The sequence below is a fragment of the Capra hircus genome, chromosome 9, assembly GCF_001704415.2.
Source record: "Capra hircus breed San Clemente chromosome 9, ASM170441v1, whole genome shotgun sequence".
In the NCBI taxonomy this organism is placed as follows: domain Eukaryota; kingdom Metazoa; phylum Chordata; class Mammalia; order Artiodactyla; family Bovidae; genus Capra; species Capra hircus.
The window spans coordinates 83,661,803-84,116,346 of NC_030816.1; the positions used below are offsets into that span (position 1 = coordinate 83,661,803).

A 454,544-nucleotide genomic window follows, 5' to 3' on the forward strand; every position below is an offset into this window, starting at 1 on the left:
CATTTTGGACTCTTTTCTTGACCATGATGGCTACTCCATTTCTTCTGGGGGATTCCTGCCCTCAGTAGTAGATATAATGGTCATCTGAGTTAAATTCACCCATTCCAGTCCATTTTAGTTTGCTGATTCCTAGAATGTCGACGTTCACCCTTGCCATCTCTTGTTTGGCCACTTCCAATTTGCCTTGATTCATGGACCTGACACTCCAGGTTCCTATGCAATATTGCTCTTTACAGCATTGGACCTTGCTTCTATCACCAGTCACATCCACAACTGGGTATTGTTTTTGCTTTGGCTCCAACCCTTCATTCTTTCTGGAGTTATTTCTCCACTGATCTGCAGTAGCATATTGGGCACCTAATGACCTGGGCAGTTCCTCTTTTGGTATCCTATCATTTTGCCTTTTCCTACTGTTCATGCGGTTCTCAAGGCAAGAATACTGAAGTGGCTTGCCGTTTCCTTCTCCAGTGGACCACATTCTGTCAGGCCTCTCCACCATGACCTGCCCGTCTTGGGTTGTCCCACAGGCATGGCTAGTTTCATTGAGTTAGACAAGGCTGTGTCCTAGTGTGATTCGATTGCAGCCACCGCTCCTCGGGTTGCTCCTCCCGGCCACCGGCCCTGGCCTCAGGCTCGGGGTGGCTCCTCAGGGTCACCGCCCCTGGCCTTGTGGGAGAAGTGGCTTCTCCTGGCTGCCCCTGACCTCAGACGCGGGGTGTCTCCTCCTGGCCGCCACTGGCCTCGGACACGGGGTAGCTTCTCCCGGCCGCTGCCCTGACCTCGGACACAGTGTAGCTCCTCTCAGCTGTTCCTGCGCCGTCACAGCCGGGCACTCTAGGCCGCTGCCGCTGACCTCGGACGTGGGGTAGCTCCTCTCGGCTGCGCTTAGTGCACCAGCTCGCCGCCGCCGCCTGTGCTTAGCGTGTGGTAGTTTGAGCATTCTTTGGCATTGCTTTTCTCTGGGATTGGAATGAAAACTGACCTTTTCCAGTCCTGTGGCCACTGCTGAGTTTTCCAAATTTGCTGACACATTGAGTGCAGCATTTTCACAGCATCATCTTTCAGGATTCGAAATAGCTCAACTGGAATTCCATCACCTCCACTAGCTTTGTTCATAGTGGTGCTTCCTAAGACCCGCTTGACTTCACACTTCAGAATGCCTCGCTCTAGGTGAGTGATCACATCATCATGGTTATCTGGGTCATTGAGATCTTTTTGGTACAGTTCTTTTGTGTATTCTGCCACCTCTTCTTAATATCGTCTGCTTCTGTTAGGTCCATAATGTTTCTGTCCTTTATTGTGCTCATCTTTGCATGAAATGTTCCGTTGGTATCTCTAATTTTCTTGAAGAGATCTCTAGTCTTTCCCAGTCTATTATTTTTCCTCTATTTCTTTGCACTGATCACTTGCAAAGCAAATACATAGTTTCATTAACATGGCTTAAGAAAAACATTTCCATAAGAAAACTGCACTGATTAGCTCAAGGTTTGAGAAAAGTTAAGTTCAGGTGGAACCAGGTGTCATCTTGGCAACACAGGAATAAGAGAAAAGAAGAAAGAGATGCCTGCCAGTTGCAGTTCATTTCCTCGTGCCGCCTGGGGAGCCCTAGCCTTCCTGACTGTTAACCTTCTCAGTAGCATATCTTTTCTCTTATTATTTATTTTTAAATATTTGCTTTATTAACTTTTGCTGTGCTGGGTCTTCATTGCTGCTCTTGGGCTTTCTCTCGCTGCGGCGAGAAGTGGGCTTCTCATTTCGGTGGTTTCTGTTGTTGCGGAGCTTGGGCTCTAGGTTCGGGGGCTTCAGCAGTTGTGACACTCGGGCTTAGTTGCTACTTAGCATGTGGAATCTTCACAGATCGGGGATCAAATTCATGTCCCCTCCGTTGACAGGTGGACTGTTAACCACTGGATCACCAGAACAGTCCAGTTTGATAGTTTTAAATCGAGACCTGTTGGTCATCCAGAAGTAAACTCATCTGAAAGTGAAAGTGTTAGTCGCTCAGCCGTATCCGAAACTTTGTGACTGCATGGACTGTGGCTGGCCAGGCTCCTCCATCCATGGACACCAGGCGAGAGTACTGGAGTGGGTTGCCATTCCCTTCTCCAGGGGATCTTCCCAACTCAGGGATCAAACCCAGGGCTCCCGCAGTGCAGGCAGAATCTTTACCGTCTGAGCCACCAGGAAGCCCCAAAAATCAGGGCAGGTGACCCCCAAACCCTTCCTTTGCCAGTGAATATCCCACCCCTTCATTTGTAGCCCCTCGGAACCAGCTTGCTGAAGAAACCCGGGGCAGCAGCTCCTCACCTGCTCGCCGCTCTCCCTCTCAGAGCATATTCTTGCTGAAATAAAGTCTCACTTAACTTTCTTAACCTCCCTGCTTCCTTTCTGAGTTCCTTCATGATGAAGAAAGAACCTTACAATTCACCAGAAGCAGCTTCAGGCTTCCCCTGAGTCCCACAGACAGCAGAGGAGTGCTTTGCTCAGGATGGAATGGGGGTGGGGGTGGGGGGTCCTGGGAGTGTGGAAAGAGGAAGAGGGGCAGGGAGCCCTCCCCTCACGGCAAAGGTGTGGCGACGCCCAGAGTTATTGGGTCAAGACAGAGACCTTCCATTTCAATTACACCAAAGGTACCTCTCGAGTAGGGAGGCAGCCCATTTTTTACCCATTTTGGTAAAAAAAAATTCTATATGTGAAAAATTCCCCTCCATCCCAAACCCCTAAAAGGCCAGAGGCCAACTCCAAGACACAAACTGAGGATTCTATGCCTAAGTGTTACTATTCCTAATATACAAAAGGCTCTTACCTGTTAATAAGGAAAAGCAGACGATTTCGAAGAGAAAATGGGCAAAGGGCAAAAATAGTCACGTCACAGCAAAAAGAAAATTGCCAAGAAATTTGAAAACATGTTCAACCTCACTGCTCAAAGAAGCACAGGTGAAACAGCCTTGAGGTGTGATCTTTGGCGGATCCACTCGGCAAGACTGCGTGCCAGTGGTGAGTGCGTGTGCGGGTGTGAGTGAGTGAGTGAGAGAGAAGCTGTGGGTGGGGATGACGGCATGGAAAAGCAGGCTCTCCTGTGGTGTGTCAGTGCGTTAATTTCTAACACCTTCGGAAGGACAATTCGATAGTTGCAGCAGAAGGCTTTAAATGTGCACCGCATAGCTAGTAAACGGAGCAATCCGTCTCAATCTAGGTCAGCCCTTACCCACTCTGCCTCTCGCCTCAGCAGTTGCAGAAGCAAAGTAGCAGCAGTAAAGACAAGTCAGACCTCTCTCTCAAGGCCCTCCTCACTTCTCTCTGACGCTGTCTTCCCTCTTCATCTTCTGCTGTCTATTCACCTTCGCCTAGTTTGATCTATTGGAGAACCCTGTTTAATCGGTTTCATGGGACTTCCTTTCATTCCGGACATTTGCTCTTAATGAATCCCCCCTTCTCTGGATGCTTTAGAAAGAATGGCTCACTAGTTGAACTTGGCCAAGTTCTCTGGAGCCACATTTGGAAGAAGGGAGAGGGACTCTCTTCTTTAGACTTCCCCCTTTGTCCTCTCGTTACCTTAATTACCACGCCCACCGCACTTAGCAGTCTCTTGCCTTTGGAAGAGAGAAAACGGTGATTTTAAGATGTGTTTGAGCTGAGACAGTGATGCGTCAGTGTCTGACCCTGGACGGTCACTTCCAACAGACAGCCAGGCATGGCTTTGGAGGAGTCCCTGGACAGCACCAGGGGCTGCTCTCCTTTAAAGACCCAGGAATAGATGTTTTCCTGGCCTCCCAACTCAGCATGTCTCGGAGAAGAAAACAACCCATGTTGTCGGCTGTGGGAAAACATTGCTGTGCCGTTTGTGTGATAAGGGGGTTAAACAGAGCCTGAGAGAGGGGGTGGAGCTTTGGGACTTTCTCCCGGTTGAAGGTCCCACCAGGAGATAGGAAGCCTGGGGCAGGCATACGGGGATGTGTGGAACAGCCTCTCAGATCAGAGTTGGCCAACACGCTAGTTATCTGTGACGGCTGAGGCTCAGAGTCTAAATGGTCCTTCAGGATAGGGAATTAGAAAAAGAACTGCAAAATAAACCCAAAGTAAGAAAAATGAAGATGAAGATAGTAATAAAAATATAAAAATAAGATGAAAGAAGAGACTGAAATTAACTGTATTTCAGTAACATTTTAAAAATATACATTAAAAAAGTTGATACTGCTAAAATAAGACCACAGGCCCCAAAAGGATTCACTTGTACTACATCAGGCTACCAAACCAGGGCTGAATACCTAACTTAACTGAAGCTTCAGACTCCCCCAGAAATACAGCCTTAACCTGTTGGTCAGATACTTTCCTGTCAGCACCTTCTCCATGCCCCAAAGGAAGGTGAGGCAGTGCACCTGAAAGACCCCTTTTCCACTGAAGAAAGATGATCTGAATCTGAAACAGTTTTGTTTCCATGTTTACGACTTCCTTGTCCTGCCTTTGGGGCTTCCGAGGGGGCTCAGTGATAAAGAATCCACCTGCCAATGCAGGAGACGTGGGTTCTACCGCTGGGTCGGGAAGATCCCCTGGAGAAGGAAATGGCAACTTACTCCAGTACTGTTGCCTGGAGAATCTCATGGATACAGGAGCCTGGCGGGCTACAGTCCATGAGTTTGCAAAAGAGCTGTACACCACTTAGCCAATGAGCACACACGAGCTCCCTCATATCCATCCTGTCTTCAGCAAATTTCTCTTCTGTCACCCTTTGAAGCTTCTTTCCACACAATGTGTGGGATGCTGCCTGATGCCTGAATTGTTAATAAAGTCAATTAGATCTTTAAAATGTATTCAGTGGAATTTTTGTTTTGTTAACAGGATGCATACACACATTTGTGTGTGTGTGTGTCTGTGTGTGTGTTGCACATTCAAAACAAGGAAATCAGAGAGACAAAATCTGGAATAGTTGTTACCTTTGGTGTGATGGAGGCTAGATCAGGAATGAATTCAGAAAGGAAATCTTTATCGGTGACCCATCAATCACGTTTATTTTTATAGGCACCATATCCTGCCTAACACTTTTTTTTTTTTAAGTACATGCATTGCAGTTTTGAGGAAGTGCCAAAGTTATGAAGAAGAAAATGTAAAACTACCTTCCTCTCAGTGTTAATGTTATTTCTCTTTGAACCATTTAAAGTGTTTCTAAAATGTCTTTTATTTTTCCTTTCTTTCTGAAAGAGTACTTGAGAATACTTGAACCTGTTTTTGTGATTTCTGGTTGCTTTGTGGACAAAAATTCCTGCGTGATGCTCAGGCACTGATGGCCTCAGGACCTCTGAACATGCTCCCGGAAGTGTCCCCAGGCTGTCGAGCTTGTGCAGTTAGTGTCTAGTGTGTTCGTTATGGGATAAATCTCATTGCTATGCTCTTCTTAAATGCCCCTTTAGCCTCTGGCTCCGCAGCTAATAGTCATCCTTTTTCTTTTCTCCCTAAATCTCTCTCATCTGTCCGCTTCTCTTGGCTCCGTGCCTCCTGCTGCCCATCCCATCTCTCCCTGCCCAGCTCTCTGCCCACAAGGTCAAGGTTGGGCACCCCTGGCCACTCTGCCTGCCTCTCCCGCTCCTGCCCATGCTTATCTTCAGCCTCTCGGGGTATTGTCCCCAAACCCCAAATTGTCCTCCAAGTATTCTCCTTTGTCTGTGAACTCCTAGAACTGTACTATCGGCTCCCCAGGGAGACTTGTCCCCGCTCAAGAAGCAAGACCAGCTTGATTTTGGGAATCTGGGCACTTCCCCCTTGGTCCTCAGGCTAGCTCCACACTGTGCTGCCATCACTAGGGTATTTCCCTCATCCACCTGCGGCGTCAAAGCCCATACCCATCTTGTTCATCTTGTCCTGGTAAACAGCATTCCCGAGTAGAGGAGACCCCCGCACTTTGTGCCGTGATTAGTGGTCTGAGGCTGTTTCTCTAGTGATGAGGGACACCCCAGACAGGGTCCTGCTTACAGCACCCATATGTTGTGTTTGAACTGGGCCCCTGCGGGGTTGTGAGCTCTGGGGGCTCAGGCACTGGGTGGCCTCTACCGCCTCTGTGGTTTCTGAACCTAGTCTTTCTGCCTGACGGGAAAATCATCACTGAACATCTGTTCTGGGGGTAAAATATCTGTAACATTCCACGAGGTTTCCTGGGGATGACAGATGGCTTAGAAAATGTGCAAGAAAGATATGAATATGGACCTCTACAGAGTTCTTCCTCTTTTCAAAATCTGAAGATGATAAACATTTTTGTCACTGGCAGTAAAATCTCAATGAGAAATGCTGGTTACCAGAACCCTCATGCTAAGCAGCTTCAGTTGCGTCTGACTCTGCGACCCTATGGACTGTAGCCCCGCCAGGCTCCTCTGTCCATGGGATTCCCCAGGCAAGAACACCGGAGTGGGTTGCCACGCCCTCCTCCAGGGGATCTTCCCGACCCAGGGTTCCAACGGGCATCTCTTATGTCTCCTGCATTGGCAGGCAGGTTCTTTATCACTAGCGCCACCTGGGAGGCCCACAGAAACCCTCAGCGTGTCTAAATAGAGATGTCTGGAGCTGGGAAGAGTGTTCTGGGCTGGAGTCTCGGACCTGGGAATCCAAGCCAGCACTAGTGTTCTGAGTCATTGTTTTTAGGAGTTTCTGGGCATCTAAGCACTGAAATGATTGAACGCTGGGATAGAGACTGCTAGTTCCCACAACCCAGCAGAACTGGTTTCCAGAATTAACACCCTCTGCCCCACAGGTCACTCCCCAGCTGATCCCTAAGATTCTGGGGCATGGAGCAGGTCTTTTTTGATGAGGGGCCAGAGGGGAGATTGGCTTGCTCAGTTGTATCCAGCTTTTTTGTGATCCCATGGATTGTAGCCCTCTAGGCTGCTCTGTCCATGGAATTTTTCAGGCAAGACTACTGGAGTGGGTTGCTATTTCTTCCTCCAGAGATCTTCCTGATCCAGGGATCGACCCTGTGTCTCCTGGATTGCAGGCAGATTCTTTACCTGCTGAGCCATTGGTGTCAAAGGGCCCTGGTGTGGCCAGGGAGGGTGGGTGTGGGGAGGAGGAGAGGCAGGGAACCTGGAACACGGACGCCTCAATTTTGCCAGGCCCAGTAGTGATCGAGGTGGCATCCTTGGGTGCTTTATGCTTGAGGGCAAGCACTCCTGGGGCAAGATGCGCTGGGCTCTCGGCAGGGAAATGCAGATTGAGGGCACATGGAAATCACACAGACCCCCAAATTACAGCAGCCAGAGAGTGACGGACGTGGTCCCCTCTCACTCCACATCTTCCTGCCTTAGGCAAATCGTTGCTGGAGACATCTGAACGTGAACCTGAGCCCGAGACCCGCTTGCCGGATGGTGTAAGCGTAGAGTCAGACTGTTTGGGGAGAGAAGTCTTTGCCAAGTTAGTTTTGATTTCAGAACTTTTATGGGGGTCACCCAAGTTCACAGCTTCAGAGTTCTAGTTAACCGAGGATACTGTGCTAAGACCTGCCAAACAGGGAAAAGGGAAGACAGCTTTACTCTTGGGGTTTGATCAGGGTCCTAGTGTTTTAGACGTATTGTCCTATTTGTCAAACTTGCATGAGAGAAACAAGGGGAGTTCTATGTTTTGTTTAACATAGCGGCATTGGGCTTAGAAGGAGCTCTTGAGACCAGCCTCCAGTGAACTGGTTTACAGAGCGACACCCCCCACCCCGCCCCGTGAACGTGAATTCTGTATCCCGATGAAGCAGGATGCCTGAGTGTGTCTGTGAGGGTGTTTCAGGATGAGATCGGCATTGGAAGTGGTGGACTCAGCAAAAGTGGATGCCCCCTGCCACCAACAACCTGGGTGGGCATCGTCCAGTCCGTGGACTGAGCAGAAGGAGGAGAGGCGGGCGTGTTGTCCTTGGCTGCCACCCTCCCTTCCTGCTGCGGAGAGCGGCATCTGTCTTCTGCCCTGGGACTGGGAGTTACGGCATCGGCTCCCTGGGTCTTTACAGCTGGCTTTCCCGGGTCTCTGGCTTACAGATCGTGGGACTTCTCAGCCCTCACAATCGTGTAAGCCAGTTTCCTTTCACGTATGTGTATATATCATGTGTTGGTTCTGTTTCCTCTGGGGAACCCCGATGGGCACACCTTCTGTCTGTGAAACTGTAACAGATCAGAACCCGGTGGGACCTCCCTGGGGCAGACCCCTCCCCCCTATCCTCTGCTGTAGCTCCTCCCTGAAGCACAGATCACGGTATTTCATGCTTATTTCCTGAGTTTGTCAGATGCTACCACCAAAGGGAAGAAATTAACTGCTTGATGGTACTGAGCACTGTAACCCCCAGATCTAATGGAGCCTAAGGATTGCTCAGGGTTACCCCTGTGACACTGCCATGTTACCTTCCCATCAGCCAGTCAGAAACGACACAGGAACTGATCACAAACCCTGCCATCCCTCCCACCCCCGTCTTTAAAAATGCTTTGCTGGACTCTTTCAGGGAGTTGATGGGTTTTGGGGGCAAGAGACACGCATTCTCCTCGCATGATTCTGGGGTTTGCAGTAAACCTTTCTCGGCTCCAAACTCTAACATTCAGGTTTATTTGGCCTCGCTGTGTGTCGGGCACACAGACTTGCGTGGGTAGCAAAACCAGCTGGAGAGCCCTCAGCTCGGCTAGGTGGCCACATTCTAATGTGACCGCCCATCTGTGTCTCTTAGCTGAGTTACAGGAGGACCAGGGATCAATTAGATTTGCTCCTAAATCTGTTTTTTTCCTTTGTACTCGATACTGTGATTACCTAATTTGATGACATCATGTAATCTGATGAAATAGAAAGGTAAAAATGCATTTTTAATGCCCAATTCTATTAAAGTAAGTTAAATCAACAGTCCCCTACATTTGGGCACCAGTGACTGGTTTCATGGAAGACAATATTGCCACTGGCCTGGGTGGGGTTATAGTTTTCATTTTGCCTGCCCAATGCTCACCTCCTGTTGTTCATCCCAGTTTCTAACAGGCTACAGTCTGTGGCCTGGGGGTTGGGGACACCTGAATTAAATGCTTTCTCGATATTCAATAGAGTGAGTCACTAAAAATGTCATGTAAACGTGGACAAGTCAAATATTAAAGAAAAAAAGTATGGTAAAAATCTGGAATTTCGGATCCAGGTTGTTTCAAAGTGTTTTGAGTTTTGGTTCTACTTTAAAGAGACTCAAATTGCAAATGATCAACAATGCATTAGGAACGTGGCTTACTCCAGAAAAAGCCAAAGAACTCCTAACAGGAGACATATTCTTAGAGAAAAGACGTTCCTCCTTCATTGAAGAAATAAAAATACATTCTTTTTGTTTTAGGTTAAATGAAAATAATAGTCTTTGATGAGTGGGACTTTTTAGATAACTGGGCTTCTACTGAGCACATCTTACAACGTGGATAGAGTGGTCCCTGACTCTTCCCCTCCCAAGTCGCCCCTCCCAGCTTACACGGCCCCCCCAATCTGCATGGCCCACCTAGTTCTTTTCCTCAAGAGTGCTGGGGCTTTCGGGAATCACCACACCCAGAACACGCCCCAAGGCCACTGGGCAGCCCAACCCACCTCAGGGCACAGGGAGGGAAGCCACAAGGGGCCCTGTGCACAAGCGTGCTGGCGTAATGTGAGCTCTTCTTTCCAAACTGCCACCTTCTTACCTGACTTCTTGCCTGTTCACTTACACAACTGGTGTTGTATTCCAGGCACACAGAAGAAGGAACGCAGACTTTAGAATGTTAATAGTATTGCCTTTTCTGTGGTTTTATTGCTTTTTTAAATTTCAACATTTCTTTCACTTTACAGAGGTGGGATTCTATCCAGAGGTCAGCAAACTTTTCCCATAAAGGGCTGCTGTGCTGTGCTTAATCACTCAGTCATGTCTGACTCTTTGCAACCCTATGAACTGTTGCCCACCAGGCTTCTCTGTCCAGGGGGATTCTCCAGGCAAGAATACTAGAGTGGGTTGCCATGCCCTCCTCCAGGGAATCTTCTCAACCCAGGGATTGAACCCAGGTCTCCCGCATTGCAGACGGATTCTTTACCACCTGAGCCACCAGGAAAGCCCATGAATACTGATGTGGGCAGCCTATCCCTTCTCCAAGGGATCTTCCAGGAATTGAACTGGGGTCTTCTACACTGCAGGTGGATTCTTTACCAGCTGAGCTATCAGGTAAACCCCATAAAGGGCTAGATAGAAATATTTTGAGGTTTGTGCATCAAAGAATCTTTGCAGCAGCCACTCACTCTGCTGCAGTGGCTGCAAAGTTGCCTTAGGCAATGTAGAAGTCAATGGGTATGGCTGTGTGTCAATAAAACTTTATTTAAAATCAGGCAGCATGCTGGATTTGGTTTATGGACTGAAACTTGTGTCAACAGCAAGAGTTCTTAACTGAGTGAGGGATTGGTAAAAGCCTGTGAAAGTATATGCAAATTTTGGGTATGCAGTTTTCTGGACAGAGGAACCATAGTTTCCCTTGGATGTCAAAGACATTTTGAACATTAACTTTAAGAAACATTGTTACAGAGAAGTGGCCTCTTCTGGGTCCCCATAGCATTTCATTTAAAAATTTTTTAATTTAAATATTAAAAAACTTTTTAATCTTTTATCTTGAAATAACTAGATTCATGGGAATTTACAAAGGTTATCCAAAGAGATTCTGGGTCCCCTTCACCTGGTGTTCCCCAATGGTTCCATCTCACACAATTATAGAAAGTATCAAAACCTGACATTGGTGCTCTGTGTGAATATAGACCCATGTCACTTTATCACACGTGTGGATTTATGTAACCACTACCGTAATTAACTACTGATCTGTTTTCCATCTCAGTAGTTTTTCCTTTCATGAGTGACCTTTGGAGACTGGCCTTTATCAGTCAGCCTAGCACCCTTGAGATCCATTCAAGTTGTGTGTGTCTTGTTGCTTTGTTCCTTTTTCTTGCTGAGGAGTGTTCCTTGGTATGAGGGACATTTTGATTATTTCCAGATTTTGTTTAACTAGAGACAAAAACTGCCATGAGCAATTGTGTATGGCATTTTGTGTGGATGTATGTTTTCCTTTCTCTGGGATAAATACCCAGGAGGGCAATTGCTGAGTGATATTGTAAGCACATGTTTAGTTTCTAAAGAAACCATCAAACTATTTCCCAGTTGATCATTAATTTTTTAAACCAGCATGAGCATGCCACAGATCAGCACATGGAAAAGTAAAAATGCAAGAATTTCAGAAAAAGTAAAATCTTTCTAGTCATTCTTGTGCACTGCAGTCCCATGCTCCCCCCAGATCATTAGTTAGATGCACATCCTATTATTTCTACATGCTGCTGCTAAGTCACTTCAGTCGTGTCTGACTGTGTGACACCATAGACAGCAGCACACCAGGCTCCCCCGTCCCTGGGATTCTCCAGGCAAGAACACTGGAGTGGGTTGCCATTTCCTTCTCCAATGCTTGAAAGTGAAAAGTGAAAGTGAAGTCGCTCAGTCATGTCCGACCCTCAGCGACCCCATGGACTGCAGCCTTCCAGGCTCCTCTGCCCACGGGATTTTCCAAGGCAAGAGTACTGGAGTGGGGTGCCATTGCCTTCTACATCCTTATTCTACATCCTTATTCCAAAACTCACCTTAGCCCTTCACCATGAAGGTCTTTATATGGAGTAGCTATATATCATTTTCACTCTTTTTCAACTGATGAGTTGATATACCATAGTTTATTTAAGCATTCCTCACATACAAGGACTTTGGTTATTTCCAATTTTTGCTCTCATCAAAAAATGATGCAATGAATACCTCCAAGATGAATCTGTATACACTTTAGTGTTTCTCAAAAATAGATACCTAGTGGTGAAATTGTTGGGTCCAGACGTGCACATTTCTAATATGAGCACAGACACTGCCAAGCTGCTTTTTAAAGACTAAACCAATCCACTCACGCATGCCAGCAATGCAGAAAGTTCTTTCATATCCTCATCCATACTTGATATTTTCAATTTTATTTTTATTAATTTTATTAGTTAATCTGAAGAGTGAAAATATTTCATTATTATTTCCGTAACAGTGAGGATATACACCTTTATATATATATAAAACCTAACCATTTTTTTTTATTTTTTAAATTTTAAAGTCTTTAATTCTTACATGCGTTAAACCTAACCATTTTTAAAAGCTATTTCTATAAATAACTTTGTATTCTTGAACCATTTTTTTCTATGTTCTGTCTAAAGGATTATCATTTCTTTATTGACTTTTAGTAGCTTTTTATTTATTTTGGATATTAGCCCTTTAATATTTTATATGTGGCAAATATTTCCCCGAATCTGTCACTCATCCATTAAATTTACTTTTGGGGTGTGTTAAACAGCTAGCCTCGTTTAATTTAGCCTTGTTTTGTGTAGTCACATCAATCAATCAGTCATCCACTTTATGTCTCTTGGATTATGCTTTTGCCTAATAAGTCCTCCTTATTTCAAATTGTGGAAATAAATTTTTTCTGCTAACTGTTGGAGTTGATGCTAGATGCTCCAGCCAGCACATTAAGTCTAGAACCTTGGGTAAGAGCACGCATATCAGTAAATCTTACCTGACTCATTATTATGTTTCATCCTCCTGGGCCTTGTATCTTTACAATTCATTCCTAAACTTGTAGCCAGATCTGCTGATTTAAATGATAAAATCTTGACATTCTTTTTATGTGTAAGCTATTTCTTTCCTAGACAGACTTTTTGTTTCTCCCTTGAGATATTCTAGAACCTACTCTGGAAATATCTGGTCCAGAGGAGTACTGGCATCCCCTCTTAAGGTACCTATGTAAGATGAGGTCGTCGGAAGTGTTCAAGCAAGTGAAGACTGCAGGACCTCATCCTAGAGGCAGCTTTTCATACAGCAGTACGACAGACTCCATTTGGTTACAGATCAAGGTTAATAGTGTCCAAACAGAAGTAAGGTTGACATGTATAGGCTTTGTGGGGAGAGCAGAAATCTCTGATTCTTGCCTTGTTATCGTCAAAGCAAACTAGAGCAGCTCTCTCTTCTTAATTTAGTGGAGTGTCTAGTTTCTTGACTTCAATGTAAATCATCTTTTCTTTGTTTGTTCCTGACCTGCAATAATAAAACAAAAAAGGAGAGAGGAGAAAGAGATTATGAGGAACTGAAAATCAAGATAAAGTGGATAATGGAAAAATAGAGCAACAAATGAGTATAAGCTTTGTCCAGGATCAGTCTTGCCAAGTGTTCCTTGTGGTGATGCTCAAAAAGAAAACGGACAGAGCATTGTGAGCAGCTAATGTGGATGGAGTCTTTCCTAAAATGCTCTCTTAGGAGTGGGACTGGCCCACATTCTTTATTCAAGGTGTTTCTCTCCTCTCTGTAATAGAGAACATAGTAAATATCTAAATTTGATTTTCTATCACTTAGATGAATGCAAAATATAGACACTGTTATCATCTGTTCTGCAAATAGGACTTGAGAAACCATTTTACCAAAGATTATTGCTTTTCAGTAAAAGTAAGGAGCAAATAAAAATTAATTCAGAAATTTTTTCAAATTGCAACTTTTCTCAGTCATCTTGTCTTTGTGAATATGAGGATCTTGCTGACATTGATGTAAAAATGCTGCTTTCTTCACTCTGCTGTTCCCAGCCACACCCTCTTGGCATGTTTGTGTTTATAATACTGAAATCCAGGTTGGGGCTGCTCCTGGGTCCCCCAACTCCTCATAGAATGCCCCCCACCTGGGGGGGCTTAGTCTTGCCTCAGTCTCTGGATCCATCTGAGCTACAGAGAGGCACAGAAGCTCGCCTGAATTCAGGTGGCTCTGGAGTCCTGTCAGACTCCAGATGCAGGGGCCCAAGCTCAACAACCAAGCTCCAAGGGCCTCCTTGTCAACAGTGGCAACAACAAAAATGATAGTTGCAGCAGCAACAGAAGCAACAGCAGCAACAACAGCAACAGAAGCAGCAACAACAGCAACAGCAGCAGCAGTAACAACAGGAACAACAGCAGCAACAACAGCAGTAACAACAACAGCAGCAACAAACGCATCAGCAATAGCAGCAACAGCAACAGCAGCAACAACAGCAGCAGCACCACCACCAACAGCAGCAACAGCAATAGCAGCAGCAGCAACAACAGCAGTAGCAGCAACAACAGCAGCAGCATCAAAAGCAACAGCAGCAACAGCAAAAACAGCAACAGCAGCAACAACAGCAGCAGCATCAACAGCAACAGCAGCAACAACAGCAGCAGCAACGTCAGCAGCAACAAAAACAGCAGCAGCAACAACAGCAACAGCAGCAACAACAGCAACAGTGACAACAACAGCAGGAGAAACAACAGCAACAGCACCAACATCAGCAGCAGTAACAGCAACAACAGCAGCAACAGCATCAACAGCAGTAACAACAGCAACAGTAACAGAAACAACAGCAAGAATAGCAATAGCAGCAACATCAACAGCAGCAGCAATAGCAGCAACAACAGCAGCAGTAGCAGAAACAGAAGCAACAACAGCAACTACAGCAACAGCAGTAACAACAGAAACAACAGCAACAACAGAAATAACAGCAACAGCAAGAGCAACAGCAGTAATAGTAACAACAGCAGCAGTAACAGCAGCAGAAACAGTAACAGCAACAACAGCAGCAGCAAAAACTATTGTTGCTGCAACAACAATAGCAGCAAAGCAGCAACAACAATCACAGGAGCAGCAGCAGCAGGAACAGCCAGGGTGCTGGTTACTGAAGGCAGCCCTGCACAGGGCACCTTGCACACTTCATCCCTCTCGTGAACTCAGCCCTCTGGGGTGAGGTGTGTCCATGAACCTTGGCCTTGGGCTGCCAGGATTAAAACCTTGGCTTTGTTGCTTACTGACTTTGGGCAAATCTCTCTTTTTTATTCTGTTGTCAAATGGGGTTAATAATACTACCTACTGCCTACGGTTGTTGCAAGGATTAAATGAGGTGATACAGGAGAAGGGCTTGCAAAGCACTAGATGAAAGCTCTCAGGACATGTAAGCTATTGCAGCTCAATTTTACAGGAAAGGAAACAGGCTGAAGGGGTGAAATAGGTGTATGTTAGTAAGTCAGAAGGCTCTCTGTACCTAGGATGGGCTCAGGGACTGAATAACTTGAGTGGTGGTGGGGTTCCTGTCCTCCCTGGTCTTGCCCATGCTCACTCAGTGCCTGGGACACTCTATCTGGGTCGGCTCTCCACACCTAGTGAGAAGCGTGCCTGACCCCAGGTGCCAACTACAGTTGCCCCCTCTCCTGGGTGCCTCTACCTCCGGCCAGCTGGCCCCTCCTCATCTTTCTCTGCATGGGAGCCCCCACCCAATTCGGCTTCAGTCTCCATCTTCTCACATGCTCCTCCTGTCACGCTCTGAACCCTACTCATCTCTCTTCTGTCTTTGAAAGGTGAACTGGGTTACACAATGGAGAGGATAGAAAAGTGCAAATCTTCATAGATGTATTTGCAGATGGCACAGTTAGCAAGAATATAAAATAACAATAGGAATAATATTGCAAAATATCTCTTTAGCCTACTTTGAACCAGTCTGATGAAAACGGAAAATTCTTTCAAGTACAGGCATATGGGTGTATCACTGAGCTTCACTTCCCTGTCTCAAAACCATTCAGCATATATTTAAAAATTTGATTTCCAATAAACCATCTGAGTACCTATTTTATTGTTTTGTAAAACAGCTGTGAAAACTTCTATGAATAGTCTTGGTGGTTATTGAACATTTACTAACAGCCAGCCAGGCACTTTACATGCGTTATCCGCCCACCAGGCTCCTCTGTCCATGTGATTTCCCAGGCAAGAATACTGAAGTGGGTTGCCATTTCCTTCTCCAAGGGATCTTCCCGCCTCAGGGATCAAACCCACATCTTCTGTGTTGCACGTGGATTTTTTTTACCTGCTGAGCCATCAGGGAAGTCCCATTTAATCATTACAAAAATTCAATGAATAGGAACTCTTGTCCCATTGACAGATGAAAAATTGAGCCCTAGTGGAGAGAAGATAACATGATAGGAAATATGAGGAACCATAGCCCAGCAGGACCCTATGAAGCCTTTCCAGAAGATAACATGATAGGAAATATGAGGACCCATAGCCCAGCAGGACCCTATGAAGCCTTTCCCACCCATGACCTCCACTTGCCTTTGTCTGTAGAAAAACTTTAATCAAAGAATAAATTTAATCAGAGAAGTGAGAAAATGCAGAAAAAAAGGAAAACAGCCAAGCAAGACAAAATAATACTTTAACCATTAAATAAAGTCAAGGGCTATAGATAATATTCTGAGCCATGTCCTTTGAGCTGTTTTGCAGATACTGAAACCCTACCAGAAGGAAGAAACTACCTATGCTGCCCATAAACTCTAGACCCCAGACTGGTTGGAACCAGAAGGTTGATGATGCTGACTCCCAAGTACCTCACCACCAACCAATCAGAAGAATATCCATGAGATGGTCACACACCCCATAACTCCCTTCCCTCACCTTGTTTTATAAACGTTTCCTTGAAAATCTTCAGGAAGGTTGGGTCTTTTAAGCACTAGCTGCCCTGGACTCTTTGCTTGGCACCTGCAAAAAAAGCTGTTCTTTTCTACTTTACCCCAAAACTCTGTCTCTGAGATTCAGTTGAATCAGTGCACAGAGGCTGGGTTCTGGCATCAGCCCTGGCCTGTTCCTCACCATCACATGTTGCTGCCTTGCTGATACTGGAACAGGCAAGGGAAAACCTAGGGGCGCCCTACATAGGGGTGCTGTAGAAGGAGCTCTGCATTTATTTCACAAATATTTGGAGAGCACCTGCTCTCTGTGTGCAGGGACTATGCTTAGCTCTAGGGACATGACCATAACCGATGTAGAATTTCTGTCCTCCAGGAGAGGCACTCACGTGCACGGTAAGATGCATTGGACAAGATCTGTGGGGGTTGGTTGATCAAGATCAAGGCTCTCAAACTTAAAGGTCCACACTCACCAGATGGAAAACAGAAGTGTTCTAGGCACCAAGCATAGGGAAGGCAGGCCTGTGGCTGGCTCCCCAGGCATGCCCTTCAAAGAGCGGAGCTGTCACCGCTCAGCTCCTCCAAACTGTCAACAGGAGGAAACTGCCTGCTCAGTGTTTCCCAATTCTCTGATTTAAAACAATGAAACAGATTCTGGAAATTCAGTTTATGTGGAATTTCCCACTTAAAAAAATTACGTGGGCCAGGCAAGGCTCTTGAGAGCCCGGTGTCCCATCAACTGCTAGGGTATGACCTCTGGCTGAATTCAAAGCCTCTTCCAAGTTCTAGGAAAAGCCTCAGACCACTGTGACTCTTCTGCTATGACCTTTGCCCAAGTACTGAATATGTGAAATGTGAAGGGTTTGTAGCATGGGTACAATTCAGCTCAGTTCATGGCATCAGTGGGCTGAAAATGGACTATGGATAAAACAAACAGTTATAGCTAAGCATGTCACAGAAACAGATTCATGGGGGAGTGTGTCACATATGTTTCTCTGTATGTAGATTTTAAAAAATTGTTTTATCTATTCATTTTTGATTGCACTGGGTCTTTGTTGCTGTGCTTGGGCTTTCTCCACTTGTGGCCAGCGATGGCAGCTCTCTAGCTGCAGTCCGTGGGGCTTCTCACTGAGGCGGCTTCTCTTGCTGTGGAGCACAGGCTCTAGGCCCATGGGCTTCAGTAGTTGCTCCATGCAGGCTTCGGTGGCCGCAGTCTCCTGGCTCTCGGGCGTGGGGGCTTCCGTAGCTGTGGTACACGGGCTCCGTAGTTGTGGCTCATTGGCCCTAGAGGGTGCATCTTCGGTAGTTGCGGCCCACAGGCTTAGTTGCTCTGTGGCAAGTGGAATCCTCCTGGACCAGGGATTGAACCTGTGTCCCTTGCATTGGCAGGCGGATTCTTATCCACTGTACCAACCAAAAGGGAAGTCTCTGTTTTTGATTTTTTAAGGTTACTTTTAAAATAGAATTGTATGTGTTCAGAAAGTGCAAAAAGTATGCACTGAAGAGTCTCCCTTCCACTTATATCACATAGCCATCTAATTCCATAGACGATCAATGTTACGCATGTGCTTCCAGAGATAAAGTCAATTGCATATATAATTTATATTTATATTTAATATATATTTAAGTTTCACATACCATGTATTTTGCTGTTTGTACCCAAATGATTATATACCTTTCTATGTTTTGCTTTTTTTCCCCATTAATAATACATCTGGGAAAATTTCCTTATCAGTGTATATATATCAAGGTGCCTCGTTCTTTTTAATAACCATGGAGAATTTTACTGAGTGACATACCATAATTTACCTAACTGGTCTCCCAGTCGATTGATGTTTATGTTGTACTCACTCTTTTGATACATAAAAATTGCTTTAATGAATAATCTTGTACAAACACCATTTTACACACATAAGTTTCTACAAGTATGGAATTGCTGTATACGAAAGTAAACACATATGCAATTTTGATACTATTGTCATACTGCCCATCAAAAAGATTTTAAGGACACTGCCGGTCTATCCACATCTTTTACCAACACAGTACAGTTGATCCTTAAACACACAAGTTTGAACTGCATGTGCCCACTTACATGTGGATTTTTTTCTATAAAAGAAGTTGTAAATTTTTTGGCAGTTCGTGACAATTTGAAAAACTCTCAGATGAAACATGTAGCCTAGAAATTTTGAAAAAACTAAGAAAAAGTTAAGTACATCATGGATGCATAAAGTATATGCAGGCATTAGTCTGGGCTTCCCTGGTGGCTCAGTAGTAAAGAATCCATCTACAGGGCAGGAGGCGCTGGTTCGATCCCTAGGTCAGGAAGATGCCCTGGAGGAGGGCATGGCAACCCACTCCAGTATTCCTGCCTGGAGAATCCCATGGACAGAGGAGCCTGGAGAAATACAGTGTTGCAAGGAGTCACACATGACTGAGGCAACTGAGCATGCATGCACGCACAGACTTTAATCTATCCCTACATAGGCATAAGGTGAGTGATATTTAATACAAAATTAATTAATAATGTATTCATTTTCTTATTGTTTTATAATTTTGCTTTCAAAGAATTACATTATCTTACATTATGCCTCTCTTGATCATACTGGAGAACCTGCCTATCATCACAGGTAAGTGGTTTTTTTTTTTAAATGTAACAAATGTTTCCAATACTGTATTATGAAATATGACTGTAATACCGTATGGCACGAATGTTTCATATTAATGCATCCATTCGTGTATAGGCTAGGCTGCTGTGAGCAGCGGAGGGCAATAGCATCAGTCGATTACAGTAGGCAGCCATAAAGCAACCACATAGATACCGCTTCGGTATCAGTGCGTGAATCACTGCATGGCGGCCCAGATTCAGTCACTAAGTCATGTCTAACTCACAACCCTGCCAGGCTCCTCTGTCATAGGAATTCCCTGGCAAGAATACTGGAGTGAGTTGCCATTTCCTCCTCCAGGGGATCTTCCCGACCCAGGGATCACAGCTGTGTCTCCTGCATTGGCAGGTGGATTTTTTTTTTTTCTTTTTTACCACTGAGCCACCTGGGAAGCCCGTGAATCATTATATCTATAAATAAATATGGGTTTCTTTTTTACATTATCTTTTCATTTTTGTGGAGAAGGCAATGGCACCCCACTCCAGTACGCTTGCCTGGAAAATCCCATGGACGGAGGAGCCTGGTAGGCTGCAGTCCATGGGGTCGCCAAGAGTCGGACACGACTGAGTGACTTCACTTTCCCTTTTCACTTTCATACATTGGAGAAGGAAATGGCAGCCCACTCCAGTGTTCTTGCTTGGAGAATCCCAGGGATGGGGGAGCCTGGTGGGCTGCCGTCTATGGGGTCGCACAGAGTCAGACACGACTGAAGTGACTTAGCAGCAGTTTCATTTTTGATGTCACTTGTTATTAATACACATAAAATCTAGTGTTTTCTTTTTAATTTTATTTAGTTAGTTTTGGCTGTGCTGGGTCTTCCTTGCTGCGAGGGCTTTTCTCTAGCTTTGGAGCGCAGGGACTGCTCTCCTTTGTGGTGCGCGGGCTTCTCATTGCGGTGACTTCTCTCGTTGGGGAGCATGGGCTCTAGGGCGTGCAGGCTTCAGGATCTGTGGCACGTGGGCTCAGAAGTCGTGGTCCCCAGGCTCTAGAGCACAGGCTCAATAGTTGTGGTGCATGGGCTTGGTGGCCTGTGGCCTGTGGCATCTTCCCGGATCAGGGATTGAACCCACGTCTCCTGCATCGGCAGGCCACTTCTTTACCACTGAGCCATCAGGGAAGTCCTACAGTGTTTCGTATCATATAGGAAAGTGTTCATGTAGGTGCTGATAGATGATTTGGCTTATAAACAGATGATGTAAATTTATAAATTTACAGAATCGATAAACAAGGTGGGTGCTAAGCTGCTTCAGTCGTGTCTGAGTCTGTGCGACCCTATAGACTGCAGCCTGTCAGGCTCCTCTGTCCATGGGATTCTCCAGGCAAGCATATTGGAGCGGGCTGCCATGCCCTCCTCCAGGGGATCTCCCAGACCCGGGGATCGGACCTGCATCTCTCACGTCTCCTGCATTGGCAGGCATGTTCTTTACCACTAATGCCACCCGAGAAGCCTGAAAACACGGCATAGCACTGTAAATGTATTTTATTTTCCTTATGATTTTCTTAATAACATTTTCTTTTCTATAGATTCCTGTAGGAACACAGTATATGATACATACAACATACGAGATATGTCTGAACTGCCCTATGTGATTCATAAGCTTCTGATTATTAGTGGTTGGGGCTTCCCTCATAGCTCAGTCGGTAAAGAATCTGCCTGCAGTGCAGGAAACCTGGGTTCGATTCCTGGGTCGGGAAGATCCTCTGGAGAAGGAAATGGCAACCCACTCCAGTATTCTTGCCTGGAAAATCTCATGGACAGAGGAGCCTGGTGGACGGCAGTCCATGGGGTCGCAAAGAGTTGGGCACGACTGGGTGACTAACACTTACGTACTTATTAGCAGTTAAGTTTTGGGGGAATCGAAAGTAAGTGGATTTTGATTGCATAGGAGGTTGACACCCTTCACTCCTGTGCCGTTCAAGGGTCCACTGGATGTTTTCAAGCAATTGGATCTTTGACAATCCCAGGGAATTATAATGCAGGGTAACTTTGCAATTCTCTTACTATGAAGGAGATTGGGCATATTAATATATTTTAGAGCTGTTTTTTTTCTTCTTTTCACTAAATTATGTATTTAAGTCCTTTGTCCATTTTCTCCTACTGAGTGATTTTTCGTATGAATTTGTTAGTACTCTTTATACATGAGGAAAATTAGCCCTTTTTGGAGGAGTAAACATTTTCTCTAAGTTTGCTTATCTTTTTTTAGCTTATGGAAGTTTTTCAACACAGTTTTGAATTTTTTTGAAGGTGAACTTTTTTTCCTAATGGGTCCTGGATATTTTTGGTCAGATTTTAAAAGTCTTCCTCACTATGAAAGGGTAAAGGTCTTCTCTTATAATATCTTCATTCTCTTTTACTGTTTCTTTGTTGGTACATTTTGATCTTTGATTTCATTTGAATTGATCTCCGTGTACAGTGTGAGGGATAGATTCAACCTCATCTTTGTTTCCAGCCAGCTACAGAGTTTTCCCCAAACATGTATGGAATAGTTCATGAAGAAATCTCAACTCCCTACCTCTTCATGTTCTCAACTTCCTCAATGGTCTCAGGCAAAGTCCTCCCTTTGGTTTCTGGGAGCAACAGCACCAGTCCTCCAGCAATCAGGCCAACCACAGCTGAAAGCCAAACAGGCAAAGATCACATTCAGGGTTGATGCATGCCCTTTCTGTAATTAGAGCTCCCCTTGTTTCTTAAAAAAAATTTTTTGATGACTTCCTATACTTACAGATTCCTTTGCCATCTCAGACTGCCCTGTTCCCCATCATAAATATTTCGCCGGTTCCAAACTCCGCTGAATTACAATTCCTTATAGGGAAATGAAATACTTCGCATTTTGAGTCAAAGTTATTCTAGGCTAGAGGACATTGCCATGATATTAAGATAGTTTAGAGTTAGAAAATAACTCTGAAAAAAAAAACAATGCTAAGAAAAGAAAGAATATAGCCCTGCCAACATAAAGCACTTAGTAATGAAAATGAGTTAGAAACTTGGATTGTTACTAGCAAATAAAAGTAATGAATCACATATTACTTCATAACAGCATTAAATGGTATAGCCAGGCTTTTTATTTTATTTATTGTTGCTTTTTATTTTTTTATTTTACTGAAGTATAGTTGATCTACAACGTTGTGTTAATTTCAGGCATACAGCAAAGTGATTCATATAGATATATATTCTTTTTAATATATATAGCTTTTTTAATGTATACATTTATATATAGTCTTTTTATGTATATATATAGTATCTTTATGTATATATGCATGTATGTTTTTACGTATATCTATATATAGACTTTAAATGTATATAGATGTATATATGTGTGTATATACATAAAAATACCATATATATACATATATATACTTAAATATACATAAAAGAATATATATACACACACAAATACATATATATACACAGAATATATATATACACATGCGTACACACACACACACACGTGCTATGCTGTGCTTAGTCAGTCAGTTGTGTCCAACTCTTTGTGATCCCATGGACTATAGCCCACCAGGCTCTTCTGGCCACCGGATTCTCCAGGCAAGAATCCTGGAGTGGGTGGCCATGCCCTCCTCCAGGGGCTCTTCCAAAACCAGGGTTGAACCCAGGTCTCCCACATTGCAGGCAGATTCTTTACGATCTGAGCCCCCAGGGAAGCCCATGAATACTGGTGTGGGCAGCCTATCCCTCCTCCAGGGGTTCTTCCTGACCCAGCAATCGAACCAGGGTACATCTTTATATATTTTCTATCATAGAATGCAAGAAGTAGGATGTGGGTTTTTCACTATTTGGGGGTTTCAAAAAAATGCCTGCTGGACTCCATTTTCTGCAGCCTTAAAACTGAAATAGAAATACAGGCCTCCAGTGCACCGGTTCAGGGCACTGTCTGTAGCTCTGGGCACCAGGGAGCTGACACCCCGGGTGCTGACTCCCCGAGCACTGGTCTTAGAGCCCCGAGAAGTTGCATGATCTCCCAATACTCCAGGCACCTTTGCAGAGCGTGGAATGGTGTCTCCACCTCAAATGCTTGTTATGAGGCTGAAATGAGTTCATATTTGTTAGGTGCTTAGAAAAGTGCCTGGCCCATGGCATGAACTTTTCCAATGTCTTTGTGTGTTGGTTTTCAAGCTTCTAGATGACCATTTCCGGTTATTACTAGAGCACAATTTGCACACCATTATTGTGTGAAAAGAGAAAGAAAAAGTGTAAAGCTGCTCACTTTGCTTCCTGCTAGCTATTAAAAGCTGGGGAGAGAAGGAAACTACCAGCAATATAAAATTGGGAATTGTCTCCTTCCCAGGTGGTTCTAGCAGTAAAGAACATGCCTGCCAATGCAGGAGACACAAGAGACATGGGTTCGATCCCTGGGTCAGGAAGATGCCCTGGAGAAAGGGATGGCTACCCACTCCAGTAGTCTCACCTGGAGAATCCCCTGGACAGAGCAGCCTGGCGGGCTATATATAGTTCATGGGGTCACAACGAGTTGGACACGACTGAGCCACTAACACTTTGCTTACTTCAAATTTGAAATGCAGTTAAAATCCTTTATCTTTTTGATTGACAGGCAGGGCCCAAAGGAGGGTCTAGGTCTGGGGAGTTCCTCTGGGTCTGGACTTTGCATATGTTTGTTGTTGTTAAGTGGTACTAACAGAAACAAAATAGATAATAAGGAGTATCTATTTTCTACCCAGAAATATCCCACAGATCCGTGGACCACTCATTGCCAACCTAGGGGAGTGGCCGAGGTTGGAGTGTAAGGAAGAGACCAGAACATGCTCCCCAAATGGAAAGGGGGTCCTGGGGTCAGGCCCCTCAGCCAGTGCTGGGGGAGGAAGGAGTCTGGGCCCAGGGCTCCCAGCCACTCTGCCTACCTCGGGATAGAGAGCTCATGTTCTATCAACTTGGCCATCTTATTGTTATTAAGTTGGAACATGGAAACATTCGTCAGGTCTCTTTCGAGGGTGAGTTCTCTCAATGCTTTGGAGTTTTTGCTGATAAATCTACAACAGTGGAAGCTTCTGCCCTCACAAGTCCCTCGAGCAGAAGGAATGAGCAGAGACACATGGGTGTGACAACATGCAGGATTGGGGGAAAGCCATTTGCTGTCCCCCTGCTGTCGTCTGAGACAGTCTACCCTTCCTCCCCCAGACTGTCTTGTATGCCTGTGGGGAAAGAGTTCCATTTCTGTCAAATTAAAACAAAGACTCATAAGGAGTCTTAAAGAAGACAGGAGTGGGTGCATGGAGACCCGGGGGGCTGACACACTGAGAGGGTGAAATTACGTGTGTGGGTCTGGAGCCGTGTCTGCCGGGATGCCCAGGAGGGCACCTGTCCCTCTGTCTGCCGCTGGGGGAAAAGGCAGTGGATACTGGGTGAATGGAACCTCCCAGGATCCCAGCCCTTCTCAGTCTGCAGACTTAGGGTTCCGGACGTGGTGATGATTAGGTTAATCGCTCCCATTCTCTCCTGCAGCTGGTCTGGGAAGGGTGGACTCAGCACCCATACCTCCTTCAGGGTCGGCCGGCAGGACTGCCCTAGCTCCTTCAATCTAATCGCTGAGGAACCTGAGGACGGGGCACCAGCACCCCCACAGGCGTTCCTGTCATGCTAACGCGTTTTCTTTCTTAAAAAATGCATTTATTTGGCTGCACTGGGCCTTCATTGCAGCATGCAGGATCTTACAGTTGCAACGTGTGGGATCTAGTTCCCTGATCGGGGATCAAAGCTGGGGCCCCTGGAGTCGAGCGCGGAGTCTTAGCCACTGGGCCGCCAGGGAATTCTGCTTTTCCCAGTCTTGGTCTTTATTCCCCGGGTGTTGAAATTGCCCTCCACAAAATTTTAACTGCTTCTTTTGAAGTGAGGAAGTAAAAAGAGTTTAGATTTTCCAATGTCTGGGCCTAGAGGAGATAGAAAGATTGAGTTCCTGGACAAGGAGGCAGATATCAGTGAGGGGAGAGGGTCTTTTTCAAGGAAACCCCCACCTCACTCGCCCTGGACTTGGCGTCTCTACGGGCGTGAGTCCTCGTGGGTTCCCAGGCTTGAGTGTTAGCGGCTGTAATGCTGTTAGTAACACTAGGGGTTGCCACACTGACAGTAGTACCAATGACTAGTCACATTTAGTAGTTACTTGCAAGAAGAGCACTAGTTTGGAGGTAGAAACATGGAGACCCCTAAAAGACAGGTTTTCCTTCGGACATCTCCGAGGGTTTCTTACCGAAAACCACCAGGGGGAGCTCGTGCCAGATGTCGGTGAGCCTGTAGACCAGGAAGGGGGTGAGGATGCCCCCGACGTCACACATGGAGGAGCAGACGAGGACCCCGAGGTTCCTGAAACGCGGGACACCGTGTTTCCTTCTGCTTATCACAGGGCCGTAGTTATCTCCCACCCCCAGCCTTAAATACCTCCCCCAGTCATTAAACAAGGTGCAAGCTGAAAGTCTTCAGGGAAATGATACATAATTCCATTCGTGTTCTGCTGAACTTGTTTTACATTAACTTTCTCGAAGATGTCTCACCGGGGGCGGGGGCAGTTTTGGATTTGTACTTTCATCACCGTCTGCCCTCGCTCTGCTCTGCCACCCTGCGTGGGCTGTTCTCCCGCCTGTGGCCATCCGTCATCCCTCGCCATGCAATGGCTGCCGTTCTCCCCACGTGGTTCCTCTGTTTTACCCCAGCCCGGGAGTGTGAGGTGTGACCTGCCTACTGCCTTGACATGCTCCCATCCTCTGGAAAAGGCAGGTGCCTTCCCTAGAGACACCAAGTGCAGGAGGTCAGAAAGAGAAAGACAAATACCGTATGACGTCACCTATATGTGGAATCTAAAATGTGATACAAATGAGCTTATCTGCAAAACAGAAGCAGACTCACAGACACAGATGCCAGACTTGCGGGTGCCAAGGAGCAAGGGAAGGCGTGAGAGCGCTGGACTGGGGCTTTGGGGTTAGCAGAGACGAAACTATTCTATACAGGATGGATCAACCACAAGGTCCTACTGTATAGCACAGGGAACTGGACTCAACATCCTGTGATAAATTGTAGTGGAGAAGACTACGTAAAAGAATGTATATATGCATGTATAACCGAATCATTTTGCTGTACTGTAGAAACTGACACACCGCTGTAAATCAACTGTACCTCAATAAAATAAATTTCTTAAAAAAGGTGAGTTGTCCTCTGTTGGCACCTGCGGTCATTCTCACCAGTAAACAGATGTCCCAGCTGCCCTCCTCGCGCTGAGGGGGACGCACGCACCTGATGAACGTGGGGTACAGTTCTGCGTTGACCAGGCAGACCATCTCATAGGCCATTGTGATCCCCATCCGACCCAGGCAAGCAGCCGTAACTCTCAGCCAGTGTAGATCTGAGGGGAAAACACATGGCTGACGCGTGCTGCGCAGGCTCCAGGGTCGCCCAGCGGGGCTCGGGGGCAGAGGGCAGGGGCAAAGAGACGGTGCATCCGCTAGAACGGGACAAGAGTGCGCCATCGGTGCTTCTGCAGACTCAGGGCGGCTCTGCAAAATCTGCGGCGTCTGCTCGTGTTAGCCTCGCGGTTCTAACACACTCCTCACTTTAGACCTCAGTTGTTAATGACACCCGAATGACACTCGCTTCCAAAGTTCCACCAACTTTCGTCTATAGAGGGGACCCAGAAGAAAGAGCCTGCTCTCTGTGCTGGCCCAGCTGGATGGCCTGCGGCGTGGGTCCTCCTAGCCTCTCTTGTATTACGTCAGAGAACCGACTCTTTGCAACCCCATGGACTGTAGCCTATCAGGCTCCTCCGTCCATAGGATTTTCCAGGCAAGAGGACTGGAGTGGGTTGCTACGTCCTTCTCCAGGGGAACTTCCCAACCCAGGGATCGAACCCAGGTCTCCTGCATCACAGGCAGATGCTTTACCATCTGAGCCACCAGGGAAGCCCAACTCAGAGAACCAGTGGCTGTGATTATATCGCATCAGGCCATCAGGGGGCGCCGTGGCTCTTATAGGCAGAGTTGCCATATGCGTTCACTCAGGAAAGTCCCAGATATTTCATTCATTCTTTCCAAATAGATTTCCATGCTGAAAAACATGGTCTTCCTATCAAAGGGCTATGCTTACCGCTTCCTCCCCTTGCCCCCGTCCCTGGCCCCTTCTTAGGGCCTTGGCAGATAAGACCCCAGCTTGGCCGGGCACTTACCCTCAGGGATGAAAACCGAGGCTAGACAGGCTGCCCCCGCCACCATATTTGATATGGCCCATGGATAACGGCGACCTATGCGGTCAATGGTGAGGATGATGAGGAAGGCGGCAGGGAACTCGACCAGGGCAGAGTAGAAGAAGTCCAGGTAGATGTTGCTCCCCGCCAGGCCCATGTGCATGATGAGGCCCTGGTAGAGAACAGAGCTCGTGAACCTGAGCAAAGAGGAGAGCTCAGATCAAGACAAGCACCGAGAGCAAGCCACCGAAAGCTTGACTGTGGGACCCCTTTCTTTGTCATCTCATTATTGCTTTTCCCTCCATTCCACTGCTTTTACACCATCTGACCCATTATGGTGACTGGCTGTAACCGCAGAGTCTAGAAAGGGCAAGAATTAGGCTAACATTCCCTGGCCAAACTGAAAGGCAAGAAGCAATGTCTCAGTGGAAGGATTTATTTAGTAAAACTGTTTCAGGTTATTAGTGGTTGTTAATCTTTTCTCTTTCTGGTCTTCTGAAGTGAAGTGAAGTGTAGTCGCTCAGTCGTGTCTGACTCTTTGTGACCCCATAGACTGTAGCCTATCAGGCTCCTCCATCCATGGGATTTTCCAGGCAAGAGTGCTGGAGTGGATTGCCATTTCCTTCTCCATTCTGGTCTTCTAATGACTACTTAATCCAAACATAAGGAACACAGGAGACCAAGTGGGAACCAAATTCCTAAATGGATACAGCCCCACTTTTGATGATTTATCTTCTGACATGATACAGACATTTTTAAAATTAATTAATTTTTAAGATTGAAATATAGTTGATTTACAATGTGTGCCAGTCTCTGCTGTACAGCAAAGTGGCTCAGTTATATAAATATGCTTTCATTTTTATATTCTTTTCCATTATGGTTGACCATAGGATACCGAATCTCGTTCTCTGAGCTATATGGAAGGTCCCTGTTGTTTATCCATTCACAAACAAGACTTAGATGATGTTTTTGGTTTTGTTGACCAAAAGTGTTGAATGTCTGCAATGGAAAATATGAGGATAATAAGGCCAGGTTTCCCGATGCATTTCGCATGCAATATTGTGAAGGCTGCTAAATTAACTCCTGGTAAGCTTTGCTTTTGTCAGTGACTCTGGATAGTCTTTTATTGTTTAGCTGTCCCATGTGGCATGCAGGACATTCAGGATCTTAGTTCCCCGACCAGGGATCGATCTTGTGCTCCCTGCAGTGGGAGCGTGGACCACCAGGGGCGTCCCCTTCTGTCAGTGACTGTGAAGCATCATTTGGCTGCTCTGTGTCATCCCAGTGATGTCACTCAGTGAAGGGAAAGCGTGCTGCGTGGTGCAGAGGGTGGTGCGGAGCCCGCGGCCCAGCGCTCTGGAGCAGCCTGCAGGCAGTGAGGATGCTCAGACTTGCTACTGGATGTGGAGTCAGCGGTTATACCTGTCGGGTAGTCTTGTTTGAGAAGTTTATTTATTTACATTTTCTCCAGGTGGAAAAGAAAAGGCCTTGCAGTAGAGATCTACACTCATGTCAATTAATCTACGCAACAAGGACCTACTGTACAGCACCGGGGACTCTATCAGTATTTAGTAACAACCTGCCAGCGCTTCCCTGGTGACTCAGACGGTAAAGAATCTGATCTATCTGCTGATGCAGGAGACCCAGGTTCAGTCCCTGGGTCAGGAAGATCCCCTGGAGAAGGGAATGGCGGCCCACTTCAGTATTCTTGCCTGGAGAATTCTCATGGACTCCTCTCCTTCTCATGGACTCCTGCCAGAGGAGCCTGGCAGGCTGCAGTCCATGGGATCACAAAGAGTCAGACACAACTGAGTGGCTAACACTTCTATCACTTCTATAAGGGAAGAGAATTTGAAGCATATATACATATATATGAATCGCTGTGCTGTATAACTGAAACTAACATATTGTAAATCAATTACACTTCAATTTTTAAAAAATCTATACCAATTGTCTCAGTTTGACATTAGAATCACTTGGAAGATTTTTAAAGTATTGGTTCCTGGTTCCTTGCCTTGACAATTAAATCCATGTCTTTGTGGGAGAGGAGTCTGGCCTTGGTATTTTATAAACTCCCAGGTGATTCTTAAGGTAAAGCCAAGGTTGAGACTGTAGTGGTCTATGTGTTGGGTCTGTAAGCTGATTTCAACATCTGCCTGACAAAAATATAAATGAGCCCACTTGCAATCCACCACTGATGCTGACTGGACCTAGGCTACGTTTTGAAGGTACTCTTGGTCCCTCCCTCTATGTGGATGATGGAGATTAAAAGAATTTGGAGAGATTTTAAAGTGGAGAATAATCCTTACCAGTTGTACATCAAGATCAAGGTGTGTTTCCTTATTTGAGGGGTTCTGACCAAGTCAAGGAATGAAGGATTCAACTTCTCGCCAACTTCCTCATCCGGTCTGAGGCTCTGAGAATATAAACAATAGCAATAGTTTCGTATATTTCATGACAGCGTCCCGGGGTCACCCCGGGAACATAATACCTTAGACTTGCTAATTGCTTTTAATGTGCCCAGAGCTAGCTAAGCCCTTCACACACATTAACTCGTTTAATCAATATAAGCACCCTACAAGTTAGATTTTATGTTTTTCACTATGTCTCACAGAAGAGGATACTGGGCTACAGAGAAGTGGGGTAATTCATGCATATATATTATGGGATGCTGTTGGTAAAGTGTGGTGGGGTAAAACTGAGGTCCTCCAGTGACCCTGAGGGCTGAGGGCATTGACACAACCTCTCTGCACACCCAGACCTGAGTGAGGCCCAATAGGAGACTGCTCGAGGACCTTGGCACTCAGACCAGCGTTGGCATCACCTGGGGCTTGTTAGAATGAAAGGTCTCTGGGGACTTCTCTAGTGGTTCAGTGGCTAAGACTTCAGTGCAGGAGGCCTGGGTTTGATCCCTGGTCAGGGAACCAGGTCCTGCATGCCAAATCTCATATGCTGCAATGAAGATCGAAGATCCTGCATGTCTCAACTAAGACCTGGTGCAGCCAAACAAATAAATAAAATAAAATATTAAAATAATAAAGAGCAAAATATCTCTGGCCCCAGCCCAGCCAGAGGGAAATGCATGTTCACAGGTTCCCCTGGTGAATTGAGAAGCCCACTCTAGAAGGACACAATCGATGATGGACCGGTCAAGCTGGTGTTGGAAGAAGCCTCCAGGGAACCAGCAATGACCGGACTTAGCGTCCTCACATGAACTCTGACCGTGGGGGAAGACAGTGACCCACGTGTGCTTTATCCCCTGGCCAGTGTCCAAGAGGATCTGACTTCTAAGAATCAGTGCTATGCCAGTTGTTCATGCAGAAAACACAATAGGTACTCTAACCACCCAGAGAGGAAGTGAAGGGAAAAGGCCTCTGAGTCTCTCACTGTGAATGTCAGGTCAATCTCAGATTTGTACAGGTCACCCATTTCAGAGCCTCATCAAAAATGACTTGCTATTATGTCAATACAAATTCCTAGTAAGCTTGATTTTCTCTTTACCAGGTCCTGTCAGGCGAAAAGTTTTAAACTAAAGGTGATGAGGTCTACTAAAGGCGAAATGCTAAGTGCACGGAAAATGGACACGTTGATTTGTTCTATTCAGGAAGGCAGGGGGTTGTTTAAAATATTTTGGGATAATTTTTTATCTAAAATTTTAAAAATTCTAAGGAATTATTGGTGTTTGAAGATTCTTCCCTCTGTACTGGGGCTGAGGGCCAACACAGTCAAGAGATGAACAAGATTGAAGCTCCTCATTTGACTTTCAAATGACTTTTGGTTTCCTTTGATGTTTCCCATCTGCTTAAAATATTCTACTGGGAACCACAAATCTTAGTACAACAGGAATATCCTGCTGTGCACGGGAGGTGGGCCCCTTCTGCAGCTCCCCATGGAGACAGTGCATGCTTTTTCCTCCTTTTCACAGTTCCCTGCTTTGCTACTTCAGCCGCTGGCTCACCTGAAGAGATCCGGGCAAGGGTTTTCCATTTTTCTTTGCAATATGCTTAATGATCTTCATGGCTTTTGCATTTTTGTTCTGGGAGATCAGCCATCGAGGAGACTCAGGTACACACCTGGGGCACAGAAAAAGTGTCATCAGTGCTGTTAAGTAGAGGGGAAAATCCTACTTGGCCCTCCACCTGCTCAGCGGTCACAAGCCAATTTTTGGGAGGGGCCTCACATAAAGAGGTTTGGTTGTATCTACAGAGGAAGTAAAATTGTGTGGAGACTTCACAGTAAAGGAAACCATCAACAAAATGAACAGACAGCCTACTGAACGGGAGAGAATACTTGCTAGCTATATATCGAATAAGGGGTTGATATCCAAAATATATAAAGAGCTCATTCAACCTGATAGCTAAAATCCAAACAATTTGATTTAAAAATGAGCAGAGTGGGACTTCCCTGATGGCCCCAGGGGTTAAGAATCCGCCTGCCAATGCAGGGGACAAGGGTTTGATCCCTGGTCTGGGAAGATCCCACATGCTTTGGAGCAAGCATGTGTACCACAACGACTGAGGCTGCACTGTAGAGCCCGTGCTGTGTAACAGGAGAAGCTGCCACTGCGATGAGAAGCCCGTGTATGCTCACTAGAGAGTGGCTTCCACTCACTGCAACTAGAGAAGCCCACGCACGGCCTCAAAGATGCAGCACAGCCAAATCTTTTTTTAATTTTAAAAATAAACAAAAATGAACAGAGCATTGGAACAGACATTTTTCCAAAGAAGATATACAGACGGCCACTAAGGACATGAAAAGATGCTCAACATCACTAATCACCAGGGAAAAGCAAATCAAAACTACAGTTGAGATATCACCTCAATATGTCAGAGTGGCTGTTATCAAAAAGACAAGAAATAGCAAGTACTGGCGAGGATATGGAGAAAAGGGAATCCTGGTGAACGGTTGGTGGGGATGTATACATTGGTGCAGCCACCAGGGAGAAAGGTATGGAATAATATTAGAAATAGAACCACTGTGTTGTCCAGAAATCCCACTTCTGAATATTTATCTGAAGAAACAAAACAGCCCAAACACCTGTTTTCTACTCTTCATCTTGAGTGATCTTTTGCAAAAGCAGCTCTATTGTGGGGCTTGTGAAATTGTAAGAAAACTCAATATGACTCAGTTGAGTAAAAGTGGCAAGAACTGCTTCAGAGATGGTCAGAACTTGGATAATACCTGGCCCTTTCCTGTCATGCTAAAGCATCACGTCATTCTGAGGAGAATAAGACTATTGAAAAATATTTAAGGCACAGAGTAAGGAGGTAGACCTGGATTTTTTCAATGCAATGCGAAGCATGGACTAGAGGATAGGAAAGCTGACGCCAAACAGACCAGTTATGAATCTGTCCAGAAAGCCAGGCAATAAATAATGAGCTCCTAATGAGAACAGGAAAAAACAAGGGGGTGGATTCCGAGATAGAAAGGGGGTAGAAAGGATAGAGGGAAGGAGCTAAGAATCACCCTCAGAATATTACTGGCTTTTGGAGAAGAAACAGGCTTCCTGGAAAGGGTTTAGATGTTAAATCCTTAGACAAGGCACGTATGGGAAGAATAGGTAGCTATGTCCAGGAAGTAAATAAGTGGGTTTTTGCAAAGAAGATTTGGTTGATAATCCATCACCCTTTTTATTGTATCTCAGATAACCTCATATTAGGAGCTTTTGAGAATTTCTGCTATTTCCATGTTTCCCTTGGGCAGGAATGACTGACATTTCGCTTGCTCTGTTAACTCTGATTGATTGGTATGGTCTGACTGGGGTGCCACATTGGCCTAATCTGGGATAAAAACTGCTGTGATTGATTGGGGATGTCTGCTTCGGACCTGGCGGTGCAAGTGTTAACAACAGAGTCACCCTTCACCTTCTCAATCTTGGAGTTTCTTCTGAGGAGAGGCAGAATAAGAACGGTAATATTCTCAGTCTCTTCAAATGGTATTACCGCCACTAGAAGCTAATTTTTAAAACCACATAAATAATGTGAAAATGTGAGATCCAAGTCATAAAGCTCTTTGTTCAAAGTGAAAGAACATTTGGTTTCCAGAAGGGGAGACAGGTGGAAACTTGTAATTTTCAGCCCTGAAACACGGACCTGGGTTTTCCGTGAAACAGAAGAGTGAAGGACAGCTTAGGCTGGATGGATGGTGTGCATTGGGGGAAGATAGCCTTTTTAGTTAAATGTAATATTTCAGTTTCTTTCCTTTTTGTTCCACGTGGACTTACCAGTAATAGAGCAAGAAGCAGAAGTTGGGCAGAGTCACGGTGAGCTGAAGCCACCTCCAGTGCGGAAGCGCATAGGCCACCCCAGCAAGCACAAGGAGTCCAACCGTGAAGGCCACTTGGTAGACAATCCCCACTGTCCTCCGGTATCTCAGCCCGACAAATTCTGTAACTGTGGAGAGAACCCAAAGGGCCAGCACCGGTCAGCACGCCAGTAAGCTGGTGATCCAATGAAAGGGCAACTAGAATGCCAACCTCGAAAATGCGGTCCAACCTCCAGAATTTTCTATACAGCTCTTAGAGAACATTTAAGTGTCCTCTGGGACCTATTCTGTTATGATTATTGCTATTGTGTTAACATAAAGTCTCATAATCCCACATTACATGGAATAAGCATTGAATTTAGAGCATAGATGATTTTCACGTAAATGAATAGCTCAGTATAATAGCTCATGTCCTTTTACATGAGTTAAATTTTTTCTTGGCCATCCTGTTAATGTGTGCAAATGGCTTGAAAACCTAAGGGGTGCATTTCCAAGTTGACTGAAGTCAGCTAGTATTGGCTGGCAAGAACTAATTTTTAAAATTTTAGGAATTTTGCAAGCTGATTTTTAACCCATTGTATCTTAAAATCAGTCGTGATGTGAGTATTCACAACTTAGAAATTGGAAAACACTATGAATCAGGTTTTTTATTCTCCAAGAACTGGTTTAAAGGCGTAACACTACACGTGGTATAATTATTGCCTTATCCTACGCCATACACCTGACAGCTATATGAAGCCCATGGTACATGGCTTTAGGCAATAGTCATTTTTATGTCACAGACATTCTAAAATTGACGTGCCAGATATTCCATGAACCACAGAATTTTGCTTGAAATGTTTGGTTATCATGTTAAAGATTTCAGCTATTTGTAAACCAAACAGAAATGTTCTCTGAAATTATTTCTATGAAGTACTGTGAACTATCCAAAAGTACTTACAAAGACAGATGAAATTGTGTGCATAATAAACGGAAACATCTGTCTTTCAAAGTGGTTGGGGTCACGGATGAGGTCTTGGGGTAGCAAGTAGAAAAGCAGAAAAAGGGCGCATGGCAAGGGCACCATAAGGGCACCGTAAGGACACTAGAGGAGACAGTACCGAGAGGAGGCTGAAATCTACATCCAAAAGTTACGTATTTCGATGTCATGTCTTCAGAGGCCACGTTCCTCATCAAATAACTACAGGCATTCATCTCTTTTTTGTCCTCACATAGATCAGGGGACTACCGTGACAGGCACTGAAAAGTATTAAAGGCGCCATTTCCTCCTCATCTCATAGAATCCCCCAAATGTACTGGCCCCTCTCCTGGGCCAGTTTTCAAGCACAGATATTCTAGTTCTCTCGTGTGAAATGAGAGATGTATTATTATTATTTAAATTTCAGAGTCCATTTCCCTTTGTGTGGATGCTACTTGAATGTACCCAAAAGAAAATGAAGTGATTTCCCCAAATCTAAGTGTGGTGGTAATTCTCCTTAATATCACTTTAAAGATGCTCTGCTGTTATAATGTAAATATTTGCCTATAATCCATGGAGCTTAAGCATAGCTCTGGCTCCTAATGAGTAGGATGTAAATGATATTCCTGGTCCTACGAATGGCTTGCTGAGGACCCGAGATTGACCACAGTACTTGTATCCTCAGTTTCCTTGCATATAATTTGAGGATAACTGTGGTTTGCTAGAGTGGATGTACTCAAACTAATGAAGTCTCTTATAAATCTAGCATGTTTCTCATTGAATGTTCTCTCTGTATAGCCTGGTACTAAATTTCATTGCGTTCAAACCAGTCAGTCCTAAAGGAAATCAACTCTGAATATCCATTGGAAGGACCGAAGCAAAAGCTCTAATTGTTTAGCCACCTGATTTGAAGAGCCAACTTGATGGAAAAGACCCTGATGCTGGGGAAGATTGAGGACAAGAGGAGACAGGGACGACAGAGGATGAGATGGTTGGATGGCATCACCGACTCAATGGACACGAGTTTGAGCAAACTCTAGGAGACAGTGAAGGACAGGGAAGCCTGGTGTGCTGCAGCCCATGGGGTCGCAGAGTCAGACATGACTTAGTGGCAGAACAACAATCAGAAGAGCCTGGTAGGCTAGACTTTCTCTCTATGGAACACACTAGGGTACAGAAAGCAAAAATTCCTAAAGCGTTGTATAAGAATTTGGATGGCACACTGTTTACCCTCAATCCTGTTCCATTGCTTTCTTTCTAGGAGGAATGTAGAATGAGTCTAGTGAAAAGATTTTAGAAATTCTCTTGATACAGAAAGAAAAATCTTTCAACGTTGTCTTGAAGCTGAGTCCAGTTTTCTGTGTAGCTTCCCCCACCAGACTGACTGTGTTTTGCCAGCCAACCTTTGTTCCCACAGCTACAATCACAAGTGTTCTTACTCAGGATGTAGCCTATTAACCAGCCTGCTTTGCTGACCAGTCCTTGAATCAAGCGAAAAATTAGCATCCATGTGTAGTTTGGGGAGATGGCCATGAGCACTCCAGATGAAGCGTTTATGAGGATTGTAATCAAGAGACAGAGCTTACGGCCAAACCTGTGAAGAGAAAACGAAGAGAGGGAATGGCATCAGATTAGATTCACGAAAGTTGTAGAAAATTCACACAAGCTATGGAACTCTAACTAAAGTGGGGGTCAACTCTGAAGGATGGAAATTCAAGAGGTACAGATTGACTCCCTCCAAGAGAATCCCTGACTTTGGGTCTGTTCCGTTGGCACGATGTGTAAACAGCGAGACCCTTTCTGGGCTGCAGAATCTCTCAGCCTCACACTGTGGAGGGTACTCAGGGAGGGGAGATTCTTCGAGCTCCCCAGTCCTGAATGCCCCAAGGGCCTATCTAAGCCTTCCATCATCACATGAGCTGGGCCTCTCCACGAACAGACTCAACTGCCCACCCAGGAGCTTTTGCTTTAGAAAAAACAAAACTCAGAGTTCGGTGAATTTCCCTATCCATTTCAACACTGCCTTTGGGCTTCATGGTATTTGTGTGTCTCCATGGAAACGGTTGTTTGTGCCCTCACCTCGTGTGTTCCCCTTCCTTAGGCCTTTGTCGTGCAGTCCCCTAGCAGGAGAGCTCCTGTATATTTTATTATGGGGACTTGGGTTTCATCAGTTCAAGGACCTGGGAGTGTCTCAGTACGCAGAGTAGAGGAAAATGTGGGAACCTGGGCTTAACCTTGTCTTTACGGAAACAGAACAGGACCGTATGCTTCCTGCCCCCACCCCACACCACCATGCCCTCTGCCTGCCTTCTGTCTGCAGAAAACTTTGGTCAAAGAATGAGTTTAATCAGAGAAGTGAGAAATGTGGAAACAAAGGGCAGCAGTCAAAGGAGACTAAATAATAACAGTGTCATCAAGCACAGTCAAGACCCTTAGTTCTTTCTCAAGGGCTTTAGATAATATCCTGAGCCTTATCCTGTGAGCTGTCTTTAGGATATCATTAATGCTTTAAGTCTGAAATTTAAAGACCAAGCAGTCCCATTGGGAATCGATGTAAATTGCCAAACTTCTTAAAACTCTGTGTTGACTACATCATTTGTGAATTCTCAGTCAACTATTCCCCACTGTAAACGTATACCCCCTTAGCCTTTTATCCACAGCCTTCCAAAGTCACAACTCGACACAACGTTTTAGCCTTTCTTTCCATGTTCTCCTACCCAACACCCTTCACTTATCCTCAAAGAATTTATAAGCAAGCGTTCAAATGAGATTTCAACTTCCGAAGTTGACTCGGGTGACCGCAAAGCACCGCAATCGTGCTCCCCTAGGTGACAAAATCCCACGGCTGATGAGAGGGGGCATTCACCGTTTGAAACTCAGAGCGTGGGAACCTTCAGAAACTCGAATCTACGAATGCAGCTCACTAGGGGACAATTTCACAGATGGACACAAGGCGATTAAAACAGTAAGGCAGGGCTGGAAGAAATTCTGGAGGTTCGGGAGACTGGTTTGAGACATCCCTACCTTCCTGCCCTCCTACAACAGAACCACTTGAGTGGTTAAATGAAAGAAAGAGAGAAAATCAAAGAGAGTGGGTGGACTCCTGCACCACTGGCTTCATAAATCCTTTAGCTACTTGCCACTCCGACTGTGGCCTGGGGATATGAGTATTGCCAGCGGGTGGTTTGAAAGGCAGATCCTCAGGCCCACTCCAGACCCAATGGATCAGAATCGTAATTCTAACAACCCCCCCAGGTGGTTGACATGCATGTTAACATTTGGGAACCACTGCTTTCATTTCACTGAGCCTCAGTCTCCCCCTGTGCAAACTGTGGATGATAACTTTCCTCTTCAAGGCTGTTAGGATCCTAGTGAGATATAACACACCATGATGTCCAGTACAATGACTGGCACATAGTAGGTAGGGGACAGCTTGTTTTGGAAGATTCCACAGAGTTGGGTAAGCCTGACTGCAACCCACTGGGACTTTGATTCTGTTTGGATCTGGTTCCATTATGACATCTGAACAGCGTGGTGGTGACTCTCAAGAACTGACTGATAGACTTTCAGAAAATTTGTGAGCTGAGTGTGAAATGGACCGTTATGAAAAATGAATGTATACGCTTACTCTAAAGTAAATTGCGTTAAAAGCTAGTGTAATAAATATGCAAAACATCTCTTCCTGATTATTTTGCAGTGTTTGAGTATTTATCTATGCTCATGAGGTTTTTACATCTTTTTGTTACATTTATGTGGTGGAAATGCCATAGGATGGTGCGTATTTCTCCAACTCTGTGTTCATGACCTCACTTTGGTAGCTTGAAATGGACCTCTATGGGAGCATCAACAGCATGGAGATCAGCAAACTCTACAAGTCAGGGCTTTCTCCTTTAGAGAGTCAGTTAAACATTCATAAGCCTGATGGGACTTCTCTGATAATCCAACGGTTAAGACTCTGCCTTCCAAAGCAAGAGGCATGGGTTGACCCCTGGTCAGGGGACTAAGATCCCATGGTCAAAATAAAATAAAATAAAACATTTACAAGCCTGACATTGAATTACTGATCATTGGAGTAAAAAGCCTGGAGTCGCTGATCGATTACTTTTTTGTGTCAGATGATTCTCACAATCGTTCTTTAGGCGGTCTGGATGATGAAACAAATGAGACATCTTATAAAAGGCTTATTTCCAAATTTTCTAGCATGTATCTTCCCTCCCTCCCACCTGACGGTTGCAAAGCTGACCCTCAGAAGTCTGGCTTGGTGTTCCTGGCTTTCTTCTAAAAGGCACTTCAGCTCTTAAAAGACTCCTCACCCCTTCAGCTGTTAGGTCATATTTTGAAAATTCCTTATAGCAATCTATTTTGTTTAATCTGTAGCATCAAATGGGTTCCCATGAGATTCTTGTCCCATTCTTGTCCCAACCTGAGAGTTGTTCAGAAACAGCTGTTGAGTGTGCAAAAGATTAGTCATCTTATTCCATACCCTTATCTGCACACAGCAGAGGAGAAAGGGGGTAATAACCAACCAGACTTCAGACAGTTTAAGAAAAAGAAATAGAGGAATGTGCACAGCTTGCGGGGGGAAAGAATGATGACTCATCAGCTTTACACAGGAGATTTCAACAAAGGGGACAAAATGATGAGGTCATTTCAGAAGGTGGATAATCGCCCGGGGATTGTAAGTCAGGAATGCACCGTCAGGAGAGAATTATAACCCGTTTCCTACTCTCTGAGTGGGATGGGAATAATTAACTCATTTATTTAACCAACTGTGAAGCTCGGTCACCTATTTGTTCACTTCCGTGCTGGCAGAGTTGAGTGTTAGTCTGCTCTTTCCAGCGCGGGTGGGAGTGGAGAGGGAGCCAGGGGCCAGGGGCCCGAGCAGCCACATGCTGGAGCAGGGTGGACTCTGGACCGCCCTTGTTAGGGTGCTTCTTCCTTCTTAAAGGATCATCTCCAAACCACTGCCCTCAGTTCGGTAGCAATACTAGCGGAAGCAAACGCCCTCCCCTTGCACCTCACCAGCCTCTTCGCCACACAGAGTCCCAAGAGGAGCCTCTGAAAGAAGGTGCACAGGCGGTTACAGAAGAGGCACGAGGCCCAGGGCTGCCTCAGACCTAGCGCCCCCTCTGCCACTCCCCTCCTGCCTGCTGCCGCAGGGAGTCCCGGCTGTGCACGTTCAGATGCCCCTGAGGTGTGACCGACTCAGCCAGCCTTATTCGTCTTTAACATATTTGCCGGGTTTAATCCAGACAGACCACGCAGTATCATCAGACCAAATGTTCTACCTGCGTTTCATATTAAGCTCACAGGTGTGGGTTTATCTGTACCAAAGATAGAGTTGGAGAAGGCAGCAGGCATATTTACCATTTATTTCAGAATTAAACATGCGTAGTTTATAACAAGTTACGAGACTATATATTCATTGCTCAGTCATGCAGCACCATCTCACTAGGTGACTAACAGTTTAAGAGGATGATACTGTTCAAAATGTTGCTCACTCTGCCTGGCATAGAAAACACACCCAGTAAACAGTTGGTATGATAGCTCTGATGGCCAAATTAGCTAAGGTGCTTGCCAAGTACAGAGCTGATTTTTCTATTCCTCTCCCTTTTTTAGTCACTCAGTAATGTTCAACTCTTTGTGACCCCATAGACTGTAGCCCCCCAGGCTCCTGTGTCCATGGGATTCTCCAGGCAAGAATACTAGAGTGAGTTGCCATGTCCTTCTCCAGGGGATCTTCCTGACCCAGGGATCGAACCTGGGTCTCCTACATTGCAGGTAGATTCTCTACTGCCTGAGCCACCAGGGAAGCCCTCCTTTCCCTGTCTCTTTAGGGGACTCCTAATAATGTCTAATTGATCATTGATCAATCAGATCAATGAGTAAAGATGCACATTATGAGGAACTTTCAGCACAGTGAATGTGGGATTACAAAACGATGGATAAATAAGAGACCCAGGAAGAGCTGGATTGGTACGAGCCACTGAAAACAAGCTCCTGAAGATGCAGACCCAAGTGAGAAGACCACCGGCCATGCGTCCCACCTGGAGAAATCTCCCTTCATTTATCTCTTGGGACGTGACATTATGGAATCGAATATTTACCTCTGTCAGTGTGGAGACCCTGCTTCCCTTTCCCCGTTATACTGTACCTTCCACACATATGTTGGGTTAACCAAAAGTTTCATTCAAAGTTTTCTGTAAGATCATAAGGGAAAACACAAAGGAACTTTCTGGCCAACTCAACAATTACATCTGGCTCTGGGGCCCCGATTCAGGAATCCTGCACACCCTTAGGCTCACGTAAGAACACTAGTGAGATTCTACCCGGCTCTGGGACTTGAGAGGGAAGAGCGAAGAGGCCCCGAATGTGGATGACGGGGGGGATGGCAGGAAGCCAAATGAAGAATCAGGATTACGAAAGGGATCCAGTCATCTTTCATCTGTCATCTCTCCCGTCTCACCCTCAGCTTCTGGACAACCCACAAGGAAACACTGCTACCCGATGCTGAAACACCCCTCGATGAGCCCCAAGAATGAGAAAGCACAGACAGAGCGGGGAGAAGTCCAAGACTGTCGCGGCCACCCAGGGAAGTGCGGCCGGCGTGCTGTGGGGCAGGAGGGCATTCAGGCAGGGGCTGGTGCTCTCCTTGGACGGTTTCAATCCCACCACTTCTGCGGCACACCTACCTGTCTGCTATGTAGCCGATACTCATAGAACCGATAAAGAATCCTACATTCACCGCCGACTGAAACAGGTCCAGCATCCAGGAGTCAGCACACACTAGGTTAAACTGCGAGGGGCCGCAGGGGTCCCGAGTTGGGCGAGAAAGAAAACAAAGTCCTGTTAGACACAACTCAGCCCAGGGGACACGGGAGGCACTCCTTGTACTGCACTGAGTAGCTGGATGACAATAACCCAACTTTCTCCTTGCTTGTGTTAATTTTCTTTACACAGTCTGAAGATTTGACCCGCAGCCTGTTTAGCATTCTACCTGGTGGTATGTCATCAGGCTAAACTCTATTTTGGCTAAATCAGCTGAAATTAGGTAATTACTTGTGCACGAACCATTCCTCTTTCTAATTTCAATGCACAGAGGCAAATAGGTGTGTGGACATGTTACAAGTGCTGCCTCAAGGAAGCTGGGAAGTTTGGCGTCTCTTTAAATTAGGGGAATTAGCATCTTGCGCATGGCTGTGGCCTTTGCTCTCATTTGGAACAAGAGGCAGTGTTGTAGGAGTCGCCGGTGCCGGCCTGGAGTTTGGGAGATCCGGTTTCTAGGGCGTAGAACTAAGTTTCTCTCTGTGCGTGCACTGTGTGCTCAGTGGCTTGGTCGCGTCCAGCTCTTTGCAACCTTATGGACTGTAGCCTGCCAGGCTCTTCTGTCCATGGGATTTCCCAGGCAAGAATACTGGAGTGGGTTGCCATTCCCTCCTCTAGGGGATCTTCCTTACCCAGGGATTGAACCCATATCCCTTGTATCTTCTGCATTGGGAGGCACAGTCTTTACCACTGAGCCACTTGGGAAGGCCTTCTCACTGTCTGGGGTAAAATTTTTCTCTGCCCTGGACCTCAGTTTCCTCATCTCTGTATGAATGAGTGAGATGAGCCAAGTTGTAAGGCCTCTTAAAAATTGTATGGTGTTAAATCTTCAATCCTTCACGTTTCATGTGACTGTCAGACCACTTTAGATCCTTAGAAAAAAAGGCTCTTCTACCTAAATGTCTGTTCAGACAGAGTATCTTCACATCGTCCAAGTGGTCCTTTTAAGTTAAGCCAAGCACCTGGCTTTCTTTGTAGGATAATCTTGTCCCCCTCTTTTGCTTTGCCTCCAATAAAATCGTGTCTCACTATTGTATATAAAATAGATAACTAGCAGGGACCTACTATAGAGCACAGGAACTCTACTCATTATTATGCAATAGTCTATGTAGAAAAAAATCTAAAGAGTGAGTGTATAAATATGTATGAGTGATTTACTTTGCTGCACACTAGAAACTGACACAATATTGTAAATTGGCTCTATTCCAATAAAAAATTTTTTAAACAGCAAGCCTCCATTGTTTTCCTTTTTATGGAAAAGAGGCCTCACAATCGGATGTATGTCAACTGTGTGTGTTGATGTTGCTCATTCGTGTCCAACTTTTTGCGACTCCATGGACTATAGCCTGCCAGTCTCCTCTGTCCGTGGAATTCTCTAAGCAAGAATACTGGAGTAGGTTGTTGTCTCCTTCTCCAGGGGATCTTCCCAAACCAGGGCTCGAACCCAGGTTTCCTGTACTTCAGGCAGATTCTTTACCCTCTGAGCCACCAGGGACGGACAAGTGTAGGAATGTCAAGTGTGGTTATTAATAAACTAATAGTACCATAGCAAAAGCTCCAACCCCAAATAGTTTGACATATATACTTTGAGCAAACTAAAGAGAAGAAAGTTAACCATTGAGAGAACAGTACATTGCATCACAGTAAGGCACCAGTCAGGTGAGTTCTAGGAGCTGTTGGCCGTCTGTCCATTCATATGACGGCAGGTGGAGGATACAGCTTCCAGAAATTCAGCCTGAGGCTTGGAAATTTCCCCTTTCCTGGCATTATTTCCAGGAATTCTGATATGTTTTTGTTTATTTCTTATACTGAGACTTGCATACACTAAAATCATTATGGCAATAATTTGAAGTTTCAACTAACTCACACTCCAGACAAGTAAGAGGCGGTATGTTTTGGTTGGAAACGAGGATTTTATGAGATCCTCTGACTCCACGTCTGGGCTTCCCCGGGTTCTTCCTTAAGGAAAGCTGCACTGTTTATCTCTTCTAAGTCCCATGGTCACCTACCTCGGTCACGATGGAGGAGCCGGACGTGTCGTACACCCAGCCCTGCACGCAGGGGCCCAGGGGCAGGGCGCTGCCATTGGCGGCCAGGCCTGCCAGCGGGTCCAGGCAGCTAAGGGCGCTCTGGTTCCAGTCCACCTTGTAGCGGAGGCACTGGCCCTCGGGCCCCGGGCCCGGCACCGTGTAGTTGAGCTCCTCCGCCAGGCTCCAGCCGCATCGCCGGCTCAGCTCCGCCACCCCCGGGCTCCGGCAGCGGTGGTCCGGGGTGAAGCCCAGGAAGACGATGCCCACATAGATGGGGGTGAAGGCGGCCGAGAGCAGACAGAGGAGGAAGAACGTTTGTTTCTGGAAAAAGTTGAATTCCCCGATGTGCTCTAGGATGTCGTCCACCGTCGGCATGATTCCGGGCAGAGATCCGAGGTTCTTTCCTGCGCTGCTCCGCTGTCGCTGAGCGAGGCTGCAGCCAGCTCAGCAAAGCCCCGACCAAAAGTCAAAGGGTGAGTGTACTTTAGAAGGGGGACCAGCCTCTGGTCCAGACCTCTGCTGGTGGGACCAACTCCCAGCCAGGCGCTTCCCTGGCCCCTGAACCCTGCTGCTCCCCGGAAGAATCCCAGGGTGAGATGCTGTGTTTACTATCGCATCCCTCCCGTGTGTGTGGGTCGCTCCCTCACCCAGCCCCACAAACGATCCTTCCTATGTCCCCCAAGGGGAGAAATCCGAGAGCTTTCACGTATCACAGCCCTGTTAATCTTTCTCTTAGTAAACCGAGCGTCCAGAAAATTAATACATTCATATCTCACCCACACAGCCGACCTTTTCACTAAGGTGTTGCAGGGAAACGAACTGGATTTTGGCCATGCTCCCCGGGTGCCGTGTGAATCACAGTCTCCGGCCAGAGTTCTTGTCTGGATTTGGGAGGTTCACGAACTGGATCGCTGGACTCCCACTACCAACCACAGCCCGTGACTTGGCACCTGCTGGGGCTGCCTTGTGTTGATTCCCCACTCTGCTCTTTCAAGAAGGACAATTTGACATTCCTGCCTTTGAATCCTGAAACTGCTTGACCCAATTGTGAGGAAAGAATAATATGTCCTCTCCACATGTAGGTCAAGTGGAGACGCAGGCGGGGCGGTCTTGTTCAGCTGCCTTTTTGTCTTATTTGTTATTTCTGCCTGTGATTGGTGCGGAGGGTACTCTTTAGGATGGCATTGGCCGCATCCAAGGGCAAGGGAAGCAGGCAGACATCTTTCTTGGGTGAGGGTGGAAGGATCCTCACCGAGGTGGGCAGCTGCCACTTTAGGAAGGTGGCTTCTTCATATATCTGCCTGTGAGAACACCAGAAATCTAATCTTGTTTACTTTCTTCTTTTTCTGTTAGGGTCTGTTTTCCTGTGGCTAGAGCAGCATGTGTCTAAAAGTTAGTGACTCATAGAAGTCCTTCTCCTCAAAGCAGCTGCAAACATCTTCTTTTTTTTTTTTTTAAACAAAGCAAGAAGCCGGGTGCCTGTGGGGTCCCTGTCTGCCTCCTCTGGGTCCTGCTGGGCTCCTGGAGGGGCTCTGCTTGATGGTGACAGGCTGGGGGTGGGGCTCCTGCCATCACTGACCCCCGTTTGAGTGAGTGGATTCAGACTCTAGAACCAAGAACTGGTGCAGTATTTCTGGCACAAAATTGTAGCACAAAGCTCATCCATGCAGCTCTACCCACTGACTATTTGATGTGCTCAGTCACTCAATCTTGTCCAACTCTTTTGCGACCCCATGGACTGTAGCCTGCTAGCCTCCTCTGTCCATGGACTTTTCCAGGCAAGAGTACTGGAGTGGGCTGTCACTTCCTCCTCCAGGGGATTTTCCTGACCCAGGGATGGAACCCATGTCCCTGCACTGGCAGGTGGATTCTTTATCACTGAGCCACCGGGGAAGCCCATTCAAAGGAGAAAAGAGAACAGAAGCAGTGAGACTTGAATTGAGCTGCTGGCTGTACCCTAAGTGGCCAAGGCCAAGACTGGACCATGCTGAGCAGGGGTCTCGGCTTCTGAGGGAATAAGCTGTCATGACCTAAAAGCGCCAGCCCCTCAAGGCCGAGGCTCGATCTGCATCCGTCTTGGATAATAGGTGACAGGAAGGATTTCCAGGGAGAGGAGGCCACAGCCAGTTGCCTGAATTTGGATATGAGTTCCAGCTCTTTGCTCAGGAGATCTCTAGAGGCAAAGAGATTTTTCAAATAAAGATGAGAAAACCATGAATAACATAAACAGCAGAAAAATAATGTCAACTAACAAAAAGATAAGGTGATATTGGGCAAGAAAAACATGGCTTGAACTTCCATGTCCAAGAAAATGCAGTAGATGGCCTTTTTCTTCCCACTGAGCACAACAAAAACCCGTGGACAATGTATACAAAACAATCACCAGGAGTCGCTGTACCCTGGAGAGGAGGCAGACCCGGAGGGCACCTCTGGGCCCAGAAAGTGACATGGCCCCAGACCGGGTGCTGGAGAAGCAACAAGCCAGAAATACCAGTTGTCCCAACCCAGCACCATGTGAAGTCCCAACACAGGCCTGCTCTCTCTAGATTCCTGGGAGTAAGTTGGAGCTTTATCATGACCGAAGTGGACATCTCCTATATATAGGAGATCACATTGTCTCTTAAGCAATCCCAGAACTCCGTAAGATGAAGCACCGCTTTAAGAGTTGCAGTCTGTAGTTCTGCGGTGTGATCTTGTCCTCTGAACAAGGATGCTGAGCACCCTGGACGTGGTTCCCCGGCTGAGAACAATTAGCAGGGACCAGCGATTGCCTCCTCTCACCACTGTTAAACTTGTGGATCTCTCAACAGGATCCTCAACGCACAGCCAGTGGACCTTGGAAGCTGCCACCTTCACGGCCCGACACTCGCTACTGAAGGGCAGAGCCATCTTCACCATGCCTGTCCACATGTTCTCTACCTACTAGCCTGGTTCTCGCCTCCAGAACTACCAGAACAAGACTCCTCTTCCTTGAGGGGACCTCTCCATCCTACAGTCGAAGTTTGTGCATTGCTGAGAGTGACTCAGGGAGACCAGAGAGGCCTAGCAGGTGCCCAGCAGGGCCAGCTGGGGCTTTGGTCTTGCTACTCCACATCCAGCCTCTTCTCTCACCCCAGGTGCCAATGGCGGAAACCAGGGGAGGACCGTCAGGTGGCAGAGAGTGTGTTGGGGAGGAAGGGAGGAGAGAAGGACACTCGGGTCTGCTGAGCGTGTGCTCTGCTCCAGGCAGCCTCTGAGGAGCCGAGTCTTTCCTGTAATAAGGAGATCGTTTCCACAGGGTGGACGTGAGTGTCCCTGATTTACAGAAGAAGACACTGAGGGTCAGAGCAGTTTACAGGCTTCTTAAATGTCAGCCAGTCAATTAAGGATGAATCAGACCCAAGGCAAGGATGTCCCCAAATCTCCCCTGCCTTCTGTCATTTGCTGGAAGTGACATAAAGTGAAGTGAAGTGATAGTCAGTCACTCAGTCATGTCCAACTCTTTGCAATCCCATGGACTATACAGCCATGGAATTCTCCAGGCCAGAATACTCGAGTGGGTAGCCTTTCCCTTCTCCAGGGGATCTTCCCAAACCAGGGATCGAACCCAGGTCTCCCACATTGCAGGCGGATTCTTTACCAGCTGAGCCACAAGGGAAGCCCAGTGACATGAGAATGGGTGAATTCAAAAGTGAGCAAGGTCCTAAAACTCGACTCCACCCCCAGAGACCCAGAGGTGGTTCTGACTGCCTGTTACAAACCCCTGCACCCTGGATTTGACTGTTTGACACAGTCCACTTCAAGAAACCAGATCTTTATGCCATGAGCCAGAGGGCACCAGGTGAGAGGCCAGAAGAACGTTGCTTGCTTCGGAGAAAAGATGTTGAAACTCGCTGTGAATTACTTACAGTACGTGACCAGATAAGGAGAAGGCAGGACCTCAGATCACTTACAGCTTGGCCACGTGACACTTTTCCATTGAAGGACTGGCACAGGAGCAAAGCCCACAGCATGGCCACCGTAAAATCCATCCTCTAGGGTGACAGACGGACCTACAGCAAAGCCACACGGGCCCTGAGCAGGAGAGCCACGACGCGGGAGGGAACAGGGCGATGGGGTAACTCCCCGCTTACTGCCTGAGTCTCTTGGGCCCCCACCACTTCCTTTCTGGGGGTGCCTACCCACCCAGGAGTGGGGCATGAGGCTAATGTGATCCCATGCTGAAGGATCACTTAATCCATATAATCGGAGGAGTCATTGTATTGAGTCGGAAGTATTTCTCGATATTTTATCAGGCTCTTTTGAAATGTAAATAAACACTGTTCCCAGATGCTGTCTTCTGACAGCACCCAGGAAGGCCAGGTGCGCCCAGGCTGACTTCTGAGCTCTCCTCACCAGAGCACAGGTGGGCACCTGGAGGTGTGAGTTATATCCAGGGACAAGCCAGCATGTAGGCAGTAGACCCCTGGCAGACAGAAATAGGGCGATGTGGCCTCCGGCCAGGGGTACCCCATAGGTAAGTTGGAGCCCACCTGAGACCAGGAAGATTGGAGGCAGGGCGTCTCGGGGTGATGAGGGCTGTGTGTTCGCCAGGCGGGTCAGAGGGGTAATGACAGCACCAGACCAGGCAGGACCGGGAGGGGTGTCCACACTTCCAGACCGTGCCCATCCTTGCCCTCGAGCACCCGTGTCTCTGGGTTGGTTCCTAACTTGTAGGCTGGTGACTATGCCTGAGTCAGACAGCTCATGTACAGGACCACTCGGGACCCCCAGTCCCATGGCCTCTGCCATCAGCCTCACCCACAAGATGTGCTTCACCCCTCCCTTCCGCCTTCCCCCTCCCCACCATCCCCTCCCCGTCCTGAACACGCCTCGCCCTTCTTCACTGCCTGGCTGCCCACCTGCAGACATGGGCCATAGCGGTAGGAGACCAATCTTGATCCAGGGGGCTTCCCTGGTGGCTCAGCCAATACAGAATCCACCTGCAATTCAGGAGACCTGGATTCAATCCCTGGGTCTGGAAAATCCCCTGGAGAAGGGAACAGCTACCCATTCCCGTATTCTTGCCTGGAGAATCCCATGGACAGAGGAGCCCTGGCGGGCTACAGTCTATTAGTTGCAAAGAGTCAGACACGACTGAGTGACTAACACTTTCCCTTTCAGGCCCTCTGGAAAGAAGGACCTGAGAGGACGTCGGAACAGCACTGTCTGATTCGTCGGTTCCTCAGAAATGTTTGTCCTGCCTGGGTCCCTTCATGTACAGGTGACCCCACCGCGCGTTTGGGCCTTAACAACTGCCGGAAAGATCTTTCTTCTCCAGCATCAGGAGTCATTTTCCAGAATCTTCCACATGCTTGGACATTGTTCTTTCCTTTGGGGTCAGATAGGTTAGGTTAAAACTTTCTTATGCAGAACTTCCCGTATTGGAAGAAGGCTTTCTTTGACCTCAGAATATTCTCTTTTCCAGAGTAAACATCCCCAATCCCTGGTGGCAGGGGGTCTATTCTCCTTACTACCGGGAAAGGCCCTAGCATAGCTCTAGTTTCTCTCTTCCCTTAACTTGCAGAGTCCAGGGCCTGGCACACCACTCTGAGTAGGGTCCCTGGGGTGCTGGAGAGCTGGGTGCTGCCTGCTCAAGCAGGGGTGGGCTGACCCCAGCAGGCGGGCAACTCCTCCGCCAACCCTCATGTCAAGAGAGGGCTGACGGGTCCTTTCCTTGGGCTTCCTGCGTTGAGGAAATCTCTGATTTTGTTTATCTTTATTGGGTCTGTTTCCCCCACAAAATGATGCTCTGTGCTTATTCCCTTCAACTCTAGGAAGGTGGGTTCAGACTGGCCATCAGATCAGGGTGCCTTCTTAGGAGGGGCAGAAACGAGGAGGTGACTGAGGTTTCGGGGGTCCCTCCTGCCTACAGCACCTTCTCTTTCCTCTTAGTTCAGTTTCCACACCTAGGATCGGGTGGAGGGGGGTGGGTGCAGCTCTGGGGGGCTACACACAGCCTGGACCTTGAGTGTTAAACTGCAAGACACCTGCCTGACAGCAAACCGCAGGGCAGCCTGGCTGACTTCTCGGGCTTCCTTTAAAGAGCTGCAGGGAAACGTCATTTTTAAAACACCGGACAGTTAATCTCCCAGTCTTTCTCAGGGACACCACTTGTTTTCAAAGCTGTACTATTTGTTATGTAAATAGTGCAGAAAATTCGGTTTTGGCCTTTGGCTTCTGTGTCAGGCTGAACCTGAGGCTCAGACAGGCCTGATCAGAGAGTGATTGGGCAGCTCAGCCTTCGCAAGGTATTGTTTGCCAAAACACATGCCTTACTAATGTCCAGGTAATATCAAACTTTCGTGGGCGCTTAACTAAACCCCCGGAATGAGTCAGCTAAGAATGGACTGCTGTCTTCAAAGAGAGCGTGAGTCTGGTCTGGCCAGAAAGGATACCCTTTGATGTTACCTGGGTGCCCCTGGAGAATGAGAAGAGAGGAATCGTTAAGATTTTTGTTTCCATTATTCTCAGCTTTCACTTTTTTTTTCTTAAGGGTTGGATTAGTGATCAATTTCCTCCTCATCCCACCAAGTTATTATTTCTTCAGACTGTTTATCCAGAGCACTGAGGACAAGGCTGCCTGTTAATTCCCTTCATCTGATTCTTAGGCAGGGATTTCTACACAGATGTGTGTGCCAGGCTCAGAGGGAATAAACCATGCGAATATCAATTAATCCCAAGCCAATTAAAAAAAAAAAGGTATCAGAAATAGAGCTTGTGGTTCACAGCAAAGCTAAACTTTGCTGCTGAAAGTGTCATGCCCGAGGTTCAAAGAGTTCTGGTTAAAGAGAAAGGGCCAGGACATCTTAACTTTTCTGGGACTTCGGCTCAGGGCAGGGGTGCAGCATTTCAAAGGGAGGGGCGACTCCTTGGGAGAAAGATCACTGATTTCAGATCAGGGGGAGTAAATTCAGATGAGGCACCGGGACATCCTGCCAGGTCAGAAAGTACAGAGTGCTGGTCATGCTGAAAGGGCAAAGAGGCCCCCAAAGGTGCTCCCATATTGGCCTAAAACAGGACAATTTGGGCACCAAAAAGAATAATAACTGAAATGGATTGAAATGTGTGTGTCTTAAGAAATCATTACTTTATAATGATTTTTTGAATCTGGGCATTAATCTTCAACAGACACTAAATTTATTAGGTGCAATGGTGATAAGGAGTTTTACACTGGTTCAGTGGGTGAGGAGAGGGGACGTCAGGCTGCCACCACCTAGACGTCCCCATCTATAGCTGCTGCTGCTGCTGCTAAGTCGCTTCAGTCGTGTCTGACTCTGTGCGACCCCATAGATGGCAGCCCACCAGGCTTCCCCGTCCGTGGGATTCTCCAGGCAAGAACATTGGAATGGGTTGCCATTTCCTTCTCTAATGCATGAAAGTGAAAAGTGAAAGTGAAGTCGCTCAGTCATGTCTGACTCTTCCCGATCCCGTGGACTACAGCCTACCAGGCTCCATCCATGGGATTTTTCAGGCAAGAGTACTGGAGTGGGGTGCCATTGCCTTCTCCTCCCATCTATAGGGAGCAGACTAAACCTTTAGGGAGTTCTGGGTGTTCTTTGGAAGGAATGATGCTAAAGCTGAAACTCCAGTACTTTGGCCACCTCATGCGAAGAGTTGACACATTGGAAAAGACTCTGATGCTGGGAGGAGTTGGGGGCAGGAGGAGAAGGGGGCAACTGAGGATGAGATGGCTGGATGGCATCACTGACTCGACAGATATGAGTCTGAGTGAACTCCGGGAGTTGGTGATGGACAGGGAGGCCTGCTGCTGCTGCTAAGTCACTTCAGTCATGTCCGACTCTGTGCAACCCCATCGATGGCAGCCCACCAGGCTCCTGGCCTGTCGTGCTGCAATTCATGGGATTGCAAAGAGTTGGACATGACTGTGCAACTGAACTGAACTGAACTGAACGTCATAGTTTAAGGACTCAGTGATTTGCTAGTGGTATATCCCTCATAATGCTTAGCGTGCTATTAATACAGCTGTATCATCACAGTGCTTTGTTTTTGTTCAGTCGCTAAGTCTTGTCCTACTCTGTGTGACCCCGTGGACTGTAGGACCCCAGGCTCCACTGTCCTTCACTATCTCCCAGAGTTTGCTCAAGTTCACGTCCATTGAGTCGGTGATGCTGTCTAACCATCTCATCCTCTTCTGCCCACCTCTCCTTTTGCCTTCAATCTCTCCCAGCATCAGGGTATTTTCCAACGAGTCACGGCAAAAATACATATAAACTCTCCTGCCTTTCTCTCAGACTTCCACTTTAATACAGGTAGAGCCAAGCTGGGCTGTGTGAGGTGTGTGGTTCCTGGGTCAGCTACTAGCTTTTCATCTCTTTGTATTACCACTCTCATTTAATAAAGAGAAAAAGTGTCGAGTATATGACCAACAAAATTAATTCCTCTAAAATTTCTTCACCTTCCCAGAAAGACAACTTCATTTGGAAGTTGAAGGAAAGGCCTGTCGACTTCTGGTTGAAACGAGAGATGATGGCAAGTGATCAAGATGCCTTGTTTATAGATGAGATTTCCTTAAGACAGAGTCTCAGAATTTAGGTTTCTCTGATTCAGGAATAAAAATAACAAGCAGGTCATGGTTCTCATAGGACTAGAAGTAAGTTGGTGGACCTACAAGCCAAATTTATGTACCCAGGGCAAGCAAGAAAAGAATGCAGTGTGAAGAAAATTGTCTATAACCAAGAATTAAATTTTAAAATTTACATATTTTCTTCATATTAATTTTAGAGGGTGAAATAATTCAGTTTTAGAGGGAAATAATTCATTTTTTTAGAAGCTAAAATAAGCAATATGGAAATGAACAAAATGATGCAATTGAGGACAAGTGTATGTGTGTGGTCAGTCGCTCAGTCCTGTCCAAATCTTTGCAACCCCCTGGACTGTAGCCTTCCAGGCTCCTCAGTCCATGGGATTTCCCAGGCAAGAATGCTGGAGTGGGTTGCCATTTCCTCCTTCAGGGAATCTTGCCAACCCAGGGATCAAACCCACATCTCCTGCATCGGCAGGCGGATTCTTTACCAGTGCAACCCCTGGGAAGCCCAGGTGAGGACAAGCAAAGGCTCTCTATTCAGAGCTTGCTGTAGCAACGGAGTCAGCCCTACCACCTGCCTTCTGGCAGAGACTCCAGGGTAGGCAGAAGAGTGCTGGGGGGCTTCTTTGTGGAGAAAGGCATGGCTCCAGGTGTGTCCTGACAGAGGCTGGGGGCGTGGGGAAGCTGGAGGCGGCTGAACGGAAGCAGAGCATCCTGTGACTGGTTTGGGGTGCATATTTTGTTTTCTATAGAAGTGAAAGTTGCTCAGTCATGTCCAACTCTTAGCAACCCCATGGACTATAGTCCATGGAATTCTCTAGGCCAGAATACTGGAGTGGGTAGCTTTTCCCTTCTCCAGGGGATCTTCCCAACCCAGGGATCGAACCCAGGTTTCCCACATTGCAGGTGATTCTTTATCAGCTGAGCCACAAGGGAAACCCCTTGTTTTCTATGGTGGATCCTAAATTAGAAGCCAGGGCAAAAATTAGAGATGCTGTCACTTATTAATCAAGTCCTGGCCATTTTGGCTCAATTGTTGATGTTTAGTCGCTCAGTTATGTCCAACTCTTTGAAACCCCGTGGACTGCAGCACACCAGACTTCCCCGTCCTTCACCATCTGCCAGAGTTTGCTCAAACTCATGTCCAGTGAGTTGATGATGCCATCCAACCATCTCATCCTCTGTCATCCCCTTCTCTTTCTGCCTTCAATCTTTGCCAGCATCAGGGTCTTTTCAAGTGAGTCAACTCGTCACATCAGGTGGCCAAAGTATTGGAGCACCAGCTTCAGCATCAGTCCTTCTAATGAATATTCAGGGTTGATTTCCTTTAGAATTGATTTGTTTGATCTCTTTGCTGTCCAAGGGACTCTTAAGAGTCTTCCTCAGCTTCACAATTCGAAAATGTGAATTCTTTGGCCCTCAGGCTTCTTTATGGTCCACCTCTCACATCCATACATGATTACTGGAAAAACCATAGCTTTGAATATATGGACCTTTGTTGGCAAAATGATTGCTGAAGGCTATTGTTTGGCTTTCTGGACTGATGGCTGCAGAAGTTCTATCTTTATACCCAACCTGGTCATTACTGTTTGTAAGTTCCATCTCTCATAAGCTAGTGATTTGTTAGAAAAAGCTTGAACTACTCTCTGAAAAGAAACCAAACCAGATATGATTAGAAACATAGCAATGTGATGGGATGATAAGACATGATTTCATGTTTGGGAGTGTAGTCTCAAGAGCAGAATTTGCCTGTGGGAAACTCTTCTGGAATCTCCCAGACTGGGTCTCTGAGATAGCAGTAACAGTGACATCAGCAATCAGGCTTACCTGGCGGATCAGAGAGCAACAGTTCTGTCAATGTGAGGTGAGATGTCTGGTAGGAATTCTTCTAGAAAGTTCTCTATTTTTCCTTCAAATATATTTCTAGTCCATTCTCTTGACTCTCTCTCAAGTGGAATTCTCATAAAGAAGCTGGGGTTTTTCATTCCTTTATTTCAGCCTCTGCCTATTTTCCATCTCTCTCTTTCTCTGTGTTGAGGCTTACGTTATATTCCCATATGCATTGGTCCTCTGCTTACTTCCCTGGTGGCTCAGATGGTAAAAGCGTCTGCCTGAAATGCGGGAGACCATTTGATCCCTGGATTGGGAAGATCTCCTGGTGAAGTAAGTGGCAACCCACTCCAGTACTCTTGCCTGGAAAATCCTATGGACAGAGAAGCCTGGTAGGCTATGGTCCATGGGGCCGCAAAGAGTCGGACACGACTGAGCAACTTCACTTTCACTTTTCACTTTTATGCACTGGAGAAGGAAATGGCAACCCACTCCAGTGTTCTTGCTTGGAGAATCCCAGGGATGGGGGAGTCTGGTGGGCTGCCATCTATGGGGTTGCACAGAGTTGGACACAACTGAAGGGACTTAGCAGTAAGAAATACAAGCAATTCAAGGATTAATTCAAGGATTGTACAGTAATTGAGAAATCTGGAGATGTGTTTATCCTCAGAGACAAAGTGGCCTAGTAATAAGAGTGTTCAAATGTGGATGACTTCAGGAATAGACTCTAGGTCTCAGACTAGATAGCTTGTTTCTTCCCCCTTCTTGCAAGGTTCTTCTTGCTTCTGCCACAGAAGTTACACAAAGGTGAGGAGGAATCCTTTCCTCTATCGATCTTATTCTTTCTCTTGTATTCTGTATTTATAATAGATACCATCATTCTTTCAATCAAGTTAGAAACGCTGAGGTCATGGGAGATGACTCCTTCCTACTTCACTCTTTCAAACAAGTAATTTTTTTCATAGATTCTAATATATACATTTTTCCTCTATTTTAACCCCTGGTATCAGGGTGTATCTTATAATCAATGGCATCTAGCAAGTGACAGCAATTTGTCGATAGTATTTTACTTTAATGGCTAAATTTCTATTTGGTGCTTTTTCAGTCTCCTTGTTTGTTTATTTTTTCCTTAATGTAATTTTGTATTCTTACACCACACATTCAAATACTTCCTTGCCATACTTCAAACTCTTAAAACCTACTCATTTTAAAATATCTTTTAAATGGATATATGTATATATGCATATGTGCTGCTGATGCTGCTGCTATTGCTATGTCACTTCAGTCGTATCCAATCTGTGCAACCCCATAGACGGCAGCCCACCGGGCTCCCCTGTCCCTGGGATTCTCCAGGCAAGAACACTGGAGTGGGTTGCCATTTCCTTCTCCAATGCATGAAAGTGAAAAGTGAAAGTGAAGTCGCTCAGCCCTGTAGGACTCTTTGCAACCCCATGGACTGCAGCCTGTATAACTAATTCACTTTGCTATAAACCTAAAATTAACACAACATTGTAAAGCAACTATACTTCAATTAAAAAGAAGGTTAAAAGTAAATAAATAAAAATATCTTTTGGATTTCTTTTTTGTGTATGTGTTTCTGGAAGTCAGTTTTCTAACCCTTAGCTTGATTTGAGGAATTCAGTGTTAGCTGCTCATCACCTACAGGGCTTGAATCCATGACTTCTGTGCTTCTTTAGTGTTAGACTGCAGCGCCGAGGGATTTATGGCCCTCTCTTTGCAACTCATGTCGAAACTCAAGAACGACCTCTCTGATTTCGAGTTTCTTCTATGACGCTAGCCTCTAGGGAAATCCTTCTTTTGCTCTCGAGCTTGGCTCTCCGTCCAACAACGTTTCTCTCCAGCATTTTCCCATGTGAAGAGCATGGCAGACGAGATCTGTAAGTCTGCCATGTTGACCAGCATCAACTAATACTTATGATGTGCCTACTGTATACACGACTAGGTGCTGAGGATGAGAAATGAACAAGACTCAGACCTTTACTTCAGGGAACTTAGAGTCCAGAAGGCCAGACAGACAAATGAAACATTTATATTAAAATACAAGAAGTTCAATGCTGCATAGAATTCTATAGAAGCACCAAGTTGGGGGCATCTGACTCTGGCTTTAAGGGGAGGGTGAGGGTCAGCGAAGAAAATGCATGTTCTTCTAAACAAAGACTGTATTGGAAAAGATGGATGTAATAGAGCACTTTCTGGGGAAAAGGTTTTTGGCTTTATTTTATTTTAAAAAGCTACTCATGGACCCAGCAATCACAATCACACATGGAAGTCCGTGCCTCGCTAGTTCCCACAGTCTAGGACTTTCACAAGCTTTATTTTTCTTTCAACACCAAAGACATTGTTTGATGAATCATTTATTCAGCAAACATCATCCAAACAGCTACTAAGGCAGTTTCTCAAAAGATTAATTTTACTACTGGGATATAGATTATACCCCAGAAGACTTGGAATCACTGCCAACTGCCATCATAAATATTTGTTAAGAGGCTGTTTCCAATGATTTAGGTGGCTTTATTCTATTTTTTTTAATTAAAAGGTACTATTAATCCACATATTGCTTGTAACATATGAAAATTATTGCTTATATTGAAGATAACTAATCTGGGGCAATTTGAAAATAAGGGATCTGAAATGGAAAAAAAAGCGGATGCTTGAGCTGTGTATTGTTGTTTAGTCACTAAGTCGTGTCTGACGTCTCTTTGCAACCCCATGGACTGCAGCCCGCCAGGCTCCTCTCCACGGGATTCTCCAGGCAAGAATACTGGAGTGGGTTGCCGTGCCCTCCTCTAGGGGTCTTCCTGACCCAGGCATCCAATCCGAGTCTTCTGCAATTGCAGATGGCGAATGGCGGATTCTTTACCACTAAGTCACCAGGGAATCCTTGAACTGTATATTACCTTGTTGGAAATCTAGTCTGATCTAGCTGAAACCAGGTTTCCCAGTTGGCAGCATCCCTGGTCTCTACTCACTAGATGCCACTAACTCAACCCCTGCTCCAAGGCATGACCAAATGACCCAGATGTTGCTAAATGTCCTGGATGAGAACTCGTGGTCCACATCCTTTCTATCAGAGATGAGGGGTGGAGGCCCAGAGAATGAACCATGTCACCCGACACAGGTAATTAGAGGCCGTTCCTGCAAGAGCATCCCTGGTCTTCTGCCACCTCTTCTCAGGCACTTTCCCCAGAAACTGCAATACAGCCTCCAGGCTAGTATTAGTTAACTGCTCAGTCTGAATTGCAGCAGAGGCCTGGGCTCAGACCCTCAACATAATGTAGCTTCTATTGACAAACTTGGGCTTGGCAAGCTTGTACTCTTCGAGTTGTCTCCAACATAGTACTTCAGTACCAAGATTTTTGTGAAATTTCAATGATACTCATTGAATTCGCTCTCAGTAACCAAAAAGTTCCTTCCAAGCTCACATTTTCTATTTTTTGAGAAAGTATCGGTTTCTCTCTCCATCTCCTTCACTTGTGAAAAAATCAATGCCTCGAGCCAGGCCCAGGGGATTGTGCCCTTGGTTCTTTTCCACGGTGCCAATTATTGGGTGGCGGAACGCTTGCCAAACGGTGAATAAATCCGTCCACAGCTTTTGTTCATCTGATAACTGGGTGTGATATATGCAAAGTTAAGGCTTACTCCATGAAAACATCCGGTTTTATCTGGTATCTCTCCTTCTGGTCAGTATATTCTAACACCTGGAGGAAAAAACCTGATAACTCACAGTCTGAAACCCTGCGGTCCTGTTGTTGGCCTTTTACTCACCATGCTGACATTTAAGTAAGAGAGACGGTGGAGGGTGGGAGAAACCAGGCCGCAGAGTGCCCTTCCTGGGGGCTGTCCCACCGTGGCCCTGCCCTTCCTGGTTTGTGAGATGCTCCCTTGCTCACAGGTTGCTCGGGGTCACTGGGCATCTAGTAACACAGGCCTGACTTAGATTCTGACCCTGCAGAGCTGTTGTCTTTGAAGTCTAGCAGCCTGCGGTTGGAAAAGACCACCCGAGCCAGCAAATGGCCAGTGACAAGCAAGCCCAAATCCAATTTATGTCAGTGTGCCGGTGACGAAATTCATTGCTGGCCATCTGATGGGGCAAATCCTTGCCGACAGCCGGTGCCAGCGGCCACAGCAGGTGCTGCTTCGTGCTCGTTGTTGAAATGCCCGCAGCTCTGAGAGATGGCTCAGGAATGCTGCTGACGCCACCCAAGCGCTCAGCACCCCTACCTGCTTACGCTACCACCCTGCCAGTCAGGGCAGGCAGCTGTGTTTCCGTATTGGGACCAGATGACGTCATGGTACCAGATGACGAATTTTAACCTGGCTTTGTGCAGAACCCAGTCAAATTGGAAACTGGGGGTGGGGAGAAAAATCAGGTCAGTTCTGCAGGGTCAGGACGTCTGGAGGCCCCGCAGACCACTGATCTCTTTCCCCTGAATTACTGTTAACACATCTGTGTTGTAAACTCAGCCACGCTATAATTAAGTCCAGGTGGGCAAGGACCCTATCCTCGTCCCTATTCAAACACAGCACAGCGTCAGATGTGGCAGTACATCATAGCCAGAAGAGCACTGGCCAAGGCGGGTCTCAAGATCTGGAGTCCATTCATCCCCTGACAGTTTGATAAGTTCGGGTAAGTAGCTCATGGGCTTCCTTGGTGGCTGAGTGGTGAAGAATCCGCCTGCCAGCGCAGGAGACCCGGGTTCCATCCCAGGATCAGAAGATCCCCTGGAGAAGGAAATGGCAACCCACTCCAGAATTCTTGCCTGGGAAATCCCATGGACAGAGGAGCCTGGCGGTCCCTGGGGTTGCAAAGAGTCGGAAAGGACTTGGCGACTAAACAACAACAGCAACAAGTAGCTTGGGAGCTGGGGGTGGGGCAGGCGGACAGCAAAGCTCTTCATCTCTTTTGCACTCTTGACCGGCACAGTTTGCGCCCGTACCTTTTTCCCTTCCACACCTTACAGAGAGCCCCCTCCAGCTCTGCCTACATGGAGATCAGCAGCTCTGTAGCCCCTGACCAAGCTCTCTGCTGCTTAGACAGCTTCTCCCTCGAAGGCTGCTCGCTCACCCTGACGCTGCCTCTCTTAGCTACTCTTGTGAGGACCAGAGATGGCCCAGCTTATTCTTCCCTATTGCTCTGCTTATCAGTTTCACATGGGCAGCAGAAGCCGTGAGTGCACTAACATGAAATTATACAAACGCAGATCTCCTCCAAGTATATTCCCTGGAAAGCAATGTTTTTGCCCAAACTGGATCCATTTTAGCTGCAGCTAAGGCCAGACTCTCCCTGTTATTAATCAGAAAAAAGATGCTTGTTTTCAAATTTTTTCTCTAGCAATTTTTTCCCTTAGATTTCTTTATTGTTGCTTAGTCACTAAGTTGTGTCTGACTCTTTGTGATCCCATGGACTGCAGCACGCCAGGGTTCCCGGTCCTTCACTATCTCCCTGAGTTTGCTCTAGCTCATGTCCATTGAGTCAGTGATGCCATCCAACCATCTCATCTCCTGTCCTTCCCTTCTCTTGCCCTCCATCTTTCCCAGCATCAGGGTCTTTTCCAATGAGTTGTATCAGGTGGCCAAAGTATTGGAGCTTCAGCATCTGTCTTTCCAATAAATATTCAGGGTTGATTTCCCTTAGGATTGACTGGTTTAATCTCTTTGCTGTCCAAGGGACTCTCGTGAGTCTTCTCCACAGTTCAAAAGCATCAATTCTTCAGTGCTTAGCCTTCTTTATGGTCCAACTCTCACATCCGTATATGACTACTGGAAAACCTATAGCTTTGATGATACAGATCTTTGTTGGCAAAGTGATGTCTCTGCTTTTTAATATGCTGTCTAGGTTTGTCATGGCCTTTCTTCCAAGGAGCAAGCATCTTTTAATTTCATGGGGGCATTTAACATCTAAAGTGATTTTGGAGCCCAAGAAAATGAAATCTGTCACCATTTCCACTGTTTCCCCATCTATTTGACATGAACTGATGGGACTGGATGCCATGACCTTAGTTTTTGAATGTTGAGTTTTAAGCCAACTTTTTCACTCTCCTCTTTCACCTTCATCAAGAGGCTCTTTAGTTCCTCTTCACTTCCTGCCTTTAGTGTGGTATCATCTGCATATCTGAGGTTGCTGGTATTTCTCCAGACAATCTTGACTCTAGCTTGTGCTTCACCCAGCCTGGCATTTCACATGATGTACTTTGCATATGAATTAAATAAGCAGGGTGACAATGTACTGCCTTGGCGTACTCCTTTCCTAATTTGGAACCAGACTGTTGTTCCACGTCCAGTTCTAACTGTTGCTTCCTGACCGGCATTCAGTTTTCTCAGGAGGCAGGTCAGGTGGTCTGGTATTCCCATCTCTTTAAGAATTTTCAAGTTTGTTGTGATCCACACACTCAAAGGCTTTAGTGTAGTCAATGAAGCAGAAGTAAATTTTTTTTTTTTTAATTCTCTTGCCTTTTCTATGATCCAGTGTACGTTGGCAATTTGATCTCTAGTTCCTCTGCTTTTTCTAAATCCAACTTGTACATCTGGAAGTTCTAGGTTCACGTATTGTTGAAGCCTAGTTTGAAGGACTTTGAGCATTACTTTGCTAGCATGTGAAATGAGCGCAATTGTGCGGTAGTTTGAACATTCTTTGGGATTGGAACGAAAATTGACCTTTTCTAGTTTTGTGGCTGGAGAAGGCAATGGCACCCCACTCCAGTCCTCTTGCCTGGAGAATCCCATGGACGGAGGAGCCTGGTGGGCTGCAGTCCATGGAGTCGCTAAGAGTCGGACACAACTGAGCGACTTCACTTTCACTTTTCACTTTCATGCATTGGAGAAGGAAATGGCAACCCACTCCAGCGTTCTTGCCTGGAGAATCCCAGGGATGGGGGAGCCTGGTGGGCTGCCGTCTCTGGGGTCGCACAGAGTCGGACACGACTGAAGCGACTTAGCAGCAGCAGCAGCAGCAGCAGTTGTATGGCTACTGCTGAGTTTTCCAAATTTGCTGGCATATTGAGCGCAGCACTTTCACAGCATCATCTTACATACAGTCCATGGGGTCGCAAAGAGTTGGACACGACTAAGCAACCATCACTTTCACTTTTTAGATTATTTACATTTAATGTGATAATTTATATGACTATAGTTATCTAGCATCTTGCTGTTTATCTCATTGGCTTTTTGTTCCATTTTCCCTCTGTTCACCCTTCTTTTCCATTAATTATTTGTTATTATTCCATCAAGTCCCTTTTATTGACTTATTAGCTAAAAATTTTGTTTTGCTATTTAGTGCGAAATCTGTTATTATCCTTATCTTTGTTCCTCTCTCTCTGTGTCTTTTTTTCCTCAGCTGTTTTTCTGATTTTTTTCTTAGTCAGTGGCTTGTGAAATTTAATGACCAAGTGTGACTGAACTGAACTGAATTTGGTGTGATCCTTTTGAGCTCAGGGTTAGATAAACATTTTGGATATATGGGTTTATGTTGTTGCTGTTATTCAGTTGCTAAGTCATGTCTGTCTCTTTGCAACCGCATGGACGGCAGCACGCCAGGCTTCCCTGTCCTTCACCACCTCCCAGAGTTTGCTCAGACTCATGTCCATTGAGTCAGCGATGCTCTCTAACTGTTTCATCCTCTGCCACCCCCATGAGTTTGTATTCTTCACCAAATTTGGAAATTTTTCATTATTTCTTTTTTACAAATTTTTTTAAGTTTATTGCTGGCTGTGCTGAGTCTTCGTGGCTGCGTAGCTTTTCTCCAGCTGCAGTGAGCTGGGGACACTCTCCAGTATCGGTGCGTGGGCTTGTCACTGTAGCGGCTTTTCTTGCTGAAGACCACAGGCTCTAGGGCACGTGGGCTCCGGTGCTTGTGGCACAAGAGCTTAGCTGCTCTGCAGCACGTGGGATCTTCCCAGACCAGGGATCGAACCTGTGTCCCCTGCATTGGCAGGTGGATTCTTCACCACTGAGCCACCAGGCAAGCCCCCATTATTTCTTTAAATAGTTTTCCTGATGTATCCCTCTAAGTTTTTCTTCAGGGACTCTAAATACGACTATATTAGGTCATTTGAAGTTGTCCAAAAGTTTGCTGATGATTTTGTCATCTTTTTAAGTTCTTTTTTTTTTTTAATATATTTTATTTTGGATAGTTTTTATTGCTCTATTTTCAAAGTCACTATCTTTTATTCTGCAATGTCTTACTTGTTTTTAATCACATCCAGTGTATTTTTATCTATAGTTCAGTTCAGTCCAGTCACTCAGTCGTATCCAACTCTTTGTGACCCCTTGGACTGCAGCACTCCAGGCTTCCCAGTCCATCACCAACTCCCGGAGCTTGCTCAGTCTCATGTCCATGGAGTTAGTGATGCCATCCAACCATCTCATTCTCTGTTGTCCCCTTCTCCTCCTGCCTTCAGTCTTTCCCAGCATTGGGGTCTTTTCAAATGAGTCAGTTCTTCAGATCAGGTGGCCAAAATATTGGAGTTTCAGCTTCAGCATCAGTCCTTCCAATGAACACTCAGGACTGATCTCCTTTAGGAGTGATTGGTTGGATCTCCTTGGAGTCCCAGGGACTCTCAAGAGTCTTCTCCAACATCACAGTTCAAAAGCATCAATTCTTTGGTGCTCAGCTTTCTTTATAGAAACTCTCCATAGTTAAAAATAGATTTTTCTCTGCAGTTAAAATTTTTTATCTGAAATTTGTAGTTTTCATCTCTAAATGTCTGATTTGGACATCTAGGACACAGTTATACAGTTATGATGCTTCTTGAACGTCTAGAATACAGTTGTACAGTTATAACTGTTTTATGTCCTTATTTGCTAATTCTAACATTTAATCGGTTCTGTGCTGGTTTTGAATAGTTGATTTTTCTCCTTATAATTGTTTTGTTGCTTCTTTCTGGCTTGGTGAATTTTACTTTGGTGCTGAATATTTTTCTACTTCTAAATATTCTTGAGCTTTGTTTTGGGATGCAGTTAAATTACTCGGAAAAAGTTTGATTGCATTGGGTCTTGCTTTTAAGAATTTGGTTGAAACAGAGCTGCATTTAGTCTCAGGTGAATTATTCCACATTATGAACAAAACATGCCTTTGAGTGCTCTACCCAATGACCCACACATTATGATGTCTTGCTCTGGGGACAGTCACTTTCCCTGGCCCTGTGTGAGTAGCTCACCCTCTCAGGCAGGTCTTCACCCAGCCTCACAGGTTCCTCACATGCATCTGCCGCAGTTGATGTTGTTTAGTCTCTAAGTTGTGTTCAGTTCTTTGGGACTCCACGGACAGCAGCCCACCAGGCTCCTCTGTCCATGGGATTTCCCAGGCAAGAGTACTAAAGTAGGTTCCTTCTCCAGGGGATCTTCCCGACCCAGGGATCAGACCCTCCTCTCCTGCTTGGCAGGCGGATTCTATACCACTGAGCCATCAGGGAAGCCTGTGCCTAGCAGTACTCTGCTGAATTCTTGAGGGAGCCCCTCCATAGATCTAAGGAACTCTCTCTCCTTGCAACTTTCCTCTCTGGTCTTTAATTCTGCAAACTCTAGGCACCCCATTCACCCACATTCTCAGCTCTATTAATTCAATAGTGCTCTGTTGACTATGGAGGTCCACTGGGTACCACCTGGATTCACAGTCTCCAAACCATGGCCTGGAAACTCTCTCATGGAAGTAAGCTGGGGTCATTACAAAGCTCACTTTGTCTATTCCCAAGCCCTTAGGTGTACTGTTCCCCATTACCTGATGTCCAGTGCCTTGAAAACAGCTGTTTGATACATTTCATTGAGTTTTTACAATTGTTTTGGGCAGGAGGGTAAGTGTGGTTTCTGTTACTCCATCTTGATCAGAAGCAGAGGTTGCAAATTAACTAGATTTATTTCCTCCTAACAAGTATGTATGCATGTGGCTATGATTTTATTAATATATTGCACACATCTAATAAATATTTGCTGTAAGTAAAATTGATCCTAGTTTTATATTGGAGCTGAATAGATGAATAATAATAGATTTTGTTTGCTAGGTAAACCATACCTGCCAGGTACTAATGAAGTTAGAGAATCCTGCCCTCACTTGTCTTCCTATCACTAACATGCATTCAGGGACTTCTTCTCAATCAATGGAGTCATATCCCTCCCCAGTGAAGCTCTTTGCTCCCATCAAGTATCCACTGGAAATTTGGGGAAGTTCACTCCCTCAAATTCCAGTTTTTGCCTTTCTGAGAATTTTATGAACAGATTTCTCTTAATGGGGCTGTCACTTTTCCAGCTTTAAAATCGAAATCTGAAGTAAAGCCCTTCCAAGAATATACTTCTGACAATGAGTTTCTTAAGCATGGAAATATTTAGATATTTTCCATAGATGTTCAGAAAGTAAGTGGTGGAATTTCCACACAAGGTGCTCTCATGTCTCTGATGGATGGATGGGAGTCTTCAAAGCAGGAATTAGAACAGGACAACCCACACCAACACAGAAATAGCCTGTTCTCTCTTGGAATGGAGAGCCAAGGTTAAGCCAGTACATTTTAAGAAGCTGGACATTTGTGCCAACAATTCTTTCCCAGCTTATTTTTGGTCTTTTTATTTTAAAGAGTTTTAACCTTACAAAGGTGTTCAAAATTTACATTTTTTTCTTTTACTTCTTCCACTACTTTTATACCTTTACTTGCATTATGAGAGGGCATAAAGTTTTAACATGTTATTTTATGGGGTTATTTCCCCTGTATCATTATTTAATTCCTATGAAATTTATTAGGGATGTGAGAGAAGAAGCCAAACATTTTTCCCCAAATGTCGAAAAATTTTGCCAGTGCTATTACTTTAAAAAATACCCATCACCATTTATTTGTGATTCCATATGTATAAAATATATGGTTGTTATGGGTACTGAGATTTGTTGATGGATTCTTAGTTCTCTTGTGCTTATTTTTCCGTTTGTACTTCTATAATGCTACTCTGAATCATAGACAGGGTCTTCTGTAGATACGACCCACACTATTCCTGTTCACTGAATGTTCTTTTTTTATTCAATCCATGTTCCAGATAAGCTTTATGCCAACTTTTTCAAGTTCAGAAAAACCATTAAAAATTTCTTTGAGATCAAATAGAACATATCAATTCTTTGGGAGAAGAACTGCTGTTTTGATAATACTTCAATCTCCTTAATCTTATCCATCAGAACTATTTTCTCTGTCAATTTATGCAACTCAATTATGTCACTTGGTAAATATGTAAATATTTAGTAAGATAGACATATATTCCCTGTGTATTTTAAATAAGATTCCCCTCATTGTTTCCTTTTGTTATTATTGCTATTGTGGGTGGGAACACTGGACTTTATAACCGATTTTTGCTGGTTGATAGAAAAGGTATTGATATCTCTGCATTTTCCATTGGTCTCCTTTAAATATATCCTGTAGTTTTCAGTGGGTTTTGCATTTTTTTGAATCAATGGGTCACTTGAAACTCGTAATATTCTCTTGATTATAATTCTATTTAATGAATACCAGGAAGCTCTATGAAATGCTGAGTTGGAGAGGAGAGAATACTAACCCTAGACTTATAGAATATCCTCACTATGTGATGTCTTTTGTTATAAAATTCTGGAAATCCTTAGAGATGAGTAAATCTTCAGGTATAATCAGTCTAATTCTTTCACTTACAGAGAATAAAACAGTGTCTGCTCTGTCGCTGTTGCGATGTTAGATACTGGCAGAGAGGGGAAAGAAACGTTAGTGACCATATTATAAAGAGCAACCATCAGTTTCAGTATTCTGGTAACGCGACACTTTTATTACCTGTAATTTTCCTCATAAAGGCTATCAGCATTGCCCCCTTTTGTGTAAAATGGCACATTTTGTATCAGAACAGAGGCAGAAAAGAAGGTTCCACCTACTCCCCCAGGCTGTTTTTCGAAGCTGGTTTCTAAGCACACAGCAAGCGGTGGGGAGAGCCCTGGTACTGGCCCCATTGCAGGAGGTCTAAATGGACAATACAAACAAACCATGAACCTCCAAGAGGTAACCTGCTGCTCTAGAGCCCGTGTGTGCAGGGGACGCAGTGGGTGCCTGGAACTCAGAGCAGCTCCATGGAGATGGACCCTGGTGGGAACGTGTATGCTTAAAGCCACCGAAAAATGCTTTAAAGAACTCTGCAAGCACATCCCATTTATTTGCCTTGGAAGATGGGCCCTTATCCAAATCTCCTGGAGGAGCCAGCCTTGCAAAGTGGCTAAAGCAAACCCTGAGATCAGAGACAGATAACACAGACCTTTCTCATCATTTGCCACCAGCCTGGAATAATCCTGCCCCTCTTCTTGCCATCTTTGCTCTTGTCATGGCTCAAAAGCCCCCTGAGAGCAATTCCTGGGTGAGGAAGAAATGAGCCTGACACCAAGGTCAAGTGCAGCCAAGTTCCCAAGACGGCTGAGGACAACCCATTTATTTTGCAGCATCATCTCCAAAGCTCACATAAAAGGGAATGGGGACCATATCTTCACCTTCACAGAAAACACTCATGAACTTATTCAACAAATGCAGAGTGAGTCAGTTGTGTGTCCAAGACTTCGAGTTACGAAGGTTGCAGAAGGTCTGAGCTTCAGGGTTGGGGGGGGGGCGGAGGCGTTCATCATCTAAGTGTGGACAGCAGGTTGGGAGAGACTCACTTCAATGACAGCCTTTGCTATTTTCACTCGCAAGCATCAAGCACTGTGCTGGATATGAAGTACGTAGAGTAGTTTGAGAGGAGTATATTATAATGCGTATAGTAGCCTTTGTATATATCATGAAGTTATAAAGAGGCAAAAAATAATGGGATATATCAAAACACCAAGAATGGGATATTCCAGAACATCTGGAATCTCTGTTCTTGCCACTCACATGATTTTGAACACTCATAACACATGTAAACCAGGTGCGTGTATGCCACAAGGCCCTGATGGGTTACACAAGTACAATGACCCAGGGAGACTTCCTGGAAGAAGTGGTTGTTGGCATAGCCGAAAGGGGACAGAGACAGTAGGAACCCTGAGACATAGACTCTTACCAGGAGCCTTTCAGTCTCCTTTTTGGGTAGCAGAGTAAGCCCTCGGCACTCCAAGGTGGAGCTGGTGTCCTGGTAATGGATTTCATACATAGGCATCAAACATATAGATGCCCCATAAAGTTACACAGATGTGTGGTCTCCTGTGCCATCACTGGCTTCAACTGTAGAATGGGGGAGAGGGGAATACTTTCCCATAAGAAAAAAAATGAAGTTGAAGTGTGATTTTTTGTCACAATCAATATTCAGCCCTTCTACCCACAAGTTTTAATGTTTCAGTAATTTGTCTCATGGATTATCAGAAACCTTGGACTCAAGGAATCAAGGTCAAGGATCAACTCCTCATTTAGGTCCATTGGAATGGATTATTCTATAGCTACACTTTGTAACCTCTAATTTTTTTTAATGAATAGGTCGATATTTCATACTAAGAGGGAGGGGTATGCAAAGTGTGATCTTATATTCACACAGCAATCAAGTACGTATTCAGGGCCTTGCCTTCTGTGTGCTCACCTCTCATTAGACCGTGGATACCCTGAGGGCAAGGCTGGTGTCTTATTTGCAGCTCAGGCCCCAGCGCTGCTCTGGGAAGAGGAGAGTGAGTGAGTGAGTGAAGAGGAAAGGTCTCAGTCAAAGTCTGAATGACTGAATGAGCGACTCCCCAGCATGAGAAGGACACTGAGGAAATTCACGGCTCCTGCCCTGTCCCCTGGGAGCTGGTGAAGACAGTGCCCTGCTGGCTACCGTAGCTTTGCACCCTTGGATCGGCGCTGATGGGCTGGTGGGACAGGGCGCCCTGCCCCTGCTTTCTCGAGTGTGCTGGAGCGAGAGAATCACACTTGGCAGGGAGATGGCACTCAGCTCGGGGGCAGAGCTCTGGAGCGAGCCTCTCTCTGAGGGAGACTGAGGCGTGGACTCCACCTGGTGGTGTCTGCAGAGACCTCACCTACCTGATCAAAGCCAGGAGAAGCCAGTGCCCGTGGCTGGCCCCTCGGGATCTCATGAGGAGGAAGACTCCCAAAGAGAGGCTGGGGGCTGGGTGACTCCCGGGAGAATCAGTGGGCTCCAAAACTCCCAGGGGAGGTAGGCTCTGCTCCCCTGATCCCACCCCAGAGAGCAGCATCCCCAGGGAGACCGATGTCTTACTCCCTGAAACATAGTAATAAAGCATTCTGGGAAAATTCTGTCCACATGCCCCTGAATGGTCCAGCTGTGACTAGCCAGCTGTGGGGTTGGCTCTTGGACCTCTGTTTTCCCAGTGGGTGATCCGAGGGAATGTGCAGAGGGAACTTTCGAGGGAGACATCTTATCCTGGTCTCCCACCTCCCAGCTAACCTCCCATCTCTGCTATGCCCACGCTGCCTCGTAGCTTCCGTGTACACGGGGCTCTACCACTTAAGGGGCACACTCTTGTGTGAACTGGAACCTAGCTGGCATCCAGTGAGGACAGATGAGTGCCCTTGTCCATGGGAAGGCAGGCAGTGGGAGGGCAGACAGGTGAGTTCTCCCCGGCAGTGACCAGTGGAGTGGGACCAGCCCAAGGCAGTGTGAGCTGCACCCTCAACAGAGGCTAAACTCTCAGAATCCATCATCCCTGCTGTCTTGTAACCTCAGTGTTTGATTTGAGGACTGATGTACGCATGTAACTGGGGCTTCCCAGGTGGTGCTGATGATAAAGAACTTGCCTGCCAAGGCAAGAGACATGAGACATGAGTTTGGTCCCTGGGTCAGGAAGATCCCCTGGAGAAGGAAATGGCAGCCCACTGCAGTATTCTTGCCTGGGAAATCCCATGGACAGAGGAGCCTGGTGGGCTACAGTCCTTGGGGGTGGCAAAGAGTCAGACACGACTTAGTCACTAAATAACAACAATGACAACACGTAACTGGTACAGCTTGCTCCGTCTAGCAGGCCATGCAGGGCCACTTCATGGTTTGGCAGCTTATTTAGAGCGATTAGAAAAAGAAGAGATCTGAAGGCTTATTTGAGGCATTTCTAGAGCAAGCAAAACACTTCCCACATCTCTGTGGGCCTGACCACACAGGAATTGAGAAGCCGCAGCAGCAAATGTGCAAAGCATGTTCCAAAGAAAACACACACTCTTCTTTTTCTAAAATCAGGCATTGGAGCTGGTGTGTCTTTCCTTTCTTGAGGTCGTGTTGGACTGTCCATTCGATATGAGTATCTGGGACTTTCTTTTATGGGAGAAGACAATTCCAAATGCACAGACTGAATTACCTGAAACCAAAAAGCATAGGGGAAAGAAAATTAAGCTGGGGAGAGGGGAACGAAATGTCTTGACAAAGCCACAGAGAGCCATATAAGATAAACCATAGGAGCAACTGTAGACACTTTCTGAGAAGTGGAGCTGTCATGAGAAGCCAGTTTGATCTCTGATCATTTGACCCCTAGTGGAAGAGGACTGTATATAATGTTTCATCAACATCCTGTTATCAGAGAGGATTACCCGAACCCACGTCATTTCCCCAAACTGGGTTAACCTAAAATGAAGCAACAGAATTGCTGTTGCTTTGGGAGTTAAGAGAACTCAGGAAACACAATCCTATAAAAATATTTTTTTAAAGAGCAAAAGTCACCAAAAGTCCTTCAGCAAGAAGGGCAGAACAAGTCACAGTGGATGCTTGCTACAATTGGGACGACACGGGATGATCAGTCAAGGCTTTTACACTTACATCCACAAGCATTTACGCATACATATACATACACATACGTATGGGTACACACATATATCCACGCTCATACAGGCTGGATCATGTCCCTCCCAGTTCCTAACCCTTAGTCCCTCAGAATGTGACTGTGTTTAGAGATGGAGCCTGTAGAGAAGGAATTAAGCTAAAACGAGGCTGTTTGGGTGGTCCCTGATCCAGTGTGAGCAGAGAAGAGGAAATTTGGACAAAGAGGCTCCAGGGATACGCACGTGTGTGCACTGAGGGAAGACCACCGAGGGAGGGCCCACGGAGAAGGTTAGTTCAGTTGCTCAGCCGTGTCTGACTCTCTGCAACGCCATGGACTGCAGCATGCCAGGCCTCCCTGTCCTTCACCAACTCCCAGAGCTTGCTCAAACTCATGTCCATCGAGTCAGTGAGACCATCCAACCATCTTGTTCTCTGTCACCCCCTTCTCCTCCTGCCTTCAATCTTTCCCAACATCAGGGTCTTTTCCAATGAGTCAGCTCTTCGCATCAGGTGGCCGAAGTATTGGAGCTTCAGCTTCAAGCATCAGTCCTTCCAATGACTATTCAGGACTGATTCCCTTTACGATTGACTGGTTTCATCTCTTTCTAGTCCAAGGAACTCTCAAGAGTCTTCTCCAACACCACAGTTCCATCAGAGTGAAACTGACCCTGCCCATGCCTTGATCTTGGCCTTCTAAATTGGACCCCCAGAAGTGAAGGGACTCATCACTATGGGGGACACGGCTCCCAGTTAGTAGAGTTAGAGATTATTTAGATATATGAAAAGTGAATGTGTTAGTCACTCAGTTGTGTCCAACTCTTTGGATAGCACGGACTATAGCCCGCCAGGCTCCTCTATGCGTGGAATTCTCCAGGCAAGAGCACTGGCGTGGGTAGCCACTCCCTTCTGCAGATCTTCCCAACCCAGGGATCGAACCCAGGTCTCCAGCACTGCAGGCATATTCTGTATCAACTGAAGCACCAGAGAAGTCCATATAGACATACACATATATCTGTCTATATACTCACACATGCACACACATATATATTTATATACACCTGCGTAGGTGGTACGGTGGTAAAGAATCCACTTACCAATGCAGAGATGCAAGAGACACTTCCCTGGGTCGGGAAGATCCCCTGGAGTAGGAAATGGCAACCCACTCCAGGATTCTTGCCTGGAAAATTCCATGGAGAGAGGAGCCAGGCCACGGGGTTGCAAAGAGTGGAATGCAACTGAGTGACTGAACACACACACACACATTCACACACATGTACACATGCATCTATGCATCACACATCTGAATTATACTTCTCAGGTTTACTGAAAACCATGAATTCGCACCCATACCCCCGCTTCCATTTAACGCCACAGGGTTTACTCAAGTTTGAATGGTCCTTATCAGAACCTCCAGTCTCTGACAGTGAGCCGCCTGGGCTGATCCCAGGGCAGAGTTCCCTTCAGTCTTTGGGGCTCTGAGCCCAAAGCCAGGGCCCCTTGACGGATCCTCCTTTCCACAGGGCCTCCAACACCCCTTGTCGGGCAGCCCCCGTAAGCGACCCCTCTTCACTCCCCCAGGCCTTGTGCCTCCCCTAGGCTTCCTCTTACGCCTCACCATCCACTCTCTGCTCGGAACCTGACTTGGCCAGCAAGGCCCCCCCTCATCTTGACCAGCCCTGGCAGCCTGGGTATGGCTGCCTGCCCTGCACACGAAGTTGTTCTGGAAAGGAAGAGAATGGGCGAGGGAAGGGAGGACCACCTCTGCTACCCTCACGCGCAGGACCCCCGGCAAATCACTCACGTCTGTTCGTGGAGGGAGGCATTCTGCCTTGCACCATGCATGTGTTATATCAGCCCACGGGCCCCTTACTGGTGTCTGTCTGTTTCAATTTTTTAAAATTTACCTTTATTTATTTTTGATTCTTTTATTTTTTTGTTGAAGGATAATTGCTTTACAGAATTTTGTTGTTTTCTGTCAAAGCTCAACATGAATCAGCCGTAGGTATACATATATCCCCTCCCGTTTGAACCCTCCTCCCATCTCCCGCCCCATTCCACTCCTCTAGGTTGATACAGAGCCCCTGTATGAGTTCTCTGAGCCATACAGCAAATACCTTTATTTATTTTTAATTGGAGTCCTGTTTGAGTTTCCTGAGCCATAGAGCAAAAACCTTTATTTATTTTAAATTTTAATAATTTAATTTTTAATATAATGTGATGTTGACGTCTGCCGTACAGCGTGAATCAGCCATGCGAGTACATCTATCCCCCTCCCTTTGGAGCCTCCTCACCTCTCCCCACCATCCCACCCCTCTGTGCTGTCACCGAGCACCAGGCTGGCCCCCGGGGCTGTACAGCAGCTTCCCACGAGCTTCTGTTTCACATGTGGCCGTGTGTACCTCTCTCAACTCGTCCCACTCTCTCTGTCCCCCGATGTGTCACAAGTCTGTTTTCCATGTCTGTGTCTCTATTCCTGCCTTACAAATAGACTAGTCCATACCATTTTTCTAGATTCCATGTATATGCACCTAGATTTCATATATATGTGTTAATATACAGTGTTTTTCTCTTTGTGACTTACTTCACTCCATGTTACAGTTTCTAGGTTCATCCACCTCAGTTCAGTTGACTCAATTGCATCCCTCTTTAGGGCTAAGTGATAGTCCACTGTGCATTTGCACCCTATCTTCTTTATCCACTCATCTGTGGATGGCCGTGTTCTGGCAGTTGTGAACAGTGCTGCAGTGAACATCAGCGTCCGTGTGTCTTTTCAAATGATGGTTTTCTCAGGGCATATGCTTAGTTGCTCAGCTGTGTCCAGCTCTTTGTGACCCCACGGACTGTAGCCGGCCAGGCTCTTCTGTCCATGGGATTTTCCAGGCAAGAATGCTGGAGTGGCTGCCATGGCCCTCTCTGATATTCTGCTACCACCAACAAAGCTGCAGTAAACATCCTTGCGTATACACTGGGTTTTACTTTTATTTCCATGGGACAGATTCCCAAGGGTGGGATTACTGGGTCAAAGGTAAAGGTTTTAATTATATCTGACTTTTTTTTTTTTGTATTTCAAAAACAAATTTTATTAAGCAGTTTTACACAATCAGCTGTTCACAGTCTGCAGTTAAAACATTGTGTATATTCAGTTCAGTTCAGTTCAGTCGCTCAGTCGTGTCCAACTCTTTGCGACCCCACGAATCACAGCACGCCAGGCCTCCCTGTCCATCACCGTCTCCCGGAGTTCACTCAAACTCACATCCATCAAGTCGGTGATGCCATCCAGCCATCTCATTCTCAGTCATCCCCTTTTCCTCCTGCCCCCAATCCCTCCCAGCATCAGAGTCTTTTCCAATGAGTCAACTCTTCGCATGAGTACTGGAGTTTCAGCTTTAGCATCATTCCTTCCAAAGAACACCCAGGACCAATCTCCTTTAGGATGGACTGGTTAGATCTCCTTGAAGTCCAAGGGACTCTCAAGAGTCTTCTCCAACACCACAGTTCTAAAGCATCAATTCTTTGGCGCTCAGCTTTCTTCACAGTCCAACTCTCACATCCATACATGACCACTGGAAAAACCATAGCCTTGACTGGATGGACCTTTGTTGGCAAAGTAATGCCTCTGCTTTTGAATATGCTATCTAGGTTGGTCATAACTTTCCTTCCAAGGAGTAAGCATCTTTCAATTTCATGGCTGCAATCACCATCTGCAGTGATTTTGGAGCCCCCAAAAATAAAGTCTGACACTGTTTCCCCATCTATTTCCCATGAAGTGATGGGACCAGATGACATGATCTTCGTTTTCTGAATGTTGAGCTTTAAACCAACTTTGTCACTCTCCTCTTTCACTTTCATCAAGAGGCTTTTAAGTTCCTCTTCACTGTCTGTGTGTATTCACTGCTGCTCAATTACAAAATCTTCAGACAGCAGTGAAAAACATATCAAATAACTCAAGGGAAAAAACAGTACTATGGTTCATTAAAGAATAAAATATTAGGTGATGTCACTTGAGATAGGAAATGAGGGATTTTTTTTTTAAATACACATTTTCTGTACTTCATTTAGGTAGGCTTTTTCCCTTGTTTGCTTATAGCACAAGTTTAAGTGCCCAGAAACTAAAGTAATAATGTACTATGTACCATTTCAGCTTAAAATATTTTGCATTTATCACTTGACACATACTGTTCTTTAAACATTTTAATACATAAACAGTTGAATTTATTAAATTTATTAATAATCTTTAATGTATTAAATAATCTACTAAATAATTTTAAATTTATTAAATAAATTTATTAATTTTAATTATACATAATCATATATTAAGTAATTGAAATTTAATTGTCTAATTGTGGCTGAGAGGCTGAGTGTTAGTTTCTTCACGTGGTATCTGGCATCTCTGGTAGCCCTTGTTGGCCTGCCTGCGGTTGCATAAGCGGGGAGACGATGTCATGTTCTCCAGTAGCCGTGCCAGCCAAGAAACTCCCTTTCAATCCTCTGGATCCATCAGGGGTCGAGTGAACCCCCATCCCCTCAGCTGCCAGACTGCCCGCACCCTTCCCTCCTCACCCAGCTCCACGTTCTGCGGACTTGAAAGCTGACTCTCTGCTGGACACTGGGGCACAGCCTGGCTCTGCTGGCTGTGCATGGGGGAGGTTGACCAGAAAGCCAGTCCTTGTCACCCCCTGAACTGGGGGCCCTGGTGACACGGGACAGGCAGCTCAGATGCAGAGGAGGTCAAGGGGGGCGGTGAGGGTTTCCCAGGGGAGTGACCCTAGTCTTGGAGATCAGGCAGGTGCCAGCCGGGCAGAGGAGAGCCAGGGTGTGTCCCACGAAGGAAACAGGTGACCAGGAGTGTGCCCAGAGTACACCCTCTCCACTGGGGATCCAGGGCCCCCACCTCCTCCTGTAGCTCATCCTGCCGGCCCAGTTCCTCCCAGCTCCCCCAAATACAGCAGATTCTTCCCTGCCTGTGCTCTCTCCCCTGCGGAAAAGCCACCTTTCGAAGAGCGGCTTCTGCCTGCGGTGTGAGTGAAGCCTTCCCCAGCTGCCACGGCCACACTTATCGCCTGCCCTCGGAACAACAAGCCAGGTGCCTGGCACCTCGTGTTTGTCAAGTCCCTGCAGCTCTTAGTGCCAGAAACCTATCACACGTCTCAGCAAATGATCTCAGGCTGGGAAGAGGGCTTGGGGTTTCCTGCTGTTCCTACCAGATGGCGGCTCCCTAGGGGTCAGACCACACTGTTCATGGATGGAGCCCAGCTGGTGGGTGCAGAGGAGGAGCGGCTTTGTTCCATTGTTTTTGGACATCACAAGGGCCTCATCTCCTGGAACTCCTTCACACCATCCTGGGGCTCCTCAGGGAATGTGAGTGCTCAAGCAAAATCCTCCTCCTAATTTTGGTATTTGCAAAGTCATCCAATAAAGCTTTCCCATCACGTGGGTGGGGTGAGCAATATTGCGCCCTTGGGAAGAGGGGAGGAGGGTTCCTTTGTGTTTTCTCTTCCCGTCAAGGCACAAGGTGACTAAATGTTGGTCAGCTGAGTAGCCCCCATGTCTTCTGGGCTCCTAAGGATTTAGCTGGGCTTCCCAGGTGGCTCAGTACGTAAAGACTCTGACTGCAATGCAGGAGACCCAGGCACAGGCGAGTTCGATCCCCAGGTTGGGAAGATTCTCTGGAGGAGGGCATGGCAACCCACTCCAGTATTCTTGCCTGGAGAATCCCATGGACAGAGCAGCCTGGTGAGCTACAGTCCATAGGGTTGGACACGACTGAAGTGACTAAGCACTCACACAAGGATTTAACTTAAAAGTTTGACTCAGCAAGCTCTCTAGTGGGGGTGGAGCACCTGATGAACAGGGCTGGTGGAAACGCACAGAGGCTGGACTTGTGACTGGGGGAAAAAGGGTCACGAGCAACCTCCTGGCTGGGTTCCTAGCTTCCCTGTGCTGTGGGGATGGTAGCTGAGTTCCCAGCATCTGACCAGCTGCTGACCACACCCTTCCAACAGTAGATGAGGACAGCTGGGCCCCACTCACCCTGCTGAGACCCACCCACCCTGCTGAGATCCACCCACCCTGCTGAGACCCACCCACCCTGCTGAGACCCACTCACCCTGCTGAGACCCACCCACCCTGCTGAGAACCACTCACCCTGCTGAGACCCACTCACCCTGCTGAGACCCACCCACCCTGCTGAGACCCACCCACCCTGCTGAGACCCTCTCACCCTGCTGAGACCCACTCACCCTGCTGAGACCGGTTCTTTCGGGCATATTTGAGGGTTCCCCTTTGAAAGAGTTACTAAATTCAGCATTAAAGCTGATATCTATTGGGGAAAAAAAAAGTTTGACAACCACCACCACCAAAAAAAAAAATCTCTAAAAGCCATTTTTTAGGGCATCAGTATTTTACAGTCTAAATAAAGTTGCACTTTACCTTAAATTGAACTAACTGATAAAATCCATGTTTGGTGGGGAAGTCAGAGTGTATTAAAGAATAAGATGTTTACAGTGAGAATTATGTGCACTGTGGTTTAAAGTAACTGTGCTCAAATGGATTAATGTCATTTCTGAAGTTACTAGTTGGCAAAGTTCTATTCTGTCTATAAGGCAGGCCATTAGCAGCCGTGACATTGGGAGAATGGTGATTTCAAGGTTCCAGCCAAGAATCTGCCTTAGAAATGGCTGGCTCAGAGAGAGTTGATTAATTCTGGGTGGAATGACTTCTAAGAAATTGCTATACTTGGTAGCCAGTCTCTAAGAGTACTCTTATCTGAGTGCTAAGCATCTCCTGGCTAGATTCTGAAGTCAGCAAGAAGGATTAAGTTGGTATTAAAGCCAGTGGAGGTTCTCCCAGGAATGTGTGTGGACAGTGCATTGGCCAATGTCAGCAACCCTGGTAGGAAGAAGCAGGAGGCTGTTCTTCCTGGAACCAGTTCTGTGACCTTGAGCAAGTCCCTTACTTCTCCAGGTCCTGTTGTTGTTTAGTCACTAAGTCATGTCTGACTCTTTGTGACCCTAGGGACACACCAGGCCTCCCATCCTTCCCCATCTCCCGGAGTTTGCTCAAACTCGTGTCCATTGAGTCAGTGATGCCATCCAACCATCTCATCCTCTGCCGTCCCCTTCTCCTCCTGCCAACAATCTGTCCCAGCATCAGGGTCTTTTCCAATGAGTCAGGTCTTTGCATCAGGTGGCCAAATTATTGGAGCTTCAGCTTTGGCTTCAATTCTTCCAGTCAATATTCAGGACTGATTTCCTTTACGATTGACTGGTTTGAACTCCTTGCAATCCAAGGGACTCTCAAGAGTCTTCTCCAGCTCCAGTTGAAAAGTACCAATTCTTTCAAGGCACTCAGCATTCTTTATGGTCCAACTCTCACATCTGTAACTTTGACTAGATGGACCTTTGAGAGCTAAGTGATGTCTCTGCTTTTTAATATGCTGTCTAGTTTTGTCATAACTTTTCTTCCAAGGAACATTTCAGTCCTAAATGCTCTGATGTATTAACCTTGGGAAGGTAGTTACGAGTATTAAGTAGGAGAGGTTTTTCTGATGAGAAAAATAAAAACACGTATTCAACAGTCTAGACTTTCTAACATGCAGTTGAATTATTTCTCTGCATTCATGCTATCAGACTGTAATCACTTAGATTACGGCGACTGGAACAGAGTGGAGTGATTCAGGAAAGGTTTGTGAAATAGGCAAGTTCCTGAACTTAGGGGGAAGGGAGGAGCCTGACCTGAAATGGGAGGGGTTTTCCAGGCAGGGATTAGCTCATCTGGCGCCTTGGAGGAGCAGTGAGTGGGAGGAAGAGTGGGCGCTGAGGTTTGGGGGACAAGAGAAAGACAGAAGCTAAGGCCATGGTAAAAATGCTTCTCTTGCTAAAATAGATACACACAGACATTTTGAAAATAAGAACGGTGGACTTGAGCAAGAAATCTGCCGGTCTGTCAGTTCCAGTTGATTGTACATCACAAAACAGGAAAATAAAATTCAGAACTACGAAGACTGGCATAGTGTAGCCAGCAAGATGCTCAAAAGCCAAAAAAACAAAAACAAAAAAAAAACAAAGAAACAAGAATAAAATAATCTTCTATTAGTCTGACTTGTAAAAGGAAGAGGTGGCTACCAGAAATTGTTGGAATCATCTCAGGATTTAGACATAGAACATAGGTAGCTTTTAAAAGTGTGGTACATATACACAATGGAGTATTACTCAGCCGTTAAAAAGAATTCATTTGAATCAGTTCTGATGAGATGGGTGAAACTGGAGCCAATTATACAGAGTGAAGTAAGCCAGAAAGAAAAACACCAATACAGTATACTAACACATATATATGGAATTTAGGAAGATGGCAATGACGACCCTGTATGCAAGACAGGAAAAAAGACACAGATGTGTATAACGGACTTTTGGACTCAGAGGGAGAGGGAGAGGGTGGGATGATTTGGGAGAATGGGAATTATAACATGTATACTGTCATGTAAGAATTGAATCGCCAGTCCATGTCTGACATAGGGTGCAGCTTGCTTGGGGCTGGTGCATGGGGATGACCCAGAGAGATGTTGTGGGGAGGGAGGTGGGAGGGGGGTTCAAGTTTGGGAACGCATGTAAGAATTAAAGATTTTAAAATTTAAAAAAAAATAAAAAATTAAAATTAAAAAAATAAAAATAAAAATAAAAAGATTCTAAAAAAATAAATAAATAAAAAAAAAAATAAGTTGAATGGCATTTCCTCACATCCCTTCCGCATTTTGACACAAATCAGCAAAAGCTGTCATGGACCAGCACCGTGATTTAACTGACCCACTTACAGACAGAGAAGCTGAACTCTAGGACTAATCACAGCATATGTTAATTTCCATGAGTTCTTCAGTTAACAGATCACTTTAGCAAGATCTCTGAAAATAAAAAGGATGTGTGTGTAAGCAGAGATGGTAGGGGATCTGTGGAGAAAGGGAACCAAGTGTGGCTTTCTTGATATAGCCATTTTTGACCCAAGCCATTTTGGGGTCTAAGCATGGCGATAACGCTTGTACTTGAACAGGTCTCGGTGATTAGTGATCTTCAGGGAAGACAAGAATGTAGAAAAATACAATTGTCATCAAGCAGGAGAAACAACAATAGCAAAGACAATAAATCTGTTGTAAAGTTTCCCAGCTCTGTTCCAATAATGAAGAGTAACCTGAAGTGCTCAGCCACCAGGTCAACTGGAACCCTGTGGATGAAGATGCTGACCTTTTCTGATGCTCGTGACTTCCGTTAACTGAAGCTTTGTCAACCACCTAAGACAATTTATGGATATGCACATACCCTTAGCTTAAAACTTTCCCACTTTTGCTGTTCAGAGAGACACTGCTTTGGGAAAGATCTTGCTGTTCTCCTTCCTTGCTACAGGTAATGAATCCTTCTTTCTGTTCTTTAGCTTGGTTGTGTCTTGGCTTTGATGCTAAAAGCTTGACTTCTGTGCACAAGTGCAGGGCCTAATCAAATCTCAGAGGCAGAGTTTTGGGTAGTTTTGGGTGAAGTAGAAAAGAATAGCCTTATAGGTTTGCCAGGCAATGGGGGACACAGAGGGATCCTGCTCTTTAAAAATGATGTGTCCCAACCCAGGAGGATCTGATGAGGAGCTTTATAGCAACGGTGCAGGGGTGGGATTGCTGAAAAGATTAGTGTGTGTGCAGGGCCTGTGCGTATGTACTTAGTTGCTCTGTATTACACACTTAGTTGACTCTTTGCAGACTTTCTTGTGTCTGACTCCTTGCAACCACTGGGCTGTCACCCACCAGGCTCCTTTGCCCATGGGGATGCTCCAGGTCAGAATACTGGAGAGAGTTGCATGCCCTTCTCCAAGGGATCTTCCCAACCCAGGAATGGAACCCAGGTCTCCCGCATTGCAGGTGGGTTCTTTACCATCTGAGTTATCAGGGAAGCCCATGAATATTGGAGTGGGTAACCCATCCCTTCTCCAGAGGATCTTCCTGACCCAGGAATCAAACCTGGGTCTTCTGTACTGCAGGCATATTCTTGACTAGCTGAGCTACCTCTAATCTGGTCCCAGGTAACTTTGATGAGCTTCTCTGGTTCCTTGAATATTGCCTCAAGTGGTCTTTCTCTTGTATGAAGAATGCTGACATCTTGAAGAACTTAAAGACATTGTTATGTGTATCCATTGAGGTGGAACTAGGACCCTGCCCCAAGGCTGCACACTCGTTTCCTTACGGGAAAGAATATGACCAGGACTCGTGGAGTGGGGTCAACAGGGTCAATGATCCTCCAAATATATTTTTAGTTTGTTTGAGATAAACTCACCATCATAACGATGTTCAAGTCTGCAATTCGGTGGCTTTAAGTGCATTCAAAATGTTGTGCAACCATCACCATTGGCCAATTCCGGAATATTGCCCTCATCCTCTAAAGAAACCGTGTGTACCTCCCAATTCCCTCATCCTCCCATGCCCTGGAAGCCACTAATTTACTTTCTGCCTCTACAGATGTGCCTGTTCTGAACATTTCATATATTTGGAATCTTACAAAATGTGGCTTTTGTATCCGGCTTCTGTCACTTAGCATAAAGTTTTACAGGTTCATCCATGTCAGGTCACCTATGTGCCAGGGCACTAAGAATTACACCTATGTTTCTTCTGAGAAATGTATAGCCTAGCTCTCATGTTTAGGTCTTTGATTCATTTTGAGTTAATTTTGTATATGATATGAAATAGGGATCCAAAGTTAGGTTATACTTTTGCAAGTAACCATTCAGTTGTTCCAGCATCATCTGTTGAAAGGCTATTCTTTTCTCCACTGAATGGTCTTGGCACCCTTGACAAAAATCCATTATCCATAGATGATATCACCCATGTCTGCACTCCAGACAGCAAGAAGAAGAAAAGAAGAAAGAAAGGCACATCAAATCTCTTTCGAGGAGACTTCCTGAGACTTCCTACCCAATCAACTAGCATCTCCTTGGACAGAACTGGGTCCACGGCTGTACATTTCTGCAGAGGAGACTGGGGGATGTGGTCATTACTCCAATTGTTAGAACTCACTGCAAATTTTACTTTTTCATTCATATACTGCATATATTAGGAGCCATTGATAGATTCATATAAATTTATAACTTCAATAAACTTAAAAGAAAGATATTAATTAAATATAAAACAGGCATGTAATAGAGACAATCAGCCTCGCTAAAACAAATTCTTTCAAGACTCTAATAAGTGTTAGTCACTCAGTTGTGTCTAACTCTTTACAACCCCATGGACTGTAGCTCGCCAGACTCCTCTGTCCATGGAATTCTCCAGGCAAGAGTACTGAAGTGTGGTGCTGTTCCCTTCTCCAGGGGATCTTCCTGATCCAGGGATTGAACCCAGGTCTCCTGCATTGCAGGCAGACTCTTTACTGTCTGAGCCATCAGGGAAGCAAAGTGTTCAAAACTTTAGTTAGATTAATGAAGAAAAATAGAGTTGATGAAAAGGGGGCCAGAATGACAGACGCTGGGGTGGAATTTCCTCCTGCCTTGGAGATGCAGTCTCTCTGCTTTCTGTTAAACTACCCGTTAAACTCCTAACATCAGCCATACGTGTGCCCTCCCCTCTGCCCACAGCCCGCTTTGCCTGGGTCTTCATTATCGCATCTGAGCTGTTGCCTTGCCCCGACCTGCCCAGCCCTCCTCCATCCCGCCTCCACTGTGCTTTTCACGTGCTGCTGGCCTGCAAGAGGTCTTCCACCACGACCCTGTCCCAAGACCTTCTTGCTCTGAAACCGATTATTTCTTTTCACCTCAGTTTTCTCTACATCCATTAAAATACTCTCCATTCTCCAAATTCATCCCAGAGATTTCCAGCCTCCACAATTTTGCTGATGCTTCTCCCTCCAGTTTTCTTCTCAGAGAACCCAAATGTCACCCAGCAAAACCGCACTATTTCTATCAAGTCTTCAACTTGAAAATTAGACTTCTTTCACTTGATACTTACAGTAATTTTGTGTCTGTTTTATTTTGATACAATCTCAGACATACAGAAAAGTTGTAAGAATAACAAACAAGTCTGTGTACCATTTCTCAGATTTACCAGTTATTTATACTTTGCCTTATTTTCTCTCCCTCCCCACACACACTCTTTATGAACCATTTGAAAAGAAGTTGGAGACATGCTGCCTCCTGTCCCTTAAATACTTCTGCATGTATTTCCTATGAACAAGGACATTTTCTTATATATAACCCTGGTGCAATTATCCAAGTCAGAACGTTCAACACTGATGCTATACTACTATCTAACCCAAAGTCTTTATTCCAGCATCACCAGTTGTTGCGATGATGTCCTCCATAGCTATTTTTCCAGTCCAGGACCATGCCCTGCCCTTAGTTATTGCATTTCTGGTCTCCTTTACTCTAGATTAGTTCTTTTGTTTGTCTTCCTGCTAGGGCTGTGACCAAACGTGTCACACAGAACTTAACAACTTCGCTCTCATACAATGGTTATTTGTACACATTCCTTACTTCCTCTTCCAACCTTTGTGCTCCTTCACGGGGTTATCAATGTGTCACACAACTTTTAAGCTTGCCCGGCACTTACCAAAGTACCCAACACTCAGTAGATTTATTATGAACAGAATGACCGCTGTTTCTGTGCTTGGAGGATTTAACTTGTAGGAAGACTTCCTGGCTCTACAGGATCTCCCACGATTAACGAGGCACTTGGAAATCAAAGATTGGTCCCTAAATAGAGAAGGTGGTAGGCTGAGGCAGAAAAAGAAGATTTTCCTAATATTCCCATGAAATTAAGGCTCTCCCAACTCTGAGTCCTTCTGTGCCATGGATTCCAGCCTCTCTAGTCCTCTTAGGAACTGTCAACCCACCTTCCTTCTTTTCTAGGTTTAGTTTATGTTCAGTCTTTTCCTTGAACTATATCTTTTCTCTTAACATTAAACACGTTCGATAGTCTCATCTTAAAATAAAGCTCTCTGCCGCTCAGTCTTACTTCTTTCTATCTCTCTATCAATAGCTGTATCACCCACTCTGATGGACAGTTTCCAGACCTTGTCTTATGTGACCTTTCAGCACTTCCGAACATTCTTGAGCAATTTTTTCTTCTGAAAACACTGTCTTATTTTGGATTCTCAGACACTACCCTCCTGGGTTTCATCCTTCATTTACCGGTTTCTTTTGAGGCTCTTTCCTCTCCACCCAGACATTACGCATGGGAGTTCCTCAATTCGAGGCTCTTTCTCTTTGCACTTTGCACTTAACACTTTCCTCCTTGTAATCTCATCATTGTCTGTGACTTCAGTTGGCGTCTGTAAGTAAACGCCTCAAACTTCTCCAGCCTGACCTTTGACTTAGAGCTCCAGACCACCTTGACTGCCTATTTCACATCTCCAGTAAGATGTCTTGAAGGCACCTCAACACAACATGTCTATATCGGTCAGCTACAGCTGCTAAAACAAACTGCCACAGACTGCATGGTTTAAACAAATTTATTTTCTCATAGTTGGACCATAAACAAGGCTGAATGCCAAAGAATTAATGCTTTTGAACTGTGGTGTTGGAAAAGACTTTTGAGAGTTCCTTGGACTGCAAGGAGATTAAACCAGTCAATCCTAAAGGAAATCAACCTTGAATAGTCACTGGAAGGACTGATGCTGAAGCTGAAACTCCAATACTTTGGCCACCTGATGTGAAGAGCTGGCTCATTGGCAAAGACCTTGATGCTGGGAAAGCTTGAAGGCAGGAGGAGAGGGTGAAGCCAAAGGATGAGATGGCTGGATGGCATCACTGATTCAATGGACATGAGTTTACGCTCTGGGAGATGGTGAAGGATAGGGAAGCCTGATGTGCTGTCCATTGGGTCACAAAGAGTCAGACACAACTGAGCGACTGAACAACAACAAGACATCTGAGATGAGAGTGTTGGCAGGAATGGTTTCTTTTGAGACCTCTCTCCTTAGTATGTGGACGGGTGCCTTCTCTGTGTTCTCACTTGGTCCTTCCTCTGTGTATGTCTGTGTCCTAATCTCCTCCTCTTATAAGGACACGAGTTATGCTGGATTAGGGTCCACTTATATGATCTCATTTTAACTTATTTCCCTCTTTAAAGGACCCGTCTCCAAACACAATCACCCTCTGAGGTGCTGGAAGTTGGGGCTTCAACATATGAATTAGGAGACACAGTCTACCCCACAGTGTCTAACACCAGGTTTATTGTCTTTCCCTACAAATTTCCCATCTCAGTTAATAGCATCACCCTGCACCTAGTTCCACAAACCAGAAGCCCAGGAACCATCTTTATGCCTTCCTCTCTTTCCTTAAGTCACCTACCAGCACTGGCTAACTGTTTATTGTAGTATCCCTGGGGTCATCTATTTTGTCCATATCCATCTCTAAGACTCTCCAGGTAGAACACCTGTCTCACCAGGATTCTTGAAATAACCTCCTAATCGTTTTTCCTTCTTCCATAATCGGCCCTCTCCAGTCCATGCAGTAATAGTAGCTGCTGTGATCTTTTCCAAATGAAAACTGGATCTTCTTACTCCTCCAGTTAAAAGCACTGGATGGTTCCCCATTGTCTTTAAGGCAAAAGCCAAAATCCTGAACCTGGCTCCAAAGCCTGGGGTGGTCCCTACAGTCCCACTGCCTCTACAGTCTCATCCTGAACCATGAAAGCTCCCCTTCTGCTCCAGAGTCCAGCCTCACCGACTCCTTCCAACTCCCACGAGCCTGTGTGTCCCGGTGGGAGACTCATCATTCAACTTCCCCCCCAGGAAGCACACTTGTCCCACCCCCTCCCCTACCCCAACTGCTCATCCTTCCCCTGACCTCTCAGCTCTCAGGGCATTTCCTCCTGAGTTCTTTCCTGTCCTGTCTACTTAGGCAGGATTTCATTATTATACCAGTGAAGAGATGGCTTTGCCTTCCTCTCTCTCGTCATTCCGAAGCCTGGCACCTAGTACATTTTAAAACAAGAGAAGGGTGGGACTTTCCTGGTGGTTCAGTGGCTAAGACGCCCCTCTCCCAATGCAGGGGGCCCAGGTTTGATACCTGGTCAGGAAATTGGATCCCACATGCTGCAACTAAGAGTTCACGCGCCTCAGTTAAAGATCCCGCAAGACGCAGTGAAGACTAAAGGTTCCCTGTGCTGCAATGAAGACCCAGTGCAGCCAAATAAATACGTTTTTTTTTTAAGAATTTTTTTGAAATTCCAGGTCAGAAGGAGATGGACAATGTTTGCACCTGGTAAAGTAGAGATGTGCTGATGGCAAGCTGACCTCCACAGCTCTGGGGATCCGACTGGTTTGCAGATGCTTTAGTCAGTAAAGAATCCGCCTGCAATGCAGGAGACACAGGTTTGATCCCTGGGTCGGGAAGATCCCTTGAAGAAGGAAATGGCAACTCACTGTAGTATTCCTGCCTGGGGAATCCCATGAAGAGAGGAGCCTGGTGGCTACAGCCCATGGAGTCAGACACGACTGAGCCGCTAAACCACCACCACTCCTGGAGATGGAGCCGTGGTTGGGGGTGTTTCCTCCTCCGTCTCAGCCTCAGGGGTCTGCACCTCACACCCCTCTCCAGCAGCAGAGTCGAATGGAGAGAGAACAAGTGTCCACCCACACAGGAGGCCACACAAAAAGAGGGGAGGCCTTGGGGACCAGGAAAGAATGAAGTGATGTAAAGATCCAAGGGGGCTGGGGAAAGAAGGCGGAAGAGGGAAGGTCCTCGCAGATCCAGAATTAAGACATCTCTCGCTTCACGGGCTGTCTGCAAGCTCAGGGAAAGTGCAGAGAATGGTGTGTTGTGTAGAGAAAGTGAAACTGAAGTCGCTCAGTCGTGTCTGACTTTTTGCGACCTGTGGACTATAGCCCACCAAGCTCCTCCGTCCATGGAATTCTCCAGGCAAGAATACTGGAGTGGGTTGCCATTTCCTTTTCCAGGGCATCTTCCTGACCCGGGGATCAAACCCAGGTCTCTCATATTGCTTTAACCTCTGTACCACCAGGGAAGCTGTTAACTATAAGAATCCATTCTCTCAGAAAACCTCCTATAGAGACACAGAACTTCAGATCCAAGTACTAACATCAGAGATTTCAAGGGAGGAAAGGAAGCCAGGTTGAAAGAAGAAGGGGAGGAGGCAGGAGGTGGGGTGCGAAAGGGGTGGCCTTACAGACGTCTCCTGCCACCTACAGATACCCAGGCATTATGGGACTTTTCCCTGGGCCTCCAGAGAGGAGAGGACTGGAACTCGGCCCTACCAGAAATCAGACCAGACCAGAACCAAAATTCGAGTTCTCTGCCAAGAGGAGGTGATCAGTCTCCAATCCTCAGCTCAGGCTGAGGGCCTTTCGACCAGATTCCTGCGTCCAGGACCGGGGGACTAGAAAAACAGGGAAGGATAGGAAAGGTTAAGGAGAGGAAAGAGAGAGGGAAGGGGAGAGTTGTGTAGAGAAAGCAGTCCCAAGTTTCCATAATTGCCTCTGAGCCAACATGACAGGCCTTGTTACACTCCGCAAACATGGCTTGGCCCCAGGCAGCTGCACACACTTTGGCCTTCCTGCAGAGGATGACGGGGATTAAAGAATGCAGCCAATCGGGAGCATGCTTTTATTGCTGATCCCACCACCTTCCTTCTTGTGTTACGGGTCACATACATCCTCTTGCTGCCCTGCCCACTTAACCACAGATAACTGAACCAGGTATGGATACCCGACTAATGACTCACAGATTCTCTTTTCTGTGAATTCAAAATTAGAACTCAGAGATATCAAACTTTCTTTGATTTCTCGTTTTACTAGGCCTTAGAGATTAGGAGAAGGAAATGGCAACCCACTCCAGTGTTCTTGCCTGGAGAATCCCAGGGACAGGGGAGCCTGGTGGGCTGCTGTCTATGGGGTTGCACAGAGTCGGACACGACTGAAGAGACTTAGCAGCAGCCGCAGCAGCAGAGATTAGGCAGATGCATTTGCTCCGCAGATCAAGAAGCGAACAAAGCAGGTCTGTGAAAAGTGAGAGAAGGTTGGGCAGACATACAATGATTAAGCAGTAACTGCATCTTCGAGAAAGAGAGAGAGAATGAATAGATGCTCTGCTGGCTGATAGCTTACAGCGTCCAGTTCCAGGCTTTACAGTTCTCGGTTCTAATCTTGCATTCGGCTCCAGTATTTTACCTGCCCTAGGTCTCTATCTCCATGAGCTGTTCCTCTTTTTTCTGATAAAATCTCCTTTCAGCTCCAGCTAATTTCAGTGAATTTCTGTTTTTATAAACAAAATAATCTGTTACGTAGACCAGTAATCTCTGAGTTGGTTTCCATTACTTAGCACCAGTAATAATCTGAGGTTTGTAGCCAACAATTTTATGATGTATTGTTGTTGTTCAGTCACTCAGTTTTGTCTGACTCTTTGCGACCCCATGGACTGCAGCATGCCAGGCTTCCCTGTCCTTCACCATCTCCTGGAGCTTGCTCAAACTCAAGTCCGTTGAGTCTGTGATGCCATCTTTCAAAGTATCAGGATCTTTTCTAACGAGTCAGCTCTTTGCATCAGGTGGCCTAAGTGTTGGAGCTTCAGCTTCAGTATTCTTCAGTATCCTTCCAATGAATATTCAGGACCGATTTCCTTTAGGATTGACTGGTTTGCTCTCCTTTCAGTCCAAGGGACTAAGAGTCTTCTCCAACACCATGGTTCAATAGCATCAATTCTTCAGCGTTCAGCCCTCCTTGTGGTCCAGTTCTCACAACCATACATGACTATTGGAAAAAGCATAGCTTTGACTATATGGATCTTTGTTGGCAAAGTAATGTCTCTGCTTTTTAATATGCTGTATAGCTTGGTCATAGCTTTTCTTCCAAGGAGCAAGTGTCTTTTAATTTCATGGCTGTAGTCACCATCTGCAGTGATTTTGGAGCCCCAGAAAATAAAGTCTGCCACTGTTTCTCCATCTATTTCCCATGAAGTGATGGGACCAGATGCCATGATCTTAGTTTTCTGAATGTTGAGTTTTAAGCCAACTTTTTCACTCTCTTCTTTCACTTTCATCAAGAGGTTCTCTATTCCTCTTCACTTTCTGCCATAAGGGTGGTGTCATCTGCACATCTGAGGTTATTGATATTTCTGCCGGCAAACTTGATTCCTGCTTGTGTTTCATCCAGGTGTACAAGATGTACTCTGCATATAAGATAAATAAGCAAAGTGACAACATACAGCCTTGACATACTGCTCTCCCAATTTGGAACTAGTCTGTTGTTCCATGTCCGGTTCTAACTGTTGCTTCTTGACCCGCATACAAGTTTCTCAGGCAGGTAAAGTATTTCCATCTCTTGAAGAATTTCCCACAGTTTCTTGTGATCCACACAGTCAAAGGCTTTAGCATAGTCAATGAAGCAGAAGTAGATATTTTTTTGGAATTCTCTTGCTTTTTCTGTGATCCAACAGATGTTGGCAATTTGATCTCTAATTCCTCTGCCTTTTCCAAATAGAAAAAAGGTTTAAATTTAATTAATTTAATTTTAATTCCTTGTAACCCATCAAAACCAGCAAACAAAACAATGAACCCAGGTGGTGTGATTAAGACAGAGCTGTAAGGTTGCTGTGCCAGAAATCCAGGAAGTCTTCAGGTTCAGTGTTGCTATGGTATGGATGCCCGAAGCTTTCTACCCCCTGGATGTTTAATCTGATACTAATCTAGATAAGGATTTTGAAAGGACTTTGCAGGTGCAATGAAGTTTAGGAATCACTTGACTTTTAGATAAGATTACCCTGCATTACCATTTGGGCCCAGTACAATCACATGAGTCCTTTAGAAGCAGCAGAAGGCAGAAGGGGAAGGAAGAGACATTCCAAGCAGAAGAAGGAGTCAAGGCACGATTTCTGGCTTTGAAGATGGAAGGGCCCCGAGCCCAGAAATGTGGGTAGCCTCAGGAAGCTGAGAACGACTCTCAGCTGACAGTCAGCGAGGAGACAGGGATCTCAGTCCTACAACCCCAGGGGACTGAATTTGGCCAACAACCCAGATGAACCCAGAAGTGAATTCTCCAGATAAGACCCCAGGCCAGCCAACTCCTTGACATTCACCTATGACACCCTAAGCAGAGAAGTCAATTGAATCACACTGTGCCCAGATTTCTGGCCCACAGACACTGTGACCTAATAGGTGGGTCTTTAGTCATTCTGTTCTTGGTATATATTACTGCAGCAATTGAAAACTAATATGACTATTGTGTCGGGTACATCTGTACCACCTCGGGAATCCAATCCACTCCAAGGCCTGAGGCTATCCTTTCTACCATTTGGTTCATGTCTATTGATTGCATAGGAAACAGAGAAAGAGAAAAAGAAAAGGAAAAACAGAACCTTAGGGCAAGCATTCCAGTCTCTCCTTGGGAACTCTTTATGTATGTATAGACTGTATATGCACATTAATGAGGTTTTTAATTTCATTATTTTTTTTGGTCCGGAGAATATTTTTTTTAACTGGAGCTTAATTACTTTACAATATTGCGGTGGTTTTTGCCATACATTGAGATGAATCAGCCATGGGCGTACATGTGTCCCCCATCCTGAACCCCCCTCCCACCTCCCTCTCCATCCCATCCCTCAGGGTCATCCCAGTGCACCAGCCCTGAGCACCCTGTCTCATGCATTGAACCTGGACTGGCGATCTGTTTCACATATGAAATTTTATTTATTTGACTGTGCTGAGCCTGAGTTGCTGCATGAGGAAACTCTCTTTGTTGTAACATGGGAGAGTTTTCAGTTGTGGCTTGTGGGATCTAGTCTCCTGAGCAGGGAAGGAATACAGGCCCCCTACATTGGAAGCACAGCATCTTCCCACTGGACCACCAGGGAAGTCTTTAATGAGGTTTTTAAAAGTTACAATAAATGATAAAGCAACTGATATCCTTAACTGAAGGTCATCACCTGGGCCTAGGAATCCCCAATTATGGAATTTATAATTAACCCTCTTCCCATGCAGGTTGGTAATACTGCAAAAACAAATCTTTCTCAGGGTATTTTGGGAATTATATTCCCAGTGAGAAATGAGAAATGCGGGCCCACATGGAACCGGGAACGCTATCAGGAGAAAACAACCCACTAATCTTCCTGGAGCTGGAAAGGGAGAAAGAGGAAACGATCTCAGGCTTAACATTTTTAAAAACAGGGAGAAGGGCTCTGGGGAGTCGTTTAGGTCCTTGACTCGGGATCCCAGGTGTGGTTGGGAGGCAGGGCACGGAGCTCCCAATCCTCAATAGGGCAAGAGGGCCCAGCAGAGCCCAGAAGGGGTTTCTACTTGTGGAGTTTATGGGGCTCCTGTGGATGGATTGTGAGAGTGTTTTAGTGACTCCTAAAGGGGCAGGAGGTCAGTTGGTAATGAATCTGCCTACAATGCAGGAGACCAGGTTTGATTCCTGGGTCGGGAAGATCCCCTGGAGAAGGAAATGGCTACCCACTCCAGTATTGTTGCCTGGAGAATCCCATGGACAGAGGAGCCTGGTGGGCTACAGTCCATGGGTTCGCAAGAGTTGATCAAGACTTAGGGAACAAACCACCACCAAAGGGGCAGGAAGAAGTGCCCAACACCAGGGTTATGGATGGAGCCCTGAGATTTGGAGCCCCAGGAAGATGGAGCAGAGCAAAGGCTAAAGGAACCCCACTTGGAAAAACTCAGAAACTCTGAGCAGAAACCTTGTGGTCCAGAGCACCCAGAGCGACTCAGAGGCCAGGCTCGCCCTCTCTCCACCCTAGAGCCCAGGACCAGCTGCCTGCTCCTAGAGCAGAGTGGGCAGCAAGAGGGTGAGTGGAGGCCTCTGCTCACGGGGGTGCCAGCAGGGGTGATGGGGGGACGCCCGCTGAGCCAGAGCAGGCTCTGTTCTGAGGGTGAGGCTGAGCCTCGGGTTGGCGGAAGCCTCTGGGATGGGCGAGGTGGCACTGGGGGCCTGACTTAGCAGGTAGGCTACATGGCCTGAGAGCCCTCAGTTTAGCTGGAAATGCCAAATGATATCATTTGCTTCCAAAGGTTGGTGAGGCCTTCAGTCTGAGCCCTCATGCCAAAAGCAGTGTGTGGGCTCGTTTAAGAGACTCTGCCAAGATGGAAGACAATTTTCATTAAAAAAAAAAAAAAAAAAAGCAACATCAGAAACAGGATATATCTCAAAGGACTTCCCTGGTGGTTCAGTGGTAAAGAATCCTCCTGCCAATGCAGGAAACGCGGGTTTGATCTGTGATCCCACATACTCCAGAGCACCTGAGCGCACATGCCGCAACTGCTACGCCTGTGCTTTAGAGCCTGGGAGCTGCCTCTACTTAGCCTGCGGGCCCCAGAGCCTGTGCTCTCCTACAAGAGAAGCCGCCACAGTGCACCGCAGCTGGAAAGTAGCCCCTGCTCGCCACAACTAGAGAAAAGCCTCAACAGCAACAAACAACCAGCACAGTCAAAAGGAAACAAAAATTAAAAAAAAAAAAAATAGACCTCAAATGAAACCCGTGTCAAGGCGTTGCTTTGGAGTTTCTTTTAATCAGCTCTCCCTCTGGCCCATGCAAATCCTTCAAGAATCTCCCCCAGGTCCAAAAAAGCAGAATTCCATGAGGCCATTCTCCATGCCCACAGCTTCCTTCCAAGCCTCAACCTCAAAAAATTTTCTAAACACAGAAAATCAAGAACAATGGCTCAGCTGAGCCCTGGTTTGGGCAAGAAAACTTGAGTTTGCCACGAGAAGGTAAAGTTCCCTGGCCTATTTTTAGAGAACAAAGGAGGGGGAAGGATGCTCTCTTCATTTTTATATCAAAACTTGTTTTTCTAGGTACAGTGTAGTGGGTTGAATCATCATCCTATCGCCAAAAGATGTGTCCTAAGCCCTGGAAGTTGTGAATGTGATTGTATTCAGAATAAAGGCCTTTACAGATGTAATTTAAGAAAAGAATCTTGAACTGTGATCATCCTGGTTTATCTGGATGGTCCCTAAATCCGATGGATGACAAGTGTCCTTACAAGAGACATGTGGAAGACAGACGGAGCGGAGGAGACAGAGAGGTCAGAGTGATGTGGCCACAAGCCAAGGGATGCCCGAGGGTGGAAGACGGAAGACAGAAGACGGAAGGAGCAAATTCTCCCCTAGAGCCTCAGGAGAGAGCACAGCCCTGCCCACAACCGGATTTTGGACTTCTGGGCTCCAGAACCACCAGAGAATAAATTCCTGTTGTTTTGGACCACTCAATTTGTGGTAATTTGTCACAGTAGCTGGGCTTCCCAGCTGGCACTAGTAGTAAGGAACATGCCTGCCAACGCAGGAGACATACGAGATGCAGGTTCCATCCCTGGGTCAGGAAGATCCCCTGGAGGAGGGCATGGCAGCCTACTCCAGTGTTCTTGCCTAGAGAATCCCATGGACAGAGAAGCCTGGAGGACTACAGTCAGAGGGTTGCAAGAGTCAGACATGACTGAAGCGACTTAGCACACACGCACATCACTCTAGCCGCAGGAAATGGATACACATGGTTACAGGAACTGGATCAGTACAGTTTAGCCTATACTCTCCACTCCTTTGCCAACTACCGATTGGCCCTTGCCACCTTTTACGAGGATTAAATCATGTGCTGCTGCACCTGCTGGCTTCCAATACCTTCCTGAAAGGAGTTCAGGGTGGAGAGCAGAAATGAGGCACTCCATGCTCTGGGAAAACTGGCAGGACAGGTCTTCAGATAGATATTTTTGGGAGTCGATTTCATGAGCCTGATCCTTGTATCTCTTTATATCTAGAAAAGCATGAAAATCCTTGATGGTGATGACTGCTCCTTGTGACTCGCAGAAATCTTCTGTAAAAAATACGTGCTTGATTGCATGTAGTCTCCCTTCACCAAAATCACATTTATACCGACCACCCACAGCCCTTACTTCTTTGGAGCAGTCTCTCAGAGCTATACGAAATGCTGTCTCCCAGGCTATAGTCCTCATTTGGCCTCAAATAAAATTTGACTCTCAACTTCCGTGTTGTGCATTTTTTTAAGTCCACATCTTCCTTTTATGTCACTTTCAGTTCTGGTCAGGAGGCAGCTAAGAACTTTCTGATGTTTAGCTGATGACTGTGCCTCAAAAAGAATCAGTACAAAAGTTGAACATTGAAATAACAATAACTGAAGGTATGTGGTGGAGAAGGCAATGGCACCCCACTCCGGTAGTCTTGCCTGGGAAATCCCATGGACGGAGGAGCCTCATAGGCTACAGTCCATGGGGTCGCTAAGAGTCGGACACGACTGAGCGACTTAACTTTCATTTTTCACTTTCATGCATTGGAGAAGGAAATGGCAACCCACTCCAGTGTTCTTGCCTGGAGAATCCCAGGGACAGAGGAGCCTGGTGGGCTTCCGTCTATGGGGTCGCACAGAGTCGGACATGACTGACGTGACTTAGTGGTAGCGGAAGGTATGTGGTATAATGTGAGCGTTCTCACTATTTTGAATGCTATCAGCCAACACTAGGAAGACTTGATTAACAATGAACTTTGAGGAGGGGATGCCAGGTTTCCAAGGAATTTAGTACATGACTTAGGAAAGATCATTTTCAATGTCAGCATCCTGGAGGTCTTATCAACTTTGATAAAGGGAAGTAAAAAGCGTGGAAAGTGAAGGATGAAGCTTGCCAGGATTCTTATATGGTTGAGTCAGGAGATACTTTTTAAGGTTTTAGAATAAGAAACGAAGGATTAATAGCTTCATTTTTAAAAAGAAGAACTAAAATTTGTTCTATCATCATAAAATATGTAGAGGATTATGGGAAGCTCTTTGGCCAACTGATGCGAAGAGCCGACTCATTGGAAAAGACCCTGATGCTAGGGAAGATTGATGGCAGGAGGAGAAGGGGACGACAGAGGATGAGATGGTTGGATGGCATCACCAATTCAATGGACATGAGTTTGAGCAAACTCTGGAAGATGGTGTAGGACCGGGAAGCCTGGTGTATTGGTGTCCATGGAGTCACAAGAGCCTGACATGGCTTGGCAACTGAGCAACAACAACAAAGAGGGAAAGGCATGCTTATTTTTGTAGAAGAGTCAGTAGATCCTATTAAGAATTGCTAAATGAGCAGTGGAGGGATTTGCTCGGTGGTCCGGTTTGAGACTCCACGCTTTCACTGTCACGGCCCAGGTTCAACCTCTACTCAGACAACTGAGATACCCTAAAGTGCGCAGCACGGCCAACAACTCAAAAGGCAGTTGAAAAAAAAAAAAAAGAAAGAAAGGAATGGAAGTAATATCCCTTAAGACTGAAAATGGAAATCATTAAACAACAGTCAGCTCCGGGAGGTCCTGAGGATGGAAATCATTAAAAATCTACCAGCTCTGGGAAGTGGCCCCAGGGACATGGGAGGTTCATAGGGAGATTGCTGTTTGCCCACATGCCCTCTGTATCTTTTTTTTTCACGTGCATATATTATTTTTAATTTTTGAAAAATTAATTAATTTATCTTAATTAGAGGCTAATTGCTTTACAGTATTGTAGTGGTTTTATCATACATTGACATGAATCAGCCATAGGTGTACAAGTGTTCCCCATCCTGAACTCCCTTCCCACCTCCCTCCTCATCCCATCCCTCAGGGTCATCCAACAGGGAAGTGTATTTTGAGGTAGAAATTGGGGTCAGTGAGGAGGGACGACAGAGAGGGTAGGACAGCCAGGTGAGTCCCTGTGACCCTTTCTCCAGCCCAGGGTACCAGGTGCCTGAGAAAGCACCACTTATCTTGAGTTCCAGAGTTCTCGGAAGGTTGCAGTGTCAGACACCCTGATTTTATGTACTTAGACGTGAGGGTCCTCATTTCATAAAGTCACCTTTGGGAGTACCAGGGTGCCTCTGTGCCATGCCTGGGCTGGAGTCACAAATCTGTGGAGACAGGGAAGAGCAGGGTAATTAAAAGATGGGAGAGAGCAGCTCTGAACTCACCCGAGATGCCTTTTCTCCGGGAACCGCTTTGCTGGTGATGTATCACTGCCCCGATGTCACCTGGAAGGTACCAGGAGCTTTAATATCTGTGGCAAGTAGCAGCGCGTGTCGCCAGCACTCATGGAAAATTCTGGGTCATCTTGAAGCTGGTGGGGGGTGGGGGGAATGATTTTACATTTATTTAGCAAAGGGTCAGAGTAAAGGAGTCGGTTCCATGCAGTTTTCTCTTCCTCTCTCCCACCTCCATTTAGAATTCATTTCAAAGGTGGATTTTGGAGATAGTTTTGATTATTTCAGGACTTGGAGGCTGTGCTTATCACAGACAGAAATCAGTGAGCCTTTTCACTAGGTACTGGAGAAGCCTGTGCTCAGATATTCAAGGGGGTAATCCATCATCCAACACTTCTGGGGTGGAAATTCCATTTTTTATGTCCTTGACCATATTGATTCAAGATTCCTGGCAGTTCTGCTTGTAATAGCCTAATCAGGAAGGCTGTTTCCATGACAAGCTTGTGAGCGAGGACCCGGGGGGCACCAGGGATTTCACTTTGGCTCTGTGCCTCCTCCTCGCCCCCAGTGCGGACCTGCTGCCTCCTCCACATCCCTCGCATCCATCAGGCCCTTCCGTCCCCACCATTCCTCCTTATGGAGCTGCTCCCTTTTTCTCCTGTGAGAAAGGGGAGAGAAAACACCTCCCGAACAGCTACGTTGCCTCTAGTCTCCAATCTTTGAAGCATCTTTCCTCCATTATGCAACGTCGCCTTCAGAGGAATTCTTTTAATTCTGTAGAAGTTTTGCAGCTTTTGAACAGTGACATGTGGCTTCCTTGTCTTGACCTCCATACACTCACCCTCCTCACTCTGCAATGCCCTTTGTTTCTGTCTGACTCTCAGACAGAACTTGTGTCTCCAACGTTTCAGCCTGACACCTCTGACGTGTTTTCATAGTCTCTCCCTAGACAGCAAGCTCCTTAAAGGTGGGGACAGTGTTCTATTAATCTCTGCACTTCTGGGACCTGGTGCCATCGCAGGGACTGAATGAATAATGCATGCTTGAACGACAGGACTCAATGCTACTTCGTGGAACTGCTTCCTCATTACACTTTTTTGGTTCAGTCCTCCAACTCATAGCAAACCACCAAATCACATCATCCGTGTCCAGGCCACCCCACTCCTCTCATTTACCCACAGGATACTTCGCAGACTCATACAGTGCTTTGGTGACTTGCCTGTTTCCCAGAATAGGACACCAGGAAATGCCAGTATTTCAAGATGTTCTGGCAGAAAAGGATTTCAAGGTCACAGTAAGTTCTGGACGCAGTGCAAACCATTCTCCTTTGGGGAATATACCATGCAGCTTAAGGACTTTGAGAAGTTTAACAGAAAAACATTTAATTTGGTTGTCAAGGATTCCCAAACTTATTTGAACCCTTTCTCTCCTCAAGTGACACTTGGAAGCTTTCGCATTTCTTAAAGTTGGCCTATGCAGTCTTTCGATTTACCCGCAGTGAGATTATTTTAGTAATGAATGATGCTGGAATCCTATTTGGTTTCTAGGCAGTGACTTTTGGGAGACTTCCCTGGTGACCCAGATGGAAAAGAAGCCACCTGCAATGAAGGGGACCTGGGATTTGATCCCTGGGTTGGGAAGATTTCCTGGAGAAGGGCATGGCAACCCACTTCAGTATTGTTGACTGGAGAATCCCGTGGACGAAGGAGCCCACAAAGCTGGGCTACAGCATATGAGGTCGCAGTCACACATGACTGAGCAACTAAGCACGTGAAGTGACTTTTGGGGCCATCTTTTGCAGACAAAGTGGCATTTTTGGCCACAAACAAACAAAGTGTAGTTTTTGCAACATCTGTTTTCCAAATAAGCAATCATTCTGAGTTGATGACATGTTTTAGAAATTAATGATTTTCCCTTAATTAAGAAAATCTCTGACTATCTGAAATATTCTATCTATCTTATGAGATTTTGTGTGTGTGTTTTTTTAAGAAATATTTTTGTTCTTCCTAGCCAGAATATAGACATACAAAAGTTACAATTTTGATTTCTTATTTGAAATGTAAGTGAGTTACAGTCGGGTCTTGCTTCCTTTCAGGCTTCACTCCAGGCTCCTTAAGGGAAAAAGCAATACTAATTTCCAACATGATCTGGATGGTGAGCTTCCAACCTGAAGATTTTGTGATTTTCACAGAAACTTTGGGTGTACCTCTACCTACATCTTAAAGTCCAAACTTCTTGTTTAAAAGTGAAAAGATACTTCATCATGAAAAGAAACCTATCTGCCTAGTTGACTTCTGTACCTGGGCTTGTACAGAGTGAAATGATATTTCTTTCTCTGATAGCACTTTGACAAGTTTAAGGGTCTGCAGTGTAAGTACAGAGCTCCAGCCCGCAGTTCATCCACGTGACATCTGAAACTGTTTCTACTACTCATGTTCAGTAGAGTTGCTTTTCCCGAAAGGATAATAGTAATCTCAAATCCTATTGCAGAGCTGGTATTTACAAGCTCAATTTCACATTTTTTCCAAGCCAAATTCCCTAAATATCTGGATTAATTAGTACTCTGAAAAGGGACTTGCCATCTGAAAACAAAAACAGTGCCTAGAAACGATGATCCTCGGGTATTTGCCTCATTTCATGTTCGGGTGAGGATTATCTAATAGCTTCGGACATCACATCTGCAAAGCATTGTTTGATGTTCCTAATGAAGATTGCACAGTCCTGAGATAGCCGAGTGGAAAGAACTGGTTTGTCTCTCACTGTATCTGGTAAATAAAATGGAATAAGTGTTTCCCAACAACATGCCCTGAGGGTCTTTTAGATTGTGTCTATATAATACCTGCAAGGGCAAGAAGGCGTAAGTTACCCCTTGTCCTGCCAAGTTTCCTTTGTAAACTTGTTGTGTTGGCATCACCAGCTCCTGACAAGTACATCAGAAGCACATCAGAAAACGTCAGTGGAGCAATAATTAGCAACTGCGTCATGCGCCTGGGCCCATTTTGATAAGGTGAGCTCATGGCTTTCTTGCTCTTGGATGAGCAGGAAAGAACAGTTTCTGGAAGCCTCAGAGCACCTAAATAATTTTTTCCACTTGTATGTGGGGGAAGGTATCTTTACACCAAAGCATTAAGAAAAAAGAGGCTCAGAAGATATGAATATTTAACATTGATCACCAGATGAGTCACTGAGCTTTCCTAAAATGACTCAGAGAGCCGAAGGATATTGTAGATGACCTAGAAAAATTACGCTGAGAAATACACATGAAATACCCGGTGCAGTCCTGGTTGGCAGTAAGAAGGCTAAGAAGACGATAATAACTTGTATGACACAACTGGAAAAGAGCATCTCCTGCTAAGTGGGGTGTTATTGAGCGCAAAGTGATTTGACACGAGTTAAGAGAAACAAGGAGAGTTTGGGAAAGAGGCAGGAGCAGGGATGGAATGCCACTTGGAAGGAATTCTGAAAATAGTTAACACTGATCACGGCTTCCCTGGTAAAGAACCCGCCTGTCAGTGCAGGAGACGTGGGTTTGATTCCTGGCTCAGGAAGGTCCCCTGGAGGAGGAAATGGCAACCCACTCCAGTATTCTTGCCTGGAGAATCCCATGGACAGAGGACCCTGGCCGGCTAGAGTCCATGGGGTCACAAAGAATTGAACACGACTTGGTAACTAAACCAGCACCACCAACATTGATGGAATTCTTCTTTTCGTCCAATGCTATGCTAGGCAATCAACTTACAGTGTCTCATTTATTTTCCCATACAATCCTGTGGGTTTAATACTGCTATTTATCCTCATTTTCCTAATGAGGACACTGAGACTCAGCAGGGGTTAGTGATGTGTCTAAGCCACACAGCAAATCAGTGACAGAGGTGGAAATACAGAGCAGCTGGCAGGCCACTTACCACCTTGCTCCAAAGCTCGCTCTGCTGTCATAGAAGACATGGGGATAGATAGGAATCTGAATATAAATGTACACGTAGGTATTAGGCGTGTTGGAAGCAGAAGATAGCTGTATGAGATAGCATGTCAGTGTGAGAAGACAGTTAAGTATGAGAGTAGGAACTGGCATGGATTCGAGGGGGTCGATGAAGATAACTGGAAAGAGGAGCTTAACTTGGGAGGGGGTAAGAGACAGGGAGATGGGTCATGGGAGAGCCCAGAGGGTGGGTCATGGTTAGCATGTACCAGGCAGGCTGGCTGGTCTGGAGCTGAGATTCAGGTGAGGACTGACTGGCCAAATACTGACCACCGTACTTTGCCTCTGTGCTTTGGACACAGAGAAAAATTATTTAGAGACTAATGCTCAGGCATGTCTTCTGATGTGACTGTAGCCCAAGAGCCCTGTGGGAAAGAGCTTGAACCCTGACTGCATTTAGGGGTCAGACACACGCAGACCCGAAGGTGCAGAGCAATGGAATCTTGAGGACTGAGGGTGAAGGCAAGCTGCGTCCAGCCCCCTTTCCCCTCCACTCAGCTGACACAGGCCCCTGGGAGGGTGACTTGCTCTTCACCACCATCAGCAAGCCTCCCGTGTGCACAGCACCATTCTCATCAAACAGTTTCCAACAAGATGCTCCTCCAGTGCATGCCCATCACTTCATCCGGTCTCTGCCCAGAGAAACCACAATCCATTCTGGTCCTGGACCACTGAGAAGACTTGTGAGTGAGATTTTGGGGCCATATCCTCTTTGCTCTGTGGGCTGATTGAGAACTTAGCCATTGAATAAGATGGGGTTCCCCAATGCATGTAAGACCTGCCTGCCCCCCATCTCCGCCCTGGCCCCCAACCATCATCCTAGAGATTCCTGGAAGGTATAAGGAGAAAGGCTGACAACTGTCCAAATGGCAAGTGAGCACCCCTAATAGGCAGTCCTGCACACTCGCAGAAAGGCTCGGGTGGGAGAAGCCTGCAAGGGACAGGGCGCAGCGCGAGTGTGGGGCTGTGGATAGACGCACAGGGGGGGTCTTGAAGCGGCCGCCTTTGTGAGCACAGGCTGGTGACGTGCAGAGGGCCAGTTCTTATCAACTGTCCCGGCGAGTCTTCAGGTGTGCTATGGAGTGGTCTCAGGTGTGTTAGGGAGTGTCTTTAGGTGTGTTACAGAGTGTCTTTAGGTGTATTATGGAGTGTTTATGGTGTGCTATGGGGTGTCCTTGGAGAAGGCAATGGCACCCCACTCCAGTACTCTTGCTTGGAGAATCCCATGGACAGAAGAGCTTGGTAGGCTGCAGTCCATGGGGTCACTAAGAGTCAGACACGAGTGAGCGACTTCACTTTCACTTTCCACTTTCATGCATTGGAGAAGGAAATGGCAACCCACTCCAGTGTTCTTGCCTGGAGAATCCCAGGGACGGGGGAGGCTGGTGGGCTGCCGTCTATGGGGTTGCATAGAGTCGGACATGACTGAAGTGACTTAGCAGCAGCAGCATGGAGTGTCCTAGGTGTGTTATGGAGTGTCCTAGGTGTGTTATGGCGTGTCCTAGGTGTGTTATGGAGTCTCCTAGGTGTGCCATGGAGTGTCCTTAGGTGTGTTATGGCGTGTCTTTAGGTGTGTTATGGAGTGTACACACAAAACCCCATGGGCCATGGGTATGTCTTAAGCAAAGAAAGCAGGTATTTTGAAGTAAGATCACTAACCCCAGTGACCAAAGTATCAGAGAGCAGAAGAAACACAAATCCTACTGTGAAGAAGGTCATAGCTTTCTCATCAGATTTTGGTGAAATAGGATCGATCACTGTATTAGCAAAAACTTCTCTTTTTTTGGCCCATCGAAAGAGAAATGCTTATTTTGAGGCAGATGAATTCCACAGCCCGGGGCTTCAGTTTCACTTGTCCTCAGTACTAAACCCAAGGACACCCTCAAACAGCAGGCACACAATCTCCAGTTTATAAGTGGGGGTGGGGGGTGGGCTGCAGGAGGACTCTTGTAAATTGGTTCCCTGGATCCCAGGAGTGTGTCCGCATCGACTCTCAGCCCAGCCGTAAAGCTCTCCCGAACGAACCCCCTGAGTTCTAAAGCTGGTTCCAAGAGCCGCCTCAGTGCAACTGCGAGGCTCAGGATGGCCGCTGGGCCAGGGGGCGGGGCTGGGCTTGGAGTGCGCGGACTATCTTGCCCTTGAAGGGAGGAGCTCAAGGTCATGGTCTTTGGGGCACGCACTTTCCAGAGCTGGTTGTCATAGCAATCAATACGCCATTACTTTTGCTTCTTAAATAATTTTTTTGGAAACAGTTCAAGACTCACAAGAAGTTGAAAAATAGTACAGATTCTATGTATCCTTCACCCAGTTTCACCAAGTTTCCTTAATAATTATCTCCTACATAATCATGGTATATTTTCCAAACCTGAACACTGGCATTGGCAAGATACTCTTAACTCAGAGGGCTCACATGAGTTTGACCAGTTATCTCCCACCTCCCAAACAAGCTTAATGCTTTAGAATTAGTAGATCATTTTATTCTTCCAGTGCTAACAAAGCTAAAAGAAAAAAAACACCACCTCAGTTTTTGCAACACAATCTCCCTTCCATTCTTTACTATAAAATACTGAACTGATATTGTTATTTGACTGAAGACTGCGTAGGTTTTATATTTACAGAAATCCCTTTAATTTTGATATCAAAAGGTAAAGATTTTCTTTTAAATTTCTAGGCTATACAATACTTGTAGCCAAAAGAATAATATATAAAATGACAACTTTAAAAATTAATCTGAGTCAGTGTGTAATAACAGTGTTTCAGCCTGGCTCCTGGGCCTACTGGTGGTGTAAACTGAGTGAACTCATTTTTGATGAGTTACTTGATCTCCTTGGTTCTTACATCCTTGACTGCAAAATAAGGGAATTAGACTATATGACTTCTGAAATTTTTTTAGTTAAAAAACAACTATGGGATCCCTATGTCGAAAGAGAGATTGTCATAGAAAGCATAAGATGGTTTTATTAAAAACAGACAAAACAAAAACCAAACCCTAGCACAAAAAGGAGACGTATCTTGCACTCACAGAAAAGTCATGGGAAGAGGACAAAAGAAAACTCAAGGACAGCATCCCTGTGGAGGACGAGGACTCATGCCTGCAGATGGTCCGGAAGAGGAGACATGCTCTGAATTTCCCACAAACCACTTAAACTTGTGGGGTGTTTGGACGAGCGATGTTAACCGTCCCAAGTCTCTGTTTTCCAATCTGAAAAGGACAATGGATCCCGTTAGCGTGGTTCTGAGGAGTAAAAGGGGTATAACAGGAAAACACGCAGTGCAGTCCTGTTCTGTGAATGTTGACAGAGACCCCGGGTGTCAGGGGTGAGCATGGAGCGGATGTAGAGTTACACGGTGTGACTGGAATGAGGGATCTGCAGGCCTCCCAGGAGCTTCAGTAGGGAGCTTCCGCTTCCGGAGGAGGAGGCGTTACCGGGCTTAGGTGTGGTTGTCATCACCCTAGGCTCTTGAGAACCGAGAAAGGTGACGGGGTTGCCCCTGTGGACACATAGAGAGACCCCCGTTCTCAGTAGGGGGATGTGAACTGCTAGAAATGGGGAACTCTAGCGCATTCTATTTTGTTTTTAGGAAAAATATATAAGTCTCGCATACTTGTATCTCACTGTAAATTTGGGATTAGAATTTAGACTTTGAATTCCACAGTCTAGGACATCTAAATATGAAAATGGAACACAGAGTTAATATTCTCTCCCCATTTTACTGCTTGTATTCATTTCTTATCTACAAACGCCTTCTCTTCTGCCTGGCCTTTTCTGCTACTATTTATAGCATGTCTAAAATATAGCCTTCCAAACACAGTACTCAAGATAAATCGTAAAATCATCTAGACCACAATTAATGCAATAAAAAAGACAGAAAATTAATTAATGAGAATGCAAATGTTTCTATGTGCTCCTGTCTCAGTTCAGTTCAGTCACTTAGTCGTGTCCAACTCTGTGACCCCATGAATCGCAGCACACCAGGTCTCCCTGTCCATCACTAACTCCCAGAGTTCACTCAGACTCACGTCCATCGAGTCCGTCATGCCATCCAGCCATCTCATCCTCTGTCGTCCCCTTCTCCTCCTGCCCCCAATCCCTCCTAGCATCAGAGTCTTTTCCAATGAGTCAACTCTTCGCAGGAGGTGGCCAAAGCACTGGAGCTTCAGCTTTAGCATCATTCCTTCCAAAGAAATCCCAGGACTGATCTCCTTCAGAATGGACTGGCTGGATCTCCTTGCAGTCCAAGGGACTCTCAAGAGTCTTCTCCAACACCACAGTTCAAAAGCATCAATTCTTCGGCACTCAGCTTTCTTCACAGTCCTACTCTCACATCCATATATGGCCACTGGAAAAATCATAGCCTTGACTAGATGGACCTTTGTTGGCAAAGTAATGTCTCTGCTTTTGAATATGCTATCTAGGTTGGTCATAACTTTTCTTCCAAGGAGTAAGCGTCTTTTAATTTCATGACCGCAATCACCATCTGCAGTGATTTTGGAGCCCAAAAAATAAAGTCTGACACTGTTTCCACTGTTTCCCCATCTATTTGCCATGAAGTAGTGGGACTAGATGCCATGAGGAGTTTTAGGCCAACTTTTTCACTCTCCTCTTTCATTTTCATCAAGAGGCTTTTTAGTTTCTCTTCACTTTCTGCCATAAGGGTGGTGTCATCTGCATATCTGAGGTTATTGATATTTCTCCCAGCAATCTTGATTCCAGCTTGTGCTTCTTCCAGTCCAGCGTTTCTCATGATGTACTCTGCATATAAGTTAAATAAGCAGGGTGACAATATACAGCCTTGATGTACTCCTTTTCCTATTTGGAACCAGTCTGTTGTTCCATGTCCAATTCTAACTGTTGCTTCCTGACCTGCATACAGATTTCTCAAGAGGCAGGTCAGGTGTTCTGGTATTCCCATCTCTTTCAGAATTTTCCACAGTTTATTGTGATCCACACAGTCAAAGGCTTTGGCATAGTCAATAAAGCAGAAATAGATGTTTTTTCTGGAACTCTCTTGCTTTTTTGATGATCCAGCAGATGTTGGCAATTTGATCTCTGGTTCCTCTGCCTTTTCTAAAACCAGCTTGACCATCTGGAAGTTCATGGTTCATGTATTGCTAAAGCCTGGTTTGGAGAATTTTGAGCATTACTTTACTAGCATGTGAGATGAGTGCAATTGTGCAGTAGTTTCAGCATTCTTTGGCATTGCCTTCTTTTGGGATTGGAATGAAAACTGACCTTTTCCAGTCCTGTGGCCACTGCTGAGATTTCCAAATTTGCTGGCATATTGAGTGCAGCATTTTCACAGCATCATCTTCCAGGATTTGAAATAGCTCAACTGGAATTCCATCACCTCCACTAGCTTTGTTTGTAGTGATGCTTTCTAAGGCCCACTTGACTTCACATTCCAGGATGTCTGGCTCTAGATGAGTGATCACACCATCGTGATTATCTGGGTCGTGAAGATCTTTTTGGTACAGTTCTTCTGTGTATTCCTGCCACCTCTTCTTAATATCTTCTGCTTCTGTTAGGTCCATACCATTTCTGTCCTTTATCGAGCCCATCTTTGCATGAAATGTTCCCTTAGTATCTCTAATTTTCTTGAAGAGATCTCTAGTCTTTCCCATTCTGTTGTTTTCCTCTATTTCTTTGCATTGATCACTGAAGAAGGCTTTCTTATCTCTCCTTGTTATTCTTTGGAACTCTGCATTCAGATGCTTATATCTTTCCTTTTCTCCTTTGCTTTTCACTTCTCTTCTTTTCACAGCTATTTGTAAGCCCTCCTCAGACAGACATTTTGCTTTTTTGCATTTCTTTTCCATGAGATGGTCTTGATCCCTGTCTCCTGTACAATGTCATGAACCTCATTCCATAGTTCATCAGGCACTCTATCTATCAGATCTAGGCCCTTAAATCTATTTCTCATTTCCACTGTATAATAATAAGGGATTTGATTTAGGTCATACGTGAATGGTCTAGTGGTTTTCCCTACTTTTTTCAATTTGAGTCTGAATTTGGCAATAAGGAGTTCATGATCTGAGCCACAGTCAGCTCCTGGTCTTGTTTTTTGTTGACTGTATAGAGCTTCTCCATTTTTGGCTGCAAAGAATATAATCAATCTGATTTCGGTGTTGACCATCTGGGGATGTCCATGTGTAGAGTCTTCTCTTGTGTTGTTGGAAGCGGGTGTTTGCTATGATCAGTGCATTTTCTTGGCAAAACTCTATTAGTCTTTGCCCTGCTTCATTCTGCATTCCCAAATTTGCCTGTTACTCCAGGTGTTTCTTGACTTCCTACTTTTGCATTCCAGTCCCCTATAATGAAAAGGACATCTTTTTTGGGTGTTAGTTCTAAAAGGTCTTGTAGGTCTTCATAGAACCATTCAACTTCAGCTTCTTCAGCATTATTGGTTGGGGCATAGACTTGGATTACTGTGATATTGAGTGGTTTGCCTTGGAAACGAACAGATCATTCTGTCATTTTTGAGACTGCATCCAAGAACTGCATTTCGGACTCTTTTGTTGACCATGATGGCTACTCCATTTCTTCTAAGGGATTCTTGCCCGCAGTAGTAGATATAATGGTCATCTGAGTTAAATTCACCCATTCCAGTCCATTTTAGTTCACTAATTCTTAAAATGTTGATGTTTACTCTTGCCATCTCCTGTTTGACCACTTCCAATTTGCCTTGATTCATGGGCCTGACATTGCAGGTTCCTATGCAATATTGCTCTTTACAGCATCGGACCTTGCTTCTATCACCAGTCATATCCACAACTGGGTATTGTTTTGCTTTGGCTCCATCCCTTCATTCTTTCTGGAGTTATTTCTCCACTGACCTCCAGTAGCATACTGGTCACCTACCGGCATGGGGAGTCCCTCTCTCAGTATCCTATCATTTTGCCTTTTCCTACTGTTCATGGGGTTCTCAAGGCAAGAATACTGAAGTGGTTTGCCATTCCCTTCTCCAGTGGACCACATTCTGTCAAACCTCTCTACCATGCCCGCCCATCTTGGGTGGCCCCACAGGGCATGGCTTAGTTTCATTGAGTTAGACAAGGCTGTGGTCCTAGTGTGATTAGATTGACTAGTTTTCTGTGATTATGTTTTCAGTGTGTCTGCCCTCTGATGCCCTCTTGCAATACCTACCGTCTTACTTGGGTTTCTCTTACCTTAGACGTGGGGTATCTCTTCACGGCTGCTCCAGCAAAGCACAGCCACTGCTCCTTACCTTGGACGAGGGGTATCTCCTCACTGCCGCTCCTCCTGACCTTGAAAGCGGAGTAGCTCCTCTCGGCCCTCGTGCACCTGCGCAGCCACTGCTCCTTGGACATGGGGTTGCTCCTCCTGGCTGCCGCCCCTGGCCTCGGGTGGGCGGTAGCTCCTCTTGGCTGCTCCTGCACTCTCACAGCCTGGCACTCTTGGCTCCTGTCCAGCAGTCCATATAACATTGCTATTTACATCAACATTTCCTAGTAGGTATTCGTGTTCTCTTTATACTATTCCTTTGAGCCCCATTTAGAAAGTGTCCATTTTGAATTTTTCAAGGAGCTTCCACCTTTTCACGTTTAAGACATAGTTTTAAAATCTCATGACAATGAATATTCTGTCTCCCAGCATTCTATAACTTGCATTAGAAAACCAATGTGTACCCACTGCAGTATTCTTGCCTGGAGAATTCCATGGACAGAGGAGTCTATAGATAAGAGTCTGTCTGTGATTTAATAGTAATAAATAATTTAAGCAGGCCATTAAAAAAAAAGAAAACCAGTGTACATATATACATATATATGGCTTCCCTGGTAATCAGTGGTAAAGAACCAGCCTGTCAGTGCAAGAGATGTAAGGGACATGAGTTCAATCCCTGGGTCGCGTAGATCCCCTGGAGAAGGGCATGGCACCCCACTCCAATATTCTTGCCTGGAGAATCCCATGGACAGAGGAGGCTGGTGGGCTACAGGCCATGGGTCACACAGAGCTGGACACGACTGAAGCAGCTTAGCATGCACACACATGTGTACATTTATATGGCTTCCCGGGTGGCTCAGTGGTAAGGAACCCACCTGCTAATGCAAGGGATGGGAGTTCAGTCCCTGGGTCAGGAAGATACCTTGGAGAATGAAATGGCAACCCACTCCATTATTCCTGCCTGGGGAAGCCCATGGACAGCGGAGCCTGGTGAGCTATAGTCCATGGGGTTGCAAAAGAGTCAGACGTGACTTAGCAAATAAATGCCAACAACAACACATATATATATATGTTAAATTGTACTAAATATGACCTGGATTACTGTATTTTATTTTTGTATTTAAAGGAAAAGAGAGCTTAACTCATTGTATTTTACAGCCAGGAAATAGTCTAATTATCTTAATTTTATTGTACTTTTAGAAATGAATTATTTATTGGCCCAACCAGAACTCTTTGACTCCAGTATAGGGAAAGTAGACATCTGTAACTTGAAAAATACAAACAAAAAGTGATTCCAAAAGGAAAGGAACCCACACATAGAAAACCGCTCAGACACAAAACCAGAGAAGCACTCAGAGCCCCTTTCTGAGACTCTGCTAACACAGAGCTCATGTCTCCAGACCGTCTTTCAAGCCTAGACTCTGGAAATCGTTCATTGCCTGCAGTGTTACAGCATCTGTTTGTGCTTGGGATACAATAAGGAATTCTTCTGGAGATCTACATTATTGTACAGAATATAGGACTGCACAGAATGCACTGTTAAAGCTGGTATGTGAATTGTTGTCCCCCGCCTGCAATCTGATAAATGCAAAAATTGGAAGTAAGCATTTGGAAACTTTTCTATCAATCTGGCATCACCATGACATCCAATGTGTGAATGATGGACAGGTCTCCTTGAACGGGATGTAGACCAGATATTGTTGAATTCACTTTGAGGGTGTCCGTGTCTTGAGAAGCAGACGATTCATGCCCAGTAAGACCACACATTGGTCTGCAGTAAATCAGAAACAGGTTGACAAACAAATAAACAGGCCTCCTTTACCATTTATGGGAGGCACTGATATCAAATGCAGTCTTTGAAAGCTGTTTCTTTTACAGAACATGTGAGCATCACTGCATTTCAGTAACTATGTCAATATAATATCATTTTCAGTGAATGTGTTATTCTCCAGTTTCTAAATTCAATTGTGTGTGTATGCGTTTGCGCGTGCACTTAGTCATTCAGTCCTGTCTGAGTCTTTGCAATCCCTCCAGGCTCCTCCATCCATGGGGTTTCTCCAGGCAAGAATACTGGAGTGGGTTGCCATTCTCTTCTCCAGGGGATCTTCCTAACCCAGGGTTTGAACCCAGGTCTCCCGCAGTACAGGTGAATTATTTACCGTCTGAGCCACCAGGGACATTTAAGTTCAATTTAAATTAAATGTCACTCAGATTTTAATTGGTGCCTGCGAATCTCCTGAAACTGCCTTCTCCCAAGTGACGACGGCATTACTGTGATTTGTGGACAGTGGTACTGGGTCGGAAACGGTGGATGGCTTCTGAGTGCTGTGCCCAGGGGAACTACCACCACACGGTTGAAGGGTCTTTCAGTTGAACTGAAAGACAGTTTCATCCAGAATGAGGTCCAATTGCAGAAACTTCTGGGCAATATTTTAGCACTTAATAGCACAGTGGCCAAATCCCCAGAGTAATAGATGTCCTAAGAGTTCTGGAGACCCACGGAGAATATCATATCAGCCTGGCACTTCCCGAGCTACACGGACGACAGAAGCTGACCTATCTTTTGCCCTCAAGCTCGTTTCCCCTTTCCTCTACCTCTGTTCCTAATCAGTCATGATCTGACCTCCTCCCCACCTCAGAGGCACCCTCAACATGGTGCTCTGGATGGCTCCTGCCCAGTGACAGGCGTGGGACAGAAAAAAACCCACTTACCATTCCTGGCCTAAACCATGTGTGATGGAAAGGATTTCAAGAGAGAGAACATGCTTCACCTTGAGCTTGTTAAAATGACACAAAACAAGTGTTGGAAGGAACGGGGCAAAAGACTTGCTTTTGTATCTATTTGGAGAGTAAGTATGAACTCTCCAATCTCTTAGGCTAGATCGGGTTTTTCTACCTTGCCAAAATTCAACTCTGGAATATTTTTAGCTCTACTTAGCATTTTCTTCATGGCTACCATCTTCTCCAAAGATGGCTTTGGAGAAGTCCAAGATCCTAGATACTTCAAGTACAGAAAGGATCTATTGCTAAAGAATAATAGTATCTGTGATACTGTCTCCCAAACCAGAAGCTTTCCTCTAGGGAAGTCCAAGTTATAGTCAACTAGTGAGAGAATGGGCCAGCGAAAGAAATGAGTATTGGTCAGTCTAAATCAACATTAGGCTCCAGTATTCTGCCATATAACAAGGGAAGTGCCCTGTGGTTTTTACTACATTCACACACTAAAGTAACAAATAGCCCTGTATGTGTGTGTGTGCGTGTGTGTATGTGTGTGTGTGTGTGCACGTGCACACGCGCTTAGTCGCTCAGTTGCGTCTGACTCTTTGCAACCCCATGGACTGTAGCCCGCCAGGCTCTTTTGGCCATGGAATTTTCCAGGCAAGAATAATGGAGTGGACATTGTATTTAATTGCATTGAGCAATTCAGCTACATGCAACAAATTCCGGTAAATTCTCTTCTCATTTTTATTCTACAGTCAATATTTCTTATTTTCCCTGTTATGGTTTTTTAGAAACATTCATCACTTAAAAGTGAACATTTAATTTTCAAATACATGGGATATTGTTTAAAGTATCTTTAATATTAATTTATCATTTCGATTCTTTCTAATTTAAATGCTTTCTCATCTGCAATCACCCGCTCTGTTTTTTTCAGTTTTCTGACTTTGTTGAGGCTTTCGATGGCTAAGATCTCTCTTGGTAAATATCACATTACATTTGGAAAGATGTGGGCTATTTTAAAATATCTTTTGATATTGATTTCTAACATAATTCCACAGTGATAAGAGAACAGACTGCACGATTTCAATGACTTTAGTCCATGAAATTTTTGCACCTTGTTTGATGTTCCTGGGTATGTTCCACTGTCTCCTAGTTTATAGTCTATGGGAACTTGAATAGAATTTGTATCCTGCTGTTGTGTGAAAATTATATAAATTTTAATCATGTTGAATTGGTTCACAGTGCTTTCCAGGTCCACTTTATTCTTATACCTCTCTGTATATTCATTCTATTAATTTTTGAGAGTTTGATATTGAAAGTCCAACTAAAAATTCTTAATTGATCTACCTAAAAAAACAATTGTAATATATAGTGGAACTATATGTACCTTTGTTCTGTATTTTCCAAATCTTCTGTATATGTGTTATCATACTTTCATAATCTAAAAAAATAAAAATTAAAAAAAAAGAATATTGGAGTGGGTTGCCATTTCCTATTCCACGGGATTTTCCCCACCCAGGGATCAAACTCATGTCTCTTGCATCTCCTGCGTTAGCAGGAGGATTTTTTACCACCATGCCACCTGGGAAGCCCAACAAATAGCAACTCCATTCCAAATAAGGGAAGACTGAGAGTGTTTTAAATATTCATACCCATTTGTTAAAAAACAAAACGAAACCATGACTTCTCGTTTTTCCCCTTGAGGCTGGAGCATGTGCCCCAAGTCACTTGCCAAAGTTTCTGTCAGTGGATTGTTTTCAAAAGTTTTATTTCAAGATTTATTGCAACATTCCCAAGGAAACTAATCTTTTTTTGTGCTCTACAAAAAGCACAAATGTCATTATGATGTATTTTGGTAATTCAATATGTGGTGAATAAATACTAATAATCTGGTATATCCATTCCTAAACATGATTTTAAAAATACCAACTATAAAATTTTAGGTAAAAAAACCCCAACAATTACCTTATCAAAAAGAGTCAAAGTCTGTACGTTCAACAGAAGCTGAGAGCTGTGGGCCAATAGATTGTTATTGATCCTATTCAGCAAGCACTTACAGGTCACTATGTCTGGAACAGGCTTCCCAGGCGGCCCTAGAACCCGTCTGCCAATGCAGGAGAATGAAGAGGTGCTGGGTCGATCCCTGGGTTGGGAAGATCCCCTGGAGAAGGACATGGCAACCCACTCCAGTATTCTTGCCTGGAGAATCCCACGGACAGAGGAGCCTGGTGGGCTGCAGTCCAAAGGGTCGAAAAAAGTCCGACACAACCGAAGCCACTTAGCATGCATGCACATGTCTGGACCAGCTCTGTCCAACAGAACTTTCTGTGTTGCTGGAAATGTTCTTCATCATAGTCCAATATGGCAGTCGCCAATCGTGCATGGGTTTATCAAGTACTTGAACTGTGACTCGCTAAGAACAGAGCCTTTCATTTCACTTAATTTTAATTTAAATGCAAATGGCCACATATGGCTAATGGTACCTTATTGGACAGTGCAGATATGAAACAGATATCACTGTTTAAAGAGAGAAAGAGAAACATGATTTGGCTTTTCTCTAAAAAATCTACAGAGCAATGGGAGAAATAAAATGCACACATAATTTTACATCAAAATCCCAGTTGAATTTCTATGGAACTTAATAAAGGATAAAATTTATACAGAAGAAAAAGAAAATCCCAAATTGCCGAGATGACTCTGAAAAGGAACAAAGTAAGGGGAGAGAAGGGATGAGACTTGTCCTCCCAAATACTAAGAATTGTTACAGAATTATTGTGGTTAATAGTAAAATATTGTCCCGGAAATAGACATGTAGAGCGGCAAAAGAGAACAAAGAGCCCAGAAACCCTTCCATGCATTTAATTTTTTCTTTTTGGAAGATGCAAAAAGCAGAAGCTATAAAACAAATTGACACATGGTACTACATCAGAATTTAAACTTGTGGTCACCAAGACACTACAAACAGAGTGAAAGGACAAGCCACAATCCAAGAGGGAGGGGATATATTTATACATATAGCTGATTCACTCATCGTACGGCAGAACCTAACACAAAAAGTGTAGGGCAATTATTTGTTGTTCAGTCGCTAAGTCATGTCTGATGCTTTGCAACCCCATGATGGCAGCATGCCAGGCTTCCCTGTCCTTCACTGTCTCCCAGAGCTTGCTCAAACTCATGTCCATTGAGTCAGTGATGCCATCCAACCACCTCATCCTGTCATCCCCTTCTCCTCCTGCCCTCAATCTTTCCCAGCATCAGGGTCATTTCCAATGAGTTGGTTCATCACAACAGGTGGTCAAAGTAATGGAGTTTCAGCTTCAGCATCAGTCCTTCCAATGAATATTCTGGATTAATTTTCTTTAGAATGGACTGGTTTGATTTCGCTGCAGTCTAAAACTCTCAAGAGTTTTCTCCAGCACCACGATTCAAAACCATCCGTCCTTCGGCACTCAGCCTTGTTTATGGTCCAAATCTCACATCTATACATGAGTACTGGGAAAAAAAAAAAATGTCTACAGGGCCCTTTGTGAGCAAAGTGATGTCTCTGCTTTTTATTTGCTGTCTAGGTTTGTCATAGCTTTTCTTCCAATTATACCAATTTAAACAAAAAAGACAAGCCACAGATTGAAGAGATAGAACATACATAGCTGACAAAGCAAAGTAAACAAATAAACAAGTAATTTTCAAAAACTTCAGTAGGAAAAAAACAAGTAACAAAGAGAACACAGACAGAGGATATGAGGAGTGACTCGTGGAAGACAAACCTAAATGATGAACGTTAAGAGCTAAGTCACTTTCCGTCCTGTGCGACTCTGCAACCCCATGGACTGCATCCACCAGGCTCCTCTGTCCATGGGATTCGATGCAAACGTGCTCAGTCTGACCAAATCAGTAGTGTGTAAATCAGAACAATGGCACTGCGTTTCAAACCCATAGTGTCTGCTACTGCACTTGAGGGTAACAAGCACATGTGTTAGTGTGGATGGGGATGATCTCACAGGTTGCTGATGAGACATGAATTGGGGCCACCTACTGAAAGCAATTTGGCGACATCTGGTGAAGCTCAAAATAGGTACATACTATGGTCCTGACGCAACAGTTAGAGCTGGACATGGAACAACGGTCTGGTTCCAAATCGGGAAAGGAGTACGCCTAGGCTGTACCTTGTCACCCTGCTTATTTAACTTATATGCAGAGTACATCATGCTAAATGCTGAGCTGGATAAAGTACAAGCTGGAATCAAGATTGCCAGGAGAAATATCAATAACCTCAGATACGCAGATGATACCACCCTTATGGCAGAAATTGAAGAAGAACTAAAACGCCTCTTGATGAAAGTGAAAGAGGAGAGTGAAAAAGTTGGCTTAAAAGTCAACATTCAGAAAACTAAGATCATGGCATCTGGTCCCATCACTTCATGGCATAGATGGGGAAACAATGGAAACAGGGAAAGAATTTATTTTTTTTGGGGGGGGGGCTCCAAAATCACTGCAGATGGTGACTACAGCCATGAAATTAAAACATGTTTGCTCCTTGGAAGAAAAGCTATAACCAACCTAGACAGAATATTAAAAAGCAGAGACATTACTTTGCCAACAAAGATCCATATGGTCAAAGCTATAGTTTTTCCAGTAGTCACGTATGGATGTGAGAGTTGGATTATAATGAAAGCTGAGTGCCGAAGAATTGATGCTTTTGAACTGTGGTGTTGGAGAAGACTCTTGAGAGTCCCTTGGACTGCAAGGAGATCCAACCAGTCCATCCTACAGGAGATCAGTCCCGACTAATTATTGGAAGGACTGATGTTGAAGCTGAAACTCCAATATTTGGCAACCTGTTGCGAAGAACTGACTCATTTGAAAAGACCCCGATGCTGGCAAAGACTGAAGGCAGGAGGAGAAGGGGACAACAGAGGATGAGATGGTTGGATGGCATCACTGACACCATGGACATGAGTTTGAGTGAACTCCAGGAGCTGGTGATGGACAGGGAGGCCTGGAGTGCTGTAGTCCATGGGGTTGCAAAGAGTCGGACATGACTGAGTGACTGAACTGAACTGATGGTCCTGACAGTCTATTTATAGGCATTTACTTTAGATCAGTTCTTGCCAAGGGAACGTGCACTACAGTTTCACTGCCATGTCACTTATAATTATGAAAAATTGAAAATGAGCTGAATATCTCTGGAATAAATTGTAGTCTAGCCATGCAGTTGAATGATACCTAGCAGTAAATGAGCGAGATCCACATTTATCAAGACTTACAGGTCTCAAAAATATAATGTGGAGTGAAAAAGGAAGTGACAGAAAAATACAGAATATGGTACCATTTGTGTAAATTTCAAAGCACCCCAAGTACTATGCAGGTTCCCCCCATTCTCCGAAAGTAGAGCTTTCCGATGAAACCTCTCCTAAGCTGAAATGTGGAAAAGCAAAGAAGCAGTCGCCTTAGGACACACCTTGCTAACAGATGCAGAAAATAAACAGAGATGAAGCACAGATGCTCATGGGCAATTCAAACCTATGCCGCCTTGAAGGTGAGATGATCCAGGTAGCTTCTGGGGTAGGCGCTGCTAGGCAGGGCCACTCTCCCTGCTGGGGTGCACACTGCTTCTTGAACGACTCGCTGCAAAACAAACGCCGAACGCTATTTTCAATTTTCATCTTTCATTATAAAAGTGAAAATCCTCTTTGATCCCTTTTGGTTAGGAAAAAAACCAGGTGCTGATGTCATTCTTTCATAAAAGCAAAGTGTCATAAAACAAACTTTTGAAGAGCAAGGGACCCCTGTGTAGTTGTTTGTAGTACTTAGGTATAACAAGGGTTAAAATATGGATGATATGAGTAACATCTTCATAACAGCTGTACCTGGACAAGGAAGGGCCTAAGCCTTTACCAAAGGGGGCCACACTCTGGCCTTCCTCTCCCCTAGGGCCAAACGGGTGTACCCACCTGAAGTCCATCCCCCTTGCCATCTTCCTGCCCCTCACCTCCCACCCTCCTCATCCCCAACCCACACTGGGACCTGAGATCCCAGGATTCCCTGCCAGTGGTCCTGAGCCCTCTTCTTGGGCCTGCACGACTCTCCCCCAGGCCCACCTTCCAGAGACAGGGCCTGGTAGCTGCCCTGGGAGAACGCAGGACTTGAAGGCACATGCCAAAGACTTCATCTGTGTCTAGGAGTCATAGTTCTTCGTAGCCGCACATCTAAGATATAACAAAAGAAGGCAGAAGGCCAAACAATTGATGCAGTCGAATTATGGTGCTGGAGAAGAAAGTCCCTTGAACTGCAAGGTGATCAAACTGGTCAGTCTTAAAGGAGATCAACTCTGACTATTCACTGGAAGGACTGTCGCTGAAGCTCCAGTATTTTGGTCATCTGATGTGAACAAATGGCTCATTAGAAAAGACTCATTAGTGGCCGAGGTAGCTGCAGAGGACTCAGCAGAGGGGGTGCTGACATTCCGCCCAGGCCTTGCTGGGCCGTAGCTGTGAGGATGGGAGGGCAAAATGCCGGGAAGGAGAAACGTCGTGTGGACAGGCTCGGATTTAGGGAAGTTAAGGAAGGATTTGAGGATTAGCAAGTCGTGTTGTGTTTGGCTGTCACATGGGGGGACAGCTTGGTGAGGGATATAGGTTGGGATCTTGAAAGGGAGGGTGAGAAATGAGTGTTCAGTTTGGAAACAAGGCAAGCCCTTCAAGGAAGCACCTCCGAGCTGCTCTGTGGGAAGGCAGTGAGGAGGGCGGGCTGGCCCCCAGAAAAGCTGCTGTCTGGACAAAGACAGTGGTGAAGTAGAAGAGAAGAAGCCACACGTGTGTGTGTGTGTGTGTGTGTGTAAGCCGTGGTGTCAGGAAGCATCCATTTATTCCACAAATGTTTACAGAGTGACTATTATGAACAAAGCAATGATCTAGGGGGTCGCAAGATAGAAATGAACAAAGCAGAACTTTCTGCCCTCTTGAAACCTGCATCCTAGGCAGGGGACACCAGAAAAACAAGTAAAAACGGCAGGACTTCCTTGGTGGTCCAGGGATTAAGAATCTGCCCGCCAACACAAGAGACACAGGTTCAATCCCTGGTCCAGGAAGATTCCACCTGCCCTGGGGCAACTGAGTCCGTATGCAAGGACTGCTGAGCCCACGAGCCGCACCGCCTGAAGCTCTCGCACCCTAGAGCCGGGCTCCGGAACAAGAGACGCCACTGCGACTAGAGAGCAGCTCCCCTCTCTCTCTGCAACTGGAGAAAGCCTGCATGCAGCAAGGAAGACACAGCCAAAAGTAAATAAATAAAGCAAAGGAATGAAAAGATGCATCTGTTAGACGGTGATAAGCACTTTGGAGACAGATGAAGCAGGGAAGGGAGCTGCGGGCTTGTCTGTATACGTGCACAAGTGTGTGTAAGGGCAGAGGGGTGGCAAGCAGGGATGAGGGGAAGGCACACTGGAGTAAAGGCCTGGGGAGTGAGGGGTGTTGAGATGATATCTAGGAGTCTAGGACAGGGTTACGGTTACACCAATAGGCAAGCTGGGAGGTGGAGCTGGGTAGGAGGAGGAGAGACTGAGTCTGGGGTCCTGGGGGTGGGGGCAGTCAATAGGAGGACTACACCCTCGAGCGTGAGACACGCACGCACAGAAGTCACTGCTAACTTACTGAGAGACCTGCTTCAGCAGCTGGGAACAAGGATGCGAGAACGATCAAGACAGTGAGAGCAAGCATTCACTCAGCCCCGACTATGTGCCCCTACCTAGCGTTTTATCCTTCCCAGTACCAGGAAGCCTTAGGGCATCCCTGAGCCATGGACTGGATTAACTCTGCAACAAAGAACAATGGGATTAAGAGCTAACTTGTGAAAGGGTACAGTAGGGGTCCGGCACTTTTTTGGCGCTTCATATGTAATAATTTGTTTAACTGTCACAGCAACCCCGGGAGGGGATGTCTCATTTGGCATGAGAAGTCTGGACTGGCCAAGCAAGGTGACCAAGGTCACAAGCTGGTGAACCAGACAGCCTGGCTCCCGTCCTGGCTCTGGATTAAAAAAAGAAAAAAATAAATAAAAACAACTGTCAGCCTGCACTCTACCAGCTTCTCCGCCCTCCGAGTAAAGAAACCTAAGGGTAGAAGCTTTTTGGACAGCTGGGGTGGGGGTCTGGGGAGAGAGCTGGAAAATTCTCAAGAAGGGGGAGGCTAGGCCAGGCCAGGCCGGGGGCTGCTAACAGTGCAGTGTGGTCCGCATACGTGAAGGCTGCAGCCTAGAAGGGGCTTTTCACCCGGCCAGAGGAGGCATCAGAGCGAGGACACGGACACAGCAGCTTGGGCGCCTAGCAGAGGCCGGGACCCCAGACTGGACGCAGCTCTGCCAACCTTTACAAGAAAAAGTCAGGAAGCTAAAAACAGCCATTCAAAGCAGTCAGCAAGCACGCTTTCCAGGCGGTTTCAGGCAAAGAGGCCTTGGCTAAAGCAACCTGTAAGCGTCTGAGATCCCTTCTCACTTGGAACTCCAGGACTCTGCACAAGGCGCTCAGCCGCTGTGGGCTGCCCAGCTGCTCCATTTGAAAGTTGGACAATATCTGAGATGTCGCCAAAAATCTAACCTCGCGGAGTCCAAGTTCTGCAGTCGGTCCACTGTTCTGGGACCTGGCTGCCCGGCCTCGGGGGCGGGCGGGGCGGCTCTGCACCGAGGTGACGAGGCCCGGGGGGTGGGGGTCTCCCCGGGGCACAGGAGTGGGACCCGGAGCGCGGGCGTCCTCGGTCCCCCCACAAGGTTGCCGCCGGGACCCTCGAGAAACCGAGTTCCAGGAGCCCGGGAGTCGTTAGGAGGCCCTGGAACTTTCTTGTCTGGAAGCCCGACCCAGACCCGCCCGCGGACCGGGCTGCTGGAAGGGACCGAATGGAGCCGCGCGCCAGCCCGGGAAGGCTGTGCGCGTCACTCGCAGTCCTGGGCCGGGTCCCCGGCGCGCGGTGGCGCTCTGCCAGGCCGCGCCACCCGGGCCCCGCCGCGCGCCCACCCCGGCCCCGCGGCGGCGCCCCCCGGGAGAGCGCGGCCCGGACCTCCGCGGACGCCCCCCTACTCTCCACGCCCCCGGGGCGGGAGGCGGGGGCCCCGGGGCCCGAGGAGCGCCGTCCGCTGGCGCGGCGCCCAGGGGCGTGAGGCGGGGAGCGAGGGGGAGGCGGCCGGGGCGGAGGAGGCGGCCGGCCGGCCGGCGGGTCACTCGGCAGCCCCGGGCGGCGGGCGGCAGACGCGCTGGGGGACGCGGGCGGGCGCACCATGCCGTCCTTCGACGAGGCGCTGCAGCGGGCCGGCGAGTTCGGGCGCTTCCAGCGGCGCGTGTTCCTGCTGCTGTGCCTGACGGGCGTCACCTTCGCCTTCCTCTTCGTCGGCGTGGTCTTCCTGGGCAGCCGGCCCGACCACTACTGGTGCCGCGGGCCGAGCGCCGCCGCGCTGGCCGAGCGCTGCGGCTGGAGCCCCGAGGAGGAGTGGAACCGCACGGCGCCCGCGCCCCCCGGCCCCGCGCCCCCCGAGGGCCGCGGCGACGGCCGCTGCCAGCGCTACCTCCTGGAGGCGGCCAACGCCAGCGCCGCCCCCGGCGCGCTCAGCTGCGCCGACCCCCTCGCAGCCTTCCCCAACCGCTCCGCGCCGCTCGTGCAGTGCCGGGACGGCTGGCGGTACGCCCAGGCCCACTCGACCATCGTCAGCGAGGTAAGGGGCCCGGCGGCGGCGGGCGGCGCGCGGATTCCCGCGGAGGCCGGGAGCCCAGCAAGCCGGCCACCGGGACGGTGCGCGGAGGCTGGGACCAGTCGGTTACCTCTGGGCCCCCGTCAGCTTCATCCTGCACTTGGAAGGGCTGCGTCGCAACTGCCCGCCCCGGGGTTGTGGCTTTTCTTTTTCCCCCTCTCTGCTAGGGAGTTAACGAGGCTTCTCTTGTGGTTCAGCAGGTAAAGAATCCGCCTGCAATGTGGGACACCTGGGTTCGATCCCTGAGTTGGGAAGATCCCCTGGAGAAGGGAAAGGTACCCCCTCCAGTATTCTGGCCTGGAGAATTCCGTGTTAATGGAGAGGTGCTTTGGTTGCAGGGGTGAATGAAAACTGCCCTAGAAGCTGAGGGCTAAGATACTTAGCGCACGCCTTCTTGGGGATCCGAGCATCCAATGGGATGCGCGTTATCTCAGCTGTGTGTGAGCAAGTAGTCCGAAGTGACGGGTGGACGCGGGTAGAGAGAACCACCGCAGAATCCCGGGCGAGCGACACGCAACAGGTCCGCGCCGGCTGGTGGTCTCCAAGCGGCAAAAAAAGAAAGGCGAAATCTAAGTTTGAAGGCAGAGCCACCCACGTGATTATCTGAAATGCAGAAGGGCAAAGGTTGAGGCTATCCTGGGAGCAAGATTTTGGTAAAACTCCTTTGGGGCAAAGGGCAACATTTGAGAGAAGTTGGGAAAGCTGAGGTTTTGAATTTAAAGAAAAAAAAAATCCCCTCTCCAAAGCATGCAGGGTGAACACCCCACTTACTGTGGGTGGCTGCTGGGAGCCGGGTGGGGGCACTCCTCACGGTTGGGGTAGCTGGAGCAGGCAGTCCCCATGGGCTTTTTGGCTACGTCTGGGTCGCAAAGAGTTGGACATGACTGAGCGACTTCACTTTCGCAAGGAAGCAGGGCATTGCAGGTTAGGTGCCCTCTCCCTTGGCGGCAGGACTGTCTTGATCGGCTCTAACCTCAGAGACCCACTGAGCTCAGGTGGATGGGATAAGCAGTTTTACTGAACTGTGCCTGCAATCCCAGATCAATTGAATTTCCAACAAATGATTGAATGTGCCCAGGCAACTGGGGTCGGGTGGGAATGTCTTTAATTGATTGTCACAAGGAGTGTTTAAGGACCACCTTGAATAATGAGGGAAAGCACTGGCTTCAGGGTTTGCAGTGCCTCTTCTGCCTGTAAACAGTGTTCTTTGATCTGGTGACCACATCTCTCTGGTGCTGGGGTGGTCGATCTTTGAGGTTACGCATGCTCTGTGTGTGAACACACTGTGTAAGGTCCTCTGCTAAGAGCTCTAGAGATCAAACCCCGGTCAGGCCATAGCAGTGTGTGTCTGGGGTACTTTAATTTCTACCTAATTTGTGGGTCACCATCAGGACTTGCTTTATAGACTGGTGGTGTTAGGGATTTCACTCTTGAAATGAATGGGCGTGGGAAAGGGTATTATCACCAGTACTTCCTTCGAGTTGCATCTAAGGTGGCTGCTTCTATTCCATCCAGCATGACTGCTTAAGGCTACTTTCCAAGCAAACCAGCAGATGCCCCTTGGAGAGTAGACACCTGATTTTTGAAGACGTGAATCTCAAATGAAGAATGAAAGGAGCCTTAAAAGCAGAAGGCACACACACTGCAGGCGGGTTTCCCTGAAGGCATGACCCATGCACATCAGAGGAGAGAGACGCTGTGATATCTAACCTCAGATGCCTTATTCTGGACTTCCAGACTTGTTTCAAGCCTTCCAGGGTTATTTCAAAAGAGGGATGTTTATGAAGTCTTACGATGCTCAAAAAGGCACTGTGGAAGATGAGTGCACCGCACATCAGGACCTGGGACTGCCTCCAGGTGGCTGTGTGGCTTGGGTGGATTGCTTGACCACTCTGGGCTTAGCATTCTCATCTGTAGTATCAGGGTTTGGATTCAGCCCTTTGTAGTCCTACCAGCGCCATCAGTGACATCACTGGATGGCTATTCTCAGTGTAATCAGCACAATGACAAAAATCTTCAAGGAAAACTAAAATGTTATCCAGAATCCTCTCTTAAGGCCTCTGACAAGTTTAGGAAATATGTTAGAGATTATTTTTTCCTCTCTCTCTCTTTTTTTTTTTTTGGTCCAAAACTGTTTGCTTCTTCTAGTTTTTTTTTTAATGTTTTGATTCTTGAGAGGAAGCCCTCTGTCTGTTCAGGAGGTTCAGCATCTAGAACAATTCCTTCCCTCTTAGAGTTCTTCACTGCTAATACACAGCTGTCTTTGGTTTTGCATGCGGTCCAATTAGGGTTTATTTTTCATATTCTATCAGAGTGATGAAAGGAACTATAGTTCTATCTCTGACTCACACCATGTACACAGAGTGTTTTCAAGGACTTAAAAATCTATTGTATTAATCACGGAAAGGGAGGGTGAATCGGGAGAGCTCAGAAGGTGGAAGGGGAGCCCAGATTCCATCATGACCCCCTATGGCTGTCATATTTAATCCTTGCGCGAATGCAGGAAAGAGAGCATTGTCCCAGCTTTGCAGAAGGGGAGCCTGAGGCAAGAGAATGTGAAGAGACCTACCAGTGTCCCAGATGTTCCACAAATCAAGTTGGGTCTGGATCCAGGGGGTCTTGATTGTGAATTGGTCTCCTTTGGGCCAGGCAGCGCTCAGGGTCCTTGGAACAGGTCCACACAACACGATACCGGATCGCTCACACTTCAGAACCTGCAAGAAATCTTGTTGAACCTCCCTGTTTACTTAGTTACTATCCTGGTCTCCACTGACCAGCGTGTCATTTTGTTTCGTTTCACGGTGTCAGGAACATGATATGATGCAGATGGGGCGGCTGTCTTCCCTGTCGTGGGAAGGGCTGTGCTCCCGGTGCGATTGCTGCAGAATGGGCACTTCAACCTCAGCCACCCCTTTTTTCATCTTCCAAAGTGAAACAAGCACCAAGGAGTTAAGTCAGAAGTCAGTGCCAAGTGCAGGGCTGTTTTAGTCCAGCTCTCTGTCCTGTTTATCCTGCTCTAGGCAGTGCAGTGGATTTTTCACCTATGTGGAAGGTCCTCAACACAGACTTTTCTAATGTCTGAATCTCAGCCTTATCTGGTTGCCAGACATTGGGCAGAAGAAAGCATGATGTGTTGTGGACAAGTCCAGGCCCTCGCCACCCAAATATTTCAGTTTCTTCCCCAGGGAGTGAGTCTTTGAAACTGATATTGAGACTTTGAAATACTTGCTTGGTGGAGGATGGAGAGGGGCGCTCCTCTAGCACTAGGAACCAGGCTTCAGAGCACCATTAAAAATAGATTGAATTGCCCTTTCTAGATTATTCTTTCTCCCACACATAAAACATGAAAGTGCATTTGAGGGAAGTGGCTGTCCCACTGAAGAAAGCAGAGCCTGCTTTGACCTTGAGGGCTGCCCTGGTGTTTCTCTGTCTCTGCTCTGCCTCTTGCACATCCATCCCAGGACAGGCGCCCAACCTCAGAGATCAGAGCCATGAGGGTCTGGTCCTTGCTGTCCCACCAGTGTGGAGACATACTGCTGTGAATACTGGAGAGTGGAGGTTAGCCAGGCTCCCCGTTTATTCTGAGCTGAGTTTCTGATTTGCTCTGGGCCCTTGGGAAAGATCTTACTTTTCTATTGTTTTAATTTTCAACATGACGTGTGCCTTCCCTGTTTTTTTTTGCTGATCAACCTCACCAGAGCATCTGTTTTGTTATTACTTCAAAGGATCAACTGTGGCACTGTTCATTTTCTATTTCTCCTCTTTTATTTCTTTTTAGTTTCATTATATTTTTAATATAAATAAAAAGTTATTTTATTGGTGTATACTTAATTTACAATGAATTTCTACTGTACAGCAAAGTGATTCAGTTGTACCTGTGAAGTGAAATGAAGTCACTCAGTCGTGTCTGACTCTTTGCGACCCCATGGACTGTAGCCTTGTAACCTATCAGGCTCCTCCGTCCATGGGATTTTCCAGGCAAGAGTGCTGGAGTGGATTGCCATTGCCTTCTCCAGGGGATCTTCCCAACCCAGGGATCGAACCTGGGTCTCCCACCTTGCAGGCAGACGCTTTACTATCTGAGCCACCAGGGAAGCACTTAAATTCTTTTTCATATTATCACAGGATATTGAATATGGTTCCCTATGCTGTACAGTAGGTCCTTGTTGTAGAATTTAGACTCTTCATTTCAATTCTTTCAGTGGTTACCCCTGAAATTCTACCAGGTTTACTTAACTGAGTCTAAATTGAATACACAACCTTCTCCTAAACAATCTAGGATCTTAAACACTTTGATTCAATCACTCCTGTATCACAGGCATTAGTAGCCAATATTCTAGGTTTGTTCTTTCATTGTTAATTTATGGATTTTGTGCAAATCATGTGTGTTTGGTTCACATTTGCCCTTCATCTAATCATCCATGCTGTTTCACTTTCCCTGCTTCTTTTTTTATGTACATCTTTAAAACGTTTCTATTTAGTTTGTATCTCTTGATGGTGAATGGTCTCCACTTTTGTTTCTGTGGAAGTGACATTTCACCATTATTCTTGAAAGACAGTTCTGCCAGGTGAATAGTTTTATTTTGCCAGTTATTTTTCCTTAGCCCTTTCAGGCAGAGAAGGCAATGGCACCCCACTCCAATACTCTTGCCTGGAAAATCCCATGGAGAGGAGCCTGGTGGGTGGCTGTCCATGGGGTCGTGAAGAGTCGGACACGACTGAGCGACTTGACTTTCACTTTTCACTTTCATGCACTGGAGAAGGAAATGGCAACCCACTCCAGTGTTCTTGCCTGGAGAATCCCAGGGACAGGGGAGCCTGGTGGGCTGCCGTCTATGGGGTCACACAGAGTCGGACACGACTGAAGTGACTTAGCAGCAGCAGCAGCAGCCCTTTCAGGATGTGAGCTCTGCCTCTAGCTCTCATTTTGCTTTTGAAAAGCCTGTTGTTAGTCTAATTGTCCTTTTCTCTTGGGTTGTGTCTAGGTGGGTATTTTTTGTGTTTATCCAATTTAGTATGCATTGCTTCTAAAAGGTCCCTGGCGTATAGTAGGCATTCAGTAAATAGCTGTTGAACGAACCAATTGTATTTTCTTTAGCTTTTCAGACCTATCTTCCACATCACAATGTTTCTATTTAGCACTATCAAATCTGCTGTTTAAATGAGTTCATTGAAGTTTTTTTATTTCAGCCCTTATCTTTTTCATTTCTCATTTTTTATCTTTCAAATATCCCTGGTCGTGTATTGCTAGTCTCTTACTGTTTGCTCACTTTTGTGTTTCCATTTTTCGGTTTTTTAAATGTTTTACATATGACTAGAATACTGGAGTGGGTACCCATTCCCTTCTCCAGGGGATCTTCCTGACCCAGGGATCAAACCTGGGTCTCCTACATGGGCAGGCAGATTCTTTACCATCTAAGCCACCAAGGAACCCTAGCTCTATATTTTATATCTGGTAGTTACACTCCCCGAAGCCTTTGATGTTCCAAACGTCTCACTTGTTGTTTGTTATGTGTTTGGCATTTGTGTGTGTGTTGGTCGAGGTGAATGAGTAAGCAGTCATCCCGGTCTGTGTCTGCAGCTTGGTGTCGGCCGCAGAATGGCCGAGCAGGTCCATGCAGTGATGTGTGTATGAACCCAGAGCCAAAAGAGATGAGAACACAAAACCGCATCTCCTGCTTTCTTCTGGCTACTTATTTACTATGTTACCAATGGCAGCTCCATTGAAATTTATTTAGCATTTACTATATGCTGGGCGGGCCTCCCTGGTGGCACAGTGGTAAAGAACCCACCTTGGCAGTGCAGGAGACATAGTAGACACAGGTTCAATTCCTGAGTTGGGAAGATCCCCTGGAGGAGAAAAAGGCACCCCACTCCAGTATTCTTGCCTGGAGAATCCCATGGACAGAGGAGCCTGGAGAGCTGCAGTCCATGGAGGTCACAAAAGAGTCGGACATGACTTAGCAACTAAACGACATATGCTAAGCGTTGAGCCAGGCTGGTGTATGAAGATGGCTAAGTCTTCCTCCCATGAGCTCAGGGCCTGGCAGAGAGACTTGCCCTGAGATAGCAAAAGGCTGCAAGTGGTGACAGGTGTGGTGAAGGGATGCCTTCTTCTGATTAACTGGGGCTGAATCAGAGCATACTGAGCACTGACCTTGACTGCAGCCTCGGGGGACAAGGAGGAGCCCAGGAAGAATATATGAGGAGAAAAATGTTGCCTGTGCACATGCTCTCATCTTCATCCTTATTTATTCGTAGCCATTCAAATGTCCCCGGAGCAGTGACTGATGGATATTCCTGGGACCCACCCACAGACTTGGACTCAAAAGATAGGAGTGGTGTTCGGGAATCCTCATTGTTCACACACGTGTAAAGCCCGTGCAGGTGGCCCCAAGACCACATGAGGACCGTGACAAGATCCTCGTGGGGTGGAACAGCCTATGTGTGGTTGAAGCGAGTGCCAGCTCCCCCAGACACTCTGCAGACCTTGGGGCAGAAGTGTTGGCCCTTTCCTCAACCGGGAGTCCCACGCTTTATCTGATAAAGTGCTGCGGTGTACTTGCAGAAAGCTTGGGGGTCTCCAGAGACGGGCAGCTGACAGTAAAACCCTATAATTGATTGGAACGAGGTGCCCACAGCTGCACCACACTCCCTGGGAATCTTGGCGCACCATGGGGTGGGGCTTTGGGCACAGGCAGGAGCGCAACCACAGGGGATGTCCAACAGATAAGGCATGGATGTCTGTACTTTTTTATGTATGGGTTAAAGACCCTTGGCATCAGGCAGTTTTCTGTAACATCGTATGGAGAAACCCAAGTGAACTTTTTGGCCACCCTGATATAATGGAAAGAACATCCCTGTCCTTTGGGGTCAGAGAGATCTCAGCCTAAAGCCCAGCTGCTCCATGTTTCCACTTTAAGGACAAGTCGCAGAACCTACCTGAGCCTCGGTTTCCTCAGCTCTAGAATGGACGTAATTAGGAATTCCCTTGCAGTCCAGTGGTTAGAACCTGGTGCTTTCACTGCCTTAGCCCAGCTTCAGTCCCTGGTTGGGGAATTAATATCCCGTAAGCTGCCCAGTGCCACACACGCACACACACACACACACACACACACACACACACAAGAAATTTCCTTGTAGCTCAGATGGTAAGGAATCTGCCTGCAATGGAAGAGACCTGGGTTCAATCCCTGGATCAGGAAGATCCCCTGGAGAAGGAAATGGCAACCCACTCCAGTATTCTTGCCTGGAGAATTCCATGGACAGAGGAGCCTGGTGGGTTACAGTCTTTCGGGTCACAAAGAGTGGGACACGACTAAGCAACTAACACAGATACACACATAATAACACTTTCCTTAGTGATTGCGCCACCATATGCATGTAGAGTGCCTATCACCATGCCTGGCCCTAAGGGATGCTCAAAAAACTGGATCCTGTTAACATATAAAGTCTTGAGCTGGATGGGGGTGTGGGAGGGAGAGAGGAGATAGACGCTGGTTCAGACTTGACCCTGGAGCTGTAGCTTGCTGGCCTCTGGTCAAGTGCAATACATCACTAATAAACTTACCTTCTATGTTAACAGGCACTGATTTCCACTGAGGCCAAGAGTACCGTGTCCTTTTCCGCTGAGACGCACAGCGAGGCTGTATTTCCCAGCTCCCCTTGCAACTCAGGGTGGGGGTGGTCCCGTGATGGAGTTCTGGTCAGTGATATTGAGAGAAACACACACCTGGAGGCAGGAAAACCTTCCTCCTCGCAGTCTCTCCTCTTCCTTCCTTCCCTCATCTACGTGCAGAGAATCCCGGGGCCCCCAGAGAGGGCCAGGTCCTTAACAGGATGGGGTGCAGATCTTGAAGTCTGCAGGAAGGGGAGCCCCTATCTTCCTCCCCTTTATTTCCTCTTCGCGAGACTGTGGAATATACACTGTCTTATGTGAAGCCACCGAGATTCGGGGGGTGGTTTGAGCCTCCCCTGACAAATACACATTTTGTTGTGTTTCTTAGAGGCTGCCGGCACCTGGTGCAATGGTAGGGAAGCTGGTTCCTTCGAGACTGTCCCCGCCTTGGTCTGTATACAAGGTCACCATGACCTTGTCCAAGGGCCCTGCAGGCCCCCTCCTCTGCAGGCTTCCCTCCTGCTGCCCCTGCAGCACATGCCTGGTTGTCCTCCCTGGGCTGTGAGCATGCTGCTTCCTTTCCTCCAAATACCTTTCCTCTTTCTTTTTGAGGCCAGTCCATTTTTTTTTTTTTTTTAATGTAAAGACGCAGCTGTGCTGTGTGTGTTCAGTCGTGTCCGACTCTTTGCGACCCCATGGACCGTAGCCCTCCAGTTTCCTCTGTCCATGGGATTCTCCATCAAGAATACTGGGATGGGTTGCTATGCCCTCCTCCAGGGGATCTTCCGAACCCAGGGATTGAACCTGCACCTGTTCCGTCTCCTGCATTGGCAGGCAGATTCTTTACTGTCTGAGCCACCTGGAAGCCCAAAGATGCAGCGAAGAGTTACCTGTCCCAGAAATATACCTCCTTCCCCCTCCCCTCCTCCCCCCTCCCCTCCTCCCCCTGCCCAACCCTGCGGGTCTGGTCCCCTTCCTCTGCCCAACCACCCTCTCTGTTTGCTGAATCAGACTGCAGCTTTCTTGAGGGTGGAGACTATTTAATAAACACTTGTAATGAAATCACAAATGGCATTTAATAAAACCTTGGTTAAGGTAAGAATTAAACGAGGAAGGGATTGAGTGACAAATGTGCCCCCTTTTAGAACTTTGGCTCAGCCAGCCCTGAACTTGACCTTCATAGATTATAATGAGCTCTTTCCTGCAACAGTGTTGCTTCACTTTTGCATTAATCCTGCATATTAATTTAGAGAAGAACAGACATTTTAACTGTTTTTCCTTTTGAACATGGTATATTTGGTGTCATTTGAATGTGGTGTGTTGCTGCACTTTCTTAGGTGTGATTGAACATCTCTCACGATGTTTTGTACCTTTCAGTAGGAAGCTCTTACACAAATTCCCTGGATTTATTCCTAGGTCCTTGCTTTATTAATAATTAATAATTAAGTACAGTGCTGCTGCTTCGCAGCTTAACCCTCCAGGGCTTGTGTCTCCCTCTCCCTCACGTCCACGGGATCTGGTGAATCACGGGGTGGCTGGGATCCTGTAGGAAGCCCCCCCCCCAGCTTCCTGGAGCAGGGGGACAGCAGCCCCACCGCTGACCCCCATCTGCCAGGGTCTCTGTCATCCTCAGAGTCTTCACTGGGGGATGCAGCAGGAGGAGGACCGCTGGCTCTCGGGGGCCATAATTTTAGGCGCTGACGTCCATTGTGCAGAGTAGGCTTTGCTCAGCTGTCCTGGCGCTTTCAGGCCCGTCTGTGTCATCAGCCGAGCCGGGCACAGGTGCAGAGTGCAGGTCAGCGGGGGGCGCCTGAGGCCGGCTCCCAGCAGTTCAAGGGCGCAGAGCTGAGCCCTCCAAGGCCTTCGAGGGTGGGGTGCGGGAACACTGCCCACCTGTCAGAACAAAATAAAACCCCTTCCACTTTTCCTCTTTTTTTTTTTTTGTCTTAGACTATAACCAAGAAAGGAAACTTACTTCTCTTCTGTAAGGAAAAAGTCAAGTTTCTTAAGGTTCCTGGTATAGCCCTCTAGAAGGACGATAACATGAGCACAGTAAATGATGGCTGGCATGACTTTTTATCCGAGTGAGAGTTCAGTAACATGGCTTTTGAAGGATTACTGCGCTCTGACTGTTCTGTGCTTGTAATAAACCAAATCTTAATAATTTTGTGGGTGAATGCTTGTATAATACTAGAGAATAACAATGAGGGATGCAGTTGAGGGACCCATACAAAGGTGAATCAATAAATGTGATTTTTTTTTTCCAAAAAATCTTGCATTTCAATGGTATGACTAGTATAGGCCTCACCAAGTACATCCCTCAAAGTGCACGACTGATTCAGAAGTTATCTTGAAAAACTATGATCAGGAAAATGAAAAATAAAAGTCCTCAGATGAGTGTGGTGGCTCCTGTAGAATATTTTCTACAAGCTTGAATCCTAGTCTCTGATTAGATCAGTGAAGCGGGTGTTGTTGTACAAAGGGTACTGATCCCAGACGTGGGGACCCTGACACAGGTTACTGGGAGTAGCCTTCTTTTATGAGTTTTGTTGTTAACTTGTGTTGTATTTATTTGTAATAAAACCCGAAAATAAGTGTGACAGACTGTGTTTTCTTATTTCTTAGAAAATGGTTCAGGGACGAAATTTGGAGACTTCAAATAAAGTGAGGAGTGAGAGACAGGACTCTGGCTGGGCGTTTTCGGTTCCTATACAGGAAACAGCAAACCACCCACCTTCTCCTCCTCCTCCAAAGGATGGGGGACATTTTCATCTTAGGTTGGTGTCAGCTACATCGTCTCGGTTGTTCAGTTGCTCAGTCGTGTCCAACTCTTTTGTGACCCCACAGACTGCAGCACGCCAGGCTCCTCTGTCCACGGAACTCTCCAGGCAAGGATACTGGAGTGGGTTGCATTTTAGCAGTTATCAAAATAGAATAGTTTGATTTTTCTTGTAAGACAAGTTAGTAGTATATCGTAGTATAGACAGCGATTTTATTTTTTATGAAGTGAAAAGCTTATTTTATGACTGCTTGTGTAACACAGAGACAGATTTGGTTAAATGGCAGTTTTCAGTGAAAAGCCATTAGCTCAGTGGTATCCAGCGTGAGAGACCCAAGTAGTGAAAGTGAAAGTCGCTCAGTCGTATCCAACTCTCTGTGACCCCATGGACTATATAGTCCATGGAATTCTCCAGACCAGAATACTGGAGTGGGTAGCCTTTCCCTTCTCCAGGGGATATTCCCAACTCAGGGACTGAACCCAGGTCTCCTGCATTGCAGGCGGATTCTTTATCAGCCGAACCACAAGGGAAGCCCAAGAATACTGGAGTGGGTAGCCTATCCCTTCTCCAGTGGTCTTCCTGGCCCAGGGATCAAATCAGGGTCTCCTGCTTTGCAGGCAGATTCTTTGCCAACTAATCTACCAGGGAAGCCCACGTAAAGACTTAGATGGAGCCAGGGCCTCGGCAGGTCCTGCTGCCCAGAGGGAAGAATGTTGTCCTGATTCTTAGGACAGGGGGACCCATGAAAAAGTTTGGTATTGGTGACTCCTGAGCTCTTTGAAAGCTTTTGCAGTTCATGTTATGAAGATTCTGGAGTTAGAGCCCACCTCCTCGGGAGCCTGAGGGTACCACTCCCCGCCCCCCTAACCCTGGAGGTACCAGAGCATCCATTGTCTGGATGGTGCTCATGTGAAGTCGGTGGGCCCGCTCCCAGTTGCGATCATGGCTCCCCACCTTGAGCACAGTGCACGCCCTCTCATCACTCTCTCTGCTCGAGAGCGTCATGTCTCGGCCGCCTTTCCCAGTGGTGGCGTATGCCCCTCGGACGCACAGGGTGGATCTGATGTCACGGGGCTTCTGCCAGCTGGACCCGGCATGTGGCCGACAGCACAAGATGAAAGACAACATGTGTGTCTCTTGCTCCCGGGACGGATGCTGTAAGCTGATGCCTCTCAGACACCAGCAGAAAGGCCAGGCCCCAGAACCTCTTGAGATCAATGGTAGCACATTTATGAGAGTTCTAGGATCACGGAGAAGACAGTGTGTGCTTTTAATATGGCTAGTTCTTTATTAAGAGAAATGTTTTGGAGACACTTATTGAGAAACGATTGCCCTTACATTGTCCTCCAGCGAGGATTTCAAAGCAAACCCTCATGGGGAAGTCACGGTGGATAGTTAATTAAATTGTATTAAATATCCAGGGGAGAGGAGAATGCTAAAATGGAAAGTAATTGCATTTAATTTGGCATCAATTTTTAAAAAATCAAATAGAGAAGTTTTAGAGGTTCTGGAGTATAAAGGAAATTGTTCAAGAACCATTCCCGCAGAGAACCTTGCTCTTTCTGTGTCTGTCTCAACTACTTGGTAATAATGGTAGTAACACATTCACCTGCGGCGCCTACTGTCCACCAGCCCGCGTTGCCACAGGATGACTGTGATGCCCTGTCCAGCATGTATGTATACAGGGCTCTTCCCCCTGGAGAAGGAAATGGCTACCCACGCCAGTGTTCTTGCCTGGAGAATCCCATGGACAGAGGAGCCTGGCAGGCTATAGCCCATGGGGTTGCAAAGAGTTGGACATGACTGAGCAACTGAACCACCACAAAAAGGGCACTTCCAGAAGAATTTTTATTTTTAAACCAAACCAAGTGCATTACAAAATGAAATAAAACTACCTTTGTATTTATCAGCTGTAGAAAATTAGCTAATGACCATTTATTGTTGAAAAACTGTGAATAAATGATCAACTTTTAGACCAGAACTGGTTCAGTGTAGCCTCTCTCTAAGGCAAGTGAGTGGCTAAGGACACAGGCTCGCTAGGTGTGTGAGCACGGGCGGATTTCCTAGTTTGAGACTTTTCCGAGCTTGGGTTCTCACAAAAAAAGGGAATGATTGCATTTATGGAGTTCTGATGGGAGGTTGTGCACGGAACACAGGCATATCCATTGTCTGCCCCTCGCTGGTTACAGATGTTGAGCGTGCAGAGAGGCAGCTTTGGCCTGGGAACGCCCGAGGGAAGACTTTGGTGGGCAGAACAGTGAGATTCCAGCCCCAAGGGATCTACTCCCTGGAGCTGGTATAGCTGGAGCTCAGTTATAAAGACTAAGACACGACCCACAGTAGACTCCTTGGAGCTACACGCGTTGGCAGGACATCTGAGCCTCCACGGCTTCAGCTCCCTTGGGCCCGTGTGGGTCTGGCTGGGTTATGGTCCCCTGACACTCCCTGGCAGAGCCACAGCTTGCCCACTGCCTCTTCTCCAGCCCCAGCTTGTGTGAGAGATATGGAAAAGAACCACAGCACCATTCTAATATGAAACTCTCTCCATCGCGTGTTTTCTTCACAAGTACCAGAAATCTTTCAATAAACCTGGATAGAAAACACCTGCCTAAAAAGGCTCCGGGTAGAAGGCCGCCAGTGGGGCTCGTGCTTCTGTTCTGTTGGGTCAAGGAGACAAATTTGCTCCGTATTTGGGACAGTTTGCAGTGGAAGGCGATGGCACCCCACTCCAGTACTCTTGCCTGGAGAATCCCATGGGCGGAGGAGCCCGGTGGGCTGCAGTCCATGGGATCCCGAAGAGTCGGACATGACTGAGTGACTTAACTTTCACTTTTCACTTTCATGCACTGGAGAAGGAAATGGCAACCCACTCCAGTGTTCTTGCCTGGAGAATCCCAGGGACAGGGGAGCCTGGTGGGCTGCTGTCTATGGGGCCGCACAGAGTCGGACACGACTGAAGTGACTTAGCAGCAGCAGCATCCTGTCACAGTTTGCTTGTCATGTCATGAGAACTCGGCCTCAGAGAAAAGACCAAATGACTCCCCTTGGTCCCTGAAACCTATGAAATGAGAGCAGAGCCATGATGGTGGGTCAAGAATTGTGACTAGTGAGGTTCAGACTGGGGTTGAGGTAAATTTGTGCTAAGTTGCTCCATAAATGAAGCAACCCAGTTCTCTTGACATTGAATAGACACTAAAATGTAAAGCATGAATGTAACTTAACATCCAGGAAGGACAAAAAGTCATACTGTCATGTACTACATGGGCTTCCCAGGTGGCCCAGATGGTAAAGAATCTGCCTGCAATGCGGGAGACTCAGGTTGGATCCCTGGATCAGGAAGACCGCCTGGAGGAGGAAATGGCAACCCACTCCAGTATTCTTGCCTGGAGAATCCCATGGACAGAGGAGGCTGGTGGGCTACAGTCCATGGGATCCCCAAGAGCTGGACATGACTGAGCGACTAACAATGTACTATGTATAACCATAGAGTTATCGACACAACTTTCCTGCTTAGAAACTTTCTTCTAAGAAGAAAATGACCAGATGACATTAAAATACAGTCAGCTCATTTAATCCTCGCACATACCATCAGGCATGGCTTGTTATCCCTGTTTTGTAGAGAGGGGAAGGCAGGTGAAGAGAGATTAAGTAACTCACCCCCAGTCATAAGCTGCAGGATGAGAGAGCTGGAAAAGATATTTTTGATGTCTGAACCAGCAAGAGTTTTTATTTTCTCTTTTTGGCTGTTCCGGGTCTTAGTTCCCTGAATAGGGATCGAACCCATGTCCCCTGCATTTCAAGGCAGATTCTTAACCACTGGACCACCAGGGAAGCCCCTAAAAGAACTTTATTGATGATCTCTTACCTAAAGTTGCTTTGCTAGTTGCATCCGTGAATGGAAAGACTCTCAGAAAATAAGGGGGCTTTGTTCAGAGAAGACAGTCTGGGGGGGTGGTGGGGATAAAAACCTCAGGCATCACATGCACCCAGCCTGGAAACTGTCTTCCCATAAAAGGACTTTGCTTCACCCAGCGCAGGGTCAGAACACAAAGAGGTGAAATGGATATGGGAAACCTATAATTGCCTTCCTTGATCTGAATCATCAAAAAGGCGATTGCTCCATTTACAGGAACTAAGATTTCATCTGACCTAGCTTTTAATAGCTAGAGTCTGTTAACGTGTCTAGTAACCACATTATATTTTGCATCATCCAGGTTATATTGTTTAATATTAGTGATTTTTTTAAGAAACTATGTGACAAGGTACACTGGGGCTTCCCAGGTAGCACTAGTGGTAAACAGCCCACCTGCCAATGCAGGAGACCCGAGACACAGGTTTGACCCCTGGAGAGGGAAGATCCCCTAGAGGAGGGCTCGGCAACCCACTCCAGTATTCTCACCTGGAGAATCCTGTGGACAGGGGAGTCTGGCGGGCCATAGAGTCGCAAAGAGTTGGACACGACTGAAGCGACTTAGCACACAAGATACCTGATTCATGAACCATTAATTTTTTATGTGCTATTGGGGACTATTTTGAATACCAAATTTATGTTCAGTGATAAAATCCTAGTAGTTTATGTATGTATTCCAAGCCCTTTAAATATATTACAATTAGCATCAAAATAGCCTTATAAGGGAAGCAGTTATTTTCCCATTTTTCCCAGGAGGGAGCTGAGGCTGGGAACATTTGTGTGCCCTGCCGAAGACAAGACTGTGTGAGAGCTGGTTTTGTCTTGAGGCCAGCCTCACCCCAAACCAGTGTCCTGTCTCTGCCATCCGCCTCCAGCCCAGCGGCTCTCAAAGGGTTGTGAGACTTCAGATGGCTGGGCCCCATCCAGTGTTTTAGAATCAGTAGGTGTGGGGTCAGGCCTGAGAAAGAACTTCTCCAGGTCCCGGGACCCTACCCTGAGAACCGCCTGGTCTAGAAGAAGAGTCCCTTTAGCTAATGATTTTTCCACTGGGATGATGACTGACTGGCCTCCCATTGAAGGGAAAACCTGGCCCTCTTCAGGTCGAGTTCACGGGATGTTGGATTATTCTCGAAACTGCGCTGCTGCTCACTGGCGATGTTTCTCTGGCAGCCAGCCGTGTTTCCCCTTCCCGTCTGGCCTGCGCAACTCGAGGGGGGGGTCTTAGGGACACGTCATGCTGGTCACAGCACTTTCTATTTAGGAAGCCATCGAGACTCTTGCAAATGAGACACAGTTCAGGTACCTCCATCCCGCGTCAATCTCATGTCCCTGGGGGACGTTCGAATGAGTTGGAAGCTTCCTTCCTCTGCTGGCACCAGGCTCCTCTGCCTGCCAGGCCGCCGCTCCCCGTACCTCACCCGCCAGTCCTCCTGGAAGCCACACCGTCACCTGGGATGCCCACTCCTGCCTTCAGGATGCGGTGTCTGCAGAGCGGCCCGTGTGCAGAGTCCCCCCCTTCCAGGAGGTGGGGATCCCTCCTCCCGCTCCTCCAGCTCCCTCCCTCTGCAGCCCCCACCCCCGCCCCGCGCCCCCTCTACGGACCCCCCTTCCTGTCCTCTGGATTCGATTCCAGGTCCAGTTCTGCCGCCAGGGCCGTGGGGGGCCCGCACTGTACATCTCGGGGTTCCACCCTGCTCGCCCTCAGGCCTCATCTCCTTCTGGCCAGCCAGCCGGACCCTCCGCGTCCCTCACCCCGTTTCTCTGTTCCCCTCGAACTGCCAGCCTGCCCCTCCGCGCCCCCACCCTGGCCGCTCACGCTCGGCCAAGACCCTCGGGTTACATGTCCCGGAAGCGGAAGTCTTCATTCCGTGCGCTGCCACCAGAATAAGGAAGGCATCCTCGTCGGCTCCCACCCTTTCTTCCTGATGACGCATCACGACGGAGTCACAGCATCCCTTCCGGAAGAAGGCGTCTCGCTCTGCCTTGTGCAGAGTCCTGCCCCCCTCCCAGGCCATTGCTACCCTCCACTCCCACCCTGTCCCTCCCCGAGCCTGGCTGCCTGCGCTTAAATACCCTGCAGGACTCCCCAGGTGGCTCAGTGCTGAAGAATCCGCCTGCCAGTGCCAGAGACGCCAGAGAGGCAGGTTCGATCCCGGGGTGGGGAAGATGCCCTGGAGGAGGGCATAGCAACCCACTCCAATATTCTTGCCTAGAGAATCCCATGGACAGAGGAGCCTGGCGAGCTACAGTCCGTGGGGTCACAAAGAGTTGACCATGGCTGAGCACACGCACACGCACACGTGCACAAATACGCTGCAGTGTGTCTGGCCTACACAGCACCCTCCCGGTGCGTGTTAGCTCGCCCAGCTGAGGACTCACATTCCCCCACGTCAGTACACTTCTTCGCAGGGTTGTCGGTCCGATGGCCTCCAGGTTCTCAGCTTTCACCCTCCCCGCCGCCCGTCCCCTCTGTCCCCGCCGCGGCCTCTGGAGACCCCAGGCCGCTGCTCACCCCCACCTCGCTCCTGCTCTCGCTTGGAGCCCGGAGTGCCACCTGTGCTCCCGGGGGGGAGCAGGGCTCACCCTCCTTAGGGACCTGCTGCCAGAGTCTCCAGTTCACATTTCACCCTTCTGCTCACTTTGTGCGTCCCAATCCGTCTCCCGTTTCACTCCGGCTGTTCCGTCCAACGTGTACAGAAGCCAAGCACATTTAAACGGATGGGCACCGCTGGGCTCCTGCACGCTTCCAGGAACCCTGGATCCGGAATCGAGAAGGTCTGCGGCAGGTCTTCTATTTAGTGAAATGCTGAAGCAACTGAACTGTCAGGTCATTTGTTATCCCCACCATTGCTCTGATTACCAAGTGCCCACTTGGAAAGCGGATGCTCTCAGGAGATGTCCAGCCTGAAGACTTCATCTTGCCTTGCTTCTTGACTTTGGCAGGCATGACTCCATCCATTAACCACCCAGCCCTCAAAGCCTGATAAACCGTCCCTGAATGCCTATGTTTACTTGTTAAACCTTCCCAATCAGGTCAGAATCCATAAATGCCTCAAAGCATCATGTGAATAATGCATGCTACTGTTTTCCAGACTATTATGAAACAATGTAACCCGTAAGAACACACGCACCTTGGAGACAATGTGGGTTCAGTTCTAGACCACCAAAATTAATCAAATATTGCCGTCAAGTCAGAAATACAGGTTTTTCGGTTTTGCAGTTGCATATAAAAATTCTGTTTACACTACACTGTAGTTTATTAAGTGTACAATAGCATTATGTCTAAAAAACAGTATACATACATTAATAAATGATGCTGTTGGAAAAATAGTGCCGACAGAGTTGCTTGATACAAGTTTATCACAGACCTTCGATTTGTTAAAAAACACAGTGTCTGCAAAATGCAACATGACAAGGTGTATCTGTAATGGAAAACAGGACGAAACTTTACTACCTTGTCAGCTCACTGTCAGAGCGATTCCCATGATGTGCTGGTGATGTTCATTGGCTGGTTGTTGTTCAGTCACTAAGTCGTGTCCATCTCTTTGTGACCCCATGGACTGCAGCACGCCAGGCTTCCCTGTCCTTCACCATCTCCTGGAGTTTGCTCAAACTCATGTCCATTGAGTTGGTGACGCCATCCAATCATCTCATCCTCTGTAACCTCCTTCTCCTCCTGCCCTTAGTCTTTCCCAGCATCAGGGTCTTTTCCAGTGAGTCATCTCTTCACAACAGGTGGCCAAAGTATCAGAGCTTCAGCTTTAGCGTCAGTCCTTCCAGTGAATACTCAGGGTTGATTTCCTTTAGGATTGACTAGTTTGATCTCCTTGCAGTCCAAGACTCTCAAAAGTCTTCTCCAGTGCCACAGTTTGAAGCATCAGTTCTTTGGTGCTCAGCCTTCTTTATGGTCCCACTCTCACATCTGTACATGACTACTGGAAAAACCATAGCTTTGACTATATGAACTTTGTCAGCAAAGCTATGTCTCTGCTTTTTCATTGGTTACTTTTATAGTATTTTCACCAACCTCTTTGAATCCTTAAATAAATTTAGTAAAATAGAATGGCTTTCCCGGTGAGTCCTTTGAAATGCTTTCTTTCTCTTCTTTTTAACATCAGCACTTAGAGATTTACTGGAAATGTCAACAGTGTGTTTTATATTAGAAATACAAATGGATTTCATGTAAAGTTTTAAATGAAAAAAGTAATTTTTTCAAAGAAAAATGTAACAAATACTCACATTCCCACCACCCAAATGAACAAATGTTACCATTTTGTCCTAGTTCCTTTAAATTATCTTTTAAAAAAGAAGGAAGCCATTGTGGGTCAAGTGGAAATTCCACTTACTATTGCTGTGGAAGAAATTACACCAAAACTTAATGACTTTAAACCAGCACTTTTGTGTTATAAAGATTAAGAAGGGAAAGCTGCAGCTTGTGTGCTAAGTGGCTTCAGTTGTGTCCAACTCTTTGTGACCCTATGGACTATAGCCCGCCAGGCTCCTCTGTCCATGGGATTTCCCCAAAAATACTGGAGTGGGTAGCCATGCCCTTCTCCAGAGGATCTTCCTGACCCAGGGATCAAACCCGGGTCTCCAGCATTGCAGGCAGATTCTTTACTGCTACTGTCACCTGGGAAGCCCACATCTGCAGCTTACCTATAAATAACCCTCAGCATGACTTATTAAAATTAGAGTTGCAATGATGTGTTAGTTTCAGGTGTACAGCAAAATGATTCAGTTGTATATGTTTCTATTTTTATTTTTCAATTCTTTTGGTTATAGTTTATTACAAGATATTTAATATAGCTTTTTGTGCCATACAGTAAATCCTTGCTGTTTATTTTTAAAAACCCTTTTTTATGCTTGCAGATTCCGTGAGTCAGGGAGCCAGAGCAGACACAGCGGGGAATGGTTATCCTTGCTCCACGGCACATGGCCTCCAAGTGGGAGGCTCCACGGCTTCCTAGTCTATTCTTCACAGTTGACCTATATCTGGACATCCATGTGAATGTCCCCTTTTTCCCCTATCTTTCTAAAACCTAATCACAGGAAGCCGTGCAGATGCAGCCTTAGGACGAAGTGTTGTCAGTGTTCTCATTAGTATTCATCAAGCTGGGTTAGAATGGAGCCGGCATTAATAAAGCAGCATGTACACTCCATTTAGCTATACTACACTCTCTAATACTTTCTTATCATTAGTAATAAGTGCGTGCTATGTCCCTCAGTTGTGTGCGACTCTTTGCACACCTATGGACTGTAGCCTGCCAGACTCCTCTGTCCGTGGGATTCTCCAGGCAAGAATACTAGAGTGGATTGCCATTTCCTCCTCCAGAGTATCTTCCCAACCCAGGGATCAAACCTAATAAGTACTTATATACTACTTAATATCACAGTGTTTAAACTATATTCACATTTATTCCCTGAGGTGCAACTTCATGAAAATAAAACCTGATAAGAACCTCAAGACTCACCTTCATATTTTGTATGAATCAAATAGAGTACTCAATGATAAAATGCTTTAGAAGCCGTAGAGAGCTATTAAGATACCCATTGCTATTGAGACCCACGGTCCGATTTCTCAGTGAGCTCGTTTTGTATTGCAACCCTGCCCCACGCTTCATCCTATATCTCTTTGGTGACCCTGCTTTTGCTTCCGCCTCGTCTCTGTGTGTCCAAGTACAACCAGATCTTTAAGGCCCGGCTCCAGCCCTGCCTCGGCCAAAACCCCGGGCTGGCACGTACCCCAGCCCGGACCACTTCTCTCCCGGCTCTGTGCTTGCATCGCGCTCTGTGCTTCTCTTGTGGAATTTCAACACATTCCACCTTGTATTCTGTTTCACATGCTGCATCACCAGTGCTCAGCTGGAAGCTTCAAGCAAACCGGAGCCCAAGCCCTGCTCCCTTCTCACTTGCAAGACGGCACTCCTGGCACCAGCAGCCTCCTGGACAAAACTTCTCACCGTGCTTGGGCGGCTCTCAGGCTGCCAGAGTCCAGGCTCTGGCCATGCCTTCAGTGTGGCCGTATCTGGCAGGACAGGGGACTGTCCCCCGGTTTGTCCAAAGTTACCCTCAGTCCCCCGGTTCAGCAAGAAGATGCTGGCTTCTGAGAAGGGTGTTGCCTGGGACTCTCCCCATCCTGGGACCATGGGGCTCATCCGTAGGGGGTTGCACTTTCCAGTCTGGAGCAGCTGTGGATCAAGAAGAGACACAAGGAAGAGGAAAGACTTGGCAGAAGCAGGGCCATTCAGGGCTTTTCCGGGATGGGTGCCAGCCTCCGGTTTAAGCGTGAGGTAATTAAAATATATGAAAGGGTGTCTTGTCTCCAGCTTCACTTGAAAACTCTGCAGTGACAGTGATGGGAACATCGATGGCTCCCGGGGGCACCAGAAGAGACAGGCCGAGCGGGTGCACACTGTTTTCTGAGTGGCTCCCGTTGGAAGCCTGGTACCTACCGCAGTTCCAAGTGGGTAGGTGGAAGGCATCTTGAGAAGCCCGCGTGGTCGCCTTACACTTGGCGGCAGTGTCTCTCTCCGGAAACTGATCAGACCAGACCTGGACCTTTGACATGGCGTGAAGCAGGGATTCCCAAGCAACCAGACCCACGTTAGAGCTGCCAACCAGCACACAGCCCCTTGGAAATGCCCTGTCATTTCAACAGAAGAAGTGCAATCCTAGCAAGGGTCTATTTTCCTGTGATTTGGCCTAGTCTGAGCCAATACAAAGACATAAACTGTCACGGTGACACTCTAGAACCTTCCTTCCTTTGTAAAACAATAAGAAAAGAAAACAAGTGAAGTCGCTCAGTCGTGTCCTACTCTTTGCGACCTCATGGACTGTAGCCTACCAGGCTCCTCCGTCCAGGGGATTTTCCAGGCAAGGGTACTGGAGTGGATTACCATTTCCTTCTCCAGGGGATCTTCCCAACCCAGGGACTGAACCCAGGTCTTCTGCCTTGCAGGCATATGCTTTACTGTCTGAAATTGTAAAACCAAGATGCATAGCTCTTGTACTCAACAGCTTGTGCTCCCTGCCCCCCTTCCCACTGCGAAGCAATTCGTTCTAAGAGCAGTATGAAACTGCTAGAGTAATGCTTGAAGAGGAAAAAAAGAGTAATGTTATTCCAGTAGCAGAAAATTTTACTGCAAGCATGAGGCAATTTTCAGTTGGTAAAACTGTGATGGAAATTGCTCTCTTACTGAAGAGAGATAGCTTAATGAAGTCTTATTGTTGTTTAGTCCCTAAATCATGTCTGACTCTTTGCGACCCCACAGACTGTAGCCCACCAGGCTCCTCTGTTCATGAAATTTCCCAGGCAAGACTATCTGACACTTGGCAGCTCTGGGCATCTTAAAGACTGGAAAATACACGGTTGTATGTGTGTATTTCCCAAAATAGTGTGTGCATACACACACTAGAAATACTGTTCAGAGTAGTACAGATTACAAAATTTGTTCTGTGCTCGGGTCAAATAATTACAAACTCTGCAGTCACAACAGAGTAACACTTGCAAAGCAGTGTTCTCCAGGTGGAGTTTAATGAATAATCCTATTGTTTTCCAACTTGCCTGAAGTGCTCTACCAAAAATCCTGGCTCAGACTCTCCTGACATGAAAGTTTTCTCAAGCCTCTTTTCCTGATTCTCAACAATTGGAAATGTTATGAAAATAAACCTATTGTCAAATCCCACTGATTCTTGATCTCAAATATAAACCACCAAGAGAACAAAAAAACAAAACAAAACAAACAAAGCTAGCACAAGACACTGGTGGAGGAAGAAGCCATCTGCAGATGCTGCTGAGAAAGCTTAGTTTTGGTGCAAAGATACTTTTTCAAATTTTACTGAAGTATAGTTGATTGATGAAGTTGTGCTTAATTTCTGCTGTACAGCAAAGTGACTCGGTTATCCATATCCACATTATTTTCCTATTCTTTGCCATTACGGTTTGTTACAGAATGTTGACTGTAATTCCTTGTGCTGTGCAGTGGGACCTTGCTGTTTATCCATTCTGAATGTGTGTTTGCGTCTGCTAACCCCCAACTCCCAGTCCTTCCCTCCTCCTCTTCTGGCAACCACACATCTGTTCTCTGTATCTGTCTGTTTGTTTCTATTTCACAGATATGTTCATTTGTGTCTGCTTTCATAGATTCCGTATGATATGAATGATATCATATGGTATTTTTCTGTCTCACATACTTCACTTAGTGTGTAAGTGTGCTAATCTTAGTATGCTAATCTAATCCTAGCTAATCTCTAGGCCCACCCATGTTGCTGCACATGGCCTTGTTTTGTTTTTATGGCTAATATTCTATTACACACACCCACCCACACACCCACACCCCACACCTTCTTTAGCCATTTATCTGTTGATGGATATTTAGGTTGTGTCCATGTCTTGGCTACTGTAAATAGTATTACTATGAACATAGGGGTGCAGGTATCTTTTTGAATTAGAGTTTTCAACTAGATATATCCCAGGAGTGGGGTTGCTGGGTCATATGATAGCTCTATTTTTACTTTTTTGAGGAACCTCCATACTGTTCTCCACAGTGGCTGCACCCATCTATGTTCTTACCAACAACGTAGGAGGGTTCCCTTTGATCCACACCCTCTCCAGCATTTGTTATTTGTAGGCTTTTTAATGATGGCCAGCCTGACCGATGTGAGGTGGTACCTCATTATAGTTTTGATTTGTGTTTTTCAATACTTAGCAATGATGAGCATCTTTTCATGTGCCTATTGGCCATCTGTCTGCTTTCTTTGGAGAAATGTCTATTTAGATCTTGTGCCTATTTTTCGATTGGGTTGTTTGGGTTTTTTTTTATTGAATTGTAAGAGCTGTTTGCATATTTTGGAAAGTAATCCCTTACCTGTTGCATCATTTGCAAATATTTTATCCCAGGCTATACATAAGATGTCTTTTCATTTTGCTTATGGTTTCCTTTGATGTGCAAACCTTTAATGTTTGAACAGGCTCCATTTGTTTACTTTTGCTATTATTTCTATTGCCTTGGGAGACTGACCTAGGAAAGCACTGGTATGATTTATGTCAGAGAAAGTTTGCGTATATTCTCTTCTAGGAGTTTTATGGTGTCTTATCTTACACTTAAGTCTTTAAGCCATTTCAAGTTTGTTTCTGTGTGCGCTGTGAGGATGTGTTATAGCTTCCATGATTTACATGTAGCTGTCCAACTTTCCCAATACCACCTGCTGAAGAGACTGCCTTTCCCCCATTGTATATTCTTTGACACAAAGCTTTTTTGTTTGTTTGAGTCAATTTACCATTTTTATTTTATTTATTTTATTTTTATTTTACTTTACAATATTGTATTGGTTTTGCCATACATCAGCAAAATCCGCCATGGTTGTACACGTGTTCCCAGTCCTGAAACCCCCCTCCCACCTCCCTCCCCATACCATCCCTCTGGGTCATCCCAGTGCACCAGCCCCAAGCATCCTGTATCCTGCATCGAACCTAGACTGGCGATTCGTTTTTTATATGACATTATACATGTTTCAATGCCATTTTTAAACTTTGTGGTCGTTTATTGACTTTTGCTAACAGTAACTTCTGCTTTTCGTGTTGATTTATATAATGTTCTGTTTCTCCTCTAAAGTTTCTCACTGTACGTTGTGTCTTTTCTAATCTAATAGGAATTACTTTGCTGTTATGAGTCACCTGGTGTTTCTGACACTCATTCCGTGTTCACAGGACAGAAATATCAGAACAGGGAAGCACAGACCTTCCAAACTATCTGTTCAGTGTCCTGGGTTTTGATGTGAGCACAAAACTAAGGTTCCAAAAATTCTAGAATGATGTGTCAAAGTCAAAAAGAAGTGATAGGATTAGAACATGGTTTTTATTTATTTATTTTTTATTGAAGGATAATTGCTTTACAGAGAACATGGCTTTTTAATATTCATAGCAAAATCAATGATTTTTTAGAAGATTGAAAAAGATAAGCATTAAAGTGGGAAAATACCAAAGGCCAGTTTTTATATTCTGGGGAGGTAGATTTTTATGCGGCACTATTGCTGGTGTTTCTTTAGCTTGGCGGCCTGTGTCATAAGAGTGAGTTCTATTAGAAAGTATGGGCTTTGGCAGGTTTTAAAAGGTGTGTGTGGCACTCCATGTTCTGACCAGAATGAAAATCTTTGGTAATGGTGGTTTCCAAAAGGAGAAACAGTGTTTGAAACACACAACCTGAAATCTCATAAGATGTGATGGGTCTTCTTGATCCTAGAATTCCTCTTCAAGGCATGCCTGATGGACTGTAATATATATCAGGAAGTCCTTGACATCTCAAAACGGCAGATTTTGAAAATGTCTTTGTCAAACCCTCACATGGGAGGTGGGAGCAGGGGAGTCTGTCTTTCTCTGCAAAGGACAGAGAAGGTCATGTGTTTATTTTCCTATAAGGGATGGTTAAACTCATTGTGGGACTTATTATTGTTATTATTTTTAGTAGTTTTCCTCTATCTGTTTCACCCAGACTGCAATCAGATGGCTTATAAATCCTTCCTGTAGGTTCCATAACGTCCTACAGTCCAGAAAACTGCCAAATGTCTTTGTCTGTATTTAAGGACAATTTTTAGTATCAAAATATCTCCTGGTACCATTTTCAAAATGCCAACTACATAAGGTAGAACTGCTTTTTGCACCTGTAATAGTCCCCACATCTTGCTTCATGATAAGTTAATTTGATACCTTCCTTTCCCCAAACCGAAGAATCACAAAAAGGCATGTACATGTTTATTATTGGTTTTAAACATTGTCGTGTTTCTAAGGATAAGTTCTGTGTGTTTTGTTTGGCCCTCTGTACTTACAATGATCAAACAGTGGGCTCATTTTTGGTAGTAATTGTTGTATGTTCAAATACAAATCAACGCCCACAAATAACTGCAGTTACAGTCGTAATAAGAATCAAGGAGTTCTGAACTTCTTGTTTCTGATTTGTATCTCATTGTTTATTACTTGTGCTCACAAATATATCTGACCTATATATGCAGACTATGTCATCTGTTTTTATTTTTCCCATTGTGCAGTCTGGACAGCTTTGTCTCCAAAATGTTGAGTCATTTTAGTATATTTACTATGTCCTTTTAAATGTCTCTACATTTCCTAATTATTACAAAATCAACTCCAAGAAGAACCTCTGATCACTCTAATTAACAATGAGGCTAATATAAACAGATGCTACATTTTATTTTCTTAAAAACTAGAATTGAAAAACTTTGTTGGAAAAAAATGGATTTCTATGGAATGTGCTCAAGTATGTTTATTTTAGGGGTCTGATAATAGTTTTACAAAAGAAACTGCAACTTAGCAGGCTGCTTTACATAGTATTTTTCAAAACTTGTTTTATAATAACTGGCAAATAAGGCTAACAAAGCAACTGGAATTTTTCTTGAAATTATAATTTAATCTTTCATCCCCAAATGTCTATATTTTGCTTGCTATGACTTGATTATATTTCAAAACTCAGATTTTTCATTTCTTTTTTAGAATAAGGCTTTCAGTGTATTTCTATAATGGTGAAAAACTTAAAACTACCTACTCTTTTATCCATTATAAAGAATAGGTTTAATATTTATGGTCTAATAATAGGTTTAATAGCAAGGAAAGATAAGAAAGCCTTCCTCAGTGATCAATGCAAAGAAATAGAGGAAAACAACAGAATGGAAAAGACTAGAGATCTCTTCAAGAAAATTAGAGATACCAAAGGCACATTTCATGCAAAGATGGGCTCGATAAAGGACAGAAATCGTATGGGCCTAACAGAAGCAGAAGATATTAAGAAGAGGTGGCAAGAAGACACAGAAGAACTGTACAAAAAAGATCTTCATGACCCAGATAATCACAATAGTGTGATCACTCACCTAGAGCCAGACATCCTGGAATGTGAAATCAAGTGAGCCTTAGAAAGCATCACTACGAACAAAGCTAGTGGAGGTGATGGAATTCCAGTGGAGCTATTTCAAATCCTGAAAGATGATGCTGTGAAAGTGCTGCACTCAACATGCCAGGAAATTTGGAAAACTCAGCAGTGGCCGCAGGACTGGAAAAGGTCAGTTTTCATTCCAATCCCAAAGAAAGGCAATGCCAAAGAATGCTGAAACTACTGCACAATTGCACTCATCTCACATGGTAGTAAAGTAATGCTCAAAATTCTCCAAGCCAGGCTTCAGCAATACATGAACCGTGAACTTCCTGATGTTCAAGCTGGTTTTAGAAAAGGCAGAGGAACCAGAGATCAAATTGCCAACATCCACTGGATCATGGAAAAAGCAAGAGAGTTCCAGAAAAACATCTATTTCTGCTTTATTGACTATGCCAAAGCCTTTGACTATGTGGATCACAATAAACTGTGGAAAATTCTGAAAGAGATGGGAATACCAGACCACCTGACCTGCCTCTTGAGAAACCTAAATGCAGGTCAGGAAGCAACAGTTAGAATTGGACATGGAACAACAGACTGGTTCCAAATAGGAAAAGGGGTATGTCAAGGCTATATATTGTCACCCTGCTTATTTAACTTATATGCAGAGTACATCATGAGAAATGCTGGACTGGAAGAAGCACAAGCTGGAATCAAGATTGCTGGGAGAAATATCAATAACCTCAGATATGCAGATGACACTGCTCTTATGGCAGAAAGTGAAGAGGAACTAAAAAGCCTCTTGATGAAAGTGAAAGAGGAGAGTGAAAAAATTGGCTTAAAGCTCAACATTCAGAAAATGAAGATCATGGCATCTGGTCCCATCACTTCATGGCAAATAGATGGAGAAACAGTGTCAGACTTTATTTTTGGGGACTCCAAAATCACTGCAGATGGTGACTGCAGCCATGAAATTAAAAGACGCTTACTCCTTGGAAGGAAAGTTATGACCAACCTAGATAGCATATTAAAAAGCAGAGACATTACTTTCCCAACAAAGGTCTGTCTAGTCAAGGCTATGGTTTTCCCAGTGGTCATGTATGGATGTGAAAGTTGGACCATGAGCACCGAAGAATTGATGCTTTTGAACTGTGGTGTTGGAGAAGACTCTTGAGAGTCCCTTGGACTGCAAGGAGATCCAACCAGTCCATTCTAAAGGAGATCAGTCCTGAGTGTTCTTTGGAAGGACTGATGCTAAAGCTGAAACTCCAATACTTTGGCCACCTCATGTGAAGAGTTGACTCATTGGAAAAGACTCTGATGTTGGGTGGATTGAGGGCAGGAGGAGAAGGGGACGGCAGAGGATGAGATGGTTGGATGGCATCACCGACTTGATGGACATGAGTTTGGGTGAACTCCGGGAGTTGGTGATGGACAGGGAGGCCTGGCGTGCTGCAGTTCATGGGGTCACAGTCAGACAGGACTGAGCGACTGAACTGAATAGGTTTAATAATTATGATCATGTATACAATAGACTAAATGTAGCCGTTTATAGTGATGGTATGGAAAAGAGATTCACAGACTCACAAATCCCGTACAGACTGTGTAGGATAGTAGAAAAACAAAAAACAAATAAAACAGTAAATGAATATAACCTTATCTTTTAAAAACACGTGTGTGTGTATATATATGCATGAGTAAGTATAGAAAAATATTCATAATTGAGTGGAATTGCAGGTTATTATGGGAGATAGTGAAGGGCAGGGAATCCTGGTGTCCTGAAGTTCATGGGGTGGCAAAGATTCTGACACAACTTAGCAACTGGACAAAACCAACAATAACTGGTTGTTTTTCTTCTAATTTATATTCATTCACCATGTTGCTAAAATAAAAAATAGTTTTTAAACGTGTGGGTAATGATTTTTTTTAAAACAGTCATTTTATTTTTCAGATTTTTTTTTTATTTGACAATACAGAATGATAGTGTTGCAGTAAATGAGTTTATCCATTCCAAAACAGAGACCTCTAGTAGGAAAAGTGACAAGTTCACCTTAGAGACAGAGAAAATTATGACTTTTCTAGAAAATTCAGGCTATGTGGTCACAGTTAAGGTATGTGACTTCTGGAGCTCGCTGAAATAGATTTTCATGAAGGATCTGGTAGGTACGGTGTCTCCAATCCGGGGGGGGGGGGGTGTTTTATCTAGGTCTTGAAGAAGGAAGGAGTGGGATTTTTATCTGACAGAGAAGAGATGGGAAAATGGTGTTCCAGACAGATAAAATAGCTGGAAGTGCACAAAGGTAAAAATAACTCAAATGGGGGCAAACAGGCCAGTGCAGCCAAGAGTGATGGGTGGTAAGGCTGGAAAATGTGTTGAGGCGCTATGGGAAGAGCTTTGAAAGCTGTCGTAGAAAGCCTGCACTTTCTTCTCCAAAAAGTGAGCAGCTATTAAAGATTTGAATCAAAGGAAGGATCATCTCATTTCCAAGGCACTCCTCCCTAATACCACATGTAGGACCTGTTATTATTCTAAGATAGATTATTATTTTAGTGATATCTCATAAAGACACATGCTGAGCAGACCCATTTGGGGAGGCCTCTGCCTTGAAGCTTGAACACCAAGTATCGGTGTTATGTATGGTTACTATCGGGGCTTCCCAGGTGGTAGAGTGTTAAAAAACCCACCTGCCAATGCAGGAGGTGTAGGTTCAATGCCTGGGTCGGGACGATCCGCTGGAGGAGGAAATGGCAACCCACCCCAGTATTCTTGCCTGAAGAATCCCATGGACAGAGGAGCCTAGCGGGCTACAGTCCATGGGATCGAAACGAGTCAGGACATGACTGAGCAGCTGAACACAGGTGAACATGGTTAATATCACAGAACAGGGTATCTGAGAAGTCAACTCATCACCAACACTCAAGGCTGACCTCAGTCTCCAGGACAGACAGTGAAAGTGAAGTCGCTCAGTCGTGTCCGACTCTTGAACAGGGTATCTGAGAAGTCAACTCATCACCAACACTCAAGGCTGACCTCAGTCTCCAGGACAGACAGTGAAAGTGAAGTCGCTCAGTCGTGTCCGACTCTTGAACAGGGTATCTGAGAAGTCAACTCATCACCAATACTCAAGGCTGACCTCGGTCTCCAGGACAGACAGTGAAAATGAAGTCGCTCAGTCGTGTCCGACTCTTTGTGACCCATGGACTGTAGCCCACCAGGCTCCTCCGTCCATGGGATTCTCCAGGCAAGAATACTGGAGTGGGTGGCCGTTTCCTTCTCCAGGGGATCTTCCCAACCCAGGGATTGAACCCAGGTCTCCCACATTGGAGGCAGACGCTTTAACCTCTGAGCCACCAGGGAAGCTCCTAGTACATACTGGAGTGGGTTGCCATTCCCTCCTTCAGGAGATCTTCCAGATGCAGGGATCGAACCAGCATCTCTTGCATCTCCTGCATTGGCAGGTGGGTTCTTTACCTCTATTTCCACCTGAGAATTCCTTGAAGACTGCAGACCTGTTGACACCAGAAGGTTGATGATCATGACTCCAGAAATACCAGCTTGTGACCTCATCATCAGTCAATCGGAAGACTGTCCATGAAGGGAATGGTAACCCACTCCAGTATTCTCCAGGACAGAGAATGCTGGCACAAATATGAGTCAGATATTGTGTGCCACTTTAAATGAACACTGTTGTAGGAAATTTAGATGAGCATAGTATCTCAGACACTAATAGTTAAAAGTTATCCTGTTACCAAACCAAACTTGAAGCGACAATAAAGCCAGTCTATTCACACAGGGCTGTGGTGAAGGAAAGAATGATGTCTACTGTAGCTCATGTTCAAAAGATCCAAATCCCCTGATGGCTTTCAGAGAAGGGTCTTTAAAGGCAAGGTAAGGAAGGGGGTCACAGTGTGCATGCCCCGCTCACGGACCTTCTTCTGATTGACTGATGGAGAGGTCGTAAGCTGGTATTTCCAGAGTCGTGAGCATCAGCCTTCTGGTGTCAACAGGTCTGCGGTCTTCAAGGGCTTCCCAGGTGGCACTAGGGGTAAAGAACCCACCTGCCGATGCAGGAGATGCAAGAGCTGCGGGTTCAATCCCTGCATCTGGAAGATCCCCTGGAGAGGGGAATGGCAACCCACTCCAGTATTCTTGCCTGGAAAACCCCATGGGCCGAGGAGCCTGGTGGGCTATAGTCCATGGGGTGCCAAAAGAGTTGCACACGACTTAGTGACTAAACAGCAATAACAGAAGGGGAAATTAAATTGAAATGAAGTCGTTTCAGTGGGCCCTGGTTCACATGACTGATGACCTTGTCAGATGGAGATCAGTACACAGACACACAGAGAGGAAAGCCATGTAAAGACAGAGTGAGAAGGTGCCTGTCTTCAAGCTGAGAGAGGCCTCAGAAGAAACTAACTCTGTTGATACCTTACTCTCAGACGTCTGGCCTCCAAAATGTAAGAGAATATATTTCTGTTGCTTAAAGCCATACTTTGTCATGACAACCCTACAAACAAATACACTGGCCGTTCTTGGTGGTCTTTAGCTCATCGACGCATCATTCCAGTCTCTCCTTATGTCTTCCCAAGGTGTGGCCCCTCACTGCAATGTATATGTCTGGGTCTCTGACTCCTCTTCTTACAAGGACATCAGTCATTACATTAGAGCCCACCCTGAGCCAGTATGACCTCATCTTAACTAATTACACCTGCTTATGGGAAGAGTTGACTCATTGGGAAAGACTCTGATGCTGGGAGGGACTGGGGGCAGGAGGAGAAGGGGATGACAGAGGATGAGATGGTTGGATGGCATCACCGACTCAGTGGATGTTGAGTTGGAGTGAACTCTGGGAGTTGGTGATGGACAGGGAGGCCTGGCATGCTTTGCGATTCATGGGGCTGCAAAGAGTCAGACACAACTGAGCGACTGAACTGAACTAACTGAACTGAAGACGCTATTTCCAAATAAAGTAATTTTCTGAGGTTCCAGATTGACATCACCTGGGTGAAGGCTGGGGGATGTTAGCCAACCCAGCATAGTATGTGAAAATTAACTACCCTCAGCAGGCGTGTAACTTGTATACTTATAACTTCTATGGCTACCCAGGATTTTCAAACTCACCTGCTTGTTAGACTGGATTCTGATTTAATTGGTCTGGAGCAGAGCTTAGGCTTGTTTTCACTTATTCCCAGTCATTTTAACAAGCAGTCAGTGTTGAAAACTACATTTTAAAACCATTCATTATGGTATTTATTATCATCATCATGAAATTAAAAGACACTTGTTCCTTGGAAGAAAAGCTATGACAAACCTAGACAGCATAATAAAAAGCAGAGTCATCACTTTGCCAACAATGGTCCTTCTAGTCAAAGCTATGGTTTTTCCAGTAGTCATGCATGGATGTGAGAGTTGGACCATAAAGAAAGCTGAGTGCTGAAGAATTGATGCTTTTGAACTGTGGTGTTGGAGAAGACTCTTGAGAGTCCCTTGGACTGCAAGGAGATCCAGCCAGTCCATCCTAAAGGAGATCAGTCCTGGGTATTCATTGGAAGGAATGATGCTGAAGCTGAACCTCCAATACTTTGGCCACCTGATGCAAAGAACTGACTCATTGGAAAAGACTCTGATGCTGGGAAAGACTGAGGGCAGGAAGAGAAGGGGACGACAGAGGATGAAATGGTTTGATGGCATCACTGACTCTATGAACATGAATTTGAGCAAACTCCAAGAGATAGTGAAGGACAGGGAAGCCTGGTGTGCTGCAGTCGATGGGATCACAAAGAGTGGGGCACGACTTAGTAAACTGAACAACAACATCATTGTCGTTAGATCGCTAACCATAAGGTAGTCGGGAACATTTATTGGGTATTTAATCTCTCGAGCGTTATACTGAGTACTTTAGATATATTATCTGATAGTGACAGCATCAGTCCAGTTCTCACGCTCATTTTATAGACAGGGACCCAGAGAGGTTAAAGACGTTAAGAAGTATTTTCCTGGTGGCTCGGTGGTGGAGAATCCACCTGCCAATGCAGGAACCACAGGTTTGATCCTGGATCCAGGAAGATCCCACATGCCAGAGTAACTAAGCCCACGCACGGCAACTACTGAGCCTGTGCTCTGGAACTCCAGAGCCACAACTCTGAGCTCACGCGCAGCCACTTCTGAGGCCTGTGAGCCCTAGAGCCGGTGCTCCACAACAAAAGAAGCCACTGCAGGGAGAAGCATGCCCACCACAGCTCGAGAGCGGCCCCTGCTCCCCACGACTGGAGGAAAGCCATGCGGCAGCAGAGACCCGGCACCGCCAAAAATAAAAATAAATCAATTTATATTTTTTAAAAAGACATTAAGAAAATTGCCAAGGGACACAAAGTTAGGAGGGGTTCGATCAGGACTCCTGGGCTGACTCCAGAGCTGCGGCGCGTCTGTTCTTGAGTCTGTAGAGATTCAGAGCCAGTCAGCTTTGTCTTGTCCTCAGATGGTCTCAGTTCTTTAGAGAAATCGTAAACATTTTCGGATGAGTAATTGCTTGTCTTCGCTACAAAGAAATAAAACAGGTTGAACGTCTAAGGTTTGGAGGTGAGTCATGAAGGTCTTAATAAATAATGAGGCATGACTATTATCCGAGTAAATTTAGCTTTCTCCTTTCTTCCAGTTTCGCAAGCTCAGATAGAAAGCCGTGCATTTAAAGGCCATCTCTCCATGCTATTTCCAAGTTTGTTTGCTTGACTATATGTGAAAATGAATGTTGCTCAGTCATGTCTGACTCTTTGTGACCCCATGGACTACACAGTCCGTGGAATTTTCTAGGCCAGAATACTGGAGTGGGTAGCCTTTCCCTTCTCCAGGGGATCTTCCTGACCCAGGAATCGAACCAGGGTCTCCTGCACTGTAGGCGAATTCTTTACCAGCTGAGTTACTGGGGAAGCTTCTATAAATATGAAAGTGTGACTATTATTGACCTTGGAGAGTGGCTGTAGGACAAGTGACACTCTGTAAACCTGGCATCACACAGCGGTGCCACTTTACACCGGTCATCGCCTGTTCTAGGCGACTGTTGCAGACTCTTGGGTTTCTTGTCTCTCGGTCTTGCTCTCCTCTCCCTGGAATCTTGTCCTGTCCTGGGGTTAGGGCTTCCACTCTGGGCCTTTCCATTTGCAACCTTCCAGAGTCTTCCTCTATCCTTTAGATCTTTCTCCTCCTTTGTTATGAGCGCTCTTAATGCCTCTGGTTTTCTGAGTAAGAAACTCTGTCCCATTGCCCCCTGCCCCACTGGGGGCATAGACACAGGTGGTCATTCAGCTTTAAGTCTGAGCCTGCCACCTTCTCTCCTGCAGGCAGATATGGACCTCATTGGCACGTGTGCTTCGGTCCCTGTGCCTAGGTTGCCCATCGCCCTGCTCAAACACCCTTCTTTCCCCTTTGTTTCCCTTCTAGATGCAGCTCATTATTGAAGGCTTTGTTTATGTCCCACTTTCTCCATGAATCTGATTGCTCTGGATTCCCACCAGTCATGTCTTTCACTGAAGCCCTCTTGCATTTAGTCAGGCCCATTCAGTTTAAATCTCAATTGCCCTGTGTTTGCTTCCCATAAGCTACCCTGGCTCCTGGTGGCTCAGTGGTAAAGAATCTTCCTGCCAATTCAGGAGACCCAGGTTTGATCCCTGGATTGGGAAGATCCCTGGAGAAGGTAATGGCAACCCACTCTAGTATTCTTGCTGGGAAATCCCATGGACAGAGGAGCCTGGTGGGCTCCAGTCCATGGGCTCTCAAAAGAGTCAAACATAACTTAGCGACTAAACAACAGCTCTGAGCCATGTAATAAGCTCCCCATGGAGGCAGAAATGAAGCCTGAGCTGGTATTCCTCCTGGCCTCATCTGTGGGATGCCAACACACCACTAGAAGCTTTAAATACTTATGATCAGTTTCCATACCTGCAGCTCATTATGACGGCTCACACAGATCAGAAAAGCAGGAAAATTTTGGTATACCCTAATAATACCCAAATAATGCTATCAGATCATTTAAAGAAATTTTCATTAAAACTAGGACGAATAATGACATGCTTCCCCCTCGTGGAGATCCAACCCAAATGATTTTCCTTGTGATTGCAGTGTTTTAAAAATATCTATTTGTTTGGCGGCTCCAGGTCTTAGTTGCATCATATGGAATCCTTGGTCTTTGTTGCAGCATGCAGGATCTTTTTAGTTGCCACGTGCAAGCTCTTATTTGCAGCGTGTGGGATCTAGTTCCCTAACCAGGGGTCAAACCCAGGACTTCTACACTGGGAGTGTGGCGTCTTAACCACAAGATCACCAGGGAAGTCCCTATGATTACAGTATTTTAAACCATTAATAGGCTCTGTGATGGCAGCTTGTTGATCAGAAATGAAATCCATCCATGGGATCAATGTGTGACTGGCTGGTGCTAAATGTAGCCAGAGGCACCCCACACCTGGTGGGCAAACCAAGGGTGTACATGATGTTGATAACACTGATGAAGTTTGTCGGCTGTTGATTTCTAACTGAGAGCTGATGAGGAATGGCTCAATTTACAACACATCCTGAGAAAATCAAAGCAGAGGCACTCGGAGCTTATCATTCAATTCCAGCGACTTCTCTTTCTCCCACAACAATACGGAGAATGAATACTGAGTTTCATGGGCGTGGCTGGAGTCAAATACTGTGATGTCCTCTCAACTTAGACTCTCTTGTGTGAGAATTTGTTCAGCACATCTAGGGAAAAGTCCAGCTCTCCCTCCTGTTCATCCTGCTCTAGGCAATGCAGCGGATTTTTCAGCTACATGGAAGGTCCTCAACACAGACTTTTCTAATGTCTGAATCTCAGTCTTATCTGGTTGCCAGACATTGGGCAGGAGAAAGTATGATGTGTTGCGGACAAGTCCAGGCCCTCGCCACCCAAATATTTCAGTTTCTTCCCCAGGGAGTGAGTCTTTGAAACTGATGTTGAGACTTTGAAATACTTGCTTGGTGGAGGATGGAGGGGGGCGCTCCTCTCACACTAGGAATAAGGCGGGCGTCACTCCCTGTGGCTTCAGGAGCAGGCAAGCCCCCTCCTCCTGAACTCCTGCCTTTTGCATCCTTGCGTTATTTTCACCTTACTTCCTCCCTTTGACCTTTGTGTATTGAAGACATTCTGTTGCCCTGGTTCTGAGGATAATTTAGACATCAAAACTTGAGCGTATATCTGACAATGACCTGATTCAGCACTTTATCATTACAACTCAAGTTGACATAATGTCTGTTTGGATTTTAACATCTAGGAAAAGCTAAGAAAAGCACTTGGTTGGAAGCCCTTTGAAATGATCTAATTAGGCTAGAGTTGTGCTTTCTGCAAATGAAATGATGAGATCCTTCCAGAATTCCATAAACAGTTGCTTGAATCCTTATCTGATTGACTTTCTGCTCATGCCAAGGGGAGTAATTTTCCTTGTGTAGAGATGAGTTGAAATTTAAATAAAAGTTACTTTAAAGGAAAATTAACAGGATGGGTACAATGGATTTATGAGCATTTAAAAATAATTTAAAATGTGTACAGTTATAAAAAAGGAGATGCTTCACTTGTTCTTGGTAGACTGCCTTAGGACAGACATAAATGTTTGTGTCTTTGATTCAGTTAGTTCTGACAAGAGATGGGTTTTAGGTCTCTCTGGAAACTACAACAACATTTTAGTACCTTTTTTTCAGGAAAAGGTCCTTAGCCTATAACATTCATTGGCTTCAGTGCCTGCCAACCTCTCTTTAGGCACAAAAACGTCTCAGACCCAGAGCTGTTTGGGCAGCAGACAGCGAGCTCATAACTAATTATGATGCGCCCGCCCCAGGAGACAAGAGTCTGCCTCCCAACTGCGCGAGCAAGAGTCAAAACCAAGCCCTTCAGTCTTGTGACTGCAGTGTCTGTTCCCTGCACTGAAAACCTGTGTGTGTGTGTGTGTGTATGTGTGTGTGTGTATGTGTGTGTACACGTGCGCTCTCACGCACAGGCATTTCTTTCCAGGTGTGTAATTTGTTTAAATTAATTTACTTTAGGCTGTTGAAGGGTTTCCCTTGTACCTCAGGTGTTAAAGAATCTGCCTGCAGTGCAGGAGACCCGGGTTCGATCCCTGGGTGGAAAGATGCCCTGGAGAAGGAAATGGCAACCCACTCCAGTATCCTTGTCTGGAAAATCTCATGGACAGAGAAGCCTGGTGGTCTGCGGTCCATGGGGTCGCAAAGAGTTGGCCATGACCGAGCAACTATTACACACACACACACGCTTTTGAAAGATAGCAGACTCTCAGTCATAAAAAAAGAAAGAAACAAAGAAAGAAACCAGGTATATAAAGCAGGAAGGGGTTAAAAAAAAAAAGATGTAGATTTTAGCTGTTTTGGAAAAGCCAGAAAAGCAAGGAGGGGACAGCTCCTGCAGACGCCCTGCCGTGCTCCACAGCATCTCAGAGCCTGGGGGTCCTTTCGCTTCGCCCCCATGGAGCCAGGGAGTGATTAGAAGCGCTGGGCGTGCAGTCACTCAGCTGTGTCTGACTCTTTGAGACCCCATGGGCTGTAGCCCACCAGGCTCCTTTGTCCATGGGAGGCTCCTTTGTCCATGGGAGGCTCCAGGCAAGAATGCTGCAGTGGGCTGCACGCCCTCCTCCAGGGGGTCTAGTACTGCTGGTGGTCCTCGCTACAGTCGGAGGCAGTGCTGCCGCCACCGCCTCCCTCCTCCTGCTCACCCTGCACCAGCGCCCCCTACTGGCAGAACCTAACCGGGCCCTGCTGGCCCAGGATTCTGAGAATGGTAGTTTGCACTCCCCCAACAGAGAATGCTGCAGTCCACCGGGTCGGACACGACTGAGCGACTTCACTTTCGCTTTTCACTTTCATGCATTGGAGAAGGAAATGGCAACCCACTCCAGTGTTCTTGCCTGGAGAATCCCGGGGGATGGGGGAGCCTGGTGGGCTGCCGATGGGGTCGCACAGAGTCGGACACAACTGAAGCGACTTAGCAGCAGCAGCAGCAGCAACAGAGGATGAGATGGTCGGATCACCAACTCCATGGACACGAGTCTGAGCAGGTCTGGGAGTTGGTGATGGACGGGGAAGCCTGGCATGCTCCAGTCCTTGGGGTCGCAGAGTCGGACACAACTGAGCGACTGAACTGAACTGAACATCTGTAATACAGAGCAGAGCATAGAAGATGCTCCATATGTGATCCAGATGGTATCATAGTGCTTTAGAAATTAAGTTATCATAGCACATTAACCACTTAAACACTTAAATTAATTTTATTGTCGTAGGAAATATGGAAAAAAACTCTTTTTTTGGTAGCTCCTCTTATGGGGGAGTTAAAAATGTCATCAATTTTATATTAAAGAATGTTTTTTGTGTATTTAAAAAGTATTTAGGGGCATCTTAATTCACACAATTCAAAAGGAGCTAAATATGTTCATTAAAAGGCTTACTCTTGCTGGGCCTCACTGGGTCATACTGGAGAAACATTCCTATATATACGGCTAATCCAGGAGTCTGAAGCTCAGCTGGAGGAAGCAGCTTCTACTGTTCAGGAGTTTATATTTGACATTGGCTGATATCAGCATATTTTCTGAGTCAGAATGTTTTCTCTGGCAGTTAAATCTGCTGTTTTATTTCTGAGATTTTACATACTTTAATTCTAGTTGCATTCTTTACGTGCTTAATTCCAATGAGAAACTATTTCAGATGAATAATCACCTGCAAGCTTACTTAAAATGAAATTATTGTGCCTTGAAAAACCAGCACCTATATTAATGATAAATCCCTTTTAAGTTACAAGTACTATGCGTATATGTGTACTTTCTTACTTCTTTGGGGGCCTCCCTGGTGGCTCAGATGGTAAAGAATCCACCTGCAATGCAGGAGACCCGGGTTCAATCCCTGGGTTGGGAAGATCCCCTGGAAAAGGGAATGGCACGCCACTTCGATATTCTTGCCTGGAGAATTCCAGGGACAGAGGAGCTTGGCGGGCTATAACCCATGGGGTCGCAAAGAGTCAGACATGAGAATCTTACTTCTTTAGTCTCCATAAATCTTTTCAGTGGCTCTATGAAGTGGGCCAGCTACTACTGCCCCGAGTCTTCTTTTTCCCAGCTTCTTTTTTTTCCAGCCAAACTTAACCAGTTTAAGTGGTTAAAGTGCTATGATAACTTAGTTTCTAAAGCACTATGATGCCACCTGGACCACATATTGAACATCTTCTATGCATTGTTTGGTATTTCAGATGTTGGAGGGGTGCAAGCTACAACTCTTGGCTTCCAGCTTCTTCTTTTCAGCTATATTAGTCAACAGGTCATACATTAGCTGTGGGACCAAGACAAGAATTCAGGTTCTATAAATAAATATCGCAGTTTGCTTATGAATATGTATCTATAAGATCACTCACAATTCTTATCCCAATAACATTAATTTTCGTGTCACACTGCAGTCTAGAGCAGTGCTCTTCATGTTGGGGCCAGCATGCCATTTGCCCCAGGTGTGCAGAGATGGTCAGGTGGTGGGGCGTCTGGAGTCTTCAGAAGGAATCAGCTTTCAGAGCCTCGGCTCACACATGTCCAAAATGGATGTCTGAGGCTATGTAGTCGATGAGGATAAAGATCTTTTCTTAATGTTCTTCCCCTACCTCTCTCCCATCTTACTGTGATGTACTGACCTGGGGTTTTAAAACCTGTGGGGAACCAGTGGGACAATTTGGAATACTGGTAAGGAAGTAACTAGGAAAGAAAGCAAATGGCCTGAATGATTTGATTGAACACTTTTTTATAGGCCTGGTGGTTTCCATTTCTTTTCTGACAGCAAGACTGTGGGAGTCTTAAATGGCGTGTTGGTTAACAGCAAAGTTAGAAATGATTTTATTGATGGATTGTTCTGTGAATCTTGGCATTGAGAAGGAAGCAATAAGAACCGGGTAACAATCCTATAACAAAACTCTCCCTTTCCATTATTTTATTTATACAGATAAGTTTTCTTGGCATATACATTTGTAAAAATGAAAAATCAGGAATAGAATTGATGTTGAGCCCTAACTCATTCTGGTAATAAACAACCTGCAACCACAGACTACATGAGCTAGCTGGAAAACCCCAAGCTTTCTTAACCTTATTCTAGAAACGGGGACGTGCATTTCCAACTAAATCTTACTCCTGATAGGACTTGTTTTTCAAGATTCATCTTATCTTACGTGTTTATATCATGTTGTAAAAGTAACTAGAATGTAACCCAATCAGAAAAGATTCTAATATTTAGAAACATTGTCTCAGGACAAAAGTTAATTAAATGTCAATTTCTATACATAATACAAGATTTTCCATGTAAAATGTTAGGATATATCCATGTGTGGTTGAAACTAAGAATTCAAAGAGGGAAAAGATTGGGGTCAAATTTTAGACTCTTGCAGAACTTGTTTTCTCTGGATGATGGTAGGTGTCACATGGCTACAGTACTCTACTGAGTACAGTTGGGAGAATGGTTTTAAAATGTCAGCATTTATAGTGTACTGAAAATTAAATTGATGGCAGATAGTGAAACTGATAAAGAAGACACATATCACTGTAAAAGCACCTATGTGATACACTTAAGAGTTTTTATTTAAGGAGCAAGCGAGCAAAAATGTTTAAGGATACAGATCAGGTGTCTTGAGGAGGAGCATTGCCACGGGTCTCTAACGGGTTTTCTTCGTCTTCCCAGTTTGACCTCGTGTGTGTCAATGCTTGGATGCTGGATCTCACACAAGCCATCCTGAACCTGGGCTTCCTGGCCGGGGCGTTCACCTTGGGCTATGCAGCGGACAGGTAGGCGTGGGTAAGACAGCCACTTCACGTCTAGAAGATGATGTATACCTGCGCAGAGGGAGATGTTTCGTGTTAATGCTTTCTATGTTTGGAAAAGAGTCTTCATGCCCCCACTCATGATACTGAACAGTCTTCCAGTTGAAAACTTTGCAAAAAGAGTTTTCCAAAAACCATGAAAAGAATTTTATCTCTTATTGAACATCCATCAGTATAAGCCAGTTAATGGCAGACACACTTATTCAAGACAGTCATTCTCTGTTCAAAATGTTTCAGACATTATTGTTGGTTATTGTATTCCCGTGTAACTACTCATTTATCTCAATTCTAACTATGAAAATGCTTGTGGTGTTTAAGAGAGAGACAGGAAAGCTCTGGCCCTTGGCCTTATGTGGCTTACTGTCTGACACTTGCTAGCATGTCTGTAGGTAGAATCAGAAGGAGAAAGGGACAGAAAGAAGCCAAAATTGTCACCCCAGCCCAGGAGGGTCTCTTACAGAGCTGCCGACATCAATTAATTAGTGAAGTCCAACAAAATGCCCCAAATCCTGTAGGCGATTGGTCACTGTTTGACCAGACCAGGACTTCAAAGTGGGTGGAACCTTTGGTTTCTGCTCTTTCCTCTTCTTTTTCTCGAGCTGTCCCCCAGCCCTCCTCAACATGAGATGTCTCCCTAATCCTCTGGGCCTGGTGCTGTTCCCCCTCTCTTATCTGTGTCTTTCCTGCTTTCGCTTCCAGCCTTTTCAATTCATCGTCCCTTCCTTAATCCTCTCCCATCCCCCACATCACTCTCTCTCCTAGGTGCTGCCATTGAGTTTGATTTATAGGATTTCAATGTGTATTTCTTTCATTTTGTTGTTTCTCTTTCTAATTTAAACATTAGGTTTTGCTGCTGTGTGTTTCTCTTTTACAGTCAGTAAAGGTATCTTCAAACTACAGTAAATCAGCTACTGGGGGGAGGTGGGCTTTTCCTACTTGCATTCCAGGAGGGGCTGGGCACCTGACCTCAGAGATGACCTGGTGCTCCGGGGAGGAAGACAGAGTCTCGCATATTCCTTTGCCCTGCCTAAGGGCTGACCGTCTTTCAACTCCTTCAATCTCATAGTCTTGAAGGAAAGGACAAGAAACAATGGAGTAGGTCACCTATCTGTAAGGGGCTTCCCAGGTGGCTCAGTGATCAAGAATCTGCCTGCCAATGCAAGAGATGCAGGTTTGATCCCTGTTCAAGATCCCCTGGAGGAGGCAACCCACTCCAGTATTCTTGCTTGGTAAATCCCATGGACAGAGGAGCCTGGTGGGTTATAGTCCGTGGAGTTTCAAAGAGTCAGACGTGACTTAGTGACTGAGCAAGCAGACATCCAAATTCCTGGCCCATCCTAGGTACCTCTTATATTTATGGAAATATTATTCTATATCCAGGGCATTTCTAATCCAAGGTTTGAAAATGGTGCTTAAATGAAAAGCCAGTGCATACACTAATGGCAGATACCTGGATGTTCGAAAGCAGGACTCTAGCTTCCTTTTCCCTGCCTCCCTTTCTGACCTGCAGTGTACTTGCCTGGGAAATCCCTGGACAGAGGAGCCTGGCGGGCTACCGTCTGCAGGGTCACAAAAGAGTCACACACGATTTAGCAATTAGACAACAACATATCTTTGAGAGGACAGTAGGAAAGGCAGAGAGTGAATTTAAAACCCTAGGTAAACCGAGACCACTTTTATCTCCCCTGTGAAGCAAGAAACTGTGTGAATTTGATGGAAATTTCTCCAGAAATTCACCCCAAGTTGCATGACTGGCTTATGGTTGAGCCAAGATGGAAGGCCAGGCCTCTTGGCCATCATGACCATTTCCGCTTCTTTCTGTGCCTTTCTCTGACTCCACCCACAGAAATGCTAGGAAGCGTCCCAGCTGCCACCAGGGAGATCGAATGGAAGAATGCGTTGTGGATGAGGACACGGAGAGACAGAGAAGCTTATCTCTTTTTGAAACTGCAGTCCCAAAGGATGCATTCTGTGCTTTAAATTTCATCATGTCATTTCAGAGGCATATGTTTTTATTTGCCCTGGTTTTGCTATAAAGCAAAACGTAGCACTTTCCGTAATCCTTGACATGGTGATCAGGAAATTCTAGGGGACAAAAGTTCTGCACTTGAAGTTCTTTTCACATCACTTACAATGACAGTCTTCTCATCGTATCGGAAAAAATGTTTAAGGTAATCTCTTCCTCTCTGATTCTCTAAAAGGTACGGCCGAATAGTCATTTACTTGCTATCCTGTTTCGGTGTTGGCGTCACTGGTGTCGTGGTGGCCTTTGCTCCCAATTTCCCCGTGTTTGTGATCTTCCGCTTCCTACAAGGCGTGTTTGGAAAGGGGACATGGATGACCTGCTACGTGATCGGTAAGACCTGGCTTCGTCTTCTAGTCTGTTTGAGAATCAGGGTCTGGGGGTGAGAAGTGCCACTGCTCAGCCTTCCTCCAGCAAGTCTGGGGACACTTCAATCCTACCGCAGTGGTTACTGCTGCAACATAGGAGGGTGAGAGACAAGCCGCTGAGTCTTTAGAAATTAAAATTCCCACCATTGTATTTGGTATATATTATGTATATATTTGAAAACCTAATATGAAATGTCACAAAAAGCTGGGGTGAACCACTTTCTGGCACTTTCTGGTCATACTGTTGTCACAGCTTGCTTGCTTTGCTTTCTTTTCTCTTTTTATCATTTATTTTTGGCTGCACTGGGTTTGCGTTGCTGCGCACGGGCCTCTCTTGAGTTGCGGCACACATCTTCTGTTCATGGTGCTTCTCTTGTCGCAGAGCGTGGGCTGCAGGGAGCTTGGGCTTCAGAAGTTGCAGCACGTGGACTCAGTAGTTACAGCTCGTGGGTTGCAGGGCGCAGGCTCAGAAGTTGCGGCACCTGGACTTAGTTGATCCATGGCATGGGGGATCTTTCCAGATCAGGGATTGAACCGGTGTCCCCTGTATTGGCAGGCAGATTCTTAACCCCTGGAGCACCAGGGAAGCCCTTGCTTTGCTTTCTCAGAGATTATTTCAGTAGTTCCTTGAAACATTTTAAAAGCATTTTCCATATATTTCTATGACACAGTGTGAGCTAACATTGCCATGCTCTCAAACATTATCCCTTTGATTCTATTCCTTCCACACAACTGGAGCACTTTTTACCACCCAGGAGATACGACCTGAATACGAGAGCTCCATTTGTAAACCTTTGCTATCTTCTATACCCAGAAAGATGGGCTTCTGACTGTAAAGGGAAGAAAAACTTCTCTTTGTTCCTTGCTCCTGTTACTGGAGAAGGTCCTGGCTGTTCTCTTTCCAGTCGTGTCTGGGATGGGCACTTTCTCAGTCACAGTGGACTTGTGACCAGGGAAACGTGAAGCCTTTTCTTGGATTATCGCTCCAGACCTGTGGGCTTCCACTGTCTTCTGTTACTGCTGGACGATCCCTCCTTGGGGTGCCCACTTTGGGGATCTTTCAGATCTTTTTCGTGGGGCCCTACTGGTTGATGGCTGGCATAGGCGGGGTAACTGCTATGAAGTGTTTTTAAGGAAGCCTCAGTCTTGGTGAGTTTTCCTAGTTGTGCTCTTAGGACAGCAGTAAGGGAGCATACCCCAGGATGATCAGAATGGGATTAGGGGCAGATAGAAACCAATAGATTCCATGTGCAAAGCAGGAGCTGCAAGAGACGCGGGTTCAATCCCTGGATTGGGACGATCCCCTGGAGAAGGACATGGCAACCCACTTCAGTACTCTTGCCTGGGAAATCCCGTGCACCGAGGAGCCTGGTGGGCTACTGTCCATGGGGGTGCAAAGAGTCAGACACAACTGTGTGACTGAGCATGCTCTGGGTTTGACCAGAGGGCTTGGGAGCACAGTAAACACTGCACAGTATCCTGGTGATACTGACGGGTGGATGTAACCGGTGTAATGTCTTTGTTTCTTTCTTTTAGAACTGATATTGAGCTTCCTTAACCTCTGTGTTTATTTTCCTTCAGTGACTGAAATAGTAGGTTCAAAGCAAAGAAGGATTGTGGGAATAGTGATTCAAATGTTCTTCACCCTTGGAATCATAATTCTTCCTGGAATTGCCTACTTTATCCCCAATTGGCAGGGGATCCAGCTAGCCATCACACTGCCCAACTTTCTGTTCCTCCTTTATTACTGGTAATTTGATTTTGGTCATTATCGAATTTATTCTTACTCAACAGACACTTAGAATGTGTGCTTCTAAACAAACATGGACATGAAGGCGATTACAGAGATGGCTAACATCTCCAGAAATGGGCTTTGAGAATTTCTAGAGAATTTTCAGAGGTTATTTATTGATTGATTTTTGACTAATTCTTATTATTAAATTATAAAATTCTGAAACACATTTAAAGTAGAGTATTAATTATATTTTATTATTTTGTAACATTTTTAGGAAAACTACAAGGCAACAGACTGTACCTGCCAGTATTTCAACATGCAATTTAAATGCAGTGAACAAGATTGCTTCTCTGTATATTTTACTAAACAAATTAGTGTTACTCAGGAATTCTCAGGGGAATGAGAAAATGTTAAGAGCCTCAGAAAAGTAAATTATCAGAAAATTATAGGTGTAGGCATTTGATTCTTGTTAGAGTGAACATATTTTAATTATTCCTCTAATTTAATTTTAATATATGAGCAAATCAATTTACATAAATTAGGTTCTTAACCTTTTCCTAAATGCTCATTAAATCCCAGTTCTTTTCTTCTATGTAATTGAGGACGTGTTTCTAACATAGCTTTCTTGCAAGAGCAGTGTAATATTGATTTATTTTGTCATGAGCAATGATTCAGTTGTCAAGTAAGCATTTTTTTCCTTCCACTATAAGCTTGCAAAGGTAATCTACATTTCAGAGAGCTAATTCTAAGCTCTCAAAATTTTCTAAATATGTATCTAATTGTAAGATCCATTTTGAATGAAACTCAAGTCATAAACTTTTGAAATTCACAAGCATAACTCAAAAAAGACTTCTTTTCATTAGGGTTGTTCCTGAATCTCCCCGCTGGCTGATTACTCGGAAGAAAGGAGATAAAGCCTTAAAAATTCTGAGGAGCATTGCCAAATGCAATGGGAAATACCTCTCGCCAAATTACTCAGAGGTAATTTTACATATTACTGGTAACAAGTATTGTTAAAGTGTGTGAATTAATTTCTCACGCACATATTATCAAACATTTGACTAATCATTGATAGTTTGACTTAAAAAATAAAACCCTTGGGAGGAATGATAGAAGAAATTGAGAGTAATAATAGTGTTATAGCTGAAGTGAATTGGTCATTTAGCCTGTATTTTAATAGTTATACCGAGTTACTAGATCTCATAGTAATTAACCATGCATCCACCTTAATTGCACAAACTATACAGATTTCCTTAACATTCAATTTTAATCTAAAGTTTTGTTTTTAAATTTAGTCTTGCAAATATTAGCTATGTCAAGCAGAGCTTGGACAAAGATGTAATGTTTCAGCCTTTAGACTACACATGCTAGGCAGTCTGCCCTCCCTCCCATCTTTCTGTCCATCCTTCCGTCCTTCCTTCCCTCAGCAGAGATGTTTTGGGTTCCTCTGTATCACTGCACTGAGATAAAAGTGAGGTGATGTATTAAAAGCTCATTCTTGGAAGATTCTCAATATGCTGTTGATACATAGATAGATAGATATATTTGAAGTAATGCCTGAATAATTAGAGTCACATCTAAAAAAAAGGATTTTGCTTTAGCTGCAAAGACTAAGTGGGTGCAGAATAACAGAGGGATCCCTATAAGAGAATATTTAAGAAGAATTTTTAATATTAATATTGCTAACATTGTTTTCTTTTGTAGCATCCAGTTTGTTTAGTTAGAAAAGTTCTGATAGAAGTGGGTTTTGTGGGTTTCATTGTCAGCTCCTTAGCTTTGTAGCTCCCTAGAGCCTGCCTGGTCAGGTGTATTTGGATTTCTGCCTTCTTTCACTCTTACGTTAAGTGGCAAGCAGTGGGCTCTGTGTTTGCAAAGGTTTCAACGGACCAGTTGTCACTGTTGGAAGCAGATTCATGATGAACTGGATTGGTCAAAAAGTTCACCTTACAGACAAACCCCAGGGAACTTGCTGGCCAACCCAATACCTTGGGGTTTGTTGTTTAGCTGCTCAGCCATGTCAGACTCTTTGAGACCTTACAGACTGTAACCCACCAGGCTCCTCTGTCCGTGGGATTTTCCAAGCAATAATACTGGAGTGGTTGCCATTTCCTTCTCCAGGGCATCTTCCTGACCCAGGGATCCACCTGTGGCTCCTGCATGGGCAGGTGGGTTCTCTACCACTGAGCCACCTGAGACACTCACCTTGAGGTTTCCAGATCATAAAATAAATGGTAAAGAGAAAACATGTCTGTTGACCATGAAGACTAGTTGATCCTTGTTATTGTTTGAGCACATTTCAGCTGTGCTTTTAGGGGGAAAGCCATCCTACTGCCTCTCAGTGGTAGTGGTCACCCAAGCTGTCGGGCTCCACAGCTGGATCAAATGTATGGTACTTTGTGCTCAGTTTTAGGGGCCAAATGAGTATTTTTGCTATTCATGCAATGAGTACAATGAAGGCATTGCGCATGTCGGCCCAGAGTGTAAGGTCTAAAGCAAAGTTTTAAGAGTATAGAAAAATAATATGTCCTCATGGCTTGTGAAAGGATGCTACATTAACCAGTCACGTCACGTGTTATCATGAGTCTTTTCAAGAGGCCCAGGGATGGTTCACAAGAACAGCTGCTGTTCCATGTCCTATGAGTGTCCAGCCCAATGCTCACTGACTCGCTTTGAGTTCATGAGCAGGATAGTGATCATTTCAGCAGGGAGATACTTAAAACGCGCTACATGGTTTTGATTGTGAAAGATCATGAACTGTGGGTTTGGTGACTTCCAAGACATTGGAACTCTACTTTTTGCAGTTAGATGATTTCCATTTAAAAGTCAGATTTGAATTAAACTTCAGTTTCTCTGGGGAATTTACTCCAGCATCCTGGCTACCAATGTAGGCTTAGGATGCTAGTTATACTGATCATGTTGGTTGATAAGCCTCTTTCGTCTTTTTAATCTGTAGGTTCACTTTTGTTTTTCTAGCAGCTTTGGGGGTGGAGAATGCTAGGGTTGAGATCTTTAGTTTACAGACCAGAGACTGAACCCAAGTCCCCTGCCTTGGAAGGCAGATTCTTAACCGCTGGCCCACCAGGGAAGTCCCTTGTTCTTTTCACATTGCTGAATTGGTTACCTACATTCTCAAAAAGTAATCAATACATTTTGGATTATGGGTTTTTTAAGCCTGCTTATGACCTCCTGGATTTATACATACTGTGTATGTTCGGTCTTTTGTTTTTGTTATTATCCTTATTGATGCTCAAATCGTCCCTGTCTTTGGACAGGTAAGGTCCATCCTCCTTGGTTCCTGAGTCTGTCTGCCGCACCTTTAGTAGTTTCGGAACGCTTCCTTGCTTGTTAGCATCATGAGATTTTCCAAGCTTGTCTTGTAAGCTCCAGTCTCATGCTTCTAATCACCTGCTTGTCAAGGGGGCTTCAATTTTTTAAACAAATGTCTTCAAACTGATCCTGTCCATCTCCAACCATTAAAAATTTTACAACATAAGCCAGAAGGCAAAGTATTATCTTTAAAAATAAAAGGAATTTTACATTTCAGTTTTAAATACCTTACTATAGCTGAATTCAGTCAAATTATAGGCCAAACCATCTTTTTTTTTAACTTTCAGAGATCTTAATGTTTCCACAAAGCGTGATAATATGCAAAATGTCTCTTTCATTACTCAAGAATACTGGATAATAGTGCAGACATTTGATTTGAACTCCAACACCAGCATCAAAGCAGGATTCCATTATATTTTTTGAGTTGGGGAGAATGCTGTCAGTTACTCACATTTTGGTGACTCAGATGATTGCTGTCCATGTCAATGTTAGGGTCACCTCAAAACCTCATGTTCACATAATCACTTCACACCTTCAGAAACATTTCATTGCTTTAGCTGGTATCCCTGCTCCATGGGTATAATACCATCAAGGCACCCATGCCCACTTTTCACAGAACCTCTCTTCTTCGGTAAATCCTGACTTTTGGAAGAAGTTATTACCGTGTAAATGACCCTATCCTCCAGTTCAGTTCAGTTCAGTTGCTCAGTCGTGTCCGACTCTTTGCGACCCCATGAATCGCAGCACGCCAGGCCTCCAAGGCCTGTCCAATTCCCACCTCATCCTAGGGGTAAACATTCTAGGTTGCAGTGAAGCTAGAATGAATTAGAAAGAATCGTCTGGGATGCAAAGCTAGCAGCTGTACCTTCCTGTCATCGCAAGAGCTTCGGCCACCTCCCAACCCTAGCCTGTTCATCATTGCCACCTGGTCTATTTGGGGCCTGAGAAGCAGAAGTCGTAGGGGACCAGTTCAGAGCAGAAGCTGTAAAGGCATCATGAAGTTCTGACCTCTCTCTTGCTCTTTCCATCTGCTGCAAAACCAGCACATCCCAAACTGGAGCTGTTCCTTCAGCGTGGGTCCAGAATGAGAAGAGCTACGAGGTGGAACAGCTGACCTAGGGCCGAGATGTGGAATGTGGCCAAGAAATCGTTTCCTCAGTAAAAACTGTTGTCGGCCAAGTGTGTCTCAGTATGCTACAGAGATTTGAGGGTGTTTGTTTCTACCGTCAAAGCTAACTAATGTAGCTGATCATAACAGTACTGGTTCAACTGCCAGAGCGGAGTTTGGTGATCCAATATATTTTTGGCTGTCTAGATGACACTGGATTGTAGTAGATTAGATTGCTGTTTGACGTAGTAACATCTTCCCCCTCATTTCCGGTGAATGAAAGTACTTCCTGGCTCCACCGATGGTGGTCACAGCAATGTAACCTGCTTTGGTCTCAGATGGGTGGGGTGTACAGCCTGCCCTTCGATTTTGGGGATTGGTCATTCAGATTGCTTTGGTCAATGATAGGTGACCAGATATGATACGGTAGAGTCAGGAAACGTGCTTGCGTGCTTGGGCTTTGTCTCTGGGCTTCAACCATCACTGTGAGAAGAACATTCCAGGCTCTCCTTCCGAGCATGCAGAAGACTAAGGGACATTTGGCGGAAAGCTGTCTAGCAAAGTCTCCCCAAACTGGGGTCAGCAATCTCCCAGGCAGCCCATAGATGAGTGAGCTCAATGAATGCTTATCGTTTTATATCATGACGCTTGTTACACAGCATCATCTATCAATAGTCAATAGACACCCTGATGAAATAGCCATTGTCACCTACTGACCTGGATTATACAATGACATCAGTAGTAACTCTGGCAGCAGTTTTGGTTTCTTTTTTTTTTTTTTAAGGATTAAAAAAAAATCCTATTCCTAAAGACCCCTCTCTTCCTACCTCCTCCTCCTCTTGTTTCTTAGTGGGCTATGCTCATGGAAAATAGTAGGCTACAGCTCTAGTTAACAAAGAGCTGATACTACAGAACTGAATATGTCGACATTTGTTGGCAATATTGTCATGCTTCTATTGACTCAAAAACCTGTGAGGCTTGATTGTAATGTCCTTATCTTTATGCTGTGCCTATATAGTTCATTGCTCATAGCTAATCACAGCTTGTTGAAATGTAAGTATCAGATGTTACATTGATGCTCCTCCATGTGGAAACACACTCATGGGCAGTTCCCATGGTGACATGTTTGGGTAACTTTAAGAACTGATACTTGAGCTTTCTGACCCCAAAAGACCATCATCAGTATAAACAATCCCACTCTAATATATTTCCAAAATGGAATTTATTAAAACCTAATTAAAAAGTGTCAGGCTAGTTTTTCAATTACCTTGGTTACGAGAGAGAGTTCCAACACTTAATAGCTGCCATATTGCCTACATTTTAATGAACCATCACAGCAGCATCAATATTGCTGCAGAGAGGGACTTTCCAGCTTTGGGAATGTCTGTTTCTGACATTTCCTTTCAAAAGGGGGTTTTTATAAACGTAATTTTGGTTTTTCCAAAAGTGGAGTCACACCATGATTCCAGCTGTCATGAAGCCCATGTGAGCTCTTTGATTTCATACAGAATAAATGATTCCATTCTACCAGCAAAGCCGTCATCCTTGACATGACACATTAAAATGATTACTGTAGTCATATATAGTGGAACTATAGGTAACTTTGTTCTGTAAACTTGTTCAGTATTTTCTAAGTCTCCTGTAAATGTGTTGTACTTCCATAGTTTAAAAAATAAGAAAGAGAAAAAAGTGATTACTGTAATATGATATTACCATGTTAGCGTTACTTTAGAATATTCTTGAATGCATAAAAAATGTCAAAACACTTCATATACCAAAGTTAAAATGCACCTTTGACGCTGAGAATTAATTTAACCATGCCCCTACTTAAACATACCTTTGAAAATAGCCTGAGTTCTATAAATGGTGTATATTTTAATGGATTGTTCTAATTCATTCCCATGTCTTTAATGTTTTGAAAATAAGATATTTTCAAAAGCAAGATATCTTAAGATAAGATATCTTAAAAAGCAATAAAAGCAGCATTGAAGGACTGTTGAGTCCAGAGTGAGTTCCTTTCCCAAGTCGAGTGATGAATCAGTAAATTTATTCCACTAAAGGAAACTGGACCTAAATATCTTCCAGGTCTGAGGACTCTCATTAATTGGTACAGATCTCTAGGGAGAATGTTCCAGAGCATCACATGGCTTTAATCGAACGAGAAATCCAAGTCACATATCCTTTGATGAATGAGATTTCCGCCCTGGAGCGCACAAGGCAGATTTTCAGGGCACCTTCCTGGAGAGCAGTGTTTTGTGTGAGGAATCCTAGGAGACAGGCCTCTCCCTTCCCTGACACTCACCCACCAGAGGCCCTCGTGAAACAACCAGGCTGTATGCTTCTTGCTCTGAAGGCTTGAGAAGTATAAGGTACATCAGAACTGGGAGAGAAAAGCACTCAGCATCAGAGTCATATAAATATCAATACATGTGTGTGCTCAGTTGTTCAGTCGTGTCCAACTGTGTGCAACCCCTATGGACTGTAGCCCACCAGGCTCCTCTGTCCATGCAATTTCCCAGGCAAGAATACTGGAGTGGGTTGCCATTTCCCTCTCCAGGGGATCTTCTCGAGCCAGGGATCAAGCCTACGTCTCTTGCATCTCCTGCATTAGCAGGCAGATTCTTTACCATTGTGCCACTTGGGAAGATACCCAGACAAAAATACAAATATATATCAATATATATGTACAGACAGTGACATCAGTCAGTCCCAGTGTCTGAGGACATCTTTCTAACAAGTAATGAGATCTGCAGGAGCCAGGACAACTAATGGACGCAGATGGTGACCAGTAGGGTGCTCAATTATCCTTGAGTGTCCAGGATCGGGAGATCTATAGGAACCTGAAGCTTCAAAGCTAAACTCAGAGACAGTCTCAAGCAAACAGGGTGAGTTGGTCACCCTGTTACTAGGCTGGCCTTCCCAGCTGTGCCCAGAGGTGGATGCCAAAGGTCTTCAGTTTCTGGCTTTACCGTCTCTCCCAGCCCACCATGGACCCTGATGCCTACAAGAAGACACGGGATGCCTGGCCTGTCTAGAGAATGGGACCTAGGATTTCCCGGTGTCAGATGCAAGCTGCGGGGCACCCACCTTCCGCCAGGTGCCTATGGGCTTTCGCTTTCTTCCTCAATCCCTAGTTTCCTCTTAAAAAACTAATTTTTCCAGCCTTGATTTGAAGGTCCGACATGAAGTGATATTCCTTCAAAAAAACACCTGTACACACACCTTACTGGTTGACATGCAGAACGCTGTACATATTTCATGTGTACAACTCAGTCCCCGGTTTCTTCTCTAGTTCTTCATCTGGACTTGAACTGTAGCTTGTTCCACTGACACCCTGGTCCCCGTTTACTTTCTTTTGAAAGTAGGATCGCTGCTTGTGTCTTTACTCATCCATCCATTGTCTGGGAGTCAGACGCCAGCCCTTCTGATCACTGGCCCCCCCTGCCCTTTCTAGACACGGCAGTGGCTGAGCACCTGTTCTCCAGGTGGGTCCCACACGGGACAGCCGTGCCAGAGACCCAAGTGTCCCCCTCCAGCCACTGGCCTCTCCACCTGGAGGAACGTTCTAGATCCAGACACAGAACCAGAGCACTTCTGTTCACCTGGTCCACTCTCCCTAAAGCTGAAATTCCAGCAAACTCTCCAGGCAAAATGGTGCAGATCACATCAGTAGAGGGAGCGTTCCAGGCTTTCCATCACGACAGAGTCATGTCAGCTCCTCATTCATTAGTTATGTAATCTGGGAACCAGGGACCCCTCCCTTTTTCCTTCTCAAAAGCTGATCCTTGCCCTTGGAAACGATAGTCCTTGTCTTCCAGCCCCAGCAGCCCTGTGGTAACACAGAGAAGCATTTGCCTTTTCCTGGCGTAGCCCAGGCCCTGGTGGCATCACAAACAAAATTAATTAAAATATAAAATGAAATGAATAAGCCACACAGGCTTCTTTTATTCTGTTCGTATTGCTTGCTCTTTTTTTGTGAGAATTGTGAAAATGCCTAATTCAATTACTTTCATTCTGGGTCTTTCTCTCTCTGATCGAATAGAGAGTGAGTGTGCGTCTGTTCCTGCTTTTTTGAACGCTTGCCAGGAGAGTGGTCCTCTAATACCGTCTTTGAAATCTTCACATTCTGTCTGTGTGTGAGAGAGGAAGATGGCAGCTTTTTCAAGTGTTTTGTTCCTGTGCCACTTGGCCCACCCCTATGTTTTTGGCAAAATCAGTCTCTGCAATCCAAATTACTGTGCTTCCCCACTGGGAATAAATGAGAAAAATCTTAGCTCTTTGTGAAAGTGTTCCTTGCTGTGGAGGCCGTGATGGGCACAGCTTCCAGAACCCTGCATGCCCACTCCCTGGCAGGGATTTCTGGGCGTTACTCTTCATCCAGAGCTGCTGTTACCATGACAGCCGCTGGTTCTTCAACCCACCAGGGAAACTGCCTTTCTTCAAGAGCTAACCCTAAGAAGAGCAGTACAGGCTGAGTGAAATCATTCAAATTCTCCAGGGCTCGGTTGATTGTGGGTGCACACAGATTGTTGGTGTGCACAGACATGCTTCTTTGATGCAGATAACCATGAGAATATTGTGCTAAATCCTAAGGGAGAAAACACAGTGGGATCTATTTGTTTCAATCCCTAGAGGTCCCCTTCAGGTAGGTGGTATAAAAGGTATCAGGTGCTAGGTTTTTAAGGGCTAAATCTTCCCTTCCCTGGAGAAAATAAAAAGTAATATCCAGATGGATATTTTTACTTTTTACTCTTTACTTTGGCTACCTGATGGGAAGAGCCAACTCAGTGGAAAAGACCCTGACGCTGGGAAAGACTGAAGGCAAAAGACTGAGATGGTTGGATGGTATCACTGACTCAAAGAACATGAGTTTGAGCACACTCTGGAAGATGGTGGAGGACAGAGGAGCCCGGCATGCTGCAGTCCTTGGGGTCACAAAGAGTTGGACACAACTTAGCGACTGAACAACAACATCAACAAAAACAGGCAGCTGGATGAAGAACATCCAGATTGTGTTGGCATAGCAATGATTCTTCATGTGGGTACAGATACAGAAGAGACAAAGCCTATGCAATCTGGAGATGGCTGTATTTCTTGGTTTAGAACAAATAATATGGATCTCTGCTGTCTTCATTTTTCTTTGAATCTGGTGCTGTTGGAGGGAAGGAAGTATAATTTCATGTACAAAAAGAGGACCTGATTGAGAGTAAGCCTTCCTTCTCCAAATAGTGGATGTATGTTTCTTAAGGTGGCTGAATAAAGGATGCTTTGAAGAGTGAATATGTCCTTATATCCTTCCCAAGAAAAGAACTTAGGGAATGTTGGTGGAAATGGCCTGAACCAAGGACACTTTTATGCTAGAAGAGTAGATCTTTGTTACCATCCCTAGGAATATGTTTGCTACTTGGAAGAAAAGCAATGACGACTCTAGACATTGTATTAAAAAGCAGAGTTGTCACTTTGCCAACAAAGGTCTGTCTAGTCAAAGCTATGATTTTTTTCAGTAGTCATGTATGGATGTGACAGTTGGACCATAAAGAAGGCTGAACACCGAAGAATTGATGCTTTCGAATTGTGCTGGAAATGACTCTTGACAGTCTCTTGGACAGCAAGGAGATCAAACCAGACAATCCTAAAGGAAATCAACACTCAATATTCACTGGAAGGATGGATGCTGAAGCTGAAGCTCTAATACTTTGGCCACCTGATGCAAAGAACTGACTCATTAGAAAAGACCCTGATGTTGGGAAAGATTGAAGGCAGGAGGAGAAGGAGATGACAGGGGATGAGATGGTTGGATAGCATCACTGACTCAAGGAACATGAGTTTGAGCAAACTCCAGGAGATGGTGAAGGTCAGGGAAGCCTGGAGTGCTGCAGCTCATGGGGTTGCAAAGAGTTAGACACAACTTAACAGATGAACAACAACAAAGGACTGAGCATGGAGGGTGACTAGAGAGGAGCAGTCTTGCTAACACACTCCTGCCTCCCAGCAGATGTGATCTCAGCCCAGAGCTAATGGAAGAATTCTGTGGCAGTCTGCCCAGCGGACCACTGATTCTTGGGGACCATCAAGTTACTGCCAAAGCCCCAAAACCCTTTACAACCAAGTCTTGTCTGTAGAAGGAATGTATACATCTTGGATCAGTTCAGTTTAGTTCAGTCACTCAGTTGCGTCCGACTCTTTGTGACGTCATGGACTGCAGCACTCCAGGCTTCTCTGTCCATCACCAACTTCCGGAGCTTGCTTAAACTCATGTCCATCAAGTCGGTGATGCCATCCAACCATCTCATCCTCTGTCATCCCCTTCTCCTCCTGCCTTCAATCTTTCCCAGCATCAGAGTCTTTTCCAATGAGACAGCTCTTTGCATCAAGTGGCCAAAGTATTGGAGCTTCAGCTTCAGCATCAGTCCTTCCAATGAATATTGAGTGTTGATTTCCTTTAGGATTGTCTGGTTTGATCTCCTTGCTGTCCAAGGGACTCTCAAGAGTCTTCTCTAACACTGCAAATGGAAAGCATCAATTCTTTGGTGCTCAGCTTTCTTTATGGTCCAACTCTCACATCCATTCATGACTACTGGAAAAACCATAGCTTTGATTAGTTGGACTTTTGTTGGTAAAGTAATGTCTCTGCTTTTTAGTATGCTGTCTAGGTTTGTCATAGCTTTCCTTCTAAGGAGCAAGTATCTTTTAATTTCATGGCTGGAGTTACCATCTGAAGTGATTTTGGAGCCCAAGAAAATAAAGTCTCTCACTGATTCCATTGTTTCCCCATCTATTTGCCGTGAAGTGATGGGACCGGATGCAATGATCTTAGTTTTTTGAATGTTGACTTTTAAGGCAGTTTTTTCTTTTCACTCTTCTCCTTCCCTTTCATCAAGAGTCTCTTTAGCTCCTCTTTGCTTTCTGCCATAAGGGTGATGTCATCAGCTTATCTGAGGTTATTGATATTTCTCCTGGCAATCTTTATTCCAGCTTGTGCTTCATCAGTCCAACATTTCACATGATGTACTCCACATATAAGTTATAAAACATCTACTTCTGCTTCATTGCCTATGCTAAAGCCTTTGACTGTATGAATCACAACAAACTGGAAAACTCTTCAAGAAATGGGAATACCAGACCCCCTTACCTGCCTCCTGAGAAATCTGAATGCAGGTCAGGAAGCAGCAGTTAGAACCAGACATGGAACAACGGACTGGTTCCAAATTGGGAAAGGAGTACGTCAAGACTGTATATTGTAACCCTGCTTATTTAACTTATATGCAGAGTACATCTTGTATAAATATGTACTATTTTCTCGGATGAAAACAGAATCTGTTGTGATGGATACTGACTAACGAATTGAAAAGCATTGTTAAGTTCATAGTAAATCTGTGTTATGTTGAATTCTCTGTGAACAGAAGTAAAACCACAGTTGCTTCCCTGGTGGCTCAGATGGTAAGTAATCTTCTTGCAATACAAGAGACACAGGTTTGATTCCTGGGTCGGGAAGATCCCCTCGAGAAGGAAATGGCAACCTGTTCCAGTACTCTTGCAGAGAATTCCATGGACAGAGGAGTCTGGCAGGCTATAGTCAATGGGGTCTCAAAAAGTCGGACATGACTGTGCAACTAACGCTTTCTCACTTTCTTATCATTTGGGCAACCATTAAATTCTTTGACGTTAACCAGAAGTTCTCATACTCAATTAGGATGAGTATCACTGATCAGAAAGCAGAAATAGCATTAGTTTCCATCTGTTGAACAATTGTTTCCTGAGCTCTTGGAGTTCAAGTTGTATGCAGTTCTCAGGAAAGCCCTCACTCCACAGAAACTTGATAAACAATACCCTTAATTAAAAAAAAAAAAAAAACTTCCAAGATTCATTCACTTTTTTTATCCAGTAAAATAGACCCACTTTTCTACATCCTGCTCTTTCACTGACATTAAGCACGAGTTCCACTCGTGCCGTTGCAAGGGTTGAGCAACTTGGTTGGTGTACACTGTTGTACCGTTTCTCAAAGGCGAATCCTTGTTTTCTTTCCTGTTTATGTATCCGAGCCCACACACCACTAACAGTTTAGATCTTGAGACTGAAAAAGGTTTATTGGATGAATGCTCAACATGATTATTTCTATGCCACCAAATACAATAGAGATTAAGTATTTGCTGTGTGTGTTGATCACTAGTGGAGTGTCCAGGCTTAAATTCTTCCCTTTGAAGCCTGGCATGGACAAATTTCACTAAAGACAATTCAAGTATCCACTCTGTGACTCATAACCATGAACATGCTGTGTTTATACAGGCTGATCTAAAATTAGTGGGGAACAGACTTTGATGACAACTGAGTGAAACATGGGCTCCAGCTCATGAAGTATTTCTCCCCACAGTTCTGTAAACTATATGATACACTTGGTTGTCTAAAAACAACCAGCCTCTAAAGTTCATGTCGATCATTATCTATCGCAGTGAAAATAACTCCCCTTCCCCCTCTGGCCACCGTAAGTGAGGTCTCTATATCTGCGGATCTGTTTCTGTTTGTAAATAAGTTCATGGGTATCACTTTTTTAAGCTTCTGCATGTAAGTGATGATGTATTTGTCTTTCTCTCTCTGACTTATTTCACTCAGTATCACAATCTCTAAGTCCGTCCATGTTGCCACAAATGGCATTTTTTTCGATCTGTTCTATGGCTGAGTAGTATTCCACTGTATATATGTCCCACATCTGTTTTATCCTTTCATCCGTCAACGGACATTTAGGTTCTTTCCATGACCTTGGCTGTTGTGAACAGTGCTGCAGTTAAGATGGGGGTGCATGTATCTTTTTAATTATAGTTCTGTCTGGACGTTTGCCCAGGAGTCAGTAACGCCAGCTTGCTCTCTGTGTGTGCCCACTGAGTGTCCCCCACACACATCTGGTACTCTCCTATTTTCTCGCTTTGGCCAGCCTCTGGGGTGTTTTAGGTTGCACGTCTCTGGTTACCGGTGAGGCTCAGCTCACTTCGTGCTTTGCTATTTGTGTTTCCCCTCTGTGGATGGCCTCGCCGTATCCTGGCCCATGTATATTGAGTTTTCTGGGATGTTTAGACTTAATGGATTGGATCGTCCCCTTCAATTTATAGGATCAACTTTTTATTCTCAATTTTACCCTGTTGTTGGTTTTAGACATTGCAAGTATCTTTCCCTCACTGTTTTAGTTACCCATTAACTTTGCCTGGTTTTTTTTTCCATTGAACAAAAATTCTTGAATCCTTGAATGTTTGACACGATCAGATCAGCATATTTTTGCTTATTGATTGTTTTCTGGGTTTTGTTTAAGAAACCGTCTGCACCCAAAGGCCACAGACATTCTCCTATTAGCTTACGGCTCTAACTGCCACACTCAGACGTGAGTTCATTGGCCCTGTACCCCCACTGCCTCCGTGAAGTAGGGATCCACCTTTATTGGTCTCAACACTGAGCCAGTTTTCTGAGTACCAGTTAATAAGCAGATGTGTCATTTACTTTTTGTGTTATATATTTATTTATTAATTTTTGGTTACGCTGGGTCTTTGTTCCTATACGCGGCTTTCTCTAGTTACAGTGAGCAGGGGCTACGCTTCATTGAGGAATACAGGGTTGTGACCTTGTCATAAGGTTCTCACTCTTTCATCCAGGCTCTCCTAGCAGCTGCTGCCTGGACCGGTGCAGAAAAGGGGAAGTTCTTAAGGGCTCTTTTTCAGCAAGTAAATGCTTACGAGTCCTTGGCAGATCTGAGGAGCGTGATCAATCATGCAGGCCAATCGCTGTAATCCTATCTCACCCCTGTAATGGGCTGGGGAAGGAGGAAGGGAACCCCAAATATTTGATAAGCAGGACTTCTGAGATGAGTACCACCACAGATCTCTTTTAAAAGAAAAAAAAAGTGAGAATACAGAATTCAGAGGACTTCCTTGATGGTCCAGAGGATAAGATGTCATGCTCCCAATGCAGGGAGCCAGGGTTCCATCCCTGGTCAGGAAGCTAGGTCCCACACGCTGCAACCAAGGGTTCAAATGCCGCAATAAAGATCAAAGATCTTGCATGCCTCTACTAAGACCCGGCACAGCCAAGTAAGGAAATAAAAAGAAGTTTAAAAAATTTTTTTTCATTTTAAAAAAGGATACAGAATTCAGTTTGAGAAACACTAACTTAGGAAGATAAGTGCATTTGAATTCAAATGATTACTATAAAGTAGATTTTATATATAGTGTCTTTATAAATGGCAGAAAAATTTGGTCAAAGTATAAACACAATTTCAGAAGTTCTGATGGAAAAATGCAATAGGAACTGTGATGACCCATTTCCCAGTCAAAGAAACCCCAGCTTTTCGGCATTCTGAGAGCAGAAAGTACACGGTATCCAGGGGACTGACCCTCTAGGAGCACACACTAAATAGAGGGTGAGCAGGGACAGCCCAGTCCATCCTAAAGGAAATCATCCCTGAAGATTCATTAAAAGGACTGATGTTGACGCTGAAACTCCAATCCTTTGGCCACTTGACGCAAAGAGTCGACTCGCTGGAAAAGACCCTGATGCTGGGAAAGATTGAAGGCAGGAGGAGAAGGGGACGACAGAGGATGAGATGGCTGGATGGCATCACCGACTGCATGGACATGAGTCTCAGCAAGCTCTGGGAGTTGGTGAGGGACAGGGAAGCCTGGCATGCTGCAGTCCATGGGGTTGCAGAGAGTCGGACACGACCAAGCAACTGAACTGAACTGAAGGGCAGCCAGGCCTCTCCTCAGGCGCGGTCAGATCAGTGCAAGGATTCAGACAAAATGCCCTGAGAAGATGCCTGTGAACCTAGAGGATGGGGAACACTGGAGAGGGCGCCAGGACCACTGCTGCTGAGAGGCTGGTGAGAGCTGGATGGAGGAAAGGTGGAGAGGGGCCCAGCCCCGAGAGGAAGACCCGCAGGGACACAGGAGGCAGGTGAGCCCACCCGAGGCACTCTGAGAACACTGTCCTGGACTGCCCCCCTCACCATGGCTGAGAGCACTGGTGTGACGGAGCTGATGATGCCCTGGCTGTCATTAGCCTACACAGAAAAGGCCACCAACCCAGAGACCGACGGGGAGTGCCCTATGCCAATGGTCCCCAAACCCTGGACCATGAACCGGTCACCAGTCTGTGGCCTGTTAGGAACCAGGCTGCACAGCAAGAGGTGAGTAGAGGGTGAGTGAGTGAAGCTTCATCTGTATTTACCACCAGAGCTCAGGAAACAAGCTCAGGGCTGCCACTGATCCTGCGTTATGGTCAGCTGTTTAATCATTTCATTATATATCACAGCGTGATAATAATAGATTGATCACATGGATCACAGCCTCGTCTAACTCAATGAAATGATGAACCATGCTGTGTAGAGCCACCCAAGGCAGACAGGTCATGGTGGAGAGTTCTGACAAAACATGGTCCACTGCAGAAGGGAGTCACAGACCACTTCAGGATTCTCGCCCTGCCGTAAACAGTATGAAAAAGCAAAAAGATATGACACTGACGGATGGACTCCCCAGGTCGGTAGGTGCCCAATGTGCTACTGGAGATGAGTGGAGAAATAACTCCAGAAAGAATGAAGGGATGGAGCCAAAGCAAAACCAGTGCCCAGGTGTGGATGTGACTGGTAATGGAAGTGAAGCCTGATGCTGTAAAGAGCAATACTGCATAGGAACCTGGAATGTTAGGCCCATGAATCAAGGCAAATTGGAAGTGGTCAAATAGGACATGGCAAGAGTGAACGTCGACATTCTAGGAATCAGCGAACTAAAATGGACTGGAATGGGTGAATTTAACTCAGATGACCATTATATCTACTAACTGTGGGCAGGAATCCCTTAGAAAAAATGAAGTAGCCATCATGGTCAACAAAAGAGTCCGAAATGCACTACTTGGATGCAATCTCAAAATCAACAGAATGATCTCTGTTCATTTCCAAGGCAAACCACTCAATATCACAGTAATCCAAGTCTATGCTCCATCCACTAATGCTGAAGAAGATGAAGTTGAATGGTTTTATGATGACCTACAAGATCTTCTAGAATTAACACCAAAAAAAAAAAAAAGAAAGAAAGAAAGAAAGATGTCCTTTTCATCATAGGGGACTGGAATGCAAGAGTAGGAAGTCAAGAGATACCTGGAGTAACAGGCAAATTTGGCCTTGAAGTATAAAATGAAGCAGGGCAAAGGCTAACAGAGTTTTGCCAAGAGAATGCACTGGTCATAGCAAACTTGCTCTTCCAGCAACACAAGAGATGACTCTATGCATGGACATCACCAGGCGGTCCACTGGAATCAGGTTGATTATATTCTTTGCAGGCAAAGATGGAGAAGCTCTATACAGTCAGCAAAAACAAGACCAGGAGCTGACTGTGGCTCAGGTCATGAACTCCTTATTGCTAAATTCAGACTTAAATTGAAGAAAGTAGGGAAAACTACTAGACCATTCAGGTATGACCTAAACCAAATCCCTTATGATTATACAGTGGAAGTGAAAAATAGATTCAGGGGATTAGATCTGATAGACAGAGTTCCTGAAGAACTATGGGTGGAGGTTCTTAACATGAGGTAAAAATGGGTGGCAAGAATACACTGAAGAACTATACAAAAAAGATCTTAATGACCCAGATAACCACGATGGTGTGATCACTCACCTAGAGCCACACATCCTGGAATGCAAAGTCAAGTGGGCCTTAGAAAACATCACTACAAACAAAGCTAGTGGAGGTGATGGAATTCCAGTTGAGCTATTTCAAATTCTAAAAGATGATGCCCTGAAAGTGCTGCACTCAATATGCCAGCAACTTTGGAAAACCCAGCAGTAGCCACAGAACTGGAAAAGGTCAGTTTTCATTCCAATCCCAAAGAAAGACAATGCCAAAGAATGTCCAAACTACCGCACAATCGCACTCATCTCACATACTAGTAAAATGACTCTCAGAATTCTCCAAGCCAGGCTTCAACAGTATGTAAACCAAGAATTTCCACATGTTCAAGCTGGATTTAGAAAAGACAGAGGAATCAGAGATCAAATTGCCAACATCCTTTGGATCATGGAAAAAGCAGGGAGAATTCCAGAAAAACATCTACTTTTGCTTCCTTGACTACACCAAAGCCTTTGACTGTGTGGATCACAATAAACTGTGGAAAATTCTGAAAGAGATGGTAATACCAGACCACCTGACCTGCTTCCTGAAAAATCTGTATGCATGTCAAGAAGCAGCAGTTAAAACCAGACATGGAACAATGGACTGGTTTCAAATTGAAAAAGGAGTATGTCAAGGCTGTATATTGTCACCCTGCTTATTTAACTTGTATGCAGAGTACATCATGAGAAATGCTGGTATGGATGAAGCACAAGCTGGAATCAAGACTGCCGGGAGAAATAGCAATAACCTCAGATATGCTGAAGACACCATCCTTATTGCAGAAAGCAAAGAGGAACTAAAGAGCCTCTTGATGAAAGTGAAAGAGAAGAGTAAAAAAGCTGGCTTAAAATTCAACATTCAGAAAACAAAGATCATGGCATCTGGTCCCATCACTTCATGGAAAATTGATGGGGAAACAATGGAAACAGTGAGAGACTTTATTTTCTTGGGCTCCAAAATCACTGCAGATGGTGATTGCAGCCATGAAATTAAAAGACATTGCTCCTTGAAAGAAAAGCTAAGACCAACCTAGACGGCACATTACTTTGCCAACAAAGATCTGTCTAGTCAAAGCTATGGTTTTTCCAGTAGTCACGTGTAGATGTGAGAGTTGGATCATAAAGAAAGCTGAGCACCAAAGCATTAATGCTTTTGAACTGTGGTGTTGGAGAGGACTCTTGAGAGTTCCTTGTACTAGAAGGAGATGAAACCAGTCAATCTTAAAGGATATTAGTCCTGAATATTCATTCGAAGGACTGATGCTGAAGCTGAAACTCCAATGCTTTGGCCAACTGATGCAAAGAACTGATTCATTGGAAAAGATCCTGATGCTGGAAAAGATTGAAGACAGGAGGAGAAGGGGATGACAGAGGATGAGATGGTTGGATGGCATCACCGACTGAATAGACATGAGTTTGAGCAAGCTCTGGGAGTTGATGATGGACAGGGAATCCTGGCGTGCTGCAATCCATGGGGTTGCAAAGAATGGGACACGACTGAGTTACTGAACTGAACTGAATAACAATAGAAATAAAGTGCACCATAAATGTAATGTGCTTGAATCATCCTGATGCACCCGTCCTGATCTGGGGAAAAATTGTTTTCCATTAAACGAGTCCCTGGTGAGGAAAATGTTGGGGACTGCTACCCTATGGTTTAGTTCATGGCAGAAAGATACCTGCTAGGAATCCTACTGGGCAAAGTTGCAATCTTGCTGGGATCCTGCAAACACCTGAAGCCCTGGAAAAGCTAGAGCTGGGTGTATGTGAGAGCTAAAGGAGCCTAGGGGAAAATATCCCTCAGCTGCTGCTACTGCTAAGTCACTTCAGTCGTGTCCGACTCTGTGCGACCACAGAGACGGCAGCCCACCAGGCTCCCCCATCCCTGGGACTCTCCAGGCAAGAACACTGGAGTGGGTTGCCATTTCCTTCTCCATCCCTCAGCTAGTGGGGGAAAAGGCCATCATGTGAATTTATAGTCTGTTGTTACATGTTCTTTTTAAAATAGTTTCTGAAGCATTCAGAAACCTGAAAAGAAATGATGATAAGAATGTGAATGGTGGAGTATGTGGTTTGGCTTTTATTTGTGACATAGCAGGTGATTTGTTTTATTTCACTGCAGCTTTCTCTTCTTTGGAATAATCATTGGCTAACTAGTGACTTATAGATACTCAATTTGCCAATTTAGAACTAAAAATTTGTGTATCTAGACCTGCTTCTATGGTTTAAGACACTGGACATTCTTTTTTTTAAATACATAATTTTTTGGAGGGGTTATTGAGATAAAATTGACATAATGTTAGTTTTAGGTATAATAATGAGCATACCTAAACATAATAATTCAGTATTTGTGTGTATTGCGAGGTGATCACCACAATAAGTCTAGTTAACATCTATCAACATACGTATGTTGTAATTTTTTTTCTTGTGATGAGAGCTTCTAAGATTTGTTCATGTAACCACTTTTAAATATGCAGTAAAGTATAATTAACTATAGTCATCAGGCTGTATATCATAACTGCTTGATTTGGGGGGGGGGCACTTTCTTTATCATTTGATGTTTAGAACTTTTCTGTTTCAGCAACAATCAGTGACATTTATTGGTGCCATTGGGAAGATCAATGATGTGTTTAATCCCATCCACTCACATCAGATTCTGGTGTGGCCCCAAGTTCTGAGTCTTTGTGATCATTGTTGTTTAGTCACTAAGCTGTGTCTAACTCTTTGCCGTGCACCAGGCTCCCTGGTCCTTCATTATTTCCCAGAGTTCACTCAAATTTATGTCTATTGAGTCAGTGATGCTATTGAACCATCTCATCTTCTGCCGCCCCCCTCTCTCCTTTTGCTTTCGATCTTTCCCGGCATCAGGGTCTTTTCCAAAGAGTCAGATCTTTGCATCAAGTGGCCAAAGTAATGGAGCTTAAGGTTAGAGTCTTAAAATATATTTTTATTTGTTTATTTGGGCTGGGCTGGGTCTTCATTGCTGGGAGGGCTTTTCTCCAGTTGCGGCAAGTGGAGGCTTCTCTCTGTTGCCGTGCCCGGGCTTCTGGTTGGTGTGACTTCTCTTGTTGCAGAGCATGGGCTCTAGCGTGCTCCGGCTTCATAGCTGTGGTGTGTGGGCTCAGTTGCAGCTCCCAGGCTCTGCGGCTCAGGCTCAATAGTTGTAGCTCATGGGCTTCATTGCTCTGTGGCACGTGGGACCTTCTCAGATCAGGGACTGAACCTGTGTCTCCTGCATCGGCAGGCAGGTTCTGTACCACTGAGCCACCAGGAAAACCCAAAGTAAGAGTTTTAGGACTGAGAATGCAAACTCTTTTTTCTCCCCTCTATCATTTACTTTATTTATTTTTTTTAAATTTTATTTGTTTTACTTTACAATATTGTATTGGTTTTGCCATAAATTGACATGAATCCGCCATGGGTGTACATGTGTTCCCCAACACCTTCCCTCCCTTTGAACCCTCACAGATTTGTTTTTAAGAAATGAAGAAGTGTTCCACCATGTGACCTGCAGCTGCAACGCATCAACCTTTGCTGATATTAAGGCTGCACTTTGGATCCCGGGGAACCTCTAGAAAGATGCACTTTTTGCTGTTCCAGGCAGCAAGCCCAGTCATGGAGGGATGGAGTGGAGGGGTAGAACTCTCTTAGGCCAGATGGAAATGCTCAGAATAATATCTCTGCTACAGACAGCATCCTCACCAAATAACTGGCTGAGCCTGAGGTCAGGGGCCACCAGCCGTATACGGCCATGGAGCCCTGAAGTGTGGCTGGTCTGAACGGGGACATGATGTCAGAGTGAGCTGCACAGTGGATTACAAAGGTTTAGCCTGACATAAAGCACATGAACAGAGAAGGCAGTGGCACCCCACTCGAGTACTCTCGCTTGGAAAATCCCATGGACGGAGGAGCCTGGAAGGCTGCAGTCCATGGGGTCGCTGAAGGTCGAACACGACTGAGCGACTTCACTTTCACTTTTCACTTTCCTGCATTGGAGAAGGAAATGGCAACCCACTCCAGTGTTCTTGCCTGGAATCCCAGGGGCAGGGGAGCCTGGTGGGCTCCCGTCTATGGGGTCGCACAGAGTTGGACACGACTGAAGCGACTTAGCAGCAAAGCACATGAAGAGCTGACTCATTTGGAAAGACCCTGATGCTGGGAAAGATTGAAGGCAGGAGGAGAAGGGGATGACAGAGGATGAGATGGTTGGATGGCATCACCGACTCGATGGACATGAGTTTGGGTAAACTCCAGGAATTGGTGATGGACAGGGAGGCCTGGCATGCTGCAGTCCATGGGGTGGCAAAGAGTCGGACACAACTGAGTGATTGAACTGAACTGAAAGCACATGAACAATTTCCTCAGTAATTTCACGTTGATCGCCTGTTGAAATGATTATACGGGGGATAGACTGGATTAAATGCAACATATTCTTAAGATTGATTTTGCCTATTTCTTCTTACATTTTTGATGTTAGTATTAGAAAATTTAAACTGACGTGGGTGACACTATGGTTTTACTGGACAAAGCTGGTCTAGGTGCTTGGAATTTGTTTTTAACTACTTTGTGTGCATGCTAAATCATGCTAAATCGCTTCAGTTGTGGCCGACTCTTTGTGACTTCATGGACTGTGGCCTGCCAGGCTCATCTGTCTATGGGATTCTCCGGGCAAGAGTACTGGAGTGGGATGCCCTGCCCTTCTCCAGGGGATCTTCCCGACGGGGGTCATACCCACATCTCTTATGTCTCCTTCATTGGCAGGCAGGCTCTCTAACACTGAGCCATCAGGAAATCCCTTTAACTACTTTCAATTCAGTTCAGTTCAGTCACTCAGTCGTGTCCAACTCTTTGTGACCCTGTGGACCGCAGCATGCCAGGCTAAATATGGATCTCGCTCATTTGCTGCTATGTATGATTCTATTGAATGGCTATACTACAATTTATTCAGAGACATTCAGCTCATTTTTTATTTTTCATAATTATAAATGATAGAGCAGAGAACCTATAGTGCCCGATCCCTTGGCAAGAACTGATCTAAAGTCAATGCCTACAACCAGACTGTCAGGACCATCAGTTCAGTTCAGCCACTCAGTTGTGTCCGACTCTTTGCCACCCCATGGACTGCAGCACACCAGGCCTCCTTGTCCATCACAACTCCCGGAGCTTACTCAAACTCATGTCCATCGTATCAGAGATACCATCCAACCATCTCATCCTCTGTCATCCCCTTCTCCTCCTACCCTCAATCTTTCCCAGCATCAGGGTCTTTTCAAATGAATCAGCTCTTGACATCACATAGCCAAATATTGGAGTTTCAGCTTCAACATCAGTCCTTCTGATGAACATCCAGGACTGATCTCCTTTAGGATGGACTGGTTGGATCTCCTTGCAGTCCAAGGGACTCTCAAGAGTCTTCTCCAACACCACAGTTCAAAAGCATCAATTCTTCGGTGCTCAGCTTTCTTTATAGTCCAACTCTCACATCCATACATGACCACTGGAAAATTAACTACTTTAATACACATCAAATAAGCATCAAATATTCCTGATCAATTTAATTATGAACTTTGCTTTATCATATGAATTGTCATGGTAAATATCTTCTCTATGGTCTTTTTTTTAAGGGAAGTTTTTTAAGCTTTGTGTTTATTTATCGAGGCTGTTCTGAGTCCTCGTTGCTGCACAGGCTTTCTCTGGATGCGGTGTGGGGACTCCTCACTGTGCTGGCCTCCGTTGTTGCAGAACACAGGCTCCAGGCACGCAGGCTGCAGTAGCTGCGGCTCATGGGCGCAGTAGCTGCCGTTCCTGGGCTCTACAGCGCAGGCTCAGTAGTCATGCCGCTTGGGGCTACTTGCTCACGGCACATGGGCTCTTCCCACACCAGGGACTGAAACCACGTCTCCTGCATTGGCAGGCAGACTCTACCCCTGAGCCACCAGGGAAGCCCTCTCCTCTTGTTTAAAAGTATACTGAGGTTTTATAAAATTCCCAGAGTGCTGTGGGCAATTTGGCAAATTCTCTTTTACGGATGCCAGGCAACCTTGCTGCCACCTAGCAGCTGGCCAGGGTTCTGTGATGTTAAACACCTATTCCTGGACCTGCTGTCTGTAGCCTCCACCCGACTGAAGGGGACGACTGTGAGGAGGTGGGCCGGGGGACACGCACACTCTGCACCCCCTCCCGGCCTCACCCAAGCCCCTCAGCTCCTGGGGCTTCTCTGAAAGACCTATAGGGTGATCAGCTTAGAGGGTGGCTTCCAAATCAGTGAACCCCAAATCCTCAAGTGCTATTTTGCTCACACAGACTTCTTACAAAACGTTTCTAGAGAACAGAGCCTGTGGGGAATTTGTGATGACACAAAGTTGGCATTAGATTCAAGAAGTGATAAATTCCCCTGCTCATCAGTGGCTTCACTTTTCCTTGCGACATATGACAACTGTTAAAAAGTCCACCCACTGAGATCCACCAGGTGAAATTGCAAGGCTGGAAATGCAACCACTCGACACCATCCCCTCCCCTGCCCGCTCCAGACCCTGCTGCTCAGCTGGGTTCTTCCCCCTCAACCCGGGGGGCTCACGTTCCTTCCCGGCGAGTAAGAATAATACTAGGAGGTAGTAGGTGAGGCAGGACTTCAGGGACCACCTGGGCATCTCACATGAGTCTCCTGAGAGGTTGTTAAAATGCAGATTCTGGGGCTTCCCTGGAGACTCAGTGGTAAAGAATCCACCTGCCAATGAAGGAGACACAGTTCAGTCTCTGATCTGGGAAGGTCCTACCTGCTGTGGGGTAACTAAACCTGGGCACCCCAACTACTGAGCCTGTGCTCTGGAGCCCAGGAGCTGCAGCTAATGGAGCCTGCATGGCCCAGAGCCCGTCCTCTGCAGCAAGAGAGGCCACCACAATGAGATGCCCACGCACCCAGCTACTGAGGAGCACCCACTCGCCACAGCTAGAGGAGAGCCCCTGCAGCAGTCAAGACCCAGCACAGCTTACAGTGAACAATTACAAATCTCCTCTTTAAAGAGAAAATGCAGACTCTGATTTCTTCATCCAAGGTGAGGTGAAGTTGCTCAGTCATGTCCAACTCTGTGCGACCCCATGGACTGTAGCCTACCAGCTTCCTCCATCCATGGGATTTTGCAGGCAAGAGTACCGGAGTGGGTTGCCCTTTCCTTCTCCAGGAGATCTTCTCGACCCAGGGATTGAACATGGATCTCCTGCATTATAGGCAGAGGCTTTACCATCTGAGCCACTAGGGAAGTCCAAGGTAGGGCATCTTTAACAAGTTCCCTGGCAAAAACGCTGTGGCTTCACGGACCACACCCTAACCCTAACCCTAACCCTAACCCTTCCTACTTTGAGTAGGAAGGTTCTCCAAGCATCTGTTGCTCTGTGTACATTCTTGAAAACTTACCCTGCCTGAAGCCTCAGAGATCACCAGTGCCAGATGAACTTTAAATATGCCTGGTAAACATAAGAAAATCTAATAATAAGAGAAATCTATTCCTGTTTTGCAGAAGGCACAATGACAGTTGTCTTTACAAAAAGAGTACCTTTAAAAAGAATCTCCCTAACTTGTGCACTGTAGTAGAAACTACAGTTTACTAACGGAAAACATTTTTTTAATGCCAACTGAATTATCATCTGGAAGCAGAGTATCTCCAAAAAGTTATAAAAATAATATTAATACAGAGTAGATTGTCTCCATTTTTGAACACTCACTGGTACCAGGTGTGTATATTGCTGACCTTAGACAAAATAAACAGCAATTATTATTCAGTAAAGATGAGTTTATTTGGGAATAGCAGAGGCATTACAAATCGCGACATATGAGCTAAGGAGAACCATAGTCCAGACTGAGGATACAAATGGGAAGGTTAGCTATTATTAGGTTCTGGGAAGAAATTGGGAGAGTTGTTTTGAACAAAAGTTCATTGGAGGAGAATGAAAGTTTGGGGTTATTTAAATAACGTGCTGGTAAAAAAAAAAAAAAACGTTCTAAAATAAAACATCTCTAGCCTGATCCTGGCTGTTTATCTCTTAAAAATTTTTTTTGTTGAAGTATAGTTGATTTACACTGTCACACTAGTTTCAGATGGACAGAAAAGTGACTCAGTTTTGCATATACCTACATCTATTTTTCAGACTCTTCTCCCTCAAATATTATTAAAATATATTGAGTTTAGTTCCTGGTGCTATACAGAGATAATTGTTGGTTATTTTATATATAATAATGTGTATATGTTAATTCTAAACTCCTAATTTATCCCTCCCACCCTTTCCCCTTTGGTAACTGTAAGTTTGTTTCTTGCCCAGAAACCAATCCCTCATCAGGAGAGCTCTGAACACCATATTTATAATAGATTGTTATTTATAGTGTCTTTCTCTTCCTTGGCAATTTAAATTAAAATGTCAACTTCAAGAAATGTTTCAGAAGGGCACCAGAATGAATTATAAATAGAACCTGATTAATCAAAGAAAGATGAATAAAGTATGCTTTTAACACAGGGTACATTGTTGTTGATATAAAGCAAAAGTCTTGGCAGAATTAAAAGACAGTTGAGAAACAAATAGAACAAATAGCCATCAGTTCAGTAAATGAGTATCAGGAAACCAACCTGTACAGTTTACCTGTGAGCAGCCCCTTTTTCAACGAGTGGCGTTACTAGGCAACAAGGATCCAAACAGACAGGCGTTTCCAAGAGCATTTCCCATCTTCCTTTGCTCCAAATGAGAGCAGGCAGACACCTCTTAGAAGGATAAATGTATGAAAAACACTAAAGCCAAGTTAGATACTCAAGATAACATACTGTATGGTTCCACTTACATGAAATTCTAGAAAGGCAAACTAATGACAGAAAGCAGATGAGGGTTTACCCGGGGCTGAACATCAGAGGGAGAGAACTGCTTGCAAAGAGACAGGAGGAAACTTTTGGGGGTGGTAGAACTATCCCACATCATGATGGCAGTGGTGATTATGTGACTTGACACATTTGTCAAAATTTCGTGAAATGTAGCTTAAAGTTGCTAAATACTACTGGATGTAAATTATATTTCAATACAACAAAATTTAAAGTCCATCTATCTATAATAATCTAATATAGCACTTCTATTCTTTTACATCTAAGACTATGCAAACACTTTGGAGATAGAAAATAAACATGATTTCATTTCAAAATACAAAGCTAGAAGTTGTTGTAAAAGGGTAGGCGCTGAACCAGGCACATGGTAGGCGCTGCACACGGGTTGCCAAGACTTTCCTGGATGAATTCCACCCAAGATATGGCTTTTAGTCTCCCGAGGTCTTTGGACACCCAGAAAGTGGGTCATCTTTCAGAATATCTGCGTCACTGTGGACAGTGTGTTAGTAAATCAAAGACCAGCTGGATTTGTTCTCAAATTGGCAAAATACTTGCTTGGGAGCACTATTAATCCTTTCATTTGCTGAATGGGGAAAATTGGTCTTGATTACCTTTAGTTATTATCAGTGCTGCATATTCTTTTGGTGTAGGATATATATTAGGCGTTAAACATGTGCTTTGGAAAAGCAGAGATCATGTGACCGCTTGATTCTAAATATGAAAAGTGTGAAATTAAGACTAATACTAAATATTCTTACAGAGTAAATTGGAGTAGTGAAGCAATTATTTTCACTCTTTAATGCAAAGTTATTTTGCCTAAAATATTCTGTTATTACGCAAAAGCATTGTTCTGGACTAAATTTTTGAGATAAATTCTGCTTTTGGCAACAAATAACAGAAAACCAATCTACATGGGCTTCAGACAGTAAGCACAGTTCCACGCTCCTGGATCTGGAATTCTAGACTTAAAACAGCATCCAAGTTTGTTTAGACATGCGGATCACAATAAACTGTGGAAAATTCTTAAAGAGATGGGAATACCAGACCACCTGACCTGCCTCCTGAGAAATCTGTATGCAGGTCAAGAAGCAACAGTTAGAACTGGATATGGAACAACAGTCTAGTTCCAAATCAGGAAAGGAGTAAATCAAGGCTGTATATTGTAACCCTGCTTATTTAACTTACATGCAGAGTACATCATGTGAAATTCCGGGCTGGATGAAGCAGAAGCTGGAATCAAGATTGCCGAGAGAAATATCAATAACCTCAGATATGCAAATGACACCACCCTTATGGCAGAAATTGAAGAAGTAAAGAGCTTCTTGATGAAAGTGAAAGAGGGGAGTGAAAAAAATTGGCTTAAAGCTCAACATTCAGAAAACAAAGATCATGGCATCTGGTCCCATCACTTCATGGCAAATAGATGGGGAAATAGTGGTTGACTTTATTTGGGGGGGCTCCCAAATCACTGCAGATTGTGACTGCAATCATGAAATTAAAAGAAACTTACTCTTTGGAAGGAAAGTTATGACCAACCTAGACAGCATATTAAAAAGCAGATACATTACTTTGCCAACAAAGTTCTGTCTGTTTAGTCAAGGCTATGGTTTTTCCAGTAGTCATGTATGGATGTGAGAGTTGGACTATAAAGAAAGTTGAGCACCGAAGAATTGGTGCTTTTGAACTGTGGTGTTGGAGAAGACTCTTGAGAGTCCCTTGGACTGCAAGGAGATGCAACCAGTCCATTCTAAAGGAGATCAGTCCTGGGTGTTCATCAGAAGGACTGATGTTGAAGCTGAAACTCCAATACTTTGGCCATCTGATGTTCATTGGAACTGACTCATTGGAAAAGACCCTGATGCTGGGAAAGATTGAAGGTAGGGGGAGAAGGGGACGACAGAGGATGAGCTGGCTGGATGGCATCACCAACTCAATGGATATGACTTTGAGTAAACTCCGGGAGTTGGTGATGGACAAGGAGGCCTGGCATGCTGTTTTCCATGGAGTTGCAAAAAGTCAGACATGACTGAGCGACTGAACTGAACTGACTGAACTGAATAAATTGTTGTGAATATTGCTGTCAAAAAGGAAAGCTTGTCCCTCTCTGTACTCTGGGTGATCGTGGTGCCCATGTGCAGATGGGCAATGCTGTCAGGAACTTCCTGGAGAGAAGAGAACAGTCTGACATGAACACGACCCCAAGTCTGAGTTGTGGAAAAAACCCTAAGTGCAACGAAAAGAACCGCTGGAATAAGTCATCCATCCAAGGAGGAAAGCTGCCCTCATATAAAGAGTGGTTTTAATCTGTAATTTAAAGATCCTCAAAATCTAAATCATTTTCATCAAGACCACCTTTTCCATAAAATTGTGTTTTAACTAAGGATTAGACTTTTGGTCATAATGTCCTTCTCTAAAATTATATAGAAGATATATAATGAATCCTTGTGTGCTAAGCCTTGTTTTACTTATTTATACAATAGAACCCTGAGGAGTACTAACTTTAGAGAGTCTTGATGAGAATTAAATGCAATATTTCATGCTTCATTTCAATTCATCAATTCATTAGCCCAGAATCTAAGAAATATTACATACTTCGTAGGTGTTTTAGCCATTTTAATATGGGCAATATATAGAAACTAATTGTGAAAAATATCTTGATAACCAACTGTGTAAAAATATACAGTTTTCCCCTGGTATCTGTGGAATATTGGTTCAAAGAGCCTCTGCAGATACCAAAATCCTCAGACGCTCAAGACCCTTGTACAGAATGGGTCTCAGCTGATGCTCTGTATCCCCAAGTTCTGCATCCATGGGTTCAATCAATCACAGGCCCCACTATTGGTTGAATCCGCAGAGGCAGAACCTGTGGATATGAAGAGCCAACTGCATTGTTGGGACATACTAAATTCTTTTGCTTCTGGTATTCCTGATTTGTTTTTGGAACACCAGAAGTGAGGATAGGGGGTCTTAGAATTTCAAAGATTAGCTCAGGGAACATTTTAATAAGGATTGCATTAGTTATAGTACAGGTCAACTTGCTGCTGTAACAGAGATCTCCAAAAATACAGCGACAAAAAAGAGAAAAGTGTCTTTTTCTATTACATGCCCATGCAGAGATGAGTAGCCCAGCCCTGAAGGTAGCTCTGCCCCATGAGGTCACCCAGGACCCAGGTTCCATTATCTCATTTCTCCATTATCACCTGCAATAGGTTGTATAATCGAAGCCATTTCACCAGTGTCTTCTTCCTCCATCCCTCAGGAAGGGGGAACCTGTGAATGAAGAGCAAACCATTTCCTTTTAAAGCATGGGACCCAGAACTTGTACACACGGCTTCTACTCCCACATCGTTGCTGAGATCTTGGTCACTGGACCACCCACAACTGAAAGAGAGGCTAGAAAATACGACTTTAACTAGGCAGCCAGGAGCCTAACTAAAATTCTGTGGGTTCTATTATCCAAATGAGGGTGGAAAGAATGCATGGTTGAATCAATTAGCAGTCTTCCATTAGCGTTGCTATGGAAACTACTATTGTTTCGTTGATCCTAGGATACTGTTAATTTGGAGACATATCATCATTTTATGTACCGTTCAGTCGAAAAGGCATGCTATTGAAGCTGTGGCTCATTACTTTCTTATCAGCTGAGTTACAGGACACATCCTAATTTCGAGATTTTGAAGTGTGAAAACTTCATGTCTTGTTATAGAAGAAATACAAGCTTTCCTGGTGGCTCAGTGGTGAAGAATCTGCCTGCAGTGCTGGAGAGGCAGGTTTGATTCCTGGGCTGGGAAGATCCCTTAGAGAAGGAAATGGCAACCCACTCCAATATTCTTGCCTGGGAAATCCCATGGATAGAGGAGCCTACTGGACTACAGTCCACGGGGTCACAAAAGAGTCGAACACGACTTGGTGACTAAACGACAATGATAGAAGAAATACAGTGTCAGAAAGACTTAGGAAAATAAAACGATCTAAAGACATTCATTTTGCAGTCTTCTTTTCGTGTGTGTGACTTTCCTCAGAGCAAGCATAGGCAACAGATGTCAAGATTTGGTTGATCCATTGAGTGTAACGTTTAGAACAGGTGATTGACAAGGTACTATCCATGAGAATTTAAGTCAAATTCCAACACAGAGGCTTGGGGAAAATTTGCCAAGCTTTCCACTCAGTCTGGAACAGATCTGGAGTTGGGTAAACAGACAATGAGGGTCCTGTTTTCACTAACCAGGGTTCTCACTTAGCAGAAGGATGAAGACCAAGGGCTATACTCAGCACAGAGTTATGGCCAAGGCACTGGACTTCCTGTTTCAACATTCAGTCATCACCCAAATATTGGCTGGACACCAGACACTTTGCTTGGTGCTACAATACAGTCTCTGCCCCTCTGAGAACTCCAGAGCTCATGCAGGGAGAAGAATACGTAGACCTGTAAAGGCATGCATTTGTGTAGAGCCTGGCACAGTATTGCATAGACGTTTAGTAAGTGGAGGCACAGAGTGGAGACCATCAGTTCTACCCAAGGTTAGGGAAGACCGGCAGAACTAGGGAGGGTGAGAGTTCCTCAGGCAGAGTAACACTGTGCAAGTGCACAGAAGTGTGACAGAGTGCTCGCTGCAGCTCTCTTCAGCACACAGGATGAGAAGCAGAGGGGACTTTGCTGGCATTCCAGTGGTTAAGGCTTCACGCTTCCACTGCAGGTGGTGTGGGTTCAATCCCTGGTCAAGGTACTTAAGATCCAACATGTCGCTTCATGCAGCCAAAAAAGGAAGAAGAATTTTAAAAGTTCAGTAATCAAGATAAATACTATTCTAGTACAATATTTAAATACACAAAACTTAATGCAAAAAAAAAAAATTGTAAAAAAAAGACCAGAAGCAGTGGGTATGTTCAGCTGTTTCCTTTTTAGTACTTTACACATAGGAGGCAAAGAGCAATGTTTGTTTAATTGAATTAGAGAAAGACCAACTTCTTGAATGGCCAAATAAGGATGAGCTGAATTTTCCTGTTATCAAAAAGATGCTGGAAAGAAACAAAAGGACACCGTTGATGCCAGCCTTGCTCTAGAGCTTACCATGACTCTAGCTTATTGGTTAGCATAAGATTTGAGGAGTTACTAGATAAAGGAGCTTGTTTAGAGCCTGCTTTCACCATCTTTATGCTTGTTTTCTCCAATTTAACAATGCACAAATGTAGTTTACTTTAGAACACACCTTATATCTTTATTTATTCCAAGCATGTAGTACTGCTGATTCTCAGCACAGCAAGCACACCTTTGAGAATCTGACCTAGGACAAAGGCTAGAGAACCAAACTTTTTGCACTCAGGTGCTAAGATGTCATAATGAAAGACCCTGATTGGTTCAGTGAGATCATTCGGTAGCTTTGAATCTGGTCAATGACGAATCTATAATATGCAGATGTCTCTTGCTGTGTATTCCTACTGACAATCTGCTTCTCTTGTATAGATCACTGTTACGGATGAGGAAGTTAGTAACCCATCCTTTGTAGATCTGGTGAGAACTCCCCAAATGAGGAAGTGCACACTTATACTTATGTTTGCTTGGTAAGTTTGATTTGTGATGGATTCAAAAGCTTGTGTCAAATTCACAGCGCAGCCCTCCCTCCAGACCAGGTGAAAGTTCTCTCTCACTTGTTCTCTGTTGTCTTTCGATGTTACTCCAGGTTCACAAGTGCTGTGGTTTATCAAGGACTCGTCATGCGCCTGGGAATTATAGGAGGCAACCTCTATATCGACTTTTTCATCTCGGGAGTTGTGGAGCTGCCAGGAGCCCTCTTGATCTTACTAACCATTGAGCGTTTTGGTCGGCGCCTACCCTTTGCAGCAAGCAATGTCGTGGCAGGGGTGGCGTGCCTTGTCACTGCATTCTTACCAGAAGGTAACTGTCCCTCAAGTCTGCTTGGCAGCCAAGATCTTGAAAAAAAATCTTAAAATAATCAAGAATGGGGGACTTCTCATCTTCAGCAAATGTCCCCTAGCATCAACATCATAGTGCCAGGCTCACTCTTGTGATGTCTCTCCGTTTCTGCCAAATCAGCATAACGACTGTGAGTACAGAAGACTGATGCTATAGATTTTTCCATTTTCCCCAGTTTTAGGGTCATTTGTGGATGAAATAGATGTGTAAAACCTAGATTGTAGTCCTAGTTTACTTTTTAAAAAAATTTTAATTGAAATTTACTTTATGTACAATATTGCATAGGTTACAGATGTGCAATATGATGATTCATGATATATAAAGGTTGTATTCCATTTATAGTTATTCTAAAGTACTGGCTATATTCTCCATATGGTACAATAGATTCTTGTAGCTTACTGTATACCTAATAGTGTGTATCTCTTAGTCCCTTACCCTGACATTACCCCCCCTTTCCCTCTCCCCAGTGGTAACCACTAGTTTGTTCTCTGTATCTGTGAGTTTGCTTTTTTTGGTTGTTATATTCACTAGTTTGTTGTAATTTTTTAGATTCCACATATAGGTGATATCTTATAGTATGTGTCTTTCTATGTCTGACATATTTCACTTAGCATAATGCCCTCCAAGTCTATCCATGTTGCTGCAAATGGCAAATTACACACTTTTTATGGCTGAGTAGTATTCCATATATATATATAAAGGATATATATATTTATTTATATATATATCCTTTATATATATAAAAAGTTATGAGGCTTCCCGCATAACTCAGTTGGTAAAGAATGTGCCTGCAATGTAGGAGACCACATCTTCTTTGTCCATTCATTCTGCTGGTGGCCACTTAGGGTGCTTCTTAGTTGTTGCAGAAATGCTGCTGTAACACTGGGGTGTGTGTATCTTTTCCAGTTAGTGGCTTTGGTTTTTTCTCATATATGTACCCAGGAATGGAATTAATGTAGTTTGCTTTTGATCACCTTTATCTGACTTAAGTTTGTGACATCATTGACCCTGTTTCACATTTCTTCCGTATCACTGCTGCTGCTGCTAAGTCACTTCAGTTGTGTCCGACTCTGTGCGACCCCATAGACGGCAGCCCACCAGGCTCCCCGGTCCCTGGGATTCTCCAGGCAAGAACAGTGGAGTGGGTTGCCATTTCTCTCTCCAATGAACGAAAGTGAAAAGTGAAAATGAAGTCACTCAGTCGTGTCCGACTCTTAGTGACTCCATGGACTGCAGCCAACCAGGCTCCTCCATCCATGGGATTTTCCAGGCAAGAGTACTGGAGTGGGGGTGCCATTGCCTTCTCCGTCTGTATCACTAATTCCCTGCAAAACACGAAGGTTACAAAGGGAAGAAAAACACATTTCTTGACTTGGAGAGGTTGACAACCTAGTGAAGAATATGGACAAAGTAGAGCATGGTTCTCAGAAGTATGAACCACCTGTGCTGGTTTAGGAACCAAACATTCTTCGTTATCACAGGAATATCCTGGAACCTTCTTTGTTATCGCAGGACTATCCTGGAAAGGAGGCTGAGGGATCATGCCTGTCCAGCAATGATAGCCTCGCAGTCAGGCCAAGAGCTTGGGTGTGGTCTTGTGAGCTCCGGGTGGCGGAGAAGCGCCTCCAAGTGACTGCAGCAGTTGGGACAGTGGCGATGGGGAGGGAGAGATGCTGCGAGCAGGGATCAAGGTGGTGGCTTTCGGGCCTGCATGGGAGACGGTGATTTCAGGGACATTTCAGAGTTAAACTGGGGAGGGGAGGGCTTGGTGATGGCTGTGCGATACAGGGGTTGTGGGTAACTCCACGTGCATGGCTAACCCACCGCCAATTATCCCTGTCCCAGAACACAGCGGGGCCCGGACGGTGGAAGCCTTTCAAACTCCCAGGGAATGTGTGTTTTAGATCAAGTTCATTATTTCCACATTCCAGGAGGTGTGAGGGGTGGGAGGGTTGCTGGGACAGCTGGGGCCTCTTGTAGTACTTTATGTCAGCACAAGAGAAGCATTTTTTTTATCAGTTTGAAGAATTTTTTTTCTTTTCCATAAGGTTTATTACAAGATAGCGGGTACAGCTCTCTGTGCGGTACAATAGGGCCTTTTTCTCTATAGAATAGTTTGTATCTGCTAACCCCAAACTCCCAATCCATCCCTTCCCTACACCCTCCCGCTTGTTAACTACAAGCGTGTTCTCTAGAGTCTGTTTCTGTTTTGTAGATAAGTTCGTTTCCTAGTTTAGATTCCACATATTGTTGTTGTTCAGTCACTACATATGGGAAACACGCACCACATCTTTATCCATTCATTCTGCTGATGGCCGCATAGGGTGCTTCTTAGTTATTGTAGAAATGCTGCTGTAACACTGGGGTGTCTGTATCTTTTCCAGTCAGCGGCTTTGCTTTTTTTCTCATATATATACCCAGAAATGGAATTAATGTAGTTTGCTTTTGATCACCTTTATCTGACTTAATTTTGTGATGTCATTGACCCTGTTTCACATTTCCTTCATATCACTAATTCCCTGCAAAACATGAAGGTTACAAAGGGGAGAAAAATACATTTCTTGACTTGGAGAGGTTGACAACCTGGTGAAGAGTATGGACAAAGTAAAGCACGGTTCTCAGAAGTATGAACCACCTGTGCTGATTCATGGACTGCAGCACGCCAGGCTCCTCTGTCCCCGACTATTTCCCAAAGTTTGCTCAAACTCACATCCATTGAGTCGATGATGCAACCCAACCATCTCATCCTCTGTCACCCCTTTCTCCCTTTGCCTTCAATCTTTCCCAGCGTCAGGGACTTTTCCAATGAGTTGGCTCTTTGCAGTGTCAAAATAGTCAGACATTTATAGATAAGTTCATTAATAATATGCTTATGAAATCCTAAAACATCAAATAACCCTATTTAAATACCATTACAGGAATGCCCATCTTCAGAATGAGAAGGGGGAGAAATCCTGTCATATTGGAATGGTTGATGATAAACAGAACTGTTTGCATTTATCTCATTTTTCTTGAGCACATGAGTTTCCTAGAGCTGTTGTATCAAAACACCATAAACTGCGTGGCTTGCAACACAGATTTGTTCTTTCATATCCTGGAGGCTGGAGTCTGAACTCCAGGTGTAGGCAGGGCCTCGCTTTCCCTGAAGGCTCTCAATAAGGATACTTGCCTGTCCCTTCTGGGCTTCTGGTGGTTGCCAGCCATCCTTGGCATTCCTGGACAGCATTTCCATCTCTGTCTCCATCTTCATATGACCTTCTCTGCATCTCTGGGCCTTAACTTAACCATGACATCTGCAAAGACCCTATTTTGAAATAAGGCCATACTCTGAGGTTCTGGTGAACCTGAACTTTGGGGAACATCGTTCAACCTACCACACTGAGCTAACGCATTATAAGAGTTGGGGAAGGGGATTCCCTGGTGGTCCAGCAGTTGGGACTCAGTGCTTTCACTGCCAGAGCCCAGGTTTGATCCCCTGGTCAGGGAACTAAGATTCTGCAAGCCTCCCTGTGTGGCCAAAAAAAAAAAAAGAAAAAGACTTGCAGAAGATATATGCACATCTACTTAGTGTCTATTAATTGCTGCCACTAAACTAGGAGTACCAGACCACCTGACCTGCCTCTTGAGAAACCTGTATGCAGGTCAGGAAGCAACAGTTAGAACTGGACACGGAACAACAGACTGGTTCCAAATAGGAAAAGGAGTACGTCAAGGCTATATATTGTCATCCTGCTTATTTAACTTCTATGCAGAGTACATCATGAGAAAACGCTGGGCTGGAAGAAGCACAAGCTGGAATCAAGATTGCCGGAAGAAATATCAATACCCTCAGATATGAAGATGACACCACCCTTATGGCAGAAAGCGAAGAAGAACTAAAGAGCCTCTTAATGAAAGTGAAAGAGGAAAGTAAAAAAGTTGGCTTAAAACTACTCAACATTCAGAAAACGAAGATCATGGCATCTGGTCCCATCACTTCATGGCAAATAGATGGGGAAACAGTGGCAGACTTTATTTTCTGGGGCTCCAAAATCACTGCAGATGGTGACTGCAGCCATGAAATTAAAAGACGCTTACTCCTTGGAAGGAAACTTATGACTAACCTAGATAGCATATTCAAAAGCAGAGACATTACTTTGCCAACAAAGGTCCATCTAGTCAAGACTATGGTTTTTCCAGTAGTCATGTATGGAGGTGAGAGTTGGACTGTGAAGAAAGCTGAGCGCTGAAGAATTGATGCTTTTGAACTGTGGTGTTGGAGAAGACTCTTGAGAGTCCCTTGGACTGCAAGGAGATGCAACCAGTCCATTCTAAAGGAGATTAGTCCTGGGTGTTCTTGGAAGGAATGATGCTAAAGGTGAAACTCCAGTACTTTGGCCACCTCATGCGAAGAATTGACTCATCGGAAAAGACTCTGATGCTGGGAGGGACTGGGGGCAGGAGGAGAAGAGGACAACAGAGGATGAAATGGCTGGATGGCATCACTGACTCAATGGACGTGAGTTTGAGTGAACTCTGGGAGTTAGTGATGGACAGGGAGGCCTGGCGTGCTGCGATTCATGGGGTCACAAAGAGTCGGATACGACTGAGCGACTGAACTGAACTGAACTAGGAGCAAAGATAGAGCTGTTAACAAGGTAGACATAATTTCTTTTTTTTTTTTTTGAACTTCTTGTTTCATATTGGGGTATAGCCGATTAACAACACTGTGATAGTTTCAGGTGAACAGCAGAGGGGCTCAGCCATACATACACATGTGTACATTCTCCCCCAAACCCTCCTCCCGTCCAGGCTGCCACGTGACACTGAGCAGAGTTCCATGTGCTGTACAGTAGGTCTTTGTTGGTTATCCATTTTAAATACGGCAATGTGTACATGACCATCCCAACCTCCCTAGCTATCCCTTCACCCTGGCAACCATAAGTTCGTTTCAATTTCTATCTTTGGGCGTTATGCGCAATATAGTAGAAGACAACAAATGAGGACCACTGGATACTTCACTGATCTTTCCATTTTACTTTGGCACTGTATAGTTTTAGGTTTAATTTTTAAATGTAGTTTCCTAAGACAAGGTCATCTGTTCTCATCCTATATGGAATAGGAATCAAATATTAATTACATATTCATTGCATATGAAATCAGGAAAGTAAAGGAAAAAAAATGACTTAAGCGTGGCCCATCTTTTCATGATAGAACTCTCCCCCAGAAGATTTTCTCTGGCTCCAGACAGATTGGGATGGTTTTAATGTGTGTTGCCTCTAGCACGATCCCAGAAAGCATTGAAGATCAAACGTCCAAACCCATATTGAAGTAACTAAGTGGGTGTGAACCAAGCTGTCTTACAGAGAACACGTTCATATATTGGAAAACAGAAGACAAAGAATAGACTTTTCTGTTTGATCTGGTCGGTTTTATTTTGTAGACCGAGTTTCCCAAGTCTTAGAGTTGTTCTTAGCAGCAATGGAAACGACTTGCTCCTATTCTGGACGCATTTTATTTGTGTGTTCTGCAGATACGGCTGCTTTCATAGGCTCACGCTCGTCGTAACTGACTGCCAAGAGTAAGTTCAAATTCGTAGTGCTGTGTGTGAATACCAAATGTTAGCAGGGGTTGCTTGCCTGAGCTGAGAGTCCTCACTTCCACTTAAGGGAACTTTTGGACTTGGTTCCTTGGGCTGTTGAATTAACATTAGAAAGACTTTTCCTCTCAGCCATTCTTGACGTCATCACCAGGATGACTGCCCCTGAGAAGAATACTGAGTAGCCTTTTAGGGGAATCAGCTCTAAAATTATCTCAGAGAAAACTGTTTAACCAGCGTTCCCCCCACGAAGCCTGACTGGAGAATGAAATTCTGGAAAACAATTTCAAAACAATCGTTCAGGCTGTATCCTCATCTAAGACCCCCTATCTCTGACCCAAATTTTTGAATTCTAATTAAAGCCTGAAAAATAAAAGAGCTTTTTATTTTTTTAAAAAATTATTTTCTATGGGGTATAGCCAATTAATAATGTTGTGATCGTTTCAGGTGAACAGCAAAGGGACTCAGCCATACATATACAAGTATCCTTTCTCCCCCAGACCTCCCTCCCATCCAGGCTGCCACGTGACACCGAGCAGAGTTCCATGTGCTGTACGATAGGTCTTTGCTGGTTATCCGTTTTAAATGTAGCAGTGTGAACATGGCCTTCCCAAAGCCCCTAACTACTCCTTCCCCTTGGCAACCGTAAGTTCGTTTTCTAAGTCTTTGAGCCTCTTTCTGTTTTGTAAATTCATCTGTACTATTTCTCGTTAGAGCCCACATCTAAGGAATGTCATACGATATTTCTCCTCCTTCTTTCTGTCTTACTTCGCTCAGTATACACTCTCTAAGTCCATCCATGTTGTTACAGATGGCATTTTTCATTCTTTTTAATGGCTGAGTAATATTCCACGTGTGTGTGCGTGTGTGTGTGTGTGTGTGTGTGTGTGTGTGTATACACCACATCTTCTTTATCCAATCCCCTGTCAATGGACATGAAGGTTGCTTTCATGTCTTAGCTATTATAAACTGCTGCGATGAACACTGGGGTATATGTGTCTATTCGGGCCGTGGTTTTCTCCGAATGTATGCCCAAGAGTGGGATTGTAGGGTCATATGGTAATTCTAGTTTTAGCTTTTTTAGGAGTCTCCAAACTGTTCTGCGTAGTGGCTGTACCAATTTATATTCCCATCAACAGTGCAGGAGCGTTCCCTTCTCTCCACACCCTCTCCAACTTTTGTTGTTTGTGGATTTTTTTTTTTTTTTTTGATGATAGCCATTCTGACCAGTGTGAGATGACATCTCATTGAACTTTTGATTTGCGTTTCTCTAATAACTAGTGATGTTGAATATCTTTTCATGTGCCTATTGGCCATCTGTATTTCCTCTTTGGAGAAATGTCTATTCAGGTCTTCTGCCCATTTTTTGAGTGGATTGTTTGTTTTGATGCTACTAGGCATCATAAGCTGTTTGTAAATTTTGGAGACTAATTTCTTATCAGTCACATCATTTGCAAATATTTTCTCCCACCTGTGGGCTGTCTTTTCATTTTGTTTATTGTTTCCTTTGCTCTGCAAAAGCTTTTGAGCTTAAGTAGGACCCATTTGTTTATTTTTGCTTTTATTTCCATTATTCTGGGAGCTGGATTGAAAAAGATGTTGTTGTGATTTATATCAGAGAGTGTTCTGCCTGCGTTTAAAAGAGCTTTTTAAGACCCATACTCATCTGCCATTTTTAATTTGAATTTATTCAAGATGGCTATAAACCCGGCTGTTTGGGTAAATCTTTTTGAAATGAAAAAGCTGTCTTGGACTTTTCTCTTTAAGTAAAAAGTATCAATGAGTCTGTTGCAGATGGGGCATTCAGGGGAGAGATAAAGTTGTGTTTGTTTAAAACCCTACATCCTTTCTTCAAAAACTGAGGAATTATTCTCAATAATATCTAGCAGTTTGACCAAATCCCCTTCAGAGGGACCCTCTTTCTCTGTGTCCTCGGGAGTTCATGGAGGTAGTTTCAGCTTCAGTCCTCAATCTTAAATTGTCTTGTTTCTTGCCACTGCTATCAAAAGATATCTATTGTCACTCCAGGGGGAACTTAGACTATTACTGGTTTGGTCAGAAGTTTTTATGTGCACTCTTAATATTCACACATCCCTTACACCTCCTATAAATTGTTTGCATTTTACCCTTTTGTTGAAACAGTGTGACGCTTCTCGAACTTCTCTTTTGTCACACGTTTCAACAGAATCTCTGTCCAGTGCAGTTAGATACTGGCCTTTACTGCTTAGAAAGAGTTGAGATTCTTAAGAAAACCTGAAAGCATTTTCTTAACCTTTTACTGAATTGACTAGCTGTTGACCTGTCTTCACTGAGCTAACCACATACATCTCTCATGCTGAGTGTGTGTGTGTGTTTTAATTTGGTTTCTTGGTTTTTGTTTTTTTTCCCCGTGAATGATCAGTTATAAGATTAAATTGTCATTGAAGTTGTCAGTGGGACTCACTCGTAGAGCAATCGTGATTCAGTAGAAAAAGCTGTAGCTTAAGAACCTAATGTGGGTAATCAAGTTATTTCCATGGGAGCTGGAGGCATTCTCCTCTGCAGCCACAGAGCAGCAAGAGGTCGCCCGGTCAGGCTGGGACCCAGGGAATCTGGGCACCAGCTGCCACTTTCCGTTCCCCAGCACCTGACACTGCCCCACCTGCTCACTGGAGGAAGGGGTGGAATGCATTTCCTGGTCCCCTTCCCTGGCCTTAATGGAACAGTAAAGCTAAATACAACATGTGTTTACAACGGTGCCAGAGCAGATGGCGGCCCAGCACATCAGTGCATCTCCGCTGCTGCTCCCTCCTGACGCGACAGTAGCGTGGGCGCTGTGGGTGTCCTCAGCTAGAGCAACGTCCAGGACACCAGGACGTCCCGGCCAGCTAGCAACCAGCATGTGACAAGGTGGAGCCTCCCAGTCATGACCTGCACTCTGGAGCCCTCTTTTTCTCTCTCGCCCTCCTTGGCAGTTGTTTGGTTTAATGAGTTTTAGCTTTCTTTAGTAGTTGGATATTCTCTGAATATCCATTACTTTGCCGACCAAGGTCCGTCTAGTCAAAGCTATGGTTTTTCCAGTAGTCGTGTTTGGATGTAAGAGTTGGACCATAAAGAAGGCTAAGCACCAAAGAATTGATGCTTTTGAACTGTGATGTTAGAGAAGACTCTTGAGCATCCCTTGGACTGCAAGGAGATCCAACCAGTCCATCCTAAAGGAAATCAGTCCTGAATATTCATTGGAAGGACTGATGCTGAAGCTGAAACTCCAATACTTTGGCCACCTGATGCAAAGAGCTGACTCATTGGAAAAGACCCTGATGCTGGGAAAGATTGAAGGCAGGAGGAGAAGGGGACGACAGAGGATGAGATGGTTGGATGGCATCACTGACTCGATGGACATGAGTTTGAGTAAGCTCCGGGAGTTGGTGATGGACAGGGAGGCCTGGCGTGCTGCAGTCCAGGGGGTCACAAAGAGTCGGACATGACTGAGCAACTGAACTGAACTCAACTGATTCTCTGAAGAGAACACACATAAATCTACAGAGCTCCAGCGTCTTCTCTCATCCTCCTCATTCGTGCCTACTTTTCTACTAAAAAATTATATATTCAGGAAAGTGCAATAATTCTAGAAGGCAGGAGGACCATTTAATGCTGAGTGAGCATAAACAAGTATGAGTATAAATGTTACAGAAAGCTGTGTGGTGGGTCCGGCTGCTCACAGCTCAAAAGCCAATAAACAGCCAGGTTGGCGGAAAGGAAGGTGAAGTCGCTCAGTCGTGTCCGACTCTTTGCGACTCCGTGGACTGTAACCTACTAGGCTTCTCCATCCATGGGATTCTCCAGGCAAGAATACTGGAGTGGATTGCCATTTCCTTCTCCAGGGGATCTTCCCGACCCAGGGATTGAACCCAGGTCTCCCGCAATGGAGGCAGACGCTTTAACCTCTGAGCCACCAGGGAAGCGGAAACTTTGCTTTATTTCAGGTGCCAGCAACTGGAGGGCAGGGTGGCTGATGTCTGTGCAAAGGCCAACGCCCACCCACCACCACCACCACCACGACCAGCTGCGGGGTGAGAGCTTTACTAGACAGAGTGTGCGAGGAGGGCTACATGCAGAAATGGCACGGTCAGCTGTGACATGACAGTCATCTTCAAATTGGTCATCGGTGGTCTGACCAGCACCATCTTGGTTGCTTTCGGCACAGTTAATCTTCATTTCCAGGGTCCATTTGTCCCCAGTTCTCTGAGGCCCGTTCGACTATGGCAGCTCCTGTCCTGGGTGCAGTCTGATCATCAGGGAGTTAACTTCTCCGCCTGGTGTTCTAGTATCTGTAAGACAGCTCACAGGATATGGCTCAGAATAGTATCTATAGCCCATGAGAAAGAAGTAAAGGTCCTTGACTGTGCTTAACGACGACATTATTATTATTTAATCTCCTTAAACTGGTTTCCTTTGCTTTCCACAATTCTCACTTCTCTGATTAAACTTATTCTTTGACCAAAGTTTTCCACAGGCAAAAGGCAGGCAGAAGCCATGGTTCGTGGTCAGGGCAAGGACCATGGGGTCCTGCTCCATTTCATAAAGGGGGAAGGTTTCCTTTTCAAAGATGAAAGTCAGGCGCATGCTGAACACCCTTGACTTTGGAGAGCAGGCAAGCTCCTGTTCATGTGGTCATATGCGCTCAAGCCACATCTACTAAGAAAGGGTGGCATCAAATCAAAACTACAACAAGGCGCCAACGCACACCAGTCAGAAAGGTCATCGTTAGAAAGTCTACAGACAGCAAGTTCTGGAAAGGCTGTGGAGAAAAGGGAACCCTCCTACACTATTGTGGGAATGTACCTGGTATAACCACAAAAAAGAGGACAGTATGGTGGTTCTTCAAAAAGCTAAAAATAGAGTTGCCATATGACCCAGCAATCCTACTCCTGAGCGGATGTCTGAACAAAACTATAATTCAAAACATACATGCCCCTCTGTGTTCATAGCAGCACTATTCACAACAGCCAAGACATGGAAACAGCTTAAATGTCCAGCAGCAGATGAACGAATAAAGAAGATGTACGTATATACATTGTTGTACATATATACAACGGAATGCGATTCAGCCGTAGAAAAGAATGAAATAGTGCCATTTGTAGCAACGTGGGTGGACCTAGAGATGACCATTCTAAGCAAAGTAAGTCCGACAGAAGGAGAAATATCATATGACATTACTCACACGAGAAATCTAAAATATGACACAAATGAGCTTATCTATGAAACAAGAACAGACTCACAGGCACAGAGAACAGGCTTGTGGTTACCAAGGGAGGGGGGCACAGGAGAGGGATGGAGAGAGAGCTTGGGGTTAGCAGATGCCAACGATGATATAGAGAATGACTAAACGACAAAGCATAGCCCAGGGAACTAGATTCAATATCTTGTGATAAGTCATAATGGAAAAGAATATGAAAAAGAATGTATGTGCATCACTGAATCACTCTGCTCTCCATCAGAAACTAACACAACATTGTATACAACTATAGAAGGAAACACTGGGCTGAAAGAAGCACAAGCTGGAGTCAAGACTGCCGGGAGAAATATCAATAACCTCAGATATGCAGATGACACCACCCTTATGGCAGAAAGTGAAGAGGAACTAAAAAGCCTCTTGATGAAAATGAAAGAGGAGAGTGAAAAAGTTGGCTTAAAGCTCAACATTCAGAAAACTAAGATCAAGGCATCTGGTCCCATCACTTCATGGCAAATAAATGGGGAACTGTGGAAACAGCGTCAGACTTAATTTTGGGGGCTCCAAAATCACTACACATGGTGACTGCAGCCATGAAATTAAATGTCACTTACTCCTTGGAAGGAAAGTTATGACCAACCTAGGTAGCATATTGAAAAGCAGAGACATTACTTTGCCAATAAAGGTCCGTCTAGTCAGACTATGGTTTTTCCAGTAGTCATGTATGGATGTGAGTGTTGGACTGTGAAGAAAGCTGAGCATTGAAGAATTGATGCTTTTGAACTGTGGTGTTGGAGAAGACTCCTGAGAGTCCCTTGGACTGCAAGGAGATGCAACCAGTCCATCCTAAAGGAAATCAATCCTGGGTGTTCATTGGAAGGACTGATGCTGAAGCTGAAACTCCAATACTCTGGCCACATCATGCGAAGAGTTGACTCATTGGAAAAGACTTTGATGCTGGGAGGGATTGGGGGCAGGAGGAGAAGGGGATGACAGAGGATGAGATGGCTGGATGGCATCACCGACTCGATGGACATGAGCTTGAGTGAACTCTGGGAGTTGGGCAGGGAGGCCTGGCGTGCTGTGATTCATGGGGTCGCAAAGAGTCGGACATGACTGAGCGACTGAACTGAACTGATAGAAAGAAAGAAAGAAAGTGAAGTCGCTCAGTCATGTCTGATTCTTTGCAACCCCATGGACTGTAGCCTACCAGCGTCCTTAAAAAGGATGTCATCAACTGCCCAACTCTTAACAAATTTAAAGTACTGACTTTTTAGGGCAGACATGGTACTCTTTCTTCTCTTAATGCCCCAAAGAAAGAAAACATTTAATACCAAACATCTGGCATTTCCCACTCATTACCATGGAGGAAGAAGGAAAGGGCCCAGGAGATGTGGGCTCCATCCCTGAGTTGGGAAGATCCCCTGGAGGAAGACATGGCAACCCCACTCCAATATTCTTGCCTGGAGAATCCCACTGACAGAGGAGCCTGCTGGGCTATAGTCCATGGGGTCACAAAGAGTCGGACATGACTAAGCACACGCACACCTCATTTGCACTTAATTAGGCTGGGAGAACACTAAGCAAATGCCTTTTGTTGTTTTGTACAATTATACTGAAAGTAAAGTCGACCCCTAACTCTTCCTCCCAAACTTTGTGTGTTTGCAGGAATACCCTGGTTGAGGACCACTGTTGCTACTCTGGGAAGACTAGGCATAACCATGGCCTTTGAAATTGTCTATTTGGTAAATTCAGAATTGTACCCAACAACATTACGGTAATTCCAACATCCGTACCATGGTTTCTCCTAAGTAATTCTGCAGCTGCATGTTTTAAGTTGACCTCCTGCAATTCAGGAGACACGGGTTCGATCCCTGGGTCGGGAAGATCCCCTGGAGAAGGAAACAGCAACCCACTCCAGTGTTCCTGCCTGGAGAATCCCATGGACAGAGGAGCCTGGCGGGCTACAGTTCATGGGGTTGCAAAGAGTCAGACACGACTGAAGCAACCGAGCACACACTCACACACGCATTAGACTTGAAATCAGAAAATCTGGTGAGTGTGCCTGCGGTATGAGTTAGATTTCACATCATCATCTCCACTCTGTGTAAAGGCTCCAGCCTCTGCTCTGACCACACTCCACAGACAGTTCCCGAAGGACGAAATCAACCAATGTGCACAGCAAGTACAAACTGGCCTCCTTTCTGGGGGGGAATATTCATGAGCACACCTAACTGTCAGTCTAGGCGCCACGAGGGCACATGAGTGCCGCAGAGTGGCCTGGGCAGTAAGCCGCTAATGGATGATTAATTTCCACCAGTACCGTAGACTCCACCCCCTGGCTCCAATACCTCGCTGTGACTCTGGGTCACAGAGTGACAGGTCTGAACTGGAGCAGCTTGGAAATGAATTGCGTAGGAAATGATTTGCATAGAGTATGAGGGAGGAGACGTTTCCAATGTCAAACACTAGAGAAATGGGAAATATTGTTACCATTCCTGTTACTTAGAAATCTGAAAATATTATTCATCCTGAAGTTATTTAAATATTTTTATTTCCAACAACTTTTTTATTCTGCAGAAACTTTGGGGTTTCACTGTGTTCCGGTTTATGTGATTTTGGGGGGATTATAGCCCCGTTTCTGCTCTTCCGGCTAGCTGCCATTTGGCTGGAACTACCTCTTATCATCTTTGGTAAATATTCGCTGCATGCACTGTTCTTAAATGCTTTCATTTGCATTCTTTGTATTAATAGAACCTACAAGGATGACCAGGTTCGATATTCATGATATTCATTTGCTCTTCCCATAGCTCTTACAGGTTTTGAGGAACCACAGTGAAATGCGGGCCCTAAATCATTTAAATTTGTTTTACGTTATAGAGTTGCAATAAAAAGTGTTCAACTTAAGAACTTTCCCAGGTCTCATACCCCCCTCCCCTCTCCTTATCAGCAAGAGAGGATGCTGGCTGGCTCCTTGCTCACCTCCTTTCCTCCACCTCCACTTGCTTGCTCCTGGTAAAGAAGGCTGGTCACTCACTGCTCAGCAGTTTTAAACTCCAATGAAAATATTGCATCCATGAGGAAATAAACCCAGGAATGCAGTAGTCCTTCAGCTGGGCTGAGACCACAGAGTCAGCATCTCACCAGTGATTCAGTAAATGGTCATTTCAGACTATTTCATGAGATCTGATAAACAAGCGCAGCATTGATTCTGGGCCAGCATGAAAAAGCAAAGAGAAGGCATTGTTCAGCCAAGACAGAGCCGTCTAAGAGCCCAGTCCTTCAAGATGGGGGACTGGCCGCGAGGCGGGCTGGCTGAGCTGGGCGCTGGTACTGTGGGGCAGGCCCTTGCTTTGCAGAGGGAGCTGCCTTTCCAAACCGCCACTCACAAGAGCGGGTGATAAAGAAGGGTGCCTTTGGACTTCCCTTGGAGTAGGAAGTGGCAACCCACTCCAGGACTCTTGCCTGGAAAATTCCATGAACAGGGGAGCCTGGCAGGATCGCAGAGTCGGACACCACTGAGCAACTTTCCCTTTTGGCCTTCCTTGGTGGTCCAGTGGCTAAGACTGTTCTCCCAATTCAGGGGGTCAATCCCTGGTCAGGGAACTAGACCCCACATGCCACAACTAAGACCCTTGGCATGGCCAGTAAATAAATAAACAAATATGAAAAGAAAGAAGGGTGCATGAGAGCACATCACAGGATCGCTAACCCATCCCATGGGGTCAAGAGGAGAGAGAGGCAGGGAGCAATGAGGCCTCTGTTGAGATGGGAAGGTGAGGAGAGGTTATTCACGTGAGAGGTGCAGGCTGGTGCTCCAGGCAATGGAAAGACCTACAGTAAGAGGAAGTTGGGGCCTCCCAGGTGACTCAGATGGTGAAGAACTGGCCTGCAATGCAGGAGACCTAGGTTCAATCCCTGAGTTGGGAAGATCCCCCAGAGGAGGAAATGGCGACCTTTTCCACAGAGTGCCCTGTGTGAGGCAAGGCCTGAAGAGAGACAAGGCTGGGGAGACCAGCTGGGGCCCGACCACCAGACGTGCAAAGGGTCTGCTCTGTATCCAAACAGCAGTGGGAAGCCATGTGGAGTTTTAAGCTGGGGTTGGCAGGGTCAGGTCTGCCTTTTAGAAACTTCACTCTGATGGCAGATATGCTAAGGACTTAGAGGGGACGGAGCTAGTAGGGAGACAATTAAAAGAATGTTGCTGTAATCAGGTCAGGACTGGGTCTGAGGTGATGGCACGAAGGTGTTGAGGAGTGGATTGGTCTGAAGAAACACACTGGAGGTTGAACTGGCCAAGAGGGGCTGACTGACTGGGTGAGGGACCAGAGCAAGCAGGGAGAGGGGCCGCGACGCTGCTGACTGGGGGAGCCATAGGAGGGTTTAGCACATTAGAGAAGCCTGTCTGTGGGAGGACGTGCAGGGATTCTATCTGGGCTGCTTGTAGGATGAGGTGCTTCTAAGAAATCCAGGCTGAGATGGTGAGGAGGCAGTAGGTTTGACAAGCTGAGTCAGGAGTAAAGTGGCCTCAAGAGGAAGGTTTGGAAGCCGCTTGGATGAAGATAGCCCCTGAAACCATGGGAGTGACTGAGCCCCCCACACACAGCAAACACGGCAGAGAGGAAAGAACGGGCCCAAGACAGAGCCCCGAGGAGCCACAAGTGTCCAGCGTCAGCAGAGTGAGAGGTGCCAGGCAGGGGACGCGAGGGAAGCAGTGGGGAGACCAGGAGCTCGAGGGGCGGGGATGTCAGGGGGGTGGCAGGTGAGGCCACCAGCTGCCAGAGCTGCTGTGAGGCTGGGCAGCAGGGGCCAGAAGCAGGGCCGCTGGGCCTGGTGGTGGCAGTCCCTGGTCATCTGGCGGGAACCAGGCCAGCGAAACACTGAGGAGAAGAGCCCAGACTCGAGCAGATGGGAGTGGGACGTGACTCTGGCCCACCAAGGTCAGCTGGCAAGTTTTCAAGAATCTTGGAGCCACCTCGGTGGCTCAGATAGTAAAGAATCTGCCTGCAATGCAGGAGACCCAGGTTCAGTCCCTGAGTCAGAGAGATCCCATGGAGAAGGAAATAGCAACCCACTCCAGTGTTCTTGCCTGGAGAATCCCATGGATGGAAGAGCTTGGCAGGCTACAGTCCATGGGGTCACCAAAGTGACTGAATGTGATTGAATGACTGAATGTGACTGAATGACTAACAGTTATCATTAAAAATTGAATATACGAGATGAGACACAGAGGTAATAAATACATCTGCTCAGTTCCTGATTCATTGAGCTCTGCTGTGTCTGACCTTGAGGCTGGTGTGTCCACTGGAGTCCATGTGGAGATACTGCTGCCCATCTCCCCAGAGCCTCACCCGCAAGGCTGCGTTGCCGGTATGAATGACGCACATCCACAAGGGGCGTATTTACACCATAGAAATAAGGCAAACGCTGAAAATCAGGACTTTGTTTTCTGGAGAACCAGTTGTTAGGTATTTACCGGCACAGCACTAGAATATGAAGATATGTCCCTGATAGCTCAGTTGGTAAAGAATCTGCCTGCAATGCAGGAGACCCCAGTTCGATTCCCGGGTTGGGAAGAACCGCTGGAGAAGGGATGGGCTCCCCACTCCAGTATCCTTGGGCTTTCCTTGTGGCTCAGCTGGTAAAGAATCCGCCTGCAATGTGGGAGACCTGGGTTCGATCCCTGGGTTGGAACGATCCCCTGGAGAAGAGAAAGGCTACCCACTCAGTATTCTGGCCTGGCTGGATAGTCCATGGGGTCGCAAAGAATTGGACACGACTGAGCGACTTTCACAGAAAGCAAGAAAGGATGGTGTTTCAAGGATTTTGGTTCTAAGACAGAGAGGAGGATGGTGGTTAGAGGATCCAGTGAGGTTGCAAGAAGGCTCTGTAGAGAGGAGAGATTTGAGTACCTTTCAAGGCGTCACCAGTAGGGTAAAGCTGCTGGAGAGAGAGAATGAACCCCTACAGCGAGGAGCCCAAAAGACTCCAAGAGCTGCTCTTGGGCAGACGTGGGGACCAGCCTTGCCGGGTCACGTTATGGGAGGAGGGCAGGGACGGGGGCAGCCAAAGGATGCTGAGGGACTCCTCTGGAGTGGCCTCTGTTTCCCGCCTGAAGTAGGAGGCGGGCGCTTCTCAGAGTGTTCAGCACTTAGTAGGTCCTGGGTAAATAACTGTGAGATGAGTGAGTATATGGATGGACGCCAAGAGCGCAGGGTCAGTGGGGGTGTCAAGGGTCTGAGGACGCTGAGGAAATGTGAGATTGTGACAGAGGATCGCTGGGGGGCCAGGCAGGGTGACCTCTCTGGAGCACTGCTGCGGGGGGTGGGGGGGGCGGGGGGAGCTAGGGTGGTGAGCACAGCGGCTTCCAGAGGGTGCAGGGGGCGATGCGGGCGGCTGTGCCATCTGGGGACCGTAACGCTGTTTCCCTGTCCCACAGGTACCCTGGCATCCGTCTGCGGTGCTCTTGTGATGCTCCTGCCTGAAACCAAGGGCATCGCCTTGCCAGAAACAGTGGATGACGTAGAAAAGCTCAGCAGGTATGATACGAAATTCAGCACACCCTAACTGAAAGCGGCATTTCAAGCCCACTGGGAGAGGACAGGGCTGAGAACACTGACTGTGGGGGAGGGGATACAATATTAAATCCCTGTCTTGCATCTTAAGCAAAAAATTCAAAGCAGATTTAAAAGGTTAACATGAAACAAATCTGGAAATGAACATGTTTTATTTTTTAAATGTGGTTATGAAGAGAGAAGTATTTCCAAATAAGGTGTGAAAACTCGGAATCTAAAGGAAAAGGACTGATGACTGGACGAAACAGAAATAATTTAAATGTGCATCTGTGGGTGGCCAATGGTGACAACGATAATACATCCATAAAATGGACTGCTACACAGATACTTAAATAGCAGAAATACAGATATATGAAAGACATGGAGGATATATATTTCAAGATTATAGACATTTCAAGGCGGATTACAAAGTGAAAAGTCGCTGAACAATGTGTTATAGTATTTATTAAAAAATAAAACCAAGAGTTATCCCTCTCTATAGCTAGCTAGATGGGAAAATAAATGATAGTCAGGTGACGATAGATAGATAGATGATAGCAGAAAGAAAATAGGAGAAGGAGAAAGAGATTGAGTTTAGGGGGGACGGTGTCTAAATAGTGTGCAGAGAAAGTTAATATCCAACCAATGTTTAAACATAAAATGTATTTAATATTTAAAAAAAATCACATTACATACATTCTAATTTTCTCTGAAATTTTTCATAATAAAAATAAGAGAGATTATGAAAAATGGAAATGTATAGGGAAAGACCTAAAATGATCCAATATACCCTCTGGGGTAGAAATGTGTTGGGAAAAGGGGTGCAGAAGAGAGAACACTTATTTTATACCCCATAGACTTCTGCATCATTCAGTTTTCAAAATTATGACAACATGGTCTTGTATCATTTGTGAATTTTATTTTATTTGAAAAAAAATTTTTTTTTTTGGCATGTGGGATCTTAGTTCCTTGACCAGGGATTGAACCCACGCCCCTAGCATTGGAAGCTCGGAGTCCTAACCACTGGGCCACCAGGGAAGTCCTTATTTGTGAACTTAAACAAATAATTTAACAGCTAATTTGGAAAATAAAAGATCAGTCTTCTTCTAAACAATAAGCTGGGAATTAAGGATATAGATCCCTAAATTGTATCAGATATATTTATGAGAAGATGGGGATGTTCGTAACCTCATGGCAGTTCTCTTCGTCACTTGGCAGACTGGGTAGAGATTAGAAACTGGCAACTTTTAGGATCCTGTGTAAGTGATCAATGGTTTTACATATGCCATTTCATATTCAAAGTGGTGGTGTGCAATAGAAGTGCTTGTCCTCACTTTTTTATGCTCAGAAAGACTTGACAAGATCTATGTGCTAGCACTGGGGTCGGCATTGCCTAGTGAACAGGCGTGACTGTTGTTTGCTGCTTATCTCTGCTGTGCGGGGTCTTCGCTGCTGCGTGGGCCCTTCTCTAGCTGTGGCGCGTGGGGGCTGCTGTCTAGCTGCGGTGTGCTGGCTTCCCCTTGCGGGGGCTTCTCTTGTTGCAGAGCACAGTCTGTAGGACTCAGGCATCAGTAGTTACGGTGCGTGGATGGGCTCGGATGCTCTGAGGCACATGGGATCTTTCCAGACCAGGGCTCAAACCCATGTCTTTTGCCCTGGCAAGTGGATTCTTTACCACTGAGCCACCAGGGAAGCCCTGGGGTCGTTTCATTATCTTAGGCTCTATCCTCCTTGATTATGAGTAGCTTCATAACAAGAATCTCCCAGTAGGCTTGGAGATTTCTCTCTTCATATCCTCTTTAATGAGGTACCATCACCCTCTCAGGAGAAGACAATGGCAACCCACTCCAGTACTCTTGCCTGGAGAATCCCATGGACAGAGGAGCCTGGTGGGCTGCAGTCCATGGGGTCTCAAAGAGTCGGACACAACTGAGCGACTTCACTTTCATGCATTGGAGAAGGAAATGGCAACCCACTCCAGTGTTCTTGCCTGGAGAATCCCAGGGACGGGGGAGCCTGGTAGGCTGCCATCTATGGGGTCACACAGAGTCAGACACAACTGATGTGACTTAGCAGCAGCAGCAGCATCGCCCTCTCTGGAGATAGGCAACCATTGCTACGTGTCTTACAAGTATTTCAACCAGACTTTAAAACATATACATTGATTTCTTTGTCCTATTTCCTGATGCTATTCTGAAGAATCACATTGACGAATCATCTCAGAACTTTCCTAAGAAAACTTGAGCAGTGTACTGAAATCAACACACCAGCTGACTTCTAAGAGGACCAGCCAATCAGAGGACAGGTAGACATTTGTCCCATGAAGTAACTCAATCAGATGCTTATGCTTGTTTGTAAGTAAACTGATAGCTAATGGCTTAGCCTCAACCAAAGCTCTACCTAGGTTTTACCCTAAAATAATGCTACTTGGGGCTTCTGTGGTGACTCAGATGGTAAAGAATCTGCCTGCAATGCGGGAGACCCAGATTCGATCCCTAGGTCAGGAAGATCCCCTGGAGAAGGGAATGGCTACCCACTCCAGTATTCTTGCCTGGAGAATTCTATGGACAAGAGGAGGCTGGTGGGCTGCAGTCCATGGGGTCGCAAAGAGTCAGACGTGCCTGAGCGACTAACAGTGCTACTAATGCAACTTGAAGGTTGAGGTGAGGTGGGAGATTTTCTTTAAGATCCTGCCAGTTTATAAACCAAAATTAAGAAATGTATAAACGGTATTATTAATAAAACTGGCCTTTTGAGAATTACACCATGGGGAGGTCTTGCTTTATCCAGAAAGGATAAGCGTTCTGCTGGCTGTGGCATCACAGACAATTATCTGGTCTGTGTCAGGGTACTGGGGCCAGATCAGTGTGGCGGTTATCTAGTCCTCTCCCTCCAACTGCAGCCATGCTAGAAGCCGGAAGGAGAGGAGAATGTTGAAGGTTAGATGAAGCGGGTGAACTTCTCAGGCCCTAAAGGGTCTCTTCAGGGCTGGGCCACCCAGGAGGGCGTCCCAGCCAGGATCACAGGGTTGAATGTAAGGAGGAGTTCAGCGCTGACTGTTGGACGCACAAGCCTGTGATGTGCCGTTGGAGTTTTAAGATGTCCGCGTCTCAGTGCTACGGAGTCCTTTTCTGCACACCCGCCATCCTCGTGGTGGAGGCCCTCTGTGCCAACACTCCAACCAGAGGGACTGCCTTCTTCCTTTTGACTTGACTCCACTTACTGCCACTCATTTCCACAGTGAGAGTGGCATACCCGTTCTTGATCCCCAAACCAGTCAGAGATCAGATTTTCAAACTCATCAGGAATAGCGTTGAGGGAGAGGGGGGTCATTTGAGGTGGCACTAGTGATCAAGAACCCTCCTGCCAGTGCAGGAGACATAAAGAGACTCAAGTTTGATCCCTGGGTTGGGAAGATCCCCTGAAGTAGGAAACAACAACCCACTCCAGTATTCTTGCCTGGGAAATCCATGGACAGAAGAGTCTGGTGGGCTACAGTCAATGGGGCTGCAAAGAGTTGGACATGACTGAACGTGCGAGCGCACGCACACACACACACACATACACACACACACACTTCTGTCAATTCAATCATGTTAAAAATAGAATTAAATAATTTGAAGAGGTGGAGCTTTGGAGATGAGAAGGCCATCTGGATGGTGTGCAGGGAAAATTAATATTCAACCGATATATAAACAGGAAGAATTAGCCCAACAAAAATTCAACTTACATGAATTTCTAATTTTTTACTGTGTTTGTGTTTCATAATAAAAATTGGGTAAGTTGATTACGCCTAGTCCCTACCCTTGAAAAAACACCTAATCCAAGTCTGATCTACAGTTCTATAAGTTAAGCACACTGATTGCATTATGTAGTTACTTGTGGGGGGAAAAAGAAAACTACTTAGCCCCAGTTACTGAAACTTGTTATCATTTTCCCCTCTAAAACAGCACTTCATCATTTTTTAATTTCTCCTTTCTTTTGTTCACTTCAGCAGCTCATTTCCAAACCATCTGTTACAGGGTAGAAAGTCATAAAGAATTTATATATGCTAATTAACTCCTGCCTAGGGTCTGAGAGCAGGTAAAAAATGAGGTTGGAAATAGTTCATTGTTCCTTTCAAGGCAGGTTTTTATGAGCAGTTATGCTTGAGTGTATTCGATCAAAACCAACTATGATATTGAATAGTAATAAAGACTTCCTCATCACTAGTTGTATAATCTTTCATTGAGTTCTCTTTTCTCCTTTGTTTTGTTAGTCCACATTCCTGTAGGTGTGGCAGGAAAAAGAAACCCCAGGTTTCAAGCTCTCACCTTTGAGGCTCCTGCCAAAGATGCAAGAAAGAAGCTATTCAGGCTGGTCCCCGCCAAGGAACTGATGTGCCTTGCAGAGACGTGTGTATCCATCTCAGCGCTGCAGCTTCAAGTGTTTTTAATACTTTATAAAGACAGTCAAACTATCCAGAGTATTTTTATATAATGTTGGATGAATCAGGACGTATTGTGCTATCAAAGCTTCTGGGAACATGTAACATGTGGCTGGGAGAGCCAAGAGCCCATTGCGTGCACAGCTTCTCCTGAGGTCTTTTTCTCACGTTGGGGCAAAGTCTCTGACCCACTGAGTTACAGCGAGACAAGAAAAGCCCCACTTCGTTCTCATGACGGCTCCATCAAGAAGGCAGGGTGTGCAAACCAAGGATCTGGGCAAAGTGTACAGAAATGGGCTCATCAAATCTGATGCAGAAACTGAGGCTCTGAACTAAATGTTCTGAAGATTCCAGGGTGGAGGAAGATTTGGGAAGCCTGTTAAAGAAGCTGAATCAAGGACCTCGGGTCATATGACTCTGAGCCTTTCTCTCTTAGCACCTGGAGCTCCATAAGCTCCTGGAGCATCTGGGTTTGCAGCCACGTTCAGGTCTCGTTCCAGAAGAACAAATCTGTGCAAGCTGAGGATTCGGCTGTATGGTTTATAAAATCAGATTTGGTCCTGAGAGATGAGTCAGGATAATCTTGGTTCTCCTTTAGTAGACACTGAGAGCCACCTATTCAGTTTTTTACTGATGAAACCCATGGACTGTGATTTCATGGGTCTTACGATTTTAATCATAAAGGGATACTTGTCTTATATATAAGTTCGGTTCTATGATGGTGCCCACGGTCAAGAGTGAAAACTATGGGCAGATTTCATTCATCTTGACAATTTTAACCTGTCTTGGGGAGAAGCTTACATTTCAGTGTAAAAGAAAGGTCAGTTCTAGCCATGTTTAGAAGAATTAGCGGAAGTCTTACAGATGATTTTAGAAGTACTAAAAAGCAACTTGATCTTTCTTTTTTGTTTCTGAGACATTCAATATGTGGAGTTTAAACACAAAAAATGCTGTCTTTATGATGTTCTGCTTTATGTGTTATATTTGTTATATTTTCAGATTTAGTATATATCTCATGCAAAAAATTGTTTAATGAGTTATTTTGGGTGGGCCGGTAAAAGTGGAGCCAAAGCGTAATTTTGCCAGTGAGGAAGAAAATTTTTTATATGAACATGTGACCACATGTGCGGTGTATGTGCTGATTATAAAATAAGCTTTTAAGCCTTAAAGCACATCAGCACTGAACGTGAGTGTTCTGTTTCTCAGTGAAATAAACACCATTCTCTAAGGACATGATGCTACCTACATTCACCCTCTGTTCATACACACTGGTGTTTTTGCTTCCTTTCCATCTCTTTGCTACGAGATGACTGTTGTTCCTTGTATTATCACCTTGGAATTGTATTTTGAGTTGACATTTGAATTCCGATAACAATAAAAAGTATGCATAAATTGTCAAGAGCAATCAGTTTTCATCTGTTCTCTTCTTTCTGAACATGCGTCGCTGTAAAACACGCTTCCCGCGTGACAGAGTATACCATGTATCCAGGCAGCCAATCACTGATGGAAATTAGGCGGTCCACCTTCAATACGTGTTCGCGGCTCCTTTCCAGGCTCTTGGCACCATTCCTAGACCCATGTGTGGCCCAAAATAACATTCAGACTCTTCGCTGGTCTGGAGTTATGACATTTCCATTGCCTGGTTTCCAAGTCTCTGCCCAGGGTCTTCTGTGCCAGGCCTGAGCCAAGCTGTCAATAACAGATTTTATTCCCAAGGTAGAATTTGTTCTCATGATTCCCTACGTTGCAGCTTTGAACACATTCATCCCAGTGCCAAAAATAAAGACATTAAAGATATATGTCAAGGCATCCTTCATTGTCAGGGTGAATATACGGGTGACTTACTAGGATTTCTCTATTGATCTTACAGGCTTCTTGGTACTCTATTCCTTATGAGGAAGAACAGAACCTTTCAGGTCTGTAAGAGCTATATTATTTACAATTGGTAGGATGGACGGAGAAAATGAAAAGAAAGATCAGAGTTAAATCAAACGAAGTACCAAGTTTATTTTCAACAAATGTCATAGCTGTATTGCCTTGTTATTATAGAATCTAGCAGTCCACAGTCATGGACTGTGTTCCAATAACATGGAACATGTTATTCACAACATCACACACAAAAAAATGTTGAGGTTTGGCAGAAGATGGCAGCTAAGGATAGTGTCTTTCTTGGTTGGATTACTGTCAATTATTTCTGAGTATGCTAAATTCCCTACCCATGTTCCAGCTTCTAGAACCGTTGGTGCGTCACTGTCTCCCATCTAATTAATACCTTCTCATAGTTTCTTCAATCCAAGGAACATAGGTAGAAACACGAACATACACACCAGGCTTATTGGGGCGTGCACAGCCAAGACCCCAAGAAGTGACTCCTTGCAGAATGTATTTGTCCTTCTCAAAGCAGACCAGAGGCCCGCCGCTGTCACCCTGTACAGAGGGAAGGAAAGCGGTAAGAGGACTAAGCATCCCTCCTTTCATTATGGGATATCATCCCTCCATTACCTAAAGGTACGTTTCCCCAGTATTTGAACATTCCTTTCCTTACTGACCAGAGGCTTCCTTGGTGGCTCAGAGGATAAAGCATCTGCCTGCAATGCGGGAGACCCGGGTTCGATCCCTGGGTTGGGAAGATTCCCTGGAGAAGGAAATGGCAACCCACTCCAGTACCCTTGCCTGGAGAATCCCACGGAGGGAGGAGCCTGGTAGGCTACAGTCCACGAGGTCACAAAGAGTCAGACACGAGTGAGTGACTTCACTTCACTTTCCTTACGAACAGGCTTCTCCTGTGGCTCAGCTGGTAAAGAATCTGCCTGCAATGCGGCAGACCTGGGTTCAATCCCTGGGTTGGGAAGATCCCTTGGAGAAGGGCAAGGCTCCCCACTCCAGTATTCTGGCCGGGAAACTTCATGGACTATGTATTCCACAGGGTAGCAGAGTCGGACACGGCTGAGCGACTTTCACCTTCCTTGCTAACATATTATTTGAACATCTGCTATGCTACACTACTTAGCAAAGTATATTCAACAAAACCATACCATTTAGTGTTTCTAGGGGGCGGGAAATCCTTTCTGAGAACTGTACTCATCCCTTCAAATTTTGGGGGGTTTCTTTTAGGGAGGGTAACCCCAAGAACAATTGTAAAGAGGGTGCAGGGGGCCTTTGTCTTATACCGACCTCCCTTCCCTGCTGCAAAGGTCCTACCCGCCAGCATCCTCCCAGAAGGGTGGGGGCCGTGACCACAATGTGGCTACGCCCTTACAACCAGCCTGGAACTCGAGGGCCGAGAAATCACCCTTGATGATCTGAGTCAATCATCAGAGACATGCGTTAAAGGTTTCTGGGCAAGGTTTAGACGGTGGCCTTCGACTGACAAATCCTGCTCGAATTTGCTGCTTTGGGGCTGAAACATCCAAGGGGCTGAAGGAGGCCGTTGCAAGACGCGCGCTGATCTCTCTCGTCTTTTCTTACCTGGCAGCTGTCGGTTCCTCCAGCCAGATCGCCGGCACACAGCTCCGTGGACTTGACCCTCCCGTTGAGATACTCGTAGCGATTACACACCTTGTTCTCGATCACGGGCAGCCGCGCTTCCTTCAGGCGGCCCACACCGGAAGTGCCTGCGTTGAGAAAGATGAAAGAAAGCGTTACTGGATCCGAACCCTGTCCACACGGGAGCTTCCAGAACAGTAGAGCAACAACGATAGGTCTCTGGTTTATACATGAGGTTGCATAAGACAAGGAGTCAGTTCCCAAAACTACTGGAATTCTTTTTTTTTTTTTTTGACCCTTGAAAGTATAAATATTACAGAAGGTTTCATGTTCCGACGACCTAGTTAATCTGGGCTTCTTTGTGGGATTTTTGAGGTTCGTTTATGTGGGTATCTTCTGCTTCTTTTCCCAAACTACAGAAAAATTTATTTTTAATATATGCCAGACTGAGAAATACTGGTGCCACCATATGCATTTTATATATTCTCTTCCAGGATTTTCATGTTTCTTGTACCTTACATCATATTGCACATTTTTTTCACACAACATTACATAGTAAGGACTTGAATCATCTTTAGAGTGAGTATTTTATAATTCATCTTTATAATTAATATTTGAGTGGGGAGTGACTACCTAATGGACTTGGGATTTCCTTTTGGGCTGAAACAAGATATCTGTCCCTTGGACTGCAAGGAGATCCAACCAGTCCATCCTAAAGGAAATTAGTCCCGAATATTCATTGGAAGGACTGATGCTGAAGCTTAAGCGCCAATCCTTTGGCCACCTGATGTGAAGAACTGACTCATTTGAAAAGACCCTGATGCTGGGAAAGATTGATGGCAGGAGGAGAATGGGACGGCAGAGGATGAGATGGTTGGATGGTATCACTGACTCGATGGACGTGAGTTTGAGTAAACTCTGGGAGTTGGTGATGGACAGGGAGGCCTGGCGTGCTGCGATTCATGGGGTCGCAAAGAGTCGGACACGACTGAGCAACTGACTGAACTGAACTGAACTGAAGATTTCTGTAAATAGCAGTGATGGTTGTTCAACAGTGTGAATATATTAAATGCCTCTCAATTATACTCGTCAAAATAGTTTTAAAAGTAAAATTTACTTTCCTTTTCCAATTAGGGACGCTTCCATGCGCTTGTCTTCCCCACTGTATTTCCTTTTTGTGCGTAAGAAAAACCACTGTTTTACTTTGGCAGGTGGAAATAGAACCCTTGCACAATCACAAGAAGAAATGATGTTTCTCCAGATGGACACACCCAGGTATGTCTCAGTGTTTTCACAAAGAAACCAGTTTTCTGACTTTGCAAGCCCAGCTTCCACGAGTTTTACAAGGTCTTTGCTTTGCCAGCATGAAACAGCCAAGAAATAAGGTACTATCTCTCCAAAGACTTTGAACAAACTCGGAAAATTGTCTTGCGTTCAGAAAACTCACACTGGAGTTGACAGGAGCTCGTGAGAGGACCACTGTTTGACAAAGGGGAGAGTCCCAGTGCTGGTTACAGCAGGGGAGGAAGGTCCTGACCACAGGATGTACTGTTTGAATTCAGTAGATTTGTGGATGGTGAAGCCTTCTCAAAAAATGTTTGCTGAAAATTAGTTTAAAAGTGTCCTGCTCTGACATCTGCTTTCTGAACAAGACAGACATTGTGATGCGAGGGACAAATTCTCTAATTGACCAGAAATGTGCAGAGGTGCTGCCATCCTGTGGCCACAATAGAGATGGCATGGCTGAGAGCCTGAGGCTAAGAGACTAAGGGTGACCTAGAGGGCTCAGCTGTACATGCATTAGGAGATGTCTCCTGATGACGGTGACCGTGAGGACGATCGGGAGGGTTGGGGGTTGACCGTGATGCTGATGGTGAAGGTGGTGTCCATGGCGACGGCAGCGATAACGACAGTGATAATGTGAGATGGTGATGGTGGTTGTGATTGGGCAAGAAGCACAGGAGCTGCTAAAATCCCATCTGCAAAGCACTGAGCTCTTCATATATGTTATCTTTATCTGCACAATGACCTTATACAGATGAGAAAACTGAGGCTAACATGTAGAACATCGTTTGAAAACACCGATTTTACGGATGAGGGTTTAGATGCCAAATGGTACCAAGAGGTAAGGTGACTGGTCCCTTCTCCTTAGCCAGTGGCAGAGGCAGAATTACGTTCCAGGGCTCCTGACTTCCGCTCTGATGTCCTCCACCAGCACTTCCAAAAAATGAGGCAGAGACCTAAGACATCCTCTTAATGTTCCTAGGGCCAATTCTGAAGGATATAACAATAATTTGTTTTATAGTATAATGCAGGACAAACTGCAAAGGGAAGCCGGGATCCCCAAATTATAGTTCGAGTGCTGATCCAGGATTTTGCAGGAACATCCCCTCTTGGCCCTCACACCGTTCACCAAGGCCAAAAGCCTTCCTAGAACTGGGACCTTTCTTTCTGCCCCCAGCTGTCAGTCTGCCTGCCCCCAATAGCCTCTCCACACAGACAGAGACTGTGTGGGTATTTGGGGAGACGGGTTGAACTATCATTTTGTTGTTGACTCACTATGTTTAAGAACTCCATGTGGTTAAGCTCACGTAAATAATCTAACACCCTTAATCTGCAGCTGTGTCAAAACCCTACTTAGCTGAGGAGAAGGTATTAGCATTGGATTTATGGCCTGAGAGTCTCAAGGAAACACTAACCCTCCCCTCGTCTGTGTCCACGGTTGGCCAATTATGGAGACCAGGCAGGTGCCCAGACAGTCAGGAAGGGAGTGGACCTCATTCACCGGTAAAAATTGGCACACATGCCCATTTTCTCACGTAGGCTGCAGGTCAGAAGCAGTTCAACATGTGAGTCATGAAATTTATCTTACCTTGGGTTTCTCCCCAGCCAGTGATGTAACATACTGTCTTGTCTGCGACCACGTAATTCGGGGATGGCAGACAAGCTGGGATTACCTCATCCGTGATGACGGCAGGGCTGAAAGGGAAACATCGAAAGTTGCATTTGACTGCTGGGCTGGGAGGCTTCTGCCATTCACTGGATGAAAATGTAAAAGTGTTGGTTGTTCAGTCATGTCTGACTCTTCACAACCCCATGGACTGTAGCCCGCCAGGCTCCTCTGTCCATGGGATGCTCCAGGCAAGAATACTGGAGTGGGTTGCCATTTCCTTCTCCAGGGGATCTTCCTGACCCAGGTATCGAATCCAGGTCTCCTGCATTGCAGGCAGATTCTTTACCATCTGAGCCACCTGGGAAGTCACTGGTTGGTTACCCACAATAGGATGCCACCTGCCTCAGCCCCAGAGCCCTCCCAACTGGTATTTCCTTGCTTCACTGACCAGCTGAAAACAACTGTTCACCCTCACATTTGCCTATAGTATCTTACGAGTTAAACAAATGGAACGTTTTATTTAAAAGGCACCAGTTGTGGACAAGAAACCAGAGGTGGGAGCAGAGATGACAAGGACTTTTCTTGTCTATTCTGGCACTATGGGAACTTTATATCATGCACACTTTTACAGCAAGTTAATAGGGCTTCAATCAGTAGGTGCACTGCCGGGGGCCAGCGTGAGGAACTCCGCCCATGGCAAAGGTCATGAGGAAGGAGGCTTGGCGTATGCAAAGGCGTGATCAAGCCTCAGGAAACCCCCTGTTCCCGAGCATCTACCCCAAAACCAGAGTCTGTTTTATGCTCTCACCTACACCTCTGACTTTACGGGGGGCTCTCCCCTATAACCGTTTCTCTCGGAGAAGGAGCAAACGTGCAGCTCCAAGGCAATAAAAATTCCTGGGCGTGACAAGAGAGTTTCAGCTTACGGACTGCTCTGAAGGTTATCTAGCCCTCCTGTATAGGTTCGTCCAGCCACATGTGATTGTTTACAGCCTCCCAACCTGAGAGGCACGAGATGTTTTAGACTTACTAAAGGCAAAGTCTTTGGGGGCGTTAGAAATTATTAGTATAATGGGTTGGTTAGGAATTATAATGGTGAAGGGTTTTTCATTTGTTGTGCCAATAATTGCTGCCAATTCCCTGCCCTGGGTGTGACAAGGATGTCTTAGGTCAAACCTCTCTGCTGACAGACTAGCTTGTGTGACAGGATTATCCATACTGCTGCCACTAAGCACATGACTGTTTACTCCCTCTCAACCATAAACAGCACAGAGAGTTTTGGAGTATTTTGAAAGTCTTAATTAGCATAGGGCTTTTCTCATTGTTGAGTCAATGATTGCCTCCATATCCTTAGGCACCTGGGAATATATTAATCAATGTATTTGGAATATAGAAAAGGAAATATAGTAGTTTTTCAGGTTAGCAATACTAGACTTTTTGAGTTAATGAATTTTCTCTTTTGTAATCGATCACTGTACTTTGTTATAAATCTCTATGTCCTTGCTATGTAAAAATGTAACTTTATCACTATCTTAAGACTAAATAGATCTTAAGGGGAGCATTGGTGAAAGGATTTTCATTTGTTGGGCTGATGTTTGCTGCTAAATCTCCATGTTCCCTGCCCTTATAATGAATATAACTAGCATATAGGAGAAATAAGTATTAACCTTTAAGCATATAGGAGAAATAAGTATTAACCTTTAAGATTAATCATGTTAACCTTGGGTTAAATAAATTCCTTTCTTGATTGTAACTCACTACACCCTCATCCTATAGGAATGCAACTTTATTTGGAGGGTGGTGCCTGGTTTAAGAAAAAACACCCTTGGAAAAAATAAGTTTTTGGTTATCAGAAAGAAAGGATCATAAAATGTCAGCAGGTCTCATGGCCAGAAAATGATGTAATATCCCCAAGACCTTTTTTTTATACATTTATGTGAAGCACCTGATTTTGATAAAGGTCAGGACTGCTGACCCCCGCGTGACTCTGTATTCATCCCTATGTGTAAGAAAAGGTATATAAGCAAACCCAAAAATAAAGAAATCGGATCAGTTTCCGGAAAGACTGATTCCCCCATGTCATTTCTTTCTTGCTCCCCGTTTTTCTGGCTGAATTCCCATCTGGAGCATGGGTGCTATTCCACGTAAACCAAGTTATTCAGCCTCTTTTTCTCCACTAATTTTCCTACTACACTATCCGTTTCTAATCTCTCTATGTATCTGTAATTAAATGTGTATTTTTCCAAGGACGCCGATGCCGTCCCCACCTTCGAGTCACCCTGGATCCACCGGGGCTGGACCCTGGCAGTGCACCATCCAGCTGAAATACAGGGCTTTAAAAATAGCAAGTGCCTGGTGTCACCAGGAGCAAGCTGTCCCATTTCTGGGGTCCTCAGTTTCCTCACCCATAAATGTCACAACATCATGGCTATAAGAATCCGATACAATGCAAGACACCAAATGAAAGAGGATTGGAAGTAATCACCTTGCATAAACAAAGTAGTATGTTTTTTTTTTAATAAACTTTTGCATGCCTTAGAATTCCAGAGACTCAAGCATCAGAACTTTGATTCTGTAGACTTGATTCTATCTTAGCAGGGCCTCCCAGGCGGCTCAGTGGTAAAGAATTGGCTGCCACTGCAGGAGACGCAGGTTCAACCCCTGGGTGGGGAAGACCCCCTGGAAGGGGAAATGGCTACCCACTCCAGCGTTCTTGCCTGGGAAAACCCATGGACAGAGGAGCCTGGCGGGCTACAGTCCACGGGGTTTCAAAGAGTCAGACACGACTGAGCGGCTGAACCACCACCATCCTCTTGGGGTCACCAGAAGAGCCCCCGCCTCTCACAAAGAGCGGTCCACGCTCACGTGTAGACTGCTCTCATGGAATGCTGAAGGCTGAGCCTCCTGGGGTGTGGGGGCGGCCTGAGGGTGGGTCCCCAGAAGCACAGGCATAGTCTATCAGAGAACACGTCCAGAACCCCACGTTTACTAGATCACGTGTTTGAGGAGCAGAGCCTCCTGACGGCCCAGGGGACAGTGAAGAAAGAAGAAGCTGGCTAAGCTGAGAAGGCCCTGTCTTCCCTTTCTAGGAGGGGGTCACTCCTCAGTGGACTGACCCAGGAAAGGCATGACGTGTTTCTGCCCGGACCCAGAGAGCCCCCTCAGACCCTTGACCGCTGGCCGCACACTGGCCTGGCCGTCCTCCTCACGGTCACTACTGCCCCCTGTCCCTGGGACCCATCAGCCCACCATTTTGGCTGTCCATCTTGTGACTGTTCTCGAAATAGCTGGCTCTTTATTTAGCTCACTCTCTTGAGACCTGTTTCCAAATACCGCCAACTTTTAAGTGAGAGAAAAAAAAGGGGGGGGGATCATTTTGTCAGACTTAATAAAAACACCCCTTCAACAGGAAACGCAAAACCAGAGGCAGGAAGACGAATGCGCTCTTGTGAATTGTGAGTGTGTATGCGCACTGCCTTTCTTGTTAAAAGTGCTTTGACATACATAATCACATTTGATGCCCCCGAGCATATTATTATGTTGCAAAGAGAATGTCAACCTGGAATAACTGAATAATTCTCTGATTATGAATGTATACTAGCTGACTGGGGAACTTATTGAAAGTGAAGGTGTTCAGTCGTGTCTGACTCTTTGCGACCCCGTGGACTGCAGCCCACCAGGCTCCTCTGTCCATGGGATTCTCCAGGCAAGGGTACTGGAGTAGGGTGCCATTTCCTTCTCCAGGGGATCTTCGCAACCCAGGGACTGAACCCAGGTCTCCCGCATTGCAGGCAGAGGCTTTACCGTCTGAGCCAGCAGGGAAACCCCAGGGGAACTTATTAAGTGAGAGAATTGTAGGGATAACCTGTGCCTCATGTTTCAACACACTCTCTTTCCACGTGACGAAACTGAGTCCTGAGGCCTCCGTCATGACCCCGTGGGAAGAACACCGCTCAGCCGTCACCTGCATTCTCCCCTCCGCCCACCTCCATCCTCACCCAGCCCCTGTAGCAGGCGAGCAGGGCTGAGCCCAGGTTTCCTCTCTTGAAGGTCAATGCTCTTCCCACAGCCTGATGCCTTTGGGGTCCTAGCTGGTGCCAGCCCCACATAACTGTCACGGCTCGTAAATCCAGCCACGAGCGAAAGTTCTCAGGGCTTACAAGGTGAACGTCGTGGGCAAAGCGGTACCTGCTCAGCTTGAGTAAGGCAATGTCCGCCCGAGAGGGCTCCAGGAACAGCCTGGACACTGGTATTTCCTGGACACTCGCTTCCCGGGCTATCGCGTAGTGTGCACCCAGGATAACCATGTAGAATGACGGCCCTAGAAGGCTAGAGAAGACATCCGCATTAGCAGCAAACTAGGGGCCAGCCCTGCGCCGGATGTCCTTTGGAGCCAGAAACACCACGTCTCCTCCCCGCTCAGCCACCTACAATCGGAGGCCTCTGACTGGCAAGAAACAACTTCATGGTCTTCCTGAACCTGGCGGTTAAGGAAGGTTGTCAGACCACAGAGGAAGAGTGAAACCAACACTGAGGTTGGCACAGGGCAGACCCCAGGTCGGGGAGCCGGGGGAGACCGACACCCCTTGTGGCGAAAGGCTCTGTCTTGCTGTCAGTCCTCCTCGACCTGCCAGACTGGGTCTGCCTTCTTCGTTTCTCTCCAGAAACACCCCCTCCTCTCCCACCCAGAGGCCCTGGCAATTCTGCCTTCACATCCACCGCTGCCCCCACCCCCGTCCCCAGCGTCACAGCCATGGAAGGAAGGAGGAAAGGGAAGGCGACAAGGGAGGAGAGAGGGGCGGGAGAAGATGAAGAAAAGGGGGCAGGGGGTCTTGAAGACAAGGAAGTCTTCACGTCTGGGGTCCCCTAACACATACCCCTCCAGGCAGTGGGCAGCAGTCAGCACCCACTCTGGGGATATTAGAGTTCCTCCGCAGAAGTGCTCCCTCGATCTGGAAGGAAAAAGTGCCAGGATTTTAGTTAAATCTGATGATTTAATTCTACAGAAGCCCAAAAGTGGTGCTCACTCTGCTTGGAGGTCATTAATGTTCCCAAAGGATGAGGTGGTGGCAAGGACGGCAGGAGTTTTGAGCTTCCTGCAGTGAGTGGGCCCTCCGGAGGTCAGCCCACCACCCAGGGTGCCCGGTGGGGTGGGGCTGGGGCTCAGGCCAGGCCTGTCCACAGGGGAGCAAAGCGGCGTGGCACCACCAGGAGGCCCTTTGGCCCTGGACTGCAGCCCACTGAGGCCTCTTCTGTGTCTTTTGGAGATCTGTGTAAGGCCTGACCAGTCATTCTTCAGGGTGCCAAATGGGATCCCGAGTGGCCCGTGATTCCAGGGCATCTGCTCATGCTATTTGAGAAAGTTCACTTTGGGGCGGGGGAAACGTCTTCTAAATCATTCACGTTGTAGAACTGCTGGGGTGCGACATTGCTCATAAAACTTACATGAGCCGCTCTGAAGACCTTCATAATGGAAAAGACACAGATGCAAGTGAATGGGAGCCAGCAAGGCAACTATCAATCAGGAAACAAACGCCAGCGCAGCTTGGGAAAGAGGGACTAGGAAATAAGGGAAAGCAGCATCACAGGATCAGGTATCGCAAGCAGTCACCACGTGATAAGGCAAAGAAAAGAACAGCCAACGCAGCCACAGGGGGAAGCGGACCGGAACAGCATCTCACCAGCGAACGGAAGAAAGACCATAGAGCGCCGCGCTTGGACGCATGCGCACTGGTGCAGCCTTGCGACGAGGAAGCATCAACAAGCGGATCAGCCCGTTTTCCGTGTGCTTTGAATGGGACACCCAGGAAAAGGGACTGACCAAAGGCGAACACCAGTCAAAGATCACCAGAACCGTCTGGGTCCTGGAGGATGGGAATGATCACGCCTCAGTTATGGCTAACCTCCACTGAAGAAGGGGTGTTTTTGATATGGGTGAGCATCTTTTGATTAAAATCAGTAGTTCACAAAACTGTTGAAGGAAGGAAGGGAAAAAGAGTCTGCATCTGTGATTTAATATTATAGATAATTTTATCTTTACCCTCCCCCACGAGGTGTCTCATTTCTAAAAATATCCCTTTCTCTTCATTTTACAAAGCCACAGTGGGTATCTATATAAACCCTCAGAGCATCTTTCATAGTTTCCAGCAGTATTGGAACTTAGTGTAAATTGCTACAGTTAACAATTCTGATGACAGCTACCCAGATCAAAAAAAAAAAAACATTCTAATTTCAAATCATTTTCAGATTAAATAACATAGAAAAGAACATTTGAAAAAAGAAGCAGACTCACAGATACAGAGAAGGAACTTTTGGTTACCAGTGGGGAGAAGGGATGAGAGAGAGGGGAGGGGCCGTACAGGGGTAGAGCATTAAGAGGTAGAAATTATTAGTTATAAAATAAGCCACAAGGATATACTGTACAATATGGGGCCATAGCCAATATTTTATTACATTATATTTTATAACGATAAATGGAGTATAACCAGATACTGGCGGTATGTGGATTTAGTTGAATGCAGAAAGGTTTTCTGTTTGTTTAATTTTCATTGGAGTATAGTTCCTTTGCAGTGTTGTGCTAGTTTCTGCTATGCAGCAAAGTGAATCGGTTACACATACACGTATGTATATACATATACAGATCTATCAATACATATACAGATAGCCCCTCCAGTTTGGATTGCCTTGCCATTTAGGTTACCACAGAGCACGGAGTAGAGAGTTCCCTGAGCTGTACAATAGTTCTCATTAGTTATCTGCTTTATACACAGTAGTGTATACATGTCATGTATATGTACATATATACATATACATGTACATGTGTATATATGTCAATCCCAAGGTTTTGCAGAGCTTACCCAGAAGGATGGAATAAATCATTTCTGGAAATGGTGTTACCTTCTTCGAAGGCTGACTTGCCAGGGCCAGGAGTGTGGTGTGGCCACACACCCACCTACAACCCTTGCAGGGCATTTCTTCGGCTCCACCTTGGGCTTTCCACAGTCGAATGAGGACTCTGTGGCACAACGTGGGAAGATTTGCATTTGAAGACGTGAAAGAGAGCAACTCATGATGAAGTCATGACTCGTTGACGCACTGAACTTTTCACATCCCCAAACTCAAACTAACTAGGAAACTCATAAACATCTCTTGGAATATTTTTTTTCCTAAGTTCCAAGAAGTGGTAGTGGACAACACAGAACCATCTCCTTTCTAGAAAATATAAGTGCTTTTCTATTTTACTGTGTTCTTAAGGAAGTGATTAAATAAATTGGGAAGAGCTAGGCATTAGAATGAGAGTTTTGTGGAGAAGAGCTTGACTGACACAAGCTGTTATTCTGACTTGAGGTGATATATCTAGAGACTGTATTGTTACTCCCATCATAACCACCACCATCATCAGAACTATGGAAAGTTTGCTGAAAACCATAATTGTCATCCCCATTGGAAGGCAATAAGGGTATTTTAAAATTATGAATCTGTGTGTGTGCATGTATGTGTGGGTGTGTGTGCATGTGTTTAGCAAGGATAACTATGCTAAACTAATGGCGATGGACAGGGAAGCTTGGCGTGCTGCGATTCATGGGGTTGCAAAGAGTCGGACATGACTGAGCGACTGAACTGAACTGAACTGAATGCTTTCTCTCCGCCAGTTTCAGGACCACTCTTCCAGGAAGCTTCCCAAGACTAACCCAGAGCCTCAGGGATGACTTCCATTCACGAGCCTCTCTATTCATCTCCCACCTGCTTTCTGTCTCCACCTGGCCTGCAGGGTTCCTGGAGATTGAGGTAGTGCTCCATCTCTGGTTAGTATCACTCGCTAATGTCTAAAACAGGTCAGGGGGTACATAGGTATTCATAAAATGCTTCTCCACTGTCTGGAGACCTTTAGGATCTTCAAAAATAGAAGCGTAAGTCATAGTTAATAATAAATATTATAAGGAGAAAAGTTTTAGTCTAAATCAACCAAGAGATTTTTATCCTCTGGTGAAGCTGGAACCTTAATTTTCCTCATACCTTTCCAACTGTCTTGGCCTATTCTGAGAATCTATATATAGAAGTTGGTTTTTTTTTTTTTAAAGATGCAATATAATCAAATCCTACTTTTTAATACTGACCTTAATTTCTCCTACTGTGCCTTACACAGAATGGACTTACAGAAATGGACTAAGGAAAGAACAACCACAGATATTATGGCACCCTGGTCTCACTATTCAAAATAAAACTTAAGTTCTATTTATTTTAAATTACAATACTTATTATTTGTACTGTTTGTGTTGGTGGAACTGAAATGAGTTGTTAACGAACAAAAATTTGCAATTTAAAATAAACGAATATAAATAAATAAAATTATATTTTAAATGGGCATCTTTCAATTTTTGAGGTTGATATTAAAGAGAAAACCCACACAAGCCCTTGCTAAAATTGAGAAGCAGAATACTGGGCTGAATAGAATGTAGTTCTGATTTCAAATTGTTTTCCTTATGCTATTCTATGCAGTTTGCATGGTGCCATTTGTTTTAATAACACAGAATATTTACAAAATGTTTCAAGTGAGTTGCTTAAAGAAGTTTATATGTAGCCTAAAAAGTTAAATCAATGGTACTTTTTCATTTAAAGATGTTTTCCATGTGAGTTACAATGTAAAGTTTGGAAATTTTAACTAAAGTTTGGAAATCTCCCAGGGAATGAGCAATAAAAATCCTTTTTTAAAAAAAGAAAAAAATATGAAAATAACCTTTTTAAAAAGTCATAGCTCAAAGAGATTTCACATTCTGAAAAATCAAATAAAATTAGCAAAAAAAAAAAAAAAAAAACCATACAAATACACACAAAAAGTCCCCTTAACTTGGGAGAGCCACCCTTTTAAGCATTGACCTGTCATACTGGAGGAGGTGTCATTTGAGATTTCATTTATTTATTTACTCATTGAGCAAATATGTGTCCAAATATATACATGCAGTGCCAGGCATTGCTCTAAGCACCAGGAAAAAGGAAATATTAATAGGTGAGGTTTGTAATCTTTACATTCTGATGGGTGGGTGTGTAGGAAGATGTTACATTGGAGGGTTCAACAGAGGCCCCAGAGATGCTCCAAGGGGCGTAAGATGAACCTCCAGGTGCAGACCTCTGGAAATGGCCTCCTGGAATTTCCCGGGTGGTCCAGCATCTAAGACTCCACGCCCCCAATGCAGGAGCCCAGATTTGATCCCTGGTCAGGGAACTAGGTCCTATATGCCTGCCACTAAGGCCTGGTGCAGACAAATAAATATAAAAAAGAAAGAACGAAATGGCCTCTTCTGCAATCGATGCTTTTGAACTATGGTGTTGGAAAAGACTCTTGAGAGTTCCTTGGACTGCAAGGAGATCAAACCAGTCAATCCTAAAGGAAATCAACCCTGCATATTCATTGGAAGGACTGATGCTGAAGCTGAAGCTCCAATACTTCGGTCACCTGATGTGAAAAACTGACTCATTAGAAAAGACACTCATGCTGGGAAAGATAGAAGGCAGGATGAGATGGGGATGACAGAGGATGAGATGGTTGGATGGCATCACCGACTCGACGGGCATGTTTGAGTAAGCTCCGAGTGTAGGTGATGGACAGGGAAGCCTGGTGTGCTGCAGTCCATAGGGTCGCAAGGAGTCGGACATGATTGAGCTGAACTGAACTGAACAATTCTGGTACCCTCACCCAAGTCAAGGATGGAAAATAACCAGGTTCTTAGAGGTGGATGAAAGAGGAAAGGATGGAGAAAGGACTGTCCCAGTGTGCGGTCCCCAGCTTAATCATGATGTGGCCATGTGATCAGAGCACGTGGTCTGTTTGCTGACACCCATTTCCTGCAGAAGGATCCCCAAGCCTCCTGACACTCGAGAAGCCTGTAGCGTGTGCTGGTGGCCGAGGGCTGCCCCTGGGCTATTACTGTAGGTCCCTTTCTGTGGGCATCAGAGGTGCATGACTCCCTGGCACAGCTGTAGAGCCAGGGCAGGAATGGCGTGATAGGCAACTGAGCCAGATGGGCACCCTGTCCAAGTCAGCGAGCCTGTGCCCCAAGAGGCAGAGGGGGTACCAGAAAGCTGAAGGGTGGGAGGGAGGAGCAGAAAGGGAGGCACGAACCCCACTGGGGACCCTCAGGGAGGGGGTCCGCCGAGGCAGAGTCTGGAGAACTGAGAAAATACACAGTGGAGAAGCAGTCCTCTCCATGCTCCCCCTCAGCCCAGGGAGCACGGTGACTGTGGCCAAGGAGAATCTTTTCTTCGCCCTGGCCTCACCCTCCTTTCCCTGCTCTAGGCACGAGCAGCCCCAAAGCAAAGCCTGAGGGTGGCTCCGTGCTCTCAACCCCTTGCCCAAGCTGCCTCCCAAACCACCTCTGGACGTGGACTTCAGTGACCTTGCAGCCACACCTTCTCCCCTCCAGCCTGTCCCCCCACGTGGCAGGCACAAACACAAGCCATCAAGCTGTGCAAAGAAGTCCAGGCTGATTATCAAGAATCAGGACAGAATCCCTCTGCAAAGACGGAGGGTCAGCGGAGAGTAAAACGGGATCCGAATCAGAGCCCTTTGTGGTGTTCTCCAGGCCTATCCCTGGACTTGTAACCCAGACTTTTCAGAACAAAGGTCAACTTCCCTTTCTGTGATCCAAGCTTCTCACTCCCCAGAAAAGTCTGAGAAACAACGAAAGAACTCGAGCAAGCTTTCTCTACGCTGTCTGGCGTATGCACGGCTAATGCATAGTCATCTTAGGATGAGGAATGTTGGGCCTTAGTAAGGAGCCTTGTTCATTAAATTCTTAGGATGACAGTATGCTGCTGCTAAGTCACTTGAGTCGTGTCCGACTCTGTGCGACCCCACAGATGGCAGCCCACCAGGCTCCCCCGTCCCTGGGATTCTCCAGGCAAGAACACTGGAGTGGGTTGCCATTTCCTTCTCCAATGCGTGAAAGTGAAAAGTGAAAGTGAAGTCGCTCAGTCGTGTCTGACTCTTCATGACCCCATGGACTGTAGCCCACCAGGCTCCTCCGTCCATGGGATTCTCCAGGCAAGAGGACTGGAGCGGGTGCTACCGCCTTCTCCGAGGATGACGGTATAAAAGTTTACAATAGACACTATATGTTTAGCTATTTCCTGCTGTCTCTGTTTTCTTTCTTACTTCTCAGCTGCTGAAGGAGAGAGTTTCCCATTTGGGTGACTCTGAATTTGTTTCTCAGGCATTGGAGAGGTCAGTGGAACCCCCTGGAGGCTAAAGAGATCACCTCTGAACTTGCTCTTGGGGAGGATTTTTTATGTATTTTACTTAAAGTATTGGAGGAAGGGAGTGCCTAAAAATGGGGACCACGAGTAGGACTGATTCAAGAGGCCCAGGATGAAAAGAGGGCTCTGGGAGAGAGGGGACCCTCTCCTGCCCAGAAGTGCTCGGCCCAAACTCGTGTCTTGCAGATCGGAGACCAGGTGACACCACATTTATATAAAAGCCATTTCCTTCCAAAAGAGACAGCAGCTTACCACACTGAGGGATGTCACAGTAGTCAAAAAGTTTCCTTGGGTTCGTGGTGTAGCACCAGGGCCCGTTGACATCACCGTCAGGATTACGGCAGTACTGGAAAAAGAGGCAAGTGTCTGGGGGAGGGCGCATGCCGGGGCAGGGGATGGCAGAGAAGGTGATAGAAGGCACAGACATCGATTTCACTTCTGTCCTTAGAAGACGAAAAGTCATGTTTCTTTGGCAAAGAAGTGGGCAGAGTCCATTTGAGGGTGCTTAAGAAGCCTCTGACTCATAGAATGCCATCGGTCACGTCTCCTTGTTCAAAAGGAGCTTGGAGAAGGGGTGTGGACCCTGAGGGATATTGGGGTGGAGATTATATAAAGGCGCCTCCCCTGCAGCTTGTGTCTGTGGGGCCCAGAGCCACCCAGCAAGAGAGGGCTGTGGACGTGGGACAGACCCTCATTCAGGCCAGTCTTCTGCCCAATGACTTGTTCACTGTTGCTTAAAGTGAAAGTGCAGTCGCTCAGTCGTGTCCGACTCTTTGCGACCCCATGGACTGTAGACTACCAGGCTCTTCCGTCTGTGGGATTCTCCAGGCAAGAGTACTGGAGTGGGTTGCCATTTCCTTCTCCAGGAGATCTTCCCAACCCAGGGATCGAACCCAGGTCTCCCACATTGCAGGCAGATGCTTTACCATCTGAGCCACCAGGGGGAACTTCTTATTCCCCTGGCCTGGGCACCCTCCGTGGGTCAGCCATGGCAAGACCACCCCCCAAAGGAAACCCTTCAGAGACTGTGTGAGTGTAGGGGAAATCCTAGCAGAGTCTTGATGGCCCATCTAATTTTTTTTCTAGGAACATCCAACTACAGTGTCATGAAGGTCATCTTTGATTACAAGGACCTAGAGAACAAACACCGGAAAACAAAAGCAGGCAGGAAGTGTCGAAAACAAAAGAGATAACAAGCTAGGGGGTTGGCCGGCCGTGCTAACTGTACCCCCCACGCTGAGGCTGTGGGATCACAGGTTCGGGCCCCTGAACCCTCTGGCGAACCCTCCCCACCCCACACCAACACTCAGTCAGGCAGCCTCTCTGGGGCAGAGGTTCGATTCGGTTTGCGAAGGCTGATCAAAAAAAGGCAACACAGAGTCCGAATAAAGTGGCTTACATTTTTCTCCAGCCCTGCCCGTGGGTTTGTCTCTGGAGTGAAGATTCTGTGTCGGTGGGGCTCCTGGGCCGCCCACTCCTGGCAGGGGACACCGGCCACCGTGGTGGCCTTCTTGCCGCGGTAGCCTTTGCCCATCCCGAGCATGCAGTCTGGAGGGAAGAGGGAACGGTGTCACCTGTCCCACACTGACCCGGCGACAAGGAGCAAACAGCAGCGCTCAGCGTCTCTCAGGACAGGCTGTGGTCACGTCCTTTGGAACACAGGAGCCCTGGAGGCTTCAGTGAGCCCTGCCGACTTTTTTAACAAGTCGCCAGAGATGCTCTTGTCTCAGAAGGAATCACAAGTCCAGGTGTTAGAATGGGAACTTTGGCTGGGACACTAAGATACTCAGTTTTATAACAGACTGAGAGGGAACATAGACGCCACTACGAAATGTGAGATGATACTTGAGCAACTCACTCTCGACGAAGACTGCAGGTGGAAAAGGATTTTATGAAAGTATATTATTTTGGCCAGAGCTCTGCCACCTTCTGGGATGAAAGAGGTAATAAAGAGGTAGCTAGAGGTCTTTTCCCCAAACTCCTCCCTCACCTCGTACCTTGGGGATGAGGCTTGAGCCCTTGTTAAGTGTTACACATGGGGACCCAGTGCACAATGCTCTGATGGGCACTTGGAAAATCCAGACAGCAAAAGCTGGACCAGCTGGCCCCTTGGCCAAGGAGCAGGGCTGTGCTGGTGTGTGCCAGGACCAGGCTGTGTGAGTTACCCACAACCACACGTGGGGCGTCATGTGGGAGGACCACCTGAGTCCATGCGAGGTCTCATCAGGAGGGATCCCCAGCTGGGGCATGGAGCCCAAAGTCTTGCCAAGAAAGGGGGGGCAGAGATGAGCTGGTCCTATACATACAGCAGGTATACAGGGGGACAGTAAGGAGCAGCCAATAAGGTTCTCCAGCATCTCAGAGGAGTCAAGACCACCTCCGGAAGGAGAGGGGGTCTCATCTTGAAACCAAGCCCTCATTTTAATTGTTTCTGTCCGATCTTGGACTACCCAAAAGCGGTCAGATAAGCCATGAGACCACTGAGCTTTCATGCCAGGGCAGGGAAAGAGTCTGTCCCCTCTGTGACCTCACCCTGTTGGAGGGCCGAGCACTCCTGCCGCCTGACAGCCACAGGACCAGAGGCTCAGCATGTGGGGCCACACGCAGGCAAAAGGCCAGGGAGGCGGAGAAGAGCCTGGTTATCCTTTGCCTCCCACTCAGCTGACATGCTTATCCTCAAGCCCCCAGACCCTTGGAGCTGCATGTCCGCTTCTCTCCAAGCCTTTGTTGGAGGTGATCATGGACAGTCCTCCTAGCCCTCCTAACTCTGTGCATCCCAAACCAAATCAGTCCTTTCTACCCCTCCATGCAAAAGGCAGAGATCTGCTTTTCTAGAATGTCCCATCTCAGCCACCATCATCAACCTCTCAATCCACCCAGGCTCAAAACTGTATCCATCCCTCACAGCCAATTACTTCTTTTTTTTACAAATAAGCCATTTTTTTATTGAAATGTAACTGATTTTACAATGTTGTATTAGTTTCTGGTGTACAGCAAAGTGATTCATATACAAATATGATTTTAAATATAGTTCTCTGATATGTGCTATACAGTAGGACCTTCTTGTCCATATACTATATATCTGCTACAAATATATATACAAATATATCTACAAATATATGTATTTGTTTTTTTTTGAGAGTTTTTAAAATTTATTTATTTTAATTGGAGGCTAATTACTTTACAATATTGTATTGGTTTTGCCACACATCAACATGAATCCGCCACTTTTTTAATTGAAGGATAATTATTTTACAATGTTGTGTTGATTTCTGCCATGTAACAATGTGAATCAATCATAATTATATATATATATATATATATATATATATATATATATATATATGCTCCCTTATGAGCCTTCCTCCCCCCTCCCTTGGAGAAGGAAATGGCAACCCACTCCAGTATTCTTGCCTGGAGAATCCCATGGACATAGGAGCCTGGTGGGCTACAGTCCATGGGGTTGCAAAGAGTTGGACATGACTGAGCGAGTAAAAGAACAAACAATAACGCCCCTCCCATCCCATCTCTCTGGGCCATCACAGAACACCCGGGTGGGCTCCCTGTATCGTATGCACATATTATATTGTAAGCACCTTCCCACTAGTTATCTATCTTACACGTAATAGTGTATATATGTCAACGCTGCTTGCTCAACTCATCCTGCGCTCTCCTTCCCCCGCCGGGTCCACAAGCTCATTCCATTAGTTTTCAACTCCTAAAGACACGCCCACCCCCAGCAGGCCAGCAAGAGCAGCTCTGGCTTCCCCAGATGATACCCCGAAGCAGCCTTCCCCATCGCACTCAGCCAGCACTCCAGTCCCCCCTCAGCAATGAAGCCTCTGCCTCCAAAAGACTCTCCACCGCTTATCATCTCTCTACCCGAGTACACAGATGTCTGGCCACAGACTTCTTACCTGCTTCAGGAGGATTCTCTACGCTTGGGGCTTGGGGAGCCGCAGGAGCATTTGCCACCTGCTCTGACGTTTCTGAACATTTCTTCAGGTTGCAGAACTCCCATCTCACTCTCGGATCGGTGGTATAACACCAGGGGCTCTTATCGGCATCTGGATTTCTGCAGTAGTTCATTGTCAAGCCGCTGTAAATTCCACAGCAATAGAGCTCATGAGAGGTGAGCGAATCTTTAGGGGCACCCCAGCACCCTCTGAATTTTGTTACAATGAAGTGGCTGAAATATTTCCATTAAGATACCAGAGTGAAAGTGAAAGTCGCTCAGTCGTGTCCGACTCTTTGTAACCCCAGGGACTACACAGTCCACGGAATTCTCCAGGCCAGAATACTGGAGTGGGCAGCCATTCCCTTCTCCAGGGGATCTTTCCAACCCAAGGATCAAACCCAGGTCTCCTGCACTGCAGGCAGATTCTTTACCAGCTGAGCCACAAGGGAAGTCCAAGTTACCAAAGGTGCCAATTATTATTATAATGTCACAGGCACAGATGGTCCTCAATTTCTAAAGAACGGGGTGAGTTTTTTAAAGTAGGTTATAATTTTTATTTAAAAATAATCAAAAGTAATACATGCTGCACATAAAAACATCACATATATATACATGTATAACAGAAAGTATCAGAATGTTTTCCTTTCCCTGGGAGTGTTAAGTAAATTCCCCAGGGATAACCAATATAGATTTTGAAGTACCTATTTTACATTTTTTGTGTACAAACAAATATATCTATACCTCTGGCTTTCTCTTCTGTGTGAGTAAGGCTATGGAAGTTGGAACTAAAACATATTTATCCAAGGCAGGAAAGACATACAAGAAGATGATATTCCCAGATCAACCCTCTTAGTCTGTTTACTCATAGTGTATTTTGTGTGTGTGTGTGTGTGTGTGTGTGTGTGTGTGTGTTCAGTTGTAGTCCCACTTTTTGGAGCCCTATGGACTTCAGCCCACCAGGCTCCTCTGTCCATGGAACTTTCTAGGCAAAAATACTGGAGTGGGGTGCCATTTCCTACTCCAGGGATCTTCCTGACCCAGTGATCGAACTCCAGTCTTGCGATAGCAGGCGGATTCTTTCCCACTAGAGCAGCCTGGAAAGCCCTACTGTATTTTACAAGGAAACAAAAGCTCATGGCAGTAATATTACTGTAAATAGCATAGGCAGACCAAGTGGGTTGGGGGTTTGGAAGGCTTGTGGCAGCCTCCTGGAAAACCAGCTGGATGAGGTTTCTAGAGGATGCATTCTGGGGCACGCAGGAAGAAGCCCCGGGCTCGTCTACCTGCAGCCACTTGGGGATGGAGGGAAGAGCGATGTGACTAACAGAGAGTGGGGCCAAAGGGAGGAAGGGGGACATCTGGGTAGACCAGGGCTCCTGCAGGAGCTGAGTCAGAAGCAACAGGCTAAGGACATAGCAGAGGAGGGGCCTGGGGCTCACTGGGCAGCTTGGACCCCTGGGACCTCCCAAGGACTCTGCCAAAGCCTCTCAGAAGTCTCAGCCTTGGACTCCCCTTTGGAACTCAGACCCACACTCTGTGACTCATGAGATCACTTGGAACTTCCAATGTTCTATGGGAATCCAACAGTGTATCAGTGGGGACTAGAGACAAGTGACCATCTCAGACCCAGGTCCACAATTTGAGGAAGCCTATCAGCAGGTTTCCAAGTAACTGGGTGTGTTAGAACGGCTTATCACAGGAAACAGGCTCCTGCTCTCTTTTTTCCGTAAAGGTACTTTGATGGACGAGTTTTGATGAACATACGACCTGCATAACCCACACTCCTGCTGTGACGGAGAGCATGCCATCACCCCCCAGAAACCTCCCTTGGGTCACTGCTCAGTCTTGGCTGCCCTCCCCTTGGAGGAAAATACTATTGAGTTCTACTCCAGAACTTCATATGAATGGACTCATGCAAGGGTTTTTGAGCTTTCACCCCTGCAATCTGAGGGTATCGGTAGCTGGTTCCTTTTTATTTCTGAATAGTATTCCATGGTATGAGCATCTTACCAGTTATTCATGTTCTTATTGGTGACCACTGAAGTGGCTACAAGTTTGGGGTTATTTTAGGAATAAAGCTGATAAGAACTTTCTGGTAGACCTTTTTGTAGATGTAAGAGATGTGGGTTTGATCCCTGGGTCGGGAAGATCCCCTGAAGAAGGAAAGGCAGCCCACTCTAGTATTCTTGCCTGGGAATTCCATGAACGGAAGAACTGTACAGGCTATAGTCCATGGGGTCCCAAAGAGTGGGACGTGACTCGGCACACACACACGGAAACACACCAGGTATGACAGGTGTCCCTGCTCCGTCCTCAGAACCACTTCTTACTCTTTGTCTTTTTAGTAACAGTCATTGCCATTGGGTATTTGGTAGTATCTCGTGGTTATAGCGGCTTCCCTGGTGGTTCAGTGGTAAAAGAAGGTGCCTGCAATGCAGAGACACAGGTTCCATCCCTGGTTCGGGAAGATCCCCTGGAAGAGGACATGACAACCCACTCCAGCATTCTTGCTGGGAAAATCCCATGGACAGAGGAGTCAGCTGGCTACAGTCCACGGGGTCACAAAGAGTCGGACACAGCTGAGCTACTGAGCAGCAGCGGCTCTGTGACTATAACTCTTGCTTCTGTGATGGCTAAAATGCTGAACATTTTTTCAGGTTCTTGTTGCCTATTTGCATATCTTTCCCTGTGGAACATCTTTTAAATGAAGTCTTTCGTCCATTTTTAGTAGCTTGTCTTCCTCCTGGAATCATTTGTTACTGTCCTCTCTAGACCCTCGCATTTTCTTCTGGCAGGCAATTAATTTACTTGGAGATCATTTTGATCCTTTTAGGATTACTTTTAATCTTTGCGCAAATGTTTTTAGAATAGCTTTTATCCAAGGAATACACTAACCCTACTGATACATGGACAGAGGAGCCTGGTGGGCTACAGTCCTTGGGATCGCAAAGAGTTGGACACAACTTAGCAACTCAACAACAGCAACTGATAAACTGGGACTTTTCTGGATTCCTTACTGAATGGCCAAGGTGTCCCTTGAGGTTTCTCCTCTCTGACTAGTAAGAATCTCCACTCTGCAAACACAGAATCGCCTAGTGCCCTGGGTGTTCTGTAATCTTCATTTATCTCATGGTTCCCTGTTCTTTGTTCACTGCAGAATCTCTCCGTGAAATGTGTATAGCTTTGCATTCAGCCAAAGGCTTCAGGAGAACTCCATATGTATTTCCAAAGTGCCTTCTCTGCACAGATCCTTTCTCAAGATTGGTGGTTTAGCCACTAAGTCGTATCCAACTCTTGCAGCCCTGTGGACTGTAGCCCACCAGGCTCCTCTATCCATGGGATTTGCCAGGCAAGAATACCGGAGTGGGTTGCCATTTCCTTCTCCAGAAGATCTTCCCGACCCAGGGATTGAACCCAGGTCTCCTGCATTGCAGGCAGATTCTTTACCGACTGAGCTATGAGGGAAGCGCTTCTCAAGATCACCCAGCCTACCCAATCCAAGCTGCCTCACTAGGCCCCAGCTCTAGCCCCTGTCTCCTCAGATCAGCAAGAGTGCTGTGGTCTGCCCTGGTTCTGTTTCCTTGCACTGCAGTCCAAGGAGATACTTTCTTCCCAAATTATCTCCAGGAAGAAAACCAGGGTCATTGTAAGTTCGATCTAATTTATTTTCCTTTCTGAAAAGTCACAGTCCTATGCTGCCTGTTGTCCATCATGTGAAATTTTCCCATATTTTTACAGCCATGTGTCACAGAAAAACTGGTCTGATCAGTCCTAGTCTTGTCCACTATTTTGCCCACTGCCTTGTCCACTGATGTCCATTCTGCGTATCAGCATCTGTGTACTTTCTGACTCTAATCTGCCTTCCTGCTTTTGCTCTTAATGCTCTGGTAATTCACATTCTTTGAGACCACTAGCGCTCAGGACCCAATATGTCTATACAGGTCGGGTGATACATAGATCAGCCAGTGGTGATAAATATTTAAATTTATTACCCAATGGCAAACACAAACCACTTCAGGAGCTGGAGGACGAAATGATAAAATTCCACGGCTGAAAGACGACATTGATCTGTAAGCAAGAGCTATGAAATGATCCTATTTCTAAGCCTTTGATCATCTATGCTTCTGAGCTTTCTACTAGTAGGACCTCAGCCCCTCTGTCTATCCCACCCTGCTTCTGAAACACTGCTCAGGAAAGAGAGCCAGCCTCCAGCTTCTCTTCTTTCAGAAATTTTGCACAAAAGCAAGTTGCCTGAGACATTTTGTCTCATTCTCTCGAGCCAAAGGAAATTTGGTCCTAAGACATTAGTTTCTAGCTGCTGCTGCTGCTAAGTTGCGTCAGTCATATCTGACTCTGTCCAACCCCATAGACGGCAGCCCACCAGGCTCCTCTGTCCCAGGGATTCTCCAGGCAAGAGTACTGGAGTGGGTTGCCATTTCCTTCTCCAATGCATGCATGCATGCTAAGTTGCTTCAGTCGTGTCCGACTCTGCAACCCCATGGATAGCAGCCCACCAGGCTCCCCTGTCCATGGGATTCTCCAGGCAAGAATACTGGAGTTGCCATTTCCTTCTTAATTTCGAGCATAACCCTTTAAGCGGAAACTGAAGCTGGCGGCTCTCCTCTACTTGTTGAAAATCAGAGACATACGCGTTCGGGTAGCTTTCTGGGGTCTTCTGATGCCGGTGTGGTATCATTGATGACCACGACTGGCATTTCCTTCCTGTGACGGTAGTGGACGAAGTCCCTCGATAACTCTGCCCGTTGCCATGGTAGCAGTCCTGGGCCACAGGAGTCTGTTCAGGTGGTACTGAAACCAAAAGAGAAGAAATCAGTAACTAATGACTGGAACAGAGAAACGTGTGAAATAACTTATTACACAAACAATATCCTCTCTGGGAATTAACACCGCCCTCTTTTTACATATTGGGAGGCAGATGGACATGCAAAGAAAACAGTAGATCCAGAACATTCTAAGACTTTAATGACCTAACTTTTGGGTAAATAGTTAATTTAAAACTTGGAGGAAAAAATAAGCAGGGCAGACTGCTTGTAATTGGACCTTGCACTCATGTGCAAGCTCTCTTTTATGGATCTCCCCCGGGTATTCATGAAAACTGGGCAGGTCTTCAGAAAGACACTCATTCATTTGGTAGAGGCTGTATGTGGTGACTGGATGCCAGTGAGGAAGACATGGAAACCTTCTGCATTTTCCCCAGACTCTTTGTTTATACAAAGCCAAAGCCTTCAGCTGCTGGGAGAAATTGTCCTCCATCCAGGACTCAGGCAAAGATCCGTTGCTTCTCAGGGAAGGGCCCTGGAATAGGGGCATAAAATTCTACTGTGCCAGGATACTTCACCAACACAAAGCAGAAGTCTCCTATTCTTCCACCCAGGACTCAACACAGATACAACTTAGAGTTCAGTTCCATGAGAAGAAGGGGCAAGAATATTGAGAAATGTTGCCAGGTGCTCAGATGATAAAGAATCCACCTGCAATGCGGGAGACCTGGGTTTGATCCCTGGGTTGGGAACATCCCCTGGAGGAGGCCATGGCAACCCACTCCAGTATTCTTGCCTGGAGAATCCCATGGACAGAGGAGCCTGGTGGACTGCAGTCAAGGGGGTCGCAAAGAGTTGGACACGACTGAGCAACAGCACAGCACAGCACCAGGTGCCCAGAGTCTAAGGTTGAGAGGAGACCAAGAAGATAGAGAGTGCCTGCCCCCAGCAAAAGCTCAGCACTGAGTAACAAGAAACAGTAGTCTATCAAGAGGGTCAGGTTCAAAGTGTGGCGTGCCCCCCACCTCTGTGGTGCAGGCATTACTGATTGCTAAAAGTTGAGAAGGGATTAAGATACTGAAAAAGCTCTTCAGCACCCCAGACCCAACTCTAGATATAAGCTGACTGCACCTCGCCACTGGGGGGATTTGAAACCTACGGTTCACATAGGGAAAAGCAGCATCAACAAAACCTAAATTCCTTTTATCGTCTCATTATATTAATTCAGTGACCCACATAGCATATTGATAAAAGATGTCTGCCCATTTCAAAGTGTAAATAATATTTGCTTCAATAGCTATTATTTCTCTACAAGTAAATCCAAGCATTGATTAAAAATTACGAGACACACACACACACAAACGGGGGGAAAAGCCACTGTTGAGTGATAAATAATCAGCAGAGCCAGACTCAGAGCCACCCAGAGATGTGGGATTATCAGATTGAGATTATAAGGTTCAGTTCAGTTCAGTTCAGTTCAGTTCAGTCGCTCAGTCATGTCTGACTCTTTGCGACCCTATGAACCACAGCACTCCAGGCTTCCCTGTCCATCACCAACTCCTGGAGTTTACTCAAACTCACGTCCATTGAGTCAGTGATGCCATCAACCATCTCATCCTCTGTCATCCCCTTCTCCTCCTGCCCTCAATCTTTCCCAGCATCAGAGTCTGTTCAAATGAGTCAGACATCAGGTGACCAAAGTATTGGAGTTTCAGCTTCAACATCAATCCTTCCAGTGAATATTCAGGACTGGTCTCCTTTAGGATGGACTGGTTGGATCTCCTGGCAGTCCAAGTGACTCTCAAGAGTCTTCTCCAGCAACGCAGTTCAAAAGCATAAATTCTTGAGTGCTCAACTTTCTTTATAGTCCAACTCTCACGTTCATACATGACCACTGGAAAAACCGTAGCCTTGACTAGTCAGACCTTTGTTGACAAAGTAATGTCTCTGCTTTTTAATATGCTGTCTAGGTTGGTCATAACTTTCCTTCCAAGGAGTAAGCATCTTTTAATTTCATGCCTATCAGAGCCACCCAGAGATATGGGATTATCAGATTGAGATTATAAAGTAATTATGATTAATATGTTGACAGATTTTGTAGTAAGTATCATACTGGTCAGCAATGTGCATGGATAGATGAAGAATGTCAGCAAAGATGAAAACTATTTAAAAAAAAAGAATTAAATGATCAAATGTAAACACTAGAAAGAAAAACCAGATTATCAGAGATGAAAAATTCCTTTGATGGGCTGATTAACAGACTGAACAGAACTAAGTGAATAATCAGTGAACTTGAAAACAGATTGATAAATATTATCTGAACTTACACACAAAGGGGAAAAAAAGGAGTGGGGGAAGAAATAGAACGAGCTTATGGGAGATATGAGACAACAAGAAATGATCTAACGTTCGGGTGATTAAAGTCCCAGAAAGGAAAACAGAGAGAGAGAGCAGGGGAAAAGAAATATTTGAGCAGTGATGGCTGAGGATTTTACAAAAGTAATGAAAATCAATGATCCACAAACACAAGAAGCTCAGCGAGCTTCAGGTAGGATAAGCACCGTAAACATATCAGCAAACAAATAGACTCACTTAGATACACTGTAATCTACTGCTGGAAACTGAAAATGAGAGAAAGTCCTAAAGGCAACCAGAGAGAAAAGAAATATTAAATACAGAGAAACACAGATTTCCATTAGAAACTATTCAAAACAGAAGGCAATGGAGGAACATCTTTAAAGTGGCAAAGGGGAAAAATGGTCCACCCAGAATTCTATACCCAACAAAAATTGTTTTTTAAAACTGAAGGCAGTATAAAGAGACTCTTCCTGACATTCAAATGCTAAAAGACTTCATCAACAGACTTGTACTATAAAGGATGGAAAAGGTCAAGTTTTTTACGGGAAGAACATGCCATCACATGGAAATTGGAGAGCAAACACGAAGAAATGAAGCATAGAAGAAATGGTAGAAATAAATAAATAAAAATAAATATAAGACTTTCTTTTCTTCCTAATTGTTTTAAAACATGACTGATTCTTCGGGGCAAAAATAGTATCAATTTATTGTGAGTTTCCAAAATAGATGTAAACTCAGAACAATAGTATGATATTTTGGGACAGAGTAAATATTACAATGCTGTAAGTTTCTTACATTATACATCAAGTAAAATAACATTATTTGTAGGTAAAATGTAAGTTAAAGGTATGTATTGTAAACATTAAGTAGATAGTAAAATGAAGTAATAAAAGGCAATACAAAATACTCAATTAAATCAGAGAAAGATAAAAGAACAAAATTCAAATAAGACAAGTAGAAATAACTAAATTGATGGTAGATTTAAATCCAACCATGTTAACAATGATGACATTAAATGCAAATGGTCTAAACATCTCAAAAGACTGAGAAAAAAAGACATCATCCAGACTCTAGTAAAAATAGAGTTGCAATGGCTCTATTCATATCAGCAAAAGTAGCCTTTAGGACAAGGACTATTTCTAGAGACATGGAGAGATAGTACATAATGATAAAGGGGTCATTTCTTTGCAAAGACAAGGATCCAAAGTGTGTCTGTGCCTGATAAGGAGTTCCAGAATAGGTAAAGCAAACACAAAACTGAAAAGAGACAGATGGATGCGCCCCTGACATCACCGATCATCTCAGGAACCAAGGGAAAAGGAGATCGAAAATTAACAAGGATTCAGGAAAGCCAAACAGGACTAACCAGCTCGACCTCGTCGGCGTTTGTAGAGCACTACACAACAACAACAGAAGCCAGATTCTTCTCAACAGCACGTAAAACATTCACCAAGACGACTTTATTCTGAACCGTAACATGAACCTCAACAAATCTAAAGTGAATGTAAAAAACACAGCTAATGGGAAGCTGCTATATAGCACAGGCTGCTCAATGCAGTACTCTGTGACAACCTGGAGGAGTCGGGGAGGAGGGTCAAGATGGAGGGGACATAGGTATACTCACGGTTGATTCACGTTGTTGTATGGCAAAAGCCAACACAGTATCGTAAAGCAATTATCCTCCAATTAAAAATAAATTTTAAAAAATAGAATAAATGAAATCATAAGGCACGTTCTCTGACCACAGCACAATGAAACCATTTCCAAAGCTACCGTGATGCTTCTGGAATACAAAAATTCGGAGCAATGGCGCCCTCAGTAAGCCCCCGTGGCCCTTCTTACCCGAGGCATCCATACGTTCTGTGGATAACGGAGAGGACTCACAGGACGGGATCGTGCAGTGTTCCCACCTCACTTCCCTGTTGGTTGTATAGCACCATGGGCCTGTCTCCCCATCAGGGTTCCGACAGTAGTTTTCCTCCAAGTTTCTGAAAAAGAAGGGATTGTGAGTTTGGCTTTCCAAAAGGCTAAAGAAATAACCAAGTACACACATACTTCTTAATGGTGATACTGGCAGTGTGTCCAGCTAATTCCCTAGAACTGAATAATGGGTGGAAACTTAAGCTGAGTGGGAGTCCATAGAATTATGGCAGCATGCTTCTCTTGGGTGAATGATTGAAATGTATTCCTTGACTGTGTATCAGATCTTTCGCTATGCGTCAGGCACTGTGCTGTATGCTGGAAACACAATGGGTGTTTCCTACACTGTTCTTGCCTCCTAAAGCATATATCATAGCCCTCAAATTTGTGTTCTCAAACCTTACTGTACATTTCATGCAAAACCTTGCTGGAACCCACTCCGAGGTCACTGATTTAGTAGATGGACAAGAGGGTCTCCCAGAATTTGCATTTCTAACAAATTTCCTGATAATGTTGATGCTGCAGGCCCGGGAAACCAGTTTTCTAGGAAAACCAGCACTAAATGTCACTTCCCTTGCAGGTGACTTGACTAGTTTTCATTCCCAAAAGCTTTAAGCCGAGGTTCCTACTGTTACTAAAACCAAGGCACATCGGTGGGATCTTGCGGTCCATCCCATGACAAGGATGGAAAGTTTCATTCCTTTCCTTGACAAGGAAACGAAACCAGAGGGACTCACCTGCAGGGAAAGTTTTCTGGGGTCCTGTTGTGTCTGTGGGGCGTCTGCTCGCTCCAACGCTGACACGTGTGCCCGGATACGGTGACGGCCACTGTCCCTCCGTAGTTTTCGCCGCTTCCCTTCAGACATTGATACTTTGGCCCAGAAGATGGCGGGGGTGTGGCTTAAATGGGGAAGATACATTACAGTGAGTGCTTCCACGTAAAGAAGGCACAGACGGAAGAAGCTGCAGGAGGTGAAGGCAGAGAGTGTCAGTCTGTGTTCTTTTCCTCTCATCCTTCCAGAATCCTGCATTTGAATGTTGTTTATCATTTTTCAGAAGAAACCAATGTGGTGGAATCAATGTTTACGAGACCCTCTTAAGAAAATGGAGAAGGCAACGGCATCCCACTCCAGTACTCTTGCTGGAAAATCCCATGGACGGAGGAGCCTGGTGGGCTGCAGTCCATGGGGTCGCAAAGAGTCGGACATGACTGAGCGACTTCACTTTCACTTTTCACTTTCAAGCATTAGAGAAGAGAAAGGCACCCCACTCCAGTGTTCTTGCCTGGAGAATCCCAGAGACGGGGGAGCCTGGTGGGCTGCCGTCTATGGGGTCGCACAGAGTCGGACACGACTGAAGTGACTTAGCAGCAGCAGCAGCTTATGAAAAACCCCTCCAGGGACAAGACCCTTGGAGGAAATGCTTCTTTCTGTATTCTCTGTTTTCTACAGTCTCAGTTTAACACACATGGTGAGACTCAATGTGTCGTATCCTACCCCAAATCTGCACAAGTGCCAATGAGCCAGCTTCCTTTCTGAAGAATAAATTATTCATTAAGTACACATAACTGACTGACTCCGAGTATTCCACAAACAACAGAGAGAGTCCATGGGAAGAAAGAAAGTAGTGTCTCCAAGGAAAAAGGGTATGTGGTGAGAAATCAAGAAATTCTTAAGACACACTGTCATACGTAAAACAGATAAACAAAGATTTACTGTATAGCACATGGAAGTATACTCAATATCATGTAATAAACTATAATGGAGAAGAATCGGGGGGGAAGAGAATACAGATGTATGGATACATGTGTATAACCGAATCACTTTGCTACACACCTGAAACTAAAACAATATTGGAAATCAACTACACGTCAATTTAAAGAAGGAAAGCCTCAAGGGGAAAAGAAGACTGAAAGAGAAACTGATGCTCATAAGGGGAGCACTGAGTCCCTTCAGTCACTTTGGCTTGACCGTCTGAGTGAAGAGTAGGAAGCCAGACCCCAGGACCCACTGAGTCCTGTTAACAGTCTCAACCGTCCTGTTCAGTGCCTCACTTCAAATGCTTATAGACGGAAAATACGATAAAACTGCTTTTTCCAAGTCGTTCCCGCTAGGCCTGCCATTTCATCTTCTCCCCTAGACCTCTCTTCTCCTGCCGCTGCCTCCCAAGTTGGCCACACGGAAAAACTACGTCCTGAGACAGCACTTTGCTTACAATCAGAAAGAACTCGGTAAAGCGTCTGTCTGCAATGCAGGAGAGCCGGGTTCAATCCCTGGTTTGGGAAGATCCCCTGGAGAAGGAAACAGCAGCCCACTCCAGTACACTTGCCTGGAAAATCCCATGGATGGAGGAGCCTGGTAGGATATCAACCAGAGTCAGACACGACTGAGTACCTTCACTTCACTGGTTGATAATGAAATCCAGGTACCAGAAGGTGTGGGTCTGATTTGCCTTTAGCACTAGAGAATGGGAGGGTACCGGAGATCACTCCCAAAAGCCTACATTCATCTGTACTCAAAAGAGACAAAAGAGGACACCCCCAAAAAACACATAAATAATAGATGCTCTGATCAATTACATATAGTAACCAATAAACTGCTTTAAAAGAGTAATCACATCCCGTAGGACTTGTGGGGCACTTTCCGGGCACAGCTCTCTTGATTCTGAGAGAATAAGTGAAGGTCCCTGAGGACTGGGTCAGAACCATACTTACTGCATCTCGGGACGTCACAGAATTCCCAGCGCTTTTTGGGGTCGGTGGTGAAACACCACGGGCGGGGCTCCCCATCAGGATTACGGCAGTAGTTCATCTTCAGATTCTTGCTTGGAAATCTGAAGGTGCAAGAAGGACTTTAACAGCACTGAACATTTACCTTCACAGATGAGAATCATTTCAAATGAGCAAATACTGAGCACCCGCTGTGTGCTAGGCACAGTCAGGCACCCAAGGGGGGGAGCAGATAACGGGTATCCTCAATGCGTGACCATCTCATAAGAAAGGTCAGCTGAGGGTTCCAAGGACTGATTTTCTAACAGTCTACATGTGCCACAATCATGGAATAGGATCAACTTTATCATTTGGGCCATCTGGAAAACTTATGTCAGCCAACCTCAATGAGTCAGCTGCAATTAATAGCAACATTTAAAACACGAAGTACTCGCTGGCTAGAGATAGTTATTTAGTAAACAGTACAGCCGAGAAGTTGGTGTCTTCATAGGTTAAAGGAATGGTCCTTCTATCCTACCCAGTTCTGATCCTGCTAAGCTTTAAACTTGTAGAAACGGGGACAGATAAGCTATGTCCCTGCGTGCAGGCCAAGGAGCCCCCTCACAGCGGGAACCGAGTGATAGAGGCTGTGAGATGAACACCACGCCTCGTGTCCCTCCAGGCTCATTTCACGCCCCTTCCTGAGACTGTAAATGCTTTGTCAGGATAGGCAGAGCAACCTGCAGTGGCTTAGGCAATCTTCTTCTTCCAGTATCTGGGAAGTAAATTTAACCAATTCTGAGGCCGGAGGCCTTCACTGTGTTTCTTCTTTGGAACACAGCAGGGACGGGGGAGCCTGGTGGGCTGCCGTCTATGGGGTTGCACAGAGTCAGACATGACTGAAGTGACTTTGCAGCAGCAGCAGCAGCAGCAGGGAAAAGAAAATGACAGCAGCGGTGATTTAAGACAGCTATTTGAAGCAGGAGGTACAGACACGCAGGTGAGCTGTTTTCCACACCGGAATCTGTGACTTAGTCTCTTTTCCTGTAAGTTTTTACAAGCCCCATTATAATCCTATAGTCATCAAAAAATGAAGAGAATGACCAGAAGCAGCTATAGAGAGGGAGGTGTTTTAAGTACAATTAATATGAAATAGGAGATGCAGAAATTTGTCCCCACCATTCCCCATTACTTTCTAGATGAGGGACTCTTTTTTCTACTATGGATTCATGACCCCCTTTGAGTAGCTAGTGAAAGTTAGGGATCCTCTGTCCCATAAAAATACACTGATATACACACACATAAAATACTGAGGGATTCACAAAGCCCTAAAGCCCACCCACAGATCACAGGGTAGGAAGCCCTGAATCTCATCAGCATGAAGAAAAAGAAAGGAATACAAAGAGGAGGGCAATACTTGGAAAACACACAGGTGGATGTGTATATTGTATGTGTCTAGATGCATATATCTATATTTCTTACATTTAACCTACAAATGAGCCAGGAATCTGGTTACAGTGCAAATCCAGACTCAGTGTGGATGAGACCCTGCATTTCTAACAAACGCTTTGGCGACAGCCCTCTTTCATGGACCACATTTTGGCTAGTAAGAATGGATACTTCTAAGGGAGGGGATATATGAATACCTATGGCTGATTCATGTTGAGGTTTGACAGAAAACAGCAAAATTCTGCAAAGCAATTATCCTTCAATAAAAATAAATTTAAAAAAAGAATGTATACTTCTTTAGCAGTCATGTAGGAAAATGCAAACTTTGACATTCAGAAACATTGGGGGTGTTCACTTTTCGAGGAATGCTAAAATACCTGAATAACATTAAATTACCCATAGCATTGCAGAGGCTTAAACATCCAATTTCACTGCCAGGGAGACTTACTTGGAAGGAATGTATCCGTGGGCATGTGGGCTCTGAGAGTCCCAAGACTGGCAGTCACGTCCAGACACGGTCTTGGCAATCTTGCCCTCATAGTTTTCTCCACTGCAATGCATACATTCATCTGGGGAGAATGGAAAGAAAGGAAGAAAGAAACTGAAATGAATGATGCAAATAAAGGGTAAAGACTAGACCATTACTAGAAATGTCTCAAATACCTTTGCCTCTTGTTCACTGGTAATTTTCCACCAATTACCCAGCAACAAAATGGGCAATAAAGGCTTAATTTTCTAAAACAATCTAAAACGTCATTCTCTTTTTCAAATGGTAGAATTAGCAGGTGTTGGTCAATACCTTCTCGACTGCTACAGTTATGACCAAATCCAGGAACTCCATAATACTTTGTCTTCAAGGTTGGCTATATGTGCTGGTCCTTGGTGGTTGCGGGGAGAGATTGCATATAATCTCAGGAATCTGTAAATTCTCTACTAGAATTTTTTAATATTTGAGGTCTCTCTTCCAAAAAATTCCTATGGAATTATTCTGATTGAATGGATGCTTGCTCAGTCACGTCTTACTCTTTGTGACCTTGTAAACTGCAGCCTGCCAGGCTCCTCTGTCCATGGCATTTTCCAGGCGAGAATACTGGAGTGAGTTGCCATTTCCTCCTCCGGGGGATCTCCCCAACCCAGGGATGGAACCCGCATCTCCTGTGTCTCCTGCATTGGCAGGCAGGTTCTTTCCCATTGAGCCACCGGGAAGCTCTCTCTGATTGTCTGGATAACTGCTGAAGAAGCCGGCAGCCTCTCAGGATTTTAGTGCCCGGGTTTTTGCTTATGTTCGTGACCTCGACAGAGGAACAATATTCACCTAAAGGGACAATGCTTCTCTTTTTATTATTATTGAGAAGCATGCTGGTTGTTTTTCTTCCTTGCATCCTTGTAAAATGGAAACGTTGCAATGCTTAATATAATGTGGTCCAGCAGGAGAATATACGACTTGAACTTTTATGGGGCAATAAGGAAAACAGAAGCAGACCTGATATAAAAAGGATAATCTCATGTCAGTAAAGGGCCAGATGACCTCATAACACAGTGCACAAATAAATAAAGAATGCCAATGGCTGGCTAGAGGAAACGATGGGAAACTGAGCCAGTATGGGCTCAACCACGTGGTTATGCAAACCCCACCTTCATTCACCGCCCTATTGCATCAATAAATGTAGCAGGAAATATGAAGTAAACAGCATTTTCCCACAGGATATTTTACATTCTTCTGACATTGACTTTTGAAGTGTGCTCTTAAATTGATTGTTCCATTAAAACAATAGATGGCTGACTTAAAAACTGGTTCATGGCTTGGTTTCGACAATATGACAAAGTCTACCCTGTTAACTTAATGTTGTGTATTTGAATTGTATTGATTTTGTGGTTTTATGTTAGCAGTTGAGTTGCAAATATGTTTCTGGCTTAAAGTGCATCAGAGCTTTAAGCATAAGACGTGTGCAGCTAGAGTTTACATCTAGTTTTATATTTGTCCCTGTTGAGCTACATGTTAATAAAGATAATTTAGATCTATAATGGAAATTGTGCAAAATTTTGGTCTTTTCCCAGAGGTCATGTATTACTTGATGATGTCAAACACAGTACTAATTGATTATTAATATCCCCATAGATAATTTACAGCAAATTACTCCACACATAACGGGCAGAACAGGAAAAGTTTTTCTAGAGCCATCCCTGACCTTCACATTCAGGAATGTCACAGTAGTCGAATCTCTTGTCCGGATCTGTGGTGTAACACCAGGGCCCATTCTCATCATTGTCTGGGTTCCGGCAATAGTTTTCGTCCAGTCCCGCTAGAGGAAATTTTTCAGGCGAAAATCTGCAGAGGGTGGAAAAGAGTCACTTGACTACATTTTAAAAATCAACATGTTATCAGCAGGGCAGGATAAGACCCCCCTCTCTTTCCCAACTGTGGTTTGAGATTGTGTCATCCAACTATATTTTGGCTGTGTCCAATAGCATTTGTATCCAGTTTTCAGTGTCTCTATTGATAGCCTGTTCAGTAGAGTAGCTAATATCACTGTTATTACTGTGTGAACAGCCAAGTCTTAGAAGTAGAGTCAAAGTGTCTTACGCACAGTAGAAATTTAAAGCTCTCAAAGCCTGCCAAATTCAAGAGACATGCCAAACAGCTGCTTTTGTCAGTTGCCCTTCTCTCTGTAAAAATAATACAAGTTAATACCATTTTATCTGTGTGAACTCTGCATGAGGCATTATGCTAAAGTCTCTCTATATATTCTCTAAAGTAGTCCATAAAAATCCCTATCAGGAAGGTGTTATTATACTCCCACTTCCCAGATCAGAAAACTGAGGCACAGCCATGTGAAACAGATCAAATCTCACCTAAGCTTAAGCAGTTAATAAATAGCATCTCAAGAGTTTAAAGTCAGGTCTGTCTGATGCCAAACTCTGCATCCTCTCTTAGGTATGTCTAGAGTTAATGGGAGAGTGGGAGGATGGAGTGAAGCTCGTTTTCAGAGATGAGCTGCTGTGTTGCAATAAGAAATTGGATTAAAAACCTAAGACTTCGAATCTAAACTGGCAGATTTTGTTTCTGGTTCTTCTGTGTACCTGTTTTTGGTAGATTTGGTGCTCTAGGGACTTCAGGTTCCTCACCGGTTGGGGTGTAGACGACCAAGATTCTCTCTCAGACCCTTGCCCTTCTATGACTTGGCCATCTGGTGTATCTTTTTAATCTCAAAAAGCCCTGATGTGCCAGGAATACGAGACTTCATCTTGTTGTTGTTGCTTAGTCTCTCAGTTGTGCGACCCCATGGACTGTAGCCCACCAGGTTCTTCTGTTCATGGGACTTTTCAGACAAGAATAATGGGGCAGGTTGCCATTTCTTTCTCCAGGGGATCTTCTTGACCCTGGGATCGAACCCATGACTCCTGCTTAGGCGGGCAGATACTTTACCACTGAGCCACCAGGGAAGCCCAACTCACAAGGGTGGCTAAAGACAATTTGGGAGTGGGGAGGATCATAGACACTAAATTCCCACTTGATAAGCGTTGTTAATGAGAATTCAGTACCACCTAATATGGTGTTTCCAGTGGTCATGTATGGATGTGAGAGTTGGACTGTGAAGAAAGCTAAGCGCCGAAGAATTGATGCTTTTGAACTGTGGTGTTGGAGAAGACTCTTGAGAGTCCCTTGGACTGCAAGGAGATCCAACCAGTCCATCCGAAAGAAGACCAGTCCTGGGTGTTCATTGGAAGGACTGATGCTGAGGCTGGAACTTCAATACTTTGGCCACCTCATGCAAAGAGTTGACTCATTGGAAAAGACCCTGATACTGGGAGGGATTGAGGGCAGGAGAAGAAGGAGACGACAGAGGGTGAGATGGCTGGATGGCATCACCGACTCGATGCACATGAGTTTGGGTGGACTCAGGGAGTTGGTGATGGACAGGGAGGCCTGGCGTACTGTGATTCATGGGGTTGCAAAGAGTCGGACACGGCTGAGTGACTGAACTGAACTGAACTGAATACCATATTGGGCAAAGCATAAAAAATGACATTAAAATAACTAATAGGCAAGTTGCAAGATAATCTGTTTTTTGCAATGTTGGTGTGAACACATTTGATTTAGACTGATTCAATTGTAAACATCATCATCTTTTTCTTTTTTCAGTCTCAGCCTAAAATTCATGTTCTAGAATTTATTGTTCTTTTTTGTTGTTGTTTTAAATCTTCCAAAAAAAAAAAAACCATATACACAAGAATGAATGGAAAGCAGCCATTTTCTGCTTTTATGCCATCAATTATTGAACAGCTCTGCACCAGCATCAATAAGATTCTCCCCATACCTGCTGGTCACATGTTCTGATTTGAGTCAGAAGTAATGGAATCATTCTGAGTATAAGAGGTGAACACGCAGACAAAAGAGAAAGCCTTACTTGGGTACGTGTGGAGAAGTGGCGCTCCATTTTTGACAGGTGACACCACTTTTCGTTTTGGCTGTGGTCCCTCTGTAGGTCTTCCCATTTCCAATCTTGCACTCCGAAAGGTAGACTGCAAGGAAGCCCAGACAGTGGTCAAACCCTTCCACAACAACGACAAAAAGTCACGAGGAAGCCCTGCACTACTCGGTCACATTGTGAGAAAGGACACTGTCACCCACTATCTAAAAAGAGTCTGTGTGAGAGTTATTGCAGGCTTCCCTGGTGGCTCAGTGGTAAAGAATCTGCCTCCCAGTGCAGGAGATGTGGGTTCAATCCCTGGGTTGAGAAGATCCCCAGAGAAAGAAATGGCAGCCCTCTCCGCTATTCTTTCCTGGACAGTTCCTATGAACAGAGAAGCCTGGTGGGCTACAGTCCGTGGGGTCACAAACGCGTCGGACACGACTCAGCAACTAAACAACAACAGTAAAGAATTATAGTTCAGTGTGGGGCACTGATTCCTTGTCCAGAGCTCCTGCCCTCCCGTGTGCCGGGCAGATGCTGCGTGCTGGAGTAGGACCGCACAGGTCCTATCCGAGAGGAGCTTACATCCCAGTGGAGTCTGGGGCTCCAAGGTAATCAAGGACACAGACTGTGAAACAGACAACCTCATGGCAACACGTGTAACAGAGAAAATAAATAACATCGTGAGGGAGTGGATGGGAAGGGGTGAGGGCTTCTTCGTGGAATGGGCAGACCTGCAGAGGCTGAAAGAGATGCAAGCCATTTCTAGGCTCACAGTGGTATTTTAAGTGTGAAAAAAGTACCAAAGAGGGTAATACAGTTGTGGTCTACTCCCAACATTTACAGAAGATGCTCTCAACCAGCCTCCATTTTAACAACTTGCTGGTTACCCAGTGGGCCCCATCCTGCCTTTAAAACACACTGCCAAGGGCTCCCCTGCAGCCCACATGCGGCAGGATGGGCATCTGTGGCTGGCAGGCCACTTTCAGGAGTGCTGACCCTCTCTGTTCCCACCAGTTGGATTATACGTTTAACAAGAGTCAATTGTTTTTATTTCCAAAACTTTTTATACAGCTCTATTTGATTATGGATGATCTAAACTGAGAAATGAAAGGAAGAGGGGAAGGAGCTTTTTTAATAAACTAAGATAGATAGTTTCAAGTAGTTGAAAGAGTAGAGTAGTTCTTTAAATTGTTATCAAGGGGCTTTCCTGGTGGCCCAGTGGTGAAGACTCTGTGCTCCCACCACCAGGGAACACAGGGTCCTTCCCCGGTCTAGGAACTAAGATCCCCCATGCCACAGGGTGCGGCCAAAACAAACTGTTACCAAATCCACTGAGAGCCGCCCATCCGTGTTGTTGACATGACTTTGAGAGAAGGGGAATCATGAAAATATAAAGGAATTTTACAGTCAGATTGTTAACGGGTGTCTCTATACTTGCTCAAGTTCAAAGAGAAGGACAGATTATTGTAGATAATTCATGAGTGTGGTTTATACAAGAAATGCTCTAGATAACTCCCGTTGTGGCTCCAGATTCAAAGAAAAAAAAGCCTCTGCTTTACGTCCAAAGGTACCAGCATAAGCTTGTGTGAAGCTATTTACAGTATATTTGTATCATCTTCTATGATTTCCCACTCAGTGTGTTTTAGTAGAGGATATTTCTTTTACAATGTTGTGTTGGTTTCTACCATCCAACAATGTGAATCAGCCATAAGTATGTTCATATATATATATATATATATATATATATATATATATACACATATCTCCTCTCTCTTGAGTCTCCTTCCCAGCCCCCCCAGCCCACCCCCTGGGTCAACACAGAGCACTGAGCTGAGCTCTCTGTGTAATACAGCAGCTTCCCACGAGCAATCTATCTTACACACGATAGTGACTTACGTGTGAAACAAATAGTGGGAAGCTGCTATATTACACTGGAAGCTCAGTTCAGTGATCTTGGGCTTCCCAAGTGGCATTAGTAGTGAAGAACCCGCCTGACGGTGCAGGAGACGGAGAGATGCAGGTTTAATCCCTGAGTTGAGAAGATTCCCTGGAATAGGAGATGGCAACCCATTCCAATATTCTTGCCTGAAAATTCCATGGACAGAGGAGCCTGGTGGGCCATAGGAAAGCAAAGAGTCAGACACGACTGAGGCAGCTTAGCACACAGTGTTATACATGTCAATGCTTTAAATTAACCGATCAATTTTCTGGGTAGAATACTTCTAACACACCTATAGTAACTAGGGCTTTAAATTCAACACTCTGTATAAAGATTGCAAATATATCTTCAGTTCAGTTCAGTTCAGTCACTCAGTCGTGTCCGACTCTTTGCAACCCCATGAATCGCAGCACGCCAGGCCTCCCTGTCCATCACCATCTTCCGGAGTTCACTCAGATTCACATCCATCGAGTCACTGATGCCATCCAGCCATCTCATCCTCGGTTGTCCCCTTCTCCCCCTGCCCCCAGTCCCTCCCAGCATCAGAGTCTTTTCCAATGAGTCAACTCTTCGCATGAGGTGGCCAAAGTACCGGAGCTTCAGCTTTAGCATCGTTCCTTCCAAAGAAATCCCAGGGTTGATCTCCTTCAGAATGGACTGGTTGGATCTCCTTGCAGTCCAAGGGACTCTCAAGAGTCTTCTCCAGCACCACAGTTCAAAAGCATCGAGATATATGATGCCAGTCTATATGCTACACTTATCAAAAAGGTAAACAAGGTATTCCAGAGGCCAGGGGTCGGGGAGGGGATTCCCGAGCTGCAACTTGGGCTACGAGGAGCCGGAAGAATAGAGGAGGGTCAGGATGAGCAAGCCTGTGCTCCGCCTGCTTCAGGAGGCACAGACATCAGCCCCGCACGCGAGGTCGGCTGAGTAACACAGCACCCAGTAGTGACTGGTGTGTATTTGGACTTTATTCGAAGGGTACTGAGGGTTCGAAGCAGGGCAGTGCCGGACCAGCCGCTGCTGTGATGAGGGCGGCTTTAGACCCAAATGGCGGCAGTGGCCCTGATGGCCAGTGGAGATGAAACTTATCTGACACCGACTGTTCCCAGAAACACGCTGGCAGGTAATTTTGCAGGGGGTCAACATTCCACAGTAAAGACACAAGCACCCAAAAGCGACTGACTTTTGACTCTTTCCCTCTCTTTTGTTTGTATGTACCCGCCACAGTTTGTATAACCTTTGGCTCCTTTCTGTCACCCTGAAAACAGGCAACTCTTCAACTAGCCAAACGAAGCCTAGAGGTCACCCCCTTGATCCTTCTGGTTAACCATTTACAGAGGACATGTTTAAATGGTAGCATTTGCACACAGAATCCCACCAGCATTTTTTAAATGTCTGACAGACTGGGTAAGCCCATGTATCTCTTCCTTTACTCACTACCTGCAAGACCTAAAAACGTCCACAGATAACCTTCAGATTTAATCTGCACTTTAGACTCAGGAGCTAGAGCTCAACAGTGGACCCGATGTGAGGTTAACAGGTGCAGAGCTACCTAAAGCTAAGATGAACCACCACGTAGATATAATCCCAACCTAAAAAACACCTCTCAAAATCTTAGAGTTTGGTGGGGAAACTCGAGAGAACGTTGCAAGCTGTTGTCAAGAATACGTGAAATAGGATGTTTCTCGTTGCCTTCATCACTTGTGATGCAGAATACCTGGAGAGTAAAACTGCTAGCGAAATAGTCCTGACACCCCACCAACAAGAGAGAATAGGAAGACGCTGTAAGAGCACCGTAAGTCACTTGAATCTTCGTGCAGACTTAATAAACGTGTGTACGCCTAAGAAGACACACAGTTTCTGAAGGAATCTAGGCCATTCGTGACCCTAAACAACGAAGGATCCAGAGGTTTTAAGGAACTCTAGAAAAATAAGTGGCAACTTCTGCACATTTTCAAAGTTCTGCACCATTTCAGAGACTACGGGAAATATGGGCCATGACTGAAAGACAAGTAGAACCTTTATGAGTAAAACTAAGGATACTGTCTCTATTCAAGTGTTACTGCAGATTGAAAACACCTCGGTTTTGCCATTGCTCCAGGCTTCAGACCACAGATCGTGGTCCCTGAAGAAAAGAAAAAAAAACAAGATCATAAGGAACTTGCGGACTCCTTTCTTCTTAAAAATAAGAAGAAAATATTGTTTATATCTTTAAATAAGATATTATTTAAATATCTTAATATTTAAATCTTAATATCTTAAAATAAAATATTAAAATAATCAATTAAAATATCTTAATATTTCAATATCTTTAAATAAGATATTATTTAGTATCTTATTTTCAGGTTCATAGAGGCGGAAGTGATTTTGTAAATCCAATTCCTGCGTTTTGAAATCAAGAGAAATGAAACCCAAAAGGTGAAATATTATATTCAGGTTGGCCTTGTGGGTTAGTGGCCAAATCTTCTGACTCCAAGTTCATTTTCAGTGCACCATAGCTCCTGCATTTGCTGGTCTGATAAATAACAGATAGTAACAGGGCTGGTGGGGAGGGAAGGGAGAGAGGGAGGAAAAGAAGAAAGAGAAAGAAGAAGGAGGAAGAAAACATTGTACATACTTCTCTTCTCATATAGAGTGACATCCCTCATCCTAAAGACTGGGGCGGTCTTGCTGCTTTCGCCCATTATGACACATTGTTGCTCTTTACTGTGATACTGGAATGCCCTGCAGAAGAGAAACAGAAAACACCATTCTAGTCCTTGGTTTAAGGGAATTTAAACACCACTCTTATTTCCTTTGTGTAAAGCAATATATAAGGAAGAAACTCTGAAGACAGCTTTCGATGAATTGAGGAGCTCAGAACTCACTTTCAATTCAACCTGGTACCCTAATGAAAGGATACAGCAACATGGTAGATATTCTTTTTTTCTCTTCTACCTTGACCTTCTTCCCCTCCCCATTTTCTGTTTTAACTGCTTTATTCTTTCTTCACCCATTTTTCTTAATGACGCGCCAGAATATCTGCTTTGTGTGGGAAAGAAGCAACTGAGCTCCTTTGAACCCATCCCCGAGACGGTCCACATGGACGCCTCTAACTTCCCCCTTGACGATGCCTCTGATTCTACCCCCTTCCCTCACGCCCCCAGCCCTGCGCTAGTCCTGTGTGGACATTGAGCCAGCCACCAAAGCCATCCAAGGCTTCCTTACCAGCCCCATCTCCTACATGAACCTTTGCATCAGCTGACCTGGTCCCTCTCACAGGTGCCCAGCCAGGCTGCCCTCTGCCTAGAATCCTTCCCACTTGGTCGCTATTTACCAAGATTTCACCCCTCAAAGCCCAGCTCAGTTCCCCCCAACTCCACCCCAGGCCTTCCCTGGTTGTCTCAACTCTTAGGATTGTTCTTTCTTTTAAACCTTAACAGAGCACATACTGATTTTATCAATATCTCAAATTGGCTGTATTTTTTTTAACATTTTATCCACTTTCTGTGACTATACCATAAGTACAAAAGGGCAAGCACTGCTTTTGGGTCTACACAAAAATTTATCATATATACTGATTTTATATATCACATATAAAATCTATCACACACACACATATATATACCAGAACACTGTATCTATGCTTCATGGCCCCTTAAGGTCTAGGACACTTCTAGTCACATGATCCTCAATAAATATTTACCAACAATGATGTTAAAAAGTTGCAACTTGTAACTATAGCTGCTGATGTCAAGTGTTAAATAATTTCCTTTTGGGAGCATTTTTCTAAAAGGGGCACTAATGAACTTTCACAAGAAACTATATGGTTTCAGATACAGGGAGCAAATACAGATTCCAAACTCCAACCTAATGAAATTCCTCTTAAATCCTATTTTCACTGATAAATCCCTGAGCAAATTTCTTGTGATCAATGTAATGTGTCTCAGTCAACAGGAGTTCTGCGTAGGTGCAGTTACCAGGAACATACTTGCAAACGAAGTCTGTCTCCTCCTCACACTTTGCTGCGCAATCCTCTACGCTTCTTCCTGCCAGTTTCTTCCGACTCAAAGTGAGCAGGGAAGCCCCCTGGGTATTTACATAGTCATCCAGGAGGTCTCCGAGACCTACAAAAGTAAAATTAAAATGGAGCAATTGATTAATGCATCAACACCGCTGATAATTAATTATCATGAATTTGTAAATTATTTGCTTTGCACCAACCAAGTAAAAGTTGCTGCTATATTGGAAGCAACTAGGTGGCTGTGAATACAAATGACTAACTAGGAAAACAATTCCATGAATTAGGTGGCACTATGTTAAAAGATTAACTGGATTGCTAGGTTAATAGATTAGAACTATTTAACAATTTCCACATTAATGGGTATGAAACCTTAAGTAAGAAGAAATTTGATCTGTTTGCTAGTAATTGCATGTCGATGGAGTACTAGGAGACCACCCTGGGGCAATTTTGATGCTGATTTGTCCATCCCTGGGTCTAAATAGAACTGCAGTTCAGTTCAGTCACTCAGTCATGTTTGACGCCTTGCAACCCTATGGACTGCAGCACACCAGGCTTCCCTGTCCATCACCAACTCCCAGAGTTTACTCAAAGTCATGTCCATTGAGTTGGTGATGCCATCCAACCATCTCATCCTGTCATCTCCTTTTCCTCCTGCCTTCAAGCTTTCCCAGCATCAGGGTCTTTTCCAATGAGTCAGTTCTTCGCAACAGGTGGCCAAAATATTGGAGCTTCAGCTTCAACATCCATCCTTCTGATGAATATTCAGGACTGATTTCCTTTAGGATGGACTGCTTGGATCTCCTTACAGTCCAAGGGACTCTCAGGAGTCTTCTTCAACATCACAATTCAAAAGCATCAGTTCCTTGGCACTCAGCTTTCTTTATGGTCCAACTCTCACATCCATACATGACGACTGGAAAAATCATAGCTTTGACTAGACGGACCTTTGTTGGCAAAGTAATGTCTCTGTTTTTTAATATGCTGTCTAGGTTGGTCATAACTTTTAAAATAGAACCTAGAGGCCATTACTTGGTTTCCCACAGTACAAACTTTGGTTGCGACAGTGTTGCTTAAACTAATGTGACAGGCATTCTCGGAATCATTCCACCACCAGATACAAAAACTTTGTTGAGCTGATGATGTTGAGAAGAAACGAGACCTGGACTAAATCTGGACCGTAATACACGGTCGTTTTTATACTGGGCTTAGTGACCAGTATGCAATACAATACAATATTCAGTGACCCCTCACTGTTAAAAAAGAAACCATTTGGGGCTCAATGATCTGGCATTTCTGAGGAAACTGCACGAGAGTCTGGTACAAACAATGGTCTCAATTTTCTTCTGAGACAGAATCTGAGTCACAAAGTCTGTCTGAAGCTCACTCTGCCCTTGGCTACTGCAGAGGGTAGCCAGGGGGTACCCAACCGTGGTCCCACCACAGGGCTGCAAAGAGAGCTCGGTGAGCCTGGGTCAACATGGCCACTGAGACAGCTGCGGCTCTATTCCACCCCTCGAGGAGCTCCCCTTCATCCTTCGGAATGGAACATCAGCCATGCTCATAAGCATGCAGCGCTAAAAAGAGGTTAATACACTGGAGACGGCAGTTTCCTAAAGTTGCCTAATGGGATTAGGCAACCTGGCAACCTTGACCATTTTAGGGGGCGGAGTGGAGACCAAAGCCCAAGTGAGTGCGTTGAAGAGTGACCAGGACAGATGCTGGGAAGGTCTTGGGAGGACAGGTCTTTTCAGAAGCCTGGCTGTGAAAGGAGCATCTCCTAGAGGCCATATGAAGTCTCAGGAATGTTTTAATACTTTTATTTTTAATATTTTTATTAAAATATCGTTGGTTTACAATGCTGTGTTCGTTTCAGGTGTACAGAAAAATGATTCAATTATACATGTATATTCTATTTTAGATTCTTTTCCATGATAGGTTATTGCAAGCTATTGAGTATTGTTCCCTGAGCCACAGCAGTAGGTCCCCATTTATCTATTTTATATATAATATCCAATATAGGGCTTCCCTTGTGGCTCAGCTGGTAAAGAATCCACCTGCAATGTGGGAGACTTGGGTTAGTATTCTGGCCTGGAAAATTCCATGGTGTTATATCCCAACATATAACATATATTTTATATATTCTCATCCATGACTCCTAATTTATACCTCCACCTTCTTTCTGCTTTGGTAACCGGAAGTTTGTTTTCTGTGTCTGTGAGTCTATATCTGTTTTGCAAATCACTTCATCTGCATCATTTTTTGTAGACTATGCATATAGGAGATATCAAATGATATCTGTCTTTCTCTGTCTGACTTACTTCAGTTAGTACAATCATCTCTAGGTCCTCTGGGAAATTTTTTAAGATGAGACATTCAGGAGCATGTTTGGATACTGATGAAAATGATCCAGTAGGAAGGACCATCAGGGGCCAGATGCTCTTTCTCAGAAGGGGTATCCCTGACCACCTTGGACACATGCCTTGCTCAGGGGTGATGCGCTGTCCCAGACTGAGACAAAGACATTCCCAGAGCCCACACTCTCCCTGCCTCTGCTTTTCCTTCCTCAACCTAAGATTCTCCAAACTGGAAGGATGGATCCTTCCACCCTTGAATAGGAGTTGACTGATGTAGCTTAATACACCAAAAATCATTCAATACATGTATCAAGATTATAGAGAAATGCATGTTTAGACCTACGCTCAGGTCTTCATCCTGCATTTTTCTCCCCATCGGAACCCTCCTTTACAGAAAGAGTTGTGCTTCGGTAATTTCTGTAGATCAGGGTGTAACTTTTTTTTCCTTTCTTTTTTTAAAATTAGTCTATTTTAATTGGAAGATAATTACAGTGCTGTGGTGGGTTTTGCCATACATCAGCATGACTCGGCCACAGGTACACGTGTCCTCCCCCATCCTGAGCCCCCCTTCTCCCCCCTTCCCACCCTATCCCTCTGGCTTGTCCCAGAGCACAAGATTTGAGTGCCCCGCTTCATGTATATACATGTTTCAATGCTATTCTCTCAAATCATCCCACCTTTATAGGAAAGGGGGGAAAAAATCTCCTTTTACAGCTGTTCTCAGTGAGAGGCAGATAAGCAGTTTGCATTTCACAAACAGCCAAGTCTTTTCTTTCAAGCACACAAGCATGGGGGCACATACATATACTACTGTGATTTTTTAAAAAACCCACATTATTGATAAACTATACTTGTTTTAATCACAATATACATCTACATTCAGTCTAGGATATAAAAATAACTTTCTTACTGAAAAGATTTCTCTAATATTTCTTAGTCAATAAATAAACTGTATTACAACCCACTGTCAAATGAGCCCTAGAATTAAAGAAAGAAAATATGGGGATTTTCAACTTTTCAACCTAGAAATAAAAAATTTATTCCTTTTAAGGAATTTCTTTGTCATATCAGCTCCTAAGGTAGGTCTCAGCAGGTATATGCTATGAAACATAATAACATAATTAAAGGTAAATTAATTAAAGGATAATAAAAACGGAAAATTTCTTGTTTTGATTTTATTTATACTGGCCTGCTCTACTTTCAAAGAACTCTTCAAAAGATCTAATTTCTTTATAGGATATATTTTATAGAGCTCTTGCGTTTGCTTTTTTAAAATATATTTCTTTTTCATTGAAGGATAATTGCTTTACAATATTGTATTGGTTTCTGCCATATATCAACATGAATCATCCCTTATGTTTATTTTTCAAGTTTCAGTTTAGTTCAGTCACTCAGCGATGTCCAACTCTTTGTGACCCCACGGACAACAGCACGCCAGGCTTCCCTGTCCATCACCAACTCCTGGAGCTTGCTCAAACTCATGTCCACAGAGTCGGTGATGCCATCCATTTTAAAGACTGGGGTTAATAAAAATGTTCTAAAAGGTACCGTGATAGTTGCGCAACTCTAAATGCTGAGACCCATTAGATCACATGCTTCAAATGTGTGAATTATATAGTATGTGAATTATATCTCAATAAAACTGTCACAAAAAAAGAGCCTCAAAGACATGCTTAGAATATTTTAAAGAAGATTTTAAACAAAGTTGAAAAAGTGAGAACCATCGGATTCCTTCTCAGAAAGCCCTGACTGAAGTCCTGGTTTCTTCACTTCCTGGCTTTGGGAGTTTGGTCAATAGGCAAATAATGTGATTTTCCTAACTACAGCTTTCCTCATTTATAAAACGGGGATAAGTCCACTACAATACCCATTGTATCAGCTAAATAAGCTGTTGATGCTAAAGGACACACATGGGTATGGATGGATAAAAAAGTACCACTCTACCCCGGGCACTCAACAGAGATTTGTTGAATTACTGTATGTACATCTCCTGACTAAGCAATGCCTGTGGTTTCTCCAGCCTAAGAAGCAAGCTGAGATGTAGGGAATAAGTCCACACAGCCACACTGGTCAAAGATTGTGGTCAGAGAGATTTCGTTGTTCACATTTGAAAGTCAAGAGAATATGAAACCTTAACAAAAATGGTCTAGCTTAACCAAACTGAGAACCAGGCAGAGAGACCAACAGCTTTTGGAGTTGTTAGCACTCTGGGCTATTTTTTTCAACTAAAATAACTATCACTTGGGCTCCATCTTTTATATTGAAAGCGTCATTCATTAGTTTCTCTGTCCACTTGTCTCCAGTATTCACATAAGGGAAACGAACCTTATTTCTTGAAGAATTCCACCATCGTAGATGTTGAACTGGGAATCTGATGAACCAAAAGCTAAATTCGGCAAGTTGCCCATAAAACTATGATGGCTTTATTTTTAACATATTGCTAGGAAAAAAAAATATTGATTCAAATGAAAAACAAAATCTATAAGTCTTACCTGATTTCAGAAACAAGAGAAGTAGGAACACCACCTCCTTATGTTCCATTTTGGGACTGGCCAGCAGCGTCCCAAAAACAGTGTGTCCCAGTCCCAAGATGTTATTGACTTACAGGAGAGGAAACACGCCCACAGACAAGATAATCACATGGAGTTAATCATTCTCCCAGAGGCCCACTGCCTCTGTGCTCTGAGGGTTCAAACATTACCTGGACGGGAGGATCTTACAAAATGTTGACAGCGGAGTCTACAATAGATGCTGGGAAGTGGTGGAGACTGCCCACCCCCACCCCGGCTGCCCCGGGCTGCTCTGCCTTCCTGCGCAACGCACCCCCCAGCCCATCTTTTCCACTTACTCTTCTCTCCTTCCCTCTTCCTTCTTTTGCTTTATTTACAACCATAGCTACCATGTGCTGAGAACTTTTCTGTGCCAGACCTCCTGCACAGTTTCATTCAAACTTCAAAGCAGCAGTGCTGGGGTTTCCCTGGTGGCTCACTGGTTGGGAGTCCACCTGTTCCTGAGTCCAAGCTCACTCTGCCAGCTGCATGACAGGCCAGTGAATCTGAGAGATGAGGGGCTGAGGCAAGGAAAGACTTTAATCGGGGGGCCTGGCTGACTGAGAAGATGGCAAGCTAGCGCCTCAAAATAGCCGTCTTGTCAGGGCCTGGTTGCCAGATCCATAAAAGATGGATTCATAAATGATGAGTCACCTCCAGAGAGGTGAGGAAGCAAAGCAGAAAGTCTATTCAGCCCTGCAAATATCCCCTAGGATGTCAAGCCTCAAGCAGGAGAATGTGTTCGTTTTACTTCCTTTGATTCAGTTCAGTTACTCAGTCGTGTCTGGCTCTTTGTGACCCCATGGACTGCAGCACACCAGGCTTCCCTGTCCATCACCAGCTCCTGGAGCTTGCTCAAACTCCTGTCCATCGAGTCCTTGATGCCATCCAACCATCTCATCCTCTCATCCGTTTCCTCTGTCTCTCAATTCCTTACAGTCCTTTGCAGGTGGGTGGCTCAGGTTATCTCCCTGAAGCAGGCCATTATGTATGGTTACAATAACAAAAAAGGGTTAAAGGCATGGAAGCAGATCCAATGTAAATTTGAAATTAACCCTTCCTGGTTACACAGCTGCCAATGCAGGAGACGTGGGTTTGATCCCTGTCCGGGAAGATCCCACATGCCCGTGGGACTAAGAGCAACTGAGCCCGTGTGCCACTGCTGAGCCTGTGCTCCAGAGCCCAGAAGCGGCAACGCCTGAAGCCACGTGCCCTGGAGCTGGTGCTGCACACGAGAAGCCACGGCAATGACACCCATGTGCTGCCCCTGGAGAGCAGACCCCGCTAGCTGCAACTAGAGAGAAACCTGCACAGCAGCAGAGACCCGGCACAGCCAACAATAAACAAAAAAATCATAATACAAACACAAGCAATATTACTACCATCCCGACTTAAGGCGACAGGCTGAGCAAGTTTAACTTTCCAAGGTCACTTGGCTCACAAGGGATGAAGCCAACACCATTGAAAGGCATAAATGTCCACTTCCTGCTTTTTTTCTGCTACGGATGGTGGTGGTACGCTTTTTGCCTCCTTTCAACTCTTGTTAGCTGCAAGAATACATTCGGTTCTACAACCATTATTATCTGAACAAGGTTGCCCTCCGTGTCCTTCTGACTACGGATTCTTCATCACCTTCACAGTACAGCAGCTCCATAAGAACACGGGCAAACATGAAGCGGAGTGTGGCTACTGGCCTCATTCCCTGCAGTGGAAAAGAAGAGGAAAGAGGCATGAGCTGCTTAGGTGTAGATGGTGTGGTTGGAGGGAGGCTCCCCTTACGGCTCGGCCCCACGGGGCTCACGGGGCTCAGCTTCACAGGCACAGGGCAGGCACAAAGAGAAGCACTCCCCTAGATTGTGCGTAGAAATCCCACTCCGACTCTCTGGAAGGAAAGCCGGACCGTGCTTTTGCCCAAGACGATAAACACAATTAACTCTCTATCAGTCATTTTCTATTTGAAAGAATGGCAGAAGCTGAGGGAAGAGATAAAGAAACAGATCATCTCAGTACAGTGTAGCAGGCCAAATAAATTCTGAGATGTCTATTATCGTGGAGTTCAATTCATTAAGTATGTACTGACCACACAGTAGGAGTTAGATTCTTCTGTACTAAGTCGCTTCAGTTGTGTCTGACTCTTTGAGACCCTGTGGACCCTTCAGCCTCCTCTGTCCATGCGATTCTCCAGGCAAGAATACCAGAGAGGGTTGCCATGCCCTCCTCCGGGGGATCTTCCCAACCCGGGGATTGAACCCATGTCTCTTGTGTCTCCTGCAATGGTAGGCAGGTTCTTTACCACTAGCACCACCTGGGAAGACCTAGGTTCTTCTAGGATTGTGTAAAAGGTCTCTATCTCTCTACAAATCATAGTCTCTACCCTCCCCAGTCTACACCTAAAGGAACTCCAGGAAACTTTTGTACCCAAGATGTGTGAAGACCACTGCTATACTTGCGTGTTTGTGGGGGTGGAGGAGGGCACTAAGGATACCAAATAAGAGACAGGCTCTGCCCAGCATGGGGCCTGCAAGCAAGATCCACTCAGGTTCTCATAGGAAGAGAAGAATTAGCTACTTCCTCCCCTTCCGGCATTAAAGTGACGAATTCCTCGAAAGTACCTTGAACACAAGGAAAGAGCAAGTTCACAAGGGGAGTTGGCTAGAAGCCCCTTTGTTTTCACCCGCATCCACCTGCTTGGGGCGGAAGTTGTGGCCAAGTGACATCTGCCCAGGGGAGATGGCACAGACCTCACGCTGCTGGCTTGATGTGGGCACCTGCCTCCTTTCTCCACAGACTCCCCAGCTTCCTCCAGCCCTGGCTCAGCTCCTCTCAGCCCAGGCTCTGCCATCTGTGAACTGTCATTGTAAGGCAGCTCATTTCTTTTAAAAATTGTTTAAAAATATATCTTATAGAAATATAGTTAATTTATAATGTTATGTTAATTCTTACTCTACCGTGTCATTTCTTTATCATGAACATCTCTGCATTCCCCTCCCCGAAGACCATGTCATTTTAAAACAAAATGGCAGAAAATTAATTCATCTCTGAAGGGATTCCCTGGTGGCTCAGATGGTAAAGAATCTGCCGGCAATGGGGGAGACCCAAGTTCAATCCCTGGGTTAGGAAGACCTCCTGGAGAAGGAACTGGCAGTCCACTCCAGTAATCTTGCCTGGAAAATCCATGGATGGAGGACACTCGGAGGCTACAGCCCACGGGCTCACAAAGAGTCAGATACAACTGAGCAACTTCACTGTCTTTCACTTTCATTAAGGGCTCAAAGCATGCCTTCATCATCGCGCGGGTTCATCAGTTCAGTTCAGTTGCTCAGTCATGTCCGACTCTTTGCGACCCCATGGACTGTAGCACGCCAGGCCTCCCTGTCCATCACCAACTCCTGGAGTTTACTCAAACTCATGTCCATTGAGTCGGTGATGCCATCCAACCATCTCATCCTCTGTTGTCCCCTTCTCCTCCTGCCCTCAATCTTTCCCAGCATCAGGGTCTTTTTAAATGAGTCAGTTCTTCGCATCAGGTGGCCGAAGGATTGGAGTTTCAGCTTCAGCATCAGTCCTTCCAATGAACACTCAGGACTGAACTCCTTTAGGATGCACTGGTTGGATCTCCTTGCAGTCCAAGGGACTCTCAAGAGTCTTCTCCAACACCAGGTCAAAAGCATCAGTTCTTCAGCGCTCAACTTTCTTTATAGTCCAACTCTCACATCCATACATGACTACTGGAAAAACCGTAACCTTGACCAGATGGACCTTTGTTGACAAAGTAATGTCTCTGCTCTTTAATATGCTATCTAGGTTGGTCATAACTTTTCTTCCAAGGAGCAAGTGTCTTTTAATTTCATGGCTGCAGTCACCATCTGCAGTGATTTTAGAGCCCCCAAAATGAAATCTGTCTCTGTTTCCATTGTTTCCCCATCTATTTGCCATGAAGTGATGGGACCAGATGCCATGATCTTAGTTTTCTAAATGTTGAGTAGTTTTAAGCCAACTTTTTTGCTTTCCTCTTTCACTTTCATTGAGAGGCTCTTTAGTTCTTCTTCGCTTTCTGCCATAAGGGTGGTGTCATCTGCATATCTGAGGTGATTGATATTTCTCCCAGCAATCTTGATTCCAGCTTGTGCTTCTTCCAGCCCAGTGTTTCTCATGATGTACTCTGCATATAAGTTAAATAAGCAGAGTGACAATATACAGCCTTGACGTACTCCTTTTCCTATTTGGAACCAGTCTGTTGTTCCATGTCCAATTCTAACTGTTGCTTCCTGACCTGCATACAGATTTCTCAGGAGGCAGGTCAGATGATCTGGTATTCCCATCTCTTTCAGAATTTTCCACAGTTTATTGTGATCCACACAGTCAAAGGCTTTGGCATAGTCAAGAAAGCAGAAATAGATGTTTTTCTGGAACTCTCTTGCTTTTTCCATGATCCAGCAGATGTTGGCAATTTGATCTCTGGTTCCTTTGCCTTTTCTAAATTCAGCTTAAACATCTGGAAGTTCACGGTTCATGTACCGTTGAAGCCTTGCTTGGAGAATGTTGAGCATTACTTTGCTAGCATGTACGATGAGTGCAATTGTGCGGTAGTTTGAGCATTCTTTGGCATTGCCTTTCTTAGGGATTGGAATGAAAACTGACCTTTTCCAGTCCTGTGCCACTGCTGAGTTTTCCAAACGTGCTGGCATATTGAGTGTAGCACTTTCACAGCATCATCTTCCAGGATTTGAAATAGCTCAACTGGAATTCCATCACATCCACTAGCTTTGTTTGTAGTGATGCTTCCTAAGGTCCACTTGACTTTGCATTCCAGGATGTCTGGCTCTAGATGAGTAATCACACCATCATGATTATCTGGGTCATGAAGATCTGTTTTGTACAGTTCTTCCGTGTATTCTTGCCACCTCTTCTTAATATCTTCTGCTTCTATTAGGTCCATACCATTTCTGTCCTTTATTGTGCCCATCTTTGCATGAAATGTTCCCTTGGTATCTCTAATTTTCTTGAAGAGATCTCTAGTCTTTCCCATTCTGTTGTTTTCCTCTATTTCTATTGCATTAAGAGCCTCTTAATGAAAGTGAAGAGGAAAGTAAAAAATTGGCTTAAAACTACTCAACATTCAGAAAACTAAGATCATGCTAAGATCTAAGTTTTACTCTCCTTGCTATTCTTTGAAACTGTGCATTCAAATGGGTATATCTTTCCTTTTCTCCTTTGCCTTTTACTTCTCTTCTATTCACAGCTATTTGTAAGGCTTCCTCAGACAACCATTTTGCCTTTTTGCATTTCTTTTTCTTGCGGATGGTCTTGCAAGGGTTCATAGCAAGTTTATTTTTGCATCTGAGGCCAATTTGCAGAATGCTTTCACAGTGCGAGTTTATTAGGCTATATCACCTAGGAATCATGTTATCATTCATCTGAAGGTGGGGGTCCTTTCTTTATTCAACCTTTTCCTCCTGTTGGCTGGCTTTTGTTCATCGGTCTCTGGGACCATGAAATGAGATGCTTATCAGCCTTGAGCCCTGGTGAAGAGATAGCAGGGCTGCTCAGCAAGCACGGGAGTTAAAATGTAACCTGCCCAGGAGCACTTTCTAAGCAAGACCTGAGTGGCAAATTCAGTGGTCAGCAAGGTGGTATTTCTTAATTGATTGTCCTTACGGAAACCAACATGTTTATCTGTTGTTTTTTTTTCAAGTGTCTTCACTGGACATCTCCTCACTAGACTTGTTATGTGCTTGTGAAAAATATCAACAGAGAAGATAGTAACTCCCAGATAATTAACCAACCCACTCTGAGTCAGCAGGGGAGGCACCCAAAGATCAAAGCAAGCAGAGAAAAAACAGGTCATCCTCTCCATCTCTAAAACTCTAAGATAATTATGACAAAAGTCCCTTTTCACAGTATTTGAAGAGACAAGACATGCCAAAAACATTAAAATCTTTTAAGAAAAAAAAAATGAGTGTGCATAAAAGCTGGTGAAATCTGAGCAACTTCTGTGGACTATCAATACCAGGTAATTCCTGGTATTGATAATAAACTAGAGTTAAGAAGATGTTACCTCTGGGGGAGACTGGGTGGCTGGTGATGGTTATGCTGGATCTCTCAGTAATATTTTTGTAACTTCTTGTGCGTTTATAATTATTTCAAAGCAAAAGATAAAAATGTTTATGTCTATATTTTATATATTTAAATATATGTATATATTTTGGTATACTTAGAGATACATCTATATGTTTAGATACATGTATTTGTATTTGGTATATGTGTATACATTTGGACATATGTCCATTATTTGGATATGTGTGTATGTATTTGGATAGATATGTATATATTTGGCTATCATGTGCTTAGTCACTCAGTCATGTCCAACTCTTTGCGACTGCATAGACCGTAGCCCCTGGGCTCCCCTGTCCATGGGATTTTTCAGAAAAGAAGTACTGGAGAGGATTGCTACCTCCTTCTCCAGGGGATCTTCCCACCCAGGAATTGAACCTGTGTCTCCGTGCCTTCTGCATTGCAGGCAGATTCTTTACCCTCTGAGCCATCTGGGAAATCTCTCATATTTGGATATGTGTGTATATATTTGGACATGTGTGTACATGTTTGGACATGTGTGTACATATTTGGCTATGTGTTATGTATTTGGACATATCTGGACATATTTGGGTATGTGTGTATATATTTGGACGTGTGTACATATTTGGACATGTGTGTACGTATTTGGATATGTGTTATGTATTGGGGCATATCTGGACATATTTGGGTATGTGTGTATACATTTGGACATGTGTGTATGTATCTGTATATATATGTACATATTTGAACATGTCAGTACATATTTGGATATATACTTAAGAGGACCGAGGATGATGTAGATGCTTCCATAATATTAGAGAACTCCCAGAGTACAGAACCTTGCCCAGGGGAGAATCCCAACTTACAGAATTTCTAAACTGGGGCGCCTAACCCCACCTTTGACTGATTTCTGTGGGCTCACAAGAAGGGTGAGTCAGATGACAGGCCCTCTCCCTGCCTCCACGCGCCCTGCCTCCAGCCCAGACATTATTCAAGCCTCATTGATATCTCTGGCTCAACAGCCGCCCCCCACGCACACGTCGCCCTGCAAGCCAAGCCGTAGGCGCTCAGGCCGGCTCTGGCCGCCCGGGGCTCAGGGAGAGCATCATCTCTGCACGCAGGTGAACCATCCGCCAACAGAGGCCCCAGCAGCTCGCCTGGACCCCAGAAACCAGCCCCCTCCCCATCTGCGCATCCCCGCCAGACCCACCCTGCGGTGGAGGCGCCCCGAAAGGTCCCCGAGGGACGCGTGGAGATGGGAGGCGGGGGGGTAGGAAGTTGGGGGGGGGCAGAGTTTCGAAGAGCCCTAATCTGGGCCGCGGCCTTGACTCCTCGCCGCTGCAGGGTCTGCAGGGAGGCCGGCGCGGTGCGAAGCGCCCGGAACACGGGGAAACCCTCCCGGCCCCCTGCGATTCCCCACCTGACCGGGAGGGGGCGGTGCGCGTCCGTGGCTCGGACTGCAAGGCGGGCCCGCAGCGGGAAGGACGTTCGGCGGGAGGAGCGAGACCCCGGTTCCCGGGGAAGCGACCCCGACTCTAGAGGATGAGCAGGAGGGGTGAGAAACAGGAGAGGCCTGTTCTGAGCAGAGAAAATGAACGGGCAAAGTCTCAGAGGCAAGGGTCCCATCCAAGAGATGCAAAGTCCTTCAGGCTGGAAATCAGAAATGATGGATACGAGCCGGAACCGCATCTACACCCCAGCAAGAACGACAGGGACCCTCGAAGGGTCTTAAAGTGGAGGAGTGGCCTCATCCTCCTGCCTCAAGTGTTGTGAGCAGAGAAGGAAGGAAACTGAAAGTGAGAGTCGCTCAGTGGTGTCTGACTCTTTGCCACCCCGTAAACTTTACAGTCCATGGAATTCTCCGGGCCAGAATACTGAAGTGGGTAGCCCTTCCTTTCTCCAGGGGATCGTCCCAACCCAGGGATCGAACCAGGTCTCCTGCCTTGCAGGCTAATTCTTTACCATCTGAGCCACAAGGGAGCCCAAGAATACTGGAGTGGGTAGCCTATCATTCTCCAGCGAATCTTCCCAACCCAGGAGTCTCCAGCATTGCAGGCGGATTCTTTACCAGCTCAGTCTCAAGGGAAGCCCAGAAAGGAAGAAGGTGACAGACCAGCAAAGTCGGAAAGCAGACACTGGTGAAACAGAAAGGGCATGGGATCAGGGAGGTGGCTAGAGAGTAGCATGGACAAGGTTTTGTGACTGATCGGATCTGGGGGCTGAAATCAAGGCTGGTGCCAGGGTGTCTATCTTGGTAGAGAGGGATGTCTTGGTTGAGAAGGAACCCAGCGAAGAATGAGATGAGCTTGCTTGGAAACACGTTACCTCTGGGAGCTTATGAAAGTCCCCCATTGCAGTCGCCCAGAAGGCAATTGGATATTTGGGTCTAGGGCAAGCTTTGGCAAACCGTAGGCCATGGGGCAGCCTCCTGGTTTTCTAAATAAAATTTTACGGGCGCACAGCCCAGCCTGTTCATTTACTACCGGCCACTGGCTGCAAGTGCATGACAATGAGTAGATGCGACTGAAGCTGTATGTTGGCCAGAGGCCCATAAAATATTTACTACCTGGCTTTTTGCAGGAAATGTTTGCCCAGGGAAGCGGTGTGGGCTAGAGATACAGAATCGAGTATATAACACTGAAACAAGGGAAGTGGATTAGGTCACCCCAGGAGAAGAAAAGAGGACCTGGGATGGAACAAGGTATTTTCCACATCTTTATCCATTCAGCTGTTGATAGACTTCTGGGTTGCTTCCGTATCCCGGCTATTGTAAACAGTGCTGCTATGAACATAGAGATGCAAGTATCTTTTTGAATTAGAATTTTATCCCAGTATACATGCAATAGTGGGATTGCTGGGTCATATAGCAATTTTATTCCTTTTTTTTTTTTAAGGAAACCCTTCTTTAAAATTTATTTTTAAGGAGAAAGATAGGAATAAAATACTGTTCTCCACTGTGGCTGGAGAATTTACATTTCCTCAGCAATGCAATAGGGTTCCCTTTTCTCCACACCCTCTCCAGCATTTATTGTTTGTAGAATTTTTTGAGAAAGGCTGTTTTGACCCATGTAAGGTGGTTCCTCTTTGTAGTTTTGACCTGTATTTCTCTAATAATTAGTGATATTGAGCATCTTTTCATATGCCTATTGGCCATCTGTATGTCTTCTTTGGAGAAAATGTCTATTTAGGTCTTCTGCCCATTTTTTGATTGGGTCTTTTTTTGTTTGTTTCTCTTTGTTGCTGTCGTTGGTATTGAATTGTATGAGCTGCTTGTATGTTTTGGAAATTGCAAGTATTTTCTCCCAATCTGTAGGTTATCTTTTCATTGTGTTTATGGTTTACTTTGCTGTGCAAAAGCTGTTAAGTTTAATTAGGTCCTATTTGCTTACTTTGGCTTTTGCTTCCTTTGCCTTGGGAGGCTGACCTAAGAAAACATTGCTGTGACCTATGTCAGAGAAAGTTTGCCCCATGTTCTCTTCTAGGAGTTTTACGGTGTCAGGTCTTATGTTTAAGTCGTTAAGCCATTTTGAGTTTATTTTTGTGTATGGTGCGAGGGAGCGCTCAAGGGAAGTCTTTTGAGGGGATGAACAGTCAGCTGGAGAACACTAATGGTGGGGTGCTGAGAAACCAAGGAGAGTGAGACTCTGTTGACGGTGGGAGTGGTCAGCAGTGACAGATGCTTCTGAGAATTCAAGTGAGATGTACTCGTGTGTCCCAGCAGGTGAGAACATATGGGTCACAACACCTTATGCAGCCAAATCTCAATGGCCAAGGCTCCAAACAAAATCCACTCTGCCCACCACTCTCACTAAATATATACAAACCCCAAGTGGCACACTGATAATCTGCCTGCCAATCCAGGAGGTGCAGAGGACATAGGTTCAATCCCTGGGTCAGGAAGATCCCCTGGAGGAGGCAATGGCAACCCACTCCAGTATTCTTGCCTGAAAAATTCCACAGACAGAGGAGCCTGGTGGGCTACAGTCCATGGGGTTGCAAAGAGTTGGACATGACTGGGTGACTGAGCACAGCACACAGGAAAATAGCGTATTTTATTTAACAAATTCCTGAGCCACCTCTGTAATACTTTTGCCCCAGCATGTTTGTTCTTTGACTGAATCTCCATTTAACAATGGTTTTGTAACATCACATTTTATGAGAGAATAGAAAAGTCATTCGTTCTTTCTCGAGCATTTTTAGATTTAAAGCTTTCAAGTTCATAACTCATTATTGGTAATGAAAGACAGCTTTTAAGGATTGTTGTAAAATTTAGGGAGGCCACCATCAAATTACTTTTATGTATGAGCTGTAAGATTTGGAATACTTCCCAGGACTTTCTTCTAGCTTGATGCCTTTCAAATCCATGTATTGTATCACATTAGCGAGAGAAAAAGAAGTCTGCTAGGTTGAGACTCGGTGGACTCTTTACCATCTGAAACCATCTGCGAAACCTCCTAGTTCAATGAGTGGGATGGATATATTGATTTTGGGTTCAAGTCTCATAAAGAAGTTGTTTGTTTGATGTCTGGCGAGTTTAGGCAGAAGATGGGAGACAAGTATATAAACTTTGCCTGGAAATGCGTGAATTATGCCCTGACTAAGTGTGAGAGCGGTAATAGGACAAGGCTCAGGTAATGATCACGCAGGATGGCTCCCTCCTGAGGCCCATGGGGTTGGTGACATTTCATTCTTATGTTTCACGTGGGATTTCTGAAAAGATGACACAAAACACACTGTCAACTCTTCGGTGATCCGTTTTTTCTTTCTTTCTTTCTTTTTTAAAATGAACTTATTTGCATGGGCTTCCCTGGGGACTCGATAGTAAAGAATCCACCTGCTAAGCAAGAAATGAGGGTTTGATCCCTGGGTCCAGAAGACTCCCTGAAGAAGGAAATGGCTTCTTCAACTCACTCCAATATTCTTGCCTGGGAAATCTCATGGACCGAGGAGGCTATCAAGCTACTGTCCATGGGGTCACAAAAGAGTCGAAGATGACTTAGCAACTAAACGACAGTTGATAGTTTGGAAAGGCTCCATGGGCAAGGGACAGCTACCCTATATGTCACTGCAAGCCCCCTGCGGGGCTCTGTACCCCGGTTCCTTCCAGAGTCCTCCCCTTTCGCCCGTGGAGTGAGGGATTACTGCAAACATCATTCAGCTTTATTTGACCTACTATACAAAACCAAGTCCCACCATCTGAATAACTATGGGAGCTAAAGGGTTATTGCATTTGGATCCTCAAGACACCTTTCCACCTGCCCAGGCCAAATTATTAGCAGTAATCCCATGAGAAGTCCTGCGGGCCCTTCTGTGGAAATTACTGCACATCAGACATTGTCTGAAACCAAGGGCTGCCGTCAGTCACGCCTTCCTTGGGAAGGAAGCACCGGGTTCAGACATGGGCGGGCAGTTCACTAAGAACTGATCCGCCGATGGGCAAGTGAGTGGACAAGTGAAATAAGAGACAGACATTATTACCTTAGGAGCAATTTTTTACCTCCAACTACCATTTACTGTGGACTTGTCCGCTCTCTTCTGAGCACAAACACCACGATGAATGAAGTACAGTAAATCGTGCTGTGATTAGCAGCTTTTCCTTTATTATTATTATTACCATCTTACAGGTCAGGACATTGAAACTCACCTGCCCAAAGTTATGCCAACAGAAAGAATCCTAAGTGTCTGTGTCCCAAGTGACTGCTTTTAACGACTGCCTTGCAGACTTCTTCTGGAAGAAGCAACAGCAGTGGCGGCAACAATGGTATTAGCTTCCCTGGATTGAGAAATGGTTGCATGGGAGGCCCTCTGCATGCTCAGTTGCTCAGTGCGTCAAATTCTTTGCAACCCCATACACTACAGCCCACCAGGCTCCTCTGTCCATGGGATTTCCCAGGCAAGGATACTGGAGCGGGTTGCTTTTCCTTCTCAGGGGATCTTCCTGGCCCAGGGTTTGAACCAGCATCTCCTGCATTGGCAGGCAGGTTCTTTACCACTGACTCCCCCCAGGGGGGCCCCTAGCACTGTACATGGATTATTTCATTTACTCCTCCTCCTGACCCTAAGAGGAATGTGTTATCATTCACATTTTATTGACACAGAAGGAGAGGTTCAGTTAACTGACCCAGGGTCACACAACTGGTGAGGCTGGATGGGGTATCGAATGCCAGGGCCAAGCCCTTCAGCCCTCCAGCCCTCCAGTTTCCTATCATTGCCATAGTCATTCACTCCAACGCTCAGAATGAGCATTTATTGAGCACCTACTGCTTTTGTGGAACTGTGATCACCCTGGAAGTCCCAGCACTGAGGCCAAGCCAAGTGCTGGTAGAAAGAGCAGAAATGTGTTGCCTGGGCCGGGTGGGGTGGGAGGTGGGGGCGCCAGGGTGCTGCTTATCTCTGCGGTGCTGCCCAGAGGCCATCTGCCTGGGTTTGCACATTTCAGTTTCTTGTACTGAGCTTGCTGCTTAATTGTGCAGAGTTCTGTTTGCTTTCTGTTTTTAGAATGAACATCGCCAAGCAGAGGGTAAACTCCAGGACACGCACTGCACATTGCGTTTCCCTTGGATGTCCCCCAAACCAGCAGAGGGTGTGTTGGTGCTCCAATAAATGAAATTGAATGAAAGCTTCTCTTTCTGGTCTCTCGTCATTATTGATCTATAAAGGCCTTTAAAGGGGTCAGCTTTTGTTGCAATCAACACTAGGCAGGCAAGGACTCAGGCCATTGAAGACTTTCTTCTTCTCAAAGCTCCTTTTTGAGCCCGGTTCTGCAGAGTCTTGCTTATTTGGAGAGACAGGCAAGCCATAGGAGATAAAACAGATTATGTTACATGGTTAAATGTGGAACGTTGGCTTCCTGCAAGAGCTTGGAGTTTCCAGAAACACCGAAACTGCCTCCCCTTGGGCGATCCAAGAGCCTCGGGGGCAATAGCTCTGACGCAGTTCAGACTTCACTCCAAGCCACAGAAGCGCAAACAACCTTTCTTTTCAGCCGGGCCTTTGAAGCTCTCTACTCAGCCGGAAAACACTTCAGAGCCAAACAGAAGCGAACACCGACCGACAGCGGCCGGCAGGGGACGGCAGACCCCGGCCTTTTCAGCCGCGGGGGCTGCAGCCCGCGCCCCCAGGTGGGGGTCCCCAGGACCACCAAACCTGTCGCAGGTTTTCTGCTCAGTGGCTCCACCAGCCCAGCTCATTCCCTTCTCAGGCTGCAGGCTCGGGCTGCAAGGGAGAGGATTCCAAGGCTGGGATGGGAGCTGGTGCGGGCGCCTGGCCAATTGCTGTGGACGATTTATGCTTCTGATAGGAAAACTGGAGATGCTGGCCAAGTCGGCAGCTGCCTGCATTCCGGCAAAGTCACGGGGCGGCGGCGGCGGCGGCGGCCTCGCGGCCAGTGCCCGCGCGGCGGGAGCCGGGACCCGCCCGGGGGAAGGATGCGCGGAGCCAAGGTAGGGGACCCCTCCGCCTCCAAGCTGGGCTCGGGTCTGCCGGCGCGGGGTCTGCCCTCCGGGGGTGGAGGTGGGGAGCTGGTCAGGTCCCTCGGCCCAGCAGCTGGCTCAGCGACGGAACACAACCGGGTAGCTGGGTTGACAATCTGTGTGAACGTGGAGGAATGGAATTTTCAGTGAGTGGGTTTTTCCCTTTCCAGGAGCACTGATGCTTGGCCCTGGTGCTCCAGACCCTGAAGTCCAGTTTCGAAACTGGCCAGAGTAGGCGATGTTTCAGAGAAGGGCAGCCGCCTATGTCTCCCTGTTTTTACATCCTTTTGCTGAGGGTGTGTGAAGAGACTGTGACGGGCTGGGTGGGAAGAGATGGACAAAGAGCTCCAATACCTGTATTTCCGAGCAGAGACATTTCACAGCCAGGAAAAACCAATATAATCAGTTCTGCCTTAACATGCCTACTATGGGCATGTCATTTTCCTGCTACAAATTTACCTTGTTTTATGCTAAACCTGTGTTCCTAGAAAGACATATTGCTGTCCCTCAATCGTGTCCAAGTCTTTGTGACTCTATGGACTTCAGCATGCCAGGCTTCCCTGTCCTTCACCGTCTTCCAGAGTTTGCTCAAACTAACATCTGTTGAGTCAATGATGCCATCCAACCATCTCATCCTCTGCTGCCCCCTTCTCCTCCTGCCCTTAATCTTTCCCAGCATCAGCATGTTTTCCTGATGAGTGAGTTGGCTATTTGCATCAGGTGGCCAAGGTATTGGAGCTTCAGCTTTAGCAATGAATTCCTTCCAATGAATATTCAGAGTTGGTTTCCTTTAGGATGGATTGGTTTGCTCTCCTTGCTGTCTAAGGGACTCTTGAGAGTCTTCTCTAGCACATTTTGAAAGCATCAATTCTTCGGCGCCTAGCCTTCTTTATGGTCCAACTCTCACATCCAACATACATGACTACTGGAAAAACCATAGCTTTGACTAGACGGACCTTTGTCAGCAAAGCAATATCTTTGCTTTTTAATATACTGTCTAGGTTTGCCATAGCTTTGCCATAACTTCCAAGGAGCAAGCAGCTTTTAATTTCACGACTGCGGTCACCATCTGCAGTGATTTTGGAGCCCAAGAAAGTAAAATCTGCCACAGTTTCTATTTTTTCCCCATCTATTTTGAAAGCGACGAGAAACATTTTTGTTATTAACTCTGATTTAAATGGCAAGAAGTAGCTTACCATAGGGTATATTGATTGCAGGTTAAAAGGGCATTTATATGCCCTTAGCTATGAGTATTCACATGCTCTGTATGCTTCATGTTATGTAGAACTACAGGTGAGATAATCCCCTGGAGAAGGAAATGGTAACCCATGCCAATATTCTTGCCTGGAGAATTCCATGGACAGAGGAGTGTGGTGGACTACAGTCCATGGTGTTGCAAAGAGTTGGGCACGACTTGAGTGAATAACCCTTTTACTTTCACTTTCAAATTGATACAAGTACAGTAAAATTAATACTCTAAAACTAGCTAATGTGCTTATTAATCAGAAAAAATCCAATTTCTAAAAATTCTATCCCATTTAGTAATTTGACCCATATGATATATATATGTGTGTATGTGTGTGTGTATGGATAGCTTTATAAGAAAAAGTTGTATTACACATTGTACTGATTTATTTTTTCTGCCCATCACTAAGACGTCTTTTAATTTAAAAAAATGGATTAAATAGATCTGTGAAGTAAGCAATGAGAACAAAAACATTGTGTGCTTTTGTGGTTACATAAACAAAAGACTGAAAGTAACAATTTATACTGATGGTCAAGCATTAAGTTGTCCTTATCAGAGATTGTCAATTCAAGTGCTGATAAATGGAGAAGACTGGAGCTGAATTCCCAGAAGGTCAGACCTTGGAGATTTCTCTTTTGAATAGATTACTGGTAATTGTTGTTCCTCTTTCTTACAAAAGTAGAAACAAGTATGTTGTTTAGTCACTAAGTCATCCCCAACTCTCCTGCGACCCTATGGACTATAGCCCGCCAGGCTCCTCTATCCATGGGATTTCCCAGGCAAGGATACTGGCGTGGGTTGCCATTTCCCTGTCAAGGGAATCTTCCTGACCCAGGGGTCAAACTCATTTCTCCTTCATTAATAGGTAGATTCTTTACCACTGAGCCACCGGGGAAGCCCAGAAACAAGTATACAAAACTGGATTTAGAAAAGTGGGCATTTAATCAGTCGCAGCGCCCTACTCCTAAAGGTGATCAACAAGTGATTTCAATGACAATCGCTTATGCTGGGCTGGTCAGCACTCCCTCCCTGCTCTAGATGACAGTCCTCCAGATTTCTGCAGCCAGCGCCCCTGTTCCCAGATCCAGCATCTCCTGGTGCTTCAGGACTTCCCAAGTCCCTCAGCAACCCAAGAAAATGGGACATCTTAGGGAAGACCCTACCGTGTATGGTCCAGGGAAGGAAGACAAAGCCCTGGTTCATTATTACGAATCCCTTAATCAAGAGTATCCCTTAATCAAGGGGCCCTGTTTCTATTAATTCTGCAAACGGTTATTAAAAGCCCGTTCATTTTAAACTAGTAGCTCAGCTGTCCTGTGTGCAAGCTGCCCTGAATCTAGCTCTCCACATCCTCCACTGAGTACATAGGTAGTTCATCATGTTACGTTATTCGAGAAATGTGAGCTATGTAGAAAAGAACGGACTGAGCCAATGCTGAAGCGATTCACCAGCTTTCCTTATTTTTAAAATATGTTAGTTTTTAAAGATACATTATTTCTTTATCTTTGGCTGTGCCGGGTCTTGACTGTTGTGCACGGGCTTTCTCTAGTCGCGGCCCGCGGGGGCTCCTCTTCTTTGTGGTGCCTGGGCTCTGGAGCTTAGCTTCAGTAGTTGCGGCATCCGGGCTTGGCTGGTCCGCGGCATGTAGGATCTTCCCCGACCGTGGATTGAACATGTGTCCCCTGCATTGCAAGGCACCTTTATAACCACTGGACCACCAGGAAAGCCCCTGGTTGCTTTATAATCGGCTCTTGAAGTTGAGAAAGGACATCCACCTAAGATACGGTCAATTTGCTGGGTTGGTATTGACCCTGACTTTTGTTTCACTTCGTGTTAGTTTGGTTTTGGAATCTGATATCTTTCTAATTATTTGTCATGTTGTATTAATTAGCATCACGTTGTCCCCAGCCATTTAAAAGAGGCTTTGTGAGGAGTCAAGTCAGAGGCCACCCCATATTTACTAAGTCTTTTTTCCCCAGTCATAATTTATTTCATCTTCCTTCTCTTCTTCCAGCTCTGCTTCAGATACACCTCTTCTCTACAGAAAGACTTTTTTTTAAATGAAGTGTCTGCAGAAAGACATTTTCATTAGAATTAGAAGGAGTAACAAATTATAAGAGCTTGTTTTTGCTTTTCCTGTTTCTTTAGAAAGTCTCCCATTTGCTTTCTCTGAAGCCTTTTATGAGTGCTGGCTTCGTTCTGCTCCCCGAACACCCTCGCATGCTGTTCTATCTTTCTTCTGTCATCACACCTTGCGCTGTTGCCCACGGGCATTGCTTACTGAGATATCATTTTGTACTGCTTTTGTCTTCACTAGAGCACTCTTCCATGTGACTTTTGAGGGTAATATTGTCAAGATTTTCTCCCAATGTGTGCTCACTCCTGTTTCTTTGTAGATTTTTGTTTTAATGCCTCTATTTGGACACATTTTCCCCCTGTGTTATTAAAGGGAAGGTTTTGCTCATAAATAAAAATGGCTTTTTAAAATATATTTGACAATGAGTTGGCCTTCCCCCATTTTGGTAAGAGAATTGAAGACATAATTCTCTTTGTTGCGTAAAAAACTGTCACTGGGGAACTGCCTCTGTTCTCCTGATTAGAGAGATTTGAGGCATTACTGCCATGAACTATTTGTTATTGACCGCTTTGCCTGTTTGGGTCAGTATAACTATCAGTATGTTTTGAATATCAGAACTTTCTGTGACCTTAAGTATGCGTATGAGCAATTATTAAAATTATATGTACTATCAGATGTCTCAGAAGTACGTTTCCCAAAGCAAAAGAAGAATTTTATTTGGCTGGTCTATATTCAAATCAAATCCCTTATGATTATACAGTGGAAGTAAAAATAGATTTAAGGGACTAGATCTGATAGATAGAGTGCCTGATGAACTATGGACGGAGGTTCATGACATTGCACAGAAGACAGGGATCAAGATCACCTCCGTAGAAAGGAAATGCAAAAAAGTAAAATGGCTGTCTGTGGAGGCCTTACAAATAGCTGTGAAAAGAAGAGAAGCAAAAGGCAAAGGAAAGATATAAGCATCTGAATGCAGAGTTCCAAAGAATAGCAAGGAGAGATAAGAAAGCCTTCCTCAGTGATCAGTGCAAAGAAATAGAGGAAAACAATAGAATAGGAAAGACTACAGATCTCTTCAAGAAAATTAGAGATACCAAGGGAACATTTCATGCAAAGATGGGTACAATGAAGGACAGAAATGGTATGGACCTAACAGAAGCAGAAGACGTTAAGAAGAGGTGGCAAGAATACACGGAAGAACTGTACAAAAAAGATCTTCACGACCAAGATAATCATGATGGTGTGGTCACTCACCTAGACATCCTGAAATGTGAAGTCAAGTGGGCCTTAAAAAGCATCACTATGAACAAAGTAGTGGAGGTGATGGAATTCCAATTGAGCTATTTCAAATCCTGGAAGATGATGCTGTGAAAGTGCTACACTCAATATGCCAGCAAATTTGGAAAACTCAGCAGTGGCACAGGACTGGAAAAGATCAGTTTTCATTCCAATCCCAGAGAAAGGCAATGCCAAAGAATGCTCAAACTACCACACAATTGCACTCATCTTACACGCTAGTAAAGTAATGCTCAAAATTCTCCAAGCCAGGCTTCAGCAATATGTGAACCATGAACTTCCAGATGTTCAAGCTGGTTTTAGAAAAGGCAAAGGAACCAGAGATCAAATTGCCAACATCCGCTGGATCATGGAAAAAGCAAGAGAGTTCCAGAGAAACATCTATTTCTGCTTTCTTGACTATGCCAAAGCCTTTGACTGTGTGGATCACAATAAACTGTGGAAAATTCTGAAAGAGATGGGAATACTAGATCATCTGACCTGCCTCCTGAGAAATCTGTATGCAGGTCAGGAAGCAACAGTTAGAATTGGACATGGAACAACAGACTGGTTCCAAATAGGAAAAGGGGTATGTCAAGGCTGTATATTGTCACCCTGCTTATTTAACTTATATGCAGAGTACATCATGAGAAACGCTGGGCTGGAAGAAGCACAAGCTGGAATTAAGATTGCTGGGAGAAATATCAATAACTTCAGATATGCAGATGACACCACCCTTATGGCAGAAAGTGAAGAGGAACTAAAAAACCTCTTGATGAGAGAGAAAGAGGAGAGTGAAAAAGTTGGCTTAAAGGTCATCATTCAGAAAACAAAGATCATGGCATCTGGTCCCATCACTTCATGGCAAATAGATGGGGAAACAGTGGAAACAGAGTCAGACTTTATTTTGGGGGGGCTCCAAAATCACTGCAGATGGTGACTGCAGCCATGAAATTAAAAGACGCTTACTCCTTGGAAGGAAAGTTATGACCAACCTAGACAGCATATTCAAAAGCAGAGACATTACTTTGCCAACAAAGGTCTGTCTAGTCAAGGCTATGGTTTTTCCAGTAGTCATGTATGGATGCAAGAGTTGGACTGTGAAGAAGGCTGAGCGCTGAAGAATTGATGCTTTTGAACTGTGGTGTTGGAGAAGACTCTTGAGAGTCCCTTGGACTGCAAGGAGATGCAACCAGTCCATTCTAAAGGAGATCAGCCCTGGGATTTCTTTAGAAGGACTGATACTAAAGCTGAAACTCCAGTACTTTGGCCACCTCATGTGAAGAGTTGACTCATTGGAAAAGACTCTGATGCTGGGAGGGATTGGGGGCAGGAGGAGAAGGGGACGACAGAGGATGAGATGGCTGGATGGCATCACCAACTCGATGGACGTGAGTCTGAGTGAACTCCGGGAGTTGGTGATGGACAGGGAGGCCTGGTGTGCTGCGATTCATGGGGTCACAAAGAGTGAGACACGACTGAGTGACTGAACTGAACTGAAGTGGTCTATATTCAAACCATGTCTTACTTTGTAGAACCTACAAAGTAGGTGAAAGATTTCTTATACCTGGATCAACATACTGACCAGTATCTATGGGGAAGGCAACAAAGTGTGTCAGTATTTCTAATACACAAATGTTATTGACCACATGGACTATAGCCTGCCAGGCTCCTCTGTCCATGGGGATTCTCCAGCAAGAATACTGGAGTGGGTTTCCATGCCCTCCTCCACGGGATCTTCCAACTCAGGGATCAAATCCAGGTCTCCTGCATTGTAGGCAAATTTTTTACCATCTGAGCCACCAGAAAAGCCCATAGATCAAGTAATAGGAAATTATAATTTTCGTTCATGTCTTAATGAACCCACTTCTTTTTTGTTTCGTTTTAATTTTTATTGTAGGATAAGTGATTTACAATGTTGTGTTAGTTCCTGCTGTACAGCAGTCAATCAGTTATACATACATCCCCTCTTTTTCAGATTTTTCATTTCCCATAGAGGTCATTACAGAGTATTGGGTAGAAACCGACTGGCTTCCATCACCAATTTTTTTTTTTTTTCTAATCAGTAAGAGAGAGGGTTCAACATCACGTGTTGAAACTACCTCAAAGTTTCATTTACCTTCTTACTTGTTAGGAATCCAGACCTGTTAATAATAATTAACAATTATATATAATTGTTATTAATTGAAATTAATAATAATTTCATTTTATTCCCAGTCTTTTACCTTAATGGGTTGAATAGTTATTGCCTAATAGTTTGAGGATAAATAAGTGCAGTTTATTTATGTTTTCCAGATTGTGAAAGTGAAGAGTTAAATCTAAGAGACACATTTACAGTTGCTTCTGGTGATGAAATTCTAGACGTTATTTCAGGACGAAGGTTGATTCACAGATACAGGACTAAGTAAACTGGGGAGGCACTTAATGGGACATCATGGTCTATTCTTTCTGTGAGGCAAGTAGAGTTCCCAGTCAAATGGTAATGATACCTACAGTAGTATATCCATAACCCCTCCACCTTTTGCTCTTTAGTTATTTGTGTATTTTGTTTGTAAGAAATATGCTAACAAGATCACATGAAATACTTATTTTTGTAATTTAATGATATAGGCCAAAGTAACTGACAAGTTAAGTTCATGATAGTTAAAATTACACTGGAAATGCCTCTTCACTCACTCACCTCATACTATTATGGCAACACAAGTGTTTACCTTGGTGCTTACCTCCTTTCCTTAAAACAAAAGTACCATCCCACCACAAAGAAAGACTCTAGGTAGGTAGGAAGAAAACAGCAAGGGAAAATCCAGAAATCAGAGTTAGATCCAAAGCACAAGACAGTCAGGAAGTGCAAGAAAATGCATATTATGGTTTCACAAAATATTTTTAAATGCTTTTATTCTAGACGTAAAAGGTCAGATTCATTTTGATTACATTTTGCCTACTTTCTGAAGTTTCAGATTTATGAAACAAAATGATGATTTACTATGTGTATAAGTTCTGGAAAGCATTTCAACACACATTAAGATTTTAGGTTTCGTGGAAGAACTTTCCCAAAGGCCTTTTTTTTTTTTTTAATTAAAAAAAATGTTTTTTGAGCCTAAGTTACCATTTTTTGCCCATGCAGTAGAGCGCACAGGCAAGTCTACACAAACACAGAAGCACACAGCCCTAGTGTTACGGGCAGAAAGCTTTTTTACCAAACGCCTATTTTTAGACGACTTCTGCATCAAACTATACCATTTCATTTTTTTTTGAGAGCCAAATTTCATTTAAAAATGTTTCTAAAAGTATGTTCAAGCCTTTGAGGGAATAATCCAGCTGTGTTGCTGAGCCCCCTCCCTTTCATTTTTTTCAAGGTTGCACGTGTACAAAGAGTCGATTCACTCTGTTACATGAAGGATGCACTTCGGGAAGACTGGAGTTACTTCTAGTTAGCAAGTTCTTCACCACGCAGGCAACAATTCATCACAATTTGACAAGATACACTTTTTACATTTGAGGTTAAGAACGAAAGTAGAAATAGCTCTGGGCAGAAAGGAAAGGCTTGCATGGAAGTATATAACCTGTTGTGATCTGATATTTTACTCCACACCCGTATTATAAATAAACACAACTGGGAAAGAAAATCCTCCCTACACTCTCTGTGCTAAAACTAAAGCCCGTGTGCTATATTAAGAGAAGTGGGATATATGTTTGCATTTGTAGGGATGGGCTGGTGGTTTTCATGACAAAATGCTTCCTTTCCTTTCCCTACCCTCAAAAAAAAAAAAAAGGAAAGAAGGACTCCACAAACTTTGTCACAGTAGTTTGTAAGTTGAAGTTCAGAGTTAGGATTATAAGCAATTAGAGAAGTACAGTCCGTTTTCATTTATAGGTGGCGCCAGTGGTAAAGAACCTGCCTGCCCGTGCAGGAGATGCAAGAGACGTGGTGTTTGATCCCTGGGTTGGGAAGACCCCCTGGAGGAGGAAATGGCCACCCACTCCAGTATTCCTGAATGGAAAGTTCCATGGACAAGAGGAGCCTGTCCGGCTACAGGCCATGGGGTTGCAGAGAGTCAGGCACAACTGAGCTTGCCTGCAGGCAGGTAGATTATCCATAGGTGGTAATCGTTGATAAAATCTGGCTCACCTCTCTTTTCTATCCCAACACTCCTGAGGCTTCTCTCCTTCCAAACACCTCCTTAAATCTCCCATCTGTGTTTGCAAAAGAGTAACTAATTTTGAAGATAGGCCAATCTTTCAGGAGAAAGGAGCATAAGTATTTGAAGGTAAATGCATGCCATTGTGGTAATCTGCTATTTTGAATGGTGACCTCATTAGGCCATGCCATCCACAGAACCCTGCCCAGGTGCTGGTGTCCTCCCAGTATGTTTACCCCAGACTATTCTAGAAACAAACTAGTCCTATGACTCAGGATTACTGCTGTGGTATTTTGTAACACTTAAAATAAGTCACCAGAAGATGTAATGATTTTATATTTCTTTAGGAACCAGTGTGGACCATTGTATTTTGAAAATGTAGGGATGTTTAGATATTAGTGTTATCTGTCAAAACCCAAACCAGTAATTTTCAGGAAAGTGAAAGTGAAAGTGAAGTCGCTCAGTCGTGTCCAACTCTTTGCGACCCCGTGGACTATAGCCCACCAGGCTCCTCTCTCCATGGGATTCTCCAAGCAAGAATACTGGAGTGGGTTGCCATTTCCTTCTCCAGGGGATCTTCCCGACCCAGGAATGAAACCCGGGTCTTCCGAATTCTAGGCAGACGCTTTAACCTCTGAGCCACTAGGGATTTTAATTTTTTTTTTCAGGAAGCTCAGGTCAATTATTCTTTTTGGGGAGTCCACTTTGGTGGGAAAGCAGAACCTCATTATTTTATTTCCACATATAATAATCCACTTTCAACTGCTGGGTTAAGAATTACCCAATGTAAGTTCTGCAATGACTGCTCTTTCATTAAACAAGCATGCACTGACGTCTTGTTATGGATTAGGACTGTGCAAGGTGCTAAGCTTGCAAAGACGAGTGAAGCAATCCTTGTCACCTGCTGGGAAGGGGAACACAGCCATAGGCAAATGCTTATAATTTAACATGGAGTATGTATGTAACTTTTAGGAGGTGCCTGAGGTTCCATGGATCTTCCCAGGTGGCCCTAGTGATAACCTACCTGCGAAAGCAGGAGAGATAAGAGACACGGGTCTGGAAGATCCCCTGGAGGAGGGTATGGCAACCCACTCCAGTGTTCTTGCCTGGAGAATCCCACGGACAGAGGAGCCTGGCGGGATACAGTCTATAGGGTCGCATGCAGTCAGACACGACTGAAGCCACGTAGCCTGGGAGGGCGCACACTCAGGGCACCATGTGCACTTGGAGAGGCTTCGGTCACTCAAGGGGTGTGCAGAGGAGCGCTGGGGAAGGTCTCCTATGAGAGAATGCCTGAAGGGCGTCAGAGGAGAGGCGCCTCAGCAAGGGGGAAGGGCGTGCGGCAGGGTGACAGGCACAGAGACACCTGCAGGACGTCAAGATGCCTTAGAGAGCCTGCTGCACTCCCGAGAAGCAGGAGCGAGCTGGGGCATGTACAGTGGGGGAGAGGCAGAGGCAAGGGCTGTCCAGTTGCTCAGTTGTGTCTGACTCTTCGTGACCCCGTGGACTGTGACTCACTCCCCTGGTGGCTCAGACGGTAAAGGGTCTGACTGCAATGCAGGAGACCCAGGTCGATCCCTGGGTCAGGAAGATCCTCTGGAGAAGAAAATGGCAACCCACTCCAGTATTCTTGCCAGGAAAATCCCATGGACAGAGGAGTCTGGGAGGCTATAGTCCATGGGGTCACAAAGAGTCAGACACGACTGAGCGACTTCACTTTCACTTTTTCATGGACTGCAGAGGCGAGGGAAGACGTTGGAAATGCAGGCTGGGCCAACTCATGGAGGCTTCGGGGTCCTGTTGGTGAACTTGAACTTTACCCTTAGCCCATGGGGGCTTCCCTTATGGCTCAGCTGGGAAAGAATCCACCTGCAATGTGGGAGACCTGGGTTTGATCCCTGGGTTGGGAAGATCCCCTGGAGAAGGGAAAGGCTACCCACTCTAGTATTCTGGCCTGGAGAATTCCATGGACTGTATAGTCCATGGGGCCACAAAGAGTCGGACACGACTAATTGACTTTCAATTTCACTTAGCCCATGGGGAGCCACATACTTTCACGGGTTTTCAGCAGAGGACTCACATGGTCAGAGTTGCTTTTTAGGCAGGTCAATCGGCAGAGGAAGAGAACTGAAGAGGGCAAGGCTGAATCCAGGCAGAAGTGCTGTGAGACTCCACCAGGAGTTGGGGTGAGCTGGACAGGAGGGTGCTAGGAATGGGGAGGGGAGGCAGCCTCGAGGATCATAAGCATCAGAGGGCCGGAAAGGGATGTGTGATCGGGTATGAAAGGTGAAGGAGCCGGAGAGGTCAAGGGTGATGGGCCGTGTCCTGGCTCAGGAGACAGGAAGGATGGAGACACAGCAGACAGAGGAAAGCAGTGTCTGCTTGGAGTAAGGTTTTTCCTTCGCCTGCTGCCCTTACACACACACACACACACGCTGCTCTCTCTTTCCCTCTCTCACACATACACATTTCTGTTATGTACGTTTCAGGAATACAGCATGAGAGTTTGACATCTGTCTTCACTGATGACCCCCGAAGTCTGGGTACCTCCCATCACAATTGTTGACCCCACACATGCTATCCAGATTGTTTTCCCCAATTTTTGTTGAAGTATCGCTGGTTTACAATATTGTATTCTTTTGCTTGCACACACTGTTTCAGTTACTCTGTCTTGCTCCCGTTGTGCCCCGTGCTTGCCTTACAGGAACACTGTTGGACCTCGTTTTAACTGCATGTTTAATTGCCTGTCTTCCTCACTCAACCGTAAGCTCCTTGGAACGAGGACTATGTTTGCTTTCCTCATTATTCATTCTCATGTCAGCAGTTTGCCTGGCACATAATAGGCAGCAATAACTATGTATAAAGGGGACGAGTGTAGTTTTCAGATCATAATTAAGAGTCAGCCATACATTTCGGTTAGTTTTCTATGTGGATTGTTGTTGTTGGTTTGCTGTGTTTTGAATGGCAGCCCTGCTGAAGTTGCTGGGTGAAGAACTGGAGATGTCGCACCAGTGAACCTGGCTTCTAGGCCCAGTCCTGACCTTTGTCAGATTTGTGCCATTAGACAAGGCGTTTACTCCCTTCCTGGGTATCATTTCTCCCTGGGTATAGTTAGGAACAGGGACAGGTCTGATTGCTGGTGTCCTGCCTGACTCTGATGTTTTACAAAAAAGGGAGACATCTTACAGGACAAACCAGAAGGAAAAAAATAGTATAACAATACATTAAATACTTTATTAGGAAAGTCGCTCAGTCATGTCTGACTCTTTGCGACCCCATGGATTGTAGCCTACCAGGCTCCTCTGTCCATGGGACTTTCCAGGCAAGGGTACTGGAGTAGGTTGCCATTTCCTTCTCCAGGGGATCTTCCCGATCCAGGGATCGAACCCAGGTCTCCCATATTGCAGGCTGACAGTTTACCGTCTGAGCCATTAAGCAGGAGAAAAAAGAAACCCTCAGGAAGACAGAAAGCCCAGACTCTGAAGTATACTTGCCATTAAGCGTTTCAATGTTGTCCAGCCTTTTTGATAATATAGCTAGTCCTTCAGTCATGTCTGACTCTTGCAACCCCATGGACTGTAGCCCACCAGGCTCCTCTGTCCATGGGATTTTCCCAGGCGAGAAGACTGGAGTGGGTCGCCATTCTCCAGGGGATCTTCCCGACGGCATAGGTTTACGAAATTAAAGAGAAATCAGCTCAAGTGATACCTGCTGCCTGGGGCTGCGTGGTGTCGCCACTGTCCTCAGGCCTGACGGTTCCGAGGGTTGACCGTCAGGATAAGAAACAGGTTAAGTGAGACAATGTCCTTATCGTCGGCGGGCTCAGTATGTGCCTGCCTTTCCCCACAGCAGCTCCCTGGGTGCTCAGACTCTTTTGCCACCAGTGTCTCTCCGTCCCCAAGAAGCCCTGCATTGATTCTGCTTGTAAATGAGTTTCCCTTCTTGCAAAGCATCATTATCCCGCATAGAAAAGAATGTGAGCTCAGAGGCTTCTTTGTCCAAAACAAAACTTTGAAGGCAAATTCCTTGAACTTTTGAGACATTCAGCCGACAGTAGCTCCATCCCTCGTGGCTGCATGTATTTAACTCCGTCAGGAACCTTTGACATGTTTTCCACAGCTCTGTTCACTGCGACTTCCTGGGGACCTTTCACTGTTGGAAATTTAACTTGAAAGGGAAAGATGTACTGCTCTTGCTGATGCTGGGAAAGATGGAAGACTGGAGAACAGGGCGACCGAGGATAAGATGGCTGGATGGCATCACTGACTCAATGGACATGAGCTTGAGCAAACTCCGGGAGACAGCGAAGGACAGGGAAGCCTGGCAGGCTGCAGTCCATGGGGTTGCAAAGAGTCAGACATGACTCAGCGACTGAACAGCAAAACTTTTGTTTGGTTTTTAAGCGAGGATGGGGCTTCCCTGGTGGCTCAGATGGTAAAGCATCTGCCTGCAATGCGGGAGACCCGGGTTCGATCCCCGAGTCGGGACGGTCCCCTGGAGAAGGAAATGGCAACCCACTCCAGTACTCTTGCCTGGAAAATTCCATGGACTGAGGAGCCTGGTAGGCTACAGTCCATGGGGTCGTGAAGAGTCGGACGTGACTGAGCAACTTCACTTTCACTTTCAAGCAATGACGAGAAACTCATTTGTTGTACATTGATTTGTAATAACCCTTTTTTTTTTTTAAGGTAAGGGTTCTTTTTACCACTTGAAACCTTTTTATCTATTTATTTCTTTTTATTTCCCCCTTCCCCTGCTTGAAACCTTTTTAAAATGTATGCAAGGAATATTGGACTGCTCCTTTTATATGCCAGGCACTGTTTCAGGAAATACAGTGTCTCTGACCTCATGGAGCATACTCCAGTGGATGGAAGAAGCCCGTAAACAGACGGCAAGTAAATATGCAGTATGACAGGGAGAGATTTTTGCTGCCCAGAAACTCGAAGCAGGGTAAGAGGCATAGGGTGTTGCTATTAGATATCAGGAAGTCAGGTAAAACCTCACTGAGAAGGCTGCATTTGGGCAGACTGGAGCAAGCCTCAAAGATACCGGGGAGTGTTGCAATGAGGGAACAGACAGGACCGAGCCCCTGGGGCAGGACTGTGTGTGGCTGTTGGAAGCCTGACAAGGAGGCTGGAGTGGCTGGAGTGTGCTGAGCAGGCGGGAGAGTGTGGGAGGCATGGTCGGAGAGCGTGGGCAGGGCCCAGACCCTGGCTGGCGGTCCAGGCCATCGTGGGACTTGGATCTCCCTCCAAGCGAGATGGGAAGAGCTGAGGGTTTTGAGGAGAGGAGTGATCTTGTTGTGTGGAGTTGGAAGGACCCAAGGGGAGCCCAGCAGAGATGATCTTGCTTCGAGGTGCTGGCACCAGAGGGGTAGCAGTGGAGGCGGTGAGAAGTAGTTCAGTGATGGATATTATCCTGCAGGCAGAACTGGAAGATTTTGCTCAAAGCTTGGAAGTGGGGGTTGAGGAAAACAGCAGTGTTAACAGTGAATGTCAATCTTTTGGCTCAAAAGACTGGAAGAATAGAGTTGCTGTTTCCCCCGAAAGAAGAGATTACAGGTAGAGCAAGCTTTCACTGGTTTCGTTGTGTCTAATTTTTCTTTAAGGATGCCGTTGAAATCAAGGCTTCCGTTTTGGGCATGTGAAGTTTGTCAAAGAGCCAAGTGAAGATGCTCTTATGGACATGTTGACAGGCGTCAGTCTGATAGGCGCCCAGGTGTGGAGACATGTATTTGGATACTATAACAGTGCAGAGATGCTATTTAAACCCATGCAAGTGGATGGAATCATCTGGAAAGTGGGTGTAAACAAAGATGCATCTGAGGGCAAACCTGTAGCACTCCAACATTTGCCAGCTAGGGGATGCCAAGGAGCCAGCAAAGGAGGCTGGGAAGGTGTGACCCACGGGGAGAGGAAAGAGATTCAGTCCAGGAAGCTGGGGAATAAAGTAGAGGGTGCGATCCCCTCTGTCAGGTGATGCCATGTGTATACATGTATGTATATACACACACACACATATATGCAAAATGTGGCTTCCCAGGCGGCTGCAGCAGACAGGAGACACCAGTTCCATCTCTGGATCGAGAAGATTCCCTGGAGGAGGGCATAGCAACCCACTCCAGTATTCTTGTCTGGAAAATCCCACGAACAGAGGAGCCCGGCGGGCTACAGTCCACGGGGTTGCAAAGAGACGGATAAAACTGAGCACACCACACACACACACAAAATATAGCTCTGTACAGGATAGGACTTCTTAACTTGACATTACTTCATGAAGCATTTTCTATGTCATTAAATATAATTTCCATGCATGGATTTTAATGACCCCATAGTATTTCATGTCATGGATGTCCTGTAATTTACTATTCTTGACTGATAGATGTTTGTATCAATTTTTCATAAATAATGTTTGTGTGCACATCATGGTGTACATTTTTTGTGTCTTCAATATAAATTCCTAGAACTGGAATTACAAGATCAAAAGTGAATATCGTGTTACTGAGTATGTGTTATGAATGCCCATCCAGAAAGATTTTATCAACGTTTGCTTTTACCAGCTTCGTAAAAGAGGAGCGCTTATTTTGCTGTGGCTTCCCCAACATTGTAAAGCAGTTGTTTGGGGCTGTTTTTTTTTTTTAAATTTTCTGACCAGAGAGTAAAAATGGCTTATCAAAGATGTTTGCAACTGTTTTTTGTGAGCTTTTTATGGCTTTGTGTATCTTTTGTACCTGTCTCTTGTCAACATGCCTTCGAGGTGGCGAAGAATATACCTGCCAGTGCTGGAGATGCAAGAGACACGGGTTCAATCCCCGGGTCAGGAAGAGCCCTTGGAGTTAGGCAGTAGCAACCCACTCCAATATTCTTGCCTGGGAAATTCCATGGACAGAAGGACCTGGCAGGCCACAGTCTGTGGGTCCCAAAGAGTCAGACATGACCGAGTGAGCGAGCACTTGTCAATGTATCTGTTAGAAACATACGTTTTTCTTAGATACTTGGTGAAACCGCTCATGAAGTACGGATATTGATATTTTGTCATGATGGGGTTAATATTTTTCCCAGCTATTTCTGCTTTGGTTTTATAATGGCATTATATGATTTATAAATTTTAACGTTAAACTGAGAAAATTATTTGCTATCTGAAAGCAACATATGTATGTAATTTGTAACTCAAGATTTCTAAGTTTTAAAGTCGTTTATTTTTAGGTACTGTTAAAGGTAAGGCCCTAATCTTTCTTCCCCTTGAAGTAACTGAATCTACTCACCCAGGTAAGAATTTCTATTATATGTTCCAAATGCAGCCTCTCACTGAACACCTGTAGAACAAGGCAACATAATTAGTAAACAACCTGTTAAACAGTGTAGGCTTCATTTGGTCTTACAACCTGCTTCCATGTGATTTCTGTATCAGTGAGAACATGTGCTGTAATAAACAGCCCACATCGCATCTCTGCCTTGTTCGGAAGGGATACCTGTCATTTCCACCTGAAAATGCCACTGGCAATATAGAGGGTTTCCCTGGTGGCTCAGATGGTAAAGGGTCTGCCTTCAGTGCAGGAGACCTGTGTTTGATTCCTGGGTCTGGAAGATCCCCTGGAGAAGGGAATGGCAACCCACTCCAGTACTCTTGCCTGGACAACCCCATGGACAGAGGAGCCTGGCGGGCTACAGTCCATAGGGTCGATAAGAGTGACTGAGAGACTAACACTTTCACTGGGCAATGCAAAGTTGACTTCGGTGGTGTTACCCATGATCCTGGCCTTATTTGTGTTCAGAACCCACTTTGAATGCTAAGTCGGAAGAGCTGATCGTGCCTGTGGCAGCCAGTCATGCATGTGATGGCCCTGCTTGTGTGTGATAGCCAGTTCATGTGTGTGCGTGGCTAGTTGCTCAGTTGTGTCCGACTGTTGGCGACCCCATGGGCTGTAGCCCGTCAGGCTTCTCTGTCCACGGGATTTTCCAGGCAAGAATGCTAGAGTGAGTTGTCATTTCTTCCTCCAGGGGATCTTCTCAACCGAGGGATTGAACTCACTTCTCCTGCGCTGGCAGGCTGAATCTTTACCACTGAGCCTCCTGGGAGGCCAATAGCCAATCATACATGTATCTTAAATATTTGTCTGCACCCAGAGATGCTGTTTTCTTCTAACAGTCCAGATTCAAACTTTTATTGGGACACATAGGTATATTAAAGCTTGAGCTTAAACATGCCCTTTAACTTATGTGATAGTTTCCAAATACCCATTCAGCCACCACCATCTCCCTCCACTATCATGACTGAATGCTAGGAGTCTGTTTTTCTGGAGTGAGAATAACACAGGGTCAGATTCACGTCAAACTGCCACTCATTAAATGCACGATAAACACATCTTAATAACCTGACAATTCCATGTGCTACCCTAAAGGTATTTTCAGACATTATTTCCAAAACACGTTCTTGTTCCAAGTAATGTGAGTAGGCCTCACAATTAACTAATTTCCAGCCAAGTCTGAAATATCAAAGGTTAGTGCCCAGAGATGGTAGCATGTAAAAGAATGGGAGCTCTTGTTTTCACGTTCAGCTGTGTTGATTTTACGACTTCAGGACTGGAAAATGGCCAGAAGACTGTATTAACCTTCTTTTCAGTCTTTCCTAAGAATTGGCTCATGTCTAGGATGCCAACTAGTAAGTAAGAATTCATGCTTAATTCTGTTGAGCCCAGAGGACGCCTCCTGTGATCTGTAGAGTTAACCATGATGGCTAGAGGTTAGGGATTGAGAGAGAAAAAGTCACGTTTTTAACCCCAGTGTAGGGTATTTGTTTCACCCGGCATCACAGTCAAGCCACCGGGAGCGCTTGTGAAGCCCAAAGGAGAAAGAAGTTTCCGTGCACATCCACTTGGTTTGGGGCTTAGCCTGTGGTTGCTTGGTCCTTACTGGAGCTTAATTTTTAGCCCCTTCTTTTGGCTGCAGTTTTAGTTCCTATTAATATTTAGCTCCTATAATATTTCCTTGGCCTCCAAACTTATAGGTTAGAATCTTCATGACTGTAGCTTTGTTCCCCATTTCCCATTTCTGACCCTTCTATCCTCAGGCCCCGGCCTCTGTTCCTTGGTCAGGCTCCGCAGAGCTGTGCAGCTCGGGCTTAAAAGGCTTGCTCCTGTCACTCAGACACATTGCCGAGAAAATCCAGATACAATATTTTTGATATGATTTGATTGAACCTGGCTTGCATACTTCAAGAAAAGCATAGTTTCGAGTAAAACAAAACAAAACTGAAATTTACTCAGAAGCTGATAAGCTAGTAACCTTTTCATTCAAATACAAGATATGTGCAAATAATAACAGAATTTTATAATGACAGTGGCCCCTGCATAGAATTTTTTTTGTTTTCTATAGCAAACAGCCCAGATTTCAAATAGACTAGAAGCTGGAAAAACACAGACGTTACAAACCTATAAATTTTTTCAAAGTAACATAATCCCCTCCAACCTCTTCCCTGCCCTGCCCCCCGCCAAAAAGTTGTCTCTTACACTTATTTCTCCCTTGCAGTGTTAAATCTGGTAAGAGGTGTTCATCTTGCCATGCAGCCTGATTTCAGGACACCCCTGCTTCCATGCTCTGAGCCCCCTGCCTGGTGACTTGTATCTGACCTCCTTTAGCACCAAAGCATCTCCTAAAACATCTTCTAAGTCATTCCATGTATCTGTCGCTGAGTCACTTCAATAGTGTCTGACTCTGCTCGACCCCATGGACTGTAGCCCACCAGGCTCCTCTGTCCATGATCGATTCCCTAGGCAAGAATACTAAAGTGCGTTGCTGTGCCCTCCTCCAGGGGATCTTCCCGACCCAGGGATTGAACCCGCATCTCTTACATCTCCTGCATTGGCAGGCAGGTTCTTTACGACTAGTGTCACCTGGGAAGCCCATGTATCTGTCACCAGGACCAATTTTCCTGGAGTTGTTTGAATTAGGGTGTGCCCCCAAATGGAGTGCCTCGCAGATGTGGCAGAAGACACACAGTGGATGTAATAAGGTGTTGTTAGCCACCCAGTGTCTGACTCCTGCCTTTTGAGTCTCTGTGTGGCTTCCCAGGTGGCACTAGTGGTAAAGAACACGCCTGCCAACACAGGGGACAGAAGAGACGTGCGTTCCGTCCCTGGCACGGGAAGACCCCCTGGAGGAGGAAATGGCAGCCCACTCCAGTGTTCTTACCTGGGAAATCCCAGGGACAGGGGAGCCTGGCGGGCTACAGTCCGTGGAGTCACACAAGTCAGACACGACTGAAGTGACTTAGCACGCATGCACGTGGTTTCTCACTACAGAAGCTGAACATGGCAGACACTGGCCCCATGACCGTGTCCTCTACTGCACTCGTCAATTGCAGCCACGCCAGCCTGAGGTCCGGGGGGCAAGGTGGCGGGGAAGCTTCACGGAGCAGCATTGTGTTGGGGGAGTCAGGGGGCTGCTCAGGGACTGGTGGAAGGGGCTGGCAAGCCATGGGGTCTGCTGCCTAGCGGTGGAGCTCTGTCCGCAGCAGCCTGGGCCAACCTGTTCTGCAGCACTTTCTTGGCCTCCTGGCAGTATGACTGGAGGGGGTCGCACAGAGTCGGACAGGACTAAAGTGACTTAGCAGTAGCAGTATAGAGTTCTTTATGCAAAATTGTTTATTGGAAGACAAATGATTGCACTGCACAGGATCCTAAGAGTTTAGTTCAATTCATCTGCATAGAAGGAACCCAGCCTGATTAGGCCTCATATCAAGAAATAGAACCTAGATCGTCCCTGGCCATCCAGCAGTTAAGGCAGTGCAGGGGGTGCAGGTTCAACCCCTGCTTGGGGAGCAGGAGTCCCGCGTGCCTTGTGGCCAAAAAACCAAAACAGAGAACAGAAGCAATACTGTAACAAACTCAATAAAGACTTTAAAACCGATCCACAGCAAATACATCTCAAAAAAGAAGAAAAAGAAAGAAAACCTGGTGGAAACCCCACCCACACCTTCACACCCCAGCTCAGAGAACTGGCTGGGAGGGACGAGCTAAGGGAGGGCAGGAGAAGGCAACGCCAGGGGAAGCCATGTGTCAGCTCGCAGACCTGCCTTCCGTGGCAGGGTCCAGGTGCAGGTCTCTTGTGTCCTGATGATACTAAATTGATTAGAGATGGCTTCTGTTCCTTGCAGCCCAAACAGCCTAAAGAGCAACTACAGTTACTTAGGCGAACAGAAAGCATGTAACCATCCCATGAAAACCATGACTTATTCATGCCAAAGTCTCATGGGATGAGCCTTCAAAATCATTGGCGTTGGAGGGATACCTAAGGACACTTTAGCATGAAAACTGCCACATCATTTAAAACAGGAATCGCCAACTTCCGGGCCACCGACTGGTACCTCCTGATAGACCAGAGGTGGCATTAGATTAGAAATAAAGTGCATTGGATCATAAAGAAGGCTGAGCACTGAAGAATTGATGCTTTCAAACTGTGGTGCTGGAGTAGACCCTTGAGAGTCCCTTGGACTGCAAGGAGACCCAACCAGTCCTAAAGGATTTCCTAAAGGAAATCAGTCCTGAATATTCACTGGAAGGACTGATGTTGAAGCTGAAACTCCAATGCTTTGGCCACCCGATGCAAAGAGCTGACTCATTGGAAAAGACCCTGATGCTGGGAAAGATTAAGGTGGGAGAAGAAGGGGACAACAGAGGATGAGATGGTTGGATAGCATCACTGGCTCAATGGACATGAGTTTGAGAGAGAACTCTGAGTGATAATGAAGGGCAGGGAAGCCTGGCATGCTGCAGTTCATGGGGTCTCAAAGAGTCAGACATGACTTAGTAAATGAACAGCAAGAACAAAGTGAAGAGTAAATACACTGTGCTTGAATTATCCTGAAGCCACCGTTCCCTCCCGCCCACCCTCACCCCCCACTGGTCTTTGGAAAAATGTCTTCCATGAAACCAGTTCCTGGTGCCAAAAAGGTTTGGGACTAGTGATGTAAAGTTTAGGCTTAAGACTGGGGTATTTATAGAATTAGATGTAATCTCCGAACAACGGAGAATAGGGCAATGGCATGCCAGCAACACCTCATCGATTCGTGAGTCATGAGCTTTAGTAAATCATTCCTCTGAGTGCCTGCTTGTGTGGCCACAGGAGGAGAACATTAAGAACCTGGGCTGAAAGATGCTGCCTTCAGAAAAGTGTAATGATTTTAAGTGGCACCAAGGCTCACATTTCCTAGCAAAGCCTGTGTCGAGTCAGGCCCGATGTTAGGGAGAAAGTGAAAACAGAGGCACCAAACAAAACCAGAGTATCTTATGCTGGTATGTTTGCTAATAGCCCGTATGTGTCCAAGTTGATGAAACGCATTTACAAGCCCCTGCCAGATGTTAAAGAAAGCAGCTGCGAGTTCTCATCCTGTGAACCCTACAAGCTACCGAAGCAATTTAGCTGATGGCGCTGAGTATCCGCTTATGCTGAGACAGTGTGGGCATTTTGGCCTTTGGATACACTTTAAGACTAAGGAGGGTGTCCAGGGCATTTTAGGAGAGCTGGGTGGGTGGCTGTCAGCGGTGACCCATGCATGCATCCACTCAGAGTTTCAAGTGCTTTGAACTGTATTTTCTTATTTTATTCATTTAGCCTTAGCTAGATGTGTTTATTTGCAAATATTTGCTTAGTGCTTGCCGTGCAAAATTCAGTAGAGAATTTATAATTTAGTGACATTGTCTTCACTTAGAATTTCTTCCTGGAGAAGGCAATGGCACCCTACTCCAGTCCTCTTGCCCGGAAAATCCCGTGGATGGAGGAGCCTGGTAGGCTGCAGTCCATGGGGTCGCTAAGAGTCAGACACGACGGGGCGACTTCACTTTCACTTTTCACTTTATACATTGGAGAAGGAAATGGCAACCCACTCCAGTGTTCTTGCTTGGAGAATCCCAGGGACAGGGGAGCCCGGTGGGCCGCCGTTTATGGGGTCGCACAGAGTCGGACATGACTGAAGTGACTTAGCAGCAGCAGCAGAATTTCTTCCATGACAAACTTCAAAAGGTCAGAGATTTCGTCTGTTCCAGTTTGTGAATCCCAGGCCTTGGGGCTGGGGAGAGAGACAGTGACTGTGGCTCAGGAAAGGAGCTCAGAATATAGCTTTCCTGTGAATCGCTTTGTGATGTGTTGATCTCCAAAAGGGACTGGATCCCTTAAAAATTATGGTTTGACATGCTTGAGGTAGAACAGAGAGCAGTTGGGAAGTGAATGGACTTAGAGCCTGAGGTCATATGCTGGTTCTGAGATTTATTAGCTGGACCTGCATTCGGGCACCTCACCTTTGAGCCTGGATCCTCACCTATACAATGGGAGCGACTTAACTGCTCCACAGGTGTCTTTTGAGTATCGGAAGATGAAGTGTATACACGGTTCACTGCACAGGGTGCCGTAGTCATCGCTGTAGGCACCAGGAGAGTTACACGGTCGAGAATGAAGGCTTTAGAACCAGACCTGGGTTGTGGTCTCAGTGGGAGCATTGTTTTACCCACGACACATCTAAATTTCATGGCCCCCTGCCTGGCACAACGTGAGTGATAAATTATCATTATTATTAACAATAAGAGGTAGTTATCCGTCTGGTTGTGTTAATATTAAATTAACTCTTCTAAAAGGACACATAAAACAGAGAGATTCAAATCCATTTAGGAGGGAGAGAAATAAATTTTAGAGGCACTCTGGATGAGAAAATCTCTATAATTGAGCACCAGATTTGGCTCTGGGTTTCCTGGCAACTAGGACAATAAATACAAAGAACATAACGGTTTGTGTAATTATTATTATCAGTTATAATTAGTCAGCTAGAGCCACTGGGTCCAGTATGCTTGCTACACGCGGCTCTTCCTGAGTCTCTGAAATGTCGCTCATCTGCGCTGAGATGCACTGTGAGAGGAAGATGCCCTGGGCTTTGGAGACTTAGCGTGGAAAAGTAAAATATCTCATTGAAAAAGTTTTGTATTGCCTGCATGTCGAAATTATGCTGTTTTGGTTATTGGGATTAAATAAAATATACTGTTAAAGTTAAGTCTACCCGTTTCTTTTTGTTTTCTCAGTGTAGCTATTAGAAAATTTAAAATTCCACGGGACCTGTCTGGCGGTCCAGTGCTTAAAACTCCATACACTCATTGCAGGGGTAACGCCTGGTGCGGGAAATAAGATCCCACGTGCCACAGGGTCCGGCCCCCAACTCCAAAAAATGTTCCATACGTGACTCATGATTATATCCCTACTGGAGGATACGACTCTTTAAAACTCTCATTATGCTAAATGGAATTTATAGCACTTATATTTTATATCCAAAATATTAATATAATTATATAATGTAATTATACTATTATATGACACCAAATACAAGAAATAAAAATGTAATAAGGTGTTATAAACATACAATTACACACACTGTAATTATTAATAAAATATTAATAGATATATAAATAATATGTTATATATTCATATATTATCATATATTTTATATTATTTATAAAATAGGCTTTTGATGTGCAAATAGGTAATATCTTCTTTTGTGTGTTTGTTGTATTATTTTTTAACTTTTATTAAAATTAAAAAACATTTTTTTGGCCATGTGGCATGTGGGATCTTAGTTCCCTGACCGGGGATCGAGCCTGCACCCCCTGCCAAATAGGTAATATCTTCACTTACAGTTTTAAAAAGAGTTTGACAAGTATCTTAATGAAGGAGAGAGATAACAATCACATCAATGGTAGCTTCCTGAATGTTTGCTTACATGCTGGGCACAGTCCTAATTTCTTTCCAGATATCAATCACTTAAAAATTCATAAGTGGTAGGATTATTCTTGTGTTACACCAGGAACCCTTAGAAACTGGTATAAACTATAAAGACATCCGTCTTCTCATTTTTCCTTCCTCTTTGTTGTTGCTCACAGCTGCAGACAGGCGCTGGGCAACAAATGGTATTCAACAAATTGGTGTGTAAATAAACAGCTAAATGCCTCTTCTCTCCTGTATCATGTGTGAGCTCTAGTTCTTTTAAATCTCAGTAACAACAGGACATTTAACACTCTGTAAAACTTGGGAATAAACTGTCACCCGAAATCATGTTGTGGCTTGAAGTCTGCAGGAAGAACTTGGCACCAGAAATGAGCTGAGTCTGTTGAGAGACTCCCGGACTCAACTGTGCTCTGATCAGGGCCTGGAGATAAACTGAGTTACAATAACTAAAGAATTAGCTTTTTTCTGCAGGCAGGTAAAAAGCATCTCTAAATTTTCTGAAATACTTGTATATTTTAGAGAAACTTACTCAGCTTGTTTGGAATCTGAGTCTGTTAAAAAAACAAACAAGAGTTTCAAAGAATATATGGTTTTCACAACAGGCAAAGGTGTTAAAAAAAAAAAAAAGTCAATGGATCTGATTTCTTATCTCCAGCCCTGTATACCCCACTGAGACCAGCAGAAGTAAACTGGAATTTAGGATTTACAATGTAACTGCAGTCAAAACCAGAAAATGTGCCCAGTTCTGCATGAGAATTGCAAGAAGGGTCAGGAAAACACTGTCTTTATGGTTTCACAACCTGCTGAGGCAGGAAACAAAACATTGGGAAGAGTTTCAGAGGTGATGACAGGTTTGGAAAATAGGTCTAACAAACAAAGAATAGCGTAGGTGGTGTTATTTTTTTCCGAGGAATAGAGAGGAGGCTGGCAGTGACCGAGAATCCAGGGGCAGCATTGCACAGGCACCGATTCACGGCAGGATCCCAGATGCCTCATCATGGGCACGGGTGCGGATTTCAGTTCAAAGCTGGCGTCTTTTCACAAGCAGATCTGCTAGCCGATGGCCTGGCCAGTGGGGAAAGGAAAGAATCCATCTGGAAGTCCCTCAGCAGGCCGATCTCTTGGCTACCTGTAATAGTTTGGGGTGTCCTGGACTTGCTGATTGTGACAGAACGTAGTTGCTGTCCCTAGAAAAAGTGATCTGCCCAGATATTTAAATACAGCTCAGATGGTAAAGAACCACCTGCAATGAGGGAGACTCAGGTTCAATCCCTGGCTCAGAAAGATCCTCTGGAGAAGGAAATGACAACCCACTGCAGTGTTCTTGCCTGGAGAATCATATAGACAGAGGAGCTTGGTGGGCTACAGTTCATGTAGTCGCAAAGAGACACGATTTAGCAACCAAGACAACAAAACCAGATATTTAGACAATAGCTTTCTCAAATCAGACACTCCATTCATTGCTTTGTCATTCTCAAAAAAGCCCAGTCAGTCATTGAGAGTATGAGATGTAGAAGTTCAGAGACTGGCTTTTGGCTGCATAAGAACACCTCTCACGTTAACTCCGAACGCTTTTCCTTCAGACCATGAGACTAATTTGCAGGACTGTTTTGAATGTCAAGCTTTCTGAATTGAGATGTTTATATTCTAATTCAAAACTCCTTGCACTTAACAAGTATAAAGCACCTGTGGGGATGAGGTGGCTTTTCAAATGTCCACGTGGCCACTTTTCAGCAGCTGATGGTGGTTCAGAAACGCGTGGCGTGGGGTCACAAGGTCTTCAGGGCCACCTACACCATAATGCAAATAAGAACCTGAATGCTTCTGAGCACAGAGACAAGTTTCTGCAGCTTAAAAACTTCCACTGTTGTTGTTCAGTCCCTAAGTTGTGTCCGACTCTTTGCTACTGCATGGTCTGTAGCACACCAATCCTTTGTTACCTCCCCGAGTTTGCTCAAATTTATGTCAACGATGCCATGTAACTATCTCATCCTCTGTCACCCTCTTCTCCTTTTGCCTTCAGTCTTTCCTGGCATCAGGGTCTTTTCCAATAAGTTGGCTTTTTGCATCAGGTGGCCAAAGTATTGGAGCTTCAGCTTTAACGTTTACTAGTAGCATTTACCGGAGAAGGCAATGGCATCCCACTCCAGTCCTCTTGCCTGGAAAATCCCATGGGGGGAGGAGCCTGGTAGGCTGCAGTCCATGGGATCTCGAAGAGTCGGACACGACTGAGCGACTTGACTTTCACTTTTCACTTGCATGCATTGGAGAAGGAAATGGCAATCCACTCCAGTGTTCTTGCCTGGAGAACCCCAGGGATGGGGGAGCCTGGTGGGCTGCCGTCTATGGGGTCGCATAGAGTTAGACACGACTGACGCGACTTAGCAGCAGCAGCAGCAGCAGTAACTTTTACCACTGCTTTACTAGTAGGTAGGAAAAAAATCTCCATAATTGATTCATTTCAGCAAACTAAAATATCTTATTCCACTACCCATATCTCAGTGAAGCCACTACTGCTCAAAATTTTTAAATGATAAGGAATTGAAGCATTTGCCACTCAGACATTGGTGGAGTTTAACAGCTGCTTACGTGAAAGACTGGTAGAATCTGAAATCCATTTCCAGCAGGTATAATGAGCTACTACTAACACCTCATGTCCATGACTCACTTTAACTCATAAATGTAGGCATGGCTCTCTGGTGCTTTAAATTGAGATAAAAGTTGATTAAAACACACACACACACACACACACACACACACACACGTGTTGAGTTAAGGAAAGAATGTTGTCAGCATCAGAGCATAGAACAAATAACGAGCAAAGATAAGCCTTAGAGGACTTCGTGGTGGCTCAGTGGTGCAGAATCCAACTGCCAGTGCAGGAGATGCAGGTTTCATCCCCGCCAGGGAAGATCCCACGTGCCGGGGAGCAGCTAAGCCCTTGTGCCACAACTCCCAAGCCTGTTCTCTGGAGCCTGGCAGCCACAACTACCACAGCCTGTGCTCTTCCACAAGGGAAGCCACCGAAGCGAGAAGCCCACCCTCCTAGAGAACAGCCCACGCAGCAACAAAGGACACAACATAGCCAAAAATAAAACAGATTACTTAAATTTAAAAGATAACATCTTTAAAACGGTAAGCATTAGAGACCTGACCTTGTCATAATTATATTCACTGGAAAGTTTCATGGAGAATCACAAAGATTTCAAACGCCCCTCACGTCTCCTTCCTGCATGGCTCCCCAGGATAGTCTGGGTGCCCCGAGATGAGTCATCGGGATGCTTTTTTTGTTTATTTGTTTATCGGAAATTAGTTCAGCACACATGCAAGGCTGGTTATGATTGGTTTTGATGTGAAAACAGATAATCTACTGATCTTGGTCTTTGGAACCTCCAGCTCATAAGTGATGACAGTTACTGGCTTTGATGACTTCCTGGTCGTCGTCCTCTCTGAGACGCGGGGAGTGGCGCCTCGTGAAGTCTGAGCACTGTTGCTTTATCCCTTGGCTGTTTAGTGAGCTTTCTCCATGTGCTCGTTGCTGAGGAGAACGCAGAAGAGACATAGATCTCTGTCCGCCCCCCTCTCCCACCCCCAGAGATTGCCACCCAGCTCGTGGACAGACGCAGCCCACACAGGGCAAGCAATAGTCAAGTGAAGGCTTGGGCTCCCCAAAGTGGCCAGGGGGCTGAGAATGCCAGGCCCAGGCAGGGAGAGACCTGGAGAGGCTGAGGACTTTGTCACAGAGGAGGTGATGGGCTGGATCCAGAAGGATCAGCAGAGAGCAGGGCAGACATGGCCTGACATGGTTACTTCAGTGTTATCTAATCTCCCAACCAGATCCCACACGCCCGGGTGAAATTGACCTTTTCCTCCGTGGCCAGCCCAGAGCCTGCACACAGTTGATGAATAAGCAGCTCCCCTGGAATGAGGGTGTCCTTCAAGTGCTGAAAAATAAGGGGAGGAAGGGCTTAATTTGCAATTATTGAAACTGTTAATGTTGATAATGAAACATCTTTTAAGACCTCTTGTTTTTCTCCTCATTTCAATGCCTATGATATGAAACAGCAGAGGTCTCGCACGCTTGGTTTAGATTACTTGTTTTTCACTCTACTATTAACAGTGTTCTTTCTTAAACTCAACACGCGTGAGTTTTAAAAAACAACCTTTATCTCAATCTAAAATCCCTAAGAGCCACTTCTAAGAAAGGGAGGCTGATTTGCAAGAGAAACTGGCTGAGGAAGAATCTTTCTTTTTTAAATGCTGATAATTTGGTGCATGCTCAGTGGCTCAGTTATGTCCGACTCTGCGACCCCATGGACTGTAGCCCACCAGGCTCCTGTGTCCATGAGATTCTCCAGGCAAGAATACTGGAGTGGGTTGCCGTTTCCTCCTCCTGGGGATTTTCCCCATCCAGGGATTGAACTCGAGTCTCCCAAGTCCCCCAGCATTGGCAGGCGGATTCTTTACCACGGTGACACCTGGGAAGCCCTAATAATCAGGAGATAAGATCATTGAATTTGGAAATCTGAGAGCTGTGGGCAGTGGACTGTGGACCCCAGATGTAAGGAAGCCCCCCGGGATGGGGTTGCACTGGGCACGCGGTGTCCATTCAAGCAAGGAGTGTGCGGGGACAGACGAGGGCGAGGACCTGCCTGTGTCCAGAGGGAGGACAAGGGCTGTGCCCATGTGCAGGCGTGATGGCTGCTTTTCCACGTTCAAAGAGGAAAGGGGAGCACACCCAGAACCCAGATGAAGTAAGCAGGGTGCCTCCCACACACCTGCCCTCCTGTGGCCGAGGTGCGCGGCCCCTTCGCACACGCCCCTGATGGCCTCATCCTAGTGGAAGGGGAGGGCTGGCTGCCCGCAGGCGCAGAAGTTTGGCTTCTGGGGTGTCCCAGCCATCTGCAGGGCTTCCGCTTTCACACTGCACCCCAGCGCCCAGTGAGACGGGGCCTGGGGCGGCTCTCATGCCCCAGGGATCCGGGATGGATGAGCCACACCAGGCTGCCAGCTGAGAGGAAGCGTTCCAGTCCCTGGGTCTCAGTCCTCCATGGGTTTACACACGGACCGGGGCTAAAACTCTCGGAACCTGGCCCAAGCACCTCGGGCTCAGGCCAAGGTGCCGCTGCTGGGGAACCACGGCCACTCCGACATGCATTTCAATTTGACCTCTTGTTGTGACAGCTGGTATTATAGAAAGAATAAAAATTGGAGACTCTAAGCTGATATGTGTGTGTGTGTGCTCAGTTGCTGCCGTTCTGTCTGACTCTTTGTGACCTGCCAGGCTCTTCTGTCTGTGGGAGTCTCCGGGCAAGAATACTGGAGTGCGTTGCCATGCCCTCCCCCAGGGGATCTTCCCAATCCAGGGATCGAACCTGTGTCTCTTAACGTCTCCTGCATTGCAGGCGGGTTCTTTGCCACTACTGCCACTTGGGGAGCCCATGTTAACAATAAGTGAGTGAAGTCGCTCAGTTGTGTCCGACTCTTTGTGACCCCATGGACTGTAACCTATCAGGCTCCTCTGTCCGTGGGATTTTCCAGGCAATAGCACTGGAGTGGATTGCCATTTCCTTCTCCAGCGGATCTTCCCGACCCAGGGATCGAACCCAGGGATCGAACCCAGGTCTCCTGCATTGTAGACAGATGCTTTACTGTCTGAGCCACCAGGGAAGTTAACAATAAGCACATACAAAATATAAAGTGTAATACATCAAAAAGTGAAACATTCCAAAATCAATTTAAAAAAATCACAGTAAGAAAAAAAAAAGGCTCTAAACTGAGACAAATAACTTAGCCATCTAGGAGCCTCTGTGGTTTGCACACAAAGAGAATGACATTTGAAAAGCCTCTCTTCCTGATCCCCGAGGTTGTCCCACCCTTGTCACCACACCACAGTGAGTTCCGTCTGTCCGTCTGTCCATCTGTCCCCACGAACTGCGTGTGTCTTTCTTCTCCTCTCTCCCGCAGCGACCCCTCTGCTACGACATCCCACTAGTCTCTCAGGTGAGAGTTGCTCAGGCGTGTCTGACTCTTTGTAACCCCACGGGCTATACAGCCCATGGGATTCTCCAGGCCAGAATACTGGAGTGGGTAGCCTTTCCCTTCTCCAGGCGATCTTTCCAACCCAGGGATTGAAACCAGGTCTCTCTCATTGCAGGCAGATTCTTTACCAGCTGAGCCACCAGGGAAGCCCAAGAATACTAGAGTGGGTAGCCTATCTCTTCTCCAGGGGATCTTCCAAACCCGGGAATCGAACCGGGGTCTCCTGTGTTGCAGGCGGATTCTTTACCAACCGAGCTATGAGGGTCTCTCAAGGCCCTGCCCAAATGCCACCTTCTGCCTGAGTTGTCTCTCATCAGCCTCCTTCAGAAGGGCCCACATGTGTCGCTTTATGACAGTCATGTTTTGGACACTTTGACGACTCTAGCTCTGGGATCAGTTGGTCAATAATGACGTTTTCAACTTCCTCTGCTGTACCAGGTGCAGAATTGGAGCAAAGATACAAAGAGAACCAAAGATCTAATGTGACAACTGGCTCTGGGTCTCACACCGATATACATGATTCCTAAAAAAATGTTATATAATATTTATATAATAGGTGTATATCACATTTATATGTAAATGTTAATTCTATGATGTATAATAGATATACAGTATATTTTATAAGATTTATAATATACTTCCAGTACTTATATTTATTAACAAATATAACCCAGGAATTTGTCTGAAACATGCTTGAGTCCTAACCCAGGGGTTCTGATTCACTGATTTCTGGGTGGGCCCTAGTGATCTGCATTTCCATATAGAGCTTGCAATGCCTGTGGTCTGAGGATCCTGTCTGGAGGAATACAAACCTAGGCGGGGGTGAGCTACTGTGACTTCCCTCCTTCCTCCCGTTCCCCTCTTATTTAGCTCTCTCTCAGCACTGGACACCCTGTATGATGGTTAATTTTATGTATTAACTTGGCTGGGCTGCAAATAAAGAGCCTTTTATTTGCTACCACCTGACCTGCCTCTTGAGAAACCTATATGCAGGTCAGGAAGCAACAGTTAGAACTGGACTTGGAACAACGGACTGGTTCCAAATAGGAAAAGGAGTCTGTCAAGGCTGTATATTTTCACCCTGCTTATTTAACTTCTATGCAGAGTACATCATGAGAAACGCTGGACTGGAAGAAACACAAGCTGGTATCAAGATTGCCGGGAGAAATATCAATAACTTCAGATATGCAGATGACACCACCCTTATGGCAGAACGTGAAGAGGAACTAAAAAGCCTCTTGATGAGAGTAAAAGAGGAGAGTGAAAAAGTTGGTTTAAAGCTCAACATTCAGAAAATGAAGATCATGGCATCTGGTCCCATCACTTCATGGCAAATAGATGGGGAAACAGTGTCAGACTTTTTTTGTGGGGACTCCAAAATCACTGCAGATGGTGACTGCAGCCATGAAATTAAAAGACGCTTATTCCTTGGAAGAAAAGTTATGACCAACCTAGATAGCATATTGAAAAGCAGAGACATTACTTTGCCAACAAAGGTCCGTCTAGTCAAGGCTATGGTTTTTCCAGTGGTCATGTATGGATGCTAGAGTTGGACTGTGAAGAAAGCTGAGCATTGAAGAATTGATGCTTTTGAACTGTGGTGTTGGAGAAGACTCTTGAGAGTCCCTTGGACTGCAAGGAGATCCAACTGGTCCATTCTGAAGGAGAGCAGTCCTGGGTGTTCTTTGGAAGGACTGATGCTAACGCTGAAACTCCAATACTTTGGCCACCTCATGCGAAGAGTTGACTCATTGAAAAGACCCTGATACTGGGAGGGATTGGGGACAGGAGGAAAAGGGGACAACAGAGGATGAGATGGCTGGATGGCATCACTGATTTAATGGACCTGAGTGAACTCCGGGAGTTGGTGATGGACAGGGAGGCCTGGCATGCTGCGATTCATGGGTTGCAAATAGTTGGACACGACTGAGTGACTAAACTGAACTGAACTGAACTGAAGTATATAAACACAGACAGCCCAAAGAGCCATTAGGATTCTCTACTGTCAGTATTAGAATCCAGGTTATTTCTTTTCTGTCTAATACTTTTCATCCCTTCTAGCCTCACATGATGTTAACATGTTAACATCTGCTTTTATGCCTCATGTGCATGTGTGTACCAAGTCACTTCAGTGGTATCTGGTTCTCTGCAACCTTATGAACTGTAGCCCGCCAGGCTCCTCTATCCATGGGATTCTCCAGGCAAGAATACTGGAGTGGTTTGCCATGCCCTCCTCCAGGGGATCTTATCAATGGAGGGACTGAACCCATGTCTTCCGCAGCTCCTGCACTGCAGGCGGATTCTTCACCACTGAACCACTAGGGAAGTCCTTATGCCTCATTGTGAATGTCTATTTTGTATAGTTTTTTTTCTTTCCCTTACTTGTATCCACTTTGGTCATCTCTCTTTAGAACATCTTTTAGAAAATCTGCCTTTTGATGCTTTTTAGGGTCTACTTATACCACAGTGATTATTACCTTACAGCTTCCTAGGTGGCTCAGTGGTGAAGAATCCTCCTGCCAGTGCAGGAGATGTGGGTTCAATCACTGATCCAGGAAAGATCCCCTGGAGGAGGAAATGGCAACCCACTCCAGTATTCTTGCCTGAGAAATCCCCTGGACAGAGGAGCCTGGCGGGTTACAGACCATGGGTCGCAAAAGAGTCAGATGCATCTTAGCACCTGAACAACAACAATAAGCAATTGTTACCTTAGGGTTATTTCCCCAGTTAGATCCATCCATGAGTTTATTTTTTCAAGACATTTTACTGAACATGTGTTATGTATAGGATCTTATCCTAGGTGCTAAAGATAGTGATAGCAAAAAATATTGCCTGCTCTTGAGAAGGTCACAGGGTAAGAAATATGCCCGTCATCAAAGAGTTTGCTGAACGCCGAAGAACTGATGCTATTGAACTGTGGTGTTGGAGAAGACTCTTGAGAGTCCCGTGGACTGCAAGGAAATTCAACCAGCCAATGATAAAGGAAATCAGACCTGAATATTCATTGGAAGGACTGATGCTGAAGCTGCAACTCCAGTACTGTGGCCACCTGATGTGAAGAGCTGACTCACTGGAAGAGACCCTGATGCTGGGAAAGACTGAGGGCAGGAGGAGAAGGGGACGACAGGATGAGATGGTTGGATGGCATCACCGACTCAATGGACATGGGTTTGAGTGGACTCTGGGAGTTGGTGATGGACAGGGAGGCCTGGTGTGCTGCAGTTCATCGGGTCCCAAAGAGTCAGACACGACTGAGCAACTGAACTGAACTGAATTGAAGAGTTTGCCTGAGATGTTGTAGGGGCCTTAGGGGGAGCACCTCACTGTCAGGGTTGGGCAGGCATATGACGTCTTCCCAGAGGAGCTGGGAGCCCCTGAAACCGCATGTGGAAGGAGGGGTGACACCGTCACGTGGGAAAGAGGGGCAGAAGCCCCCGGTGGAGGGCGCGGGGGCCCGGCGTTGGCTCCTCACTGGTTCTCTGTGCCTGGCTCCGGGCTGTGTGCAGTCTACGCTTTTTGGTTTGAAGGGACCTGAAACTGACTTAGAAACTGTAGTTTCACAGTTCTCTAAAAGTCCCACCTGGATGTCTGAAAGAGAAGCGAAAGGATGAGGATCACGCAAGTTCTGTGGCCCTTTTGGTGGGGAAATGACTGAAATTTTTGGCCAGCAAGAAAAAGCAAGCTGTCTCAGAGATTTCATTTTTCAAAGTTCCCCCTGCCACGCCTCCCCATTCCTCGCATGGACAGGATCCTGAAGAAGGGGGTGGAGAAGTCAGAGACGGGGCGTGGGCTCCGCTGACGTTCGCTGCTTGTGTTTCTAGAGGAGGCTCTTCACTGCGGGTTTCCACTAACACATCTCCCACCTCCAGAGTCCAGCTTGTTCTAGGTTGGCGCCCTCTTCCTCTTCCTTTATGAGTTTCACTCATAACAATCCAACCATTGAAAAGAAGAGCGAGAGTAATTTTTTGTCCTTTGTTTAATGATTCAGAGCCTGGGGGTGGGAACGGGGGACTCTCTTTATATCCGTTGTTTGCACAAAGAAGCATCTCTGAAATAAGGGATGATTTGGATCCTGGTGGAGAAATAAGAAAAACAGTCAAATTACCTCTCAGAAACAAACGAACAAGCAAACAAACAAACCGAGGGAGATTTTATCTAACTTGTCAATATTCAAAAGAGAAAGACCAAAGGTAAATGTTACAAGGACTGCTTAAAAGGAGTGGCAACTAATTACCTTTTGTGCGTGTTCAATTTTTGCGTGCTTTACTGTGGCGGTTCTGTCCGACTCTTGCGACCCCATGGACTGCAGCACGCCAGGCTTCCCTGTCCATCATCAATCTCCCTGAGTTTTCTCTGACTCACGTCCATGGCGTTGGTGATGCCATCCAACCATCTCACCCTCTGTCTCCCCCTTCTCCTCCTGCCTTCAACCCTTCCCAGCATCAGGGTCTTTTGCAACGAGTCAGCTCTTCACATCAGGTGGCCAAAGTACTGGAGCTTCAGCTTCAGCATTTACTAGTGCTTTATTAGTGCTTTACTTGGAGAAGGCGATGGCACCCCACTCCAGGACTCTTGCCTGGAAAATCCCATGGACGGAGGAGCCTGGTGGGCTGCAGTCCACGGGGTCTCTAAGAGTCGGACACAACTGAACGACTTCCCTTTCACTTTTCACTTTCATGCATTGGAGAAGGAAATGGCAACCCACTCCAATATTCTTGCCTGGAGAATCCCAGGGATGGGGGAGCCTGGTGGCCTGCCGTCTCTGGGGTCGCACAGAGTCGGACACGACGGAAGCGACTTAGCAGCAGGAGCAGTGCTTTACTAGTCAGTAGCAACAGAGGTCAGAGTATCTTTTGGGGAAAAAAAATCCACATATGAAGGGCATAGTTTAGTTTTTCCTTGCTAGGCGTGAGGTTCTTTTCACCCTGTCACTGAGTCAGCCTTTCTCCCTGTGTGCCAGAGTGAATCTACCCCTCTGGTCATGAGAAGATCAGGAGGCTTGTACTCTTGTCTTCCTGCCTCTGCAGAGCTACCAATGAGCCACTGGAGACGTGAGGGCAGGGGTGGTGAAGAATTCAGGTGGAAAGCTCACGGAAACCATAGGGATAGGAGAAGCTTACTCCAAGTAAAATGTGGTCCCATGCTCATAATAATTAAAAAACAATAGTCTTAGAGGTTTTGCTGCTGTTGTTTTTAAAAGAAAGATGTAACCCTGTTTATAGCATTTGTTGTTGTTGTTCAGTTGCTCAGTTGTGTCTGATTCTTTGCCACCCATGGGCTGCAGCATGACAGGCCTCCCTGTCCATCACCAACTCCCAGAGTCCACTCAAACCCATGTCCATTGAGTCGGTGATGCCATCCAACCGTCTCATCCTGTGTCGTCCCCTTCTCCTCCTGCCCTCAGTCTTTCCCAGCATCAGGATCTTTTCCAATGAGTCGGCTCTTCACATCAGGTGGCCACAGTACTGGAGTTGCAGCTTCAGCATCAGTCCTTCCAATGAATATTCAGATATGATTTCCTTTATCATTGACTGGTTTGATCTCCTTGAAGTCCAAGGGACTCTCGAGTCTTCTCCAGCACCACAGTTCAAAAGCAGCAGTTCTTCGGCTCTCAGCCTTCTTTATGGTCTAACTTCCACATCTGTACATTTACAGTATAGATAATAAAAAACATTATATTTTATTATCTTGCCACAAAACCATAAAATTTATTTTCTGCTAATACGTCAGCCTTAATAAGATGCTGCTGCTGCTAAGTTGCTTCAGTCGTTTCCGACTCTGTGTGACCCCATAGATGGCAACCCGCCAGGCTCCCCCGTCCCTGGGATTCTCCAGGCAAGAACACTGGAGTGGGTTGCCACTTCCTTCTCCAATGTATGAAAGCGAAAAGGGAAAGGCAAGTCACTCAGTCGTGTCCGACTCTTAGTGACTCTATGGACTGTAGCCCACAAGGCTCCTCCATCCAAGGGATTTTCCAGGCAAGATTCCTGGAGTGGGGTGCCATTGTCTTCTCCGGATAAGATGCTAAGGCATTATAATGATGCTCTTAACACTGATACATACTAGATACACAGACAGATAGATACCTATCCCTATGTTGGTGGGGACGACAGAGGATGAAATGGTTGGATGGCGTCACTGACTTGATGGACGTGAGTTTGGGCAACCTCTGGGAGTTGGTGATGGACAGGGAAGCCTGGTGTGCTGCAGTCCATGGGATCCCAAAGAGTGGGACAAGACTGAGCGACTGAACTGAACTGATGTCGGTTCAGACTTCATCATAGTGGTAGCGTGTGTCAGAGCGGGGCCTGAAACTAGTGGTGAGCAAAGTTCACAGTTCTGTAGCTTAACCTAAATTGGACCTTTGGTAGAGCTTTAATAGGGGCTTTTGCAGCTCACTTTAAAGTAAAGAAACTTAATAAGGGTTCTGTGAATTTAGTCTTGAGGACAGAGTGAGACACGATTCTCTGAAGATTTTATTGTCTTTGTTTTTAAGAACATGGCTAAAGGCATGAGATCAGCTATGTGCTAAACAATTTAGAAACAAAAAGCTAACGATGATTAAAGTTCATTAATGTTAAAGAAAGCCTACTTCCTGAAGGCAACAGTATTTCCTGAGTCTCTCCAATGTTTGGGGCACCAAAGAAAGCCTTGGTGCCCTCCCTCCAGGACTGTTCCAGTGGGGGTCAGGGGTCAGTGGTGGATGACAGAAAGGGTCTGTCCTGAAGGAGTGGACACTCCAGCAGGAAAGGAGGGCTGAGGGCTGTGAGGGTCTGGGTATGGACAGAAAATCATGCACTTTAATTGAACATGTAGTACAAATTAAGTAAGGCTCACACAAGTGAAGCCTTAACCTAATCAGCTAAATGTAAATTTGTTTGGTTCCTGCTGAAATAGTACCCTCAGGCTCCAGCAGCAAAGAAAAAAAAAAAAAAGAAATCAATAGAGAAAAGGAGAGGGTCTGTTTGACTATATAAGATGTAAAACTTTTGTCTTCCAAGAAAGATTCTGGCTTGGAAGATTATAAAGGAAAATTAGGAAAACTAGAGTTACAGAATGCTGGGCAATACTTTTCCAAGCTTCCTTCTACACACTGGCCTTGAATTAGTGTGAAAATACTAGCTTTTATGAAGATAAAGTCAGTTTACTCCCTTGGAACACATATTTTTAAATCACCATTTGGATGGATGCTGATTCTCAGCCTGTAGGAAGGCCCTCGTCTCATTCCTGCCCTAGGGAGAGCATGTCACCAGGGCAGAGGTAGCCTCCTAAGAAGAAATGCTGGAAGGGGACGACTGGAAAGGGCTGGGCAGGTGAAAGGGTGATGGAACGGGATCTCTGTTTGCACAATCTGAGTAGAAGGACCACATCTCGAGCATTTGAAGAACTCAAAAGGGTCCAGCAAGGACTTTATTGTGACAGCAATGAGATGTCAATAAAATGACTCTGATAAGATAGGGCTTCCCTGGTGGCTCAGATGGCAAAGAACTTGTCTGCAAATGCAAGAGACTCGGGTTCGACCCCTGGTCGGGGAGATCTGCTGGAGAAGGAAATGGCAACCTGCCTCTGTATCCTTGCCTAGGAAATCCCATGGACAGAGGAGCCTGGCAGGCCACAGTTCATGCGGATGCAAAGAGTCGGATGCGACTTGGTGATTAAACAATGACAAAGAGCGATGTGCTTAGATTGAGATTCAGAGAGGTTTTGGTGGCTGCAGTGTGAGAACAGATGGGTTGGGGAGTGAGCACGCTGACACTGGGAGGGCTGTCATGGTTATCTAGGGGAGATGCCTTCGCTGAGCTAGTGAGGCTGGAGGGAAGTGAATGGATTCCAGAGGGAGGAGGGGAGGGTGTGATGGGACCGGACCCATGAGTCAGGGGCTGCGTGGGTGCTGGTTCAGCTGCTGACCAGGAGAAGGGTGCTGCAGATCATCAAGCTAGAGAGAGAGCCCAGGCAAGGAGCGGGGGTGAGGCTGCAGTGGGGAAGGAGACGAACTCAGATTCTGAAATCTGGAACCCTGAACAGCAGAAATGAAGTGACACAGGATGGGAAGAGAACACAAGGAACACCAAGGGCTGATCAGTTCAGTCGTGTCCGACTCTTTGCGACCCCATGGACTGCAGCGCACCAGGCCTCCCTGTCCATCGCCAACTCCCAGAGTTTACTCAAACTCATGTCCATCGAGTTGGTGATGCCATCCAACCATCTCATCCTCTGTCTTCCCCTTCTCCTCCCTCCTTCAATCTTTCCCAGCATCAGGGTCTTTTCAAATGAGTCAGCGCTTCACATCAAGTATTGGAGTTTCAGCTTCAGCATCAGTCCTGCCAGTGAACACCCAGGACTGATTTCCCTTAGTCATGTCCAGCTCTTTGTGACCCCATGGACTGCAGCACGTCAGGCCTCCCTGTTCATCACCAACTCCCGGAGTTCACTCAAACTCCGGTCCATGGAGTCGGTGATGCCATCCAACCATCTCAAGGGCTGATACAGGATACAAAATGAACTTGAAGAAAAAATACACAGCACTTAAACTGAACACGCAGTACATTAGTTCACTTTGATTCCTACATACCTCCCATGATAAGTGTAAATTTGTTTGATGTCTGCTAAAAGAGTACCCTCAAGTGGAAACTATATCGAATATTATAGATTTACAAGCTGGGAGACCCGAGGACAGGCCTCAGGCTGACTGTCTTCAGGAATTATTTGTGAACCATGACTGATGCAAAATATTAAAATACCTTTAAAAAAATATTTATTGTTCGGCTGCACCAAATAAGCAGCTGTAGCCTGCAGCACGCAGGATCTTTAGTTGCAGCACGCGGGCTCTGTTTCTCTGACCAGGGATCGAACCTGAATCCCCTGCACCGGGAGCACAGAGTCTTAACCACTGGACCAACAGGGAAGCCCCTCAAAATATTAAAATACTTCAAAGGTTCATTAGTGAGAATGCAGTGATTTGGTCATATCACTATTTCAAAAGAAAATCTGAAATTCAGTAAGAATGTATCACAGAGCCCACGTGCTGCAACTAAAGATCCTGCGTGCTGCAGGCTACAGCTGCTTATTTGGTGCAGCCGAACAGTAAGTATTTTTTAAAAGATATTTTAATATTTTGCATCAGTCATGGTTCACAAATAATTCCTGAAGACAGTCAGCCTGAGGCCTGTCCTCGGGTCTCCCAGCTTGTAATACCAAGTCATTGTATTCAGACCCATCTGTGTAAAACAACATTGTCCCCTTCAAGCTCCTCCCAGTTTACTTTTCTCCATGCCAGTTATCACTGATATGCTAAGTATTTACTTATTTTTTTTTTCTGTCTCTTGTTCCCATCCCCTTACTCAACTAGGAAGTGAACTCTACCAGGAAGACTTTGTTTTGCTTACCACTATACCCCCAGCATCTAGCTTAGTTCCTGGTACACATGCATTTAATAAGTACTTATTGAATGAATGGTGTTGAATAAATACAATGAATTTCAATTTGGAAATTCAGCACTATCAGGTCATAGAAAAATAGACTATCTTAATAGAGAACATTAATAATTTTAAAATTAAAATTATTAAAAAGCAGAGACATCACTTTGCCGACATAAGTCCGTATAGTCAAAGCTATGGTTTTTCCAAAGCTATGGTCCAACTCTCGAGTGCCAAAGAACTGATGCTTTTGAACTGTTTTAGAGAAGACTCTTGAGAATCCCTTGGACTGCGAGATCAAACCAGTCAGTCCTAAAGGAAATCAACCCAGAATATTCATTGTAAGGCCTGAGGCTGAAGCTGAAGCTCCAATACTTTGGCCACCAGATGCAAAGAGCCAGCTCACTGGAAAAGACCCTGATGCTGGGAAAAACTGAGGGCAGGAGGAGAAGGGGACGACAGAGGATGAGATGGTTGGATGGCATCACCAACTCAATAGATATGGGTTTGAGCAAACTCTGGGAGATGGTGAAGGACAGAGGAGCCTGGCGTGCTGCAGCCCTTGGGGTCACAAAGTCAGACACGACTTAGTGACTGAACAACGACAAAACAGAGGATATAGACTGAAAAAGTTAAACTGCAGAGAAATTTCTGTGAAGTACTGTACACAATAGCTAATTTCACATATACATGTGAAATTCACGAATATGTATATACAATATAATGAACTTTTGAATGTGATACAGCTAACTGGCCTTTAATTATATCTAAAATTTTTCATCTTGGCCACTCTTCTCACCAACGTTTAATCAGTAAGTGTATCTTACATAGTCAAGCTCCTCCGAACGAGCTTCTGAACACCAGCGCAATTTGAATGAATAGACATGTACTTAATTTTCAATGATGCTTTTTTTAAGTCTGAACTTCACCTTTAGGGACATTTATTTTGTCAAGCCTTGCAACTTAAAACCGTGAACCCTGACATGCTCTGTGAGTAAAAGATGCGGTGGAATTTCAACAGTTGACTTTGACTCTGAAATAATCGTTGGAACATCTCTTTCTCCCTCGGTGTAGGAGCACTGCAACTCGAGTGTCTGCAAGACCCATACTCCCTTCTTGTGATCCTGCGGTCAGGAGGTTAGATAAGCATTCTTTCCCGCCCTGTAGAGAGCGGGGCGACATGAAGGTTCTGCGTTTCCAGAGTCTTACTTGTGCTGAAGACGGCGCTTTCAAAAGCATAGCGCTCCCCTAGACCGCTCCCAGGACCCCCAAAGCACGGGCGCCCGCCCATGAATGACCAGCGTTGCATCCATCCATCCCTGTCTCTGGACGACGGCCTGTCCGTTTGGCTACGATCGCCTTGCTGAAGTTTACAAAGCGCTGGAAGGTCTAGAACCGCCTCCTCGCCGAGGCCGCGCCGCCCTCCGCAGGGTGCACGCCCAACGCTGACCGACCACCTGGGCGCACCGGCGCTCAGCGCCAGCCGCACACTGTCCAGCTGCGCGAAGCCAGACGGCGGTGCCGCGACCCCGACCGGCCCACCCGCGCCCGCAGCCCTGCCCCGGGCTCCCGCCCTCTCGCCCTCCCGCGCCGCCGCCGCGCCCGCCGCCGGAGGAAGCGTGTCCCGCGCCGCCCGCCGCCCGGGGAAGCGTGTCCCGCGCCGCCCGCCGCCCGCGGAAGCGTGTCCCTCGCCGACCGCCGTAGCCCGGCGCTGGCCGTCCGCCGTCTCCAAGATGGCCGCGGCGCGAGCGGCTCCTGCGGCGGGCTAGCGCGGCGGGGGCGGAGCCGAGCCCCTCCCGCACCCCCGGGGCGCCCCGGGCCCCCCGCGCCCGCCTGCCGCTTGCTGCCCGCCGCGGCCATGCGGGGCCCCGCGCACGGATGAGAGAAGCCGCCGCCGCGCCGGTGCCGCCGCCCGCCTGCGCCGTCACCTCAGCCGCCATGGAGGAGCCGCCGCCGCCTCCGCCGCCAGAGCCCGAGCCCGAGCGCTGCCGGGCGGCGAGGTGAGCGCGGCGGGCCCGGCGCCCAGAGCGGGGCGCGCCCTGGCCCGAGGGGGCGTGGGGTGTCGGGGTGTTTTTTAGGGGGTGCTCCGCTTCCCGCCAGGTGCTGCAGGAGCATCCAAGGGGCCGCCGGCGCGCAGCCCGGGGCGGTACCCCGGGCGGCCGAGTCGCGCGGCCGGGGCGCCGCGGGGTCCGCGGGAGCGCCCAGCCCGCCGGCCTCGCTGTGGCTTCCCATGCTCGCGGGGGGCGCCCTGGGAGACCCCCACCCCCTGCCCCGCGCTGCAGCCGCGACCCTCGTCTCCAGCGAAAACGCTGCCTCCCCTGCGCCCTTCTCCGAGGCAGGGTGGACGCGAAGCATATACACGCTGCTCGTGTCCCTTCTCCTGCCGTCCGTTTTTGTCCACCGCTCTCCCCCCCCCATCCCCGAGGGTGCCTGCTGAGAAACTGCATTTAAAGCTCTGCAAACAGGTTGCTTTCTTTTTCCGAGGGTACCCCCCCGCCTTTCCCGGCGGTCGGTAGGAGCCCGGTGCAGACGGTTGCTCGCACGTGCATATCAAGTAAAGGACCGATTTGTGCACAACTTGGCCCCCCCCCCCACCACCACCCCTGCGGGAAAGCTCTAAGATGGAACTTTGGTACCCAAAGCGTGCATGTGGCGTTCGGTTCCCCTAGAGACTGTTCCGCAATGATTATGCCGTTTTAGAAACGCACCATAACCCTGGAGCACTCCGCTCCTCTTGCGTGCCTCTGTTTGTCTATTCAAATGCCCTCTTACCCCCTGTCCTCTGCATCGCCCCGTATAAACTTGCAGACTGCTGCCCCCTGTCCCCGTAAGGAAAATAACTTCCACATCTGCTCCTGCATCTTAACTGTCTTGCTGTGTAGTTGCAGGAATAAGGGAGTTAAGTGTCCTTTTTCCTCCTTAAAGAAGTTTTAAAAGTTGGTAGCTGTAGTTTGAACCGAATACAGGAACCACATTCGTGCCTGTTACGACCCAGTCGGCCCAGACAGATTTGTTTTTTAATAAGCTGTGAAAAAAGTCGTTCTTCATCTTCCTTCATTCCAAACTCCTGAGATCCTCTGGTGAACTTTTAGGAAACAGCTTCTCTAAGTCATGGTACGTGGTGCAGTGAGAATTCGTTTTGGTCCTTTGGAATGTAGCTAACATTTTTAGAGCTTTTGTCAGGAAGTTTGTGCATTTGTTAGTAGAGTCATTCTCGATTATTTTGACCCCTGTAAGGTTCTCTTTAAAAATAATGATAGTGAGCACTTATCCCTTAAAACGTGCCGTTTATTTTGCTTATGTTAACTGTTTAATCCTGACCAACAGCATTATAGGTATGTCCTATTGCTGTCTCTTTTCAAGATGAGGAAACTGAGGCACAGTGTTAATTGTTTTATCCAGGCTTTCACAGCTAGTGCTGAGCTCAGGTCTGGCTGCACTTTCCCTGTGTCTGATCCCCATAAAAAGGAGATGTGATTTCATGATACAAATGAGCAGATCAGAAGCTGTAAGTCTGTACAGCTGTACTCTGGGAAAAAATGGATGTGAGCATTCTTAGGTAAAAGTAAAAGGAACAGAGAGAATTGAAAGTGCGCTGTTAAAAATGACTTTCGCTGATGATGAAAAGAAACCTTGCGTTTTCAGCCAGGTCTCTGTCTCTGTTATAGTAGAAATAGGTCAGGATAGTGGGCTTCATCCAACTTCAAGTGAGCAGCAGTGCACGGAACAAGCAGATCTTAGAAATATTTTTCTTAGCAACATCGCAGTTCATTTTACAATAGCAAGTCTGTAGAACATTGCTTGACAGAGCTGTTATTTGCTCTTCTGTGCATCCTCACTGTTACCACCGCCTCTTCACTGTGCAGAGCTGACCTCTGACCAGTTGACTGTACGTCATTAGAAGAAGATGTTTCAGGGCTTCTGCAGTTGTGTGTTTGAATCTCTGCTGTTTGTGTTTTTAACCATTTCAGAGAAGCTTGGTGTGCATTTTCAAATAACGCTGGATGCCACACTTGGCCCACACTGGGGACCAGTATCGTGCCTTGTGCTACTAGGTTAACTGGTTTGGGGGCAGACCAGAGTGAAGCTCCCCGTCTGCCATCTTTGTTCACGTCCTTCATGGCGGTGTGTCATTGATCAGGAAGGCTGATCTAATGCACAGGTCTCTGGTGGAAAGCAGGCCTGCACATGTTGGCCAGGGCTGCAGGGAGGCAGGTGCCAGCCCAGCACATCTGCTCAGCGGCTGCTGACGTGAGAGTTATGCAATGACCGGGGAACACAAGACAGGTTGAGAGGGGCACTTAGAGTCTCACTGCCTGTTGTCATTCATGGATGCCTCTTGTCCTTGTTTTTGATAAATAATTCATGATAAGGATAGAGCAGTTGTTATTGGTAGTGATTAAACTTAGGAATAAATAAGCATTTCTTAACAATTTCTTTTTTAAGCTTCTGGGTCAGTTGTAGGAGGATCCCGAAACTATCAGGAGAGCTATTAAAACTGATCTGGAACAGTTTACTTTTGTGATTTCTTGAATCGGCACTTTAAAAAGCACCGATCTTAGCTACTAAAAGCTGATTGGAGACTGCCTATCTTCTGTAAGCTTTCATAAAAATATGTTAAAAATAGCCCCATTGTTCTTGTTTATTGACTGTGTAAAGTACAGGTTACTTCAAATAACTTTTTGAAACCAGTGACTTTATTATTTACTGTAATATAGTTCTTACAAGTTTATTTGAAGAAAATAGGTCGCGCTGCTAAAAAAGAAGTTCTTGGCTATCCTGTTGCTCCTAGGTGATTTGACCCCTGTCTCTCTACCTCACTGTGCCCTTGCAGCCTGCTTGTCTCAGTCCTGACATGGGATGTCCCTCCCTATGTATTCTCCCTGGTGGAACCCACCTTGTTTAGCTGCAGGCTCTCCGGGCCACATCAGTGATGGGCTTGGCGTGAGACCCTTAAGGGGGCGCTAACCACCGACCGGGGTGGCTTTGGGCAGAGAAGCAGTGACCACAAGCAGTTAACAAAGGGCTCCAGGGATGCAGACGCTCCCCCTTCATGTTCTAAAATGGGGACGGCTGTCTCTCAGGAAGGGCTTTGTGGTTCCCTTTAATTGTTATCTTGTCAGAAGTCGCTTCTGCTTCATTCATCTGTGTTCTCTGGGTGTCTTGTGAATCTAGTTAGCCCTGCTGAAATGCCGGGATATAAAGCCTTGGTTGCTTACTGGATGCATTTGCCTTAATAACTTCCTGTTACTTCATAATTCCTCATTCCTCAGAGATTATCCTTTTTCACTCATAGCAGTCTGTTGTTCAGCCTTCTCGTTTGACCAGGTGGTTTGTATTCTTTCTAAAGACACTTTGATGCCACCAGCGGGTAGGCCATTGGAAATGATTTCTTTAAGGAGTGGAGGAGATGTTAGAAAGGGAGTTTGGCCAGGGACTGCTGTGGGTCTTTATGTTTTTGTTTTTTTTTTTAATTATTTTATTTTTGGCTGTGCTGGGTCTTCGTCACTGCATGTTGGGCTTTCTCTAGTGCTTGGCCTTCTCATTGTGGTGGCTTCTCTCATTGTGAAGCACAGACTCTAGGCTCTCGGGCTTTAGCAGTTGCAGCTCCCGGGTTCTAGAGCTCGGGCTCAGAACTTGCGGTGCATAGGCTTAGTTGCCCCAAGTCATGTGGAATCTTCCCAGATCAGGGGTTGAACCCATGTTCCCTGCATTGCAGGGCAGATTCTTAAACCACTGGACCACCGGGGAAGTCCCTGCTGTGGGTCTTTAAAAGGTGGCATTCCCTGGCAGGATAAGATAAGCAAGGTCCAGGCATGGAGCTTCAGCTCGCACTTGGCTTCTTCTGTGGCTGGTGGGTCAGTGTACCCTCTTGCCAAAGTAGAGTTGAGATTGATTGGTCAGCGTGATGTCAGCAAGGGAGATTAGTGGAATGATCTTAGACTGATGTTGGCTTGCACCCCTGTTGGGCATACCCCCTGCTCCCAGGATGAGAGGCGTGTGACAGAGTCTTACCATCAGGCTTTCGTTTCCCTAGACTTCACACGCGCTGCTTATTTCCCCCCATCGGTCACTTGTAATTCAGTCACTGAGTTGTGTCCGACCCTGCGATGCCATGGACTGCAGCACGCCAGGCTCCTCTGTGCTCCACTGTCTCCTGGAGTTTGCTAAACTCATGTCCATTGAGTCGGTGATGCTATCCGACCATCTCATCCTCTGTCGTCCCCTTCTCCTCCTGCCTTCAATCTTTCCCAGCATCAGGGTCTTTTCCAGTGAGTCGGCTCTTCACATCAGGTGGCCAAAGTATTGGAGATTCAGCATCAGCATCAGTCCTTCCAATGAATATTCAGGGTTGATTTCCTTTAGAATTGACTGGTTTGATCTCATTGCAGTCCAGGGGACTCATTGATCACTAACTTCCCTCAGTTGGTTAAGTTATAGTGTGTTTATTTTTAACCTTTAATCTTCCTTTAATTAGATCATGACAAACCTTGCTTTTCCTGCTTTACTTTGAGGTATATTGTATCCTTGTCCCTTAAAGACAGCGGTTTTAAAAAACCGTCAGTGGTAGATTTTTGCTAATGGTAAGCCTCAGAGGATCACCTACCTTCTCCACCCCCCCCATAATCCACTCCTCTGACACCGCCCCCCCCCCCAAAGAGTCCTTTGGCTGGTTTCTGAAAAGGTGTGGCAAAGATGTTGGTGATTGTTGGTGCTTTCCTAAAATGCTTTTTGTCTCTTGTGAGTGTTGTGTTCAAAAAAGATCATGATGGCATGTGGTTTTTCTGGATTTAAGTCATAAAATTAAATGTAAAAAACTTAGACCCACATAAAAAAATTCTGTGTAGCTATTACCAAAAAACCATGCTTTTAAGGTGTATTCAGTGAGATGGGCAAATGCTTGTGATCTAATTCCTCCTAGATAAGTCTACACACCAGTGGGACCTGTTGTTAAAAAGATTCCCTGGGCACTTCTGGTTTATCCATAGCCACCGCTGTGCTCGCTGAGAGGGCAGAGCACACAGCCCCATACGCGGGGTGTGGCAGCCAGCCCGTGAGGTGTCTGCTCGGGTCACACGCATTGCCCCGCCAGCTCGGCCTGTCCGCCCTGTCTGGCCTCCCCGTGTGGCCGCCCCTCTCGTGACCCCGTGGCAGAGACGGAGCTGCCCTTGTTCTCCACTTGCCTGGCTGTAGGGGTGGCACTTGAGGAGGGCGAGGCCCCTGGAGCTCTTTCTTAGGATCTTTCAGATGGGAGCCGGAGGACAGAAAAGTGCTTTATAGTAACTGAAACGTATCCTGTGCAGTCCTGAGCCTAGAGGTAGCTCCCTGGGACTCTAGTCACCATCTCACAGAGAGAAGCAGTGTGGTTTCAGACAGTAACCAAGAGAAGTCATTGGCCGCTGTCCGCTTCTGCTACATTCATTCCCATTTTTCTCGACTCAACATGTGAAATAATAAATCCCTTTATTTTTGTTTAAACTGTTAATAATTTGAATTAAAACCCTTATACTTAGTGTGATCCTATTAAAGCAAAAAAGTGTGTATGTGTTTAGAAAATAGGTCGAAGGGATACATGCTACTTTTTTCTAAAATTTTTCATAAGGAATGTTTCATGCTTTTATTTTACAATAAAAAGAAAACCTAACCTATTGTACATTTAGAATTTTAAGTCTCTCTACTTTGCATTGTCCCTAAAATTGAAATTGATGAGATTCTATTTGCTATACAAAGGGAGTGCTGTTGCCAGACTTTAAATTAATTTAAATTTTCTTTTTAAGAATTTTGAATATATGAAGTATCTGAGCTGACTGTACCCAGTTGATTTTCTTTAAGTACTAATGGCATAGGCAGTATGAAAATTTGTTTTTGACCTCTAAGATCATTTGGTGTATTTTGCAGACATTGATAGACTTAGTAGTCTCATGGATCATGTGGATGCCAAATGTTTATAAGGTAGCAGGGAAAGCTATTAAGGATATATTAGGCATTCTTTTAAAAGCATTTTATAAGTGGAGTTCATTTCAGCATAATTTCAGAAGAACTAAGCCTTCTGTGGAAAAAAGTGGCTACTAACCTTTGTTTTCAGTGGAACTTTTTTTTTTTTTTCCTTTTTGTATATGAGCAGGCTATTTGAGGATACTGCTGAACTGTAGAATGTTCTGAACAGGGCTTATTAGAGGACAGCTAGTTTAGAGATGTAAAATTAACAAATTGTCAACCTTTTTAGTCTTTCAGAAATATTTTGGAAGAAAATTGAATACATGCCTTAATTTTTATTGTACCATTAAACATTCTGAAGTCTTTTTATGTGGGAACATAAAAACGTAGGTGTAACTTGGTTTTCTCCGCAAGTGGTTGGAGTCAGTGTTTTGAATGTTTAGTGTTTAGCTCTTACTCCAGTGTGGAACTGAGCACTTAGTGTTTTTTTGCAAGTCTTACAGATGGTGGGACTCTTAGTGTGCGTTTAGTCTCGCTTTGCATTGCTTGTAGACTTTCAGGAGGTTAGAGCCAGAAGGGAGCTTGGGGATCATCTGGGCGGCGCCCCTTGTGTTAGAGGTGGGAAAGCCAGCCCGGAGAGGCTGCGGCTTCCCCGAGGTCTCCGGCTCTTGCTCCCCTTTCCTTCTGTGCTCCCTTTCAGGTCCAAAGCTCAAGGTGCTGTTCAGCTCAGACCTGCACACCAAACACAGTGGAATACCGTGTTTTCTGGATTAACTGGGCTTTACAGGATGGAACAGTGATGAAGGATTTTTAGGGAAAAAAAGCAAAAAAAAAAAAAAAAGAAAGAAAGAAACAACCCTACCCTGAAATCTCCCCCAAACTCACTGTACACAATTTTTTTTACCCCATGAAACTTTCCTTCAGTCTTTCAGGCGCCCAGAATAAAGAGCAGCCAGTGCTCAGGCCTTTTTAGAGATCTCGTTCTTCTTTCCAGTACTCGTCTTTAGGCCAAGGCGGCGGTAAGATTGTAATTTCTGTCTTGGGGTGGTGATACTGAAATCCTGGCTGCAGTTGTGACCTGTAGGAGGAAATATATTTTACAACAGCGTGTGGATGCTGTGTAACTGAAATAAAAATTTATGGAACAGCTCTTGGCCTTATACAATATACTCCAGTAACTCTTGTTTTTGTTCTCTTCTGTTAAAAAAGACTGTTCATCATGACTCATTAAATTGATTTTATCATCCACAAGTGGGTTGTGACTCTCACTTTGAAAAGCATGGCTCCACCGAAATTAAGGGAAGATGCTGTTATACCTTGTCCCTTGAGATTGAGTCAGGAGAACAGCACAGTGTTTGCCCATAAATGATCTAAAGGCATTTTGAAGAAGCCAGGTATGATTAGGATCTGGCTGTTTTCTTCCTTGAAAACAGTGTTGTTTCCCACGGGCAAGAATAAGAATGCATCTTAATCTTTGTCTCCCAAGGTCGTTCTCTTGGTTGGTTATCCTTAAACATAAGACTTGTAAAGATGAGTTTAAAATTTAGTATAAATTTTGGAGTAATACTGGGATTGGAATATATGAATACTTTAGATAATTTGTTCATTTTTCTCTGAAACACTAATATTTATTTATTTTCCAATGGAGTAGTCTTCAAGGAAAGGTAAAAAAGAAACTCATTCTCTCCTGGTGTGTGTGTGTGCGTGTGTGCGTGCGTGCGTGCGTGCGTGTGTGTGTGTGTGTTAAGGTACAGCAGTTTTCACTGCAGTGAAGCATATTCTCTCCTGGTGTGTGTGTGCGTGTGTGTGCGTGTGTGTGCGTGTGTTAGGGTACAGCAGTTTTCACTGCAGTGAAGCATATTCTCTCCTGGTGTGTGTGTGTGTGCGTGTGTGTGCGTGTGTGTGTGTGTGCGTGCGTGTGTTAGGGTACAGCAGTTTTCACTGCAGTGAAGCATATTCTCTCCTGGTGTGTGTGTGTGCGTGTGTGCGTGCGCGTGTGCGCGCGTTAGGGTACAGCAGTTTTCACTGCAGTAAAGCATATTTTTAAGGAAATGATGACCTGGGGTGTTATCTCTACCCAGTTAAGCCTTCCTCCTGCTCCTGGTCTTCTCTGAGGCATCGCTCACCTCAGGGTCAGGCTTTCCTTGACCTTGTACCCTTTCACCAGCGCCTGTGTGCCTGCCCAGGCCTGTCCGACTCTTTGTGACCCTTTGAAGCATAGCCTGCTGGACTCCTCTGTCTCTTTGAGATTTTCCAGGCAAGAAAGCTGGAGTGGGTTGCCATTTCTTTCGCCAGGGGATCTTCCCAACCCAGGGATTGAACCCAGGTCTCCTGTGTCTCCTGCATTGCAGACAGGATTCTTGACCTCTTGAGGCATTGGTTAGATCAAGTCCTTCTGTTAAAAGTCTTCCTGGTCTCCGTGATTTTCCACCACAGTCTAGTGTCTCAGCATCGGTGATTATCCGTTTGTGTGAATGTGTTTTTATTGTCTGTCGGCCTCAGTAGACATCAGACTCCAGAAGGGCAGAGGCATGGTGGTTTGGCTCACTCTCGGGTCCCAGTTCCTGGCGTAGTGTCATAATGAACAGTGGCCCCTCTTTTCGGGTGGAGGAGGGTGTGGCTATAGTGGGGAGAGCACATGGGTGTTGGTACTAGAGTGAGTGCGTGTTAGTCTAGACAGACAGGCTTTGAATCTTACCTTCTGAGTACCAGCCTGTTAAATACTGGGGAATTATTTAACTTCTTTCTGACTCAGTTTCCTTATTTGAAAAGCAGATAATAATAGCACCTACTTCCTAGGTTGTTACTAAATTAGATGAGCCAATCACCTTTTACAAAAAGAACCCAGTAATTTTTAGCTATCATTATTACATTTCTTTTCTTCTTTTAATTTTTTTCTTTTAAAGTGGTAAGGGGGGGAAGTCCATTGTAATTAATTTTCATAAAAGGCCATCAAGTATGCTTCGAGTCTACATACATTTTAAAACAGTTGGAATAATCTTTATCCAAGAAACATTTGTTTTTCTGTGTCTGTGGAAGTCATAAACGAGGATTTGGGGACCCGGCTTTTCAAAATTCCCTCCTTTGCTTCAGCTATAATTATTTTGCATTTCATTCCCAAAGGTATTTAGAATTCTGACCCAAGGATCATAAATCACTCTACTAAAATCAGAAGTGTAATACTGTAGGTTGAATGACTCCTTTAGGTCGTTAGGTATAGCTCAGTCTTTTTTCTCTAGAACTTCTTTTTAGTTTTTTGGTTTAACTTGACATGTCTTTACGACTTAGGTTAGTACTGTTTTCATTTTTTAAAATGTTGTGCATTATGTTTAAAAGTATTGCTTTCCAGATTGGTCTAGCTGTTATTGCCTTAGAAAAGTGAGTGAGATTACTTTTCTTAATCAGTTAGAAATCTCTGATTATAAAAGCAACACATGTCAATTGTAGAAAAGTCTAAGAGTATAAAGAAGAAAATAGTCATAATCCTACTGTCTAAAAATAGTCACCGTTAACATTTTGGGCTATTTCTTTCCTGGGCTTCATGTCTTATCTGTGTGTGTGTGTGAGAGGGAGAGAGAGATTTATACATATAAGTTTATACGTGTGAGTTCTTCCTCCATACAGTGTATCTTGGCGTGCTTAGTTGCTTAGGTGTGTATGACTCTCTGTGACCCTGTGGACTGTATGTAGCCCACCAGGCTCCTCTGTCCATGGGATCCTCCAGGCAAGAATACTGGAGTGGGTCGCCCTTCCCTTTTCCAGGGGATCTTCCCAGCCCAGGGGTCAAACCCAGGTCTCCTGGATGGCAGGTAGATTCTTTACCATCTGAGCCACCATTAGTAGCTAGCATATCATGAACACTTTCCCATGTTGTAAACTATTTAATGACAAACACTATTCCTTATTTATCAGTATGCTGTAATTTAATTGCTTTTGAATTACTTTCTCAACAGTTCTGTCAGTCCTGACTCAACCCACTGGTATGATCTCAGAGTGATTTAAACAGGCCATCGGGAGCCTGTCCCTGAAAGTACATGGGAGAGTCCTCCTCAGGCCCAAAGGTGGCCCTTCTTGGCAGGAGACAGGCACCATGGCCTGGAGCTGATGCCCTGCTCTCGAGGAAGCAGCTCAGTGAAAGAAGCCCCTCTCTGTGGGTGATGGAAAACTTAAGAGAAGGACGCGGCGATCCTTACTACAGGGAGCTTGGCGTGGTCTTGGTCTGCCAGGGGCAACCCCTGTTGCTGCCGCCTGACTCCCCTCAAGGGTTCCGGCATGGCTCTGTTCCCGGAAGTGCTTGTGACCTCAGTTAATCTAACCAGTCTCTTGTCTGGCTTTTTGAGGTGTTTCCATTTATTTTGCTGTTATAAGCAGCAATATTATGAATGCTCTTTTGGGCTCAGTCTTTGTCTATACCCAAGATACTTTATTAGAATAAAATCCTGGAAATGGAATCGCATTACTAAAGAGTATGCATATATTTATGTTAGGTGTAATCTGTTCCTAAGTACAGAATTTTACATATTGAATTTTACATAAAATAGAGGCAACTATATAGGCTGTTGGCAGAATTTGATAATACAAGGATAAAAGAGAAAGAGAGGCTAATGACCAATTAGGTTCCTTCAGGTTTTTTTTTTTTAATTTTAGATTTTTGTGCAGTGTTTGTTTTTATATTGTGTAAGGCAGACGTTTGATACATACGACACATGTAGCAGAATTTGGCATCTAGAAGTGAGTGTGCCTGTGGAGATGAGCTCTGTGAAGAGAGTGGCACCTACAGACCCCTTCTGCCTGGCCGCTGCCCCTCCTCTCCTCATCGCCCTTACACCTAGCAGCGTTTTACATCTTTCAAGAGACGTGATGTTCGTGAGAGTCATCTGTGTCTTCTGGGTGCTGTGCTGTGCTCAGTCACTCAGTCGTGTCTGACTCTTTGTGACATTGTGTCTGACTATAGCCTGCCAACTCCTCTGTCCATGGGATCCTCTAGGCAAGAATACCTGAGTGGGTTGCCATGTCCTTCTCCAGGGGATCTTTCCAACCCAGGGATTGAACCCCGGTCTCCCGCATTGCACACAGATTCTTTACGGTCTGAGCCATCAGGGAAGCCGAAGAATACTGGATTGGGTAGCCTATCCCTTCTCCAGGGGGTCTTCCTGACACAGGAGTGGAACCAGGGTCTCCTGCATTGCAGGTGGATTCTGAGCTACTGTATTTTTGTTGCTTTAAAGTATTTCATTGTGTAAATGTGTCACAGTGTATTTTATTCACTCAGGGTTTTGGGGAGGGTTGTTTTTGTTTTTGCTTTTTTTTCCACCATTGTAATCATTTTTAAGTGTTCGGCTCAGTAGTGTTTAAGTATATTCATTCAGACTGTTGTGTGGCAAGTCTCTTAGAACTGTTCGTCTTTGAAAGGAGACTCTGTGCCCAGTAATTAACAACTCCCATCTCCTCTGCCCCAAGCCCTGATGCAGGAAGCTTTCTGAGGTGGACAACTCCCCAGACTCAGATTTGGCTACAATGAGGGAGGCCCTGAATTTCAATTCAAGTCACTTTGTGAGAAGACCTGTCAATATATCCCTGCACAAAGTTGCCACTCAGAGGTAGCTAAATTTGAGACTCCTTTTAACCTGAGGTGCAGGCTTCCCTGGTGGGTCAGTGGTAAAGAACCTGTTGGCTAATGGAGGAGACTGGAGTTCAATCCCTGGGTCGGGAAGATCCCCTGGAGAAGGAAATGGCAACCCATTCCAGTATTCTTGCCTGGAGAATCCCATGGTCAGAGGAGCCTGGTGGGTTACAGTTCTTGGGGTCGCAAAGAGTCAGAGATGACTTAGTGACTAAACAACTACTACCAGGCCGAATAGACCCCGGGAGACACTTGCATCTTAGGATTTAGTCTCCACTCACAATGGACATTTTCCCATTCCCGAACATGACGTCTTTCTCAGCTTCTCGCCTGTGAGTGGACTGGTCTCTGGGAGCTTCTCGCCTGTGAGTGGACTGGTCTCTGGGAGCTTCTCGCCTGTGAGTGGACTGGTTTCTGGGCATCAGCTGCCCTTTTCGTCTCTTTTCTCCTGCAGTGTTCTCTCACTCCCCTGCTGCTAAGTCGCTTCAGTCGTGTCTGACTCTGTGCGACCCCATGGACGGCAGCCCACCAGGCTCTGCCGTCCCTGGGATTCTTCAGGCAAGAATACTGGAATGGGGTGCCGTTGCCTTTTCCAGTGCATGAAAGTGAAAAGGGAAAGTGAAGTCACTCAGTCGTGTCCGACTCTTAGCGACCCCATGGACTGCAGCCTACCAGGCTCCTCCGTCCATGGGATTTTCCAGGCAAGAGTCCTGGAGTATGGTGCCATCGCCTTCTCCTCTCACTCCCCTAGGCCGGTAATACTTGTATTGTGTAGGAGTGTAACATAAAACATGCCCTGTCTTCAGGGAATTTATAATCTAGTTGAGAGAGATAAGGTAAATGGAAACTTTATAATTCATGATTTGCTGTGGAAATGGTAATAAACTTGGATCTGCCATCTGCCTGTGTGCCATCATTCAAGTAGTATCACATGTTTTCTGTAATGAGTCTGCAAGCTAGAAGTGTATTTTTCAGATGGAGAAAGTGAGTCTTTAAGAGACGTGTCAATGTGAGTTCAAAATCCCTGGACCCAGGGCTCATTCAGCTTCGTTATACTTCAGAGCCTGTGGTCCTCTGTTCTATGTACGGTCTCTTTAGTCATAAATGTGAGAGGATGTGATGAATGATTTAAATAATGGTTTGCTGTAGCAATAAGAGATCTCACAAAAATGAATAATTCCCAAGTAAACTATACAGGGGTGATCGGAGGTCCCTCTCGACAGAGGTGGGCATGATATATTGTCCGAACATACTGTGAGCATTTGCCATCTTAGTAACAAGATTTAACCATCATTTAAAACTGGCTCTCTCATTCCATTTTGTGGTTCTGCCATAAACCATTTAAGTTATTACCAGTTTCTTTCTGTTCCAGAGAGCACTGTAGTGAACCTCCTGATAACACAGCTCTGTTGGCTCTTCTGGGGGCTTTTGTGAAATCATTTTCTGAATGCAGAATTCGAAAGGAGTTTGAACACATTTAAGAGTTGTAATATCTATTGTTAAATATTTTCTTCTGAAAGATTATAAAAATGTACAGGCCACAAATAGTGCTTAACTTACGAGCTTTCTAGTTTTGAGGATTTTTTAAAGCCTTTGCTAATTTATATAGCCCAGAAAGAGCTATCTTGTTTAGAGTGTCTGGTAACTAAAAATAGGTGGAGCTACTTTCATGTTTTATTGGTAATTAAGTTTATTTTTTGAATTATCTTTTTTTGTATTTTTTCATTATTTTCATGTTGGTATCAGGATTTTTCTTTCCAGTTTTAATGAATCTTTTATAAATTAAGGACAGTGTTTTTTTTTTCCTCCAGTTTAACTTTTTAAATGACTGTTATTATTTTTTATATTTTAAAATGTTCACATAGTTAAATATTTTCTTTTTAGTTTCCTTCCATTTCTTTAAAGCTAGGAAGACCAACACATGTCATTAAGGGAAAATAATTTCAGACCCATTTTTCTGGAAAAATGCAATAAGTACCATTTTCTATGATATTTTGCGGGGAAAAAACACCATAAGCTATAAAAGAGCTTATAATACTGCTTTCTGTATTTTTACATCACTGTCAATCTTGTTCTAATAGCCATGTGCCTAGTATTACTGAATAAGTATCTGTTGATGGAATAAGAGTTAATTCAATGAATTAACTGGCAAGACTTTAATAGTTTTACTGATTCTTGGCACCTCTTCCTTTGCACTCTCTTTGTGTTCTGGTTTCCCGAGAACGTGTGGATAAAAGACAAAGGCGTGTCCTTTCTTTCAGACTCCTTATGCAGGATGTCGACTCCTCTCTGCATCTCTAGGTTCTGCATCTTATATACCTGGGAAGAGCGCTCCTCTTGGAATTGCTCTCTGAGCGAGAGCTGACCTAGAACCTACCATAAGATCCCCATTCCCTTGTTTTAGGAAAAGTAAGGTTGCGTTCTGTTCAAATCCTGCTTGTCCCCGGTTCATATTGAGGTGTCCCTTTGGAAAAAAAAGTAAAACACCCTTTGTGGTTCAGTCGCTCAGTCGTATCTGACTCTTTGCAACACCCATAGACTGCAGCACATCACACTCTCCTGTGCTTCACCATCTCCCCGAGTTTGCTCAAACTCACGTGCATCGAATCGGTGGTGCCATCCAGCCATCTCGTCCTCTGTTGCCACCTTCACCCCCTGCCGTCACATCTTTCCCAGCATCAGGGTCTTTTCCAGTGAGTTGGCCCTTCTCATCAGGTGGTCAAACTAGTGGAGCTCCAGCTTCAGCATCAGTCCTTCCAATGAATGTTCGGGACTGATTTCCTTTAGGATGGACTGGTTTGATCTCTTGTTAGTCCAGGGCACTGTCAAGAGTGTTCTCTAGCACCACAGTTTGAAAGCATCACTTCTTAGGTGCTCTGCCTTCTTTATGGTCCATCTCTCACAATTGTACGTGACTACTGGAAAAAGCATAGCTTTGACTCAACCTTTGTTGGTAAAGTGATGTTTCTGCTTTTTAGTACCATGTCTAGGATTGTCATGGATTTTCTTCCAAGGAGCAAGCGTCTTTTAATTTCATGGCCGCAGTCACCATCTGCAGTGATTTTGGAGCCCAAGAAAATAAAGTCTGACACTTTCTGTTGTTTCCCCATTTTTTGCCATGAAGTGATGGGACTGGAGGCCATGATCTTCCTTTTTTGCATGTTGAGTTTTAAGCCAGCTTTTTCACTCTCCTCTTTCACCTTCATCAAGAGGCTCTTTAGGTTCTCTCTGCCGCTAGTGTGGTATCACCTGCATATCTGAGGTTATTGATATTTCTCCCCTTGAAAGTGAAAGTCGCTCAGTTATGTTCGACTCTTTGCAACCTCATGGACTATACAGTCCATGGAATTCTCCAGGCCAGAATACTGGAGTGGGTAGCCTTTCTCTTCTCCAGAGGATCTTCCCAACTCAGGGATCGAACCCAGGTCTCCCACATTGCAGGCGGATGGATTCTTTACCAGCTGAGTCACCAGGGAAGCCCATTTTTCCCCTTATTGAGATACAATTCATGTATCATACAATTCACCCATTTAAAGTAGAAATCAGTTGTTTTAGTGTGCACAAAGATATGTGTAGCCATCACCAGGTCAATTTTAGAACACTGTGATCACCTCGGGAAGATCCCCTGTGCCTGTTAGCTGCTGCTGTCTGCAAGCCTCATGCCTCCCAGTCCTAAGTGACCATTAATCTACTTTTGTCTCTGTTCTGAGCATGTCATACAAATCAAATCATGTGATATGTGGTCTGTTAGGACTGACTTCTTTCATTTAACCTGATGTTAGCAAGTTTCATTCCTCTTGTACGATGTACCAGTCCTTCATTCCTTTCTTTGGCTGAATAGCGGTCCCTGAATGCGTGTCTCAGTACTGCGCTCTGCTTATCCACTTGTCATGATAGACATCGGCTTGTTTCCACCTTCTGAGTGTTTTAAGTAGTGACGCTGTAAGTGTTCAAATATGTATAGAGGTGTTTGTCTGGACATATGTTTTCATTTTTCTTGCATATATACTTAGGAGTCTAATTTGCTGGATCATAGATTTTTCAACTTGGCTGTACCGTTTAACATTCCCACCAGCTGTGTATGAGAGTTTTGATTTCTTCACATCCTTGCTCATGCTTATTATTATCTGCCTTTTTGAGGATAGCCATCCTTTTGGATGTAAAGTCCTGTCTCACGGTTGGGATGTGCATTTTCCTAGTGATGGTAAGCATCTTTTCAGATGCTTGTTGGCCCTTTGTATATCTTCTTTGGAGAACTGTGTATTCAGATCCTTTGTCCATTTTTAATTGGCTTGTCTTTTTATTATTGAATTATGTTCAGGTATTTAAATGAGAACATGAACATTGAAGAAAAAATGGAAGACATTTAAAAAAAACCCCTCAAATTGACCGTCTGAAGATGAAAAAATACAGTATCTGAAATGACAGATATATTGGGTGGGATCATCAACAGAGTAGACACAAGAAAGACGCGGCCGTAAAGAAACAGCCTGCCAGTGCAAAGGATGCCAGAGATGCGAGTTCAGTCCCTGGGTTGGAAGATCTCCTGGAGAAGGAAATGACGACGCACTCCAGTTTTCTTGCCTGGAAAATACCATGGACAGAGGAGCCTGACAGGCTACTGGACTGAGCAACTGATCAACTTACACACAGGCACCGTAGGGAAAAGAAAATGGCCTTGTGAACATAGCAATAGAAAGCACGCACAGTTCAGTCCAGGGAGCGCGCAGGCCAGAAAAACCGTGTAGAAGAGCCCCGACAGGCGATCCTGTCCAGCACTCAGCCGATCTGTGAGTGGAGCTCTTGGAAGAGGAAAACCAGAAAAAAGATTTTAAGAAATAAGGCTTAAAATGAACAGACACTGTAAGCCTATAGATTCAAACAGTTCATTGAACCCCAAGAAAGGTAAACACAAAGTTATCGCTAGAAAATCACTTATTAAATCCCTTGTTCTTCCATGGTCTCTAGTCTTGTGTGTCAGTCTTATAAATAACTATTCTTGTAATATTTTTTTCTTCTGCTTTCACATTTCTGTTACTGTATTATGTGGAACATTCTCCATTTATCTCTTTCACCAAATCATTGTGTTCCATATTTGCTTGATTTTACCCTGCAAAGGCTTTGGCTTTATTGTGTTCGGTTGTAGCCTTGATTATGAACCGTTTAAGGATTTCTCTAATTATTCCTAAATTAACTGTGCTATTCAGTTTAATGTTAGTTTATTTTAATTGACCGCTTTTACAAGGAGTATGGAGAATAGTGTCCTTCTAAACAGAAAACAACAGAGCGTCACAAAAGATTGAAAACCGCTGCCTTATTTGGTTAACTTCTTGACATGTATGTGATTTAAAAGTCAGCTTTGTGCAAAGCCGGCTTGTGTGGTCGGGAAGGCATTGTTCTTACCTAATGTGGAAGCACCCTTGTAGCTCAAATACTGATTTGAATTCGTTAATGCATCTGATACCTTTATCCTTTGAGTGTCTGTCTAATATATGTCGGAATGAGACATTTTGAAAGAAGAACCCTGCTAAATGTTTGGTAAACATTGTCTAGGTCAGTGCATCTTAACCCTTTTGGGTGAGAGACTCCATCTGACAATCTGATAAAACTATGGACTCTTGACTCCAAAAATGCGTGTAAATTAAAATCTACATTCAGTTTCAGGGGACTCGTAGTCCCCACAATTGAGACACAAAGTATAATAACATAGTTCTGATACTTTATTTTTTACATTCCCTATATTTCGTACATGTTGCATGTAATTACACACTGTGAGATCGGTTTCCTTTCTGAAACTGTGAGTGGTGTTTATCTTTGGAATACACTGGACTTCAGGCCTCACATTTCCAGCAAATTTCACATTAGCCTACGTATTCAACCACAGTTACCAATTATGTTCTCCTTAGTGAAGGGAGCTATAAAATTAGAAATAGCTTTTTTCTAAAAGTTTTTAGATCCAATAAAAGTTTTCTCCCAGTTTACATCGTTCTTAATTAGAAGGTAGTTTTATTTTTCACAAGACAGACTTTTTGTTTATCTCTAAGTGCATCTTTGATGTTGCATAGTGTTTTATTTCTTAGCTGTTAGCTTGCCATTTTTAAGAATTTCACAACTCCTACAGGTGTCGTGCCTCTCAAGTGGACAATTGTTTTTTTCTCTGTTGACTCCTTGCAGGTGAACTGGTCTTGTTTGTTGGACTAGTGTAGACAGAATAGCTGTTCAGGCTGACTTTAAGACTGAATAGTTGAGCTTTATGTGTGGAAAGTCAAAGTAGTGTTAGAAAAATGGGTGTCTCTTAGTGCCTGTCTGCTCGTGTAAGGAGACGTGGGAAATATTTTGGAGAGAGGGGTAGGCTCGCCCCTGCCTCGCCGCTGCCTGGTGCCCTCTGCAGCCGCGCCTTTCTGTCAGCTCTGATGCCTGCCGCTCCTTTGTGTGCCCTGCTCGCTTTGCCCTCAGCCCAGGCTCGCGGGGCCTGTGGCTTTCTCGGAGGAGCCGTGGGCTCTTCTGTCTTGGCCGCTTTCCCCCTCCCTCTCCTGGTCAGTGCCTCCAGCCATCCTGCTTCGGAGATGTCTTCCTTGTTATCACCCTAAGGGATCTCCAGGCTAGATCCTGTCTGCTGGTATGCTTTGTAGTTTTCCTTCGGAACATAATGAGGAACTGTTCTTGAAGCACTTTGTGTGTAGTTAAGCTATAGGCATAGGAGAAAAGGAAAGATAAACCTATCTGAATGCAGAGTTCCAAAGAATAGCAAGGAGAGATAAAAAAGCCTTCTTCAGTGATCAATGCAAAGAAATAGAGGAAAACAGTAGAAGGGGAAAGACTAGAGATCTCTTCAAGAAATTAGAGAATCCAAGGGAACATTTCATGCAAAGATGAGTACAGTAAAGGACAGAAATGGTATGGACCTAACAGAAGCAGAAGATATTAAGAAGAGGTGGCAAGAATACACAGAGCTATACAAAAAAGATCTAATGATCCAGATAACCACAATGGTGTGATCACTCACCTACAGCCAGACATCCTGGAGTGTGAAGTAAAGTGGGCCTTAGGAAGCATCACTACGAACAAAGCTAGTGGAGGTGATGGAATCCCAGTTGAGCTATTTCAAATCCTAAAAGATGATGCTGTGAAAGTGTTGCACTCAATATGCCAGGAAATTTGGAAAACTCAGCAGTGGCCACAGGACTGGAAAAGATCAGTTTTCATTCCAATCCCAAAGAAAGGTAATGCCAAAGAATATTCAAACTGCTGCACAATTACGCTCATCTCACACGCTAGCAAAGTAATGCTCAAAATTTCCCAAACAAGGCTTCAACAGTACATGAACTGAGAACTTCCACATGTTTAAGCTGGATTTAGAAAAGGCAGAGGAACCAGAGATCAAATTGTCAACATCCATTGGATCATCAAAAAAGCAGGAGAGTTCCAGAAAAACATCTATTTCTGCTTTATTGACTATGCCAAAGCCTTTGATTGTGTGGATCACAACAAACTGGAAAATTCTTAACAAGGTGAGAATACCAGATTACCTTACCTGCCTCCTGAGAAATCTGTAGGCAGGTCAGGAAGCAACAGTTAGAACTGGACATGGAACAGCAGACTGGTTCCAAATTGGGAAAGGAGTACGTCAAGGCTGTGTATTGTCACCCCGCTTATTTAACTTATGTGCAGAGTACATCATGAGAAACGCTGGGCTGGATGAAGCACAAGCTGCAATCAGGATTGCCAGGAAAAATATCAGTCACCTCAGATATGCAGATGACACCACCCTTACGGCAGAAAGCAAAGAGGAACTAAAGAGCCCCTTGATGAAAGTGAAAGAGGAGAATGAAAAAAACTGCCTTTAAAGTCAACATACAAAAAACGAAGATGATGGCATCTGGTCCCATCACTTCGTGGCAAATAGATGGGGAAATGATGGAACCAGTGGGAGACTATTTTCTTGGGCTCCAAAATCACTGCGGATGGTAACTGCAGCGATGAAATTAAAAGATGCTTGCCCCTTGGAAGAAAAGTTATGACCAACCTATATAGCAGATTCAAAAGCAGAGACATTACTTTGCCAACAAAGGTCTGTCTAGTCAAAGCTATGGTTTCTCCAGTAGTCATGTATGGATGTGAGAGTTGGACTACAAAGAAAGCTGAGTGCTGAAGAATTGATGCTTTTCAACTGTGGTGCTGAAGAGTCTTGAGAGTCGCTTGGACTGCAAGGAGATCAATCCCGTCAATCCTAAAGGAAATCAGTCCTGAAAATTCATTGGAAGGACTGATGGTGGAGCCGAAGCTCCAATACTTTGGCCGCCTGATACGAAGAACTGACTCATTGGAAAAGACCCTGACACTGGGAAAGATTGAAGGCAGGAGAAGGGGACAACAGAGGATGAAATAGATGGTTGGATGGCATCACCGATTTGATGAACGTGAGTTTGAACCAGCTCCGGGAGTTGGTAAAGCAGAGAAGCCTGGCGTGCTGCAGTCCATGGGGTTGCAAAGAGTCGGACACGACTGAGCAACTGGACTGACCTGCTAAATACCTAGTTCTCTGTGTAGATTGAAAAGTTTAGGAGGGCAGGCATGGTGAGTCTCTTGTTCAGTAATGTGTGTTTCCTCAACTGCTAGCACAGCCCTTGTCCGGTTGAGTGAACTGAGGGTCTGATGGTGTAGTTAACACACTACAGTGTGCAACAGTTTATGTGCAGTTTTCAACTGTAAATAAAGAAATCATTGGAATAGAGACCCTAAGAAACAAAAAGCCTAAAGGGAATGAAGTAACATACATTTAAAATTTTATTTCTTCTATCTCAGCTCTTACAGAGAATCCCATTCTCAAAGTTAATTGTTGATTTCAAATAACTGGTCTCTAATTTAAAAGGCTTGTATTTCCTGTCCCTCCAGGGGGTGGTTTTACGCTCTTTTTTAGACATAAACACACAGATTTACATGAAAGTGAAACCCCAGCCTGATCTGTTGTGTGCTCTCAGTTAGGGGAACCGGTTGTTTGGTGTTCAGAGAAGACGGGATGTGACTCCTGTACTTGATAGGGGAGGTAGGCAGCTACCTGAAGGAGAGTGGAGTTGAGTTACACCTTATATTTGACATGCAGAAATAAGATGAAATTCTCATCTCCCCGTCCCCCCCTCCGCCTTCCATTTATATTTAGCCATGCAGTGTCTACCCAGGGTGGAGTTAATAATACTCAAGGAGGTAGGCAGCTACCTGAAGGAGAGTGGAGTTGAGTTACAGCTTATTTTTGACACGCAGAAATAGGGCGAAATTCTCATGTTTTCCCCCCTCATCTATATCGTAGCCACACTCTGTCTCCCCAGGGCAGAGTTCAGACTCAATGTCTTACCCACGCCAGTAAGTGAGGAATGTAGACGTAGAATAGCTAAGAGGCTTCACCAAAGGAGGGAACCCCAGCACTGGCCAGACAGCTCGGTCCCTGAACTCTCCCCACAAGCACTCTCTTCAGCGACAGGGACCTCCTTCCCCAGGGGTGCAGGGCTCTGTCTGCCTTTCGGAGGAGGTGGACACCCCAGGGACCTGGGACAGAGAGGTGGGCCCAAGGTGGGAGAGTCCTCGGCTTTGAGGTCGGACCGGGGCTCCTGTTCTGCCCAGACACATTCCAGGGAGCAGGCGAGTTACCTTTGCATCTGCTTTTCCTCTTCGGCAGCGCAGGGATTGGGAGAGGGCTGTTGGGAGGCCGAGATGGCATAGCATCTGTAGATTGCCCAACTGAGTTACCTGCTATGTGATAGGTATTTGATAACAAGAGTATGATAATTTCCATCATCAACAAGAATGGGCCTTGTGGGCAAGGTATCCTTTCCGAAAATGGCGCCAGAAAGCTCTGTGGAGGATTAAATGAGCTCCTGTGGGGTGTTAAGCATAGTGCCTGACAGATAGATGCTTGGTGTTCAGTACGTAAGGCAGCAGTTACACTGTTAGTTACACTGTTACAGGGCAAGTTGTTTATCACTGTGTGATGCATTCTGTAGCTGATGCAAAACATAGAAATCTGATGCATGCCCCAGTTTTGGAAGTTGCTGTTTTAAGTGGAATTTCCTCGCCTACCGTTTAAAAATTGCTTTATAACTACAGTCATCAGTTAAAGTGATACAGAATGTCTTAATTTTATAATTATGTTAACATTTTTCATTTTGTCCTGGCTTGTAGTCTTTTATGCCTGTATAGTAAATTTCCTAAGCGTTGTCCTGGAATCCCATGGCATGGCACGTCATGTCCCAGATCCCAGCCGGGACACCCCTTTATATTTAGTTATCATGTCTCCTCGTCCGTGTCTTGGCTGTTACTGTTCCTCAGACTCTGTTTTTGATGACTGTCGCAGTTTAAGGAGGGCCAGTCAGGTACTGTGTATACATCCCTCAGTTTGGGTTTGACTGTTTTTCATGGTTTGATTCGGAGAAGGCAATGGCACCCCACTCCAGTACTCTTGCCTGGAAAGTCTCATGGACGGAGGAGCCTGGTAGGCTACAGTCCATGGGGTCGCTAAGAGTCGGACATGACTGAGCGACTTCCCTTTCACTTTTCACTTTCCTGCATTGGAGAAGGAAATGGCAACCCACTCCAGTGTTCTTGCCTGGAGAATCCCAGGGACGGGGGAGCCTGGCGGGCTGCTGTCTGTGGGGTCGCACAGAGTCGGACACTAGTGAAGCGACTTAGCAGCAGCAGTAGCATGGTTTGATTGGAGTTTGGGACTGCAACCCCAGAGGGCAAGTGCCTTTGTCATTTGAAAGCTCGTGTTCTCAACCTGGCTCATTACTGATAATACTGATTTATTTGATCATTTGTCTATGTAAATTACTTGGATCTTCCCCGTAAAGGTCTGTCTCTCCTCTTGCTCATTTATATGTCAGTGTGGGCTCATGGGTCCATGGTAAAATCCAATGCTTTGTCATTTATTTTGTTGCTCAGATTGTTCCAGCTCTGGCCAGTGGGGATTCTTTCAGTTGCTCCTGTGGTCATTTTAAGACGCTCCTGTTGGTTTTTTGTTTTTTCAACACTTCCTCAGCGTGCTGCACGTACAAGATACGCCCAGCTCATATTATGTCTTCCTTACTCCAGTCAGTCCAGGAATTGGCCGTTTCGCCAAGAAGTCCTGGTTCTTTTGTTGGAGCATGGTGTTGGAAACCAAGATCTGGTCTCCAAGTAAATGAGCTCTCTCTGTGCTAATGTCAAAGCCAAGGTCAGAGGTTTAATGTCCAAATTGTCCTTATTCCATTTCCCACTTGTCTTTCCATTTTTCTTCACTGAAAACCCTGGAAGAGCATCTCATATGTTTGTATTTCCTCAATTCATCCCCTCAACAGTTGGAGTTCATCTTTTGAAAGTATATGTGTATCATAGAGCATATTTATAGTTAACAGTTTTTAAAATTTAACTTAGAAAAATGCTAACTTGAGTTAAGGCGATTGAGACAGCTTATCTGTTTGCTACAGAAAGCAGCTCTGTAGTTAACTTGATTTCTGAGAATTACATGGGAAGTAATTCATGATAAACAACACTTTTTCCGCATATAAATTCGGATTAGAATGAGGGGATTTTGAAAATGTCCTCACTTATAAGGAAGAGAATAAGTAGAAGAAGGTCGCAGTTCTTTGTTGCTGTCTTTACAGTTTTAAACATTGGTCTTGTTTCTCTTTAAACTCTTAAATGTCTTGTGTGCTCTTGGTGTGGTGTGGGCCACTTGGCTTTTCCTCCCAGCTTTGGCACAGCTTTCTTCTTTCCAATTTCCCTGCCTTAGCCCCAGAATTCTCGTCACTTAAGCCTGAAGCAGTTTGCACGAATCGTTGGTTTTATGGTGCTTTTCTTTAGTTACGTCTGTGGTCGGTATTCATTGTAAATTGCACCTGTAAGGAGGACAGCTGCTTATTTTCACCTCTTGTGTTTAGAGACGTGCTTCCTACTGATAGCACCACCCCGGCACAAGCGGGTGCACCTCAGGAAAGGTTTTCTTCCCTTTTGATTGTTTGCTTGTTAATCTGTACACATACAGTCAGGGATCGATTTGCAAAACTTTGGATAGAGATATAGATAGGCTCACATTTTTTTTTTGGAGATGTTAGAACTGGCAAAAATAAGAAGGCACACTTGAAAATGTCTTTTTCTTTGTCCCATTGTTTTAAAGTACTGAACTGTTTGCAGTAAAATTGCCGAAATTATAGAAATAATCACATTTATCTTTTATCTGTATCATGACTCATATGTTTTTAACTACCTAAAACTTCTCTCTTTTTTTGGTTCTAGTTCTTTTTGGTTAGTCTTCTGGTTAACCAGAAGTGAAGAATAATAACATGAACTATTTAAAGCATTTTGTTATATGATTGTATGATTTTTTTCTGAAAGCCTTCATGTGACAGTATTTTTAAAATAGCTTATAATTATGTTTATTTCTTTTTTTTTTGTTTATTTCTAATGATGAGTAAACTTTATCCATATGGGGTAATTTTTCTTCACATATTTGTTTCCCATCTTTGTGTCCTTTTTTATTCTATGTACTTCAGGACTGATAAAGTATACTTTGCACAAATCTAATTCCCTGGTGGCTCACACGGTGAAGAATCTGCTTGCAGTGCAAGAGACCTGGGTTAAATCCATGGGTCGGGAAGATCCCCTGGAGAAGGGGATGACTACCCACTCCAGCATTCTTGCCTGGAGAATTTCATGGACAGAGGAGCCTGGTGGGGGACAGTCCCTGGAGTTGCAAAGAGTCAGACACAACTGAGCAACTAACGCTTCACTTTTTTCATGAGTGAAATAAGACTTCTAGAAGATCTAAGCCAGCCAGACCTGCACACTCATCCGCCTAACCCTTCCCAAGACCTCCCCCTCCCTGTTTCTTCTGTAAAACGTATCAGCTGATGCTCACAGCATCATGAATGATTGTGACTAATAGACTGCTCTCTAAAATTCCTGTGATTTTCTGTTCCCACCAGTTGTACCTATATATTTATCAAGAGTTCCTCATCTGTTCCTAAATCTTTTTAGGTCTCTTGTACGTTTTAATTGTAATTGCAGAATTTAGTAAATAATTATATAAATATATGAGATGTGATTGCAAAAGGGAATTGCCATTTCTGTATGAACTAATTAGGACTGCCTGGGAAAGTCTGAAGATAGGTCACCAAAAGAAAGTCAGCCCTAAGTTAGGGAGCGGAAAGCACTGTTGAGGTTTAGTTGATCCAGAAAAATTACCCTATGAAAACCTTTAAATTTTTGTTGCATTTTAAAGAACCAGAGCGTGGAGATGGCAGATGCTGTCCTTTGGTTGTGGTGTATTTGATGAAGTGGACTCCTGGCTTCTCTCGAGGACCCACACTAAAAGACAAGGCTGTGGCTTCATCAAAGTCTTAACTAGTTTAAACCCATTATTGGGCTTCAAGCAAAAATAAAGTGTTTAAGTATTGTATGTGTGTCAGTTCTCTATTGTAATTTAACAAACCATACCAAAGCTCAGTGACTTAAAAACCCTTTATTATCTGTTGTGGTATTGAATGTTTCTTCTGCTTTTCATGGTGTTGGCTTGGTCTCAAGGACAGCTGGAAGGTCTGAAATAGCCTCACACACAGGCTGGTAAGTTGGCACTGGCCGTCAGCTGGGGTGGGACCTCAGAGGCCTCTGGCCTAGCTGGCTTCTCCTTCATGCAGCCTTTCCATCTGGCTTATGAGGCTTTGAAGACCCTGGCAGTCTCAGGGTGGCTGGGCTTCTTACCTGGTGGCTAGTGTGCCACTTGGAGAAGGCAATGGCAATCCACTCTTGCCTGGAAAATCCCGCGGATGGAGGAGCCTGGTAGGCTGCAGTCCATGGCGTCGCTAAGAGTCAGGCACGACTGAGCGACTTCACTTTCACTTTTCACTTTCATGCATTGGAGAAGGAAATGGCAACCCACTCCAGTGTCCTTGCCTGGAGAATCCCAGGGACAGAGGAGCCTGGTGGGCTACCGTCTATGGGGTCGCACAGAGTCGGACACGACTGAAGCGACTTTGCAGCAGCAGCAGCAGCAGCAGCAGCGTGCTCTGGATACAAGGGTGGTTGGTGTTCATAAGGCTGAGGCCCAGAACTGGTCCAGAGTCACTTCCACTACATTCTGATGACTAAAAAGCTCACAGGGTCAGTCCACATTCAAGTTGTCGTTCAGTTTGCTAAGTCATGTCTGACTCTTTGTGACCCCATGGACTGCAGCATGCCAGGCTTCCCTGTCCTTCACTATCTCCTGGAGCTTGCTGAAACTCATGTCCATTGAGTTGGTGATACCATCCAACCATTTCATCCTCTGTCACCCCCTTTTCCTCCTGCCTTCAGTCTTTCCCAGCATCAGGGTCTTTTCCAATGAATCAGCCCTTCATATCAAGTGGTAAGAGTGGTGGAGCTTCAGCTTCAGCATCAGTCCTTCAGTGAATATTCAGGGTTGATTTCCTTTAGGATAGACTGGTTTGATTTCCTTGCAGTCCAAGGGACTCTTAAGAGTCTTCTCTAGCACCACAGTTCAAAAACATCAATTCTTCAGTGCTCAGCCTTCTTTATAGTCCGGCTCTCACATCCAAACATGACTACTGGAAAAATAGCTTTGACTGTGGACCTTTGTGAGCAAAGTGCTATCTCTGTTTTTTAATATGCTGTCTAAGTTTGTCATAGCTGTTCTTCCAAGGAGCAAGAGTCTTTTAATTTCATGGCTTCAGTCACTGTCCACAGTGAGTTTTGGAGCCCAAGGAAATAAAATCTGCCACTGTTTTCATTGTTTGCCCATCTATTTGCCATGAAGTGATGGCACTGGATGCCATGATCTTAGTTTTTTGCATGGTGAGTTTTAAGCCAGCTTTTTTCACTTTCCTCTTTGACCTTCATCAAGAGGAGATGATTATTCAAGGATGTAAATACTGGGAGGCCACCAGAGTAACAGCCACCACAGGCGTTTCAGGGTTTTTTACCTGCATATCTCATTTTTAATGCTTTTAGTATATATTTAAAAGTATAAAAGTATATTTTAAAAAATTAACTGACTCACCAATATCACTTACCCAGTGATACTGGATAGAAGACTTCAAATAAGTGAAAGTGTAAGCAAGCATAATAATTTGTTTAAAACTTGTGTTCTTACTAATAAGTGTGGGGACGTAGGGATTTGAGCCCATGGTATTCTGACTCCAGAACCGTGATTCCTTACCCCATACTCCACTGCCATTGTGCTGGTCAGTAGATGGTCCTCTTGGCACCTAGAGGAACAGTATCACTTAAACAACATTGTCAGAAGTCAACAGTCTTTAATTCTTACAGCCTTTAAAAATTTGCATTCTTAAAAGTATTAAATGTGATTTTATTGAAATAGAATTTAGATAATTAAGTCTAAAGTATCAGAAGATAAAATTATTAACCTCGCAAATCCATTTACTCAGCAGATAGTAATGGCCATGTAATCTACCCCGGGCACTGTTGTCCACCCTGGACAAACAGTGGACAGATGACGTCCCTGCCCTCATGAAGCTTTGAGTCTAGTTGGGGGGATAGTTTCTTACTCATTTCCATAGGAAATCTTGTTTTAAAATGTCTGCTCGTGTTTAAAAAGTGAATGATAGTTAAAAGAGTTTGAATATCTATACTGAAAAATAATGAAGGCTTGCTGGTTTTGCACAGAGCTGCACTCTCGAGTCAGTGCCAAAGTAAAGTCATGAATGTTGGGCAAACTTGAGATTTGCTAACAGCTTACCTGTAGGTAAGCTGATAGACGTTCCACCACAAGCCGATTGATTGGTCAGCTAACTTTTAGTTGGCACTTATAGTACATGCCAACCATGCCACCTCAAACTCATCTCCTTCTAATTTATAGTACAGGCCAAGCAAACTATGTAAGGTATCTGAAAAAGAAATCTAGAAAATCTAGCCCCTTTGCCAACAGTAGTAAAAGCCCTCCTTTAATTAATATTTCATAGAGAATAGGTCAGAGATGTGGAGAGAAACTCACACAGGTGAGAACTGTACTGATATGGAGTAGAATATTTTACGTTTAAGGACTTTCCTAAAGAACGTTCAATGAAGTTAATTTTTTTTTTTTAAGGGCTTTTGGAAAACCACAGATGTTTTCAAGCTCATCTAATCCAGCTCCATCATTTTATAGATGAGCTATTTCAGGCACCATGTGGTTTTACCTATGATGTCAGAGCAGAACTATTTAACCCCAAGTTATTTGAATTTTTGTCTTTCACATACTTCATTTAAAAACTACACCCTTTGGGTTGAGTTTAAGCGGACCTTTCTTAGACCGGATTCCAGGTCAGCCTGAATGGTACTTGAGCGAGGTTTCATGTTAAAAGAATGCAACATTGTTTTATGTGACTGTCAGAGGTTTAGTACCAGAAAGACATTTCACATTTGTATGTTTTAAACACAAGGAAGAAAAATGTTTCAGGGCAGTTGATGCAGACCTTGTACTACTTTCCTTATCCAAAATAATTGGTATCCATGGAAACATTCTAAACCAGTCAGCTGGCCACATGAGCTCATCTCACATGAGCTAATACCAAGTGAGGTTTTGGGTGCTTTTGGTCAGTTGCTTGAAGTGATGCAAGTTCTTTTGAACTTACCACTAGTATTTATTTTCCTAGATTTTGTGTCTACATGATTTTTTTTAAAGGAAAAAAGGATGAACTTTTGCTCAATTTCCCCTCCTACCCCACCCCGCATTGTGTTCTTAGCTAAAACTTCCAGACTAAGTTGTTTTTCTCTGGCTGCTCTTCAGATTCTTCTCTTCACTGGTTTGTTTGTTTGTTTGTTTTTTTACCAATTTGATTATGATACTCATAATCAAAACCTGGTTGTTTTCTTATAATTCTTCTGCTTGGAGTTTGCTGAGATTCTTATATCTTTGAGCTGCTGCGTTTTTTTGTTTGTTTTTTCCCCCCTCAGATTTGGAAAAATTCCAGGCCTTATTTCTTCAGAGAACTGTTTTCTGTTCCTCGCTTTTCTTGTTTTGAGCTCCAGTAACACGTGTTACACTGGTGGTGGTTTCGTCACTAAGTTGTGTCCAACTTTTACTAAATGGAATAGAATTTTTAGAAATTGGATTTTTTTTTTGATTAGTAACCACAGTAGCTAGTTTTAGAGTATTAATTTTACTGTACTTGTATCAATTTTAAAGTGAAAGTGAAAGGATCAGTCAGTCATGTCCGACTCTGCAGCCCCATGGACTGTAGCCCACCAGGCTCCCCTGTCCATGGGATTCTCCAGGCGAGAATACTGGAGTGGGTTTCCTTCTCCAGGGGATCTTCCCGACCCAGGGATTCAAGCCGGGTCTCCTGCACTGCAGGTGGTTCTTTACCAGCTGAACCACCGGGGAAGCCCGTGTGTGTTACCCTACGTGATGTTTGTCCTGCGGATTGCTGATGCGCTGGTCTTTCTCTTTTTCTTCCCTTTTTTTCTCTCCATCTTTTTCACTCTGGTTGACCTTGGGTAGTTTCTAGTGCTGTATCTTCAAGTTTTCTGATCTTTTTTTCTGTTGTAGCTCATCTGCTTTTATCTTTTCTAGAGTATTTTTCATCTCACGTGTGTTTCATCTCTGCAGGATCCACCTGAGCCGTTTCTGGTTTGTCTCTATTGATTTTTCTCCTGGTTTGGGTTGCATCTTCCTGTTTCTTTGTAAATTTGCATAGGATGGCAGATGTTGTGAATTTTACTTAATGGGTATTAGACTTAAAATTCTTTTAGGTAACGTTGGACTTTGTTCTAACGTTTAATTAAATTACAAAGTTACTTGAATGGAATGTAAACCAATAACATTTCTGACAGGTGTGACCACCTTCTTAACAGAGTTAAGTAAACCTTAAGAAAGTATTAAATGCATAGCTTCATCTTTGTATAATGCTTCTCCTAAGATTTATTTTAGTTATGAATAAATATAGTAACTGCAGCGCATGGCATTTTTCCTACCTCATTTTCTATGGTGCATAATGAATAAGGAGGGATAAACTGTATTATGTTTGATTGATTTTAATACAGTGTTTATGACAGTATTCATCTTCACTTCCTTGTCATTCTGTATGTTTGCTGCTAGGATAATTAAAGTTTGGAAGTGCTTTGAAATTAGTAGTTTATTGTGACCTTTTGTTTTGTAATAGATGTAGATTTGAAAACAAGAGATATTCAACTTCTGTAGAATTATTTCAGGGACTTAGTCTTCCACTCCGATTTGGAAAGTGCAGCCAAATGAATTTTTCCGTGTGTAGAGAAATACAGTTGGAGAACAGTACAACACAGATACCTTTTTCTGTTTCCCCAAATTAAATTTTTCATAAAAGTTAACATTTTCAAAATAGATGCTTTCTTAGTGGAGAAGGAAATGGCAACCCACTCCAGTGTTCTTGCCTAAAGAATCCTGTGGACAGAGGAGCCTGGTGGGCTGCTGTCCATAGGGTCGCACAGAGTCAGACACGACTGAAGTGACTTAGCATGCATGCGTGCATTGGAGAAGGAAATGGCAGCCCACTCCAGTTTTCTTACCTGGAGGGTCCCAGGGACAGAGGAGCCTGGTGGGCTGCCGTCTATGGGGTCGCACAGAGTCGGACACGACTGAAGTGACACTTAGCAGCAGCAGCAGCAGCGCTTTCTTAGATTGTTCTTATCTGCTAAAAGCACTGGACCTTGTAGATAAGACAATGAACTGTCCTGTCTTGAGTTTATGACTCTGTGCTCAGGGCTGGGGCCTTGCCTTTGGAGGCTTGGCTTAGTGAAGTGTGGCCATTTTTAGTCCCTCTTCAAAAATTCCTCTTCTACTTGTGCGTTACATTGCATCAGTTCATTCATCCACATAATACTGCTGAATACAAGTAAAACATTCCATTTTTTTATGCCTGTTTGATGATTTAGTATTTTCTGCATAGCCTTTTATTACCATTATTTTGTTTTGTTTTTTGAGTCTTCACAACTGAATTTCCTGAAATATTTTAGACTATTGACCTTACAAATTCTGAATTACTCTGTTTCTTCTTAGTCTGAGATTAAGTTGTGTGCAGTCTCCCATCCAGTAAGGCTGGGACTCAGCCTTGGTTTTCTGCCTTCCAGGTTCATGCTGTCCACCGCAGAGGGGGTGTTCTGAGCCTGGTCTGATTTGCTCTTTCATAACTGACTCAGTTCAGTAATATATGAGATGTATTATCGTGGAAAAACAATGAATGGTTTTGAACATTGTGCTGAAAACTACTGGAGATACAAAAGTACTAAAATACAGAGTCCTTCCTTACCACTGACTTTATCTTAAGTAAAGTTGCTTGGTCGTGTCCGACTCTTTGCGACCCCATGGAGTGTAGCCTTCCAGGCTCCTCTATCTGTGGGATTTTCCAGGCAATAGCACTGGAGTGGATTGCCATTTCCCTCTTTATCTTAATGGAGGAAAAGTAGAGTTATAATATTGAATCTGAAAGGAGTTAGAAGATGTTAAAGGGGCTTCCCGGATGGCTCAGAGTTTAAAGCGTCTGCCTGTAATGTGGGAGGCCTGGGTTCAATCCCTGGGTCGGGAAGATCCCCTGGAGAAGGAAATGGCAACCCACTCTGGTCTTCTTGCCTGGAGAATCCCATGGACAGAGGAGCCTGGAGAGCCACAGTCCATGGAGTTGCAGAGAGTTGGACATGGCTGAGTGAATTCACTGTCGCTTTCAGAAGATGTTAAAATGTTAAAGCTGTTTCTGGTGGTGTTCATGCTGAAGTCAAAGGCAGATTCTCTTTCCAAGTGGAGCAGATGCATGCTGAGTGATGTCTGTCGTTTAGTGACGCTTCTCATACTGTTCCTGTTGAGCGTGCTTTATGGGGTTTAGGCCTTACAGGTATGGAGTTTAAATACTTTTTATCCTTATTTTATATATGTGCATTGCTGAGATTTTAAATAATTTGGCTGAGGCCCACACAACTAGTAACTGGCAGAGTCAGGATTTGAACGTAAGTCCCTTGTATGAGAAAGCCTATGTTCTTCATTCAAAAGCTTGTGCTAGTAACCACAAAACCAGATGGGAATGAAATCAGCAACCTTGTCATTGTTTTTTTTTATCAGCTGAATCAACTATTTTGCAGTGAGTGTAGAAGAATAGGAAATTTCAAAATAATTTATGTCCATGTTAATCACTTCAGTCGTATCTGACTCTTTGCGACCCTATGAACTAGCCCGTCAGGCTCTTCTGTCCCTGGGATTCTCCGGGCATGAATCCTGGGGTGGGCTGCCATGCCCTCCTCCAGGGGATCTTCCTGACCCAGGGATGGGACCTGCGTCTCTTATGTCCTGCACTGGCAGACGGTTTTCTCTACCCCTAGTGCCACCTGGGAAGCCCACGTGGTTATTTGCTATGTGACTTTGTGAGTCTTAAATAATAAAGGTGGCTAGCCTGAGGGAACAGGTACATTTAAAACTTACGTCTAAATTTGCTTATGGGTGTAATTGGATTCAGTTGGCTTTTCGAATATTCTGCTTGTGTGTCTGATAGTGTGGGTCTGTATGTGTGGAGGGTGTGTGCACTCACAGTATCTAGAATGGTCTTGTCTGGTTTAAAAATCGGTTTTTGACCTGTCTCAGGGATTCTTTAAATATTTCAGTGCTGTAAATTTGAATAATTCTGCAGCATTTTTATTTTTGAAAGGTAAGGATCTTTTGTCGGTCCGTTCAATAATAATGTTATTACATTTTAGGGTGGGATATTTTTTTTTCCCCTCATGACTTTGGAATAGCTTCGATTTTATAACAGGATGTGTAAATCTCCAGAGAGAAAACTGGTTGTATCTTGAATTTAGTTTAAAGTTTTATTTTTGAAGTATGAAGTATATTTTATAAAGAAGATTCAGAATAGGTTAGATTGTAAGGGTCCTTATTTGAAAGGAACTTCATGATTGCGTCTTTCTAGTTTGCTGTTTGGGAACTGTATCTGTTCTCAGTTCATATATTAAATTTTATTTTCATTAGCATCGCAAAAAATAGAACTTTGTCCAAGAAGTGGTATTGTTGAGGAAGTCTCCTGGGAACAGAGAATTGGCAGGAAGTTTCCAGAGACCAGGTGAAGGAGGAACTGCTGTTTGGAGGTCAGGAGAAAGTCGTTCCCTTCTCTCCTGCAGAGCATCTTCCCCGCACGCCCCTCCCCGGCGCTGCGCTGCAGTCCCCTGACACACGTCACCAGCGCTCTCTGCTCGGCTCCTGCTCTCTGTTCTGTGTGTGCCTCACAAAGGAAGGAGCGGGCCTCCGAAGTCAGGGCAGGACTTGCCCACTCAGGGTTAGCTTGTCCCCGCCTAGCACGTGAGCGATGCTCAGTTCAGTCGGATTTGTATCTTTCAGTTCTTTGCTCTTTTTTTCCCCCCAATCCTCAAGTATTTAGTTTTAAACTTCATTTATGCTGTAAAGAATTCTCCAAACAACAGAAACCGCACATCAGTTCTCTCTGTGCATGCTGAGAGGAGGAACACAGTGGCTGCGTTCAGGAACACAGTGGCTTCGTTCTCCTTGTGAGTTTCCGTAGCTACAATAGAAGAGCAAGATACATCAGGCTAAGGAGATGGCAGAGCCATGGAAAAGTGTTACAGAGAGTTCTTAAAAGGAGCTTGGAGTGGTTTAAGTTTGAATTCACTTCCTCTGTCACTGAGTATTTTCTCTGCTTGTTGTCTTTATCAGGCAAGAGTGCGCATTGGGAGACTCAGCTTGCAAGATTTCCGAATCTGATCCTGAGGACTATTCAGATGAAGCCAACACAGAGAACCTTTATGGCACCTCTCCTCCCAGCACGCCTCGGCAGATGAAACGCATGTCCTCCAAGCACCAGAGGAACAGTGTCGGGAGGCCCGCTGGCCGCGCGAATCTGAAAGGTCAGTCTTGCACTGGAGGATATACACGTGCAAGGGTGTGGCCCGGTTCAGCATCTGTGCTGCAGGGCGCTGTGATGCCCACCTTCTACAGTAACAGTGTTTCCTCCCCTTCCTTTGAGTTTGATTTTATGCTGCCTGAAAGTTTTATTTTGACACTTCTGAGTTGTTATCATTAGCGACATTGTTAGTAAAGGAGAAACTGACTCTCCAGAGGTGGAAAGGCTTGTCCTGAGTGTTTGTTCAGGTCAGCGTGTGAGGCATTTGCGTTCCTTCTGGGGTGTGGAGGAGGCCATGGGGATGCCGTCGGCGTGCACGGCCTGGACGGCTGGCTGCGGGTGTGCGGATCTGTGGCCTTCTTTCTTTCTTCGCATCTCTTGGGCGGGACCGCCTAGATTCTGTCTCCCGGGCATGACATCCTAGGCAGGTGGGGAGAGGCATCTCCTCCAGGGTTCTCTGGGCGGCCTGAGCCCCGTGTGCTCTGCCCTCGTGTGGGGGGCCCTCCTGCGCCCTAAGCACAGCGCCAGATGGTGCCTTGTCACCAGGCTCAGAACCTCTGTCTCGCCTTTCTCTGTGTTTGCAGTCCCAAAGCCCAGATAGTGTCCTGCTCCTGGAGATGGAGGTTGTTCTCTGCTTTCGTTTCTTGGAGCACGTCACTGCTGTTCATTTCTGAGCTGGAAGAATTGAAGCGTGCAGACCTGGCTTCCTTGTACATACTTTCTAACGCGGAACCTCGGGTCACCGACGCCTTACGGTTTTAGAAACTGATTGATTTCAGCAAACCACTTGTCCTAAAGCTGATCTCTTAGCTTCCTAGAATTCATCCACCTATTACCTGCAAGGTCGGGGTTTCATTCCGTGTCTCCTCTGAGGAATTTCCCCTGTCACGTGCTCTCCCTACTGGAAAGCCTCATTCCCGTTCTCCCTTTCTGTGGCCCGCGTCCTTCTGCCCTTTTTTTGGTCAGCTTCCCTTTCCCACACCTTTCTTCCGTACACTGGTCTCTCATGGCTGATGTCTGCAAGTCCATTCTGGGTCCCTGTCATATATAACTTCTCCCAGGAAGAAGAGAGGCGGGAGAGGTGGGCTTTATTGTATTTGTTTCCTTGAACGACTTCTTATCTAAGGAGGAATTCCTAGGTAGTAAATAGCCTTTCTTTCCTATGAGGAAGAAGTTTGTGTTTTTTTTTTTAACTTTGTTTTAAAACTTTACTTGTAGTAGAATATTAACCTATGGCCTGTATTTACCCCGTTTGGAAAGTAATAGCTTTCTATTGCAGTATAGTATCTTTACAATCAGTCCTTATCCATTTTCTCAAAAGAATTTCTCAGGCGCCTAGAGAAGCGCCTTGTCTAAAGTAGTATCTGTGCAGCAGCGCCTCCTGAGTCAGCATTGTTGATGACTTACTTGCCTTGTGGTGCTAAACGTGGCGAGGCCAGCAGGACATCTGCTTTTTCTTCACTGGTTGGTTCATACAGTTCTGGAGGCATCGCCCTGGTCGCTCAGCAGTAAAGAATCTGCCTGCAGCGCCGGAGACACGAGTTCTCTCTCCGAGCGGGGACGATTCCCCTGGAGGAGGAAATGGCAGCCCGCTCCAGTGTTCTTGCCTAGAGAATCTCATGGATCCGTAGGGTCGCAAAAGAGTTGGACGTGACTAAGTGACTAAACAGCAGCAACAGTTTTGGAACAGGAGTTGAGAACACAGTTCCCGCCTTTACAGATTGAGAAAGTGGGGCCCAGGGTTTTAAAGCAACTTCTTAGCGGCCAGAAGGCTTGAGATAGCGGCAGGACTAATTTTAGGTACTTTTTTTTTTGACCACGCTGTGCAGCTTGTGGGATCTTCGTTCCCTGACAAGGTATTGAACCCAAGTCCTCGGCAGTGAGAACCCACTGGTGCCGAGGAGTCTCCAGGACTGACTTCAGCGCTAGCTCTCCTCGGCCTCGGTTTGGGCTTCATCCCCAGTTCGAGCAGCAGGGGTTAAGCTCTGATTGCGGAGCCTGAGACGACTCTCTGTGCTCAGTCACTTAGTCGTGTCCAGCTCTTCGCCACCCCGTGGACTGTAGCCCACCAGGCTCCTCTGTCCACGCGATTCTCCAGGCAAGAATATTGGAGCGGGTTGCCATTTCCTCTTCCAGGGGCGCTTCCTGACCCAGGGATTGAACCAACGTCTTTTGCATCTCTTGCCTGGGCAGGCAGATTCTTGACCACGGAATCACCTGGGAAGCACATTGAGATGACTGTGCGTCGTCACGTATCAGTCAGAAAACCAGTCACTGGATACTTGTTGAGCTCCTGCTGTTGTCCTGGGCTGTGGCAGAGATAGAAGGTGGAGGAGAGATTGTCTGTCTTCCTCCTCAACTTCTTTCAACTATTTATTTCATGAAATGACAGAATTTTAGGTCTGGAAGACATCAGCTGCTGCTGCTGCTGCTAAGTCACTTCAGTCGTGTCCGACTCTGTGCGACCCCATAGATAGCAGCCCACCAGGCTCCCCCATCCCTGGGATTCCGCAAGCAAGAACACTGGAGTGGGCTGCCGTTTCCTTCTCTAATACATGAAAGTGAAAAGTGAAAGTGAAGTCGCTCAGTCATGTCCGACCCTCAGCGACCCCATGGACTGCAGCCTTCCAGTCTCCTCTATCCATGGGATTTTCCAGGCAAGAGTCCTGGAGTGGGGTGCCGTTGCCTTCTCCGGGAAGCCATCAGAGACCACTTTAATTCCTGCCGTTTTGCAGGTGAAGAGGGATGCTCGTGAACCTTTGCCTTGCAGCTACCTGAGAGCAGACCTCGGCATCAGCATTCTTATTCACTTAATGGTTTTTCTTGTTTCGAAAGATGACGTGTTTACGGAGTTTAGAAAATGCTGACCAAAAAAAAAAAAAAAAAAAAAACACCCCACCCATAAACCCAACATGCAAAAATAACTTTTGCCATCTTTGCCCTGTAGTCTCTTTGCTTCAGTTCAGTTCAGTCGCTCAGTTGTGTCCGACTCTGCAACCCCATGAACTGCAGCACGCCAGGCTTCCCTGTCCATCAGCAACTCCCGGCGCTTGTTCAGACTCATGTCCATTGAGTCAGTGATGCCATCCAACCATCTCATCCTCTATCATCCCCTTCTCCTGCCTTCAATCTTTCCCAGCATCAGGGTCTTTTCTCAGGAGTCAGTTCTTCGCATCAGGTAGCTAGAGGATTGGAGTTTGAGCTTCAGCATTAGTCCTTCCAATGAATATTCAGGACTGATTTCCTTTAGGATTAACTGGTTGGATCTCCTTGCAGTCCAAGGGACTCTCAAGAGTCTTCTCCAACACCACAGTTCAAAAGCATCAATTCTTTGACGCTCAGCTTTCTTTATGGTCCAGCTCTCACATCTATGCATGACTACTGGAAAAACCATAGCTTTGACTGACGGACCTTTGTCAGTGAAGCAGTGTCTCTGCTTTTTAATATGCTGTCTAGGTTGGTCATAGCTTTTCTTCTAAGGAGCGTCTTTTAATTTCATGGCTGCAATCACCATCTGCAGTGATTTTGGAGCCCAGAAAAATAAAGTCTGCCTCTGTGTCCACTGTCTCCATCATAACACAGGCTCTTTGCTCACATGTCGTAATGTCTGTGTTGCTGTACTGTATTGGTTTATAGCTGGCTTCTGTTTTCATTTCCTATGTTGTGAACTTTCTGTGTCATAGAGTAACCCATGCTGAGTAACCCATGTAAATGGCTGCTGAATCATTTGTGGAAGCATCTGCCCAGTTACCACTGACAGTTCTCAGCACTGTGCTTGGCCTCTCAATAGAGTTGCCTTTTAAATATCATAATAACCCAACGAGATGTAGGTTCTCTATATTACTATTCAGCTTACGGTTGAGGAAATGACACAGTTTCTAGGGTGTGTAGTTTTAACTGGCCCAGTCATGCATATGTTAGAAAGTAGCTAGTTTGCCATCTGGTGAACTGTTTTGGCCATGAAAACAAACAAACAAACAAAAATGGATAGGAAGCGCCCATGTTGGGCGGGTGGGCCGTATTACCTTACGGTGATGAGGTGTTCAGCAGTGTTGAGCAGCAGAACAGCTTGAGAGCTCGGTTGCTTCGAGACCTCGGCTGCTTTGTGAACTTGCGGCAGCAGAGCGTGGTGGACGGGAGTACAGACTCGGTTCCTGGATTGCCTGGATTCTCATCCTAGTTCTCTCAGCTTCCAACCTCCATGTCTTATCTGAGAAATAAGTGCCTTCCAGTGTGGTGAAGATTGTACGTTCAGTAAGCACTGGCTGTCATTATTATTGGGAGCTGAAGATTTCCTCGCACTGTTTGCCTTAAAATTTTGAAGTAGAATTGAATAACTGTAACGTTGAGCGTTTCCTCCTTAGTCGGTGCTCCCACTTGCAGGCAAGAGCCTGAGTCACCGCTGCTGCGCGTGGAGCTGGGCTTCTGTCTGGACTCCCCGCTTCCCGTAGCTCCTCCCAGCCCCTTTCCTTCTCTTACTGCGAGTGTTGCCGCCGCTGTGGGTGCCTTTTCACTGGGTCCCTCTCTCCTCCCCCGCCCTTTCTTTGCGTCTTTGCCTCTCTCTCCATTCTTCCAGCCCCTCTTCTCTTCCCCTCCCCCGCCCCGCTTCCGTCCCCCCTTATTTCTCCCTCCTCCTTTCTTTGACCTAGAACTTCGGTGACTGTGTAGGCAGGTGCTGTGCTGGATGATGGATAAGCCCTTGCTGGTCTCCAGTCGCAGCCACGGAGATGAGCAGGCTGCCCCACCCTGTGTGGTCGAGTTGGGGTGGTGGCGAGTGAGGGGCTGCTGCGGGCGCCCACAGGAGGGCCTGAGCAGACCTGGGCCTGGGAAGGCTTCAGGAACAAGTGCCTTTCGTGCTGTGACCCGAAGGCTGAGCTCGGGAGACCAGGATTTCAGACCCATTTGTCATTCATCAGAGTATATTGGCCTCTCAGTGTTTTCAGGGGCTTTTAGAGTTAATTAGATTGGCCAGACTTATTTTCAAAGCTTCCCAAGGAAATAGGAACGGATGCATTTTCTTTCTCTCTGAGACAAGCAAAGGCTGCCTGAATCATACCCTTCACTTTGGAACTGCATGAAAGTGGAGCTCATCTCTTTAAAGAACGTTGCCAATGGTCCTTTCACGTTTCTGGTCATCTGTCGCCATGTGACAGACCCGCCAAAGCGTGGTGTTCCGAAGGAGCCCCGTTTTCTTGTGCCCACGGCCCTGTGGGCAGGTGTCCGGGCAGCGTGCAGCTCCTCTACCGGCTGATGTCTTGGGCCTTAGCTGGCACAACGCAGATGGCTGGAGGTGCCGTTGTGGCCCGGCTGGGCCCCTGCGTCTTCTCCGCGTGGTGTCTGCAGGGTCTCTGATGTCTGGGATGACTCCTTCTCTGACCCTGCCCCCTGGACGGAGAGCTGGTTGGCACTGTCCTTTTTTCTACGTGACCTTCCATGTGGCTGGCCTGGTCTTCTTCACAGCACATTGGTCCCAGATAATTGGACTTCTTAAGTGACAGCTAGCTTCCTTCAGCTAGTTCAAGAGGTCCAGGTGAATCTGAAAGGCCTGGGAGGCCCCAGAGCATCAGGGCTGCTGCCTTCTTTTGCCCCATGGGGCCAGCCAACACCCAGAGCGGGCGGGGCGGTGCCCGGAGCTGTGGTTCCGCGGCTGTCCTGAGAGGCCCGCTCCTCCCTGCATGTGAGGCTTTGGGCCTCACTGCCGGCTCAGTCCCGCTGTCTTTGCACCTTCCGGCCCCTCCCTTGTAAACGGAAGTGCTCTCAGGAGCACCCTCGGAGGAGCGTAAGGTCGCCCAGAGGTGAATGAGGGTCCTGCGTGCTGGGAGCAGGCGCGAGGAGCCACTGACACCGCTTTCTTTAGACAGTGACTGTTGTCACGTGCTGATTATATGGATTTGATTGTTTAAATATTCTTATCGTCTGCTCAGAATAACTACTGCTGTTACAGACTGATTTTTTTTATAACTAGAAATTCCGTCCCAGGCCTGAATCATACCCACTGTTTACTACGTCTCTCAGGATGGCAAAGGAAGTAAGTCAAGTTGGTCCCGTAGTGTAAGTGGGCTAGATGAGAGTGAAGACATCAGGTCAGAGCGCTTTGCAGGGCGAGCCTGCCCTGTGACCATCGTGGGCTCCGTTTGCAGCAGTAATGTAACACTGTGAGAGCCAGGTTACAGAGATCCATGTATCAGAATTTGTACATCCTGTACACACGTGTGCACATACATGTACACACATTCATCTCCTTTCCATTAGCAACTGTCTCAGGGTGTGTGTGTCTATGTACATGTGATTTTTTGCTAACATGGTGAGATTAGCAAATTTTTTTAAAAAAACCATGCTGCTCTAAAATTGATCTGCTAAAATGGTTATAAATGAGGTTCAATCACTATAGTTAGAGGAATGCTCACTGTGAACCAGAGTGGGTTTGCATCTATATTTCAGCTCTTTAATCCAAATCTGGCCCAACTTTCAAAGTTCTGGTTCAGTTTCACAGTCTACCAGTGTACTTGGAGGCTCACTGTTGCAGCCACACTCTCTTCTGTGCCTTCGTGTCATTTTGCATGTTTATTGTCTGGCTTAAAATATGCTCTTGCCTTCCTTTCTGCCCTTCTTTAAGGCAACCCCGTTCTTCGAGGCCATCGGCCAGGTGAGTGCCTGGCCTTGCTCAGCTCTTCTGCAGATGAGTCCTGTAGCACCCCCCGTGTCTGTCTTTCATCGCGCTCAGCATCTTAGCCTCTCCTTGGCCACACAGTCCTGTCCTGGGAGCAGCTCTGATGGGTGTCAAGGTGGTTGACGGCACAAACATGAGTTACAGTAGGATCCCCATCGGGACATTCGCATCTGTCTGATCGTCTGTGTGATGCAGTCCTCTCCATCATGTGGTGTTGTGAAGATGATGACAATTTCTATAAAGCCCTTACCTTGTAAATGGGGAGATTGAATAAAGCAGTGTTTTCCCAAATGCAGTGTCGTTCTAGCCAGGCTGAATCAGAGGCTCTGGGAATGGGCCCGGGAATCTGCGTTGTAGCAAGAATCTGAGTGGTTCTATAAGGTTGACTGAAGTTTGAGAGCCTTGGATCCGGGGAGTGTGTGTGTGTGTGTGTGTGTGTGTGTGTGTGTGTGTGTGTGTGTGTCTTCAGTCCCTTGGGATTGCTCATATCGACAGTCTAGCACATCACTGCCATAAATGTCGTCTCTCAGATTCGGGTGTGTGTGTGTGTGTGTGTGTGTGTGTGTGTGTGTGTGTGTGTGTGTGTGTGTGTGTGTGTGTGTGTGTGTGTGTCTTCAGTCCCTTGGGATTGCTCATATCGACAGTCTAGCACATCACTGCCATAAATGTCGTCTCTCAGATTCGGGTGTGTGTGTGTGTGTGTGTGTGTGTGTGTGTGTGTGTGTGTGTGTGTGTGTGTGTGTGTGTGTGTCTTCAGTCCCTTGGGATTGCTCATATCGACAGTCTAGCACATCACTGCCATAAATGTCGTCTCTCAGATTCGGGTGTGTGTGTGTGTGTGTGTGTGTGTGTGTGTGTGTGTGTGTGTGTGTCTTCAGTCCCTTGGGATTGCTCATATCGACAGTCTAGCACATCACTGCCATAAATGTCATCTCTCAGGTAAAGAGCAGGTACCTGTTTCTACGTTCTCATTGGAGAGATTGCAGAGGGCTGGTGTGTTGAATTTACACACATAGGTGAAAGAACGTAAGAATTGCAGGGGCTTGATAATACTTGTATTTTACACATATTCTAAAGAGTCATTTCTAGGTGTGAATTGCAAGGAATTCAGTTGATTGTCTTCGATCTGTTGAAACCAGTGATTCATATTGCTTGTCATTTGTTTGCGTTCGGTTTTATTATACAATTTTTGTTGTTGTTTTTCTTTTCCTTTCATGTTTTTCTGATTTGGCAGGAGTTATTGGTAATTGGCCAAAGGAAGCAGTAACTTCTTGGAAGGCTTGTTTTAACAGTACTGCAGAATCACACCACTCAATTTATAGCCACTTGGGAGAGTGCTATTCATTAGTCTTATTTAAGTCATTATGAATTAGTTCTGTAGTACTGTAATTAGAACTTGTATAAAGCATTCTGTATACGTTTGATCCATTCTCCTTTCCAGAAACTCTGTTTGACTTTCTATTCATTACAGAGGGATTTAGCATGGGCAGAAAACTAAACAAGCAAAGATTGGTATTTTCTTTTTGCACAGTAGCTAGACTAGAGCTTGAATATATTTTCAGTTTAAATTAAGTCATTTTAATGGTATATCAGTTTCCATTTGTGTTTTTTTTTTAACAAATTTGGCTTTTTATTTTGGAAAAAAATATAGCTTCTTTGTCTTATCTTCCTCTTTTCCCAATTTACTTTCCTTTATACACATTGTAGATCCAAAAACTGAACCATTCCTTGCTTTTTGTAAGTACAAAATTACAAAAAAAATGTTTAATATACCATTTGTATGCTGTAAGATAGACTTCACAAGATGTGTATATGATCTGCAAAACTTAGGTTTCTAGGCTTGCTAAAATTTGATTCTGTATTTACAGAAAAGTGGGATTAGCATTTCCCTTCTTAAGTCCTTTTAATTGTTAGAATAAAGATCAAGGCTGAGAAGCTTCATCTCTTGATATTGTCATGCTTTGACTGTTAGCTCTGTGGTAAGCTTAGCATAGATTTGGGCTTAAAGTTCATGAAGCAGTCTTCTGTGTTGTTAGATTATCGCAGCTACCATGTGGCTCAGTGGTAAATCCACCTGCAGTGCAGGAGCCATGGGTCCAGTCCCTGGGTTGGGAAGGTCCCATGGAGAAGGAGATGGCAACCTGCTCCAGGATTCTTACCTGGGGAATCTCATGGACAGAGGACTTTGCAATTAAACAGCAGCAACTCCCAGTTAACTCTTGTTTCCCTTCAGTTAAGTTCAGTTCAGTTGCTTAGTCGTTTCCGACTCTTTGCGACCCCATGAATCGCAGCACGCCAGGCCTCCCTGTCCATCACCAACTCCTGGAGTTCACTCAAACTCACATCCATCAAGTCAGTGATGCCATCCAGCCATCTCATCCTTGGTCGTCCCCTTCTCCTCCTGCCCCCAATCCCTCCCAGCATCAGAGTCTTTTCCAATGAGTCAACTCTTCGCATGAGGTGGCCAGAGTACTAAAGTTTCAGCTTTAGCATCATTCCTTCCAAAGAACACAGGGCTGATCTCCTTCAGAATGGACTGGTTGGATCTCCTTGCAGTCCAAGGGACTCTCCAGAGTCTTCTCCAACACCACAGTTCAAAAGCATCAATTCTTTGGCACTCAGCTTTCTTCACAGTCCAACTCTCACATCCATACATGACCACTGGAAAAACCATTGCCTTAACTAGATGGACCTTTGTTGGCAAAGTAATGTCTCTGCTTTTCAATATGCTGTCTAGGTTGGTCATAACTTTCCTTCCAAGGAGTAAGTGTCTTAATTTCATGGCTGCAATCACCATCTGCAGTGATTTTGGAGCCCCCAAAAATGAACTCTGACACTGTTTCCACTGTTTCCCCATCTTCTTCCCATGAAGTGATGGGACCAGATGCCATGATCTTAGTTTTCTAAATGTTGAGTAGTTTTAAGCCAACTTTTTCACTCTCCTCTTTCACTTTCATCAAGAGGCTTTTTAGTTCCTCTTCACTTTCTGCCATAAGGGTGATGTCATCTGCGTATCTGAGGTTATTGATATTTCTCCCAGCAATCTTAATTCCAGCTTGTGCTTCTTCCAGCCCAGCGTTTCTCATGATGTACTCTGCATATAAGTTAAATAAGCAGGGTGACAATATACAGCCTTGACGTACTCCTTTTCCTATTTGGAACCAGTCTGTTGTTCCATGTCCAGTTCTAACTGTTGCTTCCTGACCTGCATGTAGGTGTCTAAAAAGGCAGGTCAGGTGGTCTGGTATGCCCATCTCTTTCAGAATTTTCCACAGTTTATTGTGATGCACACAGTCGAAGGCTTTGGCATAATCAATAAAGCAGAAATAGATGTTTTTCTGGAACTCTCTTGCTTTTTCGATGATCCAGCGGATGTTGGCAATTTGATCTCTGGTTCCTCTGCCTTTTCTAAAACCAGCTTGAACATCTGGAAGTTCATGGTTCACGTATTGCTGAAGCCTGTCTTGGAGAATTTTGAGCATTACTTCTAGCATGTGAGATGAGTGCAGTTGTTTCCCTTAGAATCTTTAAATCATGGATTAGAAGAACATTTATAATTTCTGTGGAATTACTGAGTCAGGTGGTAGTTCTGATTTTAGTTTTTTGAGAAAATATCTACCGTGACTGCACCAGTTCAGATTCCCACCAGCAGTGTATGAAGATTCCTTTTTCTCCACGTCTTTGCCAACATTTGTTATTTGTGTTGTTTTGATGATAGCCATTCTGAGTGAAGAAATTTCTTGAATGGACTGTGTAAGAAGTTTTAAGACATGTAGAGTAAAGTAGATTAAAATAACAGATAAATTTCCCATTGTTTAAAAGTATTGCTAATTTAAAATGTAATAATAGTTTTATGTTAAAATATAACACAAATCCTTATAGACAGATAAAATCCTTTTTGATGGATTGTAAAATAAATTGAATATAAGTAAATTAAATTGGAAGTCCTTTTAGAAATACTTGTTTGAAAAATCCTTACTTTAAAACTAAGTTAAATTGATTTGGAGATATATTGGTTTTGAACAAATTTTCTTTGTTAAATTAACTTTAACAAAGTTATATTCGTCTGGGTATATTAGTCAGTAAATTGATTTTGGGTATTTTAGTCTGTAATCATATAAATACACTCTATTTCATAAAATCTAAAGGCATACTGTGCTGTTATATACTAAGAAAAAATGCTTACAATTGATTCCCAATATATTCTTACACTTAGAATTTTTAATTATCTAAAGAACTCTTTTATACTTTCTGATATTTAGATATAAATTTTTAAAAGTCATTTATTAGTTTTGTGCATATGTATATAAAGGAAAATATAGATGAAATATATTAGTGAATATTTTCCTTAAAGTTGTTTATATTGCCATTAGTTATAAAGCATATTCTAATTTCAAAGAAGTTGAAATACAAAATGTGTGTCCTAGATTCAAGGAGACAAACTGTACCTTGAGTGTAGAGGGGAGATGGGGGTGGTGCTGTAGGCTTGGGCGTTGTCAGTGTGTGAAGGGCACGTGAAGGTCACCCAGGGAGAAGGCAGGTGAGGCAGGAGAGACCCAAGAGGAGGACTTTGAGAAACATGCACTTTTCATGGAGTGAGCCGAGGTCCCAGAGGGGACTTTGGAAGAGGTGACTTCAGAAGCGGAAGACTGCCCTGAGACTCCTGCGTCTAGAAAATGAGAGAATGGAGGGGTTTCTGTGAGGTAGAGATGGTTCAGAGGGTCAGAGAGCCCAACAGGAGAGAAGACGTGTGTTCGTTTCAAAGGTTGGGAACTCCGTTAATAGAACTATTCACAGTTCTTTGAAGGCGAAGTGTGATGTTTGCTTGCTTTGCATTAATTCTGAATGATTTTTACGTGCCAGTATAATAGACTAGGCAAATTTTACTAAATTAGTCTGTATGTCTTCAGTTTCCTTAATGTTAAATTAAGAAATGTTACTGCTCACTTGGTTGTGGCAAAGAAGAAATCAAGGAGCAGAAATTAAGGTAAGCATTTTTGCTTATGTGTCTTTCAGTGTTTCATGAGAGTAATCTTAAGGTGCCTTAAGGGTTCTTTCCTCCATCTGCTTGATTTTACAAATGACAGGAGTAACCCAGCAAACTTAACCGATTTGCTCTAAGTTGATGCTTCGGTTCGTGGCCACGGCAGGAAACGGATGTGTTCTCAGTTGGGTGGTATTTCTCTGTTCTAAGTCCAAGGTGATAACTCGTGAAGATTTGATTTACCTGGATGACTGCACTCTGTGGTAGACAAGTAAACAGCTGCTTTTAGGTTAGTAGTGGAGGACGTTAGAGAATATAGCAAGTATTATATAACAGGAAAAATGGGTAAAACCTTTTAGAAGTTAAATGTTTTGGTGTTGTATTCTCTTAATTTTCAGCACATGGTATGATTATTTTCTCCAGTGGCAGTCTGCAACTATAAATACGTGTGGATATCAGTCTTATTGAAAATATTGAGAGAGTAACGTTAATGTTCTTCTTTTTTTTTTTCCAATAGAAAAAATGAATGTATCAAACCAACCTCCACACAAAGACACTGGGAAAACTGTGGAGAACGTGGAAGAATACAGCTATAAGCAGGAGAAAAAGATCCGAGCGGCTCTCAGGTCCACAGAGCGGGATCATAAGAAGAACGTGCAGTGCTCCTTCATGCTGGACTCAGTGGGGAGCTCTCTGCCCAAAAAGTCCATCCCGGATGTGGATCTCAATAAGCCTTACCTCAGTCTCGGCTGCAGCAATGCTAAGCTTCCGGTCTCTGTGCCCATGCCGATAGCCAGAACCGCCCGCCAGACTTCCAGGACTGACTGTCCAGCAGATCGCTTAAAATTTTTTGAAACTCTCCGACTTCTGCTAAAGCTTACCTCAGTCTCAAAGAAGAAGGACAGGGAGCAAAGAGGGCAGGAAAGCACGTCCGCGTTCTGGTTTAACCGATCTAACGAACTGATCTGGTTAGAGCTGCAAGCCTGGCACGCCGGCCGGACCATTAACGACCAGGACCTCTTTTTATACACAGCCCGCCAGGCCATCCCAGACATTATCAACGAAATCCTTACCTTCAAAGTTAACTATGGGAGCTTCGCCTTTGTTAGAAACGGAGCTAGTCTTAACGGTACTTCAGTAGAAGGGCAGTTCAGAGCCCCTCCCGGGACGCAGCCTGCGGGTTACTCAACCTATCACGAACACCTCCAACGCCAGAGGGTGTCCTTTGAGCAGGTCAAACGGATAATGGAGCTGCTGGAGTACATAGAGGCACTTTATCCATCGCTGCAGGCTCTTCAAAAGGATTATGAGAAGTACGCTGCAAAGGACTTCCAGGACAGGGTGCAGGCGCTCTGTTTGTGGTTAAACATCACAAAAGACTTAAATCAGAAATTAAGGATTATGGGCACCGTGTTGGGCATCAAGAACTTATCAGACATTGGCTGGCCGGTGTTTGAAATCCCCTCCCCACGATCGTCCAGGGGCAACGAGCCCGAGGATGAGGCCGAGGACACAGAAGGAGAACTGAAGGAGCTGGACAGCAGCACAGAGGAGAGTGAGGAAGAGCAGAGCTGCGGCCCGCGGGCACTGGAGCCCAGGCCGCCCGCCGACCGCAGCATCCACATCCAGTCGCCCCCGGATTGCGTCCCGAAGAAGCTTGAGAGGCTGGAGTCCGAGGACGAGTCTGTCGGCTGGGGAGCCCCAGACTGCAGCACCGAGGCAGGCTTTAGTAGACACTGTCTGACTTCTATTTATAGACCCTTTGTAGACAAAGCACTGAAGCAAATGGGGTTAAGGAAGTTGATTTTAAGGCTTCACAAGCTGATGGACGGTTCCTTGCAGCGGGCACGTATAGCACTAGTAAAGAGCGACGGTCCAGTGGAGGTAGGTTTCCAGAAGGCAATGAGCTTAGCCTTCGTTCCGCTGTTACTTGTAAATTACCGCGTATGTTGTATTATATATGTGCTTTCATAGCCTGGATTTTTTGTTGTTGTTAATTGAAGTATAGTGGATTTACAGTATTGTGTTCACAGTCTTGATATTTTTAAGGCGTAAAACAGTAGTTATTATAAACTGCAGATGTAAACATTTCTATAGTGTTGTGATAAATTGGAAGATGGATCTATGAAAACTGTATGAAACTGGGTGAAATTAAGTGTGTGGAAGGGAAAAAAAAAAATCCAACGATTTAAATATAGGATGGAGAAGGACAGACTGGGTATAAATAAAGAGGGAAGAAAGCCACAATCATGGGTGACCACAGGCTGAATATGAGTCAGTAAAGCAATCAACATGATGCTGAGCTATTTTTAAATGAGCGTGGCATCCAGGGTCACAGGTGCAGTCCCTTCTCTGTTCTTTGCAGTAGCTTACTTCCTTGTGAGTCGCGTGTCCCATGTTGATCACTGGATTTTAAAGAGAGATGAATTATAGAGAAGGCTAAGAATGATCATAGGGAAACAGTATACACTGTTGGGTAAGCTTAAGCATAGATGGTCAGCATAGATGGTAGAAGTTTAATGAAAGTATTACCAAATGTATGTTTTGTCATGTGAAGATTTTTGTGAGCGGAAAATGTCTACTAGAGGAAGTGGCTTGAAAATGGTACAGATTTGGTTTTATTAGCTTGATATCTTAGAAATTCTTTACAGTTAAAAAGTGGCAAAGCTAGCAGGGGGTATATTGTTGGATATTCTTGGGAGTGAAAGAGTATAAGCAGTTCTTCTGTTGTGGTGAGTGTGCATGTTCGTCTGGCTAAAAGCAAAAGCACCCATCTCTTTGAGATCCCCAATTACCAGAGTTAGGCTGTGATTCTAAATTTTAATAGCTATATACGTATATATATGTGTGTGTGTATATATATACATCTATTTTTTAAAAAAGCCTAATTACACCATCTGGCTTGCTTTGGAGTCAGAGATGATAAAACAGAAGATATTCTTTATTCGTTAAGATGGGAAGTATCGGAAGGGAACTGCAGTTTGCAGAATTCTAAGTTTTAATCTGATGGCCAAATTGTGAGCCCTTAGGAGAAGGGCTCAGGCAGTCACATAATATAGCAAGATGTTTGCAGAATGAATCAATTCTGTCGCTGTAAGAGGTTAGTTTCCTTTGAGTACTATTTTGATTAAGTGAAGTCGCTCAGTCGTGTCCGACTCTTTGCTACCCCATGGACTGTAGTCTGTCAGAATCCTCCATCCATGGGATTTCCCATGCAAGAATACTGGAGTGGGTTGCCATTTCCTTCTCCAGGGATTATTTTGATTAGAAATCTCAAAAATGAATTTTCTTTGAGCAGTATGTTGACTCTGTGAATGAGTTTTTATGTATATCTTTTTATTAGGGCAAATGATGTTTTTCCCTTTTAGTCCATGAATAACTGTTTCATCATAATAATTTATTGTAGTAGAAGTTTCAAAGTCAGTAGAGCAAAACTAGATCCATAATGAAGAATTGATGCTTTTGAACTGTGGTGTTGGAGAAGACTCTTGAGAGTCCCTTGGACTGCAAGGAGATCCAGCCAGTCCATTCTGAAGGAGATCAGCCCTGGGATTTCTTTGGAAGGAATGATGCTAAAGCTGAAGCTCCAGTACTTTGGCCACCTCATGCGAAGAGTTGACTCATTGGAAAAGACTGTGATGCTGGGAGGGATTGGGGGCAGGAGGAGAAGGGGACGACAGAGGATGAGATGGCTGGATGGCATCACTGACTCGATGGACATGAGTTTGAGTGAACTCCGGGAGTTGGTGATGGACAGGGAGGCCTGGTGTGCTGCAGTTCATGGGGTCGCAAAGAGTTGGACACAACTGAGCGACTGAACTGAATTGAACTGCGTGAAGATTTGGCATATGCTTCCAACTAGTGAGCAGCTTATTTTGGTTTGGGTGTTTGGCTGGAGTTCAGTTCCAGCGAGGACACCTATGGGATGATGGGGCTGATTAATTTGTTAGTTTTTTTTTTTTTTTTTTTTTTTGCTCTGTGGGCTTTTCTTTAGCTGTGGCAGGTAAGGTCCACTCTGGTTGTGGTGAGCGGGCTTCTTGTCACGGTGGCTCCTCCGTTGCTGAACGGAGACTGGGGCCCGCGGCTTCGGGAGTTGCAGCTCGCTGGCTCAGTGAGGTGTAGCTCCCGGGCTCTGGAGCACAGGCTCAGAAACTGGCGCACAGGTGTCACCCTGCAGCCTCTGCGAGCTTCCCAGACCAAGGATCAGACCCGTGTCTTCTGCGTTGGCAAGCGATCTCCTCGCCACTGGGCCAACCAGGGAAGCCCGGTTAATGTTTTTTCATGAAGCACTATTTTTGAAGTGATACCAGTGAAAAAGTCCTGGCATTGTCACCTCACCTTTGATTCATTAGCTCTCATAGGAGAGAAGGGTTCATGTTAGGGCTTCTTAAAACTGCTTTGCGTTCCCTCCCGCAGACTGACTTCCTCCCTGCCCTGGAAGCTCTGTGGCATCGAATCCCTGCTGCTTCTGGCACAGCTTTGCATCACTTAGATGCGTTGGAACAAGGAAAAGATTGTGAATGAGTGCATTTTCTGTTAGAACACTTACTGAAAAAAGACAGTAGTAGGTAGCTCGTAGTTTTGAATTCTGAGTTGTATGCCTTTGGTGTGACCAGTTGAGATTTAACTGAATAAAAAGGTTATCTTTATTATAGAAAAGAGATACATACAAATTCAAAGTATATTAATTAAAGACTTTAGTTTATTAGAATTATTTGGGGTTGTTTGCTTTCCAAAAAGAAATTAAGTACAGAAACACCTCTTGTTTTAAATTTTGGTTTAATCAGTTATTGTGTCTGTTAAATAATGAAAGAAGAAATAACCAAGAGCCAAAATTCTGTGTTGGAGATTAATCCAAACTGATAAAAGATAAGTCTCCAAAATGATAGTCAACTCAATGGGAAAGTAAAACTTTATTTTTATTCCTATTTCAGAGACGTAATTTCCATAAAGGAAGTGCACATTTATGTGTGTGTGTGTGTGTGTGTGTATGTATATATATATATGAGAATATGTACACTCCCCTTCTGGGTTTTAGTTTTTTTACTAAGTATGTCTGGGAAACAGCCACAGTTTTAAAATCAAATAACTGGATTCCATTTCTTGATGCAACGCTTTCTCGCTACACAACTTTGTAAATGACTTAATCTTCCTGATCCCAAGTCTTCACATCTGTAAAATGGATATAATAATACTTTCCTACCTCACAGGGTTGTTATGAGGCTTTAAAAGATTTTTGTGTGAATAATAAAATGCTATAGAAATTAAATACAGACTTTTTTTTAGAAGTTTTGTTAACATTTTTCCCCCTTGAAGCTGACTGTACGCTAGTAGGGGCTAGACAAGTCTATATTTTTACTTTTTAAGTGTATTTTTAGCTTTTCAGTTCAGGTCAGTTCAGTTGCTTAGTCGTGTCCCATTCCTTGAAACCCCATGAACCGCAGCACGCCAGGCCTCCCTGTCCATCACCAAGTCCCGGAGTTTACCCAAACTCATGTCCATTGAGTTGGTGATGCCATCGAACCATCTCATCCTCTGTCGTCCCCTTCTCCTCCTGGCCCCAATCCCTCCCAGCATCAGGGTATTTTCAAATGAGTCACTTCTTCCCATCACGTGGCCAAAGTATTGGAGTTTCAGCTTCAACATCAGTCCTTCCAATGAACGTCCAGGACTGATCTCCTTTAGGATGGACTGGTTGGATCTCCTTGCAGTCCAAGGGACTCTCAAGAGTCTTCTCCAACACCACAGTTCAAAAGCATCAATTCTTTGGCGCTCAGCTTTCTTCACAGTCCAACTCTCACATCCATACATGACCACAGGAAAAACCATAGCCTTGACTAGACAGACCTTTGTTGGCAAAGCAATGTCTCTGCTTTTTAATATGCTGTCTAGGTTGGTCATAACTTTGCTTCCAAGCAGTAAGCGTCTTTTAATTTTAGCTTTTAATCTCTTTCAAATCGTACATTTTTAAGGGCATACGTTTTAAGCAATGGATAACCTTTTAGGTTTGAGGACAGTTCTACTTTCATTCCTAATTGTTAGAAACATCTTGCCCGACTTGTGCTGCAGACTGCGCCCACTGTATTGCTTCTGTTCTGCGCAGTTTCTGTGGCTTATGTGATAATAGCAGTGAATACAGCTGGAGGAGTTTGTAGAAAAGAATTATGATATTTGATTGTTCTCATATATGACTGTATTTTTATTTCTCATTAAGTTACTTGCAACTTGTGTTTGTAAATAGCATCTAAAATATTTAATTCTCATTGGCTTGTAAACATGCTTTATTTATAAAACAGCTTTCCCTAAAAAGAAACATACTTCAGTACTCTGAAGTTTTAAAAATGTAACTAGTGATAACTAAAAAAATCTATTTGCAAATTGTTTTAATAATACGGATATCATACATAGCCTTAATGGTTTGTTAAAAATCAAGTGACGTTGCAGCTCCCTGTTGTGGTGCTGTCGGGGCTCAGTTGCTCAGTCCTGCTGACTCTTTTTCGATCCCAGGGACAGTGGCCCACCAGGCCCCTCTGTCCACGGGATTTCCCAGGCAAGAATACTGGGGTGGGTTGCCGTTTCCTACTCCAGGGGCCCTTCCTCACCCAGAGATTGAACCCGCATCTCTTGCATGTCCTGCATTGTCAGACAGATTCTTTATCGCTGAGCCACCTGGGAAGCCCCTGTAGCTCCCCAGTTCCATAAATTCATTTTCTCAGGACATGTTTCTAATTACATATGCAGTCTCTGGTTAACAAATGAGTTCGTATCTGAAGTTCAGTTTTTAAGACAGTTGTTTCAATCTCGAAAATAATTATTCAGATAAATTGCCATAAATGAGTTTCAGGCCTTCAAATAAAACTTAGGAAAATTTAAGTAACTGAACTAACAAGGCCGGCTAAAATTTTATTCTTGGCAGCAAGGTCAACATAATGTCAGAGTCAAAAATGAGAGAAAACGTCCCCCCCGCCCCCACCTTTGTTTGTGCACCTAGACGTGAACCTAGTTCTTTCTCACGCTTACTCATTCGTTTCCCGGTTTTCCTTTTTTCTCGATATTTAGACCATCCCAGGAGCTCAGTCCTGCTTAACTCCCCACTTTGCTGCAGTGTAAGCGCCTCTGATCTCAGTGTGGTTGATCAAGTCTTAGGAATAAGTGTCCTGATGGCCATTTCACAGCAGTGTGTGCTGCTGTCCTTTTATGATAGAGATCGTTTAGCCTCCGATGTCTGCTCCTTCTCCGTCAGATGCTGCTTGGAGAGCATCCCTCCCAGCTTTCCCTAAAAATTAATAGGAATCATCTCAGTCCAGTAGTTCCTAGGTAGCCTTTCCAACAGTTACTCTAGCTGTAGGTTTTTGTTGTGTTGTTTATAATTCAGTTTTAACTTAAAGAGTAAAACAAGAAACTATGTAAACATATATAAAAGATTGATCCTTGATTTCAAAATTGCCTACATGCAATTGCATTTTTTTTTTTAGTACGCTTGTAATCATGAATACTTTGAGATTTTTAGGGAACTTACAAAGATAGTTCACAATTTTCATATGCTCTTCATCCAGTTTCCTCTGATATTGACATCGTCATCAACTCTGGTTCACTTGTCAAAATTAATATACTAACATTGGTGCAAAATGCCGTTAACTCAGTTACAGACATTCTTTGCGTTTTTGTCCTCCTGCTAATGCCCCTTGCCTGTTCCAGGACCCAGTCGAGGCCGCCCCACTGCGATTAGTCAGCGTGTCTCCTTAGTCCCTTCCGATCTGCGGCAGCTTCTTGTAGGACTGGCTTGTAGGACACTCTCGAATTTGGGCCTCTCTGATGTTTTCTCATGGTTAGACTGCGTGAGCTTCTGTAGGTGACGGGCTTCCGTATGAGCATCACAAAGGCGAATTGCCCTCATGCTGATGTCGACCTTGACCGCTTGGTTCGCGTCGTGTCTGCAAGGCTCTTCCACAAGTGACCAGTTTTCCCTCTCCATGCTCTGTTCTTTGGAAGTAAGTCAGTAAGTGCAAGCCACACTCAAGCGGCCGGGAATTAAGCTCCGCCTCCAGGAGTGGGGAGTATGGGCACGTATACTTGGAGTTCTTCCGTAAAGAAGGTTTGCCTCTTCTGTCCCATTTTTTCAGTTATTTATTTATCTCAGTGTGGACTCATGAATCTTTATTTTCTACTTTGGGTTGTAATTCAGTGGTATTGTTGCTTACTTTCTTGCTCAAGTTGTTCCTGCTTTGGCCATTGGAGCTCCTTCAGGCGGCTTCTGTATCCTTGTCATACATTCTCCTTTTTGTGTGTGTGGTTTTGCTTTTTGAGCAGTTTCTTGCTTTTTGGCATCATCTTGTATTTTTCCTGTTCCAGTCCTGAAATCAGCCTTTTCTCTAAGGAGCTCTTGTTCCTTTTATTGGAGAATGGGATTTAGGAATGGAGCCCTGGGCCCCAGATGTGTTCATTACTACTGGGGTATCATTGCTTCTAGGCGCTCTGTGATAGAGTTAAAAAATGTAGATCTGTCTTCGAATCCATGTACACACAGAGCTATAGTTACTTTCATATGTGTCTTTCTGCCTGTCTGTCTGTTAAAAGTGAACGTGAGTTCATCCTGATGTCTCAGGTGCGAATCCAGCTCCACTGCCTCTCACCTTGCCTTGTTGTAACTTCTCTTGCAGCGAGAAACCTGGCTCCCATTACCGCAGTGGATGTATTATATTTGTGCAACCCTAGTTGACATGTAAGGTAGTGTTAGAATTGCTAACTAGGACCCCTCTGAGGACGAAATTACCAGCTGGAGTAGTGTTTAATTGTAAGCACAGTTCTCTGTGTCTTTAGCCTCAGAGCATGTAGATGAAACATCGTTTTCTACAGTTAGGTGAGCACCTTTCCCTTCACTTCTCCAGGGCGGTTATAGCGTGCATTTGTAATACAGTTATCTCAGTCTGTCCCGGGGTCCCCTGGTTTCCTAGCTGATGTTTTTTAAGTTGCACGCTATAAAGTTCATTCTTTGTGTTATATAACTCTCTGGGTTCTGTGCATTTAATTTGTTGAACACCTATAAAATGTCTAAGCTCTGGACTGTGATAACAGTTATTTTATGCTCCTCTGTTTTTGCTCTACCTTATGAAACTTAAGAACGATAAAATGAAAAACTGTATTTTAATGTAATGTACAAAAAAAAATTAGCTGACTTTGACTGTGTAGAACCATGCATATTACTTTAAATTCCAGAAAGATTTTTGGTTACTTTATTACTTTTTTGTATTAGGAATGGATCATGTAATTATTATGAGCTTAGTGACGAACGAAATATTATTTGTCTTTGAATCTGGCTATAATAATGCTCTTTTTTTTCCCATAAGCACGAGAAACCCTGAAGAGGTTTTCTTTTATGTTCAGAATGGGCAGAAGACTGTAGAAACTAGGGAAGTGTTAGTCACTCAGTCGTGTTCAACTCTTTGCAACCCCGCGGTCTGTAGCCAGCCAGGCTCCTCTGTCCATGGGATTCTGCAGGCAAGAATACTGGAATGGGTTGCCATTTCCTCCTCCAGGGGATCTTCCTGACTCAAGGATCAAAGCCCGGTCTTCTGCATTGCAGGCAGATTCTTTACCGTCTGAGCCAGCAGGGAAGTCCAACTCTTTAACTAGAAACTAGGATATATATAAGCTATTATCATTTATTGAGTCTTACCATGTGCTAGATACAACAACCAAATGAAGCGGCGTTGTTATTTTTCAGAGAAGGAGTGGGGGGATAAGTTGCCCCAAAGCACAGAAGCTGTATATTGTGGGAGGGCTTCACACCCAGGATTGGGGGATACCGGTCTTTAAACTGTGCCGACGGTTTCTAAGCCTGGCTACACAGCAGGTATACATCAGGAGCTTTTAAAAACACTTGCCTTTGCCCTTCTGGGCTAGAGGGCAGGTCAGACTCTTTCATGGTAGGACATATGCACTGATATTCATAACCTCGAGTGAACTTTATATGAATCCAGACTAGCACCAGTGCAGCTGAGAGTCAGCCCCTTGGAAACACCCTAAGTAGACTACAGTACTCCCTTACCCCATCTCCAAGGTCAGTGTTCAGTAAAACTGTTGTCATAGCTAATGTTTTATTTGTTGTAATCATCACCTGTCTGACTTTGTCAGTAAAGTTATAGGAACTTTTGAAGAAAAGCTGCCCTAACCCATTTAAAAAATAATTTTTATTGGAGTATACTTGCTTTGAAAAACAGTTTTTTATTCTTATCTTTTCTGACTTTTAATATTAATTTTTCTGCGGCATGTGGAGGAGATTGCTTTTTATTGAAGAATAGCTGATGTGCATATTGTCTGTTGCGCATGTACAGTGTAGTGGTTTACAGTGTTTGAACTCCATTCACAGTTACAAAATGCTGTCTGTATTCCCTGTCGTGCGACGCAGCCTTGTGGCTTGTTTATTTTATACGTGGTAGTTTATATCTCTCCGTCCCTTCCCCACGTCGCCCCTCCCCGCTTCATCCTCCCCGCTGGTAACCGCTGTGTAGGTTGTCTTCTGTGTCTGTAAGTCTGCTTTTTTTTTGTTAAATTCACTAGTTTCTTGTATGTTTTAGATTCTTTTGTGTGACATCATACAGTATGTGTCTTTCTCGGTCTGACTGTTTCACTTAGCATAATGCCCTCCATGTCCATTCATGTTGCTGCAGATGGCAAGACTTCCTTCTCTTTTTATGGCTGGATGCCATTCTGGGAGGACAGGGGAGCCTGGTGGGCTGCAGTCCGTGGGGTCGCAGAACCAGACCCGACTTAGTGACTGAGCAACAGCAACAAGTATTCTCTTGTCTATGTGTAGCACATCTTTATCCGTTCACCTGTTGATGGACACTTAGATTGCTTCTGTGTCTCGGCAATTGTAAGTAATGCTGCTATGGACATTGGAGCGTGTGTGTCTTTTCAAATTGCTTCCCTGGTAGCTTAGCAGTAAAGAATCCACCTGCCAGTATAGGAGATGTGGGTTAGATCCCTGAGTCAGGAAGATCCCCTGGAGAAGGAAGGGGCAACCCACTCCAGTGTTCTTGCTTGAGAAATCCCATGGGCAGAGGAACCTGGCGGGCTACTGTCCATGAGGAGCAAAAGAGTCAAACACGACTTAGCGACTAAAGAACAGGAAAAAAACATCTTTTCAAATTAGTGTTTTTGTCTCTGGATATTTTACTTTCATGCATTGGAGAAGGAAATGGCAACCCACTCCAGTGTTCTTGCCTGGAGAATCCCAGGGATGGGGGAGCCTGGTGGGCTTCCATCTGTGGGGTCGCACAGAGTCGGACACGACTGGAGCGACTTAGCAGCAGTAGCAGCAGCATATACCCAGGAGTGGAATTCCTGGGTTGTACGGTGGTTCTGTTTTTAGTTTTTTTGAGAAACCTCCATACTGTTTTCCATGGTGGCTGTACCAATTTCCACCCACATACATTGATTTTCTAACTGAATAACTGGAAAGATAATAAGCACAATGCTTGCTTATTTGCCTATAGGGTTTTTTTGTTTTGTTTTCTTAAAGGAAGCACACTTATGAGACAGAATAGGAAGTTGAGATGTATTATTTTTGACTGCCGTGAGCCAGCTGAACCAAACTCGATGTAAGATGAAAAAGATGAAAGAACAGAACTCATCAGCTTGCGGTGGAGAACTGAATCTGTGCTGACAGTGACTAGACTAGTAGCTGGTCCCGAATACTCATTTTACGGAAGGGGATTGGTCGAGTAACTTGGTCAAGGTTGCAAGACCGGGAAGCGGTGGAGTCCAGGTGTGAAGCCGGAGCTCCCTGCTCTCCTCACCGTTACTGTGTACTGCCTCCCCAGGTTATGCTTGGCCCCACACAGTGCCTTAAATGTTTTTCCTAATGCTTGTGTATCTGGCGGATTTGGGTCTTAGCTGCTGCACGGAGAGTCTTCGCTGTGTCCTGTGGGACCTGTCCTGGTGGCGCACGGGCCCTCTGGCCGCGGCCTGCAGGCTCCGGAGCGCACTGGCCCGAGGTCGCAGCACTCAGGCTTAGCTGCCCCGCGGGACGTGGGACTTAGTTCCCCGACCAGGAATCGAACCTGCATCCCTTGGATCGCAAGGCAGATTCTTAACTCCTGGAGCACCAGGGATGTCCCTTTAAATATTTTCTGACTTAGTGGCAAGTGTTTAAAAAAAAAAAAAGAAAATTTCACATGAAAATCTGGATTTTTTGTTTGCCTTGCAGTCCCAGGCGGTCTGTCAGCACCAGCCCTGTCCACGTGGCCTGCTCGTCCCGCTTTGCACGCGCCCGTCGTTGGGGAGTCGGGCCTGTCTCATGTGTTTGGTGGGCTTGTCTCTCTGGCCTCCTGTCGTGGCCTGTAGGGTCTTCAGCCCCTTCTCTCTCAGCTTACAGTAACCGTGCGTTGGATTCCAACCCGATCCTTTTCTGTTCTTCATTTTTAAACATGATGTTTGTTTTCAGAACTTTAGGGAAAGAGAAATAGGAGAGGGTTTAGGCTGTTCTTGCACCTTCCCACCCTTTCCCCTCCCTGTGTTTTATTACAATTGGGAATTTAAGATCCAGGTTTTCCCTTAGAGTCTTTTGCAATTTTTTGCAGTTTCCAGTATTCCTTGCTAATACTTGGAGTCCTTGGCCAAGTTACCTTTGTGGAGTCGTATCTGCCTCTGTGCTTCCTTTCCTTTGAGATTCACGGCTTCTCGTTTCCTCGGGCATCCATTCTTACCAATTTTGATTTGACTCAAATCTCCCATTCTTCCTTGGTAGTTTTTTACAGAAGGTAAATGAGTTGTACTTGAGTTCTTCCCTATGCAGAGGGTGTTTTCCTTTTTCCTCACAAATCAGGGATAGCTTGATTCGGCAGAGATCTCTCATCCACCTCTTCCTTTCGATCTTTCTGGAACTCCCCTTATTCTTCTGTTACAGCTTCTAGACCTGCCCTCCAGGTATCTCATTTGTCACTCAAAATTTCTATTCCTTTTTCTTTTGCCCTAGGTTGTAGTGGTCATTTCTGCAGTTAATTTCTAAATTATTTCTAATTTGTATATTCAGATTTTAACATCACTCCTTCTGTTTTCACTGCCGTCATGGATTTTCTTTAAGGAATCTTGGTTGGTTGGTTTTTTTTTCCCCCCAGAGGAGTTGAGTAAGATTACATTAGGAGCTTTTTTGCCCTTCTCTGCTGTGTCCTGCACTATTAAATCAGTGTCAGCTCTTCTGATTCTTTTACCTCGGTCTCTTCCATGAGCAGGAGCTTTGTAATGTCTCTTCCTCCCTGGATGGGTTGGTGCAGCGGGCAGCGCCAGCAGGAATGTGTCTCCTCGAGCTGGGTGGGCCTGGCCGCTGGATCTCTGGGCTGTCTTACAGTTGTTGAGAAGGAGGGATTGTCCCTTCCCAGTGAGCCTGAAGCAGATGAATCAGCAGGCTGGAACTACAGAGAACGCCAAAACTGTTCTTCAGAATTTTATCCTAGAAAGTTTGCCGAGTTTTGTAGAGCTCTAAATAAACATTTTATCTGATGTCATTGTCCACACCAGAAGAAACGAGCACTTATACCGCCAAAAGCGTTCACACAGACGTGTCTTAACCCTGACCACATTTATCACAAGTAATCATTTTTTTAAAATTATGCAGCTATTTTAGAAATCGTTGCCTGTTACGGGAAACTAAAAGTATGTATTAATTTAGATGCAAAAATATGTGTGGACAATGAAAGAATGTGAGTTGGGAGACCAGTTAAGAGGAGCAGCTGCGATTAGTGAGTGATGTTATAAGTTGAAGAAAAGTTGAGATTTTCGAATTTTGATGGCTTCAGTTTTCTCAGTAAAAGGAGAAGGCAAGTTCTTGGAGTGATCAGTCAGGATGGTATTGCCAGAGGTCTAAGAACACTGGGAGAGCTTCAGGTCTGCTGTTTCAAGGGGAGAGCGTGAGGAATCTGATGGGTAACTGTGTGAATGGTGAGCAACAGTAGGATTCCTGGGAAACATCAGATAGATAGATTAGACTGACCAGGTTAATTTTATGATTTTTTTTTTAGCCTTTGTTTAATGTAACTCAGGAGAACAGATGGACAAAAGACTTGATCGAACCCACAGTTTTTATGTTTCACAAATGGCTATCTGGTTTTGTCATCTTCTCTCAGATTTAATCATTCTCCGCTTTTCTCAGTCTAGAGATAGCTGTAGATAATACTGTGTATAACCTCAGAACCAAATGCTCCAGTTAAGTATGATAAAAAATGTGTGATGAAAACGATGAGCTTGATTCTTTTCCTACTATGCTTTTTTGATAAAGGTATCACACAACTTTATTTTTAGTTCTTGTGTGTGTTTGTGTGCTAAGTTTCTTCAGTGATACCTGACTCTTTGCGACCCTACGGACCACAGCTCACCAGGCTCCTCTGTCCATGGGATTCTCCAGGCAAGAATGCTGTGGTGGATTGCCCTGCCCTCCTCCGGGGGGCCAGGGGTGGAGCTCGTGCCCCTTAGGCCTCCTGCGTTAGTTCTTGTTATCCTTTTTCCTAGAGCTTTTTAGGTCTAGGTGAAAATGGTGAATTATTCTAAAGATTATTTCTCCTGTAAAATGACGATTTCTATGGGTTTCTCAGCAATTCTGGAGAACGGTAGTTTGTAACTGCAGTGTTGGGAAGCGCTCCTGGGTGCTCTCACGCTTTGTTGCCTTTGTGTTGCAGTTTTCTGAGTTCCCAGACCCCATGTGGGGTTCAGACTATGTCCAGCTGTCCAGGACGCCGCCTTCCTCGGAGCAGAAGTGCAGCACCGTGTCCTGGGAGGAGCTGAGGGCCATGGATCTACCCTCCTTCGAGCCTGCCTTCCTAGTCCTCTGCCGAGTCCTTCTGAACGTCATTCACGAATGTCTCAAGTTAAGGCTGGAGCAGAGGCCTGCTGGAGAGCCATCCCTCTTGAGTATTAAGCAGGTTTGTCTCAAGGACTTTCAGAAAATGCCGAGTTCTTACTATATTTTTTTCTATAGACTCGAATTTTTCTTTTTAGGATTTTCCGCCCCCCTAATTATTGCAAGTAAAAATTAGTGTATGTTAGTGTTTCTAAGCTGCTCTCTGTTGGGTAATTGAAATGTTCTTTTTCCATGCAGTCTTTAAAAATGAGGTGGTGGTTCCACCCTTTCTGTCTTCCGCTTCCTCATTCTAAAAGGGGTGCACACGCTGGTATGACCCTCTGTATCCTGTTACCATCAGTCTTTAAAGACTGGAAACTTAAGATTCATTCATAAGAGAGACTTTCAGTTCTTTATCGTTTTGTTCTTTTTGAAGCTTTGTATAGACAGGTGAAGGCCTGTGGTATGCGGGGGTGGGGGTGGGTGGAGAGTGTGTGGCTATTTTCTTGCTTAGGCACTTGTACAGTTTAAGCAGCAATGACAGCTTCTGCTTTCTCAGTTACTATTCACGTGGGTGGGATTTTCAGGGAGTTGGCTATTCCACAGGTAATAGAGAAATGGCTGGAAGCAGTTGCATCTACCAGACTGAGCGTTTATATTTGTGCCTCACAATGTTTCCATATTGACGTTCATTATGTGAAATAACCACACTGGATTTTGATTTTGTGTGTGTGTGGCCTGCGATTGTCCATCCCCAGGGAGTTAGGTCTGGGAGCTCGTTGGCCCTGAATGTCAGACGGGCAGCGGGGGCGAGTGCCGATTGAAGGACAGGCGGGGTGGGACGCACAGAACAGGCCTGGTATGGTTTGTTCTGTGGCGTGAAGCCCGGTGACTGACGGGACTGGAGGGCTGGGCCTGCACCTCATCACCTCTCTTCCTGTCCAGCACCGGCCCAAGCTCTGTGCCCACCTGGGCACTTTTTCCTTCTCACCATCTTGGTTCTGGTCACTGGCTGCCGTCCATGTGGGCTGTACTTTTCACTTGTCCCCCATATCACAGCCATTACTTAGAGCGTTTGGTAAAAATACCTTAACCTCCCCTCCCCACGGAGCAAATACATACTTTGGGAACATAACCAGGTGAAACAAGGGGGAGTTGACCTTTTACTAATGGGGCTGTTGTGAGGATTAAACAGTCATTTATGTTAAAACATTTTGGAAAGTAGAAAACCAATACTTGGATTGATGTAGCTTTGTTAACAGTCATCTATGTTAAAACATTTTGGAAAGTGAAAAACCAATACTTGGATTGATGTAGCTTTGTTGTGGTTGCTTAGTTGCTAGGTCATGTCAGATCTTTTGCAACCCTATGGACTATAGCCGGCCAGGCTCTCTGTCCCTGGGATTTCCCAGGCAAGAATACTGGAGTGGGTTGCCCTTTCCTCCTCCAGGGGACCTTCCCAATCCATGGATCAAACTTGTGTCTCCTGCTCTGGCAGGCGGGTTCTTTACTGCTGAACCACCTGGCAAGCCCAGTGAAGCGTTATTAGAGTAAAAATAAAATAGAAATTTTAACTATAATGTATTCAGATTGAGTTGTAAGCACCTAAATGACATCCTTAACAGAAATTTATGTTAATACTTTTTCATAGATTTAATTCTAGCCATTGCTCTCCTATTGAGAGTAATTATTTTAAAAACATTTTCAAGGGGATCTTGTTATAAAGCAATCCATGTTTATTTTAGAAAATCTGAAAAATACAGAAAATTTCAAAAGTACAGAGAAAAATGAAAGCTATCTTCTTATTCTGCTATTCAGAGATAACTGCTATAACATTTTGGTATAGTTCTCTCCATTTGTTTTCCTATATGTACATGCTTTCTGCACATGTAATGATTTTAAAAAGAAAAGGATATGCGTTTTCACCCTTAAATGTTTTTCAGAAATAAGGTTTTAAATGACTGCACTAGTACTTTACTGTATCAGTGCATCATAATTTATCTAATCTTCATTGTTTTGAATAATATTGTGATAAATATATTTGTGTATCGGTTTTAGCCTGGATCTCTGATTACTGTTTGAGTATAAAATGTGACAATTAACTAGTGAGTCACACATTTTTGGATTCTAGTAAGTTTGCACCAGTTTACTTTCGCGACCAGCATGTTGTTAATGGAAGGACTGTACAGGTCCTGTCGTTCCGTCTCACCTCCATTCTCACGGCGCCTCCCGGGGGCCTGCACGCGGCAGTGAGTCTCACTCATCCTTTTGTTTTCCTTACAACTCCCCACCTCCCCCCACCCCAGCTTCTATTTAATTCCATCAGATTTATCTTAGGTTCTTTTGTTTTGTTTTGTTTTTATGATGACAGAGTTTTTTTGATGGTAAAAGCCACAAATCACAATAGTTAAGTATGCTAAATTATTACAAAGGCCCCCAGGCTCTGTGGTATGTGAGTACATTTGAATCTTTATTAATGTTTTGTTGTTGTTAAAAAGGACCAGTCTCATGAGGAATTTTTCTTTGTCTTATATTCCTTGTCTTCTAATGTGAGCTAGAAGAAAACTAGATCTTTTTCTGTAGAATTTATTTTCTGTAAAACGTTTATTTGTAGAAGAATATATTTTAGCATATCAGTTTTCTGTGTATATATATTTTTTGTGTACCCATGCTGTAATATTAAATACTTTTATTTTCACTGATTTGTTTTAATTATTCATTTGAGATTACTAAGTTATTTATGTGAACAAATGGATAAAGAACTTGGAAAGTATTTTAGGGTTCTCAGAGGCACCGCTCACTTTTCCTGAGTTTTTTGAGGATTTGCGCGGGAACTGTGTGAAAACCAGCCAGTCGTCTGGTGGCACGTGTGTGATGGTGGAACTGTGCCTTCTGTCTTGCAGCTGGTGAGAGAGTGTAAGGAGGTGCTGAAGGGCGGCCTCCTGATGAAGCAGTACTACCAGTTCATGCTGCACAAGGTCCTAGACCACCCGGAGAAGACCGACTGCAACATCGACGCCTTCGAGGAGGACCTGCACAAAATGCTGATGGTCAGGGCGGGGCCGGGGGGCGCGGGAGATGTCTGACTGGCGTGTGTCTTCTCCTGGCTCTTCTGAGCTCTCTGCTTGTGCTCCTGTTATTCCTTCCTGCTCTGCGTGTCTCCTCTCCTCCTCATCCTTCCATTCAAGATTCACTTCCGAGTGTTAGCTGGCAGTTTTCACCTCGAGCGTGCATCTCTGCGTGTCTTCTCTGAACCCCTCCGGTGGTTCCGATCGTAACTGTCTGATATTTTGTGATGTACTGCTCGTCTGTCCTCGGGTTTCCCTGGTTTAGGCTGAAAGCTGCACAAGCCAGGGGCTGTGACTCGAGTTCTTTTGCTTTCTGTAGTGTTTGGTGGAGTGCTGGCATACAGTAAACCCATGTTAGCGCTGCTTGAGTAGGTGCCCAGATGGTTACGTGATGGGGCAGGTTGATGAAACAGGATAGGGAACAGGAAGGCTTGTCGTCATGCTGTTTCTGGAGAGCCGTCACCCTTGCTTGACAGCTCTCTGTACCCTGCCTCAGGATGGCTGCAGCACCTCCAGACACACCGCCCTCACGTTCTAGGCTGGAAGGGACGAGAAGGGGGCAGAGGGACACGTCTCCTTGTCAGCTAGGTCCAGAAGAGCAAAAGCTCCCCTGGAAGCCCCAGCCAGCAGAAGTCCCCTACATCCTCCTGACGAGACCTGCTGTGTGGCCGCCTCGCTCTAGGGGAGGCTGGGCCTCAAGGACTCAGGTTTTCAGCCTCTAGCAGAAGGAGAAAAGAAAGGGTGTGGCTGGGGAGGACTTATTGCATCCGGTTTCTTGCGAGAAATAATTTTGACTATAAAGTGACTTTTTTTATTGTTTGGGAGAATACAGACAGTGTATGAAATGTGGCCGCGTTTTGGAATACTGTATATATTTCTTGTGTTAGAAAAGCCTGTCATTGAATAGTTTACAATAAAAACAGCAGGCAAGTTAGTTTTTCTCTCTGTGAGTAGTTAAACCAGAATTTTAAAAAGACAAAAAGTGCCTTGCTTTCCAAATTGTCTTTGGTGGCCTCACAAAGACACACGCCACATCTTTTATGGGATGTTCACTGAGGCAGGAAGGGTGCGGATTCGGCAGGTGAGCTGTGCCGTCCAGGTCATCCACCCGCAGCGCCCTCGTTTGCCTGGGAGAGGTCGACAGCCTAGGTTCAGGGAAGTCCCGAGACTCTCAGCTGGTTAGAGGACCTTAGCAGTGCTGAGAAGTTAGTTTTGACTTTGCTTCTAGTTTTCTGTGTGAGCCATCATGTCCCTTATTTCATCACCGTAATCTCACAGATGAAGGACTAGAAATTATCAGTGATTCTAAAAGTTGTGTCCCAGAGTGTCCTAGATGAAGTAGTGCAGGGCATAACTTGAGAACTGGTGGAACCCAAAGAAAGCCAGTGTTTTGTCATGAAGGAAGGAGACCGTGGCCTTTGGAGAGGCCGTTTAGTGCACCATGCCGCCCTCCCTTCCACGTGGAGGGCTCATACAGCGATGAATTAGAGCTGTGGCACCTCGGGGTGTGGCCGGGCCGCAGGGCGTGGCCCCGAGGAGGACAGCCTGCAGACCGAAGGCGTGTGGTGTGCAGAGACCGTTGTGTTGTCTGCAGCGTATCCTGTCCTGTGAGCCTGGAGAGAGACCAGGCAGGGTCTGGTCTGGTGGTGCACACACTAGTCCCTGGGTTACAGAAGAATAGCATAGATTCAGGGAAAGGCCCGGGGGTTCTTTGAATCCTTCGAAAGGAAGGAAGTGAAACTGGCAGGACTCAGGGATGGGTTGGGTGTGGAGCAGGTATATAGAGAGATTGCTGGGTATCCAGTTCATGCGGCCGGATGAGTACTGGAGATGCTGGATCCAGTGAGATTTTTAAATTGAAGATACGAGACCATTTGAAAGCCTTTGGGATTGATTTTGTTAAATGAAAGAAATGAAAAAATCTCATATGTACATGAGAGGAAAGGGGACGCTGGGAGTGCAGGGTTCCTTGGGTTCCACAAGGGAATGGGCCTCAAAACACAAGTGTTGGGCTTAGCAGGAGGCCTAGTTCCTCTACTGTTAAAAAGGGAAGAATGGTAATTTAACAGTATGTACGTTCATGTTATTTGTCTCAGGATGATAAGAGCTTTTATATCTAATAACAGAGGCTTTTTTTGTGTGAAGAGAGCTGACATCACCTGTGAGAATGGGTTGCAGTGGATTTTGGCCATGTGAGGAAAATGGAGAAATTTCAAACTTGGGTTTGTAGAGAGAAAGTGAATGGGCTGAGCAGAGGTTCAGGTATTACCAGGAACGTGTGCTCTGTGCTTGGCGGATGTGACTGTGTAGCAGAGTGGCCCCTCCCCGTGGTGTGGCTCTTGGAGACCTCAGCTTCTGGAGGATGGTGGGCATGGGGAAGGGCGCTGGGCTTGTCTCTCTCTGGGGTTGTGACAGGCACGTGAAGAGGCGTTGTGGGCTGGCAGAGTGTGGGGAGGTGGCAGGTGCCGACGGGAGCGCTGCGGGAGGACAGGGGACCGAGGGGGACAGGGGTGAGTCTGAAGGAGAAGAGGCACCAGGGCGCCGGAGCTCCTGATGGAGTGAGGAGAGAGTGTAGTGGGGGAGCTGGGCAAGCAGCCTGCAGCGAGAAGGGGGGTTTAGCATCAGCATGTTTGAATTGGGTTTTGGGCGGTTCTGGTAAATGCCAGGATCAGAAAGGAAACCTCGTCAGAGAGGAGGAAAGGTGCTTGGAACCGGAGGCAGTCGGAGAATGGACCTGAATCGGTGTGGGGGGGGCGGTGCACCAGATGTTAAAGTCACACAGCTGAGCCTGGGACGGAGAGAAGGCTGAGGCGCAGGCTGCTGTGTGATGACTGCCTCTGGGCCGTGGAAAATCAGTAGATGATGGTGCAAAGACGGGGCAACCAGGGCACACCTGATCACGGAAACCTTAAAGGGGCAGAGTGTTTCTTTTGTTTTTAAATAAGGCTGTGTGAGGATGATGGTTTGAAAGTAGCAATGGGATACACAAAGATGCGGCCATTGGCAGCCCTTGTGGTATGCTGTAAGGCAGCCGCCCCTTGAGAGGGCTCTCAGGACAGCACAGTTTCAGGGAAGCCAGGGAGATGAAGTTGCCCTCCAGGAGTGGAAAGGGAGGTCCCAAGCCTGATGTGCAAAAGACCTGTTTCGTTGGGATGAGATGGGCATAGACCTTTGAAGTCGCAGGTTCCACTACACAGCTGTGTTCATAATGGCCCCGTGACTGGAGATTCATGCCACATGCCTGGGTGGAGGAGGACCCAGAAACTCCAAAGATACAACAGAAGATAGTTTTCTTTAAGTGAAAAATTCCAGAGTTTTTGCCTACTGAAAGTTATTATTGGATCTCAGAAAACGCTCATTTCAGAGAACCCTAAGGTGTAGCCTGCTAAGGTCCCTGAGATCCAAGCCTGGAGAAAGGAGCCTGTAAACCTCCAGGCCGGGAAAGGAAGCCGCCTTCAGGGGGTGGGGAGGGTGGTGATCAGTCTGTCAGCAGTTTCGTTGATTCTAACATGACTCACGGTGTTAGAAGCTACCGGAGTAAAGTCTTCAAGGCTCCGAGGGAGAGGATGTGTAATTCAAACATTTTATACCCAGTCAAGGTATCCTTTCAGTAAAAGAATCCACAGAGAGTGATGTTTTATAAAATAACAATTGTGAGCCTGTCTTGAGAAAAAGTACATCATAGTAAAACCCTGCTAAGCAGCAGATAAAACAAGAATTTTAGCACTGTGAAAGCTGTTGGAAGATGAACTGTGGTGGACGTAAACTCCTCCTTAGAACAATCAAGTATTTTGGTTATAGAGCATAATTTATATGTCATAAACCTTGAAAAATTATGTCATGAGAATCTGGATGCTGGGAACATAATAGTGGGAAGAAGGGTGCTCATTGCCTCCTCTTAACATGTAAGAAACCATCTAAAGCTTAAATAATTAAAGAAATAAAGGTCCCAAGCTCTTAAAGGAATATCATTCACAGTATATTAAACATGAAAATTTCTGTTATTTTGATTTTTTTTTTACTTCACTGTATTTTTCTGTACAGTGTGAATGTTTTATTTTCTTAGTAACTTGCAGCAGTTGTGAATAATATGTTCAGTTGCTAAGGAGCTGAGTTATACAATTAAAGAAAAATCCTGTTTAGACCTCAGTTAATAGTGATGGAGAATCTCCTTCCCTCAGAGCTTCATGCCTCAGTGGTCCCTCTTCCTCTTGTCCGACTTACAGTTTTCATATTAATAGGGATGTTATGTTATCAGTCCTGTTCTCAAATATCTCCTTTTGCGTTTTTTTTGTCTCTTAAGGTATATTTTGATTACATGAGAAGCTGGATCCAAATGCTACAGCAGTTACCTCAAGCATCTCATAGTTTAAAAAATCTGCTAGAAGAAGAATGGAATTTCACCAAAGAAATAACCCATTACATCCGGGGAGGAGAAGCACAGGCTGGAAAACTTTTCTGGTAGGAATCCTCGTGTGGCTGCCTTCCTTTCTCGCTTCTGGTTTGCTCCCGGGTTCTGTTCTCCACGTGCAAGGGTCTAATTATGTGAAAACGACAAACATTCGTACCTCCCATGTGCTCCTCTCCTGGGCTTTGTCATCCTTAGAGTGGTGGTTCTCTGCCAGGGGTGACTTGCCCCCGGGACGTGTGGTGGGGTCTCGAAACGGTTCTCATTGTATTCACTGGGTGAAGGCCAGGGACGCTGGTAAACATCCTACTGTGCACAGGACCGTGCTCCCCACCCCGTCCACCCAATGTGCCAGTTTTGAAGTAGAGAAATCCTGCACCCTCTTGGTTATATAAAAGGAGGAGAATTTAAGGCCTCTTGCCGAGCGGAGTAGGCCTGCAAGCGTCAGTCTTTGTATTCGTCTTGGTGGGCACTTCAGCCTGCCGAGCAGATGTTTTCACCGACACTGTTTTGGGAATGTTATGCCAATCACAGTTCTGTATAAACTGGGTGTTTATATATGGTGAAGGGACCGAACTGTAAACAGAGGACAAGCATGAAGCAGCGGGGAGTGCTCACTGGTCTGTCTGTTCTAGGACACAAATGTGTCTTCTCAAGTGCAGGCACCTGAGTGTTGAGAGTGAGGTGTGAGGTATGTGGTCTTGGCTGGGGGCTGCTTCCCTGCTGAGGGACTGGGGACTGGGCCTCCTCCCTGGCTCTGACCCCGTGGCCGCCCCGTGGTGCCGCCTTCTCTCACCTGCCGCGTCGGCAGTTTAGTCTGTTACCTTTTTAGGAGCTCTTTTATACCCAGCTCTCGTTTCCTCCCCCGCCCCCACCCGGCTCTGTGTGCACCCTCCAGGACTTCAGCTGTTGCAGAGTTCTCTTCTCCCTGCAGAGAGTCACTGTCCTCACGCCGCAGGTCTCTGTGCATCTCAGAATGTTGTGTTGACTCTTCCGCCCTGACCACCTGGTCTTTACGCTTTCCTCCGTCTCTGAGTGAACAGTGAACTTGCTCTTGCTCAGCTGGCCTCAGGCCAGGGTTCCCAGTCTGTCCTGGTTTCCTGTTCGGATTGGTTTCCACAGCCAGCCTTACGGAAACGCGTATTCACTGCCATTTTCGACGCCTCCTGCCCCTCTTAATTTCCGTTGTTCTGTTTTATCTGTAATTTCTTCTGTTTGCATCTGCTGTTCTCAGTCAGGCTTTGCTGAAAAAAAAAGATGTTTGAAAAGGTTACTGTTTCATTTCACTACCAATTCTTGTTATTTAATTTCTTTGTAGGGTCATTATGTACCTGTCAGTGTTCCCTTTTATCTTTGTCTTGTCCTTCGGATTCCTTTTCAGCGCAGCCTGTGGCCTTCAGCTTCACGTCCCGTGTTCTGAGAAGCTCCGGAGCCTCGTCACTGCCTGTGCTGAGGGGCTGCCCACCTGCACGGGTTTAGTTCTGGGTGTTTGCTGTGTTGCGGCAGTGCTGCTTCGAGCCGTCTTGACGTTAACCCTGACCCCATTCTTTCTCTCTAATTCCCCATGGCTATCCCTCTGGGGTATAACCAGCATCTGACCTCCGCTCAGCACTGCCCATTTCCCCGCTTCCCAGCCTGTTATTTCTCCCTTGTATTGCTGTAGCAGCTCCCTCAGGAGTCTGCTTTTGCCCTGCATCCTCTAAGGTTTATTCTCAGTGATCCTGTTAAACTGGACATCAGACCATTTTTTGTTACTGTTGTTCAGTTGCCCAGTCGTGTCTGACTCTTTGTGACCCCACAGACTACAGCACGCCAGGCTTCGCTGTCCTTCACCATCTCCCGGAGTTTGCTCAAACTCACATCCATCGACTCGGTGATGCCATCCAACCATCTCATCCTCTGTCGTCCCCTTCTCCTGCTGCCTTCTCTCTTTCCCGGCATCAGGGTCTTTTCCAATGAGTATGCCCTTCACATCAGGTGGCCAGAGTATTGGAGCTTCAGCTTCAACATCAGTCCTTCCAGTGAATATTCAGAATTGATTTCCTTTAGGATGGACTGATTTGATCTCCTTGCAGACCATTTTTACCTCTGTTCAAAAATACGCCAGTGGTTCTCCGTGCTTAAGTAAGAGCACCTAAACAGTGGCCCGTGAGACCAGGCACAGTCTGACTTTTCACGAGCTCCGTATCCTCCTTTCCTGGGCTCTCCTGCGCGTCCTCTGCGGCCGCAGTGGTTTCCTGCCTTTTCCATAGGCCTGGCCTGCGCCTGCCTCAGGCTCTTTGCGCTTGCCCACCCCTGTGCTCGGGCTGTTTTCTACAACTTACTTCCCCACTTCCTGCAGGTCTGGCCAGGTGTTATCTTCTCCGCATTTAAAGTTGAAACTCCTGTAAGAGCACCTTAGTGTTCTTCCTTAATTTTTCCTCTCCAGAGCACTTGTCAATAGTTGAAGTGCTCTGTATTCTTCTTTTTTGTTTGATTTGTTGCTTCTTTTTCCCCTCCATTTACTGAAGAAGTTTTATCTCTTTTGTCTGCTGCTCATTACTCCATAACAGATACTGATTAGTTGCTGAGTAATTTATCCTGAATGTCCTTGTACACTACTGCCCTTTACAGGCATGTTTTTAGTCAGGCCGTTCTCCCACTTGGTCCCTGTTACAGCCCACCCTCTCTGCCTACCAGAGCACGATCACACAGTCGCTGGACGTCCGGGGCCTCCCCCGGCACGGCTGGGTTACCGTCCTGGTCTCACTCCCCTCTGCTCTGCTCTTTCCAGCTCGGCAGCTTCTCTTCACGGACTGCCTCCTGCTTAACACACCCTCCTGCGCTTCGATCATCCTTCCTGTTCTTCCTTGACTTGCCCTCCCCCTCCTCCCGGTCCGTGCTCCTCCTGACAGAACCCCGCTGCCCTCTGCTGTTCTAGTTCCTACCTGCAGGGCCTGTTGAGCCCACGCCCTCAGAGAGCTCCCCTGGTAGTTACCTTCTGCCCCATCTGATGCTGGTTGTGGGCTTACCTGCTCTGTTTCACTAGGCTCTAAGCTCCTCTCATCATAGAAGTCAGTAAGCTGCTGCTGAATTTTCACTGGACTCATTTAGATTTGCTTTATACATTTGGGTTTGCATTTTAACCCTAGTATTTAGACTGTATACTTGATGAGAAGCATCAGGGATTACAGTAGTTCATGTTCATTGACTATGAAAATTGTGATGGAAGTTTTTAAAAGCAACTGCATTTAAGGAATTCACTTTGTTTCTTATGCTATCATTTTGTTTATTGAGCCTTTAAAAATATTTTGTCATAGATACATATTTGAGCCCACTTTATACCATTTTGAACATTTAAGATGAAAGTAGCCTGTGGTAATGACATAGCTACTGTGAATGTAATTTAAGATTTTAAGGTTTATAATGGGAAACTGGTAGTAGAACAAAGATAGATACATTCCACGATCGCGATTTCTGCTTTTTTTCATGTTAATCATGATTTTATGTTAAAAGAGAAGTCTCACTGTCATTGATTTTGAACTGTCGACATACCAGCTCAATCTTTCAGTTTCTCATTCCAGAGTTAGACTGAGGGGGGACGGTTTTTCTTCTCTGGTTTACGTCTGTTGCTTCTGTTCCCTTAGTGACATTGCAGGAATGCTGCTGAAATCGACAGGAAGTTTTCTAGAAGCTGGCTTACAGGAGAGCTGTACAGAATTCTGGAACAGTGCCGACGACAGCAGTGCTTCAGATGAAATAAGGTTGGGGTTGCCTTTCCTTTCCTCTCCCATTTCTGATCTCATGTAGTTTTACCCTTGGCAGTGAGCCTATAATATGCCCCTTGTTGAGGCCAAATCATGTTGGACTCGACGAATGTGGGTTGTAGATCTAAAGGGATTTATGTGTGACTGCTGTATCATCTTTTCATGTGATCTCTTAGTTATGGTTTTATGTGAAATTGTCCTTGGAGGTGACTGTTATTTAAGCTAATCCTTAGAGACGATGTAGTTTCAGTTGACTAAGAACTGCTAGGGTAGAATTCATTCACATGTTCCGGACTGTCTTTAGTTAACTAGTTTCTGTCCTTTAAAGCCTCTGCGGTAGTCCATGAATACATTAACTGACATTTGGTGCATTTTTGTTGTTTTTACACTTACCTTACCCCTTCTGTTGAACTCTAAGCTTGAGTAGGTGAAACCATGGCTGGTTCATCTGTGTTTCCTTCAGTTGTGTGCACACAGTATTGAGGGTGAGCCATGTTAAAGTGCTGTTTTTGTGGCTTATGTGCCACTCAGAGCTATTTTGTGGCCAGTTATCAACAGTACCCTGTGAGTCAACATTAGGAAGTGCTGAGGCGGAACTAACTTCTCTAGAGGTGTTTTCTCTCACCTTCCAGAAATTGATAGAAAACACATTTTGGGGTTTCAGAACACTGGAATGTCTTTATACCAGGATTAAAGAAAGAAGTTACTACATAGGCTCTCACCTGGGAAAATGCTGAATTATTGAGAAATGGAATGAATCAGTTCATAGAAGGTCTTGCCGTTTTGGGCGCTGACATGGTAGACTCAGAATAAGCGAGTTCAGTCATTGGGGTAGTGAAGCAGAGAATGGCTCTTACAGTGCTTTGATCGTTTACTGGGGGTGGATCGAGAAAGGGGGTTCACACGTGTGGGGCTGGCTGTCCTGGCTCCAGGGCACCCCTGTGGGTCGTGCACACCCCCAAGTCACAGCTCAGTGATGTCCTTTTGGTGGATTGAAAACCTCTGTGATGGGTATATCCACACCAAGAAAATTGGCAAGCACCACACAAGATAATAGTTTAGGGGGAGCTGGTGTTAAATATTCCCTGGCTCACTGCTCCTATTTTTTAGTTAGACTATGAGCCGAGAGTCAAGAGCCTAATTCCTACTCCAAGAGTTATCCTGATGTTGTTGTTCAGTCGCTAAGTCGTGTCTGACTCTTTGCGACCCCATGGACTGCAGCACGCCAGGCTTCCCTGTCCTTAACTATTTCCCGGAATTTGCTCAAATTCATGTCCATTGAATCGGTGATGCCATACAACTATCTCATCCTCTGTCATCCCCTTCTCCTCTCAGTCTTTCTTAGCATCAGGGTCTTTTCCAGTGAGTCAGCTCTCAATTGCATCAGGTGGCAAAAGTATTTTATGTATCCTAATGAAATCCTCATGAAATGCCAGCAAAGGTCCATCTAGTCAAAGCTGTGGTTTTTCCAGTAGTCATGTATGGATGTGAGAGTTGGACTATAAAGAAAGCTGAGCACCAAAGAATTGTTAATTTTGAACTGTGGTGTTGGAGAAGACTCTTGAGAGTCCCTTGGACTGCAAGGAGATCCAACCAATCCATCCTAAAGGAGATCGATCAGTCCTGGGTGTTCATTGGAAGGACTGATGCTAAAGCTGAAACTCCAATACTTTGGCCACCTGATGCGAAGAGCTGACTCATTGGAAAAGACCCTGATGCTGGGAAAGATTGAAGGCAGGAGGAGAAGGGGACGACAGAGGACGAGATGGCTGGATGGCATCACCAACTCGACAGACAAGAGTTTGAGTAAACTCCGGGAGTTGGTGATGGACAGGGAGGCCTGGCGTGCTGCAGTCCATGGGGTCACGCAGAGTTGGACACGACTGAGCTGAACTGAGTGAAACTTTTAGGAAATGGAGTGCACTGCCCTTTGACGGTTGCTCAGTGTACCTAATATCTGCAAGTACTTTCCAGAAAACTGTGGGAGCAAGCTGCAGCATATTTCGAGTGCATTCGTAATAAGTGCTTCTTTCTAAAAGTTTTAGTCTTTATTAACGTGAGTTGGAATCTGCTCTGTCTTTATTGTGTATTTCTTGGTGTCCCCTCATGCATTCTAACTGGGTTTCTGTCCGCCTGGCAGGAGGTCGGTTATAGAGGTCAGCCGAGCACTGAAGGAGCTCTTCCACGAGGCCAGGGAACGAGCCTCCAAGGCGCTGGGGTTTGCCAAGATGCTGAGAAAGGTGCATTCACAGTCCTGATGAGCTGTTACTTATTTTTTTCCTTTTATCTTATTTTTTAAATTAATTAATTTTTTAATTGAAGGGTAATTGTTTACAGAATTTTGTTGTTTTCCATCAAAGTCTGTTTATTTTTTAAAAATCTAACCCTAAAGAAGTTTCTCTGTAACTGTGATCCTAGGACCTGGAAATAGCTGCAGAGTTCATACTTTCAGCCCCAGTTAGAGACCTTCTGGACGTTCTGAAAGCAAAGCAGTACGTTAAGGTGCGTAGTTAAGGCGGTAGAATTATTTTACCTTTCTTACTCTAAACAGAAATTTGTCTTAAAGATGTAGGTAGTAAACATTTTGGGCTTTGCAGTCGATATGTGGACCCCCATTTTAAGACTGCCCCATAATTTCCTGATACTATAACTAGAGAAGCCGAGTTCTTCGTGCTTACTAACGTGTGTTAAGGATGTAGATGAAAAACCCGAAGCATGCGCAGTAACATTTCTATAATAGATGGTGTTCTTTAATTCAGGATTTTGGATCGTTTCTCTTCCAGGTACAAATTCCTGGCTTAGAAAACTTGCAGGTGTTTGTTCCAGACGCTCTTGCTGAGGAGAAGAGCATTATTTTGCAGTTACTCAATGCAGCTGCAGGGAAGGACTGCTCCAAAGACTCAGACGAGGCACTAATTGACGACTATCTACTCTTGACCAAATGTGACCGCACTCCAGACTCCGAGGATGGCTGGGCCGCCTGGGAGGCGCAGCCTGTTAAGATCGTGCCTGCGGTGGAGACGGTTGACACCCTGAGAAGCATGCAGGTCTGTTCCCCGCCCTGCCTGGAGGCAGTGTTGTTATTGTTACCATTGTTGTTGTTTAATTCGCTCAGTCATGTCCCAGACTCTTTTTGACTCCATGGACTGTAGTCCCCCAGGCTCCTCTGTCCACAGGATTTTCCAGGCCAGAATACTGGATTGGGTTTCCATTCCCTTCTCCAAGGGATCTTCCCAATCCAGAGACTGAAGCCAGGTCTCCTGCAATGCAGGCAGATCCTTTACCCCTGAGCCCCTGGGGAAGCCCCAGAAACATGTACTGCTTGGACTTTGCTGTTTTGACGAGTTTGTTTCCTTACTGTCCTAAAATATTCTGGGAGATTCTTTAGTTGTACTGAAGTGTTTGAAATGTTTTATATCTTTCCTCGCTTCAGCCACGTCCATCAGTTAGAGGCATCCACTCGTGACCCGGAAGGAATTGTGTCCCTCGTTTAGTTTGTCGTTGCAGACATCTCAGCTCTCCAAGTGTTGGTTTCGCGGCTAATCACTCTATAAACAAGACAAACTTTTTACCTTGTCACCGGCTACTTGACTCCCTTCTTCTGCGTAGTCAGCTTGTCAGCTGCCTACCTGGCAGCGATCCTCTGACAGTCTGTGTGCCTCAGTAACTAAGACTGTAAGAAGCCGCTCAGGCCGCTGTGTTCAGAGAGCGTAGCACTGATATGCATACTCAACCGTGTGTAAGACAGACAGCTAGTGGGGAGCTGCTGTGTAGCCGCTGTGTTCAGAGAGCCTTGCACTGATATACATACTCTTCCGTGTGTAGGACAGACAGCTAGTGGGGAGCTGCTGTGTAGCCCAGGGAGCTCAGCTCGGTGCTCCGTGATGGCCTAGAGGGTGGGATGAGGGCACGGAGGTCCCGGAGGGAGGGGATGTGTACGTACATGTAGCTGTTCACACTGTTGAGCAGCGGAAGCATGCCGTCCAGCATTGTACAGGAATTCTGCTCCAGGTAACAAACACACACAAACTGTAAGAAGCCTCCTCCCACCTCTGTGCTCAGCTCTGGAGTGGCAGTGAGTGCGCACCTGCACCTCGAACTCAGCTGGACAGCCCAGCCGCCTGCCCCCAGCGCCAGGAGCCCGCCTGTTCTCGCGTACTCCCTGTCTCAGTGACTGGCGCTCCGTCCACTCTGGTGTTTAAGCCAGGATGTGGCTGTTCATAAACGTCTAGCCCCCGCCTTCCTCCACTTAAACAGCTCTCCCCGCCCCGAAGCCTTTCCAGTCAGGGAGCCTTCCTCTGCATCCCTGGGCCCGCTCCCGGGTTGGAGCTGATCGCCCCTTTCCTGTGGCAGGGCCTCACCTTTCCTCCCTCTCATTCGGTGCTCATTTTGGTACTTCCAGAGTGATCCTTACAATTCATACATCTCATCACATGTCTACTCAGAATACGGTGGTGACCGTCACTTAAAGAATGCAAGTAATACAGTCTTGGCTTCTGTTTTATACAAGGCCCCTCGTCTCGTCCCATTCTTACTCCCGCATTTTCATCCTCACACGCTGCTCCAGTGCAGACACACACTCTCAGTCCCCGCTCCAGGAGGATTGTGTCTTGGAGTTCTAGCACACTCCAGACACTGCCTGCCCACACCATCCCGTGGGGTTTCTCCCCGCTGTGCTGGAGAGCGTAGCCATCGGTGCCCGCTGCAGTGCTCCAGGGGAGCAGCTGTGGTCCAAAGATGTGCTTTCTCATCCAGTGCTTGCTGGCCAGGGAGCCCTGGGGTCGGTGGTGCTTTGAGACTGGGGGTTGAACTAGAGTGGACAGCTAACTGGGTCTGCGTTTAAGCCCTGTGCTCGCTTTTCTTCCCAGGTGGACAATCTTTTACTAGTTGTCATGCACTCTGCGCAGCTCATAATCCATAGAAAAGCTTTCCAGCAGTCCATCGAAGGACTCATGACGCTACGCCAGGAGCAGACTTCCAGTCAGCCCGTCATCGCCAGAGCTTTGCAGCAGCTGAAGGTATTCCGTCGTCACCTCAGTCTTCGCTATGCTTTATTTGCATTTGGTACAATGCAAGGGAAAAGTTGGTGTGCTATAACCTAAGAATTCCAGGGACCTGAACTCTTCGGTTGTCCTCCCCATTCTCTGTCTCTTCCCACGTTTCCTGTGTCTCGTAAGTTAGAATTTTTCCTGCATCTTCCTTGGAACTGTGGAACATTGGAATTGGAAAGGGTGAAAATTTAAATAGTTGCGTGACTTCTTAAGGTCACATGTTTGGTTAGTATTGGACCTTAGGTCTCTTCCTTCCTAACCCAGTTTCTTTCTCCTTTAGCAGTTACCAGTGTTTACTAGAGGTACTGTCAGTCAAAAATGTGTAATTTACAAAAAAAAGATTTATTGTTTCACTTAATAGATGATTCAGTCAAATTGATTATAATAGAGAAAGCCAGCTGTGGCTTGTGGACAGGCAGAAAGGCCTTCAGAGTTCATGACAAGCTAGAGCCTTGCCTTTTATTCCCGTTTCCCCCCACTTTTTATTTGGTACTCCATTCATCACTGTCCCACAAGCCATCAGTTTTCTGTCACATCACGGCTTTGCTTCCTGAAGAAGCACTTAAAATCACAAGGAGTTTGATAAACGCTTGTTTTTGTTCTGCCAGTCTGATTTGCCTTGTTTAGCTGTAAACACTCTCCCTTATAGATTGTGAAGTAAAAGTCGCTCAGTCGTGTCTGACTCTTTGCGACCCCGTGGACTATACAGTCCATAGAATTCTCCAGGCTAGAATAGTAGTGGGTAGCTGTTCCCTTCTCCAGGGGATCTTCCCAACCCAGGGATTAAACCCAGGTCTCCCACATTGCAGGCAGATTCTTTACCTACTGAGCTACCAGGGAAGGCCCCTTTATAGATTGTCACCCCATTCTAATACCAGGGCAGGGGACTTTTGTTTTTTCTTTTAGTTTGAGTTAATGAATTCTGGAGAGTACAGAATTGTATAGGATGTTGATTGTTCGTGAGCTTGAAAAGTTTGTAGCCTTAAGGACCTGACCTGTCACACTGCAGCAGAGAGGACGGGAGACCAGGTCCTCCCAGTAGCAGCTGTGGAGGCACTGCAGCTGGGGAGGGCTCCTGAAGGTGTAGGTTGGGAAGGGACCAGTGAGAGAAACACTGGGGCGTGGCGTCCATGGATCAGGGTCATGGGAACAATCACAGAGCGTCCGTCTGGTTTGGTTGGATCCTGGTATATACAGTGGGAAGGAGTGGGGGATGCGGCTGGTAAAAAATCAGGTGGGCAAAAATCAGACTGTTGGGAGATTCTGAATTTCACATTCTAAGCCCCAGAGAGTCACCAAAGATTTTGGAAGAATATTTTGGAATAGAGTATAGGGGACTCGCTTGAGTAGTGAAAGTGAAAGCTGCTCAGCCGTGTCCGACTCTTTGCGACCCCATGGACTATACAGTCCATGGAATTCTCCAGGCCAGAATACTGGAGTGGGCAGCCTTTCCCTTCTCCGGGGGATCTTCTCAACCCAGGATCGAACCCAGGTCTCCTGCATTGCAGGCAGATTCTTTACCTGCTGAGCCACAAGGGAAGCCCAAGGGTACTGGAGTGGGTAGCCTTTCCCTTCTCCAGGGGATCTTCCCAGCCCAGGAATCAAACCAGGGTCTCCTGCATTGCAGGCAGATTCTTTACCAGCTGAGCTACCAGGGAAGCCCTCTAAAAGTTTGGCCTGCTTTAAGGTTCCAATTCTCACATAATCCAGTGAATACATCCCATTTACTAGCTAATGAGCAATAATGTGAATCATCCCATCTGGGAATAAAAACTTCATCAAGCTTAATCTCTATTTTCTTAAAGAGTGGCATTTGGTCTCACAAATCCTGCTCACAGCGCTCACTAATTAATGTTTTGCCGAAAGCTTTCACTTTTCGTCTCAAGTTCAAAGGATTTGTTAACAAAATAAGCTGCTCGTTATATACAAATAAATGATACAGATATTCATTAGAGAGTTATCTACCTTACTTTCAATATGCTAACGTTAAAGGAAAAGAGAAAGAGCAGAGAGTATATCCAACATCCAGACTTAAACAGTGCTGGGAAATCCTGTGTCACAGCACATCTGGAGTCCCAGTTGGGAAAGGGTCATTATATTTGTGTGTGTTGAAGGGTGAGTGGAAAGGGAACCGAGTTTGGAGCTGTTGTACTGTTGATTAGGGAAGACGACAAAACTTGTGCTAGGGCAGGGCTTTCCAACCCCCATACTGTTGACACCTTGGGCCAGTCAGTAATTGTTTGGGGAACTGTCCTGTAGCTCAGGTGGTAAAGAATCCACCTGCAATGCAGGAGACATGGGTTTGATCTCTGGGTTGGGAAGATCCTCTGGAGGAGAACAGGGCAACCCACTCCAGTATTTTTTCCTGGAGAATCCCCATGCACAGAGGAGCCTGGCGGGCCAGAGTTCACGGGGTCACAGAGTGAGACACGACTGAGTGGCTAAGCACAGCACACACCTGTGTGTTGTAGGGTGTCTGGCAGCATCCCAGACCTCTGCACAGTGGATGCCAGCCGGTTTCACAAGTCTGTGCCCACCCCTCCCCACACCGGACAGCCAGAACTATCTCCAGCATCGCCTGTGTCCCTGGGGTGGCAAAATTGGCCCCAGCTGAGAACCACCCTGAGGGGGACAAGGACAGTGTGACTAGTAACACTGTAGAGGTCTCTTAGAAACATGTCATTAGTTTACTCTGTGGCACTGAAATCCTGCTAACATTTGAGCAAGCACCAAGGGGAGACACACCTGTGGGTGATGTGTAGAAATGTTGAGGCTGTAAGCATCTATTCAAAGACCACCATGTAATCAGGCATGGTATTTCAAATAGGTTGTTTTCCTCTTGTATTTCATCAGGTCTTCAGAATACCTAATGCAAATAAAAATACCAAACTTTTCTTCTTTTGTCATTACTTTTGAATAACCAAAATAAATATGACTGTACTGTATTACAGTGGTCAGTGTCTGTATGATGATGAGAGGAACCTTCCTCTAAAATAGGATAGACGTTGTGTGATCTGTTCCGTTTCGGATTAATCATGGTTTGGGATTCTTTAGAATGATGCCTTAGAGCTCTGCAACAGAATAAGTGACGCCATTGACCGAGTGGACCACATGTTCACTTCAGAATTCGATGCTGAAGTTGATGAATCTGAGTCTGCTACACTGCAGCAGTATTACCGAGAAGCCATGATCCAAGGGTACAATTTCGGGTTCGAGGTAGGTGCAAAATACGAGGCAAAGCACGGCACAGTTTTGCCATAGCTTTGTGACTTACTGACAAAAAGCAGTAGGAATCTTGCACAGCACATCTCTTGATCCCATTATTGTAATCACAGCTTAGTCCAGAATGTCATCTTCCACCCTTGCTGGATGTCAGAAATGTTGGGTTACTTTTAAACTGTCAGATAGATACCCAGCTTTTAGATTTAAGCTTATGAGTAAGACCTTTGTGAAACTGCATTTGAAGACATTATTTTCTCTGTAACTCACTCTTTTTACAGTATGTAAAGTTCACTGGCTTTTGCTTCTTGTTTTTAGAAAAATGACGTTTAAACAGCATTACACAGTGTGTTAAGTATTTGTGTAATTGTTTTCTTCTTAATTTTGATATACATGAAATCTTTTTACAGTATCATAAAGAAGTTGTTCGTTTGATGTCTGGCGAGTTTAAACAGAAGATAGGAGACAAGTATATAAGCTTTGCCCGGAAATGGATGAATTACGTGCTGACTAAGTGCGAGAGCGGCAGAGGGACAAGACCCAGGTAATGACCACGCAGGGCGGCTCCTCCCTGAACCCCGTATGGGCTGGAGACACCCCATTCTGGTGTTTTTGGGGGTTTCTGAGCAGATGATGGGAAAGCATTTGGAAGTCTTTGACAGTAATTTTTTTTTGTGTGTGTGAACCTATCCACATAAAAACTCCAGTAACTCTTGAAATACTTTTCTTTTGTAATCATTCCAAAATGAGTTATCTTTGAGCAGTTCACATTCTTCCTGGACAGGTCTTCTTAATTGCTAATCTTCTTTCCTGGTAAAGTTTACACCCATTATTTAGTGTTGAATGGAAAAGAAATCAGTTGCCAGTTCCTTTACTAAGAAGCCTTTCTCAAAATGCCCTATAATCGTACTGAACACGAGGCAGATAGAGACACAAATGTGTTTTGTGCTAGGTAATAATTTTCCAGTCGAATTGCTTTTCAGCGTCGAGTAGACTAAAACGGCTGTGGTGCTTGTTCGGTTATTTTGTGACTGTTGAACTTTTCTGCGTGACAGGTGGGCAACTCAAGGTTTCGACTTCCTGCAAGCCATTGAGCCTTCGTTCATCTCTGCTCTGCCAGAAGACGACTTCCTGGTATGGGATATTCTAAAGCATTTTTCCTTAAAGAGCAAGTTGATCGTTCTCTATTTCTGATTGTGTGGTTTTTTTTATTAATATAGAAAGTGGTTCTTCAGTATTTTCACCTAATCGTAATATTAATGCTGAGACGTTACTGTACCCTGCTCTTTTTGTTAACAGTGCTGTTGAGCTGACCAAGTCAGTACACAGATGTTTATGCAGCCTGGCACCTACAAAATATGTGTCAGTTTTGTATTTTATAAAGTGCTGCTGCTTTTTAGCAGCTTAATGAAGAGGAGGAATAGCTATTTCAGTTCAGTGTGTGTCTTTTTTTTGTTTTGATTGCCATGCATTACTGTGAGATCTTGGTTCCCTGAAAGTGAAAGTGTTAGTTGCCCAGTCGTGTCCAACTCTTTGTGACCCCATGGACTGTAACCCGCCAGGCATCTCTGTCCGTGGAATTCTCCAGGCAAGAATACTGGAGTGGGTTGCCATTTCCTTCTCCAGGGGATCGGGGTCGAACCCAGCTCACCTGCATTACACGCAGATTCTTTACTGTCTGAGCCACCAGGCTGCCCACTGGTTCCCTGACCAGGGCTCAGACCCACATCCCCTGCAGTGGAAGTGGCCCACTAGGAACATCCAGTGTAGGGTGTTTAGAGCATCATGCCACATGTTAAATATTATTACCAGTATTCAAATAAATTCTATCAGATCAAGATGTTCAGATTCGTTCATTTCAACCTCCAAATAGAATGATCACAGGAGAAGCCTTTTGCTTCTGCTTGTCATCGCACTGTGGGGATTTGAATACCAGTTTGCTTTCCCTTATAAAAATGGAATTGTATATTGTGTTATCTTAAATTATGTTCAGTGTGTGTTTAATTTGTGTTCATACCTGTTTTCTCTTAAACTAACTTTGAAAATATTTAACTTGAGGGAAGCATGTTTCTTTTAAATATGCTGAAAGCTTAATTTGTGCTCTAAACTTATATGATTGAGAAAGTGTACGTTTTTTCTCTTCTTTCCCATTTCCTTCGGTTTCTAGAGTTTGCAAGCCCTTATGAATGAGTGCATCGGCCATGTGATAGGAAAGCCGCACAGCCCTATTACAGGTTTGTACCTTGGTAAGAAAGCAGGAAAAGCGCCTCTCCTGGGACGAGCACATTGTCCGGATACTGCAGCCATTTAAAATGCTTTGGAGACTGAGAACATTCAGGAAAATGACAGTGCAAGTTACAGCAATGAGGTATATACATATAAAACTCCACAGTAGCTTTTCTGAATTTAACAAGGACATTAAAATGTGAACCCAAGGTGGTCCGTGCTTGCAGCGGAATTAAATAATTTTTTTTTTTTTTTTTTTACATCACCACTCATTCCATTCTCCCTGTTCGACTCTTTCCTTCTGGGGAGGAGAGACTTGGAGAAACACTTCCTGTTGAGAAGCAAGGCGTTTCTTGCCGCACGTGGCGAGTGTGATTGTTCTGCCCCTGCTTCCTCACCTTTGGAAGGAGGATGAGTTTATTTTCTTAACAGCTTTCCCAGGTACCCACATTCTTCACCCATCTTCCCAACTAGAAGATTCCTAATTGCTGCCCCACCCCTTCCCACTCCTGTTTGGTTTTATTTTAAAAAAGAAATTATCATGTATAGTATACTCAAATTACAGTTTTCAGTTATAGTTAATATATAGTTTTGCAGTGTATGTTAAAACTTTAAAGCAGAATATCAGTAAAAAGCTATCTTACCCCATTCTTGAGATAGTAAACAAAAGTAAAACTATGTTTATGTGTAATAACCAGAAAAGAAAACTTAGACATTTTTAACAATTTTGATTACACAAAATAAAATAATTCATAAATGGTAAATTTATTAAGCAGCGGCATTATCTTAAAGGGTACTTGCTAGCTACTAAAAGTTAGTAGACTAGGTTTTAATGCTTGATTTCTGTATCTTTAAAATTCACCCAATTTGTACCGCTTTTTCTCATTTCTGTGAAATGAATTATCATTTGTAAAACTATTTGAACATTTTATATAAAATGTTCCATATTCTCATCAAATTTTTCATTAAGCATATTATCATAAATACTTTGAGTTTCTGATTTCCTAAAACATTTCCATAAGAATACATGATCAGCAATTCAGTAAAAATTGTTGTTGTTCAGTCACTCAGTCGTGTCCAGCTCTTTGCGACCCCCTGCAGCATGCCAGGCTTCCCGGTCCTTCACTATCTCCCAGAGTTTGCTCAAAAGTAAAAATTACCTCTCTAAAATATTTTTATCAGATTTATTGAAGTAAAAATTACTTCTTCAAAATATTTTATTGCATGAGGAATCATTTATAGAAGAAGAAAACTGCAGTGCAAAAAAAGCACGTAGAAGATGAACGTGTGGAAGAACATTACAAGAGAGGAAAGCTCCTCCCTGTGGAGCAGGGGCTGTCGGTGTGCGTCACCGCCGCGCCGCCCCCGCGCCGCTGGTGGGACAGTCGGTTCGTGGCTCTGTCTGTGGACACAAGGTGTTCTTCGTCCTCCCTGCCCCGCGCTGGCCTGAGAGCCAGGTTGCCCCGGGGTCACGGGAGTCGAGCGACCTGGGGCTGCTTTTTGAACATCTTTGAGCCTCCCCTTCTAGTGCTTAAGATGGGATGCTGAGGAGGGTTCGGCGAGGCACCGGCGTTCTGTGAACTGTAGGGTCTGCACACGGCAGGACTCGCCCTTTGCTCGTGTGCTCTGCCTCACGAGCAGTGAGTGTGAGAGCGCATCACTGCCATCGTCCCTTGCTTTCTGCTCCCCTCGACTCTCACCAGGAGAATGGCCGGATGCTCTGCCATCGCAACCAGATGATAGCAGTCTGGTGTAGAACCTTCTGTTTTTCTCTCTGTACTGGTGTAAGTACACAGATGCATTCTGCCACGTCTTTCTTTATCGCTCATATAATCACATGAGCGTGCACACTGTTGCTTTCTTCCCGCTCCTGTTTACTGTATAAAAATTGGATCACTTTGGATGTTAATCTCTGACAGCTGTAGAAATCCCTGCACGTCAGCACGTGTAGGTCCCGCTCACTCTCTTCAGTGGCCTTGTATCCATCGTGTATCTACTACAAGTCTTTCCATCATTCCCTTACATGTTTTGTTCGTTTTGCCATGAAGAGCATCTCTATCATAAATGTCCACCACTCGTGAAATCTGAGCATCTCTCTTATGTTTATTGGCCATTTGAATTTTCTTTTCAATGAAATAGCAGCTTTATAGCAGTTAGATACACATACTCTTAAATGTTTTGTTTTATGCACGAAGAATGTTAGACTTGTCTGTGTTTTAACGATGTCTTTTTTATACCTTCATGGGAAATTTTTGTAGTAATTTTTGACTCGGTGGTTCTCAGTATGTCTGCTGAATTAAAGACATCACCATTCTTACCAGATCTGTTTTTTGTTTTTTGTTTTTCTTTTTGTCTTTGGATTTGCCTAGAGTTTCTTCCATCTAGGGTTATAGTAGTTGAGGTAATGAGCCATAGATACAAATTGCTTCTGAACATTTCCTTGATTTTTGTTTTTCAAATTTCCCTTTAGATGTCTCCAATTTGGGTACTTCTCTTTCCTGTGTAATGTTATTAAAAGTAAACAGAAACCATGAGAAAGGAAGTCATGTCATTTAGGATAAAACATACTTAGGGTAAAACTTTGTTGTTCCATTACTAAGTTGTGTCTGACTCTTTGGACTGCAACGCTCCAGGCTTCTCTGTCCTTCACTGTCTCCCAGGGTTTGCTCAAATTCAAGTCCATTGAGTCGGTGATGCCGTCCAGCCATCTCATCCTCTTTCTCTTCTCGTCTTCTCTTCCAGCCCTCAGTCTTTCCCGGCATCGAAGTCTTTTCCTGTGAATCGGCTCTTCACATCAGGTGGCCATAGTATTGGAACTCAGCAGCAGTCTTTCCAGTGAATATTTGGGATTGATTTCCTTTAAGATTGATGAGTTTGATCTCCTTGCTGTCCAAGGGACTCTCAGGAGTCTTCTCTAGCACTACAATTCAAAAGCATCAATATTTTAGCACTCAGCCTTCTTTATGATCCAACTTGCACATCTGTACACGACTGCTGTAGTAAAACATATGTAGACTAAAGTCGTTAGCATATGAAGAGAAAACACGGTGTTTCTAAAAACTAATGGAGAAGGAAATGGCGACCCACTCCAGTATCCTTGCCTGGAAAATCTCGTGGACAGAGGAGCCTGGTGGGCTGCAGTCCATGGGGTCGCAAAGAGTTGGGCGCGACTGAGCAGCCAACACACTCACACTTAAAAACTAAGGAAGGTTAAAACAAAGGTGAAAGTCAAAAGAAAACCTGTTAGGGACAAGCAGACAAAATATATCATATTCATGACTAGTTACATGCAGTTATTGGGAAAATAGAATTGTCAGTATTTTTGTAGTTTACTAGGTAAGGTGTGTTTTAAATTGTGTTTAAAATTTTATCCCCATTTACCCTCTACCAGAATACTTAAAAGAAGAAAAGAATAGTCAGTTTAAACCAGTGCCCATCCTCCTGGTTTGGTTTAAAGGAAGTAAACTCCCTGTCTTCAGGAAAATGACAGTGACCTGTCCTCAGCTCAGAACCTAGTGAAGAGTCACCCCTGACCAGACTATCTTTAAAAGTGGGGATGACGTGACTCCTTTTTAGTAAAGAAATGCTGCCCAAACCACATTTTCATCTGTCTCCTCAATGGATCGCATGTCATACATTGCATATATTTCACTCCAGGATTTAAAAAATGTTTTTGGTGGAGAAAAGTTTGAATGTGTAATATAACTTTATTAGCTTCCAAAGAGTGACATTCTCCCAGCATTTGTATAAGTAATATGATTTTCCTACTTACATCAACGGTTCTGTTTTGGTCACCAGCAAAAGTAAGCCGCCTCCCGTCTCCCCTGAATTGCCTGCTCTGACAGTTTTCTGCTGGTTCCTTTAACAAGTTGTTTTTGTCACTCTTTTCACTGACAGCCATTCATCGGAACAGCCCCCGTCCCGTGAAGGTACCTCGATGCCATAGCGACCCTCCTAACCCACATCTGATTATCCCAACTCCAGAGGGATTCAGGTATTTGGTGCCTGTGTAGTTGTTTGCTTTACAGATTCTTCTCTGATGTGCATCTGATCTGAGAGCTGCTGATGCTTACTCTGATACCAAATACTGTTTTCTGTGTTGTTTATACATTTTTGAAAGCTCTTATTTTCGTTGTCTTGAAGACACACCACTCTGCCTTAGTTACAAAAGGAGACGTGCGCATTTAAAGCACACTTGTACCTTTCAGGATAACTTTGTTTCTCAGCTTATTTTTAACTGCCAGCTACTAAATGCTTTCCAGCTTCAGAATAATTCTTTCTTTTCCTTTCTTTGAAAAATAACTTGAGGAAAACAAATTTGAGTGTGCATAGCATGGTAAACATTTGAAAAGCAGAACTAAATGTCATTTTAAAAGCTGGAGATGAAAACTGGAGCGACCCTTCCAGTCTTGACTTCTATGTGTGTATGTAACTATGAAGCAACTTAAATTTTGAGTGAGTTGGAAACTTTCATACATTCAAAATACTTCCCTTGAATGTGGTGGCGTTTCTGCGTGTGGAAGTGGTGAGTGTTGCTCTCCCCTGAGAGTCAAGCAGTTTCTAAGTTAGTTTTATTTTTCACAGTGCTTGGCTAGGAAAGGACAGTTACTGTTAACAATAGCTGGCTTGAGATTGGTTACTTTTTTCCACGTGCGTGCGTGCTCAGTTGCCTCAGTCGTGTCCGACTCTTTGCGACCCCAGGGACTGTAGCCCACCAGGCTCTTCTGTCCGTGGGATTCTCCAGGCAAGAAGACTGGAGTGGGGTGCCATGCCTACCCGACCCAGGGATGGAACCTGTGTTTCCTGCGTTGGCAGGCCGATTCTTTACCACTGAGCCACCTGGCCTGAGTCTCAAAGAGCAGTCTGCATTTTCTGTCTGAAGATGACTCTTTGCTTCCTCACCCTGTGTTATCTTTTCCTGAAACCACGCAAGAGCCCGTCCCCTTCCTCGCCTGTGTTCCTGAAGCTCTTCTTCTCCTCCCAGCGCCCGGAGCGTGCCCGCGGACGTGCGGAGCCTCGGCAGCCCCGCGCCCGCGCCCGCCGCCGCTCGTCCTGGCCCCTCGGGCAGCGACCCGGCACCGCCCAAGCCCATCAGCGGTGCCCATGAGACCAGGTAGTCTGCCCTGCCCCTCACCCCGGTGCGGTGCCCATGAGACCAGGTGGTCTGCCCCACCCCTTGCCCCAATGTGGTGCCCATGAGACCAGGTGGTCTCCACACCCCTTGCCCCGGGTGCAGTGTCCATGAGACTGGGTGGTCTGCCCCACCCCTCGCCCCAGTGCGGTGCCCATGAGACCAGGGGGTCTGCCCTGCCTCTCGCCCCCGACACAGTGCCCATGAGACCAGGGGGTCTCCCCACCCCTCACCCCCACCCCCGCACTCCTGCGGTGACCTCGGCTCTGGGATGTGTCCCAGGGCTCATGGGGCTGCTTTTGCATGGCTGGGCGATGCTCAGGGGCCCTCCTTGGGGTGTCGTGGCCCCAAAGCTCCAGCATGAGATCATCTGCCCGAGTTTTATATTTCTTTGGCACAAACGTTAACCCAAATGACTCGAGTTTCTGCCGATAATAACCGTGCAGGGAGGGTCAGTGAAAAGAACCTGGTCCAGTGGTAGGAGAATTCTTGCAAGTGCAGTGCCTTTCCTGCGGAGTTTCTCAGGGGCCCTCGGAGGCGACTTCTGTCTAGGTCATACCTAGAAGTGGTGGTGGTGATTTATGTTCTTTTTTAATCTTTTTTTAAAATCACTTTTCAAACTCAGTTTCCTGATTTACACAGTTGTTGATTAGAAGTAGTTTATAGTGGTGTCGAAGACCATTTCATGAGGTTTGCATCTCGTACGGAGACTAGATCATTACTAGAGAGAGCTGTCAGATGCTTGGCAAGCTCCAGACAAATGTGAGCCTCTTGCCTGACATCTGCTGTGTCAGCACTGAGGCCGTGGCAGCTTCTCCCATTTTGGCCAAGTTATTTGGTGGTGGGGCAGCGGGGGGGCTTGTAGGGGATCTCATCAAGGTCTCAGATGCTTAAAGGAGAAAGGACATTTGGTGGCTCTTAATCAACCCTTGTGCCTGGTGACAGAATGGACACTGTCAGCCTTCTCATCTTCCCGTAAGGATGCTGACAGAGTCAAACAAAATTGAACAAAAACGATGAAACTGGGAAAGAACTCGGTGCTCTTTATCCTGCTCCCAAGAAGAAATATTAGCATGTTGGCAGAAAGGTGACACATGGTTTTAGAATTTAACATAGACTAAAGTATTTTTAACTAACTTATTTTTAATGGAAGGATAATTGCTTTACAATATTGTGTTGGTTTCTGCCATATATCAACATGAAGACGAAGATATTTTTAGGCTTAGTCTATAGCAGTGTAAAATGTCTACAGATATTTCCCATTTTCTCATGCATTAAAATAATTAATATTCCCTAATTTTTAGTAACAAATGTTTGTCTATAACCTAAAAAAAAAAAAAAAAGCCCAAGTATTTTACAGCTTAAGCAGTCAACTAAAAAAAAATTAACAATTAACATTGAATGAATTCCCATTGACCCTCTCTTTTTCCTGTTTAGAACATTTCATGGCAGACATTTCCATGTGCGCTTCATGGCCGTGTGGGGGGGTTGCCGCTGTCTTTTTTGTTAGTTCTGTTCGGGAAGTGATGAGCCCTGAAACACAGCCATAGTTGAGAACACTCAGCCTGCACTGTGCTTCCCACGTGATTTCTCCAGAACTGAAAGTCTCATGAACTCTTGGTTCAGGCTTTTGTCAGTCGGGGGTGCGTACCTTGAAACAGATTGCTGTGCAGGCGGTCTGTGCCCACCCTTGGTCTCAGGCCCTGCCCAGGTGGTTTCTCAAGCATGTTTTGAGCAGCGTTTCAGAAGTGTTCTTCGTTTATCCTTTAGGACAGTCCTTGAGATCTAGACATTTTACTTCCGTCATAACGTGCCATCCTAAAGGCTTTTCCTCACCGAGGAGTGAAGTGGTCTGTACTTCCTGGCGGTGTGTGTGACGGGAGGTAGGGGGCCGCGGGGCCAGCCCCCTGTGGCCCTCCAACCTGAACCTCTGCCGCAGCCTCCCAGGCTTCCGTGCAGGGGCCACATGGTGCCCCCAGACGGGCTCTCCGCGCTGCCTCTGGCTGGGATGGGCTGAGGGAGGCAGGGTGGTTCCCGGGCTCCCTGACCTCGGCAACCTGCCTTAGAGAGACGTCAGCCACAGGGAAATTTTTACTTTGCCCTACGGCATCCGATCAGCACTTTGATTTGATATGGTTTGACTTAGGAAATGAGCTTCCGCGATCTTAGCATTGTCAAGAAAATAGTCTTCCAGTGTTCTGCTTGCTGGAGTAGCTCTTAACTGGTTTGCAAGACCCGGTTGCTTGTTTTTCAGGAATTGTGCAAGTCAGTTGTTAGACCAGGAAAACTGTTGGAGTCTGCAGACGCCCGCTCCCCCTGCAGCGAGCGGTTAGGCTTTCACTCATACGCCACTCGGTTGAAGCGTGTTCTCTTGCCTGTTGCCCCGGGAGAATCTGAGGATGTGGAGTTGGCTAACCTCCTCTCTGGGAAAGCAGGAAGACAGGGATGTTGGTGGCTTCTCCGTGGTCCCAGGATTGGCGCAGCTTAGGAGGAGGGTGGTTTTCCTTTACTTCAGCATCAGTGATGTTTTTCCATGAAATGATACCAAGACTTCTCGATGAGCTGCGTAGCAGATGTCCTCCCCACTCCAGATTTAACACGGACTGCGCTAGATTTGAGAGTGTAGGGAGATAAAAAATAAGCCTTGCACACTTCATAATTTGTGAATGTCTGTCCAGTAGACCATGTTTCTTTAAACCTGCTCAGTCTGTAATTTTAAAAAAAAACGAGCATAAAAACTACCATACTTCATTATATCATTCGTTTAAGAAAACATGCACTAAACTGGTTAATAAACTAACACCGTGTTTGTTTCCGATGATTAGAATTATGATTTAACGCTTGCCCTTATTTAATTCTGGGCTTGATTTACCCTTTTGTGGACTCATTCTGGATTGCTGAACACTTCTGGAAAAGCCGCAACTTAGCTTTGCCCTTTACATGTTAAGCTTCCTGCTCTTCTGCCCTTTTGCTTGGCTACTGCTTAAGAAATGGTTAGGCATTCCCTTCCACTTGCTCCTGAAGAGACCTGAGGTCTTGTGAATCATGTAATGATTTTAGCACTTTAAATAGAATTAAGTACTTGAATATAATGTGATGATCATCTTAAATATCAGCCAGATTTGGGTCCTAATTTTAATCCATCCCGGGCTTAAATTAGAGAGCTGTCCACACACGTCAGCAATACTTCAGTAACTACTATTTTGTTTTTATTTTTGTTGCTGTCTTTAACATGAAGCCATGTATTGTGCAGCCAGTTCTCCTGTGTTCTCCTTCCAAACCCCAGAGACAGGTGTCTCGGTGGGGGCACTGTCACTTGGGGTGTATCAGGCCGTCTTGGTTTGGGGGCTGTCCTTCATGTAGGCCTTTACCCATGGATGCCTGATGTTCTTGGAGGCAGAGTCACCCCCAGTTGAGAATCGCTGCTCTAGAAGACTCGGACATATCTTTCAAGGTCTATCAAATTGATAGCTTAATTTTCGAAATGTTGAAACAGGGGTTCCAGCGTCCCTGAAAATGACCGCCTGGCTTCCATCGCAGCTGAATTGCAGTTCAGGTCGCTGAGCCGCCACTCCAGCCCCACCGAGGAGCGCGAGGGTGAGTGTGAGCTGTCCCCTGCGTCCCCCGCCAGCCTCCCCGCTCGTCCCGGACCTCTGGCTCCCGCTGAGAACAAGGAGTGACAGAGCCTTGGGAGAGGTTTAGTGCTGGGCACGTTGGCCTTCTAATACAGATGCCTTTCTACGTGTGCGCTTTCTCCCTCTGTTGCTAAATAATTTTTGAAAATTATTGTTCCTGATATTTTAATTGTCGAGCACTCTTAATTCGCTTTAAAAACATAAAGTGGATGGCAGGCTTTATTAGAATGCAGAGCTAGGAGGCTTTGCCCAGCAACCACACCGTTGCTCCTGTAGTGCTGCTGTGCTCTTGGGTAGGACCCCGGGAAGGGGGGACCCCCTCCCAGCCACTCCCAAACCCCCCGCAAAAATCCAGTTTGTGCTCAGTATTCTGTTGTCTGTTACTTGTGGAAGCTTAATGTAGTTAAAGTCCTGTAACCCCATTAACAGCTCCTTAGTTTGGTGCCATTTGCTCTGAATGATTATAGGGACAGCTTTTCACACTCAGAGCAAACAAACCAATCACTGGGAATGACAGGCTGGTGGTTCGCTAATCATCACTATCACCTGCATTTCATTCTGGCTCTGAATCAAATATGCCTGTTTGTTTTATAAGTCTTATTAGTTTGTATGAAAAAATACTTTCTGCAGAACCAGCATATCCAAAAGGTGATTCAAGTGGGTCAACTCGAAGAAGTTGGGAACTTCGGACGCTTATCAGTCAGACCAAGGGTAAGAGAAAGAATGTTGAATGTTTAAGCAGAAAGCAAACAGTTTCAGCTAAAACGTGCTTCAGCTTATGACTTACTCGACCTTCTACATTAATGTTTTATGGTCCCTTTTGTGCCTCTGACGTCACTTCCTGTCTGTGCTGTGTGTGTGCAATTCCTGTTTCTTATCATTATAAGTTCCTTTGGAGCAGGAATGTGTTTCTCTCAGTTTTCTATTCTTTAAACAGGGTGATGTTCATTTTATGTGATACTCATTTTATGGGTGGGCCCTTCACATAATTCTTTGTACATGGTGTGTGTGTTAAGTCACTTTAGTCATGTCCAACTCTTTGCGATCATATGGACTGTAGCCCACCAGGCTCCTCTGTCCGTGGGATTCTCCAGGCAAGAATACTGGAGTGGGCTGCCATGCCCTCCTCCAGGGGATCTTCCTGATCCAGGGATCGACCTCGCATCTCTTATGTCTCCAGCATTGGCAGGGGGGTTCTTTCCCACTAGTGCCACCTGGGAAGCCCTTTGCACATGGTCAGTTAGTCAGTTCAGTTGCTCAGTCGTGTCCGACTCTTTGTGACCCATGAATCGCAGCACACCAGGCCTCCCTGTCCATCACCAACTCCCGGAGTTCACTCAAACCGGTGTCCATCGAGTCGGTGATGCCATCCAGCCATCTCATCCTCTGTCATCCCCTTCTCCTCCTGGCCCCAATCCCTCCCGGCATCAGAGTTTTTTCCAATGAGTCAACTCTTCGCATGAGGTGGCCAAAGTACTGGAGTTTCAGCTTTAGCATCATTCCTTCCAAAGGACACCCAGGACCAATCTCCTTTAGAATGGACTGGTTGGATCTCCTTGCAGTCCAAGGGACTCTCAAGAGTCTTCTCCAACACCACAGTTCAAAAGCATCAATTCTTTGGCACTCAGCTTTCTTTATAGTCCAACTCTCACATCCATACATGACCATTGGAAAAACCATAGCCTTGACTAGATGGACCTTTGTTGGCAAAGTAATGTCTCTGCTTTTGAATATGCCTTCTAGGTTGGTCATAATTTTCCTTCCAAGGAGTAAGCGTCTTTTAATTTCATGGCTGCAGTCACCATCTGGAGTGATTTTGGAGCCCCAAAAAATAAAGTCTGACATTGTTTCCACTGTTCCATACATGTAGGAATGTAATAAATACTTGTGAAATGAATAACCACTTATTTATTATGTTAAGTAGCTGAGAGAAAGCATTTGTCGTACACAGCAGGTGACTGGTCCGTACGACCCAGAAAAATAAATAGCAGAAAGGACCCTGCTCTAGCACAAAATGTTTTCGCGTATTCTTCGTCAGAACAGTCTTGAGCCATACCTAGGCAGAACGGATCCTGTTCTCTTTTCGTAAATGATCCAAGTTTCTGAGAGGCCAGACGTTTGGCCGAGGTCGCCTGTGCTTGCCCCCACAGTGCCCCTTTAGAACATGTGTGACTGAACAGGAGGGTTGTCACCAGGCCCGGAGCAGTCATGAGGGGCTTCAGGGAAGGTCAAGGCTTGGGCTGGCCCCTGAAGGAGAAGGAGGTCTGTGTCCAGCCAGAATGGAAAGTACAGAAAGAGAAACATATCTGGAGGCCCAGTGACTTAAGAGCAGCCCAGCGTGCCCGGCCCAGCCTGGCGAGCGCGGGTGTAAGTGGAGGCGGAGCTGAAAGGGTGCGGGGAGGTCTCGGCACAGCCAGTCTTCAGCTGTGGGCTCGGTGGTCCAGGCCCTGCATGCAGACTGCGGGCAGCCCCTGAGCCTCTGCAGCGTGCAAGCCTCCCGTGTTCAGGGAGTGGGGGGTGGGGGGTGAGGAGGATGGCGGGGCAGGCCTGGGTCGAGGGGGAGGTGGGAAGCAGGCCCGAGCGCCATCACGGGCAGTGTGGATGAAGATGCTGACCACGGGGCGTTCAGGAGGCAGGAGCAGTCGCGAAGCCGCATTCGCCAGGCCAGGCAGGTGAGGCACCTGTAGGGTTTGGGGGTCGGGGGGCGTTCATCAGCTCAAGCCCAGTGGCAGGGAAGGGGTTCTCCGCAGGGCCTCTTACGTCATCAGCGGTTCCCATGGAAACCAGGTCTTTGTGATAATTTTCAAAACAAATACTTTGTGGTCAAGTAAACTTGGGAACTCTTGGAAGAGTTACAGTTTGCACAGACATCTGAAAAGACTAGGAAATCTTGAGAAATGTTTACTGTAAAAGAAAAGACGATTTCCCAGAAGCATTTAACAGTGGAGCCCCCGGCCTGACAGCCGTGAACCTTGATCAGTGCCAGGTAGGCACGATGAGCCACATAGTGGGGGAAGGCAAACAGGGATCCCTGCTTTTAGGAAGTGACTGTAGTTGGAACTTCATAAATCTCTGGGAATTTCTCTTCCAGAGTAACCTTTCAGTCATCCCAGTCCCCATTGATCGCTTTGATAGAACATTCAGGTTCTTAGATGCCTCCGTAGGGTACTGCATGTGAGAATTGCAGAGGTCGAGAGCTTTTCACGTTATGGATTGTGAGCTGTTAGTGGGTTGTTGTAAAATCAGCACGCACACACACACACATGCAAATTGACCCAGTCACATGTAGAAAGAGTAATCGTGTTTCATGAAACGGTTATTTTAGATATCCATGTAAAAGATACTTCTTTCTATAAATCATGATAAAGTAAGTTGGAGAAACAGAGGTGGCTAGATGGAAAAATAAGGAAAGATAATAACAAAAGCTAAAATTTTCCCAGTATTTTCATGTTCCAGGCACTAGGCTAAATGCTTTGTGTGTAATTTCATTGAGTTCTCATAGTATCTCTGAATGAGGTATTTTTGTTTTGGGATTTGATGGCTAAAGAAGGTAATTCACTTGTTGATTTTCAAACACCTAGAGAAAGGTGAAGCCTGGGTTTTGTTCCAACCATTCTGACTCTAGAGAAAGGAAAGCTTTACTCCCTTCCCAGCAGAGAGCAGAGACAGCTTCCTGGAGGGGAGTAGAGCTCTGACAGCTGGAAGACAGGGAGGCGTGAGCACGGGCGAGGAGCGAGGCTCGGTGTGGTGTGCTCCGTGGAGGCTCTGCAGTCAGGCTGGTCCGGAGACTGCGATGGGGCCAGGGGCAGTGGCCAGGAGAAGCGAGCCTGGAAGGACCCTGCGTGATGGCCTTGGACTGTTGGTCAGCAAGTTGGGATAAACCATGAAATAAATTATGTGGGTAAACAGTGTGATCAGATTTTACATTTGAGTAAGAGAATTCTGGGGGACTCCTTTGTTGCTCAGTGGTAAAGAATCCGCCCACACCACAGGAGACCTAGGACACACGAGCTCGATCCCTCGGTGGGGAATATTGCCTGGAGAAGGAAGTTACAGCCCACTCCAGTATTCCCGCCTGGGAAATCCCACAAACAGAGGAACCTGGTGGGCTCCAGTCCATGGGGTCGCAGAGAATCAGACATGACTGAGCGGCTAAACAGTAAGAAAATTCTGAGCAGTGAGAGCAAGTGGAGGGGAGAGACTAGAGGTAGACAGGTGGTGACTGCAGAGTCTAACCAGTTGGGAGAGGAAACCGTTGATTCTGTTTGCTGCTGCTGCTAAGTCGCTTCAGTTGTGTCCGGCTCTGTGTGACCCCATGGACGGCAGCCCGCCAGGCTCCCCGTCCCTGGGATTCTCCAGGCGAGAACACTGGAGCGGGTGCCATGTCCTTCTCCAAGACTCTGTCTGAGTAGCTGCTATTCTGTGTGTTTACTTCCCTGTAGTGGATTGTAGGCGCTGAAGATGTTAGCTTTGGGGGACTTGAATTCAGGTGCTGTGTGGCTGAACAGATGATGCTTGATGGAGTGCTGATGTCTGTGGCTCTGTTTTTATGATTGTTTGCTGGAAGTCGACTTGATTGTGGTTGTTGGGATGACTGAGTTTACACTTCGGCCTGCAGATACTGCTTCTAAGCAAGGACCCATAGAAGCCATTCAGAAGTCCGTCCGACTGTTTGAAGAGAAGCGGTATCGAGAAATGAGGAGAAAAAACATCATTGGCCAAGTCTGTGACACCCCCAAGTCTTACGACAATGTCATGCACGTTGGCTTGAGGAAGGTGACCTTTAAGTGGCAAAGAGGAAACAAAATCGGTAAGGAAACTCAAGAACACGACACAAAGATGGCCCCTGTTAGAAATAACGACAGTCACACTTTTTTAGGCTAAGTCTCCCATGGTTGGTCTTTCTGTCTGACAGGCATGGCAAATATACATCCTCTCTTTTGCACAGGGTTCTGATTTTTTGGTTTCGCTTGTAAGATATGTTCTAAGAACAGTGTAAAAGAGATTTTTAAATGATTCATTAAATGGAATAGTTCTGCTTGATAACTCCAGAAATTGCCAGTGGAGAACTCCATAACTCTTACTGCTTTGGTCTAGTCTGTATTCTTTACATCTTATTCCCACACAGTCCTTATTGAAGTGAGACTGAATACAAATGCCAATGGGGCCGTGTCTTCAAAAACATTAATTAATTTCCAGATGGAACAGTTTCCTGTTACATAACTAGTGACAGATTGTGTGGAGAAGGAGCTGATTAAGTTTCAGACCTTTCCCCCTTTCAAACGCATTTATCGGTTGAGCATTTAGGTCTGAAGACACAAACGCAGTTGTAATATAGGACTCTGTGAGCCTCAGGAAGTTTTTGTAGAGCTGTCAGGACAGAAGACACCGAACAGAATCAGATCCTTTATAAATGGTGTGAATTCTCATCGTCAGTCTTATGTAGCCATATATCCCCTTAGTTTAATGTTTCAGAAGGTGTCTTAGTAGAATACCCCACTGACATCCCACACACCTGGACGGACAGCAGGGAGGCCCATTGGGATGGCAGCCAGGCCTTACCCCGGCCGCGCCCCTGCCCCCGGCCCAGACCTCCCTCAGGGCCATAAGGGGCTCCAGAGTGTGCACCAGGGGCTCAGCGCTCGCCTTCAGGCCCCTTCTGGGATTTGCCGGTCAGTTCTATTCTGTTTACAGGTATTTACAGGTAAGACATAGTGAAGATTGCCCGAGACCTTAGGTTATCAGGGAGCATTCAGAAATAGTTTGGCTCTTGCAGTAGTAGACTGTGGTAAGCCCGATTCTGGATATGGGAATGTGGAGTCGGGGTGGGAAGACATCGCCGTACGTTGGAGTGAGTTAGCGTGGCCTGGCCTTGGTGGCTGACAGCAGCACGTCTGTCCCTGTTCACAGGGGAAGGGCAGTACGGGAAGGTGTACACCTGCATCAACGTCGACACCGGCGAGCTGATGGCCATGAAGGAGGTGGGTGCCCGGCCCTGCGGCCTCTGTGTGCAGGACACTCGGAACAAGGCTTGTGTTCACGAGCTGAGGGCTGGCCCGAGTGCTCCCCCAGGGCACCATTTCAGACGTCTCAAACAGTCTAGGCATTTACACCTTTGGGGCCATGGGGCACTTGGTCGGGGGGCTTGGGGGACATTTGTGATAAGGTCCAGCCTGTTAACTGCTGGAGGTAGAATGGCAGGAGCCAGGAATGCCCAAGGAAGGCCCCCTGGGAGACACCGAGGGCTGTGGCGGGCGAGGCCAGTGCCCCGAGCCGTCGTGGGGCGCCGCCCGTCAACCCCTGTAGCGTCTCCTCATCCTCGCCAAGGGGCACTTAAGTCGGTTAATTCAGTCTGCAGTTAGGAAAGTGATCCTCTGGCTGCTGTCTGAGCGTGTACTCTAAAGTGGGCGGGCTTAACTCATCAGCAAGGGGAAGAGAGCCCGCCCGGAAGTCAGGTGGGCGCATTTCTAGTTTGTGCCCGTTTCCTTTTCCAGATTCGGTTTCAACCCAACGACCATAAAACCATCAAGGAAACTGCAGACGAGCTGAAAATCTTTGAAGGCATCAAGCACCCCAATCTGGTTCGGTATTTTGGTGTGGAGCTCCATAGAGTAAGCCAACTTTGATCACACTGTGCGGTGTGAGCGGTCAGTGAGGGCGCAGGTGGAGTCCTGTCCTACATCACAGGTCTTCTCATTTCAGAGCACAGTAACTTTGCCCAATTATCAGGAAATCTCCATGAGTTACACCATTTCTGCCTTCTCTCTGAAACTAGAGGAGTCCTTCCTGAAATGTAAGTTGTAGACCGTAGTCATTAACCCGACATTATAAAGCACTGAAACCCATCCTGCCAATTGGAAGATTTCTCTAGTGCCCCCCGACGCTGCTGTCGCTTGCTTTTTTCTTTTTCCCCTTTGGTTTTTTGCCGAGCCACTGTTGAACACACTGTTCAGTCATTTTTCTTTTTTCCTTTTGTTTGTATTTAAAGAACCATTGTAAAATGAGAGAAAGTGAAGACCTCAGCTTATTTTCCCCTGAGTGTTTAGCAGTAAACACTTGGAGGGAAAGAGGATCACCTGGAGCTTCTTGGTGGAATAGGAGCTTCTGGGGAAGTTGGATATTGGCAATTTTTAATGTTTTTCATGGATAAATTCATATCTGAAAAGGATGTGTTTCAGTACTTAATAATACATTTATAGGGACAGTCCTGTTGGTCCCTGTCTGAGATTATATAGCAGACTGAAATTTCAGAGGGTTACAGACATTTATCACCTGTGATTCGGCGATGGTCTTATCCCAACAAGCTGTATAATTCCAGACAGAGGAGGCAGGCAGAGACACCACTTTTTATAGAGGAGTTAGAAATGACCGTTTTGAGACGAATTCAGACTTCAGGATGACCAGTGTAGCTGACCCTTAGAAGGAAGCGTCCCCAGGGGCGTGGCCAGTGGAGAGTTCCAGGCTCTGCACTCAGCGCCCAGGTGGACATGGGGCCCTGTGTGGTTCCTCCCGCAGGAGGAGATGTACATCTTCATGGAGTACTGTGACGAGGGCACCTTGGAAGAGGTGTCGCGGCTGGGACTCCAGGAGCACGTCATCAGGCTGTATACGAAGCAGATCACCGTGGCCATCAACGTCCTCCACGAGCACGGCATAGTTCACCGTGACATTAAAGGTGATCCCCACACTCTCCTACCCACCAGGGCGTCAGCTGTGCTCAGCACGGGGTGGTTGCCCTCACTTCTCCAGAAAGAAACAGCTTTATTTTGAATATTCTTCTGTAAAGAACCCAGCATTGAGAAACTGTACAGGCCACACATCTTCCAGGAGCACGTAGCTCTGCTCTGTCTACTCAGCACTACATTTGGCCAGATCTGTGACCCAAAATGAAACCTGCTGCTGTATAGGCTGATTTGGCTTGTGATCCGAACATCCTTTCTTTCCCTTCTGAATTTGGATGTGAACATGTAAAGTGACAGTGAATCAGGAAGGCTGGTGTAAGTTACGATTTACAGCTGAGTTTGCGGAGAGGGCAGTTTATTTGGGTTTCCCTGGTGGCTCAGATGGCAAAGAATCTGCCTGCAATGCAGGAGACCCAGGTTTGATCCCTGGGTTGGGAAGATCCCCTGGAGGAGGGCATGGCAGCCCACTCCAGTGTTCTTGCCTGGAGAATCCCATGGACAGAGGAGCCTGGTGGGCTACAGTCCATGGGCTCACAAATTGTGGAACATGACCTAGCGATGAACACTTTGACTTCAGGGTTTATTTACACCACCCTCCTCCAGTGTAGAGTTCTGCTCGAGGTCAGCTTGGTCACACTGACTGAAGGAAAGTGCTAACCCTTCTCTTGTGAGGGGAGCAGCCATGCTTATCCCAGAACTGCCTCCCTCTTTACCTGACCCACACCATGCCCCTGATCTGTGTATTTGGGAGTCTCAGGGATAGTTAGAATGACATATTAGGTTGGTCTCTAGCTGACCCCAGACTGAAGGATTTCTTTCTCTCCCTTGACCTGCTGGACTTGCGACCAGGCCTTAGCCTCCGTGGGGCTGGGCCACCCCTGGGCCTGCTTCACACACTCTGTCCTGGCTCCTGCGTGCCCGGCGTGCCCGTCTCGCTGCCTGCCCACCCCGTCAACCACATTGCTTTGTTGTCTGGGCATTTGCTTCAGCTCTGGCTGAGGCCATGGTGTAGCCCATTTCCAGTTGTTCTGACACAAACACTAAGGAAGTGATACCTTCATGTCGTTGGCCGTGGCCATAAAGAGAATCCCTCAGAGTCCTTGAATCAAGTCCATCCCTGTGCATCCGTGTGCTGATCTTTAGAGCTCAGTGTGGCTTAGAGAGAGGGCCTGTGAGTCAGCTCTAGAACCCTGCATTAGTGCAGTATGCACCGGGGGACCGCCTGCCCGGGGAGTGGGGAGGGTCAGCAGCTCATTTTGCAGCTGGCTGTCTAACATGAGGGCTCTATATGGCCTTTGGAGGGAGGTACCTTGGACAGAAGGCTGAGCTGTGTGGCTCGGTCAGAGGGGTTTAGGCCTTGTAGCCTGCAGGAGGCAGGGCCACCCCGGGAGATGAGCAGTGACCCCAGGTTCCAACTGGAGTACGAGCCAGGTGTTTGCGCTACTCCTGAGATAGGAGACGTGGACTCAGTCTGATGGCGGCTTCGGATGCATCTCTGCAGACCAGCAGAGAGAGAGAGAGAGAGAGAGAGAGAGAGAGAGAGAGAGAGAGAGAGAGAGAGAGAGAGAGAGAGAGAGAGAGTGTGTGTGTGTGTGTGTGTGTGTGTGTGTGTGTGTGTGAAGTCTGGATTACACTTGCTTCCTGCTACGGCCACTGCTGAGCCTACACCAGCTCTCACCTTCAGAACTGCTGCCACAGGCATTTGTGATTTATAGGTCATTTCTCTTTTACGTATCTCCCTGGGTTTTAAAAAAATTAATTATTTCATATTTGGCTATAGTGGGTCTTCGTAGCTGCATGCGGACGTTCTCTGGCGGTGGTGAGCAGGGGCTGCCCGTCCTTGTGGTGCGTGGGCTCCTCGTGGATGTGGCTTCTCTCTGTGCAGAGCGCAGGCTCCGGGTGCACAGGCTTCAGCAGTGGCAGCGCTCGGACCCGGCAGTTGTGCTCAGCTGCCCTGCGGCAGGCGGAACCTTCCCAGACCAGGGACCATACCCACATCCCCTGCATTAGCAGGCGGATTCTTATCCACTGTACCACTAAGGAAGTCCCTCTCCCTGCATTTTTAATGTTGGAATTTATGCGTGTGTTTCAGTTCAGAATTTGTCAAAGCTGTCTGCACTGATATTAAAATTTCTTTACTTTTTATTACCATTTGTGAATGAGGCTTAAAATCCTTCTAATGATAACCCTTTGCAAGTAAAGTATCATAAATCTTTATAATGTTGCGAATCAAGTTCCTGATAGTTCAGGTTACCGCTTAAGCTTCCAAACGCCTGTGTTGTGTTTCAGAGGCTCACCACTGCTCATTTCTCGTTAGGTGCCAACATCTTCCTGACCTCGTCTGGACTAATCAAGCTGGGGGATTTTGGATGCTCAGTGAAGCTTAAGAACAATGCGCAGACCATGCCTGGTGAAGTGAACAGCACGCTGGGGACAGCAGGTTGGTCCGGCGGGGTTGGGCTCTGCCCTGGGGCTCCCTCCAGCATGCTGGGACCCTGCCTGTTCTCCTCCTCCTGGCTGGCAGACTTGGGGAGTGGTCAGGGCTTCTCGCCAGGCGGGGAGGAGCCACGCCTGAAAGTGCTCATCAGATCGGGAAGTCACATATCTCCCTTAAACTTATAGCGGGGAAGAAAGGCCTCGTTTCCCTTCCCAGAAAAGCCTTGTGTTTCACACTGGGTTTATTAAAACTATTCTAGTCAAAACAGCATTATGTTTAAACGGTGATTATTTGTTTTGATCATTTAGAAATGTCATAAAATTTCACATTCTCTTTTGCAGGTTAAATTTCATACTTTTTGTCACAAATAGAATTTATGTGAATATTTGCCCATTCAGAATTGTCTTTTAGGAGATTAATTTGGCTCCTAAAATATCCATTCAAGAAATTATTTTGAAATATTTAATTTGAAGTCTTGATATTTTTTATTATGTAATTGAGAGAAAGTTTCCCCTGAACAAATCAGTTGCTTCTTCTCTGTGGAATATTAGATAATATTAATGTTTTGCTTGGCTCTTTTAATTCACGATGCTGTATTGGTAACCCGTTCCTCTCGTATCTGTGGCTTTTAAAGCGTACATGGCTCCGGAAGTCATCACTCGCGCCAAAGGAGAAGGCCACGGGCGGGCGGCTGACATCTGGAGCCTGGGGTGTGTTGTCATAGAGATGGTGACTGGCAAGGTGAGCAGAGCCCAGGCCTGGTGGAAAGCCTTGAGGGGGCCACTTTGCATTAACAGAGCAGTCGTGTGGCTTCACTCCCATTATGAATACCAGGAACACGTTTCCTGCAAAATAGAGAACATGACCTGTCGAAAGATACGGTAAGTTAACATGAGGGACAAACTAGGAATCACATGTTTATCAGATGTATGACTTGGAGGAGTCCTCTAAGGAAAAGGAAAAGCACAAAACTCCGATTAAAACAGAGAAAAGTAAGCAGATACGAGAAGAAACAGAAGTTGAAACCTCCTGTCCACACAAAGACTGGCATGTGAATGCCTGTATCTGTTTTATCCATAATTGAATAAATGGATAAACTGTGATAATCCACACAACAGAATGTTACACAGTGACAAAAAGAAACTGGCCGTGAAACGACAGGGAGAAACCTGAAAACGCGTATTCACTGCCGAGTGAACGAGCCCAGTCTGAAAACGTCACATCCTGTGTGACTCTCAGCCTTCTGCCTTTCCGGAAGAGGCAGAACAGGCACGTCAGAGGAGATCGGAGGCTGCCCGGGCTTCCCAGGTGGTGCTAGTGGTAGAGAGCCCGCCTGCTGGTGCAGGAATTGCGGGTTCGATCCCCGAGTTGGGAAGATCCCCTGGAAGAGGGCATGGCACCCCACTCCAGTGTTCTTGCCTGGAGAATCCCATGGACAGAGGAGCCTGGCGGGCTACAGTCCATGGGGCCGCAAAGAGTCAGACACGACTGAAGCGACTTAGCAGTAGGAGACGAAAGGAAGGACAGACAGAGCATATCGATTTTAAGGGCAGTGAAGCTGTTGCATGTGACGTAGTATCTGAAAATCCTCAAAATTGATCTTCTGATGTAGATACTGCTGATGAACAATTGTACAAACGTATAAAGGTTGTGTGTTTGGCAGGGGAGGTTTATAGCATTAGTTGTAAAGCAAGAAAGTTACAAACCCCAAGTATTATTACTAGGAAATTAAATTATTATACAGCTCGACTTGGCAGCAGCTGAGAATAAGTGCTCAATAAACATTAGCTAGTATTACTTCTGTTAGCATTAACATAGGTGCCCACGGTACCTGTTATTTCAATCAAGCCATATGTTGGAAAAAGAGCGAGTTCTCATACTGAAGAATATACATCTCAATAGCTAAACAATGGTACATAAATTGGGAGGCTATGTTCTTTCCCCCATGAATCTCATTTCCCTGTAACTGTAATAAAATAAGCTTGGCACTAGTAAAATTTAATGTTGATTATTCAACAAGGTAGCATATTAACCATCCCAGTAAGATAACTGTTGGGTTTTGTTTTATTGACATTTTTATATTATTAGATGACGATGACATCTAGGTAATGCTGGACGATAGGACACCTCAGGGGCTAGGCGGACTATGCCCACTATGCCCACCGCCTGATTTTGTAAATAAAGTTTTATTGGAATGCAGCTATACCCATTCATTTGTATATTGTAGCCTAAGCCTGCTTTTATGTTATAATGGGAAAATTGAATAGTTGTGACAGAGACCGCCTGGCTTGCAAGCTTATGTAAAAGTTTGCTGGCCTTGGTACGTATCGATACTGAGATGTCTAAAAAGAGACGGGGCAGCTGCTTTTTCTTTATGGTCACGTAGTGTCGAAACCTGATTTTTTTCCCTGTTTTTAGAGACCTTGGCATGAGTATGAACACAACTTTCAGATTATGTACAAAGTGGGGATGGGGCACAAGCCGCCGATCCCTGAACGATTAAGCCCCGAAGGGAAGGACTTCCTTTCTCACTGCCTGGAGAGCGAGCCCAGGATGCGGTGGACAGCCAGCCAGCTCCTCGACCATTCCTTCGTCAAGGTTTGGCAGAGTGCTGTATAAATGTTTGTGTTCTGTTCGCATCTGGCACTTTAATGAAATTTGGAAGCTTAAATCTGTACCTGAAATGGAAAGGAGCTAAAATGTCCTGTGCCAGGGAATTCTGTCTGTTTTTTTTCCTTTGGGCAGATGTTCGTTGCGGTTCTCCTTGACCCACGTTGGTGCTTTGAGGGGCCCTTGGGACCGTGAAAGGGGATTTTCAGGGGGACGGGGTGAGAGACAGTTTCCCTTCAGAGCGTGCAGTCTGCTTGAGTGCAGGGTTGGTAGCAGCCAGTCTCTACTGAGGGAGCAGAGACGGACTGAGTACCGAGCAAGGGCCGTGTTAGAGCCGTGGCGGTGGAACGTGTGCCACGTTGCGGCATCACCGAGGAGAGGACTTCCATCCCGTCAGGTGACCCTAGCTCCTGCTTCCTTCAGAGCGAGATGCCAGAGCCGTTGGGGAGGGATTAGCCAGCTCAGGGAGCAGAGGCAGGAGTCGGGGGGACAGAGTGGAAGGGAGTCCGCCTCCCAAGAGGGTGAAGCCGCGTGTCAGTGAGAGCTGACGGCGCACAGGGTGAGGCTGGTGGCCAGCGATAGCGCCCGAGGGTAGGCAGGAGCCGTGAGAAGGGATGTCAGTTTTATCGTCAAGCACGACACGATGGTTGTGCTGTTGAGTGATGACTGTGGAGGCAGGAGGCTAGGTAGGAAGCTGGTAACACGGCCGAAAGGGTGGGAAGGGAGGTCAGGGGTGAGTGATCAGCCATGCAGTCCATCCTAAAGGAGATCAGTCGTCGGTGGTGGTCGGAAGGACTGATGTTGAAACTGAATCTCCAGTACTTTGGTCACCTGATGCAAAGAACTGACTCATTGGAAAAGACTCTGATGCTGGGAAAGATTGAGGGCAGGAGGAGAAGGGGACGACAGAGAATGAGATGGTTGGATGGCATCACTGACTCAATGGACATGGGTTTGGGTGGACTCCAGGAGTTGGTGATGGACAGGGAGGCCTGGCGTGCTGCGGTTCATGGGGTCGCAAAGAGTCAGACACGACTGAGCAACTGAACTGAACTGAGAGGTTAAGGTGGCTGCGAGTGTGTGACTGACCGGGTGTGGAAGGAGGTGCGCAGGGGCAGGAGCCCAGGATGGCGCCAGCCCCTGCTGGCGTCACCAGCTATTGGGTTCCGCTCACCAGGACAGGTCAGGAGGGCTGCTGGCTGAGCGGGGGATCTGGGAGTGGTGGTTTTCTCTTTGGTAGATGGAGTTTGAGGTATGTCTGGGACACCTGCTGGGGCATGTGAATACTTTGGACTGGCACTCAGGAGAAAATTGGGGTAGGAGATAGGCTTGCAGACAGAAATACTGCTGGGACAGTATTTGGAGAAGAAATGGAAAGAGAGCGGAACCCTGGAGAAAACATTGACCGGTCCTGATTAGGGGAGATGAGGCTGGGGGGATGGTGACGTTATTCCTGGGGGAGTGAAATCAAGGAGCCAGTAGCTGTTTGCTGCATAGATACTAGGGATTTGTAACGAAATAAAAATGTGTTTATTGTTTATAAGGTGTATAAACAATTTTTGGTGACTTGTACAGATATATCTTGACAGATGGTGTCAATAGTCAGTTCGTAAAGCCGGAGCTTGGCAGTGACATCCCACTGCCTCGATCACGCCTCTGCCCTGGGCCAGGCTCACTGCGGTAGCATCAGGGGGCACCGGTGAGGACTAACCCGTAAACCTGGCGCGTGGCACGCATGAGTGGCACTCAGCGCTGTCCTGCCTTCCTCACAGGTCTGCACGGATGAAGAGTGAAGCTGACGGGCCTGGGGCCTGGCAGAGTGCCTGTACTCGGAGAGTCCCCTCGATCACTACTGTATGCAGCGTCTCCACGAAGACCGCGCCGAGAAGCGGCGTCGCCCTCGCTGACCCTCCGAGACGGCCGGCCGCCTGGTGACGAGCGTCTGCCTCCTGCTGCTCCCATCTGCGCCCGGTGGCCCAGGGCCCCCTGAGAGCTGGCGTCCGCGAGGTGGAGAAGCTGCGTGCCAAGTGCCATTACTACTGTACATGGACCCCCGCCTCCGTGCCCGCCGTATCCCGGCCGACAGAGTACCGTGGCATCAGGGTAACACCGTCGACCTCTCTAGGTCCAGAATCAGTTGTAGTGTTATCAGGCGCCCCGGGCCTTGCTGTTAATCTCCTGTTTTGTCGAGTGCACTGACTGTGAAACCTTACCTTTTTTGTTGTTGTTGGCAAGCCACAGATTTGTTCTGCAAAAGGCCGATTAATGAAATTTTAAGAAAAAAGGTTCTTTTTTCAATAAATGGTTTATTTTAGGAAAGCTGTTATATTGTCTCTCAATGGTCATCAGCTTCAGAGCCGACACGTTATCCATATAGGCGTCTACCTTGTCACTGCGTGTCCCTCAAGAGAAGGGGCGCTGTCAGGCCTTCAGGGTCCAGGGTCGCCTCGCCACAGAGCGGGAGAGAGACGAAGCAACGCTGAGGACGTCGGAGGCCCTTTCAAGGCTTTGGATGTTCCCTGCAAGTTCAGAGTAGATAAAAGTTCAAGCCTTGTTGTCACATGTTGAGGGCTCAGTTTTATTTTTAAATCAAGATGTGTAGGTGCCGGGTCACTGTACATACTGCTGTCTTTTTTCAGAATGTAAATATTTCAGCAGTTAGTTTTCTAAAATAGCCCAAATTACCTGTTGTTGATGGTATTCTTTTCTTTCTTTTTGCTATTAAATGTTTTTAAAAGATTGACCTTAAAGCTTCCTGAAATCTTTCTAGAGGGCATCTGACGCAGTCCTGACTCGTGGCAGCTGACTCTGGGCAAGGGCTGGCTCAAGCACGTTCTGTCTATGCTCGCCTTCCCTCCAGGGCGCTGATCCCCTCAGCACAGAAATTAATGTCCTTGAGTTGGCATAACAGAATGATTTGTAATTTCATTGTTTTAAAATAGCTATCGGAGGGATGATTTATGTAACATTTAAAGTGTACAGTTCAGTGGTTTTTAACATAGGTACGTAGCTGTACAGCCGTCATTATAATCCATCTTAGAATAATTCCGTTTCCCCGAAAGAAAGCTCATGTCCATTTGCAGTCAGCCCTCCCCCAGCCATAGGCAGCCACCGAGCTGCCTACTGATTCTGTAGATGAGCCTCTTCTAGACGTGTGGTGTAAGTGGGATTTCAGACTGCGCTCCTCTGTGTCGGCCTCTGTCACGTAGCCCGATTCCAAGGTTTGTGCGGTCGTAACATTGTGTTAATTGCACCATCCCTTTTTATTGCTGAGTATTGATCCACTGTATGGATATACCACATGATTGATTTATTCATTGACTGCTTTCACTTTTTGGCTGCAGTGAATGATGCTGCTGCAAACATTTGCGTACAGGTCTTTGCGTGGATCTATATTTTCATTTCTCTTGAGAGTGGAACTGCTGGCTCATAGGGTAAATCCATGTTCAGTTTCTTAACAAACTGTCAGACTGACAAAGTGGCTGCTGCGTTGGCTTAACTTCCCAACCAGCAACACAGAAGGTTCTAGCTTTTTCCAGCCCTTGCCAACTCGCGATACTGTCTTTTTATATAGTAGCCGTCCCAGAATATGTCAAGCGGTGTCCATTATGGTTCTGATCTGCATCTCTGACCCTGGTGAGCGTTTCTGGTGTGTGTTGGATGCTTACCCGTCTTCTTTAGTGAGGTGTCTGTGTGAATTTTTGCCCAGTTTTGTATTGGGTCACTTGTCTTCTTACTAAGTTGTGAGAGAGTTTTATACATTCTGGATACAAACGCTTTCCCAGATACTTGATTTGCAAATGTTTTATCCCACAGTCTGTGGTTTATCTCTTCACATTTTAACGGTTTCTTTTGAAGTACAGAAGTCTTAGATTTTGAAGTCTGGTGTACGAGCTGCTGCTTCATTGCATGTGCTCTTGATAGCATGACGACTCAAGGTCATGAAGTATTTAGACCTATATTTTCTTCAAAGAGTTGTATAGTTTTAGCTCTCATATTTAGCTCTATCGTCTACTTTTAATGTTTATATATCATATCAGATAAAGGTCCAGGTTCACCGTTCTGCATGTCAATATTTATTAGACCTTGCATTCATTTGTTAAAAAGACTCTTTTTTTCCTCTGTTGAATTGTTTTGGCATCCTTGTTGAAATCACTTGAACACAAATCTAGGGGTTTATCTCTCGACTCTCGGTTCTGTTCCATTGATCTGCACGGCTGCCTTATGTAGAACCCCACTGTCTGGATTAGTGTAGCTTTGTAAAGGAAGTTTTGAAGTTGGAAAGTGTGAGCTCTTCAACTTCGTTCTGCTTCCTCAAGATTGTTTTGGTTATTCTGGGTCGTTTGTGTTTCTCTAAGAATTTTAGGATCAGCTTGTTAAATTGTGGCCCCCACTGCCCCCCACCCCAGCCCCCAGCCAGAAAACAGATCTGCCTGGTGAGAATCGTGTTTTTGTCATGATCTTCACCTTAGCTAGCAACAGTCATCCTTTTAATTTATGGTGTCCTTGTGGGCTTTTCATAAATGCCATGTATGAGGTTGAAGATGTTTCGTTTTCCTGGTTTATTGAGTTTCTATCACGACTAGATGTTTGACTTTGCTTGATGTTCTTTCTGCACCTACTGAGATGATCAGTTGGTTTTTGTGATGGAAACGTCTATGCTATTTGGACTATTTCGCCCTCCCTGTAGCCCAACAGCCTCCTAAGTACCCAGCCTCATCCTGACTTACTGTTAAAGGGCCACCAGCCCCTTGTTCTGGAGTGGCCCCTGTCATTCACTCCAGCGACCTGCTGTCTCCTCACTCCACTTGCTCTCTTCTTGAGTCAACTATTATAAATTTTAGAAGCACAGTTCTTTTCCTACATTAGGTGAGTTTTTTTTTTCTTGGTCCATTCAGATCATTCCTGTTTGAGTGACTTCCTCACACGTGTGCAGCCCTAGTGGTTTCTGACCCACCTTCTGAACGGATTGTTTTTCAGCATCCCAAACTTTGTATTCATACCACTTACTTCATTAAAACTCAAGGGAACATGGATACTAGAAATTTCAGAACTCTAGTCACTCCAGCATGTGAAACGAGACTGTATAAAAAAAAATAAAGGTAAAAATTGTACGAGTCCTGCTCGGTGAAAAGCTTTACCAGCAGTCCTAGGAGATATTTTCTAGATACTGAAAAGGTCTTAAGTAAATGCTATTATTTTTTAATTAATCCATAACCCTAATATTAAAATAGGACAAGGCTACAGGGACTGGGGAATGTTTCATCTGTAGCTACTTACCCTTTACTGGAGAAACCCTTTGCTTTTTTCCCCCACTGAGAACTGAAATTCACAGTGGGGACCAATTTCACTTTGGCCTCACTGTGCTCCAGAAAGGTTTCTATTTTTACTTTAGAAAAAGGGCATCAAAAGAAGACAGTTGAAATTCAGTTATCAAAGCCTCTAAATCAGTGTCCCTTCGTGACTGGCTGCTCGCTGTGGCACTGCAGGGTGTGGGGGGTGGATAGGGAGGAGGCGGGAGCTGGCCTGCCCCCTGCAAAGGGGACAGCACGCCAGCTGTTGAGGTGAAGCTGGGTATTCTGCTGTTTCTGCCCAGAAGAATGGTCATCTCCAACAGCCAAGCGTCATAAACAGATGCCAGGTGGTGGCAGGTGCTGTGAGTGGGTCTCAGCTGTCCCGGGTCAAGAGATCCAGGACTGTGCGCCGAGCCTGCTCTCGGGGGTGCCCACTGCCCTGGACGCGCGGGTGGCAGGCGGGACAGGAAGCCCGGGGGCGTCTGCTGCACTCGGTCTCCGTGTAACGTGCTCGGTAGCTCTGGGACACTGACGCCAAGGATGCAGGCAGCTGAGACGCAGCCTCGGAGCTTGGGATGCCTGCTCGTGCGTCGTTGCCGGGTCCCTGCTGCAGCTCAGGTGATTGGCTGAGAGCCGAGCCCCCCGGCTTTCTGTGCAGGGTGAGGGTCGTCTCGGAGGGCAGAGGGACCGGTCCCGGGAGGCTTGCCCACCTGCGTGTGTGGAGAAAGACCAGCTGTGTGTAACCTGCGGCTCCTGGAGGCAGGGCCGGCGAGTCAGGGAACACGTGTGTCCCAGCTGCTTAATCTGATGCTCTGTAAACAGCAGGAGGGGCTGCACGGTTAAGGCATCGGGAGCACAGCTGCTGAAGGAGGTGATGCTGACGCGGAACAGGTCAGCCTGAGTGATTGGCACGCAGTCAGCAGGACAGTCACGCCAGTGGCCGCCCTCCCGAGCATCCCCGGAGCAGGAGGGGAGGTCAGCAGCTGCAGGTGGAACCGCAGCCCCCGTGGGCCTCCCGTGTGGCCCCAGAGGATGCGCTCCTCCTGCTCAGACCCGGCAGCATGTCAGACAAACGCTGGACGGAACGTCCTCTTTTGAGTGGGGAACGGGTCCCTCCAGTCTGCCTTCCCACGCCCGTCCACAGTTACAAGTGAGTTCTTACAGCCTCTGAAAAGCCTCATCTGTTTGGCTTGGGGACCAGCCAGGATGCTGCTCTGCTTCTCCAGGAGGAAAACCAGAAACCGCCGGGGCCCTGTCTGTGTCTGTCACGGCTGTTTCTACATTGCGGCTGGACAGTTGCTGGATCGTACATCTCAATCGCTGTCTTTCAGATCCATTTAGTGTCTGTTAGAAAAGCACATCTAAAAATCTTTAAACATCCTTAACCGCTTTTATCGGCTCTCTTTAGAGAAGGACATTCCAGTACTGCCCTGTGATCCTACGAAAAAGGCAAACCACATGTGTTTCCTCGACGAATGGTAAAGAGGTAGTCGGCCAGCTCAGAACGTGCATCCACGCTTTCTCCACGTCAGTCACAGAATGGTCCACTTCCCTTAAACTCATCTCACAAGCTTGGTGTTTTTTTAATCGAGTCCCTTTGTGGGCTTGGTTTCCTGGAAGAAGTACATTCAGTGCCCCCTGCCTCAAAGCTGCAGGCCTAGGACGTGGCTCCTAACACCCGGGAGGACCCTGCACCGACCTCCAATGTGAAGCGAACTTGGCATTTTCTCTTCCATGTCGGGTCTCAGAGCAGGCTCTGAGCAAGGCTGACCTCAGCCGCCACGGAGACGTCAGACGGGACGTGACCCTGCACTCCGTCCTCCACTGCTCGGGGGACAGAGGGGAGGCTTCACACCCACAGGTTTTTCATTCTTAGAAAAGTGACGCTCTGGGAACCAGCACCGCTCCCTGCTGAAGAGGCCATGGCACCTGGGAGACCCTGAACGCGGGTTAAGGGACTGGGGAAGGGGTGATGCGTCTCTCCGTGGCTGTCTGCCATCATGGGACTGGAGAGGAGGAATAGCCAGGTCCCCATCCCGCCAGACAGAATGTCCCCTCACGGAAGAGTGAGCCTCTGAAGCCCGGTTCAGGGTCCCTGCCAGCTCCCCACACTGGCCCTAAGGCAGTGTCAGAAGGAGCGCCCGTCAGCCCTGCCCCGGGAGGACGGTCTGCCACCCTCCCCTAACCCGGACCCTGAGGCCCGCACTGTCCGCAGCCTTGTTCATTTGCCGCTTGTTTTGTGTTTGTTCCCAGAGACAAGTTCAGAAGAATGTTAAGTGCTTGTGGGTCCCTTTCACGTTCCAGGCAGAAGGCGTGGGTGAATGCTGTTAGGACTCAGGTTACTGCTACCGAATGGGAAGATGACAGTGAGGAAAACAATATTTTTGGACACCCCAAGGTAGTTTCTGAGCGTTTTGTTGAGACACAGCAGCATGGAGGCAACTTTCTAATCGTTATAGTGCTGTGGGTTCTTAAAGTGTGTTCATATGTACGGCCTCATTTCCCCCTTGAGGCAACCCAAGAGGTGGGCGTTATCACCCCCATTTGCCAGTTGGGAAAACAGCGTCTTGGGGCAAATGAGCTGCAGGGTTGGAGCTGTGCAGCCTGGAGGGTGGCTGGTGCTCCTGAGAGCTCTCCTCTCTCCCAGGGTGCTGGGAGGGCCTGGGGCAGGACCACCCCATCCAGGTGGGGGGTGACAGGTGGATACCAGAGCGTCTCTGCTCCTGGGGGAGGCTGCACTTGTGACCCCCACATATGGCCTGATGCAGGGTGGGAAAGGCACAGGGGTATCCTGCCCTGCCCTTGGGGACACCAGGAAGAGTCAACCCTGGTGGGGGCCTCCCGGACCCTCCCTTCCCACGACCACACCAGAGTGTCCCCTTTTCACCTCTGCGGTCTTGTCCCAATGGTGCCCTGCCCTCCCTTAAGCATAAAGCGCCTCTTAAACCCTCTCGCAACGTCACTTGTGCCCGGTGAGCACTCTGTGACTTAGGAGCAAACCTAGGACATGATTCAGAACAGAATAAGCCTTTATATAGTATCTGGCCACCGTCTACACGGGACAGCTCATCCCGTTACAGAGCTTCTGCAGAACAGCAGTAAGGACCGGGCGGCATGGAGCGGCCCTCCCTCCGCTCCGTGCACGGACCCGGGAGACCCGGCAGACCCGGCGCCGGGGGCGGCGTCTCAGCCTGAGGTCATGTAGCGTCGGGTTTCCCCTCGTCCTCCTCCGGAAATACCACTGCTTTTCTCCGCTCTTCTTTTGCACCTGGCGTCTGACGGCTGGCAGCAGTTTGCCGGAGCCCTGTACGTGGACTGTTACTCCAAATGCGGCCTTGGGTGCCACGGCGCGGAGCTCCTCCAAATCAGGGGATCTGCGCTTCCAGAAGGAAGGCGGAAGCGAGGCGCGGGGCGGGGACCCGGTACCCACGTCCGCTCAGTCCGAGCCTGCGCAGAGGGGCACCTGGGCTCCTGTATATGGCCCTCTAGTAAAAATGAGCCTGCACTGGTTTAGGGGACGCAATTTCTGCTTGCTACGAGGATAAACAGAGGATGCCAAGCCATCTCTCACATCCCTGCAGGACTGCCAGCCGTCATCTCAGTGTTCAAGACGAGTCTGCTCCTCGATGAGAGTCTTCAGGGAGTGGGCGCATCGTCACGACTGAGGCCGGACAGACCACCGCAAGGTGGCCCGGGGAACCAGGGCTGCCTCCGGGGCGTCCCTGGGTCCCGCACGCGTGCCCGGCTAGTCTCCTGGCACCCGCCGTCTCCACACAGAGTCTCACAGGCTCCCGCCACCGGGAACCCACCTCCTCCAGCCACCTTGCCTGCCCTCCGCACCCGCAGCCCCTAGATCCCTGCTCGGGAGCGCTCTGTGGTCCGGCACTCCGAAGTTTAGGAAGGGGGTCTGAAGGGAAGGAAGGCGGCGCTGTGTCCACACACCAGAGAGAAGCCAAACAGTGTAATTTTTGTTTTGTTTGGTTTTTTTTTGGAGGCATAATTTAGTCATCTTACCAAAGTGTCTTTCACTCTGTAGCGAGCCAGGGTTAACAGAAAACTCAGCACCAAAGGATGGCAGGGAACCCCCCACCCTCCGAGGTCCCCATTTCTGCCCTCCCCCCGCACCTCAGATACCCTCGCAATGATCCCACTCAGCACACCTCATTCTCACATATGTTCTTAACACACGTACACGCACTCACACAGACTCACACGGAAAGAACGAGACCCGAAGCCCGCTAAAGCGTGCTGGGGGAAAGATCTAAGTACATCCTCCTCCCCCCGACACTGAGACGGCAGTCCCTGCCTTCCCGGCAGGGGCTCCCCCAGCTTCGTCACTGGGTCCCGCCCAGGGTGACGGTGGCGTCCACCAGTCCCCCCCAAGGTCCCCTTCGGGTGGTGACACGTCCCGGGTCAGTCGCTGTGTTTCTGCTTGCTGTCCATGTTGCCGTAGGCAGAGCCCTTGTCAATTTCCGTGACGCCAATCATCCATCGGACCCCCATGGAAGCTGCGGAAACAGGAAGGGCAAGTCAGAGGCCTGTGGGGACTCCGGTGGGCCCTGCCTGATGGAATAAAGGGGGGAGCTCTGTGAATCTCGGGCATCAGCTGAGAGCTGGGTGATCTGGGGTGCTTTTCACCATCCCTGCCTCACAGTTACCCTTGAGCATGGGGCCGGGGTTCTAACTGGACTGAGAGACGTTAGAACAGAGCCAGGCTGTTGTGTGTGGTGAGTTTCAATCCTTGGACAGTGGAGGTGAGCAGGATGTGGAAAGCTGCATCTTCCGATGCCCATCCCTAGGACAAACGGTTCTTCAGTGGATGCAATGCAGCAACTTACAGTCACCCTTAAGCAAAGCTCAAGGAAGCGCATTCTTGGACAATGCAGGGGCTCAAGTAGCTATTTTAGTTTCCAGCATGTCTCAACACCGCTTCTGGTGCGAGTTTCAGAGCAGCGGGCAAGCCGCGTCCCTGCCTGCCTTTTCTCCGACACCGGGATTTGGCCCAAAGAGATAAGTGTAGGATGCACGCAAGAGCCCAGTTTAACCACCAAGAGGCTAGAAAACAGGATACGGAGGCAGGAGCTGCGGTTTACGCGCTCCCTCCAGAGAGGACAGACGTGGTGAGCTCCTTCGGTGCGGGGACCACGTCTGCCTCAATCCCCTTGATGAGCCCGGCACCCATCACAGCCTGACCGCACTGTCCGTTGCAGTATGCGTGAAAAAGTGAATAGAGGGGGAGTGGCTGAAACCTCCCAAGTCGTGATGCATGAGTTTCCAGAGCCTCAGCATCCTGTGAACTTTCAGACCAGAGACCCGACGGGGACAGGGGTCCATCCAGCCCATGAGGCTCACGGAGCCCGTGGGTCCATTATAACGGGCTGCCTTCAGCCTGGGGCCAGCTCCGAACATCAGCCCCCCGCCCCAGTATTAGAACTTTGTGCTGCAGAGTTGATGGCTTTGTGGAGCGAACCTGACTCCAGCGGTGAAAAGGCTTTGTGTGAGGACCAAGACGCAGTGATTCAGGGAAGGGGAGGAAAGGCACAGGCTCAGAGGTGATGAGGTCCTGGGGAGAGAGTAGTCGGTTCCTCCAAAGCTGGAGGCGCCGTGTCTCCAGCCATCACCTGCGGGGAGCCCCAGCCTCCTCCAGAGGGCGCTGCCTTCCTGCTGCTGCTGCGCAAGGCGGGATCCATCCTCTCTGGCAGGGTCTGGAGACCACAGCACCCCCTGGACACACAGCAGCCAGGCCAGACCCGGCCTGTGTAGCGGGAACTGGCCTCCCCCGCCATAAAAAAGCAGCAGTATCCAGGGAAGCATGGGCCATGGAGAAACGGCGGTCCTTTGAAACGACGCCCGGGTCCAAGCCCGTAGCAATGAGCCAAAGGGCTGAGCTGACCACCATCTCCACGCGGCAGCCAGCCAAGGAGAAGCGCCCACGCTGACCTTCCCCAAAAAGGTCCAGACCTGCTCTGAATGGCAAAGAGCCTCTGTCGCTTCCTGCTGGGACCCAGGAAATGGTTTTCTTGCAGGTGAGGAGGAAGCGATTGTGACAAGAGCCCTCTGCAGAGGCCGGGAGCTCATCCCTGGAGGGGCTGGCTCCCTGTGTGCACAGGTCCCCGTGCACACACTGGGAGGGGGCGAGGCGGTCCCCCAGCCCCGGGATTCAGGACTCTGATCGGGGTGCTCCCCTCTTCCAGGGCCTCGTCCTCCCCCACGCCCAGAGGCTCCCACCCGGCCCTGGCCCCAGCCCCCAGCAGCCCGGACTCACCCACGAAGAAGACGAGAACAAAGCTGGCGAGCGTCAGGGAGGAGCCGCTGCTGATCATGTTGACGACGAAGCGAAAGAAGGGGTAGAGGAGCATCGAGGCCCAGAAGAGCCAGTTGACAAGCGTCCAGGGCCGCCGCGGGGGCACCATGGGCGTCTCGGGGAAGGTGCCTGTGCGGGAGTACTCCTCCTGGAAGGCATCCTGCGGGCACAGGGCCGCTGACCGCCTGCCACCCGGCCACCCCAACCCAGGCCCGCTGGGTCCCGCCCTCCCCAGTCCAGGCAAGGGCACGGGAGTCTCCCCAGCTCGACCCAAATACCCTAACAGCATCCCGGGGCCGACAGGGCGCTCGCCCAGCAAAGCGCATCAGTGGTCCAGACGGCCGGCTCACCCATCATGGCCCAGTTCCCCAGGCAGTCGAGTTTTCTGGAGAAACAAGCTTCTGTGCACCTGAACCCTCTACCTGAAGTGCTGAATTTTGATGCTAAACCAAAATTAAATGCTAAACTTTTATCCACTTGAGAAAGAGATGTCTAGTCGACCATACTTATCTTCTTCCCCAACCAAGATGTACTGGACGATGCCATGTTCCGACCTCCCAAAGTCGTGATTAGAATGAATCCTCAGATGGGCCGCTTTGGAAGGAGAGCCTCTGGCCCTTCTTGGGCAGTTCAGGAGCTCTGCATGGCAGCTCCCGCCCACCCACCCCCAAACTCCTACCCCTCCTCAACTTCCCTCCTGGGTCTCCTGGAGGTTTGGGGGAAGTCAGGAGGGTCTCAAGAAAAGCACATGATCAAGCAATTGTAAACAGACTGGACCGTGTGTGGAGTGTTCCACCCTCCAGAGGTAAAGGAAGGCTTCCCCGGTGGCACAGCGGATAGGGGCCTCCCTGCCAACAAAGGGGACATGGATTTGACCCCCGGCCTGGGAAGATGCCACAGGCCACGGAGCAACCAAGCCCGTGTGCAGCTGCTCCTGAAGCCTGTGCGCCCTAAGGCCGCTGCCTCACAGGAGAAGCCACCACGGTGAGAAGCCCACGCATCACAACGAAGAGCAGCTTTCCGGCTTGCGGCAGCAAGAGAGGTGTGTGCAGTAGTGCAGCAAGCAAGACCCAGCACCAGGAAACCGAAAACAAAAGGAGGTGAGGGAGCCACAGCCAGCCGCTGGGCGGAGGACTTCCTCGGAAGTGACAGTGACATGCGGACGCCCGCAGGATGGTGCCTAGCTTGCCAGTGCCTCCGGTTCCACTTCCTGCCAGAACTTGGCTGATTTTTCTCATCCCGGTGAAGCCTGGTAACAAGGGTGCGGTGGACTGGAAGTTGCGCCTGCCTCCCTGAATTCCTACGCTGAAGTCTTAACCCCAAAGATGAAGGTATGAGAAGGAGGGGCCTTGCAGGGTGTTACAGGTCATGAGACTTAAGTCCCCATGAATGCGATTATGAAAGAGACCCCCAGAGAGCCGTCTCGCCCCTCGACCGGAAGGACGTAGCAACGTGGGCTGGGACCAGAATCCGCTCACGCTGGCACCCTCATCCTGAACTCCTCAACATCCAACCTCCAGAACTGTAGGGAAGAAGTTTCTGCTGTTTATAAGCCACCCAGCCTGTGGCACTTTGTTTTAGAAGCCTGACTGGACTAAGACAGGAGATGATACTTCTGTGCCTTAAAAAAAAAAAAGCAAAAGCGTTATTGGGGTATATTTACAGATCATAAAATTCACCCTTTTAAAAAATGGGTGAGTTTTCTTTTCTCGAACTTTTTCCTTCAATAGCCTTGATAGTGCTTTTCTATTGTAATAATGTTGGGCTTCCCTGGTGGCACTAATGGTAAAGAACTCGTCTGTCCATGCAGGGGATTTAAGAGTGTTGGGTAAGATCCCTGGGTCAGGAAGATCCCCTGGAGAAGGGCATGGCAACCCACTCTTGCCTGGAGAATCCCATGGACACAGGAGCCTGGCAAGCCACAGTCCATGGGGTGGCCAAGAGTCGGACACGACTGAGCAACTTAGCATGCACCGTAATGTTACAGTGGGGAACTGGGGATGCTTTTTCTTTCTCATTTCCAGTAAGACATCTGCTAAGCCAAGATTTTTTTCCTGTGTACCTCTAACAGGAGGAGAAGGCACTCCCTTTTCTAGCAGTCAGCAGGATTCAGAATTCATATTCAGAGTTTTTTCCTCTGGTTCGATTAGAAAACCAAACCTCACCCAAGACCCCCACTGTTCCCCAGTGTCCCTGTGACTCCCGCCAGCCTCCCTGGCTGTGTCCCTGTGACCGTGTCCTGTAGGATGTGGATGCCTGGCTTTGGGCCAGACGTCAGCTCCGCTGCCCTCTCTGGGCTGTGTTATTTCTTTGCTAAAAGTCCACCCAGCAGGGAGGAGACCGTTAATGGTGCCTCCATTTTTGGTCTCCGCATCTTATCCTGTGGCACCTTATACACCAGAAGTGGGAACTGATTCCTAGAAAGAAACGTCAACCCCAAAGTCTGTAGGAGCAGCAGAGCCTGCTGGCAGAGGACAAGTGCCCCGAGGCTACACTGAGAGCAGCTGCCACCAACGCCCCGGCCAGGAGGGCATGGAGGCTGGGTGCCCACGTACGGCTGGACTAAGCGGGCCTTGCCAGCATTCAGTCGGCAAAAGAAATTTTCTCTTATGACCTTGGGGTAGAAAGGGAAGAAAAGGAGAGGAAAAAGAAAGTGGGACACAGAGCTGAGGGGTGGGCGGGGGGAGGCTTCTGGGAACAGCTCCCCCAGGCGCCAGCCAGGGCTCAGGCCAGGGAAAGTGGCGTTTGCAGAGGATGGTGCTGTGGGGCCAGGCCTGCCACCCTTCCAAGGAGTGATGCCCTCTGTGAAAGTGGAAGACCCAGCGGCAGCTGGAAAACCACGTAGTTCCAATGCCCAAAGGCCGGTGCTCCAAATACAGCCCCTCCCGCCGGCTCCCTGCCCTGTGCCCCCAGCTCTGCACCGACTCAGACCGCCCTTGGCCTCGGGGACCCGGGGAACACCCACAGAGCCCCTCACAATGCTGCTTCCTTCACCAGTGCCTTAATTGGCACCCCACACCCATGACTGTCGCTAGGCGCTCAGTCATGTCCGACCCTTTGCATCCCCAGAGACTCTAGCCCACCTGGCTCCTCTGTCCATGGGGTCTCCCAGGCAAGAATACTGGAGTGGGTTCCCTTCTCTAGGGTATCTTCCTGACCCAGGGACTGAACCCATGGCTCCTGCGTTGCAGGCAAATTCTTTACCACTGAGCCACCTGGGAAATACCATAATGGCAAATTGCTAATCCTTTCCACAAATTTCAAACTTCCCAGAGAAGCACTTTCAATTAGAGATGAAAAGTTACAAACCACACAATTGAGAAACCATGAAGGCTCTGGGGAGCGAAGGGTCTAGGATCATGGGTAAATGGCGGAGTTCACTTGGGAGCCAGCCGTGGGTCGCCAAGGAGAGTACACGAGGGTCGTTGATGCTTCTCAAAGCTGGTACCACCCCCAACCCCCCAGCCGGGGTGGGGTGTCCCAAATGCTGACATGTAAGACACGTTGTACGTTTTCTAACTGCGAGATTTGTCCCACTTAAAGGATGGCCCTGTTTTCAGAGCTGAGACCCTTCCTGTTTTAGAGAGTGTTGAAATGGCAGAAGCAGCTTCCTTTTTATTGACGTCCCTGCTGGAACAAAGTGTTGGCCGAGAATCTGTGGCTGCCCACCCCCTTCATTTTTTGTTAAGTCTGAGAGCTGCACCCCTAAAACCCCAAGCCTAGAGTCAACAGAATCGTCTTTCGACACCGTCCGCTGGAAACATGATGGTAAAAAGAAGCCCCCCACCCCTTGGCCCCACGTGGTGGGCCACCAGGATTTAAGCATGTCAAGCCCCAGACCCACGCAGGCTCCTGAGAAAACGGGGCTGACGCGGAAACCACAGAAGTTCGATCACGTTTCCTCATGGAGGCACCGCTGACCACCTTTTCTCACTGGTCAGTGGTCGGCCCTCAAGGGAAAAGGGCAGCCTCAAAGGTCTGCTCAGCGCCCCGGAGATGGGCTGTGCTCCCAGCCCTTTGTGGGAGCAGGCCCCGGCCCCTTAGCCTCCAGCTCTGATGAATGAGCTGGAAGATGCCTGCTGTTCCCTTGTATCTGGACCTTAGTTTCCTCATCACAAGCTCGAGAGCTCTGACCTAGATGCTCCTTTTGAGAACTTCCAAACTGAGCACCGTCCCTTCATGCTGAAACAGTTTAGAGGGAAACCCAAGACCATGAGAAGCAAAGCGGGCCTCCGAGGAAAGCCCAGTGGACTCGCTTTGCACAAAGACAGGCTCGCGCCTGAACGTCTGTTGCCGGTGGAGAAACACCTGCTTTGCTTTGATGGGGTTTGGGGGCCACGTTTGTAGGTTTGTGTGTGTGGCTCTTTATGAAAGGATTCAGCTCTGAGGCCTTTTCTTAGCACATTTTTCAGGTTTTTTCTACTGCTAAATGATACCACCCTTATGGCAGAAAGTGAAGAACAACTTAAGAGCCTCTTGATGAAAGTGAAAAAGAGTGAAAAAGTTGGCTTAAAGCTCAACATTCAGAAAACTAAGATCATGGCATCTAGCCCCATCACTTCATGGCAAATAGATGGGGAAACAGTGGCTGACTTTATTTTGGAGGGCTCTAAAATCACTGTAGATGGTGACTGCAGCCATGAAATTAAAAGACACTTACTCCTTGGAAGGAAAGTTATGACCAACCTAGATAGCATATTCAAAAGCAGAGATGTTACTTTGCCAACGAAGGTCCATCTAGTCAAAGCTATGGTTTTTCCAGTAGTCATGTATGGATATGAGAGTTGGACGATAAAGAAAGCTGAGCGTCGAAGAATTGATGCTTTTGAACTGTGGTGTTGGAGAACTCTTGAGAGTCCCTTGGACTGCAAGGAGATCCAACCAGTCCATCCTAAAGGAGATCAGTCCTGAATATTCATTGGAAGGACTGATGCTGACGCTGAAACTCCAGTACTTTGGCCACCTGATGCGAAGAGCTGACTCATTGGAAAAGACCCTGATGCTGGGAAAGATTGAGGGCAGGAGGAGAAGGGGATGACAGAGGATGAGATGGTTGGATGGATGGCATCACTGACTCAATGGACATGAGTCTGAGTGAACTCCGGGAGTTGGTGATGGACAGGGAGGCCTGGCATGCTGCGGTTTATGGGGTTGCAAAGAGTCGGACACGACTGAGCGACTAAACTGAACTGAACTGAACTGACTAAAGCAGAAAATGGCACCAGGAAAATGCTGCCTCATGCAGGAGACCCGAGGGACGGAGCTTCTGCGGTCCTGTCTTCCTCAGTCTGAGCCCAGGCCTGGCGCCAGCACATCGGAAATGCAGCATCTCGCTGCTGACAAGCATCAGGCAGTGCGTTTCCACCCTCGGGCCCTCAGCCCATCGACATCTACAGCAGTGTCCCAGAAACACACATTTCTGGTTCCCCCTCAAACCCCCTAAGACCCCGAGGCTGAGGCCCAGGAGTCTGCAATTCTGTGCTCTGGGGGCAGGCCAACCAGTATCTCTTGAGCGTTCGTGAGAGGAGAACAGACAGGTCTGCTGTAAATGCCCCCAAAGGGAGGCTAAAGGCAGCTCGGAGAGAGGGGTCTACAGTCATTGCTGGAAAAGCTCGTCCTTAGGAACACAGATGCGACTTCCTGCCATGAGAATATAGCACCAGGATCTGGATTCCAAAAACCGAGCACATTTCTAAGAGCATCTCTTTCATCTGATGGTGGAGATTTGGGAGTCTTTTAGACCGAAATCCTAACAGATTCTCAAAGGTAGGATTAAAATTCTTGTTCAGTGAAGTGCAGGTCCCCTTAAAGTTCTGTGTGACCATCTTCTCTTAAGCCGTGGGGTGGAAAAAACGTGAACGTTAGCCAGCCCCTATTCATGGACTTTGGTGAAAGGAAATCAGAGGCCTATAGAATGTATCTGATTCTAGATAATGAACTGGTTTGGGTTCCAAATGGATTACAGATTCAAAAAGACGTTTTCCTGTGCCTGAAAATGCTTGCCTCACCAGGTGGAGGCTAACCTTCTCCTGCGTAAGAGCGAGCAGTCAGCGCAGTAATGATTAAGCTTCCCTCTGCCCTGTGCATGTCTGTGTGGGGGGAAACCACTGAAAGATAAGGCCTTGCTAAGAGGACAGAAAGAGAATGAGGGGGATCGGAGATGCTGTGGGGGGGCGGGGGGACAGGTGTCTGGGGGCTGGTCAGGGGTGCTGGGGTGGGCATGGCACAGATCAAACCTGGCCCGGCTGAACCTTGTGGGCCTTCGTCCTGCTTATGCTGGTGATGTTTTGGGACCAGACATGCTACCTAACTGCAGATTCAGCCATCACTGCCGTAGAGAACCCCCATACCCTCAAGAATATTCTGCCTTGGGACCAGTGGCGGGAAAATGGACAAGGGTTCCTAGGACCCTTTTTTTTTTTGTCCACTACACCCATAACATAGTTCCATTCTTCCTGTGAAGCCCCCTTTTAAAAGTATTTTGCAAGTTCTTTTCCCTGTTGCCTGAGCTTCCCTGGTAGCTGAGACGGTAAAATCCCATACTTGCAACGCTAGAGACCAGGGTTCGATCCCTGGGTTGGGAAGATCCCCTGGAGAAGGAAACGGCAACCCACTCCAGTATTCTTGCCTGGAGAATCCCACGGATGGAGGAACCTCGTAGTCTACAGTCCATGGGGTCGCAAAGAGTCGGACACGACTGAGCGGCTTCACTTTCGCTTTTTCGCTTTTCCTTGTTGCCAATTAGAGCGTTATAGCCCCTATTGACTATTATTATCTGGGGTGGTTGTTTTCCCGGGCATGAGGTCTCCCCCATGAGAAAGGTTCAGCCGCCTCTATAAACTCCCAAAGGCGCCAGCACCCACAGCTGCCGCTTGGAAGGGAGCTTTAGACAGCGCGGAGCCGGCCCCCAGCACTGACCTTCTCTTGGTAGAGTCTGTGCAGCCAGGCCGCACACTTGTCCTCCTCCTCTGGGACTTCTTCTAGAGGAATCCGCCTGCAAGGCAGAGAGTGGCTAGCAAGGGGGAGGCCCACGCCAAGTGCCCTGAACACCGGTTCAAACTAACAATGTTCAAACTAACATAACTACAGGTGTTAGTTCAAACTAACACCTTTCGGCTTCTATTTCGGCAGCCTGGATAGCGTGGAAGTGAGAGGGTAATGCAATTGATCAAAGGAGGGGAAACCCAAACCCTCCTTGGACTGGAGAAATTTAGGCCCGATGCAGTCACGGCCCACCAGGGAATGGGCCAGGGCCCATTCAACAACTCAGACCCATCCAGGCAGACGCCTGCCTCTCCACGCTCCCTAGCCTGGACTATAACACATAAGTGAGATGCCGCTAAAGTGGTCTCCATCTGCTTCTAGGCCTCTTTGTAAGTTCTAGAATGCTTGTATCTGTGCCCATTTCTATGGAGCAGATACACCCTCCAAGAAGACGGTTCAATAAAATAAACTCTCGCACTCAGTTTCAAAAATGGACTGTAAAATACTGTCTCTCATTTGTTCCAACCCAAGCTCTTTGATGAGAGAGAGAGAGAGTCAGAGAGTGGCTGGGGAGAAGAGAGGTTTAACCTAATTATTTACAACAGAGCATGAGCCTCTCGACATAAACAGGACTGTGAACACATTCGGTTCAATGCCAACTGCAGGCACGAAATTATTAGCACACTCCCCTGGGAGAAGGTGACTTATTTGTGACTTATTTGCTTTGGGATGGGCATTCCATTTTCTGGAGAGGAAATGGAGCCGACTTACCTAACATATAAATCTGCGTGATATTTCTTGCCATTGAGGACTCCCAGCAGTGTTGGATTTTCATTGTTTCTGAAATTGAGTGTACAGTCATATACAGCTGAAACTATAAAAAATAAAACAAATACAAAGCAGTATATAGCGTGTGAACCCAATTCCGTTTTGTAATATACATACTGGAAAACAAGAATCAAATTGCTGGCTGATTATCTGGGAATGAAGGGACTATGGTTTCTTCTTCACACTTTTCTATATTGTCCAAACACTCTACATTGAACACACATCACATGCCACCATCAGAAAAGCACACACTTATTATTGAGGTCATATCAATTTAAAGCAGTGCTACAATGACCCATCTAGGTGTGCTACAACTGGTATGTAAACAAATATTAATAGTTAAAGCAATCCAAAGAATACTATCTAAGGAAGTCTCTGAGTCTTGGCAATGTAACCATTCTATGGGCATTCTTCCCCTAGAAAAATATGAAAATGAGAATAAGATACTAGAGACTTCCTAAGGAATTGAAATATGGTGTAGTCAGTTGACACACAGCTGGGAAACAAACAAGACTGTGATTTTAATGTCTACCCAATGGTGAGCAGACGTACTGTCAACATACTGAAAGGGGACAACAGAGGATGAGATGGTTGGATGGCATCAGGGACTCAGTGCACGTGAGTCTGAACCAACTCCAGGCGATGGTGAAGGACAGGGAAGCCTGGCCTGCTGCCGTCCATGGGGTAGTAAAGAGACGGACACACGTTAAGGGACTGAACGAGGAACAACAAATATGGAAGTTATGTCGACACCCACCGCTGCAGCCCCAGGGCCTGGCCCAGGCTTTATGAATGCTTCTTGGGCGGGAGGATGCCCGAAGGAACAGTGAAGGGGAGAGAAGGGTGGAGACACGGAGTGCAAACAGATGGCCCTTCCTACACAGCCGGTAAGATAGGACTGGACAGTGAAGAGAGCAGGAGTTTTGCAGTCAGCCTGGGTGTGAGCCCCAGGACCACCTGTTCCCAGCTGTGGGATCTCCTCCTGGACAGTCCACTTGGCCTTCTGAGCCTCGTTCTCCTGGAGAACGGAGGTGACTCAGGACGATGAAAGTCAGCGCCTCCCAAAGGGCCCAGCGCCCTGCGCTCGGTAGACTAGCCAGAGCCCTGCACACACCACTGCCACCAACAGAACCAGCAGCTGATGGGCGGGTACAAAGTCACGTGGTCTGTCTGTTTGCTTAATTGGCTGCCCGACCACCACGTGGGGCCACAGTGGGGCGCTCGGGCAGCTGGACCACTTCTTAGCCAAGGGCCCTCCTGCTGACCTGAAGGGGTGCAGGCAGGCAGCTCCCCACCCCCCACCCCCAACCCAAGCAGCAAGACCACTCCCCTGTCCTCCCTGGCGGGGAGAGGCGGGGAGAGGCGGGGAGAGACGGTCCCCGCCACCCCCCAACCCAGGAAGAGAAAGGCTGGTGGAGAGTAACCTCAGCTGAGTACATCGCTCAGCCAATGAATGACACAGAACGAAAACCCTTCAGGCTGCAGAGCCCAGGGTGTGAGGGTTCATGCTGGGTCAACACACCTCCTTTCTTCAGGCCACTCTGACATAGGAGCCTGACGCTTGCCACAGAGGTGGGGGTCCCTTCGATTAATCAAGGATGGGGGACAGCCCGCAGGAAGTCCCCCAGAGAACAGCCTAAATCTGCAGGGTTCCCTCCTTTTCCAGAAAAGAAACCCTAGGTCTTAAAGTGACAGAACCGGGCCAGGCGCTAGACGCACGTGACTGCAGAGCCCAGGAGAAGGAGGCTCTGGCCCCACCCGCCAGGCCGCTGGGTAAGACCCTGGCTCACCGTGTAAGGGTGGAGCCGCTTGGGATAAGTTCCCTCATCCTTCAGCCCCAACTTCCCCATCTGCGAATTGGAAGTCAAAACATATTTCCTCCGCTGCATCTGGCAGGCACACACCCTGGCCACGCTGCGTGTGTGAGATGCTCGTGCTGCTGGGGTGTCAGAAGTGCCCTGCTATCACCCATCGTCACTATTACTATCCAGGGAAGTGGGGCAGCCTCTGGGCAGCCTGGCCCCTTCTGCCTGTAGGCGAAGCTCAGGGAGTCTCACAGGTCATCCCAGGCGGGGAAAATCAGAACTGGAAGCTCGACACCCCCGCCTGGAAGAGACAGCGAGGGATGAAGCGGGCAGCAGAGGGCTCCGAATCAGAGCCAACGTTCAATGAGATGTTTACGACGTGCCAGCCCTGATGCTGAGTCACCCACGTGTATTCTCTCGTTTAAGACTGCTCGTAACCCTAAGAAGTTTTACAGAAGAGCAAACGGAGGATCCGAGGGGTGGGGTGGCCTGCCCCCAGGTCCACAGCTGGTGAGGGGAGGAGCCAGCCCCATCCCCAGGCCTCCTGACCCTGCTGGATGGAGCAGGTGCCCGGAGGTGTGTCTGCAAGATGGGGCAGCCCGGGCATCCCTGTGCTGCTTGCTGGACTTCACCAGGGAGCGGCAAGGAGCTAGCTGACAGGGAGGCTCGAGCCTTTGGGGTAATACCAGAGCAAACCAAGTGTGCAGGCAGACAGCTGGGGCCCCTGAGGCCCGGCTCCCAGAGGGAAGGGGAGATGGGCCACCCCCAGCAGGTCCTCGGTGCTGGGAGCTACTGAGTCCTGGACCAGCGGTCCCTTCCTCTCCCCGGAGTGATGGCATGTTGCCTGGGTGATGTGAGGATTAGAGGTGGTGATGCAGGTAGCACGGGGCCAGGGAGGAGCAACGTGGGGACCTCGGGTAGGAGGACCGAGGGAAGAAGCAGCGGAGGGGCGCTGGGTCGCCGGAGCAGAGTCAGAGATCTTTAGGAGCCGCACGTGTTGGAGTCAGTGCTGCCATTGTTCCCTCCGCGGGGCAGGTCAGCGTGATCACAGAGCTCCCGGGGGCCCCCCCGCTCCCAGGCATGGGGGCGGCAGAGAAGCACCGCACACCGTCCACGTCTACATCCCCCGACCCCCATCCCTGATGCAGGCCTGGAAGGAGGTGGGGGCTTCGGCCTCACCAGGTGATGTGGCTGGGATTCAGGGGGTGCAGAGATGGTGCAGGGGGGCACCGGGGTGGGTTGGGGTGGGGGTTGGGGGACTGGGGTGAAGCGGGGGAAGGAGATCCCCCAGCTCCTGCCTCCCGAGAGATGAGGGACAAGGCAGTGGGGCCTCCGGAGCAGCCGCAGGACAGGAAAGGGTAAAGACTCGCGTCTCCAAACCCCAAGGGAGGAGGGTTCAACGGGAGACCAGAGACTGCAGCAAGTTGGCTCTGTGGCTGCTCGCGCCTCGTCCTCAGCTACAGCCATCCAGGGCTCGGGCGACAAGGCCACAGGGATCATTGTTGGCGGGTGGGGGGCAGGCAGCTGGTGCCACAGACGGGCAAGAAATGCCACACAAAGCAGAACCACCCCAGAAACCTGGGCTGACCTGGTGCGGGACCCCCGGGGAACCCAGCGCCGCCCGCAGCCTGCAGCACCGGTGCCGAGCAGTAGAGAGCAGGGTCGGCCTGGCGTGCACGCGTGTGCACGTGGTTCACAGTGGTGTGTGTGCAGTCGTGAAGGGCTGTGGCCGCTCATCCGACGCTGGGAGCCTGGACCCAGGCTAACCAGGGGTAACCTGCCAGCCTCCGTCCCTGGCTCCCCTCTGGGTGCTGGGGGTCCCTTTCCCTGGCTGCAGGGGGCCCCGCGGGGTCGTCCTTACCTACATTTCTCAAACTCCTCACGGTCACCGCGAAGCCCTTGGTGCGAGGCAGCAGGTGGTGCTTGAGGCTGGGCAGCCCCTTGGCCTGGGCCACCTGCATGCTGATCTGGTGTTTCTTCTCCGTGAACCGCGTGCCCTCGCAGTGAATCAGGAACTGAAGGGGACAGGATGGCGGTCACACACGTACCTGCGGCCGCTCAGATAGCTGTGAGGTCACACGCTCAGCCCCGCGGTCACACGCTCAGCTCCAATGTCACAGGCTCAGCCCTGAGGTCACATGCTCAGCCCCGAGGTCACAGGCTCAGCCCCGCGGTCACACGCTCAGCTCCAATGTCACAGGCTCAGCCCCGAGGTCACATGCTCAGCCCCGAAGTCACAGGCTCAGCCCCGAGGTCACACCCTCAGCCCCGAGGTCACAGGTTCAGCCCCGAGGTCACACGCTCAGCCCCGAGGTCACATGCTCAGCCCCGAGGTCACACACACGTCTGTACGGCCACTCAGATAGCTGTGAGGTCACATGCTCAGCCCCGCGGTCACACCCTCAGCCCCGAGGTCACACGCTCAGCCCCGAGGTCACACACACATCTGTACGGCCGCTCAGATAGCTGTGAGGTCACACGCTCAGCCCCGAGGTCACACCCTCAGCCCCGAGGTCACACGCTCAGTCCCGAGGTCACATGCTCAGCCCCGAGGTCACACGCTCAGCCCCGAGGTCACACACACATCTGTACGGCCGCTCAGATAGCTGTGAGGTCACACGCTCAGCCCCGAGGTTACACCCTCAGCCCCGAGGTCACACGCTCAGTCCCAAGGTCACACGCTCAGCCCCGAGGTCACACACACATCTGTACGGCCGCTCAGATAGCTGTGAGGTCACACGCTCAGCCCCGAGGTCACACACTCAGCCCCAGGGTCACACGCTCAGCCCCAGGGTCACACGCTCAGCCCCGAGGTCACGTACACATCTGTACGGCCGCTCAGATAGCTATGAGGTCACACGCTCAGCTCCAGGGTCACACGCTCAGCTCAAGGGTCACACACTCAGCCCTGCGGTCACACGCTCAGCCCCGAGGTCACACACACAGCCGAAGCCACTCAGATAGCTGTGAGGTCACATGCTCAGCCCCGAGGTCACAGGTTCAGCCCCGAGGTCACATGCTCAGCCCCAAGGTCACACACACAGCCACAGCCACTCAGATAGCTGTGAGGTCACACGCACAGCCCCGAGGTCACATGCTCAGCCCCGAGGTCACATCCTCAGCCCTGAGGTCACATGCTCAGCCCCAAGGTCACACACACAGCCACAGCCACTCAGATAGCTGTGAGGTCACACGCACAGCCCCGAGGTCACACGCTCAGCCCCCAGGTCACAGGCTCAGCCCCGAGGTCACACGCTCAGCCCTGAGGTCGCACGCTCAGCCCTGAGGTCGCACGCTCAGCCCCGAGGTCACATGCACCATCCCCCAGCACATGCCACAATCACACACAGCCCCACAGGAGCCTGAGGAAGTGACAGCTGAGCCTGCCTCCTCTCACGGCATGACCTTTGGCCCCCACGTCTATGGTGTTCAAGAGTCTGTGAGCTTCGGAGAGAGAGGGTTTGTGCTTGAGGAGGCTCGGGAAGCAGAGGGGTGAGTGTGTGTGAGTGTGACCAGGGCCCCTGAGTGTGTGCGAGTGTGACTGGGGCACCCTGAATGTGTGTTTGTGACTGAAGCACCTTGAGTGTGTGTGAGACCGGGGCCCCCTCAAGTGTGTATGTGAGACCAAGGCCCCCAAGTATGTGTGAGTGTGATTGGGGCACCCCAAGTGTGTGTGACCAAGGCCTCTGAGGGTGTGTGAGTGTGACTGGGGCACCCTGAGTGTGTTTAAGTGTGACCAGGGCACCCCAAGTGTGTGTGTGACCAAGGCCCCGTGTGTGTGACCAAGGTCCCCGAGGGTGTATGAGTGTGACTGGGGCACCCCAAGTGTGTGTGTGAGACCAAGGCCCCCGAGGGTGTGTGAGTGTGACTGGGGCACCCCGAGTGTGTGTGACCAAGGCCTCTGAGGGTGTGTGAGTGTGACTGGGGCACCCCGAGTGTGTGTGACCAAGGCCCCTGAGTGTGTGTAAGTGTGACCAGGGCACCTCGAGTGTGTGTGACCAAGGTCCCCGAGGGTGTGTGAGTGTGACCAGGGCACCCCAAGTGTGTGTGTGACCAAGGCCCCCGAGGGTGTGTGAGTGTGACTGGGGCACCCTGAGTGTATGTGACCAAGGCCCCTGAGTGTGTGTAAGTGTGACCAGGGCACCCCAAGTGTGTGTGTGACCAAGGCCCCGAGTGTGTGTGTGACCAAGGCCCCCGAGGGTGTGTGTGTGACTGGGGCACCTCGAGTGTGTGTGAGTGTGACCAATCACCCCGAGAGTGTGTGAGTGTGGCCAGGCACCCTGAGAGTGTGAGTGTGACCAGGGCCCCTGAGCATGTGTGAGTGTGACCTGGGTGCCCAGAGAGTGTGTGAGCAATCGCCCTGTATGTGACCAAGGCCTCCCAAGTGTGTGTGAACATGACTAATCTCCCCAAGAGTGTGACAGTGTGATCAGGCACCCCAAGAGTGTGAGTGTGACCAGGGCCCCCGAGTGTGTGTGAACATGACCTGGGCACCCCGAGTGTGTTTGAGTGTGACCTAGGCACCCTGAGTGTGTGTGACTGTGACCTGGACACCCCAAGCCTGTGTTTGATGATCCGAGTGTGTGTGAGTGTGACTGGATGCCAAGAGCATGTGTGATGTGATCAGGCATCCTGAGTGTGAGTGAGTGTGACTGCTCCAAGAGTGCGTGAGTGTATTCAGGGCACCCCGAGTGTGTGTTAGTGTGACCAGGGCCTCTAAGTGTGTGTGAGGGTGACCTAGGCACCCCGAGTATGTGTGAGTGTGACTTGGGCACCTGAGTGTGTGTGTAATGATCAGCCCAAGTGGGTGTGAGTGTGACTGGATGCCCCGAGTTTGTGTGAGTGTGATCAGGCACCCTGAATGTGAGTGAGTGTGACTGATTGCCTCAAGAGTGCACGAGTGTATTCGGGGCACCCCGAGTGTGTGTGTGACCTGGGTGCCCTGAGTATGTGAGAATGTGACCTGGGCACCCCAGGCATGTGTGTGACGATCGCCCGAGTGTGTGTGAGTGTGACCGGGGCTCTGTGGGCGTGTGTGTGATGATCGCCTGAGCGTGTGTGAGTATGACCAGGGCTCCCCAGGTGTGTGTGTGACGATCACCCCGAGTGTGTGTGAGTGTGACCTAGGCACCCTGAGTGTGTGTGCCGGGGCACCCTGGGCATGTGTGTGACGATTGCCCGAGTGTGTGTGAGTGTGACCGGGGCTCCCGGGCATGTGTGAGTGTGACCGGGGCTCCCCAGGTGTTTGTGTGACGATCGCCCCGAGTGTGTGTGAGTGTGACCTAGGCGCCCTGAGTGTGTATGTGACGATCACCCTGAGTGTGTGTGTGAGTGCTGGGGCACCCCGGGTGTGTGTGTGACGATCGCCTGAGCGTGTGCGAGTGTGACCAGATGCCCGGCGGGCCGCGCACGTACAAAGTACTTCTCGGGGTAGTCCCGCAGGTGCAGGAGGCTCTCGGAGACGGTCTTGCGATCCTGCTCCCACTTGCGTGTGCAGAAGACCATCTCGGTGAAGTACCACATCCAGCCGATGATGGGGACGTAGGCCAGCTCCTTCTTGGCCAGGACCTTGGAGCCCTGAAACAGAGGTGGGCAGGCCGGGGCGTCCGTGAAAGGGGGCATGAGGCCCTCCCCTGGGACTGCCAGGGAGCTCCCTAGAACTAAGAGTGACCGCGCACTCCGGGCCCGCAGAGACAGCTCCCCAGGACACGGAGGCCGGGGGGCCACTGACCTGGAGCCGCCCGCCCGCCCGCCCGCCAGTCAGCTGGAGGTCGAGGCCATGCCAGCCTTGCCCCATGAGTGAGGGATAAAGGGCCAGGCTCTGGGGTGGGGCGGACAGGCTCTCTGTGGGGAGGACAGGCTCTCCGGTGGAGAGGACAGGCTCTCTGGTGGGTGGACAGGCTCTCCATGGGGAGGGAAGGCTCTGTATGGGGAGGACAGGCTCTCTGGTGGGTGGACAGGCTCTCCATGGGGAGGGGAGGCTCTCCTGGGGGAGGACAGGCTCTCTATGGGGAGGGGAGGCTCTCTATGGGAGGGGAGGCTCTCCCGGGGGAGGACAGGCTCTCTATGGGGAGGACAGTTTCTGTATGGGGAGGGGAAGCTCTCTATGGGGAGGGAGGTTCTCCTGGGAGGACAGGCTCTCTATGGGGAGGGGAGGCTCTCCAGAGGGCGGACTGGCTCTCCGGGGGAGGACAGGCTCTCTGGGGGCAGCCAGGCTCTCCGTGTGGAGGACAGGCTCTCCGGGGGCAGGGGGAGGCACCTGGAGTGGTCGGGAACCCCTGGGGTCATGGGGTGCTATGTCATCTTTCACCAGCTCACGCAGGTGCCCACCCCTAGGCGTGCTCCGCCTCGCACTCCTCCCCACTCCTCAGCGCCCTTGCTGGCTCTGAGGGTGGGGGGACACCACTCTCCTTACAGACCAGGGACAGTGGACCAGCGGGGTCTCTGGGTCAGACGCTAGGAAACCAGGAGGGGAATTCAAATCCGTAGGGGCACTGGGCACGCTCCACCTGTGCCCTGGCCAGAGCCTCGCCAAGGCTGCAGGTGTGCAGGGATCCGGTGGGGTGGAAGAGGCAGGGGAGACACAAGACGAGCTTTGGATCTGACAGACTGCATTCTACGTTTTTTGCCTCTAAGGTTGGAATTAACCAAGATGCTCCTAGAAACAGCAGCTATTCACCAACGGCAGAGATGACAGAGGGAGAGATATGGACCAGTGGTGGCCTTAGCTGTGACAAGTGTCTGGCTCTGCCCCTCCTATGAGGCCCGGAATAAAGAACGATACTCCACCACAATACTCCAAAACGATGCCCCACTCTCTTTTCCTCAACACTCCCATGACAGCTGCAAAGCTCAGCAGAGAGGCAATCCCCCGACCCACCCACAAGGGCCAGAAGAGAGATGTAAACAGCCACCTGCTGCTCCCTTGACCTTAGAAAAACAGCAAAAATTCTAAAGGACATCAGTCCTGAATAATCATTGGAAGGACTGATGCTGAAGTTGAAGCTGCAATACTCTGGTCACCTGATGCAAAGAACTGAGTCATTGGAAAAGACCCTGATGCTGGGAAAGATTGAGGGCGGAGATTGGGAGGAGAAGGGGATGACAGAGGATTCCATGGTTGGATGGCATCACCGACTCAATGGACATGAGTTTGAGTAAGCTCCAGGAGTTGGTGATGGACAGGGAGGCCCGGCGTGCTGCAGTCCATGGGGTCGCAGAGTCAGACACGACTGAGTGACTGAATGGAACTGAATTTCCCCTTTGGGAGAAGAAAAAGCAAAGCTATCTTTCAGGTGGAGCCTTGCTACTTTTTAACTTTGTTTTTGGTTTTCCCACACACAAATTTCCACACCTGCAAATTCCCTCGAAAAGAACCAAGCCTGAGGAATTCTCTGGCGGTCCAGGGGTTAGGACCCCAAGCTCGAAATGCAAGGGGCAAGGGTTCGACCCCTGGCTGGGTTACCAAGATCCTGCATGCCAATCAGAACAGCCAAAACAAGCAAAAAATGGAAGAAAGGAAAGAATCACGCCATAGAATCTGAGGGCTTGCCCCAGAGGACCAGAGGCAAGTCCCCGTAGGTGGGAGCACTCGCTGACAGAGGGCTGAGGGCTCACGGGGTGCTGGTACACAGGTCACACTCTCTCCAGGTCACCACGCCCCTCAGGGAAACCAGATAAAGCCCAGCCCGTGTGTCCACAGGTGGGTCTCAGGCCGTGGGAGGCCCCCTCCCGTCAGCACAAGTGTTCTCACAGCCCCTGCGCACAGCCTACAGGAAGAAAACACAACATCCTCACAATGAACTGAACGTACCTTCTTGGCAGGTCAGGATTATTTAGAAAATTACATATTCCTGGACTCTTTCCAAAAATAACCTGTGGCGACTTGAAGGACTCACACACTGATCTATCCTTTAGCCAAGGGTGTATGTGCGGGCTTAGTCACTTCAGTCGTGTCTGACTCTTTGCCCCTCCATGGACTGTAGCCGCCATGGTTCTCTGTCCATGGGATTCTCCAGGTAAGAATACTGGAGTGGGGTGCCATGCCCTCCTCCAGGGCATCTTCCCAACCCAGGGGCTGAACCTGTGGCTCCTGCATTGCAAGAGGATTCTTTACCACTGAGCCACGGGGGAAGCCCGCAGCCAAGACAGGGATTATATATCCAGCCATGAAGTCTGGAGAAAGATCCTGTGTAGTCGATCACAGCTGTTGCTGGGACGGGTACCCTCGGGGGAATTTCCTATTAGTAGAAATTAACCATACCTCAATCTTTAAAAATTAAAGACTTCTATGAATCATGTTGTATATGATATATCATATCAAACAAAGGTAGCCAGTGGCCAAATCTGCTCTGCCACCTGTTTTATAAATAAAGTTTTATTGGGACACGGTGCTCTCACATACACGTTGCCTACTGCTAGGAACGTGGCTGCTTCCATGCTCCAGCAGAGCTGCAAAGTCATGACGGAGGCTACATGGCCATGAAGCCTAAATAGTCAGCTTGAATAATTACACACTCAGTTCATCAACACTCTTGATTTATAGCCGATGAAAAAAAATTGTTTTCTATGAATATTTAATGGCTGGGAAAATGAAGACTAACTTTTTTTTAAAAAAATGTAGATTCAAAGCTGAGTTAATAGCCTATTTGGAAAATAGTAAAAGCAGAGAAAAATAATAGTAACTATTGCTGGATAGTGAGACTAGAAGTGATTTTTAAATTTTGTTAGATTTTCCTGCTTCTCAATCAGAAAACTACTTTGCAGGGTCCCCTAACAATGCCCTCTTTAGGAAATGGTTGACATCAGCACATCTTTAGCCATTTGCTTCTGGAGCATGAGGCTCCAGATCAAAAACAGTCTGGTTATTTTTCATGAGAAATGGAACAGAGGAGCCATTTGCAGTTTTATGCTAAATTAGTCCATCTTTGATGATGGACAGGGAGGCCTGGCATGCTGCTATTCATGGGGTCGCAGAGAGTCGAACACACGGGTGGACTCTTTCTTCCCTTATAACCAAACCTGAGCCACCTGGGAAAAGCCCTTTTTTCTTTTTTTTTCTTCTTGAGCTCATAACCAAGTGTATTCCTGGAAGTGGTAGCATGCCTTTATCTTTGAAGTATAGGCCTGAGTTAGACACTCCAAATTTTTTTTTTTATTAAACAAAATCCTCTGGCTTTTCTTTAATGAGTCAAAGTTGGATATATATTTTCTCATACCTTCTTTCTTAAAAGGCATATAAACTTTGCTTGGCCTGGGGGAGTCATGTAACTGGTAGCGTTATCAAGTGTCCTGGAAGACTGTAAGCATATTTAAATATGTTTCAAGTCTTTTGGTCTAAATGAGTTGGCTCCTGTGAATCTCCGGCCAGGGCCTATTGGTGAGTGCTCTACTGAGTAGAATTATTGTTATTACTGCATTCCAAACCTGGCTTAAGAAATGGGTTGAGTTAAAAGGGACATTCAGCTGCTGTGCCTGCTTGGTGGTGACGATGATAGCTACACGTTATTGAACACCATGTGTCCTGTTCTCAGTGAGGAGCTTTTGTATGTGTTTCCATGTGACATTAGATCTTTACAGCCATGCTTTCAGTTAAGCATGACTTTGCTCTTAATACAGCCAGGGAAGTTGAGCCCACCAAGTAAACTGATCCACATCAAGGCCTAAGCCTAACGATAGCATCCAGAGTTTTAAGGCTGAAAGATGGACTCAGTCAGTTCAGTTCAGTTGCTCAGTC

The 454,544-nt window shown here is 46.0% G+C and overlaps 5 protein-coding genes across 12 annotated transcripts in view; 2 read left to right on the forward strand and 3 right to left on the reverse strand.

The window, feature by feature from the left end:
• On the reverse strand, positions 11,676–44,314 carry LOC102184151 (solute carrier family 22 member 2). 2 transcript variants are annotated; one of them, XM_005684952.3, is made up of 11 exons: positions 43,412–44,313; positions 41,270–41,373; positions 36,017–36,171; positions 33,579–33,747; positions 31,314–31,428; positions 29,665–29,771; positions 27,338–27,552; positions 26,413–26,521; positions 25,376–25,488; positions 21,671–21,770; positions 11,676–13,084 (listed from the first exon to the last, which is right to left on the reverse strand). In XM_005684952.3, exons 1-11 carry the CDS (start codon positions 43,805–43,807, stop codon positions 13,018–13,020), a joined length of 1,650 nt encoding a protein of 549 aa, XP_005685009.2. In that variant the 5' UTR covers positions 43,808–44,313; the 3' UTR covers positions 11,676–13,017. The 2 variants fall into 2 exon arrangements, with proteins under 2 accessions (XP_005685009.2, XP_017908926.1); XM_018053437.1 differs by lacking the exon at positions 29,665–29,771 and having other exon boundaries at positions 27,338–27,527; positions 43,412–44,314.
• Positions 117,571–217,317, forward strand: SLC22A3 (solute carrier family 22 member 3). Of its 2 annotated transcripts, XM_018053438.1 has the most exons (12): positions 117,571–118,059; positions 158,000–158,103; positions 160,341–160,495; positions 162,112–162,280; positions 163,129–163,246; positions 193,669–193,766; positions 193,886–194,100; positions 206,601–206,709; positions 207,513–207,625; positions 211,372–211,471; positions 213,686–213,791; positions 215,745–215,812. In XM_018053438.1, exons 1-11 carry the CDS (start codon positions 117,628–117,630, stop codon positions 213,765–213,767), a joined length of 1,695 nt encoding a protein of 564 aa, XP_017908927.1. In that variant the 5' UTR covers positions 117,571–117,627; the 3' UTR covers positions 213,768–213,791; positions 215,745–215,812. The 2 variants fall into 2 exon arrangements, with proteins under 2 accessions (XP_017908927.1, XP_017908928.1); XM_018053439.1 differs by lacking the exon at positions 213,686–213,791 and having other exon boundaries at positions 215,745–217,317.
• PLG (plasminogen) lies at positions 217,895–266,034 on the reverse strand. Its single transcript, XM_005684954.3, has 19 exons — positions 265,927–266,034; positions 261,048–261,183; positions 259,695–259,801; positions 255,127–255,241; positions 252,907–253,046; positions 251,166–251,286; positions 249,275–249,393; positions 247,299–247,461; positions 246,484–246,629; positions 242,152–242,311; positions 237,462–237,643; positions 234,944–235,092; positions 233,797–233,890; positions 229,189–229,306; positions 227,169–227,243; positions 226,480–226,620; positions 222,271–222,377; positions 219,381–219,526; positions 217,895–218,339 (listed from the first exon to the last, which is right to left on the reverse strand). Exons 1-19 carry the CDS (start codon positions 265,973–265,975, stop codon positions 218,178–218,180), a joined length of 2,430 nt encoding a protein of 809 aa, XP_005685011.1. The 5' UTR covers positions 265,976–266,034; the 3' UTR covers positions 217,895–218,177.
• Positions 279,355–425,919, forward strand: MAP3K4 (mitogen-activated protein kinase kinase kinase 4). 4 transcript variants are annotated; one of them, XM_018053440.1, is made up of 27 exons: positions 279,355–279,500; positions 353,704–353,894; positions 366,062–367,428; positions 380,220–380,462; positions 383,284–383,430; positions 387,752–387,909; positions 391,483–391,599; positions 393,743–393,842; positions 394,021–394,104; positions 394,386–394,649; positions 396,471–396,620; positions 399,708–399,869; positions 400,283–400,416; positions 400,928–401,006; positions 402,040–402,106; positions 405,996–406,092; positions 407,083–407,211; positions 410,726–410,826; positions 411,495–411,575; positions 415,483–415,674; positions 416,775–416,845; positions 417,359–417,475; positions 418,380–418,539; positions 420,864–420,986; positions 421,618–421,724; positions 423,402–423,581; positions 425,366–425,919. In XM_018053440.1, the coding sequence occupies exons 1-27, from the start codon at positions 279,370–279,372 to the stop codon at positions 425,384–425,386; spliced, it is 4,773 nt and encodes a 1,590-aa protein (XP_017908929.1). In that variant the 5' UTR covers positions 279,355–279,369; the 3' UTR covers positions 425,387–425,919. The 4 variants fall into 4 exon arrangements, with proteins under 4 accessions (XP_017908929.1, XP_017908930.1, XP_017908932.1 ...); XM_018053441.1 differs by having other exon boundaries at positions 417,359–417,445; XM_018053442.1 differs by lacking the exon at positions 279,355–279,500 and adding an exon at positions 320,354–320,490.
• AGPAT4 (1-acylglycerol-3-phosphate O-acyltransferase 4) overlaps positions 432,834–454,544 on the reverse strand; it is a 140,901-nt gene continuing 119,190 nt past the window's right edge. For all 3 annotated transcript variants that reach the window (XM_005684959.3, XM_005684958.3, XM_005684957.3), the window contains exons 4-9: positions 450,224–450,385; positions 446,670–446,823; positions 442,947–443,049; positions 442,110–442,185; positions 435,153–435,351; positions 432,834–433,395 (exon numbers count right to left, since the gene is read on the reverse strand). In XM_005684959.3, coding sequence (XP_005685016.2) covers positions 433,301–433,395; positions 435,153–435,351; positions 442,110–442,185; positions 442,947–443,049; positions 446,670–446,823; positions 450,224–450,385 — 789 coding nt within the window. In that variant the 3' untranslated portion in view covers positions 432,834–433,300. The remainder of the gene's footprint in view (positions 433,396–435,152; positions 435,352–442,109; positions 442,186–442,946; positions 443,050–446,669; positions 446,824–450,223; positions 450,386–454,544) is intronic.

Bases quoted from the DNA above. Each gene is read 5' to 3' on its own strand.
- LOC102184151 (XM_005684952.3), bottom strand. From the start codon at position 43,807: ATGCCGACGGTGGACGACATCCTAGAGCACATCGGGGAATTCAACTTT. The intron at 36,172-41,269 runs GTAGGTGTGCCG...TTCTCTTCACAG, and splicing joins ATCGGCTACATAGCAGACAG to GTTTGGCCGTAAGCTCTGTC. The intron at 27,553-29,664 runs GTAAGGATTATT...CTCTTTGCTCAG, and splicing joins TTGATCTTGATGTACAACTG to GTTCACGAGCTCTGTTCTCT.
- SLC22A3 (XM_018053438.1), top strand. From the start codon at position 117,628: ATGCCGTCCTTCGACGAGGCGCTGCAGCGGGCCGGCGAGTTCGGGCGC. The intron at 162,281-163,128 runs GTAATTTGATTT...TCTTTTCATTAG, and splicing joins CTGTTCCTCCTTTATTACTG to GGTTGTTCCTGAATCTCCCC. The intron at 211,472-213,685 runs GTATGATACGAA...GCTATTCTGAAG, and splicing joins GACGTAGAAAAGCTCAGCAG to AATCACATTGACGAATCATC.
- PLG (XM_005684954.3), bottom strand. From the start codon at position 265,975: ATGGAACATAAGGAGGTGGTGTTCCTACTTCTCTTGTTTCTGAAATCA. The intron at 247,462-249,274 runs GTAAGTATGGTT...TCCCCATTTAAG, and splicing joins CTGTGACGTCCCGAGATGCA to CCACACCCCCGCCATCTTCT. The intron at 235,093-237,461 runs GTAAGAAGTCTG...TCTTCCCTCCAG, and splicing joins AGAGAATCCTCCTGAAGCAG to ACTGCATGCTCGGGATGGGC.
- MAP3K4 (XM_018053440.1), top strand. From the start codon at position 279,370: ATGCTGGCCAAGTCGGCAGCTGCCTGCATTCCGGCAAAGTCACGGGGC. The intron at 391,600-393,742 runs GTTGGGGTTGCC...TCCGCCTGGCAG, and splicing joins AGTGCTTCAGATGAAATAAG to GAGGTCGGTTATAGAGGTCA. The intron at 394,105-394,385 runs GTGCGTAGTTAA...TTTCTCTTCCAG, and splicing joins AAGCAAAGCAGTACGTTAAG to GTACAAATTCCTGGCTTAGA.